Genomic DNA, 560,319 nt, shown 5'->3' on the forward strand with positions numbered 1-560,319 from the left:
TGGTCCCTGTAAAAATAGACACGTACACACACAACAACAACAAAATTAGAACTAGCTCTCATTCACTTGGGTGCTTGTTCTGTACAGGTACTGTGCTGATTAATTTATGTGTATCATTCAATTTTTTTAGTAACTGTTATTCTTATTATCATACCTATTTTATACATTGAAAAACTGAAGATTGGAGAAATTAAGAAACATGCCATGCTCGCACAGGAAGCAAATGACAAGGCTGTGACTTGAACTCTTTCAGGACCATGTTGAAGAGTAAAAGCTCCCTCTAACAACGTTAGCTATCAATGGAAGAAGCCAAAGAGGCTGGTCCAAAGCCTTTGAGGCATAGAGATGCTCTCGCCAATGTTTCCTCTTCTCTAGGCAACAAAAACAGAGAAGCAAACATTGGTTAGCACCACATATACTTGGGCATAAATTACATGAAACCCCAGGATCATCTATTTCTGATTAGAAATTTCCCAACAAGCTCACTGTGATGAGAAAAAGGATTGAATTTCTTCTGCCTTTGTTACTTCTGTACAGTCAGTATATGTGCTAAACTGTGGTCAGCTGTGGGGTAAAGGAGATGAGAATGGGACAGGACAAGAGCTGGGAAAGGGGACCAAAGACAATCTTGAAGGGTCCTGAACAGCTTGCCAAGGTTGTGGATTTTGATCGTGGTAGTGACTTGGACAATTACCCAAGGACACAGGTGAATTTGAGATATTGCATGAGTTGGGCTCCAAGGAGATGAACTGGGGATGCCTCAAATTCTAAAATGGGCAGATTCTGTCGCAGAGAATGGGCAGACCAGTGTCCAGATCGCCAAGTCTCATTGTTGTTGTTTAGTCACTGAGTCGTGTCTGACTTTTTAGTGACCCCATGGACTATATCCCCCATGGACTGGCTCCTCTGTCCATGGGGCTCTCCAGGCAAGAATACTGGAGTGGGTTGCCATTTCATTCTCCAGGGGATCTTCCCGACCCTGGAACTGAACCCAGGTCTCCTGTGGCCCCAACACTGGCAGACAAACTCTTTACCACTGAGCCACCTGGGTAGACCCAAGCTTTACTTATCATGTCTCATTATTTAATCCTCATCTATGATGTAGGTATGGATGAGGAAAGTGTAATTTAGAAATCCATTTGATTCACCAAGTTAACTCAGTTAACTTACCAAGATGCCCCATCTGTCTAGTTACAGACACCTAGTCCTAGACATAGTCTCCCTTGGTGAGGAACTAAGATGAGGCCTTGGGATTAGGAAGAGCATCTTGGCTATTGGTCTGGGGATGAAAGCTTGGCTGTGGTTTTCAGTTAATGAGAATAAGTCAGACTCTGGAGGTCCTGATAATTGCAAAAGCAGAATTGATTTTTTGGGTAGTTATAACTTTCATAATTTGACCAAAAAGAAATTGCTGAGCTGTATCATAGCCAATTATCATAAATTATAGTGCTTTGAAATTTTCCATCTCTTGCATCATATGTAGGTGTATTGATTCATTCAACAAAGATGCCGTGATGTCCTGCTGTGTGCTGGACACTGTCCTAGGAGCTGGGGGTGTAAAGATTAACAGGATTCAGGCTCTGTTTTCAAGTTTATGGTCTATTGAAGAAAATAAATATTGTAGAAAATAAAATACTATGTGCCAAGTGCTACGATAGAGATATTTGAATAACTCTGCCTCAGAAGCTTCAAAAAGGTAATGCTAGAACTGGGCCTTAAAGAATAAGCAGAAATGCTTCAAGAACATTGTTGTTGTTTAGTCGCTAGGTTGTACCTGACTCTTGGCGACCCCATGGACCGTAGCTTGCCAGGCTCCTCTGTCCATGAGATTCTCCAGGTAAGAATATGGGAGTGGGTTGCCATTTCCTTCTCCAGGGGATCTTCCCAGCCCAGGGATTGAACCCACATCTCCTGCATTAGCAGATGGATTCTTTACCACTGAGCCACGAGGGAAGCCCTCAAGGACATTACTGGCAGGAGAGATTCGAGGCAGAGAGGAATTGGGGCCTGCAGGGGTGTGGCAAACACAGTCTGACTATAGATCAACATCAGAGCTTGTGATACTGGAGCAAGGGTTATATCAAGAAGGATTTGCTGGGGGAAGTGGGTAGTATGGAGGAGGTAAAACTCAAGCACAATTCAGAAATCAAACAGGTATTAAAATGCAGTGCATGTGTTCATCCTTTTTGAGTTGGCTGAGAGGTAAGATAGCAGGGTATAAGTTATGATTTGTACCAAGGTAAAGCGGTCTGGGTATAATCACGGGAGAGCAACCATATAGTAATTAGTAGGGAAAGTCTAATATAAAGAATTATTAACTATAACAGGAGTTTGGAGTCATGAGGATTGGCTCTAAAGAATATGGAAACAGTAGATTTAATGTATAGCAGCATGTCTATTTTATAATATTTAATAGCCCTCACCCCTAGGATTGAGTTAGAGCACTGAAGGAAGAACCCCCATGGCCACCAAGGTTGAGATCCAGATCGTGTTGGAGAGGGCATGACCGTGGCTCTCTGGATGGCACAGAGGTGTTGGGATGCTGCACCAGCAGGACTTACCGGCTGTGTCGCCTCATTATGCTGGACACTTCCAACTTACACAGTGCAGGACATTGCTGGAAGAAAAAAATTAAATGGAAAAAAGATGTGTGTCTTGAAGTAAAAAATAAACAGGTAGATAGATAAACAGAAGCTTCTTGAAGGCGCTAATTACTTGCTGGCTAGGCCAGAAATAGAATTCTGGTTTCAAGTTTTAGTTGAAGATTCTTTCTAAACCCTGAAGTGTGAAGAATGGTCATTAACTCACACTGTGTGAGGTTTTAAAAATGATCAAGGAGGGTAATTTTGCTTGAAAAGGACAATTCGCAGTTATTTGGGTTTTAAATTAATATTCAACTTATTAAAATCATACATCATAAACAATTATCTTAGATTTTTTTTAACTTACCTTATAAGTGTTATCTTAGCTACAAATCTAGTAATATTTTTTGACACTCAATTACTTAAAGTTTAGCAGGTTTAATTCTCCCAAATAACTAGTTTCAAATTTACCGTGTGTTAGTCACTTAGTTGGGAGAAGGCAATGGCACCCCACTCCAGTATTCTTGCCTGGAGAATACCATGGACGGAGGGGCCTGGTAGGCTACAGTCCATGGGATCGCTAAGAGTCAGATACGACTGAGCGACTTCACTTTCACTTTTCACCTTCATGCATTGGAGAAGGAAATGGCACCCCACTCCAGTATTCTTGCCTGGAGAATCCCAGGGATGGGGGAGCCTGGTGGGCTACAGTCCATGGTCGCACAGAGTCGGACACGACTGAAGCAACTTGGCAGCAGCAGCAGTCACTTAGTTGTGTCCAGCTCTTTGCCACCCCATGGACTGTAGCCCACCAGGCTCCTCTACCCATGGAATTCTCCAGGCAAGAAATACTGCAGTGGGTTGCCATGCCCTTCTCCAGGAATCTTTCTGACCCAGAGATCGAACCTCCCTAATGCAGGCAGATTCTTTACTATCTGAGCCACTGGGGAAGCACCTCAAATTTACACATGTAATGAACACTTTAAGCAGAATTTGCATATTATCCCCCCAAGCACTTCAGATAATTTATAGGTAAGACTTACAACCTTATTTGCAAAATCTTTTTAAGCACTTAAGCACTTCTTACAAATGCAATAAATAAAATGCTTTAATGCAGTAAATCAGTTTATCTTGCAAAGAGTAATTCTGTTAATAATTATCATATCCTTCAGCTTGAAATAACAAATCTAAAATAAGTCATATATTTCAGATAAAATAGCTGTCTGATTTTCTGATATGCCAGATTCTCTCACTGTATTAGGCACTGTATCAGTCAGACGTTATTGCTCAGTAGGAAACAATTCCAAAAATCTTAGTGACTTAAAACAAGAATTTGATTTTTCACTCATACGTCATGTTCACTTTGTGTTGACTGAGGGGTCTGGGGCAGGCCCTCCTCACTCTTGGACATGGGCTGATGGAGAAGTCACTAAATGGAGTATTGCTGGTGGCAGAGTGAGAGAAAGTGGCAAATTGTGTCCTAGTTCTTAAAGCTGTCACACCAACGTGACGCATGTTATTTCTGCTCACATTTGCTTTGCTAAACAAGTTACTGGGCCACCCCGAATTCCAAAAAGGCAAGAAAGTACAATCTTTACCATATTTCTCTGCTCTGAAGTGGAGAGCTAGAAACACTTCGTAAGGACAGCATCAGTAGTCATCATAGACACTCTAAATAGGAAATGTACATGTGATCCTAATGACTAAAAGCCACAATGCTAAATGTATTGTTACTGATTTGACTTAGCCAGTGGTCTGTTGGAGAAACCAACTTGTACCCACTTTTACAGCTGATTGTAAAATTTACAGGAAATTTGCAAACCTATAGTTAAACAATCACTATTTAAAATTATTTTTTAAATTATTTAAACTTACCATTAAATATATTTAAAATAGAAATCATAAATACTCAAAACACTTTATTTTCAAATTATTTATATATTTTAATGTTATCTCTTTTCTTGAGGTTATTTCCATCTATTGTATCTGTAATAGTAGAAATAATTTACAATTTTGATGTTTTATGGTGAATCCTTCTCCAACTCTGCACTCAGTAATGTCTCATTAGGTTATAATTAACCATGGTAGGAGTATATACCCCATGGAAATCAGCAAACACTATAAATCAGGGTTTGATTTATTGTTTTGTCAATTATCTAGACTTAAGGTAGTGAGGGAACAAATGTTAGTAACACAGTTTAAATTTCAAAGTGTATGATGTCTGTAACCATTACACTGTGGCTAGCACAAAAAAAAATTGAAGAAATATTCTTCCAGTGTTTTAAAACCATTATTTCATTCAGTAAAGATGTTAATCATGTTATCGACATGATTAATAAGAGAAGTTCTGACACATATCTTTTATGGTTTTTTTTCGTCTTACCAGTTCATGCGAAGGAAAATATTTACCAACATTCATGTTGAAACTGTACTTGTCAGCAGCAACCACTGGTTGGCTGTGGCTGTAAGTTTAGGTAAAAATCCAGAGCATTTTGTGACAATCCATTGTTATATAGAATTTAAAATAAGTATTATATCTTATTTACAGGTTATGTTCTAGGCTTTCATAGCCTTAAAAATAGCAATAAAAAATATATACGTATGTATATAACATACACACATGCAATCACACACTTTCCTCCAGAGAACTGGTTGTTGATAATTCAACAGCACCATGGGGTTTATCTCATCTCAATATACCTTACTGAATTTGCAATCTTCTGGAAAAAGTTCAAATCCTCAATTCTTTGAGTCTGACATTGGAAGTCATTAAAATCTACCAGATGGTTTAAAAAAAAGTCTATCAGGGTGTACTTAGGTAATCCTTGGGTTCTTGTGATAGGAAATTTAAAAAAAAAAAATTGCAGTAATAAAATTTCCATGAGGAAAGAAAGACCCTGAACCGTGGACTTGCTTCTGTGTCATGCAAAGGAAAATGACCTACCTTCTCATACTGGGTTCATGAGAAGGCCCTGACTCACCCTCCTAAAGAAGCAGTCTTTAAGAGAATGATGGTGTGGATGATGCTGAGTGGCTGTGGCATCAGGAATTCAGGGTGATTTTGGCCTAGAGCACCTTGGGGATAAAGACCAGCAGCCTGCCTTTGCCCTGCCAGGGTTTCAGCAGGCCTAGCCCCATGGCAACAGTGTTGAGCAAAAACTTCTCCACACATTAGGGCCAGTTTTGGTGCCGAAAACTTGGCCTCTGTGCGCTGGTGCTGAATCGATTCTTGGAGGCAGAGTTTGGGGTGAAGTAGAAAATAATAGCTTTACTACTTTGCCAGGCAGAGGGGTACACAGTAGGCTGGTGCCCTCAAAAACTGTGTGTCCCAACCTGGGAGGATTTGATGAGTTTTCACGGTGGGATTCAAGGTTCAAGGGTGGGGTTGCTGATAAGGGCCTGCACACCTTTCCTCTAGCCTCAGGTTCTCCTAATCTTGATGCTCTTCCCTGGTTCCATTAATCTTACCTCAGGTGGTTTCTTGGCTGCTCAGCATCCCCTCCCTTCCCCAACTAGCAACTGTTCCAATCTGCCCTTTGGAACGCAGGGAAGGTCACAGAGGCTGAAGTCTGTTCCCTACAAACAAGAAAGATAGAAAGGTTTCTGTGCTCAGGGGCCCCGCAGTTTCAGTTTTAACAGAGTGAGCTGATAGCAACCAGGAGCAAATGTAGAAAACTTGAGACTCCAGCAGGTCAGTTTGACTTTCAGCTGCAAAGCTTCAGAAGCCAAGCTATGCTAATGACCCAAAGCCTGAAGGTTTTTGGCTCTGAGTGAAGTTTTTGTGTCAGGTGAGATTCTTTTTCTAGAGATGTAGCAGAAGTTTGACTCTGAGAAGGAAGAAGGGAGGAGGAAAGAGAAAGAAGAGAAAGGAGGAAAAACTTGGTCTTTAAGACCAACATGAACTTGGGATTGAAATCTAGCACCAGGGCAAAGGGCAAGATATTCACTCTTTTTAAAACATTTTTTAAAAATTATTTATTTATTTATTTGGCTGCACCTGGTCTTAGTTGCAGAATGTGGGATCTAGTTCCCTGACCAGGGATCAAACCCAGGCCACCTACATTGGGAGCATGGAGTCTTTCTTAGCCACTGGACCACCAGGGAAGTCCTGAGGACATTCACTCTTAGTAGAATGGGAATGAAGACAAATCCACAGACAAATCTTGGTAGGTTGCCAAATGGCAATGTCCCAGCCTACAGGGGAGCTTGCTACCAAAGCCAGAAGTACAGAAATATAATGTTTCTTAAAGAAAGAAGTACTTTAAAATATATAGTCTTTTAAAAGAACTATTTTCTTGCTCTCTGAATTTTAGGCCCCACATCGGACAAAGCCTCAGTTACTCTGACCTAAATTATAGCTCTAGAACTCGTGTGAGTGCTGTCATGTCTGATTCTGTGTGACGCCATGGACTGTAGCCTGCCAGGCTCCTCTGTCCATGGGGTTCTCCAGGCAAGAATACTGGAGTGGGTTGTCATTTCCTCCTCCAGGGATCTTCCCGACCCAGGGATTGAACTTGGTCTCCTTTGCCTCCTGCACTGGCAGGCAGGTTCTTTACCACTGAGCCACCTGGGAAGCCTAACTGTAGGTCTTAGATGTCATTAAACTCTCCGATTCTTCATTTTCTCATATTGGTAAAAGAACACCCATCTCACTGAATTATTGTGAAGATTAAGTGAAAACACATATGAAGAGTTTGCGCATTGTTAAGTGGCCAATAATTGGTAACCATGACTATTTCTACTTAGGCCTTTCAATCAGAATTAGACTAGCAGTACTTCATACTACATTTCTTTTTTAAGTCAAAGAAAGTACTGGATATTACTCAGGGCTTATTTTTAAATTATTTCCTTAATATTTATAATTGCTTCATTAATGATTTCTAAAGAAAATTTATTAAGAAATCTTGATTAAGGACTTCCCTGGCTGTCCAGTGGTTGGGACTTCGGCTTCCAATGAAGGGGGTGCGGGTTTGATCCCTTCTCTGGGAGCTAGGATCTCATGTCCTTGTAGCCAAATAAACCAAAACAGAAAACAGAAGCAACATTGTAGCAAATTTAATGAAGACTGAAAATGGTCCACATCAAAAATCTTAAAGAAAGAAAGAAAGAAAGAAAGAAAAAAATGATTAGAGGAGGTTACCTGGGACTTGGGAAAAACAACCCAGTTTGACATGTAGTCCTATACAGGTACTGTCACATCTTCTTTATGTTACCTAAATTTCAAGTATAGTGTATAAACAGAGGGTGACAGAAGATGAGATGGTTGAATGGCATCATCAACTCAGTGGACTTGAGTTTGAGCAAAGTCTGGGAGATAGTGAAGATCAGGGAAGCCTAGTGTGCTGCAGCCCATGGAATCACAAAGAGTCGGACAAGACTTAGCAACTGAACAACAATAAAAAGGAAAAAGTAGCCTCTGAAGGACTATGCAAGGCAAACTCATTAAGATGTGTGATTTTGCGGAAAAAATACTCCTGGTGATTGTGATGTGTGCTCATAAATATTAATTTGAATGAATGGATTTCCAATCCCCTAGACTCCACAGTGGAGAACCTCTGGGAGCAAAGTCAAATTCTGTTGCCAAGTTGTGCTTAGTTGCCCTCATTTCCAGTTAACTTTATCATGCCCAGAGGGTACACGGCACACTTCAGACCTTTTAAAGAGTTATCAGACAGAAAAAAAAAAAAGACTTACCAAGGAGATATTTTACTTTCTGGTAGGTCCTTGCCTCTGCAACGGCTTGTCCTGCCCTTGCCTGGAGCCAGAGTACACAAAAGTACTCAAGACTGTCCCCTTTCTTTCCCATAGCCAATCAAAGGGAAGGGAGGGCCCAATAGAAATCCAGTCTTGTCTGGAGAAGTTACACAAGTGAGCTTCTTTTTTCTCTTTTCATGGAGGCAAACAGGCTAAGTTAGTGTAACTTTGGCTCATCAGTCTCCTCTAAAGACCCCATGGAGGTTTTTGTTCCCCTTTAGAACACTGGTATCAGAAGCGGGGGATTCTACCTCCATTCCCAGAGAATTGGCTGGGCTCTGACTTAAAATGCCGCTCCTCTCTCTACTGTACTTCCTGCTCTGTGCTCAGACTGAACTTCCAGCATTAGTTTGACTCACACTCCAGTGTTTCCGTCTGAAAGAACTCACATGACTTTTCCCTCTACCTAGCAGCAAATGATGGCCAGGAGTGATTCATAGACATGTATGATTTTTCCCTGGGAACTTCACAAGTGTTAGGAGAGAGAGGGAAATCTGAGACATACCATACCATCTTCATATCAGCTATTAATAAGTTAGGGTTTGGAGCTTGGAGATTCTGGAGTTTAGGTTCAAATGTGTTGTTGCTAGAATTCAAGTGTCAATGAGGTTACTCTTATATGAATATTCCAAATGTCACGTCTCCAATTCTTCTCAGATAGTTTCAGGGAAAACATTAGAAACTATTTGGGTCCCTGCCAATCAATTAGGTAAGGTCTTGGGAGCATCAAGATAACAGTTACTGGTGTAATTGTGACTCTACTTATATAATTCAGCTTGTGAAGTCTGAGACCTCAGAGTTATCAGTAGTTCTTGGTTGCTCAGGCAATCTCAGTGCTTCTTAGTGGAGCCAGACGCCTGATTCAATCACTGCTGAGACTTCACAATCAAAGCCCAACAATTCCACTGGGATGCGGCTTTAGGCCAGCCTCTAATTCTACTGGATGCAGTACAAATCTTTAATTCATTAGGTAGCACTCCTCTGTGCTAGGCTCCTGAGGCAGTTGCTTCAAAATATATTTCTGGGCTCCATAGTATATTCTCTGGAACTAAGCTGACATTTGAATTAAGACCAGATCCTCATACTGCTCCCATGCTGAACGTATTAAGGTCACTGGCATCAAGTTGATACCATATAGAGTGAGTGGCACCAAGCCCTTCGTGCATTCAATCAGAATCTGACATCCTCTGGGACGTGGCTGGGACTAATCTACTCTGCACTTTCATCCCTGTTTCCACTGCCACATTAGTGACTGGTCTTCCATTACATCCATAGTCTGAGAGTGTGGTCCTTGGATCAAAATAGCCACACCAGCTGGGGACTTGTAGTGTGAATTCTCAGCTACTCAATCAGAAACTGTGGGAGTAGAGCCTGGCAATCTGTGTTTTAACAAGCCCTCCCCCGATTCTGATGCACTGGAAAGTTTGAGAATGGCTGCAATATGCCGTCACTCCCATAATCCTATTTCCTTGTTCCTGTATTGGTTCCCCACTGTTCTAATACACACCTCTCCACCCCAACTCTTCAGTGTGCCCTCTGGAGCACCTGTCCTATGATCAGAAAATCCCCCTGTAGCTACTACAGGTTCCAGGAATGTTCTCCATATGTCCTGGCATCAGTTGAAATCTGCTGCCTTCTAGAGCAGCCCTCTGTGATGGTGGATCAAACTCATATCTGTTTACCCTGGGACAGGCCCTTGTCCTCCTTCTCCTCATCACTATCTCTAGGCCATTACTTCTACCCCATCCTCTTGTAAAATCTCCTATTCCTTTGATGCTCATGCCCTGTGGTTAATCCACCCTTCCCTTCTTCATCATTCAAATCTTTTGTACCAGGTTCATCCTGGGCCACTTGAAGTCCATAGTGATGGCTAACACCCAAGCCCCTCAATTTCTTGACCATCTTATCTCCAATGACCTTCTCCTTTGTCCTGTACTATTGACTTCCACAGTTACATTGAGAACCTTTGCACTTTGAAATTGCTTTCCCTCTCAAATCACAAATATAAGCATCCCGTTCCCCAACCACAGATTCTTGCGTTACAGTTTGCTCAGTCAGGTGTTTCCATTATGATCAGTCTCCAACCTCTTTGGGATACCTTGGCCCAAAAGCTCCCCTTTAACTCTCTTTACGTTGTCAACTCCTTTGTTCCTTACCCAACTTTGATCGGATGGTCTGTCACTGCAATCAGCCTCTTGCAATTATCTTCATTTGCTTTGTTTTTCTGATCTTTTATCACTACTCTGGTCAAACCCAACATGGTTGACATCAACCATCAATACATCACATATTGACTGAGCATCCACTTTGTGACAGGTGCTTTTATAGACACTGAAGATGTAAAATGAACAAGACAGATCATGGCAAGAACCACCTAAGAAGTGGCTTTTGAGCAGAGAATTACGGTGAGGTGAGAACCATGGCATGGGAGGACATTCTCAAGAAGACCAGGTGCAAAGACCTTGCAGTGGGAGTGTGCTTTGCCTGTAAGAGCAAGAGGACAGGTTGCCTGGAATGCAGAGAAGAGCAGATGAGGTTGGAAAGACATCCAGAGCCCACATCATGAAGACATTACAGACCCAGATGAGGACTTGGGACTTGGTCTGTCCAAAGAAGCCACTGAAAAGTTTTAAGCAGCTGATCAAAATAGTCTGACTTTTCTTTGAAAAAAAAAAAAAACTGTGTAGAAAATATACTGTGGGGAAAGCATGGATGTAGCTGGGACATAGTGATGGGAATGTCACTGTGGTCCAACCCCAATTGGGAGATAAAAGTATTCAACTGTGGAGGTAACTATTGAGGCAGTCCCAGCATGGGTTGGAAAAGAATTACCAGACACAGGGCATTTCAGAAGGGAGTGAATTAATTAAGAACAAAGAGCAGAGATAATGTGGGCACTGCAAGTGCAGCGGGCCAACCTCCTGACAGACCAGGGAGAGTCGACCATATTTGTGAGTTAATAGCCAATTTTTATAGCCTCAAGACAAAGGAAATTCCTGCTTCAAGGCTGGCATTAGGTGATTGGTTGGGACACTCTAGGGTATTTACTGGAGTGGGCATCTTTGCCTAATTGGGAGTCCGGAAGCTTGTTAGTGATTATCAGAGGGCTTCTGGCAACAGTTACAAAGGAGTTCAGTCAGCTTTGGAGGTGTCCTTGGTTCTGGATTTCTCTTCTGTGGCCTTGGTGCAAGGCCTCGCACCTGTGGCCTGGGGCAGGACTCAACAGTACCCATGTGCTTTCTCTGTACTTCTCTCTGAAAGTGCAGGCCCTGAACTAGCATCATCCATATCTCCTGGAAATTTAGAAAGCAAATTCCTAAAGCACCCTCAACTCATTTGCCTATGTTTATTAAATTTCAGATCTCTTACCTCCCTTCATTCTCAGCAATTAGTCCTCACTTTCTGCTTCATGGCAGGGAGGGGGTGTGATAAAAGAATCTATCACGCAAAAATTCCTTCAATTTGTGGCTGCTGCTGCTGCTGCTAAGTCACTTCAGTCGTGTCCGACTCTGTGTGACCCCATAGACGGCAGCCCACCAGGCTCCCCCGTCCCTGGGATTCTCCAGGCAAGAACACTGGAGTGGGTTTCCATTTCCTTCTCCAATGCATGAAAGTGAAAAGTGAAAGTGAAGTCACTCAGTTGTGTCCAACCCTTAGCGACCCCATGGACTTCAGCCTACCAGGCTCCCCCGTCCATGAGATTTTCCAGGCAAGAGTACTGGAGTGGGTTGCCATTGCCTTCTCCCAATTTGTGGCTACCATATCTATAAAATTATTTCCTTCTATTCATACTAAATAGGTATCCCTCCTTCTAACTGTAGCCTTTCCTACCTGTGAATGGCATTCATGAGGCCTTGTCTGCCAGAATGTTAAAAGTAAATAATTTCCCCCACTTCGACCACTAGCCACTAGTCTATCTCAAAGCCAAATATCTTAGAACATGTACTCTCTCTATCCTACAATCACCTTATTTTCTTTTTTTTTAATTTTTAAAATAATTTTATTTATTTATTTTTGGCTACACTGGGTCTTCATTGCTGACATGGGCTTTCTCTTAGTTGCAGCAAGTGGGGACTACTCTCTAGTGCATGGGCTTCTAATTGGAGTGCACCTTACCTTCCTAACCTGCTTGAACCTGGCTTTGATTCCCACCATTCTTCTGAAAAATCTCTCACCAGGGTCCCCAGTGATCGCTTGCTGCTAAAACAATAGAGAGCATTCAGCCTTGTCCCACAAGTACGCCTGTACTTCAGATTAAATTATTGGAATAATTTTGTATCAGTTTTATAAAGAGCTGCCACCTCAACTCCACCCAATACCTCCACTCTTCTCACTCAGCCCCTTGCCCTTAGTTATCATCATCTAAGAAGACTCCTGAGAGTCCCTTGGACTGCAAGGAGGTCCAACCAGTCCATTCTGAAGGAGATCAGCCCTGGGATTTCTTTGGAAGGAATGATGCTAAAGCTGAAACTCCAGTACTTTGGCCACCTCATGCGAAGAGTTGACTCACTGGAAAAGACTCTGATGCTGGGAGGGATTGGGGGCAGGAGAAGAAGGGGACGACCGAGGATGAGATGGCTGGATGGCATCACGGACTTGATGGACGTGAGTCTGAGTGAACTCCGGGAGTTGGTGATGGACAGGGAGGCCTGGCGTGCTGTGATTCATGGGGTTGCATAGAGTCGGACACGACTGGGTGACTGAACTGAACTGAACTGAACTGAATAACTAAGAGGTTAATGCCAGGACCAGAAAGTGTCTCTTTACCCAACTCCTGTGTCAGGCTAATATCCATTCTCCTTGGTTTGTGCCCAGCCACACCAGTTGTTAAACATTAAAAAAAAAACCTTATCCAAGTTAAAATCAACACGTTTTCCAGACTCCATCTTCACTGTTTAGAACTATTTAGCACAATCAACTGTTTAAAACAATCTCTTCCTTTGATTTCTGTGATGCTACATTCTCCTGGTCTTCTTCCTGTGCCTCTCAGTTTCCTATTTGGACTTTCCTTGTTGACATCACCTTTATTTGTTTATTTTTATTGGAGTACAGTTACAGTGCTGGGTCACTTTCTGCTGTATGGCAAAGTGAATCAGCCATATGATAAATATATGTTAGTCATTCAATCACGTCTGACCAACTCTTTTCAACCCCATGGACTGTAGCCTGCCATTCTCCTCTGTCCGTGGAATTCTCCAGGCAAGAATACTGGAGTGGGTAGCCATTCCCTTCTCCAGGGAATCTTCCTGTCCCAGGGATTGAACACAGGTCTCCTGCATTGTAGGCAGATTCTTTACTGTCCGAGCCACCAGGGAAGCCCATATGTATGTATGTATCTCCTCTTTGGGGGACTTTCTTCCCATTTAGGTCGCCATAGAGCACTGAGTAGAGTCCCCTGTGCGATACAGTAGGTTCTCATTATTTATTTTGTACATAGTAGTGTACATATGTCAACCCCAATCTCCCAAGTCATCCCATCCCCCTTCCCCTTTGGTGTCCATATGTTTTTTCTCTACATATGTGTCTCTATTTCTGCTTTGCAAATAAGATCATCTATACCATTTTTCTAGATTCTACATATATGCATTAACATTTAATATTTGTTTTTTTCTTTCTGACTCACTTCATTCTGTATGACAGTCTCCAGGTCTATCCACATCTCTGCAAATGACACCGTTTTGTTCCTTTTTATGGCTGAGTAATATTCCATTGTATATGTGTACCACGACTTCTTTATCCATTTCTCTGTTGATAGAAATTTAGTTGCTTTCATGTCCTGGCAGTTGTAAATAGTGCTGCAATGAGCATTGGAGGGCATGAATCATTTTGAATTATGGTTTTCTCCAGGTATATGCCCAGGAGTGGGATTGCTGGGTCACACGGTAGTTCAGTTTTTAGTTTTCAGAAAAACTTCGATACTGTTCTCCATATTGGCTGTATCAATTTACATTCCCACCAACAGTGTAAAAGAGTTCCCTTTTCTCCACACCCTCTCCAGCATTCACTGTAGAATTTTGATGATGGCCATCCTGACTGATTGAAATTTCTCAGAGATATGTTTGTCATTCTGATCATTTAGGCCTCCTTGATTCCAATGATAATATCCACATGAATGGGCAATTTCACAACGGTTTAACCTTCCTGTTCTCTCATGCAGTGGCAGGTTGTGGAGTCATCAAGCTTTAAAGAATAAAAGAATAATATTGACTTTGTCTTACTTCTACAGGTTTATAGTATTTCTGGTGGGAAAGAGCATAATTGTATTCTTTAGCCACGAGACATCATCTTTAAATGTTGGTATTGTCCTGGGTTTTCTTTTCTTTCTCTATAGATCTCACTTATTCTTACCTCAGAACTTCAATTAATATATGTACATGAATGAACCCCACATTAAACATTTAACTAAGCTCTCCTCTAAGCTCCTGACCTAACTTAAATATGTGCTTAGCAAGTCATTTGGTGTCTCATAAAACCTACAAATGAAATGTATGAACTTGAACTTTCTGTCTCCTGGTTTCCCATCTGGTCCTGCTGCAGAGATGGTTCTACACCCACCTAGTTGCACAAAGCAGAAACCTAGGAGTCATCTGTGACTTCTCTCTCTCCCTTACCACCCCCTCATATTCCATCAATGACCACATTCTATTTGTTGATCCTCTAAGATACATGTAATATTTATTAAATCCATTCCCCCTTTATCCACTACCAGTCTCTGGTTCAAGCCATGATCACCTCTTGCCTCAGTGAATAAAGTGGACTCTTGTATCCCTACATCCATATTTACCTCCCTCCAAATCCATTTTCTATGAAACAGCCAGAGCGATCTTTTAAAAATGCAAATCTGATTAAACCTATATATCCTGTTTCACTCCCCTGGGGTTCAAAATAAGGTCACATTCCTCTTCATGTTCAAATCAGGTGACTGGGAGTCTTTAACTTGTCTCTCTTGTGTGATAACTTCACATTCCAAAGGTTCAGATGGTCTTAATAGATGGAACTGGAAAACCAGATCATATTCTTCTTTCAAATTTTGTCTATTTATTTATGGCTGCGCTGGACCTTGGATGCTGTCCGCGGGCTGTTCCGTAGTAGCAGCGCTTAGGCTTCTCCTTGCGGTGGCTTCTCTTGTTGAGGGCCATGGGGGTCTAGGGCACGGGGGCTTCAGTAGCTGTGGTGTATGGGTTCAGTAGTTCTGGCTCTCAAGGCTCTAGCGCACAGGCACAGTCGTGTTACACGGGTTTAGTTGCTCTGTGGCATGTGGGGTCATCCTGGACCAGGGATCAAACCCATGTCTCCTGCATTGGCAGGTGGATTCTTTACCACTCAGCCATCAGGAAAGCCCTGCTCATATTCTTTCTGACTGCTGTGACTGTCAGTAAAACACCAGACTCCACTGGTCCTCTGTCCTTGTTTCGTCCTTATCCGTTGCTGCATGATCTGCAGTGACCAGGCACAAATGTCCACCAGATAGCCCAAGGTAAGCCTTATTCAGGAAAGGAGAATATTTTGATGATCTAGGTTCAACAGTATTTCAGTTCTGGAAATAGGGGGAAATATCTTTCTTTCCCGAAGAAGGCAATGGCACCCCACTCCAGTACTCTTGCTTGGAAAATCCCATGGATGGAGGAGCCTGGTGGGCTGCAGTCCATGGGGTCGCTAAGAGTCGGACACAACTGAGCGACTTCACTTTCACTCTTCACTTTCCTGCATTGGAGAAGGAAATGGCAACCCACTCCAGTATTCTTGCCTTGAGAATCCCAGGGACGGGGGAGCCTGGTGGGCTGCTGTCTATGGGGTCGCACAGAGTTGAACACGACTGAAGAGACTTAGCAGCAGCAGCAGCATCTTTCTTTCCAAGTGTTATGTTCATCTGTAACAGCACAATGCCATGGTGGGTGTGGAACTCAAGTGTTCAAGCTCTTCCCTCACACAGCTCATTTTGTTCACAAACATGGGTAAGGAGTGCTGGTAGGTGTCAAAAATTGCTTACATTTCCCTGGGGCAAAACGTTAATGCCTTTATGAATTCAGCTCAGTTCAGTCACTCAGTCGTGTCTGACTCTTGGCTACCCCATGGACTGCAGCACACCAGGCCTCCCTGTCCACCACCAACTCCTGGAGTCCTCCCAAACTCATGTCCATTGAGTCAGTGATGCCATCGAACCATCTCATCCTCTGTTGTCCCCTTCTCAGCCTGCCCTCAATCTTTCCCAGCATCACAGTCTTCAAATGAGTCAGCTCTTCACATCAGGTGGCCAAAGTATTGGAGTTTCAGCTTCAACATCAGTCCTTCCAATGAACACTCAGGACTGATCTCCTTTTGGATGGACTGGTTGGATCTCCTTGCAGTCCAAGGGACTCTCAAGAGTCTTCTCCAACAACGCAGTTCAAAAGCATCAATTGTTTGGCTCTCAGCTTTCTTTACAGTCCAACTCTCACATCCATACATGACTACTGGAAAAACCATAGCCTTGACTAGATGGACCTTTGTTGGCAAAGTAATGTCTCTGCTTTTTAATATGCTATCTAGGTTGGTCATAACTTTCCTTACAAGGAGTAAGCATCTTTTAATTTCATGGCTGCAGTCACCATCTGCAGTGATTTTGGAGCCCCAAAAAATAAAGTCTGTCACTGTTTCCACTGTTTCCCTATTTGCCATGAAGTGATGGGATCAGATGCCATGATCTTAGTTTTCTGAATGTTGAGCTTTAAGGCAACTTTTTCACTCTCCTCTTTCACTTTCATCAAGAGGCTTTTTAGTTCCTCTTCACTTTCTGCCATAGGGGTGGTATCATCTACATATCTGAGGTTATTGATATTTCCCCCAGCAATCTTGATTCCAGCTTGTGCTTCATCTAGCCCAGCATTTCTCGTGATGTACTCTGCATGTAAGTTAAATAAACAGAGTGACTATATACAGCCTTGATGTACTCCTTTTCCTATTTGGAACCAGTCTGTTTTTCCATGTCCAGTTCTAACTGTTGCTTCCTGACCTGCATACAGATTTCTCAAGAGGCAGGTCAGGTGGTCTGGTATTCCCATCTCTTTCAGAATTTTCCACAGTTTATTGTGATTTATGAATTAATGTATGCCAATTGATTTGTTCCTGCCCAAGTTTACTCCCGTAACATTTAAGGCCTAAATGCAAAGGGTGTCACCAGAGGCTGGCAGTGTGAAGTCTAATGCTAATCAGGATGCACTTGAAGCTAAGGAGTTAGTTTAAGGGTCTACTTATTTCTGAGAAGTACTATATAAGTTTAAAGTGTACAGCTTAGTGAGTTGGCTTACATACATCATGAAATGATTTTAGTGAATAACCATCATCTCATATAGGCACAAAATTAAAGAAATAGAAGACAAATTTCTTTCCTTGTGATGAAGAGTCTTAGGATTTACTCTCTTTTGTGGATAACATACAGAAGTGTTAATTATATTTATCATATTGTACATTACATTCCTAGTACTTATAACTGTAAATTTGTACCTTTCGACTACCTTCAAATAATTCCCCTTCCCCTCAACTCTCTGCCTCTGATAACCACAAATTTGATGACTTTTTCTTTTCCTTTTTTTCGGCCATGCTGTGAGGCATGTGGGATCTTACTTCCGTAACCAGGGATTGAACTCATGTCCCCTGTATTGGGAGCATGGAGTCTTAACCACTGGACCATCAGGGAAGTCCCTTTAAGTTTTTTTCTACAAGTTTGTTTTTGAAATATAGTTGACCTACAACACCATACTAATTCTTGTATACAACACAGTGATTCGATATTTCTATACCTTTCAAAGTGATCAAGAAACTCATTTTTAACCAAAATTTTCCTGTCACCTTCTAGTTCCTGTCTTTGGTAGGCTTTCTGATGACTAAGTCACAGGAGAATCCCAGAAGCTATCACTTCCTAACTCCTCACATCTAATCAGTCACTGATCCTTCCTTGATGATTCCATCTATGAGTATCCTTAGAATTCAGCTCTAACATTGTTTTAGTTAAAGCCTTTATCTATTCTCTTACCTTCTAATCAGTTCCTACAGGTCACATTTTCTCAACTTCCAATCCAGCCTCCATGCTGCATTCACTGATCTTTCTGAAATATGAATGGTCCCACCTCTGTTCTCTTTAAAACTTTTAATTAACACCCAGTGCCTATTGCAAGGAGAAGGCAATGGCACCCTACTCCAGTACTCTTGCCTGGAAAATCCCATGGACAGAGGAGCCTGGTAGGCTGCAGTCCATGGGGTCACTAAGAGTCGGATAGGACTGAGCGACTTCACTTTCACTTTTCACTTTCATGCATTGGAGAAGGAAATGGCAACCCACTCCAGTGTTCTTGCCTGGAGAATCCCAGGGACGGGGGAGCCTGGCAGGCTGCCGTCTATGGGGTCGCACAGAGTCGGACACGACTGAAGTGACTTAGCAGCAGCAGCCTATTGCAAGGATAGGATTCTTAATCTGAGAAGCATGAAGTAAGTCCAGATGAACGGGCATCAGAGGAACTGTGGATTATATATATATTTCATGTGTGCATTTTCCCAATGAGATGGCCAATTTTAATCAGAACTTCAGGGGAATATATTTCCATAGAAAAGCTAAGACCTACAGTTTGAGTTCAAGTTGTTTAGCTGAGATGAAAAAGTTTTTTCATGACCTGGCCAGTCTTACCATCTGTATCTCCCTCCTGCCATCTCTCCCCAGTTCTACTCCAATGATATAGAACTGCTATGATTCCTAAAATGTGCTATATGACTTTATGCCTCCATGTGCTTTTGACCAAAGATCCGTCTAGTCAAGGCTATGGTTTTTCCAGTAGTCATGTATGGATGTGAGAGTTGGACTGTGAAGAAAGCTGAGTGCTGAAGAATTGATGTTTTTGAACTGTGTTGTTGGAGAAGACTCTTGAGAGTCCCTTGGACTGCAAGGAGATCCAACCAGTCCATCCTAAAAGAGATCAGTCCTGGGTGTTCATTGGAAGGACTGATGTTGAAGCTGAAACTCTAATACTTTGGCCACCTGATGCGAAGAGCTGACTCATTTGAAAAGACCTGATAGTCCCTTGAACTGCAAGGAGATCCAACCAGTCCATTCTGAAGGAGATCAACCCTGGGATTTCTTTGGAAGGAATGATGCTAAAGCTGAAACTCCAGTACTTTGGACATCTCATGCGAAGAGTTGACTCATTGGAAAAGACTTTGATGCTGGGAGGAATTGGAGGCAGGAGAAGAAGGGGACGACCGAGGATGAGATGGCTGGATGGCATCACTGACTCAATGGACGCGAGTCTGAGTGAACTCCGGGAGTTGGTGATGGACAGGGAGGCCTGGCGTGCTGCAATTCATGGGGTCGCAAAGAGTCGGACACGACTGAGTGACTGGACTGAACTGAACTGAACTGATGCTGGGAAAGATTGAAGGCAGGAGGAGAAGGGGACGACAGAGGATGAGATGGTTGGATGGCATCACTGACTCAATGGACATGAGTTTGGGTGGACTCTGGGAGTTGGTAATGGACAGGGAGCCCTGGTGTGCTGCAGTCCATGGGGTTGCAGAGTAGGACATGACTGAGCAACTGAACTGAACTATGCTTTTGAGCATGTCGATCTCTTTGCAATGTCTTTCCTCTTTCCTTTATCAACTTTTGTCTGCTTGTAAAATTTATCTTTCAAAATCCAGCTCTGGCAACATCTCCAGACAGCCTCCCCTGGTTCACTCCTACAAAGAGTTAACCAATCCCAGTTAATGAGCCACCTCTCTTTCATATACAGGTGTCCAGTTTTGCCTGTATTTTTGATCATAAAAAAATGGAAATATTTTAAGGAGACCTGCAGAAGTGATCAAACCATAAACATGTAGCAGCTCAGTAAATTTTACAAAGTGAATTTTACCTATGTAACTACACCTATGATCAAGAAATAGAACATTTCCAGGACCCCCAAAGCCCCTCTTTTGCTTCATCCTAGTCATTGCTGCTGCTGCTACTAAAGTCGCTTCAGTCGTGTCCGACTCTGTGCAACCCCATAGATGGCAGCCCACCAGGCTCCACCCTCCCTGAGATTCTCCAGGCAAGAACACTGGAGTAGGTTGCCATTTCCTTCTCCAATGCATGAAAGTGAAAAGTGAAGTTGCTCATTTGTGTCCGACTCTTCGCAACCCCATGGACTGCAGCCTACCAGGCTCCTCCATCCATACAATTCTCCAGGTAAGAGTACCAGAGTCGGGTGCCATTTCCTTCTCTGATCCTAGTCATTACCTAACCCCAATATAACCACTGATCTGATTTCTTTTCATCACAAATTAGCATGCCCATTTTAAAAAGTCTCATACTCTTGTATCTAGTTTCCTTGATTCAACATTCTGGATATTGGACTGGTCCATGTTGTTTCTAATGGAGGTGGCTTGTTGATTTTCAGGGCTGTATAGCATTTCTTTGTATGAATATACCACTTATATATCCTTTTTCATTATTGATGGACATTTGAATTGTTTCCATTTTTAGTTAGTAAGACCAATGTTGCTCTGAACATTCTTGATCACGTCTTTCAGTTACCATATATATACATTTCTATTAGGTGTATGTCAAAAAGTGAAATTTCTCCATTAAAGGGTATGTGAATATGCAGCATTAGGAGACACTGCCAAATACTGTTCTAAAATGGTGAGGTCAATGTATACTCCTGTCAATATTGTATAAGTGTTCCAGTTTCTCTACATTCTCACCATTATTCATCCATTTGTTTCCAAATTTTAGCCACTTTCGTGAAAGTATAGTAGTACCATGAGATAATTACACTTTTATTTCTTTATATGTCTACCCACCCATACCCCCTTTTTTTCTGTCTATCCTTTTCAATCCTACTTTCCTTGAGGCCATGAGACTGTGTCTCATTCAGCATTGTGTGTTAACGTGGATGGTTTCCGGCACACACAAAGTACTAAGGAAGTGTTTCCTGAGTGACTACACAGTTTTCTGAGAAGTAATAAGGATCTGAGAAGACTTTCAAATGCCAAAATCAAGTTTTTAGGTAACCATCCATCTACCCTGCCTAAGTTTAAGTCAAGTGCTAATCGTCATACATGTTTGAGCACTGCCAGTACTATTCTTCTGGTACTTTCTCAAGGATTCCCTAGCTAGGTACTTTATAGCATTGGCCAGGAATGTAAATACCAGAACTGTGACAGTTCTAAACACAGAGTTAAGAGAGCTTGAAATACAATTGTATTTTCCCTGCTTTCTGGCAAAATCTGAGCTAACCAAAGCAGGGAAGAAGCTATTCTTGTTTAAAGATACCCAATGAAGCAAATCAAACCCACAATGAGATACCACTTCTCACTGAGACACATTCAGCAGGATGACTATAATAAAAAAGATGGATGATAGCAAATATTAGCGAGGATTGGAGAAATTGGAAATTTCATACCAGACTGGTAAGAGTGTAAAACAGTGTGGCTGCTTTGGAAATCAGTTTGGTAATTGCTCAGAAAGTTAAAGGTAAAGTTACCAGAAGACCCAGAAATTGTACTCTACATATATACCTAGAGAATTGAAAGTATGTTCACATAAAAACTTGTATGTGAATGTTCACAGCAGCATTATTCACAATAACCAAAGAGTGGAAATAAGCCAAATGTGCATCAGCTAATGAGTGATTAAACAGATTATTCTATGTACATACAATGGAAAATCATTCAGCCATTAAAAGGAATGAAATACATGCTACAACATGAATGAATCTTGAAAATATTGTGCTAAGTGAAATAAATGAGACTCAAGGCTGCATATTGTATGTGTGCTAAGTCACTTTAGTCATGTCTGACTCCTTGCGACCCCATGGATTGTAGCCTACCAGACTTCTCTGTCCACAGGGTTTTCCAGGCAAGAATACTGGAGTGGCTTGCCATTTCCTTCTCCAGGGGATCTTCCCAACCCAGGGATCAAACCAGCATCTCTTAGTTCTCCTATATTGGCAGGCAGGTTCTTTACTACTAGCACCACCTGGGAAAGTGAAAGTCGCTCATTCATGTCCTACTCTGTGGCCCTGTGGGCTATACAGTCCATGGAATTCTCCAGGCCAGAATACTGGAGTGGGTAGCCTTTCCCTTCTCCAGAGGATCTTCCCAACCCTGGGATCAAACCCAGGTCTCCTGCGGATTCTTATAGGTGGATTCTTTACCAGCTGAGCTATCAGGGAAGCCCAGCGACACCCGCGAAGCCCCACAAATATTGTATGGTGCCATCTATATAGAATATCCCCAAAAGACAAATCCATACAAACAGAAATTAGTAGCCAGGGGCTGGAGGAAGGGAAAATGGGGAATGATCACTTATAAGTACATGTCACCTTTAGAGTGATACAAGTATGTTAAAATTGGATAACGATGATGATTGCATTACTCTGTGAATACACAAAAAAACTACTGAACTGTACACTTTAACAGGGTGAATTTTATGGTGTTTTAATTACACCTCAATAAAGCTATTATACAACACATTAAAGTTAAATTTTTTGCATATTTTACTTATTTGAATTATTTGTATAAACTTCTGTAATTTAAAAACAAGTTTAAAAATATATTTATGATTTGTATTTTTCCTCTTGTGAAGATGTTGCACAAACATACTGTCACATTAACACCTCTCCTTTTTCTCTCATCAACCCAGCCTAGAATCCTAAAGCACTGGTGCCTTTCGCTGGTGGTTATGTTTTTAATTAACTAATTAATTTTTGGTTGTGCTGGGTCTTTGTTGCAGTGCTTGGGCTTCTCATTGCGGTGGCTACTCCTTTTTGCAGAGACAGGCTCCGTGGGCTTTAGCAGTTGTGGCTCATGGGCCCTACAATGCACAGGCTCCAGAAGTTGAGGTGCTGGGCTTCAGTTGCTTTGAGGCATGTGGAATCTTCCCAGAACAGGGATCGAACCCGTGTCCCCCGCATCAGCAGGTGGATTCTTATTCACCGTACCACCAGGGAAGTCCTGGTGTCTGTTTTCTTTAGGTGGATGTTAATACTGCGTTCATGAAGTGTCACCAGCACTAACCCAGAAGAATGCTAAGGAATGTGATCTTGCAGTAGGAGAGAGTAGCGAGCAGCATTTGGTTTATACAAGAGCAGCCTAGGCAGAGGAGGGGCTGGTTCCTTCCCTCAGTGTCCTTTGGAACAGTGGCTTAATGGGGTTTGACTAACCTGTCCAATATCCCCATCTATTAAAAATTTTTTAAAACAATATTTTAAAAAGATTTTATTGGAGTATAGTTGATTTATAATGCTGTGTTAGTTTCAGGTATATAGCAAAGTGAATCAGTTATACACATAATCATTCTCTTTTAGATTCTTTTCCTGGAGAAGGCAATGGCACCCCACTCCAGCACTCTTGCCTGGAAAATCCCATGGATGGAGGAGCCTGGTAGGCTGCAGTCCATGGGGTCGCTAAGAGTCGGACACGACTGAGCGACTTAACTTCACTTTCACTTTTCACTTTCATGCATTGGAGAAGGAAATGGCAACCCACTCCAGTATTCTTGCCTGGAGAATCCCAGGGATGGGGCACCCTGGTGGATTGCCGACTATGGGGTCCCACAGAGTCAGACACGACTGAAGTCACTTAGCTTAGTTTAGCTTAGCTTTCCTGCAACATCTATTTTCTTCTCTTCTGGACTGTTAAAGAGGAAAATAGAAAACAAACAGCAGCAGAAACTGTGATATTCTGATATATTGCAATATATTACTGTCATCATTGATGACTTTCAAAAATTTCTTCTCCCCTAGTTTTTCTTTCTTCCAATCTTTAAAGAAAAAATTCCTCTAATCCTGTGCTTCTCAAAATGTGGTTTCTAGACCCACAGCAGCAGCACGAGAGGACTTGTTAGAAATCAAAATCATGGGCCTGTCCCACATCTGCACCAGGCTTCTGACACTGTGGGGGTGGGGCCCCACGAGCCCAGTGTTGAGAAGTCCTCCTAGTGATTCTGAAGCACAGCACATGCTGTAGTGCCACTAAATCGTGCCCCCCTTTTTTAGCCAGCAGCTTTTCAGTGTAATATACAGTAGTAGGCAGTATAGATTTGCTGAGTCACCTCCCTTTCCCTTAACCCTGAGCAGTCCATTCACCATTCTGGATTCTCTCCAGCGAATGTTTCCTCAATGTTTTCTCTCCAATCTTGGAATCTGATTGCTCCTTTCTGAATAGAATTTGCGGTGCTTTTCATTGTTTCTGGGGATTGCCAACAATGCCCTACTGAAGAGATCCTCATAGCACTTCCTGGCAAGAAAGATAAGAGGATGTCATGAAAAGAGGTATTTTAGTTTGAATGTTTATGCAACATTATGAAACATTTTTTTGTGAAAATAAGTGCCCCACTTCAATTCACAAACTTGAATGTGCAAAGGGGAATTTGATTTTTAAAATACATATCCCTAAGTCTCAGATTCTGGGATGTAGATGTACTATGTGGGGTAGAGTCCAGTTGTCTTCACGCTCATAAAGGACCCTGGTGATTCTGAAGGTGGTGGGCCTTGCTCCCTTTGAGAAACACCGCACAAAGCAGATTTAGGGTGGGGGTGGGGCTTCCAGAACTCTCCCCTTTCCAAAGTTGACGCTCACTGGAAAATTCTACAATTAAAACAAAAAAAAGTAACACAGGACCTATTTTCAGGACCTTTTTCATATCTTTAATTTAGTGACTTAATGTTTAGGAAATCATTTAGTCAAGTTCTTTGACTCTCAAGATTAAAAAAAAAAAAAGTTATTAACACCCGAAAGGTAAACCATTAATGTAGCAGCTGTTTTTTTAGATGTGAAAGTTATTCTTGAATAATACATATGCTGACCAGTTGTAGAAACTGTCCTGAATAAAGTACCTTTATTCTATGCTTATATTCTCCTAGTAACTTCAAGACAAAGAAAGTTATATTCCTTCTAAAGTTTGTGCGGCAGTTGTCACTGTGAAGGAAATTCTTTTTCTTATTGTTCAAAGTAGATCGTATATATCAATATTAGTGAGTGAAATGAATACAGCCTGAAAGAGACCATGATTATGCATCAAGTGCTAGGATTCAAGGTGATTATCTGTTCCCAGTTTAGTGTTACATCCTTTCACACTTTCTAGGGATTTTTTTCTGCCAACGTCATTTCAATATTTTTACTTGTAAAGCACTGGAAAAATGACTGCATTGTAAGTCTCATAAAATAGAACAGAGTTGCCAACCTCCCCATTACTGGCATTTGGACTTTGATAATACTGCGGGATATTTAGAGACATCCTTGGCCTCCACCCACTAGATGTCAGTAGCACCTCCCCCTCAAGCTGTGACAACTTCTACTCCAGACATTGCCAAATATCTTTAGGGGGGCAATATCACAAGTTGAGAACCACTGAAATAGAAACATCAAGTTAAAAGAATGTACAATTCACTTAAGTAGCCATACAGAACATTTTAATGCCTGTGGTCAAAGTATTTTTGCTTTTATGTTGAAGACAGTGCGCCGCTTCTAGGAGTGTTCAATAAGAAACAACACTATTTTGTGAAACCTGAAAAAACTATTCTGGACACATTGTAGCTCTGTTAAATAAGAAGCAGATTTCGAAGCATAAAATTACAATCAAGAAAAAGCGGACATCAGAAAATGTAAGTGGAAAAGAAGATTATCAAAATAGAACAGGAAAAAGAGCAGTATGGACCAGTGATGGCAATGTTGCAGTGATACAATGACATACTAGTAGGCAATACTTACTGACAAAATATTTGTGCCAGGCATGTTATTGCTTCTGCAGATACAGAGATGAAAAACAATGCTTTCTTCCATTGAAAAGCTCAGAGTTCAGGGACACAGACAAATTATATTATCATAAAATAAGAATGTACTAGAAAAATTATGATAGAAATGTCTACTGCTGACTTGTAATAAAATGACTGAAAAATAAGAATCTTAGCTGTGTGAGCAGGGTAGTTCATACCTGGCCAGGTTTCTGTCAACTTGACACAGAAAATCAGTTAAAATAATTCAGGCAAAAGTTCTCTTCTGCAACAAATAAGCTTGAAACATTAGCTTATTGGGTGATGTGAGTTGAAGCAGCTGAACTATTTTGCCAAAATGATCAGGATAAGTGGTTCAATTATTCACTTCTCTAGACTGTGGAGATGTCAGAGTGCTATTGCCTAATGAATTAAACAAATGAACTTCAACTTGGGAGATTTGTGTTTTTAAAACATTAATATTGAGTATAACTTTAATATCAGGGTCTTTGGAGAAAGTATTTTCCATTTATAGACATTTTCTGCTCTTCCACTGGCTTACTGGGAAAACTCTTTAATTTTCCTATTTCTTCAGTGACTATAACTCCAAGTACCACGTGGCTCTTCAGCAGAAGAAAAGGCAAAAAGAGAAAGTATTAAAAATTCACATAAATGTAGATTCAGTTGCCTTTTTGGTCAGGTGGGATATAGACAAATTTGGTTTCCTGGGATGGTGGCTTTGGGCTGAGTGAGGTTAAAGATACTGCTTTGTCTTAAATTCGTTTGTCTTTTTGCACCTGCTGACCTGAATAAACAACTACAAGAATGTCAGAAAACCAAGGACATGGGGCTGGGATAACACTGTTGGAAGTGAGAACACAACAGCTATGTATGTCTACCAAGTATTTCTGGTTCACCTGGCTTCCTTTTAGGCATCTGATAGGATAGCATCTCTTGGTTGGATGGGGTCATGTGATTCTTTTTAGCTAATGAGGTGTGAGCACACAGGACACAAGTCTACTCTCTGGAGTATCTAACTGCTTGAGAAACCCTCAAGCTCTTTCTCCTCGTGGCATAGTAATTAGCAGTACTTGAGACATGGTTTCTTTATCAGCTTGAATCTGAGTGCTGTGAGTAGAGCCCTCTGCTGAACCATGATGGGTATGGGTCATTTGTTTTAAGCCAGAGTTTGGCAAAGTTCTTCTGTAAAGGATGAGACAGTATTTTAGGTTTTGCACGTCATAATGTCTCTATCACTATTCCTCTACTCTGCTGTTCTGTGGCATGAGAGGCCATAAAAAAATATGTACGAGAATGGATGTGGCTGTGTCCCCTATCTCCCCAAACTATTTACAAAAGCAGACAGAGGACCACTTGGTTCAGGGACTATAGTTTGCAGATCCCTATTTTAAGTCACAGCTTTCAGGACTGTTCAGTCAGTCAGTCAGTTCAGTCACTCAGTCGTGTCTGACTCTTTGCGACTCCATGAATTGCAGCACGCCAGGCCTCCCTGTCCATCACCAACTCTGGGAGTTCACTCAAACTCACGTCCATTGAGTCGGTGATGCCATCCAGCCATCTCATCCTCAGTCATCCTCTTTTCCTCCTGTCCCCAATCCCTCCCAGCATCAGAGTCTTTTCCAGTGAGTCAACTCTTCGCATGAGGTGGCCAAAGTACTGGAGTTTCAGCTTCAGCATCAGTCCTTCCAAAGAACACCCAGGAGTGATCTCCTTTAGAATGGACTGGTTGGATCTCCTTGCAGTTCAAGGGACTCTCAAGAGTCTTCTCCAACATCACAGTTCAAAAGCATCAATTCTTCGGTGCTCAGCTTTCTTCACAGTCCAACTCTCACATCCATATATGACTACTGGAAAAACCATAGCCTTGACTAGACGGACCTTTGTTGGCAAAGTAATGTCTCTGCTTTTTAATATGCTACCTAGGTTGGTCATATCTTTCCTTCCAAGGAGAAGCGTCTTCAGGACTGTTACTGCAGCATAATAACCTAGCCTATCATGATACCCTGTGGGCCGAGATGAATCCCCAAATGACAGTCTTTATCATGTGTTGTCATCTATCCTTTCTTTCAACAATCCACTTTCTCTTTTCTTGAAGCCTAATTTAACTGACCAGTCTCTTCATGTTCCAGTAACTGCTATTGCATAATGTGCCAAAGAAAGGCAGAAAAGGCCTTTCCTTCTTAACAACTAATCACAAGACCGCTTCAGCTCAAACCTAAATCACCACAGGTCTCCAAGTCCCTGGTTCTCATATTTTAGCAGGTATCAGAATCACCCAGAGAGCACAGATTGCCGGGTTTTACCTTTTTTATTTTATTAGGTTTGGGAAGAATTTGTCTAGTAGTTCATGTCTGATCTTAAAGACATCAAGTTCTAATAAAGCAGTAAAAAACTTTCAGATTTCACTGGGCATACAAATTGGTTGAGAAGCTTGTTAAAATGCAGATTACCTCTGCAGATTTGGGGTGGGGCCTGAGATTTTGATAGTCATAGTGGTCAGGCTGAGGACACTAATTGCTGCAAGAAGCTAAAAGATTCTAATCTTCCTTTCTAGCCCTTAGCATAGTGTTTATATTAGAGCCAAGCACAGTTCTGTGCTTAAGTCTTGAATAACCTCAGGTCAACTTTGACTTCACTCACACCTAATGAGTTAGCAAATCCTTTTGGTTCTGCTATCACTATGTATTTATAAAGCATCCAACCACTTGTCACCACCTTTACTGTAACACCCTGACCTTGGCCACCACCATCTCTGGGCTGGATTATTTCAACAGCCTCTTAATTGGCCTCCCAGCCTCTGCTCTTGCTCCACCCTCCCTCTCACTTCTCACATTTACTGTAAATTCTTTATATAGCAGCAAGAGGGTTTCTTTAAAACCCAGGTTGATTAGGTTACTCTCCTGTTTAAGACTATGCACACAGTGACTCCCCATTTCATTCAGCAAAAGCCAAAGTGCTTAGTGGTCTATCACGCTTTACCTGCTGGCTCTCTTTTATATCTTAGACCTCATCTCCTACTCTGCTCTTGCCACTCTGGCCTCCTTGCTCTTCCTTGCACACACCAAGCACACTCCCATCTCAGATCCTGGCACATGGCTTTCTCTATACCTGGAAAATTCTTCCTCCAAGATAAGTGAGTGACCTTTTTCCTTCAGTCTTGGCTCAAATGTCACTAACGCTTTTCCTGACCAGCTTTTTTCCCCCCTCTACCTCTTCACTCTGATATATATTTACTTATCCTCTCCCAACTTAGAATGAAGCTCCAAGCACATAGAAATTGTTTACAACCCCTAGCGTTAAAGAGTTCCTAACGCATAGTAAGGTGCCCTATAAATATTTGAATGAATAGACAACAGACTGCAACTAACTGGAGTATCTTGAGGATGTAGGCTGCTGCTTCTCCAGGCTCCCTCAGGATACATGTTGCCAACCAGTATTACTCATTTTATTTCCCAGTAAACAGTGGGTTTGGTAGCATCCTTTCCTAAATCCTTTTCCTGGAATTTAAATAATAAACTGGGTCATTTACTGTTGTCATACGTTGTGTTGCTAAATTTTCCACTGCTTATATTCCTTTTAATACATTTTCCTCCAGCATTTGGCCTTTCTTTTGTTCATCGTCCACAACCTTATTCCAAGGCTGGAATATTTCCCTTGGAGGAAAAAAATCGCTTAAAAGTTTTAGGTAAATCTAAGACAAAACGAAAAAAGTCTGATTCATAATACTCAGGCCTATTGGGTACATGTTATCTTAAGATAGCTGAAGATTATTTGTAACATGAGTCCAGAGTTTTATAACTTAAAACCATCCATCTTGCTGATTTCCAGCGCGTTCTACAGAGAACTCCTAGGTTACCAGGTGATTGTGTTGTAGGGGAAGCGGCAACTTCTCCTTAGACCTTTTGAGGTGTGGGTTTGCTTGCTCTGCATATAAAGGAATTCTAGAAGCTGGGATTGCACCACCCACCCTGCGCACCCCTTACTTGCAGAAACCTTTTTCTCCCCCCTGAACCCCCCCCGCATAAGGGCTCTCCGTGGGGCAGTTGCCAGCTTCAGACACAGCTGCTTGACACCTATTGTCCCAGTTTGGACGTCCAGCGACTTCGCCTGAAGGACCCTAGCTTCGATATCGTCCCAAACTAAAGCTACTGCTCCGGCAGCCTCCCCGGGGCCCTGCAGACCTATACCGAGCGGCCGCCCCTCAGGCCAAGGCCGCGGGCAGGGCGGGCGGGAGGCCAGGTGGGCCCTTCTTCGCAGGCGTTCGCGCCGGGCAGCCCGAGCGGCCGCGAAGGCCCCCGCCCGCCGCTTCTCCCGCCCCCTCCGCCCCAGAGGGCTGGCTGCCTAAGTCACTCCCGCTCCCGGCTCTCCGCCTCACTAGCAGCGGCTCTCGGTGCAGCGGGGACAGGGCGCAGTAGCCTGTGCCTACGGAGCGCACGACACTGCTCGGAACGCACTGCCACCCTTGTCCCCTCAGCTGCCCACTTGGGATCTCCAGCGGCCTCCGCGCGCGCACGGTGAGCGCCACCCGGGGCGCTGAAGGGGAAGCGGGTCGCTGCCCCGAGTGTCCTTTACCTCCGGATCTTCTGGACCTGCGCGAGGGGCTTGCTCCTCAAGTCTCCTCTTCCCCACCCCCACCCCCGGTCATTTCCAGTGCCCTTCACCCTACTCCGCCTCTCAGCCCCGACCTTTCTCTTCCCTCCCTTCCTCGCAGGGAGGCGAGTGCCGGCCCTCCCGGTGGGGACCGTTGCTCTGGCCGTTGGCCGACGGCGCTGCGAGGTCCCGCCCCCGGCGCGAGTCTTGGTGCCCCGGGGCCGGTAGGCCGAGCCGGTGGCTCGCGCGGGGGAGGGGCGGGGCGGGGGGCGGGGCGAGGCCCGCCGGGCGCCCCGCTGGCGGGTCGCGCGCGCGCCCGCGGCCCCTTCCTGCCCCGGCGGCGCGCGCCGGCCCCGTCCCCACCCCCACCGGCTCGCGCAGGCTCCCGCCCGCTGCGCGTTTTGTCCCGCGTCTCGCCCCGTCCGCCGACTGACTCGCCGCTCTTGTCCTTCCTCCCGCTTTTTCTTCTCTCCCCTTACGGTCTCAAGATGCCTTCGGCCACCAGCCACAGCGGAAGCGGCAGCAAGTCGTCCGGACCGCCACCGCCGTCGGGTTCCTCCGGGAATGAGGCGGGGGCCGGGGCCGCCGCGCCGGCTTCCCAGCACCCCACGACCGGCACCGGGGCTGTCCAGACCGAGGCCATGAAGCAGATTCTCGGGGTGATCGACAAGAAACTTCGGAACCTGGAGAAGAAAAAGGTGCCAGGAGCTGGCGGGGAAGGGAGGGTTTGGTGCTCGGACCCTGACTTGCCGCAGGCTTTACTCCCAGTCTCGGACTCTTCCCCTTCGCCCAGGCCCGGCCTCCGCAGTTAAGCGGGGCTTCGAGCCCAGAAAACGGGCTCCGCGGGGAGGTGCTTGTCACCTGACGCGGACGCGGCGCTGGCCCCCAGGCCTCTTTATTACCGTCCTCCCGCGGGGGCCAGGCCTGCGGCCTCGGCGACTGGGTTGTGTGAGGGTGGGGGCCTGTCCCGTCGCCAGGCATTTAACCGTGATGCCCTGCTCTCGGTGGCGGAAGCCCTTTTTCTGTGACGGGGGTCGGGGGGGAAAGGAAGAGGTCCTGGGGCGGGGGGCGTTCAGGGCCCAACCGACTGCCTCGTGGAGTCGGGGCGGCCTGCGTCCTGGAGCCTTGGGGCTTGTCCGCTCCGTTACCGTGTACTTGAGGCCTGCGCAGCGGCCCCTCTGCTCCCTCGGGAGGGAAGTGTTCGGGGTTCTTACACGAGAGTCGCTTCTCCCTCAGGCCCCTCTCAGGCAGGCCTTGGATTTGCTGCCCCCGCCCCGCTCTGCGGGCGCCCCTTCCTTCTTTGTTTCAATTGTCCGGGTGTCCCCCCGAGCCTCACGCTTCACCCGACCCCGAGAAGACTTTCTGCAGCCGCTCTTTGCCCGTTGGGGACGCGCTGAAGAGGGTGGGGAGGGAGACGGCACGGGTCGAGACTCGCGGGGGGGGTGGGTCCGGGTTGGATGGAGGGGCTCCTAGGTCTCTGGGCACATGGAGAGCGCGTCTAACATGGCGGCGGCTGCGGGGAGAGGGAAGCGCTGTACGGGAGCTGCATTGTGAGCACAAAGCGAAAGAGGGGGAGGGCAGAGACCAGGCAGTCGCCCGACTGGCCTCCCTCGGTTCCCCCCTCCAAAAAGAAAACTCGAGCCACACCCACAAATTTTGGGTTGAATATTTAACCATTCCTAGGTCACACTGTGAGGTTTATCTTCAAGTTGGTCTTTTGTTTTATGCTTTCAGCGCAGGACTGCCAGCTCTGTTTAGAGGGACACGTGTGTGTGTGTGTGTGTGTGTGTGTGTGTGTGTGCGTGCGTGTGTGCATGCGCGCGCGCCTGTGTGTTTGTGTGTACGTGTAGAGAAAGCGTTTTAGCAGAATGAATAATTCAGCCTTCAGTAAGATTGGAGGTGGAAAGGGAAAACAAATCAGTAGTACAAAAAAAAACGGGGTAGTTACATCTGTAACTATTATGCAAACTTTTGCCTTTTACCTTAAAAAGGAAATAACTTGCTTTCAAACTGTTACAATAGATCATTTAGTAGCATTTGTTTATCTGCCTCTAGTAAAACATTATAACATCTTGAATTTTGAAGAAGTCACTTTAAAATGTTTATTTTGCCAGCTGTAATACTACTTGGCTAAAATTTGGGCTGTGGGAAATAACTTGAAAACTGGTTATATTTAGGCCTTAATTATTTTGATCGCTTGTTTAATGATTCATTTTACATTTTTGGGGGGAGTTTTAAAGCATGTTTAGAGGTTTTAAAGACTGTCTTCTATATTTGGAAATTTACTTGAACTTTATTTGAAATTGAAAGATGTGCTAGTTGTGGATTTCTACCTTTTGCTGATCTTTATTTTGATAAAATAAGTGTGATTTATTAAAACTGTTTGAAATAATAGATTTATCAGTGCTACCAAAGCAACAAAAGCATTTTTATTGTTAAGGAGCTACATTCAAGTATGTAATAAGGTAAGCATGCTCAAGACCAGTGTCGTCTGAGTCTGCCATCTTTGTTAACTGTATTTGAAATTGAGACTTAGCTACATTGTAAAAACCTCTTAATTCAGTAAATAACCCTGTCAATCTTGTATTTAATACCTGAATGAAGAACAATATTAATGATGTAATATTTTAAGTATAGACATCTTAATATAGATATTTATGTTTTAATGACTGAATAATGATTCTTGAAAGACATTTATAATATAAAGTCATGCACTGATTACCACGTAACTTGGTTGTGAGGTAAGTTGGATTCTAGTGTTAAGTGTATCTGAAAAAATTAGTAAGCTAGTTTTATGAACCCTATGAGGGCCTGAGCTGTGACAGGTCTTTCCTGTGTATAGGTTTGTAGTACTATACATTGCCTACCCCCTTCCCCCCAATTATAAAGGAGAGAATAATATAGTTATTATTACAGAGATTATAGACAAGGCTAGGAGAAGGCAATGGCACCCCACTCCGGTACTCTTGCCTGGAAAATCCCATGGATGGAGGAGCCTGGTAGGCTGCAGTCCATGGGGTCACTAAGAGTCCGACTCGACTGAGCGACTTCACTTTCACTTTTCACTTTCATGCACTGAAGAAGGACATGGCAACCTACTCCAGTATTCTTGCCTGGAGAATCCCAGGGATTGGGGAGCCTGGTGGGCTGCTGTCTATGGGGTCGCACAGAGTTGGACACGACTGAAGCGACTTAGCAGCAGCAGCAGTAAGTAGTGAAAAATTCCCTTGTAATGATGGAGATTTAGTACACTGCACAAACAGCAAATGCCTTTCTTTTCTTTTTTCCCTGTCTTCGCAGTGTTAGGGTGCTAGGTAGCAGAAAGGTCAAATTTCAGTTACCTGAGGCTTTTTGGTAACTCAGAGACTGAGCTACCTACTTGTTAAATAGTTGAGTTGGTAGTACCAATGTTGTGACTTACTATTAAAACTGCAGGTTTTAATTTTTGAGAAACTCAGGGCATTTGGGTTTTCCTCTAATTTAAATTTAATTTCTAATTTAAATGGAAAATTTTCTATATCTAGATGATTACTGTATGAATGGATATAACTAGGATCCATTTTTTAATAGTGTTTCTAATACATCTAAAGTAGGATTTACTTTACAAATCAGTTTTCAGTCTTAAGCTTCTTGAGCAAGTTATATTTGAGTTGTATTTTAGTTTTGACCTTTTCATAGGTGCTTTCTGGACAAAATGCCTTTTTCCAGGGATTCTTAAATTAAGTATCCCGATAAAAATTATTGCTTGATAGGGAATACCACAAAACATAGAGAATTGAAATAATTTTACTGTACTTCAGTGAAAAAACAAAGTTATTTAGAGGCAAGCTAAGCATCTGTTCAGTGAGAATGCATACTTTGATGAAATATGATCCTGTTATGTAATGCAACTAAATGGCCTGGTGGTTTTTTGAAATTTGGGCTTTAAAACTATGTGAATGTTCAGCAAAGAGAAGAAATGCAGCTATAATAGAATCTTGTCAAATTCCATTTACCAATCTTTCAACTGATTACAAGTAACAATGAACTTAGTGATTGTCTAGTTCATCAATTGGCATAGAACTGGGCCCTAGGGTATGCAAGATGATGTTTTGAAACCAAGTCTTAATTTTAACTCAAGGTGGTGGGTTTAGTCGCTAAGTTGTGTACAACCCTTGCAACCTCATGGACTGTAGCCTGCCACGCTCCTCTGTTCATGAGATTTTCCAGGCAAGAATACTGGAGTGGATTGCCATTTCCTTCTTCAGGGGATCTTCCAGACCCAGGGATTGAACCCTGGTCTCCTGCATTGCAGGCAGATTCTTTACCAGCTGAACCAGGGAAGCTGCTTTAACTCAAGGGAGAGCTCTTTTATATGGTAACAGGTAATCATTTTTGAGATAGAATAAAGGATGTTTTAATGGATGACATTTAAAATTGTTATACTCCATTGCAAGTATAGTAAGTTTAGACAGTAGTGATTTTGGTAGGTGAAAGATTAATCAGTGTTATCTAGCAGAATGACCTGGCAGTTTTAACCAATATGACCAGAAGTGATAGACAAGTATACTGTTTTTCATACCTCCTAAAGTCTTTTTGCTCTGTATTTCTTTGCAGTTCATATTCTGGAAAAAGGATTGCTTATTGTTAGGATAACATTTCTTTACAGAGCAATACAGTGTGCCTCTCTGAAGGATTTTCAGTGCAGGTGTTGTACAGAATTCTCAGTCTTTTGAAATAAAAACGTTTATAACTTGTATAAGCAAACCCTTTTCTTGGGGATAACATCAGAAGTTTTTCTTGACAGTTAAAATCTCTGAAGTGCTAGTTTTTCCATTGGTTGCATGGACTATTCCTCTGCAATGCAGAGAGCAAGATTACTTTGTTTTGCATTCACCTTGTCACAGCAGAAAAAGTATAATGCTTAGTTTGTTTCCCTCTGCTTGTCTGGGTGTGCTCTGTGAGTGTGTGACATAGAAAAGTATTTAAAAATTGAGTTTGAAAAGAAAATGATGTGAATTATCTCCTGATGACGCAAATACCTTTTTCTGGAATGAGAGTAGAATCCTGAGTATGATAAGAAGAATGTGTTGTTTTAAGCTGGCCATATTTTATTCTAGGATAATTCCTATGTTTGTGTCAGAATATTTGTATCAGATATTTATATCAGAATAAATTTTGTCTGAGTTAGAGAGTAAGCATACAGTTTGTCATACTTTTATGTAATTTATTAGTTTATGTTTAGAACTAGACGAGGATTAACCTAGTACTAAAACTTAAAACAGTGTGTTCTTAATTTTATTATCATACTGTTATAGAATCTTTGAAATATGTTAAGAGCTTAAAGCCATTTTAGAATTTATTCCAGTTCATTTTACAGAGGAAGAAATTGAGGTGCTCATGTGAAATGACCCAGGTTAAAATAGGTGAATTCCAAGGTCTCTTGTAATGTTTTAGAGGGGTAATTAGAATTTGTAATGCTTTGTGACATAGTGTAATTTTTCAAGTTACAGCTGATCCTGTCAAACCAAGCCTTTTACTTCAAATAACTGAATTTTATTATTATTTTTTAAATTTTTATTTATTTTTTGGCCACACTGTGACATGCCAAATCTTAGTTCCCAAAGGGATCCGAACCCTTTCCCTTTGATTGGGGATCATGGAGTCTAAATCACTGGATTGCCAGAGAAGTCCCCCCACATACTTTAATTTTAGAGTTCTTCTATTTAAAAAGGGTGAAAGCAAAGAAAAAAGGCTTTTTTATTCTTCTGTAGACCTATATAGTAACATCTCATTGCTAAATTTGTGTTTGTAGGCTGTCTAGGTAATGGCCTCCAGCGACTAGCAGTACAGGTGAAGTTCCATTTAAAGTTTCTCTTCATGCTTAGTTAAGCCCCAGATGCACATTTGCTAGTCTCTACTCAAGCTTGGTATGTTATAGGCCAGAAAATCTGGGGATAGCATTACCAGTAGAGAGAAGTAGGGGATGTGTCAATATTTACATCTTAATTCTAGTATTCCAAGTTTCTGGATTTTTTTTTTTTTTTAATAATTTGTTCCTTTGAGGGGAGGAAATGAATAGTATGTATGCGGTAGAGGAGAATGAGAGGAGTAGCAGAAGAGAAAGTCAGTCACAGCTAAAGTTGTAAGGTGCTTGACTTTTCATCTTATTTCTCCCACTAGCTGTATACTAGTGCTGCAGTTGGATAGAGTACGAGTGTAGAAACAGATGACAGAGACCTTATTGTGCCTCTGCTCAATTGCTATTTCTGAGGAAAGAGTATGGTGTGCTTCTTGACCGTGCAGTCTGTTTCCTTTAACTCCTTGTGCTGCCCATGTCTGTACACTTTCTGTGCGTTTTTATATTGTCTTATGTTCTCACCTTCCTCATTTTTTCTAATAGGTAGTAAACTGCCAGAGGGCAGAGACTGTCCTACTGTGCCTTGCACATGGTGTATGCTAAATACATATTTGCTAGATTGACTAAATCATTACATAGCAATACTTGTATTTTCATCAATAAAATCCTGTTAAAATGGGTTAATCCATGAGGGGGAAAATGCTTTTTTGTATAGAGCTATTTACTTGAACGGTTTTTTTCTTTGAATTGGGTTTTTTTCCTGAAGGATTTTATTTTTTTTTAAGTGAGTAGAGTTGATGAGTAAGCAATTAGAAAACTCCTATCTTAAAATCTAGGTAGTGTAAACAAGATTTGTTAATAGTCTTAGGAGGGAGGACAGATGATTTTTGGTATTTGAACCATTGTAGATTATTAGAAATTTCACTTCATTCCCCTTAATACTCTTATCAAACATAGACATAGCTGAAATATACTAATCACTGGGGGAAAAACATCTTTGGTCTCCATTTTAAATGAATTAACGGTTCACATCTTTCTATCAATAATTGAAGTCCCAGCAGAGTATATAAACCATTTAGTTATACCAACTCATTCTCCTGAGTAGTTTGGCTAAAGCAACTAATAATCCAAAAGGCACTTGTTAAGATTATCTTTGGTCAGTTGTTTCTTTCCTTTTTGGATCATTTGTTTTTCAAGTTCACAAGCTTTAGACTTTATAAGAATATAATTCAAAGTAGGTGATGTTGGAACTCTAAACTTTTTCATTTTCTTACTAAGGTTAGGTGCATTCCTTCATTCAGACTTAACTACAGAATTACTGCCATGGTCAGGGAATAAGTTTTTATAGGATTGTCTTTTCTCCCCCTCCAGTTGAACGAGTGAAAGTGAAAGTTGCTCAGTCGTGTCCGACTCTTTGCGACCCAGAGGACTATACAGTCCATGGAATTCTCTAGGCCAGAATACTGGAGTGGGTAGCCTTTCCTTTCTCCAGGGGATCTTCCCATCCCAGGGGTAGAACCCAGGTCTGCTGCATTGCAGGCAGATTGTTTACCAGCTGAGCCACAAGGGAAGACCAGCTGGACAAAAATCTTGTCAAATTACAACTCCTGGTTAGTTACCTGCCTAAAAAATTATCTTACAACGGGACATTAGATAACAACTGATTTAGCATCCTTTTACTGTTCTTCAGTGTTCAGGAATCCTGCAGTCTTGATACTCAGTGAGCTTCTGTGTTAATCAGTCTTCTAGGGCCTGGTGAAATGCTCATTTCTCAGTGAAAGTCTGTTTCATTTTTGGACAACTCTTAAGTTTATGATGTTGGAGTTAGATCCCTGACACCACTGTTAAATATTTTTTTCTGTAACAGCTCAGACTCCTGCAACATGTAAAGGCTTCTAGCATTTGAAGAGAGATGCTATGAATCGTCTATTGATTGTACTCTATGTTATCTATACCCTCCTTTTAAAAATTGAAGGAACTTGATTCTTGATGCCTCTTCTGTCTGCTATGAATTTTACTAGCAACTCAGTCTCAGTTGAATTGAGGAACGTTTGTTGGAGGCAGAGTCATGTGTAGGCAAAGTCAGAACTCATATTTCTAGATGAAGAACAGGAATGCAGGGATTGGGGACTTGAAATGTCTAGAAAGGGCCACTGAAGATTATGGAAAGATGAGAGGAAAAGAAATCTTTGTCTTGCTGTATTTACATTGTCATTCTACAGGTTCTTTCAGTACTACAGAAGTGATTTATTTGGCCTGGAGAGAAAGTAATTTGAGATATAGCTAGGTGTTACTACTATTTTTGTTATTTTAAGCTTCATTTTTAAGTATTCTCCCACAGTTTAAAGATTTCCTTAATTGAGAATGAGTTACATAGTTTCCTAGATAGTCAAGCTAAAGATGTTGTCTCTGCTAATTTTTCTCGTTGTGATTGTTTACAGTTGTCTAGTTGGTAAAGAATCTGCCTGTAATACAGGAGATCCGGGTTTGATTTCTGGGTTGGGAAGATCTCCTGGAGAAGGGAATGGCAACCCACTCCAGTGTTCTTGCCTGGAGAATCCCATGGACAGAGGGACCTGGCAGGCTACAGTCCATGGAGTCGCAAGAAATGGACATGACTTAGCGGCTAAACCCCCACCACCACAGTTGTCTGGTTGAAGAATTAGTGGTTTTTTGAGTCTCTCATTTTTTTACTATGTCTTTTTAACTGTCATTATTTTCCAGTTATTCACTTATGGAATTTGTTGGTTACAACAGGAAGGAAGGGAATCTCTGGAGAACAGTCATTTTGACTATCTTATGCCGCCCTCATAGCTTCCCAGGTGACGCTAGTTGTAAAGAACCTGCCTGCCAATTCAGGAGACATAAGAGATGCAGGTTCGATTACTGGCTTGTGAAGATCCCCTGGAGGAGGGCATGGCAGCCCACTCGAGTATTCTTGCCTGGAGAATCCTCATGGACAAAGGAGCCGGGGGGCTACAGTCCATAGGGTTACACAGGGTCTAACACGACTGAGCAACTTAGCACATACCCCTGTAGCACCCAGTGAAGTTTAAAAAAAATGGTTAGAGAAAGCAGCTTTGGTGATTAAAAAAAAAATCTTGGGCGGGGATGGAAGATCTGGGTGTACTGCAATTCTGGAGAAAGGAAGAAGAGAGCAGCAGGAGGGCAGAAATGAAGTGTAGCAATAGCTGGAATAGAGTGGAAATACAGTGCTGAGGCACAAGTGGTTTTTCTGGGATAGGCGACCTTCAGTTCATTTCAGTTCAGTTGCTCGGTTGTGTCCGACTCTTTGCGACCCCATGGACTGCAACACGCCAGACTTCCCTGTCTTATCGCCAACTCATGGAGCTTGCTCAAACTCATATCCATAGAGTTGGTGATGTCATCCAACATCTCATCTCATATATGACCTTAGGCAGGTTATTTAATTGCCCTTTCAGTTTCCATTTAAATGAAATGTGATTGATAATAGTGCCTCCATGATACTTCTAATTTGAATGCCTGTCATAACAAACACTCTGAACTGTTATAAGAAAGAGAAGAGTGGGACTGGTTTCTGGGTACTACATGACCGTATAGTCTTAGTTTTGACATGTACTGGGTAGTGTCTGATTCCATGGTTCTGCTTTAGAGATTCTGATTATGAGTAACCTGGAAAATGGCCCGATTTCTATCTTGCTAGTGTGTGCTGTGCTCAGTCACTCAGTTGTGTCCAGCTTGTTGCAACCTCATGGGCTGTCCATGGAATTTTCCAGGCAAGAATACTGGAGCGGGTTGCCATTTCCTATTCTAGGGGATCTTCCTGACTCAGGGATCAAACCTCCACCTCTTACGTCTCCTGCATTGGCAGGCAGATTCTTCACCACTGCGCCATCTTGCTCATATGTGGTGCTATAAATGAATTTTTAATACATTAGGGACGCTCAGTTGAAAAAGGAACCCTGAATTGAATTTTCAAGATGGATATTTCAAGATAGAATCTAAGAGGGCAGGTTTCAGTTATAGCAGTATTGTGGTAGGCTTTCTGATGAAGATATCTGATGCTAGAAAAACAACTCCATTCTGCTGGGAAAAAAACTTAATATTCATTTTATGTGGATGATACGAATATTTAACAAATTTGTCTGTAACACTATGTTAGAAACTGTCTTCGAGTTTAGGGAATGAAAAGCTGTGTGTGTCTGGAGTACTTTATTCCTGTCTTTTCCCCTCTGTTTTTGTGGGGGTTAATGTTGGACCCGTCAGTTTGACAAGCAAATCCTTATTTATGTAATGACCTTAGTTTGTACTGCAGATTTTAACCCCAAGTGGGCAATTTTTCTACTTGTATTTAATGCATAGATCTTTATTTTGGCTACATAGAGATCTTGCGGCTGACAGTATTTCAAGAATTTTTGTACTATGAAGCCGAGTTTCACATAGTAGCTTCTTTCTCTTTTCATTGACCTCTTAACCGTCCAGTTATTGCTGTGTGGCAGATTACTCCGGCACTTACCTCATTTCATCATGCGCACAGATGATGCCTGTTAGGGATTCAGGGCATACAGTGGGGTTGACCTGCTCTGTGATGCCTGGGGTCTCAGCTGGGAAGACTCAACCTTGTTTCCTCACATGTCTGATGCCTGGGCTCGGATGACGTAACGCTAGAATTGCTGACCAGAATTCTTATTTGAGACCTCTGTTCATAGCTTAGCTTCCTCATAGCATGGCAATCCCAGGGTTATTGGACTTGTTAAATGATAGCTCAGGGCTCCAAACATGATTGGTTTTAGTGACCAGCAAAAAGGGCAGAGATGCTTTGTTATTATGACTCAACCCTGAAAGTCACATAGGATCATTTCCACTGTTCTCTTGGTTGAAGCGCAGTACTATGGCAGAGGAATTAGACTAGTTTTTAATGAGAAGTGCCAAGGTCATGTTGTAGAACAGTACAACGTGAGTCGTCCTTAGAATATGTAATCTGACGTAGATCTTGGGGTTGGATGAAGAGCACCTTGCCTATTGTGTACAAAATTGGAGCTTTTCTGCCATAGCTCGTCCTAGGATAATATAGATGCATACTCAAGGATTATTGTAGGTGAAAGTCCTGACAGTATCCTGAAATCTGACAGTCTTAACATTTTTGTGTAGCACAAGATTTTAATTTTTTTATCACTATTATATAAGCTATGTCTTTGCAAAATAAGTGTGCAAAACAGAAGGAAAAGATTGTACCTGTAATTCTAACACTCAGATACCATTCTTAACACCTTAAAAAATCTTTATGTGTACACACAAACACACACACAGTTTTTAGGAGTTTTAAGTTCTCCAGACATTTAATGATAACGCTAGGTATGTGAAACCATCCCCTGTGGATTTGTAGAACATTCATTATGTGCTGATGTCCTGATTTAGCAACAGTTTTCTTGAAAAATGTATAATGCCATTAAAAGGGGGAGATAATAAATGTATAAGCTAACAGCAGTTTTTCTTTGCCTAGTTGCTAGAATTTTTACTGTGTACTGGCACTAAATTTCAGGCATTCCTGTTGCCATATCTTCTATTTGTATATTTCTAAGTACTGGAATACAGATTATAATGCTATTATTACATCATAAATCATAATTAAAAGCAAATCTTTAACTTGTTTAGTTTTTTATTTTTTTAAAGTAGCCTGTCCTTTTAAAAACATGAACTGCCTTTGTTCATCCTCAGTGTTTGAGGCAGTTTAACTTCTCTCTTATGGGGTTAGGTGTACCGTATCAGTGTAAAAATCTTGATTCATTTACTTAAAGACTAAGCTTTCTTTTTAAACAGAGTAAGTACCACAAAGTCTCTTATGGTTGGAAGAAATTCAGAATAATATGGTTCACTTTCCTAAAGTGTCAGATTTTTTAGGTAATACATGGACATGTATTAGTAAAGTTTTCTTTTGTCTGATTACTAAAGAAAATCTCAAATTGTTGACAGTGTAATTCTAGACTTGAATTTTATATGAACTTAGTTGGAGGCTTATTTTTTTAATGTATGTATTTATTTAATGTTTTAATTATTATAAATGTATTTATTTTTGGCTGTGCTGGGTCTTCATTGCTGTGCAGGGGCTTTCTCTAGTTGTGGAGAGCAGAGGCTGCCCCTAATTGTGTGTAGGCTTCTCCTGTTGCAGAGCATAGGCTCTAGGGTGCAGGTTCAGTAGTTGTGCATAGATAGGCCTGGTTGCCCCGGGGCATGTGGGATCTTTTTGGACCAGAGATTGACCTGGTATCCCTTGCATTGCAAGGTGGATTCTTAATAACCACTGGGCCACCAGGGAAGCCCTGGGGGCTTACTGTTGTGTAAATAGTTCACCTAGAAAGAAAGTGAAGTCGCTCAGTCGTGTCTGACTCATTGCGACCCCGTGGACTGGAACCTACCAGGCTCCTCCGTCCATGGGATTTTCCAGGCAAGAATACTGGAGTGGGTTGCCATTTCCTTCTCCAGGGGATCTTCCCGACGCAGGGATTGAACCTGGGTCTCCCGCCTTGCAGGCAGAGGCCTTAACCTCTGAGCCAGCAGGGAAGGGAGCAGTTCACCTAAGTAAGATTGAATAGTTTCATCATCCATTAATGTTTTAATGATTGTACTGATTTTATTTACCTTTAGTGTATCTGAAGTGTGATCAGCTTTTAAATTTAAGGTAAAATGATTATGAAAGTTGAATACTGTTTCTGGTACAAACAGAATGGATCATTTGAAAACAACTTTCTGACACTGCTTCTAAGTTTGTTTCTGTGCCTCTGAGTTTTATCAGAACCTTTGTTTGTATCTGTTTTCTTGATTTCTTTCTTTTCTTTTTTTTACTGTTGCCGAGGATAAGGAATAACTATATATGTTTGTAATTTGTTGTGGTTATTTTAAATTTTTCTTGCTTAATTTATATTTCTATTTATTTCTCCTCTGACTCTTAAAACAACAACTGAATTTTTGACTGTATGTTATTACCTGAGTATGTTTGTGGGGGAGTTTTTTAAATTTAAGAATAGTAGCCTAGGAAACCTCCCACTTTTGGAGGAGGGATGGGAGAATGATCTTAAACCAGAGGCTTAATTTTCTTCCCCCACTCTTGCTCATTTAGTTACGTTTGTGAGAAAATAAGAGCAAAGCTGTTGAGCAAAGCTAGTGTACTGTGACTGTAAGTGATATGATAGCTTGAATTTACTTCATTTTTAAGGGAAATGAGTGGGGCACATCAAAGACAGTATGCACATGTGTTTATTGAGAAAAATAAATACACCACGTACATGAATTCTTTGGCGAGGAGGGGAGGAACAAAAATTTAACACTTAGTAAAATAAGGTACCTGATATGGTCACTTGAGTGTAAGAGGAATCCTCATTGAATTGTGGCTGTCACTCATGTGGATGGGTATCATATGCTTGGGCCATCTGATGCACATCTTTTTTGAGAAGCCCAAGGATGGGGGTGGACACAGATACACCTGTGGCTGATTCACATTGATGTATGGCAGAAGTCATCATAACATTGTAAAGTAATTACTCTCCAATTAAAATAATTTTTAAAATAAGCAGTAACTTATCATTGACTTATAATACAATATTTGGTATCATCATGGCTGGGATATTTAAATTCATTTTTTAAACTCACAATTAAACTAATGCTATTTTAGATACTAACTTAAACTGTAGTTTATCTAAAAAGTATGTAAAAAGTATGTTTAGGGCAAGATTACAGACAAACTTAGAGAATTATATGGGTTTGTTATTTTAGCATTGTTAAGCTGGTATATACTTCCAGTATGGAATATAATTATTTTTTCTTTTAATATAGGGCAAGCTTGATGATTATCAGGAACGAATGAACAAAGGGGAAAGGCTTAATCAAGATCAGCTGGTAAAGATGTTATATTTCATTTAGATTTTATGTAACTTATTTTAATAAGATGTTATATTTCATTTAGATTTTATGTAACTTATTTTAATAAGATTAATTTTGTGTTTCCAGTAAAAGTTGGATTTTCTTTTTGTTATTTTTAGGATGCCGTGTCTAAGTACCAGGAAGTCACAAATAACTTGGAGTTTGCAAAAGAATTACAGAGGAGTTTCATGGCATTAAGCCAAGATGTAAGTAAAAGGTGGCATATCTGTTTATAAAATATTAAAAATAAAGGCAGAAAATTTTTTGAGTTTGAGTTTTTGCATTGCTGTTGATAAGCTCTCTGCAAGGCAGAGAGGATTGGATCCAATTATATCTAAGTTACTTTACAATTCTGTAAAGTTTAATGTAACACCTTGAAGATGCCCTTTAAAAGGACTGAGTTTCATATATGACGGACATGTATCATTGGTCTAAAAAATTATCTGTGCAAATATATACAGTCAGCCTTCTGTATCTGGGGGTCTGGATCCGGGGATTGAAATCCTAGGTTGGTTGAAAACACAGATATAGAGGGTGTACTGTAAGGTACTTGGAACAGGTATAGATACTTTGGCATCCATGAGGTGCGGAGTATTGTGTCCTGGATTGAGTCCCCTTGGATACCAAGAGATGGTTGTATAAACGTGGTAAACTTCTATCTTCCATGTCTTCCTTTATGCCTCAGGACTATCTTACAATACTGTTAACTCTCAGAAAATAAAGAGGCTTGTTTATATAATTGGTTACTACTTTCTCCATTAGGGATCTTAAGGTATGTGGCCGGCTGATATGTTGCACTTGTTTCAGCTCTTGATCCAATGAAGGGGTGTATTTTTCCCCAACATCTTTTGATGTGACCAAAGTCTTTGGGAACAGGATAAAAATTAAATACGAACAAAGTCAAATACTTTTCTTGAAAGTTGAGACCAGAAAGTTAATATCCTTCTGAATTAGTGTTGGCTCCTTGAAGAAAGGCTTGCAACACCTTTGAAGAATAAAGTTGCCTCTGATTTGTTGAAATAAACAGTTTATTATGTGATGAGAGACATTGTAGTACATAGATGAAAAGTTCTGATTCTGGAACCAAGCTCCCTGGTTTGAATCCTGATTCTGCCACTTTTACGTAATAGTTGTAAGACTTCAGAGAAAGGATTACTTAACTTTCCTATACCTGTAGCAGTCAGGGTTTTCCAGAGAAAGAGCCAGTGGTTTAGAAAGGAAAGGGAGAAAGAGAGGGACGAGGCTGTCACATTGCTTCAGTTTTCTAATCTGTTAAAAAAAAAAAATTAGTGCCTGCCTCATTATAGGGTTGTGCTTATAACAGTATTTGAGGTATAACTAATGGTTCATGCACTTAATATTATTGTTACTTATTAAATTTGATTGAAGCTGGGAAATATTGATGATACTCCTGAAAATGGAGTAGGAGTTATTTGATTTACATCCAAGTAGGGATTTGTTCCATTTAGCTTAAGTCGGACCCTCAGGCTTGAAGAACCCTGCCCAATTTCTTGTTTCTGATTTTTTTTTAATGAGTCACAGAAGTAGAATTACCATATACAATTTAATATAGAGAATCTATTTCTGAAGCTCCTGTCACAGTGTAAATGAAGATACTCGTATTTTCCTTTGACTTTTTAACTGGTTAAAAAAGGAACTTTTCACTGGGCCTTTAACTTCGTTGGCAGTCTTTTATTTTAACTCTGATCCTTTGTTGCATTTTCCAGTTATTAAACACGTTTTTTGTTTTGTATTCAAGAGCTTCTTCAGCCTAGTTCAAGCCTACCTTTTCTAGTCCTCATATTCTTCCCTACTTGAACTTCTCATTTCATCCAAAGTGGCTTTCTTTATTGTCATACTTCTTTTGCTTTCTCAACTTATTTTCTCATTCCTGCCTTTCTTCCTAGAATGGAGTTAGTGGATTATTTGGGATAAGAGGGTAGTAGTGTGTTTGACATCTCCTTTTAAGTCAGTAGTAGGCAATTGAAATTAGAATTTTGAACCATTTTTTGTTAAAGATAGACATAGATTTTTTTTTTTAATTGTGGCTGTGGTAGGGTTTCTTTTTTAAAATTGACTCTGAACCTTAATGAGAATTTTTAGTTTTTATACTTTTTATTATGAAAAATTTTAAGAACTAAAGACTGTAATGAACTTACATTTACCTATACCTAGCTTCTACAGTTAGTATCGTTTCATGAGTAATTATATTTTACCTATACTCACTTCCTCATTTCCTGTCTGCTAGATTATTTTGAAGCAAATATTTGTTTCATTGGTACCATTTCTGAAGTGTAATACCTTCTAGAAAACCCGTGTTTTGAATTTCTAATAAATAACTACTTAAAACGGTTCCATTTATTAAACTTTTAAAGTTGGGAGTCATTCTTTTGTATGTCAGAGTCACATCTAACTCAGTGAGTGAAGTGTGTCTTACTTTGGACCTGAAATTGAAGTAAAAGAGTTTTTTTTCTTTTTTTTTTTAGTAAAAGAGTTTTTATAAAATTTATTTATATGTCTTATGTTTATGTCTTTATGCAGATTCAGAAAACAATAAAGAAGACGGCACGTCGGGAGCAGCTTATGAGAGAGGAAGCTGAACAGAAACGTTTAAAGACAGTACTTGAGCTGCAGTATGTTTTGGACAAACTGGGAGATGATGAAGTAAGAACTGACCTGAAGCAAGGTTTGAATGGAGTGCCAATATTGTCTGAAGAGGAATTGTCATTGTTAGATGAGTTCTACAAATTAGCAGACCCCGAACGAGACATGAGCTTGAGGTATAGTGGTATAATAGAAACTTGTAAATATTGTGTTAACAACTGAAAAGTAATTAACCAGATGTTTTATTATTATTAGGTTGAATGAGCAGTATGAACATGCCTCCATTCACCTGTGGGACTTGCTGGAAGGAAAGGAAAAACCTGTATGTGGAACAACTTGTGAGTATCACTGACAACTTTTGATTTTTGTGACTAAGAACCTTTAAAGTTTAATTTCCTATTTAAAAGTAATGTTAATTGAAGAAAACTTTAGAAATATGTAAGTAATATTCATCCACTGTTTACTTTTTAATTTTTTTGGTTTGTTTGCTTTTTGTATGTTTTTATTTATTTTTTGCAATTTTTTTTGTGTGTATGTAAATCAAAACATCAGCATCAAACAACCAAAAATCGGTAAAGATGGGGGTCCTAAATTAACATGGTTTTGTTCTTAGTCTGTTTCAGGGGGACAGATTAACACCAAATTGGCTTTCATTGTTTTTGGTGTTAAATGGGGACTGGTTTTTCCTTATGAATGAAATCTTGTGAAAAACATTTACTCCACCCCATGCATTCTATTCATGGTCATTGCCTTAGTCTTTTATTTTTTCTTAGACTTCTGCTAATTTCAGATATTCTTTTTTTTCGTATTTTGAAAAAGCTAATAATTATCTAGACCTACAATCTATATATGAGCTCCTTAACTGTAAATATGCAGGGTTTTTTTTAAAGATATTTTAAAGTTACACTACTTCAGTAAATTAGGAATTTTAGATTTTAACCACTTAGTAAAAGGGACTGGATTGTTAACTGTTTTTAATGTTGATGTACGGAAGTAGATATTTGAATATACTAAGGCAAAAGTATCTGTATGTCTTGTTTTTAGCTATTATGATTGAAAAGAAATAACAAGATTTTTTGGCAAACTGTATGATATAATTTGGGGTGTATTTGCTTTAAGGAAATGGGTAAATCAAATACGAGGAGCCAATCCTTGTGTATCTTTTCATGTAAGAAATCCATTTTCTTGATTTGTTGACCTATGTTGTTTGTATTTCTTGGTTTAAAAAAAAAAACAACTTCTTGATTTAGTTCTGCTACAAATATGTACTGAATTCCCCACTTGATTAGAAAGTAATTGACATGGGTATAAATTTGTTAGATTCAAAAGTAGCTTTTGGTCATGTCTGATAAAATTTTCATGAATTCTGTTGATTAATAAGGGTTAAAGCCTAAGCCTGTCGCTTGTTTTGATGTTACTTTCTACCTAGCCTCATTCTTGCATCTTAGGAATGTAATACCTTTACAGTTAATAGAAAGGTGTAATTTACTCAAATTAGTGTATTTTTTTGCATTCAGTTTTCATAAGTTTTTAAAACAGCTCTGAGGTAGGAGATTCTGAAGGAGAAGGAGAGAGAACACATGAAGTGTTCTGTTCAGCATTCGAAAAATTGTTAAATAGTTTATTTGGCCATGCTGCGCATCTTGTGGGATTTTAGTTCCCGGCCAGGGATTGAACCCACGCCTTTGGCAGTGAGAGCACAGAGTCCTATCCACTGTAGGGCCAGGAAATTCCCAATAGTTTTATATCAAAGGAGTATAGGATTAATTTTATACTCCTTTGATATAATGTTTCTGAAGTTTCATTTTTCTGTATAGTTACTATAGTTCTTGATCTACATCTACAAGGCCAGAAATTAACTCCTGACGTAGACCTTCTGCCTGACTTGTTGCCCTGACAGCTTTATGTACCAAGTTCTGACAGTTATATTTGCCTTTTAAATATCTTTTGAATCTACTTCTTTCTCTACTTTTCTGCTTTTTCTCTTCTGTAGTGCTCTCACCTGAATTCACCATCCATCCCTTTTTAGAATCTTTTAATGGTTTTATTTTAATTGCAGTTTTTATATATATAGTTTGTAAGACCTTGCAAATTCTGGCCCTTAACAGTCTTCAGACTTATCTTTCCTTATGCTTTTTCCTTATTTCCTTTGCTTCAGTCTCAATGCATACTTAAATTGACTTGTATTTGGCACCCTTCTTTGTACAGGGCTTTGTAAATGCTGTTGGCTCTGCCTTGTAATACTTTTTTCCTCTCTACTGCTCATCTTCCAGATCTCAGCTCTTGCAGTCCTTACATCAGGAAAGCCTCTCATGGTTTCTGCTCGATTAGGTCCAGTGCATGTACTTCCATGTAGTTCTTTTCACAGATGGTATTTTACTGTTTTTGTGAGTAGTTGAGAGCTCTTCTCTATTGGACTGTTATATTAGGGAAGGCAAATACTACGTGTTACACATACTTTTCTGTAGCCCCAGTGCCTAGTAGACTTTTTAACATATAGTTAGGTGCTAAATGCTTATTGAATGAATAAATGATAATCAGGAGGGCAGATACTATGTCTTTTACATACCTCTCTGTAGTGCCAGTGCCTAGTACATTGAGTAGCATATAGTTAGTTGCTAAATATATGGTTATTGAAAGAATAAATGATTTTATTTTGGACTTTTTTTTGGACTAACTTATTTGAAATGCTTAAAATTTAATACAAATGATTTCTTGTTCTCTTTTATTTTGTAATAAATTTCTTTTGGAATTTAATGTTTTAATTTTTTAAGTAACAGTTGATTTTTTTTTTTTACTACTATATCTTGTAGAATGTTTAATCTTTTAAGTCAGATAGTCTAAGATTATAATTATAATGTGTTTTTAGATAAAGCTCTAAAGGAAATTGTTGAGCGTGTTTTCCAGTCAAACTACTTTGACAGCACCCACAACCACCAGAATGGTCTGTGTGAGGAAGAGGAGGCAGCCTCAGCACCTACAGTTGAAGACCAGGTAGCTGAAGCTGGTGAGTACTCAGGTGGCTGTGAACGTTAGTTTAGGGTCTTGGTTTTACTTTCCTTTCCACAGGTTCAAGCTAGACATTTATTTAGTTACATTTGTACACTTAGATTTTTAGAGAAACTTGTAGCATGACCAAATATTGACAAAACACATTGAGTAATTCCAGAGGTGTTAAATATCAGTTATTTATCTTATTGATCTTTATCCCTGTTACAGATGTCTTTTTCTTGCTACATTATTGCTCAGTTGGAATATGGATAAGGGGGCCACTATTGTATATATGGCTTTTCAAATAGATTTTGACTGATGTGTGCTCATTTATTGTGGCTTATTACCATGCCAGTATTTGAGGAGAATGGTATGAGGTTTTTTATTTTTTTTTTGGTATGAGGTTTTGTTGTTTTCTATGATGGAGAGTTACAACTATAAATTTCTCAGGCACCAGAGATCTATTCTAGCATCTAGTGTATCACTAATATGTAGGTAAACAGTTACTATGAAGACTTTTCTGATAAGTTGATGACAACACGTGTTAGCTGTGTAAAACTTGGGCAACTTATTGAACTTCTGTACCTCATGTTCTTCATTTAGGAAGTAATATGTATATGATGGTAAGCATTTCATACAAGTGTTAGCTATTAGGTTGAAACTAGACAGGAACACTGCAGATTGGTGGAATTTACGGTTGCAGATCCATATAAAGCGATTTAAGTCGGGTTTTTTTGGTGGGTGGGGTGGGGTGGGGGAAGGGGCGTGCAAGGTCTTGGTTTCCTGAGCAGGGATTGAACCTGGGCCCTGGCAGTGAAAGCACTGAGTCCTAACCACTGGACTGCCAGAAAATTCCCAAGTAGTCTTTCCCACCCGACCACCACCACTTTTACCAAGTAGATTAGTGTGGAGACTAGGATGCTGGTTTATTGGCATCATATTTGATCCAGAATAATTATTGTTGAAACTGAAATAAGCCTGGAATACATGGTTAAAAAAAAATGTTTTCTACTATGTAAGAGTAATAAAATATAGAAACTTACTATTAACTATAACTTTGTAAATTCAAACTATATGATGGGGAACTGGATTTAAATGAATCGTTAACTTTTAAAAATATATTTTACACTCTTTTGTATCATTTTTTAACCTTTTAGAACCTGAGCCAGTGGAAGAATACACTGAACAAAATGAAGTTGAATCAACAGAGGTATGATTTTTATTTTATGCTAGCTTTTTCTTTCTGTCTTTCAAACAGAGGTCTCAAACATTTACTTTGCTTTGCAGTATGTAAATAGACAGTTTATGGCAGAAACACAGTTCAGCAGTGGTGAAAAGGAGCAGGTAGATGACTGGACAGTTGAAACAGTTGAGGTAAGAGTTGTCGGTTACAAGGTTGTCTTTTGTCTTTAATTAGTACTTTTTGTCTCTCCTAAGAACAAATTTAGATTTTTAAGTATTTTGCATTATAAGTACATTTATTATAATAACAAACTCATTATAGAAGACTTTAAAAGGTGATTTGTTTCTGTTGATATTTAATATAATCACCACTTTACTGTTCCAATTACAAGAAAATATACAAATATCTATGTAGTTTACATGCTCAATCTATTAAGTACACAACCTGTTAATCAGGTTGCGCCATGAAAATCTGGTCTCCTGCATGGATAGCCTTCAGGAAAACTACCTGACGGGGGATACATTGAGGTGTCATCTCAGACTCTTCCTTTACCCTGATGCTGTTGATTACCAAGTTCTGTTAGCTCAGTATTGCGTATAAAGGAACTAAGGTTGTGACTTGTCCAGGCTTAACAGCCAGGCAGAGAAATATGTAAATTTGTAGTAATAACAGTTAGTGAGGTTTCTTAGCAGAGCAGGGAATTACTTAAAACAATAATTAGGAGAAATTATTAGGAAGATGATAGGTAGAGTGAAATTTGGCTTCTGTAGCTATTTAGACAAGGTGTGATAGAGCTTGATCCTATGGTACTGGTGGAGAGTGAAATGATAGGAACTTAAGTTTAATGATAGCTAACATTTTCTTGAATGCTTAGTATATATCAGGTACTGAGATATATATTTATATATAGGTGTATAGGTTTACTTACTGTAGAAGGCTTAACAGTTTAAGTAAAATACTTGGTTTTAGGACGTAGACACAGTATTTTTTTTTTTAAGCTGTTTACAAGGTAAATCTGAAATGCTATTAATATGTGGCAACCCTGTGGAATTGGGAACACTGTAGAAGTGAGAACATTGATCAGAATGTTAACTTTGGCTTAATTTGGTCAGGTTGACTACATTCAAATCTGTTACTCTGTTTCTAGTATACATGGTATGTGTAATTTGGGGACCAGTCATGACGGTGATGGATGGAGCTCTGTCATTCTACCAACCTGTCCTCTTCTGCTTTAGGTGGTAAATTCACTCCAGCAGCAACCTCAGGCTGCATCTCCTTCAGTACCAGAACCCCACTCTTTGACCCCAGTGGCTCAAGCCGATCCCCTCGTGAGAAGACAGCGAGTACAGGACCTTATGGCACAAATGCAGGGGCCCTATAATTTCATACAGGTAGGTACTAGTCAAACACTATGACAGATGGGTTAGGTGTTTACATTAACTTAATTACATTGTATCCTACCTAAACTTTATACATTATATCCTACCTAAATATGAATTGCATTATATTCTAGGATTCAATGCTGGATTTTGAAAACCAGACACTTGATCCTGCCATTGTATCTGCACAGCCAATGAATCCAGCACAGAACATGGACATACCCCAGCTGGTTTGCCCTCCAGGTTGGTGGTGATCATGTTTATGTGAGAAATACAGAACCAGTGTTTTTAGGTTATGTAAAGTTCGTGAAAATTAATCTTTTTATTTTTAATGATTACTTTCAGATCTTGTATCTTTTAATTTGGTTAAGAAATGTTAACTCTTTTTTCCTATAATGTGAACCATAAATGTAGTTCCATTGTTATTAGTGGTGGATTTTTTTTTGCTAACTTTATTGGCATATGGGCATACAGAAACGTACATGGAAATTTAAAGTGTGATGAGTTTTTACAAACTCGAACTCGCCAGCACCCAGAAGTGGAACATTACTAATACCCCAAAAGCCTACTTGTGTTCCCTTGTAGTCCCTAGTTACAACCTCTTCCCTTGCCCTATAGCAGCCACATCCTGACTTGTACAACTATAGATGTGTTATGCCTGGTTGGGTGTGGTTTTTTTTTGGTATGAAATTTTGCTTGGCTTTTTAAATTTCAAAATTAACCTAGGAATGGACTTCCCTGGTGGTCTAGTGGTTAAGACTCTATGTACCCAATAGAGTGGGTGTGGGTTTGATCCCTGGCGAGGGAACTAGGATCCCACATGCTGTGTGACAAAAAAAAAAAACGTTATCTATATTTGGAAAAGGAAAGACCAAATTACTTTTTAAAAATTAATCTAAAAAAGATGGGTGTCTTTCTCTGAAGGATGATTGCAGCTTTTTAGGAGGATTTCTCTTTTTTTTTTTTTTTTTTTTTTTTGCCAAAGCCTTTGTTTTTTTTTGTGTGTGTGTGTGTAATAAAGTTTTATTAAAGTATAAAAGAGATAGAGAAAGCTTCTGACATAGGCATCAGAAGGGGGTAGAAAGAGTACCCCAGGAGGATTTCTCAATATCTTATTACTTAAAAATGAGATGGAGTAGTGAGGGGGTAAGGAAATGCTTAAGAGGAAAGTGGAAGAGATGGACTAGAAGACAGCTGAAGTTTCAATTTCTCACTAATCTTAAACCATTATTTGAAACGGCAGCACAGTAAATAGGGTTGGTGCTTTTGTATTGGGTTATGTGGAGCATCTTTTAAAGACCATTAGTAATTTTGAATCTTGTTTTTTTCCTACAACATGTTAGCATTAAGGGCGTAAACGTGGAACAATATGAAGTAACACATTTAATGTTGATCTTAAATGTTATAAAAGGAGTTGCTGGTAAAAGGAACTATTAAACTATGTTTAATAAACTTAGTTAATATGGTAAGTTAGGATTTTTCTAAAGGAAAGGGAGCTCATGTCTCTTTACTAAGAGTTAGAAAACAGATCAGGGACTCACAGAGTTATTAGTGTTCACTTTTTTAGCTCTACCAGAGGAAGAAAATACACAGTTTTCTTAGCTACGCCTGTCAACACATGCACCACTGATGTAATCTGTAAAGCTATTTAGATTTTCAGGTGATGGTAAGTCAACTAGACTCTCCAATGGAAATGGATGATTTCCAAATGACTAACGAAAGATACTGTATTTTTGATTATCTCTTTAACTATGATTTGGAACAGTAGTGGAAGAATGATGAAAGTTGACAATAACATGCACACTGAATTGAATATAGGCTTTTTAAAGATAACTTCCTATTTTTTCCAGTGGAAGGATTTGCAATTATATTGAAAATTGATAGTTAAAATATTTCTAGGTATTATCTATCTCAAAGTTTTAACTGTGCTTGTTTGTAGTTAACTGCTTTAAAAAGCCGTTTTTCAGGGATAATTCTAGCATTGATTCTTATTCTGCTCTACACCTATTTGTTAGTATTGTTTGACACTGCAAAAAAAGGTGAAAGGCATGTGGCAGTTGATTAATAATAATGAGTATCAGTTAACTAAAAATGCTCACTTGAAAGCTAAAATCCTTCCTGTACTTCCCCATTTACTTTCCTAATTGCTAAATAGTTTATTTAGGATTTGGCTATAGAAAATTGACTTTAGAGACTAAGATATTTATACATCTCTGAAGAAATTTGATTTTGTATGACAGTATTTTTTTGGTCAATTTTACAGTTCATTCTGAATCTAGACTTGCTCAACCTAATCAAGTTTCTGTACAGCCAGAAGCTACACAGGTAAGACTGAAAAATTTTTGCAGTTTTTGTTTTTCATCAGTTCTTTGGTGTCTTTCTTAGCTAGCTTATGAAAACCAGGTGTGAGTTTGATCATTGTCAAGTCTGGCATGAGTAGCTATCAACTTTTATTTCCATGTTTACCTTTATTTTTCCTTTAATGAACTAATAAAAACAATTTATTTGTTAATCCTTGTGGTTTTTAATTACAATGAAGTTTTAAAATTTCTAACTGAGAATTTGAGATGACAGTTTAGATTTCATAACTTTAAAATTTAGTGTAGATATTATCTGCATTTATAGGGAACTTCGTAACTGGGCTTGGGTTTATTAACTTTGACCTTAATAATATATGTATTTTTCCAGTTGTTAGGTTTTATAGTCTCTTTAACATGAATGTCTGTTTCTTAGCCCTGTATGTAATGAAGTTGGTTTATAACAGAATGAAGCTTTGATTTCTTTACTTCTTTGTTAGGTTCCTTTGGTTTCATCCACAAGTGAGGGATATACAGCATCTCAACCCTTGTACCAACCTTCTCATGCTACTGAGCAACGACCACAAAAGGAACCGATTGACCAGATTCAGGCAAGTTGTGTTACTAGGTCATATAAACTTGATGAGGCACTTGAATTGGTGGAGGCAAATAACTGTTAATAGTGTCTCTTTGTTTTGGACCTAACTCATTCACTATATTATTTTTGTTTCATAAGATAGTTGAGTTCATTAACATATGTATGGGTCTTAGTTTACCACTAAAGTGCATCTATTCACTTTGTGTTTAGGCAACGATCTCTTTAAATACAGACCAGACTACAGCATCATCATCCCTTCCTGCTGCTTCTCAGCCTCAAGTGTTCCAGGCTGGGACAAGCAAACCTTTACATAGCAGTGGAATCAATGTAAATGCAGCTCCATTCCAATCCATGCAAACGGTAAGCAGATTAAGTCAGTTGACATTAAGTGCCTGGTGTGTACTATCTTCATGGTGGAGTCTCAGCAAAAAGTCACAAAAACTTTGTGCTTGAGTCTGTATCTACTGTAACTTTAGATTATGTTTAATTGAACATAAAACTCATTTTTTTCTGTTCACAGAGATAAACTTGAATCTTAGGAGTTATGTGCCTACATCTTGTTTTGTAGTTTCACCCTTTAACAGAATTTTAAATTTGAAAAAAGTAGACTGATATATATCATTGGTCTTCCCTTGTGGCACAGTGGTAAAGAATCTGCCCCCCAATACAGAAGATGTGTGGGTTCGGTCCCTGGGTCAGAAAGATCCTCTGAAGAAGGAAATGGCAAATCACTCCAGTATTCTTGCTTGGAAAATCCCATGGATAGGAGCCTGGTGGGCTACAGTTCATGGGGTCCCAAACAGTCGGACACGGTGGAGCATACACACAACACAGATCATTACCTAGAGATTAATTGTTTATACTTAGTCATATTTACTGAATCTTTTAATTTACTGAATTATATCTCAGAGTAATAGATGTTATGATACTACACTTCGGTTCTTCAGTGAGAATCTCTAAATCACAGGATTTCTAGAAAATAATGATAACGAAAATACCGTGATCAATGGAATATAGCTAAAACAGTGCTCACAGGAAAATTCATAGTTAAATGCTTAAAATACTAATTTTCAATTAAAATATAATGAAATATTCAACTTAAAGTTCATAGATTTAATTTATCTAAGTGATAGTATATCAGGGGTTTGCATCTTTTAAGATTTCTCATTTATAATAGCATTTCCAAGGATTCTAATCCTGTGTCTTCTCCGATTTTTAATCCTTATTTATACTCTGCTAAAAAGTGCTCTATGACGTGTATGTGTATTTTCCAGCACTGAAGTGCATTAACTGAGAAACTCGTGTGTGTGTGTGTGTGTGTGTGTGTGTGTGTGTGTGTGTATGTGTGTGTGTGTGAGAGACAGAGAGAGAAATAAATCTTGAGACTTTTGTGATGCTTGTTGTTTACATCTCAGTTAAGACCAGCATTGAGATCTGCCATGTTAAAAGTAGGAAAATGATTAGTATAAAGGGAAGAACTAATCATTTACTTTATTTACTTATAGGTGTTCAATATGAATGCCCCAGTTCCTCCTGTTAATGAACCAGAAACGTTAAAACAGCAAAATCAGTACCAGGCCAGTTATAATCAGAGTTTTTCCAGTCAGCCTCACCAAGTAGAACAAACAGAGCTTCAGCAAGAACAGCTTCAAACAGGTAGGAAAACCAGTGTCACCTCGTTGGCTTTTTGCTTTCCACTGCAATGATTGACATTGTTAGGCGAGTTTGGACTTTAGAGTGGCAGTGACCAAGAGTTTTTATTTTGGTAGTAGTCCAAAACAAATTAATTTTTCACTGTTGATTCTGAGTACAATCAAGTCCATATTTGCTGTATGTGAATTATGTGCAGGTTTTGGGGACCATATGCCCATTTTCCTTTGGTCAGTGAGTTTTCAAAATAGCCTATGTCATTGGTGATTTTAGTGGAATTAAACTTGTTATTTGAATTAGGATCAACTTTGGTTTTAATTGCTAATTAATTGAAGCCTGGTAGCATGATATCTGGCAACAAGTCAGTTATACAAAGTTAAGCAGTAAAGGCATGGTAAGGCTACATTTAGTAGACTAGGTTAAAACAAAGTCCTTGCCAGCAAATAAGGTCATAATTTGGCCAGTAACCATATTTCTGACAATAGTAGGTTTCTTATATTTGTAAGACATAAATATATATATATTTTTAGGTCTTTGCTTATTTAATTCAAATAATTAGAGATTTAATTTGAATCCCACAACAAACTAGTAAACCTGACTGATGTGAATAACTCTACTGATTTCTTGACAGACTTGGGTCAACAATAATTTTTCTTACATATCCCTGTGGTAGTTAGCATCACTAATCAGTAGAGTTTGAATCAACCATAGTCTGATAGAAATTTGGCAGTTATGCAATCTATGCTTCTGAATGATAAAATTGGACTTCTCATTCTCAGGCTCCTTTAATTATTCAGTGCCACGTAAAGGCATACCTTGAGGAGATTGCAGGTTTGGTTCCAGACCACTGCAATAAAGCAAATACCTCAATAAAGTGAGTCATATGAATGTTTTGGTTTCCTAGTACATATAAAAATTCTCTTAACACTATACTATAGTCTATTAAGTGTGCAGTAATAGCATCATGCCTAAAAAACAGTGTACATGCCTTAATTAAAAAATACTTTATTGCCCCAAAATGCTAACCATCCTCCAAGACCTCACTTGAGTTGTAACATCAAAGATTGCTGACTGCAGATCACCATAACTTATCTAATAATGAAACAGTTTGAAATACTGTGAGAATTACCAATATGTGATTTATCATATTGATAAATCTATCAATGTGATTTATCATTTGATTTGGTTAGTTTTGCCTTTTGTGCCAGTTGAGTTCAATCTATCTCATATTCTACTCAACTTCACTAATTGACTATGAAGCATTGATGCTAGATAATCTTTTTTTACTTTGTCAAAATATATGTTATCAATGAAAATTAACTTCAAAACAGTTAAGATATTTTCAGTACAAAATAAATCAGCCCATATGCTTTGCTCAAATACATCCACACTACCACTGCAATCTAGGCAGCCATCAACTCTTATCTAGAATATTGCAACTCTCTCCCTTGACTCTTATGTTAGCCGATTCTGTTTTCCACACAGTAGCTAGAGTGATTTTAAAATGTTAAATCAGATGTCTCTCTTCCTGTTCAGAGCCTCCCAGTGACTTTCAATTATATTTAGAAAAGAAACCCAGTCTTTACCTTATACGAGATCCACGATCTAGGCCCCTACCTTTATCCTGTGTATGTCCTATTTTCTTCGTTATGTGCCCAGACAGCCACAGACACAAATTATCTTCTTTCTTTAATGTAAAGAAAAAGTCCTTTATGCTTTGTTTTCTTTTTGCCTGAAACTTTATTCCACTATTTGCATAGCTTGCTTTGTGACTTTTAAGCCTGTGCTCAGATACCACCTCACAGAGACCTCCCTTCATCGCCTTATCCAAATATAATATGCTTACTTTAGTCATTCACTTACCCTACTCGGTGTTTTCCTTAATCTCTTATTACCTGAAATAATATAGATGTTTTTACTTGTATGTGTATTTTATTTACTTATTATTTCCTACTATTAAAACTTCCTTATGGGCAAGGATTGTGTGTCAGAAACTATCTCATCCCTTGTGTCTAGGACCTGGCTTGGCATGTTGAGGGCGTTAAACGATATTTGTTGATTAAGTCAGTGTATCCCATCGTTTTAGAAGTTTTGTTTTTCTTTTTTAATATTTATTTGGCCACACCAGGTCTTAGCTGTGTCATGTGGATCTTTAGTGGCAACATGTTGGATCCAGTTCCCAGGGTGCGAACCCTGGCCCCCAACATTTGGAGCGTGGTGTCTTAGCCACTGGACCACCAGGAAAGTCCCCCATCATTTCAGAAGTTTTGAATTAGTATCTCATCAACAATGACATTAAAAAAAGATCTGGCAAGGATATATGACTTTTTTCTCTATGGACTGAAAGTGCGTGCTTATGCTTTACGTGCACTTAACTAGGATCTTTAAAATAAAGATCACACTTTAATTGTTCCGCTTTGAGTTTCTTGCAGTGAGATTTGACCAAGGATAATAAAGTTCTTGCTGACAAAGTCAAAAATTCACTTCTTCTGACCATTTTCTACTTGCATATGAATGAATCTTTTTATAAAAAAAAATTTTTTTTGGCCACACCATGTGGTATGGCAGGATCTTAGTTCCCCCACTAGGGATCAAATCTGTGCCCTAACCACTGGATCACCAGGGAATTTCCTGAGTGAATCTTTACAGATAGAAAATTTTACTGGTGTGATATTTGTTTTATAGCTATGTTTTGAGAATGTAGTAAAAGATAATTTGAAAGATCACATTGTGCTTAGGTGTATTTGGTCCATTACATAGTTCAAAAAAGAACCTTTTCTTCCTAGGCATTCTCTAGTTTTTTCATTGCAAAATAGCATTCTGAGAACCCATAAACATGGATTTCTTGAAGATACAAAGTAGGTCAGATAAATTTTCAAGACTCACACTACCTTGTTTCTCTGCCCAAACATACAACATTTGGGCTGACTGGAGGCTGCTGACTTTTTCTTCCTTGAGTATAGCCCTTCCTTTGGTCTATACCTTCCTTATCTCCCAAAGTTACTGTTAGCCTTGTTTTTTCTCTCCTGTGAATTATGAACATTGGGGTAATACCAGGAATGTATCTTGCTGTTTTATTTTTGAAGGTTTCTAGATTTTAGGCTTCTCTCCATTGTGGAAGGAGGAGGGATCCAAGGTATAATAGCATGGACAACCTTCCATATTGGAATACTTCCATACTTCCAGTAGTAGAACCTTCACTTCAGGGGGTTAAGTGCCAGTATGAGTACTGTTTAATTCTTTTTTAAATTGGCTGTGCATTTAAAATACTTGACATGTACTCAAGTATTATGACAGGGTATATGTTGAAGGCCTCTGCTGATTTATCTTTGTAATTGAGTATTCTAGCTATAGCTGCTTAGCTATGGGAAGGTATGTTTTTGTATGTTTTAACAAATATCAAGGGAAATTTAGAGGAGTAAGAAAACTAGCAATAGGAGCTTTATTATAATGAAAAGAAGTAATTAAATGGTACAGAATCTAAGTATTTCAGTACATAAAGTCTTTTGATTATTGTAGGTCATTTGTGCTATATAGAGGTGCCTCTCAGAAGATGTGTAAATAATACAGCCTTTCAAGTCATTTAGAAGGATAGGTGTGCTTTCACACAATGTGTGCTCTCAGAGGTTTGGAATTATTGTTGGAGAACTTCATTCTCTTAGCTTAGTACAGGGGTAGAAGCAAGATGGGGATTTCATTAATGTGTAGTTTTCTCTGTTATTAATATGAAAATTTAAAGACAGAATTAAACTTTGAGGAGACTGTAAGAAATTTCTTAAGTGAGAAAGCATATAGGAAATCAGGTAAATTGTAATGAGCTGTGTGTGTATCTGTGTGTGTGTATACATGTATATATGTACTTTTTTCTTTCTGTTATAGTGGTTGGCACTTACCATGGTTCTCAGGACCAGCCCCATCAAGTGACTGGTAACCACCAGCAGCCTCCTCAGCAGAACACTGGATTTCCACGTAGCAGTCAGCCCTATTACAACAGTCGTGGTGTGTCTCGTGGGGGTTCCCGTGGTGCTAGAGGCTTGATGAATGGATACAGAGGACCTGCTAATGGATTCAGAGGTAAAGACAAAAACCCCCAAAAGAAAGTTCATATTCTTTTCTAATTTGCACAGTATATAGAAATATGTCATGTTTTTTATGAAAAAATTGTATCTCTCTGCATTAGCTTCTTATGTACAGTGTAAACTTTTTTCTGGTATGTGTTGATAAGAGTTATTTAAGTTGGCAGAATTGGGACTGAGTATTGTGTATGTATTAAACCCATATCTACCACTGTCCTGTAAAGGATAGTGCTTTCTATAGATTATGAGACCTTATGGAGATTTGTTGTTTTTTGTGTTGTGTATGTGCAAGGATGGGTAACTGCTGCATCTTAGAAGGCAATAGAGACAAATTAGATCAGGGTAGGAAATTAGAAATTAGTTTGAATGACTAGCATGGCTTAACAGTTTTTCAGTTCTTCCTTGGTCAGTAGTGAGAAGGTAAAAACTCTTTAAGAAGATAACAACAACAAAATTTTTGCTTTTTCTTCTTGTCCTAAATTTTAGGAGGATATGATGGTTACCGCCCTTCATTCTCTACTAACACTCCAAACAGTGGTTATACACAATCTCAGTTCAGTGCTCCCCGGGACTACTCTGGCTATCAGAGGGTAGGTGAAATTGTTTAAAAATATAAACCTGACCTAAGTACCACAATGAAAGGGACTAATGTAGTTGCTTGACGAACTAGAGTAAGTAATTTGGGGCTAATTTTGAACCTCTGTACAAGATACTTCTTTGTGGAGAATGATGACTGTTGCTTTTCTTAGCACTCAGTATAGGGATTCATTTAACAGAGTTTGATAAACACAATGATTTTTATGAGCAAAGAAGTGTATCTCATTGATCTTGAAAATAAGAGAAGTACTATTACAGAATATCTTATAGCAATGCTATGTTTAAATGTCTAAAAGAATAACAGAATTTTGTATGCTATGAAAGACTGTAAGAATAGAGTAAGCATTAAAAATTACCTTTTCTTCAGTACTAACTAGCTTGTCTTTTAGGATGGATATCAGCAGAATTTCAAGCGAGGCTCTGGGCAGAGTGGACCACGGGGAGCCCCACGAGGTAATATTTTGTGGTGGTGATCCTAGCTCCTAAGTGGAGCTTCTGTTCTGGCCTTGGAAGAGCTGTTCATAGTCTGCATGTAGGTTACATGTTAGGAATACATTTATCATTTCCAGAGTTGTTGCTAGGGATTAAATGAAATGCTCTGTTTCTAAAACTTATCTTGAACCCAAATTTAATTTTTTGAATGATTATCCCTGTTACTATATAAACTGTCTTGAAAACTAGAACATTTCTCCTCCTCAGAAAGTGTTTTTCCAACTGCAAATTATTTTTCAGGTCCTAAAACCTGCTAAATGTTTTTAGGAAGTACTTACTGAAACATTTTTGTAAGACATTTTTGGAATGAGATTGAACATTTATATAAATTTATTATTCCTTTTTTATTTTTGAAACATGCTTATTATATTTTAGGGCCAGAAACCCTTTAATGGCCGGATAAGCCATAGTGACATTTAGAGAACCATTTAGAAGTGATAGAAAATTGAAATTTCAATGACTTTTGGACCACTCTTAGTGTTATAAATGGCATTATTTCTGACTTTTAAACAAAGCCTCCAAATTCATAACCAACTTGCAGAACTATACTTAAAAATTACAGGTTTTAAGAGTTTTTTGTTTTGTCTCTTAATATAGGAAAACTACTTCCTATTTGGGTAGGAAGTCAGTCTGTGTAACAATTAGAGGTAGCATTTCATATGATCTGAAGTTCTAAATGGTTCTCTGATTTGAGGGAAGTTGAATTGATTTCCTCTAGATATTGGCCATAATATGTATACAAATGTATATTAAGGAGGAATTACAAAATTCTTTAATTTCAATGCTAGTAGAAACTGGCCAGCAAAAAAGGTGCATTTTTTTTTTTTTAATTATGGATCACTTGGGAATTACTGACTTGAAGTATCAAAGGATATTTGCATGTGAATGTGGGTTATGTTCTTTCTCACCTTGTAGCATATTCAATGAAAGTTGAGTTGAATGGTAGCTAAAAATCTGTTTTAACAGCATGTAAAAAGTTACTTTATCTGTTACAAGTCATTATACAATTTTGAATGTTATGTAGTTTCTTTATAACAGTTTAGGTAATAAGGTCTGTTTTTCATTCTGGTGCTTTTATTAATTTTGATAGTATGATGTTATCTGAAATGTAAGCTAGCGTGTATACTAGAATGTAAGCTCCATGAGAGCAGGTACTTTGTCTGTCTTCACTGCTGTATCTATTTCCAACGCCTGATGACAGTGCCTGGCACATAGTAGGCACTCAATAAATACTTGTTGAATGAATGAATGAATGAGTACTGGTGGAATACTCCATTAGCTCTACTCTTCTTTTAACTAGAGAACATGAGCAAATTTGCACATGGCAACTTCCAGGACAGGTGAAACTTGAACACTGAAGAATTGACCTCTTAAACCTAATAATGTGACAAGCTGCCCACATGCTTCTTGACTTCAGATGAAAATCTGCTTGAAGGCAGGACAAATAATATTTGAAAGAAAAACCAAATGCCATTTTTGTCTTCTAGGTCGTGGAGGGCCCCCAAGACCCAACAGAGGGATGCCGCAAATGAACACTCAGCAAGTGAATTAATCTGATTCACAGGATTATGTTTAATCGCCAAAAACACACTGGCCAGTGTACCATAATATGTTACCAGAAGAGTTATTATCTATTTGTTCTCCCTTTCAGGAAACTTATTGTAAAGGGACTGTTTTCATCCCATAAAGACAGGACTACAGTTGTCAGCTTTATATTACCTGGATATGGAAGGAAACTATTTTTACTCTGCATGTTCTGTCCTAAGCGTCATCTTGAGCCTTGCACATGATACTCAGATTCCTCACCCTTGCTTAGGAGTAAAACATAATATACTTTAATGGGGTGATATCTCCATAGTTATTTGAAGTGGCTTGGATAAAGCAAGATTGACTTCTGACATTGGATAAAATCTACAAATCAGCCCTAGAGTCATTCAATGGTAACTGACAAAACTAAAATATTTCCCTTGAAAGGAAGATGGAAGGAGTGGAGTGTGGTTTGGCAGAACAACTGCATTTCACACCTTTTCCACTAAAATTGGAGCACTGAACATTTAGATGCATACCAAATTATGCATGGGCCCGTAATCACACGTACAAGGCTGGGTACCAGCCTTAGGCTTTGACACGGCACTATTCATCCTCTGGCCAGACGACTGTGGTTTAAGACACATGTAAATTGCTTTTTAACAGCTGATACTGTATAAGACAAAGCCAAAATGCAAAATTAGGCTTTGATTGGCACTTTTTGAAAAATATGCAACAATTAAGGGATATAATCTGGATGGCCGCTTCTGTACTTAATGTGAAATATTTAGATACCTTTCAAACACTTAACAGTTTCTTTGACAATGACTTTTGTAAGGATTGGTAGTATATATCATTCCTTATGACGTACATTGTCTGTCACTAATCCTTGGATCTTGCTGTATTGTCACCTAAATTGGTACAGGTACTGATGAAAATCTAGTGGATAATCATAACACTCTTGGTTACATGTTTTTCCTGCAGCCTGAAAGTTTTTAAAAGAAAAAGACATCAAATGCCTGCTGCTGCCACCCTTTTAAATTGCTATCTTTTGAAAAGCACCAGTATGTGTTTTAGATTGATTTCCCTATTTTAGGGAAATGACAGTCAATAGTTTCACTTCTGATGGTATAAACAAACAAATAAAACATGTTTATAAAAGTTGTATCTTGAAACACTGGTGTTGAACAGTTAGCAGCTTATGTGGTTCACCCCATGCAGTTTAGTGTTACAAATTTTATGGTTATCTCCAGCAGCTATTTCTACAGTACTTGCACTTATCTTTCGTCTAACCCTAACTGAATTATCTGTTTCACATGGAGGTATTTATTCAAAGTGGTGATTCCCTCCCATAGATGTATAGGGAGAGTCCCAAGTCTGATGACGATGGACAGTTTAGTAATTTATGTACGATGTTGAAATTTGTGCTAGCAGTTGGAGCACTAGGTCTGTGTGCCTATGAACTTAATGCTGCTTGTTGTATCCCACTTTGACTTCATGGGGAATTAATCCCACCTTATACTAAGCAAAGGCTATTAAGTTAATGGTATTTTCTGTGCAGAAATTGAATTTAGTTTTCAGCCTTTAGCTAAGGACTTCTTCCAGTAGGTGCTCAGCTACTTAAACCCATAAAACTATTCTCAAACATTCATCATTAGACAACTGGAGTTTTTGTTGGTTTTGTAACCTTCTAAAATGGATAGCCTATTGAACATTCCACATTCAAAGTTTTGTAGGGTGGTGGGGAAGGGGGGAATCTTCAATGTTTATTTTAAAATAAAAGTTCTTGACTTTTCTCATGTGTGGTTGTGGTACATCATATTGGAAGGGTTATCTGTTTACTTTTGCAAATAAGTATTTCTTCTGCTAGCACCTCCCCTTGTGTGCTTTAAATGACATCTGCCTGGGATGTACCACAACCATATGTTTGCTTTATTTTAGGCGGATAGATAAAATATTTGTGGTTTACTGGGTAATCCCTAGATGATGTGTGCTTACAATCTTTCTATATATAAAACTAACTTTGCTATCTGTGTAGAAAATAATTTCATGACATTTAAAATCAGAATTGAAATAAGTTCTTTATACAGTGATCTCTATGAATCAGTTCAGAGATGGGATGGGGGAGAAATGTTTTCTAGGTTTCAAACTTCTGTGCGTTAGTGCAGATGTCATGAATGTGTAAAGGTATTAGTAGTTTGATTATTTCTTATGTATGTTTTTAAAAGAATCGTTTGTTCTTTTTGAGATATTATACCTTTTTTTGGGCATTCTACCGTTGGAGTCTAAATCTAAAACTTATGCCTGAATTCAGACTATATTTTTTAAAGGAGCGCCTCTCTATGGGGCAGAGAACTTTTTAAAAAGTCCGATTAAGATCTGAGTCTTGGTACTAAGTGTTCTGTATAATTCGTGGATGCTTGATGCTTGTCCTCCCTGCAGGAGGCCTTGCGTGGGCAAATGCATATTCTAGCAGAGTTGAAAAGAGGTGGTTGTCACATGTGGCACTGTGGCTTGGTATAGCAAGATGCCATATATAAAGTACTTTCATTTAAATGCACAGTATCAATCATCTCATATGGATAATGAGACTTCTGTTTTAAAGCTTTAAGGTACAGTGTCATTGATTACCTTGGCTAGGGCAGTTTTATTTTCAGATCTTAATATCCCTAAAGAATATTATTGAAAGAGGTTTTCTGATCATCGTTATCTTCATATTAAAACAAAATCCATTAAGTATTTTTAATCAGCTAGCTTCTGCTGTTCTTTAACCTCCTATGTATATATATGACTCCGTGATGGGGGAGACGTCACTTAGAGACATGAGAATGTGTATTTATTCTCAGAAGGTTAATTAACAGATGTGCTCTTAACAACCAGTTCATAAAATGTAGAAAGTAGTTGAATATTCACCTCCTAGGTGTCTTAGGAAATTTGTATTGTTCATTATATTTTCAATAATATATCTTAGGGGGAATGGGATACAGGTAAGCACAAAGTTAAAACCCATCATTTCATCTTTTAAGTTTCTGAATCTCATCCCATTTGAGTTCTTATTAAGCACTCTTTGAAGTTTTATTGACTGTAAGTTATATTAAAAAAATCAGTATTGCTCTTAAGCTTATTATCCCTTCTAAAGAGTTAATGGGGGGAGGGAAAACCCTCAGGAATATGAAAATAATTTGTTAAGGCTCATTCTATACCCTTTCCCATTTTGAATTCTACAGAAATACTGGAAAAGACTAGTGAATGTTTTAAATTACATTAGATTAAATCATATTAAAACCTGATACCTTAATTGTCCTTGAGTGAAGTTTGCTTTAGTTGTTTATACCACTGAGCAAAGCTCTAAGTGAACAAGTGCTACTTGTGAGAAGAAAGGAAAAACCTTAAATTTCTGTTAGCCTCACCTTGTTAGACTACTACAATTCTTCTCAGTTGGGATCTTAATACCTTAAACAGCGGTTCTGAAGCCTAATCCAGTCTCATGCAGAAGACTGGCTCCTTGAGTATGTAAGTAGTGAAAGATAACCTGATTCAGTGAAGGCAGTTTTTACTGTTCTTTTAGTACTGGTTTTCTGTTAGTATTGTATTTAGATTAGGGAGTCACTGTATTAAGTCAGTACACCAAAGCTTCATTCAGCAAATTTGGGCCCTCTTTGCCAGGTCACCATTCCAAGCACTAAGCATTCCGTGGTGACAGAATCACTGGTTCCTGCCCTCATCAGTCTAATCAAAGATGTTGTGATGATACTAAAATACAGCAAAAACCATGATGCAGCAACATGGTTGATGATGGATACTAAGGCTGTGATAGGATATGACCTAGTCAGAATGATCAGGAAAGACATTTTGATGTAAATAGTTCAGACCTGAAGCATGAGGAGTAGTAAACTGGTAAAGAACGGGAGAGAACTGCATGTCCAAATCCAATCTCCAGTGACTGAGAAACTGGCTAGAGTAAAGTATAGGTTTTATAGAGCTAGAGAGGCTGAAGCAACAGGTAAGGACTGCTAAGAACAGCTTTGTAGTTCTATTCCATGGTAAGTTTGTCTCTTGGGAGTTGGAAACTGGTAAGTTTTAAGCTGTGTGTATAGCGGTTGGGATTGGGGGAGGAGAGGATGGTGGGTCACCTAATAAAATTGCTATTTAATAACACTCAAGGCAGGGGATTTCCTGGCAGTCCAGTGGCAAAAGCAAAAACGACAGTGTTGAGAGCAAAATATTATGATGCAAGAGATGACTTGCTGTAGCCCGTGTAAGAAATGATTACAACAAAGTGCAGGGTGGTTGTGAATGGGTTCTACACATTTCTATCTTAACTGGCCACTGCTCAGTATCCTTTAGTGAGTTTTCCAGGACTTGGTTGCAGACTTCATCCCTAGCTAACATTCTTCCCTAGTTGATCTTAACCAATCCCATTACTGACTACAGTCATCATTTTAGTCACTCAGAAGTATTTCTAGGTCCCAAACTCCCTCAAACACACCCAAACTTCATGTCTTGATTTTGAATGCTTTTGAGTATTTCAGATTTATCTGTTCATGAACGTATATCCAGTTGCTCAGGGCAAATGATATCATTGGTTTCCTTTTATACCTTGTGTCTATAGTCCTTAAGCAAATGCATATGATTCTACCTTAAAAATATATCCTAAGTCAGCACTTGTGACCACCACCACCACTATCAGAACAGGTAACAGCAGTAGCTTATGATGGTTCTGTTTCAACTCTTGCTCTCCTGTAGTACAGTTTTCTTGCATAGCAGTCAGATTGAGCCTTAGAGGGCAAATCAGGTTTTGTCACTTACCTGTTATTGAGACTCCAGCAGTTTCCCTATAAACCATGCCACACCTAGAATCCTAAATCTGGCCCATGTGCCTAATGTGTCAGGCCTGATTTCCTACTGTTTTCTCTCTTGCTTACTGTACTGTGGCCACACTGAATGCTTTGCTGAAACTTTAACCGTCCTGGAAACTTCATGTGTGGAAAGCTTTCCACTCAACTGTTAAAAAGAATGTTAAGGCTCATTCTTCTTAAATTAAGGTCTTTGCTCCAGGTCATCATTTCAGTCCTTCCATGTCTGCTATGTGTGTTAGTTTTTACTCACTGGATACTTTTTTCTGAACACCTTTTTCTTACCTAGACTATTAAACTTCAAGAGGGATAGGAAAATTTTGATCACTTTATCTCGTCTAGCATATTGACATTTTGTTGAGGGAATTACGAAATTATGGTTGTTGGACCTCATGGGTGGTGCTGATTACATTAGGTTTGTAACTACAGAATTACATTTTGATTTGACGAAGGTAGAAAGGGAAATCAGTTTGGCTGATAAAAGCCATCAGAGAAAAGTTGAGCAGAACGTGTTTAATTCAACGTTCTGACCCCCAAATTCATGACTATGGCCTTTTAAGTCAACTGCTTGACAGTTCGCTTGGGGGTGGGGTAGAGGGAAGTAACCAAACAGCAGAACCTCAGAGCTGGTTTTCCTAAGAACTCCAGCATTTGACAGCCGGTACAGGCCTAAAGACCCTGCAAAGTACAGCAGCAATAATAGTGGGTAGAAAACGGAATCCCAGACAAACATCTACGAGGTCATGACTGAGGATGAGGAGGGTCAAGTGAGCTGAACGAGAAAGGTCTGCTGATTGAGTTTCCCTATCTTGTCACATTAGGACGTTATTTAAAATAAGAGGACTCAAAATTATGCGCATATCTTGGGAGCCAGTCATCTCGCATAACCAGGCTAATACTCAAAACCTCGGCCTGTCTGGGACCCGAGCTAGCCCCACGCAGTGACAGGCCATGCGGGTGCGACCATCTACTTATTCTGCTCTCCGTAGCCGCAGTATCTTATAACTCTGACCTGAAGAGGCAAACGACACCCAGCATCACCGCTACAGCCCGCAGAGACTTAAACCGTACAGCCGCGGTTACTACGGCTCCGCCCTGCGGGCTCTGACGTCATCACTCAGCGACCGGGTTGAAAAGGTCCCCTCTCGCCGTCGCCGCTCCCTTAGTGCGCCGGCGCACGCCCCGCCTTCAAGCCCGCGAGCGAGATGCGCGTCGCGGAGGGGTGATCTGAGAGCTGGCGGCCAGGCATCCGCTAGGCTGCGCCCGCCTCTTCCGCAAAAGTCCGGTGTCCCCACGTGCTTCCGCTTTGCTGCTGGCTGGAGTCCGCCGGGCTCGGGGCGCAGGTATCCTTCACGGGATGGTTGGGGGCGGGTGCCGAGGTCGGTGTCGGTGTCCTTTTTGGGCCCGATGAGACTGGCTACAGGACGAAGGCTTTGCATTAGTGCTGGTGCCCGACACATGCCGACTGCCGCTCCATCAGGACTGCCGCCTCATCTGGGTGCTCTTAGATGACAGGATCCTCTGCTTCTAAGCGCTCTTGCGGGTTGCGTGACTTGATCGCTTCCCTCAAGGGGCTCTAGTTGGGGTGGAGTGGGGTGGGTTGAGTGGGTGCGTGACAACACTTTCGGTTTCCGCGGAGCTTGTCCACAGTTCCTGATGGCAGCACCTGGCATTGAACAGAGACAATCTCATTTCATCCAGATCCTCCCAAGCTGGTAGCTACATCACTATGCTCATTCGTTTATACTCCGTATTCAGCAGGAACACTCAGGACTTTATTTTGTTTACCAGTGCACCTAGAATGATGCCTGGCGCATAGATAATATGATATTTGTTTGACTGATAGATGAATACTGAAAAATAACTCTTTCTCTGCCATCAAGGCCTTCCTTATCCATTAAGCCTTCCTTGGCAACTGCAGCCCACAGTAGTCTCAGACTTTCACCTGTCTGTAACAATTAGTTTTACATCTAATTTTATCTGCCTTTAGGCAGATTATCCCTCATTTCTTTCTCTTAAATATTTTCTCTAAGGAAAATGAAAACTCTTTGAAGCCAGGACTTTATTTGGTACTACTTCAGGGACTCCCACAGTAACTAGAACAAAAAGCAATAATTGGTTGTTGGTTGATGTGGTGGGGTTTTTTGTGTGGTTGGCAACTAAGCTCACAAGCTGGTTGGTGAACTGGAAACAGTTCAGACTTTGAAATCAGGAGGGCACCTGAATGTGAATCATGTCTCCCATCATTTTTCTTCCTTGGTGGTATTTGAGTATTTATAATGGGTCCTTTCTTTATAAAATAGGAGCCATTGGTTGTGATATAGTGTTTTACAGTAAGAAAGAACTGCTAAAATCCATGTTTGGATTGAGAGTTTAGGAAGATGGTACAGGGTTAAGTTTCAGTTAATGAGCTTTGTGTGTAGAATGCAGCTAACACTGGAGAGTCTAAGTAACATGTCATTTCTATTTTTAATTATAGAAACATAATTGATATTTCTGGTGTTTTTTGGTGTATCTATTATGATAATGATGCAGTGTTCTAGCATGAGTAAGTAAGTGAGTAAGTGAAGTCGCTCAGTCGTGTCCAACTCTTTGCAACCGCGTGGACTATAGCCCACCAGGCTCCTCCGTCCATGGGATTCTCCAGGCAAGAATACTGGAGTGGGTTGCCATTTCCTTCTTCAGGGGATCTTCCCAACCCAGGGATCAAACCCAGGTCTCCCGTATTGCAGGCAGACGCTTTAACCTCTGAGCCATCAGGGAAGCCCTAGCATATGTAATCACAATAACTTTAATCACAGTAACTTGAAATCTCTTTGTACAGGCTTAGGTATAGTTTTCCTTCCCTTGAGGAAGCAATTGTACGCATTCCATCATAGTAATATTCATTGATTTCTTCTTCTGATCTTGTTAGTAATACATGTGAATTAGAAAAAAAAAAACCCAAAACTCCCCAAAACAAAAGAACAAAATAAGAATCATCCATTATCTCACTGTCCATTAATAACTACATTTCAGTTTTTTTTAATGTGTATATAATGTATATACATATATACATATACATATCTTGCTGTGTTATCCTCTAATAAGCATCTGTATCCATATCCTTAGATAAATTTGAAAGTGATTTTGAACAAACATTTTTGAAAACTTCCTTATTTTCCCATGTTTATATCATAGGTTTTAATTCTTTTTTTTTTTTTTTAACATTGTTTCTGATTTTTAAAAAACTCCTCCAGAGGGGTGTGAATTATAGCTTTCCATGCCTATGGGAACATTTTCTTCACCTTTCAAGCCTAAGTGAAGTGAAAGTTCCTCGGTTGTGTCCAACTCTTTGCCACCCCATGGACTACACAGTCCATGGAATTCTCTAGGTCAGAATACTGGAGTGGGTAGCCTTTCCCTTCTCCAGAGGATCTTCCCAACCCAGGGATCAAACTCAGGTTTCCTGCATTGCAGGTGGATTCTTTACCAGCTGAGCCACCAGGGATGCCCAAGAATACTGGAGTGGGTAGCCTAACCTTTCTCCAGCAGATCCTCTTGACCTAGGAATCGAACCGGGGTCTCCTGCATTGCAGGAGGATTCTTTACCTAATGAGCTATCAGGGAACCCCAAGGGGACATACCCTGGGTCAACTATTTGGTAATGCTAAATCTTAGATGGCTTATTATTAAGACTATCAAAACAGCTATTTCAAAACAGTGTTATCAAGATGTCCTTGGCATTGTGATTAAGATTAAAAGCATGAAAATATACAAAGGATACATAGCAAAGTCACACAGTTCTTTTAATCTATACATTTCTTGAGGTATTTTTAGAAGTTCTGTTTCCTGAATTTTTCTTCCTTCATCTCCTTTTTTTTTCTGAGCCTCAGTCATGCTGTGATAGAGTCAGGTTACATGTTCGCAGTTACAAGCCTAAGTTTCCTCATATAAAAAATGAGGCTGATGTCTTCCCTAGGGAGCTGTTTGAGGGTTAAAAAAATAATACTTATAAATGTGCGTAGTTCAGCTCCTGTTCCATAGGAGGCAGCCAGCTAATGGTTTTCACCCAGAACCTGGATGTTCATGTCCAGTCGTGTTTCCTTTCCTTCTGTTTTAGTGATAATTTTTCACCATGCATCGGAAGAAAGTGGATAACCGAATCCGGATTCTCATTGAGAATGGGGTAGCTGAGCGGCAAAGGTCTCTTTTTGTTGTGGTTGGAGATCGAGGGAAGGATCAGGTAAGACCTGGTAAATGCTTCCTGACTTTGTGTCCTGTTCCAGAGAGTCAGCATGTTACGGACCATCTGGGGTTTTACACATAATGACATTAAGGTCTCTTTGGTTTTCTTTAAGTGAAATGCCTAGTGGGAACATTCCTTTATTTCTTGAAAGTGATGAATACTCAGTATTTAGAGTTATTAGCAGATAGGTTACCAGCTTTTGATACTGAGCACAAGAGTAAGTGTATGTGATCTGGTTTCTAGTCCCAGCCTGGGCGCTGCTTGCCTTGTAGTCTTGGGCCTGGCCATCCCAGAGGTCTCTCTCGTCCCTAAGAGTCTGTGGCTTTTTTCTTTGCCAGGTAGTCATACTCCATCACATGTTGTCCAAAGCAACTGTGAAAGCTCGGCCTTCGGTGCTATGGTGCTATAAGAAAGAGCTGGGCTTTAGCAGGTAAGTCGTGCCCCTTTGAGTGTCCCATCCCATTTCTCATCCCTGCTCCTTAGTTAAATGCCAGGAAATAATTGTTTGACCTAGGTTTTAAGGGATTGTTAGTAAAGGTGCTGTCTCTGAGGACACTTCCCAGTAGAGAAAATAATAGAACTGATGTTCATTCTTCATTCCTGACAATAAATTTCAAAATCTTTTCATGCTTTTTTATGTTCTCAGCCCAGTTCCTTGCTTTCTGCATGCCATTTTTCTTCCTAGTTGTCTCAGCTGATCGAGCTCATCTAATAATGCTGGTTCCACCTGATGCCTAATGCAGCAGCTTTTCTCTTCTTCTTTTCAGAGCTCTTCTACTAGTGTGCTGTCTGACAATTGGCTGGTTCTTTTTTTTTTTTTTAATTGTTGAACTTAAGACTTCTTATAGTAAATATGAGACCTCTAACACAAACATACTTAGGCACAAATGGGATCTATTGAAGTACAGTTGACCCTTGAACAGTGTGGGTTTGAACTGCAGGACTCCACTTATATGTGGATGTGTTTCAGTAGTAGGCTCTACAGTACTCTGTGGTTGATTGAATTCTCTGATACAGAGGAGCTATGGTTATAAAGGGGCCGACTCTAAGTCAGACATAGGTTAACCCCCAGGTTTCTCAAGGGTCAGCAGCATTTGGGTTAGCTCCTGAAGCCTATGGGGGTGAGATTTCGGCTCGGCCTTGGGGGTGGTGTACAGCCGCAGTGCTGACACCCTGGCCCTTGCTCTGTCCCTCTTCTCGGTGTAATCCCTTGTGTCTGCTCTGTTCTTTCCCACCTCAGGACAGCTCTCTCCTTCTGTGGTCCCCATTGCAGAAATCGCCCTTGAGGTTTACATGGTTTGGGTCCAACAACACAGAAATCCATCTTTCTCCCATATTCTTCTGGAAAGATATCTAGCCCTGGGCCAGAGGCAATGGGGTGGGCCACCTGGTAGGAGCCTGGCAGTTTTACCTACGCCCGTATGTGGGGAGGAGTTTGGGGTGCGGGATGCTGATCCTTGGCAGATGCCCCACTATAGCGCCACCTCAGAAACGCTCTCCTTTTACTCCGACCACCTTCCTAAGTCCTTCCCTCTCTCTGATCTCATCTTCCCCCACAAGCCGTTCACCTGTGTGGTTCTGTCCTTGGGCCTCTTCCCCCTCCCTTGTCCCCAGATGTAAAGTTTGTCTCTGGGGTGAACTCCGAGGGTGCGTCTCCAGCCCCAGCTGCTCTCTGCTCCGGTGAATCCCCCTGCTCCCTCCTCCACTTGGGGTACCACTTCACCTCTCTGTACTCACCTGCTGAATTGCTCCCCTCGGGTGCTCCTCTTGGTTCAGGGCCTGCAGGAAGCTTTTTCTAAGGCCCTCAGACTTAGCGCATGGCCCCGCTGCCCTCTTTAGCCCTTGTCTCTTTGTACAGTGCTTGTCACCTTACCTTCTCTCTCCCTCAAGATGTGATCACTTGCCCACTGGTAAGTAAATTCATTTAGCGAGGAGGCCTCTCCTGCTTATCTTTATATTTTCATATTTTCAAAGGATCTCCCATGTTTTACTAGGTGCTCAGTTACTATTTGTTGAGTGTATTGTTAACAGGCTCTAACATTTTAATTTTACTTGAGTACCAAAGGCTAAATTTGATTAGTTCTTATCCTTTGGTCTTTAAGAGACTTGATTCTGCTTAAAAGAAACTAGATTATGAATTACATAGTTTTGCCTTTAAAAACATTACAAAAGCTTTATTGTGAGAATATGAAAAATACAGAAAAATCACAAAGGTGAAAGTAAAAAGCACCATATTTTCAATACTTTGGCATATTCTTCCATAATTGGGCAGGTAAGCATTTTCAATACAGATTGAGAATAAGGCCTGTTGTCTCTCAGCAGAATTATAAGTTTCTGTTGCTCCGATTCTCACTGCTGTACGCTTGGTAAATGTCAGAATGGCAATTCAGGGTATTCTGGGCAGATTTGCCTTTCAACTTAACCCACCTGATCTCACTTTTACAAAGACCCCTCCTGTGCCTCTTGTAGCTCTTCCAGCCCTGTCTGGGTGTGGCAGATCATCAGGGTAAAGCTGGTGCTAAGTCACGGGCTGAGGAGCTGGAGGCCCAGGGGGAAGGCCTTAGCCCTTTCAGTTAGAAAACGGTGATGAAATTTTGGTCTGATGTACCCCTTGGTTCTGGAGTGTTCTTGTTCTCTGTTTTCCCTGAAAGAAAGAGTTGGGACTTTCCTGGCGGTCCAGAGGTTAAGACTTTGTCTTCCAGTGCAAGGGCTGCGGGTTCACAGCCTGTGGTCCAGGAGCTAGGATCCCATGTGCCTGGAGGCCAAAAAAATCAAAATGTAAAGCAGAGGCGGTATTGTAACCAATTCAGTAAAGACTTTAAAAACGGTCCACAGCAGAAAAAGTCTTAAAGAAGTTCACTGACACTTGGGTATTGAGAGATGTTTAGGACAAGAGAGCGGAGAAGGTGATGGCACCCCACTCCTGTACTCTTGCCTGGAAAATCCCACGGACAGAGGAGCCTGGTAGGCTGCAGTCCATGGGGCCACTAAGAGTCAGACACAACTGAGAGACTTCACTTTCACTTTTCACTTTCATGCATTGGAGAAGGAAATGGCAACCCATTCCAGTGTTCTTGCCTGGAGAATCCCAGGGACGGGGGAGCCTGGTGGGCTGCCGTCTATGGGGTCACACAGAGTCAGACACGACTGAAGCGACTTAGCAGCAGCAGCAGAACAAGAGAGAAGTTCAGAGATGTCTGGGAGATGTCCAGATTCCATTCTAACCTGTGTATCCTCTGTCGGTGTTTTCTTAGATTAGAACTGCCCTTGAGGACTTGATCTAACCATCTGGGAAGGAAGTGGATGAATTCATTTAGGAAAAATGAATAAAGTAACCCACCATCATGATGCCTCTCCCAGGTTCTCTGGGAAGGAGTGCCATGAAATTGAAGCATTGGCTTGAGACTGAGATAATGAGCCCACCAGGGTTTAGTTTCAAGATCTGGCTAAATGTGGGGTTTAGGGACTCCCATTACCTTTCTTGTTAAGTGATGTATGAAAATGGCAGGGTTCACAAACAGACTTATACTATCTTCCTCTGAAGCCCTTCTCTTCTAATGCTTCTCCAGTTTTGTTTTGTTTTTTTTTTTTTTTAGCTTTAAAGCAAGGGAATTAGTCCTACAATTTCCAAGTTCCCTTCTAGCTCTGAAAGTCTTAAGTGGGTGATTGTTGAGTCTATTCCCTTCTCCCAACTCTAGCCTCTCCAGTTAACTGGCTCTCGTGGGATTGGGGGTGGGGTGGGGTGATTACAGTCATCGGAAGAAAAGAATGCGACAGCTGCAGAAAAAAATAAAGAACGGGACGCTGAACATAAAGCAAGATGACCCCTTTGAACTCTTCGTAGCTGCCACCAACATTCGCTACTGCTACTACAACGAGACCCACAAGATCCTGGGCAACACGTTTGGCATGTGCGTTCTCCAGGTGGGTGACCTCCCCCAGCCCGCAGCTGGGGGCACAGCACTGAGGGGTGCTCGGGCTGCCTGGGTACCCACGAGAACAGGTGTACAGGGAGGAGAGAAGATGCGTGCGTATTCCCCTTCCCCCAGACTTTATCAGTGGAAGACTTGGCCATTTTCCCAAGGAACTTGATAACTCACACCACGAAAAGAACATTTTCTATCTAACGTAGCACTTGTCCAGAGATACCCAGACTGGTAGTGATGCTCCGTCATACCTGGGTCTAACCAGCTTGATAGAACACGGAACTTTGCATGACCCTAGAACCCCAGACCTTGTTAGAACCAACTGAAGGCTTTTGTTTTATTAGAACTTACTGTCTTCTTAGAACTAACTGAAGACCAGACAGGAGTAGGACTTAACTCACTGGGTACAGACCTGAGCACTCTTACATCCTGTCCAAAGTGCTTGACTGAATAACCAGCCCCCACAATCAACCTTCTAATTCTTAGAGTCCCCTCACTCCACTCCCCCACCCCCAACCCCCCCTCCCCCTGCAGAAAACTATCTGGTGAGTTTCTTCACTGGCGTGTATTTTCTCTTGCCTGGCAAGTTCATAGATTGTCTCACATTTTTGTTTTGAGCTCTGGTGGTCTTTGTTTTATTCTTTGATTCTTTGACACTTGTGATTTCATCGATTCCCCCCTTCTCCTGCCCCCGAAAGAAAACATCTTAAGCACAAATCTCCACATTTAAGCTCAGGTTCCCACTGTTTCATCATGTATTTATTATATGCATGCACTGCTATAATTACATGTATTATAAAACATACCTTATAAAATATAAATTAAGAAATGAGATGGGAAATTCTGAATAGAAGTTCTGGTTTTTTCTTTCTGCAGTCCAGTGGGTTGTCCATGCATTGCTGGGTTACATCCCACCTTGGAGGCTGAGGAGAGCGTTTTGCCTGTTCTCACCCCATCACTGACTGCTGGGGAGTTGTTTCTGCTCACCAGTTACCAGATGCAGTGATGATGGCTTCTTTAGGCAGTGGCTCCCCCATGTGGTACAGTAGAGCTTTGTCAGTTTCTCCCTATGAACACAGCAGAAAATGAATGGGAGATATTTCTGAAATTCATGTGAGAATCAATGAAGACTGGAGAACTTCTTTCCAAATAAGATTTTATCAGGGATGATGGGAAACACTTTGACATATAAAACCAGAGACACCTGTTCTAAAGAAGTCCTAAATAAGGACTGTGTATGGGGGTATTGGTGAGTTGGTAGGGGGTATCATCTTGAGTTTGTACTTTAAAGCCCTCTTGGCTCCTGGTTAAGCTTCCCCACCATGCTCTTTGCATCATCAGCTAGTTCTAAGGTCTCCTTCTTCCAGGATTTTGAAGCTTTGACTCCAAACTTGCTCGCCAGGACTGTAGAAACAGTGGAAGGTGGTGGGTTGGTGGTTATCCTCCTGCGGACCATGAACTCACTCAAGCAGTTGTACACAATGACCATGGTAAGTCCCTGTTTTTTTAAACTTGATTATGGGGGTTCCAGTTAATCGGTGTTTTTCTACTTTCTTTTAAGAATTCTTACTGAGCAACTCCAGCGGACAGTCAGCATCATCTCTGGGCTGGGAGCTCTTTAACTGCAACTAAGGAAAAAGTGACTGCAGAGATGTCTTCTCTGGCCCTGGGTGTGCTGGGGAATGTGAATTGTGCCCTTGCTCTCAGGCATTTGCAAATACCACACCAGCGAGGTGCAGATAGGATGCAGCTATTGTGTAGTTAAATTTCTGAAGTAGTATTCCACAGAGAGCCACGCCAGGGCCTGCAGTTGTGTACTACGGAAAGGGGACCATATCCTGACGTCCTCCCCGCCCTCTCCCTAGTAGGTGATGAAGGAACACTGCCATTCCATTCCCAGGTTGGCAGAAACTTTGACTCCACGTGGTGGGGGGGATATTTTCTGCCCAAGTTGTGGACCTGGCTGTAAGTGAGGAAAATGTCCTCCTGGATGCACAGCTGGTCTGTGACTCATTGGCTCTGCCACGTGGGTGTTGTGTTCTGCGCGGCAGGTTTTGAATCGTGTCCACGGCCACCTGCTCGGGAACTGTTAGGATTGGCTTCGGGATTTCGTGAGCTGCCTTCATCTGGTGAAATGGGCTTTCCTCAGATCTGGAGCCCGCTTCTTGTCGCCTCCCCCGACCACCACTTCTCCTCACCCCAGCCACTCTGGCCTCAGAGGTCCTCAGATGTGCCCTCTCCCCTCAGCACACTCTCACCTGAGGGCCTTCCCACTGGCTCTTCTCACGGGAATGTCTGCTGGCTCACTTCCTCACTGCAGTCCAGTCCTTGCCCAGATACCACCTCCTCAGCGTGGCCCTCTCTCTCACCCCCTGTAGAATATGTGTTTCTCCCATCACTCCTCAGCCTGTTTTTTTTTTTTTTTAAACATTTTTTTAAAATTTTTATTTATTTATGTGGCTGCTCTGGGTCTTAGTTGTAGCATGTGGGATCTAGCTCCCTGACCAGGGATCGAACCTGGGCCCCCTGCACTGGGAGCTCAGAGTCTTAGCCACTGGACCACCAGGGAATTCCCCTCAGCCTGTTTTATTTGGCTTCAAAGCATGTTACAGACCTCTAAAGTCAGACATTACTTGCTTACCATCTGGCTTCCTGTGCCAGTCTCCAGACTTCATGGGAGCAGGGACTCAGTGTTCCTCCCTGGTATATCCTCACTCCTGGAAGAGTGCCTGGCCTTTAGTAAGCCCTCCTTAAAATATCTGTGAACAAAGGTGTCTCTCTGTTCTCCCCCTGCTCTTACTTGGCCACCTGCTTATCACCTCAGGGCCTTCCCTCACTACCCTGTGCAAGTAGTCCCCCTTCCCACACCACCCCACTAGCTGTCCCTACACCCTGTTTTTCATTCGTGGCATTTGCCAAAATATCTACTTGTCTCCATCCAACCATTTGATGATAAGCTTCATGAGAGTAGGGGTCATGCTTTACCAAACTCCAGTGTGTACCCCTCGTGTCTGGTGTTGGCATGTGCATTTTGTTGACCAAGTGAATATATTTTGAGATGCTAGATAAAATGTGGGAAAAGCTAAAGATGAAGTGAGGGGATGTTTGTTGTGATGAGAAACACTGCAGTTAGCATCTGATTCCAGCTCCAGCAAATCGCATTCAGCCAGGTTAGCACAGTAGGTTAGGTAAGGGTAGATTTCGATTCTAGCAGCATCGCTGGTGCCTCTTTTATCCCAGGGCTGCTTGCTGAAACTTCTTCACATCTGGACGCTGAGCCTCAGTGCCGTTAGCCTCTACTAATGGACGTTGTCTCCTTTAGGATGTGCATTCAAGATACAGGACAGAGGCCCATCAGGATGTGGTGGGAAGATTTAACGAGAGGTTGGTCTGAGCATTTTCCACTTCCTCACCTGTGGGAGCCACGGGGGTTGGGGGTGGGGGCCGCGTTTTTGTCTTGGACACAGCTGAAAGCCATGCTCTGTCTGAGGGAAGGTGGTGCAGGAGCCCCAGACGGTGAGCTCCCCAATCACAGTGGTAGTCGCGCAGCTCACTGGAAGCGGTAGAGTGAGTGGAAGGCTGGGACCTGGATTCTGCCTTGCTTCTGGTCCTCACCAAGTCGCTGTCCACTCTGGCTCTTCGCCTGCACAGCTGTCAGAGGGGTAATCTATCTGGATCCCTGTTTCCCCAGATGTGTTTCACTGAACACTGCTGTTTAAGAGGGATCTTATAACAAAAGGGTTTTCTGGCCCACTATGTCTAGGAAATGGCTGATATAGTTTTTCCTTTCTGAAGAATCATGTGAGCCTGTTGTAGCCTCTGAAAAGTCTCACAGCACAAGGGACCCCAATTTATTTGACCCAGAGCCCCGTTTAGGGAATACCAGTTAGCAACTTTTGACAGCTTTAAGAAGGAAGGAGCCATGGCCTAGAGCAGTGGTTCTCAACCTGAGCAGTCTTGCCCTTGGAGAGACTTGGCAGTATCTGTAGACACTTGGATAGTCAGGATCTGGCTGGGTGGGGCAGGGAGGCGGGTATTGGAAGGTACAGGCCAATGATGCTGCTAAAAAGCTGAAAAGGGGCCAAAAAGCACCACCACCACCCCCTAAGAAAAATGATCTGGTCCACAGCGTCAGAACTACTGCAGTTTAGGAATTGGCCTGGGGGAATTGTGGGGCCTGGTTTCAACCCCTCTGAAGCTGCTCAGTAGAAGGTGTGGGTCTGGAAGTCACCCGGTGCTGCTGGATGGGAGTGAAGCCCGTGAAAGTAGTGCGGGAGGCCCTTTTCTTGCAGCTGTGGGACAAGCTTGGATTTTACAGCCAAACACATGTTTTTCTACACGCAGAAATGTTTGTGCACTATAGCTAAAGGGAGCTGTCCTCTCCACCCTTTTCTTTGTTTTTCCCTCCCTGTGGCAGAAGGGTGTCCGTGTGTGTGTACCTGTGGTTGGTGAGAATACGTGGGGTGGCTTTGGGGTTCCCAGCTGAAGGAGACACCTAGTGCTAAAGGGTGAACCTGGGAGGATGTGGGAAGGGCCAGGGGACCCGGAGCTGAGGGGCTCTGCACAGAAAGAGCACTCATAATCAGTCTCTCAAGAGAGCTCCCCGTAACAGGTCTCCTCTGCAGAGCATGTTCAGGTGCCTTGTAAGGGAGGTGGGAATCATCCAGCCCTGTTCCACAGATGATGCTCTAGAGACGTGGGCTGGATAATTTTCCTAAAGAAAAGCCCTTCCTTTTCGTGTTGACGTTGCCCCCAGCACCTCACGATGGTGGTTTTGCTCTTCAGGTTTATTCTTTCTCTGGCCTCGTGTAAGAAGTGTCTTGTCATCGATGACCAGCTCAACATCCTGCCCATCTCCTCCCACGCCGCCAGCATTGAGGCCCTGCCTCCCCAGACGCCGGTGAGCTGCCAGGTTCCGGGAATCTGGGGGAGGCTGTGTTTCCTGTGCTGACCCTCCGACGGCCGTGGTGAACCTTCTCCTCCTCCTCTCTGGTAGGATGAGAGTCTCGGTCCCTCTGATCTGGAGCTGAAGGAGCTGAAGGAGAGCTTGCAGGACACCCAGCCTGTGGGTGTGTTGGTGGACTGCTGCAAGACCCTCGACCAGGTGAGCATGTGTTCGGAACACCCCCCAGTCCCTGTCTGAACCACACAGAGGGAAAAGACAGCGAGCAGAAAACAACAGAAGCCAAGTTAGAATGAGGCTTGGCTCCTCTGTGGGGCAGGGGCCTTTTCTGTTGCTTACACTTGGCCACACAGCATAGCATAGAAGTCTGGGATTACCCCCGCCTCCTCCCCCTTGTTTGTAGCTATTGTTCAGGAAGCTGAGGTCGGGAGGAGATGGGTTACGTTTAAAGAGGAACCCCTCCAGCATGGGCCGATGGGCCTGCATCCTTTCATTCTCACTGAGTTTTGGTGATATAAGGTTTTTGCTTATGCCTTGTTCTTAAGTGAGCAGAGCTGGAGGCACCTAGTACTCAGCCCCGCTCCAGTGTGAGTGCTGAGGAGGGCCCTGTGATGAGGGTACCCAGTCCACCTGGTCTCTGGGAGGCTGGGAGGGAGCTTCCAGGATGCATTTCTGTGCTCCCGCAAGTGACCAGGGCTGGTAAACCTGGCTTCTCCGGTGGTTCTTGGATGGTGATGGGAGCTGAATAGACATGGCCCAGAGACCTGCAAGCTGTCAGGTGTGTTCAGAGTTCTGATCCAGCCTGAGCAGACAAGCAGCACAGGCCTGTCAGCACTGGGCTCTTCCCTCATGATGGAAAACAGCTGCACTGACGCCGCCCACTTGGGGCTGAATCCCAACAGGCTGGTTTCCCTTTTCTTTCTGGAAATAGAATCACCAGCTATGCAGTGCTCTCTGCGGCCCAGGCTACAGGCTCCAGGTTGCTTTTCAGCTACTTCCTGGTACCTTCTTTATCATCAGAGAGGGGGAGTGAGAGAGATGATGGGGAGAGGGCAGAAGTGACCACGACTGGCAGCGCCCCTCCCTGCTCCTGGCGCCCCTGCCCTCTGTGCTGCTCTTCATGTCTCCCCATGGGCACTTTTTACGTTCACGGCTGGGCAGTGACACTTAGGCCCAGGCAGGAGGAAGGGGAGGGCCTTGAGGAAGCTCAAGTCTCTCCAGCTGGAAACACTCAGAGCGGATCCAGGTCCTACTCACCTTAACCTGGCCTTTGCTGAACCCTGTATCATATCCGTTTCTTGTTTGCTCTAGAGAAGAGAAGTGAAACACTCTGATAAAATGTACATGGAAAAATCCATGAACATAATAAAAGGGTGTGAAATTTGGGCTAAAAAATGAACTCTAAAATAATATTCTAAAATAAATGAAAAACCGGTCCAAAAAAGCAGAGTAATTTACAAACAAAATAGATAGCCAGTAATTATATTGATTTGAAAAAGGTGCCTGCTTTCTCTCATAACTGAAGTAACACAGATTGAAACAATGATCCTAAGTTCCCATTTCAGGTTGGTCAAGACTTACAAGTTTAGCAGTACCCAGTGTTGGCAAGTGTGGGGAGAGAGCAGATTAGCCAAGATGGTGGTCATCAGACCCTCTTGTTCCACAGCCTCTCGCTCTCGCCCCATGTTTTGTAAATACATGGTTATGTAACAGCTGAGCTCACTCCCAGCACTGCACATGCGCGTCCTGGTGTATCTGCTTGGCCACAGGCCGCTTTTGCTCTGTAAACATACATAAGCTCGGAGAAGGCAATGGCACCCCACTCCACTACTCTTACCTGGAAAATCCCATGGGTGGAGGAGCCTGGTAGGCTACAGTCCATGGATTCACTACGAGCTGGACACGACTGAGTGACTTCAGTTTGACTTTTTATATTCATGCATTGGAGAAGGAAATGGCAAGCCACTCCAGTGTTCTTGCCTGGAGAATCCCAGGGACGGGGGAGCCTGGTGGGCTGCCGTCTATGCGGTCGCACAGAGTCAGACACGACTGACGCGACTTAGCAGCAGCAGCATACATAAGCTCCGCCTGAAAAGCCTTTGCCACTCCGTTGTGTCTGCATTATGGCTGTCTTACGGCTGTGTCCGCTGGGTCAACCATGAGAGGAGAATGCAGCGGGTCTGCTGCTACGGCTGCTGGGCCAGTCAGAAGAGAATAAACATAGCTGCAGTTCCTGTGACTCCTTGAGTTTTCATCCAGCTTCTCTGCTCACGCCTTGCCTACCGCGGGTTCAGCGCACAATGTGAACAGAGACAGTTGGCAGGATTATACAGCAAGACAGCAAGGCTGCAGAAAAGAAGGCTTTTCGTACATGGGTGGGGCTTCCATAACTTGGCATGATACCCATTTTAATGCACACGTCCTCTAACTCAGCAGCTCTTCTCCTGGAAATTTATCCTGGAAATAACGCCCACTGCTGTATCTGTAAAAATGGTGGCAGGACGCAGTGGTGGCTTCGACCAGAGCAGTGGAGGAAGAGAACAGTGAGGAATGTGGGATTTTCATGTTTTGAAGGACAGGGTTTGTTGATGAATCGGGCATGAGGAGAAATTGGAGGTGATTTTTGGCCTGAACAGTTGGGCACTAGCTGAGCTGGGGAAGATGGTATGTGGAGGAGGACTGGGGAGACATTAGGTGTTGAGCGTGAGACGGGTAGTAGACGTAGAGGGTGCAGTTGGGTGTGTGGAAGAGTCTGGTGTGGGGGAAGAGGTCTGGATGGCGGTGTGAACTGGGGGGGTTGTCAGCATCTGGTTGGTGTTCAAAGCCTGGAGACTGAGAGGAGATGATCACGGGAGTAAGAGTCTAGGTGCTGGCTGGTGAGAGCGGCCCCCTGTCCCCTGCTCCCCCCCAACTCCAGTTTAGCCTCAGCATCAGCCTGGCTTTGTGGTGATGGTAGTACGTGGCTGGACCTCGGCCTTTTTCACAGCTCACCCAATGTGTTCTCTTTCCACAGGCCAAAGCTGTCTTGAAATTCATTGAGGGGATCTCGGAAAAGACCCTGAGGAGTACTGTTGCGCTCACGGCTGCCCGAGGAAGGGGGAAGTCTGCAGCCCTGGGACTGGCTATTGCTGGGGCGGTGGCTTTCGGGTAAGGGGATCCCGGGCTTCAGGCACCCTGAGATCTGCGGGAGCCGTGTGCAGGACAAGGGGTCAGGGGGCTGCTCCCGGTGTAAGCAAGCTCCTGAGTGATTTCTCTAGCTCTTGGGCACCTGTCTAGAGAGAGCAGGTGTCCCTGGGGGCTCAGTGGTAAAGAATCCATTTGCCAGGGCAAGAGTAGCGGGTTCAATCCCTGGGTTGGGAAGAGCCCCTGGAGAAGGAAATGACAACCCACTCCAGTGTTCTTAGCCTGGCAGGCTACAGTCCATGAGGTCACAAAAGAGTTGGATACAACTTAGTGATTTGTTCAGTTGTTGTTCAGTCGCTGTGTCCAACTCTTTGTGACCCCATGGACTGCAGCATGCCAGGCTTCCCTGTCCTTCACAACCTCCCAGAGTTTGCTCACACTCATGTCCATTGGGTTGATGATGCCATCCAACCATCTCATCCTGCCCTCAATCTTTCCCTCAGTCCTTCCCAGCATCAACTTAGTGACTAAACAGCAACAGCTAGAAAGAACAATGCTGTTATCCCCACATCCCAAAGGTATATGTATGTGTGTCCTGGCACACAGATACCAGGGCCTTTGTGATAACTATGTAGAGTTGAACAAACACACAAGAGAAAGTAATGGTGGTAAGGAACTTCAAAGCTCTCAGGAAATGAGCCTGTGTATGACCAGCTTTGCTGACCGAGAAAAATGCAGGTTTGTCATTTTAATGATTTGATCAATAGAAAGTCTTGTTTGCATTGAGGAGCTGCCTTTGAGTGTGACATCACTTGCCATTCTTTTGTCCTGGACAGAAGATTTATGTAGCTGCTGGGAGAGCATGTGCTTACAGCTTCGCAGATACAAATAATGGACTGTAGGATTTACCGTGTCCGATATGCGTGATCTTCCTTGGTGCTCCTGAGAGCAACGTTAGTGTTTCATAGATGATAAACCCAGGCTCAGGGAGTTTCAGTGACTCACCCAAGGTCCCCCCAAGTCACTGCTGGTTGTGCTGGGACTGAACTCAGCTCCCGACTTTGTTACTCTGGCTGCTCTAGTGGTACCACCTGGCCCTCTGCCTTTAGTATTCTTTATACTGAACAAGTATCCCTCAGAGGCTCACTGTGGCCTTTGCCTGCTCACAATGGAGCACTTTGGCCTCATGATTTGAAAACGTCTCAGCATAGCTAGTGATGAGAATGAAACCCTCTCTGGGCTAGGGGTACAGGACTGGGGAGCCGTGTGCCATCTCTGACACTGAGGGAGCGGTCCCCAGAGCACCCTCTTGTTGTTTAGTCGCTAAGTTGTGTCTGACTCACTAAGTTGTATGCCACCTCATGGACTGCAGCACACCAGGCTCCTCTGTCCTCCCCTGTCTCCTGGAGTTTGCTCAAATTCATGTCCATTGAGTCGGTGATTCTCTCTAACCATCTCATCCTCTGCCGCCCTCTTTCTCCTTTCGCCTTCAATCTTTCCCAACATCAGGGTCTCTTCCAGTGAGTCGGCTCTTCGCATCAGGTGGCCAAAATATTGGAGCTTCAGCATCAGTCCTTCTCATGCGTATTCAGGGTTGATTTCCTTTAGGACTGACGGGTTGGATCTCCTTGCAGTCCAGGGGACTCTCAGGAGTCTTTTCCAGGACCACAGTTTGAAAGCCTTGTGCCCTCAGTAGTGTGCTTTCATGGATGCTGGTAGCTAATTGCTGGGGCGTGTTCCCTTCAAATTGGCAACTTGTTTTCATTAGTTTGGGAGCAAAAATACCCTCAGGTCTGGAGCTGTTTTACTTTTCCTCCTCAAAATGTGTGTCCTTATTTTTTTATCCCCCACCACTGTCTCTTGTTATCACCTGTGTAACAGGGGCAAACAAAAATATTTTCTTTTTTAAATTCTCTTAACATTTCTTCAATTTCCTAATTACTTAAAAGCAAAAAAAGTCCTCCTTTTGTTCAACAGGTACTCCAATATCTTTGTTACCTCCCCGAGCCCGGATAACCTCCACACTCTGTTTGAATTTGTGTTTAAAGGATTTGATGCTCTGCAGTATCAGGTAGGAAGTTAGGATAAGAGCTTATTTTGATTCCATGCTGAGTATAAATACAGGTGAAGTCTGTAGAATGCAAACTTGTTTCTGATGTTTGGTATTGGTTTGGCTCTTTCCCCGTCAGGAGCATCTGGATTACGAGATCATTCAGTCTCTAAATCCTGAATTTAACAAAGCAGTGATTAGAGTGAACGTGTTCCGGGAACACAGGCAGACCATTCAGGTGAGGCTTGTTCCAAATCCTGCCACGTGGGGCCAGCGTCCTGCTGTGTATAAATGTTCTAAGATGTCTCCTTTTATAGCTGTTTGATGTGATGTGTAATTGCGTACCTTTTAGACAGCGTTGTTGCTTTATGGTAAACCTGTTCCATATTTTCAGCCTCTTCTAAAGGAAAACATTCAAGCGAACTAACAAATATATGTACGCCAGATTGAAAAGTTGTAGTGTTGTCCCTTGAAAACTGAGTGAGTATGCTAATCAACTAAGAGAAATGGAATCATTTTCTTTGACATCATTTCTAATTCTGCTTAGTTACAGCAGGTTTTGAAACGATGCATCCTATAGCTAGAACAATAACCTTAGCATTTGAAAGAAGAAAAGGTCTTTGTGAGATGTACTCTGAATCTTTGTGGTTTAGCCAGTGGCCTACTTTCCTTTTTAAACAGTGTTTCCCCGAAAGCTCTATAAATCTCCTGTGCTTTGTAAGCCTGAATGGTCTGTACTTGTCCAAAGGCTACAATTTTGTTAAATCATGACAGGCTTGCAGAAGGGATGGGGCCCCATGGGCTCCCAATGGAGTAGGTCTATTGAGTATTTTTTGGAGCTGGGCTGGGCTGGGGTGGGAAGTGGGCCAGGTAAATGTGGCAGGTTACACCCTTGACCTTTGTGTATATGTCTGTCAAGGAGGTATACCTTTCATCAAAGATCTAGGCTATAAATAATGTTGAGTGCTCATGCCTTTTCCCTCAAGGACTGTAATTTTTTTTCTTGCTGAGTCTCTAGACTGTTCTTTCTGTAATTTCTTCCTACTTTGGTCTGGTTCTCTCAGCTTCAAGGAGGAAAGGCTAACGTTGGGGTGAGGGGCAGGCTGCAGGCAGTGAGAATACAGAGGTTTGTGGAAACTTAAGAGAAATACACAAACCAAAGAAGGGAAGCCTTTCCCTGAAATGCCTGGCTCAGCCCTCGCTGCTCCTGGGGTCTGTCTTCAGAGATCCTCTCATATTACCAGAGTGGTTTTGTCTCCAGGCTGGAGCTGAAGTACAGAAGAGGTGACCTGACTTTATGAGGCTACATTTATGTCCCTTTGAGGCCTCTTCTTGTTGGAAATTGAGATATAGAAGAATATTAGGTCTGAAGTCAGCTCCGCCTCTCCAGGGTCTGCTGCTTTTGTGAGGTGCTTGTTTAGCTCTTCTCTGTAAAAATCCAAGACATGGGGCCCCACTGAGGGCGTGTATCCTACTGTTGGAAATGAGTGGGGTCTCTGCTTCTTTGACCCCTCAACTTCTTGCAAAATAGTTACAAAATCTTACTTGTAATGAAATACTTCAAACTACAGAAAAGCACAGAGACCAATGTAACATAATACTGAGGTGCCCCGCACTCAGGCCTAAGAAATGCTGGCATTTTGCTGCTTGCTGTGTTTGTTTCATATCTTAAAAGCCATTTATATTTTTGTTTTAAAGATCTAAAACCTCAGTGTGGAAGTCCCTCTTGTACCCTTCCCCATCCGTGCCCTTCTGTCACTCCATTTAGACAACTCTGAGATTGTGTATCTCCTTTCAATTCATGTGTTTATATTTCCCTACATAATTATGTATCCATAAATGGTAGCATACCGTACTTGTCCTTTTTCAGCTTGCCTTTTTTTCACTCAACATTTGTTTTCGGATTTGTCCAGATTGAAGCTTGAGATCTGATTTTTAAGCACTATGTGAGTACATTACAGTTTATATGTGTCTAGAATTGGAATTGTTGGGTTTTAGAATATGCATAGATTTCCATCTTTCTTGGATTTTGCCAAATTCTCCTTTCAAGTGTTTGTGCGGAATTACCTTCACCCCAGCACTTTTTTGAGTTCTTGTTTCCCCATGTCCTCACAAACAGTGGTATTTTACTGCTAATTAAATTTTGTCCTCATGCATAGGAAGTGGGATCTCCTTGTCTTCAGTTCAGTTCAGTTCAGTTCAGTTGCTCAGTTGTGTCCGACTCTTTGCGACCCCATGAATCGCAGCACGCCAGGCCTCCCTGTCCATCACCATCTCCCGGAGTTCACTTAGACTCACGTCTATTGAGTCCGTGATGCCATCCAGCCATCTTATCCTCGGTCATCCCCTTCTCCTCCTGCCCCCAATACCTCCCAGCATCAGAGACTTTTCCATTGACTCAACTCTTCGCATGAGGTGGCCAAAGTACTGGAGCTTCAGCTTTAGCATCGTTCCTTCCAAAGAAATCCCAGGGCTGATCTCCTTCAGAATGGACTGGTTGGATCTCCTTGCAGTCCAAGGGACCCTCAAGAGTCTTCTCCAACACCACAGTTCAAACGCATCAATTCTTTGGCGCTCAGCCTTCTTCACAGTCCAACTCTCACATCCATACATGACCACTGGAAAAACCATAGCCTTGACTAGACGGACCTTAGTTGGCAAAGTAATGTCTCTGCTTTTGAATATACTATCTAGGTTGGTCATAACTTTTCTTCCAAGGAGTAAGTGTCTTTTAATTTCATGGCTGTAGTCACCATCTGCAGTGATTTTGGAGCCCAAAAAAATAAAGTCTGACACTGTTTCTACTGTTTCCCCATCTATTTCCCATGAAGTGATGGGACCAGACGCCATGATCTTCGTTTTCTGAATGTTGAGCTTGAAGCCAACTTTTTCACTCTCCTCTTTCACTTTCATCAAGAGGCTTTTTAGCTCCTCTTCACTTTCTGCCATAAGGGTGGTGTCATTGTGCTAATTACTAGTGAGGTTGAATACTGTTGTTAATGTTAATTAGCTCTTCAGGTTTCCTCTCCTATAAAATGCCTCTTCGTGGTCTTTTGCAAACTTGAAAGAAGCAGGAACCCCTGCAGGAACTAAAGAGGTTGTTGATGCGCGTAAGGGAGCCAAGTTCGTGGCGAGTTTGTGACAGGCTAATAATACAAATGTGTGAGCACTAGGAAGACTGTGAGTCTTAAAAGTGTCCCCACCAGTGCAGGAAGAATGGGGCTTAGTAGTGACGGTGTCACAGCAGGGCACACAGTACGTGGCGTGTCGGAGATGCCTGGGAAACCTGAAGTCTTCCGCTTCAGCCATCGCTGGGGCCAAGCTTACCTCTGGCCCACAGGTTAGAGTGAGGCTGGGGGAAGCATGAGAAAGAGGGGAGAGAGAGGAAATGGAGGCATCACCTGTCACTCGCCAGGTCCTAGGCAGAGCATTGGTGCAGACTTACTTAATTTTACCTAATTTACCTAATTTTTTTCTCAAGCAGCCATCAGTATTTCCTCCACTTTCTGGCGAGGAATCTGAGGCTCTGTGAGGAAGGGCCGCACAGTCAGTGGTTGAACTGTTAGGCCCCAGGCGTCTGACTCTAAGCTGTCCCTGCTTTGTCCTAACCAGGGAAGGAAGAATGAGAGAAAGAAGACAGAAGACGGGGGAGAGGGGAAGGAGAGGGCCTTTATGGTGACTCACCAGCGATCGCAGCCATGGTATCAGGCGGCCAAGCTAACAATGTGCATTTTCCCTTCCTGCAGTACATACATCCAGCAGATGCCGTGAAACTGGGCCAGGCTGAGCTCGTTGTGATTGATGAAGCTGCTGCCATCCCCCTTCCCCTGGTGAAGAGTCTTCTGGGCCCCTACCTTGTTTTCATGGCATCCACCATCAATGGGTGAGCACCGGGGGCAGGACTCGTTGTCCCCTTTACAGGGTGTTGCCAGTTAGGTGGGATTTAGTGAACATGACCTGGGGCTGGGTGGATAGGGCTGATTCCTAAAGTTTGAGTCTTTGGGCCTGCTTCACTCTCTCATCAGCCTTCTCCTTTACCCTTTCATAGTAAACTACAGCTCCCTCTGGTGTGAGCTATAGCCCACCAGAACAGGCAACACCAGACTGAGGAATTTCATTACCCAGTTGATGAATGTCTCCTGTCTAGGTCTGACCAGGTTCTAGGGAGCACATCAATGGCAATACCAATGTCTTGGGCTTCCTAGGTGCTGCTAGTGGTAAAGAACCTGCCTGCCAGTGCAGGAGATAGAAGAGACTTAGGTTCAATCCCTGGGTTGGGAAGATTCCCTGGAGGAGGGCATGGCAACCCACTCTAGTATTCTTGCCTGGAGAATCCCATGGACAGAGGAGCCTGGTGGGCTGCAGTCCATAGGGGCACAAAGAGTCAGACATGACCAAAGCGGCTTAGCACACACAATGCACAATGTCTTATTCCCTAGAATTATGTGAAAATGTAGTATTAAGTAACTGTGTAATTATCATAAGAAAGCAGCTTTTTCAAAATTTTGAAATATTTAGTTGTTTGCTATGGAAAAGTGAGAAAGGGAAGGTAAGCAAAAAGAAATCCAGCGATCTGACTCTCTAGAGATAGCTTGTTAGAATTTTGGTGTACATTTATTTTACTTTTTCATTTTGAATAAGAATATAAACATAGTTTCCATAATGTTTTGCATTTGCTTTTTCATGTAAAAATATACTGGGAATTCCTTGGTGGTTCAGTGGTTAGGAATCTGAACTTCCTCTGCTGGTGGCCTGGGTTTGATCCCTGGTCAAGGAGCCAAGATCCCACAAACTAAATAGTGTGGCCAGAAAAAAAAAAAAAAAAAAGAATATACTGTGAAATCTGCCCAGGTCAATGTGTACTTGCCTTCATTGTTGATTTCTATATGGAAGTCACATTTTGAAGAAATAGTTCTATATTTTAGAGTTATTATTTGGCTGCTTTACTTACACTGAAAATAGTTAAATAAGATGGATTTTACTTTTTCTGGTAACATCTTTATTGAGATATTATTCACCCACTATACAATTTACTCATTATATTCATAGAGTTGTGCAGCCATCACGACAATTTAGAACATTTTCATTTTCCCGGAAAGAATCCCCATACCCTTTAATTATTATCCTCCAATTCCTTCCTTTTCCTCAGTTGGAGGGAATCACTGCTCAGCTTTCTGTATGTATGGATTTGCCTAGTCTGACTCTTGATATAAGTGGAATCTTTGAATATGTGGTCTTTTGTGACTGGCTTCTTTCACTAACCATAATGTTTGCAAGGTTCTTCCATGTAGCTTATATCAGTACTTCATTCCTTTTCTTGGCCAAATAATACTCCGGTGTGTGTTTATGCACATCTTGTCTTTCCGTTTGTCTGTTGACGATCATTTATTTCTCTTTCGGCTAGTACAGTGCTGCTGTGAACATTCATGTTTTTGTGTAGACACGTTTTCTGTTCTCTTGCGGGTATACCTAGAAGTCAAACTAGTGGGTCAAATGGTAACTTTCTAACTGAAGAACTGCCAGATTGTTTTCCAAAGCAACAATACCATTTTACATTCCCAGCAGCAGTGTGTAAGGGTTCTATGTCTTTGCTAACATTTATTTGTCCTTTTTGACTATAGCCATCCTAGTGAGCAAGAAATGGTGTCTCAAGTGATCTTCATCTGCATGTCCCTGTTAGTTGACTCATGTGGGGCATCCTATCATGTGCTTTTTGGCCATAGTGTATCTTCTTTGGAGAAGTATCTATTCAGGTCCTCTGTTCATTTTTCTAATTGAAAATTAGAAAAATTTTCTAGTTTATGTCTTCTTTCAAGGGAAAGTAGTCCTGAAAAAAATTACTTAGATGGTGGATTTGTTTAATCTTGATTTTTCCAAACTGGAAATGCTCTCAGTTCATCTTTCAACCATGCAACTTCTCGTTACTCGACCATTCATCTTTGTTCCAGTTCCATTATACTAAAGGCTTTGTTCATGTCATCTTTTTGGTCGTTGTTTTTTAGTTCGTAGTACAGCCCTGTGAGCTGTGTACACTAATCCCCTTTTGAGGAGGAGGCTGACAGAGGTTGAGTTCCTAGCCCAGAGGTACTAAACGGACATGCCAGGACTTGAGCCCAGGCCTAGATTGGCTCAGCTGAGCCACCATGCAGCCCAGCTTCCTTTGGGCGTGCACATGCCCTGCTGGAAGTTCAGAGGTGAAGGGCTGTTCTCAGCAAGCAGGAGTCTGGGGTTTCATCAGGTCGATCCCCTCCTGGAGAGGTGATTTGGCACCTCGAGCCTAACTGCCTTTGCTTTTTCTCCTAGCTACGAGGGCACTGGCCGGTCCCTGTCCCTCAAGCTAATTCAGCAGCTCCGCCAACAGAGTGCCCAGAGCCAGGTCAGCACCACCGCTGAGAACAAGACCACGGCGACGGCCAGGCTGGCATCAGGTACCCCTGGAGCTCTGGATGGGCCTGCGGTGCACAGCAAGTCACTTCACACTCTTCCTGGACCCTTCCCCTCGTGACACTATGGGTGATAGCAGACCTTCTGACGATCAGGCAGGGAGGCTGAGTCCCCAGGAGATGAAGCTGCTTTTCTCTGAGGAACAGCAAACTAGTGACCAGACGGGAGGCTGACCTGGGCCTTCTGGTGACTGGATTCCTGTTTGTCACCATCTCGGGGCATTGGTTGCCTTGACGTAGTGAGACCTTTGGGGATTGGTGTCCAGACAAGTTGAACATCCACCGGAACAATTTAAAACCACTCAGTTTAAATTCTTGAGACATAGTTATGTGGGTACCACGTGACAGAGATAAAGTAGAACATTTGCCTTGATCTCCTGGACAAAATGTATTTAGTCTTGCATGTATTTTGAACAGTGCGAACCCTGCATGAGGTTTCCCTGCAGGAGTCGATCCGATACGCCCCTGGGGACGCCGTGGAGAAGTGGCTGAACGACCTGCTGTGCCTGGATTGCCTCAACATCACTCGGATTGTCTCTGGCTGCCCCTTGCCTGAAGCCTGTGAGCTGTATCCTCCTGGGTCCCGTTCGTCCTGTGAAAGGGAGAGGGGATGATGGGAGAGCTAAACTGAAGGTTCTGGCCCTTTGCCTCATAGGCTGCTGCTCTGGGAAGAGGAGAAGGTGGAATGTTCTCGATTTTCCTTCTCTTCCTTCCCTGATATGTTTCTGCTTAGAACCAGGGCCTGCTCTTCCCAGGCTGAGGGAACCCACGTATCCAGGTTGTCCTTGGAAGTAGCGTGTCTTGTTCGGGGCTCTCTTTGATATGTTTTGGTTGCTTAACCTCAAATCCAGCTACTATGTTAATAGAGATACCCTCTTTTGCTACCATAAGGCCTCCGAGGTTTTCCTCCAACGGCTTATGGCTCTCTACGTGGCTTCTCATTACAAGGTAAGTGAAACCAGCCCTCAAATGGACTTGAGCAGTGAATTTCAGCTCTTGGCAGTGCCTTTTTACTTGACTTTTTGCATCTTTTGTTACCCAGTGGCTCAGGTGACCATTCCACTGGGACTAGAATGTCCTGATGTTGGCAGGGGCCAGGGGTTCTACTTCAGGGTTGCATTTCCCATTGTTCAGGCTTGTCTTTTGCTCCAGCTTTGTATATGGAGCATGGGATTTCTGCATGTAGCTCCGTGTGTCGTGGCTGGAGAGGGTGGTAAGTTTTGCCCATTTTAAAAGGGGTACTTATATTTCTTGCCAGTTGGCTGAATGGATGGGCTGAGATGACATAGCAGTTGTAATCTGGGGGGTGCTCTGTGACCTGAGACCAGCCTTACACCCCCGGCTATTTTTAGGGATCAGTGAATGAGAATTTAGAATATTTGGAAGTCTTAAAAACTAAAAAGATAACATTGGAAAGGATACTTTGTGTGTGTCTAGGTAGCATTTTTATGAATAATAGCCTGTAATAGAAGGCTGAAGGGTTGGTGTTAGAAGCCCTGAGAGGTTTTCCTAAAATAGCAGCCTCTTATCAGGAGGAGCTTCACTTCCCAGCCGTGAGGTGTGTAGTGCTAACTAAGCAGTTCTCCGCCCCCACTCTGCAGCCTCAGCGCTCCTGGTGAGGTGACAGCAAACACAGGAGGCTCATCCCACTGAGGCCCTTATGGAGAGTGTCAGCCTGCCCGGCCGAGATGCTGGCACATGCTTTCCTGGGTTTCAGCACTTCACTTGGCTTCGGGGAAGGCAGTTCTCTAGTTGTGATTCTGGAGTAGCCACTCGAATAAGGACGGGATGAGGAGTGGTTCTCACTGACCGTGTTTGTGCTTCACAGAACTCTCCCAACGACCTTCAGATGCTTTCTGATGCCCCTGCTCACCATCTCTTCTGCCTCCTGCCTCCTGTGCCCCCCACCCAGAATGCCCTTCCAGAAGTGCTTGCTGTCATCCAGGTACAGAAGCTGAGGTGTCCTTGTGGCATCGATTTGGGAACCACTTAGGCAGTCAAGGATTAGTGGCTCAGTAATGGGAGTGCAGAAGCAGAAGCTGTTGATTCCTGAGCTGGAGCCAAGTGACTGGGTGTATCCAGACAGGCAGTTAGGGTGCAAAGGAAACCGCCACCCTAACACACACCCAAAGCTTCACTGTTCACGGATGGCTGCAAGGCAGAACTGGCTTTGCATATTTTGACTTACAGCTCCTGAAACAGAACTTTGTTTTCCTCTTTATTTCAAAAGCAATCCAGGTACTTGTAAAATTAAAAGGCAGATTGGAAACATGTTTTTAGTGCCTGGCATGTATTTATGCATTTCTTTATCGTTTTTCTTATTCACAAACGTGGGATCATAGTATTTGGCAATCTTTTTTTCCAACATGTCAAATATTCATAATTTTCATAATTTTTAAGGGTTAAAATTGTATTTCATTACGTGCACATACCGTGTTTAACTGTGTTTACCCATGAGTCATTGTGAATTTGCACAGTTCTGTACAGAGCCATATGGCCCTCCCGAGTCTTAATCGATGAGCTCACGTGTACACCGTGTGTGGAGACCCTCGTCTAGTGTGGTTTTGCTCTTTGGGCCAGGGGGCTGTCAGTATTCTGCCTCCTTAGGTGACGGTGTCAGGATGCCCACGGGACATAGTAATGAAACTTCCCTTAGAAACAGAGGAGCTGGTTACGGGGTGAAGTGTGAGCGGGAGTGGAAACAGCTGGCCTGCTCAGAGCCGGGGCAGGGCGCCGGTGAGGTTCTGTGGGTGGGCGCTCTACCTGGCGCCGCCTCTCTGCACCATCCTGCTTCCCCCACAGGTGTGCCTTGAGGGGGAGATTTCGCGCCAGTCCATCTTGACCAGCCTGTCTCGGGGCAAGAAGGCTTCAGGTGACCTGATTCCATGGACAGTGTCAGAACAGGTGAAGTGCTTTCCCTGGGGTGTCTCGGGGTGGGGGCGGGGGGACGCTGGTGGTGATGGAGGCTGTCTTTTGTTGCTAAGTTACTGGCTTGTGCCTCCCTCACAGTTCCAAGACCCAGACTTTGGCGGTCTCTCAGGTGGAAGGGTGGTTCGCGTTGCTGTTCACCCGGACTATCAAGGGGTAACGTGTCCTCATGCCTTCAAAGCTGGCGTGCTATCATTAGTTGCAGGCGTGGTGCTGGCCGTCATTAGGCCAGGTGCACTCGGTTGTTTAAATAGGAAGCTGGTCAAGGAGTAGCAGACCCAGGTGCTGGGGGTGGTTTGCCCGGGGCTGGGTGGGCAGGCGGGATGGTTGTATATGGTTGCTCTTCTCTTTGGGAGGACAGAGGGCTGGGGAACCAGATCTTACTGTCATGACTGCCTGTCTTGGAAGTCTCCACTGAGGAGTTAGCTGGAGAGTCATCAGTTTGGAGCTGGCTGAGCCGTGGACCAGAAAGTGTGGCTGGCTGGCCGGCCGGCCTCCCACTCAGGTGGCAGATGGGCGGGCTAGATGGTGCAAGAGTGAGGATCTTGCTACATGAGGTCTTGAGGGTCTCTGCTTTGACTTTGTTGGGGGGTTTCATTGGTTCTCTTTGCCAAGGGCAGGGTGACCCAGAGTGAGGCTTTCTAGAAGTGGTACAGGGGAGCAGAAGTGCTTAGACGCTGAGGACATCTCTGCTCCCCTCACCCGTCTCTCTCATGTGTGCTCACAGATGGGCTATGGCAGCCGAGCCCTGCAACTGCTACAGATGTACTATGAGGGCAGGTTCCCTTGTCTTGAGGAGAAGGTCCTGGAGACATCGCAGGAGATTCACACCGTCAGCAGTGAGGTAAGCGTCTTCTGGCCGGGCTCCCGGTTCCTGGTAGAGACCGGGTTTCTCTCTGGGTCTTCGGGATCGTCCTCAAGAGCAGTCTTGTGGTCTGGGCTACACTGGGCTGCAGCAGCTGAGCTCCTCTCTGGTTTTGGAGATGCTTCTCTCTCTCTAGCTAGCACTTAAACCGAGGCCCTCGGATCAGCATCATCAGCCTCATCTGGAGATGTGTTAAGTCTATCAGTCCCTGAATTGAGGCTTTAGGGTAGGACCCAGCAATCTGGGTCTTAACAAGCTCCCAGGTGATGCTGATGCACCTTTGAGCTTGAAGCCCTAGCTCTGCAGTCTACTCCCCTCAGTACTGAAGCCATACCCAGGGAAGCTCTGTCTTTCTGGATATAACACTAGGAACTAGGGCGGCTTTTCACGTGGGTTCCTTTGATTTTTCACAACGTGCCTGTTCTGGAGGTGGGGAGGGCTTATATTTAAGGTCAGGCTCAGAGGTGTGTCACTTCCCAAGACACCATGTGGTGGCAGACCTGCATCTTCAGCCCATCTTGAGAACCCTGCCTCTGTCTCTTTGTACATGTGTTTGGCGTTTCTAAACATGTGGCTATTTCCTGAATTCTGGGTTCTAAGGAGTGTGATTCCAGGCTTGTCTAGGGGTTTGGGATTCTTGGGAATGATCACTGGGCTTAGCGGTGTGTTTTCATTTTTAAAACCATGGGAACAAAGCTAGAAACCCACCCCAGTTTTTGGTGTGCTTGTCCAGAACCTGGTGTGGCTGGGGTGCTTGGGCATGTCGCTAACCTTCCTCCTCTTCTGCTGGGTGGACCTGCCCTCCCCCGGCGTCTGCCAGGCCGTCAGCTTGTTGGAAGAAGTCGTCACTCCCCGGAAGGACCTGCCTCCCTTACTTCTCAAGCTGAACGAGAGGCCTGCTGAACGCCTGGACTACCTGGGAGTGTCCTATGGCCTGACCCCCAGGCTCCTCAAGTAAGTGTCCTCTGGGCCCTGGTGTCCTGAGAGCTCGCATTCTCCGGGCTGTGTCTGTCTGTCTTGGGGCGACGGCCATCGGAGACTCCCCATAGCCCTTGCCAGCGTTGTATGCCAGCCGCTCCCAGAAGGCACACGTGGCGACCTGCTCTCTGTGTCTTTGCAGGTTCTGGAAACGAGCTGGGTTTGTTCCTGTTTATCTGCGACAGACCCCGGTGAGTGAGGCGTGTGGCAAAGAAGGGGCTGGCGACAGGAGTGTCCCTGCAGAGCCCTGGTTCCTCTGGCTCCACTCTGAGCAGGCGTCCCTGTGCCACCAGGAGGTTGGCTCTGATGGCCCCTGGGGCAGCCGGCCTCACTGAGGCCATGTGGTCACGCTTGTTCCTGCCCCCATCTCTGCCCCACGCAGTCAAGCAGCTTTGTGCTTGACTGAGATGGCAGAGGTGCACGTGGACTTGTCCCCCCGGTTCTGGAATCCTGTCACTGGGGGCCTTCTCGAGTACGTACTTTTTATACGTACTTTTTGAAAAAACAGGAAGGAAAGTGGTTTTAGCAGTGCTTGAGGTAAGTTGGTATCTGAAGGAGGGATGTGACTGTGTGGTTATAACAGAGCCGTAGAGAATAAAGTAGAAGGTGGGAGAGCTAGTGAGTCAAGTTATTAGAAAAAATATTTAGCGCCTGTGGTGAATCAGGCGGGGTGAGTAAGATAAGCCAGGAAAGCTTGTTTTCTGATGAGTGGAAATAACATAGTGAGCAAACAAGAAATGCTCAGGTGGCGATGGTGTGGTGAGTGGCCAGGCTTCTGGGGTGATGTTTCACACTGCAGCCTGAACGGTCAGAGTGGGCCAGCCGTGTGACAGTCCTGCCCGCAGAGAAGAGCACTTCCAAGCAGAGGGCACAGCAAATGTGAGGACCTGAGGTGGAAAGGACACTGGTGATTTGAAGGAGATACAAGGCCGGTGTGGCTGGAGGACCCTTGAAAGGGTGGAGGTTCATGGCAAGGCAGCTCCCTTTTCTGGTGGAGGGAGGGGTTAGAGGGAAGGTTCGGGGCTGCCGCGTGGACAGTGGACCGCAGTCGAGGCGGGGAGGTGAGCGGATGAAAGGGGTGACGTGGCTCAGGGGGATGCAGTGAGGGGAGAGAAGGGGCCAGATGCCAGGGGTGTTTGGAAGGAACTGAGTAGAGTCGAAGGTGGAGATGTGGAAGATGAGTGAACAGAAGGCTTGAGGGCAGTGCTTTGATTTTTGGCTTGAGAGACTGGGTGTTGGAAGTGCTGTTTGCTGAGATAAGACTCAATGGGGAGGACCAGGTTTGGAGGTGGAAGTGAGAACTGTTTTGGGGTCTAATAAGACCTTCGAGTGGACATAGGGAATAGGCAGTTGACCACAGAAATCTGGAATTCGAAGAAGAGGCTGGGCCTGGAGACAGATTTGAGAGTCATCAGTGTGTTCTTAATAGAATATACTCCTGGGTAAAGGATTTTGGAGGGGGTCAGTGTCTATTTTCTTCACAGCTGTAAGCCCAGCACTTAATAGCATCTGCTGTGTATAGTGTGTGTTCAGTAAATACTTTTGTTTAGGGAGTAAGTTTTTAAAGCTATTGAAAGTAGGGGCTGAGAATAAAGAAGGTGAGTCCTTGGATATTCCAGCATTTAGAGGAATGAGTTGGAAAATACATCAAGGTAGGGGGCTGAGGAGGAAGAGCTGTGATCTGTAGGAGAAGGGCAGGGTTTGTGGTTTAAAGAAGGGAAGTCATTGTCCTCAAGAGAATGAATAAGTTGAGGACAGTTGACCGTTGGACTCTGGCACTGGTGATTGGAGTGAAGGTGGCTTCTGTGGAGGGGTTACCCTGACAGGAGAAGAGAAGGAGGTAAGGAGATAGACTGAATAGGTGGTTCCTACACGGGGCAGAGGGGCCAGAGGAATAGATCGCTGGACGTTGATGGGAGCTGGGGTGGGCTCGTCAGCCGGGAGATTCTAGAACATGCTGGTCGGCTGCAGGGGATGGTCCTGCAGAGCTCATGCAGACACAGGTGAGGGGGGCTGATGACAGGTCTGCAGGCCCGGAAGAGGCCGGAGGGCAGGAGAGGGGGCCAGTGCATCCCCTACAACTGGAGGGCAGTGAAGAGTGTGGGCACAGAGGGTGTCGGGCGGCTGGTGGAGGTCGTGCCAGGAGGGTGACGTTCTCCTGATCGCTCTGTTTTGCTGGAGAGGGGAGCAGCAGCTCAGAGGGAGTGTCGGAGGTGTGGTTTGGGAGAGCCCAAGGTCAGTATCCAAGGGAGATGCCCATTTGAGAGTTCAGAGCTGGACTGGTGAGGACCACTGGGTGTGTGGCTGCTTCCATGGGGCAGGGGCGCCTATGGTGGGGCTGGGTCCTCATCAGCGAGGCTGGTTGAGTCTGGGGTGTGGCCTTGGCCGTCGACTGCAGGGAGCACACTGGAGCCAGTGAGTTCAGCACTGCTTGCTTGTGACTTGGTGGTGGCATTTTGTTACTTGAATGCCCTTCAGTTGAAATCTGTTAGATATTTTTATGGTGTTGGGCTGTGTGGTTGTTGTGTAGTAAAAAATCTTAAAACCTGTGGTCACTGTTTTGGAACCTAAAGGAGCCTGCCCTTGTAAGCCTGTTGCCAGGATGAGAACCCTTGCCATGCTCTTTGCTGGCCATGGAGTCTTTGCTGTGAGTGCCCAAAACATGTTGATTGGGTCATGTGGTGTTTAAGCTGTCATGCCTCTCGGCTCATAGTCTGACCTGGTGTGAGCCAGGGGCTCACAGCAGAAGGTGTGCTCCGAAGGTTCAAGCAGCTTTGCTCCATCGTGGGGGCCACCAGGACAGAGTAGCCTCTGGAAGCTGTCATGTAGGCAGTGGGCCCTGCGAGAATGAGGGTGAGGCCGCCCCTCCCTCTGAGGAGGAAGCAAGGATCCGTAGAGCGTGCTTACCCATACGCGTTGACAGGGGCTTCATAAAGGGGGCCTTGGTGCCAGTCAGGGATCTGTGTTCCCCAGAATGACCTGACTGGAGAGCACTCGTGCATCATGCTGAAGACACTGGTGGACGAGGAGGAGGCAGACCAGGGCGCCTGGCTCTCTGCCTTTTGGAAAGGTGAGTGGGGAGTGGACCTGGGGGGCAGCCAGGTGACAGGCCCCAGGCCCTGCAGACCTCTGACTCCGTCTGGTTGGACCCGCAGATTTCCGAAGGCGGTTCCTAGCCCTGCTGTCTTACCAGTTCAGCACCTTCTCTCCTCCCCTGGCTCTGAACATCCTCCAGAACAGAAACATCGGGAAACCTGTGCAGCCGGGTGAGCTGGCCAGGTGGCCTGAGGGCTGGCGGGGCTTGGTCGTGCAGAACGTATGGGAGGTGGGCGTGTGGTCCAAGAGGCGGGCTAGACTAGGCGCGGAGGGACCAGTTGCAGGCCTGTATCCCCCGCCGCCACCTCCGCTCAGCAGTCTCTGCCCCATCACAAGGCCTCTGTCACCCGCTGTGCCTGTCATCCCCACGATAGGACTAGAGGCATGTGTGACTTGGCTTCAGAGACATATGTAAGGCCTGCAGCTAGTCAGTTCTGGAACTTGTTCTAAATCCCGTGAGCTAGGGCAACTAGCTCAATTCTGAGGCTCCATTTCCTCATTCATGAAATTGTAATAAGAATCTGCTGCCAACCTTCTGTAGCCAACACATAGAAATGCTTTGGGCACACAGATTCTGTTTGAATACTTAAAATATAAAAAAGGTGTAAAGGATCATTAGTGCGAACAGCTATGGGGATTTTTCCCCCCTGTTGGTTGTTATGTGAATGTGTGTCTCTTTTGGGATCAATTATATTTGGGTGGAAAAATCTGTTTCTGGAGCTGGGAGTGGGAGCCTGTGTGTTGCCTGCAAAGCTGGGTCCTGAAGAGAAGTGATGAAGTGGGGAAAATGCTGGGGTCCTCTAACCCCAGGGCACTGATGCTTAGAGTCCCATGCCAACACGAGGGTCACGTACCACCCACCCCTGTCACACAGCCTGAGCCGCCTCCCCTCTGCGTGAGGAGGTCAGGGCTGCCTGAGGCAGGGTGTTGTATGGGTGGGCAGGCTCTTTCGGGTGGTCCTCCCCTGTTCTGGCTGAAGACTGGTGGAGGAACAGCTGCTGGGTGCCACCCAGGGACCTTTGTGCGTGCCATGTGGGAATTCCAGCAAGGGTGTCGGGCTGCCCTGACCCGTCTGGCTCTGTCGCATGTCCAGCCCTACGCCGGGAGGAGCTGGAAGCACTCTTCCTCCCCTACGATCTGAAGAGGCTAGAGATGTATTCACGGAACATGGTTGACTATCACCTCATCATGGACATGATCCCGGCCATCTCCCGGCTGTATTTCCTGAACCAGCTGGGGGACCTGGCCCTGTCTGCGGCCCAGTCGGTAGGTTACCTGCTGCTCGTGTGCTGGCTTTGTGGAGCAGTTTATATGCTGGAAGTTGGTCGGCTGCTATGACATAACTTTGGGCATTTAGTTCTTTGTGGTTCTGATAGCATTTACTTCTTCATGGTTCTGATGAGGGGGTAGGGATCCCCTTTTGCAGGTAGGGGACCCTTGGGCTCTCCAGTCAAGCCATGCACCCAGCAAAACAGCAGAAGAGCCGCTGTCTGAATCCACATTCTTCTACCCCACCGTGTGCCTCACTTCTTTCTCTGCTTATCAGAGGTCCAAGAGCACCCTGTATTGTAACACAGCTGTGAAGCGGCTGTTTGCCAGGATAAGAAGTTGGTCTGGGGATTTCAGGAGGAAGGCGTGCTTCCTGGTGGATGATTTCCTAATAGTGCCAGTCGACGTTTTGACCAAGGGAGAGTAACTCTGGTTCTCGGTGCCATTTTAACGGATAAAACCCTGTTCTGGCAGCCACTCCAACAGATTTCCTGTCTCCCAGGCTCTTCTCTTGGGGATCGGCCTGCAGCACAAGTCCGTGGACCAGCTGGAAAAGGAGATTGAGCTGCCCTCGGGCCAATTAATGGGACTTTTCAACCGGATCATCCGCAAAGTTGTGAAGGTAACCTCAGCCGAGGGCAGGGTTTTGGCCCATTTTCTGCCCAAAGATGCAGAGATGTTAACATTTGGTTCTGATTGCCTCAGATCTTCTCTCTCTCTCACACACACACAGAAATGGGGGGCTTCAGCTGTAACATTCTCTCCCAGAGGTACCCCGATTGGAGTGTACCTTGTCTCCACTGTTTTCCTGCACCCCCGAGTGCGTGGACTCCTAAACCACACGGAGTATGCGCTCAGTGGTTGAGTAACGAGTGGTTGGGTCTCGGCTGCTCCTTCATCTGCTGCTTCTCGGCCTTGGTCTTTCGTAGCTGTTCAATGAAGTGCAGGAGAAGGCCATCGAGGAGCAGATGGTGGCAGTGAAGGATGTGGTTATGGAGCCCACAATGAAGACGCTGCGCGACGACCTGGTACAAACACCGAACCTCTTCTCTCTGCCCTGGAGGAAGGGCCCTCGGCGCTGGGGTCCTAGGGGTGTGAGGAGCGCACTCCCCAAGTTTCCCTGCCTTTGTGTGTGCTCCCTGCCCTGGACGAGGCCTCCCGCTGAGTGTGTGTGAGAGCCGGCAGTCAGGCAGCTTCTGTTGCAATACTTGTTTGTCCTTTTAGATTTTTCAGAAGGCATGTTTTAACGTCCTATACACTTTAGTAAGAGCTTCCTCTGCAGGTGTGGGAGGTGGTGAACGTGGTGAAGGAGAGGTCTGCTGGTGGTCGTGACGGTGTTCCTCCCCCTCACCTCTGTCTGATTTGCCCCCTGCCTGACTCTGACCACAGGATGAAGCAGCCAAGGAGTTTCAGGAGAAACACAGGAAAGAAGTGGGGAAGCTGAAGGACATGGACCTCTCTCAGTAAGGCCCCTCGGCGGCTCGTGGGAAGCACAGAGACTGCTCATTTCTTCTAATTCACATCCTGGGTGCCCCAAAAGCTGTGTTTCATGGGATTGTTCTTAGAAGCACTAATAGCTAAAAATCTCCCCATTCACTATTTGCATAATTTTGAAAGATTTGTTTTCCCCAGATCTGCTCTGCCACTTTGTAAGTCATGACTTGCAAATGGTATTGTGTCCCAGGCCCCTCAGGGGAGGGGGCTGCTGATCCTTAAGCGCCCACTTTCAGTGGCTACTTTTTAATACTTGGCTTTTGATGTGAATTTGAAGAAAGGGTTCTATGGCCAACATTCCAACAAAACTCTCTTGCTCTCCAACCTTCTGTGCCCTGGAAGTTACAGCCCTTTTCGAGCTTCAGCTACAACAGTGGTGCCTGCCCCTTAGATTGTGAATAATGCTCCAGAATTTGGTGGCCTCGGAGCCTTTTTGACCTGTAGTCCCGTTGCCGAGTCATTAGGGGTGGTGGTTGGACATCAGATGGAGGCAGCCTGGAGGTCTGAGAGCAGGGTATTGAGCTTTGCCCTCGGCTTTGCAGCATCAGACCCTTGACTTGTCAGGACTGCTAGATCCCAGAGGTGGGGGGGGGCAGGGCACAGTGCAGGGGCTTGTGGGCTGTGGAGGTGGGGGCGAGCAGGGAGATGGTGGGGGTAACAGGAGGCTTCTCTTGGGTGGTTGGTGAGTTGAGTGGGAGAAGTCGGGTGGCTGCCTCTGTGCCCGTGACCCCTGCCTGCTCCGGTGACGTTCCCGTCCCCTGCTCTCTGATGTGCAGACGCTGGCATATCTCAGCCTGGCTCTCATGGCAGGACGTGTGTGATGAGAACGTCACCACCCTCTTACTTTCTTTTAAGCTGTCTTCTGTTCCTTTGAGCAGGCTTTGATATTCCCTTTTATTTTTATAGATATGTAATCCGTGGGGATGACGAAGAATGGAATGAAGTTTTGAACAAAGCCGGGCAGAATGCCTCGATCGTCAGCCTGAAAAGGTGAGGGCCCGGCATCCACCAGGCAGGAGAGGCCTTCTGGCCTTCTCTCTGCTTCCCTAGTAGCTTTCACTTGGGAAAGGAGGCTGGCGCAGGTGTTTTGAGGAGTCACTGCTCCCTCCTTTGAGGGTTGCTCCTTTTGTATCGTATCTCCTACTGATCAGTTGGAGGCTTGGATCTCTGCGTCCCTCAGATTCCTAGACATGTCAGGGAACTGGGCTTGAACAGCCTTGGAGTTGCTGCTAAGCACTTCCTGGGGGCTTTAATGCAGCTTTCCCTTCATGCTCAGGACAACAGAGGTGGCTTTGTTCTTACATCACTGCTTTTCTTTTATTGAAGTGTAATTGACTTACAGTGTAGTGTAATTGACTGATAGTATTGCTGTACCACAGTGAAATGACTCAGTTATATATACTTTTTCGTATTCTTTCCCATTGTGGTTTGTCACAGGATCTTGAATGTAGTTCCCTGGGCCGTGTGGTAGGACCTTCCTTATCCATTCTGTATGTACCCGTTCACATCTGCTGATCCCAGGCTCCCACTCCCTCCCTCTCCTGCCTCCCTCCCCTTCGGCAACCACAGGTCTGGTCTCTGTTTCTGTGACGGTTTCACAGAGCGGGTTGTTTGTGTCGCATTTTAGATTCCAGGTATCGGTGGTGTCATGTGGTGTTTGTCGTTCCTCTGCTTATTTCACTTAGTATGATGAGCTCTGGTCGCACCCATGTTGCTGCAAATGGCGTTACTCCATTCTCTCTACGGCTGAGTATTACTTCATTGCATACGCGCACTGCATCTTCTTCACCTGTTCATCTCTCAGTGGGCATTGAGGCTGCTTCCATGTCTTGGCTGTTGTGAGCAGTGCTGCTGTATACATAGGGGTGCATACATGTTTTTGAGTTATAGTTTTGTCTAGATAAATACCCAGGAGTGGGATTGCTGGATCATAGGGTAATTCTTAATCTGCTTGGAAACCTCCATGCTGGTTTCCGTTGTTGTTCAGTCCGTCCCTCTGCGACCCCATGGACTGCAGCACTCCAGCCTTCCCCGTCTTTCATCATCTGGCAGAGTTTGCTCAGATTCATGTCCATTGAGTCCGTGATGCCATCCAATCATCTCATCCTCTGTTTTCCATACCGATTGCACTAACTCACATTCCCACCAACAGTGTAGGAGGGTTTTCTCTTCTCCACATTCGCTCCGGCATTTGTTAATTGTGGACTTTTTAGTGATGGCCCTTCTGACCAGCATGAGGTAGTACCTCTGTGCTTTTGATTTGCATTTCTCTAACACTTGGCAGTGTTGGGCATACTTTCATGTGTCTGTCGGCCATTTGTATGTCTTCTTTGGAGAAAGGTCTCTAGGTCTTCTCACCTTTTTATTTTATTGAGCTGTAGGAACTGTTTGTATATTTTGGAAATGGAAATCAAGCCCTGGTTGATTGCATCATTTGCAAATGTTTTCTCCCATTCTGTAGGTTTCTTTTTGTTTATGGTTTCCTTTGCTGTCTGAAAGCTTGTACGTGTGATTAGATCCCATTTATTTATTTTTGTTTTTCTTTCTGTTTGGGAGACTGACCTATGAGAACATTGGTATGATATTTGTCAAAGTGTTTTGCCCATGTTCTCTTCTAGGAGTTTTATAGTTATATCAGTGTTTTAAAGATGAAGTACTAACCAAGGCTCTCAGATGTTAAGTGACTTCCCAAGAAGCATATAACTAATAAGAGACAGAGCCAGAATCAGGACCAGGTCTGTCTGCAAAGCCCATAGTTTTACCTGCTGTGATCTCCTTCCTCTAAGCCAGTGGTTCTCAACATTTTGGGTTGCGGACCCCAAATGGCTTTTGTGCATGTTGGTTGTATCTATCAGTATTTCCCATCTTAGAAATGAAATACTGAGAAGTTTAAAAAAAAAAGTTTTCTCATTCAAAATTAACAGTCATGGACTCATTATGGGTTTAAAAAAAATTCTTTTTTGAATTTTTTTTTTTTAATTTTATTTTTACTTTATTTTACTTTACAATACTGTATTGGTTTTGCCATACATTGACAAAAAATTTTTTTAATAACCTTCTCATAAAAATTTCAATGAGAAAAGTGAGAATGTTTTACATTTGTTTTTCCAAATCTCTTTAATATTTGGGAAACTAGAAAGCAGCTGGATTCTCTCATCTGCTTCTGCCTTCAATCTGCTGTGATATCATATGGCTTGTAGCCTCTGGAAAATAGAATAGTTGGGAGAGAATGAAAGTGGAAAAGGCAGATTATGTATTGGGATTGTTTTGAAAATAGTTTTGACTTTGTGGTCCACCTGGAGGGATCTTGGGGAGCTCCAGAACTCCTTGGACTGCTTTTTGATAAACCCTTGCCCCAGCTACTTCTCTGCAGAGCCACGTGTTTGAGGATGGCAATAGTTCCGTGGGCCGGAACCTTCACTGGAGTTTCCCTGGGGAACACAGTGAGGCCTCCCCTGCCCTGGGCCTCTGGAGATGAGACTTCCAGGGTTGGCTTGGGGGTTCGTGGAGAGGGTGAGTTGTTGGCATTGTCATCAACAGGGTTCCCTGAAGAGTTTATTTGAAAAGAGGACATCTTGTGACTCTAGGAGCCATAGACCCCCGAAATCAGCTTATCCTCTTCTGCCATCTCCATAAGTCACTGTGCAGCCTGGAGGTCTCCCCCATCAGTGCTGGCCTTGTTTTCATGATGGTCTCTGTCATGGCACAAAAGCCCACTGTCAGTGTGTTCTAATTTCTGGTTTGGACGAAAAAGCAGGCGTGGCCCAGGGCTGATGGTGGCCGCCGCCTTGACCGTGGTGGCTTTGGAGTGAGGCCGGCTGCATGCACGGTGTGTGGCAGCCTCGCCCCGTGCTCCGCTGCTCCTGCCTTTGGGTCGGCTGCCACTGCCTGGAGGAGCCTCCTGCATTACTCCCCAGCCTGTGTGGCTATTTGTGCGTCCACGGTTCAGTGTTAACGTCAGAGCTTGTGCTTTTGGAGGTGAAAACACTGACTGTCATTCTGTATCCATTTGAGGCATCTTTTGTTTGTTTTATTAGCAGTCATTTCATTCACGTGATGTTAATGGTCTCTGGACAGAATTGTTCACCCTCTCCTTCTAAGGAGATGTTTGTTTTCAGGGCAGAATGAGACTGGAGAGAAATTTGTAACCTGTACGCTGGAAGGAAGGTGGCCGTTTCTGAGCTATTCTCCTATTAATCTGTCAGTGAGGGACCAGTGGCCAGCTGAAGTGTGTCCCTATTCCTTTCGGTTTTCTTCTCACTTAGGAAAGATAACAGCACATCAAAAAGTACTGTATGGTTTTTCTGGGAATTTCATGCTTTGTATTATATTGGGGACTATCCTCACGGTCACTGGGATAATGTGTCTGGTGTCCAGGGTAATCCTCAGTGGTAATTGATGGGAATGAATTTTTCTTGTGATGCCTTGGATTTTTAAGTTTTAGGAGGGGAAATGTGCAGATTTCAGGAGTTGAGGTATAGGTTTTTTCCTCCACAGACTAAGCTCGGTCAGGGCAGGAATGGGGTTGGTACGTTGTGTCCTCAGCCCCCAGCACAGCGCCCCGTAGGCCTACAGAGAACACGTCTGTGTAACTGCACATTCTTACATCAAGTTTCAGATGACGGAAACCCTTTCTCAGACAAAGCAGAGCAGTCTGAAAGAGGTAACAGATCCAGCATGTTTTTCTTATGATTCTTGTTCTTTCTTTTCCAGTGACAAGAAAAGGAAGCTGGAGGCCAAACAAGAACCCAAACAGAACAAAAAGTTGAAGAAAAACAGAGATATGAAGAACAAAAAAGATATGAAACTGAAGCGGAAGAAATAGTGGAGAGACACTTGGGCGTTGGCGGCTGACTCATAAGGAAATACCCTGACTTGCAGGACTGACTCTGGCAGGGCTGAGTGGCAGCTGACTGGACTATTAAAAGCAACAGGATCCCCAGGAAACCCAGAAGCGGGCCAGGAATTCAGTCTATGAGCTGAACATGGCTTAAGGCAGTGTCGCTTCCGAGGGGCTCTGCTAAGAGCGCGATGGTTGGCTCACCGTTATTGCCGTCTCTCCTCCCCCCAGTCCAGGCCTGCCTTTCCCATACGTTCATATTTCGCTTTGGGCCCAGCTTTCTCCATTCCTTCTTGCACATGTTGAAGCCGTGCTGGCTCTCGTCTCTTCTCGAGCATCAAGTACACGGCTGTCTGGAGACCCCGGAGGCGGCGGGGGGAGCATCAAGGCCTGTCATCATGAACTTGCCCAGGCTCCCTGAAGCCTGGAGTCCCAGGAGCTCTAGTCCAGCTGTATGGCCGTGTCAGCCACGTTTAAGCGCTGGGACCCACACTGCCATGTTCCGACCCTTTCCTCCCCCAGCAGTGACCCAGAAAAGCTTGACTTCTCAACTTAGGGAACGATATGATATCTGAGTCCCCAATAACCTGTTCTTTCATCCATTTGGGAAAAAAAATGTTGGGAAAGACCCTTTTGCTAGCAGGGATGAGGGGAGATAGAGAATCTATTTTTAATAAATAACATCCTAGAAAGACCAGCGGCCTGTGTGCTCGTCGACTGCACCTAGATGGGAGTTGACTTTGCCCATTTCTTCTGGTGGATCTTGGCTGCAGGTGCACTTGGGAGGGTGCCAGCATCAAGGCTCAGGGTGGCTGGGGCTTACCGAGCTGGGAGCCCGTGGGGGAATTGACCGCGCTGACCCGTGCTTCCTGTGGTCATTCCGTAGCACTTGGTGCGGCACCTGGAAGCCAGCCAGCTGGGCCTCTCTTCATCCCTAGCTCCTGTCAGATTGTTTGGTTCCCTCCGTCTCTTGTGGACAGGAGTGTGGTGGCTTCATGTGTACTGTGGAATGTTTGGTATCTTTTTTCCAGTCCTAAGTCTGATACCATTTTTATTGAAACCCGGTCCCTGCCATCCTTGACCAGGGATCGAACCTGGGCCCTCTGCAGTGGAAGCTTGCAGTCCTAACCGCTGGAGCACCACAGAACTCCCCCTCTGCTGGTTCTGTGCAGTCGCTCTCTATTCATGTCACCAAGTGCAGGGAGAGTTCAGAGTGGAAGCTGGCTCCGTCGTGCTCTGGTTCTGATCTACCTGTCTCCTCGCCTCTGCCTGTGAGTTGCTGGTGATCTTTCCAAGCTCCTTGAGTCAGATTTCAGCTTCTGTATTTTTTCTTACTTTTATCTAAAGAATTCCTGCGGTGGCCTTGGTTACTGTTCTTCCTTGGTTTTTCATAGACTCTAAAAGGACTGTCTTCTGTGAATCCAAATAGATCCTTTCCTCAGCCCTCGTAGGTTATCTGGTTCCTAGAAGTCTAGTCTGTAGACAGGGAAGGAAGAGGAGCTTCTGGAGCAAAGAGGATTAAATGTGCAGCTCCCAGGACAGATGGCCACAGGGAGGAGAGCAGATTCTGACCGCCTGTGCCTGGGACCACCACGCCTTCCCCCCATTAAGTCTACAGGAAAGTTCAATGAGATGAAAAATAATTTTTGATCCATTTTTCTCGGGTGAGTGCCTGAGCCTGCCTTTTAGAGAGGATTTTTTAAAAAATTAATTTATTTGACTGTGCTGGGTCTTTGCTGTGAGTGCTTTCCTCTAGTTGTGGTACAGGGCTTCTCATTGCAGTGGCTTCTCTTGGTGTGGAGCTCAGGCTCTAGGCATGTGAGCTTTAGTCTCCCGGGCTCTAGAAGAGCACAGATTCAGTAGTTGTGATGCGCAGGCTTAGTTGCTTCGCAACATGTGGGATCTTCCCGGATCAGAGATTGAACCCACGTCTTCAGTGTTGGTCGGTGGATTCTTTACCACTGAGCCATAAGGGAAGCCCATCAAAGAGGGTTTTCTTAAAGAGAGTGGCTAAAATGCAGTCACAGCCCCAAATGATCTGAGCTGGCTGGTATGTTAAAACCTCTCCAGCCACATCATCTTACAGGTGCAGGACCCAGCTTGGCCTGGTCTTGCTCAGCACCTCTAGTGTCAAAGCCTGTCCTCGGCTCTGTTCCATGGACTCTCTCTGGCCTTGATGCTGGCTCTGCCTGGCCCTTGCTGTGACCTGGAGTACGCTTCTTACTTCCACCCAGGTCCACATGTGTGTAAACTGCAGGTGGTAATGACAGCACCTCCCTGGAAGGGCCGCTGTGAGGAGCAGAGGACAGTGCCTGGCGAGGAGCAGGTGTTCACCAAGGCTCTGTTCTGTGGCACGTGTAACCCAGGGGAGATGCTCTGTTGCCCACAAGCGCTACGATGGACTGAATGAGGCCGGGCTTTGTTCTAAAACCACAAGCCTGTACTCTGGCCTTTCTCTGTGCACATGAAAAGGAAGTGAGCATTCTGCCTACGTGTACAGTCTTGGCGCTTATGTGCAAAGTGTGTGCAGGTCTCTGCACTTGGTGGTTGTGATCTTGGGTTCTCCTCCAAACCTGAAAAAGCGCGCCTCCCCCAGACCTCACCATCTGGCCTCCAGACAGAGTGACATCTGTAAAGCTCGCTGTCTCAGGAAATCTCACTTGCAAAATGAATTCACATAGGCCGCCGATGAATGCTGTCACTAGGCTGGGGAAGGGGCCGAAAAAGCCTGAACAAAGAAGATTCCTCAATGGTCTCATCCCCCCGCCACTCCACCGAGCCGCGAGGGAGCCAGCGCTGGCCCGCTTCAACGTTTCCACTGCTCATCTGTCCCCCATAGTCCCAGAGGACCCTCGAGTGACCAGGAGTGCCACAAAGGGGGCTGCTGAAGCTGGGGGAGGGGACGAGGGGAGTGACCGTCACCTTGGATAAATGTAGGCTCATTATCTGAGGCCATCACACCAGCCGCCAGTCCCCTGGCCTGGAGGGGGTGGGACTGGCCTCCCCTGGGCCTGAATAGGCGACTCAGACTCCAGATGCTGCTCTCCATTCTCTAAACAACTGGTGAAAGCCGAAAGGTGGAGTAGCTTCTGCAGAAGGCAGGGGGTGGCGGGAGAGGGAGACGCTGAGGCTTTTCTTCGGCTTTCAGTGGTTCAGCTGAGGAGAAAGCTGTGATAATCCCGACATCTGGCTGCTGTGGGGCAACCGGCAGGAGAAGGGAAAGTATCAGGAGCCGGGAGGCAGACTCGGCTTTAGCCTTGGTGGCCTGTCGGGATGAGTTTCCTGTGGAGACTCCGGCCGAGTCAGCTATCTCAACTGCCCGCAGGGTAGCTGGAGTAGAAGGAAACCACCCCCTCGTTTCCCTTAGCAGGCTCCCCTGCTAAGGAGAAGTTCACTGTCCTCTCCCCAGCCTGCCTTTGGCTGCTAACAGCCTGAAGTGGGCAGCAGAGGAGAGAAGCCCCCACGCTCCTGAGTGGTGGCCGGAGGAGGAAGCCTGGCCATTGGGGCAAGGTAAGGTGGCAAGGCAGTCCCGTTTCCACGCTAGTTTCTCCTGGCTCCTTGGAGAATGTCTGATTTTTTTTCTAATTATTGCAGGCTTGAAGGGGCCTTGCTCCCTTTACGTTACCTTCCCTTCAATCTTCAACCCCCTAAAAAGAAAATATGGCTGAGCTCCTGTATGGAGCCAGCTGGTGATTAGACCTTGCTGCTTAGGCTGCATACTTGACTGAGGCATCTCCTGCAGGGGTGGGGGAGCTTGTAGGGAGGGTGGGCACAGACCTCTGAAGGGGAGCCCCTGGAGATGGTGAGTGCTGGGAGGGACAACCCACCCCCAAACCACCTTAGCAGAGGCCTCTGCCCAGGAGGATGGTGCCAAGGGGTGTGCCTCCCACCGGAGGCCACCAGAGGGTGCCATGGGTCCATGGCAAGCCCTCTCCCCACAGAGGCCAGGGCCCCAGGCTGGGCCTCAGGCTGCCGTGCCTGGGCCTCCATCCAGCAAAGCCCACAGTGGATCTTTCCCAGGACTGACTGACCCTGTGGGGTCTTTATGTTGTCCCCCAACTCCAGAGTCCTGGCCTGTTGGTCACTGAAACCACAGCCACTCCCGTCAGTGTTCCCAGTGACCTTAGGAATTTCTCCTGCTTCAGACGGGAAACATTTTAAAAACCTTTATTTCTACCTGGACTTTGTACCTAAGACAACTACCACCTATTCCAGAAAACCTCTGGGCCTGAGTCACTGGCTTCTGGTCTTCTGTCCTTTAACAGGTGACACAGCCAGCAAGCGCTCAGCAGGGCCTGAAGGCGGCAGCCACCAAAGGCCAGGGGGTCCCTCATCAGGCCCCCGACCTCCCTGTACTGGGCCACGCAGAATTGCATCGTGGAAGGATTTGCAAACAACTATTCTGACAGCCTAGCAGTAGTTCTGCACATCAGGGCGGTGGGGCCCGGGGCTCAGGGCACAGCAGGAAAGTCCCTGACAGCTGTCTTTTTAAAAATTTTATTGAAGTATAGTTGATTTACAGTGTTATGTTAATTTCTGCTATGCAGCAAAGTGATTCAGTTTTATAAATATATTCTTTTTCATATTTTTCATTATAGTCTATCATATTGAATATAGTTCCCTGTGGTATACGGTGGAATCTAATTTTTTAGCCATTCTATATATAATAGTCTGCATCTGGGAATCCCAAACTCCCAATCCATTTCCCGCCTGCACCGCTTGGCAGCCACAGTTCTGTTCTGAGTCTGTTTCGTAAATATGTTCATTTGTGTTATGTTTTGGATTCCACATGTAAGTGATATCATATGGTATTTGTCTCTCTTAGTATGACACTCTCTGGGTCCATCCGTGTTGCTGCAAATGGCTTGATTTCATCCTTTTTTGTGGCTGAGTAGCGTTTCATTGCATATGTGCACCGCATCTCCTCCACCATCCCTCTGTTGATGGGCATGTAGGCTGTCTCCATATCTTGGCTGTTGTAAACAGTGCTGCTGTGAACATAATGGGTGAATGTACCTTTTCAAATTAAAGTTTTGTCTGGATATATGCCCAGGAGTGGGATTGCTGGATCATATGGCAACTCTCTAAAGAGAGTTTTGAGGAACTCCATACTGTTTTCCATCGTGACTGCAGCAACTTCCATTGCTACCAACAGTGTAGGAAAGTTCCCTTGTCTTCATATCCTGTCCAGCATTTATTTGTAGACTTTGATGGTCATTCTAACTGGGGTGAGGTGGTACCTCATTGTAGTTTTGATTTGCATTTCGCTAATTAGTGATGATGAGCATCTTTTCATGTGCTTATTGCCATTTGTATGTCTTTAGAGAAATGTCTCTTTAGGTCTTACTCATTTTTTGATTGGGTTTTTTTGCTTTTGTTTTGATGTTGAGCTGTGACAGCTCTTTCTGTATTTTGGAAATTAAGCCCTTGTCAGTTTCATTTGCAAATAATTTTCCTCCCAGTCCGTAGGTTATCTTTTTGTTAATGGTTTCCTTTGCTTTACAAAAGCCTGTAAGTTTGATTAGGTCCTGTTTGTTTTTGCTTTTATTTCTATTGCCTTGGGAAACTGACCTAAGAAAACATTGGTATAATTTATATCAGAGAATATTTTGCTTATGTTTTTGTCTAGGAGTTTTATGGTGTTATGTCTTATATTTAAGTCTTAAAGGCACTTTATTTTTTGTGTATGTTGTAAGGGAGTGTTCTAACTTTACTGATTTACATGTGGCTGTCCAGCTTTCCCACCACCACTTGCTGAAGAGACTGTCATTTTCCCACTTTCCTTTTTTCCATCATTCTTGCCTCCTTTGATGAAGACTGACTGACCATAGGTGGGTGGGTTTGTTTCTCTATTGTGTCCCACTGGTTAATGTGTCTGTTTATATGATGAGTGCTGGTGCTATGCTGGTTTGATTACTGTGGCTTTGTAGTATTGTCTGATGTCTGGGAAAGTTTCGCCTCCTGCTTTCTTTCTTTTTTGCAGGATTGCTTTGGCAATTCTGGGTCTTTTGTGGTTCCATTATAAATTTTAGGATTATTTGTTCTAGTTCTGTGAAAAATCTGACAGCTTATTCCTGGCATTGGGCTCCCGTCCTTCCAGTCCAGCTCGGTGCCATGTAAGTACTTAACGAATGGGAACACACCTACCCCATTGGACAGAACAGGAAGACTCAGGCTCAGTGAGGGTTGGATCCAGGCTCACGTCCTGGGAGGGGCAGGGCAGGGGTTAGCGGCTGGCCATGCACAGCTTCCGGTCGGGGCTTTGTTCTCTCTGAAACACAGGTGTCTCAATAACCAGGGAATCAGCTCCAGGTTCTCTTCCTGGTCCTTAGGGCTCCTCCCTAGCTCTGAACTTTGGATAACCCTCTATAAGGAGCCATGAGGTCATTGTTAACAAGTGTTTATTGTTAATAAAACCATAGTACATTTACAATAGGTGACAACATTAATGTATAGTTACAGTATCATACAATATTACAGCAATAAAATAACGCCTATTCCTTTGTACATCCAGCTCAAGCAGCTAGTTGAAAATATTTTCCAGGGTTGCAAACCCCCAGGGTTTTTCAAGGTGACTGAAAGGACACCTCCTAAAGTGCCTGGGGCTTCTGGTGAATAAATAGTTTCTAAGGTACAGCCAGACAGCCAAAGGGGGACATCCAGCACAAGCTGTTCCGGAAGACGCCCCGGATGTCTGGTACATAAATACGACAAGGGTCCAGGCCCAGTGATGTGTCCCCACCCAGGAGAGCCTGGAGCCTACAGGATGGCAGGGGCAGATAGCGGGGAAGTAGAAGGGCCTCTTCCAATCCTTCCTGTCTACCTATGCCCCGACCTTTAAGTTCCCCAAGACCCGCAGCTCCCAATGGGAAGTCTGGGCCCTGCTCTCCAGTCCAAGTTAAAGGACTCTTTCACTGGAGAGACTGGACTGGAGGGATGTTTAGGGCTCTGCCTAATTCTAGGCTTGGGATTTCAGAATCAACCCCTTTACATTGGCCCCTGAAAAACAGCAGCAGCAGCACAAGCTGAGGCCACCAGGCTCCTCCACTATGCCCCACCCTTGGCTCAGACCAAAAGCTTTGAAGGCGCTGGTGGGGGAACAAACCGCCTTCTCTACTACTCACTGAGCAGGCCAGCCACCCCTCTGCCCAAAGGAGCCCAGACACCAAGGAAATAGGCTGAAAATGACCCTCTTCGCGGGATCCCCAGTCCCCCTGGAGGCCACATCAGGTCTTTGAAAGGCACAGCCTTGAGTTCAGGTTTGTCTGATGTGACACTGAGGGAAAAACACCAGCTTTTGACTGAAATGGCCTGAGGCCTAGATAGACATACACTCTCTACATTCATAAGGATGCCCACACCCCCCAGGAGCCCCACTTCGGACAGTCTGAGCTGCCCGAGGCCCCGGAGGTGGGCTGGTTAGAGCCTGGAGGGCATGACCAGAAGCTGTGCAGAGCAGAGTGGGATTGGCGTGGGCCTCCGGGAGGGGCACACGAAGGTGAGTGCACAGCAGCCCTCCGGTGCAACCAGGCGGCAGGTGTGGGGAAGGGCCACTTGTGGCCACACCTGCCCTTGGCTCATCACTGGTTGAGCAAATGGTTAGGCTCTGGGCCTGCCCAAGTCTGGCTCCAAGAGTGCCAGTAACCAGTCTCAGCCCAGCAAGGCCCCAGCATGTCCACTGGTCCTGGCTGTGTGCTGGCCCAGACACCCCCAGGAAGCTCCCAGCCTCTCTTACCCGCCGGGAGGCCTAGTAACAGAGCCAGCTGCCCCCACACCTCACACCCGAGAGGTGACGTAGAGCGAGTGCACGCGCTCGGCCAGGGTGCTCTGCAGGTCCTGCAGCGGGTCCAGGCCCTGCACTTTGCTGCTGCGGCCGTAGATAAGCTGCCGGAAGGAGTCCTGCTCCAGCAGGGCCTTCATGTGCTTGAGGAAGAAGCCCTCGCAGAACAGGGCCAGTTCGGGGGCGTTGTGGATCTGTGGGGGCAGGGAGAGGGGTGAGACCACAGCTTCAGCACAGCCCTGCCCAAAACTGCCCCCAAACAGTCCTCAGGGGCAAAGGTCCAGCTTCAAGCCTCAGACCCAGGGAGGTAGTCAGGTCCTATCTCTGCATCTTAGGGCAACTGAATTTCTCATCTGAATTCCTTCCGTGAGCATCTCCTCAGGTTAGACTGATCTGGGTTCAAATCCCAGCTGTGCCACCAGGAACATCCTGGCATCTTGTTCTCCGCCTGGTCCTGCTGGTGACGGCTTGTTGAGGGGCGGTCCTCATCCCCATGGGACTGGACGCTCTGTCCCTAAGGGCAGGGGCTGTCCACGGTGGGATATGCAGCATAAGTGTTCACGTGGTAAACGCTCAGCAAACCCTGAGTGCCCTCTCTGGGTCAGGCACTGGATGCAGGCCCTGAGGCCCAGGTCTGTGAGGCGCTCTCAGAGCTGATGTTCCAGATCAGGGGGACGAGAGAAGCCAAGGAACCAGCCAGGCCAGGTGATCACGGACAGTAGTCAGTGCTCTGAGGCAGTGAGAGTCGGTGAAGGGGCAGAGAGGTGTGTGACTTGGGGGCAGCTGGGGGAGGAGACTTACTGGAGGACTGCAGCAGTCCTGGGGTGGAAATGAGTTGAGAAAGAGATGCGGGCCACGTGGCCAGGTGAAGGGAGAGGGAGGCATTGGAAGGGGAGATGGGAGAGGGTCCTGAGGGCCTCATAAGGGGTGACAGATAAGGGCTGGGTCTTTACTTTGCAGTGGGAAACCTTTGAAGAGTTTCAGTAGGGGAGTGGCGGGATCTTCACACTTTTCAAAGAGCCTTGTGGACTGCAGGGTGAAAGCCAGGAAGTGTTGGAGGCCAGGCCAACGCGATCGTCTGAGAGTGGAGAGAGTGGAGGTAGCGGGACGGAGAGGGGTGGCTGATGCATTGCGGGTGTGGGAGGTGACCGTGGCATCTGCTGCGAGGAAGACTAAGGAGCACCAAGGGGGAGAAACTCGAGTAGTGTTGAGAACTGATCTGACTTGGAGGGGCTCCGCTCTTTGCCGCCCCAGGTCTCACTGCCCAGTGCAGCACAACTGGTACAGGACCTGGGGTCCACCTGGCTCAGAGCTCAGCTCCCCAGCTGCTGTGCCACCTTACTGGGCAGCCATGACCTCAGGCCACAGAGAGGGTGACACTGTCCTTCAAAGCTGCCAGGGCACAGCAGGGTGAGTGATGGGGGGCAGGGGCGGCAGCGGGGGCCCTCACCTTGGCATACTTGTAGGTGTTCACGGCGCTCTCCACGCTCAGGGTCTGGGAGCACAGGATCTCACAGTGCCGCTGCAGGGCGTCCAGCTGGAACAGGCTGGCAGCTGACAATAGCTGGCAGGAGGAAGAGAGGCTGTGGGTGAGCGGGGCCAGGCCCATGGCCCTGGCATCACAGAACAGAGAGCCCCTGTGTGCCCTCCTGACCCCCAGGACCCTCCCTGCCCACCTGCCAGTTAAGTCCGATGGCCTTGATTTATTTCTACCCCAGGCCATCTAGGTATTTGCTAGGACACCTTGGGAAGTATCCGATAGGTGACAGACATTGGTTGGAATTTCTCATGTCGCGAGGCCTTCAACTATGAGCTGCCTGCTCATCTGCACAACTTTCTAGCCAGGCGCGTGGCCAGCAGCAGGTCCGTTCTCTAAGCAGTAACCTGGTAAGGTGGGAGGGTACCTGCTGCCTTCTGATCCTCCTAGGCTTTCCATCCTCAGGGATGGCCCTTTCTAACCCTGAGGGGTCACCCGGGAGGTTGAGTTCCACAGGCGCACCGTTTCCCATGTGCTCAGAAGAGTGAGGACCTGCAGGGAAGCAGGGGGTCCTCGCAGAGGCCCCCTTCCCTCCCTCCTCATGTCTCCAATGCTGTGTTTCTGAGATTGGGGTGGGTGAGACCTGGCAGGTGTCTCAGGCTGGGCACAGGCATGGTGGATGGGCTCAGGGGCTCCCTGCTCCTCTCCCTGACAGGCCAGGTCCTCACCTCCAGGATGTCACCAGCGGGGATGTCCATGGATTCTGTTCCCCCGTAGTACAGATACTGCATCATCATCTGCAGGAAAAAGGCCCCATGTGAGGGCCAGGGGGGCCCACAGCACCACCGTGCTCACCCCGCGCCCCTGGGGTGCCGCTCCAGCCGCTGCCCGGCCCTCGGTGCCCCCCCGCCCTGAGAGCCACTCCAGCCGCTGCCTGGCCCTCGGTGCCTCCTCACCCCAAGCGCCGCTCCAGCCGCTGCCCGGCCCTCAGTGCCCCCCCGCCCCGAGTGCTGCTCCAGCCACTGCCTGGCCCTCAGTGCCTCCTCACCCCAAGTGCCACTCCAGCCACTGCCCGCCCCTCGGTGCCCCACCTCCCACCCCGAGCGCTGCTCCAGCCACTGCCCAGCCCTCGGTGCCCCACCTCTCGCCCCGAGCGCCACTCCAGACGCTGCCTGGCCCTCGGTGCCCCACCTCCCACCCCGAGCACTGCTCCAGCCGCTGCCCGGCCCTCGGTGCCCCCCCGCCCTGAGTGCCGCTCCAGCCACTGCCCGGCCCTTGGTGCCTCCTCACCCCAAGCGCCACTCCAGCCGCTGCCCACCCCTCAGTGCCCCACCTCCTGCCCCGAGCGTGGCTCCAGCCGCTGCCCGCCCCTCGGTGCCCCCCCATGTCCCGAGCGCCACTCCAGCCGTTTCCCGCCCCTGGTGCCCCGTGACCTCTGTGTGCCAGCGTCTGCACACCGCCCGACTCTCATCAGGCATTTTTGTGCTTCCCCTGGAATGCGTATGGCAAGCTGCCTTCCACAGAGTGGCTTCACTTCAATCCCCACAACAGCCCTGTGAGCCCAGGAGGGCAGATGCTCTTCACGGCTGGGAAAACTGAGGCCAGGCAGGTAGGCTGATGAGGCTGACCCGCCTCCTCAGAACCCTTCCAGCACACCAGGCACCTCACGACTCATTTTCTCCTCTTACGGAAATTCTAAACATGGGGGGCTCTGAGGGGGCGACTGTCCACCCTCAGAATCCTGACTCCTGACCTCCCCATCAGGGCTAGCCAGATCCCGACCTCCTCCTGGAAGCCAGTGCAGTGCTGGGGCCTGGGACCTGGCCCAGAGGTCACCCTGCCAACCAGCGGGGGCCCTGCGACACCACATGAGGTGGCCTGGGGAGGGGGCTATGTTTAGTTCTGCTGAGGTCTGACTTACAAGCTCTGCCATCATGCTGGAGACTGGGGAGTTTCCAGCTGGAAAAAGAAAAATGATTCTCCCTGGTTGGCTGAAGAAAGGGCCCCAGCAAGGAGCTGGCAAGGGTATAAGTAAACACGGCTCCAGCCGGCACAGTCGGGCTCTGTTAGGACTGGCCCCCAGGCTGGAAGGGGCACCAGAGGGTCTAGAGGAAAGGAGCCCACGCTGGGGCGGGGCGGGGGAGGGAAGAGGGCCTGCCAGCCGCGTCCTGGCCTGTCCAGGAGGCATCAGCCCGCCCCCTCCCCTCAGGAGCGCGGGCTCCCAGAGGTCTTGCGCAGCCCCCGCTGGAGCTCAGGTGGAGATCTTAGTTACACGGATGTACCCGTGTCCCCCTATTCCAGGCAGTGTGTGCCTCGGGCAGGCCCACGCCTGGCTTCCTCTGCCATCCCCCACCCTGGGAGCTGGGTGCCCAGGACTGGGAGTGGGGCGGCTCCCATCTCCAGGGATTCTTCCCTAGATGTTAGCCTCAGGGCAGACCTGAGGTGAGAAGGGGCCCAGCCTGTGGCTCCTCTCCCTGGCCTAGAAGCAGCCTCCTGCCGCTTTTGGGAGCTGGTCTGGGCCCGGCCCAGCTCTCGTGGCACATGGGTCTCCCTGAGGCACCTGAATGCAGATGAGCCCACAGCAGTGGGACCAGAATTGCCCTCTTGGAGCCTCCCTGGGGGAACCGGGCTGCTAGCAGGCAGCTGCGGACATTAATTTCCCACAGCCCGGTAGCCCCCGGGCAGGCTGTGGGTCATCCAAAGCAGGCAGCCTGCAGGGCTGGAGCGGGCAAAGGGCTGCTCCCAGTGAGGCCCAGGCAGGACCAGCTGCAGGGATGGCCTCACTTCCTTCTGCCCAGAGTGGGCCACCAGGAGCATGACCACAGGGAGGCCCCCAATACTGCGGGGACAGGACTGGGGCCAACAGCCGCATCAGAACGGCAGGGGCATCCCCCAAAGGCTGAGGTTTAGTCGGCAGTGACCCTGGCAAGAGGCTACACCTGTGATGTCTGTGTTGTGTCAAAACTGCATTGCAAACATTTAGTGCGAAAAAAAAACATTTCATTAAATTTTTCTATGTGGAATGATACTATTTTGGCTACATTAAGCTAAATAAATTTCACCTGTTTCTTTTTACTTTTTCCTTCATCTATTAAGCAATTTTACATAACCTCTGTGCCCAGCATTATCTTTCTTTTAGAGGTAGTATTGCTTAGATCTCCTTGGGCCTCCATTTCCTGTTCTAGAAAACACATCTCAAGTTCTCTTTGTGTTTGAGAGCCAATGAGATGTCTGGGGGCTGCTCTGAAACTTAGGCTTTTTTAGGAGGCCTCGGACCTGGATCTATGGCTTCAGCCGCATGCTGCCCCTCCCCCTGCCCACCCCTCCACATTGCGGGATGGCAGAGCTTTGTTCCCGGAGAACCCAAAGGGTCAGGCCAGTGGCTAACATGCCCCAGGCCCACGTGTGCCCTGAGGTTAGGCCTGTTGTCTCTGTTTACCCCGTGACAAGCCTGAGAAGTCGTCAAGGGCTGCCCAGCCTCTCCTGCCTCGGGGGTCACCCCAGTTGAGCAGATGCCGCCTCGATGGCAGGGGTCACCCTTGTCACCCCCACCTCCCGCCCAATCCCCGCTGCCCTTCTCAAACCGCCTCCTGGGTTGGGTCGTGACCCCACCTCACGCTCCAACTCACCTGGACTTTGGGCTTCTTAGCCAAGCAAGCTCCCCTTCCCCAGGGAGTTTGGCTCAAGGGATGGGAAGAGGGGAGGGGAGATACCCTATGCCCGACCCTGGGCCTCCTCCAATGCCGCCAAGCCCCCCACTCTCCCCTCATCCACACCCCTCTACCCTGCTGCCTCTACCGGTCGCCATCGTCACTCAGCTGGATTTCTCTCCTGCCACTCACCTGCTCCCCCGGCTGCAGTCCTGCCCGTCCTCCCCTCACCCTCCAGAGTGTGCAAGGTCACACAAACTGGACCATTCCACACGCCCTAAGATTGAACCCTGGCTCTATCACCTCCCAGCTGTGTGACCTTGAACAAGTTATCGAACTTCTCTGTACCTGCGACACCTCATGGACCAAGGGGGGAAAACAACATGTGTGCACCTCCTGGACTGTGCTGTGACGCTTAACTGATAAATGCTAAGTGTCACCGATGGTGGCGAACTCAGAGCAGCTTCTAACTACCCTTGGGTTAAAGCTCAAGCCCTTCATGTGATGGCTCCTCGGGGGCAGCCTCAGCCTCATTTCTGGATGTTCTCCTGAACGGCTGCCAGGACTTGGCCAGAGAGCATTTCCTGAACAGGCTGTGGTCTCTGGTGGTGGTGGTCTTCGTGTGGATTGCTCTGGCTACCTGGAGCTCCTGATACCTGGCTGACTACCCTGGTCCCCAGGAAATTTCCTCCTTCGCAGCTTCAGTGCCCCTTCCTGCACTGCCGGTGCCTCCCCCACCACTCCCAGTCACATTCGTTCATAATCCTGTCTCCTGGAGGCCAGGGTCCCTGTCCTGTTTACTGCCGTCTCCATGGTACCCATAAGTGACTAAATGCTACACAGATGACTGCCAGGGACAAGAGAGAGGGATTAAACCCTTTTAGACGGTGGCTCCTCACGCTTCTGTGAGGCTGTGATCTCTCCCATTAGGTCACAAGCCTGTCCCGGGCAAGGCCAGGTCCTGGGTTCACATACCAGCTGCCTCTTAGCCTCCGTCTCAGCCCCTAAGGGTCACACCTACAGCCTGAAGACCACTTTCTAGAAAGGAGCTCCCCACTGGGGCTCAGCTTAGACCCCAGCCAGTCCCTTCCAGACCTCGCCTGCCACTCCTGGCGGCCAGCCTGCGGAGCTTCCGTCACGCAACCTCTGACATTCTCCGAAGCTTAGAGATCGAAAGTCCTGACCTTGATCTCCCACAACCAGGATGGGCTCCCTGTGGCTCTTTCTGCTTAGCCGGCATGGCTAGGGTCTGATGCCGAGGAACAGTGATGGGCCTACACTGGTACACGCGCACGTCACTCTCCACCCACCTGGGGTCTTGTTAAACTGTGGGGGGTCCTGGCATGGGGCCTGAGGCTCTGCATTCCCAACAAGTGCTCAAGCAAGTCTGTGGACTGGGAGCTCACTCAGGACAAGGGCTCACAGGTTACACGTGTGGTGTGCGCCTGTCCTTACATGCCCGTCAGGCTGCCCAGACCCCTCACCCAGTGGTTAGAGCTCAGGGCCCATGAAACAGACTCTGAAGCCGCAAACTCACAACGGAAAGGCTACCTTGGCTGGGAAAAGCCTAGATGCTCCAACCCGACCACTGAGTCAGCAAAACACAGAAGGCATTAGGGATGGAGGGGAAGACTATGACTGACTCATAGCTGACCCCGCCCAGATGGACCAGCCAGGGTCAGGGTCCTGTGGGGGAGGGGCACCCCTAGAAAAGCCCGCAGTGCTGAGGTACACACACCTGGAAAATGTGGTACTTCATGTCGCTGATCTCGATGGTTTTACTGCCGTCGCCATCTTGCTCTGATTTATTGGTCATCAGCGTCTTGAACCTGGAGCCAAGGAGATGAGACAAGGAAAGGCTTGAACATGACTTTTATTCCATCACTGTGTGGCAAAGGCCCCATCCATCGCCTGACCGGTCACCAGGGGACAGAAGCATTTTAAAAATCACTGCTGTGCTCGCAAAAGAATTCTGGGCAAGTGACGTTTTACATCATCCTAGGCTGACAGATAGCTGGGCTGAGCCCCGATCTGTCCCAGCTGCCCTCTCACTTAGTGACCGTAACACCCATGGCTGGAAAACTGACCTTCATGTTAGAACATTCGTGTTTTCTAATCATCAAAAGCAATGGCTTGACCAGAACAATGACCCAGCTCCTCTGGGAGAACTCTGGGTCCCCTCATGACTGTCCCTCTGTCCCCTGTGGGGTGGGTGGTGGGGATTCCCTGCTCTGTGACCACCCTCTGGGGGGCAGAGGCTCTTCTCCAGCCTGCCCGTAATCTCATATCTAAATGAAGCTGCCCTCCCCCGACTTCCCGGAGGGGGCAGAGAATTTGTTATCTGGGCTGCCTACCTGTTAGAAGCCGTCACCAGCAGGACTTTATGTGCATAAAACAGCTTTCCTGCCACTAGGAAAGTCACGTCTGACATCTCCTTGTTGTTCAAAAAGTGAGGATCTGTCGCAGGGGGAAGGAGAAGGGGATGACGGAGGTGCCTGCCGCCCAGGCACTTGGGAAGGGGAAGGAGGACAGAGATGAGAGGGAGGGGGAGGGGAGAGGAGGTGGGGAGGCCTCACCGAGCCTGGCTGGCAGCGTCTTGCGGAGCTCGGGGATGCGGGGGATGGGGCTGCTGCCGTAGCAGTGCGTGAAGATGGCCGCTAGCTGCTGCGTGACCGAGTCGTTCTGCCGGGGGGAGAGGCGGGGAGGGGCATCAGCTCAACCCTCATCTGGAGGCCGTGTGTTTACAGCTCCAGGTACGCCAGGCCAGCTTCAAAAGTCCAGGCCAGGATTAGCGCAGCACTGCCCTTCATTCCCCCTGGATCTGGTCTGGCGAGGGAGGCCCGGTCTTCCACACCAGCTCCCCGGACTGCTTTCTTGGCCAGGCTCTGGCCCAGACAGAACCCTAGCCTCTGCAGTCAGGCAGGTCCGGGCGAGGGCTGGACGTCTACCTGCGGGGTGCCTGTGTCCTTCCGTCCCTGTGAGGGGGGTGTCCCTAAGTCTGTCTGCCCGTGAGGCAGTCTCCGGGTCCATCCTGCGGTCTGTCTGCGTCCTGCAGTCTGTCTGCCTGTGTGTCAGTCTCCAGGTCTGTCCTACGGTCTGTCTACGTCCCGTGGTCTATCTGCCTGTGTGTCAGTCTCCAGGTCCGTCCTGTGGTCTGTCTGCGTCCTGCAGTCTGTCTGCCAGTGTGTCAGTCTCCAGGTCCGTCCTGCGGTCTGTCTACGTCCCGTGGTCTATCTGCCTGTGTGTCAGTCTCCAGGTCCGTCCTGCGGTCTGTCTGCGTCCTGCAGTCTGTCTGCCGGTGTGTCAGTCTCCGGGTCCGTCCTGCGGTCTGTCTGCCTGTGTGTCAGTCTCCGGGTCTGTCCTGTGGTCTGTCTGCGTCCCGTGGTCTGTCTGCCTGTGTGTCAGTCTCCGGGTCCGTCCTGTGGTCTGTCTGCGTCCTGTGGTCTGTCTGCCTGTGTGTCAGTCTCTGGGTCTGTCTGTGGGCTCTCGGGGCCTCCGGGGCTGTCTCACCTTGCTGGTCTTGAGGATGTCAAACATGAGCGGCAAGCCCTCAGTCACCAGCTCTTCATTGTACTCCTCCTCCTTGATGGAGCTGAAATCCCGCAGGAGGCTCTGCACCACTGAGTACCGAGACTGGGAGAAGGACATCCTCAGAGCCTCGATCCAGACGTGCAGCTTCCAGGGGACGCCTGGACCGGGAAGGGGAAGGGCAGTCACCCCCCGGGCAGAGCGCTCCCCAAAGGGACCACTGAGCCCACCTCATGACAGCCCCCTTTCCGGCAGACCAACGCACCTGATCCCTGCCCAAGTTGGGGCACCCCCTCTCCCCACCTCAGCACAGCCAGTAAGGAAAGCATTTGTTCACCCTGACGGGCCTCCCTGAGACATAAAAGGGTCTCAAAGTTCCCATCAGATGAGGTGGAGGAATGGCTTCAGGCCAAGTGCAGGGAGCCTGATCTCTGAAAATCCACAGCTCAGCCTGGGAGCCTTCAAGGGCAGGCCCAGCACCCACACTGGCCCCACTGGCTTGTTGGGCCCCGGAATTACCTACTGGGGAGGAACCATTATAATTAGGAGGGGTGGCCCCGGAGACTCGAATGCCCAGAGGATATGCAGGGCGCGTGGGGACAAGAGGACCCCATGCCTGTCTAGAAGCCTGAAATGAACCCTGTTCTGTCGCCAAGGGCTTTTCCCAGCGCCTGGCTTCCTGGTGTGTCTGTGCACACGCAATGTCATGTAATTACTGTTTACCAGCTCCCTGGAGTATGTCACTGGGGCCGCAGAGTAATCCAGAACTATTCTGTAAAGGTCATGACAAAAACCAGCGATGTTTCTGATAATTAGAGATTGCTTCTTACTCCCCAGCCTCACTGTGGATTTAAAAAGGTCTGATGGCATTCCCTGGGGACATGGTGCCAAGGGTAGCATCAGCATCACTGGTTTACTGACTGTGCAGGAGTGATATTCCCATTTCATAGGGAAGAGCACTGAGGCTGGCCTGCCACCAGAGGGCCGTGTGGCTCCCGCCTCCTTGGCCCAGCGCTGGGTGTTCGTGTGTCGCGGCCCCCCAGGAGAGGAGCGATGCTGTCATGCACTGAGCGCCCACGGTTAGTGGGCACTGGGCCCTGTGCTGTGTGTGACGACTTCACATTCACAGGGGAGGAGCACTAGGGAACGTGGCAGGGCTGGGATCTCCCCCAGGTCTGTCTGACCAGCCGCCTGGGAGGAAAGGAGAAGTCTGCAAGCTTGCAGGCCAAGGAGGTGGGGAGGCGGGCTGATGGACTGGAGAGCATCTCACTGACCAGAACTGTGGACTCCTGGTGCTCTAGACGCTCCCACATGACCAGGCCTCGACCAGGGAAGCTGGGGGCCCTGAGGGCACAGGGCTGGGTGAGGCTTTTGAGACATGTCCCCACTGAGGACTCTCTGAGGCTCAGGGCACTACCTGTCTTGGTTTGAGAGGGCGGAGGCCCGCCCTGCACTCCACTGCCTCCTGGCCTGTCTGGCCTGTGGGCCTGGCCCTCTCGTGTGTGTGTGTGTGTGTGTGTGTACATGCACACTGAGGAGCAGCACGGCATGTGTGTGTGTGCGACTCTGCATGTGTGTGCCTGTGTCTGTACACGCACACCACGTGGCCTCACCCAGCGCCCTCAGCTCCATGGTGATGTCCACGTAGCCGTGCTCCGCGCTGTAGTACATGGCCTCCTGGAGGGCCTTGGTGCGCGTCCGGCTCAGGCGCATGGGCCCCTCGCTGCCGCTGCCCTGGCTGGATGCATCGCTCTCTTCCACGCCCTCAGCCAGGATCTCCTCCAGGGACAGCACATCTGCTTTGGCCTGCTGTGGCTGAGTCAGGAGCTTCCTCAGGACGTTCCTGTGGGGAAAGGGACAAAGAAGAGTGATGTCCGAGGCTCCCGCCATGGATGGTACCTGCCGAGCTGCCTTTCAGCGTCCTGTGGCCCAGATGGGCCAACTATGGGGCATCTGCGGGCAAAAAGGGCTCATGGTCTTCCCTTCTCAGGCAGGCTGGGCCCCCGGGTGAGTCAGGGAAAGGGGCAGAAGACCTCTCCCTTCTGCCATCCGGGTACTGCTGAGAAGTCATGAGCTCTGGGGCCAAGCAGGCTCTGCCATCCTGTGTGATCTCAGACAGGTTGTTCTACCTCTCTGAGCCCTGATGGCTCTGTCGCTGTAGCATGGGGAATCAGTGTCATCCTCTCCCAGTTAATGTGAGGCTCAAGTGACATCACATGCAGAGCCTGATACACAACAATCGTCCTAATAGCAGCTGACTTGCATATTCCCACGTTGTTGTTCAGTTGCTCAGTCGTGTCCAACTCTTAGCGACCCCATGGATTGCAGCATGCCAGGCTTCTCTGTCCTTCCTTCACCATCTCCAGGAGCTTGCTCAAACTCATGTCCATCAAGTCGGTGATGCCATCTAACCATATTGTCCCCTCTGTTGTCCCCTTCTCCTCCTGACTTCTATCTTTCCCAGCATCAGGGTCTTTATTCCAATGAGTCGGCTCTTTGCAACAGGTGACCAAAGTATTGGGAGCTTCAGTTTTGGCATCAGTCCTTTCAATGAATATTCAGGATTGATTTCCTTTAGGATTGACTTGTTTGATCTCCTTGCAGTCCAAAGGACTCTCAAGAATCTTCTCCAACACCACAGTTCAAAAGCATCAGTTCTTTGGCACTCAGCTTTCTTCATAGTCCAACTCTCACATTCATACATGACTACTGGAAAAACCATAGCCTTGACTAGATGGACCTTTGTTAGCAAAGTAATGCCTCTGCTTTTGAATATGCTGTCTAGGTTGGTCATAACTTTCCTTCCAAGGGGTAAGCGTCTTTTAATTTCATGGCTACAATCACCATCTGCAGTGATTTTGGAGCCCCCCAAAATAAAGTCTGACACTGTTTCCACTGTTTCCCCATCTATTTCCCATGAAGTGATGGGACCGGATGCCATGATCTTAGTTTTCTCAATGTTGACCTTTAAGCCAACTTTTTCACTCTCCTCTTTCACTTTCATCAAGAGGCTCTTTAGTTCTTCATTTTCTGCCATAAGAGTGGTGTTATCTGCATATCTGAGGTTATTGATATTTCTCCTGGCAATCTTGATAAAGCTTGTGCTTCCTCCAGCCCAGCGTTTCTCATGATGTATTCTGCATAGAAGTTAAATAAGCAGGGTGATAATATATAGTCTTGACGTACTCCTTTCCCAGTTTTGGAACCAGTCTGTTTTTCCTTGTTCAGTTCTAACTGTTGCTTCTTGACCTGCATACAGATTTCTCAGGAGGCAGGTCAGGTGGTCTGGTATTCCCATCTCTTTAAGAATTTTCCACAGTTTGTTGTGATCCACAGTCAAAGGCTTTGGCGTAGTCAATAAAGCAGAAGTAGATGATTTTCTGGAACTCTCTTGCTTTTTTGATGATTCAGCGGATGTTGGCAATTTGATCTATGGTCCCTCTGCCTTTTCTAAATCCACCTTGGACATTTGGAAGTTCACGGTTCACGTATTGCTGAAGCCTGGCATGGAGAATTTTGAGCATCACTAGCGTGTGAGATGAGTGCAATTGTGCAGTAGCTTGAACATTCTTTGGCATTGGAATGAAAACTGACCTTTTCCAGTCCTATGGCCACTGCAGAGTTTTCCAAATTTGCTGGCATATTGAGTGCAGTACTTTCACAATTTCCAAGGAGCAAGCATGTTTTAATTTCATGGCTGTGGTCACCATCCAAAGTGACTTTGGAGCCCAAGAAAATAAAGTCTTTCACTGTTTCCATTGTTTCCCCATCTATATGCCATAAAGTGATGGGACTGGATGCCATGATCTTAGTTTTTTGAATGCTGAGTTTCAAGCCAGCTTTTTCACGCTCCTCTTCCACCTTCATCAAGAAGCTCTTTAGTTCTTCACTTTCTGCCATGAGAGTGGTATCATCTGCATATCTGAGGTACTTGATGTTTCTCCTGGCAATCCTGATGTTGCCATGTACCAGTGCATTTAACCCTCCCTGAGAGAGGAACCTCAGTATTCATGGGTGATGAATACATCTTGCTCATGTCACACCGAGCGGGATGCAGACTCAGAGGGGGTTCCAAGCCCCAGGCTCTTCTGTCGCATCCTGTGGCCTGGGGCTCCAGATGGCTGTCTCATGGGCAGGCCCCCAGGCCACTTGGGGGTGGAGCCGTCTCCCTGCAGACCTGCCTGCCTCTCCTCAACCCCTTCCCCACCTTGTGATGGAGGCTGGGCTGTGCCACAAAGGGTACTCTTGTTAACTGCTGAGCTGACAGAGCAACAGCAGGATGACCCAGTTCCCTCAAGGGAGTCCCTCTTTGTCTTCTACTCACCTTTTCCCTGCTGCCCTTTGACCCCAGAGCGGCCTAACTCTGGTTAGGTGAGACCAGCTGCTCTGGTCTCACCTCTGCCCTGTCACACCCTCAGGCAGGCCTGGCCCCTAAAAAGCAGGGTCCACCATCTGCTCCTGGAGCAGGATGTGATTTCTAGCAGAGCCACCAGGAGCATCTTCATGGTGGAGCTGAAGTCTGGGTGGAAGCCCCTAGCACTCCAGGCTGTGGCGGGCAATGGAGAAGTAGCCCAGGCACAGGAAGGGATGGGGTCCTGGGGCAGCCCTGGGTGGCTGCAGGTGGAGGGTCTTATGGGGGAATGAGAGGGCCTGCCCTGGGCACCCACCACCCTGTGTTTCCAGACCTCCACCCTCTGGGCCCACAGGCTGCCTGAAGACCTGTGTCTTCTTTCTGGCTGGTGTGCAGGCAGCTACCCTCTATCCACCCCTTCCCTCCATCTCTGGAAAGATCTCCAGGCCTAGCTCTTCTGCTTCATGCTCCACAGAACACGGGGCAGGAAGCCCCAGGTAGGTACCTGTGGCCATGGGCGGCTGAGTGGCTGAAGCAGTTCATATCCTCGTGGAGGGAGGAGGCCATGCCGTTGGCTTCGAGCATGCTGAGGAGGGGATCGGCGCCCCGGCTAAGCAGCAAGCTGACCAGCTCGTAGTTCCCTGAAAGAGATGGGCCAGGAATGCTTCCACCACCCACGTCACTGCCCCTCTGCTGGGCCTGTCTGAGCACTGAGCAACCATAGAAACACTGACGATGGAGTGAGGCGGAGCCCCTTGCAACCTGAAGCAGGGGTTTCAAGGCTTGCCATGGGGGTCTCTGTGTGCGGCTCAGCCAGGCAGGGCGACACTGTGAAGAGGGCCAGGTGGAACCGCAGGGCAGTCAGGGACCCTGGCTGGGCAGGGCAGCAGTGCACCTACCGGCTGCAGAGGCCAGCTGCAGGGGCGTCTCTGCATAGCTGTCTTCGCCACCGTTCACTGCAGAGCCCTCCACGTGGGCGCCAGCATCCAGGAGCAACTGCCAAGGCACAAGAAGGGCACTTGAGCGTGGAGGGGAGTGTCACCTGGGCCAGGTGCAGGGGAGGCTTTGGGGAGTGGCCTTTAGTTTCCTCCTGGTATGCGACCAAGAGCCAGCTCCCTCAGGCATCCGGAACTGTAGAACTCTTGGTTACCTTCACAGCTTTAAATGCTCAGAACCTTCCCCTCCGCTTTTTGTGGTCTTGAACCAAGCCCCTGAACTATAGGGACCTCTGAGCTATCTCCCCCTTTCAGTTTCCTACAAACTGGCCGCAGTGAAGAATAGAAGGTAGGTGTGTGCTAACTCGCTTCAGTCATGTCTGATTCTTTGCGACCCTATGGACCATAGCCTATCAGGCTCCTCTGTCCATGGGATTCTTCAGGCAAGAATACTGGAGTAGGTTGCCACGCCCTCCTCCAGGGGCTCTTCCTGACCCAAGGACTGAACCCACATCTTTTACGTCTTCTGCATGGGCAGCCAGGTTCTTTACCACTAGCACCACCCGGGGAGCCCAAGAATAGAAGGTAACACCGTCCAATCAACCAGGGGAACCTGAGGCTCTTGACACAGCAGAGGTTGTGGGAAAGGCAGAGCCAATAGGGTCAGAGCTGAGTGGGTGAGCTGGGGCAGGTATCTCAACTCCCCAATCCTCCGTCTCCCTCATCTAGAAAACGGGAGAGAGGCCTGTCTTGCAACATTGTTGGGGATTAAGTGAAGAGGCGCTCAATTCTCTGTAGGGCTTCAGTAACCAATGGCTTCTAGGGCTCTCTTCAAAGAGGTTCCATGAGCTGCCCAAGGCTGGGCAGTGCAGGGCTGGAGCAGAACCTGGCTGTCTGGGACACCAGGTGGCCTCTCCTGGTTCTGGCAAGGGCAGGCCTTGCAAGAGACAGACGGAGCAGGGCTAACAGATGCCAAGCGGTTCCCACTGGGCTGGCTGGCTTTGCCTTGGGCAGGGGTGGTGTCAGCACCATAGGTGACTTCAGTCCATCTCACCTTTCCTGACTGGCTGCTTTGGAGGGAGCCGCCTTTCCAACCCTCCCAGGTTTCCACAGACTGAGCCTCCTCAAGACTGTGCTTGAGCAATTAGGCCAATCCTACCCACCCCTCACCTGGGACCAGGTGTGAAGGGTCCAGGCTGACCTCTCAGTCTCCCCACAGTGTGGGTGTGGGGGTGGCTGTTGGCAGGAGGCTCTTATCAGTTAGACAGCAGCTGCGGCAGCACCGTCTGAGCCAGAGCACCAAAGCAGCAGAGGAAGACAGAGACCTGCCCGACAGGGTGAAACTGGGCACCAGTCCAGACAAGCCCCGGGCACAGCCCTGCAGGCCAGTCTGGGCCAGGGTGGAACTCTGCTCAAGGTCTCAGGAGGACAGTCACCGAAAAGCAGGCAGGATGTGGCAGCCAACCTACTGACCACCGGCTACAGAATCTCTCATATAGGCCAGGACTGTGTGGACAGCGAACAGGTCAACATGACCCCTGCCCTCGAGGGACCCGTGATCCAGCAGATGGCAAGGGTGTCATGCGGACTCCCAGGAAGGAGTTGCTGGAACCCTGCAGGCCTGAGGAGTGAAGGAGCCTGGGAGCCGAGTGGCAGTGTTGCCATGCCCCGTCCATAGCTTCCATTCCAGGCCTGCCCTGACCCTCAGCCAGCTACAGCTACCGGGGCCAAGGTGGGCACAGTGTGACTTGGCTGACAGGCGAGCAGTGTCAATCTGAGTCTTCTCTCAGGAACTGAGATCCTGAGAGACTATGGCTGCTAACGGAGAGGGGCAGAACCAGAAGGACTGCATGGTATAAGCCATAGAATTCATGAGGGAGTAAGAATAGCTCAGGGTTGGAAGGATGGTTGGAGGAAAGAAACACATCTGTTCAGATCTGAGCACATCTGCACAGATTCCAGATTCCAGCACACCTCGAGACTCACCCTCAGATGCAGAGAGACCAGGCAGGCCTGGTATCCTTTGGGCCTGCATCTTGTTCCCTAAAATCTCACACTGGAGCCTGCTCACATCCTGCTCACTAGAGCCTACTCCTTGGGGCAAACCAGTTGATCCTCTGTCCTGCTGACCCAGTGAGCTGGCCTTAACCAGTGTTTCTGATCCCACTTGACACATGTGAGGCTGGGGCTGAGCTTGGGGTTCAGCCCATCTGGCAAGCTGGGGGTGCATGGCACACCTGGCAGGAGCTCACCTGGACCACAGAGATATGTCCATGCAGCACAGCAAACGTCAGCGAGGTCCAGTGCCGGCTATCCGGGTGGATGGAGGGGTGCCTGGGAGAGTTGCTTGGAACCTGGGAAAATGCCACAAGGGATCAGTGTTTCCAAGGTGAGTGACAATCCTGGGCAGGTGACATGGGGCCTGAGCTAAGGGGGAGCCCTGCAGGGATTGTGGCCAGGAGTCAAGTGCTTTCTATATTCGACTGGCAACGTCTGCCTGGAGTACCTTGTGCGCAAGGCTCAAAAGGATGTTCAATTAGTGATGTCTGCTCTGGGCAGAGAGATGGCAGAAGGGGAACACTTTATGCCTCGGGAGCAGGTAGAGCAAGAAGTGTCTGGAGATGGTAGGGATGGCTGGGGACTAATTTGATAAAAGGGGAAAGGGGCTACAGGAACAGAATCATGGCCATTCTCTCCAGTGGGCTCCCCTCTGAGCTCACTTCTCTAGCAGAAAGCCCGAATCTTGAGAAAAAACCGTCTTTCCTAACTATGATCTCTGTGTATCTTATATTTCCAGTTCTCTGAGACATATCTACTCTGTTGTCCAAATCATCACAGCCAGCATGGACGATGAAGACCTTGGGGTGTTCTCTCGCTGGGTTGGGGGCCCGGGGCAGCCCTCTGGGGCTTTCTCACCTGGATGTCCAAGTTGGCTCCAGCATCAATCAACATCTGGACCATGGCTTCATCCCCAGCAGCACAGGCATACATCAGTGGCGTCATACCCTATGTGAAGCAAACGCACATGCTAAACTGTCTGGAAATAGAACATGAGGACACGTGTTCCATAGGTATCTGCCCTGGAAACCAGATAGAGGTCTCCTGCTTGACCAGCTGCTCATCTGGAACAACCTTGGGTCTTGTGCTAGACAGAAGGGGCTGGGCCTGCCCCTCCCAGGCTCAGGGGACATATGACACCTGAATGATGAGTAGGGGACATTTCCATGAGCACTACAGGTCATCAGAGGGGCAAAGGGCACAGGCCCTACAGCCAGACTCCAGTACAAAGGCAACCCCTGCTGTAAACTTTGTACAAGTTACTTGTACTCCTCTATGCCTCAGTTACTTTATCTTTAAAATGGGAATAACAACAGTATCTACCTCACTGGGTTGTTGTAAAGAGTAATGAGTTACTATGTATAAAGTGCTTGGCCCAGCTAACTAAGGATGAGCTAACTAATTAAAATAACACACCACCACCATCACGGCTCCCATGCTACACTGACACATCCAAGCCCGCCCCAGGCCCTGCACTGGTAAATCACCATGTGAAGAGCTTTACATGCATCATCTCATTTTGTGACCATGCCATCCTTATTGGGGAGGTTCTGCTATTATCCCCCCCTCACAGATGAGGAGTGGAGACGGGGACTGACTTGCCCCACAGTCACACAATATGTAAGAGGATGGACTCAGACGGAACGCAGGCCTGCGTGAGCCAAGAAGCTCTTCTCCCCGAGGCGTCTCACACAGGGTGGAGAGGCTGACGTGAACGTCTCATGCTGCGAGCAGTTCTGAGCTTTTCTGAAAGCTGAGGCCCAATCCCTACTCGAATTTAGGTGGGCGGTTAACGGAGCCACCCCCTGGCCGGGAATCTCCTCTGTAGCCAGTAACAGCAAAGGCCGCAGTGGAAAGCACTATTCCACAGCTGGATGCTGGCAAGCATTTGTCTGGAGCCCCGCGATGTTATTTATTAGGTTATTTTTGTGTAGACAGGATCTCCTTACCTCATAAATCCTTGCCTAGCGCCCAGAGATAAAGAAATGGCCCGAGATTAATCATGGCTGAGAGGTCTATCTACCCCACAGATCATTCTACAAACACCGAGGCTGAGGGAACAAACAGGACTGGGGCATTGAGAGAAAAGCCACCGAGCGAAAACCTGACTTTGTTTTATTCCCCTCGGCACAAGCTTGACTTCTTTTTTCTCCACAGGTCTGTATGTGATTCAGACTATAAGCCGTCGACACGTCCTACAAGGAGAAACTACTTTTTTTTTTGCATGTTGGTCCCTCCCCCTAAAAAGGTTAAATCAAGAGACACTGATGAACAGATTTCAGGGATAATCATCCTATCGACACCAACAGACATGGAGGCACCTTCAAGGAGCAATTACTAGGTGTGATGAAGAAGTCTAGGGGGCAGGCACTGCTATCCCACAAGTTGGATGCGAGGAGACAGGCTCAAGGGGTAAAGCAGCTTGATGGGAGGACTAATCTCCAGCCCTGTGAGGCTGGCGGCCATGGGCTTCCCCACGCCGCTGCTGGAGGAGGAAGACATCTCCCCCAGGATGAAAGCCCAGGAGCTCGCGTCGACACAGGCACCTTGGGGAGATGCGATACCCAGCCTGTCACCTCCTGGAGCCCTCCTGCAGCAACTCCCTCAGCTTCGTGGTTTCCCGTCCCAGCACGTGCCTGACTGTCCCACCCCGATGCTCTGGCCCCCAGCATCTCCCTTCCCCGGGATGCCTTCGCCCACTCCTCTCTGCTGCATCCACCCCCCACCCTCTCCCTCCAGCATGACTCGGGAAGAATCCTTCCCTGACTGCTCCTGCCTGACTTGCCAAAATCCACTGTGGCTTGGGTTCACCAGGCACCTCATCACAGCCTCTGCCATGTCACCGTCTCATCTGAGAGTGCTCCGTGACCTCTCAGCTGCCATTTAACTTCCCCCAGGCTTCTGTGTGGGCTTCCAAACTACAGTGCCATTACCCCGGGGAAGTTCACGCAACCGCATCAAATAAAAATGGCATCTCCCACAGGTGGGGAAGGGCCTGGGGTTGGCCTGCTTGGGTTCTTCTAATCCCAGCTCTGCTCCTCATTAGTTGTGTGAGCTCTGTACCCCCGTCTCTCTCTCTATAAAGTGGGGATGAATCCTACATCACAGGGCTGTGGTCAAGATTAAATGAGTTAATCTGTGCAAAGTGCTTAGAACAGTGCCTAGAACACAGGAAGTGCTGTATAAATGCCAGCTATTCACAGCAAAAACAAAAAAGAAAGCAGGTCAAAAAACTCCAGTCAAAGTCTGCCTAAAATTCCTCCATCGCCTCCAACACTTCCTGTCCCCTTTTCTGGCTTCATTTAACGCATCAGCACTTTTCACTAACATACTCTGCATTTCATGACTTTGTGTTTCTTAGTATCTGCCTCCTCCTCTAGCATGTTAACTCATGAAGGCAAGGATTTCTACTGGAGCGTGGCACACAGGATGCCCTAGTACAAGTCTCAGTGATAATTATCCCTAGCTCACTATCAAGCTGATTTCTCTGGACGTTCTCCCAGCCCTGCACCATCTGGGACAGCCTCCAGCCTTCCAGTGAGGGGAAGCCGAATGCCCATTACAAACAATTTCCAAGGTGCCTGGGAAGTCTCTTGAGGTGGCCATCTACGTAGGCAGCAGAGTGCGATTTGGGAGTAACCCGCTTCTTAGAAACACAGCTGAGTGGGTGGGTCTCAGGTCTAGGACAGAACAGACTGAACCACCAGTTACCGCAGTCGCTCATCACTGTGGACTCTGGTCCTGAGCCTGCCTGGTGGAGCACTCGGAACGCACCTGGTCGTCCATGGTGTTCACCCCGTCGGGGCCCAGGGCTTCGATTGCCTGGCTGATGAGGTCGGTCCTTCCGCAGTTGAGCATGCGGAAGCCCAGGTCCTGGTTGAATTTTTCAGTAGCCGCTCGGGCATCCAGCCTCCGGAAGGAACTGAAACAGCATTCGGGTCTGCGCAGAGAAGACCAGGTGTTTAAGCCTGGCTGTTTCTGCTAAGACATGACCTCACTACGAGAAGTGACACCGCTGTGCTAGGCCGATGTGCGGCGTGAGGATGGCGTGGACAGGGAGGACAGGGAATTACCATCTAATCGGCTGTGACTGGCCTTGTTATGCTCGGTAACAGGAAGAGCACACGCTTCAGCTTTCTATAAACACGCTAAAGAAGTGCTCTGAGCTCTTGGGAGCTGTCAACGATCAGGAATGAAATCCCCCACAAAATGATCTCTCAGGGGACTTTCTGAGGAGGAAGAAGCTCTGGTTGGGGCTTGGGCCACACACAGTACTCGGTTGTGTATTTTTTTTGGCATGGAGTAGGCTGTACTCGTTCTCAAGAATGGTCATTGAGGCCAAGTTCCAGTCCTCGATGCCCCATCCTCTCCCCTCCATGCTTCCTGGTGAGGCCCAGAAGCACCAAAGAGGTGGCAGAGAGTGGACCAGACTCCCAGGTGCAGACAAGCCATCCTACCAAGGACAGCCATGGTCTGCAGAGGGTGTGCCATGGGCTTCCAATAGGTGGCTTTTGCCTGGAGCCTTGATTGGGCCCCAGAGTAGAAAACATGTGTCACAGGACAAGGGCATGGCATTTACAATGGAGACAGAGAAGGGGAGGGCAAAGCGAGGCTCTCCCAGGTCAAGGATGGCCAGGGGACCGTCCCTCTGGAACAACTTCAAGAGGCCAGTCCAACACAACAGAGGCACACTGGGAAGGAAACTAAGGACTCAGGCTTGGGGCCACACATGCCTGGCTTCAAACTGAGGCATGGTCAGCTTGCTAGCAGAGCATCTGTGGGCAAGTTACTGCTCCTCCTGATCCTCAGCTTCTCCATCTGTAAAATGGGCATTAAAGCCCCTTCTTCTCTGAGGTTGTCAAAGGACTGAGAAAATGCACATAAAATAGGAGAGCTCAACACTGGCCTGCACCTAGGAAGTGCTCCAGAAAGTGGTGGCAACCACAGGGAGGAGGGCCCACTCTGCTGTGTACCCCAACAGCCCCGCTGTGAGCGCTCTCTCACCCAACATGCAAATGGAAGTCTGCTCTGTGCCAGACCCGTGGCTGCGGAGGACACACTGGACAGCAGCCCAGGTCCAGAACAGATCAGCTCTAACAGGTGGGCTCACAAAGAGCGCGCCTTAGAGCAGATCCAATGAGAGGGCTGCAGCCCCTGCTTTCGGCCCCCTCCCGATCCAGGAGAGTGAGGGAGCAGCGGGTTTACCCCGGCCCTCCCCGCCTCGCTCCTGCCCGGTTCCATACTTGAGCTGCCGGGGCTCGCAGTCCAGGCCGGGCAGCAGCAGCCGGGCCGCCTGCCGGATGTCGCCGCTGTCCACGGTGAGGCTGCGGCGGTGCTCCGCGTACGTGATGGCCACACGCATCCACTCCATCAGCGGTGGCAGCAGCATGAAGGGCCTGGGGGGCGGCAGAGAGAGAGAGAGGGTCAGGCCTGGGCAGGCGCCCCCTTGAGCACCCCCTTCTCAGGACAGCCATGGAGGCTGGGCCCACCCCCCATAGACCTCTGTGAGGGGAGAACCATGAGGTGTGGAGGGGACCTGACCTTCCTCCTCAGGGAGACCCCGATCTGTCCCCTTCCACAGGAGCTCTGTCAGGGCTTGGAAGGAATTCCTGTCATGGGCCACGAGCAGAGCCTGAGGGCCTCAGGTGGCCCAAGAGGAACTGGGGACTCTTGCCCCCTCCACAGAATTCAGGCGGGCCCTCCAGGGTGCTCGGGGGCAGAGGAAAGAGTCCCACAGACCCTGGTGTGCTGCTGAGCCCCTTCATCACCACAGACAACACCCCGAGGCGGTTTCCTTCTTTACTTGTGAGACGAGGTGATCCCCACCTCTCAGGACTGCTGGAAGGCCAAGTGAGATGACGCATATCACACTACAGGCATGGCTGACAGCCGCTCCCTCAACTGACCCCCGGGCTGAGGTGGATCTAGTCACTTCCTGTGGCAGGCTGGGCAGCCCCGTGGTGCTCCAGGTCCTCCAGGGAGGGAGCCCTGGGGCCTATGTCACACCATGGCCATGGTGTGAGGCAGCTCAGCGGCCGGGAGAGGCAGCTCAGCAAGGCTTCGGAGCTACAAACTCAGGGGGCACCTGCCGCGGGTGTTTTGTGGGCCACCAGGGGGAGCCATTCACAGGAAGGTGACTACTGCCCCCTGGTGGAGCAATATGGTGGCTCTGCCACTCAGAGCTGGTCCCTGCCCTCCCCACCAAGCTGGACTCCTGTCTGTCTGTCCTCTGCCTGTTCTGGTCTCCAACAGTGAGACCTCAGAATGCTCCACAGCCTAGCAGACCTCACGTTGCAGAGGGGCCCTGACAGCTGGTCTTGGCTTCATGCCTGCAGCCCCCATTCACACACCCCCAACTTCCTCTGATACCCTGGGCTCCTCATGCGTTAGGTCCCTGCTATTACCATCTTTCCCTCAGACAGGCAGAGAGGTACTCTGTCCAGGAGGAAGACCTCCATCCTTTCTCCTCAGCTTCTGAGTAAACCACCTGCAGGGAATGTCCTCACGAGACTTCTCTAAGGTTTCCAAAAGCTTAGGTCATCTTCAAAGTTTTCAAAGCTTCTCTCCTTGCGGGCAAAGGATGCCTTTTATTTATTTATTTAATAAGATAATCAGAAGGGGTTTGTAAAAGTGGCTCATTTGGAAGTTATTTTGATGTCCTGGTTCTGGCGTTCTGAAAATACACCTAGATTTGAATCATTTCACTGGTGCACTGTGTGGTTCATCACTCAGTTGTGTCCAGCCCTTTGCGACCCCAGGGACTATAGCCAAGCAGGCTCCTCTGTCCATGGGGATTCTCCAGGCAAGAATACTGGAGTGGATTGCCATGCCCACCTCCAGGGAATCTTCCCAACCCAGCGATCGGACCCAGGTCTCCCCATTATGGGCGGATTCCGTCTGAGCCACCAGGGAGGCCCAAAGTGTGCTACCTGTACCAACTGCTATGATGACAAGGTGGCCAAAGGCTGGGGAAGGCTTGCAGCCCTGGCCTTCAGGGATGCTCAGAACGTCACCCCAACTTCCTTTCCAGCCCTGACTCAAACCTTTCATCAGGACACACCAGACCATCAGGCATTCATGGTTCCCAAACCCACCCTGGCTGTCCCCATCTCCTCGAAAGAATGAACCACCTCTCACCTCTGCTCATCCAGATCCTGTTTATCCTTCAAGGACTGGTTCCAATGCCACTTCTTTCTAGAGGCCTTCCCACATCCCTTCTCCAGTGAAAATACTCTTCCTTCTCCAAGATCCCTTAGAACTCTATTCGAGAATAAATATGTCTCATGTTCATGACTAGACTATTTCTCTTTAGACAAGAATGATGCCTCTACCATCCCTCTCCAAAGTATACCCGGCATAGGGCCTGGACACAACAGATCCTCAGTTAAGTTGAATACTGAAAGGATGGCTAAGCATCAGGAATGTGGCAGAATACATCCGAGTTTTCAGTTCTGGACCAAGTCCTCTTTCTGCCCAGAAAAAAAAAAACAAAACATGTACTTTTCAAGGGCACAATGTAGACTAGTTAAGAGTGGGAAGCCAGGACCTAATGGGGAGCTTGTAGAATCCAGGAAGGAACCACAATTCGTTTGTGAATTACCCTCCTGTTTATAAGATCTTCCTTGGTTGTGAATGCCCATTTGAATTCCCCCCAAATATTTTGGAATTTTACAGTTCTTATACCACAGTGCTGCAAGGTAAGCTTAGAGACATACGTCTACATATCAGTCCTTCTGATTCAAGGGGAAGGCTTTATTTAATCCACCAGCACTGGAGACTGAAGGGTAAGCAAAAAGATAGTTCACGGATGTGCCAGCCATTCTTCCCTATTGTGGCCAACAGCCAAGACAAAGAGCCAAGTGTGGCCACAAACGCTCTGAGCAGCATCTCCCAGCTGCCCTACGGGAAATCCGAGAGGGAACTCAGGAAACCATGAAGTCTGATTAGATGGTGTCATGATGCATTCCCCAGGCTTGTGCCTCTTACAACTCGGCACGTGAAAAGATAGAGTATTGGTAACTGGTGGGCAGATACTGGGGACTGGTTCATTAAGCCTCCAATTTACCAACTTAGCTGGAGATGTGGAAAACTGAAAACTACATTTCGCAGACTCCTTTGTAATTAGACTTCACCATTAAGACATAGCTGCATGAGATCTGATAAACGCACGTAACGCGGAGGTCCCCTTTGTGTCTTCTTTGCTTGGTTCTACCAGCAGACCAAATCATAAAACAGGAGGTATTACTCTCCCCTTGTAGAGCATTCCAGCGTCCATTTCCTGACTTCCTGAGTGCTTCAGAGACAGCAGTACTGCTACTGAAGGCAACAGCCAAACCTTCTTGACTCCAGCTTCAATCCTGAATTGCAGTTTCTGGGGTCATCTCAGAGGGAGAAACCCTCCAAATAGCAAGTTTTGTATTGTTCTTGGTTGGAGTCATTCCTGGAGGTTCAGCCTTAGACCTGCTCCTTGAGCCCACACAATGATTCTTTTGGCACATAATTCCCTACATTGAATCCCTTCTTGTTGAAAACACCTAGGGTGGTTTCTGTTCTTTGAATTGCACACTGATTAATATTCTCAACATACAAAAATACTCCAGGGTTAAAGCTATCATTATGCCTCTGACTGGTGCCCACTTGTCCACATCCAAGGCCATTGCAGGCCCCCAAATGACCCTTTCAGGCCTTTCTCCTTGGCCTACCCACCAGTTGACCTGTGGCCCATAGGAAAGTAAAATGATGAGCAATTCATGGACTTTCTCAATAACATCCTTCCCTTGGCCTGTGGGTTCCAGGCTACTATTTCCTTTCAGGTTATTTCATCCAGCCCATTGGGCATGCTGAGAAGCTGGCCTTCATTACTGGACATTCTGGAAAATCCCCATAAAAACTCCCATCTGTACTGGCCACGGCTGTGATCTAACACAGGGTGAAAGGACTCCAGAGGAGCAAGGCTGGGAATGATTGGCTATGCACCGTCCCCAGGGGCTCTCTGGTTCCCTTCCAGAGAAAAAGGCCTGCTTTTCTCTTTTTGCCTTTTCGCCAGGCTGCGGTTGGCCGCAAGCCACTGACTGTCCCCTGTGCTGGGCCTGGCACCTTGGACTAGTGGTTCTCAAGTGCTTTGGTCTCAGGATCCCCTTTGTACTCTTACAGATTATTCATGCCCTCAAAGAGCTTTGGTTTATGTGTGTTGTTCTATCGCTAATTACTGTATCCGAAATTAAAACAGAGAACTTCAAACCTCTGAATACACATTCTGTCAGCCATCAGAGTGATACTGTGCTTGTATGTCACACAGTCTCTGAAAAACTCCCCAGGGACTTGTGAGAAAATGAGTGAAAAGGCAAATAACATCTCATTGTTATGAAAATAATGCTGACCCTGGGGCCTCCTGAGAAGTCTCTGGGACCCAGAGGGTCCCCAGACCACACTTTGAGAACTGCTGCGTTTACAAATGCAGCCTTGCCCTGGGGCAAGGCTGCTTTCAGGCATGGGGCTGGCATCCCACCCCAGTCCAATTCTAGAATGGTGTGTGGCGTACATGCACACTCCTGGCTTAAGGGTCTGAGGATTCTACACCGAATCTTCACTGGGAGAAAACCCTAGTTTCTAGAAGCCACTGAATTGAGTCTATAACCTTGGGCATATCATTACCTTCTTTGGGCCTATTTTTCTTTTAAAGATGGGGTTAGGTTGGTGGTTTCTAGACACTTACCATCATGCGAAACCCTTTTGCTGTTATTTCACAGCCTCCATAAGATAAAAGCTGTACCTTCTGTACAGAGATCAAGTACACGGGCTCTTGAGGGAGACTGCCCTAGGTTGCAATCCATTGCACTCTTGATGAATTAAATTATAATCCTGTGCAAGTTATCTTCTCTCTCTAGACTCAGCTGTCCCATCAACAAAATGGGTATCAATAATAGGGCCACCTCATAAGACAGCCAGAAGTATGTACATAAAGTGCTTAGCACATGGTAAATTCTTGGTAAAGGTTAGCTGTTACTATCACTTTAGTGTCTGTTAATAGAGAAAATACATAATAGCAGAAAAGGCTACAAGAATCTATTAAATGCCTCAGCTCCAGCCTTCATCAAGCCCAGCCAATTCCCTCTCCACATCCCCCAACCTTCCTGCAAGTATAAACATGCAAAGCTTGCAAAAGCCTGCCAGTGAGCTGCCCACCACCCACTCCACCCCAGCTCATAAAACAGAGCAACAAATGCAACCACTATGTCGAGTGTGATCTGGAGACTGTTTCTGGCAGTGCAGGGCCTTGGCCGTCAAGAATCCTAGACGGGGGAAGGGGCAAGGACAACACAGACCCAGGAGCTTCGGGGTCATGAACAAGCGAGGGCGTGAGGGGGTAGGCACGGGATACTGTGAGGGACCTGCAGTCCTCAAGGGCTGCTGGCGGCCTAACCTCGGAAACACCACACATACGCTTGCAAACACATCCGGTCGGGCTGCTACTGTGACAAACAAGGCCGCTTAAAAGGGTCACCGACTCCAAGCATTTGTCTTTGTGTGCATAAAATAGCAATTCACATCATGAGGAGAACTCATAAAATATAGCAAAGAAAGTGGGCCTTTAACAGGAAGTGGGGTGAGGAGGAGGAAACAGAGGCCCGGGAGGCCCAGTGTCTCGCCTAAGGTCACAGAACCTGTCAGCAGCAACAGGGAGACCAGCTCCAAGCGTCGTGACTCAGTTTCTCTTCTCCCTCTTTAATCAAACATTTGAGCCTGAGTATATCAAGCCAACAGGCTCACAAGGCCCCTCACCAGGACCAGGCCTGCAAAAGCCATTTTTTCCCATTAAAAAAGAAATGAAAGAGAAGAAACTTCTTAAGGCCTTGGTTTTAAGAGGTCCCTGCAGCCTGGGAAAAAAAAAAAAAACAAAAAACAAACCCTGCCCCACTCAGCAAGCGTATGATTTATTGGGATTACAATCCCATAAGCGGTGTCTTAACAACATGAAACAGGAAACGCCTCCGATTTCCAGCTCAAAGCAGGCTCTGTTCTTCCTTGAGGTGGGCAGGGGCCTTGGGGAGAGAGTCAGGTTGGCAGAACTGGAGGCCCAAGCATGATAAGACCTTGTGCCTCTGTCCCCACTGGGCAGGCCAAGTCTGGGGCCAGTAGGTATGTCCCCTCTGTGCCCACCCATGAGGACGGGGTTCAAGTATTCAGGCAGGCGGGTCTGGGAGGTGCCCACTGGCTGGGTAGGCCCTCGACACCCGGCCTGAGCTCAGCCCTGGGAAACCTGGGCCATGGTTTCTTAACTTCTACTGTTGACTGGGAGCAGAGGGGGGCCTTGGGGCACAGGCCTGGCTCCCGGGGCTGGGAGGGTTTGGGGAGGCCCATGATGCCTTAGGCTAGCTCCGTAAGGAGATGTCTTCACCACCATCTAAGCTCAGCCCACCCTGAGGTAAGGATCCTTAGTCTAGGAAAGGAATCTCTCAAGGACCAGCCACACAGATGATGGTCAAGGGAGGGGCTGGCCAGAAGATCTCCCACCCTCAGCCCTAAATTCTTGCACTGACTTTGCCCTGCCTTCAGTGAGGGTCACTGCTGAGCCCTAGGGTGGAATGGGGTGACCTTCCCTCCAATCCTTCTCTCTTCAGGACCTTGTTCAGAAGCACACTGCTTCCACACCCCACCCTGCCATGCTGCCTGGATTGGGCCTGGTAAGTGGCACCATCAGGAACCTGCAAAGATGCCAACCTTTTCCCAATCAAGTGCCAACTCTTCAAGCAGAGACTGCTCTGGGAAAGTCAAGGTTGGCTCTGCTTTGCCAACTCTGAGGCCCTCACCCCCAGATCCCCCAAGATTTCCGGAGGGCTGCCGTGGCCTAACACCAAGCCAAAACATCCATGGAGAATGAAACCAACATTGTCCCAAATGAAGTCAGATTCCACTCTCAGCGCGATTCTAGTCTGGCTCACATCTTGGACTAATTATTTTTCCAGAATGGCTTGGTAAACCAGAGTGGTTTGGCTCAGCTTGGAGTCAGAGCTGAGCAGGCATCTCTCTTCTGACTCTGAGGACTATCTCCCCCCAACCGCCCCTTGGCCTCGGACCCGGCAGCTGACCCCTAGCAGAATCTCCACCTGGGGTCAGGTGACTTTTGGGAGAGGCAGGGCTTAGGGCTTTCTTCGGGGAAATATGCTTTTCTTATTAAAACCCATCTGGTACAGATTAGAGGCACCAGAAAAACCTCTACTTGCTCAGATATGCATATGGATATAAATTTAGATTACAACCCAGTCGTGATTAGCTGTGAACGACTTCCCTACCTCTTCCTATTGGTTGCCCATCAGGGAACCTCAACATGAGCTATGGATGGGAGGCCAATAGTGTAGCAATAGGGGTATCCTGGGGTATGCTGGCCCAGCTCCTCAGGCAGCCAGGATTACTCAGGAAACACAAACAGTTAGTGTGTACAGAGCATCTGCTAAGCACCTGGCACTGTTTTAAGCCCTTTACATCTATTGACTCATCTCATCCTCACTGCTACTTTAGGAAACAGGTATTATTATTGTCCCCACTTTATACATGGGGAAACTGAGGCCTGTAGAGGTCAAGCAACTTGCTCTAGGTCACACACCTAGTAAGTGGCAGAGCAGGGAGGCAGTACCAGGCAGGGTACCCCCAAGATCCAAGCTCCCAAATAGTATACTCCACTGCCACCTAGCTTAGTAAGTTGACTCTGGCTTCCCATTTTCTGGACCCTACGCCACCGCTTTCATCTTGGGAATGATGAGTATTAAGCACAGATTAACCGTGTAATCTGTCACCAAGCTGGACCACATTTGAGAAGGAAGAGGAGTGCTCCTGCCAACAACACTGGGACAGCAGGCATAAGAGACAAGTGTCTCAGGCAAACACAAACACCCGGTCACCCTAGCATTTAGCACTTGGGTAAAGCACCTTGCCTGGCTCATGGGTCCCTGCAGCAGTGGGAGGCCCTCTCTGCCCACCCGCCCTGAGCCTGGTCTCCATTCTGCTCCTGCACAGCACATGCATGCTAACTTGCTTCAGTCATGTCCGACTCTCTGCTAGCCCATGGACTGTAGCCCGCCAGGCTCCTCTATCCACGGGATTCTCCAGGCCAGAATACTAGAGCGGGTGGCTATTTTCTCCTCCAGGGGATCTTCCTGACCTAGGGATCGAACCCACATCTCTTATGTCTCCTGCATTGGCAGGCAGGTTCTTTACCACTAGCACCACCTGGGGAGCCCCAAAACATACACCAGTTGTAATCATTTTGCTAGCTGGCATTGACTGCTTTGTCCTCAGACTATAATTTCTCTGAAGGCAGAGACTGCTATTGTGCATCCCTCAGGACAGAAGCCCATGTTAGAGACTCAACTTTTGAATTTAGAAATGCACAGGATGCCTCTCACTCCTGGAGGCAGAGCCCTCGAGCTGCGAACATGTTCTCAGGGGTCTGCTCTTACTCTAGCGCTCTCCGCAGGGTCCCTGAGCTCTAAGTCAGCCAGATGAGCTCATGAAACGGGGAAGCACTTCGTCTTCCATGCTTAGAGGCCTGAGCTGACTTGGGTATTAACAAATGGTTCTCTTCAGAAAAGAAAGAAAATATTGCCCTGATAAAATGATAACCATTTCACAGGAGAATTTTCTACCCAGGAACCGCTTCCTGGGCGAACTCAGCTGACTGGGGCTAAGGCGGTTTTTCTGGGAGGCTGGAGCCGTCCCAGGGAGGCAATGGCAGGTATGGTTCAGCAGATGTCCATGTGGCCGTGAGCCGCGATTCAGGGGACACAGCCATCTATCTTTGATAACTGGGCCTGACTCCAAGGTGGCTTCTTATGTGGGTGGATGTTACAGATTCCAGTGGAGACTGCACCCCTCCACCCTCTCCCACCCAGGAGGGAGGACTCCCAGTGCTGCAAGCTTCAAGGCATCTATCTGGCCTCTCAGGCCAAGGCCCTCCCGCATGGTGGCCTGGCTGGCCAGCAGCTGGTCCAGCCAGCAGAGAATCGCTGCTTCCCAAGCACCTGATATGGAGTGAGGTGAAGGCAGGCCTCTCTCCACCTTGCTAGGGTGTGGCTCCCTTGGCCTCCCAGCCACACCCCACCCATGGGGCTCGCTGCTGCATGAAGGTGTAAGAGATGCAGAATCACCCAGGCTCAGCGTCTGTGATGGCTGACAAGAAGCCGCAGTTCTTTCACCATGTGAAAGAAGTCAGACCGGCAAGGGCCTCCAGCCTGCTCATGTACAAGCTCCTTCTTTTGAACACAGCGCTTTCAAAACACGGTGACGGTGCTTGTCGCCACTCATGGACCTCGGCCAAGTCAGGCTGGAGAGGAGCCTGTGGCTTAGCTATCCTGCTCCACTTATCCCGCAGATAACTGCTGAGCAGTGGGGTGGGGGTTGGGTCTTTTATTTAGTCTCTGAATAGGTATTCCTGTCTGGATTCATCTGGGTATCATCACACAGCATCTGCCTTCTCCCATACCCCAGAGTCTAAGGCAGAAAGGGGACCCATTCACACAGTCAGGTGAAGAGTTTCCAGAAGGGACTTTCCTGGTGGCCCAGTGGTTAGTTAAGACTCCATGCTCCCAATACAGGGGGCCTGGGTTGGGTCGCTGGTCAGGGAACTAAGATCCCACGTGCCACCGCTAAAACATGTCACACACAACAATGAAGATCACAAGTGCTGAAACTAAGACCCAGCACACCCAAACCAATCAATCAACCAATCAGTCCAATGGCTCAAGTGGTAAAGAATCCACCTGTAGTGCAGGAGACACAAGAGTTCGATCCCTGGGTCAGGAAGATCTCTTGGAGGAGGAAATGGCAACTCACTCCAGTATCCTTGTCTGGAAAGTCCCATGGACAGAGGAGCCTGGCCGGCTACAGTCCATGGGGTTGCAAAGAGTTGGATGCAACTGAGCACGTGATGAAAGGATTAAAAAAAAAAGTTTCCAGAAACTTCTAGGAGGAGGTAGGGGCATGTCTGTTGAGGCCTGGCAGAGAAGCACATGTGTAAAGGGAACATTCCCAACTGGTTACCAGTGAATTTGACCTGTACTGTAGAGGCAGTGCACTCCAACTCAGTCAGAGAAAAAGGTTCCCAGCACTTGTTCAGGCTTTCTGTACCCCCAGCCCAACTGCAGCTTCAGGGAAGATGCTGGCTTGGGCAGTAAAGCAGTAGAGCCACATTGCGAAGATTTGCTGAGGGCCTACTATGTGCCAAGTAAGCATGAGGCCATTCTGTAAACTTTACCCTCTAACAGCTATCCTGTAAGGGAGGTATAACTATTAGTCTGCGTTTTACAAATGTGAACACCAACGCTTTGAGAGGTTTGGACACATGTCCAAGGTCACACAGCTAGCCAGTGGGGAGCTGTCTGGATCTAAAGCGAAAGACTCCTAGGTCTTTCCAGAGACCAAACTGTCATGCATGAAATGCTCTGAGCCCCTGGCCAGTGGAGAACTGGAAGGCAGGCACGAGGGGAAAAGAGTTACCACAGTGCACCCACAGGCCTGCTGTGCCCACCGCCTCATCAGCACTGAAGGCAGGAGGGACTGGGGTGCTGGGCTGGGGCCCAAAGCCCCAAGGGAACACTCCGGACCCCTTAAGAGCCTTCTGTCCCCAAATCGGAAATATGAAAACAGCTAAGGAGGCGGCCGTCAGAGGCGCTGGGCTTGCGGGAGGAGGGAGGTATGGGAGCTGGCTGGCAGGCAAGTAGGAGCAGGCCAGAGCCCGCCCATGTTACTGTAGACATCGCCTGAGCTCTATCCTGCCCCATCCCCAGGGGTCTGGAAAGTCCATGCTCAGCCTCGGAAGCTGCCTTCTTTGAGAAAGCAAACTCCATTCCCTGGAGTTGGGACTTCCCAGCACCGAGGCTCTCTCGGGGAGCCTGGCGATGCTGTCGACAAAGGGGATTGTGGCTACATGTTATAAAAACATCCCCGGGCCCGGCAGTTCCCGGTCCTCTCCTTCCCGGTGGGACCGGTGGGCGCAACAATGGGACAGGAAGTCATACGCAACAGGCAGCCCCCGGGGCACCTGTCAACGGCTGGGCTGGGATCCTGTCTCCAGCCTCTGTTATCTGGCACTGCTACTTCCTCTGTCTGCCCCCTATCCCTGGCTCACTCCTTCTCGAAAGCTGGATGGATGCCCACCTGTGCTGGCCACCCAGAGCCAGCAAACTCAAGCCTGTGGGGGGAAGAGGCCCCGAGAAGTTGAGAGCGGGCAGCCCAAGTCACAGGAGGTGCTGATGGGGGGACCAACTTCCAGGGTCTTGTTCTCTCTCCCCTGGAAGGCGGGAGGGAGGTATTGCCTGTGATACCGTGAATTCACTGTAGCCTTATCATTGGCTTTCCCTGTCTAAGCTCTGAGCTGTCTCTTTCTAGCTGTGACTTTGGGTGTCCGTCTTCTCCCGCCCTCTGCTGCGGGAGAAGGCCTCAGTCTGCACCTTCCTTCAAGAGCTTCCCTCGAGAGCTTGTGAGGAACTGCTAGACAGCTGTGGTTATAAAGTGCTTTATAAGCCATAAAACTGTCCAGGACTTCCCTGGCGGTCCAGCGGTTAAGAATTTGCCTGCCGATGCAGGGGACACAGGTTTGATCCCTGGTCCTGGAAGATCCCACATGCCATAGGGCAGCTAAGCCTGTGAGCTGCAACTACGGAAGCCCATCACAGCCTAGAGCCTGTACTCTGCAGCAAGAGGAACCACCACAAACAGCAGCCCATGCCCTGCAACTAGAGAGTAGCCCTGGCTTGCCGCAACTAGAGAAAGCTTGAACCCAGCAACGAGACCCAATGCAGCCAAAAATAACAGTAAATATTAAAAAAAAAAAAGTTTTGTCCAGATGTTTGTGAAGTGAAAGTTGCTCAGTCGTGTCCGACTCTTTGTGACCCCATGGACTATACAGTCCATGGAATTCTCCAGGCCAGAATACTGGAGTGGCTAGCCTTTCCCTTCTCCAAAGGGTCTTCCCAACCCAGGGATTGAACCCAGGTCTCCCACATTGTAGGCAGATTCTTTACCAGCTGAGCCACCAGGGAAGCCCCCAGATGCTTGTAGCCCATGTAAATATCTATCAGTTCACACCACTTCCACACGTAACACTTGTCGGTGGCAGCCTGTCCTGCATAGGCACTGGGACCAAACCAGCAAGCAAGGGGCCTGGGACACAAGTACACCACTGACTTTGGAGCATTTGACTTGCTGCTCGGTTTGCGAACCAATGGGTGGATGAAGTCCAGTTTTTAGAGTTCTTTGAAATTCTTGGATGGTGGGTTGTGATAAATCCAAAGTTTGTACATATTTCTGTTCAAAACAGTCCTCACTGAGCTAGTCCTTTGGTCCATCTGGTCTCCCTCAGCTTTGTCACTTGCCTGGTTCACTGGCTACTGTCAGGGGGAGTTAAGAGGGAATTAAAGGCAGAGACTGAAGGAGGTATATATGAGAGGAAAAGAAAACAAGCATTTTGAGTAGATGTGATTTTTAAAATCACCATTGTTTTGGGTTATTTAAGCATTAAACACGATTTAGTTATGAGTCCTTTCACAGGTTTATGAAAATAGTAATTATACAGCTAATAGCAGCTACCATGTATGAAGACTTATTCTGTGCTAAGTCCTTTCAATGGGTTACCTCATTGGATCCATACAAAAACCTTGGCAAGCAGATCAAGTCATTTTTCATGAAAATCTGGGGAAACTGAGGCCTGATAAATTAATGTGCCCACAGTCACACAGCTCATCAACAGCAGAGCAGAGACCCCAGGGATGGTCTTTCTGACTCCATAAGTCTAACCTTTAGGCTCTATAGCCTATCTCACTGAACAAAATACTTAAGTGCTTACTCTGTGCCAGGGAATGTTCTATGTGCTGGAGTCATAGGGGTTACACTGACCTTTGGGCATTTACCTTGTAGAGGGGTGAGAAGAGGGCAGAAAAGGAAGTAAGCAAATACATAGACAAGGTAGCTTCAGACAGAGGAGGGTGCTTGGAGGAAAATAAAAAGGAGACAGAAGGATGGGGAATGACTAGGGGTGGGAGGGATGGCTCCCTGTGTGCACCGCAGACCACAGACAAGTGGCTTCAGAGGTCCCTGGACACACCAGCTTGAGAAGCGCATGGAGAAAAGTACTTAATCCACCCAATAGCTATTTTTATTTCTTTTACTTCCATTCTGGGTAAACAGATGGAAATTTAATGCACAAAAGGGGGGGGGGAGTAGAAAGAAAAGAGCTTAACATTGCAAATCTTCTTGAAATGGTATTTAAGGGAACCACAAGTCAGGAGTACAAAGCCATCACTGCCATCATCTCTATTATTTGATAAGAAAACACTTTCGCAAGCTGAGCAAAAGATTAACGAGCCCATTTCTTCAGACTGAACACTCAGCCTGTCTGCGGGTGCCTCCTATTTATGTAAAGTGCTCATCCGAGGGGAAACAGCCCCCTCCTGCATCCGGACTGGAACAAAGAAGGGCCTCTCCTCACTGTGGGCTTCATGTGTCATGGGGATTGGGAGCCCTGCCCCAGGATTTTGAGGCTCCCCCAGGAAGCAGGTACTGCTGGGATCTTCACTCTACACAGGAGGAAACCAGGGCTCAGAAGGTAAGGAGACGTGTTCAGATCACGTGGCTAGAGGAGGAGGGGCTGGCTTGATCCTCACACACCCTTGAGAATGCAGGTCTCCACGAGAAAACCACTCAAGTCCCACCTAGAAGCATCTACCTAGGCAAACAACAACCAGTGATGACTTAAAAACACACACATACCCCTATTCTGTGTTTGAAAAAAATGTAGATCCAGACTTCCCTGGTTGTCCAGGTCCTGGTGGTTAAGAATCCACCTGCCAATATAGGGGCCACAGGTTCGATCCCTGGTCTGGAAAGATCCCATGTGCCACAGGGCAGCTAAGCCTGTGCACAAAATCTACTGAAGCTAGCACGCTCTAGAGCCTGAGGGCTGCAATGACCGAGTCTTCGTGCCCACCTACTGCCTGTGGCTGCAGCCAGAGAAGCCACTGAAATGAGAAGCCTGCGCACTGCAACAGAGTAGCCCCATGTGCCGCAACTAGAGAAAGCCTGCACACAGCAGTGAAGGCCCAGTGTAGCAAAAAAAAAAAAAAAAGAGATGCATGTCGGTCGCAAAATACACACTGTGAAGCAAGAAAATCCCTCCGTGACTTCTGCTGCCCACACCCCATCTGTCCCAGTGTCCTGTGGCTGGTCTTTAAGGCCCCGTTAGAAGCCCAGTCTGTTCTAACATGCCCACCCCCCTCCAAGGATGCCAGCCTTCTCCAAGATCCTCTGGAACAGGATGGTGAGTATGATGATGAAGAAGAAGGGAAAGAAAATGATGATGACTGACACAAACTGTGTGCCAAACATTAATATTTCGCACATACGAACTCAATCCCTACGACATTTCCATGCAGTCTGCACTCCTGGTCCTGTGCTGAGAAGAAACTGAGGCATAGAGGCTAAATGACCAAGGCCACCAGCTGGTAAGTAACACAGCTGGGATCGAATCCAGGCCAGTGGCAGGCCCTGAGAGCTGACCTAACCAAGTACCAGACAATCAAGCTTCCTGTAACACTCTCTGCTGGCTCATGCTCAGTTTTCCCCCCTTGTCTTGTTTTTGCCTCTCTTATTAGGCCAGAGACTCAGTCACATAAGGCACTCCTTCATAATTCTCTTATATCCCTTCCCTGCTGCTCAACAGAAGTATAGCGAGAAATGTGAGTTAATAAGCGAAGTGCTTAAGATGGTATCGTATCTGTCACTTAATATGTGCTCTATAATGCTAGCTATAATCAGTAGGGGTGCTTGTAAGTAGGAGTAATATTAGGAGTTGCATTATTAATTATTATATTGGTAATGGCAGTAGTTATCTTAGTAGTGTCAATCGTAGTTAGTAGTAACTGTATGAGTTGTAGTCATATTACTCACCCAGATGCTGCTTGAGAACCACTTTTAAAGAAACCTCATCCTAAAGAAACATTCATCATCAATGAAGAGAGACTATTCTCAATGTCAACCATGTCATCTAAGAATGCTGATGACCATAATGGGAGAGGGGGCAGGGCGACAGCCACCGTTTATTCTTATGGACCGGGCACAGCTTTACTGTACTCAAACTCATTTAATCCTAGTAGCATCTTATTATCATCACCATTTTACCATTAAGGAAACTGGAGGCCTAGAAAGATGGGGTGACATGTCACACTGCTAGAAGATAGTAGAGATGATACCTCCAGGATGACCCTAGAGGCTGGTGGAGCCCCCAACCTTGGGCAGTACCTGCAGTAATGGTATGGACTTTAGGTAGAGTGGGCCAGAACCCTGTGGGCTCACATCTTTGCTAACTCCAGCTTTTCCGAGTTCTGTCCACATACTTTCAGGAACCCTCTTGGCCAGCAAGACACGGATCAGGGCACCCAAGGGCTGGGCTGGACACACAGTACCTTCTTCTGGGATCCCACCTGGAAAAAGACTTTGAGCAAAAATAGCTCCATGGGAACTGGGGACTACGTTTGGTATCAAACCAGCATCCTGGGCCCCATGTCACTTCTGACCCTGCCGGGGGCACAGGACCATGTACCAGACAACTCTGGGCTGGCTCCTGGTAGGAGGGCCTCTCCTCACAGTGGCATGGGAAGGGCTTCCTAGCACCTGCATTCTCAGAGCAGTCCAGGTGCTGAGAGCGGATGTGGGGGGAGAGGGCAAGTGGAAACCAGTCGATCCTGAAACCATGGAGCCAGACAGTGGGGCAGGGCTTTCCAGGTCATAGGCTCAGCCCTCTCCTTGCCTTGGCCCCTGAGGTCCCAGCCCCCTCGGGCATCACTCTGGACTGCATTTCCTTGTTCTTACCCAGTTTCTCTCTCTCGCCCCCAGGTCCCCCCTCTATCTCCTGCCACATGGTCATGGCATTTGCTTGTTCCTTCTGCCTGATACTAATCATCATAGTAGCTAATACCGAGCATTCACGGTGTCCAGGTCCTGCTCTAAAAAAGTCCTGCCTGCATTAGCTCCCTAGCACTCGTAACTTAAGGGTGGCTGTGAAAAGTACAAGTAACATGTACCCTCAGGCTTTGCAGAGACTAAGGGACAGGTTGAAGGTTCTAAAATCAGTCAGTGAGAAGTGAGATCTCTTTGAATTGCAGTTTTCCCCTCCGATTGTGCTCCGTTGGCTAAGAAACAAGACACCAGATGTTTCTAAGCTGCATCCCAAATCAGACGCTCCTCCTGGCTCCGTATCCTGAACACCAGCAGGGCCTGAGCCTTTGGAGCATGCTTCTCTCCACAGAAGGGCACCATGCAGGGCTGGCGTGGGGAGATAGAAGGCAGGGGCCAGGGTGTGAAGCTCAAGCAAATGGACTGGGGTGTAGACAAGCGTCCCACCTTCATTCCCAGTATTCCGCAGGTGTCTGGCTTCTCCGGGCTGCTGACAGCACTTCTTGGGGAGTCTGAGCACCCCCAGTGCCCAAGGTTCTGAGGCAGAAAGCCAGATTTCTGCCCCCCTCCACCTCCACCCCCTCTGCTTCTCTAGCTGTATCTGTCTCCCTCCACGTGCTCTGCTATATGATATTCTCGTCCAGCAACTCACTGGCGAGACAGCAGACCTCCCTCCGCTCCTGCATGTCTCCACGACCTCCCTCCCCACTTCCCCAAACTCCTCATTCCCAGGAGGACCATGCCCTCTGTTCTGGCTCCCTGTCCCTCTGCCTCCAGGCACAGTGAGCGAGGACCATGCTGAGCCAGATGGTTGTCCGTTCTCCTCCAGACCACAGAGTAGGGGGAAGGAGGCTCCCCCCATCTCCCTGGGTAACCCGGGATTTCTGACAGCAAGTGCTTTCACTTTCTGAGCTTGGTCACGGGTGATGATGTGCCCTGCAGGATGGCAGCTGGGACTAATCCTGTGTTTGAGACCCTGCCGTATGCCTCGCTGGTGCCTGTGATGCAAAGCTGCCAGCAAGAAAGGGATCCTGGGAGGGTGCAGGGAGGTTTCAGCTGCAGGGGCCCTCCCCAGGAGGCGAGGAAGGTGTCCTGGGAGAGGAGAGGCTGGTGGGGCCAGAACAGCCCTGGAGGAGGTGGGTCCCCAGCGCTGGGACCCACCCAGGTTTTCTTAGAGCTTTAGGACTGGTTCTCAGCCGCGGCTGGAATGCTGTAGCCTGGCTGGTGAGGTCAGAGAGACCTGATTTGAATCCTTGCCCGGGTACTCAGCAGCTCGGTGCCCCCCAGCCCTGTGCCCTCATTTGTAATGTTAGCATGCACCTTACTGATTCATTGTGGGGCACGGAAGAAGCAGAAGTAGGTAGAGCTGCCCTTTTAAAGGGAAGAGGTGGCTCCTTTCACGTGTGTTATCTCACAGCCCCATTTTACAGATAGGGAGCCTGAGCCGTGGAGGGGCCTGTGTGGGAGGCTGGATCTGAGCTCAGGTCTCTGTCTGAAGCCTGTGCTCCCTTCCCCACTGCTGCCCGGCTCACCGCAGTGGCAGATGGAAGCACGTAAGAGTGCCTCCTTGTGCCCCTGCAAAGCTGCCCCCTTGCAGTCCCTACTTCCCTCCTCCCTCCAAACCCAGAGTGGGAAGCCATGGGGAAGATGGTCTTCACGGAGAGATACTGGAGCCCCATTGACTAGTGTAGAGGCGGCCTGTGGCATAGCAGGGACCCAGGATGAGCTTCGTGGAGGGATGAATGTATGACCCACCCGCCCCTTGTCAGCATTATTGTGGTCACACACAGCACCCAGCGGGAAGGGAGAAGGGCAGTTTCTTCAAAGCGGAAACCTACGAGCACAGACTGGAGTGGCACCATCAATGGTGTCATGGGCCAAACCCAAGTGACCGAGCTGAGCTCCTTAGCCCCTGTGTGCGAGGTCGTGGAAGAGGTCCCTTAATCCCAACAGAGCCAGACATCCCCAAACCATCGAATCCCCAAGCAGACCCAGAGGTTCTGCCTTATTCTGGTTGGGAGACCTGACCCCATGTTCCAGACCCAGGACAGAGGGAGGAACCTCAAGGGAATGAAGTGGGGGACGTGAGAGGACAGAGACACTGCCAGACTCACAGAAGCAAAGGGTGTCTCCCTGGAGCCCTAGCAAACTCCAGCCTCTTTGTGCACAGGAGCAAAGAGGGGCCCCAGAGCTCTGCGAAGGGTGTCAGAGTGGCAGTGCCTCACAGGAACATGTGGCCTGGCCTGCGGCGGGAAGGCCAGCCTGGCTCTCCAAGGGCGGCACGGCCTCCCTTGGGTGGCAGGGCTCCCAGAGGGAGCCCAAGTCCAGCAGGACCTGCTCGGCAGCTAGGAGCTGGGCCATCAGAGAGCTGTAGGGCCGTCCACCTGACTGGGTATTCTTAAGGTGTCCTCCTTACCGTCCCCAAATCTGACATTTGGGGATTCTTTTTTCCTCATGGTGGTTCCAATTTTCCATGTGTCTAACACTCATTTGAAATGATTCATGGAAAAATGCCTTTGCGTCCAATTTCTTTGTGCCACAGACAGTGCGGTTTGTAAATAATGGGCTATCTAAACACACACTCGTGTGTATGTTACCACTCCAGCACAGCTGCAACAATCACATACAGACAAGCAGCTTGGGTCACACAGGAACCCTGATGCCATGTTTCGGAGCATCAGGCCCTGGGAATCCTCCCAGGAGGAAAGCCAGAGGGTGGCCACAAAGACATCCCAGGGGTTCTGGGCACAGTGCCTGCAGAAGAGCACTTCCTTGGCCAGCGCCGCAGCCAACGTCCACGGTCACAGCCCTAGGGCCAAGCCACCCAGCCTGGGGCAGCGGGTCCCAGGGAGGCACTTCTGCCTCCTCTCCCAGTCACCTTTGTTTGGGTGACCCAGCCTCAGGCACCCTCGGGGACCTCACCGACCAATAAGCAAGCCCCCTCTCTCCCCATCCCCACCCTCTCCAGATGTTTTCTTGGCCCTTTCACCCTCCCAGCCAAGCTCTGGCAACCACAACAATTTCTCCGCAAAGCAGAAACAGCTGGGGTGGAGGGCCTGTGCTCTGACCCCACCTCCCTGCTGGTGCTTCCTTCAGGGAAGCCGGGGCCTCCACCTGCCACCTTCTCGCTCTGTGTCAGGCCCTGCCGGCCTCGGGCCTGCATTCGCTAGATAGCTCCCAGAGGATTAAAATGATGATGACCCAACTCCATCAGCTGGGAAAGGGCTGGGCCCCCATGGGAGAGCACTAGACTGAAGCCAGCAGGCCTGGGCCCGGGGCTGTTCACCCACTAAGTTGCTGGAGATCAGATAATCGGCCAGAGCCATGACGTTCCCATCTGTAAAGTGAGTGGACAGGGCAAAACATGCCTGAGATTTCTAACAAGAATGATGGTAGCAGTGACATCACGGTCATCAACAGAGGTGACGGCTACCACTGATGGAGGGCCAGTTACCAGCCAGGCATTGTCCTAAGTGTTTTTTCTCAGAGCATGAGCTCACGCGCGTCTTACCACCCACTTTTCTAGGTAGACGTGAATACCTCATTTTATAAAAGAAGCAAATGAATTTCTGAGAGCCCAGGTGAATGAGTGCTAGAGCTGAGAGGGGCCAAAGCTCAACTTCGGAGCCTCAGCAACCCACAGTGCATCAGCCCAGGGTCAACAAACCCCACTGCACTCCAGGGCCAGACCTTCCTCCATCCGAATGCACAGTCCTCGCCGTGTCAGGCCACCTCCCCACAGGCAAACAGGCCAGGGCCGGGGTTCTTCGGCCACCTTGTCAGTCGCTCCACACGCACACCGGGTCGCGTGGCCCACCAGGTACGCAGCCCAGGGCAGAGCCCTACCGTTCATTGTTCAGGGCCATCCTCGGGGGGTCCAGGTTGGGGTTCTCCATGGACTCCATCTGTGGACACCGCAGGAAGTAGTACAGTGTGTGGAGGGCGTCGGGGGACCAGGTGATGGGCTGGGGCGGCTGGCGGGCCTGACGCGAGGGGCTGGAGCCTGGACACAGCGGGTGGCGCCCCTGCATGTGGTGCATGGCGCGGGAGACCAGGTCACCTGGAGGGGAGGAGGGCAGGAGAGAGCGGGAGAAAAGGAAAAAGTCTGAGTCGCCAGGGCACATTCTTCCAAGGATCCTTGTTGGTTAGAGGAACAGTGCCTAAGCCGGCATGCATAATTACTGTTTACCCAGAGGCAGCAGGCGGAGGTGGCAACTGTCACCCAGATGCACAACAGCAATCTAGATTCCCTTTCACTTCCAGTCCTGCCCTAACAGTTGAATGAAACACTTGGCAGGGCCTGGCCCCACCAGACCTTATGCTAACACAGTTTCTTTTTCAACATCCCCACTCTCTCCACCATCCCACGGGCCTTCTCCCGGCTCCGACCATGGGAATCTCTCTGGGCCTCTCCTCTCAGCCTCTAATTCCTGTGCCAGGGTATGTGGTGGTTCTTTCCCATGCTGTCTAGGGGCAGTTCAAGTACTTCTTTTTTTAAAAATTATTTAAAAAATGTTTGGCTACGTGGGCCCTTTGCTGTGGTGTGTGGGCTTTCTCTAGATGCAATGGGGGGCTTCTCTCCAGTTGCGGCCCTCAGGTTTCTGTTGCAGAGCATGGGCTCTAGAGCATATGCGCTTAGCAGTGAGGAGTGAGGGGTTAGCTGCCCCGTGGCATGTAGGATCTTGGTTTCCAGACCAAAGATGGAACCCACGTCCTCGGCATTGGAAGGCAGATTCTTAACCACTAGACCACCAGAGGAGTCCCCAAAGTGCACGTACTTCTGCAGAACAGGGCTTCCCTTTCCAATGTCCCCAAGGAAAACTCTCACCACTGCCATCCACTATGCTTACTATGTGCCGGGTGTTCCATTTTCTAGAAAAAGTCTTTAATTTGATCTGTACACTGCTGGGGTCCAAGTATATCCCCATTTTACAGATGAAGAAACTGAGGCCCATCTGGTAAGTAAACATTTACTGATCCCATGCATTTCCCTGATCACAGGGATGCCACGGTGTCCAGAGGTTAAGTAAATGGTGGAGTCTAGATTTGAATCCACATCTGTAAGTCCATGAGCTGAGCAGAGACCCAGGCCACAGCCTGCCCTCCTGAAGGTCGTGGGGTCCTCAGGTTCCTATATCCTGTGCTGTGTTTCTTCCCCAGTTAAGTCTTTTCAATACCCCACCAGCTTAGGACAGGAAATATCCCATCATTGTGTGAGGCCACAATGCTGAGAAAGGATGGGTGAAACAGCCCCCGGCACCCGCGGGCCCCTCACTCTAGGAAAAGTGGCGCCTTCCATTCTTCTCAGGCCTGAGAACTCAGGGGAGCGTCCCCTGTGGGTCAGCTTCCTACACCCCCATGCAGTTCCTCACAGATAGCTTCTTGGATAGAAAGCCTCTGAGCAAAGCTGAACCTATGGAGGGAGAAACCAGCAGGTTTTATTATGGCAGGTGAAGTGTCATTTGATGTCGGCAGGACCAAATCATTCACTTATTCTCTTAAACTTCCCTACAGAGCATCTGGGTCCGGTACTCTGTTCTATGTATCCCTGGGGCTCTGTACAGGTTCTACTGCAAAATAGGTGCTCAGCAAACATTTGAAGAATGAAAATGTAGCCTTACACATTCACTTCATTTTGAAACACTTCTGGTGGTACTTGACTTGAGCTCATCAGATGCCAAGTCCTCCCATGACCACCAGAGTGAAAACGTTTGGTTTCCAAGCAGGGACAGTGACAGCCCTGGAACTAGAGACCTCCATGCAGGGAAAGAGCCCTCCATGCCCGCTCACCCCTGGGTCCTCACTCCTCTCTATACAGCCGACCCTGCTCAGCCCACAGCTGTAGCTTGGGTGCCTTCTGCCAGATCCCAGGGCCAAGAGGGCTGAGAGCACAGAGCCCCTGATACCTAGTTCCATCCCCAAAACTGATTTAATTGGCATGGGGCAGGACCCAGGTGTCTATATTTTGTAAAATCTCCCTTGCTGAATCTAATGTCCAGTCAGATTTGCGAATCACCAGGTAAGCGGATTAAGAGCGTAGATTGCAGAGTCAGACCTGCCTGGGTTTCAAACTGTGTGCCTTCTGTAAGTTACCTATCAAAGCCTCAGTTTCCTTATCTGTAAAATAATTGCTTCTAACCACAAGTTCTGAGAATTCAAATAAATAACCAGTGTGAAGCACTTAACATCATGCTTGGCACAAAGGGCTTGGTAAAGTTAAATGCTGCTAAGTCGCTTCAGCCATGTCCGACTCTGTGCGACCCCATAGACAGCAGCCCACTAGGCTCCTCTGTCTCTGGGATTCTCCAGGCAAGAATACTGGAGTGGGTTGCCATTTCCTTCTCCAATAGGCGAAAGTGAAGTCGCTCAGTTGTGCCCGACTCTTAGCGACCCCATAGACTGCAGCCTACCAGGCTCCTCCGTCCATGGGATTTTCCAGGCAAGAGTGCTGGAGTGGGGTGCCACTGCCTACTCTGGTAAAGTTAAATACATCACCATTATTATTACTGTCCTTTGCTGCTGTTATTTTCTAGACTGCAGGCCACCTTATGCTCTTCCTCTTGGGACTCCTGCCTGCAGTCAAGTGCGGCTCCACCTTCCCCAGGACAGGAGGAGTCCAGCCCTGCAATGTCAGATCCCAGCTCTGCCCTCAGGTCCTGGGTGGTAGAAACTGGTCCCAATAACCCCAGGCCAAGCCACCTCCCAGAAGCTAGTTGCAGAGTTACATTGGCTGCAATAAGTTGAAACCTGGCTCCCGTGTCTCCAGGTCTGAATGTCATAACCGTTGGCACGACCACAGGACCATGAGGAGGAGAATTCAGAATCCCTGATAGCATCAAAGAAACCTTGGTGAAATATCATTACAAAGTTTGATAAGGTAGAAGTTGTTACCATTCATTACATTTAAAATTATTGCGTTGTTCTGGTGTAGACCCCGTGGCAGCACGTTTCCAGCCAGAATGCAGGCAAGAAAGTCAAGGAAGGAACAGACATGCCTCCTAAGGGTTCCCTAAAAGGGAAGCCAGGAAGAGAGAGGCTTTCCGAAAGTTCGGAAAACCATGAAGGCATGGGAACTAGAGATGGAGGCCCTGGATACTTCGATCCAAGCCAAGCTGCAGGCGACCAGTCTCTCTCAAAGACCAAAAAGACAGATGCCTGCAGACAACTCTGATCAGGCATCTAAAGACTTAAGCTGTGCTGCAGCGCCGTGTAACAGGCAAAGACAGCCGCGTGCTCTGGGTGTTCTCCCTGAGAGACTGTCCTCCCTGCCAGTTTCTATTTTCTAGGCTTCGTGACAGACATGAAAAGATACAACAAAATCTCTAGACAACAAAATCTCTAGTCTCTACAACCACCCCATCAGCGAGGCATTTTCATTTCACAGATGAGGACACAGGCTTACAGAAGTTAAATGTGTCCGGGGGCACAAGCAGCAAGGGGACCAGCCAGGACCTGAACTGCAGTCCCTGTGTCCCAAATGCATGCTCTCGACTATTGCAACATTGCTTACTCGAAGGGCGGTCTGCAGACTGGAATAGGTCTGCGAAACTGGTGGTTACTGGTTCAGAAGTTCAATTCAGAAACTGAAAGTGAGCTTGAAAAAATTTCCAGAGCAGTCTGACAGAGTGATTTTTATGCCTATTTAATCTAATAATAAAATAAGATGACTTGCATCGGATCTGTACTTTATTTTGTGTTTCTAGACACTCCTCTTTATTTTATAAAAGTTTCAGTTTGCAATAGAGCTATGCTAAGTTGCTTTGGTTATCTCCAACTCTCTGCGACCCCATGGACTGTAGCCTGCCACGCTCCTCTGTCCATGGGATTCTCTAGGAGGAATACTGGAGTGAGATGTCATCCCCTCCTCCAGGGGATCTTCCCAACCCAGGGATCAAACCCGCATCTCCTGCACTGGCAGGCAGGTTCTTTACCACTAGCTCCACCTGGGAAGCCCAACAGAGGTGAGGATATACCACTCCTGGCCCGTCACCACAGTGAGTTTGAGAAGCTGTGGCCCAACGGGGCTGTGCTCTTGGTTTGGCACAACTGGGCTCTCAGAGCTGCTTCTGAGATGTCCTTGTACTCAAGAATCAAATGACCCTAAGCTTGATGAGACCTCAGTCTAAAGCCCAGGAACACCCCGGAGCAGGGAGAAACACCTTTCTGCTTGCTAGTCATGAGAGCCTTGATCAGAGGTGCTATGGGTTCCCTCTGGACTGTCTAACGTCCATCAGGAGCCATTAGATAAAAAGAGCAGGGGAGGGACGTCCCTGGCGGCCCAGTGCCCAACACTTTGCACTCCCAATGCAGGGGGCCCAGTTCAATCCCTGGTCAAGGAACTAGATCCCACATACCACAATCTACAGTTTGCAAACTGCATCTACAGATCCCACATGCTGCAACTAAGATCTGGGGCAGTTAAAAAAAAAAGAGCAGGGGTAACCTGGGATTTAACACTGTCTCCAAAATGAGGCCCACACCACCTGGTTCCCTTTAAAAAAAGTGTTTCATTTCTTTCTTATTCCCTCCCATTTACATTCTCATAAGCAGAGAGGGACAGAGGAAAAGACAAGTGGCTGGAGCTCCCTGTGCAGCTGATACAAGGGTGAGACTTCCTGACCAACCTGGCAGGCTGGTCCTGGCGAGGTGCAGTGAGAGGATGCATGTTAAACCCGGGCTAAACTCTCAGGGATGAGGTACTCAGTGCCAAGTATCACTAGCCTCATTAGGTTCTTTAGTCTCGGAGGGAAAAACTGCAATATCTGCCTCCACCTTCAGCTTCTTCCTCCTTCATGATGATTAGCAAAACCACTGGTTTCAGAGTGAGAGAGCTTGGGAGTCTTGGCACATGACACAGCCAGTTGGGTTGTTGGTGAAAGATGCTCTGGGCATCCTTCTTACCTTTGGCCTGAGGAATGGCTGAGCCAGGATGAGGACCAATCCTAGGTGGGCTTTAGGAGGCAAAAACTGGATGACAGACGATTCACTGGGCTTCCCAGGTGGCACCAGTGGTAAAGAACCTGCCTGCTAATGCAGGACACACAGGTTCGATCTCTGGTTGGGAAGATCCCCTGGGGGAGGGCATGGTAACGCACCCCAGTATTCTTCCCTGGAGAATCCCATGGACACAGAAGCCTGGCAGACTACAGTCCATAGGGTCGCCAAGAGTTGGACACAACTGGAGTGACTTAGCACGCAGCGAATTCATTTCTACACACACACACAAACACATGGCTCAGATACTGTTCTCAACACTAGTGATACGTACTCCAGGGGTACAACAGAGAAAGTCTCCATTCTTGTGATGGTGACTTTCTAATCACATTGGAGAGATGACCAACTATTCACCTGCCAAGTGTCCATTAGTGCTTGGAATAAACCAAAGCCAAAAGATGGGACACAGAGGAACGAGGGTGGGACCTTGAGTCTCTGCAGGGTCTGTGGGGAAGGCCTGTCTAGTAAGTGTTATTTGGCAGAAATTTGGAGAACATGCCATGATTGGGCACCTGGGGGAAAAGGTCATGGGCAGAGGAATGACTAGTGCCAAGACCCTGGGTTAGGAGGATTTTGGCTAGGAGGCCAGGGTGGTTGCAGGGCGGTCAGCAAGAGAAGAATAGTAGGTGATGAAGCCAGATGGATGACATGTCCAGTCCCGGACTTCATGAGTGTGTTGGAAAGCCATGGGGAGAATGGAGGGGATACTGAGCAGCAGAGTGACAAAATCCAATTTGGGTTTTAAATAGCCCTGGTTTGGGTTGAGTTGTTGGAAGTGAAGGTGGTGAAAGGAGAAAACCAAAAATCGGGATAGTTTTAGAAGGTAGAAACAACAGGACTTGGTCCCTGGGCTGAGTGACAAGGACAGAAAGATGATAAGCCTGTCCCCTGAGAGTAGTTTCTGAATGCCCCCCTTGTGTCTGACTCTGGTTTGTAATGGGCATGGAGACTACTACAATAAAAGGCTCTATGATAAAAGTCAAGATCAGATTCCAATCTTGACCTCAGCTGCCTTGAGATGCTGTTGGCTGGGCTGCTAGCCACGTCTACGAAGCCCATGCGTGCGTGTGTGCTAAGTCACTTGAGTCGACTCTTTGCAATCCTATGGGCTGTAGCCCACCATAGCCCTAGGTAATTCAGAGCTTTGCTAAAGCCAGACACAGCAGGACTCAAGCCCTCACTCGGATTCTTCCAATCAGCAGTCTGACTCGGGGGCAATGACTTTTCCTCTCTAAGCCTCAGTTCCCTCACCAGGACATACCTTGCTGAGCTGTTCTGCAGAGTAAATGAGATCACGTGACCAAGATGCTTCATACAGTGCCTTGCATACAATAAGTGCTCACAATGTTCCAAATGCGAAACAAAACCCAAGTGCTCTCCAGTGGACTGAAGCCTCCATGTGTTCCCCATTGTCCTCGGGCCAGGAGAGTTCAACACACAGACTCTGCGTAGCTCCAAAGACAGCCCACACACTCACGCCAACTTCCTACAGGGGCCCCAAGGGGCAGCGGACCCAGGTGGCCATGCTGGAATGCCCCTAGGAGACAAAGAGCCTGAAGTCCCGCTTTCTGAACCAGCCCTTTTACCAATCTGCTCTATGACCTTGAACCAGGCACCTTCACTTCCTGTCCTGGGGAGGGAAGGAAGGCTGGGGGCAGGGAGGGAGGAAGCTGTGTCCTAAAGAAGCAGAAAGGCTCGCCATTCACTATTCAGGGGCCAGAAACCTCAGAGAAATCACAAGCGGAAAAGGCGGGAGCAGAGTGAAACTCCATCTGTTTCCAGGCTGTGTGCTTCGACCCCCGGCGTGTGTGCCCACCCTCTGCTGGGTGGGCTTATGACACAGGAAGGGAGAACTGAGGAGGCTGAGAGTGCAGTTTGATTGCTCAAATAATCGGGATAATGAGAGGGAGAGACTGGGGGCACGAGGATCTCTGGCCTCCTAACAGGCTTTTTTGAAGCAGCTGTCAAGCGGTAATGACTTAGACCCAGGGGTTTCCTGGTGTGTTTCAGAGAGCCCCAAGGTCCTGGGAGATGCTCAGGGCGCTGCAGGGCTGAGTCCGCAGACCACACCCGCCTTCTGCCAGCCAGAGAAGTTCTGCTTTTTTCTTTCTTTTTTATGTTGAGGCTTCAAGACATGTGTTCCTTCTAACACTGGCTATAAATTCAGAGTCTTTGGGGGCCAGGCAGGTAAAATAAATGCATGAGACAGGTCAGCTACGAGATACTGAGGTATGTGACGATGAAGGGAACGTCTGCTGTCCCCTTAGCTGCCACTCAGTTCCCCTGATCACTGGCATTCAGGGCTGGGGCACAGTGGTGTCAGATGGTCTGATTTCTCTAGAGAAACCAGAAATCTGGGTTTGGATGTGATTAAAGGCACCTGCTGGTCAAACCATGCATGTCTGTGGGCCACCGGTTTGCAAAATCTGGCCTTAAGGGATGGACAGTTTTCGGAGAAGGCAGGACACGGGCAGAGGAGGAGGAAGCCAGGACCCAGAAGGCGGGCCCTTCCCCACCTCTCCCTCAGAGCCAGCGGGCTGTGGGGGCTCCACTCACTCAGCTCGGAGATGCTCCCCACACAGGTGGCCAGGAGGGACTGCTCCAGGGTCCGGAGCTCCAGCTGCGCGTAGGCGTCGGCTCGCTCGTCGTGGCCCAGGGACCCCCCGTTGTAGGGGCTGAAGTACGCGGGAAGGGAGAGGACACCTGTGGGGAGACAAGGTGCCGTGTCAGAGAGTATAATCAATAAACAATCGATGATACGAATAAAATAGAGTTTTATTTGAGCCAAACGGAGGACTAGCCTAGAAGTGTGCTGCCCAGATTACTCTGAGAAACTGCTTCAGAGAAGCAGAGTCTTACAGTTTTGTATCTTGTCAGAATAAAGAATATTAAACAAGTCAGGATTACATCTCTTCAAGGTTTGAAAAGAAAAAAAAAAAAGAACAGACCAGCATGTACACAGAGAGTCATTAAGGCCTTCGCACCTGGGAAGGGGGTCTTTATCATCAAAGGAGAGCCAGTAGCACACAATCCCAGGAAGAGGTGCATTTCATCTTTATTTTCACATTTTTTTAAAAGATTTTTTTGGCTGTGGACCAGTTTTAAAGTCTTCACTGAATCTGTTACAACACTGCTTCCGTTTTATGTTTCAGGTTTTCAGCATGTGGGATCTTAGTTCCACAACCAGGGATCGAACCCCCATCCTGCACTGGAAGGTAAAGTCTTAACCACTGGACTGCCAGGGAAGTCCTTAAACTTTATTTTTAGACATTATTTGCTTCCAGTCAACGTGCCCTTAGCTCTTCAGCAATTAAAGCAGATGTACAGTGTATGTTTGATAGGCCACAGGTTATTTTGGTTAGCATAAAATTCAAGTTAGGGACTTTCCTGCTGGCCCAGTGGCTAAGACTCCAAGCTTGCAATGCAGGGGCCCTGGGTTCGACCCCTGGTTGGGGAACTGGATCCTGCATGCTGCAACTAAGAGTTCATACGCCACAACTAAAAATCCCACATGCCCAAACTAAAACCCGGAGCTGCCAAATAAACAAATAAACAGCAACAACAACAAAAAATCAGATTAACTCATGTATAAGCCAGAATGATTTCCCTATATCTCAATATGTGAAAATGTCTTTTATCAACAAGTCACCTGAGGAAAGAAGCAAAGTAGGAAGTCCATAGCCCTCTTTCCCATCTGCTGGAGTGGGCCAATTGCAAGGCTCCACTTAGGACAGCTGACTTTTAACTATGGCCGGTGCTGTGGGAGCCAGAATGCGGGGTGGCCCACCTGCGTCTGAGGTTTAAAGTGGTGGAGATCACCCTTTCCTGAAGCTGCACAAGGAACTGGCCTCCAGACACCCATGGGCCACACAAGCATTCACTCATTCCTTCCCCTCTTCACTCGCTGAATATTCAGAGTGCTTCCCAGGCATTGTGCTGTCTTCAGGATTCCAGGGTGACAGAGAGACCTGGCTTTGTCCTCACGTTGCTCAGGGAATGGGGCATCAGATATAAAGGTCCATCCCGCCCACTGAAAGGCCAGCACCACCCCTGGAGTCCTCTCACTTCCTCATGCTGCCCACACACCACCCCCTTCTCCTTCTTCAAGCCAAGAACAGGACTAAGAGAAACCAGAAAAAAGGATGCTGGCTTTCCCCACTCCAGCCACCGGCCAACGCCAATTAGTGTTTTTCATTAGCACTTCAATAACAGAGGAGCAGAGCTGTCAGAATCAATCCCAGAGGGTGACAGCACGTAAATTTCTTCAACTCATTGTGTGGCTTCTAAGAAAACACCAGAGAAGCAAAATCAGACTGGCTTAAAATTGAGCTGTTGGTTGTTAAGAGCATGTGGGCACAGAGATTCCCAGTTTTTGATAACCGCTATTTCTTTGATCAAGGCATCTTTGTCCAACCCCCTTGAACTTTTTTTGGAAAAAGCAAAATACCCACAGGAATTTAATCAGTCACTTTTGGGAAAAATCTCTTAAAATTCCTTGAGATGATGGGAGAGCCCCTGGGATGTGGCCAAATCCGGGCTAGGATTCCCTATCCTGCCCACAGAAATTGTCACAAGGATGATAATAGCCATGGGTCCTGCAGCAAAGAGCTCAAGACAGGGCCTTGGAGCTGGAGCCTCTGGGCTCATGATTCTGGCTCTGTCACTGAACCAGCTGTGTGATCTTGGGCAAGTTACTTCACTTCTCTGTGCCTCAGATTCCTCACGTGTTAACTACAGATAACAAAGGCTATTGAGCTTACGGCAGTGTGGCAGTGAGGAATGACTTGAGCTGTTGAATGTCAATGCCTGGACTGCTGTGTGGTTCAAAGGTAAAGGCTCTTCAGTTGCTATTACAGGTATTTTTCCTATGTGCTGGGAATGCAGACTTCATGTATTATTCTTTCACCAAGGTCGGCACCTCTGTCTCCATTTTAGATACTGTGCAGAGAGTTTTAATAACTTGCTCTACTAAGTGGCAGAGCTAGGATTCGAATCCAGGTCTGACTGGCTCTAGAACACACGCGTTTCATCCCTCTGTGAGCCCAGATTCCCACCACCAAGCTCGCCTATGGCTGTCCCGATTCAGTGCTGTTATCCCTGCTCGGTTCACCCCAGGAGTCCCTGTGCTGGGCCTCGTGCAGAGCAGTCTTCCTCCTGCCCGGATCCTGGCAGCGGACTTTGACCAGTCTCAAGGTTCAGCTGCTCTGCAGCCCTGCCCCACTAGCCTGCCCTTCCCCCAACCCCGCCTCCAGGCCTCCTCTGTGCTCCCTCTCTGCCTTGCTGTGTGCCTGAGACCTGCGCCCTGAGTCTCCCTTCGACCCTTCCAGGATGGCAGTGGTGACTGACCTGGCAAAGCAGGGCATCAAAGCACTTCCTCAAAGCTCTGTTTCCAGTGGGAGGAGGAGGGTATGACTAGGTCCCCAAAGCGGAACCTCTCCCTGACAGCTGAGGACCCAAACACATTAGGAAGGGGTGGCTCTGGGCATTAAGACAAGTAAAACAAAAGACAACCCCCGCCACCCCACCCCACCCCAACTAAAAAAGCTCAACCCCATGGACAGCCCAAACATTTGGGAGGGTCTCTACGCAACGAGAGGTCCTAATGCAGGCCTCACTCTCCCCTTCTCTTCATTATTAATCCAAAGAAACAATGCTGGGGACATGTGGATCAAATTTACAGTGCTTAGGGCAAGGGAATAGGAAGGTCAGCTGATTTGTCAAAGGATTCCCAGAGAGAAACATTATGTCAGTGGATCTAGTAACAAGAGCTGGCAGCTCCATTAATAACTGTTCCCACTTTCCCAGTCATCACCCACCCAGAGGGGCTTTCACTTAATACCGTGGCAAAGGTAATTATGAGCCTCTTATTAATAATAGTAACTGATAGCGTCACAGCTTTTGCATAGTACCTTTTGCTTTTAAGAGACTTCTAACACTGAGTACTTAATTTATTCTCCTGGCAAGGGAGGTAGGGCGGTCATTATCAGTAATAGCCACTGCTGACTTTTATAGCGGGCTCGCCATGTGCCAGGATTGTGGTAACTTTGTATGCAAGGTCATATTCAATTCCCAAGGCTTCATGAGGTAATGTTTGGACCCATCTTATAGGTGAGAAAACCAAGGCCCCCGCCGCCAAAGTTAAGCGATCTTCCCAAGGTTACTGAGGGTCAGGAATTGAACTGGGGCTAGATGTCAATCTCTTGAGTCTCAAGATGTTGAAATAAAAATGACATCCTAACTTTCACCACCTTGTCCTTTAGTTAGAAAATGAGGATGTGTGCGAGAAAAGGGGTTCTGTTCTGTTTGGGCCTGGAGTCTGAGAGGAGGAAATAAAAAGATACAGAAATATGACTTTCTTTTTTTAATGTGTCTCCAGGTACCACCTGCCAAGGATTCCTGGAGGGCTTGCATGAAGCTCTATGGACAGAAGGCTACCTCTCTTATTCCCCTCGATCTTTCCAAAATGCAGTTCCACAGCTTGCCTTCTGAATCTGCTGAATCTGTCCCCTAAGAAAGGTCTTTTTTTTTTTTTGTCAATGTGAAATTCTTCTGTCTCCCACATAAGCCTGTTCTTCAGCCATTCTCACTGGAGATGGAAAACGTTTGCCTTAAGTTCTCACAACACTATGCCTTCTTTGCCCACAGAAATTCCCAGCTTTATGACATGGGCCTGGGGCAAGGTTATTTTAGAAAAAGGGCTTTCCAAAAAAAAAAAAAAGAAAGGCAAAGCATCCCCCTTCCCTTTACTAAGAAAAAACAGTTTATTTCCGTCATGATGGAAAAGAAAGCAAGTCAGAGTGAAACCTTTATTCCTTTACTAGTTAATAAGGACACCCAAATCAATCCCTACTGAACACTGTAAAAGTTACAGAGAAAACCCACATGCACTGCTCAGATCATTACCGTGAAACGAACTACTGCGTGAGAGGCAGGGAAGAAGTAGACAAGATCCAGGCATCCTCTGCCTCTCTCATCTCCAAAATCAGCATTTCTGTTGAAACAAGGTTCCACCCCGTCTGCTTTGGCTCTATGTGAAGCCTCTAGGTTTCTCAATCTACACACACAACCACAATCTTCTGTCATTCCATTTTTCTGAAGCAGGTTGCCCAACCCTTGAATCTCAGAACTCATTATCTCATTCCCCAAAGCCGCCAGTCCCTTCTTTGAGCACAGCACCGCATCCACCCAGTTGCCCAAGGACAGACCTATGAGTCATTCTTATCAACTCTCTCCTGCCTCCCCCACACATCCAATCAACCACCAAGCCCTGGTGCTCTCACCACCTTCCTATCTGAAAACTCTGTCCCTGCTGGTTCAGGCTTCCCTCTGGATCCTGCAAGCAGCCCCTCCCGTCTCCCAGCTCCACCTCACCAGTCCCTGACATTCCTTACTCTGGCCGTCGGTGCTAAGTCGCTTCGGTCGTGTCCGACTCCTTGTGACCCCATGAACTGTAGACCGCCAGGCTCCCTTGTCCATGGGATTCTCCAGGCAAGAATACTGGAGTGGGTTGCCATAACCCCTCCAGGGGATCTTCCCGACCCAGGGATAGAACCCCCTGCGTCTCTTACATCTCCTGAGCTGGCAGGTGGGGTCTTTACCACTAGCGCCACCTGGAAAGCCCAAGTAACTAGCGTTACTCTGGATACACACTCTTTTCTCTGGCTTTAAACTCTCCAGTGACTCCCCACCTCCTGAATAGGTTCAAACACCTTTCCACAGATGAGAAGAGACAATATTCTTCTCTCTATGATACTTAGGCATGAAAATAATTCTGCCAGTAACGGGGGAAATTCCCAGCACTTCTCAAGAAACGTGCAGAATTAAGAAACCTACGCACACCCAATCCTGGTTTCTCAAGCTGTTTTCTGGGCTTGGTCACTTGGCTCTGCTTCAGTCTCAGGTTCCTTCCCAGGTGATTCTCCACCAGTCCCCAGAGAGGGCGCCATAGAGTCAGATGGGAAATCCAGGGCCTAGAAGGCGAGTCCTGCCTTCTTTCTGGTAGTCAACCAGGAATTCAAGCTGGGTTTCAGCTTGCAGAGGTGCTGGTTCCTCCAAGCAAGCAAGCAACAAGGCAGAAGCCAGTGGACCCCACACTGGGTTGACAGACCAGACTTTCAGTGCTAAGCTTTTTCAGAAGCAGGACTCAGCCCAAACACCAAATCAGTAGGGACTTCATTCTCTTCTCTGTAAGGTAAGGTGGTCAGTTGGATGGCCTCTTAAGTCTGATTCAGCACTATACACTTCAAAACCTTTTCCCCCACTTTCATTCCACTATTTAACTTCTGAATTGTCAACAGTGGAAACAAATAGGCCCTGATAGTATTATTTCCTATGATTTCATCTCCCCCCCCAACCCAGTTATAAAAACACCCCCTCGCCATTCATACATATACACACAAAATTGTAATGTAAAGATAAGCTTTTTTTGTGAAAACTAGATCAATTTACAGTTCAGTTTTTCTGACCAGTCATCAACAGGCCATCAAGATGAACCTATTCGCAGGGCAGCAATGGAGACGCAGACAGAGAGAACAGACTTCTGGACAAGGGTAGGTGAGAGGAAGGAGAGGGCAAGATGAATGGAGACAGTAGCAGGGAAGTATATACTAACACATATAAAATAAATAGCCAACAGAAATTTGCTGTATAACTCAGTGAACTCAAACTGGGGCTCTGTAACAACCTAGAGGGGTGGGAAAGGGTGGGAGGTGGGAGGGAGGTTCAAAAGGGACACCAATGGCTAATCCATGTTGATGTATGACAGATATCAAACCAATATTGTAATGCAATCAATTAAATATAAATAATAAAAGTGGGAAAATTTTTAAAAGGCTTAACTTAACTGTCCCCTCAACTCAACATTCCACTCCCAGAGCTCTGTGCAGACTTGCAAATGTTGTTTTCAGGAAGCGGTGACTGCAGTGGAGCCAGAGACCTGTGCAAGCCCGTGTGTCTAGCACCATCTCCTGTCCCTGGCTCCTACACACCTCCCCCGACTCGCTAGCCGGCTCAGGGAAGCTCATCTGTGAAGACAGCAAAGGCCACCGTCTGTCTCCTGCTTCTTTATAATGAAACCCAGGATGCGGAGGATTGCTCTTTTACTGCCCTTGAGAGGAAACTTGGCAGGGCATCTTTTTGCCAGTTTCCTTGGGAGCTGGAAGCTTGGGTGAGGTTCAAACCATAAGCTTCTGAAAATAAAAATTATATTGCCCCACTGAACAGTTTCCAAATAGCTCACATAATCCAACCATTTTTTTTTTAAGTGTTTCCATTCTCCGATCTGGAATTTTATATATAGTACGTTTAATGCCCAGTTTTTGTATATTAGTCACACTGAACAAAGTGCTGAAGAGTTAAAGCCGGAATATTTTCCCGAGAGACCCAAATGGAATATAAAGACAGTTGATTAAAAAAAAAACAACCTACTTCACTGAATGGTGTCTCTCCTGATAGTCTAAGTTCAAAGAGATTAAGAAGGAGTGTTGAAACAGGGGAAAGATGAAGGAAATAAGGAAGAAAACCTAGAACTGGAATGAAATCTGCTTGACTTGATGAACTATCAGTCTTCCCCATAAAAATGGTTCCTCAAGAGTAATCAAACACTCATGTAATTCTCAGCCAGCACCCACCTAAAGATGAGAGCACCGTACTGTGAGACCCAAGAGTTCAAGTGAGGAGCAAAGGTGGGGAGACGGGAAGAGAGAAGAGTGGGGGTCCAAGTTGAGTTTGGGAAGCAGGTTTGAACCACGAGTTAGTAACGGAGATCTGACCCCCACTGGGCAGCACTACCAGTCAGATGAAGCAGCATCTGAGCCCCTGGGAAGACCCTGGGAGTGGTCTCATCACTATCAGCCAGTACTGTTACTAGCCCCTTTTTACCAATGAGGGACACTGGTTTGGATGGCACTGGTCACTTGGCGAAGGTCACCAAGTTAGTGGAGGAAGTGGGATTCAGACTCAGCCCGCTCATCCTTCGAGTCCACACTGCCTCTCCCACGGGGCAGTCCACAAGCTCAGGGACAGAAGATTTCTTCACCGCTTACCAGTCCAATTAGGACTGCCCTTTCCCCTTCTTCCTCAAGGTCAGGAAATTAAAAGCAAACATAGCCATGCTCTGGTTAACACTTCACTCTAAGTTATCAGAACGCCACCAGGGCTGAAGGTGGTCTTCTGGTTAAGAGAGGCCCAGAGGGCTGGGAGCTTGCCATTAAACCGTGAAATAATAACGGTTTATGACTGCCCAGGGAGCCAGGGGCCAGGGAACCCAGAGCAAGATCAAAGGCTGATGAAGTGCAACACGCTCGTTGCCAGAACCAAATTCTCTTTAAAAAGATGATTAAAAAAAAAATGGTAAAAAGCAAACCTCACAGTGAATAGTGGGCTGGAATTCATCTCTCTTTGGAATCCTTGACAGTCTTGGGCCTGCTGGTGGGGCTCCAGCTTGGGGAGCTGGCCCTGGGCTGCCTCTTTTCCCTCCAGTTGGCAGCAGCACCTCTGAACTCAGGACTGGCTCACCCAGTTCCCAGGTGGCTGCAAGCAGGGTGAAGATTTAGATGGAGAGAGGGGCCACCAGAGGGAAAAAACAACAACGGACCAACAAAGCAGTGGGGGCGGGGCGTGAACTTGGAATCTCCACTAGGAATGCCACCTCACAGGCAGTTTGGTGATTTGTTTAATTAAAGTTCATATCAGTTCCATCCCAGACCCAGAGGATGAATACGCCCCTAAAAGAACCAGTCAAGATCATGAAGGGCTGCTTAATTCTTTTGAAGTAAAGATGTAACAAAATGCAGCCTGTTCATTGCCATTTCCCTCCTTTGCAAGAGAGTAAAGTAAAGCCAGAGTAACCAAGCAGATCAATTTCAGGAAATTAAACCTAAAGGTGAACTCTGGGAAACTCAGCAACAGTCACAACATGGGACAGTATGGAGTGCAGAACTCACACGTGGGCCACTGAACTTTTTCCTGTGGAATAAGATCCCTGGGGTGTTTAGAGTACTTTTTAAGAGATTCTGGGTGGTCTATCTCCAAAGTATTGATGTAACACAGCAAGAACTTGAGTGACCCAGGAAGCCTGAATCTTGCAACTGCCGCCTCTTAAAAAAAAGGAAAATCCACCACGTGACCATGGTCCTTTGTCAAACGCCGTCCTTGACCCATGGTGACTGAGCATGCCAGTTCCCGTGAGCCAAGGACAACATCCATCCACATTTGTATAAAGGCAACAGCACATTCAAAATGCAAACACACACAGTCATCACCCTGAAATATCAACCCTTCCCCCAGCTCATGCACACACCACCACCGTGAGAGTTATTCTATGTTAGGCCTATAAAAATGTTTTGAACTACTACACTCTCTAAACTTTATACAAATTTGATTTATTGGTGGTGTAAAAAGTGACTGTTATAAGAGAAATAGGGGACGAGATGGGGGAGATATACTTAGAAGGAGAAGAGGATGACAGATCATTTCTTTTGAGTACAGGAATATCTATAATTTCAAATATGGCAGAAAGTTAACGGAAATTAAGTTTTTATATGAGAAAACAAATGAATGTTTTGGAAAAAAAACAAAACTATGATCTAATTACTTATAAAGAGACCAGAACAAAGGTCATTTAACGTAAAAGTTATTCCTGCATGGGAGAATTTGAGATGGTTTTTTTTTCCTCCATTATACTTCATACTTTTTCTACTGATTAAAAAATGAACATACATATTTTAATAAAAATAAAACCATTATTACAACTGTTGTGAGCTCATGGAGGCACAAAAAGCAAATAGAAAAAAACCTAATTTTTTTACATAAATGTTAATTAAAAAAATAAGGAAAAGAAACTCAGAAATTGTTCTATAGTCCTAAGCAGGAGGTGAGATTTTGTCTGCAAGTCTTATTCCAAGAATCAGCCTCGCCAAAGGCCAGCTCCTTCACCTGGCCAGATGGTGGTGACTGAGGAGCCATCTCCTGTGGCATCCTGCTGACACTCGGCCCAGCCAGGTACACACTGAACCTGTGTGATTATGACACGCCTACACAGTGGCCTCAGCCGCCGGTAGAAGCTGCAATGTGCTGGGACTGAGAGGTCTCAGAGCTGGGGGAAATCTTAATGTCACAGGGCTGGAATCACCAAGCGTGAAAAGGGGGGCTTGCCACTGCCATTGCTGGGGTGGGGGCAAAGGTGGGCACACGGATGGGAGAGAAGGCAAAGCTCCTCCCGGGAGTGATCCCTGAGCTACATCCCCAGCGAGAGCAGTGCTGCCAGCAGGTAAGAGAGGCAGGCGGAAGACGTCTCCACGTGTCAGCCCAAAGGAAGGAGAGGGATAAATCAGCCTGAGCACAAGTCATTCCTTGGGGGTTAAGAAAAAAGAGGCAAGTATCATGAAGTCCAGGGCAGATGGCCAAGATATTTATTAATAGAATATGAGCACATTAGTCAGAAATGTACTGTGCTAGAGTCCTTCTAAAAATATAACCTGCTTTGGTTTAGATCTTTCAGGTGATTTAAGAACATGAATCAGAGGGAGGAAGGTTTAAAACTCAGCTATGAATCTTATTAACTGTGTAACTTTGGACTAGTTACTTAACTTCCCTGAGCCTCAATTTGTTCATCTGTATATAGGTCCATCTAGTCAAAGCTATGGTTTTGCCAGTAATCATGTATGGATGTGAGAGCTGGACTGTGAAGAAAGCTGAGCACCGAAGAATTGACGCTTTTGAACTGTGGTGTTGGAGAAGACTCTCACGAGTCCCTTTGGATTGCAAGGAGATCCAACCAGTCAATCTTAAAGGAAATCAACCCTGAATATTCATTGGAAGGGCTGATGCTGAAGCTGAAGCTCCAATACTTTGGCCACCTGATGCGAAGAACTGACTCATTTGAAAAAGACCCCGATGCTGAGACAGATTGAAGACAGGAGAAGGGGGCAACAGAGGATGAGATGGCTGGATGGCGTCACCAACTTGATGGACATGAACTTGAGCAAGCTCTGGGAGTTGGTGATGGACAGGGAAGCCTCACGTGCTGCAGTCCATGGGGTTGCAAACAATCAGATATGACTGAGCGACTGAACTGAACTGATATAGGCCTAATAATAGCTCCTAGTTCACAGGATTATTTGAGAATTAGAAGTTAAGTAAGCATTCAGCAAAATGCCTGAAACACAGCAAACATGTAATAAATGGGAATATTCTTATAAAAGACTTCCCTGATTCCCAGGGCCAAGGGCTTTGGGATAAAGCCATCAGATACCATATAAAAGTATTATCACTATTTGCAGGAAGTAAGGGACCCGAGGCCAATCTATCCCATTATTTTCCTAAAGGCCTGTGCTGATAAAGAGTCATGCTTTACTCACCATAGATAGATCATTTATTCTACATTCATCCACTGCCTTCTTCTGTTTACTGATGACCTAATAATCTGCCAGAAGTGGCTAAATTCTGGGGATTGAAAAGTAAACAGGACATGGTCTCGACCTGTTGATGTTTGCAGTCTAGTGAAGAAGGGCAGACAGTAAACCAGCCAAGTCAATAATATGTGAAAAGGGCTATATGGAGTTGGGCCAAAGAGCCCAGAGGAGGGTCTCTAAGTGGACTATGTAGGCCGAGTAGTCAAGGAAGGCTTCCTGAAGGAAGAGACATAGCTGATGAGTGGACATCAGTTGGATGGGGCTTTCAAGCAGAGGAAGGGCCTGCATAGGGAGGATCTGGGGCAGTGACAGGCTGGGGAGGGGTCCAATGGGGCTTGTCATGAAGCTGTATGTGTAGAGTCAGCACGTTATTCATACTTAGACTGTGTGTTTCTTTGGGGCAGCCTGGGAGGTGGCTAAGGGAGATCACTGTCCTCCCCCCACCCACCCTTGGAGCCAATATGAAGCTAGGATCAGTGAACTTTTCCCACAAAGGGTCAGAGAGTAAATATTTTTGGCTACGTGGGTCTCCGCTACAACCGCTCAACTCTGCCAGTGTAATGTGCATACACATAAACAGATGGGCACAGACTTTTAAAAGATCATCTTCCCTGTTTTTAAAATAATAAAAAAAAAAAAACTATTTGGTTGCTCTAGGTCTTAGTTGCAGCATTCAAACTCTTAGTTGTGGCGTGTGGGGTCTAGTTTCCTCATCAAGGATCAACCTGGGCTCCCTGCATTTGGGAGTGTGGAGTCTTAGCCACTGGACACCAGGGGAGTCTCCACGTGGGCACAGAATTGGAACTTTATATCAACTTCATGTGTCACAAACTAGTCTTTTAATACTTTTTCAACATTTAAAAATATAAAACTAATTACTGGCTTGCAGGCTATACAAAAAAACAGGTGTCAGCTGGGATCAGGCCCCAGGTCTGCGCTTGTCCACCTCACTACTAATCCAGAGCCCCTCAGAGGGATGCAGAGGGTAACTCAAAGGGATGGGGGAGTGTAACAGGCCTCCTGGGGAGGAACCAGGGAGGTGGACACTGGTCACAGGAATCTAAGGGGCTGGGACTCTGTCCTGAGAGCAAGGAGGACTCACTGAAGGGGTTTCAGCACGTGAATGATAGGGTCATACACACATTGAGACAGATAAATCGGGCAGCAGTGTGGAAAGGGGTGGGAAGGAGTATCTAGATTAGAGAACTCCACTGCAGGCTGAAGACATCTTTTTTGTCAGGGAATTCACAGTATAAAAACCCACCTGGGCTACTGCTTTGACTCTTATTTCAACAAAGTTGCTCATTCCTTTTAGCTTTCGCGCTACGTACTTAAACATCAAAGACGGAGGTAAAATTTTGGAACTAAAATTCATTAAGGAATCATTTTTAAGACCAGATAAGTGAAAAACATGTTGGACTACTTTTAAAATTGGTGATGTTTCAGGATGAAATTAAACCAGTTAGCAAATTTCAGTCTCAGTTGTTATGGCTCCAAAAGGTAATTCACAAAGAATGAGAGAATTCAACACATGCTTTAAAATCTGGGCCAACAAAAGACATCCCCATGCCAAGTGGGTTGGGGACACCAGAGCCCAGAGTTGAAGTCATTCCCTTCATCAGCTCATATATGGCACAAACGGACATACCCATGTACCACCCTGCCTTCCCGCCCCCAGAAAGGGCAGCTTGCAGGCAGTTAAAACCCACAGACAGAGAACACATACTCTAAGGCCATGGGACCTTCTGTCCCAAGGTGGACTGATGACTTCAAATAAGGAACAAATATCTAAGTAGGCTCAGGGAATGTTAGCACAGTGCTTTTCCCATCACTCATTCACCCACTCAAACCTTCATCACATGTCTATTAATTACACTGAGCTTAGTGCTAGAAATACTGAGGTAAGACCCAGGTCCCTGATGCTAGAGGAGAGGAAAAACATGTAGACAGATATTCAAAAGGCACCATAATAAATGGTAGAGGAGAGGGCTCTGCAGTAGGTACTAGAACCTTAGAAGGAATCTGAAGAGAGGGCTTTTTCTATGTGCTGTCATCCTTGGCAAGGGAAGAAAAATAACAGGATGTTTCACAAAGCCCCTGCTTACTCCAAGAACCCTAAAGGGACTGAACAGACTTTATGAGTTGCAAACAGTCCCCAGCCATCTTGTGGCTGGGCAACACCACACAACACGGGGTGGGCTGAAGGTGGGGAGGAGGTGCAGGGAAGGATGTCCCCACAGAATGTTCATTCTCAGGATGGGGACACCCAAACCTCACTGGCTCTCTCCCAGGAGCCCATGATCTTCCCCTGCCAAGATGCATGAAAACTTTCAACCTATTATCCGGATACTTGAAATTGCGCTGATGTTCTCAGTGACCTATCCAATACTGTCCTTCTCCCTGGCTAAGAGAACCCTGATACTGCCCAGGATGACCTGCAGTACAAGCCCTGGGGGGCCCCCTTCCCAGACTCCTTTACAGCTGTGCCACATGATTTTGGACAATGAGACACAAACTCAGGACATCAGGGGTTCTGGAGAGCACTGCTTTTCCTTATCTGAAAGGACAGGCTGTCCAGCTGGCAGGACCTTCGTGTTTCTCCTGGTCTTAAATGTGATACACTGTCTGAAGAAGGACAGCAGCAGCCATTATGCCTCCGGGAGGCAGGCCACCATGCAGGGCGTGGAGCTACAGGAAGGGACAAGACCAGAGCCTACGTGCTGAGGATGGCAGAGCGGAAAGTAGAAAGAGCCTGGGTCTCCGACCATCTCACTGAGCAAGCTAGCCACCACCAGGAACTGCCAATCTCTGAACTTGTTACAGGAGAAAAATACCACAGAGCAGGTGGCGTGAACAACAGAAACATGTTTTCTCACAGTTCTGGAGGGTAGACATCTGAGATCAAGGTGTGGGGAGGGCTGCTTTCTTCCTCTGACGCCTCTCTCCCGGGCTGTCTTCGCCCTGGGTCTTTATGTGGTCTTCCCTGTGTGTCTGTGTCCTGATCACCCCTTCTTATAAGAACACCAGTCAGACTGGATTTGGGCCCACTCAGGACTTCATTTCTACCTTAGTTACCTTAAATACAGTCACATTCTGATGTGCTGGGGTAGAACTTCAAGCTATGAATTCTGTGTGCATGCGCGCGTGCTAAGTCGCGACAGTCATGTCCAACTCTTTGCAACCCCATGGACTGTAGCCCACCAGGCCTCCTCTGTCCATGGGATTCTGCAGGCAAGAACACTAGAGTTGGTGGCCAAGCCCTCCTCCAGGGGATCTCCCCGACCCAGGGACTGAACCTGTGTCTCTTATGTCTCTTGCCCTGGCAGGCGGCTTCTTTACCACTAGCACCACCTGGGAAGCCCCAGTGAATTTTGGAGGGTCACAATTCAGATCACCATAGTAGTTTTCTCTGACTTGCAGATGAAGTAACTTTTCTAGTACAAGATGGTTTCTGTAAATCATTAGTTTGCAAAAAAAATTTTTTCTAAGCCATGGAACCATTTGTTCAAATGAAATCATATGGTGAGTCTGATGATAAAGCCGTCTCCCCACTCCCAGGGCCCCTGCATCTCTGTAGAGATTGAAAATGTGAGCTCACCACCTCCTCTCTGTGGCACTGACTGTGCACATGCCAGACGGGAACTCTGCTAAGAACAGCGAATTCTGGCCCGCGTGGTCTAGCTCCCTGAGAGCCTGACGTGGCTGCAGCAACCCCAGCTCTCATTTTGTCCAGCATAAGGGCCGGAATCTCCCTTCACGGGGGAATCTTCCTGGAAGACCATCTATCGGCAGAAGGCTACTCACAGACTTTTTTCTTTTCTTTTGGCCATGCTACATGGCTTGTGGGATCTTAGTTTCCCAACCAGGGACTGAACCTGGGCCCTCGGGCATGAGAGCATGGAGTCTTACCACGGCAGAATCCCCGCAGCTTATTTCCATTTAAAAAAAATGCAGAAAGGCAAAAAGAAGAGAATAAAAATAGTAATTTTACCGCCCTGAAATAATCACCATTGACATTATAGTTTAATATCTTTGTGCACTTTTGAATATGCACCTCTGCTTTGGCGTGTGCATGCATATTTTTCTGCATGCTTGCATACTTTTAAGAAATTAATACTTTAATCACCCTTTTTCACTTAATATTTCACAGACATCTTTCCAAGGCCCCAGATATGGTTTCACATGATCCCTTTCAATGGCTACAGCACACTCCATTCTAAAGGCTCACAGTACCAAGCGCTGTTATTTTAGGCAAGTCAGGAGAGCCCCACAGTATGACTTCAGCGTGGGCAGTGGCCTCCTAGTCATATCAAACCCCAGCGCTTGAGCACTGACAGGACCCCTGCTTGTGGTCCCAGCCCTAGAACTGAGGTAACTCTAACAGGGCCTCATGATAGACGTCAGCATCATCTCATTCTGAATTTGAGGACCGGGTGTCACAAAAACTGAATTAAAGCAGCAGGAAGAGGTGGCATTTCCTCACAGGTGTCTGTGGGTTGCAGACTCTGGCTCCCAGAGGCCTTGGAAGGCTGGCTATGGGTCTATCATTCAGTCAGGGAGCAACCAGGCCGTCTGGTCTACCGACATCCAGTTCTGGATGTGCACCACAGGCCCGCTCCTTTCCTCTCACCAGGAAAGCTGGGACACCCCTGTGCTTTCCACGCAGAAGCCAAATGGGAAGGTCTTGCTAAGCCTCCAGGGGTTTCTGCAGCATGCTGCCTGGGAAGAGAGGCCTGTCCTTGGGGAGCACGTTTGCTGCTGCCCTGGGTGCCTAGAGCCATGGCCCGTCTGCAGAGCTGGACGTGACCCTGTGCACTTCTTTGGGCTTTGGCCGGAGTCCCTCTCTGTTTGTTTTACAAACTCCTACTTAGAGTCTCAAATTAGGCTCATTAAAAAGCCAGCTCCCCACGGGGCTATAAACGTCACATAGACAAGCAGAGCGTTAGTTTACAAGGCTGGCGAGTGATCCGCCCACCACGATGGTCTGGACCTGGTGGAAACAGTGAATCAGCCTGTTCGGGCAGTACCCCCTCCTCTACTAAGGCTGTGTCAGCCACTAGCCAGAGAAGAGGCAGGCCAAGGACGGCCTTCCAGGCCAGCTGGGCTGGATCGCACTTGGATTTGAGCAGCATAACTAACAGCAGGGAAAGAACTGCCTCTCTGACACCCTCTGCGGCTCTCAGTCTTTTCTCACTTTCTTTGCAGCACCCCAAGTCTGCGTCCAAACCCCTATAACCATCCTTACAGGCAGAGGCGGTTGCCAACAACATAGCTCCCCACATTCTCACTCACACCTTGAGCAGATTAACCTTGTCTTTCTGTGGGGGTGTTTCTCCTGCCTGGGCGGCTCCGGTGGCCTCCTGTTCTAGCTCCAGCAGCTCTGCTTTGCAGCTCGTGCCCCTGTGGGGGGTTGTGCCCTGCAGGCGGAAGGCTGCAGTGAATGGAGGGCAGAGAAAAGTGGACTCCTGCTTCCCAGCATCAACCTCATTATTTGAGTCACTGACCAGTCAGCATGCCGCAGATGACTCCGAGGTGGAAGCAATGTCACCTTAGAGACCTTACTGTCCACCCCCAGGCTCCCTGCCAGACGGTCGAGCTGAGAAAGCATCAAAATCTTAACTGCCTAGACTAAAATTTCAAGAGGTCACTTTTCTGTCCCTGGGCTTTACCATAACACACATGGCACCTCCTCCTTCCAAACTCAGAAGAGCCTGACATGTATTTATTAACAGCCAAGGCTGGAAAGGACTACAGAAACCATACAGCCTCTCATTTTGCACATCCCCATGATTCGTCTTTATTTAATACGCTGCCACTATGGTATCAATATTCACCACACCCCCCAGTACAGATGGCACTGTCTGATCAGTCCCTGATGTTTGTCCCGCACGACACCCTGAGCAGCTGCCTGAGGACTCAGTTCTGGTGATCAGGAGCTCATGTGCAGCCCCAGCTGCTGCTGCTGCTAAGTCGCTTCAGTCGTGTCCGACTCTGTGCGACCCCACAGACAGCAGCCCACCGGGCTCCCCGGTCCCTGGGATTCTCCAGGCAAGAACACTGGAGTGGGTTGCCATTTCCTTCTCCAATGCATGAAAGTGAAAAGTGAAAGTGAAGTAGCTCAGTCACAGCTGCTAGAAAGTTCTTATTTAATCCCACCTGTCTTGTTGTAGCTTCCGGCCCTTGACTCATGTCCACACCAGTAAACCTACTCCCCTTCCCATGCCAGGGCCCCTCCCTCCATCACAAGTCCTCACCTGGTGTGATTCTAGCCCACTGAGATCTGGGAGCCCAGGACTCAAGCACACCCCCGGACTAGGTCGTACGCGTCTATCCTGACTGGTTCGGAAGAGCAGAGGATGGTCCACTCCCCTCTTTCCAGATTCTGATTCTAAACACTCATGACTGCAGTCTCTGCACTGGTGGCAACCCCCGTTCCTGTCCTTCCTCTTTCTACCCGGTGACTTTTCAACACCGTCTTCCCAGAGCCGTTGTAGACCATGGCACAGTGATCACGAGCACAAGCTTACGTGTTGGGCAGACCCAGCCTCAAATCTGGCTCTATCACTTACTCACCCTGTGGCTTTGGACATGTGACACCTTGTCAGAGCCTCAGTTTCCCCATCTGTAGAATGGGGATAACACCTGCTCTCAGAGAGCACCCGTGACAGTCAGTTGAGACCCCAGGAATGCACAGTGCTGGGCACATGATACAAGGACAGTGTCCTTGTCTGTGCCATCGTCCCCATCATGTGAGGACGTGGTCTTTTACCACCATTGCCCTCGGCCCTCTCCCAGGGTTCTCAGGCTCCCACAGGAGCTACTGTGATGTCGACAACCCTTTTACCAGAAGCTTATGAAGGGCAGAGGCTATGCTTTTCGCCTTACTGCTTCCCTCTCTCTGTCATCTCTGCAGTTCCAAGAACATGACAGATGCTCCATAAGTAGGAAAAACCCATGTTCAGAGAACACGAATTTATTTTAACTTTAAGCCTTAGTGAAAACATTGGACCCTCTCACTAGTAAAGCAAACCACAGAAGAGCTTTGGCTTCCGAATCGCTTTCTCTTGACCGCGCCTCCTCCCTCTGCCTGGTCTGTTAGGGGATGGCCGTCTGGGGGACAGATGTCAGAGGGTCAGGCGCTGACTCTGCAGGCCCAGGGACTCAAGCAGGATGGAAAGAGAGAGGGCAAGTCAGTCTGCCCTCCACCTTCCCACTCCAGGTCCTGGTCCCGGTCCACAGACAAGCTGGAGGGGAGCTCAGAGGCGTGGGTTTGGAGGCCCTGCGTGGTCATAGTGACATCACAGCTCTAACAACAGCTCTGACTCCACGCTATGTGTGCAGACGACAGAGCCCACCCTCAGCTCCTAGTTCTCCTCCTCCCTCCCCTTAGAAAAAGAGAGAAAAGGAGAGAAGAGGGAGAAAGGGAGAGAAGAAAGTGTGTCTGAAAAATAAACATGCGTGTATGAGTGCTCTGAGCTCAGAAGCCCCGTGACATTTCAGAAGAGGTCACCTATGCGTAGATGACTTTTATTTCTTCAAACAAACACCGGAAACGGCTTGGTAGGATAAGCCATCCCTCTGGCCCCTACCTAGAAGCCTCGTCTCTTGAAAGAGGTAGTTTTAATGCAGGGGCTTTCCTGGGGAAATGGGAAGCAAAACCCAAGGTCCCCTTACGTGAATGACGACCCCGTCTCCTTAGGGAGTCGTTAACAGTGGCAGGCTAGAAGAGGATATGGAAGGGGAGTATGGGGTCCACACAAAATGCCCAAGGACCCTTGGTAACGTAATGGGGCCCATTTACTCTCAGGAAACTGACACTGGGACTTCCCTGGTGGTCCAGTGGTTGAGAATCTGCCTGCCGATGCGGGGGACGCACTTTCTGGTCCAGGAAGATTACACAGGCTGTGGGGCAGCTAAGCCCACAGACTGCAGTCCCGGGCACCTAGAGCCTGTGCTCCACAACAAGAGAAGCCACCTCAATGAGGAGCTTGTGCACCACAATAGAAAGTAGCCCCGGCTCGCCGCAACGAGAGAAAGTCTACACAGCAACGAAGGTCCACCACAGCCACAGATAAATAAATAAAAGAAATCCGACACTGTAGGAGGGTAAGCAGCTTGCCCAGGATCCCACTTCCAAGCCAGGAAGCAACAGGGTCCATGCTCTACACTACTCCACCGTAGGGAGTCTGGGCCCAGCACTGATAAATCAAAACTGAAGACGTCTAAAAAATCTGATTTTATAAATCACATATCATTAAATCTACCCTTTGAATACGTACAATTCAGTGGCTTTTAGTATATTCACAGAAGTGTAAAACCATAACGACTATTTCATTCCAGAACATTTTAATAGCCCCCCAAAGACACCCCCATTCCCTGTCTTCCCCACCCCTGCCCAGCCCTGGCAACTAGTAATCTACTTTGTCTCTATAAATTTGCCTACCCTAGGCATGATATGTTAATGGGTATCATACAATATGTAGCCTTTTGTGTCTGGCTTCTTTTACATATGTGGCACAGTATTTTTAAGGGTCATCCATGTCATGCCGTATCAGTGGTTTACTTCTTTTTGTGGCTCAATGATCTTGCACTGTATGGATAGACCTTTGCATCAGTTGATGGACATTTGGATTCTTTCCACTGTTCAGCTATTACAGATAATGCTATTGTGAGCATGTACTTACAAGTTTTGTGAGCACATGTATTTTCATTTCTCATAGGTATACACCTAGGAGTGGAATTGCTGAGTCATATGGTAATTTTACATTTGACTTTTTGAGGAACTACCAGAAAATTTTTTCACAATGCCTGCATCATTACATTTCTGCCAACAAACAGTACATGAGAGTTTCGATTTCTGTATGTCCTGGCCAATATTCATTACTGTCTATTTGGTTACTAGGGTGCATGAAGCAGTATCTTATTATGTGATAATCTTTTAAAAAATTATTTATTCTTTGACAGTGATTCTATGCCAGAATGGAATTCCTTGAGGGCCATTACAAAAGACACGAAAGAAGCACCTAAAAAATAAGACAAACATAGCTAACAAAAAGTCAGTCACGGGAGATTAGATGACCCTAAGAATGAAACTCACTCACTGGATTCATATTAAATTACTTTTATCATTATAATCAATGCATGTTGACTGCAGAAAAATACAGAAAATAAAATCAGGTCTAATGTAGAAAATAAAAATCACCCATAATCCCATCACTTAGAGGTACTGATATATTTTTTAAACATACAATGTTGCTTCATTTTACTTACTACACACTATTTTCTTGACATTAAATACCTTTGAAAAAGTTTTCAAGTGTCTACGCAGTAACTGCCACCTGCTTCAGGTTCTACTACTTTGCCTGACATTTGCTCTTCTACTTGTGTCCACTTTCTTGTAAAACTTCCCAACATTCAGTTCACGAAGCAGAGCCTTTGGTTGCCCCTGGAGAGTTCATGGGATGGACAGCTACACACCTGTGTAAGAGTGCACATGCATGACTGAGAGCACACACACACACACACACACACAGCCTTCGCATTTCCCTGGGATGCTGGGCAAGTGTATACACACACACACACACACACACACACACACACACACACACACAGCCTTCCCATTTCCCTGGGATGCTGGGCAAGTGTATACACACGCACACACATACACACACACACACACAGCCTTCCCATTTCCCTGGGATGCTGGGCAAGTCTTTAGTCTTTCATCAGTGAAATAGGGCTGACTAGTATCTACCTAAAGCTGCTGATTTGGCAGAAGGCTTAGTTAGTGACCACATCTTCCAGCCCCTTCCCTGTTATTCTCATCATAAAACTATTGTACAGATTTGGCTGTTATTTCCCCAGTAGCAACCAGCACATCCCACACCCAGATCCTGGTTTCCAATACCACCAAAAGGACCCAGAGCTCCCTGGAGAAATGGCAGATTCCAGGAATGGGGCAGGGAATACACAAGATGAAATTGAAGCATCTTGTAATGCCAGAAAGTAAGAGAGTGCTAAAAAAAAAAAACACCAGAATGATGGGGCATGTTAAAGGGATGCAGGGGCCAAAGAAAAGAGCTCTCAATGACCCGGGATGGAACAATTTCAGCAATAGAGGATTACAATCCAAAGTATAAACTAAATATCCATGTATCCATATGATTAACAATAATTGAACAATTGATTAAATGAATAATTGAGGGGGAAACAGACAAATCTTCTACTACTTTACAGCAGAGAAACCTGACAAACGTCCCAGGGGGCGAGGTGAACCTCATCAGTGGTAAGTCATGTTGACAGCATGTACCCTGGGCACAATGTGATGAAAAAGGCACTTCACTCCTGTGGTCTTCCCCTGCAAAACCCCACAATCCCAACCTAATTATGAGAAAAACCTCAGTCAAACCCAAACTGAGGGACCTTCTAAAAAACACCTAACAACAACAGCAAGGAAAGGCTTAGATGACAAACGATCACAGCTGAGAGGAATCTAAGATGATAGGATGGCTAAATGTAGTAACAGGGGATCCTGGGACAGAAAAAGGACAATAGGTGAAAACCCAGGAGATCCTAATGAAGTGTGGACTTCAGTTAATAACACTGTATCACACTGAGCTATTTGTTGCGATAAACGTACACGTGACAAAGGTAAGATGATAACAGGGAAAACTGGGTTTGAGGCATCTGGGGACTTACTGTATTATTCCTGCAACTTTTCTCTAAATCTAGAACTATTCTTTAAAATTTATTCAGTTCAGTTCAGTCACTCAGTCGTGTATGACTCTTTGCGATCCCATGAATCACAGCATGCCAGGCCTCCCTGTCCATCACCAACTCCAGGAGTTTACTCAAACTCACGTCCATCGAGTCGGTGATGCCATCCAGCCATCTCATCCTCGGTCGTCCCCTTCTTCTCCTGCCCCCAATCCCTCCCAGCATCAGGGTCTTTTCCAATGAGTCAACTCTTTGCATGAGGTGGCCAAAGTACTGGAGTTTCAGCTTCAGCATCAGTGCTTCCAATGAACACTGTAAATGTTAAAAAATAAGTAAATCCTACAAACAAACAAACAACAAAAGGAATGTCCCGGAAATGGCACCATGTGGACTTCCCTAATTCCTAGTGAGCGGAAGAGCATTGAATCTGTTGGGGTTTTCAAATTTTTTTGGCTGCACCATGAGACTTGTGGGGTCTTAGTTACCCAACCAGGGATTGAACCTAGGCCCTTGGCAATGAAAGCTCAGAGTCCTGACTACTGGACTGACAGGGAATTAGCACGATATATCTATTGTTGACACAACTTTCTGGGCCCCAGATGGAGCCACTCCAGCCCAAAGTACCACGTCAGCACACTGAAACGTTGATAACTTTTATGTCCCTGTCAACGCTCCACTTGACCAGAAATGCAATATAGATCCAGTCACTTGATCCCCAAGTGCCAAGCCAACTCTGGGCTTTTCCACCCAAACAAGGCTGACCATGTGGCTCTGGCCAATCAGCTATTTTTTCTTCCCCTCCTCCTTATTCTTTATTCCATAAAAGCTTCCTGCCTTCCACCCTATTTTGCAGTTCTCCAAAAGGAGACAGTCCACTTCATCAAGTGTTAAAGTTTGTATTAGCTAAATCATCTTCTTCAATCCTTTTTTAAACACTATTTATTCACATGTCCATTCCAAATAAAACATTTCTACTGAGCCCTTACTGGAGGCCAGGCACCGTGCTGGGCCTCAAGGAGGTACTGGTCCAGAGAACAGGTGTTTTTTTTCCTCTCTGCTCTGCTGGGACCATGAGGGGAGATACCCTGGGGAATTGACTTGTTCCTTCTGTAGCTAGGGAGGCAGCTGAAGCTTGCTGGGTCAATGTTAAGCTCACCCCAGTCACTTGCATATAATGGTCACCCTTGGGTCACTGTTAGGCATTTAACAAGGCTGTTATGTTTTAGGATACTTGGGTTTGGTTTATTTGGATTTTTTTCCTCCAGATCTTTTTTTCTGATTATAATGATAAATATGATTATTATTTAAAAATCAGAAAGGCAAACAAATATAGAAAAAGAAAGTTTTCTGTACTCTTACCTCCAAAGATAATTGCTGTATACTATATTTTTTTCTTCAAATAGCATTTCTTTTGGTACATAAATTAACCATATCAATATTCCCTCCTCTCATCACAAATGGGATTTTTTTTTTTTTAAGGCCATGCCGCACCTCAGTATGTAAGATCTTAGGTCTGTGACCAGGGATCGAACCTGTGCCCCCTGCATTGGGAGCTCAGAGTCTTAACTATTGGACTGCCGGGGAGGAATCTCAGATAGGATTCTAATGACATTACTTTTCACCTAACACTGAATCCTATATGTTGTGGACAATTTTTTTCAGATCAATGTACTTTAAGAGCTGCAGTTTTCTGCTGTAAATGCCTCCCCAAATTTGAACTGTGCCCACCACCCCCTGCCCCCAGTCTCACAGGTGTCTAGTGAAGCTGCCAGCTCCAGGGCACCTGAAGCAGAGCCAGGCTGGGGCTGCAGGTATTTCCCATAACAGGTGCCCTGGTGAGGGATTTTCCCCCTTCTCTGGCTCTTCCCCTGCGGGGGTGGGGGCAGGGCCAGGAGCCTCTCCCCAGGGAGATGCCCGTAGCAGGCCATGAGTCAGGCAGATAAGCTTCCGGTGTGAAGTCACACTGAGGCGCTATTTGTGGACACCCAGCAGGGCCAGCTGAGTGTGACTCAGAGAGGCAGGAGTGAATGGAGGAGGTTCCGTGTCAGGCGGGAACAGGTATCAGCTGAGAATGAGAGCTGTTGGGCTCACCACTCCCTGCCCTTCCTAGAGCAGAGGCTGTAACCAGAACTTCAGAACCACAGTAAATTCCCCAGGCTTTCCCATCAGGGGGATTCCTGGGTTACTTTCACTGAGAACAAGGCCATCTATGTCCAGGGTGAGGCTGGGTAAGTGTGACTCCAGGCTCGCAGAGGAGAGATGCAATTCAGCGTGCCAGCATCAGGAGAACTTCACTTTTCGCGCCAGTTCTGGCTCTGCCTCTCACAAAACAAGGCACACAATCGTTTCCTAATGCGAACACACAGCTACCAGCGAGGGCGAAGCACTGTGGACATTCAGCTGAGTTAAGTCTGCCTTGTGAGTTAAATCTGCCTTGAGATTACCAGGTGATGCTGCCTGTTCTTCTCAGCCTCAGAGCTCTGGGAATACTGGCTCTGCCGTCCTTTTAGCTCCCCGGAAGCATTTGCACAGAGCTGCTTCTTGTGTCTATGTATTTGCTCAGCTGTTCAGTGTCTGGTGCTCCCCTTCAAAATGTAAATTCCTTCCGGCAGGGGTTACCTGAACAATGTCAGGTGCACAGTAAATATTCAATAAACACTTTCTGGGCGGGGGGCGGGGGGGGGGGCGGGGAATGATTGCCATCAACCTGCTGTTTGACCATGACCCTGCATTAGTTACTTGACCTCTAGGACCTCAGTTTCTTCCTTTGTAAAATGAAGGTGGTTTCTTCTCTAGTGGTTAGGGTGAATACTAAAAAGGGCAAATGCACACAAAGCCCTAATGCCTGACACGTGGCAAGAGCTTGCCAATGAACCAATAAGTGGGCTCTGTTCTGTTATTATCATCGGAGGTAAGGAACAGATCTGGGCCCCTTCAATACACTCCACGTTTCCAATATTTAATGAGCTAGTCTTTGTTCAACCAGCCGCACAGGAAGTGAAAGATCAAAAGACCTGGTCCCTGCAATCCCACCTTCCTAAATGGATTTGCCCATCAAAGTCATCCAGGACCCTGTTGAGGGGCGACCCCAAAGTTTGGAGGCCCCTAAGCTGGTGAGCCACAAGTCATGGGTCCTGCTGACACGACCCCTAGGAAGCAGCAACAGGCAATCCATCACTAACTGTCACAAAGCTTGTCCTCATTCAGGCTGCTCAGGCTGGTTAACAGCACTAACCAGCCGCAAGAGGCCAGCCATTAGCTAACTTAACAGTCTTTGTGCCCCAGGTAACAGACAAAGACAGGAAGGCAGAGTGGAACTCGTCTCCCCTTGACATGAACTTTCCAGGTAGCAAAGCCCTAAACCAAGAGAGAGCAGTTTGGTCGAGGCAAACGCAGCACCTGTCTTTTCCGCTGCCCAGACCCCAGGGTAGGTCCATCTCCAGGAGGGGAAAGAGGAGCTGCAGGGAGAGATGAGGGCTAGTGGAGACTGCTCTGCCATGGAGAGGAGAGCTTCCAGTTGGGAAATCCCTGGAGACTCTTGTTGGGAGAAGGAAAATGGAAAAAGACAGAGGCTGGAGAAGAAGGGGGAGGAAAAAAAATCAAAATAGAGCAAGTTCTATCCCTTGAAAGAAGAGGTCCTTCGGAACAATCTCTTCATCTGAATGCTTAAAAATACATTTTGAAACAGCTGAGAAAATGTGGAAATTTTCTCCTTCCTTAGCTCTTACAGTTGAAGTTTAGAAAATTCACGCTTGCCTTCCACCTTGGCCTTGTATGAAGGGCGGAAAACACAGGATTCAGTTTAATATGCTTTTTAAGAACAGAATTCTCCCTGACTTGGGTTTCTTTGTCTGGTGGGTTTCAGAGACCTAATTTCTAGGGCTGGAGAAGGACCTTTTCCCTCCAGATTTCCCCGAGGGCAGCTCCTTCTCTTCCTCCCCCGCACATGACAGGTAGCTGGCAGCAGAGAGGACCCCACTTTCTTTTGATCCCTTCTCTGCCCCCCTCCTCCCAATTTACTGATTTACTCTGGGAGGCCTCAGGGCCCAAGGCCAGGCCTTGATCTCTAGGGGAAGCAGAAGTGATTGAGATGCCGATACATCAGGCCTGTGTGCAGGGCTGGGAGGGGGAGGCAGGATAAAGAGACAAAGAGGAGGAAGGGGGATAAACGAATTCACATCAGCGGCAAAGTGCCTCTCCTTGATGGATGAGCCCCTTCCTCTGCCCTAATCACTCTGGATGGCCTCGGCATCTCGGACCCGCCAGAGCCATCTGGGAACCCTCAGGGATCCGGACTCTTGGTTCCCTGGGAATGTTTTGGCAGTTATGATCTGTGATCCTCAAGTTTATGATAAAGTTGAATGTAAACACAAAGACAAAATTCATCATTTAAATTGTAAGAAGGAAGCAAGCTGTTTAGGGGTATCTTAAGGAGTTGTGGCCAAGAGCACAGGCTCTGGGGATAGATCATGTACCTCTGAATTATCCTGGGCAAGTTACTGAATCCTCCTGTGTGTGTGTGTGTGTCCTTGTGTGTGTACGTTTGTGTGTGTGGTTTTCCCCATCTGTAAAACAGAGTCCACAACACCCCCTCTATAGGATTGCTATGAAGAGTAAATGGGCTAATGGGTAATACTGGCCGTTTTTATAACGATTACTCTGACTATACCCTCTCATTCTTTTTTTTTTCTTCACGTTCTTTTTATTTTTTTGCAGCACCTAGAAGCATGTGGGATCTTATTAATAGTTCCCCAACCAGGGATCGGACTCATGCCCTCTGCCGTGGAAGTGTGGAGTCTTAACCACTGAACAACCAGGAAAGTCCCTATTTCTGCATATTCTGATTTCAAATTGATTTCCTGTTATCTCTAAAACCCCTCTGCCAGATTATTTATAATTGCTATTGTGATTAGAATACGCTCTTTGTGAAGAATATTCTTACTCTTTGAACTATCATTTGTGTAAATGTGAACTTGCCCACTTAATGCTGTGAAATGGGGCCCCAACTCAAGAAGAGCCTGAGGCCGCATTGTAAAGAAGCCAGCGGTCCTCATAGAAGTATGGATAATTCAGGATCTGTATCTCCTAGAGAGGACAGCTGCTGCTGCTGCTGCTAAGTCGCTTCAGTCGTGTCCGACTCTGTGCGACCCCATAGACGGAAGCCCACCAGGCTCCCCCATCCCTGGGATTCTCCAGGCAAGAACACTGGAGTGGGTTGCCATTTCCTTCTCCAATGCATGAAAGTGAAAAGTGAAAGTGAGGTGGCTCAGTCATGTCCGACTCTTTGCGACTCCATGGACTGTAGCCTACCAGGCTCCTCCGTCCATGGGATTTTCCAGGCAAGAGTACTGGAGTGGGGTGCCATCGCCTTCTCCGAGAGGACAGCTACTGATGGGGAAAGGACAGGACCACAGGCATAAACAACTGTGAAGGCTCAAAGACACCTCAGTGAAAACAAAGCCCCAGCCAAAGGAAAGAAACCCTGGTAACAACCATTTTCTGAGGCCAGATCAGGTCCAGCCCACCTGTATTTCTGTAGCTCTTTTCTTACTTGGGGAGAAAAAGTCTGGTCTTGACCTTCTGAGCTACTCTGGTTTCCTCAAAGCAAACTGGCAGGGAGCCAGGGCACCCTAGGGTCAGGGCACTGTGGTTACCATCAACTTCCTCTGGCATCTAAGAAGGAAGGTCGGGATGGGATAGGGCAGACACTTCTATCCAGAAATGTACTCTCCTTCCCTATGAGGCCAATCTCCCTCTTCCAGCCTTCCCTAATGCCACGAGGCCCAGGAAACCGCTCTTGCTCACCCGGCTTTCTGTAATGCCCTGGCTGATCTCCCTGCTTCACTCTGTGCTCCATTCCCAAAAGAGGGAACCTGCTCAGACCCAAGACGCCAACTCTGATTATGCCACTCTTCTATTCAAAGCCCTCCGGGGCCCCACCCTCTGCATGTCCACCCTTCACCCGGCACAGCTCTCTCAAAGAATCTTTAAATTGACCTCAAAACCCTTTGTCACCCTCCATACCCCCACCTCTCTGGCCACATCACAGTGGCTTCCTTGCTGTATTCAAACACACCAGGCATGCTGTGGTCACAGGGCAGCTGAACTTGCTGTCCCTTTTCTTGAAATGCTTCCCAGGGATCTGCACTGGCTAGTGCCCTCACCCCTTTCAGGACTTTTCACAAATGCTGCCTTTCGGTGAGCTTTTCCCTGCCCTTTATCTGCCCGCTTCCATCTCTCCCTGTTCACATTCCTGGTAGTACTTGTTGCCATCAGTTCAGTCACTCAGTCAGGTCCAACTCTTTGCAACCCCATGGACTGCAGCATGCCAGGCTTCCCTCTCCATCACCAACTCCTGGAGCTTACTCAAACTCATATCCATTGAGTCGGTGATGCCATCCAACCATCTCATCCTCTGTCATCCCCTTCTCCCCTTGCCTTCAATCATTCCCAGCATCAGAGTCTTTTCTAATGAGTCAGTTCTTCACATCTTGTCACCATAACACCAAGCATACTATGCTTTCTACTTAATTATTGTATTGTATTATCTGTCTTCTCTGAATACAGCATAATCTCCAAGAGGCAGGGCTTTTATCTATTTAATTCATATTTTAAACGTCCAGAACAATGCCTGGAATATAGGAGGTGCTTGAATGAAGCTGTTGAATGGAGATTTGCTATGACCATATTCATATTCATCCATTGTTGTCTAGTTGCTTGGAACCCACTCTTTTGTGATCCCATGGATTGCAGCCGGCCAGGCTCCTCTGTCCAACTTCCTAGGCAAGAATACTGGGGTGGGTTGCCATTCCTTTTCCAGGGGATCTTCCCGGACCAGGGATGGAACCTGCGTCTCCTGCTTGGCAGTCGGATTCTTTACCAATGAGACACCAGGAAAGCCTGGATATTCATCCGTGGGTTTGTATAAATATTAATCCAGTACCTACCATACAGCAATTACTTAACATCTACAATCCCAGTTAGCCTTGCAACTGTCTGTGAGGGGAGATCTGGCCCCCACTTTATAAATGATGAGACTGACAAGTGGAAGCTAAGTGACTTGCCTGAGCTGGGCTGCTCTCTTCCATTGCCTCTGATCTCATTACTCATTATGTTCCCTTGTGATCACTGGCATCTATTTTCCCTGCTGGATTTGAAGCTCCGTGAAGGCCAGGGCTGTGTCTGGCCTGTTCAGCACTCCACCTCTGGCACTCAGGAAGTATCTGAATGAATCCCTTTGATAAGGAGTGGAGGGGATTCACTGCCAGCTCCTGGGTTTGCCTTCCCATCTACAGTTTTTCAGCAGCATGTAAGGCAGTTTACCCTGAGGCTGAGCCAAGCCAGGAATTCACTCTCAGGCCTCTACCTCTTTCCTATCCTGCCCACCCCCATCCTGGGCTCTCTGCCAGCAAAGAACAACTACCCAAACAGACTGTAAGACAGGCTGTAACTCTGACTTTGCAGTAGTACCAGGTAAGTCCCTTTGACAAGTCTATGGGAAGAACTGACCTTTGGGCGGCTGACTGCAGTTGCTACTCTCCTCTGGCCCTGTCCCCCGCCCCCATCACCTCCCAACCACTTGGCAAGGATCCACCAGAGACCCACTGCCATCCGAAGAGCAGGACGGCGTTCTACTTTGAGTCGATCATTTTTCCCAGAAAAGCAAGGTGTCTACTGTCAAGAACACTGCCCACTCCCACTCCCACCCTCCACTGCATAAAGAGCCAAGAGCCTGGGGGACCGAGCTATCATTTAACAGTCCTCTGGAGTCTCTTCTTCCAGTTACACAATCAACTTCCTCACCACAAAAGATAGTTAATGGACACAGAAGATCTGACAATTCATATGAAAATCATCATAACCTCAATTGCTACACACTACAGACCTTTCCTGCCCCCCCCCAACCCTCAGGCTTCTGAGAACAAATGAAAAGAAAAAGGTTGCGCGTGTGTGACTCTCACCCCCCGCCCCATCCCAAAGCCAAGTGAACTCTTAAAGAGCATCCGCCTTCCCACAGTTCCCAAAACGGCTCCATCTGATGAACTGACTCCATTAGCCGGCGGGGAAGCCAAGCTGCTGACAGGAACAGCTCAGAGGCTGGAAACCACGATTCTAGGGACTTTCTGATGATCCAACCTAGCCAAGGCATAAGGGATGACCTCATCACTGAGGGGGTCCCAAGAAAGGGTTTCACTTTCTTCATTGCCAACCAGCCCCCAAAGAGGGTCCCCCTGGATCAGCACTAGGTAATCAGAGGTAGGAGAGATTTTCTCATAATAAATAAATAATGCATCCACAGATGTTCAAGTCACGGATCTCCCCTGCCCCATCCCATCAGAGGAGCCTGCCTGTGACTACTTGGGCTGGAATCTTCAGAGAGGCCAAGTTCTCAAGGTTGGGGGAGAGGGAGGGAGTGGGAGACTTTTCAGGTCAGAGTTGCCCTTTTTCTAGAAGCGGTACCTTATGGCATGGTGGTTAAAAGGATTTGACAGCCAGCTGAGTCTCAGTCTCAGCTCTACCAGTTACTGTGTGACTTTGGGCAAATTACTTATACCTTCTATGCCTCAGTTTCCTCATCTGTACAAGTAGTGAGGAGTGTGATGGAGTGTGATGAGGATTAACACTTCTGCTTTTCTAAAGCATAACAGGGGTGAGGGACAGAGAATCTAACTAGGCATTTCTGGGATGAGCCAGGAAGGTGGAGACAGGTGTTCGCTCAGGGAAGTCCAAGGGTGTCCACCTCATCCTCTGGATTTCCAACCAGCTCACATCGGTGCCACCCAAGAACCACGAAAGGGGTGAAAAATGGGAAGGTACTGGAAGGACACCATGAATCACACAGCTGTCTCTGGGAGTCTAGGACTGAGAGGGGAAAAGAACCAATAACTGATAGTAAACTTTTAGGATCCAAGGCTGCTGTGGGAGTTAAACCCATCTGCGATGTCTGATGAAGGTCCTACAGGTTGATCTTACCTCCCAGACCCTCGTTTGCTTTAACAAACCAGAGAATCACAAAGCAGAGTGAACTTACCCATGCCAGCGTCTGGATCTCTCTGCAGAGTCACTATTCACCTTAACTGTCCTCTTGGGGCCCCCTGCCACCCTCCTCCCTACTCAACTGCCGAGACTGCACAACGACTCTGTGTGGAAAGAGTGAGTCTTGGCTTCTGTACATGAAACGAGAATCCACAGGGGCTTGTGCTACTGCCTTCTGGTTAGGACTGCAGGGCTGTGACGTGCCTCGGTGTCACCCGTGAGTCAGACCTTGCCATGCCCTCCCCATCTAAGGCTTTATTACTGAACCAAGGGGGCCCAGAGGACACTGTTTCCCATTGGTAGGAACTAGGCTTATGCTTTCCCAATGGTAGGAACTCCCAGGCTTATGACTCAAAGAATTACGTGGTCCGATCTTCAAACCAGACGATGACTGTCAGGTTCCTGATACACAGAATCTGACACACTATCCCGATGGCGATGGTGGTGAGGCAGACACCTGCCCATTGCAAACACCTCTGCACACAGCCCTCAGTGAGTGGAAGCTCCTGCTGGACTGTGGCTTTTCCTTCTGGGGGACAGGGTGGCAGGAGGGGTAGGGACAGTAAGAGGACTCTGTAGCAGGTGTACTTGTACTTTTTAAAAAAACTAGCTTATGGGCTTCCTGGGTGGCTCAGACGGTAAAGAATCTGCCTGCAATGAAGGACGCCTGGGTTCGATCCCTGGGTCAGGAAGATCCCCTGGAGAAGGAAATGGCAACCCCCTCCAGTCTTCTTGCCTGGAGAATCCCATGGACAGAGAAGCCTGGCAGGCTACAGTCTGCTGCTGCTAAGTCGCTTCAGTCGTGTCCGACTCTGTGCGACCTCATAGATGGCAGCCCACCAGGCTCCCCCGTCCCTGGGATTCTCCAGGCAGGAACACTGGAGTGGGTTGCCATTTCCTTCTCCAATGCATGAAAGTGAAAAGTGAAAGTGAAGTCGCTCAGTCGTGTCTGACTCCTAGCGACCCCATGGTCTGCAGCCCACCAGGCTCCTCCGTCCATGGGATTTTCCAGGCAAGAGTACTGGAGTGGGGTGCCATTGCCTCCTACAGGGCCAAAACAGTCAGACAGGACTGAGCAACTAATTTTACTTTCACAAGATTTTATTTCCCTGACCAGAGACTGAACCTGAGGTCCTTCCTAACCACTGAACTTCCAAAGACTTGCCCAGGTGTTCCTGTCTTAACTCCGAGGAAAGAGAGGGACTGGTGTCCTGGGGGAGTGTGGACTTGTGGGAAAAAATGGCCAGGTGGGGTCTTCAGTCCTAACACACGTGGCGTGGTGGAGCTAGGTGGAGCTAGCTAGTCCCCGCAGGTTCTGAGCACCTCTGCACTGAGCTGAGCCATTCTGAGGTACGTCCCCTCAGTGACTCCTCACCAAAGTCTCCACAGGACAGGCACCACTGTGGCTTCATTTTCTGGAAGAGGGAACTGGAGCTTGGAGGTCAAACAACCCTCCCACTTCCTGGTCCCTGAGTGGAGAACTCCAAATGCTTACTGAGGGTTTACCCCAGGCACGGCCCCAGGTAGACCAAGAATTATGACTGAAGCAAGGGGGCCAAGAGTATATACCATTTCCCACTAGTAGGAACTCCCAGGCTTATGACTCTTAAGAATTCTTAAGAATTAGGCAGTCTTCAAACTGATATTCAAACAAGATCATCTTGATGATCTTTGATGAAAATCATCAAAGCTGATCTTCAGACAAGACTGTCCTACCCCTCCTAGCCCTCTCCTTTCCCTTGTTATCTTTCCCCCTTCACCCAGCTCACAGGTAGCCTGCTGAGAAGAAGCAGACTGAGGAGGGGAAATGGCTGTTGGTGGAAGTTTCCACCTTTCCTATCACACCCAAGATAACCTCGGCTTCTCAAGAACACTCTGCAGCTGCAGGAGGGGAGGCTGTTACTGCCCATTGAAAGAAAGGAGACGTGTGCAACATAGCCCCTGTCAAATCCTGCTTCTGCTGAGGACAAGTCACTTAACCCTTCTAGACCCCACTTTCATAACCTCATCCATAACCACCACTCTCTCCCTCCGCCTCCACCCACAGAAATCACCAACTCTGGATGAGTCCATTCTAGAACTCTTGCTCAATATGCCCTGTTAAGTATCTCATTTAATCCTTAAAAAGAATCCTAGCCTTAATCTTATACTGTGGTGGTTTAGTCGCTAAATCATGTCCGACTTTTGCAATCCCAGGGACTGTAGCTCGCCAGGCTCCTCTGTCCATGGGATTCTTCAGGCACGAATACTGGAGTGGGTTGCCATTTCCTTCTCTGGGGATCTTCCCGACCCAGGGATCAAACCTGGGTCTCCTGCATTGCAGGTAGATTCTTTACCTACTGAGCTATGAGGGAAGCCCCTATATTACAGATTGTTACTATTTATAAGAAGGATCCTCTTAGATGGCTACCAAGAAGATGGGATAAGATCTTGCATGGAATGCACTTAGCGCAGACTTCAGTGTTTGAAAGGTGAAAACTGGAAGGCCAGGGACAGCCCTGAGGTCAAGCGTCAGGCTGGACAAGAATGAAGCCCTGAGGGGGTACAGACAGAGCCCCTCAGGTTACAGCCCCAAGAGGCTCTTTTTTCAAGAGCCCCCCATGCCCCAAAGTGCAATGACTCAGCGGAGGGCATTCTACTGACTGATAGGAAACTGGAAAACCCCACCTGCCTGTGACCAAGATGCTTTATTACTGGAGGAGACAAGTGGACGTGTCTGGTGAATGGATGGAATTTGAAGCTTTGAGTCCTGAGTCTAATGCTGCTATTTGGGGTCATGATTCACAAATCACCTGTTTCCTTCTTGCCAGCGCCATGCCAGGCCCTGTACTAGCCTTGGAGATACAAAGAGTAATCAGAGTGGCTACTCTCTGAGCAGCCATCCTGGGTACTGGCAGGCCACAGCAGGCCTGTCCTGGGGACCTAGATGCTCACCTCTGGAGATGTCACTGTTGACTAAAAGAGGTGCTTTCTTTGTAAAAATCATTTCTAGTCGTTAAACGAATAAACAGCTCTAAAACACTTAGGAGATAAGACCACACTCTATCAGGACTTGCCTGACCTTTGACAGCTCAAAGTGAAAATGCCAGGAGGCCTCAGCTGGCTGGCTGAGGGAAAAGCAGATAACCAGCAGTTTCACTGGCAACAAACAGACTGAAAATCCTGCACATTTTTAGCATGTGACTAGAATAATCCACAGCTGGGCCCCTAGCACAAAATGCAGGATAATAAAGCATGCCGAAATCAGGGACAGCCTTCCTTAGGACTAAGTGAGGCTGGCTGTATTCAGGCTTTCAAGCAGATCATCTCATTTAAACTTATCAAGTCTTCACTGTAAAGGCTGAGTTGGGTTTAGAGCTAGTCTAGCTGTGTTACTGTCAATATTCACCCCCATTCACCCTCCCCACCCCCACCCTCCTGGCTGGACGACCTTGTTGGTGGTGGTTTACTAGCCAAGTTGTGTCCGACCCTTGCAACCCCATGGACTGTAGCCCACCAGGCTTCTCTGTCTATGGGCTTTCCCAGGCAAGAATACTTGAATGGGTTGCCATTTCCTTCTCCAGCGGATCTTCCTGACCCAGGGACTGAACCTGACAGGGAAGCCTGGTGGGCTTCTGTCCACAGGGTCACAAAGAGTTGGCCATGACCAAGAGAATTAATGACAACTCCTGCATTGTAGGCAGATTCTTTACCATTGAGCTACCAGGGGTGATGTTGGGCACCTTGTTTAATAACCTCTTTAGGCCTCAGTTTCTTTGTCTGTAAAACTGGGATACTAGAACTTATAAGATTGTTCTAAACATTAAATAAATAAATCCATAGAAAGAACTCAACTTAGGATCTGGGCCATAGTCCTCCAAAAATATTAGCCTTTGCTATTATTCTGATGACTGCAAACAGCCCGATGACAGGCTATGTGTCATCTCTGTATTTTACACGTGATACAACTGAAACTTCCCAAGGTCAGAACCAACTCACATTTGTGTAGTCTCCTGACGCTCACACCCAGCTCACCACATGGCCTCCCTGGGGACAGTGGGCGAAACCACTGAGGCCACCTCCCCAAAAACCTGCTTCAAGGCCAGAAGCCTGTAGATTCTTTGGGTTTTCCCATTAGGAAATCACCTCCTGAATAGGAATGCATTTTGGGGTTTGTGGAAGCAGACTGCAAACCAATCACTGGAAATGTGTGCTGGGCAGACCCGAGGTGCTGAGACACCTGAGGAACCAGTGGTGTCTGAAAGCAGTTTTTTTTTTCAGCTGTATTGGTTTCTGTTTGTTTTTCCTCTGATGCAAAGGGGGCTGGGAGAGGGCAGGGTGAACAGGAGCTGACATCGGGGTTACTCACAGGGAGGCTGTCTTCTGGCCACAGCCCACCTCCTCCCTGTGGCTCCTCATACAGGTCTGCACACCCTGGGCTCCTTTCCAACACACCGAGTCTCATAATGAAGACAAACAGACGCTTTTTGGTGGACTGCTTCCTCTACCCTGAGCTGGAGGCCATAGCTTGGCTGCCGCTGGTAGAACCCAGCCAGAGCCTTGATCTTAAGCGTGAAAATCCACGCCTCCCTCTGATGCTATCACACCTGGGACCAAAGGCCCCAGTACAGCCTTCCTTGATTCATTCACTGAGAACAGATGATGGCCTGCTGGGCTTAGAGCAGAAGAACAAGACCACAGCCTGTGCCCACGGGGGGTGCACAATCCAAGTGGAAAGAGATTTGGATCAAGAAATGCCAGTGAGGGACCTCCCAGGTGGTCCCATGACTAGACTTCACACTCCAATGCAGGGGATCTGGGCTTGATTCCTGGTCAGGGAACTAGATCCCCCATACTGCAACTAAAGATCCCGCATGCTGCAGCTAAGAACTAGTATAGCCAAATATTTTAAAAAAGAAATGCTAATGAAGTCACTTCCTATCTAGATAATCTTTCATTAAACACCTCAGATGACGTCACTCCTCTGCTCAAAGACCTCGGAGGGTCCCCCATCTCTCTGAGTCAAAGGTGAGGTCTGAAGATGTCCTCTCAGGCCAGACAGGGCTGCCCTGGAACTCCCCAGATCTTACTGCCCGCATCCCCACTGGAACTGGTCAAGCCTGTGGGCCGTCAGACAGGCTGTCCTCTATGCCTGGAATATCCCTCTTCCATTTTTGCACATGGCAAAAATCTCTCTTCTCTCTCCAGCCTGTGTTTAACAGTCACAAGACCCACTTTGAGTAACCTATGTCAAACTCCAACTTCACTCCTTGAACCCCTGTGACCACCCCCCCGCCCCGTCCACCTCACCTTGCTCGTTCCCTCTTTCCGCCTTCTGGTGTATACTTCCTGTGTTCACTGTGTACCATCTTCCCGTCTCCCTCCAGCCCCCCTAGGAGGTATGTGTTTTATTTCCTGACATGTCCTGAGCACCCAAAAGTGTCTGGCACCTCACAGACACTTGGTAAATATTTATTGAATGGGTGAAAGAATGAATGAACAAATGAGAGGGGAGAAAGAGGTGCTGTGAGCACTCAGAAGAAGAGCTAATTCCATCTGGGGGGTCAGGGAAAGCCTCTCTCCCCACACCCTAGATCGTGAGGGGCACAGGGGAAGGGGAGAAGAGGGGAGGGAATGGCTTCCTACCAGTCCTGCCTGAGGAAGGGTGAAAGCGATGCTGCCGGCCCCTCCCCGAGAGATAATCCCAAGAGACAGTAGGTCTGACAGTGGCCACCCCAGGTACTTCTGGTCGCCCTGAGCATCTCCACTTCAGAGTCTGAAGACTCCATTGGAGACAGCTGCTCTCTAAAGCCTGGATCTCTAAAAGTTCTTATCAGTCAAATCCTTGCTGAGGTTTCTTAAGAAAAAGTCTAACCCCAGCTATGAGGCTGAAGGGCAGAACAGAAGCACCCAACAGAAAATTAAAAATAAATGATATTTATTGAAAGCACATTTTGACCCAGGTGCTATTATAAATTGTTAACCTGCTTAATCACTGATGAATTGTGTACTTTCAATATGGTGATAGGTAGACCCACCTCACAAGGTGATTGTGAGCAATGCAGGGATTAGAGTATGAAGTATAATACTTAGAATGTACAGAAAGTGCTCTTCAGCTGTTTGCTACTCCATCCCAGGTGGCACTGTTGGTAAAGAATCTGCCTGCTAATGCAAGAGACACAAGAGATGCGGGTTGGATCCCTGGGTCAGGAAGATCCCTTGGAGAAGGGAATGGCTACCCCACTCCAGTATCCCTGGCTGGAGAATCCTATGGACCGAGGAGCCTGGCAGGCTATGGTCCACGGGGTCGCGAAGAGTCGGACACGACTGAGCACACACACACACTCCATCACTATCCTCAGCTTACAGGTGAGAAACTGAGGCACAGACAGATGACATAACCTGGACCAATTGTGCCAGCTACCCAGAGCCCAAGCCAGATCCAAACACTAGCCGTCTGTGTTCAAGGCTGATATGATATTCCTTGCCTGTATCACAGGCTCCTCATAGAATGCTTCTTCCAAAGAGAGGATCCTCCAAGCAGAGTATTTTTTTTCTGAAAATTAAATTGTGCTTGCCCTTACTTGTAGGAAGTTGGCTAAAAGATCCAGAAGCTAGGTATGGCTGAAATGCCCAGGACCCACCAGCTCCTTCCAAGGCTGTCCTCTCCTAGTGTCTAGAGCCAGAGCGCTGTTCTGGACAACACTGTACGCTGAGGATGAACCCTAGCCCTCAATGCTGCAGACACAGAAACACACAAACTCGAGCAGAGGAGAGAGGTCTTCCTCACCCTGGGGCCACAGATGTCTGTCTTTTATGGACTGGTCATTGCTATCAGTTCCTGGCAATATGTGTCCACCAGCAGCGACCCCATACAGATGCCAGGGGGGTGGGGTTGGCTGGGAGCCTGGGTTTCTTGCTCCGCTATCCCCAACAACCCGAGTCAGTTGCCCCTGCGACTCCCAGAGCACCTCCTTCCTAAGGCTGCCTTGGTCATATCCACACCCTCGGGGTCCACCGTGGTGTGGACGATTCCCCACCAGACACACTGGAAACCAGGTGCAAGTGAGCCTTTCCCCTTGGCCCAATGGCCCCAGCAGGACTGGCACAATCCCCAAGGAGGACTTGAGGGCTGTGGGCAGGGTGTGCGGGACCAGTAGGGACTCTGAGAGCCCAAGCCACAGGAGCCACCATCTGGTTCTCAGTCCTCACCTCCCCTCCTAAATGGAGAGGATTCTGTTCAAATGAAGGCTCTTCAGCCAAACAAGAAACCAGTCAGGACATCAAGTGGGTTTCTTAAACAAGTTCAGCAAGAGTGACCAAGGTTAGGCAGCCTCTTGTCCAATCTGTGACAAAAGAGCTTTCTGTTGGTTTTTTAGAAGATGAATCTGGCCTCCCTAAACTTTCTTCTCAATATCTACACACCCAGCATCCCAGCTTGCGCTGTACCCTCTTACAACAGAAAACCCTACTTATTTCTATAGGTTCATGCTTTTTTAAAAAATAAAGTTCATATTGATTTTACACAAATGAATTTCTTTATATTCAGGCTAGAAAGGCTCTACAGATCACTTTTTGCCAGAAGTTGTTTCTTAAAAAGTCAGGCCAGTGTCTCCTCTATGAATCTGCCTTGGTCCGTTGACCAGTTGGTGCTGTGGGCACCAACAGGCTGCCAAGTGGGCTTCGTCCCCCACCACTGCCTCTGCCTCAGCAGCTCTGAAAGAAGTGCTATAGATCCATCCACTGAGGAACCAAGGACCACCAGGGCCACAGAGCAGGCCCAGAAGTCTTAGCAAACCAGCAACTCTCACCACTGTGTCAGCAAAGGCTGGTGGCGACTGGACATGTACTGCAAACCAGACACCTTGCTAAAAACTTCACAAGCATCCTATCATTTAACCTCCCAACAGCTCCGTGAGATAAGCTATTATTGGCACTATTTTGTAAGGGAAGAAGTAGGTCCAGAGGTGTAGGGGAGAAAGAAACTTAAATTGGAGTATCTCAGGGCTTTTTGTTGGGTGAAAGGCATGTGTGTGTCTAGTGCTGGGGTCCCGCTCAGCTGGGAACCCACCGTGGAAAAACCCACATTTACACAAAGGGATGCCACGGAATAATGGTTCATTCTTTCAAAGGGTTAACTGCGAGTCTCCTATTTTAAAAAGAGACTTCTTCACAATCTTTAATTACCACTCCATTCTCATTCTGCTTTCCTAGACTCCAGGGCAGCTGTCACCCAAAGCGGGAAGTATTTGTGAAGCCGAATTTCCACCCAGTCTGCTTCAGAGGTGGCTCTGCCTTTGGAGAAGGACCTGAAGGCATCGCTCAGGCTCCTGACGTGATCACCACACCCTCTCCTCAGTTCACTTAAGTGTGTGTAAAAAGAGTGAGTTAGTTCACAAGTGTGGTTTTCATAAATGAATCCAAACGTATAACTTTTAAAAAGAAGGACATGTTGAGTTTGGGGGTAGTATTTCAACTGCAAGATCCACCCATATGGTGTTTACTTAAGTCATGATATGACGTTTGTTTAAAAGCCTAAAACTTTGTATGTATTATAGAAATGACGCTTGCAACACAAACCCACTGCAAAGGTGACCAGGACCTGCATTTCTGTGGATGCTGGCCAGAGCTGGGACCCAGGGACCAGCGCTGACTCAGTGATGGGAGCTCAGCAGTGCCCCGCACCTGCGTGGATTGTGCCCTTAGGGACCAGTCTGAGTCTGGCCCCTGAGCTACAGTGGATGGGTTGATATTATCACATAGGTATCAGAGAGCAACTGAAAACATTGCAAAGAAGTGGTGACATACTAGGCACGCTCAGTCGCTAAGTCATGCCTGCCTCTTTGAGACCCCATGGACTGTAGTTCACCAGGTTCTTCTTCCATGGGATTTCCCAGGCAGGAATACTGGAGTAAGTTGCCAATTCCTTCTCCAGGGGATCTTCCCAACTCAGGGATCGAACCCATGTCTCTTGCATGTCTGGCACTGGCAGGCAGATTCTTTACCACTGCGCCACCAGAGAAGCCCAAACTAACCATAATTGGGTGGAAATTTAAATCAGATTCTACAAAAGCAAACAGCTTAAACCATCTTTGACCAGAAAAACCCCTGAGGCTTCTCAGGGAGTCAGAAGCACTTTGGCATCATCCTCTAATAGGACAAGGCCTTAACCGCTGAGGCCCAGATCATTGGCTAGAGGTCAGGCCACCTGGCTAGGTCACTCCATGACCTTCTGAGAAAGGCAAGGCATTTGAATCTGACCCCACCTGAAACCTAGCCCAGAGCTTTGTCTTGGTCAGGAAAATACTTCTTCAGTACTGTCTCTGCACACCATCAGCAGAGCAGAAGAGACACGGCAGGCTTTTGGCCAAATGAGACAACTTCTCAAATGACCTGGAGGGTCAGTCCTGTGTTTATGTGACGATGAAACTCAGTGCAGGGAGAGGACAAATGGATGCGGAAAGTGAACAGTCACAGCACAAAGAAGCTACAGTCTTTCAGTCTCCACACCAGCTCCTTCCACATCCTCAGCAGCCTTGACTGAAATTCCCTTTCAAGAGGGACGGCATCAACTCCAAACTTCTTTCTGCAGCATGTAGATCAGGTGTCTCCTTTAATGAAACTGCAGCTTCTGCAACCTTACCACAGTGTGTGTCAGCTGCTCAGTTGCGTCTGACTCTTTGAGACCCCACGGACTACATCCTGCCAGGCTCCTCTGTCGATGGGATTCTCCAGGCAAGAATACTGGAGTGGGATGCCATGCCCTCCCTCCAGGGAATCTTCCCTCCAGGGATCAAATCCATGTTTCCTGCATTGCAGGCAGATTCTTGACCGTCTGAGCTATAGAGAAGTCCCATACCATATGTTGGGCACTGTGCAAATCAGTTTCGGCTCATTTAACCCTCAGGATGATGCAGAGGTAGGCACCACATCCCCATTTTACAGATGAGAAAACTGAGATTCAGAAAGGTTAAAGTAATTTCAAGGTCACACAGCTGGTTAGGGGCAGAGCAGGACTAATACTGGTCTGACATCAAAGTACATATCCTGGATCTCTATACTTATCCCTCCTGAATCTCTGACATTACACCAAAGAGGAAAGGAAGGAGGGCACTGGCAAGGAGAAGCTGGTGGCAAAGAGGTGGACATTCCCCCTGGCTTAGGAGCAGGGCTCAGCTGGGTTGTGGGACAGAGAAGGTAGGAGAGGCCTCTCAGAGGCAAGGAGTGTGGCTCCTCCCTTCTCCTATGACAACCACACCAAAATAGACAGGGAGAGGCTGCCGGGGGCGTGGGAGCGCATCACTCCCAAGTGAATCATGCCTGTGAAGGGCGAGGTGCTGCTCAGACAGTAGACACTATTTCTACTCTGCCAGCCTGAGGGCTGGGGGGTGAGAGGCAGGCGCTTTGTTAAATGGAGAAATACGGCATCCCCTCCCTCAGAAACGGCCCCCTCCCCCAAGCACCAAAGAGATGTTGGGGCGACTGGCTTTGTGGAAGACCCTGTCCGCCTCTCTCCCCTCGGACACTGCTGACCAGGTGCCCACGGCCACGCCCAGCAGGGTGTTAGGTGCTGGGGGCAGGGGAGCCACATACTGGAGGGATAAAAGGAGAATTCTGTACTTAGTTTATCTCATATTACATACATCTCTGTAAGAATCCTTAGCATTCCACCACCCCCCCAGCTGCCCCTGGGACCAAGCGCAATGCTAACAGGTTAAAATGTCCTTCCAGTCAGACCACTGCCCAGACACAAGGTACACGCCAAAGGAACTATAATGGAGTTGTCACAACTGTCCCTCGCGAAGTAACTAAAGGACAATACAAGGGTATTGATGGGGAAGTGAGAAGTGAGCCACAGCAGAGTGGACCGTAGCTGGGAAGATGGAAGAAGAGTGTGCAGGCTCCTGGTTACCATCGCTCTGCTTGTGTTCAGGGAACTTGGGAGCTGACGGAGGACTCTCCTCACCCATCCCACCCGGAGCGCTCCCCGAGTGCGGTGGGCAGGCTGCTCGCGGAGCTAGGAGTCCGGAGTCATCCCTTCTTCCCGCCCCAGTGCCTTCCCTGAAGGAGCTCCCAGCTCAGCTGGGGAGGAGGAGACTTTCCTGAGAAAAGGAAAGCCTGAGTTCAGGTTCCAAGGCTCAGAAAAGAGGGGTGAGCCACCTGACATGGCCTGGCCCCCACACTGGAGCCCCACGATGCCACACCTGGGAAGGTGACAACTGGGGCCACAGCGAGGGGCCAGGTGCACAGGCCCTTTCCTGAGTCTTCACGTTTCCCCACTTGTTTTTGGTCTATTCCTTGAAGCGGCCACATCTGCACCCCTGCTGGGCAGAACCCCTCAGGAGTAGCACCTTTTGGGGTGTGCGGGCAGCTCGTAGTGACCACTGCTTAACTAGTCTCCTTGTCACGGTGGGAAGGTGGAGTCTGGGGAGCGGGACCCCAGCCCGGCTGGACCACGGGAGGGCCACTGACTCCTTCCCAGGGAAGGCAGAACAGGGCTGGACGGAGAGTGACTGGGTTCCTGAGAGTGTGTTTAGAGCGTTCCCTGACCCCACCCTGCAGTTGATCCCTTTGTGATTGAAGAAGCTCTGGAAGACAGGAAAGCAGAAAGGAGAAGAGGAGGCAGGATAAGAAAGGGGGCATTGTCCTCCCAATCCTGGGTCCCAGGACTGTCCCGAGGCTCCGCTCTCCTGCCCTTGGGCTCCACCTGCTTCTAATAAACCTCCTTTTTAATTTCCACCTTATACTCCAGTATGTTTCTTATAACTTGCAACCACAAGAGTCCTTCCTAACCTAGTGCCAGGGCCAATGAAACTACCGACTGGGCCAGAGGAGGCGGGGTGGTCTCCAGGGAGCCATAAGGTGACTGGACATCTGGCCTTCTCCTGGCCTGGGCCCAGCTCAGGGCCTGACTCCATCCCTCCATCCACAGGAAGAAGAGCCATTCCCACAAGCTGCCTTGAGTAGAAAAACCACCACCTGTTAGTGCCGGCCCTGTGCTTCCTGCCCACCCCCTGCTAATCCCCAGGTCCACCCTGGGGAAGACCCAGCTCTGTTATCTCCTCAGCATTCTTCCCTGATGACATCAGGACTTGCTCACTCTAAGTCAAACACCCTGGTCCCTTCCAGGCTGGGAGCATCACCTCCACCGTCTCTCATCTCAGTACCTGCATCTGGGTCACTTGCATGCCAGGAGGCCTCACCTGAGCCAGGAGACCCAGGAAACTGGGATTCTTCACCTCCTTCTTTCAGAAAGACTGGGGGCACCGCTCATGATACAGCCCTCCCCTTGCCCAGCCCCTCCACCCTCTGCAGCCATCACTCCACAGGAGCCCCAGAGGGAGCTGAAAGGCCCGGTTATCTCAGCCTCTTCCTACCTGGGATCAGGGCCCTCCTCCCACCCCCACCCTGGAAGGGAGCTCAGTGCTGCCTTCTGTGCCTGAAGGATGGGCTCCTCTCTGCTTCAGGGCACCTGAGACAAAACCACCTTGTCTGGCCGTCACCCCCTTGGGCTTAAAACTACCACTCCCCTCTTTCAATCTCCCACAGTGAAGTGTGCCGTTCTCCCCTGAGGAAGGTATACTGCTACTGCTAAGTCGCTTCAGTCGTGTCCAACTCTGTGCGACCCCACAGACGGCAGCCCACCAGGCTCCCCCGTCCCTGGGATTCTCCAGGCAAGAACACTGGAGTGGGTTGCCATTTCCTTCTCCAATGCATGAAAGTGAAAAGTGAAAGCGAAGCCGCTCAGTCGTGTCCAACTTGCAGCAACCCCAGGGACTGCAGCACCAGGCTCCTCTGTCCATGGTATTTTCCAGGCAAGAGTACTGGAGTGGGGTGCCACTGTATACCGGCAGTGAACGCGCTGACTTGTATTTTCCCGTATGCTACAGCATTAGAGTGATAGTAGCACCTACAGCTCAACAAGTCATGATTTCAATGATTCAAGAAATTATCGGAGCACTTAGGACACGCCAGGTACTGAGCTGACTGCTAGGCAGACACGGTTTCATGAAACCCTCACAAGCACCTTGGGAGGAAGGGACTGTTAGGTTTTCTGTGTTACCGATGAGGAAGTGAAGGCTCAGATAGTTGAGGTATCCTCTTGAGGCCTATGGCTGGTGCCTGGTAGAGACTGGAATCAAACCCCTCCTCCCTCGCTGAACTTTCCTCACGACTGCAAGCTCCCAAGCCCCTATTCCTTCTGACCCCAGAATGAAGGAAAGCTTCTATTTCCACTCCTTCCTTACGTTCCTTTACAATGCACTAGTGAACATGGTAGTCACTCACCACTTAAAATAAGGCCGGCGAGTATCAGGAACCACATATTCTTTTTTATTTAATTTTAATTAAATTTTAATAGCCACATGTGGCTAGTGGCTACCACACTGGAGAACACAGGTATAGAATTGTATTTGGTATAAAGTACTTCCATCCATATCATAACATTCAGTTTTCAGGTGAGCAGGGTAAGTACTATGCACTCCACTTACAGATGAGAACACTGAGCTTTGCTCAAGTGAAGTTGAATCCCTCACTGTCTAAGTTACATGACCTTTACACCCAAACTTGACCTCTGACCTGGGGGCCAGTGGGATGGTCCTGATGGAGGCCCGGTCTGGCTCCATCACTAACCTGACAAGTCACTTCTGCACCATTCTCCTTTGTACTGAGAGGCACAGGATGGAGGGTTTCAGAGAGCCCAGGGCCTGATCTCCTCAGACCAGAGGGACCACTAGGTGGCCCAGATTCAAGATCCTTCTAAAGTTGCCGTGTGGTTCCAAGCGACTTTTCTAAAAATGAGGAGAGGGAGGGAGAAATTAGATTAATTCTTTTCCCTCTTCCAATAGTCTTGTCCCAGGAGCCATAATTAAAGGAGGAAAAAAAATAGTATGACCCTGTGCTGGCCTCCAAAGCCCCCTTAAATGAAATTAAATTCCTGATCATTTCCTTTAGGATCAATCCAATCCTTAGGATATGGCCATTTCATCAGAAGTGGTATAATGCACTGGGTAGGCATTCGGTCCTTACCAAACACCCCGGCGCTAAACTAATATTCATTCCGACTCCTGTTCCTTCGTGAAATCCAACTGATGAGTCTTAGCTAACTGTGACACCTACATTATCATCAACTTATAATCTCTTGGTGGGGGTGGGGCCGGAGAACATCTAGAAGCAGAAATAAATCACACAAGGAAAAGTCAAATGGAAAACACAAATTTAATAAAACACAGACAGAAAATAAACCATCAGCCCAGCCACTGGTGACCAGTGCAATGTTATTTTTCTCCCTCTGGTCCCTGGTGAATGCCCCCTAATTCTGGGAAAGGCTCCTTTTCGTTTTCTGAGTCAGGCTTGAAGGCATACTGCAGTATTTCAGCCTTGGGTTTCTAGCAAAGGAACAAACCCAGTCTTGTCATACAATTTTCGGCACCTCTACTGTAATAACACATCGTTTGTGGATCTATGCTAAAGCAAACACCATCTGGTGGCTGCATAAAAATCTGTCCAGGGTTCTGACCTTCACGACGTAAGGGGTTTGTTTGGGGAAAGGAGGCCGAGTGTGGGGAGGACCAAGTCAGCAATGAGACACGGTGTTGGCAACCTGCACGGTGTGACATGTGGACAGTGGAGGAAAATGAGGCTGGTGTCAGGTTCCAGACACTCGAGGCAAAATCGCCAACGACTCTTCTTTTGTTTTTTCTTTCCAAGTAAAAATGTTTCAAGAAGTCTCTTTTCTCGGTGTCAGGCCCCAACACACACGTACACACTCAGTCACTTGAGAGCGGATGGTCCAGTGGAGCCCTGGACTACCCCAAAGGAAAACTATCTCCTGCAAAACCTAGCTGGTGAGTTCTCCATTTCTGCGGACTGTCCCAGCTGCGCAGCTGCAGGAGTGAGACAGAATTTGCCTTGTCTGCAGCCCCACATATCTTGTTGCTCTGAATTACTAACATACTGTGGTTCACCCAGATACAGGGCACCCAGTAGACTCAAATGCCTTCTCAGGCATTTAGTTGCTTAAACAAGAACATATTTAAAAATTCTAACTATGCAATAAAATCCCATTATTCCTCACGTATGAAATTATGAAGGGCAGCAAGTCCTGGTCCCGTAAGTTGACTTCTCATGAACATAGGTCTTGACATTGACCTCTGACCTGTCCATTCTGACCTGAATAAGCAGAGTCTGTTCTGAGCACACGCAGAGGACAAATGCTCCAGAATGAATGGATATCCCTTGATCCCTCAACATGGGATGGAGAAATGCAAAGAAAATGAAGCTGGCAGTCATGTGAGGCTCAGGAAGACCTGGTTCTACAGCACCAGAGAAGAAAACACATGATGAAACGTTTAGAACCGGTCAAAAGCAACTCAGAACAACTAAGTCTTCAAGAGACTTCTGGACTCTAAGAGATGAAGAAGAGTTTTTAATCTAAGGGCTTCCCTGGTGGCTCAGCTTATAAAGAATCCACTTGCAATGTGGGAGACCTGGGTTTGATCCCTGGGTTCAAAAGACCCCCTGGAGAAGGGGAAGGCTACCCACTCCAGTATTCTGGCCTGGAAAATTCCATGAACTGTATAGTCCATCAGGTCACACAGAGTCGGACCTGACTGAGCGACTTTGACTTCACTTTTAGACTAAAAGCGGCCATAGAATTCAGCCTGGGAAAGAGCAGACGTGCTGACATATACCCAGAACAAGCAGGTAACTGCTAGAACTTTCCGTAACGATGAAAGTGCTCTGTCCCTGTGCTGCCCTACGCAGTGGTCACTAGTCACTGGGCACTCAAAATGCAACTCATAGGACTGAAGAACTGAAGTTTTAATTTTATTTACTATTAATTAAAATGTAAATTTAAATAGTCTCACAGTAAGATCAAATCACAAAGCACTATTTATGGAAAAGTCCAAGAACCATCTCCAGCAAAGTTATCTGACAGTTATTCTTTTTCGTTCCTTTTTATAGCCCCTGGCCCTTCAGGGCCTCTCAAAGTCACATCTTCTCACACCAGGACATAGAGCAACAACACCCAGGAGGCCGACTACGGAGAAACCATCTTCCAGCCATAATGAACACCAAAGCACGCCTTGGAGGTGACATTCTCCACTTGAGGGTTGTTATCAATCACTTGACACCGCCAAATCTCTCCAAAGCACATCCCAACCATGGACCACGCTGCCTGGCTCTCTTCTGCCCCTCACCCCAGTCCTTGGGAGACAAGGCTGGAATAAAGGCAGTACCCCAGCTCCCTTTTGCGGCCTGCAGGCAGAGTGCTCTAATGACCCCCAAAACTCCACTGTCCATCAGAAATCCAACCTGTTTTGTCCCACAAAAACCTCCAAGATGAAGTCCCATGGCATACTTTATGGATTGTCATGTTATAAGATTTACGCCACTCATTTCAGAAGTTACTGATCATTACAGTATACCTCTCATCTGCTTTCCCTGCAGCTCATTTGAAGAAAGGAAAACTTACCAATTTCTGTCTCACTTTATTTTCTTCCCCCATTTGATCCTCACAATGACAGAGGCAGAGGGAGGTAAGTTCACATCTGTTTTAAACACACCTGTCAAGGGTTCACAGAGGTGGAGTTAACAACCCAGCGAAACACTGAGGATGATCTCGGGTTGCTCTGGGCAAGTCACTGAACCTCTTCTTGCTTCCGAGTCATCTGTAAAAGGGGAAGAACCACAGGGCCTGCCCCTTAGGACCTCTGTGAGTCAGAGTATGTATGCTGCTCGGCCATGACCCCAGCACAGGGAAAGCGCTACCGAGGCGTCTGTTCTTGGTGAGGAGGGTGTTGTGTGTGTGTGTACATGCACGGGGAACATAACTGCATGCTTAGACACCTGGTTGTAGAAAGCCTCTGAGGCTTCCCCAGAGGCACCAAGAGCTGAGGATGAGGACCTGGTCGAGTGGACAGGGAGAAACAAGCCAAATAAAAAATGAGGATTTTCTGAATGCCATAACCCACCTGATCCCAGCCGATAAAGTACCTGCCCTCGTGGGGCAGTGTGCTGCCTCCTGAATAATCCATGCATGAGGTCCCCACTGCTGATCACGGTGTAATTCAATGAGGGGTCTCCAGAAAGGACACACCACTGAGCGCTGAGGTTCTGGGACTTTGAGAAGGCAGAATTCCCAGATCAAGTTTCTCCCCAGACCTGTCCAGAAGCCTGTATCTTCCAGGGATAAACCTGTACTGATAACTGGGAGTAACACAGTTTTTTTTGAAACTAACATTTGGCCCAGCAACTAGGAAGAACTCCACAATAGTTTCTTATCTCAGGGCTTTTCCTAAATATTCAAATCCCCCTATTACATATACAAAAGCTGATGCCCAGTGAGACCAAGAATCCTGCCCAAGGCCAACCAAAGGTGACAGCAGGGCTGAGGGGACACCAAAGCTCAGAATTTCTTCTCCGAGCTTCCCACCACCCTGTTCATAGCCACACGTCCTCCAAATGCCTTTTCCTGTTCTATGTGGCTTCACAGCATCTTTACATTTAAATGATACTCCATAAGGCACATTCGTATCTTCTGTTTCCGTTACCCTCACCTAGGTTTAATAACCTGAAAGATTTTTTCACAGAAAAGATACAAGTTGATAGGAAAAGAGAAATACTGCTGGAATGGATGACCTAGCCACTTGCGTACACACTGTAGTAACTGTGGATGTGAAAAATCCAGATTTACCTAAAAGATAAATATGCATTTGCTTCTTTGCTTGATGAAACTATTTACCATAGGATTCTGATAAGTGGCCTGTTTTTCTCATGCACTTGAAAGAGGGTTTGACCTACAAAACCCTTCCCCTGCCAACATTTTTTGGGTTTACACCACGTGTATTATGTGAAAAATGTACTTTTTTCTCCTGCCTGGCTTTTATTTCTGAGAAACCAAGGTGGTGATAAAAGGACTTAGAAGGAAGGTGATGATTACTGACAACAATGATTAGATTCCCATCTTCTAGATTAATAGAGAAGTCTGAAGAGAATTATAAACCCCAGAAGAGAGGTCTCAAGGAAACCCGGAGCCTACTTAGCTGTAGTCAGTTAATCCACGTAGACTTCATGCATAATGGGTATTATGATACGTTTATAATTATCCACATTTTCACTCTTTTAAAATGCTCTCACCCATTCTCTTCTGGCTCCCCACCCACCCAAGGCACAGCCACTTTCACAGATTGGTGAATAAGCTGCATTCTTCTGCTTTTTAACAAACACTGCACAGTGCTGTCTGTACCACCCCCTAAATTAAATCAGACTTGTTGCCACACAGCTGCAACGACCGGCTGCCAGCATCTCTGGAGGACAGCGGGACTTCCGACTTGGCAGGGTAGTCTGCTGGTTTTCACAGAGCCCGTCCAGTCCCGAAATGCCGCCACACCCCCTGGTACGGTGAGTGCAGCACCCAACAAGAAAACAACACAGCCTCACATCCCCGTCTGAACAGCAGGAAGGCCATCATTGTCACGACCGTTCTCTCAGCGAGAAGCAAATGAGGTCCAGCAATGCAGCAGGCTCGGCACTTGGCACATGGCTCTCAATAATGGTGCTGTCAGCTGTCAGCACTGCACATGGATTCTCTCTTTTAAGGGTGCAAAGGCACTTCCAGCAAGTCCTCTTTTGTACCACTCTTGCCACCGGCTCTGGGCAGCTAGTATTCACTGAGCGAGGCATAATCTCCAATCGGGGCGCTCCCCGGCAGGTGGGAATCAGATTGAGAAATAAAGGAACCTGCCCAAGGTCATCCTGCTGTATCAGAGGCAAGATGTAGATCTGAGTTGGCTCAGTGTTATCCTCTCTCTTCTCAAAGCCTTGGAGGGGCTCAGATCCAGTGCAATAAAGACAAAGGAGGGGCTGGAGACACTCCTGTGACAAAGTGACCGGGATGCACAGTACAGCCAGGGGCATCGTCTAATTACACCTCCAGCAACTAGAGAATCTATCCCACCCCACCCCCACAAGCCGCCCCAGCGGATCTGTCTTTCTCCACCAGCCTTGATAAATTACAAGGCCCCACAGCAGGGATTGTTTCTTCCTCTCAGCTTTGTTTGGAGCATTGTCCTAGCAAGGCTCAAAAAAAGGGCCATTATTAATAGTGACAATAACGCAATACTGTTTTCTCAAGGGCCTCCGCGAGGGCCGGCCAGACCAGCGCCAGGCCACTCCCCACCGCCTTTCGCTGGCGATTCTCATCTGCAAACCCTCAGCTGCCTGGGGCCCTGTTACACAGCGCGGCCCTCTCCACACAGCATTGCCTGAACTACACCTTTACAGGTTCTCCAGGGCCCTGAAAACCTGACAGGGGAGAAGGGCCCAGCACAGCATGCCAGAGGCCTGGCAGAGGAATGGACGAGGCAGCCAGGGGGACAGCACCAGGCTGAGGAGATAATGTGCCCCAGGTTTGCTTGAACTGAGCTCACTTGCAGCCCAGGGCCTAGAGCTGAATGGCTCTGGGATGGCTGAGAGTCAGGAATGCTCCGGGGGAACTCTGGTTTGCATTAGACACCTGGGCCAGCAGCAGCTGTGGCAAGTTAAGGGTGCATCTCTGGAGAACCTGTGTTGATGGAGAGGACACAGAGGGGAACCACTGCGTGTCAGGGTTCCTGTGTAGGAGTCCCCATGTGCACGTGCTTGCATGAGAGCGTGGGTTCTCAAGATTTCAGGGAGAATCATTGGAGTTCTACTAGAAATTCATTAATACAGGCTCAGTGGGGGAAACCAGAGGCTTTTACAGCCACGAAAGCCACCAGCAGAAGAAGGCAGAGTGAATGTGAAGGGGGTGGGGGAGGGTTTGGACAAAAGTTCTTTCACAGGTACTCAGCTTTTAATGAACATACCTCTGTATGAGCACTGTAGACGGTACTCACTCCCGCGCTGACAAACATAAGGTCTCCTCATGCTTCACTTTTACTGTCTCCTGGGACAAGCCCAGGTAACCAAGTTTATCTGAATCAGAAGAGCTTGGCTCTTCCCTGAGGGTCTCCTAGGTGTGAGCTGGCATGTTCTTGGGGCGGCTGGAAGGCAGGCAGGCGGGGCACACACCTGCTCAAGACAAACACACTGCCGCTCGTTCCCTGTAAATGAGCACCCGCCGTGGACAGAGCTCATCTCCCTCCAGGCCCAGTGGGGAAACACAGACACACGAGCCCACATCGGACCTCAGGAGTCCTCCAAGTCCAAAGGGCAAGATCCTAGTCAGAAGTTAGAGGCACATCTAACATGCACAACACAGCCGCCACTCTGCTCCTGCCCAGCCCTCCTGCTGACGCACGTGTGTGTGTGCGTGTGCGCATGTGTGCGTCTGTGTGTGCGTGTGCGTCTGTGTGTGCACGCGTCTGTGTGTGCACATGTGTGCGCACATGTGTGTCCGTGTGTGTACGTGTGCGTGTGTGCACGTGTGTGTGTGCATGTGTGTGTGTGTAGGGCGGTGAGGGGGGAGGAGGGCTGTGATCTGGAGGCCTGGGAGGTAGACCTCGAAACTGCTGCCAGTAAGGCTGGTGCGGGGCTTGCTGCAGGCCCAGGCAGCTCTCCTTTCCACACTGACAACTTTGTAGATTCTGGCAGTTGATTGGTTTTGCTCTGGAAGATCAACAGTCTGTCAGAGAAAGTCTCCCAGCATCTCCTCTGAGGGAAGCGATCCAGGCAGCCTTACCTGGCTTCTCCAGCAGGACAAAATGGGAGGGAGTCCCAGCTCCATTAGGAGGGTCCCCAAGCCCACCTGATCTTTGAGGAACAGCTTGGAGGGAAGCACTGGATGGGGAGCCCAGTGAGCAGGGCCCAAGGCTGGGATTCTAACCTCAACTCTCCCTTGGTACCATCCTCTCTAGCTCTCTGTCCTAATTTCTCCCTCTGTGAAATAAATGCTTCGATTTCTGCTGCCCATACAACTAAATGGCAGCACATCAAAAGTACATCAATAGTCAAAGCTATAGGTTTTCCAGTAGTCATGTATGGATGTGAGGGTTAGACCATAAAGAAAGCTGAGTGTCAAAGAACTGATGCTTTCTTTTTTTTTTTTGAATTGATGCTTTTTAACTGTGGTGCTGGAGAAGACTCTTGAGAGTCCTTGGACTGCAAGGAGATCCAACCAGTCAATCTTAAAGGAAATCAATCCTGAATATTCATTGGAAGGACTGATGCTGTAGCTGAAGCTCCAACACTTTGGCCATCCAATGCAAAAATCTGACTCATAGGAAAAGACCCTGATGCTGGGAAAGATTGAAGGCAGGAGAAGAAGGGGATGACAGAGGATGAAATGGTTGGAGGGCATCACTGACTCAATGGACATGAGTTTGAGTAAGCTCTGGGAGATAGTGAAGGACAGGGAAGCCTGGCATGCTGCAGTCCACAGGGTCACAAAGAGTCAGATATGAATGAGCAACTAAACAACAACAGGCATACCTTGAGGATATTGCAGGTTCGGTTCCAGGTCACTGCAATAAAGTAAATATCTTAATAAAGTGAGTCACCGTATCTTCTTTATCCATCCCTCTATTAATGGACATTTAGGTTGCTTCCATGTCTTGGCATGTCAGTAATCATTCAGAGTGCTGCTATGAACACTGAGGTGAATGTATCTTTCTGAACTATGGTTTTGTCTAGATATACGCCCAGGAGTGGGACTGCTGGAAAGTAACCGTATTAGTTGCTCAGTTGTGTCTGACTCTTTGCAATACCATGGACTGTAGCCTGCCAGGCTCCTCTGTCCATGAAATTCTCCAGGCAAGAATACTGGAGTGGGTATCTATTCCCTTCCCGAGGGGATCTTCCCAACTTAGGGATCGTACCTGGGTTTTCCACATTGCAGGCAGATTCTTTACCATCTGAACCACAAGGGAAGACCAGGGATTGCTGGATCAAATGGCAACTCTATTTTTAGTTTCTTGAGTAACCTTCACACCATTTTCCATAGTGGCTGCACCAGTTTGCATTCCCATCAGCAGCATAGGCAGGTTCCCTTTTCTCTATACCCGCTCCAGCATTTGTTAGGAAAATACTCTTTTTGAATGCAGGGGCCAGGGGGGACATACTGACCACGAGGTGCCAAGGCCTGGGATCTGGTCTCACCTCTGCCACTATTTCATTCTAGGACTGTGCAGAAGTCACATCCCCTACCCAGCCTCAGTTTCCCCATTTGACAGCCGAGCTATTTGATCAGAACAGTCCCTTCTTGCCGACACTGCGCGCGCTCCTCTACGGGGCAGGAAAACAGTAGTGTGTTTTGTTGTTTCTGAGCAAAGGCCTTAATTGTTCTCTGCAGCATGAGCTCCTCTATCACAAAACCACAACCTCTCCCCTCCCTCCCTCCCCACTGCCACCCTCTTCCTCTGAGATCCACAAAACTGCTACAGAACATTCATTTATTTTTCTTCGGTGCTGGGGCTGAAAACTCTGATGACTAAGCCATTGAATTTTAATATGCTACTGTGCTCCTTGGAGGATTCCTTCATTTCTCAGCTCCCCCTCTCCCTGCCCCCTGCGCCCTCTGCGGACATGTGGTAGTCGTTAGGAACAGTTTGATGAAGTTTAGATTCACAGAGTAACGGAGAGACGGGGGAGAGCTGGGAGGGAGGCATGATAAATGGACACAACAGTCCAGAGAGCCACTCAAAAAATAAACAGAAAGCTCCTTTTGAGTGAGTCCACTAAAAACAAATTCCAGAAAAGCTCTTTCCTCCTTTTTGGGGGGTAGGTGGGATGGTAGAGGTAGGAGAGAAAAGTTCTCTTGATGTTAAAAAGCCACGTTCAGAGAAAGAAACAATTCTCTTTCAGTGCAGCCACCAGAAGGCACAAGGACTGCCGCCAGCCATAGGTCATGAATGCTAAGCCCTCCAAAGCTGAAGTTGGGCACCTGACTCTCCAGTGTCCAAGAGGTAGTGACCCTCATGAGAGCCAGCCAGTGCTAGCAGAATTCTACGGAGAAACCTGGGTCACCACGGCCGAGGGGGAAACACCCAATGGCCAGGAATGCCCTGCTTGGCCTCAGTGTTGCACACTTTCTGAAAACCCCTGCAGTCCAAGAGGACCTGCTCAAGTTCTCTTTCCTGAACCTCAGCCTCCTACCTGTCCCATGGGCATTACTCCCTGCCCCTCAGCCCACATTTCCATTCACATAGTTTAAAAACTATTGACTTGAACTCTGGACATGACCTGGGTAGCACTGGCTCCAGAGAATCCCTGTTAATGTGATTAGGCTCAAAGATGAAATTGTGGTTATAAAAGCAACGATTTTTTTTTTTTTTTAAAAAAGAGATGCTCACTCAAGTAGGAGGGGGAAAGATGGCATGATATGGGACATGCTTTCAAATACTTAAGCAACAACAAGGACAAAGCAATAGGTGAAGTGGGGCAAAAAATAGGAGAAGTGGGAGTTCTGATCCTGGGCAGTGGGAACATGGGGAGTTTTTCATACAACTCTTGATGTGTCTCTGTACATTTGAAAATAGTTGCAATAGAGAGAAAGACCATCTTAAACAAATCCCAGACTTTCAACAGTAAGATTTCCTTCTCAACCTGAGTTTCTTCACTAGTGTGTGAGCTGCAAGTTTTCAAGCAATCGCCCTTGTACAGAGAAGCCCAGCATCTCGGGAGCTTTGGGTGCTGATTTCATTTGTTTGCCATACAAATGAGCTTGGCCAACTAGACGCTACCTAAGAAGGAAGTATCAGGGCTCTTATGCTTTCCAGGAGGTCACCAGAGACTTCTCTTATTAAATCGCCTTCCATATTGGAGTTTTATGTGGGGTATCTCCGCAAGGATCTCTCAGGCACATTCTTCAGACGCTCTGAAAGTTGGTTATGAAAATGATAGTTCACTCTTCTTCCAATTTTACAACTGTAAAAAGCACACAGATGTATGCAAAACATATCTTCACCTTCATTTTATTTATTGGCCATGCTGTGAGGCAGGTAGGATCTAAATTCCCCAACCAGGGGTTGAACATGCACCCCCCACATTGGAAACATGGAGTCTTAACTACTGGACTACCAGGGAAGTCTCCATTTTTTTTTTTTTTTTTCTAAGCTAGTGACTAATTTTCCCTCTTACCCACGTGGGAGCCCAAGTGAACAAGCTCAGATAACCCAGTAAAGAAATACTCTCTGCAGAGCTCCTGGAATGAGAAACGCAAGGCAGGAGGCTCCATGATTCTGAGGACCTGCCCTTCCCTCCACTAGAAAGCTGTGGACCAGGCAGAGGACAGCCATTCCCAGCAGCTTGGAATCAGAAGGCCTGGGTTTGCATCCTGCTCTGCCACCAGGCAAAATCTCAGGCAGGTCATTGAAACCTGCAGTGCCTCTACAGCCTCGTTTGTAGAATGTGGACAGTGCCAAGAGCTTTGAATGGCATTAGAAGGTGGCACCAGGGGTGGGCAAGCTGCCTGCATGAGTTTCCTAGGGCTGCTGTAACAAAATACCACACACGGGGTGGCTTTAAACAATAGAAATGTATTCTCTTATACTTCTGGAGACTAGAAATTGGAGATTAAGGTATGAGCTGGGCCATGCTTTCTCTGAGACCCTGGGGAGAGGTCTTTCTAGCTCATTTCTAGCTTTTGCTGGTGGCCACCAATCCTTGGCTTTCCTTGGTGTACTGATGTACCACTGTCGTTTCTGCCTCCACTTTCAAAGGTTCAAATTTCCCTCTTACTATTTACATGATGCTGGTCAGGCTAGGTCCAGAGCCCGCCCCACTTCAGTAGGATCTTTTTTTACTTAATTACATCTGCAACAACCCTATTTCCAAATCAGGCCACATTCTGAAGTGACAGGGGTTAGGATTTCAACCCATCTTTTGGGGGACTTAAGCCCTGGGCTTCCCAGGCAGTTCAACAATAAAGAATCTGCCTCCAATGCAGGAGACGCAGGAGACGAGGGTTCTATCCCTGGGTTGGGAAGATCCTCTGGAGGATGAAATGGCAGCCCACTCCAGTTTTCTTGCCTGGAAAATTCCACGGACAGAGGAGCCTGGTGGGCTACAGTCCATGGGGTCACCTTAAAGAGCCAGACATGACTGAGCACATGAGCAATTCAGCCCTAACACTACCCTCATGAGCTTATCAGAGCCGTAGCTGCCCTCTTTGCTTCCTGTCCCAGGCTGAGGGAAACTCTGCTGACCAGGCCTGCTGGATGGTTAATACGCTGGAGAAATGCCCACTGTGACAGGAACAGCCTCTTCTCTTTTTGCGGTTATTGCTGAAATGGAGATTAAGAAAAATGCTGTGGTTTTCACCAGGAAGTACCCCTAGCTGGAACCCAGATGGAAGTGTTCCTCTGTGGCAGTTAAATGGAGAGAAATTCTTGGTTTCACATCTGAAAATATCCTTGGGCCACCCATTTGCAGTAGCACCTGCGTCTGGGTGGGAGAAGAAGTGAGGGAAAGAGGAGGGTCTGGGTCACTGCCCCTCCACCACCTACAGTAGGGGTTGGCCAACTTTTTCTGTAAAGAGTCAGAGGGCCTTCTGGTCACTGTCACAACTACCCAGCTCTGCCAATGCATGGAGAAAGCAGCCACAGATAATACCTAAACCCGTGGGTGTGGCTGTGTTCCAATGAAACTTGATATGGACAGAGAAATTGGAACTGCATAGAAATTCTGCCCACTGTGAAATGCTGTTTGTCTTTCAATTGCTTTTCAAGCTTTCCATATAGAGGGCAGGATGTGTCCTGTGGGTCACAGCTTGCTGATCCCTGATCTACAAATAGCACAATCCTTTACAAATAGAGGTTGCGTATTGTGTGTTCATCCATAGCACACCATTCTGTCATATCACCCGACTTTTCAATACAGCTTTACATTTTCACAGGATCATGTAACCTGATCCTCTTATCTACCCTGTTGCGAGGCACACTTAACATTATTCCCATTTCACCAATGAGAAAACAGACTCCAAGAAGTCAAGTGCTCAGTTAGCAAGTGGTAAAGCCAGACTGTAACTTATGTCTTCCAACTCCTTGTCTGGTATCCCCGTGAATCTTTCACATCATAGAACTATACTCCAAGTCAGCTACTTCCCCACAGATACAAGTACACACCCACAATTCCCCAAGTCTGTGTGTGTCATCCTTCAGATCACTTTTCCTAATCCTGCCACAGTTAGGGTGTTGGTACAGTGCTGAGAATTCTCCTTGAGAATCCCAGCTTCCTACCTAAGACAGTCAGATGCGACACTGACTTCACAGAAGGAAGGACAATGAGCAGCTGCCTACTGCTTCTACGTATCCGCATACAGTAAGGAGCCGCGTCTCGGGATCAACTGTGGACCAATTAACTCCCAAAGCATCAATAGGCTGCACCTTTGGAGACAGAGTCCCTTCATCTACGTCAAGAGTTGGCAACTAGATGCTTGTGAACACTGAGAATGTAAGGTAAATGAGTGACCTTGGTGGGGGTGGCGGGTGGGAGGGGTGGAGGCTTACAGCAAATTGGATAACATTTGCTCCTTGCTCCACCCAAAGGAGGTAGATGCTACTCAGCTTTAGCCAACGGTTGCCAGATCTGGAAATCTAATATTTTAATGATAGAATACGAATTTTTCTTTTAAGAGTATCAGGTCGAAAGATATCCATAGGCCACCGTGTGCAGCCTTTGCCCTGAGGCTGGTCTCTAGACTTTGAGCAGCTGTTGCCATCTTGTAGTACATATAAGAAGATGATTCTCTTTCCTAACAACACTCATTACTGGCAGCCAGAGAGGGGAGGATGCATGCATTTTTTTGAGAAACAAGCAACCACATGACCCTGAATAAAGCAGGATGGAAGCTAGGAGGCGTGAAAGCTTAGTCTTTGGAAATAGATACTGAATTATTCAAGACAGGTTCAGCCCAGGGCAGAAATAAAAAATATATCCTTGCTGGGTCCTGATTCAGACTAAATTGAACTTGACGATCCCCTGTCACAAGACACCTTTGATGGAAATGAAGATGATAATCACAGATGCCCTCCAACATGGTGATTGATAATGCTCCCTCTTCCAAATCACAGCAATGTCCTTGAGTCCCAGGAAGGTGCCTGGCTTGGGTCCAATACCCAAACTCTGTCTGGATCCAGAGGAAGGCACTCTAGGCTGGACAGATACCCTCTCCCTAGTTCACACTCTGTAGCACCTGCCATGTTTGCTGAGCAAGCATGTGGAAATCAACACTATGGAATACCCATGCACCAGGTACTTCATCTCATTGGATATTTGTAAAACAAAAAGCAAGGAGATAGGGACTGCTATTATTCCTATTTTATTCTAGGAGTTTAACTCTCTCAAGGTAAAAAAGCTAGTGGGAAGTCAAACTAGAACATGAATCCAGGTCGGAACCAAAAGCCTGCTCTTTCACTGAGATGTGAAGAGCACTTGCAATTCAGATCCTAAAACATACATCTAGGGTGGCTGAGCTCGTATGGCTCCTTCATGGAAAGGAAGGGATGACGGGGAAAGAGAAATGATGATGGCAACTGACAGGTGTGATTCCTTACAGGGCTGCCACAGACCAAACAAGGTTGCAAGGCTGCTGTCACCTGGGGAGCTCAACCTACTCCACATCTGAGCCCGACAGAGAGCTAGGCCCCCACATCACACGCCTTCTAAGTATTCTTACATCCAAAAAAGCATTGTGAGTTTACGCTCTGAAGTCAGAAAGACTCAGGGGCCTCACCACTTTCTCCTGAATTTATGCAACTTATTTAACTTTGTCATCCTTTGATTTTCTCATTTGTACCTAAAGATAATAAAAGCACCTGTGCCTCACTGGGCTGCTGGGAGGATTAAACAATGAGTGGAAAGTGCATATTAGCATGGTGCTTGGCATAAAATCCTAGTTCAATAACAATGTTGGCCATAGTCTGTTTGCTGGAACCCCTTGTTTTAAAACAATTATCGATTCACGGGAAGCTGCAAAAATCATACAGGAAGATCCTATGTATCCTTCACCCAATTCTCCTAGATGGTTATGTCTTACAGCACAACAGCAAAACTAGGAAACCAACGCTGGAAAAGTATTACAGTTTTAGGCCATTTTATCACATGTGTATTTGGCTTATTTTTATAATAACAACTATTTTTTTAACTATTATGAGAGGCAGTATAGGACTGTGGGTGGATGAAGCATCTGATGCCAGGCTGGATTCTCAGACTGACTTGGCCTTTCCCAGCTGTGTGACCTTCAGCAAGTTAATTCACTGCTTTGTGCCGTAGGTCCCCTTCTCTGTAAAAGGGAAACAACAATAATAGTACTTCTCTGACTGGGTTCCTAGGACGATTAAATAACCTAATATATGTAGCATGCTTAAACAGTAGCAGGCAGGCACTTAATTAAAACTCCATGATTTTTTAAGCTACTACTATGCTCACTAGTTTCACCATTCCTGGGAGCCAGGAAGGGAGTGGGAAGAATAATTTTGGTCTAACTTCTGTCTATTGCAAGGCTCAGACCTTTTTTTCCTTTGTTTAATGGTCACGATGCTTTACAGAAGTGAGCCAAGGAAACACCAGGGGTCTGCTTTTGTTATTTTGGAATAAACCCATGTTGTAACTTGAATAGAAAACTCGGGCCTGAGGAGCCTGCCTTTGGAAGGGCGGGGTCTCTGTTGGGGAGCCTCGGTTGACCCCAGGTTCACTGTTTTTTGGAGAGTAAGCTGGCAAGGGACGTGGGAGGGGCAGAGCCAGCAAAGGCCAGCGCTTGACCCTGGATTAACACCAACGCAGAGTGTTCTTGCTTCCTCTTAAAGACTCCTTCATCCATCTGGATGGTGGTCCCCTAGATGGACTTCACAGCTGAGCAGCACTAGCCCACCTCAGAGGAGACTGATGACACAGGACCCGATCCTGACAACAGCTCCCATGGGAGGAGAACTGGTCCTGGCCACAAGGTCTGGCTTCAAGGTCAAACCTCCTAAGAACTTGCATCCCCTTATGCACTAGTATTAGAGCAACGAGGTAGAAAAGAGGAAGGAAATCACACATATCCAGCTGTGGAGGGCTTCACCCCAAAACAGGCTGTTGCTATGGGCGAAGGGATGACAACCATCATGCTAACAGCTCCCACTTAGTAAGCACTCAGTTCTCAGGCCAATTTTTGGTGTAGTACCATCTTCCCATCTTTTAATGTCTGTATTAAAAATCTTTTTCAATTGAAGTATAGTTGTGGTACAATGTTACAGAAGTTATAGGTGTACAATACAGTGAATTCAGTTTTTAAGGGTTATACTTCATTTACAGTTATTTTAAAATATTGGCTATATTTCACACATTGTACACTATATCCTCATAGCTTATTTTCCTACCTAATAGTTTGTACCTCTTACCCTTACCTCTATATTATCCCTCCCCACCTTCCTATCTTATAGGAAGAGAACAGGAGGCTGGAGAGGCCAAGGTCACAGCTAAATATGCCACAGGGCCAGGATCCAAACCCAGGATCACAAACTCCCAGACTGGAGCTCTTAGCCACCAGGCTGCACTCCCTATTTCATGACCACAGCTCCTCCTGGCTGGGCTCTCATTTTGTCCTTTATTAATGCTATGGTTCAGCTCTGGTTATAGCCTTTCTACAATGACCTTATGCATCCATCCTTGCATTAATACTGCATTGAAATGGTTATACTATGTCTTTAAAATGAATAAACAACAACAAAACAATGCACACCTCAGTTAGATAACATTAAGAAAAGGAAGAAGAATATCTTCTTTTCTGGCCAAGCAGGTCTCAGTCTGCAAGCTAAGAGGTACAAAGTCAGACCAGTGGCTTCGCAGAACCCCATTTCTCTCCTGGGATCCCATTAGATACAGGGTCAGTTCACATCGGCTGGGCCTGGAGCTATACTGTACAAATGTGCCTTGAAACCTGCCTTGAAACGTTCCTGTCCCGGAAGTTCCTGCTTCTCCACTTCCAGCCTGCTCTCATCCTCCGTCCTTCTAGAACTACACGAGGCGATGACACCAGTGGAGAGAACTGAACCAGCAGCTTTGACCATCTACTTCCTGCTTGGGCCCCAGTCCCAGGCTGCTGAGCCTCGCAGAGTGGACTGCGATGACTCACCTGTGCTCCGTGCCGGCCTGGCTCACAGCTCTGCCCCACTCAGTCCGGAGCCCAAGTCTGCACCTGAACATCAGATAAACAAACCATGGAGGCCTGATCACATTCCACACTGACTCCTTTACCTCAAAACCCAACGGGAAAAATCAGATTCCATCATTTGGAATCTGTTTGGCTTGGAGCCACGACCGCATGCCTTACCCAAGACTTGAGGCAGAACGGGGCTGCAGCCCAGACAGAGGCTCAGCTCAGGAGAGCCCCAGAGGCAGGCATCGTCCTCCCAATCCTCCTGGAACCAGGGCTCTAAGTTATGACCAAAGAAAAGCTGGTGCGCCCAGTGGAGAATGTTCCACTCTTGCTGCAGGGACAGTACCCACTAGACTTTCTCCAGAGCTGTTTAGTGAGGGAGGAACAGCAGCAGGCCACAAGCTCCCCCTGAATCTTGGACATCGTTTTCCTTTTGTTCTGCCTTCAAAGTGGGCTAGAAGAGCAACCGGATCTCAGATTTCTCACTAGAAATAACCACAGATGGCATGGGTACCAACCGCAGCCTTGGTTTCCATGAACATCCAGGCCCTCCGGAAGCCAGCCCACAAATGTGGATCCCAGCTCTCTGTTTCCCTCTCTGTATCATTGTCATCTGCTACTAGCTGGCATGACCAGTTCTCCCTGGGCTTCTGGTTAAGGGCAGATGTTAATTACACACAGTGAGCCTAGGACTAACAACACATTCTGCTCTCCTTCCGTGTCTAGGACACTAAAGCTTCTGCCCCAGGTCTCCCTGTCAGGCGAGCAATGCGCAGTAGTTCTATCAGCTGGACAAAAGCGCACAGTCATCTGGACAGGTGGGCAAGGCTGTGGTTAGGGAAGGTGCCTGTTCTGCTGGAGACGGTACAAGGGGCCCCTGATGGGGGGTGGAGAAGGGAGATACTGGATAAGCGCTTCAAGCAAGGCCACCATCAAACATCTGAACAGAGACCTTTCTACATTTAGTTCAGCTACTCAATGAGATTCCGGAAAATAGAAATGGCAACTGGGTTTTACCAATGTTGGGGGCTCAGAACTGACAGCTCAGGGGTCAAAGCCCTTGTGTCTAAGCAGGGGCCTCCGAATTACCCCTCCAAATGGCCAAAGGCCCTCCAGTGAGAAAAACGATACATTAAAATAGAAAACATTCGACGCTAAAGAGAGCCATGTCAAAAATCCTGACTCGGCGTGACTAACCATTCTCAAGACCACACTGCTGAAGGGTCCTGACCAATTTAAGAGTGTTTAAAAAGCACTTAAAATAGATCACCTTCCTGCTCCCCCAAACTTAATCAGTTATTCTTGGCTGTGAATAAAACCGATGGTGGGACTTACTTTAAGCTATACTTCATAATCCAGTTATTATTCTTAAGGGAAAATATTAATGCATAAAATCCTTCTAGGCTATATACCATGTGGAAAAAATATAGAGCAACAAGATTCTTCCGTGCATGCACACACACGCTCCCCCACCTCCCAACCGCTTCCCCGACCCAAGCCTGCCATCTCATCTCTGCTCTATTGACATGCACATCTGGATTATATAAATTTCAAGTACGGTTTTCAATATTAGTACCGCTTAGGGTTACAATACTTGACAAATCTCGAATGCCAGGACATCAAATCAAATTAGCTTGACCAGCCACAGGAGCGAGGGGGTGAGAAGGATGGACGACTGGAGAACTGTAAAAACAAACAAGAGCTTGTGGTGGATCCACTGTTTCTTGCTGGGCTGGCGCAGAGGTTTCAGAGGTGACCTAATCAACTTTCAGATCCAGGATCGTGGTGATGTGCAGGCCCACACTTCCATTTCTTACCAGAACAATCAGAGTAAGCAAGCAATGAGGCTCAGGGAGGCCTAAGGGTGGGGGTCCAGGGGCGGGACAGTGGCGGGGGGGGTCTGGTCATCCATCCTGATTGCCATGGTCCAGCATTGTGAGGACATTGACATTTTCAAATGATTCTTGTTAAAGCAGTTCCACTATGAGGCAGTTTTGTGGATGAATGCTATCCCCCAAAGACACAAAGTATATGAAAAATACTTTTCAGGATAAATTGATGACTCCGGATCTTTCATAGTGCTCCAATCTCATACTTCTGATCAAGCTGGAACAGTTAGCTGAAGGGCAGGCTCAGGAGATGCTCACTTGTCTAAAAATATGTGTTTAAAGTTAAAGAAGCTACTCGAATGAACAGCTGTAATTAATCCAGTGTCTCAAAAAGAGCATCTTCGAAATGTCAGAATTTACCTCCATCACTCAAGTTAAAGTCTTACCCCCACTGGAGGCATCTCCTAGCAAGTCATCACCCTGCTATTTCAAAAGGGCCATGGGTCGGTGAAATACTGAGTATTTTATGATCAAACCTAAAAGTGACCGGTTACCAAAACAAAATACTTTTGCCAAGTACTTTTAATTCTACCACTTTCTAAATGTCTTGTTTAAAAAATAACAGATTCTCCATTCTTAATGTTCATATAATCGCTTGTTATAAACTCTTGTAGGATAATTAGATATCTTCAGTGTTTTTACCTAGCCTCAAGGGATGTTAACATTAATAAAATGCCAAGAAGTAAAGGCCAAGCAATTCATTTCCCAAACATATTTGGCCGTGGAACCTTTTCCTGTGGTCTGTTTCACATGACCAGTATTCTGAGAATTACTCTGGGGATCAGTTGAGGCTGAAGTAAGTCCTCTACTTAATAATCATCATCCTAAGCTCACAGATAAGGAAACTAAAGCTGTCCAGTGTGCTGGCTTCCATTCTGATGCATTGAGGGAATGGCTGAGTGTCATCAGGCCCTGTGGGACAGAACTATGTCTTCTCTGTGACTCCCTGTAGCACCCTGTGGGGTCTGAGCTTGTCAGTAACACAGCTTATCTGCTGTTTGCTGTTGTTTGGTCGCTAAGTCGTGTCTGACTTGTTGGCGACTCCGTGGACTGTAGCCCATCAGGCACCTCTGTCCATGGGATTTCCCACACAAGAATACTGGTGTGGGTTGCCATTCCCTTCTTCCTGACCCTGGGGATCTTTCCGACCCAAGGATCAAACCCATCCCTCCTGCACTGGCAGGCAGATCCTTTATCACTGAGCCACCAGGGAAGCCTGCTAAGTCTCCCAAATTTCCAACATCCTTCTGGGAGTGGACATGGCCAAGTTCATGAGAACTAAATCACTATAGACACAAAGCCATGTGCTAGCGTGTCCAAGCACCAGCTAGGAAACCAGAGATGTGCTCCAAGCCAGGCCACCACCACAGAGAGGCTGGGAAGATGCCCAGTGATCTTGGCCACTACGGACACAGACTGGACTCCGAAGGCCACAGTGAACTCCCAAGGTGGTCTAAGGTCTGATACTGGCTTGTGTATGTAAAGAGCATCCAGAAAAGCAGCTCTACGGGTACAGCTGTGCGAAGTGGGAACGGTGCCTATGCACTGGCGTCCTGTTTTCCTTCCCGCGTCTGACAGTCACTAGGGAAAACGAAACAGAAACCAGAAATCACCTTCCTACTTCAAAGTGAAACCTGAAAACATGCAGGAACCACCTACTCAGTGTGGCAGAATGAGCCTTACTGAGGCACTATTTCACTCATCCACCTCGGTGCCACTGTTTCCTGAAAGCTCACTGCTGTCACAGACTTTGCATGCCTTCTTTAATCCTTTATACAATCCTAGGAGGAGTCTCTTCTATCCCATTTTACAAATGAGGTAATGAGGTTAGCAAAGTCAGAGGTCCACAGATGGGGCAAAGTCAGAATGTGAAGCTGGGTTGATCTGGTATCATAGCTTGAGCCTCCTCTTCATCCATCCAACAAATATTTCGGAATCCCTATTAAGACAGGGTTAAATGGATCAGACAGGACTTCTGCTCTCAGGAAGAAAGAAGAGGTTAAGATGAAAGGCCCAAGACAGACAGAGTCACTGGCAAATACTGATAAAGAAAATGCCTTCTGTATCCCGTCACTATTCTAAATCTTTTTGTATAAATAAACTCATTTGACCCTCATGAAAACCCTATGGGGGTGAGTACTATTATTCCCATTGTACAGATGAGAACATTAAGTCACAAAATGGTTAAGAACCTGCCCAAGGTCACACAAACAGAAAGGATGGAGCTGGGATGGGACCCTGGCATGTGTGGGCTTGACCACTACACTACTTGGCATAGCAAAGAGAGGCCAGGGGCAAGCCTGGAGGTGAGCTGATGAGACTAGGCCAAGCTCCTAGTGGCTCTGCAGCCTGCCTGCTGGGCTGTTCTGGCTGCAGTCGTCCAGGTCGGAATGCCCTTCTCAAGCTTCAACCACCCGGCCCAGGGCCCCTCTTCCTCTCTCTCTGCCTTGTCAGAAAGGCACAGCTCAATCATCTGCTGGCAGTGATTGTTCTTCCTCAGCTCTGTCCTAAGCCTTTTGACCTCAAGGCCCCTATTACTAACCTAACAGGCATGTCTAGTGTGATCTGCCCACAGACAATGATCCATCAACCCTTACAGACTAGACTATGTTAAGCCCTCAATAAAAATGGGCAATTTAAGCACTTGCTATCCAGCCAGCTACTAAGGGGATACTTTCTATGTTATTACTTCTAATTCTTATGATCACCCTATTTTATAAATAGGATCCTTAGGCTCAGAGAAGTAACTCACCCAAGGGTGACCCAGGAGGCAAAATGCTAAGTAAAAAGCTTGGGGGCCTTGAAATCCCTGGGAGATCCCACCACATGGTGCTGCTTTTCCCAAGACATGCATGAAACTAACTACAGCATAAAGGAGAAAATGGGAAAGGCCCCGGTAGTGACACAGATAAAGCAACACTGGAGAGGTTGCTTCCAGCCAGGAGGAGGTGGTGGCATTTAAGTGGCTGCAGCTGCCTCTCACAGGGGAACATGCTGGGTTGAACAGCTAAGTTCTCGGCACTCCAGGAACAAGAAGCTTCACCCCAAACCACAGTCTCAGCTATGGCATGACACCCAGCAGACTGTCTCCCATACCAGAAGTATGCACCGAGGTTCCAATGTCCCTTGCGCATTCATCTGGCAGGAGATCTCCAACACCTTCTCCCCAGACAGCTCCTCCTGGTTCTACCCAGGCTGCCTGGCAAATCCGTATCTGCTCCTTGGTGTTGAGGCCACTCCCCTCTCCAGTGCTGGCTCCCAGCTCCATCCTGGCTAGAAACCACCTCTGGTTCCCCTTTGAGCACAGCTGCCCACACCCAAGCCTCAAGCTCTCTGGCTCCACTAAAATCCAGGGTGTGGCCCCAATATACACATACAGCGTCATGCTTCCCACTCACTCACAGGAGCCTCCATACCTCCCCTGGGCCTTTCTGTTGAGACTACCATCAATGCCTTGTCAACCAGACTTCAGAATTCTAGCACAGCCTTCTGTGGCTGCCTGGTAGGTGGGCCACTGCACTGCAGAACCCAAATAATTTGTTTTCTTCAGAAGGCCCAAAGAATCCCCTGTGGTCCAGTAGTTAGGACTCCATGCACTCACTGCCAAGGGCCCAGGTTCAATCCCTGCTAGGGGAACTAAGATCCCGTGTGCTACAAGGTACATGGCCAAAAAAAAAAAAAAAAACCACCCAAGAAACAAAAAAAGAAAAGCTAGATGATTCCACAGTGGAGCTGCACCACATTGTTTTGGCATATTGATGGCTTATCACCCGACGCCACCATTAAGACACAAAGCTACATCCCAGGACGGAGTCAAGACTCACAGTCCACCTCTCATTCTTGGAGCACTGTCTTTCTTTTAATATTTATTTTAAAAGTTATTCTATATAAGTCATTAACATCATGTGCAAATAAATGGCTACAGATGGCAATGCTGATATAACAGAAAACACTATAAACGAAAATGCCCAGAAATAGGTGATGAATTACATAAATTCATTATAGAGAACACTCCATAAGAAATAATTTGTAAGGTATTTTAAATGAATATGTAGAAGAGCTCTATTTACTGACTTGGAAAGATATCGCTAATTATTGAATTGAAAGCAGGTTATAAAACTGTGTGAAAAAGTGAAAGTGTTAGCTGCTCAGTCACATCCAACTCTTTGTGACCCCATGAACTGTATCCCACCAGGCTCCTCTGTCCATGGGATTCTCCAGGCAAGAATACAGGAGTGGGTTGCCATTCCCTTCTCCAGGGGATCTTCTCAATCCAGGGATGGAATCTGGGTCTCCCGCATTGCAGGTGGATTCTCTGTCTGAACCACCAGGGAAGCCCAATTGTGTGGAAAATAAAAGAAATCTCTGTATGTGAAACAAAGCTCTCAATACGTGAATCAACATCTTGAAGATATAATCTCCAAACAATAAGAATACAGACGGTTTTATCTTATTGGTGATGCATATTTAAAAATTATGTCTACATTAAACATATTGGCTGTACAATAAAATTATAAAAATTTTGTTTTGATTCAAGAAGCAAGCAATATGTGTTCACTTAGCAAATGTAAAAATATACACTGAGGGGAAAAAAAAAAAACTCGTAAGTCCAAACTTCAAAGTTCCAAATTTGACCAAAGATAAGTAGTAGCAATTTAGGGCACAGATCAAGACAGAAAAACTGTCACTAAATACCACTCAACCTAGAGGGTATCATCCAAGGTGGCTTGGGAGGACACTATTTTTCAGTCTTTCAATACCAAAATATTTCCTTGAGAGTAAGGCAAGGCTGCTGCCAAGAAACAGTCTCAGGGGCCCAAGACCCACATTTAGTTTCTTAGTCTTGGCAAACATGCTTTAAACTGGTTTTCTTGTTTCCTGACAAGGTCCTTCACCAGGCCAGAAGGAAGGGAGACTGTTTCACCAGCTGGCTTGATGGATGTTGCTGAGTTCTCTTACTGCTTGGCAAATCCACAGGAGGGCCTCCCTATCAGATTCATGCCCTGGTACAGAGTTTCTCAAACTGCACTGTACACACAATCCTACGGGTCTTGTCACAACCCAGACTCTGATTCAGGAGGTCTGGGGTGGCGCCTGAGATTCTGCATTTCTGACAAGCTCCCAGGTGAGGCTGCAACTGGTCCAGAGATCACGCTTGGAGTAGTAAAGCCCTCGCTGTACCTCTCACATAGGAGAACTTGGCTCAGCCCAGGGAAGCTGAGGTCAAGCAACAATGGGCCAAACCCCATCACTCAAGAGGGGAGAAATGGCCTGGCTTTTGGAAAACTCTTACCTTCTCAGGCTGCTAGCAATCAATTAGCAAACAGAACCCTAAAGGACCTTGGTGATTCAATGTTCCTGTCAATACGGGTCATTTGCCACAGTTACCAGAGAGAACAGCCCCAGTGTCTGGGCTGCCTTCCAGGAACTCTGTGATTAACCAGAAACAGCGTTGGGTGCCTGAAAAAGATTGGTAACCCCAAAGATTCCCTTCAGAAACAGAAGGCTCATGACCCCAGTGAATCACCCCCTAATAGGAATTCTGACTGGCTGCTCTGAGAGCTGACACTGGAAGGAAGGTAGGAGGGTGGAAGACCAACTTCTCCTCCTGTGGTAGGAGAGAGGTCACAGGTAGGATGGACTAGAGAAGGATGAGCAGGAAGCGGAGAATGGGTAACGGGAACCGGGAAGGTGGAGAAAGCAGAGGACAATGAGAACGTGAAGAGGTGGACCCGAGTAGCACTGCTGCAGCTGGACACCTGTCCCCGAGGGCCGTGAGCAACGGCAGCAGGCACTCTGCTTGCACACATCCCACTTGATACTGTCGGGACCCCGAGGGGCGTTAATGAGGCTGGGTGGTGTGGCTGACTCCATTTTTCATCACTGACACTCAGACAGGCGGTTCCCAGCCCAGGACCCTGGCCAGTCAATCAGCCCCGGCTCGGCTGTGTATAAACACCTTCCCTCCTCAATCAGTAAGAAGGCAGGTGCTGGAGATCTGGTCACGGTCAGTTGGACAATCTGATAAAGCCTTCCTGGGGTCGCCGAGGCCCGAGAATAGGCCTAGCATAATTAGACCAGGCGGAGAGTCTGTCAGGCAGCCCAGGCGGAAATAACAGAGCTTCTGCCAATCAAAGGGAACCGCGACCGGGGTGGCGGGTGGGGAGGGGACGTTTGCTGTAGAAGTGGACGCGGGGGGGGCGGGGAGGTTTCCCTGAGGCTGGCCGGTGACTCTGGTGGGGCTGCGCAGCTCATTATGTGAGCCCTGGGGCTGGGCGGGCGCTATCGATCACTATCGGGGGCCTCTGGGGACTCGCCATTATGCAGCACGACCCAGTGTGCGCTTTGCGCCGGCGGTAACCAGAGGAACATGGCAATGCATCCTTGCTAATGGAAAAACAGGTTGGCCTTTTATTTCCACCTCCCCCCTGTAATTATCTGGCATGCCTCTTATCCATAAAGGTGCAGAAATGGACAGTAACAATGAAAGGCCGCAATAGGTTGGTAGTTTACAAAGTCTTTCTATACAGGTGATCTCAGAGAAGCCAGGGAAGGGTTGATGTTTGAGAAGGCAGGGGCTCAGCCCCTGCCCTTGGGTCCTGTTACATTCACCCCATCACACGTGTGCACAAACTGCTCCATTTACTCGGGGATGCTTTGTCAAGAACTGGGCGGGGCGCACCAGCCCCTCTTCCAGCCTGAGACTGCAGCATCCGGCCAGCCAGCCTCTCACTGCCTTCAGGAACGTGGACCCAGGACACAGTGAGACACCCTTTCCCCTATCCTTTTATTCCACTGTTTCCTGTTTAAGCCAAAAGTTGCCCCCCTGCAGCTTGGAACCCAGTGGGCAGCGTCTGTCCTTGATCCATGTGTACCTGGCAGGAGTCAGCCAAAAAGCCCCAGATAAATTCAACTCCATCACCCAACCTCCAGTACTGAAGGTCTCTTGGGGAAAATCAAAGGAGATTTACATTGCATGTTTATAGAAGATAGCTTGATACGATCTCCCTTTTACATACCCAGTTAATTCCTCAACCATCCTTTCCCCGAGCCCGCCTCTCTGTCCGCCACTCTGTCCTCGGTTTTCACCATCCATTGCCATTTTCATGCTGCTTCCTCCCCCTTCCCTCACTCCCAGGAAAACAAAAGCCATTTGATTACCATTCTCAACATGTCCTCTTCGAAGCTTAAAAACATATTCATGGGCATTATGCTACATGAAAGAAGCCAGCCTCAAAAAGTTATATACGGCAAGATTCCATGCGTATGATCTTCTCAAAGACAGAACTATACTGATGGAGAACAGATCAGTGGTTGTCAGGGGGTGGGGGAGGGGATGATGTGACTATTAAGTATAGACAGGGGGAGCTTTTTGGGGTGATGGAACTGCTCTATATCTTGACCGTGACAGCAGTTACTCAAACGTGTACAACAGAACTGTATAAACATTCCCCAGAGCTGATGTTGCCTGCTCAGACGTTAAGTCGTATCCGACTCTTTTGCGACCCCATTGACTGCAGCCTGCCAGGCTCCTCTGTCCATGGGCTTTCCCAGTCAAGAATAGAGGAGAGGGTTGCCATTTCATTCCCCATGGGATCTTCCTGACCCAAGGACTGAACCCATGTCTCCTGCATCTCCTGCACTGGCAGGCGGATTGTTTACCACTGAGCCACCAAGGAAGCCCAAAGCTGATTTTACTGTACTATAATTACAGAGATATATATTATATATGCACCAACAGAACTGAATTCCTGGGGTGGGGGTGGGAACATTCTGCAATTATGAATGATCAACTGATCCTAGTCAACAAATAGATCCACTTCTTCAAAACTCTTCCAGTTTCTGAAGATAGCTGTTATACAACATGCACAGCCCCTCTGCCCACGCCAGGGCCTCTGCCTGCATGACCTGACTTTTGGGGATCCCCTTTCATCATATGTAATGTAGATGCAGACATCCCCACAGGATGCCTCCCTCATCTTGACTGCTTCTTGCAATCAGAGGAACAGTCTAGGCCTATCTTGTAAGCCTTTGGCTACGTCCCGCCCGACCCGACCTGCCTCTCAGCCACTGCGTATCTCATGCGCTGGCTCTCTTTCCTTTCCTTCCATCCACCCAGTGTCTGTCCACTGCCATGCCTGTGGCAGCCTCTCGCCACCAGAACTGCTCCTTCCTTCATCTTTGCACAGCAAGGGCCTTCGGCTCACTGGGGTCTCAGCTCAGATACTTCCTCAGAGGCGAGAGGCCTTCCTGAGCCCTCAGTATACAGCAGTCTGCTCGCTCCTCACTCTGTGTTTCCACGGCTGTTTTAAAAATCTTTTCTTTTTATAGAACTTTTTACTCTCGCTTGTCTGACCTCCCCATGAAAGAATGAAAGGGTGTGTGTTCCACAGTCAGAGGAACACCTTACTCACTATTGAATCCACATCACCAAGAACAAGCCCCTCAATGCCCCAAATGGAGTGAACAGGCCATGAAGAGCTTGAAAAAAAATAGAAAACCATTTCGGGGGAATCCATGAATTCTCGTATGCCATTTTCCAAAGGTTTTACACTCAGATACTTCATCTCATTTCCTATGACACCTAATTATTAAAATCTTCAAACAGACTGCAACATTGAAAATGTTTCATAGTGAACACCTGTATAGCCACCATTTAGAGGCTATCACTAACATTTTGCTATTCTTATTTATCACCTGTCTGGACATCTGTCTGTCTCACTATCCATCCTTTCTCCACCAATTTCTATTCAGTCATCTAAAAACTCCCATTGCATAAACAAAGCAAACAAACCAGAGAGGAGGACCCTCTTGGAGGTAATCCTAAGTGCAAGAATCATCCAAGATTTCCAATAACTGGTCCCCTAGAAGCCGGGCACCCCTCCCAAGTTTCATGAGTACTCTGAGCTGGATCTGAAAGAATAAGACAGAAGGACAGAGCACAGAAAGTATCAATATCCCATTATCTCATGAGTCTTTTAAGTGGTGTTTCCAGCTGGGGGATGGTGGGGGGGCAGGATGGGGTGGTTAGGGACTCACAGGTCCTCCAGGCGTGCCAGTGAAGGATGGCCCCAGCCACACTGCCAAGACCCTACCCTAGAAAGCCAGGTTTCCTTGTTGCTGCAGAAACTTGTCCCCAGCTGCACGAGGAAGGTGGAGAGAGGTGTCGAGGCCGAGTGTACTGCGAGAAGTTCCACCTTATTGGCCTGACATGTGGCACAGCCTTCCTCAGCTGGACACTCCTGCATCTGGTCCCAACATCAGCAGTGACCGTCATAGTCTCTATGGGGTTATTCGTCCCATTCCCTCATCCCTAACCCCTGCCTTCAAATGGAAACCCAGCCCCATGGCCATTTTTACTGAGGTCACGTTGGCTGACTGAGAATCTGCTTTTCCAGTTTCGGCATTGGCACTGCCTGGAAAACTGGCTCTGCCCTTGGAGAAAGTGGGTCAGTGGCATAAATCAGTCAAGCCCTGCCTGACAGCAATGGAAAGAGCAAATCAAACTCGACTTTGTGCTTCCAGGCAGGAGGACCTGCGAGCCAGTTCTCCAACATCCAAGTCCTGTGACTTTTCCTCAGCATCCCTGAGCATCGGGGTCCCTATTCTACCATGGCTTAAGTTTAGAATCTGATGGAAGGTAAGGGGTCGTCTCCCCAGGAGAACTAAAGTGTTCAACAACACAACATTTGCAATTAATTTTAGGGTTCACCATGGTACATCCATGAGGCCTCTATATCCCAAAAGTCATGGTTAAGGCTAAGTAGCATGATATGACCAGGTGCCGCGCACTTTTCCTATATTGTCTTATTCAATCTCATGAAAACCTTTTATCATTCTACCATTCTCAGAGGTAGAACATGAGGCTTAGATAGGCAAAGCAATTGCCTCCTAGAAACACGAACCGGAAGAACTGGTACACAAACTCCAGAAACGGGTAAGTGACTGAGCTGGAACCTACCCAAACCTGACTCTAGAACCGCCACAACACTCATGGCTTCTGGAGACTCCCATAAACCAACTCTGTTCAATCATAACTTGCAGCTACCCCTGGCCTCAACTCTTCCTTCCCATCCAGAAGGTTTACTAAAGTCAACTGATGAGATGGTCCTTCTGACAGGGGGCAGTGTGGGGCCCAGGCCATGAGCAAGGAGTACAGCCTAGGGCCTGAACAAGGGAGGCCTGGGGGCAGGTAACTAAAACCGGAGAGATGGTGAACCAACCCCCAAGGCAAAAAATACCCCATAAAGAACCACAAGCCACAGCAGATGTCAGATTGCACCCACGAGCCCAATTTATCCCAGATGTGTATTGTTTGGCCCACACAGCTTTGCTTTCATTAAGCCTGAAGTTTGAACAGTCTTCAGGCAGGACCTGCAGCTGACTGGAGTCCCCACTATTCCCAACTGCCTCACCTCCAACATCCTCATTAAAACAAATCAACAGAGATGAATGTCCTAGCCCCTGAAGACATTTGAATGGAACTGCTAAATCACAGCAAATCAGCTGTATTGACCCTACCATGGAAATCTCATACAGGCCCCCAAATGCTCCCCTTAGTGTCTTAAATTCTACATATCCCAAAGCTCCTACCTTGGACTTTCTCAGAACACCAATTTCCATGTTAGCTTGCAAGCTAACACTTCTTTAAGTAAACCAATTGTTGTTGCTGTTTAGCTGCTTCAGTCGTGTCCAACTCTGTCTGACGCCATGGTCTACAGCCCTACAGTCTCTTCTCTCCATGGGATTGTCTGGGTAAGAATACTGGAGTGGTTTGCCATTTCCTCCTCCAGGGGATCTTCCTGACCCAGGGATCAAACCCATGTCTCTTGTGTCTCCTGCACTGGCAGGTGGATTCTTTACCACTGAGTCATCTGGGAAGCCCCAAGTAAGTAAACCAATAAAAGTCCTCAAACAGATACTAGCTCACTCCAATTTTTGTTCTCCTTTGGCCACCTCACTTGAAGAGTTGACTCATTGGAAAAGACTCTGATGCTGGGAGGGATTGGGGGCAGGAGGAAAAGGGGACGACAGAGGATGAGATGGCTGGATGGCATCACCCACTCGATGGACGTGAGTCTGAGTGAACTCCAGGAGTTGGTGATGGACAAGAAGGCCTGGTGTGTTGCGATTCATGGGGTCGTAAAGAGTCGGACATGACTCAGCGACTGAACTGAACTGAAAGTCAGAAAAAATGTGAATTAATAAAAACACTGGGGTGTTAAAATTTTTTATTATAAAAAATTTCATACATGAAAATGGAATTAAAAGATGATTCCAAATGGATCCATTATAACTGTGGTTAAAAAAATACCTGGTCACAAACCAAAACAAAATCCAACCTAGCCTTCTGCTTTAGCTCGTTTATTCCTTTAAAATATTTACGTAAGTTAATAGGTTTTTACAAAAATATAGCAGGAGAGAGAGGCCATTTTCTATAGACAAAGCACATATAATTATGATTACATTTATGTTTCAAAGGTGCATCTACACAGACACATAAAGACAGGAAGGGTACATGACATACCACCTCACACTCATCAAAACGGCTATGATTCAAAAATCAGAAAATAACAAGTGTTGGAGAGGATGTGGGGAAACTGTAACTCTTGCGCACTGTGGTGCGAATGTATAATGGTACAACCACTGTGGAAAACAGCATGGAGGTGCCTCAAAATATTAAAAACAGAACCATGTGACCCAGCGATCCAACTTCTGAGCAAGCATCCAGAAGAACTGAAAGCAGGGTCTGGAAGAGACTATGTGCACTTCCATGTTCTCAGCAGCATTATTCTCAATAGCCAAGAGACTGATGCAACCCAGTGTGCATCGATGGATGAATGGATAAACAAGCTAGGCTCCATACATACAATGGAATGTTATTCAGCCTTTAAAAGGAAGGATTCTGTCACATGCTACAGCATGGATGAACCTTGAGGATATCATGCCAAGAGACACAATCTAGTTACAAATACTGTGTGATTCCACTTACATGAGGCATCTAAAGTAGTAAAATTCATAGAAACAGAAAGTAGAGGATCAGGGGCTGGAGGCAGGAGGGCCAAGGGGACTTGTTGAACGCGTACAGGGTTTCAGATATGTAAGATGAAAAATTTGGGGGATATGTTTTACAACAGCTAGAATATATTTAACACTACTGAATTAAACACTTAAAAAACTGGTTAAGAAGGTAAATGCTAGGTTTTACCACACTTCAAAAAACATTAAAAATGAAAAAAGCAATGATAGATGATAGGAAGAATGAACACTGCTCATGTCTGGGAGTCCCTGGAGGTAGGATCATTGAATCCATTTGTACCCTCAGGGTTGGTTTAAATTTTTTTTCTCTTTCCTTTTAACAATGTTATTGGATATTATCAGACAAAAATAAGTAAAGATAACGCTTTTCAAAAAAAAAGAAAGAATGTCAGAAAGAAAGAAAGAATGGTTAACAGGGTTCTAAGGATAGGATATGGGATTATTCACTAATAAGGATTACCTGGGTGATGTACTACTCTAGGCTCCACCTGAGATATCTGGGCCAGGGTGCTGGCCATTGAAGTTATGCTTATGTGAAACAGAGTGTGAGCAAGAGAGATCCAAAAACACTCATATAAACGCTTCTCTCTCGAACCATGCTTCTAAAAACTCTTTTTTATATTCAGAGAGGGCTCTGCAAATTCCTGACTTTTGTATAGAACCATACTGTGTTTATGCACATGACTCCTTGTCTTGAGTTTCTGCATTTCTGAAATCAGAATGTAGATTATCATCTATGTATAGTCTAAACATAGACTTTCTGATTTCCCCGAAGTAATATCTAAATCATTATTTCAGAAAAACAGCTCTTTCTAAAGAAATACTTCTTCAATTGCAGTGCTGAGAAATTTAGTGGTACTTGGATTAACATGAAACAAAAAATTTTAATGTGTTAGGAAAAACAATAAGCCCATCAGAAACTCAGTGTTATGGATAGTATTACTCAGAACAAAGCTGGATTTTAAAAAAATTGATTTTAAGAGAAATATTGAGAAGAAGAATGTAGTTATGTGGTATTTAGATATAGACAAAATGATTGTGAAATCATTAGAGGATCAAAGTATAGAAACCACTGGACAAGGCATGTGTCTTTGCAGAGGGAGATTGAATTTGGGTGGAAATATAATAGCTACCCTCCCTTGCTCACTCCCATTTAAGGTCCATAATCTGCATTTCCAAGATGGCAGCTGGAGTTAGGGGTTACACAGTGGACTGGGAACAGAGAAGGCTCAACTTTCTCTTGTCAAGAATATATCCAATTCCTCCCTGACCTCAGCAATCTATACGAACCCAAGTTACCCCAGGAAAACACTTTCTAAACTTTATGAGTGTAGTTCTTCCCCGTAATAGGTGGCCACCTATTACAAAGAAAAGATATTTTAAGGAGTTCATTAGTCACACATGGCAGATATGAACATCATCTATACATCGTCAAGGACAGGCGACCTTCAGAAAAGCTTCAGAGGGGGAAATAAAAGTAGAACAAAAGAAAAGTGTGTGCCAGAGAGGGCAGAATAATTGTGTCTTGAACACAGATGGATAAGTGTCTCCGGGAATTCCACAGTCAGGACTAATGGCTAAAATTACCAGCTTAAACTGTTTCCCATGCTCCTTCTCTGAAGTGCTATAAATGGAAACAGTTATAAATTTTTTTCTCTAATAAAGTGTTCATATTCTCCTTTCCAAGACGCAAGAGACTAACACTCGCCTAAGACCAACTGAGGAAAAAACAGCATTTTACAGCCACTGTACAAACTGAAAACCTTGATCTGGCGAGTGGAAAGGAAGCGGTGGTGCCGGGCTTCCCAGGCTCCCTGCACATAGCAGAGACTGGGGTCTGTTGAGATGTGTGCATATCAATGAGCTTCGGATCTAAGTCAATGCCACAGCAATCCCCAAGGAAACGGGCTAAGTGTTCATAACAGCCTGCTAACTTTGGGAATTCAGAGGACAATAGTATCTTTTTCTAATTGGATCAGAATCCGCTTTGATGTCTTCATCCCGAGTGGACCAGTTTCTGCTTCCCAGTCAGCCTTTCGCCCAGCGGGTGAGGGGTCTGTAAGCACACTGTTAGCCTGGAGGGAGCCAGAGCTGGAGACTCCTTTGTTGGCCGAACACACAGGCTGCAAAACTGGTGGATCTGCTTGGTCAGATCACAGGCTGAGACAGAGATGGCTCCATGCTCTCTGTGGGGGGAACACGGGACTGAAGACTGTTTCATTAGCTGATCTTGATTATATCTGCTTTCGAAAATTGTTTTTAATATTATTATTTAATGCAAATGGGCTTTTAGTTGGGCAAAATGGTCTGCACAGCACCATCCCTACTAGTAACTAGAGTTGGGTTTTTTTCAAGGTTTTGAGTGGCTTACACAAATAACAAAAAGGTACATTGAAATGAATGCAGTAGGAATCTGAGCTTGACTGATTTATACATCTAACACTTAGGCCATAAATACTAATTTGCTGAGTCCCAACCCCAGTCCATGTATTTTCTAGATCTAATGAACTGGGGAAGGTGGGGGGCACATCTAAGTAGGCCTTAAAGCAAATAGATACTTCAATCTGTATGAAGCCTTATCTAAAGTCCACTGGATCCCTTCTGTTCATCCAATAACCCCACTCCCTCCCCAGTAATGAAGGCAGGGAAAGCCTCAGCGTTCTAAGAGAGGACTGGGAACGATTTAGTGAAGACTTACTTGGAAACTTTTTAAAACAGCTGCAAGAATCTACACGTCTTGTGGCACAAAGATGATCTTTCCGACTCTGCACTGGTAAAACGCTGGCCTCGACTGAAACCAGCCAGTTTCCTTGAGGATTTTTTAGTCATGGTCTGTGAAGATGGCAACCAGGCCAGGGTTGCTGGTCGTTACTCTTCTCAGAGACCAGTCAGTCATTTTGCCTTCACTCCTCTGGAACACAGAATATTTCTATGTGCTAGGGCATTTGCTAGTAAACAGAGCAACGTTCTGCCTCGAGGGTCTGATAGACAATAAGCAAATACATATGGCAGTGAGCAGCTGCTGAAATTAAGCAGAGAAAGAATGGAAGGGATGACAGCATGGAGCTCTCTTAAGGGGAGGTCAAGGAAGGCTTCCTGGAGCAGGTGGCAGGGAAGTCAAGACCTGCCACCAAGAAGGGGAGCCTGGCATGGGGCCACGTGAGTGAAGGTAACAGCACGTACACAGCCCTGAGGGGTGGTAACAAAGGGGTCACCCAGGAAGGCAAGGGCCAGATCACAGAGGGCACAGAGGGCACCGAAGGACTTTGGATTTTATTCAAAGTGTGAGGAGAGGCCTGTGGCCAGTGGAGGGCCATGGTCTGAGCTGGTTTCCAGGGAGCAAGAGTGGGGGCAGGGAGACAGGTTAGGAGGATGCAGTGGAGGAGGAAGACATGGTATAGCTGAGAGAGACCAGAGGAACAGACGATTCTTTGAAGGCAGAGCCAAGAGGCTGGCTGATGGGCTGGCTGTGTGATGAGAAAGAAGAATGGGGCATAACTGCTGGGGTTTTGGCAGCGAGACCAGAATGTGCCATTGATACAGGGAGGCCCTGGGCTGGAAGCAGGGTCTGGGAAGGTAAAATCAGGACCTCAGTTTTGGGCATGGAACATTTGATGGAGGAAGGAGAGTCCGGGGTGAGGGAAGCAGTCCAGGCTGCAGGTATAAAATGAGATCTCAGAACCAAATGAGATTACCCTAGGGATCAGGTCTCAGGGCTGAGTGCCAGAGAGCTCCCTCAGGAGGAGAAGGAGGAAGAACTCACGAAAGAGACTGTGAGGCAAGAGCGTGGGGCCCCAGAGGCCATATGCGAAGGAACTGTTTCAAGAAGGAACGAGTAACCAGCTGTATCAAATGTTGCCGAGACACCCTCGAAAGGTGGGGGAAGAAATCTGCGCGTGTGCGTGCACACACGTGCACAGTGAGAGATGGACGGAGGTAAGGATACAGGAAACGTGGTAAAATATTAATTAACAGCCGGAGATCTGGATGAAGGATGTAACGGGATTTTTTTATTCTGTTCTTGCCATTTTCTCTATATGTGAAATTTTGTCAAAATAAAAGTTAAAAGGAAAAAACAATGATGCTTCTGAGAGAGCCAGTAAGATGAGGACTAAGAAGGGATCAGAGTCTGACAAGGCAGAAGTTGCTGATACCTTAACAAGGCAACTCCAATGGGGTGCTGCTGCTGGAACCTTGCTTGCTGCTGCTGCTGCTAAGTCACTTCAGTCGTGTCCGACTCTGTGTGACCCCATAGACGGCAGCCCACCAGGCTCCCCCGTCCTTGGGATTCTCCAGGCAAGAACACTGGAGTGGGTTGCCATTTCCTTCTCCAATGCATGAAAGTGAAAAGTGAAAGTGAAGTCGCTCAGTCGTGTCCGACTGTTCGCGACCCTATGGACTGCAGCCTACCAGGCTCCCCCGTCCATGGGATTTTCCAGGCAAGAGTACTGGAGTGGAGTGCCATTGCCTTCTCTGATCTTGCCTGCTATGGGTCCTACAAAGAACGAGAACTGAGAAACTGACAACAGTAACTACAGACAACACTTCCTAGAGGATTCCTTATATGCTGGAAAACAGAAATGGAAGGGGACAGTGAGCAAGGGGTCAGAGAAAAAAAATTAAAGGTGGTACTTATCTAGATGGGGTATTTGTCTGCTGATGAGAATGACCCAGCAGAGGTGGAAGAACCACAGAAGCAAAGCTCTTCCATAGGCTACAGGGGGTGGGGCGCTGATGTACAAGTGGAGGGTTGGCACTAGTTAGGAGGAGACAGAGGTCAACCACTGGAGGCCGGGCAGAGTGTGGGGGTTCAGAGGTTCAGACACAGGGGGATCTTCAATTTGGCAAAGGAAAAATAAGGATATTTCCTCCTGATGACTTCTATTTTCTCAGTGACGTATAAAACAAAGTCAGCAGTTGAACATGAAAGAGAGTAGGTGTTTAAAGTTTCAGAGAGAAGAGGAGGTGTGGGAAAATAAGAGTGAACTGACTATGGAATGTAGTAGGTGTGCCAAGCAAAGCAGAAGGCTCAGCTGAAGTATGTGGCCATAAATTTAATGTGAATCTAATCATCATGGTTGTGTACATGTTCTTCTGAGCCACGTTCAGCTGCTTGGGTGATGGCATGGAGAAGGCAGATTTCGGTTCAACCAGGGTTCGAATTTTCCAGAGAGTGTAAGATAGAGTGAAAGGAAAGGCAGTAATTATGATGATGAAATCTAAGGTGAGTAGGGAGAGAGAAAGGGTGAAGGGTGTTCATAGTGCAGTCAATATGGGTCGGAAGTCCTCCTGGAATGGAGGAATCACTTGAGCGTTAGGACCAAGAGAATGAGGCTAGAAAGACAGGAAGTGGTGGTCAGAAGGAAGGAAGCTTAAGATAATTTCAGATATGTTGTGGTTATTCTTGGTCATAAAAAAGCCCTGAGTCTGACCCTGGGAGCAGGTGACTGAAGTCAGAAAAAGGGCAAGATCATTGGAAGTGAGGGAGTGAAGGAACCAAAAGACCAGCATCCTTTGTGGATTTTAAAGCTGCCCACAAGGAGGTGGGAGTTACTGTCAAGAGAGAGGCAGTGAGGCTGGGGTGGGGTCTGAAGACATGAACAGAATTGAAGGAGGGAAAGCAGGTGATATAACCGGAAGTGCTATATGCTTCAAAGACACTGGATGTTCTTTTCGTTTTCAGGAGAAAATAAGGGAGAAATGGTCTGGAAATGACAATAAGAAACAGAGGAGAGTCCTGACCTATATCCAAACTGTGTATCCAGGGTGCGAAAGAAATAAATAGCCATGAATTCAGAAGGCTGTAGGGATAGTAATGCATTCCAGATTCATGCAGATTTCCATACAGCAAGATGGAAAAGGAACTTTTTTTTTAAGCCTTGGATTTCTAGATAACTTTCTCAAAGACCTTGAAAAATTTACCACCATGCATAATGAGTTTGAAGAAGACTTTTAGTAAGTTAGGCTATTATTCATATATACAATTTAGCTTTGTGTATATGGCATATTATGCAAAGGAAGGAAAAGAAAAAAGCAAACAAAAAAACGACTTTGTAAAAGTATTTAGCTAAGGAAAATAAGATTTAGCTTTAGCCACTTGTGTACACATTCATTTTATATCTCAACTTGTTACCCTTGTACCTGGCACACAGCAAATGCTCTGTGAATTTAGGAATATATTCGCTTTTCCTTAAAGGTCCCCACCCCTCTGAAGCTTTTGTGTCTTGTGCTTATTCTTTCTCTCCAGTCTTGTAAGTAGTTAAAGAAAGACGGTCAAATTCTGGTAACTTTTTCTCATGTGCTATCGAGCAGAATTTCTTAGTATGAAAACAAAACCACACTAGACAATTTTCAAGCTGAGTGTAAACAGACAATTTGTCCTATTTTTATCATCTCACTCAGACTCAGAGAGGCTAAGTGACTTACCCAAGATCACACTTGGTGTGCAAGAAATAGAACCAGAATCCAGGACTCCTGGATACCAACCACCCCAAAATACATCATAAAACACATGCTCACATTTCACCACAACATTACTGATCAGACTCAATCACTCATGGCGTACCTTGGGCATAAAACTCAGGTCTTAATTTCTACCTTTAAAATACAGAAGATTACAGAAAAAAAAATTGGTGGGGGGCGGGGGTGGAATCTCACTCCTTTTCTCTTTTAAACCAATTACTTTAAAAAACCATTTTAGTTTCTGGTCTTTCCATTAAACAGCACAGCATTCGGCTTGGGTACACCAAAGCAAAAAAGTTTATAGAGTTTCCTACACACAACTGGACCTGCATAAATGTTTAAGTTAATAAAGATCCTTGTTCTAATTTTATTCTTGGTGCTTCTTCACTCTCTTTCAAATTCTGGTCCTTGAAAGGTTTCAGTGATTGAAGACGCAGCTTAACGTTTCATAGAAGCTTCTCAGGGACGTTTGCATTAATCCTCTGCTCTGTGCAATGTAGAAAACATTAAGTAAAATTGTCTGAAGTTAAAATATTGTACTTAATTCCCACTACAGTAGATGAATCTTTTTAGCAGATGTTTTTCTGGAATGGCTGGTGATTGTAAAATAGGAAGAACTTAAAGACTTTGAATCAAAGTAGGTAAAGAGACTGGACTGGGTAAGGGTTTGGACCAGAAGGCAGGAATGGCACACCAATTAAATTTCCAGATGATTGCTTATGAAAAAGAAGCTGTCTTCAGATTGTTTCTAGGACATGGCTATAGACAGTGGCCGTGGACCAGAGAAAGTGAACCTAAATTGATGTTAAAAAAATCTTTCAAGCAAGATGTTCCTGTGATGTTTAAGCCAAGATCTCTGAGGGTATTATTGGGTTCCCCGGTTTAGAAGGACCATGTGTTTGGAAAGTTGTGACAGTGTAATCCTCATGGAAAACAATGAAGGCAGAGTCTGCAAAGCCCAGGGAGGCTGCAGGTCCACCAGGGACCTGCCAGCCCACTGCTCCTGGTGGCAGTTTTTGGCCAGCAAATGAACCCTGCCTGAGCCTAGGAGATGGGCCTTTCCATTTGAAACTGGCATTTTTCCCCCAGGCTCAAACTGACAGCAGCTACTTTAGGTCCTCCTGTCAAGAATAGGCTCATCTGGGGCTCCCACTCTGCATGGCCCTTCCATCGGAAGGAAGATAGAAGCAGGGCCATCTGTGCAGGGTGGCAGAGTGTGGCCAAGGTTGGCATCCTGGCTCTACCACTCACCAGCTCAAAGAACTGGGGTCAGCTACTTAACCCCCGTGTTTCAACTTTGTCTCTGTGAAATGGGAATTATATTACTTCCTACTTCACAGAGTCACTGGAAAGATTAAATGAGACAAGAATAAAGTAGGTGGTACAGTGCCCAGTGGGCTTCCCAGGTGGCGCTAGCAGTAAAGAACCCAGCTGCCAATGCAGGAGACATAAGAGACATGGGTTCAATCCCTGGGTCGGGGAGATCCCCTGGAGAAAGGAATCGCAATCCACTCCAGTATTCTTGCCTGGAGAATGCCATGGACAGAGGAGCCTGGTAGGCTACAGTCCATAGGGTTGCACAGAGTCGGACACGACTGAAGTCAACTTAGCACACACAGCACACCCAGGGGCACCCAGTTAGTGCTCCCTGCCTCTTATTCATGAGGGGCGGGCTGGGAGGGATGTGGGTTGATGATGATGGATGCCTGCACCTCCAAGGTAAGGAAGGGATTTCCTGTATGGCTCTTAAAAATATTGTTTTCTTTAGAGGAGCACTGAATCTAACTGCCATGCTAGCTCAGCATGAGTACCCCTACATTAAGAATCATGTCACACTCTTGTTTCACAAGTCACGGAAACCCGAATCAGACTGCATTCAGCTTTGGGTGGTGGGAGACACACTGAAGGCTTTTCAGTTTCCCAAGCCATGATCAGAATGAAATGTTCTCGCATCAGGCATTCCGCGTTTTAGAATTCAATTACAAAACCCTACCATTTAGCTTGTTAGGCTGGCTGCCCCACCCCAGAAACAGTGACAAAAAGACAATCTTTATAGCCAGGCTCCAAGTTCCAAAGCTATAAATCACTGGTTATCGGATGGAGTGGAACTCATTAATACAAACGAGAAGCCTGAAAGGCACCTATTAGCATGCTATTAATTTGTTTGACGATCTACCGCTTGGCCAGAGCTAAAATCGTTAGGCTGGGCAACACGGCATCTCGCATTGAAGAATAATCCAGTCCCATTAATTCTGGTCTTGGGCTTGCCAAATGTAATTGGGCATCATCAGAGCTCATACATCTCCTCATAGCTTTTTCATCCTTTCTTTCAAAAGAAAATTGGGGGTGGGGGATGAGCTCAAACTCTGGGTGTTCAACAAAGGTAACCAACGAGAAGAGGAGGTTGCCACAGCCCCATAAGGACTAAATGCTTCTTTCCACCCTTCTGTTTCCGTTCCTTTGCTCTGCCTTTCTTGTATGTTCCATTCTCATGAAATGACCGTGAATCACAAACTTTTCAAGTTGGTGTGTGTACATTTCCTGTCCATCAGAAAGCTAGAATAAAATAAGCTACAAGGATATACTTTACAATGTAGGAAATACAGCCAGTATTTTGCAAAAACTATAAATGGAATATAACTTTAAAAACTGTGAAAATCACCATGTTGCACACCTGTAACATATAATACTGTATATCAACTGTACTTCAAGTTTAAAAAAATCTAAAGGGGAAAAAAAGTTAGCATAAGCAAGCTTAAATTGGTATAATCACATCAACCAGCAGAGCATGAAGGCCTAGCCTGAAAGCTGAAAGGGAGAGAAGGGGGAAAAAGGCCTGTGAACTTTGTGGCACACATATGTTTTAGCTCCATTCTGTCTACAACCCAAAGAGGGATCCACCTCTGAAGATTCAGAAGTCTTCCATTTCTCCTCACTCTGGAATCCTTAACATTAGAAAACATTTCAACATGCTTGTATGCTCAGGGCATAAAATTTGGCAAATCGCAGAAAGTATAGGGAAGAAAACAAAAACTATGTGTGTTTCCACCATCCTGAGATAATCACTGTTAACACTTTGGCCTCGTTTCATACATAAGACATTCATGTATATTTTCCTAGAACTGAACCACAGCATACAGGGTTCTGTCTCCACCCTCTTGTCTCCCATTGCTGGACATGTGGGGAGCATTCTCCTATGCCATGAGGCGTCCATCGAAAATGTATTCTTTAATGGATGGTGGACACAGCTGTACATCATTGAGTGCACTAATGCCACCAAATTGTACACCTGAAAATGTTTATATTTAAAATGCTAAATTTTATGTTATGTACGTTTTACTACAATAACAAAAATATAAGAATAAAAAATCTCTCCCTGACTTTACTAAAATTAAACTCTTACCTTCCTATTGGAAACCCATGACTAGATAAATTCAAACCTGTCAATGGACATTCTACTGGGGAAACTTGACAGCAGGCATTCCTGCATAAACACCTCTGGCATGAGAAGGCCTGCTGATTCTCCACGCCCCAGAGAGGGGCTCAAACTGCAGCCAGAAAGATTACCAAGGCCTGAAATCAACTTGGTCTGCATGCTATTTCTGTCACCAACTTGTGCCAGTGTTTGGGAAAACCTGGGGGCAGCAAGCAAATCAAGATGCTCCCTGTGACCAGCTAATGCTATGGAGCCTCCAGCCCTCAGAAACCAGAACTACTGAAGCCTGGTACCCAGAGCCCCAATGAGGAGAGCTGGGACATTCCTGGCAGTTGATTTATTACCCAGAGGCATTACAGATTCACCAGGGGGTTCTAAGCTACCCAGGGGTCTGGAGCTATCAAGCCTCCAGTTGTAAATGGAACCTGATCTGCAGATCTGTATCTTGGGTTGTTGGTGCTTCTCATGGAGGGTTAAGATGGGCATCTGATAAGGCAACTCCAGTTCAATTTCCTGTCTCTGGCAGATATATTCCTGATGGGTTTCATTCTCAACATTCTTGTCCTCTGATTTCAGGCAGAGGACCCAGGACACTTTCTCAGGTCTTTCCCAAATAGACAGACCACACACTTAGCCTCTCCCCCTCCCCACAATCTTACTGGACTGTGGTATTTATGAATATGACAGTGGTCAACTCACTTCATTGGTCAAGAGGGAGAGCCACAGGAAGGGGTGCAAAGGTCACTTCCTGTGCTGAGTGCTTCCTCGGAGTGGCACCCAACCGCAGCCAGCCAACCATCAACCAAGGATTGCTTACAAATGTTTCCTTTTTAACTCCATCTTCCTTTTCTATCAACCAGTCAAGCACTGTCACCATGATAAGAAGATTGGAAACAGCCTCCCTACATCCAAGGCGATAGGAATCGACTGCAAGGAAGGTGTGAATGGCATAGTGTGGAAGCTTCCTGTCGAGAGGAGGAAGATATCAAATGCTTTCATTTTCAACTGCCAGCGCCAATGCACACTCTACCCTTTCCAGTGGAGTTGCACTTAAAATGCATTTAACATACATGAATGCAAATATAAACATGTGAAAGGAAAAACACCAGTAGTAACTACTTACATGAATCTAATGGGGCGCCAGCACTGTTGCAAGCACTTCCTATAAGTGAATTCATTTAATCTTCCTAATAACCTATTAGGTAGGCATGATTCCCATTTCACAGATGAAAAAACAACATAGAGGTCAAGTAACCTGTCCATGGACATGTAGATCGGAGGTGGCAGGGCCAGGATTTGAACCCAGCAATGCAATTGCAGAGGGTTCTTAACCAACCATGTGGCCACAGAGGCCCTATAGACTGGCGTTCGCACTGCCCTCCCCTTCAAAGGGCGTAGGCCCCAGGGTGAACATGGACAGGACCATGAACCTGTGCTCCCTGTTGGTCCAGTTTCCAGGTGCCTCATGTAGTTTACATTCCAAGCCATTGAAAAAATTTTCTGCAGAAAAATGTTGGCCACGTATGATTTCTGCTGTGTCCACTGACATCAGAGCCTCACCCCTGAGTAAGGTTAGGACTCGTGGGAGAGCATCTGAGACATCTGCAGCAACTGCAGATCGCCCATATCAGAACACACATCTCAGGCTCAAGAAAACGTGGACTTTAAATGACAGGTGCACTTGATCCGGAAGAGCTCCTTACATCTGCAAGTTAAAATCAAAATGTCTAAAATCTCCACACTAAACTCAGCAACACACCCAAGAGACCGCTGGGGCCATTGGTGAATGGCAGTGTTTTCCTGAAACATGTGAGAGGGGAAACCCTTATCAGACAAGCTGATCTGTCTCGCACTTGGCTGTCTTCTCTCCAAAAAAGAACACCTTGCAACATTTGACATGATACTCACAAAAGCATCCCCACTGAAGTAGTAATACCACATGGACCTCTTTTCCAGCAAACTGAAAAACTGAGTTAACAGAGCAGTTGGTTGTGTGTGTTTGTTTGTTGGTTTTTTTTTTTTTTTGCCTTCCTGGCAGAAAGTAATCTTGCAAGTCACACAAATGAATATTTTACTGGTGGCTTTGAGGCTTCACCGGAAATGAATGAAGTAAAAGAACAGGAGGCTTATGATAAAGACCTGCTATCTCAGTGTATTTCATTCATGATGATTTCTACCTTCAGAGACCTTAGAGGAGGGAACAACAGGACTAGAATGTTACTTTACCCACATACCCTTCACCTAGATTCACAAGTTGTTAATAAGTTGCCATGTTTATTTTTCCTTTTTTGCTGAACCATTTGAAAGGGGAAGACACTGGGCTTCCTCTACTGATAATTTAGCATGTATCACTTAATATGAGAGATATTCTTCTATATAAGACTGCCAGGACTTCTCTGATAGCCCAGTGTTTAAGCACCTGCACTTCCATGCAGGAAGCATGGGTTCAAACCCTGGCTGAGAAACCAAGATCCCTGCATGCTGCACAGTGCAGCTGAAAAAATAGACTGCCATTCTCAAGAAAGGGCATGTTGACACTGGAATGTTGTCTAATATTTATTTTTACATTATGTTGACTTGTGATACAATTATAATTAATGATATATTAATGTTATAAGGTAAATATAGGTACTTGGAATATAATTATATTTACTTCTGAGAGTCAGTAAAATCTCATTTAAATAAAAGGAAACAACTAGGATTCACTTAAACTATTAGAGGGAAAAATAATTCTATAATGTACCAGAGCGCACTAAGTGTAATAATGCTGTGAGTAAAATAACTTTCATATGATGGATAAATATTTGCATGATTTTAAACTAATTTTCTCATTATTCAACACTGTAGACCCCACATGGGGATAAGCTCAATGCACCTGGACCCCACCACACATCTGGGAGATTGTTTTTAAAAGGCATTCCATCATTTGCTTGTATTCTTGCCTTTTGCCATGCAGTTAGAAAGTACTTCTCCTTCAGGGAAAACAAGACTTCCAGGTGAACTGTTTCCTTTAGTTGTTGTTTTTTTCCTTTTTATAAATAAATATTACTTTATAATATTTAGAAAATCTCGCTATATGAGGGTTTGGATGAGCTCAACATATAGGGGTACTCAGAAGGGCCTCATGACTGACTCATAGCTTGCATGCTTCGTTTTCCAGCCACAGCAATAAATGACAACTAACATGTTAATAGCATGAGAAGATGAGAGAGGACTTAAAAAAAAAAAAAAAAAAGGAAAAAGCAGAACAAAGCTTTAATCAAGACTCTCCGGGGCCACTGAGAGTGAGACTGACTTTCCTGCAGGCAGCCCTGAATGATCCACTTATTCAGAGCCTGGTATCCTAAGAACTCTTACAATGACATCCCGAATTAGCAGGTATCATCCCCCAGACTTCCTCCTGCTGCTGCCAGAACAGTGTGACAGCATCCCATGCTCGCTCTGCTTCAAAAGGGTCTCCAACAGAAGTTCAGAACAACTAGGTCATTTCTCTAAAGTACCCACAAGATCAGGACCAAGAAATGACTAATGCTGTTCTCTCACCCAGGTCACACGTTTATCCCTCTGTCTTCCCTGATCTCACGTGCATAACCCACATTACCTCCACACCCCACATACCTCGAACCCAGCTCTTCAGCAATCTCCACCATCCAGTACTCGGCCATGATCAGGAAATGATGGAAAAGAGTCTAAGTTACCAACAGAAATGCCATAACCAGGCTTCCCTGGTGGTCCAGTGGTGAAGAATCTGGCTGCCAACGCAGGAGACAGGGGTTTGATCCCTGGTCTGGGAAGATTCCACATACCACGGGACAACTAAACCTGTGTGCTACAACTATTGAACCTACACTCTAGAAATGCCATGACCCCCATTCACAGCTCTGAGAAAGTTCTTCAGACTCATACCACAACTCTTTCCTTTCACATATGTTTAAGAGTGCGATTTCCTTGGGGACACAGATCACGCTCTCTGGGTCTGAGTCTTAGATTATCAATGGTTATGAGTCTGGCTCCAACAGTAGACGAATCTCCAGGAGTTACCACACAGTGAAAGTAAAACGCTGGGTGTCTTGGAATTGACGTCTTCAGGAAAGTTACTTCACTATTCTGAGTTTTCATTTCTTTATTCTTAAAATACAGTCTAAAACTTTTCCCTAAGGGTATTGTAAGATGAGAGATTATACACTGAGCCACAGGGCTCTGTGGTTAAGACTGTGGCTCTGGAGCCAGACTACCTGCCAGGGACTGAATATCAGCCCAGCATCTTTTGCTCTGTGACCCTGGGCAAGTCGCTTTACTTCTCTGTGCCTCAGCGTCCTCTCTGGCAGGATGGGGAAAACAACAGCATCTACCTCGTAGATGACTATGAGGTTTACCTGAGTGGACACATGTGATGAGATGAGAACACCTAGAGTAGAGCACGGAGAAGGCAATGGCACCCCACTCCAGCACTCTTGCCTGGAGAATCCCAGGGACGGGGGAGCCTGGTAGGCTGTAGACCATGGGGTTGCTAGGAGTCAGACACGACTGAGCGACTTCACTTTCACTTTTCACTTTCATGCACTGGAGAAGGAAATGGCAACCCACTCCAGTATTCTTGCCTGGAGAATCCCAGGAATGGGGGAGCCTGGTGGGCTGCTGTCTATGGGGTTGCACAGAGATGGACACGACTGAGCGGCTTCACTTTCACTTTTCACTTTCATGCATTGGAGAAGGAAACGGCAACCCACTCCAGTATTCTTGCCTGGAGAATCCCAGGGACGGGGGAGCCTGGTGGGCTGCTGTCTATGGGGTTGCAGAGTTGGACACGACTGAAGCGACTTAGCAGCAGCAGCAGCAGCAGTGTAGAGCAAGTAATCAATGAATGCTATTACTAACCACTATGAGCACACGTGGGCTTCCTGGAGGCTCAGCGGTAAAGAATCTGCCTGCCAATGCAGGAGATGCGGGTTCAATCCCTGGATCACAAAGATCCCCAGGAATAGGAAATGGCAACCCACTCTTAGTATTCTTGCCTGGGAAACTGCATGCACAGAGGAGACGGGTGGGCTACAGTCCATGGTGTCGCAAAGAGTCAGACTCAACTTAGCAACTAAACAACAACAACTAGTACACAGCACATGTACACTTCCCAGCCGCTTATCACCTGACACACAGCAGATATTCAAAGAGTCTATTAACTGAAAGGAAGCTGGCTGGTTTTGCTTCTCAGACCATAGCTCGTTCAAAGCAGCCAGAAATGGTAGCTAACAGCTTTATAAGGGCTGAAAAATGAGAAAGCTAGTATAAAAAAAGTAAAACAAGACTGAATGTGGGGCTGTTTAGTATTGGAGTCAACCCCAGGTCACATCTTGGGGTCCCTGAGTGAATCACTCCCTTACAGCAAGCACAGGGCTGTAAAAATACTCATACAACAACCCTGAGTCATCGAGAAACACACATCTGCTCTGCTCAGTCTGTTCAAGAAAACAAGACAGTGTGAAATGCTTTAAAAAGCCTCTGGCCCTCAAGAGTTAAGCAGTTTCACTATGAAGTGTGGGCACTTATAAGACATGACTGTGCAGTGGCCCTGGATGATGGGCGCCCCTATGGCCTCCCTTCTCCCATCATATGTCCCCTGTGGGTGGACATTTCAAGCTGAGGTGGATTTACTGCAAGGCTAAGGCAGTTTCAACTTTGGGCAGCCCCTGCTTGTAGCAGTCCCCTCCAAAACCTTGAGGGGGGTCTAGCAATGTGTTCAGGTGAACATGTGCTTTCATAACTTGTGACCAATGTAAGGTTAGGGCTTAGGTAACATAAGGTCTGCAGGGAGATCCAACCAGTCCATTCTGAAGGAGATCAGCCCTGGGATTTCTTTGGAAGGAATGATGCTAAAGCTGAAACTCCAGTACTTTGGCCACCTCATGTGAAGAGTTGACTCATTGGAAAAGACTCTGATGCTGGGAGGGATTGGGGGCAGGAGGAGAAGGGGACGACCGAGGATGAGATGGCTGGACGGCATCACGGACTCAATGGACGTGAGTCTGAGTGAACTCCGGGAGTTGGTAATGGACAGGGAGGCCTGGCGTGCTGCGATTCATGGGGAGGCAAAGAGTTGGACACAACTGAGCAACTGAACTGAACTGAACATAAGGTCGGCTACAGCAGTTAGGGCTGCCATGTCTCCCCACTCCAGTTGACCTTCCTTTACATGTCCCTGGACATCAGGAATGCATTTCTGGGAGCTGGTTGAAGGGAAGCTGAGTTGGGGAGACAGTCAGTTGAGTTTAGTGGTTGGTAAGCAGTCATTTCCAAGTATAGTTAACATATTCTCATGGAAAATAATAAATTCTATTCATTGTCTAGGCAACAGTATATTCTATTCATTGTCATATACAAAGGCGATCAAAGCTCCCCAAAAGGAGGGGGAAAATATTGTTGAAATTGCCATGCAGTTTAATAAAATGATTTTTCTTGGTTTTGTGACACATGTCAGCTTTTGAAAATGTGTTGGGGGACTTTTCTGGTGGATCAGTAATTGAGACTCTGCCCTTCCGCTGCAGGGGGCACGGGTTTGATCCCTGATTGGAGAACTTAAGATTCCACATGCTGCATGTGGCCAGGCCAAAAAAAACCACCCAAAAGTGTGCTGCAATATTTTTCTCATTCTAAATAAATATTTACTTTTACGTCTCCCCTTGCATTGCGATTTTGGATTCTTTTTCTCAACTGGATAAACTTTAGATCTCACAAAATCTGAATTGCCCCTGACAGTCGAAGAGCGTGAGCCTGACCCAGAGACTAACTAACCATGTGGTGTGAGAGGTACCTCCCTCCATGGAACTGCGCCTCCACTCTTTTTACTAAAAGGGGGATAAGCACAATGAGTGCCTCATGCTTGTCAGTGAAATGAGATAAAGCACAGAAAGGGCTGAGAGCCAGGATGGACTCCAGAAGTACCTTTAAATGTGGCTCATCTAAATGCTGATGCTTTTCCAGGCATGATCTGCAGATTCAACTTGTTAGTTACAGCTTGATTTAAATATGTCACAGACACCCCACTCTGGACATGGCCCAAACCTGCTCCTCTCCCTAGCTGCTGCTCCCACCCCCATCTCCCACCCCTGTCTTGCGAGAAGAATCGCTTCCTAACTCTGCCTGTCAGCTTGCTCCAGGACCCTGGTCTTCATTCCAGTGGACCCAGCCAGGCCTCACGCACACCCCAGTTTGTCAGGCCCCAGAAGGGCTGCCTTGTGCCTGAGAGTGGAGACCTGTGAAGTGAGGCTGGACAGCAGCACAGTATCTCCAGGCTACAGACCCAGAGAGGCACACTGCAAGTGCTTCCAAATTTATCTGCTGCCGCGAGGTCTAAAAATACCAAAGGTGAAGCTTAATTATGCGAGTCTCAGAGTGGCCTGGACAAGGCCTCAGTCCTTATGGTTCCCCTTAGCTCCAAACCAACCCAAACTGATTTACTAAAACAGAAAACTATAGGCTCCTGACGCACACAAGCTTCACACCGATCCCTCAATCACACCCTAAAACCAAGTTAAGGCTGAGACCTCACCTAAGTAGAAATTCTGGAGCTGCCACTGACATTGTAACTGAGGACAGAAAATGTCTCTCTAAGGGTAATAGTGACATCATTCTCCAGGGCTGAGTATTTTTTTTAAGTTTTTTTTCCCAATGGGATACAATTATTTAAACACATGACTTAGGGTGTGTTGAGAGGTGTGGTGTGACTGTTGTGTTTGACTCTTTGTGAACCCCTGGACTGCAGCATTCCAGGCTTTCCTGTCGTCCACTATTGCCTGGAGCTTTCTCAAATTCATGCCTATTGAGTCAGTGATGCTATCTAACCATCCATCCTCTGCCGCCCTCTTCTCCTTTGGCCTTCAATCTTCCCCAGCATCAGGGTCTTTTCCAATGAGTCAGTTGTTCTTCACATCAGGTGGCCAAAGTATTGGAGCTTTAACTTCAGCAAGTGCAGCCCTAGTTACTAGCTTTCTGTCTCAGGGTAATTTCTCATTTGAGAGGAAGCATAAAGGAAGGACAATCAACCCCTACCTTGTGCTGAGACAGGACTTCTGTCAGTTCATTCAGAAAAAGTGACTCAAAAGGTAGGTCTGCCCAGAAGGGCATCTTCAAATGGACAGAAGACATCCAGATGGACCATGAACACTCCCCTGTTTGGTTCAACACTGGCATCCCAGGAGAACCTGTACTGTCCACCCACTTTCAGAGGATCTCTGAAGCGAGAAACACTGGACTTGAGGGTCAGAAGCTTCTGGTTCAAATCTGCAAATGGGGCAAGAGTGCTCAGCTCTAACTGGGGGTGGTAACTACCCTCAGGAGGTTGCTGCAAGGGACAGTGGTGACCTACAAACACTGCACGTGCATGCGTGCTAAGCTGCTCAGTCGTGTCCGACTCTTTGCGACCCCATGGACTGTAGCCCACCAGGCTCCTCTGTCCATGGGATTCTCCAGCCTGCACAGGGTTGGGCAAATATCTGCTACATTGGAACTGAGTCTCCAGCTTTTATTTCCAGTACAGTGTTCAGTACTCTATTATTTAGACCAAAAAAGACCACTCCAAAATGCTCCCTGCTCCCAAGTGGTTTGCAATCCTCAGAGTTCTCATTGTTGTCCTTTCCTCTCTCAACTGATTTAAGAAAAATAAGCCTCCCCAAGAAAAGTCCTTTATCTCAGACTATGCTCTGCAGCAGCAGCAACTCATGTACACCGAGCACTTAGCAATGGCCATGAGCTATGCAGGTGTGTTTTGTGCATTATAACCTTCAGTCCCCTTGACAGTCCTGTCTCGTAGCTTTTATTATCTTCATTTTGTGGGAGGAAACAGCCTCTGAGAGAGTATGGAACTTGCGTTGCATTACAGGGCAGGCAAGTGGCAGAGTGGGGCCACAAACACAAGCTTAAATGATTATAAAACCCGTATTCTTAAAAAAAAAAAAAAAAAAAGCTCTTTCCTAGTGAAAGATGCACAATCAAGTCAAATTTATACCCTTGATTTGGAAACAGGCCAGGGACCGAAAGGGTTCATAGCAGCTTGTCATCATCAGCGGGGTAATGTATACAGGAGCCCGTGTGCATTTCTTGCTCAAGAGGTTCTGGAGCCTTCTGTGGAGTGAGGTCAGCTTCTGGAGAGCAAGCAGCTGGCAGAGAAAGGAGTGAGGGGACGGCCAGACGCTCCTCACAGGCGCTGCTCTGAGGGCTGGCTCCCAGACTGCCGCCCTATTGGCTGGCTCCTGGGCACTCCAGCTGTCTCCTGGGGAGGATGTGGTCTGACCACATTCTTTCAAGTGTCTGGTAGCTCCTTGCAGGCCACCTGGCTCAGAAGGCGAGCCAGAACCTGAGCGGCAGCCTGGGTCACTGTGAGACTCACTCACCTCTTGCCCCAGTGGGGCCAGTGTTTCCTGGTTAAGCCAAGGCCCTTCCTTCCCCTCATAAACAAGCTTGTCATTGTGACCAGCAGCATCTGACAGGTGGGTATCTGGAGAAGTTGTCTCAAACACCCAAAGAGACAGGGGAGCTGGTAATGCACACACTGGATGATATTAGCCATCCCATGTAAGTGAGAGCAATGCCACTGTGAGGACTCGCCTACCTGTTTCTTCCTCTTTAACAGGCTTAAGAGTAAGGCTTCACTCTCTATGGCAAAATGCGTAAGCCCTCACTCAGAATAGTGCCTCTGCTTACTATAACATTCATCAAGTGTTGCTAGCAATTGTTACTACTCTTATTACCCCTGGGATGGGTAGCAAGAATTCATAGATTCACTACGGAAAAATTTCAACCCCTGCTGCCCTTGGAGAGGGACTTCCCCCCAGCACTACCTCAGGAAGTTCTCCTCCAAGCTTGGGGCAGATCACAAGGGCATGACCCAGTTGCCACACAGTGCAGGGGAGGGAGGGTAAAGGGGAGAAGGGGAAGGATGAATGGCTCAACGTGCTCAGAAAGAGCGGACCCCAAATCTACAAAAGCAAAGGGGACTGACTGGTGCCAGCGACAGAGTGACAATGGAAAATACTGCCTGGAATGGACCCATGCATATGGCTTTGTTTAATTCTTGGATATCTAGCATCCCAAACCCAGCAAGGGCACCCTGGAGGGCTAGGGAAGGCTGGATGAACAGCCGTTCTGCATGCCCTGAGGTCCCATGGACCAGCTGGTCCCATCAGACTTCAAAGCTGTTCTTCTTGGAAATATTGAGACAGAACAGAGACTTCCGCAATCTGTTCAGAGACGGAGGTGGGGTCTGAGTTTATACTTCAGTCCTGATGATTTTCTTTAATGAGTCTGACCCAGTGCCTGGCACACATGTGCTATATTAGTCAGCCAGGGCTGCTATAACAGAGCACCACAGACCAGGCGGCTTGGGCAACAGAATTCAGTTCCTCTCAGTTCTGCAGGCTGGGAAATCCAGGATCAAAGTCCAGCAGGGTTTTGGTTTCTGATGAGCGCTTTCTTCCTGCCCTCTTGCTGTGACCTCACATGGCAGGTCTCATATCCTCCATCTCATCCTCTCTCCATATCCGTCTGTCATCATCTCTCTCTCATCCCCCCACCCCCGCCTCCTCTTATAAGGTCACCAGTCCTATTGGATGAGAGCCCCACCTTCATGGCCTCATTTAACCTTAAAGACCTTCTCAAGACCGTATCTCCACATTGAGTCATTTTGAGGGTTAGGGCTTCAGCACATGCACAGGAAATGGAGGGACTCACAGTTCAGTCCAGAGCATATGTATTCAATAGTACTTGTTTCATGGAGAAAGGAATAACTAGAAAGGCAGGCCAGATATGTGCTTTCCAGGGCCTACTATGCCACACACCATCCTTGGTGCTACAGGGTATAATCTCTTCTCTCCCCCAGCAGCTCTAGGGCAGAGGTGCCCGCTGGTTCTCATTTGAAAGGAGGGAATTGAGGCTAAACAGATCAGAGTTGCCTTAGTGCAAGACACCTAGCTGATGAATGGCAGAGTCCAGCCTTCATCCCAGATACCCACCCTTGAAGCCTGAACCCTCTTGACAAGGCTGACTACGTGCCTATGGGGGCCTAGGGCAAAATGAAAATGGGGGGGTGCCCCTCATTCAAAAATCAAGTATTTCACAAGAATTCAGACAGCAACGACAAGTCACTGAGCTGAGTGTGCACGACCTGTGAGACCCCACAGGTTGTATACCCATGAGGCTGGCCCTGCCTCTTAGGGCTGGTGCTGAGAAGTTGAGGGCGACACAGAGTTTACAAGGCTAATGAACCCCCTAATGGTCCCAACGTTCATTTTGCCAAGTTCCAGCCCATCTCTCCAAATGACTTCTCCAGAAAGGCCGCCACGTATTATCTTACCCTCCTTTGAAAAAGGGAAGACTGGAAAATTCCCGGCCAGAAGACTTGGAAATTCCACATTAAGAGGAGGCTTGCACTTGGGTGAGTCTGTCTTCTGGAGAGTCTGCGTTCGCAGGAGGCCACGTGAGCAGCAGACAGGCTATCCATAGAAACCAGCCTGCCTGGCATTTGTTCTAAGTGGGCCCAGAGCCTCGAGGGCTGAGGAGCCTCAGTTACCACAAAGCGAGCGGTGTCCTGATTAAAATCAGGGGCCTGAGGTTGCTGGATTTCACTGAGTAAACACACCCAGTTCAGGGTTGCCCGGTTTCTGCTGATGGAGAGAAATGAGTATCGGAAATCACCTGTGTCCGGGCCCTTCCTGACCCCGGGCCCTGAGGGGTCTGGGGTTTGGCTCCCTGGGGTTCAAAAACGCATCTCTGGGAAATTCTGAAATAAACTCCAAAAAGCTCTGGGGAACACAGCTCCGAAATTCAGGAGGAGGAATGGAAACAATTAGGCTGATTCCAGAGCTGAGTTCTGGGTTCCTTTTCACCCCTTTTTCCACCATCCAGCTCCCTCCTGCTCCATCCTCCTCCCCCAAACCCCAGATCACAGCCCTCCCATGGCCAAGTGAGGGCTTGACTCCCCAGCTGGCCTTGGCTTAGAAACTTTTCTTCACCAAGAGTTCAGTTCTTAAGTGCACAGGTGTCTTCAAATTCAATTTCCCTTTTCCAGGTAGGAACAGCTACCCTGCATGGTTTAGACCATCTTTCGTGGCAGAATCTCAGTGTTCCTGACACACAGACAGAACCCCCAAACCCCCATGCAGGTCAGCCCCTTTACAGAGAAAGGACTCTCAGTGGCGTAGGATAATTTGTCCCAGGCCAGCTTACACAGCAATTTCTAACCAACCCATGTCCACTGCTAAGTAAACACGTGCAATTCAAGTTCAAAGGGAAGGGAAAAAAAAAAATCTTCCTTCATCCTACAACTTGACGTGATCAGAACCAACTCTGGGACCAAGTGGCGGGATTTGTTAGAACAGGGCTAAAAATGTCACCAGCATTCTGTTTTACCTGCCCAGCAGGATGGAAATGACTTCTAGCCTCCAAAGGGTGAGCCCTGGGGCAGGGTGTGAAACCAACCCAGGGCACTGACCTTGAGGCTGTATTCTGCGGTCAGCTCCAGACCCTGCCCCTCACAGGAGCACTTGTCACATGAGTATTCGAAAAGCTGCAAACTGCTCCCTTTTATCCTTTTTGGGAAGCAAAGATACTCTTTGGATTAACTCCTGCAGTCTTCTCATTTGCTCCCCTAAAACCCACAGGCTTAAGTCAGTGACCAAGGGCAAACATGTGTTTGCCACAAATATTTCATCAACTACAGACACACCAGGCCAGAGTGGTGAAAATAGCAAGGCCAAGCTACTATTTCCACTGGTGCTGGGTTGCTAAACCCCAACTTTACAGATCAACTGTGAGCTTCAGAATATACATATATAGATACAGATACAGTTTTGTTTCTTCAAACACACTGTGTGCTCAAATACGACAAAACTGTAACAATAAAAACCACACACAAAACATTTCCAAAAATAAAGCTGGATTGGGCCTGTCCTACTTGACCATATGATGGGTATATGTGCGGCGTGCTCCGTCAGGTCCAACTCTTTGCACCCCTATGAACTGTAGCCTGCCAGGCTTCTCTGTCCATGGGGATTCTCCAGGCAAGAATACTGGAGTGGGTTGCTATGCCCATCTCCAGGGGATCTTCCCAACCCAGGGATTGAACCCATGTCCCCTGTGTCTCCAGCACTGCAGGCAGATTCTTTATCCACTGAGCCACCTGGGAACCCCCTATGATGCGTACACCAAGGACCAATATGGGGCAGTGGGCCCAAGGATAGGCAAGCAGCTTATGACACAGTTTACAGTTTCTTGACACACTAATGACCTCTTTGGGGGAAGCCCAGCAAGGCACAAGGGATAGAAAGATCTGGGCAGAACACCCAGGCCCGATCAGCATTAATTCCAGAATTCTTATGCAGGAGGTAATAGGGCATGAGAGGCATAAAGGCCTGTTTGCTTCTCTGCCACTAGCAGCCAATTCTAGAACCAACAGAGCTGGAGTAACTGCACTTAGGAGTGTAGGGGAGAATCCTCAGTTATGCAGAGTGGATTTTCAGGTGTTTCATAAAACATGATCTGTCTTGGGTGGGTTAAATGTGTCATCCATGAGATTCGTTTCTACTCTAGCTCAGCTTGACACAGCCTAGCTCAGGGAAACTTGACCCTTTGATTCTGCTGCCCTCGGCTCAGACGGTCATCAGAGTCACTATCACATTGCTCACAGCCCTGTCTACCCCAGAGACTACAGTCTTCCTGTGGGCAAGGGGGCTGGGACATGTGGCCTCTCCCCTATATTGTATTTTTCCTTCCCAGGACAGCACTTGGCCAGAGGTGGCTCCATGGGGAGGTGCTGACTGGGCGGACACAGGCAGCCCTGACTAGCAAGAAGAAGAGCTCATCAACAAGATTAAGGATCACTGAGACTTCCCTCACGGTCCAGTGGCTAAGATTCTGTGCTCCGAATGCAGGAGGCCCAGGTTTGGTTCCTGGTCAGGAACTAGATCCCACATACCACTACCAAGAGTTCACATGCCAGAAGGAAGACCAAAGATCCTGAGTGCCACAAGTAAGACCCAGCACAGTCAAATAAATATTAAAAAAAAAAAAGAATTGCAGATTTTAAAGGTAACCAGAGACCACCTAGAAAAGTCACACCCCAACACTTCCCCAAGAAGGAAACATGGGCTCTGAGGGGTCAAGGGACTGGTAGAGATCACTCAAGTCAGCTGGTGGTGGGGCCAGGACATGACTCTGAGTCTCAGCCACTAACAACAGGACGGAGCAGTCATCAAAATCCAACTTAGATTTCTGGGCAGTCTGAAAGAAGGTGGTTTTACTGGATTGTGAGTCACCAAGTAAATAGAGAGTCCAAGAGCCCAGGGGACTGTTTTCCATTCAGTGCCAGCTGAGGAGTCAGAACTCAGTGTTCTGAGTTGGGAGGTGACCCATAATGTAATAAGGATCCAACAAGATGCTCTCAGGTCTTCTCAAGAAATCCATAAAGCCCACTGTTTAGAGAAACAAGATACTTTGATGAAGGAATACCAAGTATCATTTCGTGGCCAAGGAAAGAAGCTGTCACGCCTTTCAAAGGACCACCCCAGTTATTAGTCTTGAGTCAGCTCAGCTGCCAAAGGCACCTCTTCCCAGGCTCTCATTCCAGAGTCAGACACCAGCACTGCCTTAGCAAGAGTGACAGCAAAGGCTCCTGAAGCTGGGGACATCTTGTCAGCCTTGCAGAGCAGCAGGATCATCACTGGAGTAGAGATCACCCCAAACTCCAGGAGCACACAGCCGGGGGCAAGGCAGTGCAGTGAAGCTCTGCTGCCTGGACCCGGCAGATAGCAAGCCTTGATTCAGGCCGTCTTTCTCACAATCCCACTGACTTCAGGTGGTCATTCCACAGCCAAGTGGAGAAAGTCACCGAGTCCTCAGCCAAGGCTCATTTGAGCTTTCTTCCAACCTTGTCATAGAGGAGCAGGTCCAATCAGGACCAGCTGATGCCTGGGTTGGTCAGTGTCTAGGAGGTGGGGCAGGGAAAACCTAAATTTGAGACAGCTCCAAGCCAAAGATGGGCTTTGGGCAAGAAGGGAATGGCCAACACAAACCAAGTAGTTGCTATGTGCCATCTTTGGGAAGTGGTTAACAATGTGCGTTCTGGAGTTAGCTAGACCTGGGCATGAATCCCCTCACCACCACTCATCACCTTGTGATAAGTTAATTACCTTCTCCAAGCCTCAGTTTTGTCATCTGGAAAATGAGACACTCGATCTTAGAGAGCAAGTACATTACAATGAATTAAAAGGCATAAAACATTTAATCCATTACCTGGAACATAGAAAACCTTTAACACATTACTTATTTTATTTTTATCCTTAATACCCAGCTTCTTCCTGGAGATCTCTACCAACAGAGTTGGATCTGATTCAGTCTCCCTGCGTGTGTGTGCATAGGTGACCCAAACAGGAATTATTAATAGTTCTAGCTTTGGAAGGCACTGGTGTTTTCATTGGATGAAGGAACGGATTTTCTTTCTTAAGGATGTTAGACTTGAGCTAACATTTAAATATTTTGCATTTCCTGGACAAGCCATGTCAGAAGACAAGAGTCTTAGATAGAAATGTACCCAGTGACCGAAACAGTTCTAGCATATGATGAGAAACGAATTTTCCCTGGATGATTCCCCAACTGGAAAGGCCATGGGCCACTGCAACTCCGCACAGATATAGAGATTTATGACAACAGGTCACTTGAATGGAGATGCCTCATTACAGCAGAATCTTTTCTTTGTAAAGCAGAGTACAACCTAGAAACCCAAGGGGTCATTTTTGGTAGACTGAGTTGAATGCCTTTCCCATTCACTCACCTTCCTTTCACCGAGTACTTATTCCACAAGCACCATGTGTCCACATTAAAGCGCTGCCAAATTCTAACTTTATTTCCTTTGGACAAGCCCTAACTGTTGCCTGCCGTCTCCTGAGGACACCTTACTCTATCGGCAAGTGGTACATGCAAGTTTAACCAATCTCCAACACGGTTTTTTCTCTTTCTTGCAGCCATCTGTGCTAAAATCTTCCATAAAGTTTTACTTTGCACTATATATCACTTTGGGTTAAGTCTTTGCAAGGAGAGAAGGAACACACTTCCCATTCCCACATAAGTCAAACCTTCATAAATGTTTCTGGACAAATCATAGAGCACCATGTGCCAGGAGTTCAAAGAAAAATGGGAAACATTAATCAACCAATTTGAAAATAAATAGTAAATAAATAGGCTTAAGCAGGAGGGTACAGATAGGGTGTGAAGGTCAATCCCCCTTTTCTGATCCAAAGAAAATCAAACATTTTGGAGATGATATTTCTTTTTCTAGAAAGATGCCTGTGAAAAGGATGCTTCTGAGCACAAAAAAAAATGGTGTTACTGACTCATAAAAAGACATCCCTGGAAGAGTGGTTTCAAGATGGTTAGTTGTGTCATCAAGGACTCAAGTTATTTCCCTTTTTTACCCTTCAGTTTCCATCAGGATAGTGAAAGAGAAACTGTTAGTAGCTCAGTTGTGTCTCTTTGTGACCCCCTGGACTAGCCTGCCAGGCTCCTCTGTTCCCGGAATTCTCCAGGCAAGGATACTGGAGAGGGTAGCCGTCCCTTCTCTAGCGGATCTTCCCGACCCTGGGACTGAACCTGGGTCCCCCACATCGCAGGCAGATTCTTTACCGTCTGAGCCACCAGGGAAGCCTCAGGATGATGGCTTCTCCCAACTTCCCCTGCACAGTCATTAGATGACTGCTGCCACAGCTCTAGACAGCCCCACACGACACCCAAAAGTCTGAAAAGATGACCTCAAACTCAGGTCACCCCTTTGAGAGAGGAAAAGTCCTCCAAGAAGCCCCACCTAGCAGACTTCCCTCAATGGCCTGAGCTGGGTCACAGGCCCATTCTTCAATCAGTCACCATCAAGGGCACAAGAGCCACAGCTGTCAAGACAGTCAGGTCTCACGTCTGGGTCAGGAGAAAAGGCCCAGACTCATAAAGCACATGGCTTCTCTTTCCTGAGTAGAGCCACGGCTCCATTAACAAGAACAAAGGATGGAGCAGGGGCTTCTGATGCCGGACTGGGAGACAATCCAACAATATCCACAGTAGTTCCAGGTCCTCTGGGGCTCCTCACAATTTAAAGTACGTATTGAGCCAGTAAGACATGCAAAAACCATCCCACTCCTGCAGGTCTGAGGTCAAATACCTTTCCCTTTGTGCTCATCATGAAAACACATCTAAATTAACAACAATTTACAATGTGAAGAACATTTTTGGAATCTGATTCAAACTAATCAACTCATCTAAGATATTTCCGAGGCAAGCAGGTAAATGTTAATATGGACTAGGTCCTATAGATTATATGAAGGACTTATTACTATTAAGACAATGGCATTGTGGCAACCATGAGAAATTACATTAGCACATAAACAACTCTTGTTTTAAAGGAAGCACACTGCAGGAGACCCGGGTTTGATCCCGGGGTTGGCAAGGTCCCCTGGAGAAGGGAACGGCTGCCCACTCCAGAATTCTTGCCTGGAGAACTCCATGGACAAAGGAGCCTGGCGACTTACACTCTATGGGGTCACAGAGAGTTGAACACGATTGAGTGACTAACACTTTCACATTCATATAATATTTATATCATATATCTATGTAGGTAATATATCTATATTCCAATAAATTTCCTACTCTGTTAAAGTGAATGAATAAAATTTCTTTACCCAGTTTAAAAAAAAAAAAGATGCATATGGACATATTTAGGGATAAAAATACCACGACGTCTAGGATTTGCTTTAACTTATTTCAAAGAGAGGAAACAATGGAGGAAGCATCAAAATGGTAGTAACTGTTGCATCTGAGTGACGGATATACAGTTGCTCATGACATACATCTCTACTTTTTTAAAATTAATTTACTTTTGGCTGTGCTGGGTCTTTGTTGCTGCATGGGCTTTCTCTAGTTGTGATGAGTGGGCTTCTCATTGTGGTGGCTTCTCTTGTTGTGGAGCAAGGTCTCTAGAGCACAGGCTTAGTTGCTCTGATGCATGTGAGATCAGGGACCCCGTGTCTCCTGCACTGGCAGCCAGATTCTTTACCACTGAGCCACCAGGGAAGTCCCTCTACTCTTTTTAATGTTTGAAAATTTTTCATGATAAATTTTTTTTAAGTATTTCATAAGTAAGGAAAGATGTCTCTGAGCTTACCTCCTGAAAGCCTACCAAGCCTTTACGTTGTTCATCCTCAAGACCCTTTGCACATTTTCTTCCATCTTCCTAGAATGTTTTTTCCCAGATCTTTGCATTAGTCAGCCCTCAGTATCCAAGCATCAAAAATATTAAGAAGAATTTCAGAAAGTTCCAAAAAGCGAAATTTGAATTTGCAACATTGGCAACTATTTACATAGCATTTACTTTGTATTAGGCATTACAGTCATCCAGAGCATCCTCAGATTCCGGTGTCCATAGGGATCCTGGAACCAGTCCCCTGCACACACCGAGGGATGACTGTACCGGCTCCTCCTCAGATTCAGGACTTTGTCCATTTACCATCTTCTGGTGTTACCAGCTCTGCATTCCTTCTCGACTTTAGTCTGATTTTGTAGTCACTGTGTTTCAACACTCTTACCACTACTTGAAATTGTCCCACTTGTCTATTTATTAGTTATTGTCTATTTCTTCCATATAGAACAACCTCCATGAGAAGAGTGACCTCGTATATCTTATATAATCTCTCCCCAGTGCCAAACCAGCACCAGGCATAGAGAAGGTACTCAAATACTCATAAGAATAAACTGAACTTTCTTTCCACTGAGCCTGGATTCATCAAGGGCTCCAGGAAGTGATTATCATTCGATTAGGTGTGGCCCATGAAGTGGTATCTACTTGTCACTCACATGCAAGGTTTTGCTGTTAAAAAGCAGGTGTCAGTGTGACAGAGTTGCCCCTCCAATAGTTCTTCCTGGGGTCCATTCCTGCCTCTTCAGGAAATGCAAAACCTAAGGCTCCGATTAAACCTCAGCCTTGGTAAGCAATACTGCCAGACCACTGGATCAGCCTCCAGAAGGTTATTAAATAGCAGAGCCCAGCTGCCAAAGTCTTCTGAGGCTTGGCATGCAGGGAAGGGCTCCCCGTGGGGACCGCTGGCTGTCCCTGTCAGTTACAGATCAGAATTTCCAGCTCTGCTGCTCTTTGGCTTCCCACACCCTCCTGCCAAGAAAGCACACCGAGGCACAAAGACCAAAAGCTGGAGCTAGGAGGCCTACGTCCAGCCCAGGCTCTCCTTCTACTGGCGTGCCCATGGGGCAGCCTGCTTCACTACCTCCCACCTTGGATTCCATGCCTGAAAAGTGCACTGCTTAGGCCACAGTCGGAGACCCTTGTAGTTCTAACCTCAGATTCAAGGTCCATTTTCAGAGCTTTGGTATTATGGGCATACATCCTGGCAAAGAGAAGGTCTCCTATCAGCATTCACAGGAGGATGGGGAAGTGGACCAGGCTGGAAACAAAGGACCCTCTGAAGTGGACCATTAGTGGGCTCCAGCAGAAGGACTGAAGACGGTGGAGAGCACGGGATCCTCAAGACAGATTAAGAGCTCCTATACCTTCTGCTTGGAGAAGGAAATGGCAACCCACTCCAGTACTCTTGCCTGGAGAATCCCATGGAGGGATGAGCCTGGTAGGCTATAGTCCATGGGGCCGCAAAGAGTTGGACACGACTGAGCGACTTCACTTTCTTTCAATACCTTCTGCTATGTTCTTCCTCCATGAGACTTTCTGATAATGGGATAAAACCAATGGGTCCAAAATCTGCCATTTACTGGCTAGGTGACCCTGGGCAAATTAAACTCTTGATGCCCTAGTTTCATTTATAAGATGCAAATAATTATAGTACCAACAGTATATGGTTGTTGGAATATAACGTAATGACCGTAAAGAACTTATTTATAACAGTACATGACACACAGTAAGTGCTCAAAGCTAGCTATTACTACTGATGAAGTAAAATTCATATTTTATGGCAAGACAAGAAAAAATTTTTCCCTGCCTATTTGGGCCTCCTCCCTCCCCTTCAGCATGTATTGTGCATCTGTATTAACCAGACCTTCTTAGGAGATAACCTTGCCTCTTAATCCCATCTGGGGTCACCACTCCTTAGGAGATAACCTTCCTTCTTAATTTTGTAAGGGGCCATGACCCACTACTTTTTGTACTTTGTGTAGATCTGGATTGTGTAATCTGTCAATAACATGTCATTTAATGTACCTTCCCCTCTTTCAAAAACTTATATAATTGCTTTGACCTCTAATGGGCAGAACAGTTCTCAAAGCTTTCTGAAAGGCTGTTCCAGGGTTTTAATCCTCAGTTTGGCTGGAGTAACATTTTCCATTTCCTTCTTAGATTGACTGATTAGTTTTTCATCAACATTATTAATACTCTTACTATTAATACTAGTCCAACTACATACTAGACCACCCAACCCAGAAGGGAGAAGATTCTGTTGCCTGCTGGATAAATGAATGAATGAATGAGATAAAAACAAACGTCATTCCTTCCAGGTTTGCCTCCTCTCTCTACACTGTCTGATGGGTTAAGATTGTTTCCTCTAAAACAGATTTTATATGGAGCAACCTACATGGTGGTAAGCCTTCCATACCACACTTGAAGTAGGAAAATATTAATTCCAAGTTGATTGTGAAAACATACTTCTTAAACCTTAGAGCACCTAATTAAAAAGAAAAAGCAAAACTACACAATAAAATATAATCAAAGGAGGAAAAACAGAACAAACAAAAAATGGGAAGCTAGATCCAATATCAAAAGTTATGTTAAATAGCCTAAATGCCCCAATTAAGAAAGAGATTATAAGAGTAGATAAAAAAAGAATATGCAACTCTATGCTGTTTACCAGAAACTCACTTAGTAAATTATATAAACTAATAATATTAAGTGTATGGAAAAACACACTAGGCAAACATGTATCAAGAGCAAAGTGGAGTGGCTATAATACCAGATAAAGTAGACCAGAGCAAAGACAATTATTAGGGACAGAGATGGGCACTACAACTCTAGCTTTTATATAAAGCATCAGAGAAGATGAAGTTTCTACAGGATGGAGTGGGAGCATGCATAAGGTCTTCTTCTCCCCACTGGACACTCCCCGCCCCTGAGGACCCAGAAGCAGAGACGCCAGCCCTCCCTCTGCGGCCTCCGGCACATTCACTCATGTTCACTTGCCCCAGATTCCTTTCCAAACTCAATTACCTTTAGGGGGATGCATGCGTGTGTGCTCAGTCATGTCTGACTCTTTGCAACCCCATGGGCTGGAGCCCGCCAGGCTCCCCTGTCTATGGAATTTTCCAGGCAAGAATCCTGGAGTGGGTTGCCATTTCCTCCTCCTCCAGGGGATTTTCCCGATCCAGGGATTGAACCTCTTATGTCTCCTGCATTGGCAGGTGGGTTCTTTACCACTAAGCCACCTGGGAAGCCCACCTTCAGAGAGAAAGCAATGCCAAAAGGGATGGGAGTCAGTGGCTTTGTTGAAAAAGTCATCCCATTCCCGGGATTATCCCCTCATTCCTAGCGGTAAATTTTCAACTCTATAGCATCATACTATTCACAGGGCTCTGCACCCCTATTGATAACAATGGGGGGCAAAAAAATTCCCTCACTTCTACTCTTCCCCCCTCCCAGATATATTTCTCCCAAGTGAAACTAGACAGGGGGAAAAAAAGAAAGAAAAAAAAAACCTTCAAAACTCAACTGATCCTGCTCAGAAGAAAGGGTTCTGGATTATGTTTTCTGCTTCCAAGACCTTGGCAGAGTTGGTTTCAACAAGCCCCCGGCAGTGTGCTTCACGGGTAGGATGTGCCCTGTCTGCCGTCTGGCTTCCAGACCCAGCCCCTCGCAGTCTGTTTAACACCTTCAATCCCCAGACTGCTTGAGACCTCTGATGTGTCATCCACCCATGTGTGAAAATCCGAAGATCACGGGGGCCTCCACTACTCTGGACAACTCTGATTCTGCCCGATTCCAGAAATAGAGATTTAGTTCGTACTCAGACTGGTCTTGCTGTCCTGGCTGCAGACAGGCTGGACTGGCAGCTCAGAGTCAAAAGTCAGACAGATGGAAGTGTCACGTGAGTCAGACAGGCTGGCAGGAGGCCCACCCAGTATCTTCCTTCTGGAAAGGCACTGGTCTCAGCCGTGAGGCAATCTTCTGTCTTCCCAGGCCGGCAGTTTCATGAGTGATGAAATCTGCTATCGGGGGAGAACTCAGTTTTTTGACTGTGAGAAATCCTGCAATGACAGTCTCCGTCCACAGCACTGGGTGAGGGATGTGGGATTTGCAGCCGGAGAGAGCTGGAGTGTGAGTCTGGCTTTGCGCTTTGCTTGCTGTGTGACTTGGGGCTGGTGGCTTAACCTCTCCAAGCCTAGGCTGCTTCCTCTGCAAACCAAGGACTTAGCATCTGCTCTCCTGTTGGTGTTATGAGGACTGAAAGAAACGATGTATGCAAAATCCTTAGCATGGGGCCGTCTCAGAGTAACTGTTGAATAAACAGTTCCTGTTAGAATCGCAGCAGGCTCATTCATTCCTCCAGGGCAGAGACCACTCCTGTGTCCACCATGATGGCTACAGGATGCCTGCCAGAGACAGGCACTCAGGGAACCCTCATCAGCTAAACGTTCCCACTATCTGGATCCAGTTAGCTGTAGGTACTTCCAAAGGAACATTTAATAACACCTCTCCTTGTCTGGTTTAGTTCTGAAATGAAAAGCAAGGGAGCCACCAAGCCATCTAGGATCCTGAAAGCATGTGGTCTCTCTTATTATCACACCTTCCATTTGCATCTGCAGCTGATTAAAAACAGGGATCTGTGAGATGAACCCGTCTGTAACACTTGACAACAAGCCACTCAGACCAAATATTCTCACTAGACCTTGAAGCACAGCAAGGTGGCATCAAGTTGGAGACAGACTGAAGCAGAGAAGTGGCACTCAACTCATTTGGCATGATTTGAAGATACCATTAAGACAGAAACAAGCCTAGTCACCAGCTATTCAGGACCTAAATGGCTCTCTCCCCCAAACCTATAATCTGAATATTTAAGAGGTACTCCAAAGAAGCACTTTTCTTTCAGAGAGGAAAGGTTACATTAGAACAAATATATACTGAAGTCAGTGGATATAATAAATAATAATTGCCCTAATAGCTGCAACAAAAAGCTACTTGTAAGCTTCCCGTTCTCATTAATGCTCTGTCGAAACTCTTCAAATAAAAAATTTACCCTTCCCAGCCTTAAGTGGCAGATGTCTTTCTCTCTAAGACTGTTTTTCTCCATTATACTTTTCCCTCCGGATCTCATTGCCCATCTTCCCCCTGCTGTACCCCCAGGTCTCCCAGTGTCTCATCTCCACTACATCCACTCTTCACTCCTCTAAAGCACACTTATGGTTCTTGGACTGGGTCAGGGAGGTGGGGATGGCTCCCAGCATGGGGCAGGACTACAGTGATTGGTTCAATGGTGGGCATGTGACCTAAGTCAGGCCAATCAGAGCTCATACAGTTTTATTTGAGCTGTTGGGGAAGCTGCCCTGTCCCCTTTGCTATTAGGCTTTGAAGCTTAAGCTGCTGCAGACGGTTTATAATCACAAAAGAAAAGCAGAAAAGCGACTGGATAATGGAGCCAACCCAAGAGCAGAATCCAGAGGAGCCAGCCAGCAAGAGGAAACAGGGTCCCAAAGACACCATTGAGGCCCTGAATCAACACACCCCTGTGGCCAACACTACCTTCAGAACTTTCAAAAAAGCCAGCAAATGTTTTCTTGCTTTAATCGGTTTGAAATGTGTCTGCAACCTGCTGAGTCCTGGTGTAGAAATTTTAAATGGAAGTGCACTTATAAGTAGCAGCGTTATGACTTCTTAGCATCAGTGAAATTACTTAGAATGTAAGCATAATCCACTGGATTCCCAGAATTCCTTCCCATCTGCCTGCCCTGAAGAATGAATATAGGACTGGCCATTTCTGACCAAGTGGTGCCTGACTTGGAAATGGGATAGTCTCAGTTGGATAATATTTTTCAGGTTAACAGGTCTTGGGTAATGACAAAGCACTGGTCTCTCAGGAAACCTGACTTCTGGTCCCCACTGGGTTGCTTTTGGCTCTAGGATCTCAAACAAGCCTTTTCTATGGAGAATGAAGCCATCTGCCTCTAACACCAGGAGAATGGGAGGCAGTGCTACCTGGTACTTAACAACATGGGCTTTAAGTCAGGAAGCTTGGGGTTCAAATCCCCAGTCCACTCTCAACTAACTAAGTGATCTCAGGATGTTTCTTTATCTGTGAAAGGGAAATAATCAGTATTATTATGCAGGGTCATTTTAGGATTAAATAAGGTAAAATGCTTTTGAAATGTGGTGCTGGAGAAGACTCTTGAGGGTCCCTTGGACTGCAAGGAGATCAAACCAGTCAATCCTAAAGGAAATCAACCCTGAATATTCTTTGGAAGGACTGATGCTAAAGCTGAAGCTCTAATACTTTGGCCACCTGATATGAAGAGCCGATTCATTAGAAAAGACCCTGATGCTGGAGACTATTGAAGGCAAAAGGTGATGCTTAGATAGCATCACTGACTCAACAGACATGAACTTAAGCAAACTCCAGGAGATAGTAGAGGACAGGGAAGCCTGGTGTGCTGCAGTCCATGGGGTCACAAAGAGTCAGACACAACTTAGCAACTGAATAACAACAAGATAAAGTTTGTGAAATGTTTAACAATGTGCCTGGTATAAAGACTCAATAAGTATTAGCTATAATAGCTGTAAGACCAAATGAGAAAGACTGCGAAGTACTTTGTAAAAACCATTAAGTGCTATACCCATGTTAGGGATTATCATCATCACGTCCCCTCACTCCTAAACTAGTCATGGGTGATAAGGTCACAGTGTGGGATAAAAGCAACAAACTCAATAAAATGAATTCAACTGATAAATTCTACCCGATCCAGCAGAGAGAGGGAGAGAGAGCATGTTGTCAGTGGGGCATGAGGGTGCAAATTCCATGCTCTGTCATTTTGTCAACAGGGTAGCACACTCCCCAAGAAACACATGGGGGCAGTTCATGGAAAATGCGATCAATAGCGACCTGTTAAACGTTCCTCTGGAGGCCTGGAACTGTTCCCGGGCTATGAACAGTCTGGCCTGTGCTGAACTTTTCCAGAGCTACATCTGCAAAAAGAACAAGATCCCCTTCCTGATTTTTCAATTTAACAGCTTCACGGGCAGGATGAAAATGTGCTTCTTTATGAATGAGAAATTTCAGTTGCTGGTCTTGGCAGCACTGATTTCCAAGAAACCCAACCGTGAGGAGGGCTTCCTTACAGAGGACCCCTCCCATTTTCCACTGGCACATCCCATAAAACAAGTGAGGGCTGGGTTTACCAGGGCTGCTCACAGAAAAGAGACAGCCCTGGTAAAACCAGAAAGATATTTCTTCCAGGTGTTAGAGGAACAAGTCCCCCCCTAGACCAAAGGGACGCTGGTTCTTTTGCAGTTTGGGAGCTTAAAAAAAAAAAAAAACAACACACAAAACAAGCCTAAGAAGTACTCACTAGGAACATACAAAAGGGTCACTGCAAATAACCTAAGTATTGCTTAATGTGGAAAAAATTAAAACTTGAAAATCAGGTCCATAAAATGTAAGGAGTCTTAGAAAAACAACCTCATTTGATTTTGCAGTATGCGTTCAGGAAAATAGATAGATTGTTCTCTGACTCTCTTTTCTAACTGCAGCCTGTATACCCGCCGTGTGTATTTTGGACTCTTTCCCACCCTGCCATGATTTCCTGTCTAAGTCTGGGTCCCATGGTAACTGGAGAAATTTGGCGTGTTGGCTCCGTTCGCAAGGACTGGCCCCTCGAGGGATGCCAAGTGGGTATCTTCTTCCATAACAAACACATCTCTCATCTGGTTCTGTGGCAGGGTTACTCTCTTACTCATAAACCCTTACTAATAAAGTCTTCAGTTTGCAGATGGGTCTCCCCACCCAGACTTTCTCACTCGCCTCGAAGGGAAATGAAAATCTTGTGCAGGATCAGAAGACCTGCGGATTCAAAATTCCATAGCACAGGAGAGAGGGGCTATAAGATTGCTGAGGGGAAAAAGAAAATCAATGGTATGGCCACCAGCAAAAGAGTCAAACGGTTCAGTAAAAACAAAATCTCATTCATCGGGTAGGCAGAAGTTATCCTTAGAAATATATTTCCTGAGAGTCCCAAGGATGCACTGATGTGGGTCAAGCGTTTTGAGAGCTAACTTCTGTTTATCTTTCAGATCTCAATGCAAATGACACCATCTCCAGAACTGTAATAACCCTGTGCCTCCCCCACCCCCATCTGGATTAGGGGCCAGGGTCTTCCAAGTATAGCACATAACAAACTGTGTTACAAATGCCCCTTTAATTCTTTCTACCCAACTCAGAGTTTCTCCCTGAAGGGCAGGGACTGTAACTTTTCACCTGCCTTCTGACACAACACTTGACATGATGTAGGTATCCTGTAAATGTGTGTAGAGGTTCCTGTGGCCAGACTGAGCCCTAGACCACATCATAAATACAGGGAATTTGCCCTCATAAGCTCTCTTTGCCTCCTGTGTCATCACTGCACCCACCAACTGCACAGTGCTCCCTCCTTCTTCATAAAGGCCTCCCCTGAGGAAAGGACACAATCAAAACCATTCAGATCAAATGGAATCATACGTCATTCAAGTATGACCCCCACCACACACAACTCCCCACCCCCAGACCTTGACACCTGTGCTTCCCTCCATGCCCCCCACCCTAGACCTAAGGAAATAAATTATAATTGTCAAATTTCAGGTAGTCACAGCAGTAGATTGTTTGGGGTGCTTTGCTCTTTAAAGGATGAGCTGGAAGAGGTGGCTTTTCCTCTTGCTTCTGAAACCTCACCGATGACCCCTGACTCCCAGCACTTGGGCAAGCCTGGTGTCCGGGGACCCAAGGACATCTGTCCAGTTCAGCCCTTGCCAGTAACGCCTCTGTTGATTTTGCTAATAGAGCAAACAGACCCCTCTTTGAAAAAGAGCAGAAGCAGCAGAACTCCCCTTTCCTGCCCATTTCCTCTGCTCATTAAGCGAGAAGGACTTGTTTTACTATGACATGCTGAAAGCCACAGAGGGCACAATCTCAGAAGTGTGTTGGGGGGTGGGGGGGATGGTCCCACGCTGTGGTGGGTCAGAGGGCAGAGGGAGCACAGGAACTGCAGTGAGACCCAGGGAAGGGCCTATGTCCCCGGGTGAAGAACAGGCAAAGGCTTAAGTCAGCCACACAATAACCCACCATCACCAGCTCGACCTGAGTGTTCACTGTTCTACAAATGTTTCACTAATGGCTTTACACATGTTGCCTCATTTGATTCTCTGAACTCAAAACTACAACACAAGTTCTACAATTTCAGTTTTAAAAATGAAGAGACTGAGCTGGGGCTCAGAAAGATTTTATAACATACCTAGCCCCCCAGAAGTTCAAGAACAGGCAAGCTCATGCATGCTGACAAAAGTCTGAATAATGGATACTTGCGGGGAAGGGAATGGAAACTGACAGGGAAGGGTCCCAGAGGCACCTCCTGGGGTGGGAGCATTTTGAATCATGATCTTGACCTGGATGGGCCACCCAGGTGTGTGCCTGGCAAAGATTTCATCAAATTGTACACTAAGATTCTACCTTTCATGTACCTCCATTTAAAACTAGGGAAAAAAATAGAATGCCTCAATCTCAAATCACACAGTGAAGATCCCCACATTGAAGCCGGGTGTCCTTACCTCCAAAGCCTACGCCCTCATCTCCTCCACTTTCACAGATTCAGAGGAGAGGAGTGAGACATAGGATCTTTAGTGCCCAGAGGCCAGGGACTGACAAGCACATGACTGGGGTGTCTCACAAGCCCCCCCCCCCAACAATGCTCCCCCTTTCCCTTAAGAGAGGGAGCCACAGGCAAAGAAAAGCCACAGGCAAAGGTCATGATGCTCGGGGGTGGCAATGGAAGCATAGAGGTCTCAGATCTTACCAAGGCAAATACCATGAGGTCCAACCCAAACACTTCCTTCCCTCGGAAAGAAAATCTCCTGGCTAGCATGAGTGCTCAAGTGGTTCCAGTGAAAGCCTCTGTATCTAGCATAGCATGGGCAGGAACAAACCTGTCTTTGTCCAGCTGCTTTAGACGCACACGGGAGCTCATGTCCAAGACCGGCCCAGAAAACCTAAGAAGCAAGGCAGCTTAAATACCCACTCTGTTCTCTGTCACCATGTGGAAGCCACTGTGGCTGGAGGCGGAAAAGCATGGTTCTTGGGGTATTTTGCACAGATGACAGGTAATCTTAGGCAGTATTAATGGTGGTCTGTGCCTTGAGGGCTTCACAGGGTCATGATAATAGTTGCCACCTATTGAGAACCCACTATTATTTTAGCCTCAGTTACACAAACTGAGTGTATCCTAATGCTTGGTTCATGACCATTTTTAGTGAGGTACAATAATGTGAATTCACCTCTAAAACAAAAGCTAGAGCCTTGACAATCACTTCCCTCCCCCTCCCCATCATTCTAGCACCTGTGTTTTCCATTCCTCACTTCCCCTTCGGGGATTCTCCGGTGGCTCACAGGAGCCGCAGGTTTGAACTCTGGGTCATGCAGACCCCCTGCAGGAGGGAATGGCAACCCACTCCAGTATTCTTGTCAAAGAGTCCGGCATGACAGAAGTGACTAAGTCTGCACACACCAACTTTTTACTTTATGCAGTATTTACTGTAGCTGTGATGAACTTCTCCACTACATTTTAAAAATTTAATTTTGTAAAACTTGTACCAGACTGTATGTAATCTTTTGAGGCTAATTTTTATCTTCACTTATTATATTTCTAAGGTTCATTCAGCTCCCAGTTTTCCCCCTGTTCATTCATTGCCAGCTAAGGCCATGCACCTTGTCAGAAGCTTTGCTTACATTTTTGCATTTCACCTTTACAACAGCACAAGGCAGCTACTGTATTCTCTACTTTACAGATTAAAAAGCAAAATAAACAGGAAGAGGGGCTTCACATTAAAAAAAAAAATCAGCTTAGTTGAGATTAAACCCAGATTTGTCTCCCAAGCCCTTGATCTTTCCAGCATAATGCTCAGCATGTGCTCATGGCTGAGCGGGCTCCCCTTCACAGTACAGAAAGGGTCACCAAAGACGTCCCACCCCAAACAGTCACTGCCATCATCATTATAATGGCCACTGCACTGGACACTTCCATGCCAGGCACTGGTTTCAGGCATCTTAGAAGGTAGAATTCCTATCACACGTACATAGTATTATTTCCATTTTACAGGCAAGTAAACTGAGGCATGGAGATGTGAAGCAATTTGTCAAGGAAGCAATGAATTTAGGATTTGAATCCAGGCAGCCCAGTTGTACATCCAAGCCCTCAATCACAAAGCTGTATGCTTCTCAGTCTAGACAGGAGGATGGCCATCTGAGTACAAGTGACTAGGAAGGATGCTGGCAAAGAGGGGCCTGTGCTGAGTCTGCTTCTAGGTGGTGAGTATGGCACACCCAGAACCTGACTGATTTGTCTATGGAGGCAGGCCCTGACCCCAGCAGCTTTCCCAAAAGAGCTGCATGCAGGGACCAAGTAGGGAAGAAGGAAATGGGGGATGGTGGCAGGGGGAGGATAACCAACCTCTGAAAACCAGGGCTAGCAAGGCCAAAGGACAGGGTCTTAAAGAGAGATGGCACAGGGAATCCCTATGGAAAACCTGACATTCTACTTATAAGATTCTTATTCAATATACTCTTAAACATACTCCTTAGGTTATTGAAACTCTAGCCAGCTTTCAGAAATGGAAATTACAGGCTCTGAGGTCTGCTCACACTACCTCAACCTCAAGTTCCATCACATGCTGTGTGTGACCCTGGAAGTGAAGTGAAGTGAATTGAAAGTTGCTCAATCATGTCCGACTCTCTGCAACTGTAGCCATGGACCACAGCCTGCCAGGCTCCTCTGTCCATGGAATTATCCAGGCAAGAAAACTGGAGTGGGTTGCCATTTCCTGCTCCAAGGGATCTTCCAGACCCAGGAATCGAACTGGGGTCTCCTGCACTGCAGGTGGATTCCTGCATTGCAGCAGAGTCTACCAACTGAGCTACCAAAGAGGGAAGTCCAAGTCATTTAAACTGTCTCCAGGCCTCAGTTTTCCTTATCTGTAGAGTGGGAATAAGTAATAGAACCTACACCTTTAGGCTATTGTGGGGATTGCATGAGATAATCCATGCAAATCATTTAGAATTGTCCAATCTCATAGGCAAAGATAAATAAATATCAGCTTAAGATGAATATCAACCTGTGTTCTTATCTCCATCACCTCACAGGTTGGTTGAGATGATTAAACAAGATAGCATCCCACAAAGGTTGGCTCTCTTTTCTAAGGCAACACTCTTCCCCACCTCCTCCTGCTCAGGGACCTAAATCTCCATCCCACTGCTCCCAGAGGAGACCCTCACAGAGCAGCCTCACATGCCAGCTCTAAGGGAGCTTTTGCCCAGTTGCTGCTACTGTTATCTGCTCAGGCTGTTGCTCAGGTTGCCATTTGCCCAATGCATGTTCTCAAAGGAGCCTGGAAGGCAAAACCCAAGTCTAAGTGACAGAGGATGGGATTCACCTGAGGCGCATCTTAAAAACACAGACATCCTGGTCCCACTTCTAGAGATTTTTGCTTAATACATCCAAGGTGAGTTCCAGATGAATTTTTAAAGTATTTCAGCAATGAGCCAGACCTGGAAATGACTGATTTAAGTGGTTTCTGTATCTTAGGAAGGAGGGGAGGATGTGTGAACTCGTGCTATACATACACACATGTACACACACACCCCACTTGGTTGTTTTGAGGTTTGAGGGTCCCCAGTGCTAATGGAGGGCTTTTCTTGGTGACTCAGCAGTAAAGAATCTGCCTGCAATGCAGGAGATGCAGGAGACACAGGTTCAATCCCTGAGCCAGGAAGAACCCCTGGAGGAGGCATGGCAACCCGCTCCAGTACTCTTACCTGGAGAATTCCATGGCCATAGGAGCTTGGCAGGCTATAGTCCATGGGATCCTAAAGAGCCAGACACAAATGAGTGACTAAGTGGACAGTGGAAGATGGCACAGTACAGGTAACTAACAAGGCAACTATTTGCCAAGAAGAGCCTGAGTTATCCATTAACCAGGGATGATCTGTCAGTGCCTGGAAGCCACACAAAGGACAAGGGTTCGGTCAGCCTGGGAGGGCCCACGATGGGGCCCACGTTAAAGAAATGTCAACACAGTGATGTAATATCCTGGCCCCCAACTTCCTTTCCTTGGAAACTTCCGGTTGAGAGTGGTGCCTCCCCCAGTAGAGCCATGAGCAGAAGGAAAGCAGAGATGTCACCACGGCTAGTGGCATCTGGATCCCCCTGATTTTAAACCCATCTCTTGTAACAACTGTGATGAAACTTACTCGATCCCCCACATATGGTTCCAAACCATTTGGATTTCATTACAAGAGGCAGATTTAGCACATTCTGGATATGAGCAAATGAGTGGTAATCGCATAACTCCCTGGGTATTTCACACCACAAATTAATCCTATAGAAATAATCCAGTTCTCTCAGATTATACTGGTTGACTGGTGGTGCTGGTCATACCAGCAGCAGTAAAGAAGCTGGCTGGTAGATACCAGGTGAGGTACTGAAATGACAGCTGCACAGTCATAAGTTTCACTTAAAGACCACTTCTGAGTAGACAGCTAATACGCCCTCAAGGAGAAATGCAAACAGTGCCTGAACTTGAAAGGGCACCAAATGCCACTGCCTGGAAGCAACGATGGTGAGGACGGCAGAGATGGTGATGGGTGGCATCGGCCATAGGCGCCTGGTGGCCACATTGTGCCAGGCACCAGGCTAAGTGCTTTATTTTGCATTTTATCCTCACCACCACCATGCCAGGTAAACCCTTATACTGTTCCCATTTTAAGGATGGGGAAACTGAGGCGCAGAAAGGTTAACTAGCTAGCTATATTGTAGGGAATATGCTATGCACAGGCCTGTACTATAATTAACAGGGCTTCTTTGAAAAATAAGAATGACTTTCTCATCACCCCCAAGCGAAGGGCTGGGAGCAGTAAAAAGTACCTCATGGAAAGACATCTGGTCCTGACACTATATAATTTGGACAAGTGAGTAGTAGAGTCAGGGGCTGAACCCAGGCTCCAGAGGTGAGCAAACATCCTCTCAGACCCGTTCTACTCATCACATCAGAGAGGCCTCTCCTGGTCCTACTCTTTACAGGGGATGTTCCTTTCAAAGTCATCCTCTGCCAGAACTGAGGGCTCTCTCAGGCTCAGTCCTCATATAGCAAAGGACACAAAAGGACCACAGGGCAGGTAGACCACTAACAGCCTTAATCTCTTGGATAAACGTCAACCTCCAAGAAGCCAAAGACTCTGGAAGGAGCTCGCCTGGTAGCAGTTCTCCATGCGGACATGACAGGCAGGCTTTAGGCAAAACACCTCTGAAAAGAGTTCACCTCAAAGGGTAGAAGGAATAGGCAGTTCCTGAATGAGAGGTTCTAGTTCAGACAGACCTCTTCTGACTTATGACAAAGGGTTACCCAACCAGCCCTGGAGGAAAGAAGAGACTTGGAGGAGAAAAAGCAGAACTCAAGTTCAAGTCCTACTGCTTGGTTCTAGGAGCACCAGCAGGGCCAGCAGCAATAGTGTTCCCCCAAGACTGTTTCACTGTCTTGAAAATAACAGTGAAGTTATTCAGTCGTGTCTGACTCTTTAGGACCCCATGGACTGTAGCCTACCAGGCTCCTCCGTTCATGGGATTTTTCAGGCAAGAATACTGGAGTGGGTTGCCGTTTCCTTCTCCAGGGGATCTTCCTGACCCAGGGATTGAACCCCGGTCTCCCGCATTGTAGGCAGACGCTTTACGGTCTGAGCCACCAGGAAAGTCAACAACTCATTTGAGTCGTTGTTGAAAATGACAACAAGGACTCAAATGAGAAAACCTATGAACAACTTTGTAACACATGTAAGTTGTTACCATGTGTCAAGCATTCTGCTAAGGGTTGTATGTGTACTTTTTTATTTTGTTTAATGGTCACAAAACCCCTACAGAGTACCTTCAGATCACCAGTTCACTGATAACGGACAGTGATAACTTCAGAGGCTAACTTGCTCCAGGCCAGGCAGCTTGGAAACCATAAAAGCTGACCTTGTGTCAAAGGTCTAGAGGTTAGAGCCACACGACTCCATGGCCTTAATCTCCACATCCATGAATCTTTGTTTCTGCACACAGATGGCTTCAGAGAGGATGGATAATGGTTAAAATTTTGAGACCTGTGAAAACTCAGCTGGCCCCAAGTAACCAACCAGTGACTCCCTTTGGTGGCCACATGCCCCATGGAATGTCTGCAGTGATGGAGATGGTTCATATCTGCTTTGTCCAGTCTGATAGCCACCTGCCTCCCGTGACCAGTGATTACTGGAAATGTCATGCGCACGATGTTTTAACTGCATTGAATTTTATTAAATTTCAATAGCTTCACAAGTCTACTGCCTGCCGTGCTGAGTAGAGCAATTCCTCTCCCTCTCAGTATGTCAGGTGTCCATGCTAGGAAGACTGTAAGAGAACATGTGCTTCTCAGGGCAGACCTTAGTGTGAAGGAATAAAACGAATTCATCCTGCCCCAGAATAAACACCATCACTATGATTTTGGAACCTCTGCAGCTGGAAGAGAGAGATTGGAAAACAAATGGCCTTGCCTCACTTTTTTTTTTCCTTTTAAAAGAAAAAAAAAAATGTGTCTAGAGCCTCTGATTAAATTACTTAGGAAAGGTTGTCACTTTTTTGGGTGACAAACTCTTTCATCTTATGATGACACAAGGACTAAAATATGGTAGAAAGAAAAAACCAGAGGATAAACAAGCAGAGGCCCAGCATTCTCTAAGGTGTCATAAGTCAGGAGGAAATAGACTCGAGAAGCTAACAGCTTCCAAACTCTCTTCCTCTGAAACTATTTTAAGCAACCCACACGATCTCTCAGAGGTTATTTCATTCACAGCAACAGAAGAGAAGCACCATGCTTCGCAGAATATGGCTTTTAACTCCCAGAGAAACAAGTATCTACACCACAGCCCTCAGGCGGGTCAGGTTGGTCACCCCTCTGAGCGATGTTACTATTTTAAGGTACCTAAATGGCTCGGTCCTTCGGAAGCCATGAGGGATGCTTTTCCTCTAGTCCTCTTGGACCAACCCATTCATTTCTTGGCTCAGGAAATCTCTGCATGTGCTTCACCCCACCCAGGCTGCCGCTGAGGACAGAGGCAGCCTGGTGAATGAAGACCTCGGAGCCCAGCTGATCTTCCAGCTATGTTACCTTGACCTCTCTGAGCCCCAGTCTCTTCAGCTGTCAAATGAGATTAAGAAGAATACAAACCTCACTGGGCAATCATAGACTACTCGATACCATACACGTGAAGCATGCGGCAAGGGCTGGGACTTTATAAAGGCTCAACATGTAGCAGGCATGTGCTGGAGATCGGAACTGAGCACTGAGTCTCTCAGCTTCTCTGGGTTGGGAGGCAACAGGGTGTGACTGAGTGGGGAGTCAGGGGTGAGGCTGCCAGCGTCTGATTATCGTCTCCACCTCTCATTAGCTGTATGACTTTGAACAAGTGACTGAAATTCCCTGAGCCTCGGTTTCCTCTGAAAGATGGAATTAATCTCCCTCATTCAGCAGCGGGCTGGGTAACATCATTACAGGGTGCCACTGCCATTCTAGATCTAACCGTGCTCTTTTCATGTGAACCTCACAGCTCAAGCTTCTCTTGGGTGTGTTTTGGTGATCCCGCCAGGGGAGCAAGCCAAATCAGCATGGCTGGGAAGTGAAGGGAAGTCACCATCCTGGGTGGGGCAGACTCGAATGCTCTAGAACAATGATTTCGTTTTACCACGAATAATAGCTAATGTCTGAGTGCTCATAGAGCATCAGACTCTCCCAAGAACTACTACCCACATGGTTTGGGCCCTATTTCAGATCATTTATACCAGAATTTCTGGAGATAGGGCCTTCACACACACGCACACACACGCACACACACACACACGCACACACACACACACACACACACACACACTTTTTCTTTTTAAAAGCATTTCAGGTGATTCTAGTGTGAATCCTGGGTTAAGAGTCCCTGAAACAACTCTAAGTTAGGAACCATGGTATACCCATTAAACAGAAGAGGAAGACTGAGGTTCAGAGATGAAGTAACCAGCTGGCTATCAGGCAGTGGTAACTCTCAGGTTCCATCTCTTAGCCACCGGTGTCATCTGAGCAGCAGGGTTCAAATCATCTCACTGACACCTGGTTGCTCCGAAGGCCTTTCTAAGACCCCTCCGGGCCCCTGTGCCCTCTCAAATCGCCCCCAACGGTTCTCTTTCCGGCTAAATTTCTGACCCAGACTTGACCCCCAGGAATCCAAAGCTGCTTGGAAATGGAAGCTCGCTTTCCCAGAACTGAAGGACACATGCTCAAAGTCACAGCAATCCACAGAACAACTGGGCCTAATTAAATAGACCTCACACTAACGACAGGAGACAATGGACCTGACGATCTTCATTAAAGGCTGCTGGCTGCCTGCGAAGAAGCTAGAAGGCAAAATTTAGGGGGGGCCATCTTAAGGCCATCAACCAAAGAATGATAAGACTGAAAATTAAATCTCCACTGCCTGACGTCCTAACCGGTCCTGCTGCGCAGTGCCTATCCTCGGGGAAGGCAAAGGAGGGCAACGCGTCAATCCATAGTGACTAAGGATGTTCACGGTGGCCCTTCCTCCCAGGAGGAGGAGGAGACAGGAGGCCACCTCCTGCTTGATCTCTCTCTGTATAAAGTTGGAGACAAGCAACCAAAACCACACTTGGGTCTCTGGCTCGGCCCTGCTTCTTCCGTACAGAGCTGTTCCCCTTTCAATCCACGGCCACTCTTTCAGTTACTCAGACCATACACCTGGGGGGTCACACGGATTCCTCACTCATCCCTCACATCCAAGCTATTGGCAAGTCCTGCTGGCTCGGACTTCAGAATGCACCACCAAGGACTTCCTGGAGGTCTGGGGGTTAAGACTCCGCCTTCCAATACAGGCAGTGCGGGTTCAGTCCCTGGTCGGGGAGCTAGGATCCTGCATGCCTTGCAGCCAAAAACCCAAAACGTAAAACAGAAGCATTATCGAAACAAATTCAATAAAGACTTTGAAAACGGCCCGCATGAAAAAAAATCTTAAAAAACAAACAAACAAAACAGCCATCAATAACCTCCTCCACTGACACCCAAGCCACCATCCTCTCACCTGGATCATCGCCAAAGGGTCCTGAGCAGTCATGCCGTGCCCCTGCTTGATGCTACAGGTCATATCCAACACGGCAGAGAGCGTGATCTTGTTAGTTAAAACGTACATCACACCATGTCATTCCTGGGCCTCGGCCCCTCCAGGGGCTCCCAGCAGATTTAGAATTGGAAGCCAAGGTGCCACGCAGTGGCCTCCAAGGCCCTACCTGGCTGGCCACTCCCTCCCTCCCGTCTCTGATCACGTCTCCTTAATACGTATACACCCGGCTCCTGCCACGTGTCCCGCCGGCCTCCAGGGCCTCCCCCCACACTTGCTGCTCCCTCTGCTCAGAGCTGCCTTCCCCAGCCTGGCAGGCCTCACCGGGTCTCCTCCAACAGGCTTTCCTCCTCCTCATGATCCGCTGGGCCTGCACCCTCCCCTCCTTCGAGTCTCTCATATTCATTTGTTCCAACACTGCACACAGGAAGTCCTCAATACATATATGCTGAACAAAAAAGTTGATGCACTCAAAACTGAACTCTTAGCCTCTCCTTGGATCCCAGTCCCCAGACCCTCCCACCATAACCACCCTGCGTCCTGCAAGACCAGCACAGTAGAAACCACGGCAGCTTCTCCCAGGATGGTTACAAGTATCCGCGGGACAGGTGATGGCGGCGGGGGGGAGGCCGTCTCTGTCATCTTTCCAGGGAGAGCTCTACCCCGAAGGCCCTCTCACCTGCTACTGAACTGGGTCCCGGCACAGCCCTGGCCTGCCTGGCTCGTCCTGGAGAGATCGCACATCCAGGAGAACAGCTGCGAGCAACTTGCTTCCAAATGGTGTCCCCATGCACAACGTGGTTTTCCCGGCTGCTGAAATGAGTTAAAGCAACAGCACCGGGTCTCTCTTTTCACAGGAGCCACTCTTTTTCAGCCACGACTGCTGCTTCTCCAGCACATTTGATTCACCTTGAACTTGGGAATTCCTAGAGTAGACGGGCTGGGTAGGGAGAGGGACAAGCCGCCCCACTCACCCGGCTCTGGTGGGGACCTCCCCAAGCCCTGCTCAAACTCTGCGACTGAAGGAAATCAGGGTTCAGAACCTGTACCCTTGGGGTGCCGAGCTGCCCGTCTCAATTTCAGAATTCTTGGCAGCCTGTCATCCTCACTTACTCTCACTTTCCCTCCCTTTGAAGAACCGGCCCTGCCAACTGCAACAAATAGCATTTAAAAATATCTTGCTGGATTATACTGCCCTGCCTTCTAAATTCCTCACAATGCCTGTCTCTGTCCCACGCAGTATAAAGAAGGGTGTAGCATATTTAATTTTTTTTTTCCTAGCTGCTCCCTGCTATAAATATCTGAGGCCGGGTAGGCGGGCTGCAAACAGCGGCTGCATGAAGTCACCTCGGGGCTGATCCCACCACCCGGCAGGCCAGCCAGGACCTGGACGCAGCTGCTGAGCGCTGGAGGGCGTGCGTCGGCCAAGAGTAGCCAGAACTCACCTTCTGAAGAAAGCGGGGGAAGAAAAACTCTAAGCAGAGTAATCACAGTTAATCCTAATATAAAAAGGATGGTGTTTGGTCCTACTACCCGGGCCGTCTTTTCGAGAGCTTGGCCAGCCCCATCCCAGGCCATTTCTTTCCCAAGGATACTAATTACAGGACTCGACCTTGGGAAAGTGACTTCACAAGATCCACGTGGGGTCTAGGAACATTATCGGAGACAGAGGGGCCCTTGGAGAATCTAGTCCAACCTCTTCACGCCACAGATAAGTAACAGAGAGCCAAGAAGACGGAGTGATTCACTCCAGGTCATGGAGAGGCCAAGCTCCAACCCAGAATTTTCTGGATTCACAGCCTTCACTCTGAACCGGACGGTCCACGATGCTTGCGCATATACACTTGCTTGGTCTGTGAAACGCGTGTTCATGAACAGCTCTCCTCACTGCAAATAATGCTTTCACTATCTTAAAAGATACAGGAGAAAAGCTGTAAAAATTTCAACAAAATTTTGTTGCCTCAATTTTAGGGACAATTTTCATGCACTAAAAGAACTGTTTCACTCTCCTTGTGGTCCTCTTTAATCTCCCCCCACCCCTAACCTTCTACCTCTGGTACTTCCAAATTCAGCTTTCCTATGTAATTTTTTCATCATGGACCTGACCACCCCCTACCCCTAACCTCTTGCCTAGCTCAATTTTAGAAAACAATGCACTGAAACCATTAACCATAAATGATTGTGTATGTGTGTGTGTGTATATATATAGCAAAATATTCAAGAAATTTCTCTTTTTCAAGTGACAAATTCCTTTATAACACTGGGGTCAGGAAAAGGTCTAACACCCGAGTTATGGGCTAAGCCATTGATGACCTATCTCATTTTACTACTATCAGCGGAATTCAGGTGGATTCTAGGGAGTTCAGTTGCAGGTGGCACTGAGCTCGAAGATGGTTCCACAATATCAAACAGTTAACAGGACTTGTGAAAACTTGATTATCAGTGCTCTGGAAACACCTTCAGCAAGAATGAGAAGGTGACTAAATCTCTCAGAATTGAGCTGTTGTTTTCAAAATGATATGGTCTAAACTGGAAGCTGAACATACCAAGCCCAAATCTAAAGTTCTGGGACCCTCTTATCCTGTTTTCTTTCCCTCGCTGCTTCCACGTTTGAGAATCCTGCCTTGGCAAGAGTCAGGCCAACAGCCTCATTTAACAGGTGTGCCAGCCCCCATCTTCATTCCCTGTTGGGACTGCTCTGGCTTGAAATGCTACATTCAGGGCCTCGCAAGAAATACCAGGTCAGAAGTCAAATTGCATGAGGGAAGTAAAGTTGATGGCAGCCTCGCTCTTCAGGCCCTCTCAGCCCAGGTCTGCTGGGGTAAACGTCTTCTTTCCTTACTTGTAGTCTTAGGACACAGGCCCGGGGCCGTTTCTGAGGTCAAGCTTTCAATCAACAAGAGGGGTAATGGGAGGTCTGAGGCTGTGGTTACGATGCGCTGGGGAGCAGACACACTCCATTTCTGAATTATAAAAATGAGTTTTGGAAAACTCTCTTCCTGAGCTCTGGCAGGCTCCTTAACATCTGGATAAAAGATGTGGGAAAGTTTTCCTCTCTGCTGTGTTATCTGCCCTGCTCCTCCTAGTCATGCGTCTGAACCTTCCAACCAAAGAGGGTCACTTTTCCAACACACACACACTGGCTTCCAGGTCTTTGCTCACACTGTTCCCTCGGCCTGGAAGCCTGCATGCTCTCAGCACCACTTCTCCTTCCCCGTCACAGCCCAGCCCGCCCAAGTGCCCCTGGACCACATGCCACATCCTCCACAGAACAGCCCCGACTCCCTCCCTCCCACCCAGCCAGGGCTCACCTCTCCCCTTTGAGCTCTGCAGGCACCCAAAGCTTCAAGGTCCCCACCTATGATGGGGACAGTATATCTGTCTTACAGAGCGGCTTGGGAGGATTAAGTGAAGTGGCTCGTGAAAAACACCCCTGATGGGCAGTGGGGAAGATGTGGCTTTAGCATCATCTGTCATTTGAATGTAAGGACCCTAAACATTCTTGGAAGGATCCATGGACATGCTTTGCTTTCCCGGCGTGCGTGGATGGTCACTCCGTCATGCCTGACTCTTTGTGACCCCATGGGCTGTAACCCGCCAGGCTCCTCTCTCCCTGGGATTTCCCAGGCAGGAATACTGGAGTGGGTAGCCATACCCTTCTCCAGGGGATCTTCTCAACCCAAGGGGAGAACCCAGGTCTCCTGCATTGCAGGAGGATTCTTTACCGTCTGGACCACCAGGCAAGCCCCTTGCCATCTCTACTATAGATTCTAAACTTCTTGACGGGCAAGATCCATTCCCATCCTCCTCCCATCTGTCTCCGTGGCCTTGGATGTAGCTGGCGCTCGGCAAGCAGCTGATTAACGAGGCCGGCGTGGCATTCCTCAGGCTTACTCGGGGTGGTGTTTCTGAAGCTTCTCCTCCCAATTCGGGAAGCTGCTCCAAGCCTACCGCCAAAGTTGCAAAACCATTTAGGCCTTTTTTAAAACAAGCAAGAAGACCACAAAGTATGTTTACATGACAGGCCGGCAAACACAAAACACCTGCTGTCCTGTGGCTCAGGGCTTGGCAGCTGCACGAGGCGGGGTCCCAGACACATAGCAGAGTGACTCCCCAGCAGAATGAGCGCAGCTTTGAGTCTGCGCCATCACTGTCCTCCCGGCAGGGTCAGCCTTGAGCTCAGAGGGAGGGTCGGCTCTCACTGCCAGCCCGCTTCATCTTGAGGGCAAGAGGAGCCATAACTGAGCAGGGTGCAAAGGTGCTTTTTCCAGATTCTGTAACTTCCTCCTCCCGATTAGTCACCCAGGAAGGCTGTGTGACTCATCCTTGTCCCCCTGGGATTTGGGTCACGGTCCTCCCCTGCACTACCAATGCCCACTTCAGCAAAAAGTGAACTCGACTGGTGCATGCAATACAGTTTGCAAAAAAATGTAACTGTGATTAGAATGACTATTTTATGTGCAGGCCCAGTGCAAAGTCCCTTACAGAGACCTTTAGTAAATCCTCCCAAACATCCTACGAATTGTGTACTCTTTTCAGCTCTACTACAGAGCAGTATTTCTCAACCAGGGGCAATTCTGCCCCCCCTAACAGACATCTGTCAGTGTCTAGAGGCATTTTTGATTGTCACAACTGGCCAGCTGGGGTGGGGAGAGTGGGGCAGGGAGGATGCTACTGGCATCTAGTGGGTGGGGGCTGGGATGCTGCTAAGTATACTTCAGGGCACAATTCAGCCCTGCAACACAATGTACCCAGTCCAGGGACTTCCCTGGTGGTCCAGCAGTTAAGAATCCGCCTCCCAAGGCAGGGTATGCAGGCTTGATCCCTGGTCGGGGAACAAAGATCCCAAATGTTGCACAGCAACAAAGCCCTTGCGTCACAGCTAGAGAAACCCCCACATGTAGCAAATAGAGAAAAGCCCGTGCACCACAACCAAGATTCAGTGAGGCCAAAATAAAAAAATTTTTAAAAAAAGCGATGCGGTCCAAATCCTGTTACGGAGGAAGAAACCAAGGCATAGCAGTGACCCTGCCTGGGATCACGCAACTCACAAGGGAGGGCGCCAGGAATGACACCCAGGCCGCCCCACCCTGGGCAAGTTCTCAACGCTCAACCCAGCGTCAGCTCTGATGTCCTGGGAGCAGTGAGTATTCACGGGGCATAACCGCCTGTGGATGAGAGCCGGCCCCGCGCTTTAGAGTCGGGGACTTGAATTGACTTGCTCCAGGCCCTGGTAAGAGGCAAGGCAATTTGGGGCCCAGCTCAGACTTCAAAGCCGAAGCATCTCCGCTCTTGCTACGCCGATTCCTTCTCTGCCTGTGCTCCCGGCTCTGAGGTTTCACCAACGGCCCAACACTGTAGGGACTCGGAGGAAATCAAAGGCCCCTTCACAGAAGACTTTCTGCCAGCTCCAGAGCAAATGAGTTGAGTGTCCTGAGGCCAGTGGCCTAAACATGGGCTCCCTTCGGGTTCTCTCCTGCTGAGTGTCCTCCTCCAAGCTGGCTCTCCCTGCTCTTGGAAGATGGAGGCGGCAGCTTTTCCATTCAGCTAAGCTTGTTGATCACTCAGCTAATGACGCTTGTAAGGCTCTCCCTGGGGAGAGTTCCCCACCCCTCAGAAGCAGCAATAAAGATGTCTTAAAATGGATGCCACCTGCGGGACACTCTGGGCCCACCAGCAAGCAGCGTTTAAACAGCATAACACATCCTCTGGAGGGAGATCCATTCTTGGGCCTTGATGCCTGGTTTTCACCTTGGTTGTGAAGATTCTCTGGCCTAAAGGATGTAAAGTGCCTGGACGCAGCAGGCCATTAACAAGCAAGATCTACAATCTACCACCGAGTCTGTGAGTCCGGCCCTCGCCTCCACTGGCAGAGGGGTAAATACTGCCCTGTCCCTCTCTACCTTTGTTTCTGGGGCTCTTCACAGAAGAAGCACAGGCCTAGGGCATGAGTGACATGGGGCTTGGCCCTGGTCCGGCCATTACCAAGCTGTGAATCCTGGGTTCCCAGAGACCCTTCTGTGAAAGAGCATCCCACTCGATGGGTTTTTATAGGCAGCGGGCAAGATCCCAGATGAAAAGGTTTCTGAGCTGTGCAGAGGTCAGGCCTGTTATTACAGCTGGAGGAGTGTGGAAACAGATAGAGCACTCGCCCACAGCCCCAGCTGGGGGAAGGACAGGTACTGATGGGGAAATGGGACAAGGACCAGCCTGAGGATTCGCAGCCCAGCGTCCCTGACTTACTTCAGACCGGAGACACTGTCCATGCCTCCCTGGGATGAGGAGGTAGTTGAATGCCTTAGTGCCATCCTCAGACTGGAGGCAGATGAGGTACAACACAGATGCAGCCTCTTCTGAGCAGTGCTGAGCTATGCTCACTCAGTCGTGCCCGATTCTTTGCGACCCCATAGCCTGTAGCCCACCAGGCTCCTCTGTCCATGGGATTCTCCAGGCAAGCATACTGAATGGGGTCGCCATTTCCCTCTCCAGGGGATCTTCCTGACTCAGGGATCGAACCTGGGTCTCCTGCATTGGCAGGTGGGTTCTTTACCACTGAACCACCCGGGAAGCCCTCTGAGCAATAGTCATCCACAGACTGCCCTCTAGGGCAGCTCTGCAGGCAAGATGGGATTGGTATTGCTATTCTTAGGGGAACTGAGTGCCTCTTTGAACTCAGTCTTCCCGTGGATCTATCTGTGGCCAGTTAGACGGCTGCTGTGAAACCCCCACTGTGGGTGCTGCACACTGAAGGAAGCCCTCGTGACCCGAAATCCCTATTTACACCGACTCATCACAGTGTAGGGAACCCTGCTCAAGATTAGAGGATCAAAAGATTGAATGATGTCTCCATGGTTTGGGTGCCCTCCAAAATGCTGCCTCTCTTCACCGAGAACTTGACGTTCTCAGGCACGGTAGAAAGCGGGGAAGAGTCTTCTGAGGGGGTCAAATGATTTCAAATGAAGTTTCTGGAATTAAACATTTTGTATGGTGGGATCAGTCATTTGTCTGACTGCCACTCCTGGAGTGTCACTGTGTGCCAGACCCCATGGGAGTCACACGGGAGGCACGGATGCCCATGAGCCCACAGAGTGATAGGAGCCACACACGCAGGAAACGATTCAGGAATCTGCCCTGGGTGCTGGGGAAATTCACAGAGAGGTGGCCCTTCAGTTGGTGTGGAGGCAGCTAAAACTCCTGGAGGAGGCGGAACAACCCCACCTTGTTCTTCTAACAACTTAAAGCTGGGTTGCATTTCTCAGGCATTCAAGGGGGAGAAAAAAAGGGCCTGCATTTCCACAAGCTTGCTTTGTTTCAGTTTTACTAGCTCTCTTGGCTTCAATAAAACAGTTAAAAAGGAGGGTAGCTGCTCCCCCTCCCCAAACTACGCAGGTGTGGAAACTGATTAAACAGCAACTAGCGGCTCAATTAACCCTTGCTCCTGGAGTTGATTATCACGATGGAAACCCACCCTATAAGCTCGGTGTTAAATGAGTCCTGCAACTAGAAGAGCTTTCTAGACGCAGCCCTTTCATTTCTCCGCTGCAAATGAGATTGTTGGGATTTGCCTCAGCTGATAAGTAAGCGAATAATTCAGAAAGGTCCTCACTTTTTTTTTTTTTCCTTTGAGATCCTTAGACAGCAGTGGTATTGATATATTATCTATTCCTAATGAAATTTCAGAAAGGCCTTCCTTGGCCATCATTTAAATTAGTCCCAGTCATGTGATCCCATTACTTTTACTGCTAAAAGTAAATCCCTATTTGTTCACTTTTTCCTTGTCTCCTCCATTAGTTTGCTTCATGAGAGGAGGACCCTCCCCCTCCCCCAATTAATCCTCATACTTTTAATAGTGGTGCAGACAGGGTCAGTGGTCAATAAATATTTGTTGAATGAACTGCAACTATTTATTAAGCATTTACTATGTGATTCAATCTTTAAATCTATGATATCATCCAGTCCTCACACCAACCTAAGGAGTTAAGTGCTGTTATTATCTCCCATTTTACAGATAACAAAATTGAGGCTTAGACTGGTTACGAAATATGGCCCAGGTCACTCATAGAAATAGCAGAGGTGAGCTTCAAATCCTGACTGCGATTCCAAAGTTTTCGCTCCTTACCATTATGATGGAGCACCTTTCATGTACATCCTGGTTACTGTTTTGGAGTAGGAATATTTTCATCAAAACCCTATCATTTAACCAGCATCTCCGAATGGAAGGAAATTATCTCCAAGGCCATGGACATTCTTGAACATTTAGTAAGAAAAATGGCCAGGGAGAAACCCCAAGCGATGCTCAGCATCAAACTGACATACAACAATGAGCGAGGGAGGGAAGAAGGGAGGTGTGGATGAGAGAAGCTCCTATTTTCTGCCAGCTCCCTGTTTATAAATACCACTCTGTTAAAGCGGTTTCTCTACCTCTGTTAAGGAAGCCACGAAGATAGCATCACTTAATGACACTGCCCTGGGAACAGACACATCGATACTAAATGAGCAAGCGATACATAACTCCTGCTGCTCTATGAAGCTGAGATCATGTTTTATAAACACCATAGAACTTTTATCATCCATCCTGGGTTGAGCAAAACCATATCTGCCCAGTACTCTGAGTAATGGACTGGACTAGATGGATTAGGGTTCTTGAATTCCCGGCTGGAAGACATTAAAAGTTTAAGAGCCCTATATAGCTGACTCAGATGCGTGTGCCCTTGCTGTATAATTAGCAGGCATAACAACAATAAATATATAATTTGAAGGGAAGACCAGCAGGACAAGACTGTGAGCCAGCAACTCTCCCGTGTGCAGCCATTTGCCACTTAGACTTCAGCTGTGTAGACGGTAACCTTGCTGGCCTTGGCTTATTTCGGTACAACAAAGGTTTAGGATCTCTCCACTTCTTTCCTAAGCAGTTTGTGCTTCCCTCTGAAGTCAGCTCTCAGGCGTTAGTAATTCATAGCCTCTCTACTAGACATTCATTTCACTTTGTCTAAAGGGACTTAATAAATGAGCCTGGTTATCGTTTACTGGGGCCACCCTCGGGTTTTCATGTATAAAAAATGAGCATCCATATTACTCAGGGGAAGCGATGCTCACCTGTCTCACTGGAGAGCTCCCTGGGGACTGAGAAGTGAGCAGAGGGACACGCGTGCTCTGGGCATCCTGGAGATGTGTTGTCTGTCACACAAGAGCCTTGCCGTCTCAACTACATGGCTTAAGGAGGATTGTTTGGGGTGCAGGATGGAGGGGAAGAGGTCAAATCACGGGGTCAAAACCCCAGCCTGTAAAGAAAACCCCAAGGAGTGATGACCCTAGATAAGACATAAGCCCGTTCACAGAAGACACCTGTGTTCCAGCCACTTCTCACATTCTGAATTTTCAGGGGGCCCCGAGGAGGCAGCTGCTCTTAACAGCTTCAATTTACAGTTAGAAAAACCGAGAAGTCTCTCAGCCTGAGGGGCACCAGTTCTGTGTGAAGGGGATGTTTTATTTGTTTGTCACCTATTATCCACCTTAGGGCCTTGTTTTTTTCTCCTAGGAGTCTTCCTTCTTTGAGTTCAGACTGGGCCTCCCCTCAGCCAAAAGTTCAGACTGCTTCCCCCGGGCTCTGACAACCGTATGGAAATCCCCCTGCCCTCCACTTTCTCTCCTGGAGCCTGTGTTCCCCGTGCTGATGCCACAAACCTGCAGGGCAAAGCACAATTATCAGCTGTGACATCATCAGCTGAGATTCTGGACTGACCTCAACTCTGACCTAAGAGGAGGAAAATTAAAAGGCAAATGCTCTTCTTGCCATTCCTGGCATCTCCTTTCAGTTTAAAAACAAAACCCAAGAAAGTCAAAGTCAGCCATGCTGGTAGAGACAGACTGTCTTCAAAATGAAGTCTTTACATGTCAACTGCTCCCCTTGGAAATTGGATCAATGAAAACAAAGCTGCTTCCTCTCCTCTGGGGGCTAAAAGCTTGAACTCTGGAGCCTGCCTGGGTTCAAATTCTTGTCACTTAATATCCGTGTAAGCTTGGGTTAATTACTTGACTGCTGGGTACCTTAGTTTCCCCATCTATCTAATGGGGATAATACTATAGGTACCTACCTAATAGGGTGGCTGGGATTACTTAAGTTTATAGAAACAGTGACTGACACTCTGTTAAGTGCTAATTTAAGATTTTAGCTATTATGATTATGTAAAACACACTTAAATACGACTCCCTTTATGCCTTTTCCATACCCACCTGGCCTCTTCCTCTGTACTACTTATTTGCCATTGAATGCAGCCTCTAAAATGGCCCTCCGATCAGACTGTAAGGATGTTTAGCCAAAGTAGCATTCTAGAGAACTGATGATTTGCTGACTCCTGAAGTTGGAGTCTGGTAGGCAAGTTTACTGTTGAACCCAGGTCACACCATAACCTTTCCAGTGAAAAGGTCAAGTGCTTCCCTACCACTCCTTGCACTGAAGCTATGTCCTCTTTCAGAGAAACGCAACTACCCAGATGGTTTCTTTCTGGCACTTGACACCATGCTGTCTGCCCATCCCCCACCCCTCTTCCCCCCAGCTTGGTTGATGACTATGGGGTCATCCTTTCTTTCAGCAAAGTCTAGAAGGTCATGCACTTAATACAACATAGGGTTTTAATTAATTGCTCACTTGGTTGGTGACAGCTTGGAACTGGTCTGGGAACTGGCATGTGATTCCCTTTCTGAGAAGGGGATTCAGAAGTCACCATGTTCCATCATCCTGGGCTCAGAGTCAAGAACCCACCACTACCACTCCACTTTCCCCCAGAGGGCCCTGAAAGGCATCCTTCAACCCAGCAAAGCTCAAGGTGGCAGGCCAGGTCCCAGGCATCCACTTCCCCTCCTTCCATCCCACTTAGCCAAGACTTTGCAGCCCAGACCCTCTGGCTGCTGCTACTGTACTCGACAGAACTAGGACCGAACCATAGCTGATCTACCCAGTGGTCGGGGAGAGAGGCCAACTACAGACCCATCAAGCAAGGGAGAGGGCCGCAAGGCAGTCCGAGAGAGGTTCAGGGATGGCTTCATCAAGAGGTTCAATTAGTGAATGGCCCCCAACGGCGACAACACGACGCACAACAGGAAGCAGATCAACCACTACTTTCCCCTCCGAAAGTCAGTCGCCGAAAGAACAACCTCGGGAAAGACTCTTTAATGAACTCCACTACCCAAAGACCAAACGCTTTCTCTCAGGTCTTGACTCTCCTTGGTCCTAGGAAATTCACCCCCTGCGTAGCCCAGGTTGGACTTCCCTCCAACCCGGTCCACGGGCCCAGAGCCCACGCGCTTACCATTGGCGTTCTTGCCGCAGATGAGATGCTCATAGGGCTGCAGGACGCCCCAGAGCTCGGCGTCATTGTTGATGACCATCTCCAGGGCCTCAGCGGATACCTCCCCGCCTCCGGCCCCTCCACCGTCGGAGCTCTGGCTGGCGAGCACCCTGGCCCGGATCTCTTCCACCAGATTCTCCATGCAGGCGGTGAGCGAGATGGCCGCGTACTCGTGGATTCGCACGGAGATGCGGGTGTCCACCATCCAGCGAAAGAAGCGGCCCACTGAGAAGGTGAGGCCGCAGCGCGCAGACTTGCCCCGGCGCAACCCGTCGCCCGCGCTCATGCTGTACAGGGACAGGGCCTTGACCGCGGCCAGCGCGCAGCTCTCGGCCAGTGCCCAGCTGTGCACTAGGCGCACGGCGCTTTGCACCTCGAAGCGGGTGCACTTGGCGTGCAGCACGCTCAGGCGCTGCGCCTCGCGGGCCACCCGGATGAGCGCCCGGCGGAGCAGCCCCGCCAGGCGCCTGACCGCCTCGGCGGAGAACAGGGGCTGCCGCCGGCCGCCGGCACCTTTGCGAAGGACCCGGGCCACGTCTCCCTCGGTCCAGGGGAACTCCTCCAGTTCGGGCAGGCGCGGGCAGCGCGAGAAGAGGTCGGCCACTTCGGGGTCCTCGGGCAGCACCGTGTTCACCGTGTCCCAGCTGTTGTGGCGGCTGTTCATGGAGCCGGAGTAGCACCACCAGGCCGCCCCGCGGTGTTGCTGCGCCGAAGAGTTGAGCGCCTGCGAGTTGGACTTGGAGGACGAGAGGCTGAGCGAGCGGCACGAGTCCCCGGCCCCATACCCGGAGTCCAAGGTCAAGTCCTCCAGCGTCTTCAAAGTGGAGCTGTACGTCCCGGCCATGGGGAGCCTGCCCGGGGCGGCCTCGCCGAGGGAGGGGCGCTCACAACTCCATGAGCCCTTCCCCAAGTGGTCAGAAACAAGCTCTAGGCTCTCCGGGGCGCCCTCCTTTCTCTCGGCACCGCGGGGCTCGGCGGCCGCATCGCCCGCCCGCCTACCCGGCGGCCGCAGGAAGGTGGGCGAGATTCGCGGCGGCCAGAGCCCCACGCTCCCGGCGTCCCGACTCCGAGCTGTCACTGGAACGATCCTCCGCTGCTCCTCCTCCGCAATCCCCCTGGTCCACCTCAACTTCCCTGAAGCAGAGCGTCTATCCTCCGCAGAGAAGGGATCCCGAGAGAACAGGGCGGCGGCGATCGAAGGAGGCGGCTCCCGGGGTTGCGCGAGTCCGGGACCGACCGGCGAGAAAGCTCTCTGCAAACTTCTGCGCGGAGCCAGCCGCCGGCACAGCTGGGTACTGGGCTGCCGCCGGCATGCAAATAACCCGGGCGGCCCACCAATCATCGGCCGCGACGGGCAGGGGCTGCACCAATGATCTCCCAAAGGGGCGGTCACCTTGCTGATTTCACTCCGCCGCCCGTGAAACCCAGCGCGGGCAGAGGCGGGGCTGGAGGCCGAGGGTCTGGAGGAGCCGCCGAGGGCTCGGTGGAGGAGGGGGAAGGAGATGGCGAGTGAGCGACCTGGCGGCTGGGAAAGGGGGGATCGAAACGTTAGGCTCGGGAGCGGACGAATTAAAGAAAGAGGTAAAGGAAAAGCCACTGTGTGTTGCCACCTTCCCGCCGTCCAGGCTTTGGGCGTCCGCAGCTCCTTTTCAAACCCTTTTGGTGCCGAACACCAAAAGCCAGCGAGTCGAGTAAGGGTAGGGGAGCAAAAGGGTTGGGACTAGAGGAGGTGACCGAGGCCTGGGGGAGGGGACCCAAGTCAGACGCCCCACCTCTCTCAAGACTTTCTGCCAAGCCCCTCCCCCTTTCCCGAGACGAAACTCCAGTTGTGTTTGGAGCGAGGAGTTTGCCCCTGTTTGCTTCTCTTTCCAAATCCGTCTGGTTTTCTTTACATTGCTTTCTAGGCTCCAATCAGAATAGAAATTCTTCTTAATCTGGCATCTGATAAATGGACAGCCTCCAGAGGGCTGCGATTCCGCCCTCACCTCTCCACGCCACATGAAATATTACACACGCAGTAGTCTGAGTGCTACTCCTGGGAGAAGGCCGTAACTGATCAGATTTGCAAGAGTCGTGACTTTCCTGTTAAACTGTACAACGCCGCTTGCTGTGTTGGGTCCTTCTTGTGCTTCGTGTCGAGTGTGTGTGCTGTGTGTGGGGGGGGAGGGGAGTGTATTACACACGTGCGTAATGGGTGTGCGAAAATGAAAAACGTCTCTAGTTGTGGCCTGGGCTTGGAACACCTGGCTGAACGCACCTCTTCCTAACGGTGTGCCCTCAGGCGAGCTCTCTGCTCGGCTCAGGACTCGCTTTCCTTCCGGGGTAAAATGAGAGCTGACCTCCAAGCAGCACCGTTGTAAACCTGTCTTATGCACTTGTCCAGAGGCGGTATCCAGCAGATCCATGCCCGGTCCCACCCTGGCCCGCCACTGTCCTGTAACTATTCACAGACACGTGCACGAACGTGGACACGCCTCCTCCTGTGGAGCCACAAAAGCAAGGAGGAGATTGTGCAAGCATTTCCCCCAGGTCAGCCTCCTCCTGCGCTCTTGAATAGCTGCTTTGTACTATATCTCACAGGGTTTTGACCTTGGGCCGTGAGTTGCATACGAACTAGAAATGTCTGGTTTCTCTCTCTGCTTCTTAAATTAATTGCCCTTTCCCGGTGAAACTCCTTTTGCTTTGGCAGTTTTGACTTAATTTTGCCTTCCAGCTCATCTTTCTTTATGCAATACCGCCGCCTGGTGGTTACAACTGGGAATGGCGTCAAGGCTGGAAGTATTGATACTAATGAACGATGCTGAGTCCGCAGGGACCAAATCAAGAGGACACAAGATGTGACTACATCTTCTATAATACAGATAGGAAGTCAAAGTAGGTAAGGATATTCAATTTGTTTAAAAGTGTGAAAAGAAATTTGATGCGATTTAAATCTTATTAGGGGAAATATAATAGCAAAGCAAATGTCGCCCTCTAATGGACATTTAGAGGAAATAAATTCGGCCAAGTTTTTTTTTTAAATCGGGTTTTCTTTCTTTTTTCAAAATCATTTTGTTCTGTGCCTCCATAAAAAATTAACCCTAAAATAGGTAGCGACTGGGAAGCGGCTATATAACACAAGGAGCCCAGCCTGGAACTCTGTGAGGACCTAGAGGGGTGGGATGGAGAGAGGGAGAGGGAGGATCAAGAGGGAGGGGGCATATGTATATATTCAGACCTCCCAGGCTGCGCTTGCATCAGGCGACATCTAAATGTTGTTGGGGGGGAAGGAGTTCTGACCAAGCCGAATGTGCTCCATACAGGCTATTTTCTATATTTATGTTGGGGAAAATTCACTTTAAAGACTAGTGCTGTTTGGAAGCAAAGCTTTTCTTTTTTGTCAACGGAATGCATTTTTTTAAAAAAACTATTAAATCACAAGGAATAACAGATGCTGTGATCTCCTCTTTGATAAAAGGACAGACTGAGATTTGAAAGAAGTTTGCACAAATCTGTGAAACATAACCCTTCGCATTATTTTTTATAAGCATCAATTGCCATCATGTTTTGTAGTTAGGGTCTTGATTTCACCATTGTTGGTAAAGAAAATTTTCAATAAATATACATGACCTGTATGAAGCTAAGGGGTTTCCCAGGTGGCTCAGTGGTTAAGTATCTCCTGCCAATGCAGGAGACGGGTTCAATCCCTGGGTAGAGAAGATCCCCTGGAGAAGGAAATGGCAACCCACTCCAATATTCTTGCCTGGAAAATTCCATGGACAGAGGAGCCTGACAGGCTATAGTCCATGGGATTGCAAAGAGTCAGACACGACTGAACACACACACATATGTATATATTTATTTATCGCTGAGTTCTCCTTGTTGTATGGAAGAAACCAGCACAACATTGTAAATTAAACAATTTTTTTTTTAATTTAAAAAGTAACAAATATGACAATGGGAAATTTAAGACAGGGAACTGATTGAATGGAAAGGTTATCTAGGAAACTATCTGAAATGTATCTTGGAGGAAAAGAGCATATGGGATTTATCTTAATATATTCAAGTTACTTGATGACTTGAAGTGTTGTTGTTGTTCAGTCGCTAAGCTGTGTCCAACTGTTTTCGACCACATGGAATACAGCATGCCAGACTCACCTGTCCTTCTCTATCTCCCAGAATTTGTTCAGATTCATGTCCATTGAGTCAGTGATGCTATCTAACCATCTCATCCTCTGATGCACCCCCCCCCCCACTTTTGCCTTCTATCTTTCTCAGCATCAGGGTCTTTTCCAATGAGTCAGCTGTTTGCAACAGGTGGCCAAAGTATTGGAGCTTCAACTTCAGCATCAGTCCTTCCAGTGAATATTCAGGGTTGATTTCCTTTGGGATTGACTGGTTTGATCTCCTTACTGTCCAAGGGTCTCTCAAGAGTCTTCTCCAGCACCACGATTCAAAAGCATCAACTCTTTGGCACTCAGCCTTCTTTATGGTTCAAAGGATGTCAAAGCTATGACAAACCTAGACAGCATATTAAAAAGCAGAGACATTACTTTGCAATCAAAGGTCCATATAGCCAAAGCTATGGTTTTTCCAGCCGTCATGGACGGATGTGAGAGTTGAACCATATAGATATTTTTCTGGATTTCCTTGCCTTTTCTATGATCCAATGAATGTTGGCAATTTTATCTCTGGTTCCTCTTTGTTTTCTAAATCCAGCTTGTACATCTGAAAGTTCTTGGTTCATTTATTGCTGAAGCATAGCTTGAGGGATTTTGAGCATTACCTTGCTAGCATGTGAAATGAGTGCAGTTGTACAGTAGTTTGAACATTCTTTGGCATTGCCTTTCTTTGGAACTGGAATGAAAACTGACCTTTTCCAGTCCTATGGCCACTGCTGAATTTTCCAAATTTGTTGGCATATTGAGTGCAGTACTTTACTAGCCTCATCTTTTAGGATTTTAAATAGCTCAGCTGGAATTCAATCACCTCCACTAGCTTTGTTTGTTATAATGCTTTCTAAGGCCCACTTGATTTCATACTGCAGGATGTCTCACTCTAGGAGAGTGACCACACCATCGTGGTAATCTGGGTCATTAAGACCTTTTGTGTATAATTTTCCTGTGTATTCTTGCCACCTCTTTTTAATCTCTTCTGCTTCTGTTAGGTCCTTACCATTTCTGTCTTTTATTGTGCCTATCCTTGCATGAAATATTCCCTTTATATCTCCAATTTTCTTGAGATCTCTATCTTTCCCATTCTGTTGTTTTCCCCTACTTCTCTGCATTGTTTGTTTAGGAAGGCCTTCTTATCTCTCCTTGCTATTCTCTAGAACTCTGCATGAAAGTGAAAGTGTTAGCCGCTCAGTCGTGTCCGACTCTTTGCTACCCTATGGATTGTAGCTGCCAGGCTGTCAATGAGGTTCTCCAGGCAAGAATACTGAGTGGGTAGCCAGACCCTTCTCCAGGGGGTTTTCCTGTCCCAGGGATTGAACCCGGGTCTCTTACGTGGCAGGCAGATACTTAACTGTCTGAGCCACCAGGGAAACTGCATGCCTACCAGTAAATTCCAGAATCCTGTGAATGTTAAATTGCACTGCAAGGATTTGTTCAGCAAAATTCAGTGGTGGGAATGCTACTGGACAAACAGCTGAGTTTCGTTAGTGAATTACAAGGAACAGAGATGGAGGGGAAAGCTGTACACTGAAAGAGAAGACATATCAGCCAATCACAATGTGTGGAATTTATTTGTAATTAAAAAAAAAAATCAATAAACATTTGACCTTATGAAACAATTGAAAATCAGGAACACTGCCTGGATATTTGCTATTATGAAATCATTGTTAGTTTTTTGATGTGGTAATGGTGGTGTGCTTATATTTATTAAATGTTTTTATCCTTTAGAGACACACACTGAAATGTGTTTTGTAATTTTCACCTTTAAAAAAGAGAGAGAGAGACTTCCCCGGTGGTCCAGTGAGTAAGACTCTGCCTTCCCATGCCGGGGATGTGGGTTCTCTCCCTGGTGGGGGAAGTAAGATCCCACATGCTGATGGGCAGTGAAGTCTGCACAGGGCAGCAAAGGCCCAGCACAGACAAAAAAGAAAGAAAGATCTTTCTGGAAACATCTGGTAAAGGGGCTAGAAAGCCATGATAGACGATTAAGACCGTAGCTCTCTTGCCTTTGATATATTCCCCAAGGAGTCCATAGTCCTCTTAAGGACTGGAGATACAAACTAAGCCCTGTCTGTGTTTGTGCTCTATGTGATGGAGGAGAAAGAAAAAGAGGAAGAAATATACTGACGGAGAACAAGTCCACGGAACCCTCTGAAAAACGAACCAACTGACTGCAGTTAATCTTTCGGGGAGTCGGCAAGCCAGATAAAGTACAAAACTTCAGACTAAGGAAAGAACGGATGTGGCTTCTTATATATGCGAGTGTGTTTAATGAAGGCAATCTGGTAGTGATGTGCTTAATCTTAGGAATGCAAATTATATCAGAAAAAGAGAAAGCAAACCCAGGTTCTTAACTCAGGCCGGGCCTAAACATAATCTTCGAAGAAAAACAACTGTCATGTGGCTGGACAAGTTAAAAAGGACATGAGGAAACCAAAGCAAATATTGGGAGAATTTCCAGTGGAGTGAGCACTTGGAAAACAGATTTGGGATTACCTATGCAAAAGTTATACAAGAGGAGAGCTTGAAATAAAATGTAGAAACTTTACCCTGGGCAATGTCTCATATTTGTTACACAATTTCTTACAAAATAACAATGTGAAGGTTGTTGTTCAGTAGCTACACTGTGCCCAGCTCTTTGTGACCCCATGGATTGCAGCACACCAGGCTTCCCTGGCCTTCATTATCTTCTGGAGTTTGCTCAAGGGGACAAAATAGCGTAGAATTTATCTTGAAAGAGAAGAGGTTAATATTATTTAAGTACAGAGAGAACTCTCTTGGGCTTCCCTGGTGGCTCAGTGGTTAAAAAAAAAAAAATCTGCCTGCCAATGCAGGAAACTTGGGTTTAATCCCTGAGTTTGGAAGATCCCCTGGAGAAGGAAGTGGCAACCTCCTCCAGTGTTCTTGCCTGGGAAATCCCATGGACAGAGGAGCCTGGCGGGCTACAGTCCATAGGGTCACAAAAGAGTCAGACACGTGTTAGGTACCATGAAGTTACGTTAGACAAGGTCCTTGCCATTAAAAAAACACACGGCCAACATGTAGAAACGGGCACATGAGACTAACTCTCCTGCATAACAAGCTTTGCAGTGCTTCTCAAAAGCCACTCACCAAAGGCCATTACAGTTCATGACTCGCCACATGGACTGATGCATCTAAAGGGGGAATCAGACAAGCACAAGGAAGGAAATACCCCCACGGAATGCCAGAAGAGCTGAAAAAGATGCTGGTAGCAGATGAGTGTGCCATGGTTAGCAGAACAGCTGGTGGCAGCTGAATTTCAAGCAGAGCACTCAGTTATTGAACAAGCACTGATGGTGTAGAAACCGTGAGGTCATCCTTCTATTTCTTGTGACCCAAGGTAGCCCATCCCTGACAAAGGTATCATTTTTCCAGACCTCAGTACTAAAGAGATAGGCAAAACAGACCCACAGACCTAGAAAACAAACATGGTGAGGGAGGCATAAATAAGGAGTTTGGGATTAACACACACTACTATATATAAAATAGGGAACCAACAAGGACCTCCTGTACATCATGGGGAAGGATATTCAATATTTTGTATAACCTATAAGGAAAAAGGATCTGAAAAAGAATAGATATGTAAGTGTATATAGATGAATCACTTTGCTGTATACTCGAAACTAACATAACTTTACAAATCAACTGTATTTCAATTTAAGAAGAAGTTTTGGTGTTTTTGTACATGATAGTGCCCAAACTTTCCAAATAAAAATTTCTACTTGTAAAAAATAAAATTAAATAGACAAAAAACAGAGAGACATACAGATCATTTGAAATGAAGGACCCCAAGTTGACTAAGGAAGGGGAAAAATAATACACTTTTCCAAAGCGTGTTATGCTGAAGAGTCTTAGGAGATGGTCTGTGAAAAAGGATTCGGTGGTAAAGTTTGGGAAGTATTGTACTCTGTCTCTCTCTCTACTATATTCACGATGCAATATTTTATTTAAGACTCTGTTTATATGGTTTTGACCTAGTATATCTCTGGCTTAGCTGGGCGGAGACCTCCAGCCTGCCTTTACAGAGTTGCTGTAAAGTGACTGGGGCTTTTTATTTAACTTGAAGCAGAAAAGGCAGCTCCATTGTTTATGTATCTGCTCAGGCAGTGGTGGTAGGGCAAGACCCTTGGAATGAATCCAGATAAACCCCAGAACAGGTCAATGTTCATCTGACCCCTGCACAAAGCTGGAATTTGATGATTCTGTTGAACACAAGTACTATTTCAAAGGTAAATATAAGCCTAGGGCACTGGTCCACAGGACGAAAGGAGGTGGTGTGCATGAGGGCACAGGCGCGAGTAAAAAGCTCACAAAGTAAACAAGATGCCGGAGGTATCTCTCCAAGGGGGAGTTCTGTAGGCAGCTGGTATCTTAGATGTGATAGCTGTGATTAGAGATGCAGCCATCAAGGTGTTAAAGGCAAGAATTTTAAGGGATGGGCTGAAACTTCAAGCTACAGGACAGAAAACCCAGGAACTGTTGCCAAATCCCCCATCTGGATGTTCTATACACCAGTTATCAATGAACTGCAATCGTGCTCTTCCGTCTTGGCATGGAAAATATCTAGAGTTAAGTATGATTTTTCAGTAAGTTCAGTCGCTCAGTCGTATCCGATTCTTTGAGACCCCATGGACTGCACCACTTCACTGTTCATCACCAACTCCCAGAGCCTACTCAAACTCATGTCCATCACATGTGTTGGTGATGCCATCCAACCGTCTCATCCTCTGTCATCCCCTTCTCCCGCCTTCAATCTTTCCCAGCATCAGGGTTTTCTCTAGTGAGTCAGTTCTTCACATCAGGTGGCCAAAGTATTGGAGTTTCAGCTTCAGCATCAGTCCTTCCAATGAATATTCAAAACTAATTTCCTTTAGGGTGGACTGGTTGGATCTCCTTGCAGTCCAAGGGACTCTCAAGAGTCTTCTCCAACACCACAATTCAAAAGCAACAACTCTTTGATGCTCAGCTTTCTTTATAGTCCAACTTTCACATCCATACATGACTACTGGAGAAACCGTAGCTCTGACTAGACGGACCTTTGTTGGTGAAGTAATGTCTCTGTTTTTTAATATGCTGTCTAGGTTGATCATAGCTTTTCTTCCCCATGAACAGTATGAAATGACGCTTAAATTTGCGATATTTACTAAACATTCATCTCTTAAGATTCATCTGGCATTCTTACTACACATTTAAAGTCTCAGTCACCTTTCCTGGAGTTCCTGATTCAGTTAGCCTGGAGTGTGATCCAGGTAAAAGTATTTGAAACAAGCTTTCTCAGGTGATTTCCCATTCTCCATACTGTGTGTGTATGTATGTATGTACGTATGTATTTGAATTGAAGACATTACTTTGCCGACTAAGGTCCGTCTAGTCAAGGCTATGGTTTTTCCTGTGGTCATGTATGGATGTGAGAATTGGACTGTGAAGAATGCTGAGCGCCGAAGAATTGATGCTTTTGAACTGTGGTGTTGGAGAAGACTCTTGAGAGTCCCTTGGACTGCAAGGAGATCCAACCAGTCCATTCTGAAGGAGATCAGCCCTGGGATTTCTTTGGAAGGGATGATGTTGAAGCTGAAACTCCAGTACTTTGGCCACCTCAGGTAAAGAGTTGACTCATTGGAAGAGACTCTGATGCTGGGAGGGATAGAGGGCAGGAGAAGAAGGGGACGACAGAGGATGAGATGGCTGGACGGCATCACTGACTTGATGGACGTGAGTCTGAGTGAACTCCGGGAGTTGGTGATGTGGGAGGCCTGGTGTGCTGCGATTCATGGGGTCGCACAGAGTTGGACACGACTGAGTGACTGAACTGAACTGAACTGAACTGAACTGATACTGACCTGAAACAACACTCTATTCGTCCTAAGTTCACAATCTAGTGATTCAATATTTCTATACATCACAAAACCATCACCATGATAAGTCTAGTTGCCATCTGTCACCATACAAAGTTATTACAATATTATCAACTGTATTCTCCATGCTGGGCATTTCACCCCCTTGACTCATTTATTTTGTAACTGGATGCTTGTACCGCCTAATCTCCCTCACCTATTGCTCTCGCCCTCCCGCCCCAGATGATTCCTATCAGGGCCTATTTTGGATGTCCTGATTCTATAAGCCTGGAGTGTGATTCAGGTGAAAGTATTTTAAACAAGCATTCCCAGATGATTCTTATCAGGCAAGTTTGGGAACTAAGGCATTTGTCTCTTGTATAAAGTATGAAATTTTGAGCCCCACCTTCCGGGACTCTGATACAACAGGTCTAGAGCCTAGGAACATTCCATTTTAACCAGTGGCTCTCAGGTGATTCAAACAGGGTGGGGCCCAGGAAACTCACTCTTCAGTATGCGCCTTAGGAAGTTCTCCTGTTCCCAGCAGGCGGCACTCTCGTCCATTTTGCTAAAAGCTTTCTCTTAAAAAGTCTAGTTCTTTAATCATGAACTGGATCTTAATTTTATTTTTTTTAAGTTTAAAATCTCCTGAGTGGGTAGATCCGGGACCAAACAGCTATTCCTACTGCTGAATTTCTTCCAAAGTTTGAAGATGTCTCTGTCTGCCCTTAAGGAAGGGCAACTCCAAGCCCAGGGATAGCTGATTTATAGGTGGGACTGGAACAAATGATTTTCAGAGTTCAGACTGTGGTCTCCTTAGGCTTTTTAATGCTGAATTCATTTGAAGACAATTAAGGCTACAAATATGATGGGAATATATCTTAACACCAAAGGGTTAAAAATTGAGCCTCTATTTTAGTCTGTTTTATTTATTTTTTGGCCTCACCGCTCAACTTGTAGGATCTTAGTTCCCCAACCAGAGATTGAACCCAGGCCTTGACAGTGAAATTGCCTAATCACAGCCAGGAAATCCCCTATTTGAGTCCTCTTTAAAAGCACTCTGAACCAAAGTAAGAAACCAACTTAGAATTGAAGAGATTATTGGATTTTAGGGATGAACTCTGTATTATAGATGAACCCTGAAGCACATAAAATTTCTTGCTTTAATTTGGTCAACAAATCAGGATCAAAAACCTGATGAATAACCAAGATTAATAACCAAGATTTGTGACTTCTACTTGAATGATCTTCTTTAAACACTTTTAAAAACCTTTTTGTTATTGAAAATTCCAAATATATTAAAAATACAATTTTATAATGAACCCCCATGTACTCATTATCCAACTTTAATAATTATCAATTTATGGTCAACCTTGTTTACACTGTCACCTGTTTCCCCGGCTCCAATATTTTTAAGCAAATCTCAAGTATCATGACACTGAGTAATGTTCATCTAAGTCTTTGCTGGGCTGACACAGTGGTTTCGAACAGTACTAAAGGGACCATTCTTGTTTTTACATGTTCACACTGCTCCATTCATTTATTTATTTATTTTTGGCTACGCTGGGTCTTCATTGCCACACAAAGACTTTCTCTAGTTACGGAGAGCAGAGGCTACTCTCTAGCTGTGACGTGCTGGCTTCTCATGTAGTGGGTTCTCGCTGTGGAGCACAGGCTCTAGGGCTTAGCAGCTGTGGCATACGGGCTTAGCTGCTCCTCAGCATGTGGAATCCTCCTGGACTAGGGACTGAACCTGCGTATCCCCTACCCTGGCAGGCAGATTCTTATCCACTGTGCTAATGGGACCGTTCTTATGAGTCTTGCTAGTTTTACACTGAGAAATATCCCATGGGGTCACAAAATACATCTCTAAGGCCAAAAAGACACTTCCACATGTGGGCTCTCCTTAGGTTATGGGGTTCAGAGTACACTTTACTAGGTACTAGCTTCCCCTCCCGGAGGAGGCAATGGCACCCCACTCCAGTACTCTTGCCTGAAAAATCCCATGGACAGAGGAGCCTGGTGGGCTGCAGTCCATGGGGTCGCTAAGAGTCGGACACAACTGAGCGACTTCACTTTCACTTTTCACTTTCATGCACTGGAGAAGGAAATGGCAACCCATTCCAGTGTTCTTGCCTGGAGAATCCCAGAGACGGGGGAGCCTGGTGGGCTGCCGTCCATGGGGTCGCACAGAGTCGGACACGTCTGAAGCGACTTAGCAGTAGCAGCAGCTTCCCCTCCGACGTGAAAATCTCCATGGTGTCAGGATGAACCATTACTGTTACTCTGTTTTCTTAGTTTCTGAAATAAAGCCAATACACCCAAACATTTATCAATAGGATATTGAAGGGAGTAACTCTCTAGTAATTATTTTTCCTGTGTATGGGTTTTGGTTTTTAAGTCATCACCACCCCAAGCAAAGCTAGAAGAGTTGCCTTTAAAGTTTATATTAGCAATTTAGGATAGCACCTTTTTAAATGTCAACATATTTTTCTATATTTAAAATTTGTATTTAGAAAAATAAAATGAAAGTAACAACTGTAAAACCATCACTTAAAGTTTACAAAGTAGGAAGTGAAAGTCCTTTGTTTATTCTTTCAGGCTCATGCCTCTTAACTGTTGGGCATTCAGAATTTTTCCTTAAGCTTAACACACACACCTCTCTACGCACACTCACTACTTTTTCTCTTTTCACAGAAATGGGTTTATGTAACAAGTAAGTTCTACAAAATATCATGGTCATCTTTACAAGCTAGTCCTGCATTTTACTGCAGCCTTCTAAAATGACTGAGTAACATTCCATTGCATGGTGGGCCTTACTTTCTTCAGCTAGCCCTTTATTAAGGCTTTCTATTGTGTTTTTTCTTTATTGAGGCTTTTTATTGTGTTCTTTCTTTCTTCATTCCTTCCTCCGTTCTTTTTTCCTTTCTCATTTTTTCTTTTTTTCTCCTTTCTTTTCCCCTTTCCTCCCTCCCTCCCTCTTGTCTTTTTCTTGCCTTCCTTCTTTCCTTTCTTCTTTTCTGTGTTTCTCCTTGTCTGTTTGCGGTATAAACGACACTGGGAGGAACTTTCCCACCTAAGTCTTTCACCAGAGTCCCTACTCCCCGCTTCCCCATGAAACTACCCCTAGTAGTCTAGCCTATTTTCATTTCCCACGTAGTGCTCTCACCTGTTTCATGCATGACTGTTCTTAAAACAATGTATTGGGTTGGCCAGAAAGTTCACTCAGGTTAAAACCGGAACGAACTTTTTGGCCAACCCAATACTTGGTTGGAAGTAGCTAATGAACAGACCTGATACCCTCACCCCCAGTCTCACCTCATACTTTCCCTGCTCCAGGCCTGGCTCAGCCATTTCCCCACAGACCCCCAGTGCCTTTTAGTGGGGTCTCCTGGAACCACGTCTCCCACGAAACTTTCCATCACTTTCCAGACCCCACACGCTCCTTTCCTGGAACCACGTCTCCCACGAAACTTCCCGTCACTTTCCAGACCCCACACGCTCCTTGATCCCGTTTCTGCTGCCACCATCTCTCCTCTAAGCAGTGCAGCTCTTATTCACTCGTCCGGTTTTCCCATTTTATTGTCAGCACCTTGAAGGCAGAGATTATTTCATTTACCTGTGTATCCCCAGAAACTACTTAGTCACGTGGAAAACAGTCAACATTTTGTTTGGGAACAGATTGATGAATGACACTTATCATGTATGCCCAATAATGTGATTGAATTGTTTCATGGGTATACGTCTTTTCTTTCCAACCGCATTGCCTATTTCTGGAAATAAAGAACTCTGATTTATACCTCTTGCTCCAAACCCTGCCCCTTCCACCCAAGAGCAAAGTTTGAAAACCCAGAATAGGCACTCAATAAATACTTGTTGCATTGAACTCAGTTGAGTTATACTGAATTATGTAACACACATTGCTCAAAACCAGAAAGTTCTATCTCCTTGTAACACATTTTACTTGTTAAGACTGTATGGCAAAGGATTTGTAAATAGTTACAAAATGCTACAGTGTAGGACATTTAAAACACTCTTTCTCTCTCAGGCAAAGAAGATTCAAGATAGGATGGATTAGCTAGAAAGAAACCAGGATTGTAACAAGAAACATCATTTAGGCCAGTGACTGGGATGAGTTACCACAAACTCCTAGTCAACAATTGAAAAACAATTTAGTGAAATAGCTCTTCCGATTACCTTACAACACCCATGCAAAATCTGCACTTACAGGGAGCAGATGAAATAGAATCAATATTCTTTATTCTTCCTTATTGCTGAAGTGACAGTTGTATAAAGTGACAACTCAGATTGTGACTGTCTTAGCATCGATTTTGGCAGTTTAATAACAAGAGTCAACATCATTCGACTCTTCCACTCGTATAAAAATCTGCTATAACCTTTCCAAATTTCTGTAGGAACAATTGATTTGATAATTTTGATTAGGGACTCTGTTTTTGCTATCATCCACTTTTGCTTTTTAGAATTTTTTTTAAGAGGTATTTTAGGTTCACAGCAAAACTGACAGGAAGGTATAGAGATTTCCTATAGACGCCCTCGGAGAAGGCAATGGCACCCCACTCCAGTACTCTTGCCTGGAAAATCCCATGGGCGGGGGAGCCTGGTAGGCTGCAGTCCATGGGGTCGCAAAGAGTCAGACACGACTGACTGACTTCACTTTCACGTTTCACTTTCATGCATTGGAGAAGGAAATGGCAATCCACTCCAGTGTTCTTGCTTGGAGAATCCCAGGGACGGGGGAGGCTGGTGGGCTGCCGTCTATGGGGTTGCACAGAGTCGGACACGACTAAAGCGACTTAGCAGCAGCAGCAGCATAGATGCCCTGCCCCTGTGTATACACAGCCTTCCTTCTCCATTATCAATGTCCTGCACCCCCGAGGTACATATGTTACAATTAATGAACTTACACATCAGTTCTTTCTTGCTCAGCCTTCTTGATAGTCCAACTCTCACATCCATACATAGCTACCGGAAAGAAGGCTGAGTGCCAAAGAATGGATGCTTTTGAACTGTGGTGCTGGAGAAGACTCTTGAGAGTCCCTTGGACTGCCAGAAGATCAAACCAGTCCATCCTAAAGGAAATCAACCCTAAATACTCATTGGAAGGACTGATGCTGAAGCTCCAATACTTTGGCCAACGGATGCAAAGGGCTGACTCATTTGAAAAGGCCCTGATGCTGGGAAAGACTGAAGGCAGGCGGAGAAGGAGACGACAGAAGACAAGACGGTCGGGTGGCATCACCGACTCAATGGACATGAGTCTGAGCAGACTCTGGGAGATGGTGAAGGACAGGGGAGCCTGGCGTGCTGCAGTCACAAAGCGTTGGACATGACTGAGTGACAGGACTGACACAGCATTGTCCCCCAGAGTTCACAGTTTACATTAAAGCTCACTCTTGGTGTCGTACGTTCTGCGGGTTCGGACAAACATATAATGACATGTATCCACCACTTTAGTATCACACAGAATAGTTTCACTGCCCTGAAAGTTCTCTGTTCTCCACCTATTCATTCTTTACTCTCCTTCCCCAGTCCCTAGCAGCCACTGATTTTTTAAATCATCTCCACAGGTTTGCGTTTTCCAGAATGCTGTGCAGTTGAAATTCATCTGCCTTTGTGGAGTGTTGGAGAGGGAATAAAATTTGCTCTTGTTTCAGACTTAGTGTGGAAACTGGTGGCTTAAGGGGACCCAGTGGAACTCTTAGGGTGTAATCTTGGGGATCATGTCTTTTAGTTCTCTGTAATCTGACTCCTTGGTGGTTTCTCATAGTTTATAACTGGGGTCTTGTGTTACATCTAGTAATACCTCAGCTACCCTGGAAACTAGAAGAGCCAGATAAGCTATGTTGGAATCATCCTACCCTCATGCCCTGGTGGCTTAATTGGTAAAGAATTCTCCTGCAATGTGGGAGACCTGGGTTCAATCCCTGGGTTGGGAAGATCCCCTGGAGAAGGGAACGGCTACCCTCTCCAGTACTGTGGCCTGGAGAATTCTGTGGACTGTATAGTCCATGGGGTCACAAAGAGTTGGACACGACTGAGTGACTCTCACTTCCGTTCATTTCACTTCACCCTCATGCCCACGTAGTGCCTGCTACAGAATCCCTGGCTCAATATTTCTCAATGAAGGAATCTCCCACCTCATCATTCTGCTTCCCATTTTCTTTTAATAAAAAGATGAGCCCCAGAGAGCAAGATGCTCTTTATTTGAGCAAAGTTAACACGCTGACAGTCAACTTGGAGTGGACAAAGTTCTCATACAAGTTTACAGCAGGAAATATACCCATGGTTTTGGCAAGCCACAGTTAAATGTAGCCCAAGCAGAATCTTGCCAAGGGTGCACTTAGATAGTTTGAGATACAAACACTGACATCAGAAAAAAGATATCTTGGGAAAAAAGAAACCCAAACAAGTGGGGAGGTAGCCTTCAAGTTATCCTAGGCAACTTGCCAATCAGGCTTCAAGAAAACATTACATTCAGAACTAATCATCTTCCTATGTTTTATAGCAACGTGATACCCTCCAGCCTGCTACAGCAGTAAATGCCACTGAACTTTGGCCCATGGTACATGCCCCTTTGATCATGTTTAATTTACAGCAGCTAGGACTAAAATCCAAGAGGGCAAAAAGCAACCGAGCTGGGAGAGATCTAATGTGGCTGTTTGTCTCTAAATGTGACTACAGGTGAAGCATTTCAAATATTACGTGACTTTACTTCTTAAGTTTGTGCTGAGGAAATGAGGACAGATATTTAACAACAAAAAAATCCATCATAGTATTATTCAGTCAGTTCAGTCACTCAGTCATGTCTAACTCTTTGCAACCCCATGGACTGCAACACACCAGGCTTCCCTGTCCAGCACCAACTCCTGGCGCTTACTCAAACTCAGACATCAAGTTGGTGATGCCATCCAACCATCTTGTGGATGAGGTGTATTGTAGTGATTGTAAAAAGATAGAAACACTATAAATGTCTAACAGTAGCAGATTGCTAAAATAATAAACTATCCATATAGTAGAATATGGAGCCATTTAAAATAGTGCTGTAGAAATATATCTTTTATCTTGAAATATGTTTACCATATATATTTAATGAAAAAGGTGGATTATAATGTTTTGATTCTACTTTTGTTTAAAAAACAAAAAGAATAGAAAGCAACCTAGAACACTAAAGTTTGGGAATTCCCTGGCAGCCCAATGGTTAGGACCTGGGGCTTTCACTGGCAGGGCCTAGGTTCTATCCCTGGTCAGGAAACTAAGATTCCACAAGCTTTGTGGCAAAAAAAAAAAAAAAAAAAGTAGATGAAATTACAGTTTGAAAGTGTCTTTTTGGGAGGGGGCCTTGTCTATATTATTTGATCCTTCCAAAATCAGTATGTATTACTTTGTTACAATGAAAGCAATACATTTGGAAAATGAAGGTACAGGGCCTGAACTTCCCCGGCAGTCCAGGAGTTAAGACTCCGAGTTGCCAGAGCAAGAGGCACAGACTTGATCCCTGGATGGGGAGCTATTATTAAGATCCCACATGCTTGTAGTGTGGCCAAAAGATGTTTTTAAAAAAGTACAAGGCAGAACTCTAGGAAGTATTATGGAAGTAAATAGATGAACCATAAGTTATATAATGTCCAGTTTTCCCCACATAGCAATTTATGCCCTGCTGACATGTAATGAATATGTTTCAACGGCATATTTCACATCCCATTGTGATTTGTCTGTTTGCCTATCTGCCTCTGCTTCAGCCCAAGCTTCTTGAGAGCTGGGATTATTATTATTTATCATTGTATGCCTAGCACATAGGTCAGGAATCTATTATGTGGTGAGTAAATGTTGAATAATTGAGTAAACAGCACACTGAGGAGTGTTGAAAGATTTCAGTTTTAGTTCCAAGACATGGTGTTGATGATCACACCATCTGTCTTGCTTTAACCTAGGAATGTAGTCAATGTATTTATTTATATTAAAACATCGAAAAAAGCAGTGGTTCTCACACTTAGATGATGATCAGAAATATCTGGGAGCTCTATTCCCAAACAAACAAATCAGAGCTTGACATAAAGAACTATAAATATCACCAAGGCAAAAATCTAGCCCACCACAGAAGTCCTTGAGGCAAAGTTAACATAAAGGGTCAGGGGCCATGGGCTAAAGGTAAATAATTCATAGAAATCACACATATGTGTTGTGGGTACTACATCAAAGAATATCAGGTTTGGGGATCTTAGAAAGTATTGCTGAAAAATGGCAAACCAAACAATAATAATACTCAGTGCTTTCAAGGGTAAGGAAAGCAGGGGCTTCCCTGGTGGTGCAGTGGTTAAGACTCGGAGCTTCCTTTGCAGGGGGTGCAGGTTCCATCCCTGGTTAGGGAAGTAAGATCCTGCATGCTTCACTATGCGCTGACACCTCCCCACAAAGGGTCAGGAAATGAAAATACACTTGGATGCATTTTTTTCTGGAGATAACCAAAGCATACCCATCAAAAGCCTTACAAATAAGCATAACTTTTGACCTGGCTATTTCACTTCTGAGGATTTATCCTACAGAAATTATTGTGGATGTGCACAAGAAAGTAGCTCTAAGGATGTTCAACAGAGTGCCATCTACAACAGGGAAAATCAACAAAACAAACTATATCAGTGCCCAATAGCAGAGAACTGGTAAGGATAATAATCATGGAACACCCATTAACATTCTGTTAAGAATACCTGTGGCGGATACATGTTGATGTATGGCAAAACCAATACAATATTGTAGAGTAATTAACCTTCAGTTAAAATTAATAAATTTATATTAAAAAAAGAATAACTTGTGACAACTAAAAAGATACTAGATACTGTACAAATGTATTTCTAGGTATGGAAAAATGTCTCTAATATGTTATTACATTTTAAAAATAAGTCATATTACAGGGCAGTATGCAAAGCAGACCTAATTTTTATAAGTGAAAATATACACATGGATCAAATATAATTGGTAATGGTTTTCTCTGAAGAAGGGAGATTACTGACTCAAATTTTTCTCTTTTTTTCTCTTTTCTAAGTTTTTTGGAGTAAACCTCTGTTGCTCTTATAAGAAAAAAAGAAAAAGACTTTAGAAAAAAAATACATATATTAAAGCATCATACAAATAGGATCAAAGGAGAAAGGGTTTACTTTTATTTTTTGAAGCCAGCTCTTATATAGCACTTACTATACACCATGCATGATTTCAAGTAAGTTACCTGTATTAACTGTTTAATCCTCCTGAACACCCTATGATTAAGTCGTGGAGCTAACAGAGCTAGGGTCTGGTCCCTGCGAGTCTAACTCTGGAGTCTGTCCTCCTAATGAACACCCTGCCACCAGGGAACAAATCTAGGTCTGTGTCTCTCTTCTGACATACCTTAATGATGTCCGTTTTCCATGTCTCATTGGCTCTTGGCAGCTTGGAAGGAGCAGTGGTTCACCTTTAATGGCACATACTGGAGAGGATCTGCCTTGCTTTTTAGGAATTGACTTTGAGAATGACTCTAGGCAAAGAACAATGGGTAAACTTTCTCTCTCACTGCCTCTTGCCCTGTTTGCCACACTGGTTAGATGTGGTACTACTCCTGATCATTGATACTAAAGATCCGCTCTCAGTGTCCAGAGTTTTCCTGGTAGATTTCTCCTATGATAAAGCCTACCTTCCCTAGGCTTTTAGCACTTGCTGGCATACTCAGCAACTCCTAGCAAATCTTCAGAGACAAATGATTGCTGATAGGATAAGGGGCATAACGTGTTGGTGATATGCCACCATTCCAGGCAACATGTACATATACAGGCCCTTTAGAAATTATTCCTACAACCAAAGAATTCTCATTTTCATGGTAGGTATTTTGGACATCGCAGGAGACATAATTCAGGCATTATGAGTTCAACAGGCTGAGCTAACAGGGTTCCCTCATCCCCTGTCAGCTTCCCTACAAAGTTTGCAAAAGAGAAAAACTCCTGTTCCCAACCTCTTTCCATCCAGGAGTGGCCAGGTAGCACAGTGCTAGCCACTAAGTTGTAGGCGGTAGTCTGTTGGGTGTTTGGAAAGATTTTTCTTTTCTTTCTTTCAAGTTTTCTTTGAGTGCAGATCTTTATTGGGTCTTGTGGGATCTTTGGTTGTCCAGCCAGGGATCGAACCCACATCCCCTGCATTGCAAGGCAGATTCTTAACCACTGGGCCACCAGGGAAGCCCCAGATTTTGCATTTATGATAAAAGCAAAAGGTTAATGTTTGTGTGTTCCAAAGCCTCCTCTCGCCCCTCAACAAGTACCTTCAACTTGATACCTGGAGCTTTTTTTTACTCATTTGTGATGGGAAGGAAAAGGTCAGAAGATGCCAGCCCAGGAATGACTGAGTCATTGAACCGTCACCAGCAGCTGCTCAAGTCCAGACGTTTGTCTAAACGTGTGAAATACAATCTCTATGTGTTAAACCACGGTTAACCAATTGTCTTTCTCTGTCAGCCAAAGCATTCCTAACCGATCCACACGTCTTTAAAAACAAACCGCAGTTCCATTTCACAGCTCTGGTTTTACCCAGAACCTTGAAGAGCAGTCCCACTATTATAGAAAGACAAACAAAATAAAAATTCCACTCAATTGTGGGGTTTGTCCGCAACATTTCTGGGCATGTTACATGTCTATTTAATTTGCGGTTACTTTAAACAGAAAGATATTAATGTTTAAAGATAGAAGCTACTGTCTAAGGATCATCATGGGTTCAGAAATACTATACACAGCTGTAAAAATTCTGCTGTTTTACTGACTTGAGAAAAATATTTGATAAAGTGGATTTACTCAGATATTTGATTACTATTTTCCAGTTTAGTTAAATCCAGTGCATAACACAGGTGCTAGCTGGTCAGGCCTGGTTCTTTTCTTTCTTACTCATCTTTCATCTTTCCTCATTTCTTCCCCTCCCCACCTCCTTCTCTTCCTCTTTGTATTTTTTTGGTAAACTATAGTCCCATACCAGAAAGAAAAAAAGTATAGCATATAAAAATACAGGAAATTCCCTGTTAATTCAGTGGTTAGAACTCTGAGCTTTCACTGCCAAGGGCCTGGGTTCAACCTCTGGTCAAGGAGCAAAGATCCCACAAGCATAGCCTAAATAAATAAATTAAATAAAGGTACAGTGTAATAAATAATAATGAAGCAAACAGGTCAAGATTGAGGTGCTGAGCAGACTTAGAGAATGAACTTATGGTTGCTGAGGGGGAAGGATGGGGGGACGAGATAGATTGGGATGGATAGGTACTCACTGCTATATTTAAAATGGATAACCAACAAAGACCTATTGTATAGCACATAGAACTCTGCTCAGTGTTATCTGGAAGCTTGGATGGGAGGGGAGTTTGGGGGAGAATGGATAGATGTATATGGATGGTTGAGTCCCCTTTCTGTCCACCTGAAACTATCACAACATTGTTAATCAGCTATACTCCAGTATAAGATAAAAAGGTTTTTTTTTTTTTAAAAAGAGCCACCTGCTGGAGATCTGTTTATCCCCACAGATCTACTTTCTATCTGCTATTTGCCTGGAGGCTGACGTGTGTTACCAGTGAGCAGTTTGGCCTTCTTGGCTGTCTCTTGGGTCTGCCCGAGGGGAAGCCGCGGCAGGAGACCCTTCGGAGAGACACTGGGAGTTGGGCCTCTATTCCTTTGGCTCCTAAATAGGAGGTCATCTCAGGCTGGCTGTGTCTTTCCACTCCTTTTAACTTGGTAGACTCTACTTAATTTTCTGTCCCTTCAGCCCCAGGGATTATGCCCTTCCCTTGTCCCTTCAGGCTCAGGGCGGTAACAGCGTGGCTGCCACTAACTCCAGTTGCGAAAGCATCTCCTGTGCTTCCCTACACCTGCCCCTTTGTAATTACCGTCTTTTAAATGAGCCCTCCTCAAATTATGCTGTTTTGAGTAAGCCCTCTGTTTTCCAACGAAAACTTGATCCAATACAGTAACTACTGACAGCCTATAACTATTTAAAGTTTATTTTTAGGGGCTTGCCATTTTTAAACTTTTTATTTTGTACTGGGGTATAGCCAATCAGGGCTTTCCTGTTGACTCAGATGGTAAAGAATCTGCCTGGAATGCAGGAGACCCAGGTTCAATCCCTGGGTAGGAAAGATCCCTTGGAGAATGGAATGGCTACCCACTCCAACTGTAGAAGGAAATAGCAACCCACTCCAGTATTCTTGCCTGGAAAATCCCACGGACAGAGGATCCTGGATGGTTGCAGTCCATGGGGTCGCAAAGAGTTGGATCAACTGAGCTGCTAACACACACCTGCGCCAATATACTTGCCTGGAGAATCCTATGGACAGAGGAGCCTGGCGGGCTGCAGTCCATGGGATTGCAGAGTCAGACACGACTGAGCAGCTGACACACACAAGCATACACACGAAGCCAATTTTAACAATGTTGTGGTTGTTTCAGGTGAACAGCGAAGGGACTCAGCCGTACATATACATGTACCCATCCTCCCCCAAGTAGCTATTTAAATTTTAAATGAAATAGTTTTAGATTCTAAAATGAAATAAAATTAAAATTCAGCTCTTCGGTTACACTAGCCACATTTCAAATGCTGGACAGCAACACATGATTAAAGGCTATGGTATTGGCCAGCTCAGATGTAGAGAATTTCTGTCATCCCAGGAAGTCCTGCTGAACGGCACCAACAGAATATTGACAGTTCCCAGAATCCCCAAAGGCTCTTTCTCCGTCATACTTCTTTTATAGTAATTCCACCCTTGCTTTTCCTTATTATTTTACAACCTTTGTAAACTTTCTAAACAATACATTTTGTGTTTTGCCTAGTTTCAACTTTAAAATGTAATTTTACAGCATGTATTTTTGTTGTCTGGCTTCTTGACTATTTTGAACACCCTCTTGTGTGGTAGATAGCTAATGCTTGTTTATTCTCATTGCTATATAGGGAGATAGTGAAGGATGGGGAAGCCTGGCGTGCTGCAGTCCATGGGGTTGCAAAGAGTTGGACACAACTGAGTGACTGAACAATGACAACCTTCCATTACACAAATATATCACACTTAAAAAAACCCCCATCTCTTCTACTGTTGCTGGATGCCTGAGAACATGGACACAGTCCTGGAGTGGAATTGAATGTTTGGGTCATAGGGTGTGCAATTTGTTTGCCTTTAATGGATCATTCCAATCTGTTTTCCAATGTAATTGAACCAATTCATGCTCCCGTAAACAGTGTAGGAAAATATCTGACTTCACTCCCTCTCTAGCACTTGATACTTCAGATGTTTACATTTCAGCCATTCTGATGAGTATGGAGTAGTACCTCCTTGTGAATTTTAAACTGCATTTTCCTCTTTACCAATGAGGTCAGTATTTTTCAATTTAATTTTTTCCCCCATATATAGTTAAGTGTCTCAGCATCATTATTAAAAAATACAGTCCTTTTTCCATGCCCTGTATTGCCACTTCTGTCTAATCAAGTTCCACATGTATGTGGGTGCTATTTTTTTTTAGGATATCCTTTTCTCATCTATTGGTTTCTTTGTCTATGACTGTATCAATTCCACACTGTTTTAATTATCATAGCTTTGATATCTTGGTATCCGTTGAAATAAATCCTTGGTCACTTTTCTTATTTAAGAATATCTTAGAGATTTTTGGCCCTTTGCATCATCACATATGTTTTAAAATTAGCTTGTCAAGTTCTAAAAACAAAACAAAACAAAACAAACTGCCCAAATTCCATTGAAAGTTTTGGTTAATGAATATGGTATAACTCCTCATGTAATCAGACTTTCTTCAGTGTATCTCAATATTATCATTTTTCCTATAGAAATCTGTCTTATGCCTTTTAAAAACTATTTCTGGGTACTTAATATTATTAATGCTGTTGTCTGTAGTATCACTTTTCAAATTTCATTTTCTAATTTTTTTGGGAGTATTAAAATGCTGTTGATTTTTTTGTATGGACTTTGTATCCTAGGAACCTTGCTAAGATCTCCTACTGCCCTAAAAATGTATGAATAGATTCTTTTGGATTTTTTCCATTATTGTATAATCTGAAAATGACATTTTTTTCCCTTCTTTTTTCAATTGCTGTATCTTGTGTTTCCTTTCTTCCTTTATTGCACAAGCTAGGGCCTCCAGCATACCCAACAAAGTTAAGCAGAGGCTATGATAGGAAATGTCTTTGTCTTTGCAACCTCCAGAGGAAAGATTTAACTGATTCACTCAGTTAATTATTTGCCTTCTTCCCTACGATACCTTTTATCTGAATAAGGAAGATTTCTTCTCTTCCTATCTTAAAGCATTCCTTATTATTATTTTTTAAAAATCATCAATGGATATTGAATTTTATCAAGTCCCTCCTTTTGTTGCATCCATGGAAGTGATCTTATGCCTCCCCCCCTCTAATTCATTTATATGGTGTGTGTATACTAAGTTGCTTCAGTTGTGTCTGACTCTTTGAGACACTGGACTGTAGCCCGCCAAGCTCCTCTGTCCATGGGATTTTCTAGGCACTGGAGTGAGTTGCTATGCTCTCCTCCAGGGAATCTTCCTGACCCAGGGACTGAACCTGTGTCTCTCATGTCTCCTGCATTGGCAGGCGGGTTCTTTACCACTAGTGCCATCTGGATGAGTTACCAGTCTATTTCCTAATACAAATATCTTAAAATATGTATCTCCGGGTGTATCAGTTTAGGCTCTTTTGATTGCAAAAGTAATGTAAGCCAACAAGGGAACTTATTTTGATTGCAAAAGTAATGTAAGCCTACAAGGGAACTTATTTGATTTAACGATAGTTTTAGCACAGGTGAGTTTAGGCGTCCACTTATGTCATTAGGCCTCTGTTTCTTGCTGCTGCCGTATCTGCTTTCCTCTGTACTGGCTCCCCTGCTTCCCAAGCCCCACCCCCTTATCTGGGCCAAGATGACTGCCAAAAGCTACAAGGCATCTTCAAGCTTAAGACCTAACAGAATAAGGTTAGGCTTCTTTCTTTCAGCTTTCCCAGCAAAACCGTCATTATACGTGACTGGGTCATGTTCCCATCCCTAAAGCCATTACTCAGCTGGTGGAATACAGTGACCTGATTGCTTAGGTTTTAGTCATGAGTCCAGCCCTGCAGCTGGGATGGCATCAAGTTATCCTGAAGCATGTGGATGGGGGCAAGGGCAGGATATAGGGGATTCCTCAGAGGAAAACCAGATGGCTACCAGAACTAGCACGAAAGGACGTCTCCTTCAATAACCTAGATCTTTACTGCTGCCGGTACCCTGCTACATCTTAATTTGATGATTTTATTTGGCTTATGTAATTTAATTTATGAAGTGCTAGGCGTCGTGCAAGTGCTACAGATAAATTGAAATTCTCACAACAACCCTAGGAAGCGAGTACAAATATTACATTTATGAAATGTAGCCCAAGTGACACAGTTGAAGGGACAGAGCTGAGATTGGAACTCAAATATATTTACCTCCAGGTTTGGATTTTTTTATATTCCTTAACACTTTCTCTGATCATCTAACTCTAAATTATAATGATATTGAAGTGGCGAATCTAGTTTTCTAGATGTAAGACCCTTTACTTCATTTCTACAGAACTTTGAAACATTATCCATGAACGCTGCTGCTGCTGCTAAGTCGCTTCAGTCGTGTCCGACTCTGTGCGACCCCATAGACGGCAGCCCACCAGGCTCCCCTGTCCCTGGGATTCTCCAGGCAAGAACACTGGAGTGGGTTGCCATTTCCTTCTCCAATGCATGAAAGTGAAAAGTGAAAGTGAAGTTGCTCAGTCGTGTCCGACCCTCAGTGACCCCATGGACTGCAGCCTTCCAGGCTCCTCCGTCCATGGGATTTTCCAGGCAGGAGTACTGGAGTGGGGTGCCATTGCCTTCTCCGTATCCATGAATAATGTCTTGTAATTTAACATACCCCAGGGGAATATACAAGAGGAATGTTACACAATCCATCACATAGGATGTACATCAACAAGAAAGCCGTATGACACATGGATTAGTACTAGCTTGACTTGCTGCATAGCATGGGGCCATTAGGTTGCCTGTGCATTAGCTGCCTAATCCCAGAGTTTCACATTAAGGAAGTTGTCTGGCTGGTAATCATGCATAATGAGGATACAAGGTCCCTGAGGTCACATAAAATGTTCTTGTTGTGCTTTCCATGCTGCTGTGTGAAGCGCTGAACTTTGGAGCATCTAGTGCCCTGTGGACACCCGTGGGTGGGACCCCTGTGTGTCCCAGTGTGACCTACCTTCTCCAGTCTCTGGTTGTCACCTTCTGCAGAGATGCTTTGATAGCCATTATAATTGGAGAATGAAATTCTATTGTTGTCCAGTTATCAGGACACTGCTTCTTTCATCAAAATAGTCTTACATTTAAAACAGCTGGGCTCCAATTAAAATAGACTACACGTCGTCCTGCTATATTTCCTATCTCCAACTCATTGCTTCTGTTATTCTCTATACCTAGGATGACGGGAAACTGGGTTAGTTTATGTTTGCTAGAACAAACTTCGCAAGTGCATAGTTTTTCGTTTTGAGGTGTTGGTCTTCTTACTCTTTTTTTGACCACTGAGCTGTGGGAATCAAACCAGCCCTGAAACAGACCCTGCTTGTTTATGGGCCTTCCTGTTATTATGTGACTGATTGTTTCCTTTTATTATTTAGACCAGTTAACATGTATTGTCTGTTACACATGTGCAGCTGAATATATCCTAACAGATATATTAAGACGTTCTAAGATGAGAATATAAGAATTTTATCTCTCTGTGCTTTAGTTTTATCATCAGTAAAATTAATGGATTGGAATATGTCAGAGGTAATTTAATCTATTTTTAGCAGTGAAATCCATTTTTCAAGCAAAGTCTTGCATGGAACATATAAATATACAAAATACATTTTAAGAAATCAAGAAATGAGCTCCTCATTCAGTAATTATCATTATTGGTGGCAAATATTTCATTGTTTGTGCAACCTTTTATTTCCTTGGAGCACAATTTAAAACCCACTAGTGTAGATAATAGAATATATGTAATCTATTATGTCTAGTAAAGTATGAAATATGTAAATATATATTAAATAGCTGACATCTCTTGCTCTGACTCCATGTCAGGGATTGTGCTGAGGGTTTTGTTTTGTTTTTTTCTCCTGAGGGCTTTTTTAATGCATGGTTTTCTTTCAAAGTCATAACTTCATGAAGTAGGTATTTGTATTTACTAAACAGAATAATAATACCTACCTCAAGGGATTCTTGGGAAATTAAAAGAAGATCCTAGAAAGCTGAGGGGGTGTTTGAGACATCTTGCAATTTCCTATCATTGAATTTGAACCTGGGAAGAGGTGCCCCTGAAAATGTTGCCTAGCCCTGGACTTTCTGATTCCACGTCAGGAGATCCCCCCTTTCTGTTTAAGTGACCTTAACTGATATACATTCTTTTTGAAATTTAGTTTCCGTCTTCTCACCAGTAAAAATGAGATCTGATGTATAGTCTCCTCTTTCATTCTTTGTGATATGTTGGTTCTTCCAGCGGCAGAAAAGAATATCAAGAGCCGTACTGTAAGAGGAAAAATAAAGAATGCGTTCAGAGATGCCCTAGAATGTGTGCTGAAGCCTACAGAGTCAAATTAAAGCTGAGTCACAGAGAGGCTTAATGGCTTCCCCGGGTTCTACAAGCTGTGAAGAGTCTAGAGTTGAGACTAAAATCCAGAGATCTCCAATTCCTAGGTCAATGCTGTTTATGCTTCATGCTGCCCCTAACCAACCTGCTGATCTTGGTCTCCAATAACACTCCAATGAATTTAGCCAATAGGAAAGAAAATCTGATGGGTATTAAAAGCACGTGTGTTCTATATATGAACTTTGCTGCACACCTGAAAATAAAAGAACACTGTGAATCAACTATTTTCCAACACAAAATAATTTAAGTCAGAAAAAGCAAGTATGTTCTGAATTTGACTGGTCAGGACTTCCTATGGCCTTGTGAAGAAAAGAATGTCAGCACAGTGATTTTCTGTGTTCATAGAAGTGTGACTGTAATTTTGTACTCTGTAACACTTCACGTTGAAAGTTCATGTACAGAAACACTGAAATATATTTGGAAATTCTCTCCAGCTTTTGCCATTTCTCTGTTAGCTGGAAAACTAAAAATGATGCAATACTCTCAATGTTTTAGATATTATTTAATTCGGTGAGTGGTCACTGACTTCTCTCATACTTCAACAGATGAAATAAGCTGGCGAAGGTCTTACTTGCCTTTTGCACACATTCTCTAAGGTTCTTGTAAGTTTCCTGGGAATGAGGTCCCCACCTCTTTATTGAGGACAGCCTTATCATATTGTGATAACTTCCAAACATTTAAATGTAACCCAGATGTTACCTCAAGCCTCCCAAGGCCCCTCCTTGCCAAGATGGGCACTTTTCTGATGAAATTTCCATCGGGCTGGATCCAGCTCCCACACCACTCTTGTTTTGGTTTGAGGTCTGTGCCTTTGCAGGAACCTGCCCCTAACACTGGCAAAGCCCAGGGCAGGGCAGAAATAATAAGAAAAGCTCACATGGCAGTTGTCTAAATATTTAATGAACTATTAAATACTAAACTATTAAGTAAAATACTGTCCTTCTACTTTGACAAATACGTCTTCATAACAACACAGAAGGCCAGGTTGCAATTCATTCATTTATTTTGGCTGTGCTGGGTCTTTGTGGCTGCACGCAGGCTTTCTCTAGTTGCAGCGAGCAGGGGCTGCTCTTCGTTGCAGTGAAGGGGCGTCTCATTGTGGTGGCGTCTCTTGTTGAGAGCACGGGCTCTAGGCACACAAGCTTCAGTAGCGGTAGCACTCTGGCTCAGTAGTTGTGGCTGGGGTACCTCCAGAGTGTGGGCTCAGGAGCTGTGGGACACAGGCTTAACTGCTCTGTGGCATGTGGAATCTTCCTAGACCAGTATCGAACTCATGTCCTTTGCATTGGCAGGCAGATTCTTCTTCACTTATTCTTCCCCATCAGGGAAGTCTCAGGTTGCCATTTGGAATTGCAATTTAGAATTCTTGGACTTCTGATTCACCCCTGGAATTTGGCAGTGTGGGGAGAGCTGAACCCTGCCAACTGAATCCCTCTGCTCCCTGTCCATCCTCCAATTATTTTTCTCCTGTGCCCCCTTCTCCACTATCTCACACCATGGAAAGGTTTCATGTGTAGCCATTCTGTGTGCTGGCCCTCAGATAGCAACTCTGTGGGCAAACCTTAGCCCTATTGGCATGCACAGCAGCAAGATGGGCTACCATTAGGAGGAGGGACCCAGCGATAAAGCTTGTGCAGGTCCTAAGAGTGGGCTGGATTCCTTTGGGCAGGGTACCTGAGCACGGTCTGGGAAGGCAGAGGGTGTGGTCCTCAGACCAGCTGCATCAATATTACCTAGAAGCTTGTTGGGACTGTAGAATCTCAGCCTTGCTTGAAAACCTAACAAACCCCATTTGGGGTTGCATTCACATCGTAGTGGGATTAGCTCTGCTTTAGAATGGCTTGGGGTCTGAAGCTGGATCCCTCTGGCCCAAGTTTAAGGAGAGTAACACCTTTTGCTGTTACTTCTCTCTCGCTTATGACCCCGGCATGTGACTCAGTCATGTTTTTCTTGATTCCTATTATCCCCCGTGAGAAAAAAGATGTTATTTGTGGAATCAAATGTATGATGAGGATTTGGAGAAAGGGGCAAGGAGGATTATGCAGCAGTGCTATCCAAGCCTATAACAAAACGGAATCAGATTCTCTTATTCTTCAAAATTTCCTTGGTGATTTCCAGGTCTCTTCCCTTCCGACCTCTGTATCACTGGATCTCAACAGCTTAAAATCCCTTTAGCTTCACCATGCAGCTCACTCTTCTGCCCCCAAACTCAGCTTCAGGATCCCTTTACTTAGTTAAGGACTCAATGATATTTTTGCTAAACCCTGGACTTAATTTCCCTGTCACTGTCTGCAGCGGGGTGGGTATGGTATGAAGATAGAATCATTTGTATTTTATAATTCATGGATATAAGTTATGCCTCCCTCAAACAATCTTACAGATGAAAGAGAGGACAGTTAAGTTCTTAAAGACTAATTGTTTTCCCCTCTACCAGGTAAGGCTAAGTAATTGTTGTCGTCGAGTCACTAAGTTGTGTCTGACTCTTTGAGACCCCATGGGCTCATGTAGCCTACCAGGCTCCTCTGTCTGTGGGATTTCCCAGGCAAGAACACTGGAGTGGGTTGCCATTTCCTTCTCCAGTGGATCTTCCCAACCCAGGGCTCAAACCCATTACTCCTGCATTGGCAAGTGGATTCTTTTCCAGTGAGACACCTGGGGAGCCCAAGGCTGAGTAGACTTCTTCAAATTGACCGTGTCTTCATAGCTTGCAATTTTTTTTCATGCAATCATTCATCACTAAAGGTTCACCTAATTGCTAAAATATCCTCTTTGTGTTGGTGAAATATTCACCTTTTGAATCTCAATATGTATATGGTTTGCCACTATTGCCCTTAATTTTAATTGCGTTTCTAGATATACTATTTTTAAATGCCATTGGTATAAATGGTTTCTTCTCTCACTTCAGGACCAAATGACTCTTTGTTTTCAAGACAAGTTAAAGAGGAACAAAAAGAAACTGTGAAGGGAATGTTGATCTCTGTTTTCTCATGGAATGAATAGCGTTGGTCAGTATTGTTTCTTGGTTCCATGGGTGAGACTTCTTCTAAAGACAAAGAACTTTGGGGCACATGTTTTATTCTTTATAAAATTATCCTTTGCTATCCAGATGAACTCAGCCCCTGGGTTCAGAGAGCCTGGTGAATGAATTTGGACAACAAGGGGAACCTTGTATGTTATAGCTCTGAAATCAAAAGGTCTACATAGCGAACTGTGATTTTAGCTATTAAAATCTATACTATTTCTAAGTCATTCGGCAGTCCAGACTCAATGCTGATTTAACTCCTGAGAGCAAAGCTCTGATCAGCGCCATATACATTGCATCTGGTTAAGAATTTCCAGAGTTTCTTACATTTAAATTAAGCAATCAGAAAAGACACAAAGTTACTAGAGCAAAGGAATTACATCAGGCTACGGGGAAATGAACTTTATTTTAATGCAGGAGTGAAAGATATTACATAGTAATTGAAAAATGACCATTGTATGAAAATGTTAAAAGAGTTTTCTGGAGAGAGCTATGCTCTGTAGAGGACTCAATTTCATTTTTAGAAAACCATTCCCTTGTCAATAAAGCTTCAGGACAACCCTTGTTGCTCCTAATGCCAATCCACTAGAGTCATTAAAGGGCTTCCCAGGCGGTGTTAGTGGTACAGACCCCTCCTGCCAACGCAGGAGATGTAGGAGATGCACTTTCGATCTCTGGGTTGGGGAGATCCCTTGGAGGAAGGCATGAAAAGCCCTCCATTATTCTTGCCTGGAGAATTCCATGGACAGAGGAGCCTAGCAGGCTATTGTCCACGGGGTTGCAAAGGCTCAGACATGACTGAGGCAACTTAGCACTCAGCAGAGCCATTAAGTCTCTCCTACATAGAAACTCCAGAGCTGCAACTGTCTTGATATATCAAATAATGTTCTCATAGTTTTCCAGTTGGAATTATCATCGCAGAATAGAAGTATGGTCTTATAATTGGTAATAAACTCTCGGTACAAGTGAAGGAGAGTTGTCATTTGACATGAGGACACACCAATCCAGGGGCAAATCCTCGTTTGCCAAGACTTTGAAGGTTATGATGATTATAAATGTGAACACAAACGCCTGCACTGGAATGTCACTGCATGACTTGATGATGGGTCTTCTGGCAGGCTACCCCAAATTGTCACTTTGGCATGTGGATGATTTCCAGTCGAAAATCATCTTGAGTCAATAGACTCAAGAAGAGCTTTTTATCCCTTCCTCTGCTGCATTAGAGAATTTAGATTAGGGGGCTTGTACCAGAGAGAGAGAGACATTAGCAACACTAACTTTTTTCATTGGGAGGCTTATCTGCATGATTCAACAAACATTTGTCTACCAAACATTTGCTGCTCTTCCCATCTTTCTGTGAATTGCCATCCTTCCCTTTCAGGTGCCAGACCCCTACACTCCTCTCCTTAGCTCAAGGATGGCCTATAAGCCTCTATTCCTGGGCTGCAGGGGAAGAGTCTCATATTTGGGGGGTTCTTGTATGTATGAAATTAAATCTGTTCTTCTCCTGTTCATCTCTTTTAAGCCAATAGATCAGCCAAAGAACCTAAAAAGGATCTAAAATCTATCTAAACCTAGAAGCTATCTAAAATATGCTTCTATTACATCTTAAATATTATTTTGAAAAAAAAAATTAAAGTTCCTGAAGAAGATGTTCAGGCCTCTAAAAATAGGTTCACAGCCTCTCAGGGTCTGTTCGAGAAACACTGAAATACTAGGGCAGAGGTGTGCACTCCCATGTTTACTCAGCGCTCTCTCTTTTACTGTGGGGCCTTGGGCAAAATGGCCTAACCTGTCGGAGGCAGTTCCTTAATTTTGAAATTGAGAACAGCATGCTTCTCATGGGGCTGTTGGAATTAAATATAGCTCTGCCATGCCTGGAACGATGATAGACCAGTAATGCCAGGGTGATTTGTTTTTTTTTTTTTTTTTGGCCATGCCATGTGGCATGTAGAATCTTCCCCAACCAGGGACAGAACCCACACCTCCTGCAGTGGAAGCGAGCAGCCATAGCCACTGGACCACCCGGGAAGGCCAACACATGGGATTTATAATAAAGAGAATAAAATCAGATCAGGCTTTGTACTTCTGGTTCGTGTGACCTTGGGCAAGTGACAAATAGACTTTGTTCTCCTTATCCCTGGTTGAGGAGTGTTATCAGTCTCCTCCGTAACTGGCTTGACAGCCTGTAGAAGCAACGCCGGTGCTGTGCTGCTGCTGGATCCCTCCACTCTTCACTTCTTCCCTGTCTCCCCACTGCTCTCTCTTTGCTCCCTCCAACCCCTTTACGCCTGCAAAATACACTTTCTGAGTGTTGCCTGGATTCCACACGAGCATTCAGTACTTTGTATTGATGGTGTTTTCCCTTCTTTTTTACAGGTATTTTTTTGAGTGATAACTAGAACATGAACTGCTTGACAGTTTTCTCATAAACAGTTGTCAACTACTCTAGCTGGTACACTAAGCTGAAGGACATTGAACCCACTGGATGCCTGAAAGGAGAAAAAAGAAACAGGAAACTTTATTCTGCCTTTCCACTCCTAAATATATTGACATTTCACAACTTTTCCTTAGTCTATCATATTAAAAAAAATGACTATTACATACTTTCTTGTAAGTCACTTTGTAAACTAGTTATCTCTGTAAGTTTTGAATGTTTTAACACAATAAAGTACTCATGGATTACTTGTTTAATTAAAAATACATCTTAAAAAAAAATCACTATTACAAAAGTTATGCCATATCTTTTTGGAAATCTGAAATGCCAACTTGAATAGTACCTGTTTATGAAAGGTACATGTTGACGGGACTGCTCTGAAACACATAAAATAATAAAAATTAATGCCATTATTTAATATTTATCATTTAAAATCTATCATCTATCAAGGTTATAGGTGAAATTCTTCTCATGTGATCAGCTTTCTGTTGAACTTCGGTTTTAAAAACAGACTGTTTCACGATAGACAAATTTATGCGACAACTGTACTCTAGCATTTGGCAAACACAAAGGACAAACAACATACTGCTTTTGCAATAAGGCCAGGAATCAATGGACTTTGATTGCCTGTGTGTGATTCTAAAATGTGGAACTAGGATTTTTTTGTGTGTGGGGAAGTGGGAAGGAAAATAAACATCACCAAAAAGGAAAAATCTGGAGTGCACAGAGCTGGGTTCCAGTCGTTTCTAGCTAGTTTTAAACGCCGGATACACAGATATAATAATCCATGAGGACCTCAGTTATTTATCTTTTCCAGCCTGTTGAGGTATGGTTGGGAAATAACGATTGCATACATGTAGGGTGTACACAGTGCTGACTTAATATGATTTAATGTATGTGTATGTTGTGAAACGAGCACCACACTCAAGCTAATCACATCACCTCACATAGTTGCCATTTCTTATGCGTGATGAGAATACTGAAGATCTACTCTTTCAGCAAATTTCAAGTGTATTAACAGTATTATTAACTGTCATCACAATGCACATTAGATCTCCAGAATTTAATCATCTTATAACGAAGTTTGTACCCTTTGACCAACATTTCCTCATCTCTTCCACCCCCCAGCCCCTGGCAATCCCATGTTATGTTCCGGTTCTACAAGTTTGACTTTTTCAGATGCCACTGTCAGTGAGATCGTACAGTTTTTCCATGTCAGTGAGGTCGTACAGTCTTTGTCTTTCTGTGTCTGACTTGTTTCATTTAGCGTAGTGTTCATCCTTGTTGTTGGAAACAGCAGTATTTCCCTTTGCATGTGTATATGTGTGTGTTTATAAAGAGCTGATAATATTCTATTGTGTGTGTGTGTGTGCGTGCATCACATTTTCTTTATCTACTTATCTGTCAACAGATATTTAGGTAATTTCCATATCTCAACTGTGGTAAATAATGCTACAATAAATGTGAGACTGCAGATATCTCTTGGCAATACTAATTTCAGTTCCTTTGGATGTATACCTAGAAGTGGGATAGCTGAATAATATGAGAGTTCTAGTTTTAATATTTTGAGGAACCTCCATATTGTTTTCCATAATGGCTATACTAATTTACATTCCCATTAATAGTGTACAAGTGGTCCCTTTTCTCTACATCCTCTCCAACATGTACTTTCTCCTCTCTTTCGGATAGCCATCTTTAAAGGTATTAAGTGATACCTCTTTCTGGTTTGATGTTCACTTCCCTGATGATTAGGGATGTGGAGTACCTCTTTATATTGTTGCTGTTTAGTCACTAAGTCGTGTCTGACTCTTGCAACCACATGGACTTCTGCAAGGCTCCTCTGTCCATGGGATTTCCCAGGCAAGAATACTGGAGTGGGTTGTTGTTTCCTTCTCCAGGGGATCTTCCTGACCCAGGGATTGATCCCCAGTCTCCTGCATTGGCAGGTGGATTCTTCACCACTGAGCCACCAGGGAAGCCATCTCTTTGTATACCTGTTTGCTATTTGTAGGTCTTCTTTGGGGGAAAAAAAATGTCTGTTCAGGTCCTTTACCCATTTTTATTTATTTATTTTTTCCTTTACCCATTTTTAAATTGGCTTATTTGGTTTTTGTTTGTTTTTTGCTATCGAGTGGTAGGATTACTTATGCATTTTGGATTTTAATCACTTATTTTAAAATTGCTAATGTGTAGAGGTTGGATAATTCCTTCCAACTCAGCCAGTTGTCTTTTCAGAACAGTGGATCAACTAATTCCTGAAACTGTGATCTTGCTAACTTGAGAAAGATTAGAAGATAGGGTCGGTCCATAGGGCAGGAACCATGATAATTTATAGACTACTGAACCTCAGAGCCTGTGTAGGTTTTATTGATACCCAATAAAAACCTGTTGAGTGTTAAACAGCTGAGGGCTTACCAGCAGGCAGGTTTCGATTTTCAATTCAGAGCTAGCTCTACTGACAGTTCTGAAGCTGTAAATCTAAATGTTAATAATTGGTGCACATTTGGGGGAACTACAAAGGGGACTAAATTCTGCAGTGACATCTTTCATTGATGTAAGGGATGAGGATTTTAATATTCCAACCTACCATCTACAAGTTAGATCATTTTATGACTTATACCACAAGCTCCATACATTAAACAAAGGTCTTTTCTCAATGGAACAGATGTCTGTTGTATTAAAGTTGCCCCTCCCAACAATAACTGACTTCTCCAGTGCATTCTGACACTCTTTCTTGCTCCTTCTCCCTGGCTCCGACTACCATCACCACCTGCATGCCAGTGGCAGTTTCAGGGTTGAGGGGGTGGGGGTCCAGATATAAGACCAAGGCCCAGGAAGAATTAAGGAAAGGCAGGGATGTGTCCTTGGTGCACACTACTCTCAGGCTGACAAAGTGCAGCTTCAGCTCCACCCCCCAGAGAGCCAGTTTAACTGGATGTTCTATAATAAAGCTTCCCAATGGGCTGGTCACGCTCCAGAAAGGGTGGGGAGAGTTACAAAGCCAACCCTGCCCTTAGTTCAGCCCAGCCAGTAAGCAGTGGAGGAATTGTTTTTCCTAAACTCAGTTCTCAAAAATATGAGAACTTCTGCCATCAGTATTTAATAACACTGTTTTGTCCACAAGTTTCTGTTTTAGAGCTTAAAACATGCGTGTCAAGTATCTTTGAGGCTGGTCACATATTTGCAGTTCTTTCAGTTCCTAGCCAATGGAAGTTGGAAGCCATTGCTGTAATTTTCCCAGGAAGCTTACCTCATAATAACACCCTATCTTAAATGTTTGGCAGCATTGATATTGACAGTTCCAATATGCATATTGGTTTATCAAAAAGTAAGTCATAATTAGACATATTAAATTTTTTTCCTTCTTTATTTTTCTGATATGTGCCTTCAGAAGTGAGGTTCAACACCATGGAACTTGGCTTCCATGAGTATTAACATGGACCTTACTGACATCTCATTAGCTGTCTTCTGAAGTGACTTGAAGACAGCTATTATTTCTTTCCATAAACAAGTCACAAATTGAAGAATCTTGATATTTGTCATAGTCTTAGTTTTTCTGTTTGGATGTTTCACTTAGTAGACATGGAAACCATATTCTAAAAAAGTTAAATACTGATTTACTGCAGACCACATTGCTAGGAGATGTCAGAAATAAAACCTAAGGATTTTGATTTCCAAATCAGAGTCCATTTCTCTTTACAAGTGATTCTCAATATGATGATCCTTGAGGGCCCTGTCAGGGGGTCAATGAGGTTGAAATGATCTTAATAATACTAAGATGTCATTTGCCTTTTTCACTGTCATTCTCTCATGGGTGTACAGGGGAACACTCCAAAAGTTACATGATCTGATAATGCATCAGATGGAATGTGAAAGCAGATATGAGAATCCAGTTGTCTTCTATGCCAGACATTAAAGGATTTGCAAAAATGTAAAATATATTCTAATTTTTTGAAAATATGGTTATTTTTTACAATAATATGTCATTTAAGTTAACATATATTTGGCTTATTGTTTTTATTTTAAAATAATATTTAAATATTTAAAATTTATCAGTTATAATTTCTAATCATATACACCTATATATTTCCAACATTGACAAAAGAAAGCTCTTTGGAGTCCTCAATAATTTTTAAACATGTAAATGGGTGCTAAGGTCAAAAGCTGGACACCATGCTGGCTGGATAAGTATTGAGCAATACAGGACTATAATATCTCCAGAAAGTATCCTTTTTTTTTTTTTCAGAAAGTATCCTTTAAATTGAATCACATTGAAATAAGCCAGACAAAGACAAATATCATATGATATTGTTTATATCTGGAATCTAAAACAAAATTATTCCAATGAATTTATTTACAAAACAGAAGTAGACTCACATAGAAAAACAACTGATGGCTACCAAAGGGGAAAGGGGAAAGGGATGGGGAGGGATAAATTAGAAGGTTGGGATTAATATTCATATACTACTATATATAAAACAGACAACCAATAAAGACCTACTGTATAGCACAGGGAACTATACTCAATATTTTGTAATAACCTATAGGGGAAAAGAACCTGAAAAAGAATATATATTATATACATACTCTCTCTCTCTCTCTCTCTTTATATATATATATATATATATATATATGTGTGTGTGTATATATATATATATATACACACATACACTCAATACTTTGTAATAACCTATAGGGGAAAATAACCTGAAAAAGAATATATATATTATATATAATATATACATATGTATGTATATATGTGTATGTATATACAAAATATATATTATAATATATTATTATATATAATAATATATATAAAGGAAAGTCCTTTATATATAATATATAATATATAAAGTACTTTCCTGGTGGCTCAGATGGTAAGGAGTCTGCCTGCAACTCAGAAGATCAGGGTTCGATCCCTGGGTGGAGAAGATCCCTTGGTAAAGGAAATGACAACCCACTCCTGTATTCTTGCCTGGAAAATGCCATGGATGGAGGAACCTGGCAGGCTACAGTCCATGGGGTCACAAAGAGTTGGACATGACTGAGTGACATATCACTCATATATATATAAACTATTTACATTACTTTTCTGTACACTTGAAAGTAACACAGCATTGTCAATCACTTGTACTTGAATAAAAAATAAATTTAAAAATAAAATAAGATAAAATGCATCACACTGTTTTGCTTTTTATCAGTTGTATCAGTCAGAATCTCTGAAAAAACCCAGTATACTCTGAAGGGACAATTATGGAAATTTTCATGAAAGGAGTATATAAAAAGGGGGAAACATCTGTGACTGCAAGTAGGCTGTGTGCCATTCTTGCCTCTGAAGAGGCAAAGAAAAAGAGTGGTTTTTGGAACCAATTATAAGCAGTGGCACCCCACTCCAGTACCCTTGCCTGGAGAATCCCATGGCCGGAGGAGCCTGGTGGGCTGCAGTCCATGGGGTCGCAAAGAGTCGGACACGACTGAGCAACTTTGCTTTCACTTTTTACTTTTATGCACGGGAGAAGGAAATGGCAACCCACTCCAGTGTTCTTGCCTGGAGAATCCCAGGGACAGGGGAGCCTGGTGGGCTGCTGTCTGTGGGGTCACACAGAGTCGGACACGACTGAAGCGACTTAGCAGCAGCAGCAGCAACATACCTACAGCTGTAGGACATGGCTGTTTCCAAGAAATCAAGGAATTATGGCAGGGTAGGCAGGCAGTGAGCTTGCTAAGAGTGGATCCCAATTTTGCGGGATTTGAAGCTTATATGTATACTTTCCACTGTCTCTGTAAGGAAAAGAAAACACATTTAAGTATAAAAATCAATCTTTGTTTACAATGGTAAAAAAATCACAACTTACAAACTTGAATAATCAAAAAAGTACCATAAAAACATTACAAACCACCCCCCCCAAAAGCATAATACTTTATTAACAGCCTGACATATCTCTAAAATACTTTTTTTTTTTTCATTTTGAGTGCATACTTTTTGATCACCAAAAGAAGTAAAAATTTTCAATAGAGAGAATAGAAAGGTAATTCAATCTTCCTTCTAGCATAGTTTATCAAAATTTGTGTTTGTTATTTATAGTTTAGAAAACTTTCATTTTGACTTTATACTTTACTATTGATAATGCCATTTTAAATCGATGAGTTATAGGATATTCTCTGGTGATCCAGTAGTTAGGATTCCACATTTTCCCTGCCGCAGCCTGGGTTCAATCCCTGGTCGGGGGACTAAGATCCTGAAAGCCATGCAGCATGGCCAAAAAAAAAAAAAAAAGAATCTTAGCTTAGTGGAGTGAGGAGGACAGGAAAGGCAGTCATGGGAGATAAAACCGAGTGACAAGACAACAAAGTGCTGGAGTTTGATAGGGGAGGTGAGAAAAGAGGGTCAGATGTTGGCAAGAGGCTGAGCATGGGTTTCTGTGCATTAGAAAGAAATCAAAGGCTCAGTGATGCTTGCCAGACAGAGGAAAGGCTACAGAGATACTTGGTATCGGAGTCAGACATAAGTCTGCCATGCTCTAGCTTGCGAAGCTTTACGAACAATAACTCAGTACACACGGAAGAGACTGCAAGTCAACTGTATTCCACTAAACTCATGCAAATAATCCCCAACTCAATGTCTCCTTAGCAGGATGCCAAACATAACCACAGTCATTCCAATGACACTTGATAAGAAAGGTAATGTGGTGAAGGGGAATTCGGATTCGAAAAGATGATGGTTATATCGACTGTGGTTAAATACCTCACTCATTTTATGCAGACTCATAAAAGTGCACATAAGCACTTTGTGAGGACTCCTCCCAAAAGTCTGGAAGGAACATGTGTAGGTGAGGAACTCTAAAATTAAGCTTCATTAACTCTGTGGAAAATCCAACTTTGGCGCTAATATAACGAATAATTTAGTCCCTCTTTCCACCTAAGCTCTGATCTCACGCCAGCCCACCATTGGCTGAACTCAAGAAGAAGGCAGGATATCATGGGACCAAGCGGATGATAAAAATCAAGATTTCTGGAGTATAGATTAGAATCAAGAAGGATGGAGAGTAAATCTGGAGTAGCAAACAAACAAACAAACAAACTGCTTATTTTTCAAGAGAAGCAGATAAGCAAAGTGATGACCTGGAGAGAGATTGCATTTGATCCAATTCCCAGTGAAAACGAGAAAGAATCAAAAATCCTACCACTTTAAGACACTGTGCAGGTTTGATCCCTGGTTGGGGAGCTAAGGCCATGTGGTGCAGCCAAAAGAAAAAAAGAAAGAAAAGTCCTACCACTGAGCAGCTGAGGCCCAGGAAACAAAGGGCCTTTAACATAAGGAGACATATAAATCAGCAGGTACGGGAGATGAGATTTACATAGAACCACTGGAGGAATCATGTACATCATTCCATAAATCATGTACATAAACACTTGAAAGTTCTCTATGGGTACGGTGTTTTCCTTTCTTCCTTAGGGCCTTTTAATAGATCCAATGATCATAACGTGACTTGGCAAAAAATTTTTGGTAGCCCTCCCTAGCTCCTTCTACTTAATTTAAGCTTGAAAGACTTTCTCTCATGCAAATAATGTTATAGACAGTGATTAGATTACCAGTTCTAACCACAAAAATCCTTTTTTTATACAAATGTGACTGAACTAGACTCCCAAGAGTATGTGAACATTTCCAAGACCAAGCTCAAGTATAAAAAGTGATATGAACCTGAAGTAAAAGAAAAGAATGGCAGCCTATCCTGACCACAAGAGGATGGAAACGACTAGAGGAAGGGAAGTGTGATGCCCTGTGAGTGGGAGGTTCACACAGTGGAAGAAAATATCTATAATGTGGCCTCAGGATGAGACGTTGTAGGAGTACAGATCTCTGTTGAGGTCTGGGAGGACCATTTTCCCCCAGCTTTATTATGCCAAGTCTCAGACTTTGCACACAATCTCTCTAGCTGGGTATAACCAAGTCTCTTTTCACACTTTACCTAATTTAAACGTCTTGACAAGAGTAAGACACCAATTGAAGATACTTTCATAGAATAAGTCATTTTCGCACTGTTGAACTCTTGAGCAATTTTCTTCTGGAATATCACAAAATATATTATTTCACTTATTAAAATGCATTGCTCAAACACCTCAAAAATTAGTCACATTGACTTAGGGAAGACATTTCCTAAACTCTAAGGCAGCATTTCTGTTAATAAATAGTGGGTTTGGACATCTTATTTAACTTAGTTAATTATTCTACATCAGGAGCAAGCCAACCTCTTCATGCTTGTCATGGTGGGGAGACTTCACTGACCTTTATATTCTTTTTGTTGTGAAGATTAAGTGGTAGAGTTTGGCAACCATCAGCAGTGTCCAGCACATAGCAGACACTCAAAAAGGGGAACTTCTAAACCAAAAAGGGAATCTAAAGGACTGAGTTTTTGTCCTATGTATTTTAGACTATTAAGATTTAGAACTTGCAAATATTTCGCTTTTCTGTGTTTTTTACTTTTATTTTTAAAAGCTTTTTATTTTATACAGGAGTATAGCCAACCAACAATGTTGTGATAGTTTAAGGTGGACAGCAAAGAGATTCAGCCGTACATACACACCTATCCATTCTCCCCCAGATTACAGGCCCATCTAGGCTGCCACAGAACACTGAGCAGAGTTCCCTGGGCTATACAGCAGATCCTTGTTGGTTAACCATTTTTAAATGTATACATGTCATTGTATAGCAGTGTATACATGTCGTCTCTAATCTTTGACAAAGAAAAAATTATGCGACATTTGAGAGTGTGATCACTGGTCATACTTAAATATAGAACCAGTATTTGCATTTATTCCAAATTCCACCAATCCTTTCAGTTGTAAACAAAATTATTAACATTGGAGCATGACAAATCTTCATTTTGCACAGAGGAACTCAACGGTGGATTTCTTTTTCTCTGTTTTATAAGGGCTGAGAGCATGTTACCAGAGTTCAAAGCCCCACCCAGCAGGGCCTAAGCATTCCCTCAAAAAAACTGGCAGACCACCAACCACTACCTCCCAGGGCACCCTGAAGGATACTGATAAGCCGAGGAGACAGTCACATCTGGGTACGCGGGGGCCAACCCCAAATTAGTTAATCTGGAGTTTGGGGGTCGGAGGTGAGGACGTGCCGTTCCTTTTCCTATCTCTCCCCAGCCTCTCCTCTCCCCGAGTCCCTGCTCCTCAGCCCCGCCCCTATTTGGCTTCCAATCCCATTCCGCCTGGAGCTCAAGTGGCCAATCAGGTGGCGGCCCTGCCGAGGGGGCAGGACGGGGGGGGGCGGAGCTGAGTGGCGGAGTCTGAAGTCGCCTATTTCAGCTGCGGCGCTGGAGACGCGTGAGCCGAGCCCACCTGCAAAGTTCTGCAGCGCCGCTCAGACACCATGGCGGACAACCGGGATCCAGCCAGCGACCAGATGAAACACTGGAAGGAGCAGAGGGCCGCGCAGGTACACCCTACGCTCTCCGAGCCGGCCCTACGGTCCGCGTAGGAAGCTGGGTGTCCTCAAGTAACGGCCCCTGCTGCCCCAGCGCGGAGGTTCTGGGGAGGGAGGGCTGTACCATCGATCGCGGGGGCCCTAGGGGTGTGCGTGTGCTTCCTTTCCGTCTGGTTGGGCTGTTACATTCGCGGGCGGCGGAGGGGAGAGGGTTCTGGGCCCCGGGGGCAGCGGTCCTGCAGGATTTGTGGTAGGCTGCAGGTCGTGGGTGGTTGGTTTACAGTTTTGCGCCTTTGCCAGCTGGGACAGAGGTTGCAGTTTGAGGCAGCAGTGAAGGCTTATGGGGAAAGAGGCAGAGAGCTGCAGCTGCAAGAAAGGAAGTGACGGGGGAAGCAGGAGCAGGCTCTAGCTTTGCCCTCGCTCAAACAATAACTACCAGCTTTCGTATTTGGGGTGGGGGTGTCTTGGGGGCAGGAAACGTCTTTTATCATCTCCATGTCCCCAGCACTGAACATAAAGCATTGTTTGTGTGTTAGTTGCTCAGTCGTGTCCGACTCTCTGTAACCCCATGAACTGTAGCCCACAGACAGACTGCTCTGTCCATGGAATTATCCAGGCAAGAATGCTGGAGTGGGTTGCCATTCCCTTCTCCAGGGGATCTTCCCGACCCAGGGATGGAACGATCTTCCCGACCCAGGGATGGAACCCAGGTCTCCCGTGTTGCAGGCAGATTCTTTACCATCTGGGCCACCAGGGAAGTGCACATACAGCATTAAACAGCTAAATAAAAAGATTTGTATACCTATGATTTCTTTTGCACTTAAAAACATCGTCTAGCATTTTAGAGCTAAAAGTGACCTTAGTGATTAATTAATGCATTTATTTACACCTGTGCTTTGAGTGCCAGCATGTGCTAGGCACAGCGCTGGGGCAAGTGGAGAAAATTCCAGTGAGGCCGAAAGCTCAAAGTAAAGTTTGGGAGACAAGACAGGTGAATAGATGGTTACCTTCCAACGTGGCCAGGGCGCTGATACAGGTTATCTGCTGAGTGTAAAGGGAGTGACTGACCTGGTTGGCAGGCAGGTGACATCTGAACAAGAGCTTTACAGCTGAGTAGGAATTCAGCCCTGTAGTGGTTGGCCAGTCATTCCTGGCCTGTACCCCTAGGATGCAGAGCGTTAAAGGGCATCTGAGCAGGTTGAGTGGGATGGGAGCACTTCTGTTTTGAGTCTTCTTTTGTCAATATGTCCCTTCCCTCCTGAACCTCCCTCCCACCTCATGCCACCCGTCTAGGTAGTGACAGGGTACCCGTTTAGTGCTCTTCCTTAAGACCGGGTTAGTGTTCATGAACTAGGATTAATGCTGAGTGCTCATGGGTTACCTTGTAGTTCCCTGTTTGTGAGAAGGCTACCATTCTCTTTAGAGGGCCTGGAAACTCTCTTTTCTCATTTTGTTCCTTATTATGTGCTACTAGGGTATTTGGCTTTTGATGAGTTCTTAGGCAAAGTGAACCAGAGAGACTTAGCATCTTATCAGTCAAGGACAAGTGGCTAGTCAGTGGCAGAGTGAAGATTAGACTCCGCTTCCTAGAGCCAGGACTCTCTGTATGCCCAGTGGTTGCTGCATCTTGGTTCACATGGAGGCTTTCATGAATCCTCGGTGAACTGGAAAAAATATGGGCAAATGAGTTTCGCATAAAACAAAATTCATTCTTTTGAAAGGGCTCCGTTGAGACTAGCTTGCCTTGTCACTGTTTGGGAGAATCATTAACTGTTGTTAAACCATTAAGATCTTGCTGGTGACTTGCCCTACGTGGTCACCCATGTGAGAAACAGCTGGCCTGCAACGTGCGTCTATAATCTGGGGACCCCTAGTTGAAATACTTCCGTCTCCTCTGCCCATGCATCTCAGTGTGCTGTTTACATTGTCCTGATTGGCAGGCACATTGGTGTCTTGTTTCTCCTGACTTGAGCTGCTCTGAGTGAAAGCTGCGTATTTTTATAGGAGACTGCCCACTTCCCAAAGGAATTTTGCATCTGTCCATACCCTTTGTAATTTCCTAATGCTTTCTTTGGAAAAATTTTAAACATTCAGAAAAGTGAGAAAAATTGTGTAGTATATGCCTATATACCCACCACATTTTTAAAAATTTCTTTTAACATGTTATTCCATATCTGTCTGTCCCTTCATTCATCCCTTAACCTATGTTTTGGAGGGGCACTTCAGAGTATGTTGTAGACATCAGTAGACTTGATGCAAATTACCAGAATTCATTGTTTAATTCATGTTTTTAAGGCAAAATTTATATACAAAAATATACAAATATGAAGTGTACCAATCTGTGCTTTTTGATAAATATAAACACCTGTGAATCCGGTTCTTTTATCAAGATGTAGAAGATTCTCATCACCCTGGAATGTTCCCTCGTGCCATTTCCCATCTTTCCCTGCTTCTCCTGCAGTTCTGCTCCAGGCAACCACTGATGATTTTGCTTTTTAACCATTGATTTAGGAACTTTTTGTGTAACGCTGCTTTCATTCAGCAAATATGTTTTAAGATTTTTTAAAAATGTTTTAGGATTCTTTCCTGTCATTGCATGTATTGCTGAGTACTAGTACTACTGCTGATTAGAGCACCATTGTCTGATTAGAGCACCGTGTGCTTATCCTGTTGTTGGGCACCTGGACTATTCCCAGTGTGTGGCTGTTATGAATTAACTTTCTATAAACAGTCTTATATAAGTCTTTTTGTGCACATATACTTTTATTTCTCTTAAAAAATACCTGTGAATAGAATTGCCGAGTAAGTGATAAGGCAAGTGAATGTCTTATGAGAAATTCCTAAGCCTTCTTCTGATGTGGTTTACCATTTTACACTTCTATCAACAATGTTTGAGAGTTACATTGGTCCACATCCTGCCATCCTTTGGGATTGTCATTCTTTTTAAGTTTAGCCTTTCTGGTGAATAAGAAGTGATATTTGCCTTGCTCTGGTGACCAGTGATGCATCTTTTCATGTGCCTATTTGACCTCTGGTATACAATATTTCTTCCCTGGTGGCTCAGATGCTAAAGAATCTGCCCGCAATGCAGGAGACCTGGGTTCGATCCCTGGGTCAGGAAGATCCCCTGGAGGCGGAAAGGGCAACCCACTCCAGTATTGTTGCCTGGAGAATTGATGGACAGAGGAGTCTAGTGGGCTGCAGTCCATGGGATCAGAAAGAGTCAGACATGACTGACTAATACACACATACGTATTTCTTTACTGGATTTGTTCAGATTTTTTGTCCTTTAAAACACTGGATTGTTTGTTTTACTATCCTTGATTCATAGCCCATGTTTTAAGTACAGTCACGCATGGGCTACATGCTGTAATAATACATCCCAAAGTGTATAATGGCATAAACCTGTAAGAAGTTTATTTCTCTCTCATGTGATTAGCCAAAATGGTTCGAGGTTGCAGAAGGAGGTAGTGAGTCCTCGGCAGCCCACAGTTCCCCAAGGCTGCAGGCTGAAGGAGGCTGCTCCTGTGGCAACACGTGGTTCCTTAATGCTGCCCTCCACAGCACTGTCTGGTCACAGACGATTAAGAGCGTGGAGGAGAGTATGGGGGAGGGTTAGATGCCAGGCTGGAAGCGGTGTATGTCACTTCTGCCTGCATTCCTTTGTCTAAAACCCTGTCACATGGCTGCACCCGCTGTGAGCGAGGCTGGGTGACAGTCGCCAACCCTTCTACATTGTGTCCAAACATACTTTCCATGTGTGACAATCTCTCTAGCCATTTTCTTCTGATGTGGTGATGGGCAAACAGGCATAATCTCTTTCAAAAGGGTATGTTGGACTTTTAAACTATTCTTTCTGTTAGAAATGTATGACAGTAAAGTGTAGTATTTTTTTTTTCAAATCTTCATTTGCTTGGCAAGTGCTTTTTTAAAAAATAAGTGGGCAGTTCTGCATCAGTATCTTGCCTTCCACCACCCACTTTGTTTATATTAAGTTGTGGAACTGCTGCTGGATGGCACCCTGCCATCTCCTCCCTCAAAAACCGGATGCTGAACGTCGTGCTGGGTGTCTCCTCCTTTGCAACCGAGATCAGCCAGCATGAAAACAATTTATGGGGCGTCTCTCCTTGTGGGCATATTTCATTGCTGACAAGTGAATTGGGACCTTTGTGAAATTTAATAGGCGAGTGACAAATCAAATACGTTCATAGGTATGACTTGGATCTTCTTAAAAGTCTTTATTTTTCTTTCTCTCAGAGTAGGTTTAGGGAAGGGAGGTGGTTCTCCAGGTTATTTCCAGTCCTTCTGAATGGAACTTGATGGAAACTTTGTTTATTGCTTAGAATGCCATTGGCTCTTCCTGTGGGAAACTTAAGGTAATTAGTAGCCTCTGATCCCTTAAAAACTGGAGAATTTGAGCATTTCGAGCTTTTCCTTTTTAAACAGTTCATTATTACTTGGAAGAGAAGTTGGATTTTAGACCATGCATTCCTATCAATGAGTCACAAGACAGAACCTTTGAGGGTTTATGTATTTTTTAGGGTAAACTTGGTAATAGCTGCACTGATGTAACATTGCCGACATTCAGGGGGCTGGAGAAGAGGTGACTGAATAACTTCTTGTGCACGTATGTTTGCATTTCTTGTGGAAACAACCTTTTTTGTTCGTTTTCTTTCTAGTACTGTGACTGCTGTAGTTTCTACTGCTAAGAGTAAAGGAATCTTTTACTTAGGGGATCAATCATCCTTCATTTTTGGGGCCTTTCTCTCCTCTTAGCCCCTACTTTTTTTTTTTTTTTTTGAAAAATTAAAGGACTAGTGCAATTCTCAGTGCTGTCAGACTTATTTAGTAAAGTCATTTTCAAAGCAGAGAAAACCTCTTTTTCAGTAGCCATTCCATGTATTTTCAAGGCTTTATTCTCGGTAGGATTATTCTGTTTGCTGAAAACCAGTAGCAGTGTATTTTGACCATATCTGGAAATATAGAGAACTCAACAAGAAGAAAAGAAAAAAATGTGAGCAGCTACTGGGACATGTTTCCTCTTGTACAAAATAATACAAGAGGAATACAAAATAATACAATAATACAATAATACATTTCCCACTAGGGTGAGGGAGGAGCTGTGTTCAGTCAGTCTGTGCTTAACGGTCCAACCATGTGACCTTGAAGTCTGACATTTATCTTCCTTGTAAAAGGCAACTTTTTTTTTTTTTCCTAGAATAAAAACTGTCCACTAGAATCTAAAATTAAATGATAAAAATGAACATATTTATAAAACAGAAATAGACTCACAGACATAGAAAGCAAATTTATGGTTAACAAAGGGGAAAGTGGTGGGGCAGGGATAAATTGGGAATTTGGAATTACATATACACACTACTATAAATAAAACAGATAACCATCAAGAACCTACCGTACAGCATAAAGGAACTATACACAATATCTTGTAATATTGATTAATGGAAAGGAACCTAAAATATCTATCTGGATCACTTTGCTATATACCTGAATCTAACAAACACAACACTGTAAATCAGCTGTGTTTCAATAAATTTTGTTTCAAAAAAAAAACAGCTGATAGAGCTCATCCAGACCTACTTTAAAAAAAAAAGTGATTACTGATAAAGTTGGATTAATATCTGCAAAAAAGAACAAAAAAACTACCCACTAGTTGTCTTCCCTGGGATCCTTGGAATCATTTTTAGTTTTCTTCAGGCATTTGCTCCCGCTGCCCGCACAGGGTTCACTTTGACGTCAACGGCCTTGTTTGTGAAAGTTGCTCAGTCTTGTCTGAGTCTCTGGGACTCCATGGTCTGTCTATGGAATTCTCCAGGCAAGAATACTGGAGTGGGCTGCCATTCCCTTCTCCAGGGGATCTTCCTAAGCCAAGGATCGAACCCAGGTCTCCTGCATTGCAGGCAGAGTCTACCATCTGAGCTACCAGGGAAGGGGAGTGCTTTGCTTGCCTGTGAGATCTTATCGTTCCTTGCCCCGTGCACTGTTGTCAGCCTGAGGCCATATTCCATAGCAGTTAGCGCAGTGTTGAGAGGCCTGTTGTCACTCTCGCTGCCACTTTAGTATATTTTGTTCAGCACCAACAGGGCCCATTTAGTTCTTAATGAAGAACACATTTTGATTTTTTCTTCCATTTATTGGATTTCATTTTTTCCCATTATATATTATTCAATTTTTTATTGAATGGCACTTCTAGAGGTGGATGGCATAGAATAACTTAGACAATGAGTAAAGTAGGACAAGAATTCATTCTTGCCTCTTGCCCTTAGAATGACCGACAGCTCTTGACTTATACTGAGGCACCTGGTGGCTTAATCATGAAGTCAGCTTACAAGATGAAGTATATCCTGGTGATAAAGTTGCCACTTGGAGCCCAGAAAGCATAGTGTTTTAGTCTTTAAGGCAGTCAGAAATGTTTCCCAGTGTTGTCAGTTCACTGACTTTTGTGCTAGAGAACCCCCTCAGTGTGATGTGGTATTGAGGTGAGTCACTCTAATGCTTCCGATGTTTTAAGACAAAAAAAGCACATCCTGTTGAATTCAGAATTTAGGAGTAAATCACCTGCATGGAAGTTAGGATTCTCCATGTTTTCTAGTGACAATAAGCCCTCTCTGGGCAGGAGCCTGTGGCTCAGTAAAAAATCTGCCTGCAATGCAGGAGACATGGGTTTGACCCGTGGGTTGGGAGGATCCCCTGGAGAAGGGAACGGCAGCCCACTCCAGTGTTCTTGGAAAATCCCATGAACAGCCTGATGGGCTGCAGTCTGCAGGGTTGCAAGAGTCGGAGACGACTTAGTGACTAAATCACCACCAGGAAGAAGCGTTAATCACCTGGTCTGTTGTATATTTTGAGTACAGTGCTGAACTTGCCTGTCCTTTGTCTTGACCGAATGTTGATGTAGGAAGAGTATTGAACACAGAGCCTGCCCAGGCTAACCACTCATGCATGGTGCAGCCCTCTATTTCTGTCCCTTGTTTCAACTTCTCCCTGACTTCTTTTCTTCGACATTGCTCTTTGATTCTTCATGGAAAAACAAAAGAACAAAAACAACCCACACTTTATATTGTAGAAAATTTCAAACCAGAGCTGAACAGAAAAGATGGTATAATGAAGCCCCAAGCTTTTGTCTGTCAGCTTCAGTAATGAATTTTTGTCCCACCGACTCTCCCCCCTAACAAGCTCCCCTGCAGAACAGCAGTTCATGTGAGTTGCCACGACTTGCTGGGGGAATTAGGCATGTCTTGTGTGGCTCCACTGGGACAGGACTCTTGGAAGCTTCTGCTGGTTTCCTCTGACTTAAGGAGCCTCTTCTTGCTTATTTTGCTTTGTATCTAAATGCCATAATAAATGATGGCCGGAGGATGGCTAGATGCTGAGTTCTGTGAGTTCTAGAGAATCACCCGGGGGAGGTCTTGAGAATCCCTGACATTGTCTGTCTGTCTGTCTCTTTTTTTTAAACACTTTGTTCAAATCTAGATGCAAATAAGGTTCACACATGGCATTGATTGATATGTCTCTTAAGTCCATCTGTCTCTTCCTTAGGGTGGTTTTAAATGAAGTTTACAGTGATTTAGTAACCAGTGAGGGGTCAGGCTTTACAGTCAAACAGGGTTCAACTTGAGGCTTGACTGCTGGGCAGATTACCTCACCTCCTTCCCCTTTCATTTCCCATATTGAAAATGGGATAACAGTTCTCCTTACTTTGCAGTATTGCTGTGAGAATTAATTTATATAAAACGTGTGTAAACCAACACATGTCAGTTGCCCAGCCTGTAGAATATGTGCCGGAGATGTAAGCTGCGCTGTTCTGAGAGGCGCTATAGTGTATGCTTTTGGGTCCTTGAGCCAGTCTGCTTGTGTTCAGACTCTGCTTCTGGCCCATTTTAGGTGGGTAGCCTTGAGTCGGTTGTATAACTTCTCCATGCCTCAGTTTCCTCTTCTGTATAGTGGAGATTATCACAGTCTTTACCTTGGAGAGGTGGACTAAATGTGATAACCTGAGTAGAGGGTAGGACAGTGCCCGCAGAGCAAGCTGATATTTGTTGTTCTGAAGCTTGAGTGTGTCTAGTAAGGCCTTTCACACCTAAACAGAGAGAGGCAAAGAAAGAATCAGTGGGATGACAGGAGATGCAGGCATCATCTTTATTATAAGCTGAGGCTTAACTGGAGAATGTGGCTTAGGAGTTTTGGCAAAGAGGGCCTGCTGAGACTGTTCCCCTGATTTGAATTTATTTACGCCTTGTGTTTGGGCAACTCTGGAGACTGCCAGAGGAGTAGATGCTGCTGTGGCCACTGGCTTCCAAAGGGAAGAGCGTGGGGCCCTTGTAGGCCTGGGTCCCTTTCCCAAACTGCCCCACAAGGGGATATTTCCCCGCTTCCTTGCATCAGGGCAGGAGGCCTGGAACCCCACCCCACTGTCATTCCAACTCCCCCGACTCGAGGACCAAGGAAACCTGAGGACCGAGGCTGTCTTTGGTTTTCTGAACGGGGTGTGTTGTAGGCACTGATTTGCTAGAAAATGATAGGTATATTCTATACTGATCTCTGAGAATATAAAGCTGACATTATGACTCTATTGGGATTGAAAGCTGGGGACAGTTTGTATGACCTCTCTTTTTCAGTTTAAAAAAAGAAGCCTACCATAGCGAGTTCTTGGAAATTCTGTGAGCAGAGGGCACTTACCAGTGGCAACTATGTTGACAAAATATTTCACCAGAGAAAGCCATCTTGACCGCTCCCAGGAAAATTTCTTCATCCCTGTCTTAGTTTGAGCCAAAAAATACAAACAGCAAAGCCAAAGTGGAATTTTACTTTAATCTCAAACCTCTCTTTCTAATCATGGAGCGAACCTTTAAACCAGGCCAAAGTACTTGTTGCCAATTGCTGGAGCAGTTTTTATGACAAGGTTGTTTAATGGGTTTTCATCAGAATTTGAAATTACAGGACTTCCCTGGCGGTCCAGTGGTTAGGAATCTACCTGCCAAGACAGGGGACGTGGCTTCCATCCCTCATCCGGGAAGATTCTACTAGAGGCAAATAAGCCTGTGTGCCGCAACTCCTGAAGTCTGAACGCCGAGACCTTTCTCTGCACCCAGAGACGCCAAAGCAATGAGAAGCCTGCGTACCACAACTAGAGAGTAGTCCCCACTCGCCACAACTAGAGAAAGGCCCTGCACAGCATTGAAAACCCAGCATCATCTAAAATAAAAATAAATAAAAAGTTAAAAAAGAATTTGAAGCTATAAGTTGAGATATTTCCCTTTTGTTTTTTGGAGGGAAGGTGCAGGGAGGGACATGGGCTATTGTTATCTCTTCCTCCTTTTTAGAAATAATCTTTCTTGGCGATTTCATATCAGTCCATAGTTTAATTCATTCCCTTGTTGAATCCTCAGCCTTGGTTGTGCACTTGTGGCAGGGCTCTAGATGTGGAAAGAGTACACTGTCTCGAGAGAAAAAACCATAGAGCATTAAGGCAATGAGATTATCTGTTCTGTGGGGCACAGGAAGATGCCCTTGGCCCAGCTTGTGGGGCGGCATGGGTGGGGCAGGAAGAGTGGTCCAGGAGAAGCATGTATGATTGTCATGAGGAATTGGCAGCCAGAAAGATGTTAAACACATTAACAGGTAGCTGATGCTGCTTTCCCAGAGCGGGAGCTCTTAGAATTATCTATCAACAGAAGAGCTCTTCTGTCCGTAAAAAAATTCTAGTTCTAAAGTGACCTTGCACTGAGTTAAAACAGGCCCTTCCCTGGCAGTCCAATGGTTAATGCTTCCAATGCAGGGGCCACAGGTTCAGTCCCTGTTGGGGAACTGAGATGCCACATCTCACGTGGAGTGGCCAAAAAATTTAAAAAACAAAAACCCTATAACCAGCAAGTTGGCAGACATATCTTTGCCCTTCCATACTTTCCTGTGTGCTGCCACACAGAAATCTGTGTGAAGTTATTAAATACTCTGAGCATGTGGCATCGACCACTAAACAAGCAATGATATTCCTCTCACTGGTTGTTGAGAGGCTTGAATGAAGATAGCTAGGAAAAAAAGCCTTGCATATGGCAAGTGCTCGAGAAGTGGTAGTTACAAAGGGAAATGAGACACTAGGTACAGTCCCATTGGCTGTACTGATTCTGTGTGTTCGTCCGTTCTGATTAGCTTTGGACCCGTGGTTACCACCCTCCATCATATCCCTAGAGAAAGCCCAGAGCTTGCGTCACGGGATCTTGTTTCTTTTGTTTGATGCTGGTGAATAACAGGGGCATGGGCTCCGGGGTGTGGTTATATTTTTCTGGTTTTACTGGCACTCACTGTCCTCAGGAGGCCTCTGTCTACCCTCCTCCGAGTGGGCAGACCTCTACCCTTGTGTGTGCAGGTCACAGGGATACATCCTGCCAGGCTCTGTGGTCTGTGGGGACCAGGAGGACAGGGACCACAGCTGGTGAATGACTGACTTGAAATGAGTCACCTGAGGGGCCCTAATGCTAAATCCACTCCCCCACCGCCCCGCCCCTGCCATCCAGCCTGCAGAGGGTCCGCCTTGCGGCTGTTGAACGAATGAGACCCAGGTGCACTGTGGCTGCTTCTTATGTCCTTGACCAACAGACAAGCCCCCACTTATTTTTCTCTCCTGCCCTGTCTTTCCCGGCCTCTGGCTGAAGTCCGCTGACCTGTTGCTCTCATCACCACTGCCAGACGGTTGCTGCCTCTGCCATTGGTAGGCTTTTCATTTTTTCTCTCTTCTTCCTTTACCACTCCCCTCCCCTGTCATCACCTCGGGCTTTCTCAGCACGTGCAGGGAGTGGCTTCACCTGACTACTCGTCTAAACAGGTACTATCTTCCAGGTCTTGCTGTTCTGGGACATATTTGTCATTGCTTGTAGCCCAGGAGGGCTGGTTTTCACTGCTTTCTACTTCAAGTTCAGTTCAGTTCAGTTCAGTCACTCAGTCATGTCCAACTCTTTGTGGCCCCACAGACTGCAGCACACCAGGCTTCCCTGTCCATCACCAACTCCCAGAGCTTGCTCATACTCAGGTCCATCTGGTTGATGATGCCATCCAACCATCTCATCCTGTCTTCCCCTTCTCCTCCTGCCTTCAGTCTTTCCCAGCATCAGGTTCAAAATTATTTGAAATGTTTGAGAATGCTGGAAGTTTGATTTAAACAAAAATCAAAACAAATTGTATCTATTCTGGGGTTAATTGCAATGCTCACTGCATGGAACTGGCTTTTTTTCAGAAATGACTTTAAAATGTTTGCTTTTGATGGTCCATTTCCCAGCTCCACCTTCACTTACTTTATTTAGTAAAGCTTCATTGCGTTAACTCTGTTAATTCTCACCATCTCAGTGAATATACTGTGTCCTTCTTTTCATCTAGTAAATACTCTCTGTCTTTGTTTAAATTCAGTATCTCTTATTTGATGTTACCCTAAGCACCGCCTGAAGTCAGGGGTCTTTTCCTCCCTGGTCTTTGACCATGACCTCCATTCTGTTTTGCTGACTGTTGAACCTTTTCCTGCCACACTTGTTTTAAAGACAAATTGCATATCCATTGGCTTGGAAAGGTGTTAAAAGAGAGGACAGTTGATCTATTAGACCAGGGAACGAGAAGAGATGCTGAATGTTACTGACCTACAAACCCACGTTTCATTTCTCGGGGGGATGGATGTCACGGAGGAGACTCCTACATTGGGTGGGCAGGAGGCCCGGTGATGGCACCATTTCAGCATTGCCGCACTAAGATTCCATGATTCATTGTCACGAGGCGAGACCATCTCGTTCTTTAGTCCTTCAGCTCGCTCATCCCCTCATCCAGCTGGCTCTGCATCTGCCTCCTCTGGGCGTAGTTTTCATTCTTGGCTTTGTCACCCTGACCTGGTCCTGAGGAGGAGCCTTGTGATGTGGTCTCGTGAATTTCTCAGCCTTCCTGTATTAGGGATGCAAAGATGGAAATGACCCTCTGACCTGTTTACCGTTCCTTTCACCGAGCTTGGTGTTTTCTCACATTCTCTTCTCCTTTATGGGAAGTCCCCTCCCCCCACCACTGGCCCCTCTCCCCTGCCATTTTTATTTTTTTTGCACATGAAAAGTTGATTAACTTGCTGGTAGCCAGGGGAGGGCTGGGGAAGGTCATGGGAGAGGCAGTTGGCTGCTGTCAAAAGCAGAATGTGACCACAGAGCAAGATGAAGCTGCCCGGGATCACATGAGACTTAAAAATGCTGCTCCCATCCTAGAGAAGAGACAGCTGAAGGGCTCCTGATATACTAGAAATGGGAAAAATGGGTGGATCTAATTTTTAATTACAGTAAAACAACCTATCTCATCTCATAGACATTTGGCATCTTTAGAAAATTAATACTGTAATCCATCTTACCAGTAACTTTATTTTCGGCGATGACTAAAGCTGGTGACTTCTTTTGGAATTGAAAAGAGATGCTGCAGATGGCTGGTACCTACTGCTTGAGGGAAGCATACTGCACTGTATAGGGTGATTCGCCTTGACATGTCTGGTGGTCAGGAAGTATTTGGAAAATCTGTGTAAAGCATGTGGAGGCATAGCTTCCCTGGGGACCATCTCTCATTATGAGTTTGGACATTCAGTGTTAAACGCATATGATATATAATCCCTTTTAGGGGAACCTCTACCTGAGGTTTCCTGTGTGGAGCCTGGTGGCTGTACCTAGAACAGAAGAGGAGCAGGTTGGTGAGTTATCTAGATATCGTCCTGCTTAGCATTTCTTAGGATTTCTGCGACCCAATTATAAATTCAGGCAACTGCATGTTTTGTAACATTTCAGTACTTTTCACACAGGAAATTTAAAAAGAGTTTGAGTAGCAGATGTAAAAATGCAAAACGATGTGCCCTGTGACAGTGGAAATTGAGGGTGTGATGGTATTGACTCTCTTGCACTCCTTTCCTCTCCTGTTCACTTAGAAACCTGATGTCCTGACCACTGGTGCCGGTAATCCAGTAGGAGACAAACTCAATGTTCTGACGGTAGGGCCCCGAGGGCCCCTTCTCGTCCAGGATGTGGTTTTCACTGATGAAATGGCTCACTTTGACCGGGAGAGAATTCCTGAGAGAGTCGTGCATGCCAAAGGAGCAGGTGAGAGCTGTGTTCATTTGCTGGGAAAGGACTGTTTCATAACACCTGAGTTAAAAATTACTTCTCAAAGGATCAGAGTTCCTTTAAGAGAAGTGCCAAATTTCCATTCCTTGGAGAAAGGCAAAAATGTCCATCAATAGAGGAGTCAGTAATTAAATGATGGTTATTTCTCTGGATTGAACCTTCCATGTAAAATACTTTATTTTGCTAAAAATAAAAGTAATCTTCCTTTTATTCCATTATGCATCTTAGTAAAGAATGGAAAATATGAAAATACAGACATAGACATACTGTAATTATAACTGGATTAAGATGGTGCACTTAACTGGATAAATACTGGAATTAACTGTACAAAGTCAATGTGCTGTAGTGATTTTGCAGTGATTTTTTCCTTATTGTCCAAAACTTCTGTAAAACTTTTATCTTGCTTTTATTACAGAAACAAAAGATGTAGATGGTATTTAAAAGAAAGCTAAAAACTCAAAAGGAGGGACTTCCCTGCAGTCCAGTAATTAGGACTCAAAACTTCCAATGCAGGAGGTCTGGGTTCCGTCCCTAGTTGGGGAGCCAAGATCTCACAGGCTGCATGGCACAGCCAATAAATAAATAAATTACTTAAATATTGTGAATCTTAAAAAAAAATAGGAAAAAGAAAGCTTGATAGAAAGGAAGAAGTTTTGTTGGACTCCCAGTTCAGTTCAGTTCAGTTCAGTCGCTCAGTCGTATCCAACTCTTTGCGACCCCATGAATCACAGCATGCCAGGCCTCCCTGTCCATCACCAACTCCCGGAGTTCACCCAAACTCATGTGCATCGAGTCGGTGATGCCATCCAGCCATCTCATCCTCTGTCGTCCCCTTCTCCTCCTGCCCCCAGTCCCTCCCAGCATCAGGGTCTTTTCCAGTGAGTCAACTCTTCGCGTGAGGTGGCCAAAGTATTGGACTTCCCAGTTTCTTTATTTCCTGTTCTATCTTCTCCAGCTTTTTTTTGTGGGGCTTTTCCGTCGTGCCTTTGATATGCTGTTCAGGTCGTTGTTTGGCTCTGTGGCGAGCTTCCTAAGTGCTCAGCCTTTCCGTGTGTTTTCTCCTCCTCTCTCCCCTGTTCTTTCTCTCCTAGATCCTACTTGTACCTGAAGGGCCTCTCAGACCCTTTGTTCTCCTGGCAACCCTGACTAGTTCCTTCTGGCTCCACTTCTCTTTGGCTCCGGCTCTGTAGCTCTCAGCTTAGCCCTGAGTGACGCAGGGCTTTGCATTTTGCTCTCATCATTTTATGTTTGGTTATCTCCCCTTCTCCCATCATTGGAAGCTCCCAGAAGGCCAGTGCTAAATCACCGGTTTCTTTTGTCACCCAGATACCTGTTGCGGGCCTGGTGACCTGAGTGATAGTCTTGTGATGCCAATTTCTGTGTCTTTCTCTTTAGGGGCTTTTGGCTACTTTGAGGTCACACATGACATTACCAGATACTCCAAGGCGAAGGTGTTTGAGCATATTGGAAAGAGGACGCCCATTGCAGTTCGCTTCTCCACTGTTGGTAAGTTGGTCTGTTTGCATTACTGGTGTTGCTTGACTCAACCCTGTATTTTATCTAAGGCATTTATAGCTTAGTTTCCAGAAAAAACTTACCAGACAATAGGAAACAAGCACTTCTCCAAAGTATAGCAACATTTTACAGTAGAAAAATTATTTTAAGACATGCAGAAAGTTACTTTTAGTTCTGTTTGTTGAGAGGTCTTAGGAAATCATGCTTATGCAGAGCTCACGCCTGCAACTCTGTGACATTTGGAAAGAGTTTTTCCTATGAGTGGTTGCCTCAAACGGATCATGAAGTGGTAGTCTTGCTCCACAGCCATGAGAACAACTGCCCTTTATTGAGGGTTAATTCTGTGCCATCCGTGGTTAGTGTTGTACTGATCCTGCTTATAATCTGTAGATAGATTAATGCTTTGCATGGTGGGGTTATTTCTGTTTCTGAGAGGGTGATTTTTCTCATGTTACAGAGCTAGTCAGAGTTAGAGCTATCAAATTGCATCTCAGCATACCACAGTGCCTGATTAATTCTGCCTCTGCATGAGTCTGTGTTTGTGCATTTTTATAATTCTGTGAAATGCAAAAGGAAATGAAATTAAGGATAAAAATTTCTGTCTTGACTCATTTTCTTAATATTAACCTCATAATTTTGACAACTTGCTTATTCTCTTTGTTCACTGCCTTAATCTTCATAATTATTCTCTTCCCTTATTTTACTTTAATTTTTAATGACCTGTTTGAACAAAGCTATCATCCCTTATTTTAATTTAAATTTTAATTACCTGTTTGAACAAAGCTATCTTATTACACTAAATGGATAATATTTTCAGCTGTTATTATATATACTTTCTTATTTCTCTCAGCTAATTTCTTTGTTTACTTTTTCAGTCTAAATTAGCTGGTGGGTAGTAGAAATAATAACCCAGGCACTTAAATACCTAATATACTTCTAGATGTTGGGAAGAGTAGATCCCAGTGTTTTTATGACTTGAGGCTTCCTGGATGCAGAGTACTGTAGTGGAGGCTTCATTTTCCCCATTTGAATCTTCTAGCTGGAGAATCAGGCTCAGCTGACACAGTGCGTGACCCTCGTGGCTTTGCAGTGAAATTTTACACAGAAGATGGTAATTGGGATCTTGTTGGAAATAACACCCCCATTTTCTTCATCAGGGATGCTCTATTGGTAGGTGATGAATTATTTCGCACTCTGCAGATACTTGTTGATTTAAATTGATTTCAAATACTCTGTATAGATTGGCATTTGAGGAAAAGCCCTGGGAAAAGCAGAAAGAAGAGAACATTGACTGGGATTGGCTGGATTGCCTTTTACATTTTTTTCTGTATTTAGTATCTTTTTATAAGGTCAACAATTATCATTAGTCTTTGTTTGGCATTTTGGGGCTCACTGATTTGATGGGAATGATCCAGGTTTCCTTACAACACTTGGAAAATGAATAAAAAAAGGCAGTCTGCTCAAAAATGTGTAGAGGGTAAATTTCATTTTAGGGTTTTGCAGGTTAAAATTTTAAAATTGTATTGTTCAAAATGATAATCTGTAAACCTAGCAATAGGCAATGTATAAGACACCATAGGCCTGGTGTGCTGCTGTTCCTGGGGTTGCGAAGAGTCGGACACGACTGAGCGACTGAACTGAAGACACCATAAGTCCTTTAAACTTAATTTTTGGATTTTTTTCCTCTCTTTTTCTATTTAGTTTCCGTCCTTTATCCACAGCCAGAAGAGAAACCCTCAAACACACCTGAAGGATCCGGACATGGTCTGGGACTTCTGGAGCCTGCGTCCTGAGTCTCTGCATCAGGTGGGAATGCCTCTTTTTTTCACTATGTCACCTGATAAGGAACTGTTAATTATGCCTCATACAGTTTTCTCCAGTTTTGGATATTTTATTGGAGTTGATTTTTGACTTTCTTTTGGAGAGCCTTCCTCAGATTTCTTGGTCCTTGAAGAGTTTTATAATGACGACTTTATTCATCTTTCCCCATTCATGGACCTTGCATGATACTAGAACCATTATCAATTGATATTTAACAGTATTAAGGATTAAAGTTTCTTGTAGGAAGTCAAGCTCTTTGTATTAGGGAAATGAAGGGAAAGTAGTACCAAACAAATTTTCTGTTAAATTAGAATGTGAGCAAATTAGGCTAGTTTTCAGATTTGTTTTAGCTTTTCTGTATAGAATTTTGAGTCAGGACATTAGTGATTTATGTTTAACATTTCTGCTTTAAAATTCTTCTGTTTGATATTTTTTTCAAATGGCAACCCTTCCTGTGAGCACTTGGCTAGTATGTTCCATGTCATTGAGAGATTTTTCTGGAAACTTACGACTGTCTTAAAAATATGTTTTGATTTAAACCGAACAAATTGACCCTTGATTTTCCTGTTCCTTAGGTTTCCTTCCTGTTCAGTGATCGAGGGATTCCAGATGGACACAGGCACATGAACGGATATGGATCACATACTTTCAAGCTGGTTAATGCTAATGGAGAGGCAGTTTATTGCAAATTCCATTATAAGGTACAGGCCACCTTTGGCAAAGGTGGTGGAAGGCTCCTACCACCCACGTCTCCTTGGCTTCTCCTGAGGATTGGGCAAGGATCAAGGCCTGGCCTTCTCCACCTTTCCCTTACCTCCACCCCCAAGAATGACAAGTATCTATCTGGTTGATTAGGACCGTGATTATCTTACTGGCCACTGCCTGAGTAAATACTCAGGCTGCCCAATTAGAACAAAGTAGTCTCTCTTTGGTCTCTTCATGTGGCTAATAGCACATAGCTGCTATCAATAGTCTAGCTTTTTCTTCCTGGACCCTGGGAGCTCGGCCATAAATATTTGGGCAAGTGCTCATTTTGTGCTGGCTCTCAATATTTCTGGTGCTGACAGGTGCATATTGATATATATCTTTTCCCCTGGAGAAGGAAGATCTAAGGTTTTAGATCAAAGATAAAGAGATAATAGAAGCCTCCCAGCTAGGTAAAAGGAAATTCCTACCTGCTTTAGCCTAGAGTTCTTTGTTGGAGTTTAGAGTTAGGTGTTAGCAAACAGTCACGTGTTACGTTTTTGCTTTGCCTTTCATAGCCCTGAGTACACTGTTCTGAGTACAGATACTTTTGGGGTCCAGGAGGGCTTTAAGACAGAATTGGGACATTCTTGTTTGTAATAGCAGTCTCATTCTCATTTTCAACATCTGATGCTATCTTTCCAAAAATATTTCTCCTCACTTTTAAATTCATCCATCTATTTTTTAAAGGATTTATTATGAACACCACACATTAAAAAATCAGTTATAAATTTCCGGAAACAAAAATTATTTCTTTCTTTCATAATTGAGATTTTTATTGGTTGTTTTGAGGATCAGTATACAGACATTTTAATTTGTACACAATTGTAACATATGTACCAAAAATCTAAAGAAGTCATGTAGTTGTGATTCTTTTCTAAACATTTTAGTGATTTTCTAGCTTAAAATTTGGAGGCAAATTTTCCTTGACGGGATACAAGCACCAATATTTTCAAATGTTAATATGCTGTTATATCATAAGTCCCACTAATTCACAATTTAATATCATATATACTACATACTTGAATTTTCAGTCATTCATAGCATGTTAACAAAGTTACTAGGAAAACTGGACTTCCGCAACCAGAGATGTTACAGGGTGCATAAGATTCTCATAAGGAGAACCAACATCAGGGAATTTATTTAGGGAACAGTTCTACCAAAAACAACATAGGAGAAGTGATTTAAAGTGTTCAAGACATTAAGTGTGCAACTAACTCCAAAGTGCTATGTAACATGCTTGGTATTATAGGATAGAAAAGCTGTCCCCATTTATGGAGTTGTTAAGCTGACACCTAAGACAATCAAAGCCTCCCATATTCAGTACCCCACTATTTTCTGGTCGTACCGAAAAATAACCAACCAGCAAATGATCTTTTCTTTTTTTTTTAAAAAAAAGCATTTAGACTTTAAAAATTGGATGAGGTGGGATACTTTCCTTCTTTTTTTTAAAAAAATATTTATTTACTTCTTTGGCCATGCTGGGTCTTTTTTGTGGCGCATGGGCCCATGAGTTGTGGCAGATGGACTTAGTTGCCCCACGGCATGTGGGATCTTAGTTTCCTGCAAGGGTTGAACCCATGTCCCCTGCATTGCAAGGTGAATTTTTAATTACTGGACTACCAACCAGGGAAGTCCCAAGATTCCCTCCTTCTTTAAAGTGTTTCTAAAGCTACTAAGAAACTTGGATTTACCAAATAGTTGATTAAAAAACATCCCTCTGGGTTGTACAAGCAGGGAGACAGGGACCACTGAAAGTACCGGGTGTGTGATGTTAATCAGACTTGGCTTCTCTCTCTCCTGCTTCATCAGAGGCTGGGCTCTCATGTTTTAGTATCTCTGTTTTCTGCAGGTAAATCATCTTTAGTCCCTTGGTTAGCCACCTTGTCCTGTTTTCCTTTTGCTCTTCCCCCTTAGCCTTTTGTTGGCACATTTTTTCCTGAAGATTTATCCTTTTCTGCTGCCTTTTGGGGCTTTATTTCCACTTTTGCAGGAGCAGGTTTAGCTGACAGCCTTGCAGATCTCTTCTTGGGCTCCTCATTCTTCCTACCCTTCCCCAACTTCTGAGCTGACCTTCCTCATGGCAGCAGTGGGAGCTGGGGGAGGTATGCTGGGCCGCCTGGCCATTGCCGCTTCTCCAGCCCAAAATTTGTTTTGTTTTGTTTTTCATTTCCTTTCATACAATCAGATCAGATCAGTTACTTTTGGGGAATATTTTGAGAATCTTTTAATTGAGATGTTTTCATGGGTTCTTTTAGTATGACTTTGGCATTGGTTAGAATAAGTAATATTGCCAGGGAACTCTAGAAGGTTATTTAAAAAACCTCTGGTCGCTTAAGAACTTGTTTCCAAATACATCTGCTAAAATAAGCAGAGACAGAAGTGGGCTCATGACATATACAGGCTCCCACTTAATGATATCCCAGGGACCTATTTTCTTCTGTCCTATTTTAATCATTATCTGAACAACTTAGGTGGGTATATCAAACAGGAAAACTGTTACCCCTGTATATATTTATGACTTGGATCTATGATCGTTGGCAAGGAACAGTTACAGGAAACAGTTGACCCACTGGCTTGTAATTGCCAAAAGAAGAAGTGTAGTGCCACTTAGAGCAAGACTAAGTGATTGTATCTGGGACAACTAGTGTGGTCGTGGCTTTGCAGTTAGAACGATCTGAACTCCCATCTTCCCTCTTCTAGATAATTATCTCTTGGCACGTTATTAAAGGTTCTCTGAACTCCAGTTTAGTCATGGTGAAGTTGGGTAATAGTGGCAGCTGCCAGTGGCCCTGGAAAGATTGGGATGCTTACGGGTCTGTTCAGCCAAGGGCTCTGAGGTAGCATGGGATCTAATAGAGTCATCAGTCTGGATTATTCTGACCTACGGTCATGCCTTTCTAAACCCAGGGGCTTCAGTTAAAATCAGAAAGGTATTGCAATAATATTGTACAATTTAGTGTATTCACTGGGTGATCTGCAGATGGTGACGTCCATATTCTAATTCTGAAGATCTAACAGGGTGAGAAAAATCTTGCCACTGGCTAGAGAGAGCTGGGATTTCTGTGCTAGACATCGGCCAGCCTTCTAGAGGTGGCTTGCGAAGGAAATATTTATGTGGTGTCTGACTTCTTGGGGCTCTTTCAAAATAAGATAGCGGTGGGAACTTTATTGAAGAGCAGGATGGGATGATAATAAGAGCTCAGGTGAAAGTGACTTAATGTCTTTGGGTTTTAATGGCTTGTTTGAAAGTCAGAATATTAATACTATTGGGTTGACCAAAAAGTTCAGTTGGGTTCATCTTATGGAAAACTTGAATGAACTTTATGGCCAACCCAGGACTTTTGGTTGCTCATAGTTGGCGAACTGCTTGAGTGGCTGTACTGAATTTCTTTTCAGCTCTATAAACTGATCCTATGATTTAAAAAAAAAAAAGTTAAAAAAGGAAGAGAGTTGGGGTGGAGGGATACTAGCTAAGCACAATCTCAGTAGTTGATTTGAGATATTGTAAGACAGGGAATTTAAAAAATTACTTCATGCTAAAAAAGGAGGAAAGTCCTTTAATTTTATTAACCACTTGCTTACTTTTAAAATATATTTTGATTTTTCTTTTCTGATTGGAAATAGCATGGGTATAAACATTCAAATAGTAGCCACTCTGGAAAACAGTTTTGAAATTCCTCAAGAAATTAAACATAGAATTACTATATGACCCAACAACTCCATTTTACAATATGTACTCAGAGAAATCCACTGACTTGAACACTTGAAAATGGTTAAAATGATAAATTATATGTTATATATACTTTATAGCAAAAATTGTTTTGGCTTTTCTGAAGACAGTAATGTAGCATTTTCTAGATGAGTGAAAAATTGAAAGTGAACTATATGTCAACAATTTAAAAAATTCAAATAATGTAGAATCCATAAAGGGAAAGAAAGACTAATTTTAAATATAAAATGTATAGACAGATTCCCTGGACATTGAAAAGAATCAGGATAAGCAAATAGAATTTCTTACTGATAAATTCATACTTGTGTCAGATTTGAAGAGGGGAGTTACTGTTACAAGGAAAATCCCGTCTTTGGATAGTGTCACTCGTAATCCCTCAATGAATTACTGATTGAAGTTTGATAACTTTGCCAATAAGTTTCAGTTTGAGCTTCTTTGTTTTTTCCTGTAGACTGATCAGGGCATCAAAAACCTTTCTGTTGAAGATGCAGCAAGACTTGCCCACGAAGATCCTGACTACGGCCTCCGCGATCTTTTCAATGCCATCGCCACAGGCAACTACCCCTCCTGGACTTTATACATCCAGGTCATGACATTTAGTGAGGCAGAAACTTTTCCATTTAATCCATTTGATCTTACTAAGGTGAGTCAGTTAACAACTAAATTGTTGTCTTTTTAAAGTGTCTTCACCCCTAATTTAAAAAAAATTGTAGTCAAGCATTTATAAGTTGTATACGAAACAGTTGGAGCCACCTAAGAGTTTCCTAGCCTGTGAATGAGGGCTCACCAGCCTCCCTTCCAGTTCCTATTTGATAACTTTACTGAGTTCATCTGGGTGGCCTGATATATTGTTATTAGCAGGGAACAAATTTTGATGAGATGATGTATTTTTTCCCAGGGAAAATGTCAGTATTTACTCCTGTTTACTGTTGCAAAAGATTAAACCAATGCACTCACCTTAATTCTTACCATTTATTAGATTCAAAAATGTTATTTTCACTTACTATCATTGGCTTCATTGTATTTGAAAGCTGATATTTGTATGCGTAATTTCCTTCTGTTGGTTCTCTGATAATTGTGAATATGCCATTATTTTTAGGTTTGGCCTCACAATGACTACCCTCTTATCCCAGTTGGTAAACTGGTCTTAAACCGGAACCCAGTTAATTACTTTGCTGAAGTTGAACAGTTGGCTTTTGACCCAAGCAACATGCCACCCGGCATCGAGCCCAGCCCTGACAAAATGCTTCAGGTAAACCTAGTTGATCGAGAGGTTGTGAGGCAGGAGTATGTGAATAAGCCTATGTGCCCTTGCACGTGTACGTGTGTACACACACACACAGAGTGTAATTTGGCTTGATCTTTATATGAAGAATTAACTAGGACACCACTTAAACCTTGGTCTGGGTCTTTAGTTCCTGTGGGACTGAATGAAACATCCTTTAATGAGCGTTACAGGATAAAACAAATTTCATAGTGAGTCCCTCAATATGGTAACTTGGATATTTAGGCTCTTAAGTTAAAAGAAGTTATAGTAGAAATACTTTAGGTATTTGTGGAATATTCTTTTTCAGTCTCTAATCAAGGATGGGGAATACCATTAATTGATTATAACATTTGATCAGCATAACTGTATTCAGCACATGTAAAAAGAGACCCAGAGATGATTTTTACAACCTCAGTTTCTGTTTCCATTGATTAAAGGCAGTGGGTTTTACTGTTTGTTTTGGTAATGTTCCTGCTGCTGCTGGTGCTAAGTCGCTTCATTCGTGTCCTACTCTATGTGACCCCATAGACGGCAGCCCACCAGGCTCCCCAGTCCCTGGGATTCTCTAGGCAAGAACACTGGAGTGGGTTGCCATTTCCTTCTCCAATGCATGAAAAGAAAAGTGAAAGTGAAGTTGCTCTGTCATGTCCGACTCTTCGCGACCCCATGGACTACAGCCTACCAGGCTCCTCCGTCCATGGGATTTTCCAGGAGAGAGTACTCGAGTGGGTTGTCCTTGCCTTCCCCGGTAATGTTCCTAGGCATTCAGTATTTTTTCACCTCTCTCCAGTATGTTTTTTCAAGAGTACAAAGAGTGAAAAATTCTTATCTGGATCAGAAATTAATGGGGAAATAACTGGCTTAATAATTATAGAGTAAATCAATGTTTTGTGTTCTTAGACTATGATCATGCTACAAAGGGTAAAGTTTTCACCCTAGATCAGATCACAGTGACTGACGGCTATTTCTTATGTAAGCGTCCAATTCCAGTTCAGGTGTCACTGTCCACGGAGGTGAACTAAGTATCCTTTGTTTTTTTAAAATAATAATTTTTTTTTTTGCTTTGACATTGGGGACATTTGAACCTTTTATAGAAAATAAGTTTATATTCATTTTTAATTTAATTTGACTGCTGTGGGTTGAATACCTGTCTACTCATAGACTGCCATGGCTGCTATGACAGGAGGCCATACAGCAGGGACGAACCATTGTACTTGGTTAGCCTTTTGATGAGCATTGAGGAATTGTCCAAGGCTTTTTGAGTAGGTAAGTAATAGAATATGCATGGGGCCTCAGGAAGAGTCTTTTGGCAGGAATATTTAGGGTGACATTGTTGGAAGGATGGCTTGGAAAAGGAGAGCCAGTGAGGAGGGCTTGAAAATTACTCTGATAGGAACTAACGCGTGACCAGGTGGTAGTAGTTGTACAGTAATGGACAGTGTTTTCAACAATAATGTTGAAAGGCAACGCATTCTTAAATTTTAAAACCTTGGGATACCAAGTGTAAACCGGACCATGGTGAAAAGCCCTCAGTAGTGTAATGTGAGTCCCAGAGACTGTTCCCTGGGTGCCCGGTGATGCAGGGGCAGCCCTTTTCCCCTCCCACGCATCACAGTTTATCAGGAGTGGAGAAGTCGACTCCTGGAGTGGGAGAGCTTTGCTCTGTTTTTTCACCCCAGCCCAGCAAGGAGCTTGGGCACAGGGCCCTGGGTAAGGCCTTCATTCAAGTTGGGGTCAGGGTGTGGCCTTGCTGTATGCATTTCTCGGCTTAACTTGGAAGGTCTACCTGCAGTTGGGGATGCCTTATAAACACAAGGTGACCCCAAACCAGAACAATATGATGAGGCCACATCCAGGAGCTGCTGATGGCTCAGCTCTAGCTTCTGTCCTGTTGGTATAGTTAGAGCACAGCTTAGTCCATTTTGGGCAGAAGGAGGCAACCAGCATCCAAACCCTAGGTGCTTTTGTTCATGGTTGCATGGCTGGTCATCTGAATATTACTTTATTTTTAATATTTTTGAAGATTTCTTTTTTGATGTGGACCATTTTTAAAGTCTTTATTGAATTTGTTACAGTGTTGCTTCTGCGTTATGTTTTGGTTTTTTTGGTCGAGAGGCAGATCAGATCTTACTAGCTCCCTGACCAGGGTTCAAACCTGCATCCTCTGCATTGGAAGGTGAAGTCTTAACCACTAGATGGCTGGGGAAGTCCCTGAATATTACTTTAGACTCATGATTATGGGAGGTAGAGTCACTCAGCCAAGAGCAGATTATGGACAGAACAGCAAGACTGGACTAAGCATTTGGCCTGAGTGATTTGGTACAAAATAATCACATCAGTTTCCCTGTTCAACTTGGTTTGTGTTTTGGGTGGCCCATAGAGTTAGTGATATAAGAATATTCTTTCAGGCTTCCCTGGTGGCTCAGATGGTAAAGAATCTGCTTGTAATGTGGGAGGACCTAGGTTCGAGGCCTGGGTTAGGAAGATCCCCTGGAGAAAGGAATGGGTACCCACTCCAGTTTTCTTGCCTGGAGAATTCCATGGACAGAGGAGCCTGGCAGGCTACAGTCCATGGGGTCGCAAAGAGTCAGACATGACTGAAGTGACTTAGCACGCACGCACGCATGAATATTCTTTCAGATTCAAGGCCAATAATAAAGTCAATTAAAGAAAACTGCTTGTGAGTAGAGCTTTGAATAATGAGAATATTTAAATAATTGGATACTAAGATTTATATGGAGTTAATCATCAAGGTTTTTGTTTCAACACTAATTGAAAGAAATTGCACAATCTCCTGCCTTGGTAAATATGTGATTTAGTTTAATCTTGATTCAGGGCCTTGTGTCATCGTAGGGCCATCGTCCAATACCATGGCTTTCTTTGTGTAGTACTTTGTTAATATCTAGAAAGTCTCAGAGTTCAAAGTGTATCTGACATAAACCAGGCTGCGACACAAGTTGTTGTTTTTTTTAAAATAATTTCCTGTACAGTTGGTTTTGTAGAAATCTGCGTCTTTTTGTTAAGAGCAAATGGTCAACTCCTCCCCTGGAGTGAGAGAGTGGGGAGGAATGGAATTAGTTCATGACTCCAGTTAGTTGGGTTCTAGCAAGTTTGTTTTGCAATGTAATGTGTCCTTGGGAACAAGAAATCATTTTTATTTCTTATTTATTTTTTTATATTTTGGCTGCACCACTTACCATGTGGGATCCTAGTTCCCCAACCAGGGGTCACACCTGTCTCCCTTGCATTGGAGTCTTAACCCCTGGGTTGCCAGGGAAGTCCCAGGAATAAGAAATAATTCAAGCCTGGGCACTAACTTGTTATTTGAGGGAAAAAGGAGTTACGATCTAGAAGAGAAGTGAAGTTTTTTGGCTCTTTGGCTGCACGATGTGGAGGATTAAGGACCGTTCAGCTAGGGAGCACTCATTTGGTGAGAGAGAAGAAAGTGGTCTTTACTGGGCAGTCAGGGCTCTGTGGTGCTCCGTGTTCGAGGCTCGCCAGTGAAGTTCACGGGCTGTTTCTCTTCTGTCTCTTATTGCACGTTGTCAACGTCTGTTTCCTTTATGACTGCAGGGCCGCCTTTTCGCCTATCCTGACACTCACCGCCACCGCCTGGGACCCAACTATCTCCAGATACCTGTGAACTGCCCCTACCGTGCGCGAGTGGCCAACTACCAGCGCGACGGCCCCATGTGCATGATGGACAATCAGGGTGAGCCTCAGAAGGTGGCTCGCTCTGAGGGTGCTGGGGGGCACTGCTGGGCAGGGGTTGGGGTGCCCCATCAGCCCAGGGGTTTTCAGGCTGCCCTAGCGACCTCCAACTCTGTAGAAGCCCCATATGGCTGCTTGTGCCCACCATGTATTTCTTGCCCAGCAATGAAGGTCTCAGCTGCCTGAAGACGCTTCTTACTTTTATTTATTTTATATGTTTTATTGAGAGTTCCCACCTCAGATTTTACTTTCTGTCCATCTCACAGTGAAAGGCAGGGAGAAAGATCTTTCACCCTGGCTGCTGCAGAATATCATCCAACTTAGGGAGCAGGTTTTTGTTTTTTTTTTTTAATTAATCAATTTTATTACTGACATTGATTTTGCTGTATTTCTTGCCAGTCTCTTCTGTGAATATTTGTTACACATTTAAGATTAGCTTATACATATATAATTTTGTGCCTTGCATCTTGTTATGATTATTATCATTAAGCCTCTTCCAAGAATTGAACAAGTTAATATGCTCACTAACTGAGTGTGTTGGGTGGTTGCAGTGTTTCTGCTCTCTGAGGCTTGACGTGTTGGTGTAGAATTGCCCAAAGTAATCGGTACTCCTCTATCTGTCTTCTGTGTTTTTATCCTAAAGTTATTGTTTTTCATTAATATTCCTTGATTCTTTTGTTGTTGAGACTGGCTGTATTAAGTGAAAGTTGCACAGTCGTGTCCGATTCTTTGCATCCCCATGGACTATGCAGTCCGTGGAATTTTCCAGGCCAGAATACTGGAGTGGGTAGCTTTTCCCTTCTCCAGGGGAATCTTCCCAACCCAGGGATCAAACCCAGGTCTCCCGTATTGCAGGTGGATTCTTTACTAGCTGAATCACAAGGGAAGCCCTATGAATACTGGAATGGGTTGCCTATCCCTTTTCCAGTGGATCTTCCCGACCCAGGAGTTGAACTGGAGTCTCCTGCATTGCAGGCAGATTCTTTACCGACTGAGCTGTCAGGGAAGCCCGGCTGTATTAAAGTGATTCATATATATTTTGGGATGTCATTAATAAGTAATTGCTTTGTGTTTACCATTCTTGTTTACTATTATAGTGGCATACGTGTGAAAAAACTACTTTGACACCCCCTTTTGCCTAATTTTAAAAGTAGAAAGTTTGACCTGTTCCCTTGCAGTTCGATGAAAAAGCTTAATCTTTCCCAGTAGTCAGTGACTTGAGGACAACTCCGACTTTGAGTAAAGGTCAGAGCTTATTTGGAAATAAAATTTTAAAGTTACTCAAACTGGCACATTTCAAAGAGCTAATTCTTAGTACAGAAAATCACTGTGATGGCTTGTTATTGGAGAACTTTGCTTTCCACATGGACGTGGCTGACCTGGAATGAATTTCTTGGGCTGGTAACTGGACTCCATGGGAGCATGGTGCCCCTGTCTTCCTAGAGCTTTTGATTCCTTTGTCAGTGTGATGTAGCCACCCAGGATTGTCTATTCCAGCAGGGACCTGGGTAAAATTCTAAACCCAGACTGCTTCGTTCAAACCACTTGCTGTGTTTTTTCAAGCCATCCTTTCTGTTTAGGCAGTGTGTACTCAGGTAACACAAGCTTCTGTTTACATCAGCTGAAGCAGAGTATGGTTGGGAAAATAAACATGCCAAAAGGGAAAAAAAAAAGCCTCAAAATTTATTCCGGAAGTCTTAATACATGTTTTGATTGCATTTGTCATTATTTTTCCTAAGTCCAGAGAAATCAGTGGTGACATATTAGAAATATCAAAGTTAAAAAAATACTTTAAAAATGCATCTGTAGAAAGAAGCAAAAGTGCATCTGTTGGGTTGGTTGGCCAAAAAGTTCATAAGATGTTATGGAGAACCCAAACGAACTTTTTTGGCCAGCCCAATAGAATTAAATAAAGTCGTAGTCAATAAAGGAAAGAAACCCCAAGCATCTTAAACACCTTTAAGAGGTAGTGAAGTAGAGTCCCGTGATGGGAATCTTGTATGTGCTGGAATGGAAAAGTCAGAACTTCCAGATTCCGGATCCAGCACTGACCACTGCATCACCCTGCAGCAGTCAGCGAGTGTCTCGGGGCTCAGTCTGCCTGCCTGGTGACTGAAAGAGCAGAGCTGGAACTCTGAGCTCCCAGGAATCCCATGATTGCATGTCTGAACTGTACCCAGGCCCACTTGAAACCCTCCAATTTGAAATGTCTTTGGGTGTCATCTTCTACGGGGGCCAAACCAAACTTATATAAATATATTTGTCCTGGTAAGCATCAGAAGACTGTAGAGATGGGACCATCTGAGTGTTCAAAGGGAACTTGAGATCTCTTCTGTAAGATGTAGAGGGAGACGGACATGTGAGCACATGACAGTATTCTCTAAGAATCTGGGTGTGTTTATAGCTAAATGTGGGGAGTTCAAAATAATATGTGCATGGCATGTGCACACATGCGTGTGCGCACACACACACACACACATATATAATTGTCACTTGAATTTATTTTTTATTTTGTAGACTTACTTCATTTTTCATCTCCCCAACTGAATGTATGTGGTTTTCCTTTAAAGGTGGGGCTCCAAATTACTACCCCAATAGCTTTAGTGCTCCCGAGCATCAGCCTTCTGCCCTGGAACATAGGACCCACTTTTCTGGGGATGTACAGCGCTTCAACAGTGCCAACGATGACAATGTCACTCAGGTAATGGCTCCTTTGTCTTCTGTGAGAGTCGCTTGGTCATTCTTCTCAATGTCTGCATATATTCCCCTTTTAAGTGTCTGCTACTACTACTGCTACTGCTAAGTCACTTCAGTCGTGTCTGACTCTGTGCGACCCCATAGACGGCAGCCCACCAGGCTCCCCCGTCCCTGGGATTCTCCAGGCAAGAACACTGGAGTGGGTTGCCATTTCCTTCTCCAGTGCATGAAAGTGAAAAGTGAAAGTGAAGTCGCTTAGTCGTATCCGACTCTTAGCGACCCCATGGACTGCAGCCCACCAGGCTCCTCTGTCTATGGGATTCTCCAGGCAAGAGTACTGGAGTAGGGTGCCATTGCCTTCTCCGTTTAAAGTTTAAAGTGTCTAATATGTCTCAAATTGAATTCAGGGACAACATCTTTATTCATAACTCAGTTCCCATATTAGATGAGTTGAAAATAGAGTCTCAGATTATCTTTTTTTTTCATATGCAAATATCCAGCATTCAGTACTAAATTATCAGGCATACCCAGCACTTAAGACCTTATATCTGAAAAATCAAGAGGGAGGAAAAAGCAAAACAAAATTGGCAATAGAAGCAAACCTGCTGGAGATCCAGACAGTGAAATTGTCAGATACAGGTTTTACTGCTGCTAAGTCGCTTCAGTCGTGTCCGACTCTGTGCGGACTGCAAATGATATTTTTAGGAAAATAGAAAAGAGATGACAACATGGAGCATTATTGAGAACTTTAATCTATAAAAAAAGAATTGAGAGAACATCCCTAGCAGTCTAGTAGTAAAGACTGCATTTCTGCTGCAGAGGGTGTCGGTTCGATCCCTGATTGGGGAACTAAGATCCCTCAAGCTGTGCAGTGCAGCCAATAAAATAAAATAAAATTTAAAAAACTGAATGGACATACTGAGCTGGAAAATGAACAACCAAAGTCAAGCATTTAGTAAATGAGTTTAAAAAGGTGATTAAACATAACTGAAGAGAGGATTACTGAACTGGCAGACAGAGCAGTAGATGTTATCGAGACTCACTCATGAAGAGAGAAAAAAAGAACTCCCCTTCATTATGAGAAACCATTTAGAGACTGAGAATGCAAGCCGGTTTGCTTTCCTCTAAATAACAAACAACACACGTACAGTGCATATAAAGAACTCCCACACAGCAATAAGAAAAAGACGAATGAATATGAAAAAAATGGGCAAAAGGCTTGAAGAGGCACTTCATAAAAGAAGGGTCCAAATGACTGGAAAACAGACAGAAAGGTCATTTATTTCACTAGTCATCAGGAAGACACAAAATAAAACTAAAAAGAGGCACTACTGCAAATGCACAAAAATGACGCGACTTAAAAGGAATGTGTACCAAGTATTTGTAAAATGAGAAACAGCTCTCATGTAAGTGTAAATTGGTTCAGGTGTTCTGGAGACCTAGTTGTCAGTATCCACTGAAGCTAAACATGTACGTGCCTTTTGACCTAGTAAGTGCACTCTTAAGCATAGATTCCAAATAGAAATGTGTACATATGAGCAACAGAAGACAGGTACGACAGTTTCCTCATATCATCCAAGTGTTCGTCAACGAAAGCTTAGATAAATAAACTGGTGTATTCCCACTGCTGCTGCTGCTGCTGCTGCTAAGTTGCTTCAGTCGTGTCCGACTCTGTGCGACCCCAGAGACGGAAGCCCACCAGGCTTCCCCGTCCCTGGGATTTTCCAGGCAAGAACACTGGAGTGGGTTGCCATTTCCTTCTCCGATGCATGAAAGTGAAAAGTGAAAGTGAAGTCGCTCAGTTGTGTCCAACTCTTTGCAACCCCATGGACTACAGACTACCAGGCTCCTCCGTCCATGGGATTTTCCAGGCAAAAGTACTGGAGTGGGGTGCCATTGCCTTCTCCGATATTCCCACAGTGTACAGCAATGAAAACTAATGAAGTATTCCAACAAGCAGGCACACAGGTGAATCTTACAAACATGAACAATAGAACGGGAATATAGACCACATGATTGCATTTGTGTACATTTCCAAGAGAAGTAAAGAAAGACATTTATAATAAGTAAAAACAATGGGGGGGTCAGTTGGAGAAAGGGGACTGGGAGGAGGGGTACGTAGGGGCATTTCTGAGATGTGAGTGACGTTTCTCTCTCGATCTGGGTGGTTGTGACACGTCAATGTCCCCTGAAGAATCACAGTGAACTTCACACTTGATGTTTGCTACCCTAACTGCAGACATAGTACACTTAAAAAGAAAAAACAGTTATTCTCTCGCTTTGTATACAGGCTATTAAAAATGTCACTTTTTCATTAACAGGAATTTGGCCCTGCTCTTAAAGGTCTGTGGTTAACGTGTTGGAGTGGGTAGATTAGCTCAGCATCCTTATCTGGTTATGAAATGGAACAGCTGTCTCGTGTGTGGAGCCCATGCCCTCCTGTAGTGAGCAGCCGAGCTGTGTATGATTGGTGGTCGTTAGCCAGGCATGTGCTGTGCTGTGCTTAGTTGCTCAGTTGCTTCCGACTCTGCGACCCCATGGGCTGCAGCCCGCCAGGCTCCTTTGTCCATGGGATTCTCGAGGCAGGAATACTGGAGTGGGTTGCCATTTGGTACTCCAGGGGATCTGCTTGGCCCAGGGATCAAACCCGGGTCTCCTATGTTGCAGGCAGATTCTTTACTGTCTGAGCCACTAGAGTTTATGATATGACCATTCAGACTGGAGTGGGGTGATACCTCATTGTAGTTTTGATTTGTATTTCTCTAATAATTAGCAGTGTTCAGCATTTTTCTCATATTTGTTGGCCATCTGTACATCTTCTTTAAAGAACTATTTAGATCTTCCCGCATGCAGTGCTTTGATTGGATTATGTTACCACCTAAAAGTCTAAAGATTTTTGAACTTTAACATCAGATTTAAAGTTTGCTCAAATTTTAAAAGTAGTATTATATTCTGATATTTGGTAACTTATAAAAACTATAAAGTTTTGATATTTTATTAATTTGCTACCTTGGGTAATTTGATGTTTTACAACTAAGCGACTTCACTTTCACTTTTCACTTTCACTCATTGGAGAAGGACACGGCATCCCACTCCAGTGTTCTTGCCTGGAGAATTCCAGGGACGGGGGTGCCTGGTGGGCTGCCGTCAACGGAGTCGCACAGAGTCAGACACGACCGATGCGACTTAGCAGCAGCAGCAGAACAGTACTTAGAGTAGTGTCTGGGTGCATTATAGGTATGTGAGTAATAAATATTTGCTCAATGAATGGATGAAATGTTGAGTAGAGTCAGAGCGATAACTGAGAAATGGCTGATTTCAGAAATAAGCAGAGGCTGTTAGAACTCATATATGTATTACTTTGCTTACTATGTACTTACTTTTAATTTTAACCTTTTGATATTCATTTTAGAAGTAAACTCAGTATACTGTAAGCGAAATACCACTATTAACATCTGTCTTCTCTAAGAAATTTTGGCTTCCGAGTAGCTAAGAACCTAATTAATGAGCTAGGGTGTGTCCTCTCTGGTTCTGGGTGAACTGAACAAAGGTTGTCTTGTGCTAAGCTTGCATTTGATAACAGCACATTCTGCACTTGTCAGTAATAAGGTGTGGTGGCATTTTTAATTGTAGGCCACACTGCCTTTTATTTACAAGAGATTTATAAGCAGTGACCACAAAACACATTATTAAAAAGAAGTCACGAGCTATTATCTTCCTTTTTTTTTTTTGCCTATGCCCCCGCGGTATGTGGGCTCTCAGTTCCCTGACCGGGGATTGAACCCATGCCTCCCACATTGGAAGCGTGGAGTCTGAATCACTGGATGGCCAGTGAAGTCCCCTGTTATCTTCCTGTTTGACTTAAAACAAAAAGTGAGGAACTCAGCATGTGACAGTTTCATCTATAGTTTTAAATTATTCTTAAATTGCAAATGTAGGGAACAAGGTATAAAGAAGGTTGAGAAGTGCTTGCACTGAATAACTGGTAAATACTTTTTAGTCATAGCAAAACATTTGGCTAGCATGCTGTTTCCACTGCCTATTTCAACAACCTCTCAGCTCCACTTAACCTTCACCTACAGCTAAGAATCCTGTTTGTTCCCGTGGGAAAAGAACATTTCGTTTGCAAGAATGTTCAGCCCTGGTTGAGAGTCTCGTTTGCAAGCACTTCTCAACCTTCTTTATACCTTGTTCCCTACATCTTTTTCTTTGGGGTCTCGCTATGTTGCCCAGGCTGGAGTACAGTGGCAATTCACAGGCGCGATCCCACTACTGATCAGCACGGGGGTTTTGACCTGCTCCGTTTCCGACCTGGGCCGGTTCACCCCTCCTTAGGCAACCTGGTGGTCCCCCGCTCCCGGGAGGTCACCATATTGATGCCGAACTGAGTGCGGACACCGGATCGGCATAGCGCACTGCAGTCCAGAACTCCTGAGCTCAAGCGATCCTCCAGCCTCAGCCTCCCGAGTAGCTGGGACTACAGGCGCGCGCCACCTAGCCCGGCTAGCTCAGTCGGTAGAGCATGGGACTCTTAATCCCAGGGTCGTGGGTTCGGGCCCCACGTTGGGCGCCAGATGCTGGCGACGGAATGAAACACCAACACTGCAGAGTGGTTTAAACCTTTATATTTTAACACTTGCTTCTTACAGCTACTTTATTTTATATCCCTTGCACAACAACCTACAGGGCAAGCCGCCAAGCACTATGATTCAGAGACTATACAGTGCGCAGGCGCAGGGCGAGATAACCTTTACCTTGACTTATTTACTGCAGCTAAGACTTTGTTTTGGGGAACTTCCTTATCAACTTAGAATCCGTTTTGTCCCAGGGTCCGTTCCTTTTGAGGAATCAGAGAAACATCCTTGTGTGCAAGAAATGTTCTTTTCCCACGGGAACAAACAGGATTCTTAGCTGAACATCTCGTTTGCAAGAATGTTCAGCCCTGGTTGAGAGTCTCATTTGCAAGCACTTCTCAACCTTCTTTATACCTTGTTCCCTACATGCAAAGCCTTTTTTCATTCTTACAGCAATGAGAAATCTTGCGTCTTCATTTCAAAAGTGGGGTTTGGATCAGTTTCGTTCGTGATAAAATAGTTATCTGATTCCCCACCCTCTGTTTTCAATGAGCAGGTGCGGGATTTCTATTTGAAAGTACTGAATGAGGAGCAGAGGAAACGCCTGTGTGAGAACATTGCGGGCCATCTGAAAGACGCACAGCTTTTTATCCAGAAGAAAGCGGTGAGTGATACTTTGTAAGCCGACCGGTGACACCTGCTGGCAGGATGGGAGAGTGCAGCTGTGGGAGAAAAACCTTCAGAAGTGTCATTTCTATTTCACTTGAGTTAAGCAAACTTAAAAAAAAATTAGTATGAATCCCCAATCAACCTCTGATTCCTTTCTTTCTATGGCTTACCTCCAGCAGATGCACTGTATCCATCAATCCTTTACTGTTTGTCCAGTGTGTAATAATTTAGTTTAGGGCAAATCGTCTCCTGATGCTGTTAATCTGACTGTAGACAAGTTCCATGTTAAGAGAGTAATATCCAGTATCAAAATGTGGGTCCTGCCACAATTTTGCTTAGACTTTAGATGATAAGAAATATAGATTTCGTCTTTGTGGTGTGAAGTCTGCCTGACTGCTCGATGTTAATGATACCCAACGTGCCTTCAGAAGCAACAAGAAACATGCTGTTTTCTGGGGTAAAAACTGAGCTGCTTCCAAAGCTCAGGCTGACCTTTTGAGCAAAGGTGCCCCAGGGCATTTCTGATGGTCGCTCATTGTGCTGTTTGCTCACTGTTGGTTTCCTGGCTGCCCCAGGATCAGCCTCTCATAAATTTAGGAACCGCTGCCCTTCTCTTATCTCTTGGCTGCTGCCTCTCTGTTCATAAGGGCAGCTGTCTGGAGTATGTTCTAAGGTCTGGAGATAAGAACCTTGCAGGCTGGGCGCTTTCTCTGCAGGCCGAGCTGTATAAACCGTGTTTGATGAGTGTGTATATGAAAGATAACCCTTTGATTCCCTGGACGCTAGTACTTCTTGCTGTTTCACTCAGGCAGAGAGCCTGACTGTTGCTCTGTGAGAGAGGTGGGGCGGTTTTTTTCTCATCTTCCTTAGAAGAATGAGTAAGACTGTTTGTAAGCAGAGAATTGGGCTCAAACTCTTGGCCTTCTCCTCTTATGTACACTAAAGCTGCCTGGCCTCTGTGGGTTCTTGATATCCTACCTCTTGCTGTCTGCTGGGGATCAGCCCCTGGTCAGGAATTCCTTCTCAACGTGTGCAGAGTTGGCCAGCACAGGCCAGTGTTTGTACAGCTCACTTTATTTTTTAATTGGCATATAATTGCTCTACAACGTTGTGTTACTTTCTGCTGTACAGCAAAGCACGTCAAGGATATGTATACATATATCCCCTCCTTCTTGGGCCCCTGAACCCAACCCCCGCCCCATCCTACCCGTCTAGGTCACCATTGAGCTGAGCTCCCCGTGTTGGACAGTAGCTTCCCACCAGCTATCTATTTTACCCATGGTCTATACGGCTAACTGTAAATTCAGGCTGTGTCGGGGCCCGTTTCTTAATACAAATCACCGTAACTTGTTGCATTCCTCTGAGGTCAGCTCTTTACCTGCTCTAAGTGGAGCCCACCTCCTAATGCCTTTTCTCACAATACTCTGCAGGGTTGATTTAATCGACTCATTTGTTTTTATGGGAGTGGATATTGAATTCTACGAGGGAGATTTGATTGTCTCACCTGTTCCATGAGGAGTGTGTATTGAAGCTCAGGCGAATGACTTATCCGGGGTTACTCAGCCAGTATACATCAGGACCTGAGTCCTGCTCCCTGTTGTTAAATGCTGTGTGGCTCTGCCCCCTGTGGACGTGTCCCTCCTCCCCTCTGGAGTAAATCCCGTGGAGCAGACACAAGGGACTGGCGTGGGAGGGGGCTAGGGTGATGCTCACATGGTGTTCATTTGCTTTCAGGTTAAGAACTTCAGTGATGTCCATCCTGAATATGGCTCCCGCATCCAGGCTCTTTTGGACAAATACAATGAGGAGAAACCTAAGGTGAGCCCAGAGCAGCCCAGCTGTGGCAGAGGATGTGTGTCATGGATAGGCACAGTGGGTTTTCTCTTGCAGTGATTCTCCTCAGGGACAACTATTCAGTTTCTTAAGCAGCTGTTCACAATCTCAGTTGAGATATAAAGAACTCACCTAGAAAGCGCAACCTCTTCATTTAAGCCCTGGGCCATATAAGACTCTGTGTGGGTCGGTGGGTGTGGGTGTGGGGGTGTGTGTGTTTGTGTGTGTGTGTGTGTGCCTGCGCCATATAAGACTGGTGTGTGTGTGTGACATGCCGTGTGTGTGTATGTGATGTCGTGTGTGTGTATGTGTGTGTGACGTCATGTGTGTGTGTGTGAGACGTCGTGTGTGTATGTGACGTGTGTGTATGTGGCATGTCGTGTGTGTGTATGTGACGTGTGTGTGTGTGTGAGACGTGTGTGTGTATGTGACGTCGTGTGTGTGTGTGTGCCTGCGCCATAAAAGACTGTTGTGTGTGTGTGACATGCCGTGTGTGTATGTGATGTCGTGTGTGTGTGTGACGTCGTGTGTGTGAGACGTCGTGTGTGTGTATGTGATGTCGTGTGTGTGTGTGTGACGTCGTGTGTGTGTGAGACGTGTGTGTGTATGTGACGTTTGTGTGTGAGAGACGTCGTGTGTGTGTGTCGTAGTGTGTGTGTGTGATGTTGTGGGTGTATATGTGACGTCTGTGTGTGTGTGTGTGTGTGTGTGTGTGTGATGTCCGATTCTTTGCAACCCCACCAGGCTTCTCTGTCCATGGGATTCTCCAGGCAAGGATACTGGAGTGGGTTGTCACCTCCTCCTCCGCAGGGGCTATAGTCCATAGGGTCTCAAAGAGTTGGACACAACTGAAGCAACTTAGCGCATGTGCTTATAAGACAATCTAAGGTGGACAAACTCTGCATTGTTACTGTCATTTGAGCACAGATGAAAGCAGAGAAGTGCTGAGTCTCTGCCTGAGTGGGCTAACTAACCTGCTGGTCTTGCCCTTTTGAAACAGAACGCAGTTCACACCTACGTGCAGCATGGGTCTCACTTGTCTGCAAGGGAGAAAGCTAATCTCTGAGGGTCGGGGGCCCTGGTTCTGCACCACCTTGCCATCCGCCTGTGAAGCAAAGCCTGTGTTCACACCTGTACCCACTGATCGCTGGATGGAAGATTCTCCTGCACTAGACGTGCAAATGCAAGCTTGTGTCTGCAAAATGATAATCCAGATTTCTATCACAAATGATGTAATAATGGCTTTTAATCCTACTTTCCTGTGGATGAATGAAGGTTAGGGCTTAACAATCATTTAAAAGAAACATGTATTTGCTTTTGACAGCTGATTATTCACTTAAAATGACTAGAATGAAAGTTTCTAGCAGAAATACAATTTTATTTGACAAGAAAAAATCTTAGTGACATTAATGTTTACATATCATCTCATGGCCTATTTTATAAAAATATCACTGTAATTATATAAGAAGAAAAGATAAAGATAATTTACTGAGAAATTTAAATTTTTCTAAGTTCCCATGAGGAAGAACACATTGCTATCTTTTGAAAATAACTTCAGCACCATCATGGCTTGATGTTTATTCCTGCTTTGAATTAATCAGATTTTTTAAAACTTGGAATTACATTTATCCTAATACAGCACTGATTTTGCAGTAGACTGATTTGTAATTGCTTTCCTTTTTCCAATAAAATAATCTGCAAATAAAAATAGAAGACTGGTGTTTGATTTCTTTAGTCTCCATATGTAACTTGAAATGTCTCATGATTCTTCATCTGAATATCATGTTATTAGATTGTCGTTGTTTAGTTGCTTAGTCATGTCCAACTCTTTTGCTACCCCATGGACTGTAGCCAGTCAGGCTCCTCTGTCCTTGGGATTCCCAGGCAAGAATACTGGAATGGGTTGCCATTTCCTTCTCCAGGGGATCTTCCTGACCCAGGAATTGAACCTGTGTCTCCTGCATTGGCAGGCAGATTCTTTACTGCTGAGCCACCAGGAAAGCCCCCTGTTATCAGATACTTTCCCTTAAAATTGAAAATACTGATTTCACAAGGATAGTATATTATTTGTTTAAACCAATAGCCATTATACATAGCTTCTGAGGTACAGGGGACCAGAACTTTATTCTATTGGGAAAACAGAAAATTTCCCCGTTTTGAAAGTTACTTAGATCGCTTGTTCATTAGCTTGCTTCTTTTTATCTGATTATGAATTTTAACTTCTTTGAATTTTATTTTTCCCTTTTTTTTCACAGTTTTATTGATATATAGTTGGCATACAGCACTGTATAAATTTTACGTGTACAGTATAATGATTCAACTCACATAAATCATCAAGTGGTTATCACAGTAAGTTTAATTGGGCAGTCCAGTGGTTAGGACTTGGTGCTCTAGTCATGGGCCCAGGTTTGATCCTTGGTTGGGAAACTAAGATTCCATACACTGTGTGGTGAGGTCAAAATAATAATATTACATTAGTGCAAACGTAACTGTGGTTTTTGCATTGTTGAAATTTGCCGTTTGATTTTGGGATACATTCTTAATGTGATTATGTTATACATCATTTTAATGTACATTTCTCATCTATGTTTTTTGGTAATGATTTATTCAGTTCGGTTCAGTCGCTCAGTCGTGTCCGACTCTTTGCGACCCCATGAATCGCAGCACGCCAGGCCTCCCTGTCTATCACCAACTCCCGGAGTTCACTCAGACTCATGTCTATCGAGTCAGTGATGCCATCCAGCCATCTCATCCTCTGTCGTCCCCTTCTCCTCCTGCCCCCAGTCCCTCCCAGCATCAGAGTCTTTTCCAGTGAGTCAGCCCTTCGCATGAGGTGGCCAAAGTACTGGAGTTTCAGCTTTAGCATCATTCTTTCCAAAGAAATCCCAGGGCTGATCTCCTTCAGAATGGACTGGTTGGATCTCCTTGCAGTCCAAGGGACTCTCAAGAGTCTTCTCCAACAGCATGGTTCAAAAGTATCAATTCTTCGGTGCTCAGCCTTCTGCACAGTCCAATTCTCACATCCGTACATGACCACAGGAAAAACCATAGCCTTGACTAGACGGACCTTAGTCGGCAAAGTAATGTCTCTGCTTTTCAATATGCTATCTAGGTTGGTCATAACTTTTCTTCCCAGGAGTAAGTGTCTTTTAATTTCATGGCTGCAATCACCATCTGCAGTGATTTTGGAGCCCCCAAAAATAAAGTCTGACACTGTTTCCACTGTTTCCCCGTCTATTTCCCATGAAGTGATGGGACCAGATGCCATGATCTTCGTTTTCTGAATGTTGAGCTTTAAGCCAACTTTTTCACTCTCCTCTTTCACTTGCATCAAGAGGCTTTTTAGTTCCTCTTCACTTTCTGCCATCAGGGTGGTGTCATCTGCATATCTGAGGTTATTGATATTTCTCCCAGCAATCTTGATTCCAGCTTGTGTTTCTTCCAGTCCAGCGTTTCTCATGATGTACTCTGCATATAAGTGAAATAAGCAGGGTGACAATATACAACCTTGACGTACTCCTTTTCCTATTTGGAACCAGTCTGTTGTTCCATGTCCAGTTCTAACTGTTGCTTCCTGACCTGCATACAGATTTCTCAAGCTGTTTATTTTATATTTACATTAGACTATGAAAATAATGTTAGGCAAAAAGCAAATTTGAGCCATATTCTTATTTGAGTTCAAAATGGGCTGTAAAGCAGCAGAGACAGCTTGTGAGTAAGATGAGTAATGTGCTTGACCCAGGATCTGCTAACAAACGTATGGTGCAGTAGTGGTTTTGCAAAGTTTTGGAAAGGAGATGAGAGCCTTGAAGATGATCGTAGCAGCCAGCCATCAGAAGTTGACAGTGACCAACTGGGAGGATCATCGAAGCTGATCCTCTTACAACTACTGGAGAAGTTGCTGAAGAACTCAACGTCAGCCACACTATGGTCGTTCAGCATTGAAGCAAATTAGAAAGGTAAAAAAGCCTAATTAATAAGAGGGTGCCTCATAAGCTGACTGAAAAAAAAAATCATCATTTTGAAGTGTCTTCTTCTCTTATTCTTCGCAACAACAACAGATCATTTCTGGATCGGACTGTGATGTGTGACGAAAAGTGGATTTTATATGACAGCTGGTGACAAACAACCAGCTCAGTGGTTGGACCAAGAAGCAGCTCTAAAGCACTTCCCAAAGCCAAGTGAAAAGTGAAAGTTAGGTCACTCAGTCGTGTCCGACTCTCTACAACCCTGTGCACTGTAGCCCCTCAGGGTCCTCCATCCATCAGATTCTCCAGGCAAGAATACTGGAGTGGGTTGCCATTTCCTTCTCCAGGGGATCTTCCCCACCCAGGGATTGAACCCAGGTCTCCCACATTGCAGGCAGACGCTTTAACCTCTGAGCCACCAGGGAAGCCACATCCCAAAGCCAAACTTGTACCAAAAAAAGGGTCACTGTTTGGTGGTCTGCTGCTGGACTGATCCACTCCAGCTTTCTGAATCCCAGCAAAACCATTACATCTGAGTATGCTCAGCAAATCGATGAGACGCACTGAAATCTGCATTTTTCAGGGACAACTTTTTGCAGGGAAAATGCTTCCATAGCCAGCAGGATGCAGAAAATGCTTTCCAAGAGTTTGGTGAATCCTGTAGCACGGACTTCTACACTACAGGAAGAAGCAAACATTTCTTACTGGCAAAAATGTATTGATTGTAGTGGTTCCTATGTTGATTAATAAGGATGTGTTTGAGCCTGATTATAATGATTTAAAAACCCGAAACCGCAGTTACGTTTGCACCAACCTAATTTTAGTTAACATTCGTCATCTCATATAGATACAACACTAAAGAAATAGAAACACAATTTTTTTTCTCATGAGGAGAGCTCTTAGGATTTACTCTCAACAGTTTTCATATATAACATACAGCAGTGTTAATGATATTTATTGTTATTATTCCCTTTATTCTGCTCCCTTTTATTGAAAAAATGTCTTTTAAGAACTGCCTTTACTTGCTGTCTTCACTCTCTCTGTCCTTTCTTTGAACCTACAAGCAGACTGCCCTTGTTAAGGTCACCAATGACTTCCATGCCACGAAAATCCAGTGGTCCCATCTAGGAGTCCCGCTTCTGGGTATATCCCCAAAAGGGGTGGAAGCAGGGACTTGAAGAGATATGTGTACCATGTGAAGCATTGTTCATCAGGGTCAAAAGGTGAAACAACTTCAGGGCTCGTTAATAGGTGAATGGATAAACAAGATGTATATCCAGACAATGGAACATTATTCAGCCTTAACAAAGAAGGAAATTCTGACACATGTTGCAACGTGACTGAATCTTGAAGGCATGCTAAGTGAAGTAAGTCTGATACAGATGGACAAGTATGATATGATTCCACTTATATGCTGCTGCTGCTGCTGCTAAGTCGCTTCAGTCATGTCTGACTCTGTGCGACCGCATAGACCGCAGCCCACCGGGCTCCCCCGTACCTGGGATTCTCCAGGCAAGAACACTGGAGTGGGCTGCCATTTCCTTCTCCAATGCATGAAAGTGAAAAGTGAAAGTGAAGTCGCTCAGTCGTGTGCCACTTATATGAGGTACCTAGAATAGTGAAATACACGAAGACAGAAAGTAGAATGGTGGTTGCTAAGGGCTGGGGGAGGGGAGAATGGGGAATTCTTATTTAATAGGTATAGAGTTTCATTGTGTAATTGACTAAGCAATGGCAACCCACTCCAGTACTCTTGCCTGGAAAATCCCATGGTCAGAGGAGCCTGGTAGGCTGCAGTCCATGGGGTCACCAAGATTTGGACACGACTGAGCGACTTCACTTTCACTTTTCACTTTCATGCATTGGAGAAGGAAATGGCAACCCACTCCAGTGTTCTTGCTTGGAGAATCCCAGGGACAGGGGAGCCTGGTGGGCTGCCGTCCTTGGGATCGCACAGAGTTGGACATGACTGAAGCAACTTAGCAGTAGTAGCAGAGTTTCATTTGGAAGATGAAAAAGTTCTGGAGGTGGATGGTGGTGATGGTAACATAACAGCGTGAATATATTTGCCACTGAACTGTATACTTAAAAGCAGTTTAAAAATGGTAAATTTTATGTATGTTTTGCCACATACACACGTACACACACAGGCCCAAAGCCCAAAGTCCGTTCTCATCCTTACCTTACGTGGCCTCTCGGCAGTGTTTGACACAGTTGATCATTGACACTTTCTTTAAAAATAGAAACCAGCTGTTTTTTGGTGATAGACTTCACATACCATAAAATCCATCCATTTAAAATAAATGATTCAATGGTTTTTAGCATATGCACAGAGTTGTGCAGTCAACACAAATTTTAGAGCTTCTCTGTCCCCCCCTAAAAATCTCTGTACTCATTAGCAGTCATGCACCATCCCCACCCCCCCCACCCCCACCCCCCACCCCCCGCTCAACTTAATCCTGCCCAGTAACCCTTGGCCATTTCGGATCTGTCCATAGATTTGCCTACATTGCACATTTTATCTAAATGGAATCATAACAACATGTGATCTTCAGTGACTGGCTTCTTTCACTTAGTATAATGTTATCAAGATTCTTACATGTTTTATCATGTATCTGTACTTCATTGCCTTCTGTTGCTAAATAATATCCTGTTTATGGATAAACTGTATTTTAGTGATCCATTCATCAGTCGACAGACATTTGGGTGGTTTACACTTTTTTGGCTACTATGAATAATGCTGCTATGAACATTTGTGTGTGTGTTTTTGTGTGGACATGTCTTTTTGTTTCTCACCTTCTTACCTTCTTAAAAGACATTTTCACTTACCTTCTGGCACACTACTCTCTCAAAATCTACTGGTATTTTAAAATATTTTATTTACTGTTCTAAAAGGAGGGTTGGTCTGGACTTAGGGGAACTGAAGAATCATCTTGTTGCTTTCAAGTTCAATATCAGAATTTTAGTTTAAAGCACATTAATTTTTCCCCTTCCCCAGGTAAAAGGGCATGACTCTAATTTGTAATGCCTGCTACAGAAATAAGTTTTCAAAATTTCTTAGCACTTGCTTTTCTGAAAGAAAAACAGTGGGCAAGCTTGTTGGCCATTTCTTTGCTTCTTATTTCATGATAAAGGCAAAGGGCCAGATTCTATTTTAAGTGATCCTACAGGGCACACTGAAGGCTTTAAAATCCTCATCAGAGCTTTTATAGATGTGAAAGGTTAATAGATGTGAACTCAAAAAGTTCTGTATACTTTTGAGTTTTTGAGAATTTTAATCACTCACTTGTAGAAAGCTCTACTGTGGTCTTCTTTTTTTTTTCACAAAGGAAATACTTATTCTATCATTTGGCTGTTTGATAAGTGATTTCTGCATTGTCATTTTAATTTTTGTTGTTTTGCTTTTTTGTTGTTTGTTTAAACATGTTATTTTAAATAATCCTTGTATTTTCTGATCTGGAATGAATTACATTATGAAAATCTATGTTTAAGTAAAACTCACATTTTAAAGAGTATAGTGGATTGAATGATGGTCCCTAAAATAATATATCCATATCCTAACCTCTGGAACCTGCGAAGGTGACTTTATTTGGAGAAAAGGTTTTTGCAAATATCTCCAGATGAGATCTGGCTTCCCAGGTGGCACACTGTAAAGAATCTGCCTATCAGTGCAGGAGACATAAGAGACTCCTCTTATGTGGGTTCGATTGCCTGGGTCGGGAAGATCCCTTGGAGAAGGAAATGGCAATGCACTCCCAATATTCTTGCCTGGAGAATCCCATGGACAGAGGAGCCTGGTGGGCTACTGTCCATGGGGTCACAAAGAGTCAGACACGACGGAGCACGCATGCATGGCATGGCCAGGTGAGATCATCCTGGACTGGGTCCTGAACTCCAAGGTCAGCTTTTAAGGGGCTGAAGGAGAGGAGAATGGGCAACTCCTATGTAGATGGAGGCAGAGATTGCATTTTTACAGCCACAAGTGAAGGAACGCCTGGAGACTCTGGAAGCTGGAAGGGGCAAGGAAGGGGTCTTCCTTAGAACTTATGGAGGGTGCGTGGCCCTGCTGATGCCTTAATTTTGGACTCATCCCCCAGAATTGTTAGAGAATGAATTTCTGTAGTTTTAAGTCACCGAATTTGGTGACTTCTTTCGGGCAGCCTTGGAAACTCATACAGAGGCAGAGCTAGTTTAATGGTTTTACAGAAGGAGAACTTTTTAAGCAGCAGAGGGATTCATTTTTTTGTTCTTTGAATTGCCTGATGCCCACCTTCGGTGGGGGAACAGCATCTCTTAGGTGGTGAGTGTACAGTCCACCACTGCCTGCCTCGCCCTCACCTCAGTCCCTGCATTCCCCAGAGCTGCTTGGTTCTGCTTTTTCACTGCCAAGCTGGTAGCCTGAAAGCTCCCAGCTCCCCTCCTGTTAGATAATTGCCAATTTCCTGGACAGTCTCTTTCAACTGGACTGTGAGCTTTGATCCAGTGCATCAACATGGTACTTCCCTCTTCACCTGGCTTGGACAGGGGTCCCAATTTCAAAATGTAAAACCATTCTGGTTATATGAAAAAAAAAAAAAAAAAGTGATTTGGTGCAGCCATTATGGAAAACAGTATGGAGGCTTCTCAAAAAAACAAAACAAAAAATAAGAAAACCACCATGTGAGCCAGCGATTCCACTGCTACATATATATCTGAAAAAACAAAAACACTGGCTCGAAAAGGCATATGTGCCTCAGTGTTCAAAGCAGCATTGTTTGCCAACATATGGAAGCAACCTAATCATCCATTGACAGAAGATTGGATAAAGATGTGGTGCATATATATATAATGGAATATTACTCAGCCATAAAAAGAATGAAAATTTGCCATTAGCAGCAACATGGATGGCCCTGGAGATCATTATGCTTAGTGAAATAAGTCAGAGAATGACAAATACTGTATGATATCACTTACTTGTGGAATCTAAATAATACAACCAACTAGTGAATATAAGAAGAAGCAGACTTACGGAGCGAGAGAACAGACTAGTGGTTGCTAGTCGGGGAGGGGGCAAAATAGAGGTGAAGGAATGGGAAGCACAAGCTACTGGGTGTAAAGTAGGGTACGTGGATGTATTGTACAATATGGGGAATATAGTCAGCATTTTGTAATAATTGTAAATGGGATGTAACTTTTTAAAATTGTATTGAAAAATCAAAAACCACCTCAAACTAAACAACAGGGTACAAAGTTCAAGGTATGAGGCAGCATGAAGTGGTGACCAAATGCTCTTCCACCCAGTCCAGGAAATTACTGCCACAGCACTGAGAAACTAGTGATGCCAGATCTGACTTTTAAAAAGAAATTGGTGATCTGGATTTGCCTATACATTTCCTGATTTTCAAATAAGGCAACTAATTCACAGGAAGAAACAAAACACCACCTCAAACACAAGCAACAAAAATATGTGTTTGTATGCAAATCAAACAAAAACATACCTGTAGGCCCCACTGGTCCATGCACTCCATCTTGTGAGAACTCTGTCTTCAAGTAGGAAAGGTTGTGGGGTAGATCACTCCCCTATATCTCTTACATCTTTGGGGCTCTCTAGGAATCTCCATCTCCTAAATGGCAGGAAATATTAATAGAAGGGTCATCAAAGGTCCATATAGTCAAAGTTATGTTTTTTCCAGCAGACATGTATGGATGTGAGAGTTGAACCACTGAACCATAAAGAAGGCTGAGCGCCCAAGAATTGATGCTTTCGAGCTGTGGTGCTGGAAAAGACTCTTGAGAGCCCCTTGGACAGCAAGGAGATCAAACCAGTCAATCCTAAAGGAAATCAACCCTGGATATTCATTGGATGGACTGATGCTGAAGCTGAAACTTCAATACTTTGGCCAACTGATGCGAATGGTCAACTCATTAGCAAAGACCCTGATGCTGGGAAGGACTGAGGGCGAGAAGTGGGTGACGGAGGATGAAATGGTTGGATGGTATCACCAACTCAATGGACATGAGTTTGAGCAAATTCTGGGAGATGGTGAAGGACAGGGAAGCCTGGTGTGCTGCAGTTCATGGGGTCACAAAGAGTTGAACACGACTTGGCTTCTGAGCAATGTTTGCTGAGCCGACCTTGCTAAACTGAACAATCCAGAGACAGTGTAACATGTTAAATATTTTATTCACATTGTTTATAAACTGTATCCACCTGGGAAACACATGAATCCAAAAAATAGATTATTTCACAGTCATTCACATTTTTAAAAAACAAGTTACTTTTGACGTGAAACTCTATGATGGAGGCCCTCAGTCCATCTTGTGGCTCAGTGCCTCGTCACATGAAGCTTCCTGCTCTGGGGAAGGGGTCCTGGGGGCAGTCCACCTCGCTGGAGTCACTAATGGTTCACCTACCAGTGACCGATGAGAAAACGTCAGTGCAGACTTTAACCCATGAACGTTCACTGGTGTAAATCCACCGTCACTATTTTTGTCGAGGAAATATGCGATTGAGAGCTTGTGTACCCATCAGGTAGGAAAACAAAACGAGAGACTCATAGTTTAATTGCCTGTTACAGAGCCGTCAGGAAATTCCTGGCTCTATAGAGGTTTAATGTCTTGCCCACAGACAGAATCAGTGAATTATGATTTTATTGTATTGACAGCTTGAACCATAGAAACAGTAGTGGTTTAGAAATTGATGCAAGCGTCTGTTGATTAAGTCTTTGCACATCTGATGCTCCCTACCCTGGAGAAGAGGGGGAATAAATTCAGCAAGAATTAAGAATGTGCCTAATTTTAAGTGTGTTAGCCTGGATAGATGGCCATGAGGGTTTTGCTGAGCAGCTAAAAAGATATTCTGGTTAAGAACGTTTACTATGCTAAATCCAATTATGTATCAGCTTGATGGCCTAGCTCCTTTACCAATTAAGAAACTTTACTATGGAATTTGACTTTAACGATTTAAAATATGTCTGTTTATTTTATCACATCTCACCCCCTCCTACTATGTTAACTACAAACTAATCACTTTTTTTTTTTTTTGCTTTGTGAGCTTCCACAGTTACCGATGTGAAAACTTTGGAGCCTTTGGAATGGGAGCCTCTAAATGGCAGAATTGGATCCTTTTTCTCTGAGCAGCACTGATGGCACTGGGCATTGTGGTTCTGCAACTCTTCACTAGGGAAGTGATGTTTGATCAGGGTACCACAAAAGGTCATTCCCTCCTCCCCTTGGATTAAAAAAAAAAATAATTGCTTAAGGGTTGTGGCCATTACCCCCAAACAGACAACAACAACTCTGAATCCAAACGTAAGCTGAGATGTGGAGAAATTTTATCAGCATGTTGGCAGGTGTTTTTTTTTTTTTTTAAAGGACTGTCCAATGTCTATTGCAATCTATTGTTTGAAAAGACAGAAATCCATTAAACGAGCTGGATGATGGAGCAGATCATAGCTTGTCTTCCTGCCACCCATGTGCATTTTTTCCAAATTTGTATACTAATCTTCGGTCAACCCGTTCCAAAATTCCGGTTTTATAGTAGTACCTGCGAAGACAGCAGAAGAGAAGCATGGGGCGGGGGGCAGGTTCACACTGCGGGAAAGCGACGAAACACAAGCTCGTCCCTCGTTCCTCTCAGCTGGCGGGGCCAGTCTGTGGTTGCCCTGGTATTTTCACACCCTCTTATCAACTTACACTTAAACCTTTCCCAGACATCTTGAAGACTGAACCTCACCACATGCAGTTCAAAATGTGTGTGTGTGTGTGATGGCCTCAGAGTGATCCCCTGGGAACACTGCCAAGAAGGGCAAGGATGGCGTGTCAGTTTACAAACCCTAATCTCACCTGAAACTAAGACCCAAAGTGTAGTCTCATGACCTTTTGGTTATCAAGTAATAAGAGCCGTGTAATTTTCTATGTGTGTGCTGCTGCTTCGGTCGTGTCTGACTCTTCTGCAACCCTCTGGGCTGTAGCCCGCCAGGCTCCTCTGTCCCTGGGATTCTCCAGGCAAGAATACTGGAGTGGGTTGCCATGCCCGCCTCCAGGGGATCTTCCCGACCCCAGGATCGAACCTGCATCTCTTACGTCCCCTACGTTGGCAAGCGGGTTCTTTAACGCTAGCGCCTCCTGGGCAGCCCAGTTTTCTGCGGCTGACCATTTTATATAACTGTGCCGGCAGACTCACGGCACCTCGTGCTGTTCACTTACCTCAGAGCTCTGCTCAGCTTTTCGTACGTCATCCTGTCATTTTTCTTCCTTTGTCCCCACATCTTCGCCAGGGCTTCTGATTTAACCACCCGAAAAATACCTTGTTCCCTATCTTCCCATTCCAGAATGCCACAGTTTTCCTCAGGAGATAGAAGCAGGTCTCGCACAAATTCCCATAGATGAGAACTCTGGAGGCCTTTAGGGAAGCAAAAAAAAAAAGTGAAAAATTAAAATTGTTGAGGCATACAACTTCTTATGAAACCATGAGAATTCCTCCTTCATGGAGTTATGTCCCAAAGTTATGACCGAACGCTCTACTTGGAGCCTTACTGAGCTGTGAAATGTTCTCTTCTGTTAAAACAATTACAAAACACCCACAGAGAGACCAAATTTACCGCAACCAGCGACACTGGTTCATGAAGCTTCCCTGCTCTATGGAACTCCCGACCAGTTCTTATGGAATTAACGACATGACAGTCGAATGATGCTTTCATTCTTCTTTCTGACAAGCAGTATGGTTCTACTGAGGCCCCATAGCTACAACCATCTGGCTGGACGAATACTACAATTGTGTTTTTCATGAAAAACTGGTATTTCTGTTGTTCCATTGTATCATCGTTAAAACTGACTCTGGAGCCTGGGTTTGGGTCCTGAATTCGCCTCTTCTTGCTCTGTAACCAAGTCTCTCTGGTCATTGTCTCTCTCAGATGGGTTAGTAAGAGTACCTGTCTCATAGCACAGGTTAGAGGGTCATGATTTAATACGTGTTAAATGGTTAGACCCAAGCCCAGCAGGATTGACCCTGTAGATCTGTCTCAGTGCTGGGAAAGCTAACAGAATTGCTATTATCCTGGAGTACCTTTGAGAGAAGGATCCACAGTAGACTAGGAGAAAAAAACCCTTCTTTAGAAATTCAGTCTGGCTAAAACATTTACTTACTTTAATTTTCCTATTACCATTTCCAAGGGAAAAGAAAAATTTGATAACACTTATAAAAGTAATCATCAGTTTCTCTGCTGTGTTGTTTGGGAAATAACTAGTCCTGCTCAAACACTGGGTCTCAAAGCTTATTGAAGTAGATGATATTGTCTCGTGAATGGTTTCAAGAAATTAGCCACGACAAATGACATCAGCACACTTACTTGTTCGACTATGACTGTGACAGTCTTGACTTTTGATGCCGCTTGTTTTCAAGCAACTGGAATCAGCATCTGCAACAGAGTGATTTACAGCTGCAGGAAGAAATCTAGAGGCTACATTCTGACCTCAAGTCACACCAAATGAGCAGCTATTAATTGGACACCTTTGTGGTAGGAGACAGCTGGTGCTGGCTGTTCTGGGGATAATTAGTAGGTTTCAGGAGAATATGCATTCTACACTGGGGCCCAACTGTGTGTCAGATTCCAGGCTCTGAGCTGGAAACAGAAAGCGAACAAGACAGACTTGGTCCTCACTCAGGTAGAGGCTGAGGACTATAGGGCAAGGAAAATACAAGTGAAACACAAATTGCCTCTGTTGTGTTATGAAGGAAGGAGGCATTAGATAGAGAATGGAGGCAGGCGAAAGCACCTGCTGCATCTAGATGGGGTGGCCAGGGCGGGTCTCCTAGAGGGAACACAGTCATGCTAATGCCAGGAGGTGGGGAGGGTTTCAGAGCCAGGGAGCAGCAGTGCAAAGCCAAGGGGACCGTAGGGTGCTAGGGAGGGCAGGAGGTGCCCTCAGGGGCAGCTAGCTGCTGACAAGTCACATGGGTACCTGATAAGGGCGAGGGATTTTATTTAACAAGTGAAGACTGAGGACTTTGACAAGATCCACACTTTAAGACGATCCCTCTGGCTAGTGTGTGGAGAACAGACCAAAAAGGACACAGAGAAAAGCAAAGAGACTACAGCTTATGAAGAGCAGAAAGCAAAGCATGAAATCAATGCAGGGTTAGATTAGAACTCAGGCTGTAGCAGTCTGAGACAGGGGTATAGTTACATAATTATGTAACAGCCTCAATGGGAAAAGAATTTGAAAAAGAAGATACATGCATAGGTATAACTGAATCACTTTGCTGAACACAACACTGTTTATCAACTATACTCCGATATAAAATAAAAAATCTGGCCTTCCATTTAGAAGTGAAGTGAAGTGACGTGAAGTAGCTCAGTCGTCTCCGACTCTTAGCGACCCCATGGACTGCAGCCTACCGTGCTTCTCTGTCCATGGGATTTTCCAGGCAAGAGTACTGAAGTGGATTGCCATTTCCTTCTCCATTTAGAAGCCACAGCTAAATGTCCACAGAGGCTTCTAGCAGAGGTGGTCCTTCTCCTGTCAACGGGTAGAGTCTGCGGTCCTCACACCTCCAATATGGGCCGTGAACGGAGCCCAGAATTCATGCCCTGAGACTCCCAAGGCTGGCAGGAAGACGTCACAGACCAGCTCACAGCTGGGTCCAATGGCCAGCCCTGCAAGTGGAGTCTTGGAAGAGGATCCTCCACTCCTCCCTTCTCACTTCCCTTCCCCCTCCCATCCCCCCTCCCTTCTCCAGGGCCTCCCCTCCCCTTCCTCAAACGCAGGACTTGGATGCCTTGCATGGTGTGCAAGCCTCCCATGCGGAGCTCTGCCCAAATTGCCTGTTTGTGTGTAAATAATAAATGTTGTTTAAGCCACACACACACACAAAAACACAACGTGTATATGATTAAAATCTAAAAGGTGGCAGCAGACCACCCCTCCCCATCCCCACATCGCCTTGCTCCCTCCACTCCAGCCGCAGTGGCCTCCCAGCTCCTTCTGAAACTCACAGGCACCTCCTGCCTCGGGGCACTCGCTCCCTTGGCCCCGAGTGCTGTTCCCTGGGGTGTCCTCGGCTTCATGCTCTCACCGCCATCTTTGCTCACAGTCACCTTTCAGGGAGGCCCTCTCTGACTGCCTGAGCCGGAACTGCACACACTCACCCTACTCCGCACTCCGCATCCTAGTTTTATTTTTTGCCATGGAACATATGTATTTATGTTGTTCACTGGCTGACTCTCCCCACTAGGGGGCAGGGATTTGTGTTCCCATGTGTATCCCCAGAACCTAGCACAGTGCGGGGCATACAGTAAGTGCTCAATAAATGCTGTGGCGCAGCTATGTACTGTACTGCGCTATTCTCACCATCCCTGCTGTAGGGAGGCGATGCTATAACTCCTGAACGACAAAATAAGTATGCTGTCCTGGGAGGGAACGGTGTCCCGGGCACTGCACCACTGCCCAGGGTGGCTGGTCTCAGTGCCCGTGAGTCTTGTCACTCCACGGGGTGACAGCCTGCAGTGGTGCCCTGTGGTCTCCCAGGCAGAGGCTGCCATGTCAGTCCGGGCTTTCACACCCAGACCTCCACCTGGTTCTCCAGGTTTATCTCTTGCTGCTTCTCAACTCCTTCCTTCTTGGGTCAGACGGTCCCAGTAAGGCTTGACCCTCTCGTGCCTCAGGGCCTTTGCACAGGCTCCCTGCCTCCCACTTCCACCCAACCGACTCCATTCTCACAAAACTCTTCAGGAAGGCTTCTTGGGCCCCACCCTTCTCTGTCCCACAACACCTGTGCGTTCCTCAGTGTCCAGCACTGGACCCACTATCCCTCTACTGTAAAGGTTCACGTCGACCGTTGGTCACCTGAACTGACAGCTGATACCCATGGAAAGTGGAAAGTGATAGTCGCTCAGTCGTGTCCAACTCTTTGTGACCCTGTGAACTGTAGCCTGCCAGGCTCCTCTGTCCATGGGGTTCGCCAGGCAAGAATACTGGAGTGGGTTGCCATTCCCTTCTCTAGGGGAGCTTCCTGACCCAGGGACCAAACCTGGGTGCCTGCATTGCAAGCAGATGAGTGCTTCTAAATACCAAGTGCTTGGTGAGGGCTTCACAGACAGTATCTCATTTCATCTTTGCCAAGACCCCTTGAGGTATTGTTGCTTTTTTTCCTTTACTGAGGAGCAACTGAAGCCCAGAGAGTTTAAGGGTTTCACCCAGAGAGGTGGAGCCGGGACTTGGACCTAAAGCAGTTCTGTTCCAGGCAGATGTCCACAACTACTGCTTCAGGGTCTCTCTCATGGCACATGTCCAACAGATACTCAGTGAATAGTTATTAAAGTGTGTAGAACATCTGCTGTGGCCAGCTGGTCACCCAATCTCACCCACCCTTATGATGTATGTTTTTCACCCTCCCCACTTCACATATAAGAAGACAGAGGTGTCTCACTGGAGGTCCCTCACTCACAGGCTCCTGAGGGACCACACGAAACAGGTCCCAGTCTCTCCTCTCAGGGGACTTAGGCCCAAGTGGGAGGGAACAGCTGGTGGACAAACCCATATTTGTGATAAACGCGGTGGAGAAAGATGCAGTAGTAGTGTGAAAGGATCGAGGTGGTGGTGAAGGGGCTGAGCGGGACTGTGATCATAACTGGAGCCAACAGAGAAAGCTCTTGGACAAGAAGACAGCTGAGCAGGACGGAGCGAGCCCTGGAGATGTTTGGGGAGCCTGCCTAATGGCGGAGCTGAGGTCACGTCTAATTTTCTGGCATCGGAGCCCTCAGCTCAAGTAACTGCAGCTCATGGTTCACCGGAACGAACAATGACGTGAACGTGTGACTTCAGTGTTCAGGGTCCCTTCGGCCTCCCCTCTGCTATTTCCTACGTTACAGCCTAGGATTGTATCACTGTGGGAAAACAGGCCCAAGTGCACAGGCCAAACCACAGCGAACGCTCAGGAGACATCAGCTGACAGCAGAGATGCTGCCAGGTGGAGAGAGGTGAACGGAGGTGAGCAGGGCTGATGGTCAGTTGATCAAGACGGAGAAAGGGTTTCACCCTCCTCTCAGATCCGGTGCCACGCTCTGTGGCGTCGCCTGCAGAGCAGGCCTGGCCTTTGTTTCAATTTAATCTTTCAGGAAGAGAGAAAACAAATGAAGCGGTCAAGATAAACAAAGGTGAACTATTAACTGGGGACTGGACAACAGCTTTCACTGAAATGCCCAAATGGCAAGTATAGGTGGAAGAGAGTCACCTTTTTAATTATTAAGATTTTCCCCACGTGCTTTGGACGGAAGCTATGTGGCTGGATGGGATGGACACAGGATTGATCAGCAAGAAGCGAGGTGGGTGGGACGGCGGGCGTTTCCACCTGTGGGTCTTGCCAGAGACAAACAGTCCTGCTCTATCCATTCCTACTTCTCAGCGGTGGATTTGACGTTAGTCAAGGGTCAGCTAAGGCTGGAGGCCCCGCTTGGCTGGGGGTGGGGCTGGGGCTGGGGATAGAGGAGCTGAAGCCATCACTGGGTGGCCAGGTTGAGGGAGGTTCCCATGTCCAAAGCTCCCCAAGGTGGCAGCGGTGGCGGCAGCATGGTGAGCCCCGCCCCACCCCAAGCTTCTCTGCAGAGGTCCGCAGAGTCTGAGGGTTGCTCTCCCTGCCTCACACTGACTTTCATCTTGAATGTGTCCCCACAGCGGGGCTGTGCCCAACACGGGCCAATGGGAACAGGGCCCAGGCTGTCTGTTGTCTGTGTGATTTGGAGAGGTTTGTTTGCCTTGAAACCGGAGACTGGTAAAGTGTGGCCAGAGGATATGTTCCCTGTCGTTGACTGAAATCACGCTCACTGTTCTCCAGAAGCTGGGATAGAGACTGGAGGGGCAGTGTCTACACTGAGCTTGTCACGCACATGTCCCCAGGAGGCCAGCAGTCCAGTCACAGAGCCTGCATCTCGGGCCAACGCAAGAGGTGCCCGGCAGCGAGGCTGGGCCTGCAGGCTTGGTTCACTGGCTCTTCTGAGGTGGGGGTGGAGCAGGGCAGGGGAGAGGAGAGAACAAGCAGAGAAGGGCTGGGGTGCATCCCTTCAGCCCCTTCTGACAGTTTCCTAGCTTGTTGGGTGTAAGTAAAAAATCCCTTGTTCTCTGAATAATTGTGGCGCCAGGCCCAGACCCAGAGGAATCCTGAGTCCTAGGTCTCAACTGAGTGGACAGCAGAGTGAGCACAAGGGTCTGGGGGCACGTGTGCGTGCTTGTGTGTGTACCTGTAGGCACGTGGTGCGGAGCACAATGTATGAGAGCATAGACCTTGAGGAGAAGAGTTGGAATCTCAGTTCTGCAACGACTTGTGTGACTTGTGAGTTCCAGCACCGCCAGTTTCCATAGAAGCAAATGGGGATAATGCTACTATCTAGTGAAGTTATTCATTGGTAGAGATGTGGATGGACCAAGAGACCATCATACAGAGTGAAATAAGTCAGAAAGAGGAAAACAAATATCATATATTAACACAGGGATCGAACCCTGGTCTCCTGCATTCCAGGCAGACACTTTAACCTCTGAGCCACCAGGGAAGTCAGCGCATATATTAACACATACATGTAAAATCTAGGAAACTGGTATAGATGATCTCATTTGCAAAACAGAAATAGAGACACAGATGTAGAGTTCAAACATATGGACACCAAAGGAGGAAAGCGGGGGACGGGATGAATTGGGATATTGGGATTGACAAATACACACTATTGATATTAAGTATAAAATAAATAACTAATGAGAAGGTTTTGTATAGCTCAGGGAACCCTACTCAGTGCTCTGTGGTGACCTAAATGGGAAGGAAATCCAAAATAAAAGAGGGCATCTATGTTTACATACAGAGGATTCGCTTTGTGGCACAGTAGAAACTAACACAGCACTGTCAAGCTACTATACTCCAGCAAAAATTAAAAAATAAAAACAAATAGTGAGGTTATATATGAGAATGGTGGTGTTGGAGAAGGCTCTTAAGAGTCCCTTGGACTGCAAGGAGATCCAACCAGTCAATCCTAAAGGAAGTCAGTCCTGAATATTCACTGGAAGGACTGATGCTGAAGCTGAAGCTCCAGTATTTTGGCCACCTGATGGGAAGAACTGACTCACTGGAAAAGACCCTGATACTGGGAAAGATCGAAGGCGGGAGGAGAAGGGAATGACAGAGGATGAGACGATTGGATGGCAAAACTGACTCGATGGACATGAATTTGAACACGCTCTGGGAGTTGGTGATGGACAGGGAAGCCTGGTGTGCTGCAGTCCATGGCGTTGCAAAGAGTCAGACACAACTGAGACTGAACTGAACTGAAATAACAATGGACATAGAATATCTGGCCTGGCAACATGCTGGGCACGCAGTAAGGGTTTCACACACGGCCACCATAGCTATTAATTTAATCTTACAGTTATTGAAGATGGATGGGAACATTGCTTGAAGTCCCCAGACGGATGCCACTTTGTCCTGGTTGGTCAGGGCCCCAGGCCAGGACCTTTGAGAGGGTCTCAGTAACCAAGAGCAATCATCACCATCAGCTTTAAAAAATGAAAGCTCCAAAGTTCCCTTTCCTAAACCTTCTCCATCTGCAGAAGCAAAACCAAGCGGGTTAATTTTCAGTCAACAAGGCCATTTGAGATCCTCCATTGCTTTATAATTACAAATGTGATCTGCTTAATGAGCTCTGATTTTTAGACATTATCAACCACAAGGCCTCTAACAGTTAGTAATTTGTAATTATGATTTTTTTACTGCTAACGGGTACCCGTATTTGGAGCAATTAGGCTGCTGGCATAGGTTAGGCACTTTATATGCACTGTTACTTGAACTCATCATGACCCAGTGAGGGTCTGACCATATTATAGACAAAGAAATTGAGTCTAGGGGAGGATAAAGAAGCCACAGACCCAAGCCCCATGCTCTGTCCACCATGTTGCTCCTGCCATCTTCTCTTAGTCTCCCACTGTTTCAGGTTATCAGCCTTTGAGTGAAGTCCTGCAAGAACCATCAAGCCCATGTGCACAGCAGTGTGAACTTGGTTACTTACAGTCTTTGAGAGTGGCCTTGGTCTCATCAGGATCATTAAAAAAGGAGTAACCTGGGAAAGAAAAAGAAATCCATTAACCATGGCATACAACCCTGGTTTCTGCGGCCAGGCCAGAAGGGGAGGTGCTGGGGAGAAGGGGAGTGATTTCATCCTCTGCGGGGTAGTTTTATTTCACAAGGAAACTTGCAGACCACCTGGCCCTTATAGGGCCACCCCAAAGACACTCCTGAGAGATACAACCTCCTTGGTGCTTTTTTGGCCGCTGTACAGCTTATGTGCTCTTAGTTCACCAACCAGGGATCAAACCAGGGCCCCAGCAGTGAAAGCGCCAATTTCTAACTACTGGACCACCAGGGAATCCCCCAATCTCTCTGTTTTTAAAGGTCACCCCGGGAGAGCCCTGGGCCAGGCCTCCCAGCAGCTTCTAGAATTTTTTGAGTGGCTATTGGGAGCGAGTCCTGGCTTGGGGTCAGGAGGCCTGAGCTCTGCACTGGTTTGAGTGATGGACCCTTGTGCAGACTTGCCAGTCACCCAACCTCCAGGCTTGTGTTCCTTGCCTGCAACGTGTGACAATACCACCCTGACCGCCCTGTTGGCGCTGTCTATGATCTGGGATGTGACCTCTGATCCCTCAGGGATTTGAACACTTGTGACTTGCTGGTCTACAATGGACACGAGAATGTACACAGGAGGCCTTAAGAAACATGACGTGAGGATTCAAAGGGGGGCCTGGAGACTGCTCTTCTCCTGTGAAGGTGGGGGGGCGGTGGGGCTGGATGAGGACTTTCAGATCACGTTTTCACGCAGCACCAGAGGCCGGAGGACATCCATTTTCTAACGTGGCGTTCAACATGAGGGCCAGTTTCCGTTTACTGAGGAGACGGGAACGGGGCAGCTGTGACTGCTGACCCCTAGGGTCGCTGGTTCTCGGAATGACTGGTTCTGGTCAGCCATACACTGTTCCTTCTTCCCAAGAACAGGCGGGGTTGCCAGGGGATCTTCCTCTCCTGCGCTGGGGAGCCGCCTCCTTCCTCCTCCCTTCCCGCCGCCGACCCTGCGCTCAGGGACCAGGGTCCCTCTGATTTTGGGCCCTTAAATCCCACTGCAGTGCCTGTGGAGCCAGACCACACCCTGGGCATAGAGACCCCCTTTGACTCCTCTCCCTGCCAAAACTTGGTCCGTGTCCTTTTCTGTCAGAGCCCTAATCTATGGGGTCATATAAGGCCTAAACCGGCCTTCTCAGGTGGTGCTAGAGGTAAGGAACCCGCCTGCCAATGCCGGAGACATGAGATGTGAGTTCGAAACCTGGGTAGGGAAGATGCCCTGGTGGAGAGCATGCAACCCATTCCTGTATTCTTGCTTGGAGAATCCCATGGACAGAGGAACCTGGCAGGTTACAGTCTACAGGGTTGTACAGAGTCAAACACAACTGAAGTGACTTAGCACATATGTACACATGCAAGACCTAACCTAGGTAATAACCAGTTTAACATATAACTTACAGTCCAAACAAGGACTCTTTTAAGGATAAAAAACAGGATAACAGGTGAAGACTCTATGTCCTGGGCAGATTGGGACCCTGGAAACTTTGGTCACAATATCTGCATTTCAATACACTTTACACATTCCCACCCAAGGAACATTAAATAGAGATCTGAGAACTGAGCAGGCTGATGGAGTAATCTCACTGCTCAACACGATAACCGCCCTGGCCTGCAGACTGCCTGAAAGACCATCACTGGGGGTGGCTTTGTGGCTCCTAGGATCCTTTAGAATAAGAAGAGGCAACCTGTGGCCTGTTTAAAAACCAGCTGGTTTTTCACTTATCCATTTTGCACAGACCTTGAGGTGATGGGACCAGGGACAGGTACGTTTTGATGTAACAATTGCTTGGAACAGAAGGGCCCCAGAGGGGAGATCCCAGCACAGGACCTGCAGGGGCCTGAAGACAAACGTGACTGACTTGACCTTTGACTGAGGCTGGCAGTGCCAAGCTGCATCTTCTCCTAGATGGGGTACTCTTCTCTGTGGTCCTGGCATTCTTGTGCAAGGCTGTTCCCTTGGAAGGGTTCCAAATGGAGCCTGCCTCCTCCCTGAGCCTCTGTGATTTGCTCAGACTTGCCTTGTTTCCTGGAAGGCCCACTCTGTGCAGAACACTGACCCTGGTAGGTCACTGGCACTGGCAATAGTCAAGTACGGACTGGAAATCAAGGGACAGCAGGTCTGTTTGTCCCTTGCCCTCACGAGGCCATGGTTCCTAGGGCAGAAGCCAAGCAGTGCCTGAGGGGCCCTGTCCTGGGCTTTTGTGCCTTAGGCACTCATGATGGGGGAGATCAAGGTGGGGACAAAGAATCTCAGAGCTGGAAGGTCCTCTTTGGGTTTCTTCCCAAACAGGAATCCCTGTCACAGCACCTCCATCAAGCAAGGGACCATTAGGTTGCCTGATTACCTCCAGTGATGGGGAGCCTCCTACCTATGATAACTTTGAAACAGCCTTTTTATTTTTTTTTTAATCTGATTTTTTTTGAACATCAAAAACATTTTGTATTGGAGTATAACCAATTAACAATGTTGTTATAGTTTCAGGTGAACAGTGAAGGGACTTGACCATACATGAAATAAAAGAAGGTGCTTTTAGAAATGTCTCCTTAAATTGAGCTGAAATATCTTTCCTTTATTTATTAAATTATGTTTTTCTTCTTGGTTATATTCATTATGACAAAAGCAGGTGTCATTCACTGTATTTGGCTCCTTATCTGCTTATGCCAGGTAATGTTTCACTGAATCTTGTCAAGAAGGCTGAGGATGTGTGTATCATTACGCCACCCTAGAGGTGAGGCAATGGAGATTCACAGAGGTTTAACCATGTGCCAGAGGTCCTGTGGCTCTGATGTATTAAAGCCAGGGTAGGAACAAAGGTCTTTTTGATCTCTCAGCCCTTGCTTTGTACTGACTTTCCACGAATCAGCCTTATTTTCTGTGTAACCCTGGAGAAGTTACTTAACCACTTGGGTCCTCAGTCCCTTTATCTGTGATAAGGGAAAACAGAATTATATGTTCTCAAAAAAGCCTTTCCAGATTTTAAAAACCTGTCTATATACATTCTGCTCTTTCAGGGCATGTGTGTGCATGCTAGGTCTCTTCAGTTGTGTCTGACTCTGTGCAGCCCCATGGACTGTAGCCCACCAGGCTCCTCTCTCCATGGGATTCTCCAGGTAAGAGTACTGGAGTGGGTTGCCATGCCCTCCTCAGGGGATCTTCCCAACTCAAGGACTCAACTCCCATCTCTTATGTCTCTTATGTCTCTCTGTATAGGCAAGAGTCTTCTTTACCACTAGCATCACCTGGGAAGCCCCTTTCAGGGCACGAAGTGAAAGTCGCTCAGTCATGTCCGACTCATTGTGACCCCCTGGACTATACTGTCCATGGAATTCTCCAGGCCAGGATACTGAAGTGGTTAGCCTTTCCCTTCTCCAGGGGATCTTCCCGACCCAGGGATCGAGCCAGGGTCTCCCTCATTGCAGGCAGATTCTTTATCAACTGAGCTAGCAGGGAAGACCCCCTTTCAGGGCATGTTATGTGTTTAATAAAGATACTGTTGCCACCTTTTGGCCAACTGATTCTTGACCATTAGGAATGTGATGAAAGGAAATTGCAATTAGTTGAGCCTCCCTGGAAACAGGGAAGGTAAAGAGTCCAGTTAATTTTCTTCTGCTGCTTAATGAAAGGTCAAGCCAAAGTCTCTTTTTGTCCACTTTTCATGGCTACCAATCTTTATGAACATACCATTTTGTATTAGCCTGGTTCCTGGGCAATCCCTGAAGATGTTTCAGTTTTCTTTTTCTTTCTTTCTTTTTTTTTTTTAAATGGACTCAACTTACTTCCTTGGTACTTACTCTGCTTTACCTCCAATCTCTGATTCTAGTGTGCTAGAACTTCTAGGTATGGAAAGCTCTGGTTAGTAGAGGATCTGGGTTAACAGTTGCAGTTAATAAAATATCGCCACGTGAGTCCTATGGTGGGGCAGGACCTCAGAGTCATACGGTCCCAATCCCGAGCCCCTGTCCTTGAGGCCCCGCGCTCTGGACACTGACCTTGTGAGCGGATGCTCTGGAGGATAAAGTACAGATACTCCCCACAGACACCGGCTGCCTCCATGAACTCCTCCTGTGTCATGCCGCACAGCTGCAGGCCGCTGATGTTGAAATGGCAGAAAGAGATGCAGTTGGCGTCCAGCTTGTACTGGTCGCAGCAGAACTGGAGCCATTCCCAGACGTGGCGCTTCGTCCAGTACTCGGGGTGGACGGACGTCCAGTAGGAGTCGCAAGCTGCACCGGGAAGAGACAAGTGAGGGATGACGGCTGGGGAAGGATTAGAAGCCCCCTGAAGGAGGCTCTGGTTTTGTTAACATCCTCATCCTCTCTCCAGTGAGTCAATGGGGCCTCCAGTCCTGGGGTGTTTTTTTGGGACCCTAGTAACCTTCTATCCTGCAGTGAAAACCGGAGGCATCTTGTGTGTAGACTTATTGGCAGAAGAGGGAATGAGAGGGGTGAGAAACCTGATTATGGCTTGGGAGCACCTTGAAGGGGGGTCACTATGGGAGAAGAAAGAAAAAGGCCCTTCAGGTATTTTGTTTCAGACAACATGACATCAATAGTACAGACTTTAGAGCCTGACAAGCCTGGGTTTTAATCCTGGTTCCATGGCTTTCTACTTGGGCAAGGTCCACAGATATTTAAACCTCAGTTTCCTTATCTGCAAAATGGGGATAATATGCTCCACTCACAGGGCTCTTCTGGAGTTTGTGGTTAATGTATATAGACTACAAGGCACATAGAAAATTATCGATTAATATTTATTAAATACCTGTGGTGTGCCAGGCACCATTTGAAGCTGATTTGATTCCCTCTGCTTTTATGGACAGCTGCCCCACACTAGCTACTGGTTTGTGTGTTGTCTCTGGCTGTCTTGGGTAGCTGAGATGTTGCCCAAGTGTTTGGCAGACCATGGATAACCAGAGCAGGCTTCTTTACGGGATGGGAGAGGTGGAAGTGTTGGTTATATTGCTGTTCTTGTGTTTCGGTGGTGTTTTGAGGAATTTCTATCCCAAGGCCAGATCCCCTTCACTCCTGCATTGAAGCTCCCTATGCCCCCAGACAGAGGTGGGCACCATCCTGTCCAAGAGGCTGAGAGGTGGCTGTGCTGACCCAGGGGCAGAGACGAGTGCTCAACAGACTGTCCCAATGCCAGGAGAAACTAAAAGGTTGATAGATCAGGTGTGGAAGAGGTGAGGGACCAGGTCCTTGGTCAGGCACTTTGACAAATCTTGCAATTACCATGGTACTCTTTCATTCATTTGTTTGTTCATTCAAAAACCTTCAGTTTTCTCATCACTAAAACGGGGATAATGATAGCCCCTACATCATAGGATTGTTCTGTGGATTAAATGAGTTAATATATAAAAAAGTACTTAGAAAACAGTCTAGAAGATTTTTAGTGCTATTATTATCATTAAGCACCTTTGCTGACAAATGTGCATATAGTCAAAGCAATGGTGGTTATCCAGTAGTCATGTACAGATGTGAGAGTTGGACCATAAAGAAGGCTGAGTACCAAAGAATTGATATTTTTGAACTGTGGTGCTGGAGAAGACTCTTGAGAGTCCCTTGAACAGCAAGGAGATCAAACCAGTCAATCCTAAAGGAAATCAACCCTGAATATTCATTGGAAGGACTGATGCTGAAGCTGAAACTCTAATACTTTGGTTACCTGATGTGAATAGCAGACTCATTGGAAAAGATCCTGATGCTGGGAAAGAGTGAGGGCAGGAGCAGAAGGCAGGTGACAGAGAATGAGCTGGTTGCATGGCATCACTGACTCAATGGACAAGAGTTTGAGTTAACTCCAGGAGACAGTGAAGGACAGGGAAGCCTGGCATGCTGCAGTCCATGGGGTTGCCAAGAAATGAACATGACTTAGCGACTTAACAACAACAAAGATTATCACTGAACACCTACTATGTGTGAAACAACAAATTGTGAGCTAAGGATTCATGATGAATAGGAGGTTTGGTTCCTGTTCCGCAGGAGGAAGCCAAGGTTCACAGGGGACCTGCTGAAGGTCCCACAGCCAGTGGTGGGCAGAGTTGGGATATGAACCCCAGTCTGAACTCGAAAGCCAGTGTTCTTCCTATTCTATCATGCTGGTGTTCAGAGGTCAGTACAGAGAAGAGATGAAGTATGGAAGGAGAATTGGATGCCAGAGGAGAGCCAGCGAGAAGGAGAGGGCTGAAGAGAAAGCAGCAGGCAGAGCCAGGCAGAGGTGACTGGCTCAGGCTGTGTGGATGACAGAGTGTCTCTCATGAGTTAGACCCCACAGTAAATGGCAGCGAGGCTATTATGATTCTCTCTTTAAATGCTGAATTTGCTGCCATTATTCCCAAATGAATTGTGGCAATTCTAATATCTAGCAGGAGATGGCTTCTCTGCCCCTAAGCACCCATTTGTGTTGGTCAGGCTACTATGTGCCCTGACCTACACCAGCTTTGCTTCCTCAAATCCTCCCACATGGGTAATAGGAAGAAACTGAGACTCCTTCTAACTCAGAGCCCTTCCAGAAATCTCTTTTCCTCCATGAAGTGGATTGAGGTCAAACTTGAACAGTAGGTTTGTTATAGACTCAGGTCCTTGGACTCTTTAATCAATAGAAATTGATAAGAGATCAGACCAGGAATTCAGGCAAGGCTTTCTTATGACTTATGCTGCAGCACGAGGGAATGAGAACAAGAAACAGGTGTCCCTGCTAGATGCCAGAGGAGGGTCAGCCTGGTCTCTCAAGTAGGGTGAGGGAGGGAGCGAACTGGTGGGTCAGGCGGGAGGGGTGGTTTAGGTGGTCTGCCCATCCCCTTGGAGGCTCTGAGCCCAGGGATCATGCGTGGTTCCCTGTTTCTGCTCTGGTGCCTCAGAAGAGGTGGTTGGGTTTTGGCCTTTTTGCATTTTAGGGCTTTTTGTATTTTATTGTTCACCATTTAGAGCTTCCCTTGTGGCTCAGGCAGTAAAGCATCTGCCTGCGATGCAGGAGACACAGCTTTGATCCCTGGATCGGGAAGATGCCCTGGAGAAGGGAATGGCTACCCACTTATTTTCTTGCCTAAAAAATCCCATGGACAGAGGAGCCTGGTGGGCTTGGGCTGTAGTCCATGGGGTCACAAAGAGTCAGACAGGATTGAACAACTTTCACTTTCAGCCATTTGCCCCAAATTGGCAGTTATTTTTACTCCCTTAATAGTTTTTTTTTTTTTTTTTTTTTTTTGTATTTTATGTTTGAGATGTTTGTCTGGGTGTAAGCACTACAGCAAAGGATCCCAGATCTTAAGTTTTTTAATCAGAGTTGATAGCTGGCCAGGATGGCAGAGGGTGACGTTGCTGGATGAGGAGGGACCCCTATCAGTCGTGGGGTGGGGCTCCAAGATCTCCTCGGAAAATCTGGCGGCCTTTCCCCATGTGGGCTGTATTTCCATGTGCTGAGTTCTGGCTCGAGTAAACCCGGGGCCTCCACCTCCCTGGTATTCCCACGAGAGACTTATGAACCTTGCAATTCTTCCGCCCAGTCCTGAGCTGAACCCCGCCGGGGGGTACCTATCTGGGCGCTGCCCTTGGAGGACACACTTTCTTTCTTTCCATGGAGAGTGTTCGCCAAGCCTCCAGGCCCCTCCCGGCTCCTCGCCTCCACCCCCGCGTTATTTTCTTTGGCCCTGGGAGATGGCCATGGCCGTGTTGTTTCTGGAGGCCAGCGAGGCCTGAGAGGTTCAGAGAGGTGTCATGGACACTGGGAAGCTATCGCCGGCTCCGCCTCCCTCCCCTGGGCCCTGTGTGCCGCGAAGCTCCCCACAGAGCGGGCTTTGTGTGCGGCTCCCGCCCCTGGAGGGAGGCCGGCCCGGGGCCAACATGGCGGCTCTCCTCACCGGCAGAGTGCCTCCCACGGCCCCCAGAGTGGAGAGAGAAGGGGCTGTTCTCGGCCCCGTGCGGTCGAAGAGCAACATGGTGGGAAGACGTTTGGTTGTGGGGTGTTTGCGCCATCCTGTCCTCACAGCGGTGAGGAAGGCCTGCTTCCTCCTCCTCGCTCCGTCCGTCCCCCCCCAAGCCCGCCCCGCCAGCACTGCCTCCAGCCCCAGGTCTTTTCACGGGCACTTCTGGTCACTTAGGATGGCATCAGCCTGTCTTCTAATTCCTGCTCATCCTCAAGAGCACAGCCCACTGCCCTTCTGAGGGAGGTCAGTCCTCCTCACCAAGACTCAGGGCTCCTCCTGTCACCTCCCTCCCCATTCCCCCAGGTGGGCGTGCCCAGCTCTGCTTTGTTCAACCTGAGTCGGGTGGGCTGGGAGCTGGCCTAGACCCCTGTGGGTGCTTGGGGAGTGAAATGACCAGCCTGGGGCTCGATAGCTATTATCATCACTTCACAGGGAGGAAACTGAAGGCCTAGGAGGTTACCTGACTCTACTAAGGCTGCATGGCTGGTCAGTAAGGGAGTTAGGCCCCCACTAACTCTTCCATCTTTGCAGGTGGGAAGTTTGCATCATATTTGCCTCCCTCTTCTGGGTTGACAGGGACCAAACTGGACACACAGGCTAAACAATTTGGATGAAGGTATATACATAGAAGGGGCTTCCCAGATGGTGCTGTGGTCAAGAATCTGCCTGTCAATGCAGGAGAAGCAAGAGATGTGGGTTCGATCCCTGGGTGGGGAAGATCCCCTGGAGTAGGAAATGGCAACTCCCTCCAGTATTCTTGCCTGGAAAATTCCATGGACAGAGGAGCCTGGTGGGCTACAATCCATGGAGTCTCAAAGAGACACAACTGAGTGACTGAGCATGCATGCACATATATAAACATATAATTAAATTAAAATATATGTACATAGTTGATACAAATACTTATATAGTACAGTGTATGTATGTATATTTATATGTTTTATGTTTCACATATATATTTATATATATAATGTACATATATAACCTAGGTTTGAAAAATCAGAGGAAGGATAGAGAGGTTGATGATAACACTGTTTGAATGGCATGAAGACCATTTTACTGCTTGGAAGAAATGAACTCAGAGAAAATAAAAGACAGGGTAATTCACCCAGAGAATATATTATCTTCAACAGGTTGTACTGTCTGGAAATGTAGTGTTTTCCTCAACATGTCTACCATTCACAAAATAATCTAGACTTTATAGAGAAACTGTGCCATGAGGCACTTCTGCCTATGTTTACCAGTTGGGGACAGATGATATCCCATGTCTGGTCCCCAGGCCAGGATTATACAGCAGGCTTGGCCAGCTCCTTTGAAGTTGGAACTAGGTCAGGACACTTGTTTAAAGGGTTAGCTGCACTGGGAAGAAGATGTATGGGGTTAAAGGGAGTCTGGGGTGACGTTCTCAGAGACGATGCTATAACCTGGGATGCATTCAAATTCAGAGGGAGAGCTTAAGCTTTTAGAGCTGGGCTAGTGCAACTCAGATGCCCACAGGGTCAGCAGGTGATGCCCATGCCCGAAAGTGGCCGTCAATGGGGACAGTGAGAATGGGCAAGTTCATGCCAAGTGGAGAGTTGTGGCCCAGGTCTGCTCGTTGGCTGTTGCCAGGCAGGAAGTTAGGCCCTGTGTTGCCAGGCCCAGATTGTTATGTGAAATCTCACAATTTTTAAGTGCTGACTTATTTAGTTTTTAAAAATCACTCCAAGGGGCAGTTAAAAATCTTCCACAGGCTGGCTCCCTCCTGGTGGTCGCTTTTGAGGGAGAACTTGACAAGCTTCTGGACAGTTGTCTACTTCCAGATTATTGTTTAGAGTGGGCATGCTAAGAGTTTATTTATTTTTATTGAAGTATAGTTGACTTATAATGCTATGCTAATCTATGAAAGTGAGTGTTAGTTGCTCATTGTCTCCAACTCTTCCTGATCCCGTGGTTTATAACCTCTGTGCATGGAATTCTCCAGGCAAGAATACTGGAGTGGATTGCCATTCCCTTCTCCAAGGGATCTTCCTGACCCAGGGATCCAACCCAGGTCTCCCTCATTGCAGGCAGATTCTTTATCATCAGCCACCAGGGAAGCCCAAAGTGACTCAGTTTTGCAAATATACACATTCTTTTAAAAATATTCTTTTCCATCTTGGTTTATCCCAGGAGATTGGACATAGTTCCTTGTGCCTACAGTACCATCTTGTTGTTTATCCATTCTAAATGTAATAGTTTGGGGAGGGAGAGGGATGGACTGGGAATTTGGGGTTGGTAGAGGCAGAATTTTTATTTTTAGCTGAATAGTATTTTCTTCAAATTGAAGTTTTATCTGGAAAAAAGCAGTGCTGCTCTGCTGGGAGTTGAGGGGAAGGTACTAGATGGCTTCCTCTCCTTAACACCACTAGGCTCCTTGAAAAATTACTGTTCTGGAGCTTGTTATTTGAATTCTCCCTTAAAGCTGAAAGTGTGTGTGATCTCACACTTAGGGGGCCTGCCTCCTAGAACTCGTTAGCAAAATGGAAATAATAGGATCTACCTCTCCATGCTGTTACAAAGAGTAAGTGAATCAATGCATGCAATGTGCTTGGAACAGAACAGGCAGAGAGTAAGTGCTCGTTCAATACCATTAATGTTAAATATTAACATGTACTTGTTAATATTGGGGTCACTCCATACCACTCTGTTAATTGCATTTCCTCCACTTGTTAGCTGTGCAATCTTAGTAAAGTTTTCTAACCTTTCTGGACCTCAGCTTCATTCATCTGTAAAAGAGGAATAATAATAGTGTCTATCTTTTAGGAAGCTTGCTGTGGAATGGAAGAGAAATGATGCATGGGCTGAGAGAAACTTAGCCCAGTGATCTGGATGACAATTCAGATCAACAGTTCCCTGTGTCACTTGTAATTAGTTATTATTTGGGGACGACATTTGTTCTCAGGGAAATGACGCTGTCTCCACCAGGGCCTCAGTCTAACTGAGGGACACGCAGAACAAAGGAACCCAAGGACCCAGTGAGAGGGAGGCAGACAGTCTGGGGTCAGAGGAGACCTGAGTTAGCCAGCCTGGACTGTAATTAGCACGATTTATTAGCATCGGAAACTGGGAAAGTCTTTTGCCTGGAGCAGTACTGAAGAGGGCCAGTGAATGGACTAGGTAGCACACGTCAATTGTGGTTTGTCACCGAAAGGAAGGACTTTACGAGGAGGGACCTGAAATGATCTATGGCTTCCAGGTTTCCCTCCAGAGTTGGTCTAGCCCCATCCAATAGTCTTTCTTGACTTTCCTTCTAAGCCTGTGGAGTGATTTAGACCATGAGATGGAAAAAAAAGAAAAAAAAGAGCCTGGAGCAATGTAAGAAACTGGATGGGGAAGAGGAAGGCTGGCTGGGTATCATCCAAAAGTCGAGGCCATGAGCGTGTGGTTAGAAAGGACAGAGAGCACCAGGCCCTAAGCCTTCCCAGGCCACAGCTGCCCAAAGGCTCAGATGTGTGCGGGAGAGGCTGGAGGTGGCCAGCAGTGAGGTCTGTCCTTGGGAGTGTGCTGGGGTGTGACCAGCGCCACGGGGCTCACCTTAGGCTTTCTGATGATTTTATATTTCATTATTTGGCTTTGATTTAGAAATTCTGAGACTCTCTTCGTATCTGATCTCAAATATCTCTACCTGGAATAGGAATCTTACTTAAGAAAAGCCCCCCTGGAACCCAGATACCTCTCTTTCTGAGTATCTGGATGTTAATATCCAAGATCAGCATTTTGTACCTTAAAAAAATTATTTTTTTCATCAAATAAAATCTCATGCTTGTGCTCAATCGCTTCAGTCATATCTGACTGCTTGCAGCCCCATGGACTGTAGCCCGCCAGGCTCCTCTGTCTATGGGATTTCCCAGGGCAAGAATACTGGAGTGGGTTTCCATGCCCTCGTCCAGGGGATCTTCCAACACAGGGACGGAACCCGAGTCTGCTGCACCTCCTGCCCTGCAGGTGGATTCTTTACTGCTGAGTCACCAGGGAAGCCATGAATTCTCCTACAGCTAACGTATTTGTTGAGCACTTAGTACGTGCCAGTTACGCTGCTACACTGTTGAGTTTTCTCATCCCATCCTCAACTCGAGGTCCTAGATCACGTAGCCTATTTTACAAAGTAAATGAAGAACCAAAGGCAGAGAATGGTGAAAGCCCTTCTGGAGGTTACACAACGAGTAAGTGGCCGAGCAAGGTGAAAAGTGCAAGTGAAAGTCACTCAGTCGTGTCCGACTCTTTGTGACTCTATTGACTATACAGTCCATGGAATTCCCCAGGCCAGAATACTGGAGTGGGTAGCCGTTCCCTTCTCCAGGGGATCTTCCCATCCCAGAGATCAAACCCAGGTCTCCCACAATACAGGTGGATTCTTTACCAGCTGAGCCACAAGGGAAGCCCAAGGAGGAGGTCATTTAGGTGTAACCCAGCTCCTGCAGCCAAGCCTTGGGAACCACTATGCTGCACTGTCTTTGGAATCAAAGTGAGGGTGGGGGTGGAGAGGGGGGCCTAAAGCTTGTCCATCTCAGCTGTCACTCCAGGTCCTCAAGGGACCTCCCAAGAACCCCTAAAGCTGCCCCAACCTAGAAAACTCTGCTGCGAAGTATAAGCAAGATCCTAAAGCCAAGGTACACTGCACATTGGCCTGGCCATCTTGGCCATCAGGGGAGGGAGGTGTGGGTTTGTGGAGGGTCAGGATAGAGTTCCAGAAAGTAGGGGTGAGTCAGGATATTCCATGACTTGTCAGATGCTTGGCTACTGGAACTCGATTGGAGAAATCATCTTTTAAAAACATTACCTGCTAGTGAAATATACACAGCTCCCCACTATCCACCTTGGATAAAATGTTCCAGTATCTGTAATTCTTTATTTTAAAAGAGCTGAAGGGTGAACTCATGACATTCTAGAGCATTGTGCAACCTGTGACCGTCCACTCGCCAGCCTGCAGGGCAGCCTCTAAGTGCTGGTTTTAAGAGAGGCCAGGTCCTGAGCTCTTAACACATGGAGGGTGAAGGTATGGCTGCCTCTGCTAGAGCCATTTAAGAGTCAGTAAACAGCTGGTTCTCCTGACCATATTGCTTATTCCTCCCTGCCCTTTTCGTTCATAGATATCATTTATCCAGCAAGCATACCATTTCTATCTCCCTTTCTCTCCTTTTTTGTCTCAAAGTGTCTAAGCTGCCAACAATTCTGAACTGGATAGGTTGAGATAGAGACCTGTGTTGCTTTTGTTCAATATGAAAAGTGAGGCAAGGAGAGAGAAACCTATTTTTCCATGTGGTGTCTTGGCTGCAGTGGCGACCTACCAAGTGCCTGGCACTTTGCTAAGCACATTATATGCGGAATCTCAGTCACTCCTCCCAACACAGGGAGGCAGATGCTATTTTAGTCAAGGAAAACATATCTCAGAGATGTTAGGGAAAACCTGGCCAAGGTCACGGGGCCAGTCAGTGCCAGCACCAGCCCCATCACCTTGGACCCAAACAGGAAGCTGCCATTTGGACAACCCTGACTTCAAGCTGGAATTTCCTAGGAGGTGGGCAAGGACTTCAGAAGAGATGGCCACTAAGGTGGCAAGTTGGCAGAGCAGTGTCTGGAGGAGAACTTGGCTATCTCCTGATACATCCCTCTCAGATGTATCTCCCAGGTCACCTCCTGGGAGAAAAAAAGACAGAAGGCCCTGCAGGGCATTCCTCCCACCAGTGGGACCCAGGGAGCCTGGTCCTCACTTGAGACTGTTTCACACCCAAACTTGACCTTTTTAAGCTCAGAAACACTCAGCTCCTGGAATCCAGAGTGCGAGAGGGCAAGCCCCAAACCTGGCCCCTCCCTTGCTAATGGCAGGAAGCTGGCCCACTCTTGGCCATGCCTGGCTCCAAAGTCTGAGCTCTTGACAACTACAGAAGCTCCTGGAACACTGCATGGGGTAGGCACCTGAGGCTACCCTCTCCCATCCGACTCTGACAGCACCTGGTAGAAGAGGCAGGAAGAGGGGGCTCCCAGGATGGCAAGTCTGGGTTATGTGTAGGTGGGGCTGGGCTCCACCATCATGGGACACTCAGGGAAGAGACGAGGACTTGGAAACCTCTGTTTTCCTCCTTCAGATTAAGCCTCTTGAACGAACACAGGGTGGGAGGGTAGGGAGAGATTGAGTACATTTCTCATTGTCTTTTTGGGAATGAGGCGCTCTTTAGGCTTGAAGAAGAACTGTCCTGTGCAGCTGGATGAGTCAGGTCCCCATGCAATGATCTGGACCCTGGTGAGAGTGAACCATGTCACAGGCACGTGTATGTCACGTGTAGGGTTAGGGGAGGGTGTGGGATTGGTCTATGTAAGCACGTGCCTCAGGTCTGTCTGTGCAGTGCTGGTGTCTGGCCTGGAGGCAGGCACTCCTTGAGGGGGCATTTCACAGTGACCTCGGAGACTCACCCTCTCCTGGAAGCCACCTGCTTTCTGACCCCAAGTGTGAGCCCCGCTGGGCTGGAACACACAGGGTCAAGGCCGGGTGGTGAGGCCCGAGGGCTGGATCGGCGCTTGCGTCACCCCCACCGCGGGGCGTGTACCTGCTGTGCTAGAGTCGGCCAGGCTTGCCGTGATGTGCAGTCACGCGGCACCTGGGGACAGCAGCCCTCGGAGGGTTTCTGGGGCAAAGCTCAGCTGGCCTCGCTTTGGCTTATGGCCTGCACAAGGCCCCGTGCTTCCTTCTTAGGTGGAGAGAACTGGACTAGGAGAGGAGGAAGTGTGGGGAGGGTGGCCTCGGGGGACAACGAGGGGACCCCTGTTTACTGAGCACTTCCTTGGCTTCCAGGTTATATATTTCACAGTTTGGCTCTCTTGATCCTTATAGAACTCATCATCCCTGCTCTAGTGATAAGGAAATAAAAGTTCAGAGAATAGCTGTAATATTAATATTGATAACCACAGCATTACACCATATGTAAGATTTACACCATATGTAAGATGACCATGTAGGATAGTTAAGGGCACAGAGCTCAAGTCAATGTGCATGAGACTTAGTTAACTGTTAGACCTTGGGTGGGTCACGAAACCTCTCTGTGCCTCAGTTTCTTCATCTATAAAATGGGAATAATAATTACTAATTTCTCTTACGGTTTCTGTAAGGATGAAATGAGTGTTTGGCACAGGGTCTGGGGCACGGCTAGTAAGTATTTAGCAAATGTTGGCTAAAGCCAGGATGCTCAAGCAATCACAGTGTACTTACTAGGCTTCGGCCTAAGGGTTTTTACTATTTTGTTTAAATTAATCGCTCCAGGAGATTGGTGTTATCTCCTTTTTACCCATTAGCAAAATAAGGCTCAGAGAGGTTAGTGGAGTTTCCCAAGGCCACAGAGCCGGGAAGAGGTTGCAGTGAGGATTCCAGGGCTTTCTTCTGAGCAGAAGTGGCTCTTCCTTCTGCCCCGGACTCTGGCAACCCTCTGTCCTGAACGCTGGTGAGAGCTGGCCTTTTCAGGCCAGCATGGCCTTGCCACCCACCTGAGGCCAGCACCACCTCCTACCCCAGGCTGTCCTAGCTCAGATGGGCTTCTCCAGTCGTACGCACCTGTCTGATGCTCAAAGGCAGGATAATACTCTTCATTGCTGAACAGGTCAGTCCACGACATCAGGGGGTCACAGAAGGACGTGTTGGGCAGGAAGGTGCTGTGTGTCACTGAGTCCAACATCACCCTGTAATAGCAGACGAGGCTGTGAGGAGGTGGAAAACCACGCTGCAGGAGACCAAGCAGGGCAACACTTGTTTTTTGTTTTTTGACTGTATCACTGGCATAAGGGATCTTAGTTCCCCACCTGGGGACTGAACACATGCCCCATGTAGTAGAAGCATAGAGTCTTAACCACTGGGCTGCCAGGGAAGTCCCTACATTTGGCTTTTAATTATGTCAGCAAACACAAACATGCAGCCTCCCAGGAGCCAGGCATTCCTCTAAGTGCCTTCCACGGGGACATTGTTTAATTCTTGCGGCATCCTGCGAGGTTTGTGTGTGCATCCCCATTTTATAGATGAGAAAAACTGAGGCAGAGAGGTTGAGACAATTGCCCAGGTAACATGCCCAGTAAGTGGCAAAGCTGGCATTTGAGGATGAAGGTTTTAATTGTGCAATAATGCCTCGTTCTTTACTTTTCCTGTTCTCTCTCAAACTGGCCCCTGAACTCTGGATTATAATGTCTAATAATATACTTCTGAAAACAGGAAAAGAATTATTATAAGTGAATATGCCCACAAACACTAATCCACAATTCTGAAATCTGAAAGCTCTGAAACTGAAAGTATATTTGTACGTGTTTGGTGTCAACTTATCTCCCAGCAAAAACAGTCCCGAATTGATTGCTATAAAACTTTTATATGTATCTATACTTCTATATATGTATGTAAACTAAACCATACATTTATTAAACATATATAACTATAGTATGCCATACAGTTTAATATCTATAGCTATAGTTTCATTTGTTCTACTTGATGAATATTCATGTGATACACTGCAGAAAATATTGATGCATTTAAGCATCAAGCAGGCAATACCTTGAGAGGAGTAATCTGTGCTCTGCAGTATATACCCTGGGTGGCTTCCTGATACTTGAAGAATTCTGAATTCTGCAGCACGTCCCACCCCAGGGTTTTGGATAAGAGAGTGGGGACTTGTCACCACTGTAACACACTTGCTTCACTGAGTGCCCTGGACTGAGCAGTTATTATTCATGGTGTCCCCAGAACAACCACTCTGAGTCAGGGTCTGGTAGGCGTTCTGTCTTAAAGATGAGGGATGGGAGCTCTGAGATTCCAGATGACACACCCCATACCACCCAGGTGGCAGGTGACGGAGTTTGAGTGACAACTCAGGTTGGTCTATTTAAGAAGAAATAATCCTAGTTGCTGTGCATACCAGCGAGTGGGAACTTTTGGGAAAAGATGTCTGATTGAGGCTGGAGAGGGGATAGAAGAGAAGGGGCAAACATTCTTGCCCACATTAGTTTCCTCTTTCAAATTTCCCTTTGTTGTTTTCCATATTCCCACAATTCAGAGGAAAAAAAAAAGAATTCATTCTTGGTGAATTAGAAAAACCTGTTCCCCCAAATTCTCTTATTATTACAATAATATTGATGAGATACTTGGCTCTACCCCTTCAGCAAAGAGGATATGGCAGCTCGAGATCACACAGCTGGGAAGTGGCAAAGCAAAGACTAGATTCCACGTCTTGGGTTATTAAGTGCATGGAATTTTAAGATGGTCAAGAACTTATAAATCATCTAGTCCAGTGTTTTCCAAACTTTAGTTATTCACCTGCGCCGTGATAACTTACTTATTTAAAAAAAATCACCTCCCTTATTGTTTAACATAACTGCATTTACTTAAAAGGAAAACTTAATATCATTACTATAAATGGAAAGCCAGGATTCATTTAATATACATAAAAATAAAGACATAAGCTTTGGAATAAAAAATAGTCATCCATTCATTGCCTGGATCAGAGGGTCTAGGCACAACCTACAGGCACAGTCTAATCCACTACCTGTTTTTGAATGGCTCACAGATAAAAATGATTTTACATTTTTAAATGGTTATATATTAAATGGTTATATAATATGTGCATAATGCACTTGATTTTGCCTTTAGGCCTGCAAATCCTAAAATATTTACTATCTGGTGCTTTAAGAAAATGTCTGCTACCCTTGGCTGGATTTATAGCACGGATCATGAGTGGCCTGGCATGATGGAAATCAATGTCAGTCCAATCTTTCCCGCATCCAGACATTTTACAGTCGTGAAAATTAAGGCCTAAGAAATCCGTGTAACTTTGTCAAAGTCACACACCGTATAGTGTAGGGAATTAAGTTTTTTCCAATGCTCAACTCATCTGCTTTCCTTTCTACAAACGCTCACAGCCTCATCCGCTCACAGACACATCCCAGGCTTACTACCAGGACAATCCGGATCTTGATCCCGAGAGGGTCAGGGACTGTGTGATTCCAGAATCAGAGATCAATTCTTTGGGGATATTTGCAAGTCTGTCATGATCATCACTATCAGATAGGCACGAGAACTCTGCTCCAGACAGAGAAACACCTGAATTCAGATTCTCACATATAGGCACCCTCTCTGGGCATCACTGGAAAGTTGCCAGACCTCACTAGGAAGTCTCCTTCCTGATTCCCGGAGAGAGTTAACGTGCCCAGCAGATTATCATGTTCCTGGATCTCCCCCTGGGAGCCGTATCAAGCAGAGGTCAAGGCTGCCTGGGTCTGGACTCTGATTTTCCCACAGATTGACTGGTTTTATATCCCTGAGCAGGTGGCTGGATGAGGAGGGATGGGGGTGGGAGGCTATGAGGGAGAAAGAGGCTTGGTGGGAGCCCAAAGCCTTTTCTACTTTCTGGGCTTGACCCCAGAAAAGCTCTCCTAAGTGACAGTTCAAGGTAAAAATACCCCCTACCCCTCTGGGTCGGAGGCTCAGAAAATGGGAGAAGAGGGTGGCAGACCTCTGACATGACCTTCACGGGTGGGCTTGGAGAAAGGAGAGGTGGCCTCCATGTGGAGAACAGTTCCCAGGTCTCTGGTGTTAATTAGAAACCCTCCAGATATAGGATCCAACAGTAGGAACGTGCTTCTTCATCTCTGCCTGACAAAGCTCTCGAAAGTCATTCGGTAAATTGAATCTGATGGCAGATAAAGTAGGAATCTCTATGACCAGTACAATATTTACCTCTTAGAAGGATTTCTTTTTTTTCTCTTCGCACCACCCTACTTGCTGGCACTGTGATCTCTCCAGCGCTGTACTCGGTGATGTCTGTATCTGATTCCCTTTGGGGGTTCCTTCTATGGCAAATTATATCCATTAAGTTTTCTTAAAGGTCTGTTTCCGGTATACAACGTGCTGTTTTTCTTCCGTAATTATTTTTTGCTTTGTGGAAAAGTGTGTTTTATAAAAGGCAGCAGCTTTTCTTTTTTCTATTGCAGTGGGAGGAGGGGATATTGTTAATTCTTGGACTCTCCGCAAAAGACCTTGGCCACTTAACCAGCAGGCCCTAGGTGTGAAAGTTCAGGAATAATGGCTGCTTTGTATTCAGCAGTCCAGCTTCTTAGGCCTTCTACAGTCCTTGCAATCACTGAACATTTTAGCTCTTCAGATTTCTTTAATGTAGGTGGAAGAGGGTGGTGGGCAACAACAGCTTTTTGGTTCCCTCTTCTCAGGGTGGACATGGAGGCCCAGTGATATATAGTTTTAGGCCTGAAGTTAGAATATGTATTCCGACGGGGGGACAGTGACCACAGAGGGAAAAAATTCATAAAAAAAATTGGTCTTGAGGGTCAAAAAAATCTTAACCCGCATTATCCTTTATGACTCTTCAAAGCCCACAGTACATAAATGATGAATGGAAAATCTGTGACATTAACATTTCATGGAGGGGGTAAGATTAAGAAACAATGATCTAGGGGACTTCCCTGGTGGTTCAGTGGTTAAGACTTCACCTTCCAATGCAGGGGAGAGTGGATTCAATCCCTGCCTGGGGAGCTAAGACCCCATATGCGGCCTAAAAACCAAAACATAAAACAGAAGCAATATTGCAACCAGTTCAATAAAGACTTTTAAAAATTGTCCACCTTAAAAAATTCTTAAAAAAAAAGAATGAAAAAGGGGGTGATAATGGAAAAAGAAAGGTTGAGAAGCATTGGGTTAGACTTAAGAGTCAGCAGCAGGACAAGTAGGGTAAGCCTAGGGAGGGTACTAGGCCTGCTATTGTAACCCCACATTTTTGTTTTTTGAGAGGCTGGCTGACTTGTCCTCATAGAAGGAGAATTGTCATGATTCTGCCTCTTGCTTTTCTTGGAGCCTCAATACTTCATCGGCTGCATGAACACAACAATGAGACGGACTCTAACACATACCCTAGCTGTGTGATTTTCTTCAGGATCCCACCCGATTTGGCTGACACAGCCACACACGTGCACACATACACGTAGGCATATATGATGGTTATAGTTGGATATTGCGGTCAAGTACGCTCACCAAATTGGAGTACAATTCAATCATACAGAGACGAAATTTTAGCTAGAAAAAATTCCCATGATTTTCTCTTCTCCTTTTCCTCCCATACCCATTTTCAGCCGTGATCTCTGGACACTCTTTGCCTGGATTAGCCAGACCCCTTAAGTATTCTGAACCCTCGCTCACTGCCCGTCTACAGACCTATGGCGGTAGAATTCAGTCTCCCCAAAGTGTAATCAGCACTTTAGCTGCCCAGTAGGTAGGAAAGAATCAAGTACTTTCAGCACAAGAAGGGAGAATCAAGTGGGTTCTCTTCCATGCACGAGAAAGCCTGGCTGGACCTTTGGGAATGGCATGGACACTTAGGTCCCTGGTGCCTCCGGGGGCTTCCTAACCCTTCTGACAGTTTGGTTCACTCACCAAGGGTGCACCGGAAGGGTCCACACAGTCAGAGAGACAGGCCTGTGGGCTTCTTGCCCTCACACAAGTCAGAGGCAGCAGTCACAGGTGTGGTGTCCATGGCACCTCTGTTCAGCTTTCCAGAGAGAGCGGAAGGCGCAAACCACCCAGCCTTGGCCAGTCTGCCAGACAAGGAAAATTCCTTCCTGACCCTGGCAGAGATCATCAACTTCACTCTGGGCATGTGACCAAAAATTCACCCAATTAAGCACCTACACATTGGCTGTTTATGCACCAAGGCATCACTGCGCAGAACGGGCTGTGAAGGTGTAAACCATGGAAAAAGGGGCTCGGGAGGGCCTTCCTTGATCCCACCATCAGGGCCATCTTGCTGGGAAGAATAATGCTTTTCCTCCTCTAAAGTCCCAGTGATACCCCAATGCCCACCAGGTCCCGAGCCCTACGGGCAAGGCAGGGTCCACTTCCTACCTTTTGGACCTCCCTCAGAAGAGACACATGGAGGAAAACCCATTGGTTGAACTATTTCAATGCTTTCTGCTAAAGGCTTGTGGGTTGGGTGCTTGAGTGTTTGCTCTTCTGGGAAAAACCAGAGCAGCTATGAGACTGCTTTGCTAATGTCTTGCCAAGTGATTCCTCATCTTCCTTTGGTTTGTATCAGAAGTTTGCTAGTTTGTTCTTTTTTAGTTGTTTTTCGAAAGGTGCTGGCAAAGACTCATAGGAGTTGTGCTGAATAGTTTACCATGGGCTCCCATACAAGGCTCATTGGGTTTGGGTTAAACCCATGTGTGTGTGGCTCAGTCGCGTCCAAACTCCGCAATGCTGTGGACTGGAGCCTGCCAAGCTTCTCCGTCCATGAGATTCTCCAGGCAAGAATACTGGAGTGGGTTTCCATGCCCTTCTCCAGGGGATCTTCCCAACTTGGGGATGGAACCGGCATCTCCTGCAGCTCTTGCATTGCAGGTGGATTCTTTACCCACTGAGCTAGCTGGGAAGCTATATTAAATCCATTGGGATTTAAATCCTACTTCTGCCACCCACAAGGAAAGGGATGTGGGACACATTTCTTACTACTCAGCCTACTGAAATTTTATTTTTTATATTCTTTATTTTTGTTTCATATAAGGTGTGCTGTGTCAAAATCCACAACCCTCTTTGAGCTCATCTCTCAAATGGAGATTTTAACATGCAATACTCAGGATAACCCAAAGATTTAACAAAATTAGATAATATATGTAGATGAGCAGATATAACATATATGTCTATTACTGTCCCAGCAGGGGATGGGGGAATCAATTGTCATCAGTATTCTAAAAGGTTGCTACTTAGGTAACTTCTGAGAAAAGCAGACAACCAATCTGTGAAAACTCTTACCAAGAACACTTTGAATCGCCAAAAAACCCTCTCACAGAAAACATGAGGACAAAAGGATTAAGCTTTCACTCAGAAGGGCAAACAACCTCTTCCCCTGGGTCTTGAGGCTGAAACATGAAGCTGTCTCCCTGAATCACTTTACCTTGCTAGGCTTCAGTTTCCTCCTCTGTAAAGACAATTAGGGATCATTGTCCCTAATGATCTCTGACAGCCTTTCCAGTTTATAAAATTCTCAGCACATCAGAATGAAGCACATCAGAATGAATGTGGGTTCTCAGCTCCCGCGGGAGAAGGGAGCATGTGCTACACCAGTCTGCCAGCAGGGGGCGAACGCTCAAGAACCTCACAGAGTGCAGCGTCTTAGAAAAGGTCTGAGAACACAGTGGAAAAACCCTAACCATTGCTTTTCTGGAAGCATTTTGTACTGAGGAGGTGTGAGAGTGCACAATGGGTTTCCTTTAAGCTATTATGTTCAGACAATCTCCTGAAAAATTCCCCAAACTGTAATAAGGCAACTATTATTTTTTTCTGTTTCAAGGGGGTGCTCCATGAGCAGGCCAATGGGAAAAGGAGGCACTTAGGCAGGAGGAGGTGGGCATTTCTTGAAGCTGAATATTTTTTGGTGTAAAATCCAGCTTTCCTTCCTCAGGTTAGCTTGAAGAAGGGTAGAGAATGGTGTGCCCGTACGCCATTCTCTCTCAGTGAGTTCCCCTTGGTTTAATCAAGTGACCCAGAGAGGGCAGGGGCTACCATGAAGGAGTTGGGTGGCTACACAGCCTGAGGAAGCAAAAACGTCTCTCTCAGGCCAGCAGTTAAATCCCAGTCAAACAGCTCCGGGGAGGTACTGTGACTGATGGACGTGGCAGGAGGCCTGGCCATCTGGAGCTGGGGACGGACCCACAGACCCAGGCCCCCCACCAGAGCCACTAAGCCCTGACGCCCCTTACGACTTATCCAAAAGAGCAAAGAAAAGGTGCTTACGTGAGGACGGCGGTGCTGGGTCCAAAGAGGAGGTTTTCAAAGCAAGAGAAGGCAGGCACTCCCAGCACCGGCGTACGGTGGAAATAAAGGCACCTGTAGCCTTGTGATATAAGTAACACCTACAGACAGGTCCGTTTGGTTTTTCAGGTTTATGCACAACCCCTTTGATGACGGTGACATACAGTGACACGGCTCCTTGGAGGGGGAACGGTTCTCACACACAGAAAGTTTACCTTTATCCTGCTTTTGTGCACAGCTCCCCCCACCCCACCCCGGCTCCCCTGCTCCCCACCCGGGGAGTCAGTAAACAAGCTGAGAATTCTTCTCGCCTCTGGGAGCTTTGCTGGATCCTGCGTTTGCTGGGAACTCTCTTTTGGGCAAGCTGGAGGGGAAACAGGAATCTAGCTGTGGTGCCCATCTCTGCAGCCCTCCTCCCCCTCCCCCACCCCAGCAATAAGGTGGAAGGGTAGGATAGGGCAGTGGTTAAGAACAGACTCTGCAGCTAGATGATTTTTTTTTTTGGCAGTTAGATGACTGAATTCAAATCTAGGTGCATTATTTTCTAGTCATGTCACCTTGAACCACTTAACTAGTTAGCTAATAACTTAAGTCACTCTAATGCAAATAACAGGACCTACCCTCATACGAGGTCCTGCGAGTGAAGCACTGTGTGAGCTCTTTATTTCGTTCTGATTGTAGTGTTTTCTTTGACCCTTCTCCACCACTTCCTCTAAACTCATGCCTTCCCAGCAGACTGAAGGGAACAGCCAGTTTGTTGAACCAATGTTGGGGCCTTGTTTCTACTTTTTCACCCAAAGCATAACCAGCCATCGCACACATTAACTTATTCAACTTCTAACCTCTTGGGACGTAATGTGCCATGGGGTTGTTTTCTCTCTTACCTCCCCTTTACAGATGGAGAAAAGAAGAGGTTTAGGGGCTTGGCCAGGTGACCACAGCTACGAGGCTGTGGTCTGACTTGGATGCCAGCTCTCAGGTGTCTTTGTGAGAACTGCCTGCATCCCTATAAGAGCAGAAACTGGACCCATCTTAAGCTGAAAACAGAAGTCCCCGGTCACCTGCAGAATGGCACTGATGGCCCCCTGCCTTTTGGCCCTGTGCTTCCAGCTCTCCCGGGCAGCCGAGACCTATGTCCAAACTGCAGACTCTGAGCTTTAGAGTGAGAGCAGGGACTGGTCTGTTAGGTTTTCTTGGGAGCACCAGGTATGGGTACAAACGCAAATACAAACACACATACAGTCTGGGGAAACAAAAGGCAGTTCATTAGCGGACTCAAGCGTCATCATGGAAAACTTGTTGAAGGAAGCTAAGAGGACTGCTGGGGATTCTGACTTGCTGTGTAACTTCAGGCAAGTCAGGTAGCTTCTCTGGGCTTCACATTCCCTGATGGTAAAAGGAGGAGGCTGGCTTAGAATTGAAATTTTCAAACTGTGCTCTGAGGAACCCTTGGAGCTGCTGGGGGTGGGTGGGTGAGAGAATGGGATCAGAGTGGGTTAGGCTCCAGGCGGCTCCTCCCTGATTCAGTAAGAGCATCTCGGCTTTTATATCAATCTTCAGGATAAGATTTCTCTTGAACAAAAGAATCCACACTTGAAAAGATTCTGCAGAGAATGGGATTTAGGTGGTCACTGAGATTCCTTTGAGCTTTAAAATTCTGCGATTTGCCTCTTTCTCCTCTGTGTCTGGGGGATCTGGTTGGTCATACACACTGTTTCCCACTGTTGGGTAATTTCCCATCTTGTCACTAGTCTTGGAAAGTCTTCTTATGTTTATATCTACACACATATGTTCTTCTTGGTGGAGAGAGTTTCATGGAAAACATCGTAATCTGATATTGTTTTTAGAAAAGAGTCTTTGGAGAAATTACATTTGTTTCTGTGCTGTCTTGGCTCAGCTATTCCAGAGTGAAAAGTTTCTGGCTGTAAACGTGTATGACAGAGAACTGTTGGTCTCCTGGACCTGAGTGTGTAATACAGCATATCTGGGTGCCCATGTGGGAAATTACAGGCTTCTGGGCTAGTGAATAAAAGGGGTGATTAAGATAAAACCGAAATAAAAGAGGAATTTGACTCTAATTAAATCTAACTATCACATTGAACCTAAATTTGGTTGGAGTGGAGATCTTGAATGATATCAAACACTAAGCTCATAAAACCTGTATTTGAATGTCAGAGGAGGACCAAAGGAATAAGGCATTCTAGACTTTCCAGCCCATCCTCCCTCTGCTGTCTCAACCACATAGCAATACAGGTAGCATGAATTAGGCTTACAAGAGCCACAGAGTGACTAAGCCTGGATTCTATATTTTTTAAAAGATTTTTTGATGTGGATCATTTAAAAAGTTTTTTCTTTAATTGAAATTGTTACAATATTGCTTCTGTTTTATGTTTTGGATTTTTGGCCATGAGGCATGTGGGATCTCAGTTCCCCAGCCAAGGATAGAACCCATACCCCCAGCACTGAAAGGCGAAGTCTTAACCACTGGACCACCAGTGAAATTTCTAAGCCTGGATTCTGCAGAGAGACTTTATAGGTTTGAATCCTGACTTTGCCATTTTCTGGCTGAGTGAGTCTGGGAAACTTCCTTAAATTCCTTACATCCTAGTTCCCTCATGTGTAAAGTCGCGGGGGTGGGGGGGGGCACGGAAAGAATGCCTCCCTTGTAGGGTGTTGGGTGAGTTAAATGAATTAAAAGCTGAGAAGAGGTGAGAGCCCTAGAATGAACTCTGTTATCTACGTGCTCTGTGTGCGTGTGTTCAGTCGTGTCTGACTCTTTGCCACCCCAAGGACTGTAGCCCACCAGGCTCCTCTCTGTCCAAGGGATTCTCCAGGCAGGAATACTGGAGTGGGCTGCCATGCTCTCCTCCAGGGGATCTTCATGACCCATGGATAGAACTCATGTCTCCTGTGTCTCCTGCATTGCAGGCACTCTGTACCTCTGAGCCACCACAGAAGACCCTATCTATGTGCTGCCCTGTTACATCTGTTAAAGTAATTAAACAAGGAGGCTGTTTGACTGTGGTGCCTTTAATGCCCGGTTAGCCTACACAAGCAAACTGATGCCTCAGCCAAAGTTGACTGTAAAGGCACTCAGGTCCAAAGAAAAAGAAATTCAAAACCACCAATCACAGACAGCCAACTAGGATTTCCCAGTGAAGTAACTGCTTAAGCAAAAGCCAATCAAATAATTTCCTTGCTTTCTTCCATGTCTGCACTATAAAAGCCATTCCCGGGACTTCCCCGGTGGTCCAATGGTTAAGACAGGGTGTTCCACTGCAGGGGGCACAGGTTGGATTCCTGGTCAGGGAACTCAGGTCCCTCATGCCACATGGTGTGACCAGAAAATAGAAGAAAATAAAAAAGTCACTCCCCTGGCTCTTGTTGGTGGAGTGCTTCTAAACTAATCACTTGCAGTTTGGTGATGCCGGATTGGAATTTTGCTCAGATAGACACTTGATAACTTTCATGTGCCTTATCTTGTAATACATTCACTACTTTAAATTCTCATAACTCTCTGATGAGGATGCTACTTATTATCCCCATTTTACAGATAAAGGAACTGAGACATAGAGAAGTGAAGCAATTTGCCCACAGTCACGCAGCTAGTAAGTGGCAGAGGAGTATTTTCTGCCTCCGGAGCCCATCCTCTTAACCACCATGCTGACTGGTCCCTGGGTGCTCCTAGTTCCCTCATGAGAGGGGACAGGAGGAGGGAATCAACCACATGCCAAGAACTGCTCTAGAACCGCTCACCTGTTGTCCTGTGGTTATTTTTCGCTGTAATCCTGAAAAGTAGCTATGACTACGTTCTTTTAAAGGATGAAGAATCAGAGTTGTCAGGCTTGTTGGGTGTCACCCAGCTGGGCAGTGGCCAATCCTGGGTTGAACTCGAGGCTGCCCACTGTTAAAACCCCAGTGTAGACACAAGAGTTCAAGCTGGTCTCAGAGGGGGTCCTTCCCTCTCGGTTGGCTTAAGATCCCTGGGTCTCATGACTGTTGCACACACAGTCTGTCTCTCAGAGTAGAATAGAAATTCTGTTACCTCCTTGATTTTCTGGTGTCTAGTGTGGTTCTTGGGACAAAGAAGACGCTCTTTACATGCATGTATCATGGGAGTGAATTAAAAGGCAAGCCTCCTGACATAAGGCTGGAGGTTCCTACCCAGTTCCTTTCACTAGATGTAATGGGTTCCCTTCTTCTCCTAGACCCTGACTCTGGTTAACGCGAGCCAGCATTTCTTTAGTCATTTTTCTCTCCCTCAATCTATCACCCTCATGACCCAAGGGGCAGCACAGGCTGAAAACAAAAGTGAATTAAAAAATACATTTCGCTAAATTCAGAGATGAGGCCATTAGCAGGAACAGACTTTCAGGGTGAAGATAAAATATATGAGCTATGGATTAGGATCTCTGTCTCCATTATCTTAAAACCATTTTTTTTTTGGAAAAGAGTCTGTTGGAGAAATTACATTTTCTATGCTCTATTGGCTTAAATATCTAAGAATGAAAAGTTTTCTGTTTGTGGATATGTATGATAACAAGCTCCTGGCACCTGCCACCTGGGAGCCATTAGATGAGGCATCACACTGTAAGGCTTCAGTTTCCTCATCTGGATATACCTACTCTGATTCCTGGTACACATTAAGTTCTCACTGAATGGTGACTCCTATGGTCTATGGAGAGAAATGCAGATGTTGATTGAGATCACCCACCTTTGAGGATTACCACACCAAGTAGGATACTGTTGCCCTTCTGCAATGAATAATCACAATCCCTACCATTTATCTGGCATTTACTACTTGCCAGACATTGCCTAGGCATGCTCCATGTATTAAATCATTTAATTTTTGCATCACTCCTGTGAGGAAGGTACTATTATTATTATCTAAAATTTACTAATGAGGAAACAGGCATAGAAAGTTCAAGAGACTTGCCAAATATCACATAGCTGGTAGAACGTGAAGCAGGATTTGAGTCTAGGTTATCAGAGGGCAGACACACTGAAACCATAATCACAGAAAACTAGCCAATCTGATCACATGGACCACAGCCTTGTCTAACTCAATGAAACTAAGCCATGCCCGCGGGGCAACCCAAGATGGGTCAGTCATGGTGGAGAGGTCTGACAGAATGTGGTCCACTGGAGAAGGGAATGGCAAACCACTTCAGTAGTCTTGCCTTGAGAACCCCATGAACAGTATGAAAAGGTAAAATGATAGGATACTGAAAGAGGAACTCCCCAGGTCAGTAGGTGCCCAATATGCTACTGGAGATCAGCGGAGAAATAACTCCAGAAAGAATGAAGGGATGGAGCCAAAGCAAAAACAATACCCAGTTGTGGATGTGACTGGTGATAGAAGCAAGGTCTGATGCTGTAAAGAGCAATATGGCATAGGAACCTGGAATGTCAGGTCCATGAATCAAGGCAAATTGGAAGTGGTCAAACAGGAGGTGGCAAGAGTGAATGTCAACATTCTAGGAATCAGCAAACTAAAATGGACTGGAATGGGTGAATTTAACTCAGATGACCATTATATCTACTACTGTGGGCAGGAATCCCTCAGAAGAAATGGAGCAGCCATCATGGTCAACAAAAGAGTCCAAAATGCAGTACTTGGATGCAATCTCAAAAATGACAGAATGATCTCTGTTCATTTCCAAGGCAAACCATTGACTATCACAGTAATCCAAGCCTATGCCCCAAGCAGTAAAGCTGAAGAAGCTGAAGTTGAATGGTTCTATGATGACCTACAAGACCTTTTAGAACTAACACCCAAAAAAGATGTCCTTTTCATTATAGAGGACTGGAATGCAAAAGTAGAAAGTCAAGAAACACCTGGAGTAACAGGCAAATTTGGCCTTGGAGTACGGAATTAGCAAAGACTAATAGAGGTTTGCCAAGAGAACACACTGGTCATAACAAACACTCTCATAACAAACACCCTCTTCCAACAACACAAAAAAAGACTCTACGCATGGACATCACCAGATGGTCAACACCAAAATCAGATTGATTATATTCTTTGTAGCCAAAGATGGAGAAGCTCTATACAGTCAGCAAAAACAAGACTGGGAGCTGACTGTGGCTCAGATCATGAACTCCTTATTGCCAGATTCAGACTTAAATTGAAGAAAGTAAGGAAAACCACTAACCATTCAGGTATGACCTAAATCAAATCCCTTATGATTATACAGTGGAAGTGAGAAATAGACTTAAGGGACTAGATGTGATAGACAGAGTTCCTGATGAACTATGGACAGAGGTTCGTGACATTGTACAGGAGACAGGGATCAAGACCATCCCCACGGAAAAGAAATGCAAAAAAGCAAAATGGCTGCTGAGGAGGCCTTATAATTAGCTGTGAAAAGAAGAGAAGCGAAAAGCAAAGGAGAAAAGGAAAGATATAAGTATCTGAATGCAGAGTTCCAAAGAATAGCAAGGAGAGATAAGAAAGCCTTCCTCAGCGATCAATGCAAAGAAATAAAGGCAAACAACAGAATGGGAAAGACTAGAGATCTCGTCAAGAAAATTAGAGATACCAAGGGAACATTTCAAGCAAAGATGGGCTCGATAAAGGACAGAAATGGTATGGACCTAACAGAAGCAGAAGATATTAAGAAGAGGTGGCAAGAATACATGGAAGAACTGTACAAAAAAGAGCTTCACAACCCAGATAATCACGATGGTGTGATCACTCATCTAGAGCCAGACATCCTGGAATGTGAAGTCAAGTGGGACTTAGAAAGCATCACTACGAACAAAGTGGAGGTGATGGTATTCCAGTGGAGCTATTTCAAATCCTGAAAGATGATGCTGTGAAAGTGCTGCACTCAATATGCCAGCAAATTTGGAAAACTCAGCAGTGGCCACAGGACTGGAAAAGGTCAGTTTTCATTCCAATCCCAAAGAAAGGCAATGCCAAAGAATGCTCAAACTACCACACAATTGCACTCATCTCACACAATAATAAAGTAATGCTCAAAATTCTCCAAGCCAGGCTTCAGCAGTACGTGAACCATGAACTTCCAGATGTTCAAGCTGGTTTTAGAAAAGGCAGAGGAACCAGAGATCAAATTGACAACATCATCGAAAAAGCAAGAGAGTTCTAGAAAACATCTATTTCTGCTTTATTGACTATGCCAAAGCCTTTGACTGTGTGGATCACAATAAACTGTGGAAAATTCTGAAAGAGATGGGAATACCAGACCACCTGACCTGCCTCTTGAGAAACCTGTATGCAGGTCAGGAAGCAACAGTTAGAACTGGACATGGAACAACAGACTGGTTCCAAGTAGGAAAAGGAGTACGTCAAGGCTGTATATTGTCACCCTGCTTATTTAACTTCTATGCAGAGTACATCATGAGAAACGCTGGGCTGGATGAAGCACAAGCTGGAATCAAGATTGCCAGGAAAAATATCAATAACCTCAGATATGCAGATGACACCACCCTTATGGCAGAAAGTGAAGAGGAACTAAAAAGCCTCTTGATGAAAGGGAAAGAGGAGAGTGAAAAAGTTGGCTTAAAGCCAACTACAGGAGGAAAGCTAAGAAAACTAAGATCATGGCATCTGGTCCTATCACTTCATGGGAAATGGATGGGGAAACAGTGTCAGACTGTATTTTTTTGGGCACCAAAATCACTGCAGATGGTGACAGCAGCCATGAAATTAAAAGACGCTTACTCCTTGGAAGGGAAGTTATGACCAACCTAGATAGCATATTCAAAAGCAGAGATATTACTTTGCCAACAAAGGTCTGTCTGATCAAGGCTATGGTTTTTCCAGTGGTCATGTATGGATGTGAGAGTTCTACTGTGAAGAAAGCTGAGTGCTGAAGAATTGATGCTTTTGAACTGTGGTGTTGGAGAAGACTCTTGAGAGTCTGTTGGACTGCAAGGAGATCCAACCAGTCCATCCTAAAGGAGATCAGTCCTGGGTGTTCATCGGAAGGACTGATGCTGAAGCTGAAACTCCAGTACTTTGGCCACCTGATTAGAAGAACTGACTCATTGGAAAAGACCCTGATGCTGGGAGGGATTGGGGGCAGGAGGAGAAGGGGATGACCGAGGATGAGATGGCTGGATGGCATCACCGACTCAAGGGACATGAGTCTGAGTGAAGTCCGGGAGTTGGTGATGGACAGGGAGGCCTGGCGTGCTGCGATTCATGGGGTTGCAAAGAGTCGGACACAACTGAGTGACTGAACTGAACTGAACTGAACTGAACTGATGTGAGAGAATCCCAAGAGGAGCCTGGTGGGCTACAGTCCATGGGGTCACAAAGAGTCAGTCACAACTGAGTGACTTAGCAAGTACACACAGGTGGCACTAGAGTCACAAGGTTCCCCATTAGGCTATCATTTGGTACCTCTGGAGGAGGCAGAATCTAAGTTGTGGAGACACAGTTTTTTTTTTGGGGGGGGGGCTGTGCTGGGTCTTTGTTGCGGTATCTCTTGTTGCAGTATGCAGGCTCAGTTGCCCTGCAGCATGTGGGATCTTAGCTCCCTGACCAGTGACCGAACCTGCATCCTCTGCATTGGAAGGAGGATTCTTAACCACTGGACCACCAGGGAAGTCCTGATATCAATTTCTTAGGCTTCTCAGGGGATCAAAATCAAGGATAAGGATTATAAACCTATTATCCACGGAAACAGCCAGGATGGACTTAAGCACAAATAAGTGCTAAAGCAACTCTTGTTGCTGGTTGTGTATTTGCTTTATTTCCTCTTTGGGTCTTGCCCCAGTCTCCTATATCCAGCTCATCCCTTAGCTATTCACGCTGTCCATTCTCCTGGCCAAGAACCCCAACTCAGCAGACAACAGCAGTGAGGCAGCTGCCTTGATAATCCTTCCATGGCTATGAGCTTCGTGGAAGAAATGGATCTTTGTGTGATTTCCATCACAGAAGGCATCGTGAAGGTTAAACAATAGCAAAGACAATGGCAGGCATAATGAAAATGAGGTTAGATATACTGATGTTGTCATTTTAAGGTTGAATTATGGTAATGTTTATAAAACAGCAGACACAATTGCATGACAGTAGTTTTGGTCTCCTCTCTCTCTGTAGAGATAACTGGAGCATGCTGAGTCGCTTTAGTCATGTCTGACTCTGTGCGACCCCAAGGATTGTAGCCTGCCTGGCTCCTCTGTCCATGGGATTCTACAGGCAAGAATACTGGAGAGGGTTGCGATGCCCTCCTCTGGGGGATCTTTCTGACACAGGGATTGATCCTGCATCTCTTACCTCTCCTGCATTGGCAGGCAAGTTCTTTACTGCTAGTGCCACCTATGGAGAAGGCAATGGCAATCCACTCTAGTACTCTTGCCTGGAAAATCCCATGGACAGAGGAGCCTGGTGGGCTGCAGTCCATGGGGTTGCTAAGAGTGACACAACACCACTGAAGTGACTTAGCAGCAGCAGCAGCAGCAGTGCCACCTAGCTCAGTGCTGTTTTTGGTGAGCCCAGTTGAATCTGAAGTCATAATGGCTATACATTGAATGCATCTGAGAGGCCCAGCTAAGGGAAGCTTTCTCAAAGGAAGCATTCTTAAAGAGTATTTTCTTCAGCTGTTTTCCTACCAATCATCAATACCCTGGCGGGCATGAGCTTGCTTCCTCAGAGAATTGCTGGGGGTGACAATTCGAAGAATGGATGCCATTGACTCCTATGGCCAGTTCATGATGTTGGTTGGAGGATGGTGTGGTGCTGACGGTGCTGCCATTGACTAGTATTGAATGGACCAGTCCCTTCAGCTATGGCTCATTCACTTCGTTAAGTCAGGAACCACATTAATGACAGGCTATCATTAGATGATCCATCAGTCAATCATTGAAGACTTAATCTTCCTACAGGTGAATTGACACTTGCTGGCTAAATTTATCTGAACTTCAGTTTCCTCATCCATCGGTAGGCATGACCACACATGTTGTTTGATATTGCGTGTCTTCACACTGATATCCATGTCTCCGCACTGAACTCTTCTGTCAGTTGTCATCAAAAAGCATGTTTACGGTCAATGGACTGGGGGCGATGGCGCCTGTGAGGATGGAGGCTGGCTTGGGGGGGATGCTAGGGGAAATCTGTAGTGGATCCACGTAGATCTACTTTTATTAGTCAAGCAAATCTTATTTCTAAGATGCTGTTGATTATAATAGACAACACTGATTTAGGTAAACTTTGTAGGCAGAAAACATTATATTAAATGTATAGGTAGATGGTAAAGCTTATCCTGATTTCAGAAATGTTTAAAATGTGAACTTGGTAAATATAGTAATTAAAGCATATGTAATAGGCCAATATTTTCAGGAATATTTAAAAAAAAGCAAGATCTAGTTGTATCCTTCAAGTAACAAACACTTTAGCAGAGAATTCAAAAAGAGACATTTAGAGCGAGTATAGAATCCAAGTCTAATTTTGAGTTAGGGACTGTAGGACTTCAGCGAGGGGGAGGTCAATAAGAGCTGAAACAGTCAGAAACTGCTTCTTGTGAGATATGGCATGTGAGTTAGGTTATGAAAAATTGGAATGACTTGCTAAAAATGGTTGCTCATTATGTGCCAACTACAACAACTATAGGAATTGGGCCTGTTATTATCCACATTTTACAGAAGGGGAAACTGAGGCTCAAAGAGCTTCAGGAATTTGCCCAAGGTCATACAGCTAACAAGCAGCAGAACCAGGGTCCCACTGCCTGATTCAGAGCTCAGGCCATGGCCCACCACGCTCTGTGGTGTCTGAGATGGCCAGAAGGACAGGCCCTTTCAAACAAGAGGAAACTTGCAGGTTTGCAGAGAGAATGAGCATGGGATGGCCCAGGAGCTCACGTCTAACACATGCCACCACATGGCAGTCCTGGGACATCAACCACTAAGAACTAGCAGGGGTCTCTGGCTAGCTGATGAGGGGTTTTGAGTTTGAGGAGGTCTCAGATCTTGTCTGCTCTTCAGGGTCAGATTTTTGCAGGTCAGCAATGATGCTTGGTCAACAACTTTGATTTTTCTCTTACTCTGTCCATGAGTTTTTCCAGGATTACACTGTATTTCTTATGGAGGTTACTTCTGGGTTTTCTTCTTCCACTCATTTTAAACTAATATTGCTTTCTTAGGTTGTTTCCTTGCAATCTTCTACTATCTCCCACAATATGATTTGCCATTAAAAAGTACAAAGGTCTGGACTGCACACTGAAATTTCCTGAGTTTGGTTTTGTTGGAGACTCACTTAGAGAAACAGTCTCAGTTGTAAACACAGGATGGTGTAAGAACTCAGGCACTGTGCTTTTACAAAATTTCAGCCTTTCATTGTTATGAATTTTTCTGATTTATCACCTTCTTCTAGAGTGTGTCATCATGTGCTAACTGAAATCCAACAATTCTGGTACTTAAGAGTACTTGTAAATCTGAGAGGTGAGCCTTCAAATTTGGGAAGCTGCCTGGCCTCACTGGGAGTTTCACATCAATGTTGACTGGTTTGTGCCTTGAACTTGCAAAGCTGGGAAGGTTCCAATGAGGCATTTTTCACTCCCCAAGGTGTTTGTCTAGGGTCCACATTTGGGGAAGTTATCATTGAGCTGTTGGAGTTAAAGAGAAGAAAAGTGTCTTCTTTGGTCTTGGACATCACTTGCCCTCATCTCTTTTCGTTAAATGATGTTTTAATTCCTCTCAAAGTACAAAAGCAGGTAGGTAGGATTCAGTTTCATTCTGAGTCAATGGTCATCCTTTGGTTCCAAAGAACCAATATGAAATATGGGACTTGGCTGAACATTTTATTTCTTTTCCTTTTTTAATTTTTATTTTGTTGGAGTATAGTTGATTATTATAATTTTATTGGAGTATAGCTGATTTACAGTGCTATGTTAGTTTCTGGTGAACAGAAAAGTGATTCAGTTATATATACAGATATATCTATTCCTTTTCAATTCTTTCCCCCTTCAGGTTATTGCAGAATATTGAGTAGAGTTCCTTTTGCTATACTATAGTCCTTGTTGGTTATCTATTCTATATATAGTAGTGTGTATAGGTTAATCCCAAACTCCTAATTTATCTCCTCCCTTCCCTTTGTTAACCATAAATTTGTTTTCTAAGTCTATTTCTGCTTTGTAAATAAGTTCATTTGTATCATTCTTTCTAGATTCCCCATATAAGCAATATCATCTGACATCTGTGATTCTCTGTCTGACTTCCTTCACACAGTATGATAATCTCTAGGTCCATTCATGTTGCTGCAAAAGGCATTATTTCATTCTTTTTTATGGCTGAGTAATATTCCACTGGGCTTCCCTGGTGGCTCAGCAGTAAAGAATCTGCCTGCCAATGCAGAAGACATGGGTTTGATCCTAGAGCTGGGAAGATCCTTTGGAGAAGAAAAATGGCAACCCACTCTAGTATTCTTGCCTGGTAAAGCCCATGGACAGAGGAGCCTGGTGGGCTACAGTCAGAAACACATCTCAGAGTCAGACAAGATGTAGTGACTAAACAAGAACAATATTCCATTATATACAGGTACCACATCTTCTTTATCCATTCCTAGGTTGATGGACATTTAGATTGCTTCCATGTCTTGCCTATTGTAAACAGCGCTGCAGTAAACATCGAGGCGCATGTATCTTTTCAAATTATGTTTTTCTCTAGATATATGTCCAGGTGTGGAATAGTTGGATCATATCATAGCTCTATTTTTGACTTTTAAAGGAACCTCCGTACAGTTCTCCATAGTGACTGTACCATTTACATGCCCACCAAGAGTGTAGGAGTGTTCTCTTTTCTCCACACCCTCTCCAGCATTTATTGTTTGTGGACTTTTTGATGATGGCAATTCTGAGTGAGAGCTTCCCTGGTAGATCAGCTGATAAAGAATCCGCCTGCTATGCTTGAGACCCCAGTTCGATTCCTGGGTTGGGAAGATCCTCTGGAGAAGGGACAGGCTACCCACTCAAGTATTCATGGGCTTCACTGGTGGCTCAGATGGTAAAGAATTTGCCTGCAATGAGAGAAACCTGGGTTCAGTCCCTGGTTTGGGAAGATCCCCTGGAGGAAGGCATGGCAATCCACTCCATTATTTTTGCTTGGAGAATCCCCATGGACAGAGGAGACAGGCAGGCTATAGTCCATGGGGTCACAAAGAGTTGGACATGACTAAGTGACTAAGAACACACATTCTGACTGGAGAGAGGTGATATCTCATTGCAGTTTTGATTTACTTTTCTCTAATAATTAGTGATGTTGAGAATTATGTGCCTCTTGGTCATCTGTATGTCTTCTTTGGAGAAATGTCTATTTAGGTCTTCTTCCCATTATTTGATAGGGTTTTTTTTTTTTTTTTATATTGAGCTGCATGAGCTGTTTGTATATTTTGGAGATTAAGCCCTTGTTGGCTGCATCATTTGCAAATATTTTCTCCCAATCTGTGGGTTGTCTTTTTGGTTTGTTTATGGTTTCCTTTGCTGTGCAAAATGGCCGAACAGTTTTAAACGAAACAGTAACTAAAGAAACAACTGTGGTGTTGCTAAAAGCAAAAACCAGAAAAGAAGGCAGCAAAGGAAAAACAAGAACAAGAAAGGCCACTAGGTTTCGAGTCTGATAGATGCAGGTTCAAAGCTTGGTGCTATCACTTGGTAGCCAGTAGTAATCCTCTCCCTAAGACACAGCTTCCTCATCTAAAAACCTGGAGAAATAAATTGTTACTTCATAGAGTTTTGGTAAGGATTAAAGGAAATAATATAAAACAAGAAGTACTTAGCTCAATGCCTGGCATTTATTAAATACTCAATAAATGATGGTTATACTTCTTACTATATTATTATTTTTGCTGCTGTTGCTGTTATTAAACTTATCCACCCCTCAATTTCCTAATCAGCAAAATGAAAATAATGTTAGCTATTCACTAGATTAATTGAAATAATACAGGTGTGTGCCCCTGGCACTTAGTTGATTTCATCCATCCATTTGTTCATTTTCCGTCTCTTACCTGGTGTCTGTCAAAAGCACACTAACCTTGGAAGTTAGGAGAAGGCCAGCATATCTGGCCAACAGTTATTAATTATCTTAAATAGAGTAATACTTTTGTAAGATGTTATATAAGATTTACTTTCATACTTACACTTTTTATACATCTTATACTTTTATAAAATGTTCATTCCCTGACCCAAACTTTTTTGTCCTGACCTCCCATGTGCCCTTCTGGGAACAAAGATGCTCCAAAAATCCCAACAGCTCACTTTATAGAGTGGCCAACAGCTCTGCCACCTGGCCAGGGCCCACTCTCCATCTTCCTGCACAAGCCCTGTGGGTGGGCTTTGGCAAGTTCACCTTCTGCTGAACCTAGGCGAGAATGGATGCCACCTGCCTTTATGGGGGGGAAACAGGCGCAGGGTCTCTTTGATTAGGGGTTTGTCTTCACCCCAGGCTGCAGCTGTCACTTTGAGTAAAGTTCAGGTGGCGTTAAGGCAGATGGCAGATTTTGCACAAGGCCATCTGAGGGAGGAAATAACCAACTGGAGTCAAGTGTTCCAGCCAAAGCAAGCGGTGAGTTGCACAATTGACCAGCAGACCATGGCTGTGCTAAGAGAGGCCGTCCAACTATTTAAGGCTGTGAGTAGACTGGGGGGAAGGGTGGAAATGACCAGGCTGGCTCTGGGCCTGCCCCACGTGGGGATAGGTGTTCAGCCCTTGCTGTAGCGGGGAACCTAGCTTTGAAGTGTTACCTTACACCCATCTGACCACTGATGTTTGTTATTGCTGTTTAGTTGCTAAGTCATATCCGCCTCTTTGCAACCCCATGGACTGCAGCATGCCAGGCTCCTCTGTCCTTCACTATCTCCCAGAGTTTGCTCAAATTCAAGTCCATTGAGTCAGTGGTGCTATCTTACCATCTCATCCTCTACTGCCCCCTTCTCCTTTTGCCTTCAATCTTTCCTAGCATCAGTGTCTTTTCCAATGAATTGACTCTTCCATCAGGTGGCCAAAGTATTGGACCTTCAGTTTCAGCAATAGCCCTTCCAATGAATATTCAGGGTTGATTTCCTTTAGGAAATCACTGGTGTTTAATCAGGTTTAAATCAGAATTGGAGACTTTCTGGAGGACCCATTTAGTATTGGGCCTTGAGGAGTTCATTTATCTGGACCAGAGGTGAGTAGAGTTGACTCCAGTCAGGCCACACAATATTCAGAAGGAGCAGTACTGTTTCAGGAGCCCTTGCAACTTACAAACTAGTTTAAGGTGATAGACGTTGAAGACAAGCCAAGATAGGCCTGGACGGAAGATTTGAAAATGTGGCAGACAGTGGCTAAAGAGGGCACTTGCAGGTAGACTTGGCAATTAGGAGCCCCAAGAAAGTGAAAGTCACTCAGTTGTGTCCGACTCTTTGTGACCCCATGGACTATACAGTCAATGGAATTCTCCAGGTCAGAATACTGGAGTGGGTAGCCCTTCTCTTCTCCAGGGGATCTTCCCAGCCCAGGGATCAAACCCAGGTCTCCTGCATTACAGGTTGATTCTTTACCAACTTAGCCACAAGGGAAGCCCAAGAATACTGGAGTGGGTAGCCTGTCCCTTCTCCAGAGGATCTTCCTGATTCAGGAATCAAACTGGCATCATCTGCATTGCAGGCAGATTCTTTACAAACTGAGCTATCAGGGAAACCTGATAGCTATTGGATAGCTATCAGGAGCTCCAGAGGTCTTAGCTAAATAGAAATATAGAAGGGTCTATTTTCTGGGGGGAAAAGAGTTATGACAGATTCAACACAGAAGGGAGAACAGGCCAAATTCTACCGCTTGTACTCCCATTCGTCATGTACAGTCTTAGATACAACTCCCAACCACACCCCCTCTTATATCTTCCATGCTATCCCCTAGACAGCCTGTCCTCCCCAGCAATCCACCACACACAGCACAGATCCTCCCACGCCATGCACAGCCATCAGATAAACACAGTCTCCTTAGGAAGCTGATTAATAAAACTATTTTATCTATAATTACACTTGACTGATAATAATGTCCTCAGAGCCTGCTTGGTTAGATTGGCTCAGATGGTAACATCCAGATTAGGACTGAACTCCCTTTGAACTCTGGACACACTGTTGGTCTCTCCAGCTCAGAGATTAAAATGGCTTTAGCTGGATTCGCCCCATGGAACTAGGAGGGTAAGTAGAATTCCAGCTCGCCTTGGTTCCCTTTTCTCTCTGAGACTGTACAGATGATATCTCTGAGAACACATGGCCCAAAGTAGGAGGAAGGCCTGAATTCAATTACCTCCTCTAACTCACCACGGCATACTCTGGTGGCTCTACGTCCAAACCAATGTCAGTCTCAGGTTCCTTGGAGGAAGTGACTGTGAATGCTGTCTGGAGGACTGACACTTGAAAATAAACAGTTTAATTCCTGGATCTTAGGCTGTTGGGGATGGGCTTTACTGAGCCATAATTAACTCTTTAAAGTCTTCACGATGTCCTGAAAATATCTGATTCTTTATGATGTAACGCTGAATGGAGGCAGCGAAGAGGCCTTTTAGGCTAATTACATGTTGGAATGAGGTTAATGACGTGCTGAATATTCTTTGCATGGCTCCTCTAACATTGACAAGTCATTTGGTAACACGCAGACACTGGTGGCTTTTAAAGAAGGTGGGGGCTAGAAATTGAGCTAGACAGGCCCCTGATGTCACTCCTTAATTTAGTCCCTCCCCTGGAATTAGACCCCGAGTGCCCCCCACCCCATCTCCAAGAATTAAGAGATCTTGATTTTCAATTGGCATTTGATGCCATGGGCCTGGAGTTGGGGACTGCCATCCACTTGGGTCTCAGCTCTGTCTTACACATTTTAGAGCAGCTGAATTTAGCTGAGGATGAAAGTAAGAACCTACTATCCAATGGGATGCTTTTCTGCTGGGCAGAAGGCATGCCAGTACGAATAAGCAAGATGTGCATCAAAACGAACCACTGGATCACAGGAGAATGCCCAGCACACAGGAATGAGTCCTGACACCAGCCAACTGAAGGGACGGCATATGACTATAATCCCATTCTGCAGATGCACACTGGCATTTCAAAATTACCCAGGGAGATCCAACAACCACTCCTTTTCCATCCTTCTACTCAGAGCCAGGCATTATTTTAGTCACCTGCAGAGCTGTTCCAAGTGTCTACAGCCTCAAATTAGGGGTGCCACGTGCTGCTTTTCTGACTCCCCAACATTTCCTATCTGGATGAAATTGGGCAAAAATGAATCTCACGGCCTAGACTAAAGAGCAAAAAGTAACTACAAAAGGCCACCATGCTTCGTGAGGATGCTTGTCCTACCCCCGAGGCATGGTGATAGAGTCTGGTTTGCAGGCTCAGTGGATATACAGGAACCTCCGAGTTTTCTCAGCACCCCCTTTTCCTCACTCTTGGTGGAAGGATTGGAGCAAGGCTAGCCCTGCCCATGGGCTGTCTCCTCTCCCATCAGGTGCCCCTTCCTCTCCCTGCACCCTCAGACATGCAGCACCCACCTCTGCTCGCTTGTCCCGCCAGGCTGGGCCGGGCTCTGGTCCTCTGACGTGGTCATTGCTTGGCCCCGAGAAGGCCCCTGTTGGCTGGGCTCCTCAGCAACAAGGATACCGCATGGCTGCTTCCAGGCTGGCGACACCCCCTCGGGGTGCCCCAGCCCTGAACAGCCTCCCACGTGCAGCAGGGCCCCAGAATGGCAGCCGGCAGATGGCCCTCCCACCTCCACAATGCCCAGGTGGGGGCTGGAGGTCAGGCGAGTCTCCTGTTCTGACGGGAGCTATGAAGAAGAGAGACAGCTGCTGCCTTGCCCGATGTGGCTGAGGTCTGAGCAAGCAGCAGGGCTGTGTCTGGGGAGGCGAGGCACGGCGTCTGGAGGAGGCACGAAGAAATGTGTCAGACAGAGCTCATCAGCACCTCAGCACCTGGCCAAATAGTAATTATCAGTGCCTCGTGCCACCCAGGAGAGGGAGGGCAATATCTTTATCCCCATTTTATAGAAGGGTAAGTGGAGGCCCAAGGAGGTTACACAACTGCTTTTAGCCAGTCAGTCAGAGGCTAATCTTGGCCCTGAGGGGGGCTGACTCAGAGGTTGCCAATGTACCATAGCAACCGTGGGCCCCAACAGATGTGGGGTCTGGTATCCTGAAACACCTTGCGAAGAAAAATGTCTCCAGTCAGCTAACGCAGGACGGGTTACCCTTTATAGTCCATGCTTCGGATTCACGAAGCTCACGAGGGTATATTAAAATCTCTGAGAATTCATCTAGTAAAGAAACCTCTTTGATTTTGCTTAATCCAGTCTTTCTCAAACTTGAGCAACTTTTTCTAGTAACACCTATTAGCATACCTAGCTACTGTTCCTCCAGACAGGTTTGGAAATTCTGAAGGAGACAGTCAACTCCCCAAGAGAAGGGACTGCGCCTCTTTCCCTGGGGTGTTCCCTGCACCACCCACTTGTGGCAGGCTCAAGTGGGTAGATTTGAACGCTGCGAGCATTTTCCACGGAGAAGGCAATGGCAACCCACTCCAGTGTTCTTGCCTGGAGAATCCCAGGGACGGCAGAGCCTGGTGGGCTGCCGTCTATGGGGTCGCGCAGAGTTGGACACGACTGAAGTGACTTGGCAGCAGCAGCGTTTTCCTAGTTCCTGATGCGTGGAAGCCTGAAGTCATCTTTAACACTCACTCCTCAAAGTCCTTCCCAAGGCTGGCACCATGTCACACTGACTCCACACCACTGTGACATTTCTCTCCTATCTATCCCTCTTCCTTTACAGTCAGTGACAAATGACCCACCGCCTCCACAGAGAGGACTTCCTGACCATCCTTTCTAACAAAGCACCTCATGTCTGGGTGGCCAAGTTGCTCAACCCCAGGGGGCGCCCTCTCCACAGCCTACGACACCAGTGGTGCCTGCTGGAGTATGCACTAGGGCTGCCCTTCACTCTTGATCCCCTTGCTTCATGCTAGTTTTCTTCACAGGACTTTCCAGTACTTAATGTTTCATTTACTTATATATTTATTTGTTTACTGATTATCTCCAGGATGCCAGCTGGTGGTTCACTGCCCAAGAAGGCAGGGCTAGGCGTTATCTTGTACCTTTTTTTTTTTTTAATCATTCTTGAATCCACACCTAGCTTACAAAACCCCCTGCATGCAATAAGCGAGAGGAGATAAACACCCCAGCCTGAGCTCTGCCTTCTGAGTGTCCTGTGAGAGCCTGCATCTTCCTACAAAACTGCCTTTATTCAAGTTGTGTCCACCCAGAAAGGGATTCTGACTTATACAAAGGTGCCACATGGGCTCACCTCTTCGTCTCTTCCATAACGTGAGCTCCACGAATTGAGTGGCCATTAGTTTATTATCCAAACCGTGGCAATTTCGAGAATAAACATGGCAATAATACTGAAGTGGGTTGGCCTTTCCTTCTGCAGGGGGTCTTCCTTACCCAGGGATCAAACCCTGGTCTCCTGCATTGCAGGCAGATTCATTACCTGCAAGGAAGCCACCAGGGAAGCGCTGAATAAACATGGTACTATTTACTAATTGTATGGGGACAACAGACAAAAGTTGGGACTGTCCTGGACAAACCAGAACATATGGGCATCCTCTTCAGGTGGGGTAGACTTTGTTGTGTTTATTGCTTTATGCTTGTTGTCTCGTGTCTGGCATATCCTATTTGTGGCATATGTTTGAGAGGATGATTTCTGGTATCATCCCCAAGTGAGGCTCCCTGTTTTAAGCCTCTCTCCTTTCCTAATCCATTCTACCACATTGATCCTCCTAAAATATCATTGCATATGCAGAAACTCCCATTCCAGCATCTCTAAAGGTTCCACAGCTCCATTTTCCAAATTGTCTTCATGTTAATGTAAACACTAAATTCAGTATGCTGCATTTAATGAAAAAAATAAAGAAGAGAAAATAAAAGAAGAGTGCTATGGGATAATGCTTGGAGAATATTTGAATATCCACAAAGATACGGTGTGTGCGTGCCAAGTTGCTTCAGTCTTGTCCGACTCTATGCAATCCTATGGACTGTAGCTTGCCAGGCTCCTCTGTCCATGGGATTCTCCAACCAAGAATACTGGAGTGGGTTGCCATATCCTCCTCCAGGGGATCTTCCTGACCCAGGGATTGAATCCACATCTTATCTACTTGTATTGGCTGGCTGATTCTTTACCACTAGCACCACCTGGAAAGATACGGTAGACGTGAAAGAAAGAATTGCAGAAAATAAACATGGTCAACTTCGTTTAACTTCAAGAAGTTATCCAGTGATCCAAAAATGCATTCAATCTAGAACTCTCATTTTGGGGACTTCTCAGGTGGTCCGGTGGTTAAGACTTCACCTTTCAATGCAGGGCATGCAGGTTCGATCCCTGGTCGGGGAGCGAAGATCCCACATGTGTGGGGGCCAAAAAGCCAAAGCATAAAACAGAAGAAATACTGTAATTAATAAGTTCAACAAAAACTTTAAAAGTGGTCCAGGTCAAAAAAATATTAAAATAAAATCCTGTTTTGACCTAATACATTTGATGGGATTAGACGAGAAACACTTTGGAATACTTTTCCATAGGCCCAAGTCCTTAGTTTGATATCCAAATGCAGTAACAATCAAACCCACATAATTCTCCATATGGAGCACCTATAACATCCCCTAGAGGAACCCGTGGTTTATTCATTTATCCAGGAAATATTTTCTGAGCACCTACTGTGCGCCTAGGTCTCTGCTAGTGACTGGGAACATCGAGGTGAATAAGCAAGGTCCCTGACCTATGGAACTCATGGTTGGGAGGTCCATGAAGAAAAACAAATCCCTGTTTTCACCGGTCTGATCCAGAAAGACCTCAACCCAGGAAGTGGCATTTGAGTTGAATGACTTGGTGTTAGCTAAGTGGGTTTGTTCTCCATTTCTAAAAGTACCCCATGTATACTTGTCTGTCCCCGAGCTCTTGATCACTTTCTTCTTGAAGCTGGAATTTTTCTCTCCATATTTTTTCACTTACCTAAATTCCATTTTTCCTTTGATGATTCCTTACAGTCTAATTTTCTACAGTAAACTTCTTGAAGCCCTCATGCATCTCCAGCAACATCTAAGTTCCTCCAGCAAGTCAATCCATCACGCGTTTGGCCTTTAGCATGGGCTACCTGGCATTGTCTTGTATCTCTTTTTCTTTAAGGGTTTCCTGAATTCATATCTAGATTGTAAGCCTTTGTGCACATTAGGAAGTCAAAAAACGTTTGTTGATGATAAAGATATATTCTCTAGCATGGACTAGATGAGGGATGAAAAATAGCTTTTATCTTGCATGCCAAGTTGGACTGATGGTTATGACTGCCTGGGGAGTTGTGTTTAGAAGGATCCTGACACAGTGTATAAAGAGTGCCACAACTTATCAGCAATGTTTTCTGTGTGTGTATGGAGGGGAAGGAGTGGTGGGAGGGTGCTTGGAGTGGTGGGGCAGAGCATAGGCACAACATTTACTATTCTTGAGCTAGACTCTGCAGAGGTTGAATGTTATTAGCTCAAATGGGATTAAGTGGTGCATAGGACTAATCTAATCACACTAGGACCACAGCCTTGTCTAACTCAATGAAACTAAGCCATGCCCGCGGGGCAACCCAAGATGGGCCAGTCATGGTGGAGAGGTCTGACAGAATGTGGTCCACTGGAGAAGGGAATGGCAAACCACTTCAGTAGTCTTGCCTTGAGAACCCCATGAACAGTATGAAAAGGTAAAATGATAGGATACTGAAAGAGGAACTCCCCAGGTCAGTAGGTGCCCAATATGCTACTGGAGATCAGCGGAGAAATAACTCCAGAAAGAATGAAGGGATGGAGCCAAAGCAAAAACAATACCCAGTTGTAAATGTGACCGGTGATAGAAGCAAGGTCCGATGCTATAAAGAACAATATGGCATAGGAACCTAGAATGTCAGGTCCATGAGTCAAGGCAAATTGGAAGTGGTCAAACAGGAGGTGGCAAGAGTGAACGTCAACATTCTAGGAATCAGCAAACTAAAATGGACTGGAATGGGTGAATTTAACTCAGATGACCATTATATCTACTACTGTGGGCAGGAATCCCTCAGAAGAAATGGAGCAGCCATCATGGTCAACAAAAGAGTCCAAAATGCAGTACTTGGATGCAATCTCAAAAAGGACAGAATAATCTCTGTTCATCTCCAAGGCAAACCATTGACTGTCACAGTAATCCAAGCCTATGCCCCAAGCAGTAATGCTGAAGAAGGTGAAGTTGAACGGTTCTATGAAGACCTACAGACCTTGTAGAACTAACACCCAAAAAAGATGTCCTTTTCATTATAGGGGACTGGAATGCAAAAATAGGAAGTCAAGAAACACCTGGAGTAACAGGCAAATTTGGGCTTGGAATGTGGAATGAAGCAGGGCAAAGACTAATAGAGGTTTGCCAAGAAAATGCACTGGTCACAGCAAACACCCTCTTCCAACAACACAAGAGAAGACTCTATGCATGGACATCACCAGATGGTCAACACCGAAATCAGATTGATTATATTCTTTGCAGCCAAAGGTGGAGAGGCTCTATACAGTCAGCAAAAACAAGACCAGGAGCTGACCGTGGCTCAGGTCATGAACTTCTTATTGCCAAATTCAGACTTAAGTTGAAGAAAGTAGGGAAAACTGCTAGACCATTCAGGTATGACCTAATCAAATCCCTTATGATTATACAGTGGAAGTGAGAAATAGATTTAAGGGTCTAGATCTGATAGATAGAGTGCCTGATGAACTATAGAATGAGGTTAGTGACATTGTACAGGAGACAGGGATCAAGACCATCCCCATGGAAAAGAAATGCAAAAAAGCAAAATGGCTGTCTGGGGAGGCCTTACAAATAGCTGTGAAAAGAAGAGAAGCGAAAAGCAAAGGAGAAAAGGAAAGATATAACCATCTGAATGCAGAGTTCCAAAGAATAGCAAGGAGAGATCAATGCAAAGAAATAGAGGAAAACAACAGAATGGGAAAGACTAGAGATCTCTTCAAGAAAATTAGAGATACCAAAGGAACATTTCATGCAAAGATGGGCTCGATAAAGGACAGAAATGGTATGGACCTAACAGAAGCAGAAGATATTAAGAAGAGGTGGCAAGAATACACAGAACTGTACAAAAAAGATCTTCATGACCCAGATAATCACAATGGTGTGATCACTCATCTAGAGCCAGACATCCTGGAATGTGAAGTCAAGTGGGCCTTAGAAAGCATCACACGAACAAAGCTAGTGGAGGTGATGGAATTCCAGTGGAGCTATTTCAAATCCTGAAAGATGATGCTGTGAAAGTGCTGCACTCAATATGCCAGCAAATTTGGAAAACTCAGCAGTGGCCACAGGACTGGAAAAGGTCCGTTTTCATTCCAATCCCAAAGAAAGGCAATGCCAAAGAATGCTCAAACTACCACACAATTGTACTCATCTCACACGCTAGTAAAGTAATGCTCAAAATTCTCCAAGCCAGGCTTCAGCAGTATGTGAACCGTGAACTTCCAGATGTTCAAGCTGGTTTTAGAAAAGGCAGAGGAACCAGAGATCAAATTGACAACATCCACTGGATCATGGAAAAAGCAAGAGAGTTCCAGAGAAGCATCTATTTCTACTTTATTGACTATGCCAAAGCCTTTTACTGTGTGGGTCACAATAAACTGTGGAAAATTCTGAAAGAGATGGGAATACCAGACCACCTGACCTGCCTCTTGAGAAACCTGTATGCAGGTCAGGAAGCAACAGTTAGAACTGGACATGGAACAACAGACTGGTTCCAAATAGGAAAAGGAGTATGTCAAGGCTGTATATTGTCACCCTGCTTATTTAACTTCTATGCAGAGTACATCATGAGAAACGCTGGGCTGGAAGAAGCACAAGCTGGAATCAAGATTGCCGGGAGAAATATCAATAACCTCAGATACGCAGATGACACCACCATAATGGCAGAAAGTGAAGAAGAACTAAAAAGCCTCTTGATGAAAGTGAAAGAGGAGAGTGAAAAAGTTGGCTTAAAGCTCAACATTCAGAAAACGAAGATCATGGCATCCAGTCCCATCATTTCATGGGAAATAGATGGGGAAACAGTAGAAACAGTGTCAGACTTTATTTTTTGGGCTCCAAAATCACTGCAGATGGTGACTGCAGCCATGAAATTAAAAGATGCTTACTCCTTGGAAGGAAAGCTATGACCAACCTAGATCGCATATTCAAAAGCAGAGACATTACTTTGCCGACTAAGGTCCATCTAGTCAAGGCTATGGTTTTTCCTGTGGTCATGTACGGATGTGAGAGTTGGACTGTGAAAGCTGAGCGCTGAAGAATTGATGCTTTTGAACTGTGGTGTTGGAGAAGACTCTTGAGAGTCCCTTGGACTGCAAGGAGATCCAACCAGTCCATTCTGAAGGAGATCAGCCCTGGGATTTCTTTGGAAGGAATGATGCTAAAGCTGAAACTCCAGTACTTTGGCCACCTCATGAGAAGAGCTGACTCATTGGAAAAGACTCTGATGCTGGGAAGGATTGGGGGCAGGAGGAGAAGGGGACGACAGAGGATGAGATGGCTGGATGGCATCACTGACTCGATGGACGTGAGTCTGAGTGAACTCCGGGAGATGATGATGGACAGGGAGGCCTGGCGTGCTGCGATTCATGGGGTTGCAAAGAGTCGGACACCACTGAGCGACTGAACTGAGGACTAAAGGAGTTCTCAGGTAGAAGTCTAGGTAATATATCCACTCTCAGGTGCCCAGTTTCTAGATGTGGATCTCATCAAGGTTCCTTGTACCAGGAGGGAGAAGGACAAAATGATAGGAGAGAGCTTTTCTGAACATGCCAGTCTCTGGCTCCATGTTGCTTTTGGTGGCTGCAGAAAAGAAACTGTTATAAGAGGGGATGGAAAGGATGCAAGCTCTTCATTTGTTCAGTCTCTTAAGATGGAGCTCAAGACAAGAAAACTTGACCCCTCTCCTTCTGTACTATAGTATGGGGCTTTAAGAAGGTCTTAGCATCCTAAATTTAGAGGAACAACTATTTGAATATGGGTAATTTTGGGGGCTCCAAAATCACTGCAGATGGTGATTTCAGCCATGAAATTAAAAGATGCTTACTCCTTGGAAGGAAAGTTATGACCAACCTAGATAGCATATTCAAAAGCAGAGACTACTTTGCCAACAAATGTCCATCTAGTCAAGGCTATGGTTTTTCCTGTGGTCATGTATGGATGTGAAAGCTGGATTGTGAAGAAAGCTGAAGAATTGATGCTTTTGAACTGTGGTGTTGGAGAAGACTCTTGAGAGTCCCTTGGACTGCAAGGATATCCAACCAGTTCATCCTAAAGGAGATCAGCCCTGGGTGTTCTTTGGAAGGAATGATGCTGAAGCTGAAACTCCAATACTTTGGCCACCTCATGTGAAGAGTTGACTCATTGGATAAGACTCTGATGCTGGGAAGGATTGGGGGCAGGAGGAGAAGGGGACGACATATGATGTGACGGCTGGATGGCATCACCGACTCGATGGACATGAGTTTGTGTATACTCCGGGAGTTAGTGATAGACAGAGAGGCCTGGCGTGTTGTGATTCATGGGGTCGCAAAGAGTCGGACACGACTGAGCAACTGAAAAAAAAAAAAAGAAAGAAGGAAATAGCTTTAATGGCATCTGAAAATTATAGTAAGAAAAAGTAGCAAAGGAAAAAATAAAAGGAAAGAAATCATCTATGATTTCTCATCCTGAATGTAGTTCCTACTCTGGGCTGTTTATTCATCCCTCCAACAATATTTACTTTGTGTCCCTCATGAATCAGGCACCAGGTTCTGGGCTAGAGCAATGCATAAAGTAGTGAGTGCGTTCAGTTCAGTTTAGTCGCTGAGTTGTGTCCGACTTTTTCTGCCCTCATGGACTGCAGCATGCCAGACTTCCCTGTCTATCACCAGCTCCTGGAGCTTGCTGAAACTCATGTCAACTGAGTCAGTGATGCCATCCAACCATCTCATCCTCTGTTGTCCCTTTCTCCTCCTGCCTTCAATCTTTCCCAGCATCAGGGTCTTTTCTAATGAGTGGGCTGTTCGCATTAGATGGCCAGAGTATTAAGAGCTTCAGCTTCAGCATCAGTCCTTCCAATGAATATTCAGAATTGATTTCCTTTTGGATTGACTGGTTTGATCTCTTTGCTGTCTGAGGGACTCTCAAGAGTCTTTTCTTCAGCACCAGTATTTGAAAGCATCAATTCTTGGGCACTCAGCATTTATGGTTTAACGGTTCATCTCTCATATCTGTACATGTTTACTGGAAAAACCATAGGTTTCACTATATGGAACTTTGATGGCCCTTCTATTAATATTTCCTACTATTTAAGAGATGGAGATTCCTAGAGAGCCCCAAAGATGTAGGAGATATAGGGGAGTGATCTACCCTACCACCTTTCCTTCTGAAGACAGAGTTCTCCTCACGAGATGGAGTGCATGGACCAGTGAGGCCTACAGGTATGTTTTTGTTTGGTTTGCATACAAACACATATTTTTTGTTGCTTGTGTTTGAGGTGGTGTTTTGTTTCTTACTGTGAATTAGTTGCCTTATTTGAAAATCAGGAAATTTATAGGCAAATCCAGATCACCAATTTCTTTTTAAAAGTCAGATCTGGCATCACTAGTTTCTCAGTGCTGCGGCAGTAATTTCCAGGATGTGTGTGGAGAAGCATTTGGTCACTGCTTCATGCTGCCTCATACCTTGAACTTTGTTTGTACCCTGTTGTGTTTAGTTAGAGTTTTTAAAAAATTTTTTTAAATGCAATTTTAAAAATTGTGTTAATTGACTGGTTTGATCTCCTTGCAGTCCAAGGGACTCTCAAGAGTCTTCTCCAACACCACGTATCTAAAAGGAAAACATAAGATTTCTTTTTGTGGATTATAATGTATAATGGACTGGAAGATAGCTCCTCCCAAATACGTCCACATTGTAATTCCTAGAAACTGTGACTATTACGTTATATGGTTAAGAGTGAATAAAACATGATTCCGTTCAGGATCTTGACAGTAAGCGTTTATCCTGGATTGTCCGAGTGTGATCACGTGTATCCTTACAAGAGAAGGCTTTTAGGGCCAGACACACAGAAGAGGTGAAGGCGAGGAGGCAGAGGCAGAGAGTGGGTAGAGGTGGGCTCAAGCTGAGAAACATCAACAACCACTTGAAGCTGGAAGAAGCCTACTTTCCAGGGAGACTTTGGAAGGAACGTGGTTCTGCCAACAGCTGATTTCAGACTTCTGACCCCTGGAACTGTGAGAAAATAGATTTCGGTTGTGGTAAGCCAGGAAGCTTGTGGTCATTTGTCATGACAGGTCTAGGAACTAAATGAAGAAAGTAATATGTATGCTTTGCAGAAAGTGCAAGCAAATCCATAAAAAGGAAATGTTATGGTAATTCCATAGTTAAATTATTCTGTAGTTAAGGGACACACACACACGAGGATTATTCTGAACATCTTTTCATGCTTTATTGTTCTTTTTAAGTTGAAGTATCATTTATAATATTATGTCAGTTTCAGGTGTACAACATAGTGATGCATTAGTTTAATAGACTATACTCTATTTAAATTAATTGCAAAATATTGGGTAGATCAAAACTTTCGTTTGGGTTTTCTGTAAGATGATGGAAAAATCCAAATGAACTTTTGGGCCAACCCATTAATAAGCTATTTCTCTGTACTGTTCAATGTATCCTTATTGATTATTTATTTTATACATAGTAGTTTGTGTCTCTTACTCCCATATCCCTAACTTGCCCCTCTGCCATCCCTCTCCCCACTAATAACCACTAGTTTGTTCTCTGTGTGAGTCTGTCTTGTTACATACAATCATTTTATTGTTTAGATTCTATATATAAGTGATAGCAGAGTATTCATCTTTCTCGGCCTGACTTACTTTGCTAAGCATAATACTAAGTCCACCCACATTGTTGCAAATGGCAGAATTTCATTTTTTAATGACTAACATTCCATTGTGTATACATATCACATCTTATTATCCATCCATCCGTTGATGAAAACTTAGGTTGCTTCCATATCTTGGCTATTATAAATGATGCTGCTATGAATATTAAAGTGAACATATCTTTATGAATTAATGTTTTCACTTTCTTCAGAAATATTTCTGGAAGTGGGATTGCTGCCTCATATGGTAGCTCTAGTTTTTGTTTGTTGAGACACCTCTATACTGTTTTCCATAGTGACTGTACCAATTCACATTGCCACCAACAGTGTATAAGATTACTATATAAATATCTGTTGCTTTTCTATGCGCTAATAATGAATTATCAGAAAAAGAAAGCAAGAAGACAATTCTATTTAAAATCACATTAGGAAGAATGAACTACCTAAGAATAAACTTAACCAAGGAATTGAAAGACCTATACTCTGAAAAGTATAAAACATTGGTAAAGGAAATTGACAATGATCCAAAGAAATGGAAAAATATTTGTGTTCATGGATTAGAAGCATTAATACTGTTAAAATATCCATATTACCTAAAGCAACATACAGATTTAATGTAATTCCTATCAAAATGCTCATGACAGTTTTCACAGAATTAGAACAAGTAGTCCCCAGATGTATATGGAACCACAAAAGATCTGGCCTTGCCAAAGCAATCTGGAGATAAAAGAACAAAGCTGGAGGAATCACACTTTCTGACTTCAGACTATACGGCAAAGTACAGTAATTAAAACAGCATAGCTCTGGCACAAAAACAGACACATGAGTCAATGGAACAGAGAGTCCAGAAATAAACCCACCCATTTATGGTCAGTTGGTCTATGACAAAGGACGAAAGAATATGCAATGGAGAAAATACAGTCTTTCAACAAGTGGTTCTTAGAAAAATGCACAGCTACATGTAAAGGAATGAACTCAGAACATCTTCTCATACTGTATATAAAAATAAACTCAAAATGAGACCTGAAACCATAAAACTCCTAAAAGAGAAGATATGCAGAACACTCTTTGATATATATTGTAGCAATGATTTTTTTTAGATCTCCTAAAGCCAAAGAAACAAAAGCAGAAATAAACAGATGGGAGCTAATTAAACTTAAAAGCTTTTGCATATCTTTTTTTTTCTTTTATCATTATATTAATGACTTCCATCCTACTCTGTCTAATGTGTGTGCTATAATTTATTTAACCAATATCCTCATGTTCAAGGTTTTGGTTATTTCTAGTTTTCCACTGCTATAAATGCCGCTGCAGATCTTTTTGATGGTAGCAACTTGGATAGGGCACCTCTCCACCACCTGCGTGAGCCTGCCAGAGCCGAGCCTGGGAACTGGTGACTGAGAGGTCACTGGTTGGGCTTGGGGTTGGGGCTGGGGATTTGGTGGAGGGTGGTGGTGGGGCAGAACAGGCCAAACTTCTTAGCACAAAGGAGCGACTTCAAAACCCATAACACTTTTCTTTTGAATGACTAGGATTAAGGAAAAATTTGTGACCCAGCTGAGAAGAGCAGGAGAGTGTTTTCAACTTTGGATTCAGAGAAAGACAGGTGATCAGGTGAATGTAGATTTATGGCTATGCAATAGTGTCGATTGGAGTAAACATCGTTTAGAGGCTGCCTGTTGCTTCAGCCCTGCCCCACCCAATGGGATGCAAAGCTAAACAAAACCATTTTCTGCGGGAAACACATCCCTCCTCATAAGGGCAATGGGTGATGATGAAGACTTCAGAAATTGGAGCCATCACCAAATGCGGCATAAGAAAGAATACATTTGTAATCGGGAGAAAAACTTGTGTGTGTGTGTGTGTGTATTTTAATGTAGTCACTGTCTTGTACATTATTGTGTCTCCATGTTTCTATTTTGAGGAGAGGGTGAGAGAAATTGAAGGAAGGAACAAGAGATGGACTTGAACTTGAAAAAAAATGCCCAGGGAATGAAATTCAGACACACGCTACGACCATGAAACATGAAGATGAACCTTGAGGATATCATGCTAAGTGAAATCAACTAGTCACAAAAGGACAAATACAGTAAGATTCTACTCATATGAGGTATCTAAAATTGTCAAATTCATAGAAACAGAAAGTAGAACCGTGGTGGCCAGGGGTGGTAAAGAGAGGTGTGAAGGAGGAATTCTTATTTTATGGGTGCTGAGTTTCAGATTGGGAAGATGAAAAAGTTCTGGAGATGGATGGTGATAATAGACGCACAACAATGTGAGCAGGCTCAATGCCACTGAGCTGTACCCCTAAAATGGTCAAAATGGGAAATTTTATGTTATGTATATTTAAAAAGAGCAGGCCCTGATGCTGAAGATTGCAGGCAAAAGGAGAAGAGGGTGGCAGAGGATGAGATGGTGAGATAGCATCACGGACTCAGTGGACATGAGTCCATGGAGTCGAAGAGTCGGACACAACTTAGTGGCTGAACAACAGATGCAGCAGAGCCTGGATTTAAACCCAGGTCTGCCCAGATCTGGAACCCACGTGAGGTTTTCCTCTGGTTTACTGGCTTAGACTAAAGCTAGCTTCTGGGCAGTTTCTTACACACTGTTCGTTCAGTGTGGTCGTCTGCAGCAACAGGAGGGCGGAGATTATTTCTTGGTTTTCTCTTATACTAAAATTCAATGTTTTAAGATGGTCTCTGATTTGTAGGGTCTCTTTCCCAACTTGTTAGAAGTTGTACAAGTCCAAGCCTGCCCGCCTTCATTGCTTTTCTAAGAACTCCTGACATCAAGACAGCTTGTATTTCAAGACGTTGTATTACAATGATTTATTGACTTATCTGTCTTGTCTACCAGGTTTTAAACTCTCAGAGGGTGTGGACTTCGTCTGATTTATCTGTGTCCTCAGTGCCTAGCACTGTGCCTGACTCATGGGGGGGCTTATTAAAAATTTGCTGGAAGAATGAAGTCAGACAGACCAATGAAAAAGCTTTGAAAAATGAACTTGTCAAGACTTATCTGGTTCATCAATGACATGATCTATGAAAGACAGTGTTCAGTTTAGATCATCACCTTGATGTCCATCTCTATTTATCTGAGTGATAAGGATTAAGTCTTGGTAGGTTGGCTGGGCAAACAGAAATAAATATGATAAACTCCTATTGTTAAGGAGCTTAGACTCTGGAAGGGTGGTGCAAAATTACACACAAATCCAGGGAATAGTGGTTACAAGGTAAACAGTGTTGAAGAGGGAAGAGATTTTTGGAGAAGGATGAGAAAAGAGACAGAGTGGAGTTGTGCAGATCCCAAACCTTTGCATAGGGGCTGCCTTCACAGGTATATAACTGGCTCATAATCCTCTGAGACTCAGTTTCCTCATGTAAAAAAAGGGGGGCTATTTTATGGGTTGAATTATGTCCACAAGGATGTTGACGTCCTAGCCCCCAGTACCTGTGAATGTGACCTTATTTGAAAAAAAAAAAAACAAAAAAAACCTTTGCTGATGATCAAGTTAAGATAAGGTTATAATAGTGAGTCCTAAGCCAGTATGACTGATATTCTTATATAAAAGAGAAACTGGGGCAAAAGACAGACACGTCAGGGGGAAGGTGATGTGGAGACACAAGGAGAGTGCTATCTACATGCCAAGGAATACTGGGGCTACCAGAGCCTAGGGGAGAGACATGGGTCAGATTCTTCCTCGTAGCACTCAGAAGAAACCAACTTAACATCTTGATTTTAGACCTCTAGTCTCCAGAACTGTGAGATAATACATTTCTGTTGTTTAAGCCACACAGTTTGGGATACTTTGTTGTGGCAGCCCTGCTGCTGCTGCTGCTGCTGCTGCTGCTGCTGCTGCTGCATCGCTTCAGTTGTGTCCAACTCTGTGCGACCCCAGAGACAGCAGCCCACCAGGCTCCCCTGTCCCTGGGATTCTCCAGGCAAGAACACTGGAGTGGGTTGCCATTTCCTTCTCCAATGCATGAAAGTGAAAAGTGAAAGTGAAGTCGCTCAGTCATGTCTGACTCCTAGCAACCCCATGGACTGCAGCCTACCAGGCTCCCCCGTCCCTGGGATTCTCCAGGCAAGAGTACTGGAGTGGGTTGCCATTGCCTTCTCCGCAAACTAATATAGGGGCAATAATAGTGTTTGTCTCATGGAGATGTGAGGATTAGGGGAGAAAAATGAGCAAAGTGATCAGCATAGTACTTGGTATATAGTGTGGTGCTGGAGAAGACTGTGGTCTGGGATAAGACTCTTGAGAGTCCCTTGGACTGCAAGGAGATCAAACCAGTTAATCCTAAAGGAAGTTAGTACTGAATATTCACTGGAAGGACTGATGTTGAAGCTTGAACTCCAATACTTGGGCCACCTGATGTGAAAAACTGACTCTTTAGAAAAGATCCTGATGTTGGAAAAGATTGAAGGCAGGAGGAGAAGGGGATGACAGAGGATGAGATAATTGGATGGCATCACTGACTTGATGGACATGAGTTTGAGCAAGCTCTGGGAGCTGGTGATGGACAGGGAAGCCTGGCGTGCTGCACTCCATGGGGTTGCAAAGAGTTGGGCATGACTGAGTGACTGAACTGAACTGAACTGCAGTGCTTGATAACTGTGGGTGGGGTGATTGCTCTTGATCTGGTGAAATGACATGAGGCCTTGCAGAGGTGGTGACATTTTGATTAAGGCAGGCAAGCTGGATAGGATATGCAGATTGGGAAAAGGTATGGGAGGAGGGGTCCATGAAACTGCCATTTGCAATGAAATCTTGGTCCCAGAAGGACATACACTCAGCCCTTACAGTCTTGCCTTTGGCCCAGGTGCAAGTGGTTGTTGGGTAATGTGGGGATTCTCGTTATTTTTGCCTGGCCAGAGTTTCTTTTCTCTTCCTTCTTCAGCTACTCAGTTTTCCTTTGGTAAAGTCACCCCTCCCTTGCTCCAATCACGGCTCTGCCCTTCCCCAGGCTGCAGGAGTTGGGGGTGTGTGTGGCGGGCATATGCCCCAATCACGGCCAATGGGAGTTCTCATTAGGCATAGGTATGGATCCTGAGAAAGGGAGGGTCTCTGTTCCTCTGGGATGAGGAACAGTGAAGACAATACACTTCGTGCTTCTTGGGGCCACTTTTCCTGACTACATGGAAGAAGCCACATTTGGGATGGGGAAGAAGGCTAAGGTGTGAACAGGAATAAACCCGAGAGTTGGAAAGTGATGGAGCTGGATGGATGGATGGATGGATGGAGAGAAAGAGAGAGCGATCTGAAGGTAGAGAGACAGTGTTTGAACTCCAGGATCTAGCATTCCTGAATAATCCAGGTGCCTTTGGACTTTTAAGTTATGAAAACTGATACATCTTGTTTCTTACAGATTTTGCATTGGGGTGGATTATATGCATCCTGACTTAGTTGTTATTTTCAGGAGTCTGCCTTTGCCCAAGGGTAGAGAATACTTAGGAGGTTGGAGATGCGGTGGTCGTGGGGAGGTGGTGTCTGTCACAGCTTCTGTCCTCTCAGAGGACAGGAAAGGCTCCAGGATAACCTTGCATCAGGATTGGCTTCTGCGGGCCACTTTCTCTCAGATGTCTACACTGTGTGATGATTTGGGTGCTTTTTTGACCAAAATCCTCTTTGGGGACTAAGGCTAGTCCAGCGAAGAATTTCAACGGTTTTAGGAAGGCAGAACCCTTCTCAAATTTATTGGAGAATTCCAGGGGGCTGATCTGGGAGACCCCTAGGACCCTTTGGGATTCCCATGAAGAGGTTCTGGACCCTTGACACCTTAAAGAGTGGAGGTTGCCTTACAAAATTGGGGTCGGTCTTATCCTGTTTATCACTCTATTCCTAGCATCTGCGACCATGCCTTGACCATAATAGAGACTCTTTGACTATTCACTGGTTGACCGGATGAGTGAAAATAGGACATTACTTAGAAAATATTCTATATTTCTTATCATTTATATGATAAAATGACATATTATTTCTTTGATTGAGATATACACTTGGAACTTTGGAAAACAAATAAGTTAAGTATCAAATAAGTAGTGAGCCTAACATTGGTGTTGTGCTGGGCTTCTCAAATTTTGATGTGCATACTAGTTCCCTGCCCTGCAGACTGTATTTCTTTTCAGATGGCTCAACATGAAATCTCAGTGCACATTCTCTTTTTATAATACAACACTGACATTCTCCTGTAGAGACGTGAGCTCTATTTCTCTCCTGTTGAGTCTAGGTAGGACCATTACTATAGTGGAAGCAATTAAAAAAAAATATTTGTTTTTGGAACTTGGCCAATAGCCTGAGAAGAGACTTAACATCAGGATCTTTCTTGAAGACATTGAAAATGATTTCTTTCTCCTAGATTTGAAGCAAGAAAGGTATAAACCTGGAGCTGCTAAGGGTCCATCATGTGATAGGAGACTGCTCAAGAGTGAAACCCTCACACAAGAAAGCAGAGCTGGCCCAGAGAGAAGTCAAATCCTGGTGACTGTTTGAGCCTCTGGATCCAGCCATGCCTGAACTCCCTTTAGAGATTTCAGTTAGACAAGCCAATAATTTCTTTTATTTAAAAACTAGTTCATTTTGGGTTTCTGTTGTCTGTATCAGAGACTGATATTAGACAATATGCATGACAGCACAGAGTTTACAGACCTAGTCTTTGAAAATTCATTGTTACTATCAAAAACCAAGGATATTGGTTATCCTACTTCCCTAAGAATATCCTTGGCGGGAGGTGGGGGAGGGTGGATCTTATCCATACATTAGAATTAATGGAGTACATCCAAAATGCCAATGCTTTGATGATCTAGGCACCTTCATCGGTTATTTATGCCCCCTTCCCTTCATGACCCCTGACTCAAGGATAAACACCCTACAGCTAGTTGTTCTCAGCATCCCTTGTCGAGGGCAGGACTTAGTCCTGCCCTTCAGGGAAACCCCTTAGAGCTCCTGAGTGACTCATCTTGAACAGAGACCCAGTTTTGCCTGGGAACTTCAGGGGAGTTGTTATGTGAGAAACTCTAGAACACACATGAATAACTAAGATGGGACTCAGTGCCAATTTGGAACGATTAAAGGATCCTGTGAAAGCTGACCCTCTGGAGAGATGTATACGCTTCTATTGTATAATCCTCTAAATTCAAAGGGGCAGAAGAGTAGCCTCTTTTGATCCGAGCACCTGTGCACCCTCACTCTTGCCCCTTGGGTTCTTGGCATGAGCGAAACTCTTCTCATCATGACGACCAACCCCAGGCTTTTTCCTATCACCCTGCGAGTGCCTTCTTAAAGGGTTCCTCCCAAAATCTTGTTCTGGGCTGTATTGATTACTTTTAGTATGTTTAGACCTGGCCCCTGGGTCTGAACAGCAGGAATGAGTTGCCAGAAGGATCAAATTCTTACTTCAAGACAGATGACTCTTCTTTCTTTTAGTAGGAAGTGATATTGTGGTCTTCCCTCCATACCTCTCGTCATCGTCCAAATCCCCATCTCCTCCCAAGGCTGTCAAACGCTACCTCATCAGTGAATCCATCTCTGACCCTGCTTCCGCACTCAGGCTGGTGTGATTTCTACAGGTTTAAAGCTTTTGGAACACTCTTTATACACATTTAATTTCATGAGTTTTCAGCACACAGCTTGGCACAGGGCTCCTTAAGTATTTGGTGGGGATGCTCCAGGTTTCAGAAGCAGCTTCTTCAACCCCTATTTCTCGAAGACAGCTTCTCAAGACTGCTCAGTGGGACATATTAGAATCCAGTGTGAGTCTGATGTATGAAGCAGGGCACCCAAAGCTGGTGCTCTGTGACAACCTGGAGGGATCTGGTGGGGAGGGAAGAGGGAGGTGGGTTCAGCAAGGAAGGGGCACATGTATACCTATGGCCAATTCATATGTATTGCAGAAACCATCACAGCATTGTAATTATCCTCCAATTAAAATAAATTAATTAATTAAAAAAAGGAAAAAAATGTAAAAAAAAAAAATCCTATGGGCTCCAACAAATGGGAAGTTAGTGACTCACCTTCTCCCCTCTGGAGAGCCGAGTGGATAAACTCAGGAGACAAGAGGCCAAGACTTGTAACCTGCTCTTTTCCTTTCTAGCTGAGTGATCTTGGGCATGTAGCTGAACTTCTCATGACCTGACTCTCCTTATTTGGGCAATAACGACTAGTCCTACTAGTCAGCATTTATGTGAAGATTAAGTAAAATGAGCCAGGTACAGCATTTAGGACAGTACCTGCCACATGTTAGCTGTTATTACTATTATTATTCAGTAAAGTTCTGTTGGATATCTAATAGGAGACAGGCCAGAGTTTTAGATTCCAGCCTCTGAACCTCACATGGAATTGACTTCTTGGAGACCTAAAGCAGTGTCAGGGTCTTACTGTGACCCATTGTACTTTATTTTGGTCATTTTATTCATTCACTCAGCAGGTATTTCTCATCCATCGCTTATGTGTCCGCTCTCTTTAAGGTACAGCCCCCACAGTTGCGTTGCAGGAATCAGGAGTAAGGTCAGGAACATACTTTGCAGTTTTGGCTGAATGATGGACTAGCCTTCTAGACTATTGATTTCTTCACTATCCTTTTTTTTTTTTTTCCTGTCAGCTCCCAGTCCTGTGGTGGAGGACAAGAGATCTTTGCTTTACTTTAAGGGAATGCCAAGGGTGAAAATAATACCTCTGTTTCTGCAACAGAGGGGCTGTAAAGAAAGCTTTAGAGAGAAGTGTGTGGGTTCAGACAATGCTTTCTGGCTGGTAAGGAATGAAACCACAAGGATTAGGGGGCTACACTGTCCTCTCCTCCCCCACCTTTTTAAAAAGGAGCAAGCAAGGAACTTAACTCTTTATGTTCTGGGCTGAAGTTCAGTGTTTAAAACAGTCTTACGCAAGTGGTAACATAGTTTTCAATAAACACGTTTCTTCTCTTGTGCTTCTTCAGGTACTGTGTGCAGAATACAGAGCTCGGTGGCTGGCTCTGGGTGAAGGGTCCCTGGCTGGCTATATGCCACACTTTGCCCACCATAGAGCAGGATTCTGTAACCAGAACTTTGCTCCTGAAATTCTTTTTGGCCCCAGTGATAAGCATCGTGTAAAACTCTAGTAGGCTGGGGTTCACCATGCAGACGATTCTGTCTGAAAACTGATTCAAGGTTGATTGCATATAATTTTTTCTCTTTCAAATCTCAGGGCTTTGCAGGGGTAGAAAAGCCATTCTTTTTTGCAGGGTTGTCCATTGCGTTCCCAGTAAAAGCCAGTCACAAATTCTAGTTATTGCAACTATGGAAAATACCTATCCCAGTTTCCAAAACCTCCTAGGCATGCTGCACCGTCTTTTGTTGTGAACCACAGGATCAGGGAGCATGTAGGTTATCTTATTTGATGATGGAGTGAAATTGAGCATAGAACTTTCCCTACTAGGCTAAAAGCTCCATGAAACCTAAACAAACCCATAGTAGGTTTTAGTCTCTATTGTTTTCTGGTGCCTATGACAGGGTTGGACCCTTACTGGATTCTCAAGAGTTATATGCACCCAGTTGATGGAAAGACTGCATAGTATAGCATTCATTTTGCGTAACTTAGTCAAACTGAAGTGCAGAGTTTTTTGTTTTTTTTTTTCTTTTTATAAGTGAGGGGGATATTATTTAACAAAGAGTACTCACACAAGTTCTGACCTGTCAGAACTTACCCTGGAGAGTCTGGTGGCCCCCTTGCTAGGATAGCACCCTTTAGTTGCTGGTTCATGGGGCAGTCCAGGGGCTGCCAGGATTATGAGTCAGGGAAGCAGGAACAGTCGAGGACAGTGTCTCTTTGTCAAACAAGTTTTAACAGCTAGCGAGGCAATACTAGAATACACGTTAGAAAAGCATCAGAGTGGCTATCGTGTAGAGTGCAGTATAAAGAACATTTTCAGGATTCCCGGGTAGCTATTCATTCATTGACCAAATATTGTGAAATTTCTTTACAAAAGGTTCTTCTCTGACTTCCAGCTTTCACCATTTACTTTTTTCCCCCCGAAGTCTCCCTTCCCTTTGCTCAGGGAACGTATATATTGTTCAAGAAAAGAATGAGAAAGAACACTGGGATTCACCTCGCATGGCATGGGCGTAACTGAGACTGACGCCTATTTCTCAGGAAGCTGGCCAAGGTTTACTACGCTAACAATGTCTTCTAAGCCCCCTTTGCTCTTCCCGTTGAAGCTCTAGCCTTTTCTTCAGGTGAGCCCACTTGATTTCTAGTTTCCAGATGTTGGCTTAGCAAATGACCTGGTGGGAAGGAAGGGATGGTGAATGGCTGTTTGGATTCCAGGAGATCGGGAGACTCGGATTTTAGTCCCGTCTCTTTCCTTACCAGATGGGAAGCAAAGAAAGAAAAGGCACGTACAGGAGCATTGGGTATCTGTGGACGTATCACTTAGCCTCCCTCAGTTTCATCAACTATCCAGTGAGGGCTGTGCCTTGGCTGCTCTCCTCCCAGCCCAGAATCCTTGAGTCCCATCTGCGCTGACATCTCCAGGCATGGGTGGAAGGTTTGTTCCAGCCCACTGCTGGGCTGCTGGTCACCTCTTCCCTCACCTGTGTAACTGGACCCCACCCATAGGAATCCTGGGATCCATCTTCTCTGTCATGCTTGGGCCACCAGCCCTGGACCTTAGCTCAGAGGGTCTCCCACATGGAACTACAGCCAAAAGTCCCTTCCTCCTCTAGGTCCACCCCTGCCCTCCTCCCTGACTCTCACTCCCTCATCTTTCTCTCTCCTCCCATCTGCTTCCCTTCTTAAGACTCTCAGCCTTGCTTCGCCCTCAGCTCACCTGCTTCAACTCCAAGGAAACCAGAATGCTAACACTTCCATGGGTGCAGTAGACTGCTTTCTTATGCTGGGTCCTTGGGACTTTACTTAACATCTTGACTTGTTTCTTCATGTGTATATGTAATATTTGCTCCCACCTCATAGGATTGTTGGGATAATTCGATGAAATTAAACGTGTGAAACACTACAGCAGTGTCCGGCCAGTGGGAGTTGCCCAGTGTTAGTATTTCTTTTTTCCCCTGCAGCAAATTGACTTGGCTCATTGAATACATATGGGTGTGATAAAGTCAATTGTTAATCTGCCTTGAGAAGTTCGCATTATCTTTCCTTCAAGCATTTAAAATATATGAGCAATTTACTCGCCAAGTTTTTTCCCCTATTCAGCTGCTTTTTTCATTGCTTCCTACAAACATATGCATGCTTCAGCCTGACTGAACTCTTTGGAGCTCCAAGACTCGCTGGGTTTTCTCATCTTTCCTTGTCTTTGCATTTGTTTACCATGCTCTCTCCTCAATCTATTTTCTTTGTCTTTGCTGCTGGTTGACCTCTTAATAATAAACGTTTCAGGAATTGGTTCACATGCCACCTCCTCTGGAAAGACTTCCCTGACTGCTGCTACTCCCCAAGGCAGAGTGAAGTGCTTTTAAGCTTTGTAGACATCATTGCCCCAGGGCTTATACCATGCCCATATCATTATTTCTATTTACTTGTCTCTCTTTCTAAACGGGCAAGTCCTTAATGCCAGGGACTGTGCCTTAATCCATTTTTTGTCCTCAGCATCCAGCGCAGTTTTCCAGTACCTAACACAGGCTTAGTATATGTTAAATGAATGAAGAGTATGAGAAAAGATCTCACAAAAACTCACTAGAAAAGTAGCAAAGTTACTGTACTAAAGATCGTTTTACTACAAGGAAAACTCTGTTCTTCTTTCTTTCCGGATATAGGTTCCTACTTTGGGCATGATTATATCAATTTTGAGTTTCAGAAAATCCATAGCTGTTAGAATGCATTAGGAGGGGTGAGGAAGAAGTTGTTGGAGATAAACATGTGAAAGGAGAAATGACACTTGACCCTCTGATGGTGACAGGAACAGAAAAAGTATAAAACACACAACCTGGAGCTCATAGATGCCCTTGTTTGGAATGTGGGAAAGCAGTTAGACACAGAGCATGTCACATGGGATATTTACACTGTCCAACATTCAAAAGGAATGCCCTAAGTTACTGAAAGGTATGTTATATATAACTTCTAAATAACTTTCATTATGCTTTGCATGCTCTACCTCAAAATGCAAAGTTGGAATCTATTGATTGGGTTTTTAATGGTATAAGCTTTAGCCACCTGGAAATGGTCCGGGACTGTTCATTAAGCTGCTTCTTAAACGTTTTATCACAGAAACTTCATTGCTCATCTGGAGACAGTCCCTCAATCTCATAACTACTTTTGGATATGGAGGGCATCTTGCCAATAAACCACAGAACGGTAAATAAAAGGTATCTTAGGATACTGTGTTTCAGACGCTTCTCTTTGGAGCTCTGGGGGTACTTCAGTGTTCTCTCAAATATTGATGCTAGGATAGGGAGGTTAGAGCTACATTATCTTCACTGACCACCCTTAGCCCCTATTTTCTACGCAACAGGTTAGCTGTCAGGGTGAACTTTTGTTTGAAGAAAAGAGCCCTCTGAAAAACGTAAGCGTTTTTTATGGCAAGTAAAATGGGTTTCTGGATGCAGATTCTTAGGAGGCAGTGACTGAGAGCCTCATCCAAGGGAGTTCAAGTCCCGGCTCCTGGACTTCATCTCTCTGTACCTCAGTTTACTCATTGGCAAAATGGATATAATTGTAGTCGTGTGTCAGTGGCCGTTGTGAGAATGAAATTAGTGTAAAACATGTAAGGTGCTTAGAAAACTGCTTAGCATATAGCAAATCTATCCAAGTATTTGCTGTCTTCTATAGAGGAAGCCCCTTGATCAGGCATGCCTTATGAGGGATGAGGCAAAGCTTGGAAAGCCAGTTATAGCTAAGCCTTGAAGAATAAGTTGGTGTTTGAGAGGGCCAGGGCATTTCAGTGGGGAGAGTAAGGCAAGGAGGGAGAGATATACATTCAGGCCCCTGGTCTGGACCTAACATAAAGGAGAGGCAGCATAAGCGGCAAATGAGTTATTATTCTTTCTTTCTTTCTTTTTGACTATGCTGTGCTGCGGGTGGGATCTTAGCCCCCTGACCAGGGACTGAGCTTGCATCGCTGGCTTTGGAAGCATGAAGTCTTAACCACTGGACCACCAGGGAAGTCCCAGCAAATGTGTTATTATTAATTAGTGTCTCAGGTCAGCCAGCGTGGTCAGGATGTATGGGTGAGAGGGAGATGACGGGGAAACCTGGAATGTGGCCGTCTCCGTGGTGTAGACTTCCTAGCTTGTCCTCCTTGCTAACCAGAACTTTATTCTTAGCGACATCTTTGGATCCGGATTTTAGAAAGATACTCTGGAAGAGCTGTGGAAGATAGAGAAATTAGAAGGATTTCTAATTCACCTTTCTAATAGAAAGGTAAAGTCAATGGCTGTTTTAGAGATAAAATTCCCGGAGTGGGGCGTGATCCTGGCAAGAGAGAGGGAGAGGTCGAAGATGATTCCAGTTTCCTGGTTTGGGTAACTGGGTGGAGGTGATGCTGTTCATCAAGATAGGGGAGGCAGGAGGAGGAGCAGGTTTGGGTGGGGAAGGTAATGAGTTCACTTCTGGGACAGCTTGAAATTGAAGTGCCTAAGGGAATCGAGGTGGTGATACTCAGTAGCCACTTGGATGGCCGAGTCTGGAGCTCAGAATGACAGGGCAGGGCTCGAGGTACTGATTTGGAGTCACCAATTTATAAATGAGAGTTAAAGCTTTGGGAGTGGCTGAGTTCACTCAGAGAAGGAACTTAAAGTGAGAGAAGAATAAGAATGGAATGCTGGGGCACACGGACCCCCAGGGGGCCCACTGAGGAAAGGGGTCAGCATGGGAGACAAAAGTCTTCGGCTTTAGCAGACCAGCCTTCAGAGGGACCCAGCCCAGGACTTGCTCGCCCTGATAATTTATCTGAAAAACATGACTGCTCTCAAAGGGCAAGAAGGGATTTATAGCCTTGGAATCGGTGTGCTTTGGAGTTGGAAAGAATCTCAGCGATTTTATGGTCCAGTGGGCTTTTTTTTTTTTTTTCAGCAGACAAACTTTTTCTGTTTTTGTTAAAGAAAACTTGTGCCAAATCCCAGTAGATGATAGAGTGATAAACACAGAGCGACCATCACTGAAGCTGGGACTGGGTGGCTTCTTTCAAATGTCTTAGAGCAGTCCATGCACTCATTCATCCCACAGATATTTATTGGGCGCCAAGTGTACAGCCGGCCCTGTGCTCAGCTCCAGATACAGCTGTGGACAAAACAGTTTCTGCCCCTGGGGCTCACTGGTTCTCAATTTTGGCTGTACTTTAAAACCACCCTGGGGAGCTTTGAAAAATTCCCAGTACCTGGGCAATGCCCCATAGCAATACAATCAGAATCTCTTGGCAGCAGGACCAAGTATCAGCAGTTTCAAAACCTCTCCAGGTGATTTCAACGTGTGGTCACATTTGAGAACCAGCTACATATAGACCATCCAAGGCACTCTCCCCATGAATCATCTAGAAAGGGCCAGGATTTAAGTTGGCCAGGGTGCATGGTGAGGGAGCCGGGCCTGGGAATCTGTGTTTGTTCTTCTCAACCACTGATCTTTCTCCTCGTACACCAAGGTGGCCTCAGTGGGCTCCATGCTGTGTGGCCCTCGGTGGCCTTTCACCTGGTTGGTCACCCGGCTTTGATGTTAAGTAAAAATCTGGTGAATGATGGACATTGTTCTCTCTGTTCACCAGGCCTGTCTGTCTTCTTTCTCTGTGAAAAACCAGTTGAATTCTTTCTCTAAATGGGGTATTCTTCATTCACAGGACACACAATGGGCTTCTTTCACTGGCAATTCAGTCTCTAGTAACAGAGACTGCGGGGCCTGCCAGCAATCTCCTTGTGAAACTGGCAGGCACCTGGCTTCCGAACATGAGCCATGTTCACTGACTGCTGGAGAAACAGGGACCCCTCCTTGTGTGGGGCTCCCTGAGACCAAGGGACCGCCCTCTCAATGGCAGGGAGAGAGCTGTGACCAAGCTTCCCGGCCTGTGTTGGCGTCTCCTGGAGTTGCTCTCCACAGGGGGCAGCCAAGCCCTTCCCTCTATGTGGCTGACTAAAAGCCTGAATCTGAAGACCACCATTTAAAGGTAGTTAGCTGTGTGACTTTGGGTTAGTGGCATAACCTCTCTGAGCTCTAGTTTCAGGCTGAAATACTAGGAATATAGGATTATTTTGAGGATGAAATGACATAACGGATGTAAAATGTGGGGGACCTGCACGGATGTGCCAAGTGCTGGACTTCACCTCTCTGTGCAAAAGTTAAGGCCCTTTTATACATGATATGTAATTGAACCTAAATAGAATTAAATCAGCAAACTAGCTGTTGTAGATTTGTATCTCTAGTTTACAATCAGGATACAATCAGAGAAATGAAAAAACGTGTCCCATGTCACACAGCTATCAAAGAAGCTAGACGGTAAGCCATCAATAGTGGGTTAGCTGTTTTACCAGATGTTGCTTAGTAATTCAGATGAGAGGAGAGAAAAGATGACCTGGAGAATAGGGAAGATTTTTTTAGAAAAATTACTTTGGGGGTTGAATTCATAGCCATGCCATTTAAGCCAGAAGCTGTAGTTTTCTACAGGGAACGAGGGAAAAGGAACCAATGTTTGCTGGTACCAGCTATGTGCTAGGCACTGTGCAAACCCTCTTTAGGTACATTTGTGCATTATTTAGTTCCCAGGAATAATTTGCAAGGGAGTTCTTACGGATTTTCATACCTATTTTGCAAGCAAGGATTCAGAAGCTCAGAGAAGTTAAGCAACATTCCCAATGTCACGGAGTTAAGTGTTGACGCTGGACTTTGAACCAAGGTCTGTCGGGCTCAAGTGTGGAAGTGTTAGTCGCTCAGTCATGTCCAACTCTTTGTGACCCCATAGACTGTAGACCGCCAGGCTCTTCTGTCTATGGAATTCTCCAGGCACTAATACTGGAGTGGGTCGCCATTTCCTTCTCCAGGGGATCTTCCCAACTCAGGGATCGAACCTGTGTCTCTTGTGTTTCAGGCAGATTCTTTACCAGCTGAGCCACCAGGTAAGCCCAGCTTCAGAGGCAACTACTGTTTTGCTTTTGCTTGAACCTTCGCGAATGTGTCCTGGTGACTCTGAGAAATGAGGTCATCCGTGTGTTTTCAGTTCATTCTTTCACTTCCTTGTGGATTTCGTCCTTATTTCCTAGGTCCTGCAATAATCAGAAAGGGCGGTTTCCTAGGCACCGTGTTGGGAGGAGAGCTGCACTGACACAATATTAACAATAATTACAACTAACATTATGTTCCAAGGGTTTAATAAGTTCCGGACACTGTTGTAAGAACTCACCAGACCTTATCTCATTTGATCCTCACAACACTCCTATATGGTTGACTTGTTACGCTCCCTGTTTTTGCAGATGGAAAACTGGCTCAGATCAGTTCAGCAACTTGCCTAGGGTCACACAGCTAGTCACTGTGGAGCTGGGATTTCAACCGCGCACTTAGGCCCGGATACCACTTGGCAGAACTTTCTGGAAGCATATGCTATGGTCTTTGTGCCTTATGACTTGACTTCTGATTGGCAGCTGCCTTGAGAAGTGTTCCAATGGGGGGACGTTCTCTGGGAAATGCTTTCTCTTTACTTCATTTTGAGGAAACAATCATTCCTGGTGGGTGGAGTTTCAGAGCGAATTTGAAACAGCTCTTACTTTTTGCTGCATGTAGCTTTCCATGGACTTGATGTTTATTTAACTTGGCCCTGACTCGCTTACTCAGTTGGGCTCTCAGGTCGACCAAGCCCTGTCCTGCCCTCCTTCAATGAAGGGGGAGCTCTGTTTACAGGAAGTGGGTCTCCTGTGCTTTTTTGCCTTGTTTCAGGCGACACCCTTCTCTGCAGGTCACCCCTGTGTTCCCAGACCTTGGATCCAGGTCTAAATCCTGTCTTCGGTGGCTGGTGAACCCTTGGGTGTCTCCGGCCAGCCAAGACCACCAGCCCACTCTGCCTTTGGAGAGATTGGCTACAGGGGATCAGCATTCTGGCACAGGGCTCCATGCTGTGTCCTAGTACAACTACGCACCTGGGGTTTCTATTTCAGGGAAGGGATACTCTGGATTTTTCTTAATTCAATCCTTTCACGTAAAAACTTTTTTTTTTTATTTTAAAAAAATTTTATTGAAGTATAGTTGATTTCCAATTTTGTGTTAGCTTCAGTTGTATAGCAAAGTAATTCAGTTATGCATACACACATATCTGTGTTTTTTTTTTTAAGATTCATTACCCTTATAGGTTATTACAAAATAATGAGACTAGTTCCCTGTGCTATCCAGTTAAGCCCTTGTTTGCCTATCTTATACTACCTAGGGCGTATAAGTTAGGTCTAAGCTACTAATTTGTGCCCGCCCCCCCCCCCCCCCCACCTCCTGCCATCCTTGTTGGCAGCCTTAAGTGTGTTTTCTGTCTGTGAGTCTATTCCTGTTCTGCGGATAAGTTCATCTGTATCATTTTTTAGAGTCCATATATCATATATCATATGTTTGTTTTTCTCTTCACTTAGTATGATAACCTCTAGGTCCGTCCACTTTTACAAAAGTGCAAATATAGTAGCATTCTTTCTGTGTTCAGTAGTCTCTGCTTTAAAAACGACTACAACAAAAACTCTGCCTTAATAATAATATGAGCAGCTGTGATTTATTGAGCACATACTGTGCGCCAAACACTTTACAAAAAGCATCTCATTTTAAACCTCTTAACAACTTTGAGAGGAAGGCGTGATTATCCTGTTTTTACGGTTGAACAATCTGAGTGTGCAGAGATTAATCTGCTCAAAGGCACACAGTCAGAAGTGGCCAAGCTAGGATTTGAGCCCAGGTCACCCTGACACTGAAATTCTTAGACACTGTCCATGTAACCTCCCATTTCTCTCCTTCCACACCTTTTCCTTTGTTCGTCCTGAAGCCTGAAAACTTCAGGATGGGTGAGAACTTGGACGATTTGGGTGACAAAGGGGAGTGAGGCTAATTGCTGTTTTCTCTGTGTCCATTGTGTGCCTGTGATCTCTTCAATCTGAGACCGGGGGGGTCTGGTGCAGCATGTCTGGGGCAGAGTGTAAGCAGTGTCAGTGAGTCACTTGTCTCTCGAAGCTTGACAGGAACAGCTCTGTCATGAGTGAATGTGTGTGTATACGCACGTGTTCCGCCCTTACCTGCTCCTCCTGACAGATAGCTGGTCCTGTGCCTGAATTTGATTCATTTCTAGTGAAAAACAACCTCGATCTGAAGATAAGAATTCACTCAAGCAAGACTGGAGAGTGAGATAATGTGAAGCTTGCAATGAGTTCATTTTACCTGGTGACTTATTCCACCCAAGAGTTCTCATGTATGAGAAATGAAGTCCGGATGTAGGGGTGTGTATGAGGGAGGCTGGAAAAGCAGCTAAGTTCTCCAGGAGAGCCCAGGCCTTCCCATCACTAGGAGCCCAGACTCTGGGCCAGAAGCAGAGGGTGGGGTGCAGCTGCTAGGAGAGGCCTCTGAGTGCCATCCATTCTGTGGGGGACATATCCCTTGTTTGGCATCCAGCTTTTTTGGCTTCCTTTCTTAGCCTGGCTCTTCATTCTGAGTCTCAATTCCCCAGTGCAGGGCTAGATGCCTACTTTCTTAATCTGCCCCTGCTCCCCCTTTGCAACTGGGTGGGTTGTCATGACTTAGGCACTTTCAGTAAGACAACCCCACAGTAGACGTTGATCTTGAAGGGGAATATATGAGGAAGATGGCAGTGCCAGGGATCTATTTTCAGGGGCAGCAGTGGTTGGGGTCCTGGCAGAGTCACCTGTGGCCTGGTGTGTGGCCCAGTCAAGTGGTGGCGGTGGAGGTATCTCTGCAGAGGCAGGCTACGGAGGGCCTGGAGTGATGTTCTTGTTGTTCTTGGTGGCAGAGCTTCTATGTCTGATTCTCTGAGCCTCCCTCCAGGAGATTTGTGAGCTCCTCAATGTCCTTTACATTTGCTAATGACCCAGGACTTGGTCTCTCTTAGTATTTGTTCTGTGAGTGCTTGAATATGTATTCTGCTGTTGCTGGGTATAGTGTTTTGTAAATGTTGGTTAGATTTCCTTGGTTAATAGTGTTGTTGGGTTTGTCTATATTGTTGATATTCTGTCCACTTGTTCTATTAGTTGTTGAGGGGGTGGTGCTGACGTCTCCAACTACAACTGTCGGATTTGTCTAGCTCTCTTTTCAAGTTTTATCAGTAATTTGCTTCACATATACCCTTTCTTGTGAATTGACACTTTAAAAACCATTTTGTAATGTTCTTCACTGCCTCTGGTAATTTTCTTTGCTTACGTTTACTTCATCAGATTTTAACATAGCCACCTGCTTTCCTTGGATTAAAGTTTGCCTGACATATCCTCTCCCATCTTTTTTGACTTTCAACCTACCTATATGATGGTATTTGAAGTAACAGCATATAGCTGAGGCATGTTTTAAAATCCACTCTGATGATTTTTCTTGCTTAACCTCTATATTTAGATCATTTAGTGTAGTTTTGGGTATCATAATCTTTATACCAAATTGTTTCTTCTTTTCTGTTCTCTCTTTTTATTTATTTCTCTGTTTTATTTGCCTTCCTGGGGGTTATCTGAATATTTTTTAGAATTGCCTTTTGACTTGCCTGTCATGTTTTCGACTATGTCTCTTTGATAGCTTATTTAGTGGCTGCTCTAGATATTATATTATATGTACATAACATCACCGTCTACTGGTATTGACATTCATCAGTTCAAATGAAGCACAGCAACTTACCTCCCTGTAGGTCCACCCCTACTTATAATAAAATTGCCTTGTATAATTCCTCCAGATACATTTAGGACCACATCAGATACTGTTATGATTTTTGCTTCCACCAGGCAACATAATTGTAAAAAACGGAAGGGCGGAAGGACTGTCATATTTAGCCCCCAATTTTGCTCTCCCTATGTTCTTCCTTCCTTCCTAATGTCTCAGGATTCCTTCTTCTGTCATTTTCTTTCTGTTTAGAGAACTTCTTTCAGCCATTAGTTTTGGATAGGTCTGCCAGTGACAGATTCTCTCAATGTCCTTCATCTGAGAATGTCTTGATTTCTCATTCAGTCCTGAAGGATATTTCTGCTGGATTCTGACTGGACAGATCTTTCCTTTCCACACTTGAATAATATGGTGCCCCTCCCTTCTGGTGTCTACAGTTTCTGATGAGAAATCCACTGTGATATAAATTGTTTTTCCTTTTATTGGCAGCGTGTTGTTTCTCTTTAGCTGCTTTAAATATTTTTAAATTTGCCTTTAGTTTTCAGAAGTTGAACTAGGATATGCCTGGAATGTCATTTTGGGGGTTTATTCTGGGTTGGGGCTTGCTGCTCAGCTTCTTGAATCTGAGGTTTATGTCTTTTGCAAATTTGGGAGATTTTCAGCAATTATCTCTTTGAATGCTTTTCCAATCCTGCCCTTTTCTCCTCTGCTTCTGGGACTCTGACAGGAATGTTAGATTTTTGTTCCACAGGTCCCTGCGGCTCTACTTATTTTCTTTCTCATCTATTTCTTTCTGTTTTTCATGCTGGGTTATTTCTATCATTCTATCTTCAAGTTTACAAGCTCTTTTCTTTGTTCCCTCCATTCCACTGTTGAGCTTATCCACTGAGTTTTTAACTTCAGTTACTATATTTTTCAGTTCTGAAATTCCATTTGGTTCTTTTTAATATCTTCTATTTATTTGCTGAAACTTTCTAATTCTTTGATGAAACTTCATTTTTTTCCCCACTTATTTCAGGCATGTCCACAGTTTTATGTTGAATTGTGTGTAAGATAGCTGCTTGAAGATCCTTGTCAGCTAATTCTAATGTCTCTATCATTTTGGTGCTGGCCTTTATTGATTGTACATTCAAGCTGAAATTTTCTTGGTTCTTCGGATGAAGAGTTACAGTCTTTTGAAACTGGACATTTTTGTTATAATGTTATGATACTCTGGATCCTATTCACATCTTCTGTTGTACTGACATGTTTGGACTCTTCTCTGGTACAGGAAGAGGGAGGCACTGCCCTGCTCCTGCCAGGGGGGAGTAGAAATCCAAGCCCCCACTTAGCCTCTGTTGACACCTGAGTGGGGCAGGGATTTCTCATTATTAGGGTGGAGGTGGGAGTTCTGGTTCCCCACTAGGCCTTCACTGATGCCACCCTGGTTGGGAGGGGTAGGAATGCCTTGTTACTTCTTGCCACCCATCCTCCAGTGATGTCACAGTGAAGGGAGGTGACCAGATTATCTCTGGGTAGTGACAAAGTCCTGACTCTTCCCTAGGCCTCCTCTAATACCACCCCGGTGGGGAGGGGAGGGGGTGGATTGATAATTGGAGGTGGAGGTGGAGGCTCATGCTCACCATGATGGCTCCATGACACCTACGTGGTGAGTCAGGTGCTTGTTGCCATTTGGTAGGATGAAGACCCCAAATCCTTACTTGGGCTTCTCTGACACCGTGTGGGCAGAAGTGCTGGGGACCCTCATAGCCTGGGGAATGTGTAAGTGTAGGTCCCTCATTTTTGCCTTTGCTGGCCTGGGTGTGAGTAGGCACCGTTTTTCTTTCTTTTCGGTTATGTTTGACTGGAATAGAGCAGTTATTATCTAAAAGTTTTCTCTCTTGCCATCCTTTCCTGGTTCTTGGCTACAAAGAATAGGTTTTTATTACGGCTTATTTATGTCCCTGCTTATTTACATTTCTTGGTTACAAGTTTCTTCAGCTCCCATTCTCGGGTATATGAGACCAAAAGAAAACTCAGAAAACTTACCACCATGTCATTCCTTAGTTCCCAGCCTGTCTTCCTTCCTTTCCCCAACTTTCATAATTTTATGATTATTATATACGTAATGTCTATGATTTTTATTTGTACTTAGTGGGAGGAATAAGAAGAAGTACATCAACTCTACCTTCCTAAAAGTGGAAGTCCCAATATCACTTAACAAATGCTCTTGTTGCTGAAACTGGCTCTGTTGTTTGCTGTGAAGAACCAGATTGGTGCCTTTAGAGAAGGGTGGAACCACAGAAGATCTGTACTCTGAAGGGAGCACACTGAATTTGTCAACAATTTTTCAGAATTGGCAACTCTGTTTTGCCCGCAAGTAATTTTCCCCGTTTCCTTTAAACACACAGCTTTTCTTCTGAATACAACCATTTTTTCCCCATTACTGTCTTTTATTGAGTCAGTAATACTTGTTCTTCGTAGAAAATAAAGATAAGTAAAACAGAGCATCTCCCACCAGAATACAATATAATATATAATATTACATAATTATATATTATAATATAATATAATATATATAATATATAATATATACAAATATAATATATTAAAAATGAGATTATGCTGTCAATTTTGCTAGGTAATCTTTTTTTTTTTTTCCATTTAACCAGGTATCTTAATATCTTTCTACTCCAAAAGATATAGTTTAGATCATCATTCTTTGCATCCATGGTGTCACAAAGAGTCAGACATGACTTAGCAACTGAACAACAACATCCGTTTTTAGTGGTTATGTAACATTTCTTTGCAAGAACTGATTACATATCTATTGCCTATTGTTGAACATGTAGTGATTTCCAATTTCTTTTCAGTGTAAACGGTTCTGCATGGAACATCTTTGTAGGTAATCATTGTGTACTTGCCTCGTTACCTTAAGATAACCCTGAGAAATGAAATTACTGGGCTGTAAGGGACACATTTTTTTTTCTTGAAAGAACTTTTGATAAATATCTTTACATTGCCTTCCCATCCTGCTTCTTGCCCTAGTGCCATTGCTTGGCTCTCGTTCTGCTCTAGAAGTTTCTCATTTATAGAGCACTAGTCGTGTCCTAGCTTCAGCTGCCCCCCGGCCCCCCACCTAGCTTGAAGCTGGATAACATCTGACACATTAATGTATGTGTTGTAACACCTTCCATACTCAACTTGTTCCATCCTGAAAGCTGCTTACATTCAAGCCACGGTGGAACTTCCAAACTAAGGTGGTGCGTACTTAGTTTTTAAGTTCATGTGCAGAGGGTTCAGATGGAAGATTTTGGAAGTGGATGTAGTCAGTCAGTTCCTTCCCTCACCTCTGACCTCTGATATTTGGAGAAAAAGAGAGGTAGAGGTGAAGTCAGAGGGTTGGACATGAGTGTGAGTGGCCCACCCTGTGCCTCTCTCCACTCTGAGAGGTGAATCCTGGCCAAGGGACATAATAGGATCCGCCTTGAAGTGAAGATGGCCTGTGAAGATGGCCTTCACTTCTGTGTCTCAACAAGCAGTCTAAGGGAGTCTTCAAGCTTCAGATAAGTTTTCTGTTCATCACAGAAAGACGGCCATAGAATAGAAATGGTGGTATATCTAGTGGGGAGAAAAAAGTGTAGACATAACTTTCCGATTTTCGCAAAGCCTTGGAGTTCTGAGGGTTGGGCATCTGAATATCTCAATGGGAGACACTGAGACACCAATCTGGTGCATAGAGGAGGAGGGGTATTGGTGTATAGAGGAGGAGGAAGACAGAGAGGTGGAAAGGGAGGGAAGGGAAGGATACAGAGGGAAGGGGAGGGAAGGGGAGGAGAAAGAAAGAGAGGGGAGAGGAAGACAGAGAAAAAAAGAAATGAGAGTTGGGAGGCCTATAAGAGCTCCTTGCTTGAATATGTGTGGACCCCAGGGCTGAGGATGGAGGCTGATCTGATACTTCAGATATGTGATGAGGAGATAGTTGCATCTCAGAGAATTTGCAAGCCTTGGGTGTAAGGACCAGATAACATGAGTTACATTTGAAACCAGAAGCCAGCATGAGACCAAGCAGAAGGAGACTTAACTAAGCAGAGGTCACTGCCTTCTTACACTGCACGCTGGGTGGCATTCCTATCACACACACACCACACTCTGAGCTGAAAGGGTGGCTAAAAACACTGATTTTGACTTACTTTACTTTAAAGTAACTAGACTAATAATTTTACATTGATCAGAATATGCATCCCAGGCAGAAAGCTCATTCAATTAGAGAAAGAGGGGGAAGAAAGAAATTTCTGCAGTTTCGAGTTCATGTTGACTGAAAATTCCTTACCAACTATACATACGTCCTAAACTACCATGGCATAATAAAATATGTTTTCCAGATTTGAGCCTTTGCAGATCTCCAAAAGTGAAGAGGAACTGCAGAGCCTCTTGATGAAAGTGAAAGAGGAGAGTGAAAAGCCTGGCTTAAAACTCAATATTCAAAAAATGAAGATCATAGCATCCGGTCCCATCACTTCATGGCAAATAGATGGGGAAACAATGGAAGCAGTGACAGACTATTTTCTTAGGCTCCAAAATCACTGCAAATGGTGACTTTAGGCATGAAATTAGAAGATGCTTGTTCCGTGGAAGAAAAGCTATGACCAAGCTAAACAGCACATTAAAAAGCCGAGACATTACTTTGGCGACAAAGGTCCATCTAGTCAAAGCTATGGTTTTTCCAGTAGTCATGTATGGATATGAGAGTTGGACCATAAAGAAAGCTGAGCACTGAAGAATTGATGCTTTTGACTGTGGTGTTGGAGAAGACTCTTGAGAGTCCCTTGGACTGCAAGGAGATCCAAGCAGTTAATCCTAAAGGAAATCAGTCCTGAATATCCATTGAAAGGACTGATGCTAAAGCTGAAACTCCAGTACTTTGGCCACCTGATGCGAAGAACTGACTCATTTGAAAAGACCCTGATGCTGGGAAAGATTGAAGGCAAGAGGAGAAGGGGATGATAGAGGATGAGATGGCTGGATGGCATCACCAACTCGATGGACCTGAGTTTGAGCAAGCTCTGGGAGTTGGTGATGAAGAGGGAAGGCTGGAGGGCTGTAGTCCACAGGGTTGCAAAGAGTCGGACATGACTGAGCGACTGAACTGAACCGACTGATATCTCCAAAAAATATCTCCCTTTATTTATTTCTATGTTACATATACACAGTGATTATCAAGCTTTTTAGTGTACCATTTTGTTAACAAGAAAAGTTTCAAGGATGGCCAATATCATATAAAGCAAGTATCAGTTGGTGGGATGGGGAGGATGCTTTCCATTAACTCTCTGCAGTTAGTGAAAGGCCTCAATGGCTGAGGAGTCAACAGATCCAGGATTGCCATGTACAGTTGTGTAGTGTGTACACTGCACAAAAGTGTTGGCCAGGGCACTTGGGAGTTGACATTCAGCCCAAGTTCCACTTATCATGGGATCTGGTATAGGGCTCCTTTGCTGACTGTGTGATGACAGGACCGTATAACCTAAGAAATGATGGGGTCGTCCTCACTTGTTTCCTTCTCCAAAGACCATTTACCTCTGGGAAATGCTGTAGGTATGGTCCTACTTTGAGGGGTCACATGGGGTTACTGTTTGGGGAGCCTTCAGCTCAGTTCAGTTCAGTCGCTCAGTCATGTCCGACTGTTTGCGACCCCATGAATTGCAGTTCGCCAGGCCTCCCTGTCCATCACCAACTCCGGAATGTGCTATCATGAGTTGTCAATGAAATGGGCTGTTCTGTCAATGGCTTCTGCAAAACTAAAATGTATCCTCATTCTGCCCTTGTGCTGAATCAGCCTGAGAGTCATGACTGCTTCCCGGGCTGCAACATGGCCACTCCCAACAATAACAACAACAACAACAATACTAATGATAGTAAGCACTGTCATCAGCTTGCTTGGTCCAGGCAGAGACCCTTTGATCTGGAGATCTCCAAGCATGCTGCCAACATGATCCAGCAGCTAGTGTCATTATCTCCCTTTTATAGAGAGAAAATGAGGCACAAGATGTTTAAGCTTAGAGGCCCGAGGTCACGCCGGGCATCGTTACTAGAGACATGTGAGGGACTCTGGTTGTTACGTCGGAAATAAAATCTGTAGGCACTTAGCAAGCTTTTGGTTGGCAATGGCTGCTCTTCATGAGGACTGTATATCTTTATAAATCCTGCCATAAAAGTGAATACCACTCATTAGGTTTCATTTCCAGCATTTCTTCCACAATCTTAAACGCTCTCAGCATGTGGCAGAACTTCCTCCACTCCAAGGAGTCGTTAGTTGCACACCTGTCCTCTAAAACACTCAGGTGGGTCCCCAGTGGTTCAGAACTCAAAGGTGGCCTTATGTGATGGAAGGAACTATGATCAGAGTCTCAGAGGACCTCCAATTCTTTTCAGCTTTATTGAGGTATAATAGACAAATAAAATTGTATGTATTTAAAGTGTACAATGTGATAATTTGACATATGTATGTATACTTTGTGAAATAGTTATCATACTATTAAGTAATAGATCCATCATCATATAGGTAATTTTTGTGTGGTGAGCTACAAGATCTTAAGATCTACTTTCTTAGCAACTTAAAATATACAGCACAGTCTTACTAACTATAGTTACCCTGCTGTAGTGATTAGAGTCATAGTATATTAGATCCCCAGGGCTTATTCATTGTACAACTGAAGGCTTGTAACCTTTGATCAACCTCTTCCCATCCCTGCCACATCCCCCCACACCCTGAAACCAGGCCTCTGGTAACCACCATTCTTCTAAGTTTCTACGTCTGATTTCTTTTTTTTTCAAAGTGAGATTGTACATTATTTTTCTCTGTATGACTAATTTTACTTAACATAATGTTCTCTAGGTAAATCCATGTTGCTGCAAATGGGTAGGATTTCCTTCTTTCTCATGGTTGAATAATATTCCATTGTATATGCATATTATATCTTTTTTATCCATTCATCCATTGATTAAACACTTAACATTATTTCCTTATCTTGGCTATTGTGAGTAATGCTGCAGTGAACAGGGGAGAGCAGATATTTTTTGAGATTCTGATTTCATTTCCTTTAGATATATCCCCAGAAGTAGGAATGCTGGATCATATGATTGTCCTATTTTTAATTTTTTGGGAATCTTTATATTTTTTCATAATGGCTATAGCAATTAACATGTTCACCCACTGTGCACAAGGGTTTCCTTTTCCTCACATCCTTTCCAACACATCTTTTGTCTTCTTGATAAAAGCCATTCTAACTGTTGTGAGGTGATATATATCATTGTGGTTTTGATTTGCATTCTCCTGATAATCAGCAATGTCATGCATTGGTTTATATACCTGTTGGCCATGTTTTCTTTGGAAAAATGTCTATTCAGGTCCTTTGTGCATTTTAAAAATCAGTGTATTCTGGGTATATGTGTGCGCATGTATGTGTGTGTGTCTATGTGGGTGATTTGTTGTTTTGTTCTGTTCTTATTTCCCCTATTAAGTGATAGGAGTTTATTATATATTTTGGATATCAATCCTATTAGATATATGATTTGTAAGTATTTCCTCCAATTCCATACGTTGCCATTTCATTTTGCTGATTGTTTTCCTTCCTGTGCAGAAGCCTTTCAGTTTGTTATAGTCTCACTTGTTTATTTTTGCTTTTGTTGCCTGAACATTTGGTATCCTATCCAGGAAATCATCGCCAATGCCAACGTTAAGGAGTCTTCCTCTGATTTCATCTAGGGGTTTTATGGTTTCAGGTCTTACATTCAAGCTTTTAATCTATTTTGAGTTAATTTTTGAGTGGTATTTAGTAGGAGTTCATTTACATTCTTCTTCATGTGGATATATAGTTTTCTCAATACCATTTATTGAACAGGCCATCCTATTCCAACTGTGTATTTTTGGTGCCCTGGTCAAAGATTAGTTGACTATATATGTGTGGGTGTATACTGGACTCTCTATTGTGTTCTGCTGGTATATGTATCTGTTTTTATGCCAGTACCATACTGTTTTGATTACTATAGCTTATAATATAATTTGAAACCAGAAAGTGCAATACTTCAAGTTTTGTTCTTTCTAAAGACTGCACTGGCTCTTTTTGGTCTTTGGTGGTCCCATGAAAATTTTAGAATTGGTCCTTCTCTTTCTGTGGACAATATCAATGGAATTTTCATAAGGATTGCATTGACTCTGTATATTGCTTTGGGTAGTATGGACTTATCAGCACTATCAATTCTTCTAGTCCATGAACATAGAAGATATTTCCACTTGTGTCTTTCTCAGTTTCTTTCATCAGTGTCTTGTGGTTTCCTGTGTACAGGTGTTTTACCTTCTTGGTTAAATTTATTCCTATTCCTTGGTTAAATTCATTGTTTTTGACATTACTGTAAATGGGATTATTTCCTTAATTTCTCTTTCTAATAGTTCATTTTTGGTGTACAGAAATGCAATTGATTTTGTAAAATTGCTTTTTTGGGGATAGATGTGCCATGTAGCTTGTGGAATCTCTGTTCCCTGACCAGGAACTGAACCTGGACTATGAACTGAACTATGGCTGTGAAGTGCCAAATCCTAACCACTAGACCACCAGGCAACTCCCTGTATATTGCTTTTGTATACTGCAATTTTCCTGAATCTATTAGTTCTAACAGGTTTTTTTTTTTGGTGGAGTCTTTAGGATTTTCCTTTTCTAAAATTTATTTATTTTTTAATTGAAAGATAATTGCTTTATAGAATTTTGTTGTTTTCTGTCAAACCTCAACATGAATCAGCCATAGGTATACATATATTGTATGTATAAGATCATGCCATCTGCAGAGACAATTTTACTTCTTCCTTTCTGATTTGGATACATTTTATTTCTTTTTCTTGCCTAATTGCTCTGGTTAGGACTTCCAGGGCTATGTTGAATGGAAGTGGCAAGAGTGGGCATCTGTAATTTGTTCCGGATCTTAGGGGAAAATCTTCCAGCTCTTCACTGTTTAGTATGATGTTAACTGTGGGCTGGCTATATATGGCTTATATTATGTTGAGGTACATTTCTTCTATATCTAATTTTTTAGGAATTTATTTAATCATGAGATTTTGAATTTTGTCAAATACTTTTTCTGCATCTATTGAGATAATTATTTTATTCTTCATTCTTTTATTGTGAGGTATCATCTTTACTGATTTGCATTTGTTGAATCATTCTTGCATCCCTGGGATAAATCCTACTTGATCACGGTGCTATATGATTTCTGTGTGCTGGTATTTTGTTGATAATTTTTGCATTTATATTCATCAGTGATAGTAGACTCTTAATTTTCATTTCTTACAAAGTCTGTGTCTGGCTTTGGCATCAGGACAATCTGGTCTTGTAAAACAAATCAAAAAATGAAAGTGTTTCCTCCTCTTTAGTTTTCTGGAATGGTTTGAGAAAGACTAGTATTAATTCTTTAAATGTTTGGTAGAATTCACCAGTAAATTCACCAGGTTCTGTCTTTCATCTGATGGGACTTTTTGATAACTGATATAATCTTCTTACTCACTATTGGTTTACTCAGATTTTCTATTTCTTCATCATTCAGTTTTGGCAGATTTTATCCTTTGCATTTTCAATTACAATGTGAAGGATTTGCATTAAGTCATTTGCTGCAATGTTTTTTTTTTTTTTTAAGTTTTTTATTTTTTTAATTTTAAAATCTTTAATTCTTACATGTGTTCCCAAACATGAACCCCCCTCCCACCTCCCTCCCCATAACATCTCTGTGCTGCAATGTTTTTAAAATGAAGTCTTGGTTTTGTGAAAATTCATCCTACCACAAACTCCAAACTTCTGAGATCTCGGAGAAATTACTTTTTCCCTGCTCTGAGCCTTTGGGATGCTCTACATCATTTTCCTTGCTGCTCTGTTATCTTTTTTTTTGAAGGGATTCAAACTGTTTAAAGCAACATACATTCAGTCAGAGTTCAGTGAAGGAATTAGACTGAGAATTTTAAGTAGAATTGGATTCAATTCAGGGGATTAAGAGCTTATAGAACTGTAGTAAAGGCTAGAGGAGTGGATGTCTGGTGGGTACCACTAAATTATTTCAAAGTCATCCTGCCATCTATGATCCAGAGCTTAGAAAGCTGATGCCCCAGCTGCTTTTACCATAAGTGGTTCTGGCATCCGTGTAGCTGGTGATTGGACACTGGTATGAGGAGTCCTGTGGCTGAAATGCCTCTAATCACTCATGTTTCAGTCATATTATGCTTCACACAAAGGCATTATTGGGGGAAACTAATTTGCTTCTCTGAGAAGGCAATGGCACCCCACTCCAGTACTCTTGCCTGGCAAATCCCATGGATGAAGGAGCCTGGTAGGCTGCAGTCCGTGGGGTCGCGAAGAGTCGGGCATGACTGAGAGACTGAACTGAACTGATTTTTGATGTGGGCCATTTTTAAAGTCTGTATTGATTTATTGCAATATTGCTTCTGTTTTATGTTTAGGTTTTGCCCTGAGGCATGTGGAATCTTAGCTCCCTGATTGCACCTATCCCCTGCATTGGAAGGCAAAAAAGTCTTAACCACTGAACCACCAGGATAGTTCATCCTCTCTTACTTTAAGCTGGAGCCATTCTAGGTAAGATTTAGTTTGGAAAAAATGTATTCTGCTGGTAAAATGAACTCTGAAACTCTGTGGACTGGGGATTCCTGCAATCTCTTCCTTCTAACATATTATAATCGTGAGAGTAATGTTTCTGAAAATACCTTAAGAATGACAACACACTATACAAACTTAATGCTGTATTATTATCAGTGTCTCTTTCTGATTTGATCTTAGTTTGGAATTTGGTTAGAATAGATTGCAGTATCAGCTTCCATAACCCCCATCAGTTCAGTCATTCAGTTGTGTCCGACTCTGCAATCCCATGGACTGCAACAAGCCAGGCTTCCTTGTCCATCACTGACTCCTGGAGTTTACTCAAACTCATGTCCATTGAGTTGGTGACACCATCCAACCATCTTGTCTTCTGTTGTCCCCTTCTCCTCCCACCTTGAATCTTTCCCAGCATCAGGGTCTTTCCCAATGAGTCAGTTCTTCGCATCAGGTGGCCAAAGTATTGGAGTTTCAGCTTCAGCATCAGTCCTTCCAATGAATATCCAGGACTGATTTCCTTTAGGATGGACTGGTTGGACCTCCTTGCAGTCCAAGGGACTCTCAAGAGTCTTCTCCAACAGCATGGTTCAAAAGCATCAATTCTTTGGTGTTCTGCTTTCTGTAGAGTCCAACTCTCATATCCATACATGACTACCAGAAAAACCATAGCTTTGATTAGATGGACCTTGGTTGGCAAAGTAATGTCTCTGCTTTTTAACATGCTATCTAGGTTGGTCATAGCTTTTCTTCCAAGGAGTAAGCGTCTTTTAATTTCATGGCTGCAGTCACCATCTGCAGTGATTTTGGAGCCCCCAAAAATAAAGTCTGACACTGTTTCCACTGTTTCCCCATCTATTTGCCATAAAGTGATGGGACTGGATGGCATGATCTTAGTTTTCTGAATGTTGAGCTTTAAGCCAACTTTTTCACTCTCCTCTTTCACTTTCATCAAGAGGCTCTTTAGTTCTTCTTTGCTTTTTGCCATAAGGGTCATCTGCATATCTGAGGTGATTGATATTTCTCCCAGCAATCTTGATTCCAGCTTGTGCTTCTTCCAGCCTGGCATTTCTCATGAAGTACTCTGCATATAAGTTAAATAAGCAGGGTGACAATATACAGCCTTGACGTACTCCTTTTCCTATTTGGAACCAGTCTGTTGTTCCATGTCCAGTTCTAACTGTTGCTTCTTGACCTGCATACAGATTTCTCAGGAGGCAGGTCAGATAGTCTGGTATTCCCATCTCTTTAAGAATTTTCCATAGTTTGTTGTGATCCACACAGTCAAAGTCTTTGATGTGGTCAATAAAGTAGAAATAGATGATTTTCTGGAACTCACTTGCTTTTTCGATGATCCAGCGGATGTTGGCAATTTGATCTCTGGTTCCTCTGCCTTTTGTAAATCCAGCTTGAACATCTGGAAGTTCATGGTTCACGTACTGTTATAGCCTGGCTTGGAGGATCTTGAACATTACTTTGCTAGCATGTGAGATGAGTGCAGTTGTGTGGTAGTTTGAGCATTCTTTGGCATTGCCTTTCTTTGGGATTGGAATGAAAACTGACCTTTTCTAGTCCTGTGGCCTCTGCTGAGTCTTCCAAATTTGCTGGCATATTGAGTGCAGCACTTTCACAGCATCATCTTTTAGGATTTGAAGTAGCTCCACTGGAATTCTATCACCTCCACTAGCTTTGTTTGTAGTGATGCTTCCTAAGGCCCACTTGACTTTGCATTCCAGGATGTCTGGCTCTAGGTGAGTGATAACACCATCGTGGTTATCTGGGTCATGAAGATCTTTTTTGTATAGTTCTTCTGTGTATTATTGTCACCTCTTAATATCTTCTGCCTGTGTTAGTTCCATACGATTTCTGTCCTTTATTGTGCCCATCTTTGCATGAAATGTTTGCTTGGTATCTCTGATTTTCTTGAAGAGATTTCTAGTCTTTCCAATTCTAGTATTTTCCTCTATTTCTTTGCATTGATCACCGAGGAAGGCTTTCTTATCTCTCCTTGCTATTCTTTGGAACTCTGCTTTCAAATGGGTATATCTTTCCTTTTCTCTTTTGCCTTTAGCTTCTCTTCTTTTCTCAGCTATTTGTAAGGCCTCCTCAGACAACCATTTTGCCTTTTTGCATTTCTTTTTCTTGGAGATGGTCTTGAGTCATTTGAAGTGAGATTGCTCAAGATAAAGTGAGATGCTCCTATTTTTCTTTTCTTAAGAAGGAGTATATTTTTTCAGTTCAACTTAATGTATTTATTGTTACTGCTATGATATATATGATTAATATATTGGATGCTCCATCTCTGTTTCTCTCTCTTTCTTTTGTCTCAAAATGTTCGATGGCATCACCGACTCAATGGACGTGAATCTGAATAAACATCTGGGAGTTAGCGATTGACAGGGAGGCCTGGCATGCTGCGGTCCATGGGGTTGCAAAGAGTCAGACACGACTGAGTGACTGAACTGAACTGATATTTCTGAATGATTTAGAAATGCTTTAATATTTATACAAAGTTTCAAACCATGAAACAAATATCAAATATTGCTAATGGATAACTGAATTGAGCTTCCCAGGTAGCTCAAACAGTAAAGAATCTGTCTGCTATGCAGGAGACCTGGGTTCGATCCCTGGTTTGGGAAGATCCTCTGGAGAAGGGCATGCCAACCCACTCCAGCATTCTTGCCTGGAGAATTCCATGGACAGAAGAGCTTGGCAGGCTACAGTCCATGGGGTCGCAGAGAGTCAGACACGACTGAGTGACTAACACACATGCACACATGTATACCCAAATTATGGTAAAAGTATAGAACAGGGATGGAAATGATGAATTCTTAATTCAGGAAAATGCTGAAAACAATTCAACAGCTAGAAGCCAGTCATGGCACGGAGCAAGTAGATAACAAACAATGCTGGATGAATGAATGATTCATTCTTTCAGGAGGGTGAGGAGTAAAGGATTAGGGACGTGTGCAGAGACTTCAGTTTTAACATTTTATGTCTTAGCCTGAGTTTTTGTTACCCAAGCATTTGTAATATTACACTACTTCTCTCTGTTGGAAATATTTCATAGTTAATAAAACTAAATCCAGATTCTGATGTCTGCTTTCAAAGAGCTCATAGGTTAGAATTAGCATTGTTGCAACTAGCTCACATTCATCACCCAACCCCAGTGCTTTTTGGCTATGTGTCTTGGGTAGATTATTCACCTTCTCTAAGACACTGTCCTCATCATAAGATAGCAATAGAAGAGTTTCCACCTCACAGAGCCCTTCAGATGAAAGGTGCAATCAATATCTAGTACTGAGTGCCTGGAATATAGTAAGTGCTCAGAGCTATGTCCACATACAGCATCTCAGGTCTTCCCAGCAACCCTATGAAGATGTGGAAACAGTCTCAGGTAAGAACTGGAAAATGATGTTGCTGGGGTTTGAACCCACACACCACCTTTCATATTAACCAGTCTGAGGGCTAAAGGAGTTGTAAAGTGGAATTTACCTGTTGCCTCTGTCTCCCTATCTTTTTCTTTCCCTGTGTCCTCTGGACACATAGCACAAATGGGATTCTACCGTATTGGTCACCACGCTGTAAGCTCCTTGAGTTAGCATAGTTGCTCCAACTCTGTCATGTGGCCAGTCCGTGTGCCTTGCAGTTTTCTGTTGTCAGAAGGGAGCCCTGCTCTCCTCCCAGACCCTGCCACCAAAGCCTGCCTGCCATTCCCAGGATGTCCCTGGGCACCAGAGGCAGAGAACAACCTGCTGTGTCTGGAGCTTGGCAGCCATCTTGGCTGGTGTTAAAGAGTACTTAAGTCATCCATGGAATGACTTAATTCCTCCATCCAGTGGTGGAGGCTGAGGTTGTGGTTCGGAGCAGGCTGGGTCAATGCCAAGGCTACTTTGGCTTCATCTAATTCACATCCCTCACATTTCTCTCTACAAGGATAGGGGCAGGGAGAGGTGAACCAATCCTGGTAAGAGAAGGCTTGGCCTGGAGCTTGTCTCCTCCTCTTACTAGCTGCGGAAATTTGGACAAGTAACAACCTCCCTGAGCTGATATTTCCTCATCTTAAGATGGTGATAGTAATCTTTTCTTACCTCAGGGTTGTTGAGCAGCACAAATGATATAATGAATTGAAAACCTCTAATATGTTTTGCTCTGATGAGTCCAGATAGTTCTATAGTGGCAGGTGGAAGTGGGAAAAGGAGCATACTGAGGGCTAGACTTTGCTAACAGCCCCCTGGACACCAGCTCCCCTGTTGGCTCAAGCCCATTTCTCAGAGTGAACCAGACGGATTGTCTAGAACCCTCCACTTTGTCAATATCCTCACCTCTTCCCTGGAGGAGAAAATGGCAACCCATTCCAGTATTCTTGCTCGAAAAATCCCATGGACAGAGAAGCCTGTCAAGCTATAGTTCAAACAGTCACAGAGTCAGATGCGACTAAGCATGCGTGCATAACACCTTTCCCTGAATTTCAATTTTGGAACTGGATTGTAATGAACAAGGGAAAGTGGTAGTTATGGATGTTATGAACTGGTGTTTTAAGAAAATCCAGGGTTCTCTTGGAAGAAGCATCGTAGTCAAGAGGGATGGATGCAGACATGGAAGTGATGTGATTTTTGGTAAGTGGCTTAACCGCCCTGAATCCTATTTCCTCAGCTAAAAACTAAGGAACATAATACTTTGCTTGTAGGACAGTTATAAGGATCAATTGAGAGCATGTATGGAGAATGCAAATTGGCAACCCCTTCCAGTATTCTTGCCTGTAGAATCCCATGGAGAGAGGAACATGGTGGGCTGCAGTCCATGGGGTCGGAAAGAGTCAGACACGACTGAGCAACTGAGCATGTGTACACACACATACACATGAAGGTGCAGATCGGGCCTGGTAGGGACTCAACACTCAATAATAGGAGCTGCTGATAGCTAGGAGTCACTGAACAGTGGGCTGCCTTCTGTGAAAACAGACCCACCATGCTCTTTGAAGCCATCTCTTTCCATTTATTTCTTTCTAAGACTTCTCTGGATGTTCATTTGACCTAGATTTCTCCTGTGCCCAGTACTGAGAGTGAGGGCCCCAGTCATGGAGTTTGCACGAGGTGGCCTTGAGGGGCTGCTGTAAGGGGCTGGTGACTCTCAGGGGTCTCTCCATCAGTGCTCACTCGTGAGTGCTGGGGGGAGTGAGTGTGTCTGAGAACATCTGATGCCTGGAACCACAAAGATCTGCACACAGAATGTCATGCATTCAAGTTGGAATTAATGTTCTAGACACAGAAGTAGGGACTGGAGGTAAGATAGTGAACATGGCTTGGCTCCCTCCTTATTGAGCTTTCACTTAAAAAAGTGGAACAAGTACGTAAATTCAGCTGGCTGAGGGCTCTGAGCTCACAGTCTTGTAGGGGAAACAATTAAGTCAATTCAATAGTCTAAGAGCTCTGATTCAGTAGGTGGGCTGCCCACATATATGGACTAGTAGGAAGCCCACTGATCCTGGGCATCAGGAATCTTAGGGTTTTGGCCCAGGCTCTGCCACTGATGTACTCTTGGGCAGATCCCTTCCAGCTTTTGGAAATGAGATGAACTTTATGGGCCCTTATAGCATGTACAAAAGTTTTTTGGTTTTGGTCATGTGGAGATTTTAGAACTGGGGAATAACCAACATTCTGGTTTAAAGTATGAATTGGACAATTTCAATAAAGAGGTTAAAAAGGACAAACCTGCATCTGTGTAACATTTTGTTTTTCTTCGAGAAAGTGTAACATCTTTGACTGACAACTCCTTGGCTCAGCCAAGGTGGAGACTTTTAGGAAAAATCGCCACTAACTGAAGAAGTGATGAAAATGACTGTGAGAAACCAAAAGGAAAGAAATCTTCCTTAAAATCCCTGCCCCAAATGGAGAAAGTGTTTCTGCTGATGGAGCAAGTGAATCTGGGCATCCAGGGTGAGCCCAAGAGTCTTGGGAATGGACTGGCTGAGCAATAGGTTAGTTTTTATATTAATCTACATGTCTACATGGCTTCTCCTAAAGGGGAGCTTCTTCTCTTGGGCATGTCATCTTTCAGCAAGTACTGGTGAAGAAACTGCATCTGAAATCCCATGTGGTCCTTCCAGTAATCCTGGTGAATGGGAAATAAACGGATGATGGCCAGTAAGAGATGGCAGTGCCCCCAGGGACCAGCAAAAGCAAGCAATCTTTTCCACTCTTGGGTAGATGATCCTAGTGGGCACTGCAACCATGTAAGAGGGTTGCAACCATGCCTCGTGGGATCTGTGACCATAGCTTATGGGTTCAGCTATTGCCACAACCCTGGCCAGCAGGGAGGGAGTGGAGGAAATTAATCGCTTGTTTCTCTCCTCATGCTTCCCAATCTCCTCTGGCACCTCCCACTGGCCAACTGTAACTCGAAGGCAGAGGACAAAGGAGGCTGGCAATGCAGTTTGTGGAGCTTGGCTTCTTGAGGCCCAGTAGGGCCTGGTCTACAGGAGAGAATTCACAGAGCTGGGAAGGACAGCAGAATCAATACCAAGCAAGAAGCTCTTCCAACTCTCACAGCCTTGGGACCAAGAAACCAGTTCCCCATTGAGCAGTTCACTGACTCAAGGGACATGAGTCTGAGTAAGTTCTGGGAGTTGGTGATGGACAGGGAGGCCTGGCATGCTGCAGTCCATGGGGTTGCAGAGAACTGGACATGACTCAGCGACTGAACTGAACTGAACAAATACCTATATTCAACCCCCTCTTTCTCCCACAACAGCAGTGAAATGTCCATGAGTCAGATGGGTTGGTGGGACAGAGGAAGGCCCTTGCTCAAATAAGGAGTAGAGGAGAAACCTAATTTCTTTGACCTGTCTTTCCCAGAAGATGAGGGGCAGATGCGGACCAACCTTCTCCTCTCAAGGCAACTACATCTTTCCATCCATGGAATGGACAAGATAGACCCACATGTGTTGAATACCAATTACATGTAGGGGTACAGAGTTAGTCCTTTGTATATGTTGTCTCTTTGAATCCTTTGTTGGACAACTCATGAAAATCAACAGCTCCAGAGCCAGCTGGCTTGGTGGAGCAGGCAGGCCTGCTCCAGGATACCTGGTGATGAGAACAAAGTTTGACTGCAGCACCTTCCCTCTTCTCTGATTCTTACAAGACCCATCCCAACCCCATGGACCCAGCACCTCCCTATCTCTCCTATCAGGAGGATATTAGTCCTGATAGGAGCACGATGAAGTTATTCGCTCCAGCTGTTAGGAACTTAATGTATTACCTCTCCCAGGAGAATTTGTGTTTTCCAGCACAGCCAGACAGTGGGTGTGCTCACCCCAAAGGAGTGAATCATTAATGGTGGAATTCCAGTCATCCAGGGAGATCATATTTCTGGGGTGGATTCCTTCCTGACATTGTTCGTATTATACAAAGGTGGCAGCCACCTATTGTCCCTTGAAAAAAGATTATCCCCGTGGGTGTGGTGATAGTGAATATGGGGAGACACATCTAGGGTGAAGCCAGAGTCATCTGACTTACAAAACCAAAATGGCCCTTTGAATGAGAGGCACTTAAACATCCATCACCACTCCCCACCCCTCCACCTCCTTCAAGATCAGGGGAGAATGCATGCCCTCCTCTCTAAACCTGGGTTCCCTTCACCCGGAACATGGCGCTAGTGTTGTGCAATGTCCCTCTTGGCAGAGATGTTTGGGCCCCTTGTTTTCAGCTCTGTGCTGTTTCCAAGAAGGAGTTGTGGCTTTTGAGTAGGACTGGCTACTGAATAGTGGTCCTGATGCCAAACGAAGGAGCCAAGAAGAGCCAGAGGAGAGGGAAGTCCTGACTTTTACCTGAAGGTGAGATAGCAATCCTCATGGGAGCCAGATGGCAGCTCTGCTGTCCTGCTGTGGTTTAGGGGTCAGGCTCGGGCCAGAGCTGGGCTGGGGGTAGGAAGAGGACAGACCAGGCCAAGCAGGAGAGCAGGGCAAAGTCTCCAGCAACCATTCAGAAGGATGTAAGAAGGCAACTTTCATCAGGAGCTGAGGGCTTGATGGAGAACGGCCCTCCACATGTACGCCCAGCGCCCCGCGAATTTGTAAAAGCCAGGCCTGGAAGCTTTACTTTTTTTATACTTAGTAACATCATCGAGAACAGTAATCACTACTTCCATTTACTGAGCATCTATTCCAAAACTAGGCTCTTCACACAAATCATTTATTGGAGTCCATTGGTGTTATTCTGTTGCTCAGTCTCCGACTCTTTGAGACCCCATGGACTGCAGAACGCCAGGCTTCCCTGTCCTTCACAGTCTCCCAGAGTTTGCTCAGACACATGTCCATTGAATCAGTGATGGAGTCCTTACAAGGGTCCTATTCATACACTTACAGTCAGGCGCTATTCTGGGCACGTATGGCAGATCAAGGGACGGGACAGATGAGACGGCTGTCTCCGCTGCACGGCTGCTAATGCAGTTCACCAAGCACAACTCCAGGGGGTGCCATATGCATAGGCCACTTTGCAAACAGAGTGCCCTGGCGCTGAGCATCCTGGCAGGTCCTGCCATTAGTGGAGGTAATAGAATACCAGTGAAGTGTTATTATCCTTCTATTTCAGTTTGAGACACAGAGGGGTTAAGAAACCTGCTGAGTTTTTCAGCCAAAAATGACTGAGCTATGATTTATACCAGAGGTGACCTGACCTAAAGTCCTTGCAATTCACCGATGCTGGGTATGTGCCAGCGGGTATAGGGATGAAGGGGTAACCAGGCTGGGAAGGGCAGGGCTAGGTTGGATGGCCCAGTAGAGGAAACGTGTCCTGACTGGGTGGACTAGGATCGGCTCAGGGGTTACAGAGTGTCCCTAGATGAGGCTTATTTAGCTATAAGGCTTGATAAGATCAGCTGCATCCACGGAATGGTTGAGGGGAACAGCCTTTTATCCTCACCAGCTGGGGACTTACTCAGAAAGGTCTAACCCCGGGTGGACCACGCAGCCTGAAAGACCCAGAGTCAACTATTGAGTCGTCCATTTACTCATCATTCACTAGATGTCTTAGCTTATCTTGGAGGGCAGAGAGGTCGGTGCAGGGACCTAGAGGTTTGTGAGGGTAGCCTCTAAACTCCTTTGGTTCAGAATAGGGAGGGTAAAGTACCATTCAGGACCCTTGGCTCAGTTTCCTGAGTAAAGTGAGCATGCGTGGCAAGACCAGAGATGGTGCTCTCCCCCCATGAGTTCACTCTTCTACCTGGATCTAGTTTTCACAGCTATGAGCTTGAGTCTCACCTTGGGACCTGACTTGGTGCTACTCTGGACATGAAAAGGAGAATACCTTGTCTAAGTTCTTCTGCCTTTTGTCCAAGCTTTAACCTGATGAAGGAAGAAAGATGGCTCCCACCTCTCCAGCTGTGTCTCCCTTCTCCCATCCCCAGTGGCTTCTGAGGCCTGCATGGGGCTGCCAGAGACTCAGTGCCAGCTGCTCTGAAATAACAATATTGGCACTTTGAGGAAGAACAGAGGTTTTGAGGGGTATCTCTCTCTGTGGGACGAAGTCAACTGAAAAACAAGTTTGACTTGTGTTTGGACGGCTGCTCTCTTTGTTTTGGCTACAGAGTTTATTCTTGTTCCATTCTTTGAGTCTCTTCTGTCCTTCCATCTTCATTGACACCAGGAACCCAGGTCCGGTGGAGGGGAGAGAAAGGACTGTTTAGATGAATTAGCTGTAACTTCTAGGAGGAAGGCAATAAACCCAGAAAAAAGGACCACTTGTGAGAGTTGGACTATAAAGAAAGTTGAGCACCAAAGAATTGATGCTTTTGAACTGTGGTGTTGGAGAAGGCTCTTGAGAGTCCCTCGGACTGCAAGGAGATCCAACCAGTCCATCCTAAAGGAAATCAGTCCTGAATATTCATTGGAAGGACTGATGCTGAAGCTGAAACTCCAAATCTTTGGCCACCTGATGCGAAGAGCTGACTCATTTGAAAAAACCCTGAGGCTGGGAAAAACTGAGGGCAGGAGGAGAAGGGAAAAACAGAGGATGAGATGGTCGGATGGCATTACCAACTCAATGGACATGAGTTTGAATAAACTCTGGGAGTTGGTGATGGACAGGGAGGCCTGGTGAGCTGCAGTCCATGGGGGTGCAAAGGGTTGGACATGACTGAGCAACTGAACTGAACTGAACTGATGTCTATCTAGCTTCCCAGGTGGCGCTAGTGGTAAAGAACCCTCCTGCCAATGCAGGATACATAAGAAATGTGGGTTTGATCCCTGGGTTGGGAAGATCCTCTGGAGGAGGGCATGGCAAGGCAACCATTATTCTTGCCTGGAGAATCCCATGGACAGAGGAGCCTGATGGGCTAGAGCCTGTAGGGTTGCAGAGTCAGACATGACTAACTTCTCTCTGGTCCAGTGTGATGCTTCTACTTAGGCTTCTCTGGATCATGGGATTCTCCACTCAGTGCCTCCAGATTTTGTGAGAGAGATCTTCGTGTGTTTGGTTGCAGCAGAGGAAGAAAGTCAGAGTTAGGGCTAGTAGAATCAGGCAGTGGGAACATGAATTCCTCCTTTCTTCAGATTCAGGGATTTCCTTCTATTGGAGGAGCCATCACCACCAACAGGAGTAAGCAGAATTCTTCTTCCCAGCTCCTCCTGCTGACTAGTGGTCCCAGTTTCTTCTTATCAGCTCCTTTGAAGGACATTTTTATTTCTTTTGAAATGTGAATCCTTTTAACTGTTTGTCATGAGCTCCCAGAAGAAAATGGAGGGTCTGACATATTAGTGAAAGAACAGAAAGTTATCTGGGTGGTTGGAGAAGGGAAATGTCAGAGGGAAACTTGCTTTGTTAAAAGCAAATTTCATCTTCCTCTTGATTTTGCCTGTGGCTGGTATTGCCTGGGCAGCTTCTTCTTCTTCTTCTTTTATTTTTCCAGAAAAGTAATTCTCATGAGAGTTGGGGCTACAGCTGGCAAATGCCTGGCACAGTCGCTGGCGTTGCCTCCTCCCCACACTCTAGCACAGACACCACTTTACCGCTCACTGGGACAGGAGCCCCAGATCCTTCTTGGTGCACTGTTCTATGCAGCCTCTGTCAATCAAAGCTGACATTTGAGATGAAGCCCACTCCCTATGCCTGCTCCAAGCTTTGGCTATGGATTCTTTATCGTGACTTGTCTTCCAGGCATCCTATTATATTGTTGTGACTTCCGCAGCACTTGGAGATTCAGAGGACAGTTTGGTGTTGATTCACAGAATACCCTCTGGATCAATGGTGTTCAGTGTACACTAAACTTGACTGACTCACTGGTATCTGTTTGTCTCCTCCACCAACCAAGCTGGTTCTCTAGGCTCGGCAGGAGTTCTGGCTGAGACCTCTCATTGCCCCATATTCTCGCTATTACTAATGAGGCGTTGTTCCTTAATTACTGGTTGCTGGATACCAGAACTGTTTTCCTTTGTTTCAGTGGATTTAGCAAATGGCTCATGAATATTTCTTGTGCTTGAGACAAACTGCCAGATTTTTCATTTCCAGGATTGCGAAGGTCATGGAGCTGGCTATCAGAGGAAATTAAAGTTAGCTGCGAATCGGAGTGAATGGGAATCAATGTGAAGTGAGACTAAGTAAAGAGATGCCTATAACATAGAACGAAATTCGCCTTCTTTGTTGAAGCTTTTCAGACCCTTTGATGTAAGTTCACTGGATACTCTATTACCTTTTTTAAAACGAAAAACAACCAGAATGTGGGAGGAACAGCCACTCCAGGTAACTCAATATTCCAAGTGATGAAAATGATTGAAATTATAATATTAAACAGCTAATAGCCCTTGTTGTAAAAAACGGTTCCAACATAGATGAGTCTAAATTTCCTACCTCAGGGTGTCCCTCCTCCTGAGCATAACTAAGTCCTTAATGATTCAGTTTCAAGGCCTCAGGGTCCTAATCCTGAGAAGCAGAGGGTGGAGGAAGTTAACTGAAATTTGTTGGCTAGCTGTGGGATCCATCAAGAGGTTGTCTTTTTTGGATTAAATCCAGGAGGTTTTTTTTTCAAACCAATTGTTTCTTTCTCACGAAAGCTGAAAAGTTAGGGTAGGTGGAGGCTAGCTGGAATTCCAAAACAATGGATGGGTTTTTTCTCTATGGCTTAGAGGAGCTTAGATCTGAGGACAAAACGAGTGTCTAGACCTAATGACCTTGTGTTGGTCACATTCGCTGTCAATGGCTTGAGGTTGCAAAGGTCATTACCATCAAAACCATTTCCGCCAACGCACTCTGTGATCTGAGAAGTTACCCACCTCAACAAGCCTCAGTTTCCTCCTCTTTAAAATGGGCACTTAGTCAAGGCAAGACATTTAACCTGAGGAAAGTGTATTATTATTATTGCCTTGAAAAGCTCTGTGAAAAGATATTAGGTACACTTTATGCAATCTCATGTTGAAATTTATTTTTTTTAAATAAGGTATTTTGGATTTTTCCATGGTCAACTAGATATATTCCTCATATGCATTTAAAGAGTACAAAAAATCCTAAATGAGGAAAGAAAAACCATGTAAAATTGTCCCACTCAAATAGTTTCCTCTTAATTTTTTGTTTATTTCCTTCTAGGCATATTTTTGTGTCTTTAAAAATTATGGTAAAATACACATATCAAATTTACCTTTCTATCATGCGAAGAGTTGAATCATTGGAAAAGACTTTGATGCTGGGAGGGATTGGGGGCAGGAGGAGAAAGGGACGACAGAGGAAGAGATGGCTGGATGGCATCACTGACTCGATGGACGTGAGTCTGAGTGAACTCCAGGAGTTGGTGATGGCCAGGGAGGCCTGGTGTGCTGCGATTCATGGGGTCGCAAGGAGTCAGACACGACTGAGCGACTGAACTGAACTGAACCATTTTTAAGTGTACAGTTCAGTGGCATTAAGTATATTCATATTATTATGCAACTTCCACAACCATCCATCTTCAGAACTTTTCTTTAACCCAAATTGAAACTTTGTACCCCCTAACCCACAACTCCCCATTATCCCCTTCCTCAGCCCCTGATAACCACTAGTTTTGTATCTACGAATTGGACTATTCCAGGTGCCTCATATAAGTGGGATCATTTCTAGTCATTTTGTGAATAAGTCTTCTTAAAAATAAATAGATCGACCCTAATGAGTGCGGAATTCAGCATCCTGATTTCTCAACACCTGTACCTTGTAAGCATCTTTCATATTGCTCCATTGTCTGTATGAACATATTTTAATGGCTGAATATTATCCAATTGAGTGGATGTAGTGTCTATTATTATCCCCCCATAGTTTCCAGTCATTTGTTGTCTTAAAGAATGTTATGCAGAACTTTTATCGTATTGAAGGTCGCTTCCTTTGTGTAGATCCAAGAAATTAATGACTGGGTTAAGAGGAACGAGAAAAGTTTTAGGTTCTTAATATCTATTACCAAATGGCCAGGAAATCGTTTCAGATGGTGCCATTCAGACCCAAGGTAGGCTTTCTTTGGGGACTGTTCTCTAAGGACGTTGACCATTTGTAGGGTCCGTTCAAGCATTAACTGTCTGGGAGGGTGGGATGGGCAAGGGTGCTTTCAAAATTCCTCGATGGGAGGTGCTTCAGAAGGGGTGACAGGTGTTCCCTGAAGCAGCATGTGCAGAGCAAGCCCTGTTTTCTCTTTGGATTGTGTATTTACTTCCGGGCAACCTGCAGGCCTGTTGATGGAGATCACAGAGCGTCTGAAGCTCCCCTCCACCCCATATCATCCCTGGGCTCCTTCACCTGGACAGAGGCGACACTAGTGACATTTTCATCCTCTCCCGTCTCTGAATTTTTGTGACTCTGGGGCTTGGCCACTGCAGAGTCCACCATTTGGGCCCAACAGCCTCGCCTTTCTCACATCATCCTGGCTCCTCTGTAGCCTCTTTGATTCTGTCTCAAATGTCCTGGGGAGGTGGGCCGGATGGGTCCACCTCCTCTCTCTTCCTAGGAAAGCCCGTGTCACAACAAGCATGTCTGTGCTCGTCCCCCACAGCTTTCTCGGTAGCACAGTCTGAAGACAGGGCCCCAGCTGCCCTCAGAGGCTCTCCAACAAGACGTCACAGCTGCGAGAGATCCCAATCAGCCCCTTCTCTCCCTGCAGCACTCTGTGCTTTGGCTGCCAGGCCAGAAAGCCAAGCCTATCTTTACCTATCATTTTGATTATTATCTTGGGGTGTAATTGGAATGAGCCCTCAGTGTGGAAACTCTTTACTCAGAACACGAAGGATCGAGGAGGGCTTGGAGTCTGAACTCTGGAAGGACTCTTGCCTGAGGCCTCTTGGCAGGGATGGCTCTGGTTTCTTGGAGCACTGGTGAGGCCAACAGGTGGGTGTTCCCTTCCGGAGTGACTTCCCGCTCTTTCAGGAGCTATGTGCCATAGTGAACACTGCCATTTCCTGCCTTCTCTGCATTATTTGATGAACACGTGGGCAAGATGCTCTGTGGCTTAATACCAATGGCAGAGTGGTCACCATTTGTTGGTTCTTCTTGTCCCTCTGAGAACTCTGGGAACTGCGGCTTGCATCTCACTGCATGTCCCTTGAGACATCACCTGGGCTCCTTCAAACTGTTTGCTCTGCTTCTGAGTGATGATTTCCAGATTCCAACCAGATTCTGTGCCAACCGTCTGTGTGTGAAATATCCTAACATTTTCACCCACACCAACAGCGTCAGCTGAAAAGTGTTTTGCAAGGACTCATTTCTTTCTTTTTTTTTTTTCAAACTTCAAACTTTTTATGTTGTATTGGGATATAGCTGATTAACAATATTGTGGTAGTTTCGGGTGAACAGTGAAGGGACTCAGCCATATGTGGACTGTGTGAGTCACTCAGCTGTGTCCGACTGTTTGCGACCCCATGGACTGTAGCCCGCCAGGCTTCTCTGTCCATGGAATTCATATGCATGTATCCATTCTCCCCCAAACTCCCCTCCCATCCAGGCTGGCACATAACTCTGAGTAGAGTTCCATGTACTATACAATATGTCCTTGTTGGTTATCCATTTTGAATATGGCAGTATGTATATGACCTTCCCAAACTCCCTAACTATCCCATCCCCCTGGCAATCATAAATTCAGTATACTAAGTCTGTGAGTCTCTTTCCATTTCCAAGGACTCCGTTCAATGATAATGAAGTTTGTTTCTTTTCTGACTTTTTCCCCATACAGCTAATGCAGTTTTTTTTTTAAGCCTCTTTTTCCCCTCTTAATTGTATCCTCATGTGAGGTTGATTCTAGCACAATAGCAAACAATGAATGCATATTTACTAGAAAAAATCATGGTTTTATGAAGATAGGAAAGGGCATATAATAATTTCTGTGAAATCCAACACTTGATCATTCTTCTCCTTTCTCAACTGAGATGTTGAATCTGACAGTGCTCAATAGAAAAAATCAAGTTGTAACTCTTTTTGAAGTGGGCTTCCCTCATAGCTCAGTTGGTAAAGAATCTACCTGCCATGCAGGAGACCTGGGTTTGGTCCCTGGGTTGGGAAGATTCCCCTGGACAAGGGAAAGGCTACCCACTCCAGTATTCTGGCCTGGAGAATTTCAGGGACTGTATAAAGATGTCAAATTTGACAGTGCTCAGTAGGAAAAAAAGTCAAGTTGTAACTTAAAAAAAAACAACACATTTAAACTATTTATTAGGAAACTAAAACTAAAACAGAAGTTGGCGGATCTCATATACTCTAGATATCTGTCTCTAAGCTTCAATAGTGATCAGCTCTCCGCCAGTTCTGTCTCTTCTGAACCCCATTCATTCCCTGACTCCAGATTATTTTGAAGCCTGTGTCATTTCACACCCAAGAATTGTATTATCTATCTCTGAAAGATAAACATTCCTTTTAAAAGTATATATTTACTTTTTAAGTGAAGAAAAATTTGGGACATTTTCAAAGAAGACTTAGAAAGGTCTGAAATGATAGCTCTTTAATTAAAATATTTATTAGACAACTAATCCTATATCTCTTTAATTAAAGCATTTATTAGACAACTAATCCATGTTTATTGTTTCTAAAACAGGTACATTAGTAATAGAAGCTCAGTTTGTACGATAAACAAAGAGGCGCCATTAAAGAGGATATGTCCTCATTTTTGATCACTTGTTGAAATCAAACTTTAATTCTGCAGGATACAATTATTATCATGATTCAGAATTGTACACACTGGATGCATTTCCTCAGAGGTATGCTCAGGTCCAGTTGATTTAATTTTCTATTTACCTAGCTATGTGGCTAATTAGCCCATGTCAGTTTTGTTCAAATGGGTGATCTCTAAGCTGTTTTGACTATATACTTCTATCAGTAAAACATTCAGCATGTATCCAGAGATGAATTATTTATTTATAAGTTGTACACATACTCTATCATGGTGGTAAGTTAAGTATGTTATGGAACACATATAAAATAGAAACTTAATGATGAAATGAATAGCAGGTCTAATGTTTTTCTGCCGCTCTCAGTGGGTCTTTTTTGTGGGCACCCCGATTTGAAGACCACTGGGAAGGCTGTGGGAGGCAATATACAGCAAAGGGTGGTAAAGCTGGAAACCCTGGGTTCAAATTCAGGGCCAAATCCGTGGCTCCACCACTCCTTAGACATGGGATCTTGGACACATCACTTAACCTCTCTAAATCTATCTTCTCAGTAGGATGAGGCATTAATACCTCATAGGGTTTTCTAAGGTTTAATCCTTACACAGTGTCTGAGACATGGTAAACATCAGATTCATTTTAGCTAATAGTAACAATAGCGATAGTGCAGTCCTAGAGGACTGGCCTGGGTCTAGCGTTTTCTTGCTTTTTTTGCAGAGTACCACAGCGCAATGGGTACATTGACACTTTTTATCCAAGGGTTGTGGTGCTGCTGATGGTGCCAGTGGGGATGCTGTGATAATCCTGACACGGATGATCATGTCGGGTGTGATCAGCACAGAGCACAGGCCGCCACTCATCCAGTTATTTTTTTATTTATTTGTTTTTGGCTGTGCTGGGTTTTCGTTGTTCAGATTTTTCTGTAGTTGTGGCGAGTGGGGGCTACTCTATAGTTGCAGCATGCTCATTGTGATGGCTTGGGTTGTTGTGGAGTACGGGCTCTAGGGCGTGTGGGCTTCTGCAATTGCGGTATGGAAACTTTGTAGCTGTGGTCCATGGGCTCAGCCGCTCCAGAGCATGTGGGATCCTCCCAGAGTCGGGGATCTAACCCATGTCTCCTGCATTGGCAGGTGAGTTCTTTACCACTAAGCCACCAGGGAAGCCCCATTCATTGTTTATTTGTATTAAAGATGATGGTGATGATGGGATAATGGTGATGGGATGATGATGGTTACAGGGATAGTCACATTGAGGGTGATGAATTGGACCAGAGAGGAAGCCTTTTTTGCAGTCTCTTCTGGAATAACATCATCAATACTTGCATTTGCCCCTCCCTTATCCACCTGACAAGTATGCTGACTAACTTGTTTTGCTGTGTCTCCCTTCTAGCCTCTCTGCCTTGCTGATGTTTTGCTGCTGTGTCCTACTCTTGTGTACCTGTCAGTGTTTCTGTCAAGCCTTGCTGTGCTTGCCGGCATGGGAGATGGACCGGAGCTCTGCCATACCTCCTCCAGCGGCTACTTGGTACTCATCTCATGGAATCTGCCTCTCAACCTGTGAAGAGGGTGATCAGAGAGCTGGAAACCTCCAGTGTGGCCCTTTCTGGACTCGATTCAGATGTGCCCGTGACTTTCCTGTCCTGAGAGAGGGCAGATGTGATAGGAAGCAAACTCGTGTACTGGTGCAGATCTGGGTCCAGTGCCCTCACCTGGTCAGGCAGGGGCGCGGGGAATCCGCTTGCCCAGGGAATCTGCTTCCAGCCCTGTGGCCTCTGCTTCTCATGCGATCTGAGAGGCCTCCCAGGAAGGGCTGAAACCCCTCTGGCTCAAAATCCTGAGAAAGCTGGCAGAGGAAATCAGAACAAAGGAAGGTCAGTGTTATGTCCAGTGGTGCCAAAGTATAAAGCCAAGTGGAAATAAGAATTTGCCTTGAACTCTTTTTTCTGGGTGCTTGTGGTTTGTTTGTTTTTTTTTTTCATTACCTGATCGACTGGGCATTAGGGAAGTATGCCCCACATTTTCCAGGAGTGGTTCTGACTTTGTAGTTTTAAGAAATTCAAGAGTCTGAGGTTGACACTTCAATATAAGCGCACTGAATGCTGTTGTTCTAGATATTGACTTAGGAATTAATCTCTTTGGCAAATTACATTACAGTAGCACCACATAACCTTTTATTTTAATTTTCTTTCTCTATAGGCTATTTTATATCCACCTAAGATATTCTGAAAATAAGCCATGACACCTAAGAATATACATTTATCACTTTGCATTAATTCTCCAACTGGGATGTTGCCCATGTTTTAGAATTACCTGTCTCCAGTTCTAGGGAATGGAATATATGATTCAGTAGAATGAGAGTATACATTCTAATGTGATCCCCTGGAGGAAGAGATGGCAACCCACTCCAGTATTCTTGCCTGGGAATTCCCACGAACAGGGGAGATTCGCAGGCTACAGTCCATGGAGTCTCAAAAGAGTCAGACATGACTTAGTGACTAAACAACAAACGAAATGTTAACTATCTATGCATTCTTAGATGCAGAAATATTATTCTATGTATTTGAAATACTTTATCAGTTTTATACTTCCTTCTAAAAATTCTTGGAGTTAAGACACACTTATCTAATCATCAAACAGCCATGCAACCCCAAACAATTTGGGACTGCCTTTCCAAACACCTTTTTGGGAATTTCCTCAACTGGCTGAGAGATCCTAGGCCAGGGAAGAGGAAAGCATTTCTACCTGTGACTCTGATGGGATGGACTACAACCTTTTGATGGTTGTTCTAACAAGGACTGGTCACAGAGCTTAGTTTTTAAACAAGAGGTGAAAATGAAAGCCAAGCTTATGTCTGGTTGATAGAACTTGCATCATGCTTAGGACCATTCTTTTGTCTAAACACGGCACCACTCATATTTATCATCTACCTTTCCCAATTCTCATCCCCCTCTGATGGGGAATAAATAAAACAGCAGATATCCGTCAATTGTTGAATATGCACAATGGGATATTATTTAAAGAAATATAAAAAGGACTAAAGGAATGAAGGAATAAAAAGGAATATAATGCTTTTGTAAGCTACAACATGGAGCCTTGAAAATGTTATGCTAAATGAAAAAGACCAGTCACAAAATGCCACATACTGTTTGATTCTGTTTGTTTAAAAAAAATTCCAAACAAGTGAATCCATAGAGATGGAAAGCAGGTTGGTCATGGCTAGGAGGAAGGAGGAGTAGGGAGTGACTACTTAATGGGCACAGGCTTTCCTCTAACAGTGATGAAATGTTTTGGAACTAGAGAGAGCTGATGGCTGCACACCCTTGTGAATGTACTAGTTGCCACTGGACTGTGCACTTTACAGTGGTTTACATGAATTTTTTATTATATGAATTTTACTTCAACTTAAAAAAAGGGATAGTGTAAAACAAAGAGAAGGGGGGAAAGAGGAAATATCATTGGACAAGACGATTCAACAAATTTTAGAAAATGGAAAACATTTGGAGAAATGGAAATTGACTTACCAGAGCAGAGGAAGCGAAAACCTAAGTGGTTTCGAGAGAATGAGGAATGCGGGTGGGGTAACCAATGGAGAAAGAAGCTACTTTACTGGTCAGACCCTATAGAAAGGCTGAGGCTTAGAGATAACAGGTGCTATGTCAAGTAGCAATAAATAAATAAATTCTGGTTGAAATTCAGAATATAGAGAATTTGGATGTCAACGTCTTTTTTTCTCCCCATGCCAAACAGTCAGGAGACTTTACAGTCTGTCCCCTTGCTCTGCCCTGGGAGACTGAGAGATGGTGGAGTTCAGGGCGAAATCCCATCCTGAAAATGAGGAAGAAAGGAAAGACTCTTCTTGAGATCTTGGCTTCTTCTAGGATGCCTGCAGCCAGGCTTAGATAAGCACTTGCAGCCTGCCCCCAGGTAGAAGACTGGGAGATTTCTTTCCAGAGAAACTGAGTCATCCAAGAGAACACCCAGACCCTCACCTCTGAGAGCACCCCAGTAAAAGAGCAGCTCACTGTTGGGTCAGTTTCCAGGGTAGCCACCAGTGAGGCCTGACCTTTAATACAGAACTTCTAATTAATTGTCACAGTAACTTGGTTTTAATTATGGAAAGAGAGGATTACTCTTGATGAAACTTTCAACATCAGTGACAGAATAAAATTACCAAAAGAGAAAAAAAGAACCTGGTAATGTAAAGAGCAGAGAAACACCAAGGAAAAGAAAATAAGTTTTAAAATAAAAGCCTTCATATAATTATTGTCTTTTGGAAAGATATATTGGGTTGGCCAGAAAGTTAGTTTGGATTTTTCTGTACCATCATCATATAGAAAAACTCAAATGAACTTTTTGGCCAACCCAAATATCTCTGAAAGAAGTACAAGTTGCCATGGAAACAATCCGAGAAGAGGAAAGAATTCCTAGAAATCTAAAGCATAAATGACAAAATAAAAACAAAACTTAAACAGAAGGTTAGAAGATCATGTTTAAGCAATAAAACTTTAGATTTCAAAAACAACAATGGAGAATTAACCCAGAAGGTTGTAAATGACCAAAAAAAGTTTGAGTAGGAGAATAGAGAAAAAGAAAGGAGAAACATTTTAAGAAAAGAGTCTAGAACAAAAGGTTGTGGGTTTCCAGATTGAAAAGACTCACCCTGTACCCAGGAAAATGGATAAAAATGTTGGAAAAAACCACATTGAAACCCATCCTTAGGAAATTTTAGGACAAGAGGTTCCTAAAGACTTCCAGAGTGAGAAATGGGTCACATATGATAAACTTGGAATGGCATCAGCTTTCTCTATAGAAATCTGACACCAGGAGGGAGCAACTCCTTAAATTTTTAAGAGAAAAATTATTTTTACCTGGAATTCTATATCCAGTTCAACCAACAGCCTGATGTGAGGGAGGAATTAGAATACTATCAGACAAATAAAGATGAAAATTTTGCCTCCTATGCACACAGTCTCACAAAGTATTAGAAGACATACTCCATCAGAACAAGGACATGAATCAAAAAAGAGGAAGAAATGGATTCTGAGAAACAGGACTTCCCTGTATTCACAGCACACGGTACAGGGAACAGCCAAAGGGTCCTGATTACACGTGAGGCTGGCAAGGATGGACGGCTCCAGAAGGACAGCACCAGGAGAGGGAATGAAAGGAATATCTGATCAGCTTACGCATTCAGAAGTAGTATTTAAAATGTGTGTAACAAAGATGTTGGAACATTTGTGAAAAGAATGAAAAGTACAGAGAAAATCAAGCAAATGAAGAGTGAAGAAGGCAATGCTTAATTCCTGGAAAACAACAAAAAAAAAACCTTTCAAAAGAGGATATGCAATCATGATGTATTACTTGACTAATGGGTGAAAAATAAATACATGTGTAGTCATTAAAATGCAGATGATGGTTGTTGGTTTAACCTGAAGTTTGGAGGAAGGGGCAGGGACAATAAGGTATAAGAGAGCTAACTGTTTATTGACCATTATATTAAAATTGACATGTCAAAGAATACTGGCATAAGGACATTATTTAGGAAAATGGACAGAAATATCAAAAGAAAAACTAATAGAGGCAAAAGGGTTTGCTTCTGGGAATAAGACTTGGGAGATGAACAGGAAGGAGCTTGCTGTTTTATGTTGTTGCTGTTGCTGTTTTTGTAAGCCTGTTATGTTAGTACCATTAACTAAAATGCTGAAAATAAAAAATAATTATTAGTTAAAAATATTTGCCAATGTGGAGTGTATCAATGGCATGCATGACAAGACTGATCAATTGTGGGGACTTCCCTATATTCGTACCACAAATACTGCAGATAGTTAAAATTGTTGGCATTTATTGGACCTTTACAACATCAGTCACTCAGCATCATCTCAATTAATCTACACAACATCCCTGTGATGGAGGCTCTTTTACTCTCCTCCTTATAGATAAGTTAACCCAGAGAAGGCAATCCTTGCCCAGGGTCCTGCAGCTTGTAGGTGTGGAACTAGAATTCAGCCCAGGTCTAGGAGACTCGGCAGCTCACGGATTTAACTTTGCAGGTTTGTTACTTTTCCTCTGCATCTTCATTAGGTATTTCTAGTATCTAATTCCCCATGCCCTGTACCGGGTGCTGTAAAGGAGAATTACACGGGCACCAAGTGCTTTGTGACTCCTATTGATGGCAACGTGTCAGAAATGAACCACACACACACACACATTACCCACTGACTCAGTGCCAGGATGGTAAGGGGGTGACATGGAGAGGACTCCAGGCCCTGTAATTTGGGGGACCTGAATGCTAGAAGGATGCCAGGTTGGGATGTCGGTGGATGGGAATGTGGGAGAAAGGAAGAAGCTGTTCTGGGCCAAACATATCCTTATGCACTAACCCATCACCATGTGGAAATTCATCACCAAAGGGCAATCTCCTTTCCCTTCTACAGATTCTCTCCAGGCCATGCTTTCCAGTTCCTCTTCTTGTTCAAGTCTGATGTTCTGTTTTAGGTTTTGGAAGGTTGATTTTAATCATGAGATTGGGACTAACATATACACACTACCGTATAAAAAATAAATAACTAATAACCTGCTGTATAGCACAGGGAACTCTACTCAATGCTCTGTAAGCGACTATCTAGGAAAAGAGTCTAAAAAGGAATGGATATATGTCTGTGCGTAACTGATCCGCTTTGTTGTACAGCAGAAACTAAGACAACATTGTAAGTCAACTCGACTCCAATAAGAGTTTTAAAAAGTTGATTTATTTTCCTGCAATATAAAGTGCAAAGATGGCCTTTTTTTTTTAAGTTGGGAAAGACAGAAAAATAGAAATAAATCCATCAAGCACTGTTTTCCACATGGCCTCCTTTTTCCCACAGTTGAGCTACATTATGTGTTAAGAGCACATATTCTTTCTTTTACTAGACCTCATCCACGGCCCTCACCCTGGAGTTCACAATTACCTCATTTTTCCTTTGATTGCCTTTCTAACCACCAACTTTCCCCCCAGTTCTTTTCTCCTACTCGTCTCTCAACAAGATCCTCCCACCAGAGAGTCTGTCAACTCTGCCATTTCCTCAGCAGACCCTTCTCACAGTCCCCTCCACCCAGCTCCGGAGGCCATTCCTGCTGGCTCTCCCAGCCTCCCCTCCTTCCATCTTCCCAAGTACAGCAATCTTCCATTTCCGGTGTAGGATCACCTGTGTCCTGAACTTCCTGTCTTTCTGTTTCTTGGGTTTACTCATTTGCTTTGTTTGAACTCACAACCTATGAATTTCCCAAGAAAGAATGAAAGATACCTTTTTTTGAGTCCTGGGGCTGAATTTTAACAAATTAACCTTTTTTTTTTTTTTTTTTTTTTTTAGTATTTGTTGCTGTTGTTTAATTGCTAAGTCATGTCTGACTCTTTGCGACCCCATGGACTGTAGCCCACCAGGCTCCTCCATCCATGCGATTTTCTAGGCAAGAATACTGGAGTGGGTTCCCAAGTTCTGGGCTGAATTTTGAAGTCACCAGCCTGGAAGCATCCTCGTGCCTCTATGTGTACACCAGGATTTTCCTTGCACTTCCCAACCATTAAACAGCCCCCTTTCTGTCTATATCTCCTAAATCTTGGTGAACCCATCACCCAGGACAATATTACAAGTGTTCTGGTCTGGCACGGAGCTACAGCCCATGCCCAGCAAGTGCCAATCAACAGCACTTGCCTTAATAATAGCTTAGCCTCAATAACCAAGGTTTAAGTTGTATTAATCACCTAATAAAGAAATCTTCACAAGTGCTAATTACTAGCCTAGTCTGCTTCCTGGGCCCACTTAAAGAAGTGCTAGTTTAGAAGCTGTAGTTCTTATAGTCACTCAACAAACATTTATTAAGTGTCTCCTATATACAGGACACCATGGGAGAGCTTTATCATGAGTTATCTAACTTCATGCTCGTGACAGTCCTATGAAGTGGGCCTTATTGCCATTTGTAAATGAAGAAACAATTTCAAAGAATAAAGCTCCACCAGCTGTTGGTTCAAGACATTTACTGAGAACCTACCGTTGGCTAGCTGATGAGGATACTAGGGAGCGGTGATGGGGGAAGCACACACACGTGTTCTTGACTGCTTCAAGCTTCTAGTCTGTCTGAGGAAGACAGACAACAAACAAATACTTTTCAAGTAGTTCATTCAATGCATTTGAGATAAGGGCATGAAGAAAACACGAGAGACGTTGTGTCCGGAGAACCAGAGCTGGTTTTCCAGAGGCAGTGCCTGAGTTCTATAAGCTGGTAAGAGTGAACTGGATGAAATGAGGTGTGAGGATGGGAGATGGGGAGGGAAGAGCCCAGGCAAGACTTGGAGACTAGAATGGGCTTGAGTAAGTGAGGAGCAGGGCCTTCCCTGGCAGCTCAGCTGGTAAAGAATCCGCCTGCAATGCAGGAGACCCCGGTTTGATTCCTGGGTCAAGAAGATCCACTGGAGAAGGGATAGGCTACTGAGAGGCCAGTGTGCCCAGAGCAAAGAATGGAATGGTGTGAATGGTGTGGCCAAAAGCACCCCAGGGACCAGTGCAGGGAACAGATGGTGAAGGGTGCGTGTGTTCTGAAAAGGAATCTACACATTATCTTTGAGGACACAGGGAGCCAATGAAGAGCCATGGAATGAGATGAGATTTGTTGTGTCAAAACTCCTTCTGGTTATTGTGAGAACGCTGCATTGGAGGGGGTGGGAGTGGACTTGGGGAGAGCCAAGAGAAGGCTGACTCGGACATCACACCCTAGGGGACGGTTGCTTGTATTAAAGGGTGCTGGTGGAGAGGTGGCCGTATTTGGAAAGAAGTTTTTCCAAGGTCACACAGAGCAGAGCCAGGCTCTGAATCCAGCTCTTCTGTGGACAAGGCCTGTGTTCTTTCTGATGCATGAAAGCTATTTTTCCCTCCGTGCAAGTGTGAGCTGGGACCCCACACCCTCCCTGTCCCGGAGCAGTGGTTGAGGATGCTAAGTTATCACCAGTAGTTACAAGGAGTCCCTTTCTCCCTCGTGCAGTGTTAGAGCTCCTACGCTATGCTGTGCAATCTGTCATTTGGGGGATTAAAAGGAAAACATAGTCACTGCCTCTAAGAGCACGCACATCCTGAGACAGGCCATAGGAATGTAAACAGAGTCCCCAAACAAAATTATAAGGCAGTTATAGAAGCCCTAGAATCTCCCACAGTTCTTAGCGTCATAATTCCAGAGCCACAACTCTTGACTGTCTGACTACACTATACCCAGAAATAGCTTTCGTGATCCTGGAACTGGGGTGCACTTTTTCTAAATAGACTTACCAGTTCTTTTAGACTGGCTTGATTCTCTGTCCCAGCCAGAAATTGTCTTCCTCTGGAACAACAGTAGTACATTTGAAATTATTTAATTTTTTTTGAAGTCAAGTATTCTCTTAAATAATTGATCTGCATGGATTGATTGGTCAATGTTTTAAAACTATCTCAAGAGTGAACGCCTTTGTCATAAGGCTAGAAGCGATGCAGTCCAAGAATATAAGACCTAACTTTCCTGTAATATTCTTAGTTTTCAGGTGTAACAGACATTTTCAGAACACATATTCAATTTTGGTTTGAAAATAGGGTTTTCCCAGGAGTATGTGGGAACTTGAGAATGTTTGTTTCCATTGGAATGTTTGGGGTTCAACTAGGAGAGTACAGGACCCTGCAGAGCTCATGGCTTCTAGACTAGCCAGTTCCTTATGGATGCCTTGGGCAGATGGGCTGTGTACTTCAGGGACCTTCTCTGAGCTGCCATACGGTACATGACTTATTCTCAAAAGTTGTAAAACTGAGTGTTACCAGGCCCAGGCTTTAACAAAATAGTTTCAAGTACAGGAAGAACTGGTGTTCAGTGGTGTGTTGATAAGTGCTTATTGACGTAAACAAAGAGCAAACACAATTTACAAACTGCAAATGATATAATACTCTTTATTGTAAGTTTCTTATGAGTGTGTATTAGTCACTCAGTTGGGTCCGACTCTTGTGACCCCATCAACTGTAGCCTGCCAGGCTCCTCTGCACTTGGGATTTTTCAGGCAAGATTACTGGAGTGGGTTGCCATTCCCTTCTCCAGGGGATCTTCCTGACCCAGGGACCGAACCTGGGTCTCCTGCATGGCAGGCAGATTCTTTGCCATCTGAGCCACCAGGGAAGCCAAACTTCTTATAGCCAATGGAGTTCGCTAAAATGCCTTTGCTGAATTTTGCTCTGGGCTCTTGTATCCAGAATGTAGCTGACCTATTGTTTCAGTTGATGAACAAGTGCAGTTCCTACATGAATGTGGGTTGATTTTTCCTTTATGTGACAAGTAAATAGAAAGGGAAACAGCATGGCTGATATGTTGGACCATCAATCATTGGTCAATGACATAGATAACTTTGCTGAATTGGATGATAGTTTTTAAATATTGCAAGAATATTTTCTCAATTTTTTTGTGTTTCATAATTTATTTCCCATGCACACAATTAAAAATTTAATCTGCATGTTTAACATTTCTTTATCCCTTTTTTATGGGTATACTATTTTATTACTATTTAAATTTTGCCAGGAGTTAAAGGACATGCTAGCCTTAGTTCAGATTTTTTTGAAACAAAAATAAAACGTACAAACAGATATAAGGGAGCAATGTATTGAATCCTGCACAATATGTTAACCAAGTAGACAAGCTAGAGTTGGTGTAAGTATGTACTTAGCACATGTATGGGGACAAGTTCTGGAACTGGAAGGAAAACCTGCCATTCAGGACTGAACAGAGGTCCTTGGTTGCTGACAGAATCCCCTCTTCACTTCAGACTTGAGACAAACCGAGAGCGCCTGTCAGTGTACAAAACCCACTGAATTCAGGACAAACAATAACAGGATAGGTTGTGCTCTGCTGTGCTTAGCCACTCAGTCATGTCCAGCTCTTTGTGACCCCATCACCTGTAGCCCACCAAGGCTCCTCTGTCCATTGGGATTCCCCAGACAAGAACACTGGAGTGGGTTGCCATGCCCTCCTCCAGGGGACCTTTCCAACCCAGGGATCGAACCCAGGTCTCCCGCATTGCAGGTGGATTCTTTACCATCTGAGGCACCAGGGAAGCCCAGCAGGATAGTTTGGCCAGAGCTGATTCAGACTGTGGGGGACAGTCTGAAGTGAGCAGGGAGGGGGTGGCTGGAGACCGGCAAATACTGCAGCGGAAGTCGACAGAATCTGTAGACGCGAGCAGCCATCTTCTAAAAATCGCTGATATCCAGACAAGTTCTTTAGATTCTTTCCCCAAATGAGGTCTCCATCCCTTTCTAAAAAGTCTTTTAAAAATCTTTTTACTTTATAAACAACAGACAATTGACAATATCATGATAGTTTCAAGAGGACAGCAAAGGGACTCAGCCATACATATACACGTATCCATTTCCCCCCAAACTCCTCTCCCATCCAGGCTGCCACATAACAGTGAGCAGAGTTCCCTGTGCTGTACAGTGGAATCTTATTGCTTATTCATTTCAAATACAACAGTGTGTACGTGTTGATCCCAAACTCCCTGTCCTTTCCCCCATTCTTCCCCTCTGTGAATCTGTTTCTGCTTTGTAAGTGCATTTGTAACACTTCTTTTTAGATTCTGCATATAAGGGATATCACACGGTATTTCTCCTCTGTTTGGCTTAGTTCATTTGGCATGACCATCTCTAGGTTCATCCATGTTGTTTCAAATGGCATTATTTCATTCTTTTTAGGAGCTGAGTAATATTCCATTGTATTTCCTTGATCAGGGATCAGTAAACCATGGTCTGTGGGCCACATCTGGCCCCCTAACCTATTTTTTTAGTTGAAAATTTATTTATTTATTTACTTATGGCTGCTCCAGGTCTTTTTTTGTGGCACATGGGCTCTTTTTTGCTGTGTGTGGGCTTTCTCTAGCTGCGGTGAGCAGGGGGTACTCTTTGCTGTGGTCAGGCTCTGGACTGTAGGCATTAATGAATCAACCAGACAGAGGGAAAAGGCATTTGTGTTTTCACCTCTATTTACTCAGTATCTTGTATGTTCTAGGTTTTGTCTAGGCTCTGGGCTCCATGCTTCGTGGGATAAAATGAAGCCCCTGTTCTTATTTCCCTACATTTCTAGCAGATGGTGGCAGCAAGGGAGTGATGGTTGGAGGGCAGGTTAGAGAGGTGAGTGGAACAATATTATGTAGCAACCATGAGAGAAAGGTGGAAATACCTTGGAAGGTTTGGAGCAATGATAGTTCTGGTGTACATTTTAAAAGGACAACTCTGGTTGCTGTGTAGGGAGACCAGGTACAAAGCCATCACAATAGTCCAGGTGAAGGTGGCTGCATAGCAACAAAGGTGGTGAGAAGTAGCAGATTTTCGATGTTCTGTGAAGACAAATGAGCCATGGGTTCTGAGAGGCAGAGAGGAATCCAGGGAAGACTCCAAAGGTTTCGGACTGAGAAACTGAGAAACGTGGGATTCCCATTTGCTGCAACGGAAAAGATTGTGAAAGGAGAGTGGAGGGGCTGAAGGCGACCGAAAGCTGGGATGTGGACACGCTGGTTTCGATGCGTAAGACGTTGCAGTGTTGAGTAGACAGGTGCATACATGAGGCTGGAATATAGCAGGAGAGGCTAGGCTCGTGGGTATACATGTAGAGATCCTCAGCGTATAGGTGGCATTTAAAGGCATGTGATGAGATTATCCCACTTAGAGAGGGAGACTAGACACAGAACACACGTGGTTTGGGGACTGGGCTTTGGGTCCCAGTGTTCAGAGGAGGCAACACAGTAGAGGGCTGTATTTATAAGGCACAAAGAACCCTCATTGTCAGGGATTTACAGTAGGGTTCCTTGAAATGGTTTAGGTGGTGAATGGGTAAAAAGCCCTCGTGACAGTCCCATGGACCCCAGTCGGCAGCCTAAGGGATGGTGAGTGGTTCTGCTGTGTCGCTCACTCAGAGGAGAGACTGTGACATTTGGCAAAATTTCTCAACTCTTTTAAATGCTTGTTTATTTATTTGGCTACCCTGGGTCCTAGTTGTGGCACGCAGGATCTTTTATTGTGGCATGTGAACTCTTAGCGGCGGCATGTGGGATCTAGTTGCGTGACCAGGGAGCGAACCCTGTACTGGGACTATGGAGTCTTAGCCCCTCAGGGAAGTCCCTCAAAGCCAGTTTTAAATGAAAGCGTATGTCCTAGGATTTTGCAGTGTGCTCCACAGTCAAGTAAATAACAATAGGATGTGGCGGTAGCCATAGGAAGACTGGGTGCTCCTGCAGTGGTCGGGCCAGATGAATGCTGCCTTGCTACTTGCCAAGTGGAGGAGCCCATGGACAGCAGAGTTGGAAGCGTGCGTACCTCTCCTGCCCCACTGTAGGTTAAATACCGTTTCCTCCTTTCTTTCAAGTCCCAGTGCTGTCATTGGTAGCTGTGTGACCACTGGAAAATCACTTAACTTCTCTGAACCTCTATTTTCCCCTCAGTAATGACTTATTACGCCAACCATAGGCTGCTTGTGAAGATTAAATCATTTAAATAGATTGAATGGTGCGTATGCACATGTAGTGAACTGCAAGGTGGTGGGGACGTATAAGAGAAGGAAATAGTTGTGCCTATAACGTTATTGTTGTTATGTCCAGTCCTTAAGTTGTGTCCAGCTCCTTTGTGACCCCCTGGACTGTAGCCCGCCAGGCTCCTCTGTCCATGGGATTTCCCAGGCAAGAATACTGGAGTGGGTTGCCATTTCCTACTCCAGGGGATCTTCCCAACCCAGGGATCAAACCCCCATCTCTTGCATTGGCAGATGAATTTCTTTAACCACTGAGCCACAAGGGGAGCCTCTTGCCTGTAATAAGATGCTTCAATTCGCACAGTGATGGGTTTTCACACTGTATAAATAATGAGGTTTTCTATACTCACCTCACTGAACATATTGTCTTCAGGAAGCAAATATTCCAAGCAGACGTGAAAACACCCCCCACTGTTATGGCTTATATCTGTTCCTGGCCCAGTTAAGAGAATGAGCTGATTAATCTAGCCCCATTACAATCAATAACTTCTGAGTCAGAAACATAAAACAGAGAGTTCTCAGATCCCGAACTTCCCTGTGATGCCTGAGCGGCCTTCTCTGCATGCCAGGTGCAACTCCTCTGGTCTTCCTCTTCTGCCTCCATAAAGTTGATAAGAAGTAAGAGGGGACATGAAGGATGAAAATGATCCTGACTGTGTTAGTTAGTAAGTCATTTTGGGTGTGCTACAGCCCATGGGATCACAAAGAGTCGGATATGGCTGAGCGACCAACACAACACGTGGCTTCCCAGGTGGCGCTAGTGGTAAAGAATCTGCCTGTAATGGAGGAGACGTACCTGGGTTTGATCCCTGGGTTGGGAAGATCCCCTGGAGGAGGGCAGGGCAACCCACTCCAGTATTCTTGTCTGGAGAATCCGCATGGACAGAGGAGCCTGAGGGGCTACAGCCCATGGGGTCACAAAGAATCCGACACACCTAAGCACAGCAGACAGCAGCTGATCAGTCTTTGTCTGGTTATTTTAATATCATTCCACCAGGTGGCGATGTTTCCTTAATCCCAAAGCAAATTTTCACTCGAGAAGAAGCCAAGACACAATTCGTTGCTAGCTTTTTCTTCCCTGAACATATTAAAAACAGAATGATTCTCTAAAGCTGTGGTGGAAAGAAGGACATTTTCTTCTGAACACCTTGGCAGTTTATGCTGAAAACAAACAAGCCTTTTGTTCAGAGATGTCTCCTCTGCAAGTTCTGGGAATTCTGGTTGGAATTCTGTCTTCTGAGGATGCATATGGTGGGAACTGGGAGATGTTGGAACTGGGTGGCTCCTAGGGAGGCTTTTTTTTTTTTTTTTGAAAGTCACTCAGTCGTGTCTGACTCTTTGCAACTCCATAGGCTATACAGTCCATGGAATTCTGCAGGCCAGAATACTGGAGTGGGTAGCCTCTCCCTTCTCCAGGGGATCTTCCCAACCCAGGGATCAAATGCAAGTCTCCAGGCTTAGTGGGAAGTGAAGATACACCCTAGCAGTAGGCTGGGCTTGTGTAAGCCCTTCGCCCAGAGAAGAGCATCAGATTTTCCTGTGCCATGAGGGACTAGAAGTTGCCAAATGCACACAGTAGCAGCTAGGATGATCCTTGCAGAATCAGGCTGCTTTATTTAGGGATGTCAGAGATGCAAGGCAGCAACATATAGTCCAGACCCCTTCTCGTGCCATTAGGGAAACAGGCCTCGAGTTCTCCTGTTCTACCAGCTTCACCAATTACCTTTTATTTTAGCATTTCAAATAGATTTTTCAAATGTTCCTTCTGGTACACTCAGCTGAAATTGCTGCTTAAATCCTCTGTCCTGCCGCCTGCCAAGCCCCTGCACCTCTGCATGCCAGGCACACGGCACTGAACAAGATTCCACAGACTGACTTGTTCCAAGACATCAAAGAGCAGACCGCCTGATCCAGGAGGGGAGATACGTCATTTAAGATAGTTATTTATAAACCTGAAAAACAAATCTCATAGTAGGATTTTTTTTGCATTTAATAATAATAAAATAATGATGAGCAATTATTTGTTCATTCCTTCCTATGCACCAGGCTCTGTGTTAAGCACTTGACGTCATTGAATTGTATAGTGATCCCCTGAACAAAGCTGTGGGGTAGTTATTACTATCTACTTGTTATAGAGGCTCAAAGGAGAAGTTGAGTAAACTGCCCCAGGTCAGACACCTGGAAGGAGCAAACCAACGTTCCCACTCTGCTTGTCTCTGGGTTTGGTCTCTAAGCCTCCATGTTTTGCTTCACGATATTGTCTTTCATAGGATCTGATACAGAAACTAGTGGAGTTTCTTACCTGAGCACTAGTCAGGATCTCATCATTCTCCTGTTGTGACATGAAGGCTCGGTGACAGTGAGTCGGCTCAGGGCTTAGGGACTTGGTGATGAAATGTCATATCTATTGGACACTCAGAATGTGAAGGCCGGGGTGGATGAGGGATACTCCTGAAGATACTGGTTGGACCAGAATCCAAGAAATCATTAGAATCTGTGTGTTTGGAAGTTTTTCCCACTACCTGCAAAGGCAAGGATAGCTGGCATTCCTTGGGCCTGAGGAATCAACATAATGATGAAGGCCACCAAGGGCCTCTTCTGTGCATGCTCTGAGCCAAGCGTGTTGCAAGCGTGGTCTCATTTGGGTCTCTTGACTGACTGTTGACACCAAGACTGCTCTGTCCCCACCTTCCTGGGGACAATGTCTCAAATACAGGAAGCTGTCCTAGAGAAAATGATGCTCGATACAAAAGGCCTTCAGAAGTCAAGGTTCCTTGTTCTCCCTCAAAGAGTGTGAAGTTAAAACATCTTACTAAAATGTACATGAATAACAGTGCCCAGAGCTGGAGTTACTGTCAGAAAAAGAGGGAAGAATTTCCCATTGACAGATGTGGATTCCTGGCTCAAAACTACCACCTTGGCACTATGGGACTGCGGGCAATTACCTAACCTGAGTCTCAACTTCCTCATCTTCAAAAAGAAGATAATATAATATACATCCCAATTGTTATTGTTTAGTTGCTTTGTGACCCCATGGCCTATAGCCCTCCAGGCTCCTTTGTCCATAGTATTTCCCAGGCAAGAAGAATACTGGGGTGGGTAGCAATTTCCTTCTCCAGGGGATTTTCCCAACCCAGGGGTTGAACCCGTGTCTCCTGCATTGGCGGACACATCCTTTACTGCTGAGCCACCAGGGAAGCCCCATATATCCCAGGGTTGCCATGAGTTTTGAATGAGATGACGTATGTAAAATGTGTGGCATAATTTCTACAGCATAGTAGGTGTTCCGTAAATACCAATGATGCTGATAAAGGTGGTTGCTATTAATGCCCTTCCAACGAGCTGCCACCCTTATTCCAGAAACTTCTTCATGATCACTGTGAGACACTTTTAGAATCTCTGAATCCAGGTAAAGCCCATTTATCCCGGCATTTCTGCCTGTCGATGGCTCTTTGTCTCTGGAATGACCTTTATCCTCCACATCTCCATTTCATGTTTTGCCAGGCCTTGGAATTTAGGAAGTGAAATCCCAGGGCTTCAGGGGCTGTGGTCTGTGATGAAATTACTGCCCATGCCCAATAAATGTTCAATGAATAAATGAGAGCCAATAAAACTATAAAAACCAAGAGTACAACCAAGAGTAAAAATAAGTATCCTTACATATGTTTTAGATCTTAAAAGGCCTTTATGTTCAGGCTGGTCAGAGTCAAATGTGTGTCTAATAAAGATTTTACAAAGAGCCTGGAGTAGCATGACTGAAAGGAGAGAGAGGTTCCAGTGCCTGGCCCTGTGAGACCAGATGGACAGCCACCTGGGGCGAGGCTGGAGACCTTGCAGCCTCAGGGCTGATAAAGTCCATGAAAGATGCTCAGGTCAAAACATATTTCCTATCAGAGAAAGGAGAACAGAAATGGAAGCATAAGAAAGAAGGAGGCTTCACAAGGGAGCTCCCTCCAGGAATAGAGACTGTGAATCTGCAACAGAAAGGCTTTTAAACAGTGATATCAGAATACTGAGTGGAATTCCCTGTGCTCTACAGTAGGTCCTTGTTGGTTATAATGGCGCCCCACTCCAGTGCTCTTGCCTGGAAAATCCCATGGACAGAGGAGCCTGGTGGGCTGCAGTCCATGAGGTCGCTAAGAGTCGGACACGACTGAGCGACTTCACTTTCACTTTCCACTTTCATGCATTGGAGAAGGAAATGGCAACCCACTCCAGTGTTCTTGCTTGGAGAATCCCGGGGACAGAGGAGCCTGGTAGGAGGCCGTCTATGGGGTCGCACAGAGTCGGACACGACTGAAGCGACTTAGCAGTAGCAGCAGCAACATATGTATATATATATATATATATATATGGGTTTCCCAGGAGGCTCAGGGGTAAAGAATCCGTCTGCGAGTGCAGAGATGCAGGACACCCAGGTTTGATCCTTGGGTCAGGAAGATCCCCTGGAGAAAGAAATGAAAACCCACTCCTGGGAAATCCCATGGACAGAGGAGCCTGGCAGGCTACTCTCCATGGGGTCTCAGAAGAATCGGACATGATTTAGTGACTAAGGAACAACAGCAAAGTGTATATACACTCATCTAAACGCCTAATTTATCCTTCCCTCCCACATTCTCCTTTGGTAACCATAAATGGGAAAAGAAGCTGAAAAAGAATAGATAATATGTATATGTATAACCTTATCACTTAGCTGTACACCTGAACCAAACAGAACACTGTATATCAACTATACTCCCATACAAAATAAAAACATAAACTAAGAAATGTGGTATCAGGTGCCTTGATAATGTTCTAGTAGCTAAATAGAGCCATAGTAAAGGCCACATAACCCACCTGCCACATTGCCTGATACGCCGTCATTAGGATGTCTTCCCTTTTGGTTAACAAACAAGTGAGAATAAGGTCTGGAAATTTCTTATTTTATATCCTCAAATTTTGGATTGCCTCTTCTTGATTTTAAATACACACAAAAACCTAATAACTTCTTATGGTTTTTTTTACTCTCTTATTACAGAAGAGATCTGTATTCATCATAGAATATTTGAAAAAAAGAGGTAAGGAAAATAGGAAAATGAATTCAGCCAATAATGTAGTCATGCTATTATTAACATTTAGGCATTCTGTTTGGCTATACAAAACTTTTTTGTCTTGTGAAATTGAATAGAACACAGTTTAACTATCTTTTCATTCATATAATCATTCATATCTTTTAACTATCTGTTGCTTCTTATTTAAAAAATCGATTACTAAGTTATGAAAAATCCACCCATATTTTCTTCTAAAAGCTTTATATAGTATAGCCTTTCAAGTAAGGTTGGAAATTCACCTGGAATTGATTTCCGTGTGTAGTGTGAGGTAAGGATAAGTTCCCAAATGGATATCCAGTTGTTCCAAGACCATTCTTTCTTTACTACTCTCCAATTTGACTTTGTGTTGAAAAATCAGTTGTCTACACGTAGACAGTTTCGGGTGCTCTTGTGTTCCACTGGTCTGTCTGTATGTTGCATAAGATAAGAAGGGCTGTGCTCTGTTTTGGTAACAGACAAGCCCAACTTCTCATGGCTTAACATACTGAAGTTATGACTCCTTCACCAGCAGGCCACAGGTGATGCAGGAGACGCATCAGGGCAGCCATCTACATGACGTGAAGTGGTTGCTTCACTGAGAGCACTCTCCATACAGAGAAGAGTCACTGAGGTTTCCTCTTGAGTTTTTCACTGACTCCGCATAAAAACATCATCCATCATTTACTTCCTCTTGCAGCTCATTTGCCAGAACCAGAGGGTTTTACCTGTAAGGGGCCCTGAAGAGCTGTCTGCCAGGTGCCTGGAAAGGGGGAACACCCAGATATTAAAAAACACTAGTGACGTCTTCCTCCCTCCATATCCTAGAATGAAAATGACAGTATGAATTACTCCGCTGTGGTAGTAAGACTCAATAGCTGGTAGAGCAAGTCCTTCAACCCCGGGCTTCCTCTTCCCGGAGGTCTTGACTAGTCTTGGACTTTAGCAATTCCATATAAGTTTAGGAAGTGTTTGTTAAATTCTTTAAAATCCTGTTGGGATTTTTCATTGAAGCCATAGCTCAATTTAGGAAGAACTGACATTTAAAATTTTGAGTGTTCCAGTTCAGTAACAAAATTTCTCTCCTTTAACCCAGGTCTTCTTTAACTTCTTTCAATAATGGATGTTTTGCACGGAGGTCTTGCACATGCTTTGTTAGATTTTTAGATTTTTGATATTTTTAAATGCTAATGTAAATGTTACATTAAACATTTTTTTTTTTCAATTTACAAAAAATTGCAGTCAGTGAATAGAAATTTAATTCATTTTTCTGGGTTCACTTTATATCCAGTGACCTTGAGGAACTAAATTTCTTAAAGTCCAAAACTGATGTGCTGATTCCCATGAATTTTCAATATAGATGATAATGTAATCCACAAATAATAACAATTTTATTTCTTCCTTATGTCTTTTAATTTTTTTTTCTTGCTTTGCTGGGTAAGACTGCAGTCATGATAATAAGCATCCTTGCTTCTCACAACCTTCAGAAGATTATTTTCCAAGTTTCATTACTTTTTCATTTTAAAATATATTAGTTGATATAGTTTTCATATCAAAGAGTTTTGTAGATACTCTTTGCCAGATTAGTTCAGTGGCCCCCTTTTTCTAGTTTCTAAGATTTTTAATAATAAATGGATGCTGAATTTTAGTGAATGCCTTTATCTGCATATATTGAGAGGACTATGATTCCTCTCTTCCTTTTTTTAAATTGAAGTATAGTTGATTTACAATATTGTACTAATTTCAGGTATACAGAAAAGTGATTCAGTTATATATATTTCAGATTATATTTCATTATAGATTATTCCAAGATACTGAATATAGTTTCCTATGTCATACTGTAAATCCTTGTTGTGTATGTATTTCATGTTTAGTAGTTTATATTTGTTAATCTTGTACTCCTAACTCGTCTCTCCTTCCCTCCCTTCCCACTTCAGTGACCATGAGTTTCTTTTCTATGCCTAAGTCTGTTTCTGTTTTGTATATTGATTTATTTGTATTATTATTATTTTATTTAGATTCTTCATATAAATGATAGCATAAAGTGTTTGTCTTTCTTTGACTTACTTCACTAAGTATAATATTCTCTAGGCCCATCCATGCTGCTGCAAATGGCAATATTTCATTCCTTTTAATGGCTAAGTAGAATTCCATTGTATACATGGGCCACATCTTCTGCTGACCAGCACTTGGGTTGTTTCCATTCCTCTTTCATCTGTTAAGGTGGCAAATTATATTGGTTTTCTGATACTAAAGCAGCATTTACTCTGCTGCTGCTGCTGCTAAGTCGCTTCAGTCGTGCCGACTCTGTGTGACCCCATAGATGGAAGCCCACCAGGCTCCCCTGTCCCTGGGATTCTAGCACCCAAGAATAAGCAAAAGGTGGACAGGATTTGATTCCTTTTTACATATACATTGCTGGCTTCAACTTGTTAATATTTCATTTAGGATTTTTTCACATGCTCATGAGTAAAACTGGCCAGTAATTTTCTTTCTCATACTATTCTTGTTGGTTTTTTTTTTTTTTTTTAATCAAGATTAACCTGACCTGCCTTTTAAGAAACCTATATGCAGGTCAGGAAGCAACAGTTAGAACTGGACATAGAACAACAGACTGGTTCCAAATAGGACAAGGAGTACGTCAAGGCTGTATATTGTCACCCTGCTTATTTAACTTCTATGCAGAGTACATCATGAGAAACGCTGGGCTGGAAGAAGCACAAGCTGGAATCAAGATTGCTGGGAGAAATATCAAGAACTTCAGATATGCAGATGACACCACCCTTATGGCAGAAAGTGAAGAGGAGCTAAAAAGCCTCTTGATGAAAGTGAAAGAGGAGAGTGAAAAAGTTGGCTTAAAGCTCAACATTCAGAAAATGAAGATCATGGCATCTGGTCCATCACTTCATGGGAAATAGATGGGGAAACAGTGGAAACAGTGTCAGATTTTATTTTGGGGGGTTCCAAAATCACTGCAGATGGTGACTGCAGCCATGAAATTAAAAGATGCTTACTCCTTGGAAGGAAAGTTATAACCAACGTAGATAGCATATTCAAAAGCAGAGACATTACTTTGCCAGCAAAGGTCTGTCTAGTTAAGGCTATGGTTTTTCCAGTGGTCATGTATGGATGTGAGAGTTGGACTGTGAAGAAAGCTGAGAGATGAAGAATTGATGCTTTTGAACTGTGGTATTGGAGAAGACTCTTGAGAGTCCTTTGGACTGCAAGGAGGTCCAACCAGTCCATTCTAAAGGAGATCAGTCCTGGGTGTTCTTTGGAAGGACTGATGCTGAAGCTGAAACTCCAATACTTTGGCCACCTCATGCGAAGTGTTGAGTCATTGGAAAAGACTCTGATGCTGGGAGGGATTGGGGGCAGGAGGAGAAGGGGACGACAGAGGATGAGATGGCTGGATGGCATCACCGACTCGATGGACATGAGTTTGAGTAAACTCTGGGAGTTGGTGATGGACAGGGAGGCCTGGTGTGCTGCAATTCATAGGGTTGCAAAGAGTCGGACACAACTGAGCGACTGAACTGAACTGAACTGATACCTTCTTTAAATAGTTCATCATGTTTGTTTGAAGCCATCAGAGACATTTTATTTATAAGTTTGTTTTTAATTAAAAATCAATTATTTTAATATTTCCACAATTATTCAGATTTTTAAATTTCTTTTTTCATTAGTTTTGATTAGTAGTGTTTTCCTAGGATTTTGTCTAGCTCATTTCAAATTTATTCATATAGAGTTGTTCATAATCTCCTCTTAATATCTTGCTAATGTCTCCAGCAAAGATAATGATGTTCTCTTTTTCAATGCTGATGCTATTGATTTGTGCCTTTTTTCCCTCCTTTTTTGGTCTTGATCTGTCCCAGCAAAATTTTATCAATTTTATCGGTCATTTCAAAGAACCAACTTTTGACCTTTTTCTTTCAATTTATTCTAGTTTTTCCATTTCATTAATTTTTACTCTTTTTTCCCCTTCCTTCCATATTTTTAGGCCATTATTCTGCTATTCTTTTTCTAACTTCTCCTAGTATTCCTGAAAAAATATTTTCTGCTCACTATATTCTTCTCATCTTTGTACTTTCTATCATTTTGTCTCTTTCTGCTTCCTTCTGGGTAATTTCTTCTGGTCTACCTAGCAGTTCACTAATTCTGTCTATATCTATCGGTATTGAGTTTGCTATTAATCCCATCTGTTGAGTTTTTTTCCTTTGTTATTTAGTTTTTAATATTAGCATTCTAGGATTTCTGTTTGATTCTTTTCTCAAATTTACAATGGTATTATTCTAGTTAATGCTGAGATGTCTTAAGTTCTTTTTTTGTCTCATTGAGCACAGTGAGCAGCATTGTTTTACGTCTTTATGTAACTGTCATTTCTTTCATTAATTGCTCCAGGTGTCTGGTGGTGAGAGTGACTATGACAGACAAAGACTCTCTCTTTCAGGCTCCTATACTTTTTACCACACTTCTTTTATGACATCTATTATTTTCTTTCCTCATTATTTAGATATTTTATCCCCTACTAGACTAATGAATGGTTCAAGGATCATCAGAGATAAATTCTCTATCTTGTTCAACTTTATGTCTATCTTAGTACCTAGCATTATTCCACCCAAGATAGGGCGATATTATGAAAAGTGAATGAATTTAGTCTTAGCTACCTACCTACCTGCTTAACTACCTATGTATCAGTTATTTTTTGCTTTTTGGCTTCTTCTAAACTTCCCCAAGCCACACTTGCCTCTGGGCTGGTCCTAAATAAGGAAACATGCTCCAGCTTCAGGATTTTTGCACTTGCTCTCCAGTCTGTCTGGAATGCTCTTGCCCCAGATAGCCATTTCTTTATTCTGTCATCTCATTCATACTTCTCATCAGACGTCACTTCTGCAGAGAGATCGTCTCTGACCGTCTCATCAGTAACAGCATTGGCTCTCCCCTCTGCCACTCTCTTTCCACTACCTCCTGCTTTATTTTCCTTCGCAGCACTTACTGCCAAGCTATGTGCTGTGCCTAGTCACTCAATCATAGCTGACTCTTTGTGACTCCGTGGACTGTAGCCTGCCAGGTTCCTCTGTTCATGGGATTCTCCAGGCAAGAATACTGGAGTGGATTGCCATGCCCTCCTCCAGGGCATCTTTCTGACCCAGGAATCAGACCGGGGTCTCCCATGTTGCAGGCAGATTCTTTACCAGTTGAGCTACCAGGGAAGCCCATTGTCAAGCTATGGTATATTGTAAACATATCTGCTTGTTTATTTTCTGCCTCTGCCACTAGTTTATAAGCTCTATGAGGTCAGGGACTTTTTTTGTTTACTACAATTGTTTCTAGGGCCTTGAACAGTGTCTGACATGTAGAAGGCACTCAAGAAATATTTGTTGAATTCGGTGCTGTGATAACTGCTTCATAAACAATCAAAAAAAATGTTTTTCCTTCAGCAATTCTAAAAGTTTAATATGCTTTAATTGTGTTCATTTTACTGATGAGTAACCTGAGGCTCAGAGAATTTATTGAACATGTCCAAGAGGATACGGTTAGCAAGTGATTGGTCTTGGATTCGAACTCACACCTTTGTTTTCCAAAGCTAAGCTGTCCTGTTTCCAGGACAGCCTCACATACATAAAACACATCTGCAGCTGCTGCTGCTGCTGCGAAGTCGCTTCAGTCGTGTCCGGCTCTGTGCGACCCCAGAGACAGCAGGCCACCAGGCTTCCCCGTCCCTGGGATTCTCCAGGCAAGAACGTGGGAGTGGGTTGCCATTTCCTTCTCCAATGTCTACTGAGATGTAAATATAAAATTGAGCAGGTAGGCTGGGGTACAGCAGCTCTCGCAAGGATAAAAAGAGAACACTGAAGCTGTGGGGAGAATCAGGCATTTTCTAAAGGGTCAGAAGCCCTCTCTGCACTCTTTGCATGATCATCCTGATCTGAGAATCCCCCAGCCCTGCTCTGCCTCACTCAGTCTCCATCTGGCAGTTTTGTTAGCTTGTCTGATCCAAATAGTTGTGTCAACAGAATGGTGACCAGACATGTAAAGCAATGTATTAGGAAGGAAAAAAAAAAAAGCAGCTCAGATGATGTAAGATTATCCAGATGTCAAGCATCTTGTGCTTGTACACTTGCCCATTCATGTTATTAAGTTTTTAAACATTTGTGATAAGAACAACAGTTGGGCTGCTTCCCCAGGGGCCTCTGTGGATAGATTAATGCAGACATCTGCTCCTTTAGGCTTTCTGCTTGGTTTCCTACTGGTTTGGGGCAGAACCAGAAGCTTCTGAGCCAAGTTCAGGGGTAGAAGAGCCTCTGGGAAAATTTGAGAAGGAAAATCAAGAGACCACTGGGCATGTCACCTGCCAGAATCCCTTCCTATAACCTGGTGGTTTAGAAGGGCAGGTGTGAAGGGGGGTTGGATGCCATCCATCTGCCTTCTTTGCAGCTACACTGATGCCTCTTTCAGGAACAAGCAGTAAGAAACCCAGACCCCATGGAGAGTATCCTAGGCCCCCTACAGAGCCAGTTCATTGTATAATTGTTGCCATGATCAAGCGGGCTCCATTCTGGGAAGGGTGACATGGACAGACAAGTGCCCGACTTGGGAGTTGTGCAGAACTTAATTGGAATTTGTGTCATAGTTGGGTGACCCAGTGGCAGTTATTTAATCTATGTTCAGATTTCTCATGTGGGAAATAGGAACCACAACAGCTACTTCATAGGGTTGCTGTGAAGAGTAATTGGAACCATACCCAGGCAGTGTCTCAGACTAAGTTGGACACAACGTAGGGTGTCATAAGTGGTGTCTCTTAGCCAGGATGGAAGCTTGAGGGGCTGGGTCTTTATTAGACTGGCCACAAAGCAGTCCTGTCCTCGCCTCACTGATTCCTCCTTCTTCTCTGTGGACAATGACAAATTTTTCTCTGTCTCATGGAACAGCAGCCCCTTGAAACTTACTTTTCATCAGCATCACCTGGAATATTACATGAAAATACACTTTCCCAGTACCTTTCCCCAGCTTCTCTATTTTCTAGGGAGGGCAGGAATCTGAGTTTTTATAAGAAATACCCCACTTCCTTATATAATTCTGACTTTGAGAAACACTGTTCTAGGATTTCCAGAATGCTGACAAATTAAAAGATGCTTACTCCTTGGAAGGAAAGTTAAGACCAACCTAGATAGCATATTGAAAAGCAGATACATTACTTTGCCAACAAAGGTCCGTCTAGTCAAGGCTATGGTTTTTCCAGTGGTCATGCATGGATGTGAGAGTTGGACTGTGAAGAAAGCTGAGGGCTGAAGAATTGATGCTTTTGAACTGTGGTGTTGGAGAAGACTCTTGACAGTCCCTTGGAGTGCAAGGAGATCCAACCAGTCCATTCTAAAGGAGATCAGTCCTGGGTGTTCTTTGGAAGGACTGATGCTGAAGCTGAAACTCCAATACTTTGGCCACCTGATTAGAAGAACTGACTCCTTGGAAAAGACTCTGATGCTGGGAGAGATTGGGAGCAGGAGAAGGGGACACCAGAGGATGAGACGGCTGGATGGCATCACTGACTCTATGGACGTGAGTCTGAGTGAACTCTGGGAGTTGGTGATGGACAGGGAGGCCCGGCGTGCTGCAATTCACGGGGTCACAGAGAGTCGGACACGACTGAGAGACTGAACTGAACTGAACTGACAAAGCCTGGATGACATAAATGCAAAATATTCTTATAAAGACCAAAATAGAAATGAATACTCCCTTGAACTCCTTTGGGTGTGCAGTTTGCATAGTTACAGCACCTTTTCATCAAGTGCAAATGAGACCCAAATGAATCCTTATTTTGACCCCTAAAGAATTCTTCTGGTGGTAAGAGTTGGAGAGAGAGACAAGGGCCTGAGAGCCCCATAGGGAAATTAACACCAGCTCATAAGATACCTGGATTCTCGCTTCTGCTCGGTAGTTCACTAGCTGTGCAACTTTGATATATCACTTTAGCATCTCTTGGTCTGTTCTCTCTTCTGTAAAATGAGTTCCTGCCCTGTCCATGTCTCAGGGATTCTGTGGGCTTAAATGAGATGAACAGGTTGTGAAAAGGACAAACTCCTTGATGCACATGGAAGACAAAGAATTATAAAATTGACTGGGTGGAAAGGAGAGGCTAGTTACCTTCTGTATCAGTTAGGATCTAAACAGGAAAATAGAAACTCAGGTGTTTTCAATAGAGAGAATTTAATGTAGGGAGTGGGTCACCCCAGTGTTGGAAGATCTTTGAAGTCAAATAGAAGATGGTAAGGTAAATACAGGTCAGTAAGAGCAGAAGTCCACTGGTACATATAGGCTGAAAAAAGAAAAGGAGGCTGAAAAAAAAAGAACCCCTGATGGGCTGGTCTGCAGGGAGCTGGAGCCGTGGAGGAAATGAGGTGGCCTCTGGAAACACGCCCAGGACAGAGGGTAGGGAAGAAATACCCTGGCTTCTCACTTCCTTCCTCCTTTCTCCTGCTGGCGCCGCCTCTGGCTGACCCAAGCAAAGCTGGCTGACACAGGAGCCTGAGAAACTCTTGCACCCGCAGGTATCAGACCCAGGGTAGAGAGCAGAAAGGGAGGGGTGCTGAGAAGACAAAGGAATAGGGGATGGATCTGAGGGCCATCAGGCCAGAACAAGCACATCCGATCTTCCACCTGGGCCCAGGTCTACCCACAGATATGTGTTAACTGAACGAGTCTTGGAGCTACAAAAGCCACCTTGCTCCAGCCTGTACCTTGTCGGCTCCATCGCTTCAGTTGCATCTGACTCTGCAGCCTTGTGGACTGTAGCCCCCCAGGCTCCTCTGTCCGTGGGATTTTCCTGGCAAGAATACTGGAGTAGATTGCCATTTCCTCCTCCTGGGGATCTTTCCAACCCAGAGATCGAACCCAGGTCTTCTGCATTGCAGGCAGATTCTTTACCACTGAACCAGCTGGGAAGCCCTATCCTGTACCTCATCAGCACTTAATAACACAATTCAAAAGTTAGAAAAGACCCAAAGGCAAAGATTTTAGGTCAGATGGGGGCCTCCACAATGGCCAAAATTCATGAGAAAAGAGATGGCATGGAATCAAGGTTTTATTTGAACCTTTAGTCAATATTATTTTTCCTTGTCCACAGAGGCAGGGAAGTACGTGTAGGAAATTTGGCCAACCTTTGCCTGAACCCTATCCAGTTTAACAACTGTCAAATAATTAATCAGATATTCTGGGTTTTACAGTTTTGATATCTGCCATGTACCTATTGACTTTTCAAGCCGCTAGAATCCAATTGTCTGCGTTTCGACGGGGAAATAGTCTCTAAACATAACTTAATGCTTCTTTGATGCAAATGCTTTGGGAGCGCATGGGGACCACATGGGGATTTAAGGAGCCAGAAGTGGCAATAACAGAATTCTGGTTAAAGGAATGCTGTTGAATGTAGAGGTAGTGCTGTGGGCTCCTTTGGAAAACTGTGCTTAGTTACTCAGCAATGTGCCCCTCTAGAGACAGAATCACTGAAATGAAGAATGGAAGGGGAAATTGAGCCATCCTGGTTTGGCTTTCTTATTTCACATGAGAGGACTGAATTCTATAGAGGAAAAATTTCACCTAAACCCCTTCCTTCTGATCCTCCCAACCCAGGCAATGCAGGACTCTTTACCTAGTATGTGATGAACAACCAGGGTCCACATATAGCCCACCTAGTTTTGTAATTCAGCTTTAAATCTAACCTCAGGATGAATGATCAGATACACACTAACTCAAAGACCACATGCATTGGCATCACACATAGTACTTGCAAAAAATCTCTCCTCCTTGAACCTCTCCCATATCTAAGACTCAGACTCTGAGGATCAGGCCAGGAATTTTGCCTTTTAAACAAGCTTCCCAGGTGATTTTTACTCATATTAATAAAAACTCTTGCAAATTTGTGAAATGCAAAAGGAATGAAAGAATAAATGAAACAATGAATGTGGGTGCTGTTGCAATTTATTCATCCATTTTCCCACTGAAGCACATCTAGGGTTTTCCAATCATTCATTTTACAAATAGTGATGCAATGAATCTCTTTGTCCTATCATCTTGTGACTATGTGCTAAAGTTTCCCAGCAGTCATGTCTGGACTTGGATTTACCAGGTCACAGGCATGTGTATCTTCTTCTTGACTAGAACTGGGAAATAGCTCTCTGAAGTGTTTACAACAATCCCCGGTCCTGAACTAGCAGTGGCATAGAATGCCTTCCTTGTTACCCTCTGGCCAACATTTATTATCATCAGACTTTTTTTTATTATCATCAGACAGTTTTGCTAGTTCGAAGGATGTGAGTGACCTTTTCTGTGTTGGTTTATGCTTCTCTGATGACCAGTGAGGTTGAACTTCCTTTACTGCCTTTAAGGATGCTCCCTCTCTTTTTTTTTTCAAGTTAAGCTTTTGACTTTACATTTCTGGTCAAAAACACACACAATTTGTATTTATTTATTTAGGCTGCACTGCACAGATGGTGAGATCTTAGTTCCTTGACCAGAGATTGAACCTGGGCCTTTAGCAGTGAGAGCATGGAGTCATAACCACTGACCACCAGGGAATTCCCTAATGATGCTCATTTTTAAATTGGCTTTCTTATATGTTTTTGGGGGCTTCCCATGTGTAAAGATGCAATGCGGGAGACTTGGGTTCAATCCCCGGATTGGGAAGATCCCCTGGAGAAAGGAAATTCTACCCACTCAAGTATTCTGGCCGGGAGTATTCCATGGACTGTATAGTCCAAGGGGTCGCAAACAGTTGGACATGACTGAGTGACTTTCATTTTCACTTTCTATGTTTTTAGCAGTGAATTAAGTTGTATGAATATATATTTCTTTCAACCCTGGACTCCCTTCAATAAAGTCACTTTTATCTGAATGAAAAAGATAGTAAGCTGTATTTTGCTGGTGCAAAAATGGCCACTCACCCTGGAAAAGACAACAGCATTTGGCAAACTGAAGCTGCAGGTGGGGAAATTCTTTAAGAGGTTCCTGCTCTACCTTAGAAATGGTGGGTCACATCAAAAGTCAGAGCAATCCACTCAGTCCAGCTTTTTGCTACTGTGGGTTTCCAGGATTGATCTGCCTTGTTCTTTTCTTTTGCTGCCGTCTGGTTTTCTTTCTCCAGTTCTTTCTGTTGCCTGATAAGAGGGACTTTGTGACCCAGGGTCTTTGCCCTACTTCCAATCTTGGGATTCCCCCAGGAATTATTGGTAGCTGCCCCCAGAAGCCAAACATGGAGGAGACACAAGGAAATGGAGAGCCTTCGGCTGACGGTGTCATCAAAACACATGGAATACGTGAGCCAGCAGTGCACACGTCTCTCCTGGCTGGCACCACTAACGTATCAGTCATACTTCTTCTGAAATTATTCTCTCCCCGTCCCCTGACACTCCCCTTCTCTCTTTGAATTCCCAGAGCTAGTGCTCATGAACTTTCTTCTCTTTCACAAGGGGACTTGTCTCTTTCACAAACCAGCCACCAAAGCAAGAGTCATCACCTCTCACAGGAAATACCAGATAGATGCGTTGTCATCTCTTATCACAAGGGGAGGTTGCCTGGGATTGGTTTCTGATGGAACCTCCTGGCCGGTTCCTTCTATTCCTGTCTTGACGCAAACACAGAGGAAGTGCAATTTCCAGATATAATTCACTCCCACTTCTGTTGCTTGTCCATTCTAGCCAACTCTCATCCTGTGACTTGTTTTCCCCTGGATCAGCCAAGAGCCTCGAACAGTGATAGGACAAGCAGAATGGACAGGGACGGCCTTTGAGGACCAGAGGTGGGCAGCTGCATAGGAAGAACAGTAGGGCAGGAAGGAGGGGGAGCAGGCTGCAAGCCCTCAGGTGTCTGTGGAGTGGTCTTTGGTGGGTTGTAACACAAGAACGTTGTCAGGAAGGATCTGTCTGTTGCCAACCATCTTCCTCTCAGAAGAGCCCCACACTGGGGTCCTCTGCTCTAGGGCATGGTGAGTAATTGAACTCAGGCTCTGTGTGGTTGATTGTGTAATTTAGTCACTTAGCAAATATTTACTGAATTCCTACTATGTGCCATCTACCATGTTAGACAGCATGGATGAGGGTAGAAATAATACAGAGAAAAAATTTCACTTCTGCTATTCCTTAGCAGACAGCAGGACTTAAAGAGAATAAGAGGGCAAGCAAGTTTTGATCTCTGCAGAAAGAAATGTCTGGAACAGGAAATGTTATGAGGAAGGGGCAGGACTGGATGTCTTCATGACAGAGAGAGGACTGGGTGGTCAGGCAATAGGTGCTCAGAAGAAGCATAGAGTTTGAAGATGGAGGCTTTTTGACCAAAGATTATGCCTCTACCTGAAGTTTTGTTCGGAGCTAGGAAGTAAAGTAGGGCTTCCCAGATGGCGCTAGTGATAAAGAACCCGCCTGCCAATGCAGGAGACATAAGAAACATGGGTTTGATCCCTGAGTCGGAAAGATTCCCTGGAGGAGGGCGTGGCAATCCACTCCAGTATTCTTGCCTGGAGAGTCCAAAGGACCATGGAGCCTGGCGGGCTACAGTCCATGGGATCGCACAGAGTGACTTAGCACACACGCAGGTAGCTCAGCTGGTGAAGAATCCCCTGCAATGCGGAAGACCCCGGTTCAATCCCTGGGATGGGAAGATCTGCTGGAGAAGGGACAGGCTACCCACTCCAGCATTCTTGGGCTTCCCTGGTGGCTCAGCTGGTAAAGAATCTGCCAGCAATGCGGGAGACCTGGGTTTGATCCTTGGGTTGGGAAGATCTCCTGGAGAAGGGAACGGCTACCCACTCCAGTATTCTGGCCTGGAGAATTTCATGGCTTTTATAGTCCATGGTGTCACAAAATGTCAGACATGACTGAGCAATTTCACTTTCATTTTCATGCAAGAAATAGAGCAAGTAAAGCACTAAACACACTGCACGGTACACAGTAGGTGCTCAATAAAATGCGTTGCTTTTCTCCTTATTGTTTCCATTTTCCTTTCTCTCTACTCTTTTATTTTTATTTTTTTTCCCCTTCCTTCACCCTTTCCCATATGTAACTGTACTCCCCCTCTACGTCTAATGGGTTGGCAAATTTCTTCTGTAGAGGCCCAGGCAGTAAATATTTTGGACTTAGCCAGCCAGATCCTCTCTGTTACAATTACTCAGCTTTGCTGTTACAATGTGAGGGCAGCCTCAGAGAATATATAAATGGATAACTGTGGCTGTGTCCCAGTATAATTTCAGTGATGGGCACTGAAATTTGAACTGTATATGTCTTTCATGTGCTATTGAATCTTATTCTCCTTTTGATCATTTCAAATTGTAAAGAACATTTTATCTTGAAGACAATACAAAGATAGTGGATGGGATGTGGCTCAAGGGCTATATTCTGTTGAGTTCTAATTTAGAGCCCTGGTTTATTATTATTATTTTTTTTATTTATTGGGATATTGTTGCTTTACAGCATTGTGCTATTTTCTGCTGTACAACGAAGTGAATCAGCTATATGTATACATATATCCAGTCAATCAAACCGGTCAACCCTAAGGGAAATCAACCCTGAATATTCATTGGAAGGACTGATGCTGAAGCTGAAGCGCCAGTACTTTGGCCATCTGATGCAAAGAACTGACTTACTGGAAAAGACCCTGATGCTGGGGAAGATTGAAGGCAGGAGGAGAAGGGGACAACAGAGGACGAGATGGTTGATTGGCATCACTGACTCGAAGGACCTGAATTTGAGCAAGCTCCGGGAGTTGGTGATGGACAGGGAAGCCTGGCGTGCTGCAGTCCATAAGGTCACAAAGAGTTGGATACGACTGAGCAACTGAACCGAACTGACACATATATCCCCTCCTTTTGGATCTCCCTCCCATCCCTCCCCCATCCCACCCCTCCAGGTTATCACAGAGCACAGAGTCGAGCTCCCTGTGCCAGACAGCAGCTTCCCACTAGCTATCTATTTTCACACATGGTGGTGAATATATGTCAATCCCAGCCTCCTAATCCATACCCTTCTCTTTCACCCTGCACCCTACCCCTTGTTCCACAAGTCCATTCTCTGGATCTGCGTCTTAGTTTTTAAACTTGGGAGTTCAAAACCAACCCCTCTGAGAACCCAAAGAGAGCTCCACACACATTCATTCTTCCTATAAATGTTTTGAATCCTAACTGCTCTGCCAGCCACTGGAGCTATGACAGGAGCCCCACAAAATTCTGCCCTTGGGGAGCTTGCATCCTAGAGAGTAAACTAAGACTAGATAAATAAGCAAAGCAAGACCTGGCACGTGCAGTGAAAACATAAACAGGGTGCTGTGGGGACCTGGGGAGCATTGGGGGTGATGCTGATTCAGCCCTGAGGGCAAAATGCTGGAGCTGAACTTGAACCATGAGAAGGGGCAGCTGTAGAAGTGTTGGAGGAAATCTCAAGGCAGAGAGAGGGAACTGCAATGGCAAAGGCCAGGGGCCTGGGCAAAGAAGGCGCTAGAGGGGCCCAAATGCCACAATCCCCACCCAGAGCCAAAGAAGAGGGTAACAGAGGCAGAAAGGGCCATCCATGTCATAACGGTTTGCTACCCTCTCCTCCCCTGTAAACGCAATGGAATAAACAGGAAGTCACTCAAGCGTTTTAGGGTGAAACATAGTTATATCATGTTGGCTGAATGTAGAAGTCCATTCCCAGAAAACTGTACTTTGATTCCTATTCCCAATTGTTTGCTGATTGTGTGTATTGGGGGTTGGCATTCATAGGTCTCCTGAAAGTCTCTCTATGGAAGTCCAAACCTCAAATCAAAAATCGTGATGTTAAAGAAAAGAAAAGATGGAGGAGAGACAGACATTCTGAATGAAAAGTTCTTTGTGTCTCCTGGAGAGTTCTAGATGACACTCCTCCAAGCCACCTGCTTCCACCTGGTCTCCTTGGTGGCCCACCTCAGGGAGGGGTTGCTGGAGAGAGGTGGGAGGTGCTTGTTCCAGCTTACGGGAAAGTGAGAGTGTTAGTCGCTCAGTCATGTCTGACTCTTTGTGGCCCCATGGACTGTAGCCTGCCAGGGCTCTTCTGTCCCTGGAATTTTCCAGGCAAGAATACTGGAGTGGGTTGCCGTGCCCTTCTCCAGGGGATCTTCCCAACCCAGGGATCGAATCCAGGTCTCCTGCATTGCGGGCAGATTCTTTACTGTCTGAGCCACTAGGGAAGCCCTCCAGCCCCCTCTGGCTCCTAAGCTGGCGGCTGTCTGTTAACGTAGATTTTATCTGATGAAGCTGTATGGATCAGGGTTTGTACAGAAAGGTCCTGGGGGTGGGTGGAGGCGGGAGTGGTGAGAGTGAAGCCTCTCTCTCCCAGGTCCTGGTTTTCTCCCTCCAGACACCTCCCCCGTGCACACCTCCCCCTCCCCACCCCCCTCCAACTCTTCTGTCTCTTCCAAGGAACCAGCACTTGGGGACACGCCTCCAGTGCCCTTCCCAGCAAACCCTGACAGTTGGCACAGCGCCAGCCGCAGCACCCCCACAAGGCTGTGCCTCTGGGTTCTCTCTGTCTAGCAGAGAGAACTGGGGCCTGAGTCAGGCTTTCCTGCTCCAACTCAGTGGCCACCTGTGCTCCTGGGGGAGCTTTGGAGGCTGGGAAACCTTCAAAGAGCAGTTAATCACTAACTAACGAGATAAGAGAGAGAGAACGAAACAATGGAGCCAATGCCCAACCCAGAGCTTAGAGCTTCCCTGCCTGCACACGCCAGGACCTCTCCCATGCCGGGGAGATGGGATCAAACTGAGGTTGTTCACCAGAGAGAAACCACACACCAGTTCTGGAGGTGCTGTAGAGCACAGAGACTGAGGGTCTGGGGGTGGCCACGGCACCTCCCCACTAGACCCTGTTCCTTCAGCCAAGCCTCAGCCCCAAGGACGAATGAGGGCAGGCACCCAGGAGGGCTCCCTTTATCTCTAAGGTCAGGGTCTGGAATTCAGATGGGCCCCTTTATGATGCCAGCCCTGTGTGGGACACAAAGATCCGAGATAAATCAGACGAGGTCCCTGCCCTCAATGAGCTCACCGTGGAGAGCAGGGCAAGGATACACACAAAGGAATGAATACCTCCAGTGGTCTAGCTGCTGAGTGCAAGTGGAGGAGACAGGCTGGGACCAAGGGGGTAGGCTGAGTCCCGCCTGGGGAGGTCAGGCAGGGTACTCCCAGGCGGTCATAAACACAACCACTAATTGAGCAGTTGCCAGTGTTTGGGATTATCCTTGGTGCGTCCTATACATTCTCTCTAATCCCAGGTTGCTTTGCACAGGAGGTGCTGGCCCTATTTTACAGATGAGGAACTCAATGACTCGCCCAAGCTGGTGAATGTTAGGACCGGGATTCTAACTTAGGGTTTCCCGACCTTGAAACCACATCAAGTTTCTACCCAGCTGCCCTTTCCCCATGACTGATGTCTAAGATGTTTCTTACCGGGATGTTTTCCCCTTAGCTAAAGATGCGGATCTTGGGGAAAACAAAAGTTTCAGACTTCATTCGAGCTGCTCACAGCTGTTCATGCATCAGTATGAACAATATGGTGGGAGGCACACGTTACTGGGGGGCAGGAATGTTGCAGTTTGCAGGGCAGGGGGAGGGGGGCTGGGTTGCTGAGAATAGAGAAAAACAATCTTCCAACCAGGAAAAAAAGAGAAGCCAAACTTTGGGCACCTGGTTCTGAGTTTTTTCTAGTTTTTTCTAAGACCTTGCTGACCTGCCAGCCCCAAAGGACTGTTAATTTACGTCTTCTGAAAACTCCCTGATAGGCATGCCTGCATTCTTTCTGATGATATCAGCAGGATTCAGCAGTTACTGCATGGATCTTTATTGTCTCCTGGCTCTTCAGAATCTTGCAGATAAAAGCTCTTTGCCTCCTGAAAGATCTGAGAGGCTTTTGGAGAAAACAGACCTAAATGCCTGCTAGCTGGAACTCGAGTTTTGCAAGGCAGAATTCTGTTCTTTCTGCCTGTGGCACCTTCTAATCCATCCCACTCACACAGCTGTGTGACATCCAGGTTGGGGGTGGCAGGTGGGGTGGGGAAGAGCCCTGTGCTGCTTGGACCATCATCTCAGTGAGAAGGATTTAGCCTTTTTGGAACTGGGGCTGTTCAAGAGTGGTTTGGACCAAGGCTGGTTGGACACCGCGGAGGAATATACTGAGTCCCCTGGGGGTGCGGCCAGGATAGTAGGGAGGGGGGGTTGCCCTACTATAAAGAAAGTTCTCCTTGTACCTTGTGATAACAACCAATGTTTTTTGAGCACTTAATATGTGCCAGGCACTGGGCAAAGTGCTTAACACGTATTAACTCATTAACCTTGCCACTGACTCTATAAAGAAAGTCCTCTTATTGTCACCCATCCGCCTTGGCAGGTGAGAAAATCCAGGCACAGTAACTGGCTCAAGGCTGCGCAGCTGGTAAGTAGCAGAGTTGGGCTTCAAATCCAGGCAGTCTGGCTCCAGAGGGTGCTCTATACAGTTCAAGTTACGGTCTGGGGCGGGCAGCCTTGTAGGAACACAGAACCCCCAGCTCATCCCAGACTCCCTGGATCAGCATCTGGCATCTGCATTTGAACGTGATCCCCAGGTGACTCACGTGTACACTGGAGTTTGAGGAGCGCTGCCCTCACTGTGTTATACTCTCTACTCCCAGGAGAAGATTAGCTTTCAAACTGTTCATTCATTCCACTTGCGTAGAATTCCCATGCTCTGGACATTATGCCAGAGATGGAGGTTGACAGAAAAGCCTCCTCAAGACACTGTTGGCCTGTGCTTCATGCGGGCAGGGAGCGGAGTAGGAGGAAATGGTTCAAGCCAGGGTGCCAGGGCTGCCACTCGCTGGCGGTGATGGTGGCTGCGTCACTTCACCTTCCAGGGTTCCAGGTTTCTCATCTGCAAAACGAGGCAGGTGAAGCAGAGGACACCTGTCCTGTGGTGGATTCTCTATGCCAAGCGTGGACACCCTGCAGACCCTCAGCGAGGATCTGCTGAAAGAGGGGAGGAAGGAATGAATGAGAGTGCTGATCTCCATGTGGATTTCCTGTTTGTAACCTCAAACAAGTGAAGAAAAGAAGGAGAGGCAACAGGAGCACCCACTCTGTCGGTGAAGAGGCAGGGCCTTCCTGAACCCCTCATCCATAATATGGGGTCCTAGGTCGCCCTTCTTGGTTGTTCACCATCCACACAGTGGATTGCTCCTGGGGAAGTTCTGCCTCGCATCTGTGGATCTCTTGGTAACTTCGGCCCCACGTCCAGGGGGATGACTGAGAATCCTGGCCTCTGGCTTCAGGGACGTCAGGGATTTGAAGGGAAAGGGGCAGATAATACCTGGATGGTGTGGGTCATTTGGGCTCTGCTTCCTCCTCTCACTCCTCTCCTTCCTTCTCCCCTTTTGTCGACCACTCTGAGTCCCTTTAGGTGGCCAAGGTTGCAATCAATCCTAACAGTGCTGGCCAGGACTCTGTTAGCTCTTTCCCTCACTCAGTCCCTGTATCGTGCACTTTATATACAGTAGGTCACAGAATCCTCCAACAGCCAGAGGATGCATAGGAGCCACTGTTACCCCCTTTTCCAGCCAAGGTGACTGAGGCTCAGAGTGGTTAAGCCACTTGCCTGAGGCAGCTCAGCCACTTCCTTGTGGAGATTTGAATCCAGGTTTGCTCAACTCCAGAGCCCAAGCACCTGCACTCGCTGCCTTGATAATGCAACTGTGGGTCATTCCTTGGCCACACAGGAAGCCCACTGAGCAGGCCTTTCAAACCAAGAACTTCCTGACCTGCAGATCCAAATGAAACAGGAGGAAAGGGGGCAGGGCACAGCTTTGAAAGAATGACATGGCCATTGGACACGACATAAACTGGGTCCAAGATGGGTCCAAACGGGTCCAAGATGGCAGACGAGTTGACTTCCACTAGACCTTGAGCCCTCAGTATATGCTCATGGTAACACATCAGCAAGCTAAATGACACACCCACTAGTGCCAAGACAGTTCCAAGGCCAACCATAAAGACCAAAAAGTGGGCAGTGGCCCAATTCCTGGAAATCCCAGCCCCTTCCCCCAAATAGTTGAAAAACTCCTCCCACAGATTAGCGTATGAAATTACCCAGCCTATAAAAACTAACCACACCATATTTCAAGGCCACTCTTGCCTTCTGGCATGGGCCATACTCTGTCTGTGGAATGTGTTTCTCCCACGGCCTCTTTCCTTCTGAGATCACCTTCACTCTGTCTGGGGAGTCTGTTACTCCCTAAATAAATCCTTTTCTTACCTATCACTTTGCCTCTCAATGAACTCTTTCTGTGATGAGACGTTAAGAACCTGAGCTTCCTTGAGTCCTAAAACAAGGTGTGTGAACTCAGTTAAAAGCATGTGGGCTCACGTCCCAATCTGAGTTACATGGTTTCACAAACACAGTTGGCAGGGTCACAGAATGCAGTCTTCCAGGCCCCATCTTGCAATGACTCTGACTCATCGAGTCTGCGCAGGGCCCAAGGCCCTTACCTTCTGGTAAGTCTCCTCCGGTGCCTCTGACACTGAGCCAGCGTGAAGCTGTGGATCTAGAGATAAATGGGATTCGGTGGGGGCTGCAGGCAGTTAGTTCTATCTCATTCAGAGCAGGAGGAGCCTAGCTTCTGGGAAGAAGGGCCATTGATGTGGAGGGAGCTTCCTGAGAATGACCTTTGCCCTCAGTGAAAGTGTGGGGATTGAGATAACGCAGAGAGATTACTGGCGGCAGAGGTCGGGCGGGCAGGGTGTTTGCTGTCTGGCTCCAGACTCAGCTGCTGTGGCCTCTTTGCTGGAGACAGCATGGGGCCAGCCCAGTGGAGATCGGAGGGTGCAGGAGTGAGGGAGATGGGCGGGGGATTCATTTAACCATGAAGCAGTGGAGCTTCCCCGCCTGGTTCTTTGAAACCCCCCCAAAAGGCATGAACCTGTCTCAGTCTCGAGGTGCAGAAGTGCTTTCAGTCACACCGCCTAGTTCAAGGCTCCCCAAACCCAGTGCTTTGCTTTAGCCACTGGTCAGCTGTCCTACGGCTAGCCTCTTACAGCCTTCTTTAAAATGACTCCCTGATCAGAGAATTTACGTTTATCTAGAAAGCAACTCTATCTACCTTCGATGGAAAATTGACATCACTGGCCACAGATACACGTTAAGTGTTACTGAAGTGTTAGTCCCTCGGTTGTGTCCGACTCTTTGCGAGCCCATGGACTGTGGCCAACCAGGCTCCTCTGTTCATGAATTCTTCAGGCAAGAATACTGGAGTGGGTTGCCATTGCCTTCTCCAGGGGATCTTCCTGACCCAGAGATTGAACCTGAGTTTCCTGCACTGCAAATTCTGAGCCATCAGGGAAACCCTTTACTAAATAGGGTGAAAATCCAGCAATGGGATAAACTTCTCACTAGCTCCTACCACCATGCCCTTTTTGTTAAAGGGACTGTCAGAAGACTGAGACCACTTTTAAAGTGTGTGAAAAGAAAAAAGAAGTTGAAAGGTACACTTTTCTCATGATGTGACCCAGTGCTGCTGAATTCCAGACCCTCGTATCATCTCAGATCATGTCAGATGCCCATTTGCTATGTCTGCATCTCTATTCCTGCCCTGGAAATAGGTTCATTAGTACCATTTTTTTTTTTTTTTAGATTCTGCATATGTGCATTAATATACAGTTGTTTTTCTCTTTCTGGCATACCTCAGTCTGTGTAACAGGTTCTTGGACCACCAGTGTCTCTACAAATGACTCTATTTCATTCCATCTAGTGGCTGAGTAATATTCCACTGCATACACATACCACATCCTCTTTATCGGTTATCCATCCATGGACATTTACGTTGCTTCCGTGTCCTGGCTGTTGTAAATAGTGCGGCAATGAACACTGGGGTACATGTGTCCTTTCAAATCATGGATTGACATTTATACACTACCGTATGTGACATAGATAGGTAGCAGAAACCTGCTATAAAGCACAGGAAGCTCAGCTTGGTGCTTTATGATGACCTGGTGGGGTGGGATGGTGTAGGGTGGGAGGAAGGAGATATACATGTACACAGAGCTGATTTACTTCATTGTACAGCAGAAACTAACATGACACTGTAAGGCAATTATACGCCAAGAAAAAATAAAATCGTGTCACTTGTAGCCACTAATAAATGCTACAATATGAGAATGTAAGCTCCATGAGGGTATTTTGTGTTTTTAAAATCTGTTTTAGTTGTTTCTCTATTCCTAGTTTTCTGACAGTGTGGAACAGTGCCTGGACCATAGTAGGTGCCCAGATAGTTACTGAAAGTGTGGACTGTGGGTTCTGTGGACAGTGGGGCATGTGGCCTGGGCTGTTCCATCTCTCTTCTTTCGGGACTGAGAAGCAGAATGTTAAAAGCAGAGGGCTTCAGACTGGCAACCAAACATCTTGGTTCCTTAATTCCCAGCTCTTTGCTTAGGACTGAGACCTCTGGGAGCCAGAGGCAAAGCCTGCTCAGCTCAGCTCCTTCCCAAACCTGGAGAGGTTGTGAGGAGCCAGTGAGATGCTGGGTGGCCTAGGACCTTGTGTGCCCAGGGCAGGGCTAGGTTGATTGCAAACGGCAGGTGCCTGATTGTGACCCTGATAATTTTGTGCGCCCAAGGTCTGATCCTACAGTGTTTTCTTTGCCCTCTCTTGAGAGAGCCTGCTGGCTTTCCGTCTCCTCACCCTGGGCACTCAGGCTGGCCTGAAGGATGCACCCAGACCTCACGATGTGGAGACCTGCTTCCATGTCCCAAATGCTGGGAGGTTGTGACGCCATCCTCCCTGTGAGTGCTTATCTTTCGTGGAACCATTACTACACAGCTAAGAATATTAATAAAATACCCTTCTACTGATAATCCAAGGAGGCACCCTCTTGTCTGCCACTGAGCCAGTCTGGCCAGGAGGCAGGAGTGGACTCCGGACCTCGTGAGCCCGGCCACAGCCCTCTGCTTCTATTAGCACTTTGCACACCTGAGGGTGTCCTGTTTCCCCCCCTAAGGAATGGTGGTTAGAACCCGCCAGAAAATTCTCACAGCACATCTTCCAGTAGTTACTGCCCTTTGTAACATACCTTATTCAAAGCTTTAGATTTGCCAGACAAAGGCAGAGAGGAACTGGCCCTGTGGATGAAGGCAGCAAGATTCCTGTGACACCTGCCAGGGCTGCAAGGCAAAGTTCCACCGCTGAGGTCTGATACCTGTCACCTACGGTGGGTATCAGACTGGCAACCACCACACCATGACATCCCTCATTCATTAACTATGTTCTCAGGGATTCCTATCGGAGAAGGCAATGGCACCTCACTCCAGTACTCTTGCCTGGAAAATCCCATGGACAGAGGAGCCTGGTAGGCTGCAGTTCATGGGGTCGCTAAGAGTCAGAGACGACTGAGCGACTTCACTTTCCCTTTTCACTTTCATGCATTGGAGAAGGAAATGGCAACCCACTCCAGTGTTCTTGCCTGGAGAATCCCAGGGACGGGGGAGCCTGGTGGGCTGCCGTCTATGGGGTCACACAGAGTTGGACACGACTGAAGCGACTTAGCAGCAGCAGCAGGGATTCCTAGAGCACACCTGCCTCTGAGCTAGTCTAGCCAAGGAGAGAGACAAGTGACGAAGCCATTGAAAAGCAGTGTAGTGCTAGAGGGAGGGAGACCCAAGGAGAGAGAGGGAACTACTCGGGGGTGATGGGGGAGGGGATGATGTCAGGGCCATCTATCAGCAAGTTTCCCTAGACGACGTTCTGTTTGGGCTGAGATTTGAAGCTTGGGTAGTAGTTGGCCTGGAGAAACAGGGGCAGTGAGTATTCCCGGGCAGATGGTTCAGCATATGAGATAGATCGGAGAAGACAGAGACGGAGAGAGGAGAGGAGTGTGGCTGACTGGAGCCAGTATGTAGAATTAGTTCAGTTCAATCACTCAGTCATGTCCGACGCTTTGCGACCCCATGGACTGCAGCACACCAGGCTTCCCTGTCCATCACCAACCCCCAGAGCTTACTCAAACTGATGTCCATGGAGTCAGTAATGCCATTCAACCATCTCATCCTCTGTTGTCCCCTTCTCCTCCTGCCTTCAATCTTTCCCAGCAGTTCTTCTCATGATGTGACCAAAGTATTGGAGCTTCAGCTTCAGCATCAGTCCTTCCAGTGAATATTCAGGGTTGATTTCCTTTAGGATTGACTGGTTTGATCTCCTTGCTGTCCAAGGGACTCTCAAGAGTCTTCTCCAACACCACAGTTCAAAAGCATCAATTCTTTGGCACTCAGCTTTCCTTATGGTCCAACTCTCACATCCATACATGACTTCTGGAAAAACCATAGCTTTGAGTAGACGGACCTTTGCTGGCAAAAGTCTCTGCTTTTTAATATGCTGTCTAGGTTGGTCACGAGAATGTCCAGTGGGAAATAACTGGAGATGAGCATGAAGAAGTAGGAGCCAGATCACAAAAGGCCTGGTGAATCAGGTGATGGAGGTTAAGCTTACTCCAAAGAGCATGGGAGCCACAGGAGCGTGTTAAACCAGCAGATGAGCATTATAGAAAGGCCTCTGAGATGGCTTCTTCCACCGGAGGCTCTGAGGACAGATCCCTAAGGGTCTTCTGGGCAGAAGTTCCTGTGACATACCTTAGATGGGAGCCATCTCACTACCATGCGGAGGTTGAGGCTCTGCTCTCATACAGCTGAGAGCAAGACGGTGACAAATGACTCAGCCCCCAGACAATGAAGCAGCTCTGGGAAGGAGGCACACATTAGGGTCTTGCTGGCTTCCTGATGCGTGCATGCTTGCGTGTTAAGTTGCTTCAGTTATGTTTGACTCTTTGCAACCCTATGGACTGTAGCCCACCAGGCTCCCCTGTCCGTGGGGATTCTCCAGATAAGAATACTGGAGTGGGTTACCATGCCTCCCTCCAGGGGATCTTCCCGACCCAGAGATCAAACCCATGTCTCTTACATCTCTTGCTTTGGCAGGCAGATTCTTTACCACTAGCACCATCTGGGAAGCTCTGATGGCCTACACATTTAATTACTGAACATTCTGACATGCTCTCGTCCTTCTCAGCTCCTTTCGAATCTCTGTTCTCTACCAAGCTCCTCACCTTTCCCCACTCTGCTCTTCTTCTCTCTCCCTTTAGCTTTCTTAGCCATGCCCGGGTATCCTAGTTTTTACCTTGGACCAGAGCAGATCTGAGGCAGCATCACTTGATCCTGGCCCTGAAGGACCACTGCAGGCCTTGGCTGGGAGGGCTGGGAGGGCGCCTGGCACTGGAGCAGGAAAACCAAGGCTTCTCATCCTGCTGTGCCAGCCACCAGCCCTTAGACATGGGGCAGAACCACTTTTCCTCTCTGAGTTTCTGAGTTCTCATCTGTAAAATGGGGACAGTCTCACAGGGATGGTGTGAGATTTTGACGTTCTTTTATCTGTGAAAGTGCTTTGTAAACAGCAAAGCTTTGGATAAATGTTTATTTGGGGTTATTATGCATTGCTGGAGGATTCTGCAATAAAGATGTCAGGGAGAAAAATGGAGGGATCTACTGCTTTGGGATATTTTAATCATATAGATATAAATAGATAGATATATACCTGTCACGAAATGTAAACAAAGAAGAATGGGAGATTTCCTCCCAGTCCCACCCCCACCCCCAGCAGCAACTATTAACACGGTCATTGTATTCTCTCTCAGTCATACGCAAAGTACAGATATTGAAACCAAAAAGCACAGCAGGTTTGTAAGTCTTATTTTTTTAGCTTTTTTCACTGTATGTAGACATTATTTAATGTCATAGTATACAGTCCACAGGGCCACAAAGAGTCGGACATGACCCAGTGACCAGACAACAACAACATACAGTCCTAACACTATCTTCCTAATAATACTTCATAGTTTAGATGGACCACAGTTTATTTTGTTTTTACAGTATTTTATTTGTTTATTTATTTGGCTGTATTGGGTCTCAGCTGCCGTGTGCAGGATCTGGTTCCCTGAACAGGGATCAAACCTGGGCCCCTTGCGAGGGGAGCGCCAAGCCTTAGCCACTAGACCATCCGGGAAGTCTCCATAGTTTGTTTTAGCTTTCTCTTGTTGGCGAACATTAATATCATTTCCAAATTTTCATCATGTATTTCTGTGGTCTTTTGTGCATATACCAAGGCAAGCGATTCTGAGGAATGGGGTTGCTGGGTCAGAGGATCTGAGCGTTCACATTTTGGTAGATAACACCAAATTGCCCTCTATAAAGACTGTACAAACATACCCTCCCACAAACAATGTTCCTCCTCTACGTGCTTGAACCAATAGTGGGTGTTAACAGTAACAGTTCAGCTGGTGCTTTTAAACCCCTCAGACCCCACACAGCCCACACACACACCTTGCACTGGCCGTGTGGGCCACTGACCAGGTTTATTCAGCTGCTCCTCTGCCTGACAAGCTGAGTGCCATGTGACAGCAGTGGGCAGGGGCCATCTGAAAAATGGTTACCGGAAGAAATGGTAGGAACCAGGCCCAAGACTATCTGGAAAGCTTTGAGGGTTCAGTGGAGTCTTCACATTTCCAAACATAAAATCTCGAAGTAACAGAGTCATCTACTTTAAGCACTGTGCTTGACACAAAATAGTATTATTTTTAATTGGTTTTGTTATTCTAGAAAGTTCTAACACATAGATCTTTGTTGTGTTTGGAGAGATGGTAGTGAGAGAGAGGAGGAAGACGTGGACAGGTTGAGGTGTGAGTTTAAAAAAAAAAAGTGTGACTTGGTCATTGTCAGGCTGTGGCTGGTCACATGTCCTGGGTGCGTTCTAGGCTTTTGGTGTTACAGGATGCAAATCACCAGGTAACCAAAGAACATTTCCATGGAAAGAGCCCATGACCTCCTGGTGCTGTGTGCAGGTGACATAGTGCTATGGAAAGAAGAAAAGGATGAGACTGGGGAGGGGTAGATGTTGGCCTTGCCAGCCTTTCAAACCAAAGCAAGGAGCCATTGGAAAGTTCACCAGACCCAATTACTGACAACATGAGGCCCACTTGTATTAACCAAACACAGCCAACTTGGGCTGGGTTACCAATTCAACTGGCCTCATTCTAAAATTCCTTTAAGCAGGGACAGGGAGTCAAGTCCAGTGGACTATGGGGAGGTAGTCAGTGAAAACTGTGAGACATGGAGCGTGAGGACGGGAGGGAGAAGAGGCAGAATTCAGGACAGGAGCAATGAATCAAGTAACTGACAGAAGCAGCCCTGGTTGAATTCCTTCAATCATCCTACAGAGTTAGTACTGTGGTGGTGCACCTCTAATACATGAGGACGTAGAGGCTCAGAGAGGTCAGGTCACTTGGCCAAGGTCACAAGGCCACAACTGACAGATCTGGAACAGAAACTGATGTCTCTCTGACCCGAAACCCCAGTGCTGAGGAGAACTTCTATCATGACCTGGCAGGACTCACCCCATACCTCTGGATATGGTAGTGGGAGGATTTTTTTTTTTTAATATTGATGGAAAATGACCTTTTTTACCCTTTTGTAGAACCACATGAAGAGCCTGCCTGGCTTCCATTTTTTAACCAGGTGGCCGATTTTTGTATATTTGACAATTCTACCACACTCCAGTGGTACAGTACACTCTCCTCCCACTCTTGGAGAGTTTTGGGCTGGATGGAGCCATCCCCGGAGGCTTAGGCATGGGCTTATGAAGGCCAGCAAGGCATGAGGGTATGAGGTGCGGTAGTCGGGATGAGGGGTAGGACTAATGGGCTTCTGTTTTAGAAATTCTAGTTGGGTCCCCAGTGGCCTGGTGGAGTTTTAGACCTCAAAGGCTCTGAGGCTGTGACTCATCAGTGTGTAAAATCAGCCAGTCCTCGGTCAACGAGCCGCCTCTCCAGCCTGTAATTAGCCACAGCCCAGGTTGCCGCCTGGCTTTGTTCTGCAGCGGGAGGCTCTTTCCTTGGTTCTCTCCATTCCTGAGTCACTGTCACGCTCACAGGTGCCGATTCAGCTGGCCCATTGCTCGCTACCATCTTGGAGGGCAGTCCAGTTAGGAACGAAGAGGTGCCCCGGTGAAGAGGGTACTTCCACCCTGAGCCCCTCTCTTGACTCTTCAGGTACCGGTAAGGAGTGTGGGCTGAGATTTGTGGACCAGAGGATGCTACCACAGGGTGACCTTTGAGGTGGGCATGTTCACATGTCCCATCTCACTGAAATCTTTACAGCACTTATTACAAGAGGCAGTACATGGGGGGATGAGGCAGGGGGTAGAGGGCAACAATCTTGTGTCGAGCCATCTGGGTTTCAGACCCTGCTCTGCCTCTTACTAGATCTATGACTTTGGTCAAATTTCCTAACTTTTCTGAGTCTCTATTTCCTCAACTGTAAAACAGAGATAAAAATAGTAACTGCATCAAAGAGCTTTTGAGAGGATTTAACGCAAAGATACAAGTAAGTGTTTAGCATACCTGTGAGTTCTCCATGACGGATGATGATGATGATACTGGGACAAACTTTATGCCCATTTTACAGATGAGAACACTGAGCCTCAAGTTGTTCAAAGTGGCATAGCTCATCAGCGGTGAAGTTGGGGTGAAAACTTGTCTCCAAGTCAAGAGTCCTGTCCTCTGTACTGAACAGTCTACAGGAATGAGTCTGCCTATAAGACTGTCATGGCCTGAAAAATAATACATCCAAACAACAAAGGTCTGCCAGCATGGGTTGGTTCTGTGTTTTCTGCAGTCTCAAGCTGGGGATCAATGTAACAAGATTATGTAAATATTTATTCAGGGTTCTGGGAAACCCAGCAGAGTTGCAGGATAAACCATCACCTCCCAGCAAGCAAGGGCTCGCCTGCTAATTCCCCTTCTCCATGAGGCTGATTGGATTGCCCAGTTTCTTCTATTGTAGGGGAGAAAAGTGATCAGCTCCCACCCGAGAGGATGTTTTTCATATAAAGTTAGAGGTGGTTAGGGATGGAGGCTCTGAGGTCAGGCAGTTTCTCTCTGTCCTTCCCAGCAGTGTGATCTCAGGCAAATTACTAAATCTCCCTCAGCCTCAGGTTCCTCATCATTAAAATGGGGGATTATAGTACTACCTTGAGGGGCTGTTGTGAGGATTAAATAAGAAATTGTATGTAAATAAAGTACTTAGTTTCTGGCATACAATATACACTTAATAAAAATAGTAAGGCCAGAAATGGGTGGATTGGGGCATTGATTTACAGCACTTTGCTAGCAAATCTCTTGTTTCTTGCCAGTTGGAGGCCCTGGTGAGACTATGTCCTTGTGGCCACATGATTCTTTGCACTGCTGCTGCTGCTAAGTCGCTTCAGTCGTGTCCAACTCTGTGCGACCCCATAGATGGCCTCCCACCAGGCTCCCCCGTCCCTGGGATTCTCCAGGCAAGAACACTGGAGTGGGTTGCCATTTCCTTCTCCAATGCATGAAAGTGGAAAGTGAAAGTGAAGTTGCTCAGTCATCTTCGACTCTTAGCGACCCCATGGACTGCAGCCTACCAGGCTCCTGCGCCCATGGGATTTTCCAGGCAAGAGTACTAGAGTGGGGTGCCATCGCCTTTGCCAGATCCTTTGCATGGCCACCTCTAAAAGAGTCACTTGGCAAGCATTAACCAGCTCATCAGTTCAGTTCAGTTCAGTCACTCAGTCGTGTCCCACTCTTTTCGACCCCATGGACTGCAGTTCTCCAGGCCTCCCTGTCCATCACCCATTCCCAGAGCCTACTCAAACTCATGTCCATTGAGTTGGTGATTCCATCCAACCATCTCATCCTCTGTCGTCCCCTTCTTTTCCCGCCTTCAATCTTTCCCAACATCAGAGTCTTTTCAAATGAGTCAGTTCTTCACATCAGGTGGCCAAATTATTGGAGTTTCAGCTTCAACATCAGTCCTTCCAATGAACATTCAGGACTGATTTCCTTTAGGATGGACTGGTTGGATCTCCTTTTCGTCCAAGAGACCAGCTCATAGGACCTTGGGTTCAACTCCAGGTCTCAGTCCAGCCTCCAAAGGTATTAATACCAGCCACCATTTATGGTGCACTGGCGTGCTCCCTAAACATATAATGCCTCTTTAATCCTCTCCAGTGCTGGGGGATGGTATATCTCCATTTGCCAATGAGAGCATGGGGACTCAGAGGTGGTAGGTAAGTGCCCAAGGACCCACAGCTGTTAGAGAAGATCAAACTGGTGGATTGACCAACCTTCTTGGTTTACCAGAAATTTCCTGGACCGTGGCATTTCCTGGAAGGTGGGACATTCGTTGCTAAAACCAGGGAAGTCTGGCATGAGCTGGGTTCTCTATATGGTGCCTCCCTGACAAGATCAGGCAGTGATTCTGAAAAACTGTCAGACTGAGAAAGAGGAGAGGAGGGTGATGCAGAGAGAGAGCAGCAGGAATAACTTAGCACTGCTTCTTTCTGGGAAGACGGCTGCGGCTACTTCCCCTCCTGACAGTGCTCTCGGGCACCCTCCTCTTTCCTGAGGTCACTGCAGAGTCTTGACGCGGGAAGGTGCTCCTTCTGTGGGTTTGATTCCCATAGGGAATTAGAGCTGTCTGTGCCTGGAGGTGCCTCCCCTGAGGCTGGAGGAGAGTGTGCAGGACCCAGAGGACCCGCTGGGAACCACGCATGTGACCTCAGACCCCTGTGCACCATGCAGTCACTGAGTGACCTCCAGATAGATGCCAAACCAAGCGGGGAGGTGTATCATTTCAACCATCTTGTATGCATCACACTTCCCAGGGATACTGGGACCATCTAAGGGGATACACAGAAGAAACAGGTTCTAAAGCACCATAGACACACAGGGTGTGTAGGTTATGCCACTGCTTCTAGACACCCAAGCCCCAGCTTTGGAGTTTCACCGACTCAGCGCCCTGATACTTGAGAGAAGTATGTTAAGCCTTTCTAGGGATAGGCAATGTAGACCCTGTCTGCCTGGGTTACCCAGGCTGGCTGGGGAAATGCAGAACCCCAAATGGCCCTACATGGCAGACTAGGAAATGTACTGAAGTCTTGCTTCATTAGAATCTGTGTTCCATGATAGCAGGAATTTTTATCTTTTTTTTTTTTTTTCTCCTGTGGCTAAATCCCTATTTCCTGATATAGTGCCTGGCCCATGGCAGAAACTTGGCAAACATTTGTTGTACTGAATGGTTCCAAGTACAAACAAACCATTTGGGAACACAGATTCTAATGAAGCAATTGGGGAAGACTGAGTGGAGAAAATGGGTTGGGTTCCGCTGGGCAAAGATGCAGAAAGGTCCACGTGGCAGGAAGCAGAGAAGCACGTGGCGCATGTGCAGAAGCCCTGTGGGTCCATCGTGTCTGGGGTGTATATCAGAGGTGCAGCTGGAGTCTATGGGCCTGAGGACACAGGTGGAGACCAAGTGATGGGACCAGTAACAGTGTGCCCTCAGAGAGTTGGGACTGTCTGCCTTTGAGCCTTTATTTTCCAAATTTTAATCACTCCAATTTTATTAACTCTATTTTTCACTATGTTTATATACCTGTTTATATTATTTGCTTAATAACTTTCATTTTGACCGGTACTGACTCTTTTTTACTTTACTAAGTTAGTTTTCATGTGACAACATGTAACTGTTAAAATAGAAATTATGATTTGTGCTTAAAAATCATCTTGTCATCCTTTGAGGGCCACAGCTCCAGGGAACGGGGAAACTGGTAAAGACTTTTTTTTGTCTGCCCTGGGTCTTCACTGCTGTACGTGGGCTTTCTCTAGCTGTGGTGAGCAGGGTCTGTCCTCTAGTTGGGGTGCATGGGCTTCTCACTGTGGAGCATGGGATCCAGGTGGGTGAACTCAGTAGTTTGGATGTCCAGGTTTAGTTGCTCGGTAGAATATGGGATCTTCCCAGGATTGAACCCATGTTCCCTGTGTTGGCAGGCAGATTCTTAACAACTGGATCACCAGGGAAATCCTGGTAAAGATTTTTGAGCAGGAGAATGGTCTAGTTGCTTTTTGAGAAGGCGGCAAACATGAAGAATGGTGGTGCGTAAATACAATTCTAGTTCATTTGTGACTAGAATGGTAAGGAAAATTACCAAGGTGAGTTTTGGGGGGGCAAGTCAGTTTCTCTAAGGGCTTCACAATGAAGCACACAGTAACTGCTCTCTGTCTCTTTCCTTTTTGGTCTCAGTTTACCCCCTTTCCCAGCAACTCTGCCCTGCCACCTGCTGCTTGCTGCCAACAGGTCTGAGGAGTGGAGACAGGTTAGAACAAAGAGTTGTCTACTGGGGGTCAGGCCATGGGCTGGGCGGGATCCATGGTGGGTCTCGATGCCCAACAATTAAGTCCATGGAAGCACAGTGCCATGGCTTCTTAGGCTCGTCTTACCTGGTTGTTCAAAGAATGTTACCCCCAGCCAAGGCTCATGTTCACGGAGCCTTGACCCATCCCCTAACAAGCCTATTTTTCCCAGCTGTGCATTTAGCGTCCAAGTTAAGGTGACCTGCCAACTGAAAAGAAAATGGATTGGCAAAAATCAGAAATTTGCCAGGGGCTCCCTTCCTCCAACACAGCCACATACGATTGTGAGAGCTCAGGTTGGGCTCCCTGAGCTTTTCTGCTCTAGTGAGTCTGGCAATTCCTGGAGAACCACAAACAGGTGAACTTGAGGATGATAAACCTTGGTGAGACTTTGAAGTCTTTTGGTGCTGATGGAGAAAGCCCCTGAACCATCTGGTTTTGGGGTTGATGGAGAATGCCTATGGCAAGCTGACCATGCCCTTTTTGGATGCTCACCTGGTCAGGTTGCTCTGTCCCCCCGCCTTCCATCTCTCATTCTTTCCAGCAGAACAGAATTCGAGGGCCTCCATACTTTCCACTGTGAGCAAGCGGGCAGGCTGTGGCCAGTCTCTTTTGCTTGGGGCTGTCCTCCCGAGAGAAGTTTTCAGATGAACTGACTGCAGATTTTTGGTTCAGTTTACAGAGGAGTTCCTTATTTCAGTTTCACTGTGTACCCACCTACACAATTGTCTTTTGGTTCTCAGAATTTCAGAGCTATTAACCTCCAACCTTAAATCAGGATTCTCATAAAACGTTCCTGGCTCACAGTCATAAAAGAAACTAGGTCTCAAAATAGGTATTTGGTATACTGTCCTTCTCCAGGAAGACAAATTGACTAATTCCAAACCCTGTTCTCAACATGTGCTTGCTAAGAATGGAGTTGGGGTGGGGTGAGAAAGGGGAGAAAAATCATATACATGCCATGATACATGTGGGGAGATTTCATTTGGATTTCCCCCAAATGTGGAATTATTCATAAATAATTCCAAAGGCTTCTTTCTTGACATTCCACCAACGTGCAGGTGCATATGCTTTGACTGGATTAAATGAAAAATTTATTTATGCAAATGAGGCTATTTGTATAGTCCCAGCAGTTGTGCTTGTCAACGATCAGATATCATTTCCAGGAGGTTTCTAGGTGCATTCTTTCCAGAGGCATGAGCAAGTCTAGAATTTCTAGTTTCTATCTGGAAGGCATTTAGGAGCAGAATCTGACTGATTAGTATTTTACATTTTTTTTGAGACACTCTCAGTTGCTTATGAAGAATGGGATGGAGAAACTGATGACAACCCCCACCTCTAATGAAGTTCCACTGCTTCCCTCAATGGTCATTAGTAATACTTTGACCATCGCTCCAACTCTTGACTATTCTTCTGCCATTTCTGCATCTAGAGGCTGTGGGACTTAGCCTGCCTAGGGCTATTAGGCTGGGTGGGTGGCAGGGTGACCTTTGTGTCAAGAGACTCATGAATTCCCAGGCAAGACCAAGTCACAGCTTTTTCCAATGGGTTTCCCCTCAATTATTATTCTGGGCATTTGGCTTTTTAAATATTTGGTATGGAAGGACAGGGGTTGATGACTGTCCTAGAAGATCCAGATCTGTTTGCCTGTCTTATACTTTTTTTTCATTTCAACTTTACAATCTTGCTCTTACAAGAAACAGTCACATTTCCAATTGCCTTCCAGAATTGAGCTTGGCTTTTCCTATCCCTGTAAGATATTATGGTCTTCCCTAGGAGCTCAGATGGTAAAGAATCCCCCTGCAATGCAGGAGACCTGGGTTTGATCCTTTGATTGCGAAGATCCTTTGTAGAAGGGAATGGCTACCCACTCCGGTATTCTGGCCTGGAGAATTCCATGGACTGTATAATCCATGGGGTCGCAAAGAGTTGGACACTATTGAGCGACTTTCTATAATCCAAAATTCAACATACCGTTGAGCTTCTCTTTTTTGAAGATGGTTGTGGTTGACTTGTTTTGGAATGACACTGGCTTTGTCTGAGCTCCAGCAACTTGCTTTACTGTATGGCCTTGGCCAAGTTACTTCTCAGGCTTAGGAGGCTCAGCTCCCTCCTCTGCAAAGTAAGAAGAGAGTTAGTACCTTTCTGATGGAGTTTTGTGAGGATTAAATGAGGTGATGCAAGTTAAATTCTAGTGACTGGGACATGGTTAAAAATGAATAAATGTGAAGAGCCATTATCATGCTTCCATTTTCCTATAACATGTCCAGTATCACTTCTCCCCTTCCCTACTTTGTCTTTGAAATGTGGAGAATTAGTTCTCTCATCACCCTTATGTTCACTCTTGCCATTTCCTGCTTGACCACGTCCAATTTACCTTGATTCATGAACCTAACATTCCAGGTTCCTATGCAGTATGGTTCTTTATAGCATCGGACTTTACTTTCACCACCAGACCCATCCACAACAGAGCATTGTTTCTGCTTTGGCCCAGCAGCTTCGTTCTTTCTGGAGCTATTAGTAATTGCCTTCTGTTCTTTCCCGGCAGCACCTTGGACACCTTTCAGCCTGGGGGGTCCATCCTTTGGTGTCTCATCTTTCTGTCGTTTAACACTGTTGATGGGGTTCTTGCGGTGCGAATACAGGAGTGGTTTGCCATTCCTTCCTCCAGTGGACCAGGTCTTGTCAGAACTCTTCACTATGACCCATCTGTCTTGGGTGGCCCTGCATGGCATGGCTTTTAGCTTCATTGAGTTACACATGCCCCTTCGCCACGACAAGCCAGTGATCCATGAAGGGTGGCAGAAGATGAGATGGTTGGATAGCATCACCAATTCAATGGACATGAACTTGGGCAAATTCCGGGAGATGTTGGCAGATGTTGGCAGGGACAGAGAGGACTGGCATGTTGCAGTCCAGATACAGTCAGACACAACTTAGCGACTGAACAACAGCACCTTTATGTAACTTCATACATTCCTAAGGGGATCTCTTGAGATTTAAGCTCCATACTTTAAGGAGAGAGTAAGCATTTCCTGAGAGCCCAACAAATGCCAGACACTCTGCTAGTGCTCTGTACATTTCTAATTTAAATATCTAGATAGCTCACGGAAAGTATTTATATACCCAATAAACAGATGGGAAAGCTGAGAGCTAAAGCGTAAGTAACTGCGACAAGGTCATCCTGGTCAGTCTGACTCCAACATCTCTGTCGTTTTCACTTGACCGGCTGCTTCTGAGAAAGCTGTGTTGTCTTTTTCTTTTTTTGAGGATGAGGGAATAGGTTCCGAGTACCCTGATCTTGCAACACCACAGGTTCTCCCCAGTCATTAGACATTTAGATTGTGATTTTACATGGTTTCTACTTGGATCTGAGAGTTTGCTGTCTCTCATGACCCCTGGCTGAAAGAGATTAGGGACTGAGGACTTCACTCAAGTTCAGCCCCATTATAACGAACCTCTTGGACAGTAGGAACCTAGTCTTCTGATTTATCATTAGTGGAATAATACAGGAGCCCACAAAATATAAATAGATGGTGATGAATGCAATATTAATTATTGTCTCTGCTGTCACTCACCTTTGGAGGTGTCAATTTGGTCGGTGTAGGCAGGAGTCCCTGAGTTGTACGGGCGATCCTGATGATGCATTAGGGCAGAGCAAGGATACGTGGGTCAGAAAAGGCTGAGTGCCTGCAGGGGCAGGGATGGGTGACCGATCTGGGCAGGCTGCCATGCCTCACCTCTTGATGTATCTTCAGCAGCATCTCCTTACTCTGTTTTAAAGTTGGAGTTTCCATGATAGTGGAAAAAGTTCTCACAGTTAAGTAAAACATTAAAATAACCCCTATAATTGTAAGAAGCTCTTGCCCACACAAAAAAGAAAATATAGGCTGCAAGAAGGTGGCCTGGAAGTGGAGAACTTTTGCCTTGTCTGGTCTCCTGTTGTGAGACAGAGAAACGAGCCTTCCTGAAGACCCTGATGGAAATGTTGTTTAGACTCTCAAAGCAGTTTGATTCAAGAAGCAAAGTGCTTATGCCAATAGTGGAGTTGGCATTAAGTCAGGGCACCATGTAAAGTTGTCTGGGAAGAGAGATAAGGCCAGAAAGAGAGTTATAAGATATAGGTGAGGCAGAAGGAATGGGTCAGGAGTGCGTTTAAAAAGGCAAGAATCACGATGTCTTGGACAATAATTAAAATATGAGAGGAGAGTTCAGAACACTTACCTTCGGTGCATTGGTGATGCGTCCAGATGCCTGAGGTGTATTTGTGGGTGTGTGTGCACATATGTATACATGCACTGCGTCATTTTTTTTTTTTTCCAGAAATGGTGAACTACCCACCCCTACTCCAGCACCAAGTTTATCCCCACCTCAGCAGGCAAGTAGGATGTTCCATTGGCAGAGAATATTCTCAGTGTGTAGGCACAAATGTTACAGCAAAAGTCACGGTCACAAAGTGCTTACATAGCTGTTAAGAGCTGTCAGTGTCAGACCTTCCAAATGGAACTCAAGTGCGACCTTCAGAGCCCAGGAAGCTGCTCCCCAGAGGATTTGTAGACCCTTGGGAATTAGATCTAAGAAAGATGGAAAGATTTTGGAAGCACAGCTCTTAGGAGGGAATAGGGTGTGAGGCCAGATGATATTTATTAACCCTAGTTCCTTATTTAATTCTAGCCAGCCCCCTAGTCAGATAATTCTTTACATCAGCCCCCTCCTCTCACCAGAGTTTCTTGTTCCTGTCAATTCTAGAGTAATATTCTTGTGTGGCTTTCACTAAATTGCCACATTCTGCCCTGGAGGTAATTCCATGTCATCAAGAGGGGATGATAGACAGAAACATATATAAGCACACATTTGCTTTCAAAAATAAATATAGGGCCTCTAGTTAAAAGGTGCTGTGTAAAGTAAGCCAGCATCCTTTTTTTTTTTTTCACAGCAAGCACAGTGCTCTCATTAACCTTGTAACCACAGCCTGTGTTGGTATTAAGACTCGACCCCTTAGGGCTTGATACTTGGCTCAGAGAGATTCTTTGTCTTGGCCTTGGTGTAGGAATTAAGGTCCCTGGGGTTCATTGATTCTGAGATGTGGATCTCCTGGTAGACATTTCAACTGAACTCAGGGTCCCCAGGTCATTGCACATAATCCGGCTTGGTTTGCTCTGCCCCACTCTTTCTTTTATGGGAACTAGCATTACAACTTGACCCAAGGCCTTGACCTGTGTCTTTGCACAGGTCTGAGACAGTGTTACAGCCTTGAAACCAGGAAGGTTTCTCTTCAGAGTAATTGACTTTGCAGAGTCGGCTCCAGTTCTCGGTATTATCTCGATCTTAACCTGAGGGCAGGCTGCTTTGCCTCTCTGTTTTATGTCTTCACATCCTTAAAACCTAGGCAGTCAGCTTTGTCTCATCACCTCATTGCCTCCCTTGGTCTTTATCAGTCTCCAAGAGATCCTGGGAGCATAGAGCAAATGGAACCTATACTGGGGTTAGAACTCTGATGGAATAATGAGACTCTTACCTGATTTCTCCTCGAGAAGGTTATGACTTTCGAGAAATTAACAATGTGTTCATAAACAGACTCTGGTATGTTTAATGGTTTTGTGGCTAAACTTTTAAACTTACCCATGAACGACGTGCTTGATATGTTTAATGCTCTTGCAATTGAAGGTCTCATCATCAAATCCAGCTTCTGGGATTTTCAGTTAAAAATCAAGTAAATAAGTAAGTGTTAGTCACTCAGTCGTGCCCGACTCTTTGTGACCCCATGGACGGCAGCCCACCAGGCTCCTCTGTCCATGAGATTTTCCAGGCAAGGATACTGGAGTGGGTTGCCATTTCCTTCTCCAGGGGCTCTTCCCAACCCAGGGATCAAACCTGGGTCTCCTGCACTGCAAGCAGATTCTTTACTGAGTGAGCTACAAGGAAAGCCCTTGTAGCTTGATTGTAAAAATCAAGCTTGTCTTGATTGTAAAAATCAAGACTGCCATCCACTCTATCATCTCTATCTATCTAGCTATCCATCAATCTAATATGATATAAGTGCTGTCTCTTTTACCATAGAGTAAAAGACCTCATACTTTAAAGGAATTTCTCTATGGATGTGATATCCGTTGATTCATCTGTCTATCTTTGTAACCACACATCTGTCTAATTTGATGTAAGTGGTGTCACATTGAAGCTAATCGTAGGGTAAAACACCTCATACTCTGAAGGGATTTCTCTATGGATGTAGCAGGCCTAAAAATCTTTTTTTTTTTTTTGGATGCAGGAGGAAGATGTTTTTGCTTTTAAGGGAGGCTTAGCCAAGTTTCAAGTAAAGAAAAGAAACAATACTTAGTAAGAACCCATTAAGGACCAGACACATTGTTAGGTACTTTGTATATATACATATTGCTAAGTCGTTTTAGTCGTGTCTGACTCTGTGAGACCCCATAGATGGCAGCCCACCAGGCTCCCCTGTCCCTGGGATTCTCCAGGCAAGAACACTGGAGTGGGTTGCCATTTCCTTCTCCAATGCATGAAAGTAAAAAGTGAAAGTGAAGTCGTTCAGTCATGTCCAACTCTTAGCGACCCCATGGCTGCAGCCTACCAGGCTCCTCCATCCATGGGATTTTCCAGGCAAGAGGACTGGAGTGGGGTGCCATTGCCTTCTCCGTAATATATATATACATAAAGACTCCACAAATAAAGTGGTTTATAAGAATGAGGTGACATCTTTCCTTCCCCTTTCATCATTTCCATCCTCAAATGACTTCTCAGGAGGGCCTTAATGGATAGTCCTCTGATAGAAAATGAGCAGGGTAAGAGTGGATGAAGACATTGGAGATGTAACTGGAACTCTTCAACTAGAAATATTAATAAAAGAGCCTGCAATTAAAGGTGGCTGGGACTGGACCTGAGAATCACATCACTTTTGGAGTTGTTTTTGAAGTTAACCACTTCCTGATCACACCCCCTACCTCCCACATATGTCCCTGGTTAATTTCAGGCAAAACTGTAAAGAAGATCAAGTTTGCTTCCCGGAGTTACACTGGTACTCATAACACCCCACCACCCCTTCCCACAAACACACACACACACACACACACACACACACACACCTGAACACACACACACACAGAGCACCCCCGTGAAGTGAGTGGGGCTGCTAGTTCAGATTGTTCCTGATTCATCCTTTAAGCAAAACCCAGTCTGTTCCCTGAGGGCTCTGCTCTCAGATCTGGAGCTGATAGACTAATTAGGGCTAATGTGATAATGCGCAATAATGACATTTACTGTGTTTATCAGATATTGGGGTTTTAACAAGGCCTTTGGAAAACATGCAGGTTGAAGGTAGGGAATGGTGGGAATGTTTAGTGAAAGCCAGGGAAATAGAAGTGTTTTTCAGAGCCCCCTTAAATTGTACTTACAAAACCTTCAAAACCTTCAGGTCCTGCCTGAGTTCTGAGACCCTCCTGGACCTACCCTCCCACCAAGTCTTTTTCACCTTCCAGAACCTCAGCAAACATGGCGCCCACACTAGGACAACCAGCAAAAAAAGGAGGGCTACTGTCCACTTACTAGTCCACCTCCTGTTGGGCAATGGCTTACTTTTTGTTCTATTAAGTCGTTGCCCATATACAGACTTTCCTTTTTTTTTTTCTTCAGACTTTCCTTTTTTGCACAAGGAACTTCTTGGTTTTGATCACAAAACCTTTGTCTCTTTGCCAAAACTCAAATTCCCTTTCCCCTCCCATAGAGGGGAGGCCTGGTGAGTTCAAGAAATCTGCTTAAACACTTAGCTCATGCCAGGCCAGTGTCTAAGGAGACCCAAGAGAGAAAGTTCATAGTATTTTTCCTTGCCAGGAGCTGACATTCACCTGAATTGGAGGAAGGGTGTCTGTGAGCCAGTGAAGCAGGCCCCTGGCCAGCGGGGGTGGAAATTGTGCGGATATTTGAAATCCATGGATCCTCCCTCAAATTCCATCTTCTTGCCCGAAGTGTGTTGTATTTCTCATTTCAGCATCTTGGTTTTTCTCTCTCGAGCTCCTATAGGGAGGGTTGATCTATAGTTAAAAAACGAGAGACCATGGAAGTGTCAAGAGGAAGAATCTGGCTAAGCAGACAACCAGATAGTCAGGCCTCTGCGTTGTTGACAGCTGACTCTTCTACTTTGTCAACTCAGGGTAGAATCTCCCTCCCAGGACCCTTCCTTCAAATTTTCCAAAGCTCATTACTGGGACCGGGGGGATTGGCTTTTCAAAGTCCACTGAAATTACCAAGGGTCCATGACAAGGAGGTAATCATGGTGCCTGGAGAGAGAATTATGCTTCCAGCAACCTGGCCGGGAGCCCCATAAAAACCTGGTGTCTGTGTGGCAGGAAAAAGATCTTGATATTGAAGCAGAGTGGACTGAACATAAATTAGTACATGAAGACAGAGGTTTAAGAGAGCCCCTGAATCCCCTATACCACCATCTCCTCCAGATTTGAGCTTCTGCTCACATTGCATTTACATTCTCCCCTCCTGGTGGTGCTTTTGGGGAGCAAGCCTGGTGTTTTTCACCTGAAACAGCCTCTAAGCTGAAAAGAACAGTCACCACTGAATCAATTCCTCATCCATTAACAGGTTGTCTCTCTGTTCTCGAGACACAGGCATAACCTGGTTAGACCTGTTTTGTTTGAACACTAACGTGTGAGTTGGCCAAATGCAAATGAGCAAATGTTTGTAATCCTTTATTTTATTTTTTTAAAGGGCCCGGCAGCCAATCAGAAGAGGGGGAAGTGACTTAGGGAATTCCCGGTTGGTGGCTTATTGCTTAACATCCTACAAAATGATTTAAAATTATTGTCATGTGCATTGATCTTCACTCTGATGAGGGCTCAGACGTGATAACACTCCTGGTTCCTTGTCCCCGTACAAGCTGGCGTGAATGCTTCTAGCAGTCTTCCCTCCATTTGCCACAGCTATTGGATTTCCCACCCAGAATCTTTAGGTAGATGAGGTAAGTCCTTATTTTTAAAACTTCTTTGGAGTCTGGAATTCAAATACCTGAGTGGAAAGAGAAACCTGCCTTGAATCAGACAGAGGAAAATAAAAGAGACTCCCGGAGGCAGCTGGCAGGAAGTGAACACGCCTCAGCTGTGTTCATCTCACTGGGTCGTCTTAGGATTTGATTTTGGAGGGTGTCAGGCTGACTTTGAGTGCTATCTGAACTCCCTGGTGGAGTCTGGGCTTCCAATCACTGAATTTAAAAGTCCCCTAGTTTCCCTCTCTTTCTGTGACAAAGCCATTTCCCTGGACTGAATTGTGAAATTCTGAAAGCTGGAACAGGTTCTTCTCAGTGATGAACTGGTTGGCTAAATTGCTGTTGGGGCTCAGAACACACATTCTTATTTTCTAGAGATGTCTTCTGTTGGTGATTTTCCTGACTCATTCCATTATTTGTAGGGAAAGGTAGATTCATCTTCAGTATATTCTGGTGTTGGAAAATGGCTGGAAACAGGCAAAGGTGTATGCATTCAAATTAGAAAAAGTGTTCAGGCAGCGTGGGTAGGCAAGGGTATGGGGGAGCGTTGCACACCTCTGTCCAGAAAACAAAAGCAATTTTGGCAAAGAGTTTTGCCATATCATAAGGAGACAGACCAGCCCTTTGTTCCAAGACGGGATACTGTGACCAGACAGGCAGATGTGAGTCAGCAACACCAAATGTCTTCTAAGACAGGGGTTCTTTTGATTTTGTTTGGTCACAGTGGAGAAGTATTGGCCTCCATGTGGATAGAACTGGAAACAGTGGGGAGATCATCCTTTTGTTGGTAATGACAATGCCGAGTCAGGAAAGTGACATTTTCACCATCTGTCTTTGCCAAGATTTAGCATACTGCTGGGATTGTGGGAGCATGACCTTGTTAAGATGAAGCGTAAGCTTCTGGGCCTAAGTTCACAGGTGTCTCACCACACTGACCTTAGTAACAGGGATAGAGTGAGTGAGTGTTTGGACTGGAAAACTTTTCAATGGAAGGTCTAATTCAGGAGTTTGTTCTATAGGCATGGTTGTGAGGATGTGTTTAGATAGAGCTTTTCACTGCATAAAAGTATAGTTGGGGCTCATGAGTGGCCATGTGCTAATTCCACTGAAGTCAAGGGAAGAGTTGATTTCCAACAGGAGAGATGAAGTTGTGTTATTAGGAAGAATTTTAGGGGTAAGGGATGCTACCAGGAAAGGCTCTTAAGAGATTTTAAGAATGATTTTATGTAGCCCTATAAAAGTGAATAATCTTTAATTCTAAAAAAAGGAGAATGACTTTAATAGCTGCATTTGGATTTTGTAGAAGGCTCCATTTAATCTTCTTTTTGAGAACTTGAGTACAGAGACTATGAAATAACTCATCAAATTCATCTTTTTATAACCTGAAATCATGTAGGATTACATTATTTCTGCACCATCACTAATGGCTTATGTGGACAGACTTTAAAAGACAGTGGAACGTGAAATGAAGGTCATTTGAAAATGCGTGATCACATTTGAAAAAATAATAAATATAATGGAGATAATCCTCCATATTTCCAAACTATTTTAGAGAGGCACTTTAGAAGAAAGTAACTTTGAGGGAGCAACTGTGCTTTCAGTTCTCTTGCGTTACTGTTCAAATGGTGGCATTATTTGGGAATTTTTTGGGTGATTGTGGGGAGTGTGATGCCTTAGATCCAGGCCTCGTACATATGAAAAATCTCAAATTCAATTATATTTTTTCTTTTGAGTTAAAAAGCATCTATTTGTTAAATTCAAACAATGCCCTTTTGATTTTTTTTTTTCCTTTTAAAAATAAATATACTATGAGTGCCCTTAGATGGAAATGCCTTGGGTCTTTCTGGACCTCTGAGAAGTCTTATGTTCACACTCACGATTCCACATTTGTGCTCCCTTTAATTTACTAACTTTATGCAGATCCTCTTTCAGTACCTTTTTGATGATTTCAAAGGCCGAGACAAAATGGAAACTGAAAGGCTAAAATATTTACTCCACTGCATTCAGTTAGCTAACCAGAAACTGGAAGGAACTCATATCAGGTCCTAGGCCAGAATGTGAGTGCTGTGGGTCAAAGTTCACTTCTAGGAAGTAGAATTTAGTGTTGTGGATTCTTGTAATGTTATATTTCTTCCTCATCCCCACCTACTCCCCAGCCCTAAATTAAGGTTAGCCCTGAATTGTGTTCTTTAGACCATCTTGCTTTTTGAAAACTCAGTGTAGGAACCCTGTTTAATGTTCAAGCATCAAGCCCAGTCGCAGAGGTTTACACAAATCATTCAAAAGTGATTCAGTCTTTGCCTCGCTTCCTCCAATTAGAGTCCTCCCTAAGTCCTTTGGAACAGATGGGATTTTCAAAGACCTCTGGGAGATGGGGTGGGGTGGATACCAAGAACACCGTGGTTGAAACTGCTAACACACTTGAGAAGCAATGCCACGGTTTGGAGGAATCAAATACAAAGTGGGAATGTGATTTTCGGTGATACCTTTTTCTGCCGTTTCAGACCATTTCTCTTGTTAAGATCCCTCTCTGGTAGAATTGAAGTGACAATCATTTCTGTTGTGGGAGAGGCCCCAGTTGGGAGGCTTCGGCTCCATGCAGCTTTGGTGTTGGAGACCTGACTTCTCACCCTGGTTGTGTTACTGGGTAACCAACCGTGCTGAGCTCTTAGCTGGGGTGAGGCACGCCGGCAATGCGCGGGGGATGGTCGTCTGAAGACTGAGGCAGGACGGCAGCCCTGTCTTGGTGGGTTCTCTTACATCTGTTGCACAATCACTGAAGCGACAGGGAAGATAATAAACTTTGTTTAATATTTTCTTATCTAATTTTTCATAATAGGATTTTAAATCATATGATTTCTTTTGAGGAGCAGCAATTGTGCTCTTATTAGATATATGTGACTATTATGTTTATTTAAATCAGACAGGGCTTTAGAGGTCCAGGCTATTAAGCTGTGCAGGAAATAGAATGCAGTGAGGGAGAATGGGTCATGTTCAGATGGAACATATATTCAAGCCAAGTGGCTTTGACGTCAGGAAGCTAAGATGTGCAGGAGTAGAAGTTTTTATGGATCCCTCAGAGTTATTCGATTAAAGAATTATTGGACTTAAGAAGGAAAAAAAATGTCTTTACGAATTCTTGAAGAATCCCAGACTCATGTTTCGAGTGATGGGAGCACGGTGTAGACAAGGCAGGGTGCAGGACAGTCCCGGACTGGCAGTCAGGAGACCTGGTTTTGTAGTCCCAGCAAAACTATGTGCCCACAGCAGCACACTCCACCTCTCTGGGCTTTTGATCCCTCATTCTGAAACCTGATCATCCTGAAGATACACTTCGGTCCTCAGAATCTGGTGACTGGGGAAAGCTAGCTACGTTTAGAGGTCAGCAGGTTTAACTTGAGGCTGTGAAAGCTGAGAATGGGATGAGAGATGCCCTCCTAAGGATGAGACAGGAAGGAAGACCAGTCGGAACTCTTAAATGGCTTCCTTGGGGTCTTCAGAACTTTGGCCCAGGGATATGCCTGGCTGAGGTACTGCAGACTGGATACCGGGAGACTTTCCTAGGGGTGCTGGGGTCAGTTCCCATGACAATATCCCGTCTTTATCAATTGTCTCATTTATTCGAAGTCAGCGTGAGTACAGAAGCAGATGCAGCTGTTTTGTGACCACTGGAAGCCGCTGGCATACCCGGGTAGGCACTCTAATGCCCTCTTCTGTAAAACCCCGAAGCAGCTGGCTGAAAAGTGGATATTCAGGCCCCCACGGAGGCCACTCAGATTGTGTGGTGCTGGTCAGCTCGCTTGACTGATTGCCCATGAATTACTGGGTAGATTGGCTGGGTGTGGGCTCACCTCCTATAGAGGAAGACCTGAGGGGTCATCAGAAGAGGAACATGGCTGGCCCAGCCACTGGGCAGCCCACCTAGAGACTCCAGTCTTTACAGAGGCCCTTGGCCTGAGTCTGGAAAAATCAGAGCTTGTAATAGAGTCAAGCAGGATGGCCCATTTAAAGAGGCTCCCAGGGCTTTAATTGGCCTTGTTTTAAAAGAGATACCCTGTAAAATACCCCTTTGAAAACTGATTTCACTAGTACCTAACCACACTCTGTCTTTGGGCTGTTTTACAGGGCTGAGCCCCTTGTTCTGGTTCATTGGATTCTCTTCCAATTTTCCCCAACACCTTGGCCCTGAGAGTTTCCTTCCTGTCCTTTTTCAGCAGTGTCTTCGTTATTATTAAGGGTATCTGTTTATTTATTTTAAATATGACCAGCATTTTAAACATTCTTCATACTGTGCCTCTGATGAAAACCAAGTCCCAAATCAAAAGGAGCCAAAAGGCCTACTATAATATTTTGATTACTAGACTATTAGACTACCTCATGAACCCCACTATTATAATAACTACTTATTTTTACCTTTGTAGGTCCTTCTCCAGATGCACACTTTTTTTTTTTTGATGTTGTGATTGTGGTGAATTTAAAAGTTCCTATTTAGCCACGTACCCCTCACTCTGTATCACAGTCACCACACAAACGGCCTTGGGGGCTAGGGCTCTATGGGCGTGATTGCGGCAAATTTAAAAGTTCCTATTCGGCCACATACCCCTCACTCTATGTCATAGACACCACATAAAGGGCCTTTGGGGCTAGACCTTTATTGGTCCAATTGTGGATTTGAGAAATTTTAGCTCACCTGCCATCCCTTTCTTGACCTGATGCAGACTTCTTCCAAAAGTCTATCAAATCTCTGTTGGAATATGAAAGAGGTCTTCTATTTTTAAATATGACAATGGGGCTTGGAGCATATGACTGTCTCAAAGAGATTTTTGGGGGGTCCCTTTGAGGAAACTTTAAAAAAATTCTCTCATAATGACTACTGATATATTCTATTGGAGGAGGTAATTGGGGCCTGAAAGGTGAAGATTACTTCAGCCTGTCTCCATGGTAACTACTGACAAGACTTGTTTTCTTCACAACTGGACTTTAGATTTGGCCTCAATTCAGCCTCTGTCTCAATTATGTCCACTGAGAAAATCGGAGGACACCTAGCTTACCTTTCTAACTCCCTTGACCAGAGGCTTGAGGAACATGGGTGAAGTGTAGACTTTGGCTGCTTGTGTATCTCAAAAGGCAGGAGGCTATGGGTTTTTGTTGCCTGGAAGCAGTTGGAATGTGGTCGAAAAAACACAAGGTTAAAGTCAGAACACCTGGGTTCACGTTCGACTCTGTCACCGAGCAGCTGAGTGACATTGGGTAAATTATCTAAGCTCCAGAATATAAGTTTCCTCATCTGGAAAATGGAGGTAATAACATCTGCACAGGCTGTTATAAGGATTAAATTAGACAAAGAATCTGAAAGCATCCGGACCCATGCTTGTGAGTAAACAATTAGTAATTGTGGAATGGAATCGGAGGATCAGTCCTCAGCCTGGGTGTTTTCAGTGAGTCTCTCTTGAGAAGGAGTGTCTGGATAATTCTGGGATTTTGTTTGTCAAAATGATCGATGTTGGCTCTGCACTGTGACTTTGGGGAAGAAAGGCAGCGGGGTTTTCAGTGGGGAAGGTGGGCAGCAGGGAGGTAGGATGAGCCATGTGAAGGGGGATCTCTTAGTGGAGCCTTGTGTGGAGCTGGCTGCAACCACCACCCACCGGAGCCTCAAGGAAGACCTGAGATAGGTACATAGCACGTTTTTTTTTTTTATCCTGTCTTGATGCCTGGCATGTATAGGCCTCCAGAAGAAACTGATCTCCTTCCCAGCAGTCCACATGACTAATCACAACTTTATATATGTTGCCCACCCCTTAAATTCTTGAGAGTCTCCAGATACTTACTGGCCATGGCAGCTAAGGCATTAATTGCTCTGGATATTCTAGAGGCTTTGAAAAAAATTCCTACTTATTTTGGCAAGGCACTATGGGGTCTACCTCCTGTAAATTGTTCAAATGAGGCTTCTGGCCATGTAGAAGTGGTAGCTAGAGGCTCTTTGAATTAAACAAGCAGTCCTTGCTACAAAAACAGGAAAGGTTTCTAACCTGGGATCCAAGGATCTCTTAGTGTCCATGGGGAGAAATCAGAGGCTCTGTGGACTTGGATGTGAAAACAAATAAAAGTTTTACTTTCAGTAATTTAAAATTCAATATTCAATGTGAATTCAATTCAATTTCAGTACGAGTGTGGCATACTAAACTCCTCAGTAGCAATAGCTGTAACTGATTATCACACAGAGAAATTACAGATATTGATATATCACATTGCACTTGTTACAGATGTCTTAAAATATCGATATTCATCACTACTTTGATATCATGGAAGTTATTGAGCCTGGACTAGCTATTCTTGTTTAATGTACTAATAAAGAAGCACACGACATCATTGACTCAATGGGCATGAGTTTCAGCAAACTCCGGGAGACGGTGAAGGACAGGGAAGCCTGGAATGCTGCAGTCCATCGGGTTGCAAAGAGTCAGACACAACTGAGTGACTAAAGAACAACAAAGAAGCACATACATTTTTATGTCATCACACATTTATTTCTAAAAGTATTTTGAAAATTTTATTTCAATATAAACTTCCTTTCTAATCTTAGTATTCTACTTTGTCATTTCAAAAGTGTTATTTTGAGGAGTCCATAATCCTCAGTGGACTGCAAGATGGGTTCACCGTATAAAGAGAAGGCTAAGAGCCCCTAACTTATAGCATCCTCTCACACATGACTGATGAAATGAACAGCAGTAGCTAATAAATAGTTTCTATCAGAGTGGGGTGTGTTTTCTTCCCACCCATCGTTCTTGTCTATGGGTAGCTTTGGAGTTGTCAAGGGACCTTGGCATCATGAAGATAATAACAATAATAATAATCATGCTAATAATAGCTAACCTTTGTTGAGTGCTGCCATAAGCCAGGTGCTATTACAGGCATGTTCCATGTCATATTTTGTTGGACTCTCCTAACTCCTTTAGGAGCTTTAGACAGCAAAGTGTCTCCCTGCCTTCCATGATGATAGAGCAAGGGCGTAAATAAAGGCAAGAGTTGGGACTGACGCCTTGGGACAGGGCTGGGGTCAGCGTAATACAGCCACCTCAGTCATGCAGGGTCCAACACTTAGAAAGCACCTGTGCTTGGTTTAACACTCTGTTGTTGCTGTCTTGAAGTTCTTAACACATTTGGGACAAGGGGCTCTGGATTTTCCTTTGGCACTGAGTCCTGCCAGTCACGTAGCTGGGCTCCCTTGGATATGATGAAATTATTCAAATGTGAGACAACTCTTGATGCTGGGAAGCTGCAGGGAGAACCCCGGCTCCTCCTTATCATGCTCATCTAGCTGACCTTAGCTATTTTGATTTGATCATTTTGAGTGTCAAAGATGTCCAATGAAGCAAGGGGAGGAATACCTGAATAATCAGCTGGAAGGAGTTTGATCCCTGGGAAAACCTTTCTGATTGGAAGTCACTTGCCTTGCTAAGGAGTATTTTCATGTGTTATTTTCCAGAGGGCTTACTCGACAGGTCAGGGAGCTAGAGGAAGCAGAATGAAGTGTGTTCTGGAAGAGAAAATGAGACCTGGTGTGCCTAGAGTCTATAGGTCTTGCAGCAAGGCTCTAGAAAGGAATATGACTTTCTTGTCTATGGTTGTTTAATGATTGTCTGTACAAAGAGAAAACCCTACTTCTTCTAAAGAGGAGTTGCTCTAATGCATGAGAAAATTCATGTATTATTTGTTTCTTAAGTTGCAAAGATGATGCTGGAATGAGTCTAGTGAAGTCTTGTCTGTTTTATGGCTACATTTTTACAAACATTTGCAGGGTCATGGGTGTGACGGAGGTCGGGGAGAACTTTCCTAGACTTCTCAGAGGGATGGAATGCAGGCTCCCAGAGCCCTCCCCTCATTGGAGTGACGTCCACGACACAGTGGGTCTGACATCAGGACCCGTGTGTATTGGCTTAGTCGTCAGATGCTTTTCAAAAGGAGGCATAATTTCCCCTTAATGTTTCAATTTCCTTGTGATTATTACCACTCTTTTATCGTGGCTAATAAGTCTGAGGTGACTTTAAGCAGCCAAACCCAATCGCTGAGTCAGTCTGGGGCTTTCAGCTGGAAGCCAGGCTGAAGTTTTGACAGATGGGTTTGGGTGGACATGAACGGGTGTTTCGGTAGCATCCACACAGATGGACACTAAAATAACTTTCAATTAAGGGCACAAGGATGATTAGTATGCTTCATGCTCACATTTGGGGGAAAAAATTATACAGCTGTACTTAAAAGGAGCTCAGTTTCAAAAATAAAAGTGTGCAATCCTAAAAGACAATCACCTTGTCTTTGGAAATACAAGAGTGCATTTTCAAAGCTACAAAAAGTTATATGGCACTTTCCCCCTATACCCCAACACATTTATTATAATACATCCAACCATTTACTAGCTTTGTGTCTTTGAGTAAGTCACTGAAGTTCTCTGTGTCTCCTTTTCTGTGAAAATGGAGATATTAGTATCCACGTCTGGGGTTATTGCAAGGAGTGAATGAGACAATTCCTGTAAAGCCTAGTTCA

At 45.5% G+C, this 560,319-nt stretch overlaps 5 protein-coding genes and 1 non-coding gene across 6 annotated transcripts; 4 read left to right on the top strand and 2 right to left on the bottom strand.

Moving 5' to 3' along the window:
* The first annotated feature begins 30,450 nt into the window (after nt 1–30,450).
* Nucleotides 30,451–65,613, top strand: CAPRIN1 (cell cycle associated protein 1). The gene is made up of 19 exons (XM_052652096.1): nt 30,451–30,594; nt 31,159–31,368; nt 44,322–44,384; nt 44,528–44,614; nt 46,950–47,188; nt 47,268–47,350; nt 49,882–50,019; nt 51,161–51,213; nt 51,291–51,377; nt 52,422–52,577; nt 52,700–52,808; nt 54,829–54,890; nt 55,363–55,473; nt 55,671–55,820; nt 56,966–57,116; nt 60,990–61,184; nt 61,673–61,776; nt 62,173–62,236; nt 63,763–65,613. The coding sequence occupies exons 2-19, from the start codon at nt 31,159–31,161 to the stop codon at nt 63,825–63,827; spliced, it is 2,127 nt and encodes a 708-aa protein (XP_052508056.1). The 5' UTR covers nt 30,451–30,594; the 3' UTR covers nt 63,828–65,613.
* Nucleotides 65,614–69,880: 4,267 nt separating this feature from the next.
* NAT10 (N-acetyltransferase 10) lies at nt 69,881–109,472 on the top strand. The gene is made up of 29 exons (XM_052652424.1): nt 69,881–70,001; nt 72,761–72,883; nt 73,225–73,316; nt 76,639–76,810; nt 78,180–78,302; nt 80,135–80,196; nt 81,598–81,712; nt 81,809–81,916; nt 84,729–84,862; nt 86,816–86,909; nt 87,028–87,126; nt 90,635–90,771; nt 93,192–93,316; nt 93,749–93,899; nt 94,183–94,279; nt 95,160–95,276; nt 96,134–96,235; nt 96,341–96,415; nt 96,987–97,103; nt 97,945–98,078; nt 98,245–98,293; nt 101,076–101,172; nt 101,258–101,368; nt 102,292–102,464; nt 102,970–103,089; nt 103,397–103,495; nt 103,857–103,930; nt 104,868–104,951; nt 108,675–109,472. Exons 2-29 carry the CDS (start codon nt 72,776–72,778, stop codon nt 108,784–108,786), a joined length of 3,081 nt encoding a protein of 1,026 aa, XP_052508384.1. The 5' UTR covers nt 69,881–70,001; nt 72,761–72,775; the 3' UTR covers nt 108,787–109,472.
* A 5,795-nt stretch (nt 109,473–115,267) lies between these two features.
* On the bottom strand, nt 115,268–298,581 carry ABTB2 (ankyrin repeat and BTB domain containing 2). The gene is made up of 17 exons (XM_052652239.1): nt 297,297–298,581; nt 165,074–165,220; nt 157,370–157,583; nt 137,824–137,976; nt 136,355–136,520; nt 133,439–133,528; nt 132,775–132,876; nt 130,487–130,583; nt 130,093–130,228; nt 126,850–127,079; nt 125,219–125,397; nt 124,285–124,390; nt 124,063–124,165; nt 123,447–123,537; nt 118,787–118,855; nt 118,032–118,145; nt 115,268–116,775 (listed from the first exon to the last, which is right to left on the bottom strand). Exons 1-17 carry the CDS (start codon nt 298,177–298,179, stop codon nt 116,578–116,580), a joined length of 3,078 nt encoding a protein of 1,025 aa, XP_052508199.1. The 5' UTR covers nt 298,180–298,581; the 3' UTR covers nt 115,268–116,577.
* A 41,232-nt stretch (nt 298,582–339,813) lies between these two features.
* On the top strand, nt 339,814–377,351 carry CAT (catalase). The gene is made up of 13 exons (XM_052652330.1): nt 339,814–339,964; nt 352,899–353,070; nt 354,490–354,600; nt 355,649–355,779; nt 356,311–356,415; nt 357,006–357,131; nt 361,359–361,550; nt 362,007–362,159; nt 365,748–365,886; nt 368,456–368,586; nt 373,713–373,820; nt 375,560–375,643; nt 376,659–377,351. Exons 1-13 carry the CDS (start codon nt 339,899–339,901, stop codon nt 376,722–376,724), a joined length of 1,584 nt encoding a protein of 527 aa, XP_052508290.1. The 5' UTR covers nt 339,814–339,898; the 3' UTR covers nt 376,725–377,351.
* Nucleotides 373,080–373,152, top strand: TRNAK-CUU (transfer RNA lysine (anticodon CUU)). The gene has a single exon. It is a non-coding gene; the product is annotated as a tRNA-Lys (tRNA).
* Nucleotides 377,352–387,054: 9,703 nt separating the features above from the next.
* On the bottom strand, nt 387,055–436,021 carry ELF5 (E74 like ETS transcription factor 5). The gene is made up of 7 exons (XM_052653088.1): nt 435,966–436,021; nt 411,245–411,369; nt 399,746–399,979; nt 395,652–395,702; nt 388,956–389,024; nt 387,814–388,009; nt 387,055–387,151 (listed from the first exon to the last, which is right to left on the bottom strand). Exons 1-7 carry the CDS (start codon nt 436,019–436,021, stop codon nt 387,055–387,057), a joined length of 828 nt encoding a protein of 275 aa, XP_052509048.1.
* Between the last annotated feature and the right edge of the window lie 124,298 nt (nt 436,022–560,319).

This window comes from Budorcas taxicolor, chromosome 15 (assembly GCF_023091745.1).
Source record: "Budorcas taxicolor isolate Tak-1 chromosome 15, Takin1.1, whole genome shotgun sequence".
Taxonomy (NCBI): domain Eukaryota; kingdom Metazoa; phylum Chordata; class Mammalia; order Artiodactyla; family Bovidae; genus Budorcas; species Budorcas taxicolor.

What these genes read in the sequence shown, in the direction of transcription:
- CAPRIN1 (XM_052652096.1), top strand. Translation starts at nt 31,159, where the DNA reads ATGCCTTCGGCCACCAGCCACAGCGGAAGCGGCAGCAAGTCGTCCGGA. An exon ending in GGCCCTATAATTTCATACAG is followed by an intron (nt 52,578 to 52,699) that starts GTAGGTACTAGT and finishes ATTATATTCTAG; the next exon opens with GATTCAATGCTGGATTTTGA. An exon ending in ACCACGGGGAGCCCCACGAG is followed by an intron (nt 62,237 to 63,762) that starts GTAATATTTTGT and finishes TTTGTCTTCTAG; the next exon opens with GTCGTGGAGGGCCCCCAAGA.
- NAT10 (XM_052652424.1), top strand. Translation starts at nt 72,776, where the DNA reads ATGCATCGGAAGAAAGTGGATAACCGAATCCGGATTCTCATTGAGAAT. An exon ending in CTGACCCCCAGGCTCCTCAA is followed by an intron (nt 98,079 to 98,244) that starts GTAAGTGTCCTC and finishes GTGTCTTTGCAG; the next exon opens with GTTCTGGAAACGAGCTGGGT. An exon ending in TCATCCGCAAAGTTGTGAAG is followed by an intron (nt 103,090 to 103,396) that starts GTAACCTCAGCC and finishes GGTCTTTCGTAG; the next exon opens with CTGTTCAATGAAGTGCAGGA.
- ABTB2 (XM_052652239.1), bottom strand. Translation starts at nt 298,179, where the DNA reads ATGGCCGGGACGTACAGCTCCACTTTGAAGACGCTGGAGGACTTGACC. An exon ending in ATGGCCCTGAACAATGAACG is followed by an intron (nt 137,977 to 157,369) that starts GTAGGGCTCTGC and finishes GCCGCCCCCCAG; the next exon opens with GCCCTTCATGCTGCTGCCAC. An exon ending in ACACCTACAAGTATGCCAAG is followed by an intron (nt 116,776 to 118,031) that starts GTGAGGGCCCCC and finishes CTGCCCCCACAG; the next exon opens with ATCCACAACGCCCCCGAACT.
- CAT (XM_052652330.1), top strand. Translation starts at nt 339,899, where the DNA reads ATGGCGGACAACCGGGATCCAGCCAGCGACCAGATGAAACACTGGAAG. An exon ending in GTCCTGAGTCTCTGCATCAG is followed by an intron (nt 356,416 to 357,005) that starts GTGGGAATGCCT and finishes CCTGTTCCTTAG; the next exon opens with GTTTCCTTCCTGTTCAGTGA. An exon ending in ACAATGAGGAGAAACCTAAG is followed by an intron (nt 375,644 to 376,658) that starts GTGAGCCCAGAG and finishes CTTTTGAAACAG; the next exon opens with AACGCAGTTCACACCTACGT.
- ELF5 (XM_052653088.1), bottom strand. Translation starts at nt 436,021, where the DNA reads ATGACCACGTCAGAGGACCAGAGCCCGGCCCAGCCTGGCGGGACAAGC. An exon ending in CAAGGCCACTCTCAAAGACT is followed by an intron (nt 389,025 to 395,651) that starts GTAAGTAACCAA and finishes ACTCTGTTGCAG; the next exon opens with ATGCTGATTCCAGTTGCTTG. An exon ending in AAGCTGAGCAGAGCTCTGAG is followed by an intron (nt 387,152 to 387,813) that starts GTAAGTGAACAG and finishes CTGTCTTCGCAG; the next exon opens with GTACTACTATAAAACCGGAA.